This window comes from Mesoplodon mirus, assembly GCF_964341445.2.
Source record: "Mesoplodon mirus genome assembly, chromosome: 17".
In the NCBI taxonomy this organism is placed as follows: domain Eukaryota; kingdom Metazoa; phylum Chordata; class Mammalia; order Artiodactyla; family Ziphiidae; genus Mesoplodon; species Mesoplodon mirus.
The window spans coordinates 9,432,398-9,954,573 of record NC_138993.1 but is presented as its reverse complement, the minus strand read 5'-3'; the positions used below and the strand labels follow the sequence as shown (position 1 = coordinate 9,954,573).

Here is a 522,176-nt window from a genome sequence, read left to right as displayed (position 1 = left end):
GAGATGGAGATGTCTGGGAGATTTTCGCCATTTGATATTACGTGGAGCTGGGAGGTCTCTTGTGGACCAGTGTCCTGAAGTTGGCTCTCCCACCTCAGAGGCACAGCACTGACTCCTGGCTGCAGCACCAAGAGCCTTTCATCCACACGGCTTAGAATAAAAGGGAGAAAAAGTAGAAAGAAAGAAGGATGATAAAGGAAAATAAAATAAAGGTAAAATAAAATAAAGTTATTAAAATAAAAAAAATAATTATTAAGAAAAAAATTATTTTTAAAAGTAAGAAAAAAAAAAGGGACAGATAGAACCCTAGGACAAATGGTGAAAGCAAAGCTATACAGACAAAATCTCACACAGAAGCATACACATCCATACTCACAAAAAGAGGAAAAGGGGAAAAAATAATAAATCTTGTTCTCAAAGTCCACCCCCTCAATTTGGGATGATTCGTTGTCTCTTCAGGTATTCCACAGATGCAGGGTATATCAAGTTGATTGTGGAGATTTAATCCGCTGCTCCTGAGGGTGCTGGGAGAGATTTCCCTTTCTCTTCTTTGTTCGCACAGCTGCCGGAGTTCAGCTTTGGATTTGGCCCCGCCTCTGCGTGTAGGTTGCCGGAGGGTGTCTGTTCTTCGCTCAGACAGGACGGGGTTAAAGGAGCCGCTGATTCGGGGGCTCTGGCTCACTCAGGCCGCGGGGTGGGAGGGGCATGGAGTGCGGGGCGAGCGTGCAGCGGCAGAGGCCGTCGTGACGTTGCACGAGCCCGCTGTGCGCTCTCCCGGGGAAGCCGTCTCTGGATCCCGGGACCTCGGCAGTGGCGGGCTGCACAGGCTACCCGGAAGGGAGGTGTGGAGGGTGACCTGTGCTCGCACACAGGCTTCTTGGAGGCAGCAGCAGCAGCCTTAGCGTCTCATGCCCGTCTCTGAGGTCCGCGCTGTTATCCGCGGGTCTCGACCGTCTCTGGAGCTCCTTTAAGCAGCGCTCTTAATCCGCTCTCCTCGCGCACCAGGAAACAAAGAGGCAAGAAAAAGTCTCTTGCCTCTTCGGCAGGTCCAGACATTTTCCCGGACTCCCTCCCAGCTAGCCGTGGTGCACTAATCCCTTCAGGCTGTGTTCACGCCGCCAACCCCAGTCCTCTCCCTGAGCTCCGACCGAAGCCCGAGCCTCAGCTCCCAGCCCCCGCCTGCCCCGGCAGGTGAGCAGACAAGCCTCTCGGCCTGGTGAGTGTTGGTGAGTGCCGGTCGGCACCGATCCTCCGTGCGGGAATCTCTCCGCTTTGCCCTATCCAGGTACGTGGGGAGTTTCTTGCCTTTTGGGAGGTCTGAGGTCTTCTGCCAGCGTCAGTAGGTGTTCTTTAGTTGTTCCACGTGTGGATGTATTTCTGCTGTATCTGTGGGGAGGAAGGTGATCTCCGCGTTTTACTCTTTCGCCATCTTCCCCCTTTCAGCAACAGCTTTTCATCCCTCACGTCTTATGCCCTGAGCCTATCTCCAATTTCAGCCTCAGCTATAAAGTGTGTTAAGTCATTGCCGTGTGGCAGCCACCCACCACACACCCCCACACCCCCGCCACTTCAAAAGCCTGCTGTGTCTTTGCTTTTCTGCTTGAGGATTCTCCCTAACGCCAGCTCCCTCTATTTCTTAACATTCTCAGTTGTAAAATACAACAGCACAAAACCAAAAATCTGCAAGGTTCCCGTACCTACAGAGAAAAGTCAAATTCCTTAATATTTAGCTTTTTAGCTGAGGACCGCATTTAATTTTCATACATCATGTGCTGCCATTATCCTCTAGGCATCAACAGATGGAGTCAGATAAAAATCCTCACTATTCTTTGAACATGCTGTATTCTTTTTGTGCTTTCATGCCCTTGGGATTCCCTTCCCTGATATACTACTATTCTTACTTCAAAACTCAGTTTAAAGGTTATTTCGTTTATGAACTCTCCCTTTTCCCCAGGCAGAATTATTTGCTCTTTTGTCTGTGTTTTCGTATCATTTTATATGATACTTTGGCTTAAATCCCTGTAATATTATGTCTACATGACCCTTTCTCTGTAGACTAGAGGTCTTAAAGAAAATATCTTGTATTTATTTTTGTTTTCCCTGTGCTTAGACAGTGCTTGGCATATGAATGAATGAATGAGAAGAGACAGGAAATTGATTAGCTCCAAAGATACTTTGCCTAAGGAAGCCATTGGGTACAGGGAAAAGATGCAGTTACTTAATCAACTATGTACAGGTGAAAAAAAAAAAAGCCACGAGACTACAAACGCTTGTCTTGTATGTCACTATGTTAAGTAGAACTATACATAATTGTGAGTATTCTGTGTTCACACATCTCATGTTTTATTCTATCACTTTATCTATCTTTAATGGATCACATCACAGGATTTAGAAGAGACATTTGAGTTCTTCAATTAGTATGGCACTAACTTTCTTCTTAGTCTGTTCATGTTGGGTCTTTGGTAACCTTTTGTAGTAATTAACCCATCAGAAAGAGTATAGTCATAGCTCTCATAGAGAATATAATGCAGTTAGAACTGGCATCCTGAAGCGGTGACAATATCCTGGGTAAAATATGGGCCAAAAAATCAAATGGGAAGTAATAAATTCTATGAGTAGATCTTATCATTCCCATTTTAGTCCAATGAGACAGCAGAGACATGGAGACTTTAAGTAACTTGCTCAGGTCACATGACAGTAAGCATGGAAATCAGGACCTGAAGTTAGTCAGCAGCCTGCTTTCACTACACAGCACTAAATAAATGGTAGTTATCATTAATGTGATGGAGAAGGGGACTCTTGTGTCTAGCTATAGGAATATGAAAAATGAAGGTCTCTCATTTTTCAGATAGATCTGGAATCAAGTATGCCTTTCTTGGTGATTTAGCAGGATAAGTTAATTAGTCTCAGTTATGGGAGGAACAGATTAGAAACACTGTCAAAAATAAATTCAGGGCTTCCCTGGTGGCGCAGTGGTTGGGAGTCCGCCTGCGATGCAGGGGACACGGGTTCGTGCCCCGGTCCGGGAGGATCCCACATGCCGCGGAGCGGCTGGGTCCGTGAGCCATGGCCGCTGAGCCTGTGCTCCACAACGGGAGAGGCCACAACAGTGAGAGGCCCGCGTACCGCAAAAAAAAAAAAAAAAAAAAGAAAAAAATAAATTCAATACAAATTACTCAGCCTGGGAAAATTTTCATGTGTGCTTAAATTTCTTCTTTGTGTTTTTAATGCTCCTTGAAAGTTAATTACACAAGTTTCTTTTTTGAGATACAGAACAAATCTACTACTTGAAAAATAAATGGCAAGGGCAACTTTCAGTCTATGCATGGCTTTGACCCTTTATATTTGGGATCAAAATTGATGTTACATCATTTATACCTGTTGTTGCAATTAGATATTAATAGCCAGTATTTTAAGTGTTTTTAAAAATGGATGTTTCTTTATAAACATTGTGCTTTCCTCCAAAAAATCAAATGTAATGATCTTCAATTTCTAAGTCAGTTAACTAGTGAGATACTTCTTCGCAAATGAGGAAATTAAAGAATGGCATGTTATACTTTAAAATATTTTGTAAAAATTTGAATAGTGTATGTTAAGTTTTAGAAATGTCCCTGGAATTGTTTAAATAATAGGATTATCTTTATATATTTCTGTTTTTGTGTTCTTCTAAAAAGAGCAGAATGGGTAAAAGAATTTGCTCTTTGTCTCTCCAGGTTTGGACAATCAACAACAATGACCCACCTCATTCTTTGCTGTATTTGCATAAGCATAAATATCTTATCTTAGGAATTTTTTCCTAAGCTCTCTTTATATGAAATTCGAACAAAGATTAGGAAGAGAATTTTATTATTTGGGTTCTTGCAATCCTATGTCATGGCTTGGTTGTATGTAGCAGAAAATATTCAATGATTATTATATCAGTGAAGTTCAGTATTCTAGGGCTAATACCTATACATAGCAAACTTTGAGAATAACTACAAGGATAGCATTTAAAAATTTTCTTGTCAGGGGCCTCCCTGGTGGCGCAGTGGTTGAGAGTCCGCCTGCCGATGCAGGGGATACGGGTTCGTGCCCCGGTCTGGGAGGATCCCATATGCCGCGGAGCGGCTGGGCCCGTGAGCCATGGCCGCTGAGCCTGTGCGTCCGGAGCCTGTGCTCCGCAACGGGAGAGGCCACAACAGTGAGAGGCCCGCGTACAGCAAAAAAAAAAAAAAATTTTCTTGTCAATGTAAGAAAAACAAATGAAGAGACATTAAATAAATAGACATTTAAATAAAATGTGAACTATAAAAAGTAAGTAATGGATAAAGACCCAGAAAAACGGATATTTGAAAAGTTAGAGATTATTTCCCAAAGAACTATCATGTCTCAGGAAAAATTCTTGTTCAGTTATTTTGTAGTTACAAAAATATTAAATTAAACTGTTAAACTTGTGTAGTTAAAATAATGTAGTTTTATTGTAGTCAAGGCTAAAATATTAAAGAAAAATTCCAATAAGGAACAAAACCTAATTAAGTATTTCTCTGCCCTTGTCACTTTTTTCCAAAGAATAAAACAGTTCTTTTCCTGTGGCCACTGGGGCTTCCCGTTTGTAATGATTTTAATAAAACACCTCAAATGCTTGTCATTATTTAAAACTCACATCACTTGATCCTCAGAGAAGACCAGAGGTGGAGCAAGTATTGTATTTTCTCTATTTTTACAGATTTATTATTTTATCCATTCATTTACCTGTCATGTACTAACTTAACAATAGCTAACATTAATTCACAACTTGCTATGTACCAGACACACTTTTAAGTGTTTCACACATATAAACTCCCTGCAATCTAGTGAGTACAAAACATTATTTATTTCTGGTTTTAAAGGTGAGGCAACTGAAATACAAAGAAGTGAAATAATTTGTTCATAGTCACACAGCTAGTGAGTGGCACAGCCTGGCTTTGAACCCAGTACTCTAGCTCCAGAGCTGGCATTTTTAATCATTCTTCTGCCCTCTTGGTATGGTAGCTATAAAAGTCCATTATAACTATGATCTTATGAAAGAGACAAGCAGAGAAGGGCATGGAAAAAAGTAATTGTTAATTCAACATAGATTTATTGAATACTCACTCTGTGCTAGGTGCTTGGTGGGAAATTAAACAGACCTCCTCTTTACCCTCCTAGAGCTTACAATTTAACATAGAAGCTGCTCATTAAACAAACTACAATAATAATGTGAGAGAAATGTTTTGCTAGAGGAAATATAGGAATTCACAGAAACATCTACCAGGAGTGATGAAAGGCTTCCCAGAAGCAGTGGTGATTAAGCTGAGATCTAACAAGTGAGTTGGCTTATCTACCTTGAGTCTGTCTAACCTAAATCCTTGGTTAGACTCTTTCCACTAGACAATATAAATAGAACAGGAACAAGAGGGCTATAATAGCAGATACAATATGATTTTCAAAGTGCAAGAGTCTACATACGTCTGCTAATAAATTTGAAAAACTTCATGTAATAGGCAGTGTAATAGAACATATATTGTCAGAATTCACTCAGGAGTAACTTACAAAAATGGACTATAAACCAATAGGAGAAAATTTTAAAGTTATCAAAAAAGTACCTCCCTCTAAGGGTCAAAGAGTTTTGCCTATGGGTTCTTTGAGATTTTCAAAGAATGGATAATTCTCGTGCAATATAAAATTTCTACATCTTATTTATAAAGAGGCATAGTTTCCGTATTTATTTTATGAAACTAATGTCTTCTTGACACAAAAACTTAAGAGGACAAAAAATGAAAATGGGTACAAAAAGACCAAAGAAAACACCAAATCAATAAGAGTTAAAGGAACTGCTTCCCACAGCCAAGCACAGTTGATCTCAAGAATATAATGATAGTTTAATAATTATGAATCTATTACTGTAGTTCATTGATAAGTCTAGTTATTTAAAGGGCATTTGACAAATTCCAATCTTCATTATCATAAATAATCTTAAAGACTAGAAGGGTACTTTGATAATATAATACAGAAATGCATGGTTGGTTTAGCATAAGATTAATTAATGTAGTTTATAAATTAAGAGATTAAATAAGAAAAATTTGATCATCTTAATAGATGGAGAAAATATATTCAGTAAAATTCAACATCCTTTCATATAAAAAATTTTGATCAAAGAATGGAACTGCCTGATTAAGAAAAAACAAAACCCAGTACAGTCAGCATTGCAGTTAAATGGAGAAACACTGGAAGCATTCTCCTTAAAATCAGAAATAAAATAAGGATACTACCACCTCTGACTGGAGGCCGAGCCTACTTATAAGGAAAATAATAGAAAAGAATGAGGAATGGTAAAGAAACAAAGTTACCATTAGTCACCGATGTAAGAGTACAAAGACAGCCCCCCCAAAATATATAAAGTTAATCAGAAAGCTTACAAATATTTATGGAAACAACATCAATTAAGCAAAAAAATCAATTGAATTACTATATGCAAGTAACAGAATATAGAAAATGTAATTTTATGAAAGGATATTATTTGTATTATAACAGCATCAAAATTATAAAGTGCCTTAGCATATGTTCACTAAGTGCTGTAAGTGGCTGTACCTGGGCCACAGGAGCTCTACAAAACTGCTGGGTTGAGTGGTCAATTCCTTCCTGCAGTTTCAGCCCCATTTCCTTGCCTCCACAGGTGTCTGTCTTCAGTAGGGCTAAAAGGAGCCCAAGCCTGTTAACCAGCTGAACAAAGGCTATGATGGAACAGACCCTTGCTGAGATTTAGACTGGAGAGGTTGGGGAAGTGGGGCTGGGCCAGGATACAAAGAGAAATATGGGGGAAGAGAGAAGTTACTGAGAAGAATCAAGAGATCTTAATATTCTCATTTGCTATGTGATCCTTCTCAAGCAACTTGTTCTCTTTAGGAATTCTTTTATAAAATTCAACCAACAGGACCCCCCTCACAGTTACTGAGAAGAAAAAAATGAGGGAATACATGTGAAAGTATCATACACAGGATGTTGTGCTTAACATTCTGTCATCAAAGGTTCGTTTTTCCTAAATAAGATACAGTCCGTAACTTCCCAAAGAAGACGAGGCTGTGTTACAATAGGAGCTACAGTAGCACGGAAGGGGCTTTCATGTAGTAGGCAGCAGCCTATTGAAACAGCTGCTAGCATCACCTTCATTTTACAAATGAACCCACAGTGGGTGTTCTTCTAGGCACCGGTCAAACTGTCTACACCAGCCAGCAGAAATGGACATTAGCAGTAGTCCGAAGAGTATAGTATTCATTGGTCAACTCACTGGCCCACTCATTGTATTGCCAGCACCACTGACTGCCTGTCCAACATAGTCTAATTTGCCACTGTTTCTCCTCCTGTTTAATAACTTTCATACCTTTTAAAATCACTGTGCATTTGAATTAAGCCAAGACCCTGTTAGATCCTTCACGGTCTTTTTTCAAGGGCAGAATATGTACACACTCTTCTAGGTCCTTCAAACCCTTCTCAGACATTTTTGAATTAGTAAATTTCTGTTTAAAAGATCAAATCAGGAGATTCTCCCCAAAATGTAAATATGTAAAACTCATTAATGTAGTGCCTGTTATCACACCATATCATCAGTATTCTCATCATCATATTTATTTCTTTTCCCCATAGTGGAATTTCTGTAAGCATCAAGAGTAAGAAAACTATAATTTCCAAGCAGAACATATGAAGTTTCTGCTCAGACTTGACATGTTCCTTTGTACTCACATTCCATTGGCCAAATATCCCAAGCACAAAGAAGTGTTCAGTAGAAGTCAGAAGGTATTGTTTTATAGGTGATTAAATTTAGATTTGAGGAAATTAAGTCCAAGGTTATATAGCTAGTATTTGGCAGTGCTAGATTTACACGTAAGGCTGTATATTGTAGATGTTTTATTTCCCACCCCAAAGAACAACCTGATGAGCAATGACTGAATTTTTAGATAAATGAAAAATTCACATTTCCAACCTTTCCTTCTGAAAACCTTGGTCCTTTTTTCAGAAGGAATAAACCAGGACAGAACACTGCAGCATAGGTTTCTAGGTAACTTACATAAGGAACTTGGACATAGAGGGACGTGGCAGACTTCCAAGTGATGGGAAGAATTAGTGAAAACAATGACTTCAATAAGAATTTAACATTTTGGAAGAAGAACTTTTACTGTATTTGAAAAGTTTAGCATTCTCTTTATGCTAACATCTTTACTCATTTTACTTCTACAGCTAATCTTCAGAAATAAAATTTTATAATTTGTTCCCTACTATTACAAAATATATAAATTGAGATCTTAAAGCTTAAAAGAATATTGTGGCTTTGAATGAGCCACCTCTTATTTCAAGTTTTTAGATACCTTTGGTTTTGCTTTTTTAAAAGTTTTAAAATATGCCAATATAGTACTATATTTTACCTTGGTAGTATAAAATTACTTTTAGTTTATAAATTTATATTTACAAGTTCACAGGCTTTACTAGGGCTGATCTTACTGAGCCTAAGTATAAATGTCTTTGGAAACATTATTGCTATTTAGGAATATTCTCACATTTTATGTTAACTTTCAAAACCATTCAGGTTTTTGAAAAATGTATTTTTATTGAGTAATTCACTTGAATTATTGCCTGAGAATAATTCTTTGTACATGAAAAAACTCGTTTAAAATTTTTTTTCTACAGAATTCTATAAACCTGAAGAGTAATCTTTTAGAAAAATCATCAGGAGGAAGGAATTTGTGGAAATAAAACTGGAAACATTCAGAATCTTGATGGTGTGCCAAACCAGATGTCAACTGGAGCTCGACCAAAAACTAAAGTAAGTAGTCTTCTTACAGAATATTCTGGGTGGAGGGCCATGCCCCACTCATACAGTGAAGAGGGTGCCATATTTACATGTTCTCTATTACTTTTTGTGTTTTAAGTTAAACATTAAGGTTGACCTGTTTTTTATTATAACATGATTTGTAATGAAAAACATATATAGTTAATATTTATAAAATTGGAAAAAATGCATTCTGTGATTTTAAGATAAAATTGATAGTCCACTGTGATAAGTAGAGTCATAGCAGTAGATCATATGTGCTTCAATTAATTTCTTAATTATTAGTGAAAATTCCTGCTGCAGTTGAAGATCTCCTTGAACTATTATTATAAAAGTCTTCTCTATTAGGATAGTATGCATCTCAGTGATCAGGGTTCCAGAAAAGAGGCCGATTCCCTCTTGGGGAATACAACTGTAAAACATCAGTTATAAACATTAAATACACTTTGTTTAAATAATTGTCTTTGCTCTACCAAGCTAACTAATGCCCAGGAATTTTGTTGTTGTTGTGTTTGGTATATTTTTAATGAGGAAAAATTGACCAGCCTTTCTTATAGATATTTTACAACTTTTAATATTCATAACTTTTTTCCAAATTTCTAATTTTTTTTCACATTTTTTATTTGAATCCAAAAGTATTTGATACATCTTCATAAATTCTGACCAGTGTTGGATATAGAGGGATATTAGTAATAATGTGCAAGATTTTATAGAGTTACTTACGGTTTTTGATTTTATGATTCCCTGGCTGCTTTACAATGTAAAAGAGTAATAATAATCTTGCAAGTAAATATGAAGGGAAAATATTATGTGCCTTCCTGACAGGAAACAACAGAAACTTTGTAAATTACCTCAAAAGAGATTATTTAAGAGATTACTTACAAAAGTCTGGGCAGCTTTAAGAGAAACTAACCACTGTTGAGGAGGGTCTTTGGCCTTTAAAGAGAATACAGCCACAGCCAGACTCCAGCTTGACAAAGGATAGGCAGAGGGAGAAAACACCCCTCTCTCTCCCTCTCGGCTTCCATCCTTTTTGTTTATTAGCTGAGCTCATCAGGAAGTCAGGAGGGAAGGGCACTCACTTCATGTGTTCTTGAGCAACTGTGCCCCCAAAGGAAGATGGAAAAGAGCAGAGAGGAGTTTCAGAGGGTCAAGTAGAAAATATTCAGCACACATTAAATTGAAAATTGTCAGCTACCATTATTAAATATGTAATATGTTCCAGGCACAGTGCTAAGCTCTTCACACACATTGCCTATTTAATCCATACGACAATCCTACAACATAGGCATTGTTACCTCCATTTTTTAAAAAGAAATCTGATTTTCACAACAACATCATAAGTTAGTGGGCTAGGTATTACTGTTATCCTTCTTTTACACATGAGCAAACCAAGGCCCAGGAAATTTAAGTAACTTGACCAAAGGGGCAAAACCAACACTTGGGTCTGAGTCTTCATGCTCTTTATCATTATGCTATATCATTCATTGCCTTGGGAATTTTGTAATGCCTTTGGAAAAAATGCATATTACTAAGTGAAAGAAGCCAATCCGAAAGGGCTTCATACTGTATAATTTCGACTACATGACATTCTGGAATGGGCACAACTATGGAGAGTGTAAAAAGATCAGTGGTTGCCAGGAGTTAGAGAGGAGGGAGGGGTGAATAGGTGCAGCACAGAGGATCTTTAGGGCAGTGAAACTATTCTATATGATACTATAATGGTGGATACATGTCATTATACATTTGTCAAGATCCATGAAATTACAGCAAGAGTGAACCCTAAGGTAAACTGCGGACTTTAGGTAATTACGATGTGTCAGTGTAGGTTCATCAGTTGTAATAAATGTACCACTCTGGGAAGGGAGACTGTGTACGTGTGTGGGGTCTGTCAGTAAGTATATGGGAAATCTCTGTACTTCCGACTCAGTTTTCTTGTGAACCTAAAACTGCTTGAAAAAATAAAGTGTACTTTTTAAAAGACAATTATTTTTAACTAAAAAAAGAAAAGAAAAATACAGCACATCTTAATTATATTTACTGTGATCCACATTTTGTTTCTTTTTGGTGGAGAATGACTGATGGATAACATCAAACTTTTACTCAAGGCTTTCTTCTTAGAGTGTTTCTCAGCCCAAGAAAAAGCGTTTATTACAAATCTATTGATTTTCTTTTTTTAAGATTAACAATGAAAGTTAAAAAGGAGAAAGACATCATCTTTAATGTGATGCTATAATCCATTGGCTATTGCCTCTTAAGGGAATGTAATTTATTAAAGAGGCATTGGGGACCCATCTTAGCTGATTTTCTTTCTTTTTTTTCATCTTCTGGTTTTTTTTTAATTCTTTTTTTTTCTTCTTTCCTCTTTTTTTCCTCTCTCTCCTCCTAATACACACTTTTTTTTAGTAAGGGGAATACCATGATGTCACTCTAGCCTGGCCCCTGTAGACAGGACCCCAGGGCCTGCTGTTAAAACCACTGTAGAATCGAGAGCGGGAACTGTTGTAATTGGTGGTCCGGGCACGGTATCGGGCTCGTGGGAAACCCTGGTCTGTTGTGCTGATAGCTGGTTTGTTGGTTCGTTTTGGGATCACCTTGATTTGTCTTCCTCTAAATAGGGACTCATCGAAGGCCAAGGAAGTCCTCACTGGCTCTTTGTCTGAGACCTCTATATATGCAAACCCTTTGGGATAACCACTAAATTTGTCACATAGTATAGTAACACGGTTGACTGAACCACAGCCATGAAAGTGTGCTTCCAGCTCTTCTGCTGTTGCACCATAGTCCACATGGTCAACATAGATGGAACGGACATCAGCCTCCATCTTCTTCTCAGTGGACATGATCACTGGGCCAGCATTGCCAGCAGGTGGACTCATATTCATCTGCTTCTCTACCTCGTTCTGTAGCTCCTTTAGCTTCTCAGCTTCTTCCTCCATCTCCCTGACTTGAGCGTTGATCTCTTCCAGCTCCGGGTCCTCAATGGCGCCGTTCCCCGGGTCACCCTCGACCAGTCCTGGCTCCTCCTCCTCCGGGCTGCCGTGGGCTCACGAGCCAGGCCCAGGGCCCAGAGCTCCCGGGGGTGGGCACGGGGCCGGGGCGGCTCCTCTTTGGGCTCGGGCTCGGGCTCGGGCTCCACCAGCAGCTCCTCAGCTCCAAGCCGTTCCCGTAGTCTCCTGCGCCCCGCGGGGCCCCCTTCCCGCCTCCCCACTGGCCCCGGGCACAAGATGGCGCCGCCTCCCCGGGCCGGAGCCCGACCGCCTGCAGCCCCTGCTCCTGCTGCTGCCGCCGCCGCCGCCATCACCCTTAGCTGATTTTCTGAAGATTCTTTTTACTTTTATTCTGGTTACTTTGTTTTTACACTAAGCTCTTAATTATCCTGGAGCAGGTAATTTATTTCCATTAGCTCTTTAGGGTAAGGACCGGATAACTTTATTAAGAAATTTGGGACTATTTCATATTTTGGTCCATTCAGAACAATATTATAATCTGAGTGCTCAGCCAATTCTCACTGACACAGGGTGTGGAGAGGAGGAATACATAGCCTCAGATATTAATACTGGGATTTATATTGCCTCTGAGATTCTTTTTCTGTTTTATGTTTTTACCACCAATATGTGCCATGGGCATTCCTTCCAAGTCACATATGAACAGGCAGCATGCAAGCAGGGGTCAGTTTGGCAGAAGAACTTTTTTTGCTGTTCTATCTGTGAATCTTTCAGTAGATGAACAATGGTTTCTGAAAGCTTTCCCTGCTGTTTTCCTTTTCTAGGGAATACTTTCTAAAGAGCCAACTCACTTCTATTTCCTCTGAATATGTCATGAACTCAGAGGTCCCATAATAGAGGAAGTTTGCCATTAGCTAGATTTCTTCCAAGATAGGAGACAAATCCTTCCACACAGATTTATGTCAGCCTGATGTACATTCATTCATCTGACTTACTGTCATTTTCATATTTTCTCAGGCTAGGCTGCAAAACCCAGTTTCACTCATAAAGATGTGCAGAATTCACTGCCCTGTGTAACATGTCTGAGGAATGTGTACTCATTTCTGAATGTAACCCTGGCTGCCAAATACTGAGAGCAAGGCCTCCGCCAGCCCTAGGCAGGTTTCCCATGGGGCTAGTGCTGTGCAGAGGATGGAGGATCAAGGTGTCTAACCCTTTATTGCTTGTCAAGACTTCTATATACTTTTAGTAGAACATTTCCAAAGTTTGGAATATAGCCAAACTTGTTCTTCTCTCTTAAACTCACATTCATTGTCACCATGTCCTCTCTAGTCTGCATTTCTAATGAGGTGTTAACTCATCTCCTTTTCGTCCCTAATGCCTGTGCTCTGGGTGGTCCATCTCTCACCTGAAATGCAGCCTATTAATTGGTCTTTAGTATCAAATACCCCTCATCCATTATCCAAAATACAAACAGAGTGACCCTTTAAAAAGTTAAGTCTGATCATGTCTCTGTTCTATGGGAAAATCCTTCAATGTATTCAATTTTTTTTTGCTAGAAAATCAAATTTCTGTGTATGTAAGACAAAGCCATTCAGAATTTAGCCATGACAGCCTCTCCAGCCTCTCCTCTTTTGTCTCCTCCATCTTTCACTCAATATTCCAGCCATATCAAACTACTTTTGAATTCTTCTCACACTCTTCATATTTGCATCTTTCGCTCCTTTAACCTAGAATTCCCTTTCTATCTTCTTCACATTGATTCACTTTACTAGGTTCTCAAGACTCAGTCTATAGGAAGGGCCCTGTTCTTCTAACAATTGTCACATTAATGTTGTTTATATATTTCTTTGTTTTTCCTTTCACCAACCTTGAAGCAATTTGAAGTCCAGTCTGTGTCATTTATCTCAGTAACCTAAGTGCTTAGCACACTAACTGAAAATTATAGGTACTCATTAAATGTTCAGTATGTAGTATCTTCTAGTTATTTCAGTAGGGTCTCTTTTCTACTGAGTAGGAGTTGCTACTCAGACACATTTGGACTAATGTTTTGGCAAAGTTTTAACACTAGAAAGGTAGATGTATACACATTCACACCACAAAAAGTTATGGGTTCCAGGATGTTAAGAATTGAAGAGTTGTCACGGGTGAAGACTTTCTATCTAGGAGAAATTTCTAGAGAAATTTTTCCACCCAGATCAGACTTCTGGTCACCCCTTTTCTTTCCCCTGAGAGGACTAGGGTTTGGGCACCATGCTGCCCTTTCCACTGCCACCTTCTTTGTTTTCAACTATTATGTCTTTCAGCCCTTGACTAGTGAGAAATAAGGAAAGTAGTTACAGCAAGGACAGTTCTTTGCAAGTTTTCTAAGGGTTTTCATTGGAAGTTATGAAATAACGAGCAAAGGGGCTCCACATAAAAGCCTCCTATGAATACCTTTTATTTTTCCCAGAAGAGTGTTAGAGGGAGATAAGACAGGTGATGAGTCTCACGTAATGTTTATCTATACTTTGGAGGCCACCTGTAGTCAGTGAATTTCCTGGAAGCTAACTAAAGAAGCTAAGGAAGAGTTAAGAAATAGCTGGAGGCTTTGTAAGAGTTGGGATGGAACAGGGGCTAGAGATTTGACATGATCCTGTAACTTAGCTGGAGGAGAGGTAGCAGTGGAAATGGGAGAGAGGAGAAGCCTCAGGTGATGATGCTACAGGAGATATCCAGCCTCTCCTTCTCCTTCCTTCCCCCCTGCCATCATTTCTAGCATAACAACCCATGGATCCTTGCTTGGGTTCCACAGTGGGAGAAAGTTCAAAGGATTTTTGAAGGGTCAAAGGAATGAGGAGAAGGACATGTGAAACATATCCTCATAGCAGCGGTTGTGGGGGAAGCCGAGTTACTTTGGCCACTAGGCTGAGGTAGTAATTCCCAGGGACTATCTGTATGTAAGTAGTGGTCCAGCAGATGTAGAGACTGCTCATTATTGTTCTTAAAAAGGTAATATCCTAGAGAATAAGACACTAGTATTTATACTGTGTTTCATGGTTAATTATGACTAACTATTCTAGAATGTTTAGGTCCTTCCTTTTGTCCCCTGCAGATTTAGAGAGTATTTACTGGAGCTAATACATACAGAGCCACATCTGTGAGATTACATCTGTTTCAGGAACACAGCCCAGTCGTGGGGTTGAAAATATGCAGTCACAAGCCACATGTGACCACTGCATTCTTGAAACCCTGACTAGATGTATCTGCCCATGAGATCACCCCAGCTACCAACCAAATATATTTCTCCTCTAAATTATTGAAAAGTATTTTAAAACGATGTATCTGAAAAATTCAAGGCTTTTGTTTTGGTTCATTTTATAGCATTTACTGATTACACACATTTCCTCTATGGCTTGAATGGATAGCAGCATCAGCTGTGGTAATAAATCCTCCACTCTGCAGACCTGTGTAGCACATACACCTGTGCCAGAGTTACACACCAGATGGCACCTGAAAATGAGTTGATATCTATGGTAAGACAGTATTTAGAGGAAATACATTTATAAGTAAAACAAGATATACATTTCACAGTGATTTTAATAGAACATTGAACAAGTCAGTCGACAAATATTACTGAGTGCCTCCTCTGTGTAGAACCTTGTGAGGGTTGCTGTTCTGGCATTGGGTTGCCTGGATGTAGCACTTAGAAGTGTTACTAATGCATCATCTCCTATAAGAAGATTGGAAAAAATAATGCTTTCCTAAATTTTCAAGTTTTCTCCACTGTTGATCTTCTGTGTTATAAACTTGGAACAGGGATTAAGAACATTTTAATCATCAAGGATATGTTTTCTGTGGCTTTTTGAGTAGGGCATGTGTTATGACCTTAAGTGACCAGTGGAAGACAGCCCCTATCGGGATGGCCATTGTTTAGATGATCTAAATGGATTTGGTCCATAAACAACACAGAAGGGTCCTAAAGACTGTAAACATCCAGGAAAGTCTCCATTAAGATTTAGGGAGTGCAGAAGTGACTGTGAATTTCTGGTCAGAAATGTCAGTGTCCTGAGGTACACGTTCTTTAGTAATTACACAACTGTTCTGGGAGAGAGAATGGGTGGTGAGTCAGTGAGCTGTGCCATCGCTCCTGACCTATGTTGTCTCTCTTCCCCACCCTCCCCAAATAGCTGCATAACCAAAGATGAAATTTCCATCCCCACAGTTAAAGCCATAGGACCATAAATTGGTGTCCCATACTGCCTCCTACTTGCATGAAACAAAAATGAAGTTTCCTCACGCTTCCTAGTTTTCACAGTATTTTACTGGAGGAAATTCAAGACGCAGTTCCACTGCAAGAAAGAACACTGTGAATAGGCCATAACATGTCTCAAAAGACTTGACATGGCTCTTTTAACTGCTAAAATGTTAATATCTTGGCAGATTTAAGGAGGAGCCCATGTAGGCAGTTTTCTGTTTGTTTGTTTTGAAGTTAGATTCCTGTCCTTATCACTGAGGAAGACAAGCAGTGAGTAGGCTGCTGATGACTTGTTGGGGAGGGGAAGCAGAGAGGCAGTTTGACTGAATAATTCTCACCGACATGTAAAATCCTGAAAGCCCTTTAACACTCTCAGAAATATTTGCATTTTTAAAAGTTTCTTTTTTTAAAAAAATTAATTTTTGTTGGAGTAGAGTTGCTTTACAATGTTGTGTCAGTTTCTACTGTACAGCAAAGTGAATCAGCTGTACGTATACATATATCCCCTCTTTTCTGGGTTTCCTTCCCATTTAGGTCTCTTAACCCAAATAAATCTGTGGGGGGGGTGGCGGTAATTCTGGCCGTGTAACACAGTGTCAACTGCAAACTGGCACTTGCCATTGGCACTTGCCATCGGCCTCTACAAGGATTAAATCATGTGCTGCTGCAGCTGCTGACTGTCAACACCCTCTGAAAGTTCAGGTGGAGAGTAGAAATGAGGCGCTCTGTGCTCTGGGAAAAACTGGCAGAACGGGTCTTCAGATATTTAGATATTTTCAGGAGCCGATTTTATGAGCCCAATTCTTGTATCTCGTCATATCTAGAAAAGCACTAAAATCCTCCTTCATGGTGACGTCTGCTCCTCGTAACTAGCTGTAACCTTCACGAGACTAGCAGAAACCTTCTGCAAAAAATACGTGCTTGATTGCATGTACTCCCCCTTCACCAAAATCACATATATCCTGAGCATCCCCCCACCTCTTTGGAGCAGTTCCTCAGAGCTATCTGAAATGCTGTCTCCCGGGCTATAGTCCTCATTTTGCCCCAAGTAAAACTTAACTCACAACTCTCACATTGTGCATTTTTTAAAGTTGGCAACAGTGAGATAAAAACAAATCAAGCAATGCACAGGAAACTGTCTCAGAGGTGGGTGAGAGGGGCAGAACTCTGGAGACCAGCCCCCTGAGTGGTTCCTGCTTTCCCACAGCTTTTTTTTTTTTTTTTACTGATTCTCTTAAAGCCTTAATTGTTTTTTTAACGGGTCCCAGGCAGAACTTGAGGCTGGAGAAAGAAAGCATGGCTGGGAGGAAGTGGCAGGTAAAGAGGACATGAAGACAGGGCAGGTGGCTCTTCCTATATTCTGGTCATTGTAAGTTTGAAAACATCAGGGTTTAACAATGGTTTATTATAAACATGTCTGTGTGTGGATTGATTTGTCTGTAAAAATATCAGAATTGTAAAAATAGTGGCAGACCACAATGGAGAAAATAAGTTTTGCTCTTTATGTCAAGCACTTGGAAAATATTCAGCCCCATTGTTCCCTTGGGCTGGATTGATACTGCCTATGAACTCCCTTCAAGAAAAACACAACCGGTTTCACCATCCATTTTTATTAACTCCACATTCTCAGAGGAATCTTTATGCACTCCCTTGAATATCAGGACTAAATTTGTTTCACTCCATGTGGAACTGTCTTACTGGATGTAATTTTCCAGGAAGTCAGTTCTGCTTTCCAAAACCAGTAGGGATATCTCTGAATATTCTGCCATTGTCTGCCTACTTTCTGTTAAGTCTCCAGACATTATTTCAGTAATAAGGGATTTTTTTTTCTAATGGAATAACTTTAGGGCCAGCATACTTGCTGTGAGTAGTAGTGAGTACTTAAATCTATCCCCCACCACCTGTGGGCTGAGAATCTCATCTTTGTCTAGGACAGATGTAATCGAACAGAATTGTTAGTTCAGTGGGGATGTTAATGCCATAGAAAAAGAAAATAGGCCAGGAGATTTGGGCTTGAATGAAGCATGAGGGAGGAGGAGGGGAAGTAGGATAAAGACCTAGAATGCAAAGTTAAAAGCTCTAGGTCAGCACTGCCCATAGAAGTATAATGTGAGCCACGTATATAGCTTTAAACTTTGTAGCTACTTAAAAAAAAGTGAAAGGAACAAGTGAAATTAATTTTAATAATATATTTTATTGAAACCAATATATTAAAATGTCATTTTGATATGTAACCAATGCACAAAAATTATCACTAAGATATTACTTTCTTTTTTGGGTTCTAAGTCCTCTAAATGTGCTGTGCCTTTTACACTGACAATGTTATCTCCGTTGGGACCAGCCACACTCCCAAGTGTTCAATAGCCACACGTGGCTGGTGAACAGAGCAGCTCTAAGTAACAAGCCAGAAGGAAAGACATGATGGTAATCTAAATCACTTATTTATTTATCTATCTATCTATTTATTTATTTATAAATTGTTACAAATAAGTAAATAAACTTAGGGCATCTAAGTCAGAGGGAGTATTAACAAAATAATGAGAGAAAGTTAAGAGAACTACCTCGCTTTGGACAGTTATCCTCAAGAAACAGACTGTTTAAGGAAGGTTTATGTGACTAAGGTAGAATTCAGTGAGTTAGACTTCAGGTAGATATAAGAGGATCAGGGTTTACCTTGAATTGCAGGATGAATGTGCAGTTCATTCAAAGATGATCTTGGTTTTCTTAAGGAAAGTGAGAAAGACAGGTCTGCCCCTGGAACAAGTGTGGAGGTAAAGGTGAATTCCAAAGGCCATGACTCTAAAAACCCCGTGAACAAGTGAACGTAGAGATAAAGGGGACACAGTGTCCTAAAGATGATATGCATAATCACTTCCCTGAGTTTAAGTGAGCCCCCAAATCGCCTTTCTGCAATAAAGTAAGTTTCCTCTATATGAAGTGCTTTGTTGATTGTGAAACTCATATCCATACATGGGTTACTGTTATTGGCTAAAGAAAGGGCTGTTCTGTGGAGGTGAGCTGTCAGGGACAACCAACCAGGAAAATCCGTCATCCCAGCACATCATTAAATCTCGGAAACTTGCTCCCCTAGGTGGGTAACAGAAAGTTTGTGAAGGTGAGGGAGGGCTGTCTTTCTGTTGGGGGCAATCTTCGATTTGTTTTATCAAAACAGATATTGCCCATCTTTAGAACCTTCTGCCCATTACTCTCATTATATAGTTAGTGTGAGGGCATATACTGCTCAATAGTTAGTTTTTCTCCCCCTCAATGTGGCCTTTTTGTGGCTTCATAAAAGTAATAAATAGCTCTTCTTGGACACACAAAATAGAGATTGGCAGGCCATTTAAAGTTAAGATTTCTCAGTAGAACCACCACTACCAACAAGATCGCATACTGACTCTCCTGTACTCTGAGAAATGTTAAAATAAGGCCAAGATTTTTGTGATCCCCACTTTCTACTGCCCCAAAGGCTTTTCTGCCCTTCATTTCTCCTGTGCCAGCTACAGCTGCATTTTCCCAGTCGTGTCCCCTTTGGGTACACAGACATACACGGACACTCCTAAAAGCAGTCATTTCAAGTGGCTCTCGGTTTTGCTGAGACAATTGTGTAAGTGAGAAAAAATATTTTCTTAGAAAATGGCTTTGGAAGACACAAAAGCATTTCATATCAGGTGACAGCTGGAAATCAGTGCACTCAGAACCTTTTACAAATAGCCTGTTCTGCAAATACTCCCTGTAATGATAATTATAGCACTTTAAATATAGGGTTTGCTCACACGTGATTCCATTTGAGCTTCACCACAACCTTGTCAGGACATTTGAAAGATTCCACATTTTTGATGCAGGATCTGAAGCCCAAAATATTTGAATGACTTGACCAATGTCACACAGCTGATATTTAACACAACCAGCACTCCAGTCCCACATCACCTCCTCCGCTTTGTAAGTTGTGTTTTCCAGGCCATGCAACCTGCAAGCAACACACTCATTGTAACTACTCATACCACACACTCACTTTGAAGCTCCCATTTATTGTAACTCCAAAACTACAACTCTGCAATTTCTGCCAACCAGTCTTAGGGTCTTTTTTCCCCTAGGAATCTTGGTGGGGGTGGGGGTAAAAGCTCACACATGTTTGGGACTCGGATTCGTTGGCTACATGGTGGCAGGTACCATTTTTATTATTTTATGATCCAGTTTGGAATCCATGATGTCATCTATCACTGCCCATATCATGGAGCAGCTGAAACTTTCCAAAGGTACTGAGGCTGCCCAAGCATTATGCTCTCTCACTTGTCTGGTCCAGCCCTAGGCTGTTCCCTACTGCAGCTCAGAGCTCCAGCAGAAAGGTCACCCCCTGAGTGGGGAAGTGACCTTTGCCCCACTCCCACCCCCAGCTTCCATTGTTACAAATGCTGTTAAACACTGCCCTCAAGAGACTCTTTCCAGAAACTTTCTTTCACTTCATTTGTGTTGTATTCCCCTCTCCCTGAGAGGTTCATAGGTGCCAGAGAAACATCCAGGTAACAAGCCCCACTGAGTTTAAACACAGCTGTCCTGCCCTGAATACCCTTAGATCCCCCCAGCCAACGGACTCTGCGGGGCCCACCCTGCCCTTCCTCTCCACTGGCCAGACGAGTCCATAGTTTACATTATCTAGCTGTGATCTCTGTATTCACAACTGCTAGAATGATTTTCCCCAAACACTCCATCTTCTCAGCTACTCTTTGTGAACATCTATCGGATCAAAGCCAGATTTTTTCTGCCTGAGTGTCAAGGTCTTTAACCAGCTGTTCACTTTAGCTTATTATTTTTCATCGCCTCCCTCCATAGGATGTCAGAGAGAATTTGTGTGTAATAGGCATTTTCCACAAATATCAATGGGTTGAGTAAATTAATAAGGTATGGATGACAGATTAGAGACTGATTTTTCTTTCTCAGACATATTTCTCGATATTTTTTATTAGTGGTTAAAATTTTCAAGCTACATAGCTCTTATTTATCATCAGCATCTTTTCCATCTTCTCTTCCTTATGAACCTACATAATAATATTGTTGGCAAGGGATTGGTAGGGTCTTTTTTATTAATGAGGGAAACCACATTAATTAGCAGAGCATTGTGTTGGTTATTAATCAAACCAGACCTTCTGTTTAACCAAGTTAAACAGAAACCTGCTCAGGAGCTCATAATCTGGGGAAGGTTATAATAATTTAGATCTATTCTAAGTAGCAGATACTCACATAAATACATAGGGTCATAGCATGAAAAAATCATCTAAACTTTGTGTGAGCATTACTGCAAGTGGTTTTATGTTGTCTAGAGTTTAAGAATGAGTCATGAGAATTGCGTATTCAGAGAGGATATGGACAGGTTAAAAAATAAATCAGTGCTCACTTCCTTTTTGGAGAGACTTCAAGAAGGAAATGAGATTTCCAACACTCTTTTGCTATGAGGGGGAAGAAGTTGAGGTTTGGTGGGGGCCAATGATTCACATAACTCTCTCCTCCAGATGTGAAGCCAACTGAGAAATATATACAGATGTCAGAAAGAGATTACGATAAAAATGTTATCATTGATAAATCTAGATTGGAGACCATGCCTTGGACCCGTAATCGCCTTCCTATTTTCCTCTTGCTTTTATCCTGAATAGAACTCACTCACTGGTCCCAGGCAGATCAGCTGGACATTTCCAGGCCTCCTCTGTAGAAGAGAGAAGGGCTGAGGAAGGATCACCAGACAGTTCTCAAAGGAGAGAAACAAGGAGAATGGACTGTATATGCCTAGTGACCCTTTCCCCTACCTCACCAATTAGATGAATCAGGAATCAGCAAACTTGTACTATAATGGACCAGAAGGTGACTATTTTAGGTTTTGAGGCCTCCTCAGCTCAGCTGTTGTTGCAGAGAGGCAGCCATAGACAACGCGTAGACAAATGAGGATGGATGTTTTATTCATTTGCTAGGACTGCCGTGGCAAAGTACTCACAGAATGTGTGGCGTAAACAGCAGAAATGTATTCACAGTTCTGGAGGCTGGAAGTCTGAGATCAAGGCGTAGCGAGGGTGGGTACGTTCTGAAGGCTGTGAGGGAATCTGCTCCATGCCTTGATTCTAGCTTCTGGTGGTTTGCTGACAATCTTTGGCATTCCTTAATTGATAGAAGCATCACCCTGATCTCCACCTTCATCTTCACCTGATGTTCTCCCTGTGTACATATCTCTGTCCAAATTTCCCCTTTTTATAAGGACACCAGTTATATTGGATTAGAGGGTCCACTCAACTCCAATATAACCAACATTAACCAATTATATCTGCACATAAGCAGATTAAGGCCACATTTTGAAGGACTGGGGGTTAGGACTTCAACAGATACATTTGGAGGAGACACAATGTTGTATTTCATATACATGTTACGTGGCATGAAATATTCTTCTTCTCTTTTCTTCCCAACCATTTAAAATGTGTAAATATATGTGGGCTGTACAAAAACAGGCCCAGGGCTATAGTTTACCAACCTCGAGTCACTCCTTCTCCAGAGGGGAGGATTAATTGGGGGGAGGATTAAGTGAGGGAGGAAAGGAGGGACCAAAGTGTTCCCTCCAAAGGGGTGAGTGGGAATTCCCTGCCCTCTGTGGAAATATGAGCAATGGGATAATAAATATCCCATATTATATAGCCCAAAGGACTCTGGCTAGCTGGGAAGCAGATTATATTCCAGAAAGAATGGGAGGCATTAGCAAGGATGGTGAAATGTGAAAAACAGAACAACAACAACAAAAAAGGAGACAAGAAAGAAAAGGAAAAAGCAGAAAGATTCTTAAAAATTAGAAAATCTGTAGAGAGATTTGCCAGTATAACATGCAATCTTCATTTTAAAGCATTTAAAAAACACAGTAGGGGCTTCCCTGGTGGCGCAGTGGTTGAGAGTCCGCCTGCCGATGCAGGGGACATGGGTGCGTGTCCTGGTCCGGGAGGATCCCATATGCCACGGAGCGGCTGGGCCCGTGAGCCATGGCCGCTGAGCCTGCGCGTCCGGAGCCTGTGCTCCGCAACGGGAGAGGCCACAACAGTGAGACGCCCGCGTACCGCAAAAAAAAACAGCCAAAAAACCCACAGTAGGTCCTATAGGACCTAATTAATGAGGAAGAGGAATTGAAGTAAATTCACAAATAGGAAACATGGAGAGAAAGGTAATCAAAAGTCTAGATTGAGTTTACAAGAACCTGACTGCAGCTATGGATGTAGAGTGAAGAAAGTATAATAGAAAACATCTTTGTTCTAAAGACTCTAATTCTTATCTAAGACTTTTTGAAAGCTCTTTGTTATATGTTCTTGGAGTACTTCTTACTCCCCATTTTGGAAGAAATGCAAGTAAGGCTTTGATTTTCATTGTAAAACTTTTTTTTTTTTTGCGGTACGCGGGCCTCTCACTGTTGTGGCCTCTCCCGTTGCGGAGCACAGGCTCCGGACGCGCAGGCTCAGCAGCCATGGCTCACGGGCCCAGTCGCTCCGCGGCATGTGGGATCTTCCCAGACCGGGGCACGAACCCGTGTCCCCCGCATCGGCAGGCAGACGCTCAACCACTGCGCCACCAGGGAAGCCCTCATTGTAAAACTTTTGATGCATGTAGATATTCTTTTAGTCAGCAATCTGCTTTAGGCACTTAATTTCGTATGATTTCTTATAATTTCTTATGATTGATTTCAGTATTTAGTTTCTAGTGGTTTGCTCTATAACCTTTATTATAAGTTTTTATGAACCAACTGATGATTGTTGGAGGGGGTGGTCTTAAGGGACATGCCACTGTCACCTCCCTTTCACTATAATACTTGATGAAATCTGCTCAGATATCAAGCCACATGACTAAGAACAGAGCATGTATACTTCTTTTTTTTTTTTTTTTACTTCCCTCCGGAATTGCCTTTATAGATTTGTAATTTAACAAGGGCCTCTGAGCTTTAATTAAGGGTCAGTTTTTTCTTTAATAGCCATAGAAGAACAGTCCTGCATCTTTTATTAAGCTTCTGTTAAAGACTTGATTATATTATTTGGTGCAAGTGTATGAAGAGCTAGGTAATAAGTTATTTCTAGACTTTAACACTAGAAATAAGATAATTTCTCTCTGATGAACTATTTCCTTTAATTAAGGTAACCATGCTACAGAACTTTTCAGTATTCACTCTGCTTTGCCTTTTCAGAAGCTCGGAGACAGTCTTGCACTTGATTCTAGTGGAGAAACTCAACCTAGGATTTTCAGTACAACTTTCTCCTTTTCCACTTTGTAATTTGGATCTTTTTGTTTTTAACTTGCTTTAGCGATTTTATTACATAGTACCTTTTTTTTTAATTTTTTTTTTTTGTTTAAGATGTTGGGTGTAGGAGTTTATTAATTAATTAATTTATTTTTGCTGTCTTGTGTCTTCGTTTCTGTGCGAGGGCTTTCTCCAGTTGTGGCAAGCGGGGGCCACTCTTCATCACGGTGCGCGGGCCTCTCACTATGGCGGCCTCTCTTGTTGCAGAGCACAGGCTCCAGACGCTCAGGCTCAGTAGTTGTGGCTCACGGGCCTAGCCGCTCCACGGCATGCGGGATCCTCCCAGACCAGGGCCCGAACCCGTGTCCCCTGCATCAGCAGGCAGACTCCCAACCACTGCGCCACCTGGGAAGCCCCATAGTACCTTTTATTACAAACAGACACAAAACTTTTCTGAATGTAAGTAGGATAAATGATTGGCTCTCATCACTTTGTCCAGGGGTATTATTCTCTAATACAAATTTTTGTGACCTTAGTCACATTCTAATGCCATCTCAGGTTACAGTGATATTTTTTTCTCCCACAGATTCCTTAATCAACAATTTCTCTCCTGAAATGCTAGATTTGTTAAGGAAACAAATACATACTAGAACCCAGAAATACATTAGTTTTTTTTTAAAAAATTATTTTAGTTAGCAGTTCAATTATTTCTCTTTGAAGGAATGAAAAAAAATTTTTTAATTATTTTATTTAGTTGTGTTCATTAGAATTCTTTTGCTTGAAGCTTAACTCAGAATCATATAAGCACAAAAGGTATCTATTGTTCAAATAATTTGAAAAGCCAGACTTATCTGTCTAGCTTTAGGTATGGTTAGATCCAGGAGCTCAAAATAAGACTCATTCCTCTCTCTGCTTTACCAGACTAGGTTTTGGCTTCATTATCAAGCAGATATTCTGTGCAAGGTAGCAAAAATGTCTAGCAACAATTGTGTACTGGCAGCTGGCATTTCTAATGAAAAAATAAAAAAGTCTGTCTTTTAACAGTTCCAACAAAAGTCTCAAGGACAGCTTTTATTGGCCTGGCTTAGGTCAGGTGACCGTCCCTGGACTTAATCACTATGGTTGAAGAAACTGAGTATTTAATTGGCCAGACTCCCAGGATGTGCCCATTCCTAGAGCCAGGAGGTGCGATCGGCCCCATCCAAACCACTTGGACTCAGAATGAGGAAGAGATGGTTTCCAAAGAGATGCTGGGCTGAACAAACACAGGTTAACTACATCCCCCCATTATGTTTCCATCCCTTGTCTCCCCATCATCCATATACACCTTCTTTCCCATTTTAAAATTCTCAAAATCACCCTGGCTAATATAATGCAAATATACCTCTACAAGGAATACTGTCTCTTCCTCTATTCTAACAGAAGACAACTCTGAGGCTCATTCAGTTCCAAAATCTCCAAGTCATGGCATTTTTCTTGGTTGGGTCTAGACGTAGCTCCTCATGGCTTGGCATCCTTTGGCTAAATGATATATTTAACACTACTAATTAGCAGTAGCAGAGAAAAAACACTATTGCTGCAATAAAACCTCCATTTGAAAATGGGAGAGAAGGATAACCCCTAAATAGTGATCTCAGGTTCATAGCAATCATCTCATGCAGGACAAAGAGAGCAAGGACTCCCTGACCTGGCAGTGGATGGAGTTCTTTGTTCAAGAATCTGGCTTGTCTCTCTCTCCTTTCTGGGAGGAACTCCCTTTTCCATTATCCTGCGTAGCTATATGGCAGATGGACATTTGGGAGGCTTTTCTTCTAACAGCTGTAATATTTGAGTTCCTCCCTTCTATTGGTGCAGGTTTGGGGGCTGGAATTAGCCTTGTGAGGTGGGCATTCTCAGGGCTGTTTGGTGAGCCTGGACTTTTCTCTGGCAGTGCCACTGCCTCTCCTGACAGACGTGTGGGTCTGTTTATTTCCTGAATACTCCACAGATTGATTCTTGTAGACTCATGCCCATCAGTTGGGTTCCAGCCCTCATGGATTCTTCCTCTCAGGCAATCTGTCTTTATGCTCTGCCCCTCTCCCAAATCATCTGGACCTTAGACTGGGAAGCAATGGGCTGTCATCATGTGGATCCTACCCCTCGGTGGTAGGGTTCCTGGGGATGGCTTTAATAGAGGAGTGTAACTGATCTCCATGTTAGTCAGGGAGTCTATGGCAGGAAGTGTTTGGAAGAGGTTCTCCAGCTCCCTGGCTCACCACAATCCCCATCTCTTTTCCATGTGCGTCCCACTCGTGCTAACTTTAGCATGAGGCAGAGATTTATACCTCTGCCATCCCAAAAGACACAGGGCTATCTGCTATTGGTCATTTTTGAGTGCCGGACACAGGCAGGAAGGATGACCCTTTGTAAGGACTAAACCCCTTTTACTTTCTTCTTCCAGAACTGCCAGATTAGGCTGAAGGCCATCCTTTTCTTGTATGATCTTACTGAAGGCTGAAAGAAGTAACCAGTGCCTTCTAAGAGTCTTTGTTTTTTTCCATTCCCCTAACACTCTACCCTTGATATTCATGTGCTTTGAGTTCCGAGATACACTAGGTACCTTTTAACTGACTGCTTTTCTATCAAATAACAGCTTTTGCCCTTTTCCTAGCCTGAGATGGGGGAATCCTCCACCTCACCTCAGCTCAGTCAGTATCACGTTGTAAGTTCTGTTCTTTGTAATCCTCTACTTCCAGACATCAAATTCTATATTACCTAGGAGTCATTTTGGTGCAAGTTGTAGAAATCAGCACATAAAAGTTTAAATAGAAGGAATTTGTTGGCTTCCATACCAGAAAAGCCAGAGATGCAACAGTCTTCAAGCATGTTGATTATAGAGGTTCAATGTCATCAGGGCACATTTTTTCCCCTTGTCTCTAATACCTGTCTTGGCTACATTCTAGTAGTTTTTCCATTCTTTTTAGCAAAGATGAAGTTGTAAGCTTGCATCATTCTCAGAGCTAGCAACATAGCCAAAACTGTAAATATAGGAATTCCTTTCTTGGCTTGTCTGAGTCACCTGCCCATTCTTCAGGGGGATGTAACCCTCTGGCAGGTAAGCTCTACAGTACATGTCGACCTTCTCTTGATCCAGGAGCAGGATCAGCCTCTTGGACTGAGAATAGCAGGGGATTGATTTTTTTCCAAGAGATGCTGAGTTAAAAAGCCTATGGCCCGATATCACCATAGGATGGCTTTTATCAAAAAGGTAAGAGGTAACAAATATTGGGGAGGATGTGGAGAAAAAGGAACCCTTACACCCTGTTGGTGGGAATGTAAAATGGTATAGCCATTATGGAAAACATATGGCAATTCCTCAAAAACTTAAAAATAGAACTACCATATGATCCAGTGATCTCACTTCTGGGTGTATATCTAGAAGACTTGAAATCAGTAATCCTGAAGAGATATCTGTACACCCATGTTTACTGCAGCATTATTCACAATAGACAAGATATGGAAACAACCTAAGTGTCTGTTAATAGATTAATTAGGTGAATAGACAAAGAAGATGTGGTATATATATATACAATGGAATATTATTCAGCCATGAGAAAAAAGGAAGTCTTGCCTTTTGTGACAATGTGGATAGACCTTGAGGGCATTATTATGCTAAGTGAGATAAGTCAGACAGAGAAAGACAAATACTGTATGATATCACTTACATGTGGAATCTAAAAAAGCCGAACTAATAAGAACAGAGAGTAAGATGATGGGGTTGTGGGGTGGGGGAAACGGGGAGATGTTTTTTAAGGGTACAAACTTGCTATAAGTAGGTAGATAAGTCCTGGAGATCCAATGCACAGTGTGGTGATTCTAGTCAACAGTACTATATTATAAACTTAAAAGCTGCTAAGAGACTAGATCTCAATTGTTCTTACCACAAAAAAGAAATGGTAATTATGTGACATGAAAGAAATATTAGCTAATGCTATGGTGGTAGTCAAATTGCAATATCTTAATGTAGCAAACCAACACAATGTACACCTTAAATTGATACAGTGTTACATGTATAGCTTAATAAAAAATAAAAAATAATTTTCAAACCCTATGTCCCCTTAAATTGATAGTGTTACATGTATAGCTTAATAAAAAATAAAAAATAATTTTTAAAGCCTATGTCCCCTACATTGGTTAAGTCACCTTCAAGGAAAAAGGGCAAATACTAAACACAATTCAGTCTTAGTTATATGTCATCATATAATCATTAAACACATATTGTTTCTATAGCACAGTGGTTTTCAAATATTTTGGTCTCAGGACCCTTTGACTCTTAAAACTTGTCAAGGACTCCAAAGAACTTTTCTTTATATAGCTATCGATATTTACTATATTAAGACATTTTCTATATTCAAAATTAGAACAGAAATTTTAAATTATTTTTCATAAATTTATTTTAGAATAACAATAATAAATCCATTGCATGTTAACATAATCAGGGTATTTTAGTGAAACATTACTGTATTTTCCAAAACAAAAATAAATTTAGTGAGAAGAGCATTATATTTATTTTAAACTGGCTGCTTTTTTACTTTTTTTCACATTTATATAAATCTCTTGAATGTCTGACTTAATAGAAGACAAACTAGATTTTTATATCTGCTTCTGCCTTGATTTATTGCTATGTAGTTTTTGTAGAAGTATATGAGAAAAATCGAGCCTCATACAGTTACGTAGTTGGAAAAAGGAGTATTTTAATAGCCTTTTTAGATAATTATGAATGTTCTTCTTTTATACAACACCAAGAGTCACCAAGTGGTAGTTTCTTGATATGTTGAATAAGAAACCATATCAATGAGCTTTTCATGTTCTGTTACATTAAAATTCATTAGTCAGATTTACACTTTGAATGTATGTTTTACCCATGCATGATTTTGTAACATCATGCCTTGATTATTTGGAAAATGTGGGTTATGCAGATCTTCCAAATTTTGACACATTTCATTATATAATTAATAACATTTATATCATATAATATATAATATAAAAATTATATTTGTTTATATCACATAATTCTCAGTAAATTATTTAAGTATTTAGAAGCTGTCAATCTCATAGTGGTGGATACAAGCTTTCCAAAATTCTAATTCCCTCTTGAAATCTTGAATTTTATCATTGACAACAAATATCATCACTTTTCCCTTAAGTGACAGTCTCACTTTGCTAAGTCTTCAGAAGATGTCTGTCAAATACCCATGTCCTAAAAAGTATAGCCTGTCAGTTGTCTGTTCAACTAGAAATGGTCCTCCATGGAAAAAGCTCTGGTTCAGCTTGCAATTCAATCACACATGCTTTCCTCAAGCCAGCCATCAGACTTTCATAGGCAATACAGTGCTTTATGCTTACTTCCTATAATGTCACAGGGACTATTAAAAGATGTATACTCAGGGTTGAGATTTAATAAAATAAATAATTTTTACTGCTTCATCAAGGATGTTCTTAAGCGAAACTTGCACAGTGTTTTTCCCCTGCTAGTGCATGGCTTTGAAGTGTATGGAGACTATAGTTGCAGTCTGGGGCCACTTGTGCTAAGGTACCAACAGTTTTACTCACACTGTTTTGCACCATCAGTACAAGTATCAACGTAATGAAAAAAAGGCAAATAACATTTTAGCATTAAAAAGAAAATAATTTTGACCTCATAAACCTCCTGAGCCATCTTAGAGACCAGAGGGGATCTGAGGGCCACACTTTGAGAACTGCAGCCAGTCTTGTAAGAATTGAAATAAAGATGTTTTTTGAGATCAACTATAAAAGGACCCATGAGCATGAGCTGCTATTTTGGCTTATCCTCTGATTTTTATCTGCCATTTTTGTCATTGTGACAATACATGTCAAACTAGACTTGAAATATTCTGTTCTGCATTTCCTTTGAGAGTTGGGAGGGAAAAGCCGATTTAACAGAAGAAGTCAGGAAATATTGATCCTCGGTATAACTTGTTTGCCAGACAAACTTAAAAACTGTCTTACTTTGATTTAAAATGTTTTGTTTCTTAAGAATAATTTTAAGGGATATTAATGTGTTCATATTATTTTTATATGTATGCAAAATCATAAACAATTTTTCTGGTTTATGATATTTAATTTTGTCTTACTATGTATGAAATTACATCTTTATGAAATGACTATGACATTCTTTTTTTTTTTTTTTTTTTTTTTTGCGGTACGTGGGCCTCTCACTGTTGTGGCCTCTCCCGTAGCGGAGCACAGGCTCCGGACGCGCAGGCTCAGCGGCCATGGCTCACGGGCCTGACCACTCCTCGGCATATGGGATCTTCCCAGACCGGGGCACGAACCCGTGTCCCCTGCATCGGCAGGCGGACTCTCAACCACTGCGCCACCAGGGAAGCCCAAGTGTGACATTCTTTAAAATCATTTGTGAGTTAATTTGGTATGGATTTTTAGTTCCTTATTTAATTACAAACGGACTTTTTTTTTTTTTTTTTTTTTTAGGAAGAAAGAAACCCAAGTTTGGATTCTATCTATATCATTTGCCAACTGATTAATGTTGGATTTTTAACCTCCCTTAGCCTCAGCTTCCTCATTCATAGAAAATTGGGGCATTTTGTACGAATGGTATGATGGTATAATAAATGTGAAACAACGCTTCTACTTGCCACATAGAGGGCACTCAATATTCATTTCCTCTTTCCATCCATTTACTTTCCCAGTCCATACTTGCAAGAGCAACAAGCATTGATTGTAGATTCATGTTGTTTAAGAGGGGTGTGTTGATCTTCCTCCATTCAGTCCTAACTGAACACCCTAGCTGTCATGAGCCATATTTGAGGAGCAAGCTTTCTTTGAGGCAGACCAAGATGCAGGCTGTAATTGAAGGACTTTGTCCCAGAAGTAAGACCCCTCTAACAATATCTCAAATAGAACAACTCTTTCTACCATCCTCCTGATGTAACTTATTTTCTAAGAGAATATATGGAAAATTTGGAAGAGAATTAAGATAAGTAGAGGAGGGAAGTGTGATGTGTTGGGGTTTTTGTTTTATTTTTTCAGGTTTTTTTTCTTTTTTATAACATCATAAAATTTTTTTCCAATAGTCAATACTGTTTTCCTGGGACTTTCCTGGTGGACCACTGGTTAAGACTCCGCCCTTCCAATGCAGGGGGCATGGGTTCAATCCCTGGTCGGAGAAATAAGATCCCACATGCCGTGCAGTACAGCCAAAAAAAAAAAAAAAAGTACCATTTTCCCTAAAAAGCAAGCATCCTATAACATTAATATTGAAGCATTGTTTAATAACCCTTAAAACAAGTTCATTATCCTCATTCTACAAGTTTAACTGTTAGAAAATCAGTATCGTCATATCATGAAGTTAGAGACTAGAATTATTGTTAGAATTTTCCATCTCACTGCTTAACTTCGTGAGTGATGTTGCCCTCATGATAGAGCGTCTGCTGTAGTTGGTTCTACTTTATTAATATTTGGCAGCCCTTGATTCCATTTACTGCTAAATATGTAAACAAAATGTTGGAAGAAGTCATCACAGTCTGAGGCAGAAAGGATTTCATCAAGCACTCAATCAATTGTATCTGAAGAAATAAACCAGCCAAAGAGCACCCCGAATGGATTTATTTAGCAGCAAGCAAAATTTTTCATTGATCATATCTAAGATGTTCTGTTTAGGTGCTATTAAGGTTAATAATTTTAAAAGCACATAGCTAAATGTTATGAATCGGACACCAGAGAGCACAGAAAAAATTTCATGCATATAACTATACAGAACTATGGAAAATTGTCCATCTCATTTCCCTTTTTCAGGTGGTTTTCAAATGCTTAGTTTTATTTTGATTCTTTTAAAAAATGCAGCACAATTAATTGTAAATATTAAATAATGTAAATTAGAATGGACTGATCATTTGTTCTAAAGAGATGGCTGGCCAAGGTTTCAGGAAGCCTGGACCCTTGTCCTTACTTTCACTCATCAAAAATTTGTAAACTCATTCAAATCACCCAACTTCTCTCAGCCTCACTTCTTTCATCCATAAGAATAAGAGTATTGGACTAAATAATTTCTGAGGCTCATTCATGTGGCAGGATTTGAACTACAATGTACTCAGAATAGTTCAGTTATGGTGGGAGAATTCGAAACTATTTCAAAGTTCTTCTCAATTAGTATTTCCAAAGCATTGCATATGAAAATATGCAATATGAAAATAAGAAGGAGGCACAATGAATGTCTTCTTCACCATTTTATATTATAACTTTTGGATCACAGCTATATGTAGTCTTTACTTTTAATTCTTCTATTTTTCTCTGTAATTTTCAGCACTTTTTATTTAATATGAGAATTACTTGTCTTTCATCTTGCAAGGATGTTATTTGAAATCATCATTTTATGAGTGTTATTAGAATTTCTTTATTAGAAAGCATTTAGAGTCATTCAATCTTATTGGTTGTCTTTTATACCTAAAGCCAATCTAACCTTTTTCTCAGTATAATAGAAGTACCATTACCTCATCTCTTAACTATCACAAAAATGCAAGTATTTTTAAATGTGGGATTCATTACACACAGCAATATTCTAAAATAAAGGGACTCTAAGATTCCCTAATGTAAAGTGATTAGAGAAATTTAAATTTTAATCTATTTAACTCCCATCGGTATCATTTCCATTATAACTTTACATCAACATTGGGACAACACTTCACCAGCACAAACAAAGCAAAGGAGAATTCCAAATTCCTACAATTGAAGCATATCAGTTGTCATGCTGTGCTTGTAAATATTTTATGTTGGCTCAAGACTCAGAGTAAATGTGTTATTTTTCTCTGTTTACAAATAAATAGGTACTTTTAAAACTTCAGTTCGGATACATGGAAGCATCAGTGGCATTCTATTGTAGTTGGTTTTACTGAAATCGGTCTGTTGTTACTATACCTCCTTTTTATTGGACACTATTTTAATGACATTATATTATACTAGTAAAAAGTTGGTTGTTATTGATGCACATGGGGAAAGGACTTATTTCATATTATAGAGCCTAGTGTATCTGTATTTATGAACTCCCATGGTACTGAAGTAACATACTAGAACCACAAAAATAACCATATATCTTCCAAATCATTTGAAGCATTATATACTCCAGGAGACCCTCACACATTTAACTCCATCTTCACCAGACTCAATCCTCTTCATAGTGAGTGGGACTCATGGGCCTATGAAAAGACACAACAATACCTGGCATACTTGGTGGATGTGAATATGGTAATTAACTCTAAATAGAGGGGGAAAGACTGTTGGTGGTCTTTATAGCTGATAATACATAAAACAAATACATCAACTAAGCTGGCCGCTAAATGAACTTGGAGAAGAGACAAAATAAATAAATAGATCGATGTAAAGATAAATAGGAGGGGTGAATTTGTAGTTTAGCTGCGACGTAACACAATATACTAGTATCCCCACCTGTTTTCTAAATATTTTTATGATCTTGGAAAACTTTTCCCACTTCTTTCTCAAGATGGAGATGGCCCAAGGTAACAGACATAGAGCCCAGGCGCAGACTGGAGTTGGGGGTGGGATGCTCGTTGCCACAGTGGCAGCTGCACTGTTGGCCAATAATGGAAATGAAATGTCAGGCTGAGAACAGTCTTGTAGGGAGTCCTCAAGATGACTGACATTATTCAGAAAACAAACCACACATTTAGTACTCACGGAAAGGAAGCAGACTGTATGTTTTTGGTTACATCTGGGTATCCAGCCCATAACATCCACAACTACATCTGGGCATGAAGGAGTGCCCTAGATCAGTTTTTCCAGGTCAGCAATTAAATTAATGATTTTGGAAGCGTAAAGGTCTCAGAATATGGTGCTACTCATTTGAGGTCATTCTAATTAAGTTAAGCATGATTTTTTATTCTCAGAATCTGTAAGAAAGGCCAACGTCTGTTTTTCTTTTCATAAAAGAATAACCACAATGGAAGTCTGGAGTGAAAATAAGCCCAAACAGATTTCTCCTAGAAAACATCTATTTCTTATTTATCTGGGGTTTATTTGAGAAAAATGATGCTTGTAGGATAATAGCAACAAAACATAGTAGATTATCACATAACCAAAATTTATCCTGAAATGAGACTACATCTAGTTTTAAAAAATCAAAAGATATAATAGAGTTTGAAACTTGGCATTTGATATTGAGACAAAATGGCTCACATTTATTCTTTAGTTAAAAACAGCAATGAATTTGCAGAAACTATATTAGCAGCAGCAGAATTATGAAATTTAAAAACATTTTTCTGTATATATCACTGTCCTAGGTATTGTATAAAGAGAGTTAACAAACATGGGAGTCGTTATGTGTTTAACACTTAAAACCATATTATATGTGGGCATACAGATAATTTGGACAAAGGAATTAATGTGACACAAGTGTCTGACATGAATAAATATTTGAATAATAATATTAATATTGTATATGAGAAGAAGGGAAATTTCATAATCAGGTAGGATGATATATTAGGGAGAGATTTGCATATTAAGAATGAGACCCAAAGGAAATTTCCACCATGAGGATATTTTAGGAACTGACCAATTATTCTAAGTAATTTAATCATAATAATTATTATTATGATAGTAACAATAATAATGAACCACTATTTTAGATGGCCGTGTATTTACTATGCTATTATAATTTCTTATTTTAAAACTTACTTCAAAGACATCCTTGTCTGAAATAAATGATAAAACATATTAAATGTAGAAAGATACTTAGCTTGAGATGAAAAATTATTTAAATCATCCATTACAGGAGAAGGGTAGAAGACAGAGAATAATCCAAAACAATTCAAAACCATGCATAATCTCCTGCTCCTTTCTACCAGCTTTATTCAAAGGTAATATATACACAGCAAGCATTTCTATCCTGTTTAGAAGATGGGAAAACTGAGACATAAATATTTAAATATTTTACTCAAGACTAACGAGAAAGTAATAAATTCACATGAAGAAAATGTTCAAGTTTTTCAATCCTTTAACTTTAGCTCATGCTGCCCTTGTAAATGTTTATCATTTATCATTGAGGGTTTCTCAAATAGTACCATTTATAGAGAAACTCATATTATTTGAGTTAGCATTTTCATGACAATTCTCTGCTACAGAACACAAATACTTCTTTCCAAAGTTTTAAGTGATATCAAAGAAAACCTGATGTGATAAGAGTCCTGAATATTTTTTTAATTGGCAGGTACAATGACAAGAGTGGATAAAATTGGGAAATAAATTGACTTCTGATTTTATTCTCACATGTTGTATATTCATTTGCTGAACAGTTTTTATGGTCTACATGAGCTGAGCTAGAAATATCTACATTGCTACACATGAAAGCCAAGCTCACAGTGAGGTCCAGAGCTGAAGGAAGTTTAGGCAGGAAATAGAGAGTCACTGAGTCATGTCATGGGAATGTATGGCTAGTGAGCTTTGATAACATTCAGCTAAACCACACTGTTGATTTTGGAAGATTTGTCGTGGGAACCCTAAGTAGAGTCCTTACCCTCTTGGGGTACATTCGTTTTTATGTTTCCTACTGTATTTAAGTGGTTTGAGATAGTTATTTCTGTTTTTGGTGTGGCAGCAGAGAAAACCTTGAAATGTAACCTCTATAGAGTGTGTCACATAAGCTGTCTATTTGGCAATTGTCCTAAGTGGCCAACTGGTCACCCTTATTTTGCTAACTATAGGGGAAAAAGCCAAGCTGAGGCTCCATTTCAATCAAAAAGCTATTTTGCTCAAACCTCCAGCCAGGTTTACTGGGATTACAAACCTATCGTCCAATCCTGTTGGCCACTGTTCTACCTTCTGCTCTCTTTTTACTGATCGTAGACAACGACCCAATGCAATGTGTCAAAAATAAACTGAGAAAACTAGTGCAAAGGTCAGGGGAGACAGAGCAGGAGGGCCTTAAACTCTAATGGTTCTGCTTATAAGTCCTGTCCGTGCACTCTGACATTTGCCTCCATCAGGGCTGTTGCTGCTCAGTTCCCCACAACCTGGGCATCTGGCACACCTTCCTACTTAGACCCTGTTCTTCCAAGTACTAATTTGTTCATTCAATTCAACAAATAAGTATAGGAGGCATACTGACTGCCAGGCACTGTTCTAGAGGCTGGGATACAACAGTAAAAACAAGATCTCTGCCCTCCTACTTCTTACGCTGGTGGAGTGAGAAAACAATAAACAAGGTTGAGTAAAATATATAGTATGCTGAATGGTGAGAAGTGCACTGGGGAAGAAAAGAAAGAAAAAAAAAAAAACAAGAAAGAGGGTAGGGAGTTGGCGGGAGTGGAGAGTTTGCAGTTCTAGGTTGGCTAGTTGGTGAATGCCACACTGAGAAGGTGGCGTTTGAGTCAATATGTGAAGGAAACGTCTGCTGTGCATCCACACTAAGGGCTGGAGTTGTGGAAGGAACTGTAGCTCTTTTTGCCCCAGTGGTAAACGAACCTTTGAGGTGAGCAGCTAACCCAGTAGTGTGACATCATGACAAGTACAGTTTAGAGCAGGGTGGGGCTAAGTTCCTTGTACAGGTTAGACTCTTCTCTTAAACTTCCAAGGTACAACTTCAGCATTAAAATACGACTCACAGGGCCTCCCTGGTGGCGCAGTGGTTGAGAGTCCGCCTGCCGATGCAGGGGATACGGGTTCGTGCCCCGGTCTGGGAGGATCCCATATGCCGCGGAGCGGCTGGGCCCGTGAGCCGTGGCCGCTGGGCCTGCGCGTCCGGAGCCTGTGCTCCGCAACGGGAGAGGCCACAGCAGTGAGAGGCCCGCATACCGCAAAAAGAAAAAAAAAATAAATAAATAAAATAAAATAAAATAAAATACGACTCACAGATCACTGATCACACATGCCATATAATTCATACTCTTTGGAATTTTTGCTAAATACTTTCATTGGATTTTAAAAAGCAAAGCAAAACAAAACAAAACAAAATGTTTCTCCAGATTAGAGCGTCTCCCCTTCTAATAAATTATTAAGATTTCTCCTAATAAATTATTTCAGACTCCTCAGATTTTAGGTAATCAAATCACTAATGTTTCCAATGTCATATTAATGTCCTCTAAGCTGACTCAACCTTCTCTCATTCACTTACTCAAAAATACTTGTTGAATGCCTACTGCAGTGCCAGACCCCAAGAATACAATGGAGAAATGTTTTTCCATTTTCCATTTGGCATTTTTCCAAAGTCTGTTTCTGTCACCCTTTGGCCTCAGATTAGAAGTTTCATTTTAATCTTTTACTCAAAACAGCCTGCCCATCTGCCAGTGGCAAATTCTCCAGTATGTCGTAAGCATGTCATGTGGCTATGTGGCATAGTTAATACCTACTAGCATCCGTCAATGTATGACTTCAAATTATCTCCCCAAAGCAAAATGAACATGTGGAATTCCTTAAAACAAAACAAAAAACACGAACTTTTGAAATAAGGTTGCACACTATTATCATTAAAGTCAATTATAATTAAAGTATAATTTATACTTCAGATAATATTATTTCCATGATTATTTTAAATGAAAGTTTAAAACAATGGGTTTTTTAATTAAAATTTTTTTAATACAGCAGGTTCTTATTAGTTATTTATTTTATACACATCAGTGTATACATGTCAATCCCAGTCTCCCAATTCATCCCACCCCCATCCCCGCTTTCCCCCCTTGGTGTCCATACGTTTGTTCTCTACTTCTGTGTCTCTATTTCTGCCCTGCAAACTGGTTCATCTGTACCATTTTACTAGATTCCACATATATGCGTTAATATACAATATTTGTTTTTCTCTTTCTGACTTACTTCACTGTGTATGACAGTCACTGGGTCCATCCGTGTCTCTGCAAATGACCCAATTTTGTTCCTTTTTATGGCTGAGTAATATCACATTGTATTTGTGTACCACATCTTCTTTATCCAGTCAACTAATCATGGGCATTTAGGTTGCTTCCATGACCTGGCTATTGTAAATAGTGCTGCAATGAATATTGGGATGCATGTGTCTTTTTGAATTATGGTTTCCTGTGGGTATATGCCCAGTAGTGGGATTGCTGGATCATATGGTAATTATATTTTTAGTTTTTTAAGGAACCTCCATACTGTTCTCCATAGTGGCTGTATCAATTTACATTCCCACCAACAGTGTAGGAGGGTTCCCTTTTCTCCACACCCCCTCCAGCATTTGTTGTTTGTAGATTTTCTGATGATGCCCATTCTAACTGGTGTGAGGTGATACCTCATTGTAGTTTCAATTTGCAGTTCTCTAATAATTAGTGATGTTGAGCAGCTCCTCATGTGCCTCTTGGCCATCTTTATGTCTTCTTTGGAGAAATGTCTATTTAGGTCTTCTGCCCATTTTTTGATTGCGTTGTTTGTTTTTTTAATATTGAGCTGCATGAGCTGTTTATATATTTTGGAGTTTAAGGAAGGAAGCATTTCTGATGTAATTTAAATTATTTAAGACTATAGAAGAAGACAGACAAGTTCTCATTGTATTTATGAGGCCAATCTTATTATTGCAACCTGATAAAAATAGTACTGCAAAAAGACCAAGAGCAGCCTCATAGCACAGGGAGGAATATGTAAGTCATATTTTTGGTCTGATAATTCTCCTAGAGTCCTCATGCAAATAATGAAAACTAGCAAAGTGGGCAGAGATGAGAAAAGAAAAGTAAGTTGAAGTGATTAGCCCCATGACCCTTGGCTGTTTCTTGAGATTTTTAAATGCAAAGCCACCGTTGTTCAGATTAATGGAATTAACACATTCAATTTTGGCCCCAGGAGATGATGAATAAGTAAATTACTTGGTACTTTCAACTAAAATCTAATTTAAATACTTTATAAAAAGAAAGTGTAGGGACTTCCCTGGTCACGCAGTGGTTAAGAATCTGCCTGCCAATGCAGGGGACATGTGTTCGATCCCTGGTCTGGGAAGATCTCACATGCCGCAGAGCAACTAAGCCCACGCGCCACAACTACTGAAGCCTGCGTTCTAGAACCCGCAAGCCACAACTACTGAAGCCCGTGCGCCTAGAGCCCATGCTCCACAGCGAGAGAATCCACCACAGTGAGAACACCGTGCACCACAACCAAGAGTAGCCCCCACTGGCCACAACTAGAGAAAGTCTGCACGCAGCAACGAAGATCCAGTGCAGCCAAAAATAGATAAATAGGGCTTCTCTGGTGGTGCAGTGGTTGAGAGTCCGCCTGCCGATGCAGGGGACATGGGTCCGTGCCCCGGTCCGGGAAGATCCCACAGGCCACGGAGCGGCTGGGCCCGTGAGCTATGGCCGCTGGGCCTGCGTGTCCGGAGCCTGTGCTCCACAATGGGAGAGGCCACAATAGTGAGAGGCCTGCGTACTGCAAAAAAATAAAATAAAATAAATAAAATTAATTAATTAAAAAAAACCTAAAAATAAAAAAAGTGTAAAGGGAAGTTTTAATGGATAAATTGTTTTCAGATATCTGCATTTACCCTGTTTTTTCTAAATTGATTGGAGTTGAAGCACATAAAGTAACATTTAATTTCTCTAAATCATTTATTAGAAATTGGTCAGAGGAAGAAAATGAGCAATAATATGATGTCTTCTTAGCTTTTATTACAAATAAGTGTACAAATGTCTGGATACTAAACCACTAGATTAATTTTTAATTTGGTTTACCAAGAGATAAATTTCAGTAACACCCTGAAAAGACTTAATTATAGTTAGTTGCCTTATGGAAGTTTAAAAGGAAAACAGCAAACCATAAGGATTAATTGACTACCTATGGATTATGTAGCTTGATGTTCGTTTTTTTAAATTGAAAATTGATTTTTTATTAGCAATTCTAATAATTGAACAGAGGGTGAAAACTAACAATAAAATTTGATGGCCTGAACTAGTTTATTAATAGTGGAGAAAGAGATGTGAATATATTTAAAGATATGTAGAAGCTAAATTCAATTAGATAAGGTGAGAAGTTAGAAGGAGATAGAAGAATCAAGGATGACACCCAGCACAAGAGGAACACCAAGTCCAGTCAGAAAGGGTGCGTTCAACTGGAGATGTATTAGATTTGAAGGAGCTGAGGGTTAACCCAGTGAGATGGTTATTGGGCAATTAAATATGAGTCTGAAATTCAAGTGGAGAACATTTTAAAGAAGCATGACCTAAATGTTTTAAATACATGTAATACAAAGTCCTATATGATCATAGCATAAAGAATGATTAATTCTGTGAGCCAGTTTCAAAGAAGGCTACAGAACAAAGATGCTATTTGAACTTAAAAGATAGGTAGGATTTCAGTAGATGGAAAGAAGGGAAGGATATTCCAAGTTGAGGCAACATCATGAGCAAAGATTCAAAAGCTTGAAAGTGATTGATGTTATCAGGAAATAGCTAGTCCTAGAAAAAGCAAAGAATTCATGAAGAAAGATAATGGGGATTGAAGTCAGTAAGAAAGATGACTGCCAAGTACTGGTAATCATTTAATGTTACTCTAAAGAATTTCATTCTGTTCTCTAGGGGCAATTGTGATCCTTTGAAGATTTTTGAAGGAAAAAGAACCAGATACTGGAAATGAGATATTGCAGACATGGAAGTAGTTGGGTTTGGTGGCTGAATTTATGTGGGATTGGGACATAAGTACAAATCAAATATAATATTGATATGTCTATTTTGGAAGGCTAGGGTTAATGGAGGTGCCATTAATTAAAAATAGAGAGCAAAGAGGGAGCATCCCAAATGGAGAGTTGCTCTAAGGAGGCAATAGACATCTAAGATGCCACTCTGGAATTGTAGTGATAGAGATGGAGATTGGGTAGTTTGGGTCTTTACAACAGAGATTACTGTAGTTATAGGAGGGAGTAATGAGAAAGAGGAGGACTAAGGATAGAACTTTAGGACATGTCTACATTTAAGGGTAGGGCAAGGGAAGAAAAACTAGAGGAAGAGGAGTGACCAGAGACACAGTAGAAGAGCCAGGAGAGGGCAGTAGCATAGAAGCCAAGGAAGAAGCTATGACTAAAGGGGAAATAGAGGTAGACATCTTAAAGCAGTCACAGGTGACTAGAACTGAGATGAGATCTTTGGATTTGGCAAATAGGAGGACACATCTGAGAGAGAGGTCACGGAGAGAATATTTTCAGTCGAGCGATGGAGCCAGAAGCCAGATTACAAAAGGGGAATGACCGTCAGCTGCTTGAACTGCAACAAGTATAACCTTTGAGAAGTCTGTAAAGTCGAGGAAAGTGGCTGTGGCAAGGCAGGGCAAGACATTAATTGAAAGGAAGATCTGTATGTTTAAGAGGTAAGGTCTCACAACAGACCAAGGTTAACACTTCTGAGCAAGGAAGTGTTATGAAGGTGCCCAAACTAAGAGCATTCTAGTGATGTGAGTACACCAGCGTCTCATGAAACCTCTCACAGGATGCTCACTCCCCTATACCCTGTAGTCTTGGAGATTTCTCTCCGCCTTTTAGAGCATTTACCCTATGTCCATGTTTTGAAACTTGACTCATTTCTTTCCTTTTTATGGACTATTTGCAATACGTTAATCTCTCCTGTTGTTTATAAGACGTGTAGCCAAAGTAACTTCATAGATATTCAACATTTGAATTATTTTAACATATAATAAGAGCAGCCCAGGGACATTGAAAAAGCCTACATATATATATATATATATATATATATATATATATAATGATAATGACAAAGTCAACAACAACAACTATAGCAACAGCAGTATTAGCTACCGCTAAGATTTCCTTTGTGCGAGGACACTGCTAAGAGCTTTCCATGGATGATCTCATTGGATCCCCACACAGTTCTGTGAAGCAGGGACTACTAACGTCTACATTTTACAGATGAAGAAACCATGTTTAGGGAGACTAAGTTGCCCAAGGTCACAGAGCTTACGAGTGGTGAAATGATATGACAGAGACTGATACTATACTTTTTTTTTTTTTTTTTTTTTTTGTGGTACGCGGGCGTCTCACTATTGCGGCCTCTCCTGTTGCGGAGCACAGGCTCCGGATGCGCAGGCTCAGCGGCCATGGCTCACGGGCCCAACCGCTCCGCGGCATGTGGGATCTTCCCAGACCGGGGCACGAACCCATGTCCCCTGCATCGGCAGGCAGACTCTCAACCACTGCGCCACCAGGGAAGCCCTAGAACTTCTTTATATATTCAGATATTAACCCTTTGAATGTGATATACCACAAATATTATTTTCCCAGTTTGTCATTTGACTTTTTATTTTACTTCATTTTTTTAAAGTGATTGTGGAAATCAAATTGTTTTGGAATTTAGATTCCACTGGACATATTGAAAAGAGTGATGTCACAGTTTCATTATAAAATAAAATATTTACAATATACCAGGACTTATATCCTTCACTGTTATTTAAATATATATTGAAACTTTTTAGATATCAACTTTAAAAAGTATAACTTTTTCAAAGTTCTTTTAGGAGATTCCTGATGAGGTACCTGAGGAACAACGTTTGAAAATTTTAGGTCCTCATCAATAATTTCAGTAGTTTGACACCACGAAACAAAACAGCCTGTGCAGGTATCAGGAAAGATGATGTGACTTTGTAGTCTGAAAAGGTGAAGTCCAAACTCTGCCAGTTACTACAGGCAAGTTACAAACCTATTTGAGCCTCAATTTCACCATAAATAATATATGGAGACAATAATGTACCTTCCACATGGTGTCATTATGAAGTTTAAGGGATGATGTCAATGTGTTTATAATATAATAGACCATAAATATTTTCATACTGCTTAGGTAGTTAACAAAATGAAGGCGTGGTTTGCCTTACCAGACTATCATTATCTAGGATCAAATTACTTCCCTCTGATTTTTCTTCTTCCTTTTCACAGCCTGCATAAAAATCTAAAGAAGCTATTACATGCTAGTATGATGATTTTTGGAATGCCATTCATTCATTTAATAGTATGCCTCTATTTATATTATATATATCAGGAACTATGCTAAGTGTAAAGATTCAAAGATAAGATACGATCCTCACCCTCTCTAGGAACTAATCACGAACTAAGAGAGGCTATAACAGGTAAACAGACGTAGTCAGTGCTGTGCTATTTTTGCGATGACAAAGGTATACAAGCATTGGTGCTCCAGCACAGAGCTCTTAATTCAAGCTGAGATAGTCAACGTTTTCCAATCAGATAATAACAAGGTAAACTCTAAAGAAGGAAAAGAAGTTAGCTAACGGACGAAGATATTCTAGGAACAGGAAACAGAGTGGGCAAACATTCAAGGGTGAAAGAGCCAGGAAGCTACCCTTCCTTCAGTAAGGATAGAGCAGTGTGCGTACTTGAGAATGACAAGAGGCGGGCCTAGAGATGAAGCTAGGAACCAGGACATGGAGGGAGGGGCAGGTGCTGCCAAGGAACTTGAACTTATGCCGAGTGCTGTCAGCAGCAAAGTGTCGTCGTCAGACCTGTGTTCTCCAGAGATCACGTTGGCTGCCTCCTGAAGAGTTCATTGGAAAGAAAACCACATAAAGCTTTTATAGTCATTCATTCATTCACTCTTCATTCAGTTGTTCAACAGTTATTTATTGAGGTCCTACATGTTCCATTGTGAGAATATACCATGATTAATTTCTCTGTTACACTGTAGATGGATCTCTGTAGTTTCTAATGTGGGGCTATTACAAAGAGAACTTGGGGGCACGTATGTATGCATCTCTGGGTCCTTCTAGGAGTGCAGTTATTATGTCATAGTGAATACACATTCACTTTTGGTAGATGTGCCAAAAAACTTCTGCTTGTGGTTGTACTACTTTGCACTCATACCTCTCCAAAATATGTTTGCTATTGTCAGTCTTTTAAATTTTAGTCATTCTGTTGGGTGTGTAATGGTACCACATTGTGGTTTCAATTTTCATTTCCTTCCGGACCAACAATATTGAACATAATTTCACATGTTTGTTGGCCATTTGGATATCTTCTTTGTGTCTCTTCAAGGATTTTGTCCATTTTTCTATTCGGTCTGTATTTTATTTGATGTGTAAGATATACGTGAATTTTTTTTCATATACATATTTATTAAATGTGTGTGTTTCTTCTATTATATGAACTGACTTTTCATTCTTGATGTCTTTTGATGAAAAGTTTTTAATTTTAATATAGTCCAGTTTATCAATTTTTTTCTTTTATGATGAATGCCTTTTGTGTTCAGTTTAAGAAAGTTTTGACTTCTTCAAGGTCAAAGAGATGTTCTATATTTTCTTGTAAGATCTTTAGTATTTTACTTTTCACATTTATGTCTGTAATCCATTTGGAGTAGATTTTTTGGTGTCTGTTCTCTCCAATTCCTAAAAATGTTTTCTACTTAACAACGGATAGGCTCAATTTCTTTTTTTTCATTAAATGAAGGCAGGGCGCATATCCAAGTGAGTGTAGTGGGATTAAAGAGAGGACATGTGATTGCTCACTATGAGGAGAACCTGAGAATTTTAAAGCGCTTTATTTTATCTCTTCAGTGAATACTTCTTCAATTGTCCCATCCAAAGCATTTTCTATCTCTTTTAAATTTGGTGGCTCTTATTGTCTATACCAGAGCTTCCCAAACATTTCACACTGTGGTTCTCAGGGAAAATACAATAGATATTCTTTCAGCATTTGAGAGTATATTAATGAGTCTTCTCATAGCTGGAAGTAATGAACTGGGGTATTGGCTACCCCCAAACCCTACTTGGGGTCATAGGGGTAGAGGGGATCAAGATCTTGGCACACCTGAAACCGGTTCATGACACAACTGATAGAAAGCTCTGGTTTATGTCACTGATTTCAAGTTTATTTACCTTTTATGTAAAAAATTGTTGTGCAGTGAGTTGACCGGTGCTTCTTAACTTTTAGATTCATCATAATCACATGAAGGGTTTATTAAAACACAAAATTCTGAGCTTCATCCCCAAAGCTTTTGCTTCTGTATGTCTGGGGTGGGGTCTGAGAATTTCCATTTCCACCAAGTTCCTGGTGATGTGATGCTGCTGGGCCAGGGACCACACTTTGAGAAGCACTATCTAAAACTTATAACTCTCAGCACAGTGCCTATATATGTGGGTGGCTTTCAGTATCTTTTGACTGTTGACCATTTAAACAAGTCAATGAGAAATGAAAAAATAACTCTTATTTATCCTTAAGAACTTGGTATAAATACTCCTCTGTGAAGCGATCTCTTACCTTTCAAGGCAGAGTTAACCTCCTCTTCATTTATATTATTGTTGAAACTTATACATATTTTCATTGGTGTAGTTAGCACATTCTTCTATAATTATAGCTTACAACTATGTCTAAAAGTATGTATTTTGAAGTCAGACAAATATGGCTTCAGATGTGAGGTCTGACACTTATTAACTCTGTAAAATTGAACAAATTAACAGCTCTGAGTTTTTTTTTTTTAAATAGATCTTTATTGGAGTATAATTGCTTCACAATACTGTGTTTGTTTCTGTTGTACAACAGAGTGAGCCAGCCATGTACATACACATGTCCCCATATCCCCTCCCTCTTGAGCCTCCCTCCCACCCTCCCTACCCCACCCCTTTAGGTCGTCTCAAAGCATCGAGCTGAAATGAGACAGCTCTGAGTTTTAATTCCTTGTTTTTAAAGTATAGATGATACTACCTAATCTGGATTTTGTATTACATGGGGCTCCACTGCAGACCCTTAATAAATGATAATGCTCCTTCCATTCCAGACCCCAGACCCAGCCCCCTGAGGCAGGAGGGTATCCTACTCATTCTTGTATCCCCTATGTCTAGCACTGTTCCTGGAACATGGTACACACTGGATAAATGATGAATCAACAAGCCAACTAGCAAGTCTAAGAACACCCCTGGATCATAAGTATTTTAGGCCTAACTTTTTCCAAAACCTATACTTTCATTTCAGTGTATGTTTATGGAGAAATCACTCAAGGGTAAAGTTTCTGAGGCTATGTCAGAGCCTTTGAGGGAATACCTGAGCTGCCTGAGTTCAGGATAGACTGTTTTCTACAAATACCTTTGAACCAGAAAGGAGTCAAAGGTATTGAGGCAATTTCACATTCCTCTTGGACTTGGCCAGGACTAAACTGAACCCCAGGACTATGGAGAAACCACAGGTTGAATAATTTGTCTACACATATTCTCGTCAATGTTCGACCAGCTTCACACTTAAAGAGCCCCAGGTCCCATCTTCACATACACATGATTCTACACCATCCTAAATGGATTAGAGAGCTGAGTAGCTGAGGGCGTTTCCTGGATGCACTTTTGCGGTATGAGGGAGTGTCACCTGTCTTAGCTTTCAGTACTGAGCAATAAAACTGCACTGAGTTATATAGCAACATCAGTATATGTCAGTGGTTCTCAACTGGGTGATTTTGCTCCTCCGCCCCTGCTAGAGGACAATTGGCAATGTCTGGAAACATTTGGGGTTGTACAGGTCACAGCTTGGGGGAGGGTGCTACAGGCGGGCATCTGGTTGGTAGAGACCAGGGATACTGCCGACCATCTGCAACGCACGGGGCACCTCCCCACCCCACCCCCACTGTGATGACAAAAACTTTCCAGCCTCAGATGTCAGTAGTGTCAAGGCTGAGAAATTCTGGCATGTGTTTTTCTTTTTTATCATTGAATTTTGGAAAAATAATTACAAACTGAGGGCAAAGTCTCATAAAAAAGACTTGTTATGAAAAGTAAACAAAGACAACCACAACCACAACAACAAAAAACTGGCTACATCCACACTCTTGAGGAGATTATAGGTTAAAAAGAAAAGCACTGTCTGTTTTATAAGTTGATGAAAGGTGAGTGTACAATGTAATTTCATTTGCCAGGCTTTTATTTTAGAAATGAATTCACATAGTTATAGATATTGTATCTTTCTCTGAAAATTGGCTTTATGTAAAAAGCATCTACAATACAAGAATATTCTTTCTATATAATTAACTTCATTTTGTATTTCAGCTATGTAGAAAGTAGCAAATTTAGGTTAGAAGTATCTCTAATGCTGCTTGGCTTATTAACACTGCAAAGATTTGTGTCTGTTTTGAAAGGATCCTTGAACATTTCTCCAGAAGGTCATTTTGTTTTGCTTTAAAAAATGAAAATATGTTTGTCTGCATTGCAGATAGGAATAAAATCAGATGGTCACATGCCTTTTCCCCCACAGAGCCGAAAAAGCAGGGAGCTAATGTGACTGAATGGTCAATGTATCCACTCTGGTAATCAGTTACTTCTGAAACACAGTATATTTTAGAACGGAAAGAACCCTCTGAGGGAGGTATCCCTTCCCATTCTAGAAGCAGAACTTGCACTGTGAACCCAGCAAATAAAAAGAGAATTGAGAGTTTAACTTACTTAAATTGATCTGTGTGCTTAGAAGCTAAAGATGTAAATTCAGCCATTGCTGTCATGCATTCCCAGGAGCCAGGTGCTGCTCTGCATGGCTGGTTTCTATTTTTGCATCACGAAGAAAGATCTTTGTAAAAAGTCGCTGAAGACAGATCCCTGCCTCTGTGACTATAGAGTGAGGTCAGTTTCATACTCTTTGTCTTTTCCTATGGAAAAAACAGAAGCATTTGGCTAAAAATCTTATGCATATTTTAAGATCAACCTAACAGTGACTCATTAAAAACAGTACAGCTGGTTTCTTATGAACATCATCTCCCCTCATGTCCATCTTGCTTGGAATAGATTATTCGGGATGTTTGTGGTCAGGGGACCAGGGTCCTACTTCTGGCCCTGTCATTAGCTCATTGTATAAGATTAGATTAATCTTAAGACAAATATCTCAATTTCCTCCTATGTCAAGTGAGATAATAATGCCTGCTTTTGTTATCTCACAGATTGTTGCATGCAACTATACCTTTATTGTTTTTCTGTTCCCTCTGCTCTAATATCTCTTCACCAATGTCTCCACTTCACAATCATGTATGCAATGTCTTTGGAAGTACCTGGTAAACACTGTTCCTTAAATATTTGTTTAATGAAATGTAAGTTATTCCAGTTGTATAATTCTTCCTACCAATACTCTGGGTGAGGGGGATTCCATGTTAACTGGTCTTTCAGTGGTTCCATAAGCCAAAATCTCTTGAACATCTCTTAAAAAGGTCCAAAGACAGAGAAACCATGGCATCATAACTTTGATTCTTAAAATTACTGGAGTTTATTTATTTTTTTAATTTATTTTTGTGAAGTATCATTGATGTACAGTGTTGTGTTAATTGAAGTTTATTTTTTATAGGTGAGAGAGATCATGTTGTATTGGTTAAGAAATGGGCATTGGAATAAGGCAACCCTGGGTTGAATCCTGCTTCTGAAACTTCCTTGTGAAGCACAGGTTTCTTGAACTACATAAACTCCAGTTTTATTTTCTATAAAAAAGGAATAGTAATAATATTAATATATTCCTTATAGTATTGTTCTGAGGATTAAATGAGATAATCCATATAAAGTGCTTAGCACAATGCCTAGCACATAGTAAGTATGTATATTAGGGTAGGCTAGGCTGCAATAACAAGTAAATCCCCCAAATAAATAATTACTCAACACATTAGTCTGAGGAATATGTTCTTGGTTAACAGGTGACTCACCTTTATGGAATGTTAGGAAGGAAAGGGTGGTGTAGGCCTTGGCCAGGAAGTTACCATATCCCTTCTGCTCTCATTCCCTTGGTGAGAATTCCTCACAGAGAGGAAAGAATAGATGGTTGCTCAGTATTACAAGAAGTGTCAATGGATTAATTGGATGGAGAGTGCAGTAAGAGATAAAAGCTGAGGATTAAAATGTTTCAAATTCCTGTAAAGATATCAGTGTCTTTAATATATTGATAAATTAGGCATGAGGGAGGGTAAGTAGGATGGGAAGAGAAATTACGAATTCTGATTTAAAATACTGAATTAGATGTCCAGAAGAATATGCACCTGGAAGAGTCTTTTGGAAATTTGGATATGTAGGATTAGAGCTGAAGGGAAGAGTTCAGGGTGGTAATAGCTTCTTTGGAAGTCATTCACATAGAATCAATGATTATATCCTTGTGAACAAAGGCAATTGCTAAAAAGCAGTGCATTGATTTTAATTGCCCTTATTTCTTGCACCTTTGCCGCCAGTTTTGCTCTAACATTTGCTCAAATAGAAAAAGTCGTATAACACACTACAGTTTTCCAAAAGGTGACTGGAATGTAAAGATCTTAATGACCATCCCCTTGAACAGTAGGGCAAAGATGCCCTTACATCAGTCCCAGAGATTGAGGAGGCCAAGACATATAATTCAGACAGTATCAAATATATTTACCATCTATAAAGTGGAGATATAATAACATCTGCCTAATGGAGTTTTTGTGAAGATTAAAATAGATGGTACAGGTTAAGGGTCTCTAAGTGTCTGGCACATGCTAAGTTCTCCCGTCCTACTTACCCACTTCCAAATGGTTTCCATTATTATTACTATGTCCTTAGCCTAAATATACAACCCAAAGACATCCAACCTGAGACAGATTTAGTAAGTGCCCTCATTTTGCCCTGAGAAGGAAGTTCTTGTGCTGTGCTTAGGCTAGTCCAGCTTCACCATCAACCCCCCATGTGAGTCCTTCCAGTTGCCCACCAAACAGAGAGCTTTCTGGAGGAGATGTCCCATCTGTTCTGTGTCCTCTTGGAAAATAAAAGGATCTGCTCTCAAATTATACATTAGTTTTACTTTGGGGGAAATTTTTATTTTTATCTTTGCTGTTATGTAGACCAAGGGTCAGGAAGAAATGCCAAGTGTGTGTTTCCCTTCTGAATTGTCTTAAATTTGTATTTAAGTCTTTAAAAGACTTTCGAGTTCACAGAAGCCATCTTCTCGTCCCTAGGGTACTTTATGTTGCATTTTCTCCTTTGACATCAGTTTAGAAATACCAACTAATGATATAATATTGCTACTTTTCTAGGTTAGTTAGCTTGCTTGTTGGTTTTTTGTTTATAGTTTACTGTTTTCACTTCAAGATTTTTATTTAACTGCTATCCAGCCTTTAAACTTCTGTGATGTTAGTATGCAAATATATGAAAGTTTAGTGAGATATAATAAAGTACAAATAAATAGTAAGCACATTCAATTCATGGGTGTAACGTTGAGGCTGTAAGTCTGAAAATGCTTTATAACTACTTGCTAGGACATAGGGGAATTTTGTAGTTAAATTTTATTCTCATTTAAAAAAAATCAAGTACATTAACCTAACATCTGATAGTAATATGGTTATGGCAGTGCCAATTATACACTGCTGTATTTCTTTTGGAGAGATAATATGTAGTATACAGAGTAATCAGCAGATTTTATTTCCCAACCAACCTGGAATGCATCTGTAGTGTAGCACAAGTCATTTCTTCAGGCAGCCCAGCAGGTCTGCTGCAGAGTGAAAGGAGAGTGTTGTGAGTTCAAATCAGAGAGGCCAGATACTGTAAGTTTCATCCTAAATGCGATGGGAACATGTTAGAGTCTTTTAGGCAGTGGGGAGGAATGTTATCTGAAGTATATATATTTTAAGATTACTCTTAGAAGATGAATGGTAGGATACAAAATAGAGGCAGGAAGACCAATTAGGAGACTGCTGTAACCCAGGCAACAGATTGTGATGATTGCTAGAAATGAAGAGAAAAGAAAAGAAGGTGGTAGAAATAAGGATAGAAGAGGAAAATTGGGATGTTAGCGAAAGTAGAGTAGATAGGACTTGATGATACATCAGATATATGAAACGAGGGAAGGTGAGGAAATAAGGATAATTCCCAAGTTTTTGGCTTGTGGCTGTGCTTATATAAAGTGGGGAAAATCCAAGGTTTTATTGACTACCTGTAATCTGATCCCTGCTAGACCAGAGCGTCTCCTAGGCAGGTACCATAGTACCTAATGTGGTATTTAGCACATGGTAGGCATTCAACACATTTTGTAAATGAATAAAGAAATACATAGTATCATTATGCAAAAGTAGCATATGACCAGCACAGGGCTCCAGTATTTCAGTGCTTTAAGAGCAATGCAGCATGGGAACAGATTCCTTCCAACTGTTGACTTTTCTGTTATCTTTGATCGAATAAGTTTTGGAGGGACATAGGTATAAAACTAATCTACTTATTGTATAAAAGAATATTTTGTGCTTCATTGAACATGTCTTATTGCTTTAACCTAAATATTTTAAAATTTTTTATCAAAATCTTCAAATACAGACAACTATAGAGACTAGTATAATAAAACCCTATTATCTATCCCACTGCTTCAATAATTACCAGCAGTCTAGTTTTTTTCATCAGTATTCTCTCCCAGCCCCTTACCAGCTTATTTTGAAGTAAATCCCAGACATCACACCATTTGATCCATAGATACTTCAGTAACAATTGACCTCCTATATTTTAACACCCAAAAGGGATAAAACACTAGTTCCCACCAGGTTGCATGAGGATCCAGCAACAAAATGTGCATGTACACATTTCTGTTTGCTTTGCTTTGCACATCTAGGCCACTGTTAGCATACCCCAGATCTCTGTTACTGTAGTGAGTTCTATACAGATGGTCCCTGCTTTCTGTAAATTTCCTTGGCACTTCTAGAGGCCAGAAATCATTTACTTATTCATTTATTCACCAAATACATATTGACCATTTACTAAGAGTAAGGCACTCAAATGAGAGGCAAAGACGTATATGATAGGATTCCTGCCTTCTGATCATTTCAAATGCTAAAGAGTCAAAATATACAAACAGCTCATGCAGCTCACTCAATATCAAAAAAAAAACAACCCAATCAAAAAATGGGCAAAATACCTAAATAGACCTTTCTCCAAAGAAGACATACAGATGGCCAAAAAGCACATGAAAAGATGCTCAACATCGCTAATTGTTAGAGAAATGCAAATCAAAACTACAATGAGGTATCACCTCACAGCAGTCAGAATGGCCATCATCAAAATGTCTACAAATAATAAATGCTGGAGAGGGTGTGGAGAAAAGGAATGTAAATTGGTACAGCCACTATGGAGAACAGTATGGACGTTCCTTAAAAATCTAAAAATAGAGTTACCATATGATTCATTGATCACACTCCTGAGTGTATACCAAGAGAAAACTCTAATTCAAAAAGATACGTGTATCCTAATGTTCATAACAGCACTATTTACAATAGCCAAGACATGGAAGCAACCTAGATGTCCATTGACAGATCAATGGATAAAGAAGGTGTGGTATGTATATCATACAATTAACTGTTACTCAGCCATAAAAAAGAATGAATAATGCCACTTGCAGCAACATGGATGGACCTAGAGATTATCATACTAAGTGAAATAAGTCAGACAGTGAAAAACAAATATCATATGATACCACTTATATGTGGAATTTTTAAACGTGATACATATGAACTTATTTACAGAACAGAAACAGACTCATAGACATAGAAAACAAACTTATGGTTACCTAAGGGGAAGGGGGGAGGGATAAATTAGAAGCTTGGGATTAACAGATATGCACTACTGTATATAAACTAGATAAACAACAAGGTCCTACTGTATAGCAAAAAAAAAAAATTAAAAATTAAAAAATTATAAAATAAAGTAAAATTCTAAAGAGTAAAGTTAGTGTGTAGACTAATAAGGTGGTATGTGATCTCTAAGAGTTAAGTGAATGGTATAGACAATAAATATTCTAAGCAAGCATTGGGAAAAGGGAGTTGATAATTTTTGGTCAGGATGAACAGGAAAGACACCAGGCTGAGTGAGGGAGGCTTTAAACAACTCTTCAAAGAATGTTGAAGTTTTTAAGGTGAACTTCATTTCAGGAAGAAAGAGTTGTATAATTGCAAGTTTAGAGGCAAAAGGCAGAATATATGGCTAGAGAAGTGGGTGATGGAACAGACAGGGCAGGGTGCAGGGTTTGTGAAATAGAAGCATGGGAGGTAGGCTGGAAAGTATGAATAGAGAGAGAAGTAATATTCAAGTTTGTATCTTCTTTATTGTGGTTGTATGTTTACAATACAAAGAACAATTAGAAAAACATGTAGTTCTACTTTATGACAAAGCCAATTCCATGGAGATTGCTGCAAATCAAACTATTCTGGACTTTAACAGAGGACGAACACGTTACGTTCTCTAAATGAAATAGTGATTTCTGGTTCTTCTTGCCATTCTGCAAAGTGTTGTGTCTATCTTAGGTTTTAAATTTTATGTAAACATGAGTATCGTGACAAACAGAAACAAACAAAAACCAGTATTACAAATTCAAATATTTCATCTCAATCTTGAGTAGTCTGTAAAAATCATCTAGGATAAAGAGCCTAACCTATAACCTAACTTCATAAAAAAACACAATAAGCCAGAATATTGTTACAAAATTACATGTATAAATAATGCTTAGGATTCCTAATAGACAAAAATGCCCTGAGAGGCGTGTACCTCTGTAGAAATGGCAAAGTCTGAAATAAAAATTTAAATGTCGGGTCCTACTGAGGGGCCCTTAATCTCCCTGAGCCTAGGTTTTCTCATTTGCAAAACATGGGAATTGTAATGCCAGTTTCTCTTGGTTGGTGTGAAGACTGGATTGTAAAACCTAGTATAAGCACTTAGCACTGACCTACACAGAACAGATGTTCAACATGTCCTAATTCCTCTCCTCTCTGAATTTATAAGAGATATATGTCACAGACTTTTTTTAATTTTAAAATAATTGTTTTCTTTGTAATCAGCTTTATTGAGGTATAATTAACATACAATACACTGCACAAATTTAAAATATACAATTTGATAAGTTTTAACATATGTATGAAACGAGGATACCATCACAGTAACTGAGATAACAACCATATCCATCACCCTAAAAGTTTCTGCAGCCTCTTTGTCATCCCTCCTTCATTACTGTCATCCCCACACAACCACTGACCAGCTTTTTGTCACAGCAGATTAAGTTCCATTTTCTAGAATTTTACAAATATGAATTTGTACAATATGTGCTCTTTTTGTCTGGTTTCTTTCACTCAACCTAATGTTTGGGATTCATCTATTTATAGATAGTTCATTCCTTTTTATTGCTGATAGTATTCCATTATATGGATATCAGATACACTTATGTCTTTAAGCAGGCTTAAAATTGCCGGGACTTCAGGTAAGAGAACATACTTTTAAAGTATAGAATTGGCAATTTTGGTTTAGTGCAAGAAAGATATTGTTCTTTTTCTTCACTGTTTTAAAATTGTTTATTCTGCATGATGCTTTAGAAACCTAGGGAAAAAATACATGTTAATACCTTTTAAAAAAATTTGGGGATAGGAAATGTTCTGTTGGAGAAACGAGCCATGGTTTGCTTTTAAACGTAAAAGCAATGCATTGTCAACATTAAAAATTAAGAAAGAGAAAAGCACAAAGAAAGAAGTAAAATATCATCCCAATCCCATGAGCTAGAAACCATCTTTGTTAGCATTGTTGACCTTCATTCCATAAATCTCTTGACAGATAGATAGATAGATGATAGAAAATAATCTTCCAAAAACAATTTGGGACTTCCACTTACAGATAAAATAGAATAACAGGAGCCAGATATGCCATCCCACTGGAAGCAACTAAAGAAACAGATTAACCATGTAAAACAAAGGTTTTCAGACATTGGACATCAGGCAGCACAGGAAACTGAACCCTGGAAAATGAGAAACAAACAAGATGAGCCTTGCACTTGCCCCAGCTTACTGCCTGAGGAAAATTTCTAGGCTGCAATGAAGGTAGGGGGGACCCAAGCGGGAGCTTGACTGTCTCCCTGACCTGGGAGAAAACGTTGGGACTGCGGGGTGGCCAGGTCAGCTAGAATTTAAGGCAGAGCACTGGAGGAAGCCCTTCCCAGAGGGAAAGGACTCCAAGAGGCTGTAGAGAGTTTCTCCACTCCCAAATCTGCAGCTGACTACTGATCAGCACATGAAGGTGAAAAGACTACTCAAAGACAGGGGAAGAACCACCAGAAATGATTAGCGATAGCCATCTCCGAGTTTACCCGGGGTTCAGAATAGTTTGTAATCTCTTCATCCAGAGAGAAAAGAACCTTGTAATCCACGGGACATTGAGTAGGGTATTCAAAGGAAATTGCTTAAGTAATGGGGAAAAATTAGCCCCAGAATAAAGGCTACTGCTCTGATGCCACATAACACAGCTTAAAAGCAAGCTTTGGAATGATTAAATCATTTCCAACTAACCTAGCTGCATCCCAGAACAAAGTTAAATAATATTTATAGGAATACAGAAATATTCAGCACTCAGCAGGGAAAAACTTACAAAGACTGGCATCCAATTAAAAATTACCATGAATGCAAAAAAGCAGGAAAATACGACTCATGTGAGGAGAAACATTAATAAATAGAAACAGACCCAGAAATGTCACAGATGATAGAATTCTTAGACAAGGACATTAAAATTTCTATCATAACCACATTGCATGTGTTCAAGCAGCCAGAAGAAAGATTGAGCATGTTAAGTAGAGACATAAAGTATATATTTTAAAAAATGAACTTCTAGTAATGAATGTCTGAGGTAAAAAAATGCACTGTATGGGACTAATAGTTGAGATACTACAGAGGAAAAGATCAGTGAGTGAAACTGAAAGCATAAAAACTATCTAAAATGAAACACACAGAGAAAAGAGTTGGTGGGGGCGGGGTGGCAGGGGAAGCACACCTCATCAAAGAAAATATACAGATGGCAAAAAAGCTTGTAAAAAATGCTCTACATCATATGTCATCAGGGAAAGACAAATTAAACCAACAGTGGGATACCACTACACGCCTGTTAGAATGGCCAAAATTCAAAACACTGACAACAGAAAATGCTGACGAAGTGGAGCCACAGGAACTCTTATTCAATGCTGGTGAGAATGGAAAATGGTACAGCCACTTTGAAAGGCAGTTTGGAAGTTTCTTACGAGCTAAACATACTCTCATCATACGATCCAGCAATCATGCTCCTTGGTATTTATCCAAAGGGGTTAAAAACTTATGTCACAGAAAATCCTACACCCGCATGTTTAGAACAGCTTTATTCATAATTGCCAAAACTTGGAAGCAACTAAGATGTCTTTGAGTAGGTGGGACAACTAGATGAATAGATAAGTAAACTGTGATACAGACAGAAAATGGAATATTATTCAGTGCTAAAAGGAAATGAACTATCAAGCCATGAAAAAAACATGGAGGAAACTTGAATGCATATTTCTAAGTTAAAGAAGCAAATATGAGAAAGCTACACACTGTTTGATTACAACTATATGGCATTTTGGAAAAGGCAAAACCACGCAGACAGTGAAAGATAAGTGGTTACCTGGAGTTAGGGGAGAAGGAAGAATGAATGGGCAGAACAGAAAAGCTTTTTAGGGCAGTGAAACTGCTCTGTATGATACTCTAATGTTGGATACATGTTATACATTTGTCTAAACCCATAGAATGTACAATACCAGGACTGAACTCTAACGTAAACTATGGACTTTGTGTGATAATGATGCATCAATGTAGGTTCATCAATTATAATAATTATGTATTTATGTAGACAGAGTATATGAAAACTCTATCTTCCACTCAATTTTGCTATACACCTAAAATTGCTTTAAAAAATAAAATTTACTTTTAAAAATATCAATTAGCTCTGAGGTAACCTTAAGCAGCTTAATATACATGTAATTGGAGTCTCCAAGGGAAAAGGAAAAGGGGAAAACAAAAAAATATTTGAATAAATAATGGCTTAAGTTTTCCAAATTTGATGAAAACTTCAAACCCACAAAATCAGGATACTCAATGAACACCAAGCCCAAAGGAACTGAAAACTACACTAAGGCATGTTATAATAAAATTGTTTCAAACCAATGATAAAAAGATAATCTTAAAAGCCACCAGAGGGAAAAAAGACACATTCCATGCAGAGGAATGAAGAAAAATGACCTCAGATTTTGTTTGGAAACAAGGCAAGCCAATGGAATAATATGTTTACTAAAAGAAAAACTGTCAAAGTAGAATTCTATACCCAGAAAAAAATATGTTTCAAATAAAGGTAAAATAATAACTATCTTACACATAAAAATATCAGAGAATTCATCACCAGCAGACTTGTACTATAAGAGATGTTACAGGAAGTCCCCAGGCTAAAGGAAAATGATACCAGAAGGAAATCTGGATCTACACAAAGGAATGAAGAGTGTGAGAAATGATGAATATGAAGATAAGTGCAATTAAAAATATTTTACATCTCTTTAAAAATAATTGTTTAAAGCAAATACAACAGCAGTGTATTTGTGGGTTTATCACAGATGTGGAAGTAAAATGTATGAAAGTAATAGTCTGAAGAAGGACTATGGAAGTGAAGCGTTGTAGGTTTTATGTACCATACATGAAGTTGTGTGATACTACTTGACAGTAGACCGATAAGTCAAAGATGTAAACTGTAAATCCCAAACCAAGGACTAAGAACCTAATCAACAACAACAAGTACAAAAATCAGAGTTACAGCTTACAAACCAATTAAGGAGATAAAATGACACCATGAAAATATAAAGTAATGCAAAGGAGACAGACAAAGGGGCAAAGGCAATTCAGTGGAGAAAAGACAGTCTCTTCAGCAAATGGTACTGAGGCAATATGGATATTCATGTGTGAAAAAATGAATCTTGGTCCAGACTTCTTACCACTAACAAAAATTATCTCAAAAGGGATCATAGACAAATGTAAAATCTAAAGCTGTAAAACTTCCAGAATAAAACACAGGAGAAAAATCTTTCTGACCTTGGGTAAGGCAAATATTTCTTAGATTGACACCAAAAATATTTCCTTACAAAACTGGACATTTTCAATAGTAATAGCTTCTCTTCAAAAGACACTGTGAAGGGAATGAAGAGATAAACCACAGACTGAAAGAAAATCTTCACAAATTACTTATCTGATAAAGGACTTGTATCCAGAATAAATGAAGAACTCTAAAAATGTAATAATGAAAAAATGATCGACCATTTAAAAAATGGGCAAATGATTCAAAAGACATTTTTCAAAGTAAGTATACATATGGCAAATAAGCCCACGAAAAAGCCACTTAGCATCATTAGTTATTGGGGAAAGGAAAATTAAAACCACAATGAATTAAATACCCATATACACCTATTAGAGTGGCTAAAATTAAAGAGACTGACCATACCACGTGTTGGCAAGGATGTGGAGTAACCAGAACTCTTACACACTGCTGGCGGGAATGTAAAATGGCACAATACTTCAGAAAACAGCTTGGCAGTTCTTAAAGAGTTAAACAGACACCTATCATAATTCCATCATTCCACTGGAAGAAAATATCCATACAAAGACTTGTACACAAATGTTCATAGCAGCTTTATTTGTATAGCCTCAAACTGGAAACAACCTAGGTGTCCATCAATAGAAGAATGAATAACAAATTGTAATATCTCTATGCACTGGACTACTACTCAGCAATAAAAGGAACTATTGATATATAAAACAATATGGATGAATCTCAAATGCATTATGTTAAGTGAAAGAAGCCAGAAAAAATAGAGTAAATACTGTATTATTCCATTTATACAAAATTATTAAGAATTCAGACTAGTCTATAGTGAGAGAGGACAGGTCATTGATTGTCTGCGACTAGAGCTGGGAGGCAAGAGAGACTGTGAAAGATGATTACAAAGGGGCACAAGGAAACTTTTGGAAGGCAGATGTTTAGTATCTTGATTGTGATGATGTTTTCCCAGGTATATTCATATGTCCAAATTTACTACATTATCTATGCAGTTTATTCTATGTCATTTTTACCTCAGTAAAGCTGTAAAAATGAAAAATAACCCACAAGGTTAAAAATAATAGTAATAATAAACACGTTTTGCAGGCAGTTCAGTGCTCAGAGGGGCCCTTTCAAGAGAAATCCAGACTCGGGTATCCATAGGACATATCACGCAAGGCACTTCTTGCTTCTCCCAAATTCTCCTAGCACTGGTTGTTCTAATCAGAGGGTCGCCTGGCTAGACCTTCCACTATTGTGACACTTATTTTTGGAGAAGTCTGCATCCTGTTCAGAGTCTGAGTTTTGGGGCTGCCCTCAGCACCCTCATTCTGGCAGAGCTTCCCACTGTAGTTGACTTCTGTGTGTCATAGTCTGTGGTTTAGGCACATGGCCATTTTCTTGTTTTATTGGTGTGGGAGGTTTTTTTCCTCCTGTTTTCCATTATGTATCTGGGCTTTAAGGGACTGGAGTCAAGCAAAAGTTTCTTTACACACACATCTTTGAACGGAAGTCATTCAAATGCTTCTGGGCAGTTGGGAATGTCTATTACTTCCTGTCTTCCCAGAGTATAGCCCAGGGCTGGTGAGGAGTAAATATGTGCTGAATCCCTCATCTTCTCATATTTCCCTGTTAAATATTCCCCTACCTCTTTTATCTACGCTGGGGCTGTTCTCACACGTGCTACCATTATGTCTTCTTTGGTGACTGCACCAGCCTCCAAACTGGCCTCCTCTCATTTGGCCTTGCTCCCCTTGAGTTCTTTCTCCAATTTGCAGCAGAATGATCTTATTATATCACAGACCTGAGCATGCCACTCAAAGGAGGCCTTTATTCTTAGGATAAGGTCCAGAGCAGGCGTATAGGAGGCATTCAATAAATATTTGTTAAGTGAAAGACCATGGGGCATTAGGAGCTTCAGGCCCTAAGATGGAACCCTAAGGTCTTTGAGTTATCTTATCTCCTTTGGCAGTTTATTAAATCTTTCTTTGCTTCAGCTTTTCTGTACGTAAATACCTGCTTATGACTATTAAAAAAATGCAAGATAGTGGATGAATGTGTTAATTCATGTCTGCCAAGAGGCAGATGCCAAGGTAGGATTAGACATGCAAGGGATTTGTTGAGAACAGGAGCAAAGAAAGCTGGGAAGAGCCTCCCTACTGTATTGGAAGTCTGGCACTTATGGAAGGAGAGAGGGAAGGAGGAGTTGCAGACCAGCTGCAGTTCCAAGAAAGGTTTGGCCAGACCAATGGAAAGTCCTCTAACAAATTTGTACATAGGGAGTATCCTGCCTCTGGCTAGAAAGGGCTCTATTGGTATCCCCACCAACCTCACTCACTGGGCGGATGCAGCCTGCAGGAAGTATGACCTCAACACCAAGGAGGTGGTGGATCTAGAGGGGCTATAGCTCCCTGAGCAGAAGATCAAACTGGTACATTTATAGCTGCCACAAGTCAGAAGCCCTTAAAGTTAGGAGACAAGGCATTAAGTAAACACAAGAAAAAAAAAGTCATCTTTTGGTTGTTCAAGTACTATCTAGCTTGTCGGTTTCATATCATAAACTTATCAGCCTTGCTTTTTTTTTTTAACATCTTTATTGGAGTATAATTGCTTTTCAGTGCTGTGTTAGTTCCTGCTTTATAACAAAGTGAATCAGCTATACTTATACGTATATCCCCATATCTCCTCCTTCTTGCGTCTCCCTCCCACCCTCCCGATCCCACCCCTCTAGGTGGTCACAAAGCACCGAGCTGATCTCCCTGTAGCCTTGCTTTTTAAGTTTCTTCTTCCTACTACATTCCTTTCGTTCTTTTCACTACTTATCAGCACCTTTATGCAGAGGTTGGCAGGAACAGAGAAGCAAGAAGAATTCAGGCCATTTTTTTTGTGCTATTGGGGACCAAATTGCTGGTCCAAAAATACTACCTTCTTCACCTTTTTTTTTAAGTCTTCATTTTTAGGAAATGCTTCTCTTTTCTTATTTAAATGCAGCAAAGTATCTATACAATCATTTATATCTAAAGATGATGTTAAATTATATTTTGCTGGATAAAGTCCCAGACCTCCATTAACACAGATAAAAGTAGTGATACTATGTTATTATTATCTCCTATACTTCATCTGTTATTGGCATTTCCTTAAACTATTGATTTTCCTGTGGTTTTCAAATTCAAAATGAAAAGGATACTCCCCCAAAGCCAATATCACCAGTGTTTCTTCCATACCCAGAAGAGAACAAGTTCTTAAGAGTGCTTTTATTTCTTAAAGCACTTAGGATTCATTCAGGAAGTTACTTGAGCTGGGGCCAGACAGAAGAGTAGACCATCCAACTCCTGACATTTTCCAGGGCTGTGTCCAGAACTTGGTGACCCAATTCTTCTCAGTTGGCCTATATTCAGCTGAACAAGTCATCAGACTTAAAAGGCATTTTGTTTTTTAAAAACCAAAAACCACTCTTATAAAGAAAAGCATTAAATAAAATATGCCACTATAATCTTGTATAATCTTAAAAGCTGGCAGGACTGCTCTATAAAAACAAGCCTGAAAGCCAAGGCAAATAGGCCTACGAAGCAGTCAAACCTGGGGGGATGTTGCCTAAGGAGGCCCGCCATGTGGTAAGAGCCAAACCAAACTCTTGATTTGGATTTCTTACTTAAGCACATAAAACTGTGAGGAGAAAGGTATGATCACTGAAGGATGGAATCAGGGTGTGACAGAATGACTTCTTTTCCATACCTTCTTTAATGGTGGGCAGTACTTTTATTTTTTTTTAATTTTTTTGCATTACGCGGGCCTCTCACTGTTGTGGCCTCTCCCATTGCGGAGCACAGGCTCTGGACATGCAGGCTCAGCGGCCATGGCTCACGGGCCCAGCCGCTCCGCGGCATGTGGGATCTTCCCAGACCGGGGCACGAACCCGTGTCCCCTGCATCGGCAGGCGGACTTTCAACCACTGCGCCACCAGGGAAGCCCCATGGGCAGTACTTTTAAAGTTAGATATGAAACTGAATATAGTAGTTGAAGAGAGGATATTTTCATGTAGATGTGCATAGGTTTTCCAGGCTCCTCTTTTACTTGGAAGGCATATATTAAGCTTATTATGTACCCAATCTAGTCCTGGAGGCTATGGATGAGAGATGATACACAATTTTTTTTTCTTTTTTGTGTGTGATACGCGGGCCTCTCACTGTTGTGGCCTCTCCCGTTGCGGAGCACAGGCTCTGGACGTGCAGGCTCAGCGGCCATGGCTCACGGGCCCAGCTGCTCCACGGCATGTGGGATCTTCCCGGACCGGGACACGAACCTGTGTCTCCTGCATCGGCAGGCGGACTCTCAACCACTGCGCCACCAGGGAAGCCCATGATACACAATTTTTAAATTTAATCTTTGCATTCTTATGAGGTCTATATTATTATCTCCATTTTACATATAAGCAAACTAAGTCTCAGATAGGTGAGAAAAGTTGCCTAAAACCATATAATAGTCAGAGTTGGGTTCAAGACTCAAACCCAATGTGTCTACTTCAAAACCCCAGCTCCTTCTGATGTACTGTACCATAATACCTAAAAAGAAATAGAGAGAGGCAGGTCTTAATTTTCTAGTATTCACAGTTTGCTTCAGGAGAGAAATGAGTTTGTGAAATAACTACAGAATAGTTTTATATATTTTTAAAGATTTTTTTTAATGTGGACCATTTTTAAAGTCTTTATTGAATTTGTTACAATATTGCTTCTGTTTTATGCTTTTTTTGGTTTTGTGGCCACGAGGCATGTGGGATCTTAGCTCACCCACCAGGGATCAAACCCGCACCCCCTGCATTGGAAGGTGAAGTCTTAACCACTGGACAGCCAGGGAAGTCCCCAGAATAGTTTTATATTTATATAAAGTATAAATATATTTGAGTATGAGACTATAGTCTGAGGACTACAAAAAGGAAACACCATGTTGCTTCTCAGTTGGTAAACAGATTTCCCCTGTACCCCCTCTTCAGCGGCAGACCTCCCTCATCCTGGCCTTCATACCCCCAAAAAACCTGGAAGCCCTCAGATGTGTATGCCCCTTACATTCTGTCACCACTCCCTGCCGTAATTTTGTCAGCTGTCACCCTACTGGTCCACCTCAGCCAAGCTGTCAGTATCTACCATCCATGTCTTCTCCCCATCAGGCCCTGCACTCCTGGGTCCACACCTGCCCCCTCCTCAGAATCCCTGCTCCTTTGTGACTGCATCTGTAATCTTCACTGAGTTCCTTCTCCTCAGGCCCTGAAGATATTGAAATCTCTTCGAATTTACAAAAGCCCTCCATCAAACCGCCTCCTAATGAAACAGGAGGGAAGGGGGCAGGGCACAACCTTTGAAAGAATGATATAGCCATAGGACATGACAAAAACTGTTTAGAACTAACTAGATCCAAGATAGTGGAAGATTTGACTTCCCGTGGAACTTGAACCTCATTATACACTCATTGTAACACATCAGCATGCTAAGTGACACGCCCACAGGTGCCATGACAGTTCCAAGGCCAGCCATAAAAGGTCAACACGTGGCAGTGGCCCAATTCCTGGAAATCCCCACCCCTTTTCCAGAATAGTTGGAATACTCCTCCTACTCATTAGCCTATGAAATTACCCACCCCTGTAAAAACTGACAACCCCAGACCCTGGTGCCTCTCGCCTTCTGAGATGGCCCATACTTTGTCCGTGGAGTGTGTTTCTCTCTAAATAAACCCACTTCTTACCTATCACTTTGTCTCTCACTGAATTCTTTCTGCGAGGAGACATCAAGAACCTGAGCTTCATTAAGACCAGGTGTGTGATCTCAATTGAAAGACCATGAGTTCAAGTCCCAATCTGAGTTGCGTGGTTTCACTAATGCTAGCACTTTTGCATTCTTCATCCTCTCTAGGTCAAGCTTCTTGAGATTAGATTACTTTATTTCCCGTGTATTCCTTAATTTATCTTATTCAAATTTCTATCCCCTGTCTCTAGCCAAGGCCACTTCATAATTACCAAATTTTAGTATCTTCAGAGTTGTTCATTTTCAGTCCTTTTCTACTAACCTACTCCTCCTGGTTAAAATCTTCCCTTTTTTGTCATACTCTATTTCACTCTTTTCTCTGGCTGCTTTCCCTCAGTCATTTCCTTCAGCGTCATAGATACTATGATGCCCCCAGACTTTTGTCTTCACCTCTCTTGTTCTCGGTATAATCACACTTTCCCCTAACAAGCTCATCTTCTTTCAGAGCTGGAATCCTCACTGATATTCCATATTCATTCAGTCCAGACCACTTTCCTGAACTCCAGCTTCTTTATACAGCCCCCATTCGGTGTCCCACAGGCTCTTCAAACTCAATGTGTCTAAAAGTAGAATTCCTTACCTTATATTCCAGACCTCTGACCACCTTCCCTGTTGCTCATCTTCATCAACGTGACACCTCTGTGGACCGGTTTACCTAAGTAAAACCTGAAAACTATCCAAGACACCTCTCTCTATCCTTCTCTCTCTCTTTCCCTGCTCTCAGTCCCCTCCTAAGTATGACTCATAATGACCACATCCTCACATATAGTCTATTTCAGGTCCTTTTGTTTCACGAGATCTTGATCTACTGAACAATCCCCTGACTTGTGTCCAAACTCTTCCTCCCCCAATCCATCCCTTATGTCGCTTCTGAATTACCATTACAAAGCCTATAATTTTGGAGTCCTTATCACCCATAGACATCGTTCCCAATGCCTTCGTATAGTGTACACATTCTTCTATTATCTAGCCCAGTCTTATCTTTCTAACCTCATCATTTTACACTCTTCCCTATAACTGAGTTACAGCATTTCCCCAGACTCATGCTTTCCTCGGCCCCTTTCCTTTGTACATGTTGTCCCTTCTCTCTGGAATTCCCCTCTCCCTTTTATTTTACCAGTGAGATTATTCATTAGGAGCGATCTTAAATATTATTCTCTATACAACACCCACCACTCTGATTCTTTTCATGAGGCCCACTATACCTTTCTCTGTGCAACCATCATTCCTTACGTACACCTCTATTGGTATATTTTTTCCAAGGGGTCACAACCTTTTCATTACGGGGCTGTCTTCTGCTCTAGACTGTGATCTCATTCAGAGTAGAGAACTCAATTTCATTTTCATCCAGCTGGATTTTCAACAGCACACCTAAATGTAGTGAAAGTTCTTTCACTACTATCTTTAAGGTATTCTTAAATGTTAATTGCACTTACCTAAATCAGTTAATTCTGTATCAGAATAAATTCTTCATTGAATAGCTTTCTGTTGTTTTCTGTGTGTATGTCTTAACTACCCTTCTAGATTATCAAATCTTGGAGTCTTTTACTTTTACCAGTTATCTTAGGGTGGATCAGGACTCTTGTAAAGCTAGATAGCCAGACCAAGATATTGGAAGTATTTTTTACTAGGCCTGTGATTTGTTACTGGGCTAGGAAATTCGTAGGTAAATCATGAAACCAAACACTTTTTATGATTATTAAAGGATTCTGAACCAAATAAGGAGAAAAAAAGTTTGATTTTGAGCTAATTAATTCACACTCCCATTTCTCATATATTAATCCATTGGATTTGCACTCAGAGCTTTTGTTTGTCACTTTGAGTGTCTCATAACATAATGTCTCTGTTATTACTATCTGGTAAATTCTCGTGTAAGTGTAGTCATTGATTTTTTTTTTTTTTTTTTTTTTGCAGTATGCGGGCCTCTCACTGTTGTGGCCTCCCCCGTTGCGGAGCACAGGCTCCGGATGCGCAGGCCCAGCGGCCATGGCTCACGGGCCCAGCCGCTCCGCGGCATATGGGATCCTCCCAGACCGGGGCACGAACCCGTATCCCCTGCATCGGCAGGCGGACTCTCAACCACTGCGCCACCAGGGAGGCCCGTAGTCATTGATTTTTAATTCTTCTAACAAAACTTAATGAAAATTTATATATGTTTTATACTATTGCATTGATGCCTCCAGATAAGCAGTGACATCTTCTAGAGGAAAGGGTCAGGAGCTGGTGTGTTGGGGTCAATCAGAGTCAGGGGACACCCCAAGTTCAATGTCCAAGTTGGAGCAGGACAATCAGCATAGGATCTAAAGGGAGGAACACAGAAAGTCTGAGAAAGCAGGACAAGAAGATCCATGTTCCAGGTTCATGGTCTAGAGACAAGGAGAGCATCTGGACACCTCCAGAGCAGTCTGGCTGTCTCTGCAGCATCATGCTCAGCTGCTGCTTCCCTACAGGCTCCCGGCAAAATCTGCCTTGAATCAAAGATTTAGTCCACTTTGCCTAGAGAAAATGCAGTTGTTCAAAAGATGGAACTTTTTAGGTCCTGAGGGTTTTTTGCAGTTCTGGAAAACTTACTTCAACTATTTATCCAGATGAAAATTCCTTGGATCATTGTTTTAGAATGAACTTTATTAACTAGGCTTGATCCAGTAAAATTCTATAATCAGTTATGTTATTAAGAAACTTCATTTTCACTTGAGGCATTCCTTTCTTCCTTCATTTATTCATTTCTGGGACTTGATCCAAACCTTATATAAAACATACACAGAAAGAGAGAAAACAAGTGGCCTCTTTATATAAACTATTCAAGAAGGAAATGAAGCCACCCAAATGTGGCCTATGCCATCTGTGGTCTGTGATAAACAGCAAAACTACAGTTATGTTTTTCCTTTAAATGTTAACTATAAAATATAAAATCCTTTTTATCAGCACCAGATGTCAAGCATGTGTATTAAAATGACATGGTTTATTAAATAACATCACTTCAGACTCACTGAACTAGTAAAGACTATTTTTTTTTGCATTTAGGTTAAATGTCTGAAATTATGGATTACTTACTACTTCTATTCAAATATGTGAATACTAATATACATATTCCAAAATTTAAATTTATAAGTAAAAAGATTCATACATCATGGGCTGAATCAAAATATTTTTCAATCCATAAAAGTAGATTTTCATTTGACTCATGTTTAAGATTTACTGAAATTTTCATATAGCACTGAAAATAAGCATTACTTTCTATATCTCAAGTCTAAAGGAGATCAGTGAAGATCAAATAAAAAGAAAGAGTAGATTTAAAATTATGTTATGTATTCTCTCTAGCCTTTTTAACAGCTTTTTATTTGGCTTTCATAGTGTACTTATTTGTGAGGAAATCTGTTATCTTCTGTTTCTCCCCACACCCCCACTAACTAAGAGTTACTACAGGCTTTTCTCAGCCTGAGTCAGGGAAGCGATAGCTTTGACAATTAGGTAGGAACCACTATAAGGAATTTTTACAGAAATCAAAAGTTTTGGAAACTTCTCTACAAGGCTATTCTTGGAATATTTTGAATTCAAATTTAAAGTCAGTAATGAGAATTTAGTATGGTAATTAAGGAACAGTAAACTTTCATCTTATTTCTTCATGAACTGATACTCTGGTTGAAACTTTTCTCTTAGCAGGGCTCCTTAAAATGACTCTGGAATTGGAGATTACAATGCTTTTAAATATTTCCTTTTCTCTTTCATTTTTATGTATAGTTTGTGCATAATCTTTTAAGTAGCTAACATGAGAGAGATTAGGAAAAGTTTCTTTTTGAGATATATATTCACCTACATCACAGTCAGTGAGTCTTAAATTATTTGGGCCAAAGTCAGTGTGTAATACTCACATCCCTTATATTTGTCCAAGGAAACCAGCTTTCCAGTGGTAATCTGGTGATTAACCTTATCTGCTCATTGCTTCTTAGACATTATTCTGTAGTGTTTAAGTCAGGGTCACCACTGAGTATAATTTGCTGAGTTTAAAACCAACAGGTGTATTCTGGACAAAGTAAAGAGCAAATAGTAAAATGGCTTACATGTTTTCCTAAGAGTTTATTTACTTTGGGATTTTATCTGTTGCTTTTAGTTTTAAAGGCTTACTACAAGGGCACTAGGAACAAATGGGCCCTTTGTATTTCAGGAACAGCAGGTGTTGAAACAGCTTTTTGGTTTCACTTGGACAATAGTAGTCGATGTATTTATTGACTTGATTGATCATCACAAGCTCCAAGGGCCATCACCTCCCAATAAAAAATTATCTGGATGTTTTTATGGTTATCTAGTATTGTTCTATTCATTTAGTCTGCATATTTGTCTATGATACATATCTGGGTAAATTTGTTCCAAAAAGCAGTTGTGTACCAAATTCATGTTCATAAAACAAATTCCTAAAATGTTGTTATTCTTAGACTCTGTGAACATGGATTTATAATTACTGTGGCTTTAACGGTATTAAAAACTTAACACCTTCTGAGGATCTCGCCAAATGAGGCAAGTGACTCAAACATACTTCAAAGGAATTTACTAGGATTTATCCATGAGATAATTCTAACCCTTGTAGAGTTCCCAAATCTCCAGAGGGATAATTACCTGCCCTCAGCCATCTATACAACAGAGAGAAAGGGTCAAACACCCAGCATAGTGCTAGACATGAGTGTTTCTATATGTTGACTAAACACTCAACAAATAATAAAATATCCGGAGAAATAACCCATTGGTTGTCTAGAGACTTTTAATCTAATTGCCCTGGCATCAGTGAATGACATTATCCCACATTTTCTCCAAAGAGCACCCTTCCTTCTTTATGTTTCTAGAGCTGACTATAATCTCATGATGACTTTACGGAGTATAAATGATTATCTCCAGGTTAGTGGCAGTTCCCTTATTATGTACCCATAAGTCACATTTTGGATCTTAGAGCTATTCTATTTGGATTTCCAAACAGAGGGGTTTGAAGCGTAAGATAGTGGGAGGTTACATATAACAAGGGGCAATAGACTATGTGCATCTAATTTTTGTGTGTTTTTCTTTTTAATTGTGGAAAAATACACATAACATAAAATGTATCATCTTAACCATTTTAAGTGTACAATCTAGTGGCATAAGTACATTGTTGTGCAACCGTCAGCACCTCCATCTCCAAAGCTCTTTTCATCTTGCAAAACTGTACCCATTAAACAACAGCTCCCCATTCCCTCTTCCTCTCAGCTCCTGTCATCTAGTGATTTTTAATGAAAATTATTATGCTAAAATATTGCTGTATATCCATAAGGAAATATATGTTCACCGTCACATTTATGAATATTTTAGAACTGACATAGCATAGGAAAAATATATATATATTTAATCGTTGTCTCATCAGTTTTCCTGGGAAAGGAGTGTCCCTACACTTCTGTGTCTAATTTTTCATGTACTATTGAAATGGTTACATGCATTAGGGGTTCATTTTCAAATATCTCCAACATGTTTAAACTTTAGAAATATTTTTCAGTTTTTTTTTTCAAGAACACTAATTTTTGTTGCTTTAATTTCAGGCATTTAATTTCTACTTTTTTCTCATCGTGACAATGTTAATATTTTTAATATTACATAAACATTTATCAAATTCAAACTCTGCACCTTTCAGTGCAACATTCTGTATTTAGAACTAAATGATACTTGGCCATACTTTTGTCAAATACTTTTATTTTATCTGGAAATCCCTATTTCACCTGGGTTGCACTGATTTATTTTGGAATCAAGTAATCTGACTTCAGTTCTTCTGTCAATGATTATTTATTATTACTGTCATTATTAATGTGCGATAGCTCTATTAGCACTCAATCTCAAGGAGTGATTGAGAAAGCCTACTTACTATGTTTTGTTTCCTTTTTAAGCCCTCAGACTGACATTTCCCTGCAGCAATTGCTCTTAGCTCATAACTGAGAATTTTTAAGCAGTTAAGCTTGAAGAATCCCACTGGGTTATTTCTATGTTGAATGATTATTAAAACATTATTATGATATTTAAAAATGATTATTGGGCTTCCCTGGTGGCGCAGTGGTTGAGAGTCCGCCTGCCAGTGCAGGGGACACGGGTTCCTGCCCCGCTCTGGGAAGATCCCACATGCCGCGGAGCGGCTAGGCCTGTGAGCCATGGCCACTGAGCCTGCGCGTCCAGAGCCTGTGTTCCGCAACGGGAGAGGCCACAACAGTGAGAGGCCCGCGTACGCAAAAAAAGAAAAAAAAAAAAAGATTCTTAATGTTTTATTATGTTCAGGTAACAAAACTTATCTTATTAAAACAAAAAACTTATTAAAACAAAATTATTAAAAAATTTTAAACAAAAATTATTAAAACTTATTAAAACCAAAATTAGAAAGTAAATAAAATTTAAAATAAAATAAGAGTAAATAAAATTTCTGATTTTATTCTACTTGCTATTCCAAATCAAATAGTCATTAAATATATTTGCTTCCAAACAAGTCAGACCCATTTAAATATGATACACTACTCCAGTCAGTTGAATTCTCTCTAGAGTAGGAAATAGTCACCTACTTGATATTATTTGAGAAATGTGGAGAGAGCTTTCTCCTCCTCCATGTCACAGTGTCTCAAGTTTTACCATTAGAGATTCAGTACTTGGTGTTTGTTATCAGACGTTGCCTTTAAAATATGAATATCCTTGGGAAAAGTGAATCTTCTCATTGTTAGTCATCAATCCTTTTGTGAGCTTGCTTTTACCCAGTGTAAGTGTGAACAGAGACATAAAATTAGGTGAGAGAGAGAGAGAATAAAAATGGGGTGCAAGGAACTGTGGTATAGAGTTGGGGTCCCCAACCCCTGGGCCACGGACTGGTAGTGGTCCGCGGCCTGTTAGGACCTGGGCCACACAGCAGGTGGTGAGTGGTGGGCAAGTGAGGGAAGCTTCATCTGCCGCTCCCCATCGCTCGCATTACCACCTGAACCATCACCCCCACCCCACCCCCCGGTCAGTGGAAAAATTGTCTTCCACGAAACTGGTCCCTGGTGCCAAAAAGGTTGGGGACCGCTGTTATAGAGGACAAAGCTCTAACTGCATCAGCGTTTTGTCTCTTTCATCCCTGACTCTCGTAGAGTATTATTTACATGATGCTTTGAAAAAGTTAATAAAATATAAGTCTCTGTTTTTGAGAATTTCCTTCAGAATAATCAACAAATATTTATTGTATGTCTCTTCTATGCCACACTTATTGCTCAGCACATCACATGAATTACTCTACTTACTCCTCAAAGCAACCCTGTTTGCCTGATGAGGAAATGAGGCTCAGAGAAATTTGGTAACTTTCTGAAGGTCACGCAGCAAGCAACTGCCTTTCTGATTGCTAAACACAGATCTTAACCTCTAAACTCTATTTATGCTTAGGGTAATGGGGAACCATTGAACAGTTCCAAGAACAAAAGCAACATGATCAAATTGTGTTTTAGAAACATCACACTGGATGTGAATAGATTGGGGGGAAATAAGACTAGAGTCAGGCTAGAAGTTAGAAAACTATTGCAATTATCTAAGCATGACGTGAATGTTGCCCAGGATGTGGAAGTAGAAATGAAAAGATAGATTCAAGCAAGATTTGAGAGCAGGCATAAACAGAATTTAACTGGAAGGACAGAAAAGTGTCAAAGATGATCCTTGGGTTTCCGATTTGAGCAACCAGGTGGATGGTTATTTTCATCAGTTGGAGTTGCTATGACAAAAATACCATAGACTGAGTAGCTTAAACAACAAATATTTATTTCTCATAGTTCTGGAAGCTAGAAGTCCAAGATCAAGGCACTGGCAGATGTGGTGTCTGGTGAAAACTCATTTCCTGGTTTGCAAATGACCATTTTCCTCACTGAGTCCTCACATGGCAGGGAACTCTGAGCTCTTCATCCTCTTATAAGGGCACCAGTCCCATCATGGGGACCCACCCCCACGACCTCATCCAAACCAAATTACCTCCCAAAGGCTCCACCTCCAAATACCATCACATTGGGGATTAGGCTTCAACACATGAATTTGGGGAGGCATGCACACATTCAGTCCACAGCAATGGTGATGCCTTTCACTAAGATGGGAACACAGAAAAAGTATCAGTTTGGGGCTGGGTGTATGTGTGAGGGGGCGGATAATGTTGAGCTCCGAACACATGGTGTTTGGGGTGTCTGTGAAATGTCCAAACGCAGATGTCCAATAAACAGTTTCCCCTATTGGCCTGAAGCTCAAGGAAAGAGATGTGGGCTGGAGATATAAATCTGGAGGTTATCAGGGTATGGATGGAAAGTAGATGAGATCACCCTGGAAAAAGTGCAAAGTAAAAAGAGAAGCCAGCCCTGCACCATGTCTGAAAAACGAAATAAAACAAAAGTAAATTAAATCAATATGCAAGAATGGCACAGGCAAGAAGGGAATCCACCAAGAAAATGAAAAGAAACAGAGAGGTAGAAGAGATAACAGGGACCATATGGGAGAACAGGAGCCTAGAAGGATAAAGCTTTTGACGGGAGGAGTGCTCAGCTGCCTTGGCTGCTATAATGTTACTGAGAGGTAAAGTGAGGCAGGGGATGGTTTTAGCACTAAGGAGGTTGTTGGTGACATGAGGGCTGTGGAGTAGACGACAAAAACTAGACTTCAGTTTTCCTCTAGTTGCTAAATGGATGCATAGTATAGTGTAAATCTTTACATAAGCCTGAGAAAAATAAACTTCATGCATCTTCTTTGTCAATGAGTATTTTAATTACTTGTATTATTCCAAATGCTTTGTGCACACTAAAATCATTCAATCCTAATACCCTAATTGGTATTTTACTTTCATTTCTGGAGGCCATTCGATTCTAATTTTACAATCTGATTTTTTTTTCAAACTCAATGGTGATATTCTTGATGAAGACAGTGTAATTTTGAGATATTAAGAGAGTTTTTATTTTTTTATACAGGTGCTCTCTGACAAACAAAGCAAAGAGAGAGCAGGTAAGTCTCTTTGATGAAGTCTGTTTTACTATTTATCTATAAAAGTTGTTTGAAGAGCCTTGCCTAGTCACTATAAATTTAAGCATGCCACAAGTCTTGCTGAATAATTGATAGTCACAGTATGATGTTAAATTAGAGTATATTCTACATCTTGAAAACTGGATCAGTTCACTCAGTTTTTCCCTGGTCCTCGTGCAGCCATATTGTCGGTTTAATTCCTGTTTTGTACAGTTGGTTCCATACGGATAGAAATTACTTTGCATAACTAGACCTGTTATGATCATTTCGCTATCTATACAAATATGTTGTATAGATAGTGAAATCATTATGTTGTACACCTGAAACTACTATACTGTTATATGTGAACCATATCTCAAAAAAATTTTAATGAAATTAAAAAAAGAAATTCCTTTGCCTAACCAGACTTTATCTTGAAATATATACTATAAATAAAGTAGTAACAAAAGATTACACCTGTACCAAAACAACTGCTCAGGTGAGTCCTCTTAACAATAAAAAAGGGTAGCAATTTTTATTTGTATAGCTTCTAGATTTGGAAATGTTCTGCGTAAATCAAAATGTTTTACTTTTTTTTTATTTAAATGTTTTACATCTTAATTTATTGAATTTCTTATTTCAATAACTACATAAAATAACAACTAACAACCCCCTGAACCACCACTTCTTACCAACTGTTTAGCAGCTGTTGTTTTATTTGAACAGTTCTTTATTTGAACAGTTATTGTGGACATATTCTGAATCTTCTCATTTGTCCTTACTTCATATGGTCATTTAAATGTTTACACTTGAAAGGAAGCCACTTCAAAAACTTTGTGTGACTCCACTATATACATTCTTTACATGTTGAAGATAATGTGTTTCTGGAAAAGTTCAATGAGAAAATTAAAACTCCTTTTCTCTGAGTTAATATCTTTAAAGGCTTTTTTGAAATAATCTTGTCAAATAATGCCACTAAAAAATAATACTCTAGGGGCTTCCCTGGTGGCGCAGTGGTTGAGAGTCCGCCTGCCGATGCAGGGGACACGGGTTCGTGCCCCGGTCTGGGAAGATCCCACATGCTGCGGAGCGGCTAGGCCCGTGAGCCATGGCCGCTGAGCCTGCGCGTCCGGAGCCTGTGCTCCGCAACGGGAGAGGCCACAACAGGGAGAGGCCCGCGTACCGCAAAAAAAAAAAAAAAAAAAAAAAAAAAAATAATACTCTAATGCTGCCCTTATCTTCGGTAACCATCATTGTTTTCATTTTCGAAGACCTCTTTTTCTTTAATCTGTTGGAGAAAACTTTTAGCCCCTTATTCAGATACCCAAGATCTCAGCTTCAGTTCAAATTAGCATCAGCATTGGGTCTCTGGGATATAGTCATCTGCTGTTCTTCTGTCTCCTGGGGAGATTTTTAAGGAGACTTTCACACTGGACCAACAAGTGTGCAGGGCCCACCAGCTGTACCAGAATCACCAGACCGAGTTTGCTTCTGCTGTTCTGTGAAATGCTTGTAGCATCAAGCATGCACAGTTTTGTCCATATCCATTTTTATATTTGAGACCTTAACAATACATAACCTTCAACCAACTGACACCTAAGTAGGAAATAAGCAAAGCCCACTTTTAAAATTTTACGAATGTGTCCCAGTTGTAAACTATGCCATAAGTAGAACCCTCTGTGTTTCACCTCTCTTGTTGAAATTCCAACCTGAGCTAGAGTTGATCTTGAATTTACGTCAGCAAAGACTGTGCTTCACTACAGAAATCACCAAATGAGGGATTTACACAAAAAAGTAGCATATGAAGGTTTTAACTAGAATGTGATAGATTTATTTTCTTTTTATCATAAGCAAATCAAACTTGTTATAGTTAAAGGATAGTTTCCATCACATAAAAGCTACAGTCAAGAGAGTAAATAAGAAACAACTGCCGTTAACTCCTGGCCAGAACTGACAAGTACTTTTCTAACAAATCTCCAATGAGGAAGTCCGTCTTTGGTGACTCTGATCCGGTGTAAATGCACCAGATTGGATGTGGAGCTTATCTACAAGTATTCAGGTATCACGCAGTGGGGCTTCAGTCTACCAGAGGCTCAATTTTTAGCTTATGCACTCTGCCAGCTAGTGTTTCATCTTGACAGAAAAAAAAAAAAAAAAAAAAAAGAATAGGCAAGCAGGCCAGCAGAAACTAGAAAAGAGTCAAATCAGTTTTCACATAAATTTTATGGAAAGCTCTTTCGGGGTAGGAAATATTGGTGAGGGAAGTCTGAGGACAATTTTTCTTCACATGTAAATCAGAGGAGAATTTTTGAAGCCTAATTCAAATTTCCATGCAAATGTAAAATAGTCCATAAGTTTGGGTTTTTCAATAACAGCTGTCCTCTTTTTTTAAATCTCATCTTTCAGATTAAATTATTTTTACGATTCAAATTTTTAATGGTCATTCCTTCCTGCTGTTTGTAAAATGTGAAGTCAGATCCCCTCATTTTTGGCTTCCCATCATTGCTTCTTGATTGGAGTGTCCAAGAGCTTCTCTCTGTATGTTTTACCAAAGATGTAATATAGAGGTCAGACAGAAGAGGCTATTCAATATAGAGAGACATAAGATGTAACATGACATAGAAAAAGGACATACTGTGACCCAGCCTCACTGTTTGCCCTTGTAAGGTGATTCCTAATGATTCTTGTGTGGCCTGATCCACATTTTCCTCTGGTCTCAGTCACTGGAGAGAGATGAATGGGGAACCCAAAGTAATAGTGATCTCAAGCAGAAAAGCTTAGGCACGAGGAGGCGGTCTAAAGGCCAGCCGATGTGGTTACCTTCACTAATAGTTTAAGAGAGGGTGTCACTAAATAACTACACTCTTTTTTAAGGGGTATAAACTGTCCAATAGGACCAAAATATTTCAGCCTAGTTGTGGAAGGAATATTTGCTATGGTAACAGTGGAGTAAATTCTGAGTTTATGCCTATCACACTGTGACCTTTGTGAGGCAAAAAGTCAAAATGGAAATAAATGGTACATATTATGGTATGACTTCCTAATGGAATGAAAAATTAATTCATTTTTGAAAAATGAATATAAATGTTTAAAAACTAACCCATGTAGCTGTAGTTGACTTAATCTGTCCTTAAATTCAGTTTCTCATGGTACGTATTTTTCCTTTCTTCAATTTGTAAATAGGAGACCAAAGCCAAATTCCAGTGTTGCTCACTATCAAGAATATTTGAATCTTGTACTGATAAACTGTTCTTCACATACAATATACATTTTGCTTCCAGAGTGTAAAAAAAAAATTTCTCTTCCATTTAGAAAATGATTTGAAAACCTAGGGAAAATAAGGTCACATCTGAAGAAATTGCTTATATTATTTTTTTCCCAGTAATTTCATTAGGGCAACATGGACAGCTCCTCCAAGCACAGTTTCAAAACAAGTTTCTTGACCATAACTATCCCTCCTTCCTGAAAGTACTGTAATTACTTTCTGCCCCCTCAGCTTCATTGTGTTATAGAGTTTTGTTAGGCCCATTATCAAGAATATGAAGGCTCTGTCACAAAAAGAATTTCCCAAGTGTTAGAGATGCAGGGCACACAGGGGGTCAAAAGTGCAGCCAAATCCAATGATTATGAACAGAAGCATATGCTATGGAATATACACATTCTTCCATTTCATTAGAATTTACTTGTAGTGACAAATGCCCAAGATCGAGAAATTCTCAGTGCCCCTCACCAACCCCAACTGGAAATTATGACTTCATTTTAACTCATAGAGTGTTGAACATCTACTATGTCCCTGGCACTGTGCAAGGTCTTAGCAACACAAAGATAAATGAGATAAAATTATCCCTCCTTCAAGAAAGTTATCCAGCTTAAATCCCCTCTCTTCAGATTTCTTTAGTGAAAACAGAGCTTTTCAGTAAATGTGACTAGTGAAATTTACAATAATTTAATGTTTTAAAATTGTGATTTCCTATAGCTACATAAAGAGAAGCAATTACCATTCATGGCAATATGCCCACATGAAGCAAAAGGAAAGCATCAGCGTGTTCCGAGAGGAAACTTGGTTTTATTTTATATTAATTTGTATGAATCTCTATCGTTGAAATGCAAATGCAGCATAAAGCTTAAGAGCTATGTAAATCTAGTTCACATTCTTTAGCTCCATATTTGAGTTGTACCAGTTTATTCTGGATACTTACTTATAGCCCTTGTAAGCTGCCAATTTAAATACAGATGGAAAGGAGAGTGGCTTTTATCCACCATTCCTACCTCTTGCACCTCGCATGCAAAGTCTTCTCCAGGGCAGTGCTTCCCAAATATCTATCAAAAAGTCCCAAATAACAGGAAGTCAGGGAAATTGCCAACCAGCAAACATGAAATTTGTTTTACCTGAAGGATTCAGATGACTTTTGCATTGCTATTTCCTCCACTTTAAATGCTTGTCCCTGACTCTTAGCATGGTTGTCTCCTCATCATCCAGCTTAAATCTGCCTGCCTTTTAAAAAAATTTTATTTATTTATTTATTTATTTTTGGCTGTGTTGGGTCCTCGTTGCTGCGCGCAGGCTTTCTCTAGTTGCAATGAGTGGGGGCTACTCTTTGTTGCGGTGCATGGGCTTCTCATTGTGGCGGCTTCACTTGTTGGAGCACGGGCTTGGTTGCTCCACTGCATGTGGGATCTTCCCAGCCCAGGGCCCGAACCCGTGTCCCCTGCATCAGCAGGCGGATTCTTAACCACTGTGCCACCAGGGAAGCCCCCTAAATCCACCTGCTTTTAAAACTCTTCTCTGCCCCCTCTATCTGAAGAGGTTGCCTCCTCCCTCCACTAATTTCTAGCTCTGCAACTTTTTGTTTCCTTCACAGCACTTGTCAGAATTTAATTTTTTCCTTCCTCCCTCCCTCCCTTCCTTTTTCCTTCCTTCCTCACTTCCTACCTACCTTCCTTCCTTTCCGTTAGATTAGATTGCCCATGTCTTATTTATTGTTTTATCCCCTGTGCCCAGCAGACTGCTGCTACATAACAGGCGCTCAAAAACATTTGATGACTAGAAGAATTCCTGAATAACTGTTTTGTATTAATATAATTATGTGCCATCTAGAAAAAATATATATGCAGTAGGAAGACCACTGTGTTTATGCAGTGGCTTTGTGACATTCTTGGCACATTGCTGAGTATCCAGTTTGAAGAGGATAAGTCTGGGATATTAGAGGAAGATAGAGGATCAGTGTTTATTGAGTGCCTACTGTGTGCTAGATTATGATGATTCTTTATGAATACTCACTCATTCAATCGTCAAGAAACCCTGTAATGTAAGAGGTATTGTCCTCACTTTTTACATATAAAAAATAAGGGTCAGTAAGATTAAATTGCTCAATGAGTGTCTAAGTTGGAATTTAAACCTGGTTCTATTTGATTTTTAAGATCATGTACTTTTCACTAAACAAATACTTCTTGAGGGGTATAGTGGGATTGTGGGGTGGTGGGGAGCCTGGGAGTTGCTAGTTGCTACTACTTGTCCAACCACTGTATTTTATGTATTCATAAATTTATTGAGTTATTGCGTAGGCATTATGATTCATTACGTAATGAACACAAAGAAGGAAAAGACAGTGTCTTCCCTCGAGGAGCTCACAGTTAGTGGGGAAGAGAACAAACAAACAATACATAAAGTGATCAAAATGTAGATATTTTCTATTATATTTATATACCTGCAATTTAGAGTGTAAATATGGCAAGGACACAGGCAGGATCCTTAAAATCAAGGAAAAATTACTTTTGCAAATATTTTAATGAAACTTCATTTAAATGTCCCCTCATAAATAGTAATCATTTATAAAAAATGAGTTCTGGAGACCAAAATTGAAGCCAAGAAAGAGGTTTGATGTTATGGTTGCTGTTGTTGCCTCTATAGTATCTTTGGAGGAAGCCAGACTTGAGCAAACCCTAAATGATAAAAGACAAATCAGTACCTGGTTTCTCCCCTCTGTGGTCTTTTGGGAAATGAGGCAGATTCTACTAGAGGGTGAGAGAACTTGAATAGATGAGATCATGACCAGAAAGCAGAAAAGCAGAAAGCAGATACAACACCTGGTAGCTAATTTGTTGGCAGCAGGGAAAGAGTATTATCTTGTTAAGAGAATCTTTCTTTGATATAATCAATAATTTCTTCAGTCAGAAACATTGAAGATTAATTCGTTCTGTTTTTCAGTACCATTTCTTGCAAATAATAGACCTTAGCTGAAAAACATCCTTTTCACCTTATGTCCTATTTGTTTCATGATCTGAAAGGAAAATATAATAATTTTCTATTCAATAACAACGTGATTTTATCTTTTTATTTGTTATCTTAAAAAAAATAGATCTCTCTACTTTTATGCATAGCATATTGGTTTCTTAAATAATATAAAGTTAATATTGAAAACAAAGTATTATTTCATTTTGAGGTCCTACGATATACCCACATCTTGTAAATAGATTTAAGATTAGTCCATGTTTATATTTATTATTCTTGAAATGCAATCTCTGTAAATAGTGCATTAAGGAAAATACCAGAGTTAAAAGACAGCCATAATTTTTGCTTTTGAAATTGCCTTTTATAAGTATGCTATATTTAAATATATAATCTTGAAACCATCATTCACACACCATTATTTTCACTGCAATTTTATTACAAATAAATATAGTCCCGTGGAAAATTTTCAGTCATATTGGCTGCAGCATTACTACAGATGAGTAACTTTGATGTATATTTACCTCTAGCCACTAATTCAGTCTTTGGAAATACTGGTAGGTCTAAACGTTTTTTTTGTAAGCTCCAGTTGTTTTGTGAAGCGGCCCCTTCCCCTAGGCAGCCCTGAAATTATCCAGTTGAAAATGTGGGACCTTTTATGAGACATTGTCTTAATCCAAAGGGCTGATCATATGCTTAAAAAAAAAAGAATATTCTGCCCCATATAATTTTTTACAGCAATTAATCATTGAATACTATTCAGTTACATTCTGCTAATTTGTATGTATGTCTTTTGTTAACATCCTCCTCTAAGAAAGGAGAAAGTTTCCAAAATCACATTAGACTATGTGCACCATCACCAACAGCTGGCAAGTTATTGGGGTTCCTCTCACTCTGCATCAGAAACTTCCAACCCAGAACCTTCTGACATGGAAACACGGGCACCCCTCTCCTCCTTTGCTGGCCAGCACTTTAATCTCCCCTGTTGTTCACTGAGCACCCTCTGCTCTCTCACTCCTCAGAGACACAAAGACAAGATGTTCCCTGACCTCCCCACCTGGTAAATCCCTCTGCACTTTCAAGAGGCAGACCAGAGGCTAATCCCTCTGTTGAACCTTCCCTTAATCCCCCAAGCAGAGTAAACCAGGCACACGACACATTATGATCCTCCCTGTCATGGCTCCTATAACATTCTATAACTTCGATTGCAAGGTCCTTGAAAGCAGACCACAATTTATTATTTTTTGTATCCTCAGTACATGCACATACTGGGTTCTTGATAAATTTTTGTTGAATGAATGAACGAATGAAATAATTTGCATTTTACATTTGTAACAACCTGTGAGATAAGCAATACAGTAAATCCCCTCCATACGAACGAGTTCCATTATGAGAATGCATTCGTAAGTCCAATTTGTTTGTAAGTCCAACAAAGTTAGCCTGGGTACCCAACTAACACAATCAACTATATACCGCTGCTTTTATGCTTGCTTCCAGACATCCTGGGCTTGAAATAAAGATACTGTACTACTGTACTCTATACAGTACCATACAGTAAAGTACACAAAAGCGCACATGACAATGTACAACAGACACGTGAGCTAACTTACATGATTGCACATGCGAACACACATCTTTGAAAGTTCGCAACTTGAAGGTTCGTATGTAGGGAACTTACTGTGTAGTTATTATCTTGATTTTACAGAAACTGAGGTTAATAGGCATTAAGTGACTTGTTAAAATGTATGCATCTGTTCTACTGACTGAGACAAAACTAACATTGAAACTTCAGTCAAATAATTTTTCTAGCACACTAGGTATTGAGTGTTGTTTGTTGTTTTGCTTTTGTCCTTCAATTTTTTCCCCACGACTTGATTTTAACGTTGGTTATTTGAAAATGCATATGCTCCATAACAGTACTAATAGAAATATAATGCAAGCCCCAAATGCGAGGCAAATATGTCATTTAAAATCTATTAGCCTCATTAAAAAGGTAGAAAGAAACAAATGAAATTAATTTTAACAATATTTCATTTAACCCATATCTCTAAAATATCATTTCAACATAAAATAAAAACTATAAATATTAATAAGATGTTTCACTTTTTTGTAGTAAGTATTTAAGATCTTGGGAGTATTTCACACTTCACATCACATCTCGGTTCAGACTAGTCACATTTTGATAGCACAAATTATAACATCTTTTTATAAGTCACTCTGTGATTTGCTGTTTGATACAGTCTTGTGGGGAGCAACTTTAGTGAATCAATTTAAGTGGTGAGAAAGGGGATATCATCATGGCATAGCTAGGGAAGATCAGTAAGCCACCGGTGTGAGTTATAGTGTCTTTTCCTCCATCATTTTGATTTGAAATACTTGTAGGGATTATTGATTTCCTTAGTGGGTTTATTGAAAGCATTCCTACTTCCCTCTGCAATCCAAAATATTATTTTTATCTTTTACATTTCTTAATGCAAAACTAAAGAACACTGTTCTTTTTAGAGACAGAACATGTGGGCATTAGAGACAGGCTGAAGACTGAGTGTAGGCTCCTGTTACTAGCCTCATCATCAAAGGCAAGTTACTGAAGTAACAGAAGTTACTGAAATAAGCCTCATTTTACTAATCTGCAAACATACATTACAACATACCTATTTGGCATAATTATTATGAGGGTTATATGAGATAACAGATGGAAAGTTCTGAGTATGATGCCTGCATGTGGTCAATATACAGTGGCTATTACTTGCTTACTTACTAGCTCTATGCAAAGTTCTCATAATCACCTCCAACTACAACTTATATTTACTGAGTAGCCAAGTGATGCATGGTAAAGCATTTTAATGGTGGATACGAAGCCATAAACCAAGAATAGAAGGAGAAATCAAGATGTTCTACCTTTTAAGATATCAAAGCTCATTTTTTAAAAATAAATTTATCTATCTATTTATTTATTTATGGCTGTGTTGGGTCTTCGTTGCCGTGCGCGGGCTTTCTCTAGTTGCAGTGAGTGGGGCAACTCTTTGTTGTGGTGCGCGGGCTTCTCATTGTGGTGGCTTCTCTTGTTGTGGAGCACGGGCTCTAGGCGCTGCAGGCTTCAGTAGTTGTGGTACGCGGGCTTCAGTAGTTGTGTCTCACGAGCTCTAGGGCACAGGCTCAGTAGTTGTGGCGCACCGGCTTGGTTGCTCCACGGCATGTGGGATCTTCCTGGCCCAGGGCTCAAACATGTGTCCCCTGCCTTGGCAGGTGGATTCTTAACCACTTCGCCACCAGGGAAGCCCAAAGCTCATCCTTTATATGTTATCTTGGATAAGTCACATTCTGCTTCCTTAGATATAAAAGGTAAAAAAAATGTTTTGCTTCAATAATAGAAGTACCACTGCCACTTAATATAACAATTATTTCATAATAAGTTTTATAACAAATAAGTACACTCTACCACTCTGAATGGAAATTTATGGATAAAAGATACACATAATTTTGAAAAGCAATATAATGAATGACGTATAATAATTAAGTAAAAAGGAAAGTAATTTACAATTAAATGATTGTGTATTTAATATATAATGAAATAAAAGGAAAGTAATTTACAATTAAATGATTGTGTATTTAATGTATAATGTTCAGCTTGATTATATTAGAAGATATCATGAAGTAGTCTGATGCTTATAATGAGTAGTTCTGGATTTAAAAGAGGTAAGAATATGAGAAGCCACTTGGTAGAAGTGTTACAGGAAAATGAAGGAGTACAGGTAAGGATAGAATTAGAATAAAACCAGGGTCGAGATGAGTAATAACAGACAGACCTATGTGTATGATACAAGGCAAGAGAAAATAACCTTAATTAAAGTAAAGATTAGATGCTAAGACAAATTGTCAACTCTTATACAGAGAAAATGAGAAAGTTTGATTTCTTGCAAATGAGCTGAGCTTTGTTCATGTATGGTGTCACAATAATTAATTCCCTGTGTTATAACATGGGACAGAGAACAAAAAACCTATCTCCTTTCTTGAAATTCCACCTCATGGCAATGCATGCAGTCAGACTCGTATTTAAAAAGACACTAGAGATCATTTCTTTCCATGGGCAACAGAAAATGAGGATGGATTAGAAAAAGCTTTACTACAAGGAGCTATAGAGAAATTGTATAATCAATGCATGGGAACAGTATTGAAAAACCTAGGTAATTAAAAAATAAATGCTGTAATCATAGATGGTCATATTTAACATTTTAAAATAAGTCTAAATAATACTAAATGTTAGCCTTCCCACAATTTACATGGTAGTTTCATTGCTGGAAAATTCAGTGTGTATTAAAACCATGTAAAAACTACTTTCTGTTTGTCTCTAAAATGGAATTAAGTTCTAGTCACAGAGAAGCTCAGATAATAATTTATGTGGAAGGAGGTCTGGAAATCATGCAGAATGCAGGGCAATTCTTCCCTGGGCATGCCTGTCCCGTGGCTTTCAGGATAGTCACTAAATTCTAGTAGAAGTTCCTAGTTATTACAGTAAACAAAAATGCACTCCCTCATTTTTTTCCCCAAAAGCACCCTTCTAGGACGTTTAAGATCTCCACTGAGGCTTAGAGAGAAAGCACACCCTTGCATTTGAAACTTTCCACACACAGGCACTAATCTAGCAGCATGACTTGAGGTTGGGATACCTAAAATGCGACTGAGTGTGCATCTGCAACTTGTTTCTTCAACTGCCTGGTGCCAACCGTGGCATGCCAGTTCTAACAGCCCCTAAGCACTTCAGATGCTTGCTGGACACTCTGCTTGTTGATGGCCTTGAAAGAATCTCTTTCCAAGTAGGAGGCATATGCAAAACTTCACGCTGCTAGTCAAAAACAAAACACCACTGAATAAATGAGTATACAATACAAATCTGTTGTTCCATTTGAATAATTACATATATGGTGGTTTTCCTTTTCACTGAGCTCTTGTACAAAGTGAGACTACAATTTTTGTTCATCTTTTGAGAATTTCAATGAGTTTTAAAACTTCTATTACCTATTCTTAGCTCCAAAAAAACTCCCATCAAAATCCATCTGTCATTTGATAACAATCAGCAGCTCAAATTAACAAACTCTCAGCCTTGGATAGGAGTTTAATTCATCTATAAAAGTCATCTTTCAGTTGTGGAAGCAAACCAATTTCTCTTCTGGAAAAATTCACTAAAGGCAAGCTTCTCAGACTATGCCTATTTTGAGTAACATTGTAAGGTTTCTGAAAGGCACACTTGAGTTATATAATAACATACAAAATGAATTTAGCTTTTTACATGTAAAATACATCCACATCCCTACTGCTTATGGCCTTTTTTTTATAGGCAATTCCTATTCCCTATAGGCATGTTCCTGATCACCCATAGGATGAAATCTAGAAAACTTGTCTGGCTGTCAGAGTTCCTAAACAGTCTGACTGCCACTTACTCCCACCCCTCTCCCATGTTGTCAGACAGACTCCAGCTCAATCCCTCTTGCAACTGTGTCTGTATTTGCCTCCTCACAGACATCACTCAGGCCAGACACAGGAGCTTCTGGGTCGGCCATTGAACCCCTACTTGGTCATGTAATCACTTCACTTTGAGTCAATTTTTTCATAAGTACAAAGTAGGGGGCATTAAATAAAGTTAATGTATGTAGAATGCTTAGTACACAGTAGCTCCTCCAGAATTGTGAGTTCCTCTCTCCTCCCTTTTAAGGTCTTCATCTCTAAATCTATAAAAACACTGTCTTTGAGACCAGCCCAAATTCCACCTCTGTGAAAAGTTCCCTTGAGACCTCAGCTGGAAGTACTCACTCATTTACAGATGGAGAAACTAGATACAGAAAAATTAAGTAACTATTGATAGCTCAGGGCTTCATTACTGGTAAGTGGTAAAGATAGATTCCAACCTAGGTAATCTGGTTCTAGAGTGTGTGTTTTTATTTTTATTTTTTAACAGGACATAAATTTTTTAAAAAACAACTTTATTGAGATATAATTTACATGCCATACATTTCACCCATTTAAGTGTACAACTCAAAAAAAAAAAAGTGTACAGCTCAATGGTTTTTACCCTGTATACAGAGTTGTGCAACCATCACCACAGTCAATTTAAGAACATTCTCATTACTCCAGAAAGAAACCCCCCACCCATTAGCCGTCACTTCCCATTTCCCCATTAATCCTACCCTGTAGTCCTTGGCCACTGTTAATCAACTTTCTATCTCTATAGGTTTGCCTGTTCTGGACATTGCATATAAATGGACTCATACAACATGTGGTCTTCTGTGCCTCATTACTCTCTTCCCATAATGCTTTCAAGGCTCTTTCACATTTTGGCATGTATCAGTACTTCATTTTTCTTTATTGCTGAGTAATATTCCATTTTATGGATAAACTTTATTTAGTTTATCAGTTTATGGACATTTGGATTCTTCCCACTTGTTTGCTATTATGATTATATGAATATTATTATAAATATTCATCTACACATTTTTGTGTGAACATATGTTTTATTATTCTTGGGTACATACTTAGAATTGCTGGGTCATATGGTAACTCTGTGTTAAACTTTTTGAGGAACTGCCAAACTGTTTTCCAAAGTGACTGTACTAGTTTAAATTCCTACAAACAATGTGTGAGGGTTCCAATTTCTCCACATCCTCACCAATACTTATTATTATCTGACTTTTATTATAGCCATCCTAGTGGGTATGAAATAGTATCTCACTGTAGTTTTGATTTGCATTTCCCTAATGACTAATGATGTTGAACATCTTTTCACATGCCTATTGGCCATTTGCATATCTTCCTTGAAGAAATGTCTGTTAAATCTTTTAAAATTATTTGTAAGCCCATTTTTAATTGGGTTATTTGTCTTTTCAAAGTGTTGAGTAGTAGGAGTTTTTAAATATATTCTTGTATACAAGCCCTTATCAGATATATGGTTTGCAAATATTTTCTCCTATTCTGTGAGGTGTCTTTTCACTTTCTTGATGATGTTCTTTGAAGTACAAATTTTTTAAACTTTGATGAATTCCAATTCATTTTTTCTTTTGTTGCTTATGTTTGTTATGTTGCTTATGTCTAAGAAAGCTTTGCCTAACCTAACCCAAGTTCATGAAAATTTATTCGTATGTTTTCTTCTAAAAGTCTTGTGGTGTTAGCACTTACATTTAGGCCTGTGATCACTTGGAATTAATTTTTTGTGTGTGGTCCAATGAAGGAGTCTGACTCCAAGCTTTCGCATATGGCTATCCAGTTGTTCCAGCATCACTTGTTGAAAAAACTATTCTTTCCACCACTGAATTGACACCCTTGTTGAAAAAGAGCCTGTGTACTTAATTTCAGTACTGTGCTACATCTGTCATTTCTACTCTCCGTCCATCAGATCCCTTCATCCTCACAGACTACATTTTCTTCCTCAATCATACCATACTCTTCCACACATCCATACTTCCCTACATTCTTCCTGTCTGTCCTGAATGCAACTCCCCATTTTGTCTGCTGTCCTGAAGACCAGCTCAAATGGAATCTATTTTGTCTAGTTTTTGTGGCTTTACCTGCAGCACATTATTTAGTTTTTCAAAATGTTTTACTTTTCATACTGGATCATTATCTAGTTATTGACAGTTCCTCTACTGTTAAAAAAACTATCATTCTCTTTCTCCAAGCACTTAGCACAGTGTCCAGCGTATTATAGACACTATAGATATAAATCTGTTGAAATGAATGAATGAAAACGGCCTTGGCTAGGAATTTTAGGGGCTATAAGAAACCCAGGAAGATCCTAAAGAAGTCAAGTATTCAATAAATACAAAAGGTGATAAAATGAAAGCTGCAACCCACAGTGAAAACATCATTTTCTCATGCTTCTGATAAATTTCCTGCAGACTTATCATTGCTATATCACTGTTATAGCAGTGAAAGTTAGTGAAAATTTTACAGGTTGATAAAAGATTTTGCGAGCTAATGCACTTTTTAAATGTATTTTACAGACTGCACTACTGAAAATATTTTAAAATTAATTGTGTTAATGTCTACCTCTCGCTTAGTTTTTATAGCATATTTTTGAAAGATTAAGAATGTTTTAGTTGCCAATCTACAGCTACTTTCCATGCACATGCTTTTGGACCTTATTTTTAAAGAAGATTGATTTATAAAGGTGTTTATAGAATCAACATTATACACAACCATCTGAAACCATGGTCTCCAGAATGCTGCAGCAAATAACAGTAAATTACAATAAAATGAGAGGAAGAGACTTTTCCAGGGCCAATTCTAACAAAAAAACAAAAGAAAACAAAAAAAACCTAAATAGAACGTTTTATTTCTTCTTGTAAAATTTTTCTTTGATTGATGTTTTTCAAATTAGGAAATAATATATGCTTGTGGAAACTGGTGAAGCAATATAAAGATCTATAAAGTAAAAGTTAATCATCTCCTCTTTCATTCTTACTGCCACTGCTAAGCAATGAATTTTGATAGGTAAATTCTTATTCACAATATCCTCTTTTCTCTTTAAACATTCACATACCTATAAACATGTCTCAGGTATCTATTACTGTGTAACAAATTACCCCAAAAGAAGTGAGGTGGGATTATTACCAGCCATCTTTGCAGTCCACCGCAACATTCATACCTAGAGGTTGGCTGCTTTGTTTGTTTGTGGTTTGGTCTAGATGAAAGAGAAGCATACTAACATATTACTATAAAAGTATTCTTCTTAATAGTATATTATAGACATACTCAATATCATAAAGATCTAATTCCAGCTACCTTCCTCTAGTTTCTTTACGCATATGACCCACACATACATGTATGATTTTAGTGAACTTTTCTCTCCTCTTGCTTTTTTATTGCATTTTAATAATCCCTTTCTCCCTACCTCTGCCCATTGTACCTTGTGGGCCTCACCTACATAAGATAACCCATCCTGAGAACTGATGTGTTTCTTTCCAGACTTTTTTTACTTAATGGTTTGTGTCATTGTGGTTTGTGTTTAACAAAAAATGAGGTAAAACTATCTTTTTTGCACCTTTTTCCCCCTTATTCAAAAAGTTGTCCCTGAAATGCCAACCAAGTCAACGGATAGAGGTCTCCTCCTTTCCTCCCTCCCTCCCTCTTTTCCTTCTCCCTCCCTTCCTTCCTTCCTTCCTACCTTCTCTCTCTTTCCCTTTTTTTCCTTAAAAATTTTTAATTAAAGTTTTTATTTTGCTGCTTAGTGGGTGTAGAAGTCCAGATTTCTCACTTAGCCTTCATTGACACCTGGGGGGAGGTGAGGAGGGTTGGCTCCTTGTTACTGTGGAGTAGGATAGAAGTTCTGGCTCCCCACTATGCCTCTACTGATACCTTCCAGGCTGGGAGGGTTAAGAGTGCTTTTTGTTACAGCTCCCATGTGCCCTCCTTTGACACCATAGGGGGTTGGTATCCTCCTTACCACTGAGCAATGGTGCAAGTCCCTACTTTCCTCTGGGCCTCTTCCAACACCACCCAGTGGAAAGAGAAAGAGGTACCTCATTACCGCCGGGTGATGATGAAAGTTTAAGCTCCCTTCTCTGCCTCCTCTAACACCACCCTTGGCAGGGGTGTTGAGTACCTTGTTAAAGCCTGGGGAGGGTCGAAGTCTAGGCTCCCTGCTTAACCTTTGCTGATTTGGGTGAGGGAAGGAGTCACAGTTTTGTTTTTTTCCTGTGGTGTTTGGCTGCAGTAGAGTTATTATTTTCTAAAGCTTCCTGTCTTGCTAGGCTGCCCCTTTCATGCTTCTTTGACTAGAGAGAGTAGGCTTTTGTTAGAGTTTTTCTGTCCGAACCCATAGGTGTTTCCAGGTTACCAGCTTCTCCAGCAAGCAATCTGGGAATAGGTAAGGTGAAAAGAAAACTCAGGGAACTCATCACCTTCAGGTCCTGAGGTCCCTAGCTGGTCTGCCTTCTTCCCTCTACCTTTCAGAGACCTCTTAGATTTATTTTGTGTATAATGTCCAGAGTTTATAGTGGCACTTAGCAAGAAGAATTGGGAAATGTATGTGTATGCCCTCTTCCAGGAAGCAGTTGTATTTATTTATTTTTTACATTCTGCACACTATTCCTTATTGTGAATGTGCCATAAATTATCCAGCTATTTCCCTGCTGATGAGTAGTAACACTAAGAAAATACTGTAATATTTATATTGGTACCCATATCCTGACATAGTACGCTTATTTCTAAGGTATAGATTCCAAGGAGTGGTATTTTGGGATCAAAGTTCATGTGTATTTTAAATTATAATAGCTATTGTCATATTACTTTATCAGTTCACATTTCCACATTTCCAAATCTCTACCAGTGGTAGTTATTGTTGACCTTATTATATTGTCTAGAAGAATAAGGTAATATCTCACTTTTAAAATCTTGTTCTTAGTCCATATTTTCATGTATTTATTGACTATTTGTAATCAGCTTTCTGTTATTTGGCCCTTCATATCCATTACCCTTCTTTTCATTGGGTTATTAGTCTTTTTTACCCATCAGTTTATAAGAACTCTTTGAAGTTATAGACCCTTTGTATGCTATCTGCCTTATCAATCATTTTTCCAAAGGTATCAATTGTTTATTGACCTTGCTTGTGGTAACTTCTTCCATACAAATTTTTAATTTTTATATTATCAGAAATGTTTATAATTTCTTCTTTCAGTCCTATTATTATTATTATAATCAACGGCCTGGTATGTCTACTTTGCAAAGTTTTTCTCTGAGTATCTATTCTTTATTATCTAGTAAACACTTGCTCTGAGGAGAGCTTGGTCTAGTTCAGTTAAATCTATCATCTTCAGTCAGTTTATTTTATTGAAAGTAAAATCTTTCTCTCTTACACGCAAATAAAACCTACAGTTCTCACAGTATTTGGGGGGAAAATAGCTAGTTTTATCTCCCCTCCCCCAATATTTTTACAAATTTATTTTATATTCCTGTCTTATTTCATTTTCTGATAGCAGAAAGCCCTGACTGTATACTGATTTGACTGATACGGTTTAAATGTGTTTCACTTTTTAGAATAAATCTCCTGTTAAGTTTCAATAAATATTCTCCATCAAATTTTAATCTTTTTATTATTATTATTTTACTTAGCATTTTTAAAATTTTATTTATTTAATTTATTTTAGTTTTGACTGCATTGGGTCTTTGTTGCTGCACGCGGGCTTTCTCTAGTTGGGGCGAGCGGGGGCTACTCTTCATTGTGGTGCATGGGCTTCTCATTGCGGTGGCTTCTCTTGTTGCGGAGCTCGGGCTCTAGGCATGCTGGCTTCAGTAGTTGTGGCATGCGGGCTCAGTAGTTGTGGCTTGTGGGCTCTAGAGCGCAGGCTCAGTAGTTGTGGCGCATGAGCTTAGTTGCTCTGTGGCATGTGGGATCTTCCCGGACCAGGGCTCGAACCTGTATCCCCTGCACTGGGAGGCAGATTCTTAACCTCTGCACCACCAGGGAAACCCAGCTTAACATTTTTATTTAATAGTTGCATAGTCTTATTTTATCAAATGACCTTTTCATTTAATATGTTAATTTCTTTTTTAAATCTTTAAATTGTTGGTTTTATCTTTTTTTTTTTTTTTTTTTTTTGCGGTACGTGGGCCTCTCACCGCTGTGGCCTCTCCCACTGCGGAGCACAGGCTCCGGACGCCCAGGCCCAGCTGCTCCGTGGCATGTGGGATCCTCCCAGACCGGGACAAGAACCCGTGTCCCCTGCATCGGCAGGCAGACTCCCAACCACTGCGCCACCAGGGAAGCCCAGTATTTTATTTTTAACATCTTTATTGGAGTGTAATTGCTTTACAATGGTGTGTTAGTTTCTGCTTTATAACAAAGTGAATCAGTTATACATATACATATGTTCCCATATCTCTTCCCTCTTGCCTCTCCCTCCCTCCCACTCTCCCTATCCCATCCCTCTAGGTGGTCACAAACCACCGAGCTGATCTCCCCGTGCGATGCGGCTGCTTCCCACTAGCTATCTATTTTACGTTTGGTAGTGTATATATGTCCATGCCACTCTCTCACTATGTCACAGCTTACCCTTCCCCCTCCCCATATCCTCAAGTCCATTCTCTAGTAGGTCTGTGTCTTTATTCCTGTCTTGCCCCTAGGTTCTTCATGACTTTTTTTTTCTTAGATTCCATACATATGTGTTAGCGTACAGTATTTGTTTTTCTCTTTCTGACTTACTTCACTCTGTATGACAGACTCTAGGTCCATCCACCTCACTACAAATAACTCAATTTCGTTTCTTTTTATGGCTGAGTGATATTCCATTGTATATATGTGCCACATCTTCTTTATCCAGTCATCTGTTGATATACACTTAGGTTGCTTCCATGTCCTGGCTATTGTAAATAGAGCTGCAATGGACATTTTGGTACATGACTCTTTTTGAATTATGGTTTTCTCAGGGTATATGCCCAGTAGTGGGATTGCTGAGTTGTATGGTAGTTCTATTTTTAGTTTTTTAAGGAACCTCCATACTGTTCTCCATAGTGGCTGTACCAATTCACATTCCTACCAGCAGTGCAAGAGTGTTCCCTTTCCTCCACACCCTCTCCAGCATTTATTGTTTCTAGATTTTTTGATGATGGCCATTCTGACTGGTGTGAGATGATATCTCATTGTAGTTTTGGTTTGCATTTCTCTAATGATTAATGATGTTGAGCATTCTTTCATCTGTTTGTTGGCAATCTGTATATCTTCTTTGGAGAAATGTCTATTAAGGTCTTCTGCCCATTTTTGGATTGGGTTGTTTGTTTTTTTTGCTATTGAGCTGCATGAGCTGCTTATAAATTTTGGAAATTAAACCTTTGTCAGTTGCTTCATTTGCAAATATTTTCTCCCATTCTGAGGGTTGTCTTTTGGTCTTGTTTATGGTTTCCTTTGTTGTGTAAAAGCTTTGAAGTTTCATTAGGTCCCATTTGGTTATTTTTGTTTTTATTTCCATTTCTCTAGGAGGTGGGTCAAAAAGGATCTTGCTGTGATTTATGTCATAGAGTGTTCTGCCTATGTTTTCCTCTCAGAGTTTGATAGTGTCTGGCCTTACATTTAGGTCCTTAATCCATTTTGAGTTTATTTTTGTTTATAGTGTTGGGGAGTGTTCTAATTTCATACTTTTACATGTACCTGTCCAGTTTTCCCAGCACCACTTATTGAAGAGGCTGTCTTTTCTCCACTGTATATCCTTGCCTCCTTTATCAAAGATAAGGTGACCATATGTGTGTGGGTTTATCTCTGGGCTTTCTATCCTGTTCCATTGATCTATATTTCTGTTTTTGTGCCAGTACCATACTGTCTTGATTACTGTAGCTTTGTAGCATAGTCTGAAGTCAGGGAGCCTGATTCCTCCAGCTCCGTTTGTCGTTCTCAAGATTGCTTTGGCTATTCGAGGTCTTTTGTGTTTCCATACAAATTGTGAAATTTTTTGTTCTAGTTCTGTGAAAATGCCAGTGGTAGTTTGATAGAGATTGCATTAAATCTGTAGATTGCTTTGGGTAGTAGAGTCATTTTCACAATGTTGATTCTTCCAATCCAAGAACATGGTATATCTCTCCATCTATTTGTATCATCTTTAATTTCTTTCATCAGTGTCTTATAATTTTCTACATATAGGTCTTTTGTCTGCTTAGGTAGGTTTATTCCTAGATATTTTATTCTTTTTGTTGCAGTGGTAAATGGGAGTGTTTTCTTAATTTCACTTTCAGATTTTTCATCATTAGTGTATAGGAATGCCAGAGATTTCTGTGCATTAATTTTGTATCCTGCTACTTTACCAAATTCATTGATTAGCTCTAGTAGTTTTCTGGTAGCATCTTTAGGATTCTCTATGTATAGTATCATGTCATCTGCAAACAGTGACAGCTTTACTTCTTCTTTTCCGATTTGGATTCCTTTTATTTCTTTTTCTTCTCTGATTGCTGTGGCTAAAACTTCCAAAACTATGTTGAATAAGAGTGGTGAGAGTGGGCAACCTTGTCTTGTTCCTGATCTTAGTGGAAATGGTTTCAGTTTTTCACCATTGAGGACGATGTTGGCTGTGGGTTTGTCATATATGGCCTTTATTATGTTGAGGAAATTTCCCTCTATGCCTACTTTCTGCAGGGTTTTTATCATAAATGGGTGTTGAATTTTGTCGAAAGCTTTCTCTGCATCTATTGAGATGATCATATGGTTTTTCTCCTTCAATTTGTTAATATAGTGTATCACTTTGATTGATTTGCGTATATTGAAGAATCCTTGCATTCCTGGAATAAACCCCACTTGATCATGGTGTATGATCCTTTTAATGTGCTGTTGGATTCTGTTTGCTAGTATTTTGTTGAGGATTTTTTTATCTATATTCATCAGTGATATTGGCCAGTAGTTTTCTTTCTTTGTGACATCTTTGTCTGGTTTTTGTATCAGGGTGATTGTGGCCTCGTAGGATGAGTTTGGGAGTGCAAAAATAATCCAAAAAAGCCTGTATACTCTTTGACAGATTTACCTGTATAACCATGATCCAGACTTACCAATTTTTAACATTTTAATATTTTTTAAACATTTTGTTCCATTTGCTTTATCATTTATACTCTCTCTAGTTAACTCATCCTTTGTTTTTGCCAAGCTAAGCAAATACATGTATACTTTCTTATTTCTTCTTTTTTTTTGTAGAAAGTTAGCATTGTGGTTTTGCTCTTTTGCATTTTTTTTTATGTCACCTAACAATATATCCTGGAGAGCACTCTTCGTATCAGTTTGGGATTTTTGTTTTGTTTTGTTTTTAATAGCCACATAGCACTCCATTGTGTGTACGGACCACATTTTAACCAACTTATCTCCTATGATTAGGCTATTAGGTACTTTCCAACGTTTTGCAAATACAAATAATGCTGAAAGGCATAATATTACACATGTGTTTTCATATTGCCAGGGTATGTAAAGGTTAAATTTCTTGAAATGGAATTGCTTGGTAGAAAGGCTTTACTTATTTGCATTCACACCAGCGATATATAAAAATGCTATTTCCCACAGCCTCACCAAGTGAATATATTCTCAAGCTTTTACTTTTGCCTCTCTGGTAGGTAAAATTGATCTCTCAGTGTACTTTAAATTTACATTTCTCTTATTATGAATGAAGATGAGCATGTTTTCATATGTATAATGGCTGTTTTGTGTTTTTTATGTCTTTACGAATTGTTGTTCATGTCCTTTGCCCATTTTTCTGTCAATTTTTGGTCTTTTTCTACTCTTGAGTTTTTAAAGTTTCCAATATATTAGGAATATTAGCACTTTATCTATAATACATATTAACAGGATTTTCTCCTGTTTTGTCATTTGTCTTTTCTCCTGGAGTTTTTGCCACATAAAAGTTCATTTCATTTGTGATGCTTTGCTTTGAGTTGAATCTATCAACGTTTTCTTATATTGCATCTGGACTTTGGCTCAAAAGTAGAAAGCTGGTCCCCACACCTAGGTTATAGTGTAATTCACTTATGTTTTCTTCTTGTTCTTATATGCTTTCCTTTTTTGTTTTAACGTAAAGTATTATTGTTTTAATACATTGCTGAATATCTGCTACTTTTAAATTTTATATTTCTTGCACCGATGTTTATAGTTGAGATTAATTACAATTTTCTGTACATTGTGCTATCTTTAATATAAAGTTATCCTGGTTATAAAAATAAATTTGAGTTATTTCTCACATTTTCCATGATCAAAAGTAGTTTGAATACCATTGGAATGATCTGGCTTTATAATTAATGAGAACTTGAGAGATATTTATTCACCTTTTCATTCTCTTTTATAGCAATTGGTCTGTTTAACCTTTTCATTTTGGGTTGTTTGGAATTTTTAATTTTCTTAAGAAATTATCCATTTCCTGAACATTTTCAAATTTGTTGCTGTAGATCTGTGTATAGAGAGCTCTACATGGTAAAGAGGGACAAGATGCACCTTCTCTATTGACTGTCTAATTTTAAAGAGAGAATGTCAGGCTATTGGTTTTTTTAATATTAAATATTATGACTCCAATTTGTATTACAGTACTCCAGTGTTATTTCTATAAGATTCCACCTAATGGATAAAACTGGGGGTAAAATCACAAACTTGTTTTTGCTTCCCAAACTTGTAGGCTTTCTCTGTTCCTCTCTTAGAGATTCAAATATATGACTGAGAGAAAGCCTCAGGAAAATGATTAATTTCATTGATCATCATTATCATTATCATTATTATAATGATTATCATTATCATTATTGATCATCATTATCACATCATTATCATGTAATCACTTATATTCAGAGAATACTAGAGCTGGAGAAAAGATTATAGATAATTAGTCCAACCCTTTCACCCTATAAACAAGGAAGCTGAAACCTTGTCTGGGTGACTTGCTCAGAGTTACCATCACAAATGAGTGGTTAGTGGTAGAGTCAGGGCAAGAAGCCGGGTTCCCAGCCTCTTGTATCCTATTCTAGTGCTCTTGCTTAGTTTCCCCTCCCTGCTTTTAGGGGAACTACTCGCATGTTGGGCTTAATGCAGATTCCTGCAGACTTCTACTTTCAATCAAAGTGAGTCAGCGCACCCAAAAGAGGTGATCCTGCAGGAAAGTGAGTGCACACTTGGAAATTCAGAATTAAGCTTTGGGTGAAGTTATTTCTTCAGGATTCATTAGTAAAGCCCACTCACACAGTAGAAGGCCGCGAGATGTTAAAGATCTGTTGATCCTTGGCCTCCATTATTATCCTCACTGCACCCTCACCCATTGGAGATTTTTCCTAAAGCTCTTCAGAGTCCTCAGATGACCTCCAGGGAGACTCTGTAGTTACAGACAGCATGCAGGTTATTATCAATTGGCTGACAAAATTTTGCTGAGAATCAAATGATTGATGTATCCATCTGTTGCTCTGGTAAAACCTGAGGAGGGTCTGAAGTGAAGCTGGCTGTATAGGTGATGTCCTCAGCAACACAGGACCCATGGAAAGGCCTTAACTGTTTGCCAACTGCTTTGTAAGTCACCAAAACAATACAAAACCAAAATTGAACCAAGGAACTTCAAAGCACCAATGAGGCTAGCAGCTGCCTCCTGGTTTAAAGAATATAGAGAATAATCAAAATGATTCTTCATTTGACACTCGTAAAGGATAGTGCTTCTTTATTTTTTAAAATTTTCTTTCCAAAGAAACCCATCACTTTCTATGCCTGCTGAAATAAAGAGCTCTCTTAGCTTGTTTCTGAGTTGGAGACTCTTCCCACTTACCCTGCATTTCTTCAGAACATCAGCCTGGTCATTGCCACTGGAGCAGCCTGCCAGGATGCCCGGGTCTTACAAGGATCAAGTGGAATGTCATAGCAGAAATGCATTTCAGGGGGAAGAGAGGTGCTGTCTCTGGGGAGAGAACAGTCAGCTGAAATCTCAGTTAAAAGCATGGAATCTGAAATGAATCAGTCCAGTTCTGATAAGTAAGAAAGGAAATGGGAAAGGTGTAACAGTGGGGATGGATCAGTCTTGGCCTGCTATCTGTCATCCTTATGCTTTCTATTTTGGAGAATGACAGGAGCTTACTGTTTGGGAATTGTCTAAATTTAAATTAAAAGCTGCAGTTTATTCATAGAAGTTATTTCTAATCAAATAAATGATATAATAAGTACTTCTATGTTCCAGTATTTTCAAGAATTCAAATATTTCGAGTCACATGTTGCCATGAAATAGCTGAAGACATAGATATTGTATGATAGGAGTAGCAAATTAAAGAGCTTCTTCTTTTTAAACACCTTGTCAAACACTAAAAGTTTGGCAGTCAATTTTGATACTCAGAGCAGCTGGAGGTGGGGAGGCCTGGCTAGGAAGAAATGTCACATTTCTAGAAGTTGTAAAGAAAATGAACCATATTCTTTCTTTAGCATAACAGAATGTCCTGCTGATGTGTGAGTTGGGGCTGGGAGATGCCACCTCCTGCATGGTCCCGTGCCGTGCACAGACTGCAGAGGCTCTCTGCCAGAAGACTGAAGTGTTCTGTGTGGATCTAGAAGAAAAATGAGCTCAGGGCAGTTTGTGACTCCATTATGCCATACTGTTTGTGAGGATAGTTGAAAATAGAAAGTTGAAATTATTTTATTGAAAATTTAGCACAGACAGAGGTTTATCCATCCCGCACAGAGGTCTCCTTTTGTAGAGCAAGGCTCTCCTCCAGTACAAGGGGGCAGGAGGTCGAGCATTCTGGGTGATGCTGCAGATGTTGAAGCCCATGACGAGTCATTCTCTGTTACCAGAAATGACTGAGTTTTGGGGTAGGAGATAAAGCCTGATGGCTGCATAAGTTTACATCCTTGGTCTTTTTGTTGGACATGCATTTAGCATTCTAATTCTGATTCTCTTGGGATGTTTCTGAGATCAGGCAAGATGTCCTTATTCCACGTCATTAGCCTCTTTGCTCACAACTAGCCTTTTGAAGAAGAGGGTGTATAGTACCTGCTCTTCTCCATATGCTCCTTGCTTCTACTTCCACTTATATGACTGTTAACATCGTCCATGACACCAATAAAATGGAGGTGATAGATTATCTTAGAAGATTTTCAAGAAATCACCTGACAACTACCTAACCTAGTCATATATCACAAGCATATTCCTACAATGGAAAGGCACACACAGCTGTTGATTTTTATTAAACTTGCATTAAGCACTTAGCAGAAGACAGCAATAAATTAGTAATCACCTCAGTGTTTTCCAGGTTCAACTGAAGTGGCACATTAGGGGAATTCCAAGGCACTATATCAAATATATGCTACATGGTGAAGGACACAGCAGGGAAGAGAGGAGAAAGTAGGCTGAAAGAGAATAATGGGAACAATTAAACTGTAAGGAGAATCTGCTGGAAAAAACATGCCTCCAAAGGTTGGTATTGGTGTATAGCATAAAATGAAGTTGAAATTGCAGAGTGTCTTCCTTTCTTGGTAAGGTCTTTGCACTTCCAGTTAAGATTGGTAAATATAAATGACTAAATCTTATTCCCAGAAGGATGTTAGTATATCCCGACCTGCCAGGTTCTGAAACAAATTTGACTCTTGTTTAGTCAGGCGGGTACTATGCTAACTTTCACTGCCCATTACCAAGCCCTGAACATAATACCCGAGTGGAGAGAAATGTAACTTCATGTGCCAGGGCTTTTCTCTGCCAGCAGAAAGGAAAGGCAGTTGAGAAATTTGCCTATTCCGTCTTCTGCCCCATGGAATCTATAATTCACAGCACAATTTGTCACCCAGCAAGAACATGAAGATGAATAATGGAGAGGAGAAAATTTGCAACCTCTTCCCTCTTGTTTTGTAATTAAAGGGTCACTTTCTTTATTCCTTCACTCACAGAATTGTGGTTAAGAGCCATGCTGTTTGAATTTGTATTGTGGCTCCGTCATACACCAGCTGGGTGACTTCGGATAAGTTACTTGATTCCTCTATGCCCTTAGTTTCCTTATCTGTAAAATATAGACAGTTATAGCACCCACCCCCTAGGATGAGTATAAGGATGAAATGAGTTAACATTTGCAAAGTGTGTAGAGCAATGCCTGGCACTTAGTAAGAAATATATAAATAATACCAAAAAATAAATAAATAAAATGTTTTTGAGGGCCTCTTATATGCCAGACACAGATCTAGGTACGGAGATACAGTAGTGAATAAAACAAAGTCCTGACCTCATAGAAGTTTCTTTCTAGTGGGAAAAGTAGGTGATAAAAACAAGGCGACGTATGAGTTATGGTGATGGCTATTATGGAAATATCATGCAAATGAGAGACAGGGAGTATAGGGCTGGTTGTTGTTGGCAGAGGATAGTCAGGGGAAGTCTTTTGTATAAGGTGACATTTGAGCAGAGATTTGAGGGGATGAAGAGAGCTATCCAGAAATTTGAGGAGAGGAAACATTCCAAACAGAGGGAACAACACTGGCAAAGGCCTGGAAGTAAGAGTAAACTTGGCCTATTAGATGAAGAGCAAAAACAGCCAGAGAGTGAGTGAAGTAGGGCATGAGGAGAGAGATAAAATAGGCTGGATCACATAAGCCATGGTCAGATCATCCATCTCCAGGAAATAGGCTTAATTCCTAAGTTTAAAGAGAGCATAATAATCAGCTTCATTCCAAGGGTATATATTGTCATCCCTTTGTTTCACTAGATTTTAGTTACTTTAAAATAAAGGAGTAGGTGGAAGTAACCCAAGTGTCCATCAACAGATGGATAGTCAGACAAAATGTGGTGTATACATTCAGCCTTAAAAACAAAGGAAATTGTGACACATGCTACAACATGGATAAACCTTGATGACATTATGTTAAGTGAATTAAGCCAGACACAAAAAGACAAATACTGAATGATTCCACTCATATGAGGTAGTCATATTCATAGAAATGAATAGTCAAATTGATAGAATTTGAGTAGTTAAATTCACAGAAATAGAAAGTAGAATGGTGGTTTCCAGGGGCTGTGGGGCGAGGGAAAAGGGGAGTTGTTTAATGGATACAGAGTTTTGCAAGATGAAAAATATCTGAAGATTGGCTGCACAGCAATAACAGTACTGAACTGTACACTTAGAAATGGCTAAGAATGTAAATTTTATCTTATATATGATTTACCAAAATTAAAAGTTTTTAAATAAAAATAAAAAATGATAATGCAGTAACGCAGATTCACCTGTATGCAATGCATACAGATTCTCTGCTCTCTGAGTGTGTACCTAGTGGAGGACAACAGAAAGTCACATCCAGTGACAATTCCCATTGTTGAGCTTGTACTTCTTTTCACTTTAGGATTAGTAAATGTAAATTAATGGGTTACAATACATTATAAAAATTACTCTCAAACCCAGATTCTGTGAGACTAGGGTAAGATTAAGGGCCATTTCCGTTATTGTCGTTTTGATGATTTCTGAGCAATAGATTTTCTCCTGTGACTTCGCTCTGCAAGAACTGCCACCTGCCGTCACGCAGCTGAGGCGATGTGCCAGGCTCCAGGCCCAAGCTTTCCTAAGCAGCAACTGGCTGCGACTTGAGCCCTTATGGAGAAAGTAACAAGGCTCACTTAAACTCAGAGATAAGGATGCTAAAGACCCTCCAGGGGGTGTATGTTGTCTATATGCTTTTAACAATACCTGCCAAGACAAAAAGGCATAATTTCCATCTGAAATGACTTTTAAATCGTATTTTTCACAAGTATGATTAAGCTGTTTCTACCCATTATTGCTCAGAAGAACACTCTCACAACAGGAAGAAAGGACAAAATAAAAACAAAGCAAAAAATGCAGAAACCCAGGCTGTACTGTGCAGGCAGTTCCATTTCTGTTGGGGTTCTGTCCTCAAGGTGCTTGAACCCTTTTCCTCCCTGACATGAGTTGCATTTAGCTACTGGCTACAGGACAGAGCTCTCGGGTTCCCATGATGGTGGGGGGGTGGTGGTAAAGACAGTGAATGTGTCCTATACAGGAAAGGAGCACAGTAACAGGCCTCCCCTACTTGAAGGAGGCCTGCATGATGGAGAACACCCTACATCTGAGTTAGAAAATGCAGATTCAAAGATTGCATGCTTTTAGCCTCTGTAACCAGAGATGAGAAATTATTTCATATGTGTGTGGTTGGAGAATGGTTTAACTTGGCTAAAACTTCAGTGGGAACCCATATTCTGAGCTGCTGTTTCAAAGAAAGAGCTAGTAGGACATCGGCTTCACTCAGTGGAGCTGCCATGATTTCCTTCAAGTGATTTATATACACAGTTGATCCTCATTATTCACAGATTCAACATTTGTGAATTCACTTACTCTCTACAATTTATTTGTAACCCCAAAGGCAATACCCTGGGGGGATTTTTAGATCATTCATGGACATGCACAGAGCAGTGGTACGTGTCCCCAGCTGAGGCTGAACAAGGCCATGTTTTACTTCCTGTTTCAGCTTGTACTATAAATAACGGTCCTTTTCATAATCTATTTAATGCCACATTTTTCATGTTTTTGTTTTAGTTGCTAATTTTGCTGCTTAAAATGTCCCCCAAGGGTAGTGCTGAAGAGCTGTCTTGTGTTCCTAAGTGTAAAAAGGTTGTGATGTGTCTTACAGAGAAAATAGGTGTGTTAGATAAGGACATTCAAGCATGAGTTATAGTGTCGTTGGCCATGAGTTCAAGTTAATTAATCAACAATATAGGGTAAATATAATCTTTAAACAGAAAAACACACCAAAAAAAAATTATATGTTGATTGGTTGACAAACATGTTGTGACCAGAGGCTCCCGGGAACCTAACCCTTAGGAGCAGTGACTCAGTATGCACTGATTCAGTGTTAAGACTTACTTTATAGGACATAACCACAAGGAGTAATGAGAGCTAACTATATTCTGAAAACTCTTCCTGAGAAAGATTTATGCTGCTTAATTAGAAAAGCAAGTATAATATCTAAAACAATAGCATTTTAAGTAAAATACTTTTCTTAGACTATGTCAATGTATATTTCTTAGACTATGACCATATATATATATATGTACATATACATATATAATATCATAGCCTCAGAAAGTCTTTGTTAGCCTTAAATAGTATTTTAAATCTGTTTATATATGTATTGGTAAACAAAGCAATATAGAGTTGTAGTTAAGAGTATGGATTTTGTCATTAGATAGGTTTGGGTTCTCCCTCTTACCAGCTCTGTGATCTTTAAGCCACATCCTAGATGGAAAAGTTATCTAACCTGCCTGAAGCTCAGTTTTCTCATCTGTATAAAAGATGATAATAGTAGTTCCCATCTTATAGGACTTTTATGAGCCTTAAACAAGATGTACAAAAATTAATATGAACAATTCCCTGCATATAGCAGTGCTCAATATGTGTTAGCTATTATTATTTTCTGAGTCCGATAACATGTAAGATTTAGAAGAAAATTTATCTCTGAACTGTTCCATACAGAATTAGTGATTGGGATATTTGAGGTAATAGAGGAAGCACAATCACCGTGAGATAGAAATTAGAAGCTCTTTTGAATCTTCTTCTGTTGTTTATCAACCTATCTGAGGTAGGCTGTGCCCACATCTTTGTGTTTATCATTCGTTCAACAAATATTTGTCATGCACACAAAACTATGGGACAGGAAAGCTGTCACATTACTTAACAATACTTATATTAATTTTCTAAATCCACTGAGTTAGACTCAGGTCATTCTGTCAGCAAATGCATTCCAATGAGGACCCTATTTAGATAAGAGCCCTCTGCAATTCTCAAAGCAGAGATCATTTCTTCCCTGTCCTGTGCGCCTCTCTTGGAGTTCTCAAGATAGTATTCTGAGCAGTGTGAGCACAATGAACATTTGCTGGCTTCTCTGGGCAAGCCCTTCATATGTGTGAGCGCCCATGCGTGTGGAGTGTGGGAAGGATTAGTGAGAAGGTGAGGCCATCTTCTGCACACTCACAGTCCGCCTCCTCCCCGCAGAGCTGGAAGCCCTCCCGGCGACACGGATGGTCACCCAAAGCTGGAGGGAAATAAACTCAGCCAGGTGGTGGCTCTTAGCCTGCTTTCTGCCCCACCCAACCTAAAGATATGATAACCCACTGATCAGTAAGGGTGGCTCTAATGGACACTAACTCTTAAGGAGGTAGGATTGTGTGCAGTGTGTGTGTGTAAGTGTGCACCTGTGATGGGCGTTGTCAGAATTTCTTTGAGGCAAAAGTAGCTTGAAAAAGTCCCAGAAGTGATTTTTAAATTTTTAAAATTTATTTATTTATTTAGCCGCACCGCTCAGCTTGCAGGATCTTAGTTCCCCAACCAGGGATCGAACCTAGCCCCATAGTGAAAGCACTGAGTCCTAACCACTGGACCGCCAGGGAACTCCCCCAGAAGTGATTCTGACATCCCCCTCCTCCCCTTAGCAGGGTACGACATTTCCTTCTCACATTTCTGTCTGGTGAGAGGGAAACACACACCTTGTCATTTCACAAAATGTTCAGTTCTAGCTCAGTGCCCACATTTGGTGTTTTCTTAGCCCTAGAGCTTACTTTATTGCTTAGAGTGACTTGTTCTTAGTCATGCCTTTAGGTGGCTTAAGGGACATATCTTAGATTCTCTTTCTGGATCACTACCTAGTCCAAGTCACCACCCATGCATTGCAAACATCAGAAATACTCATATCTGTATAAAAATCATTGTACCGTTTCTCCTTAAGGCTCTTGACTTCTTCCATTAGTCAGTCTCTCTCTGTCTCTCAAATGAATAACAGAAGAGCATTTAACTTTGATCTTCCTTGTTTGTGGGAAAACACATCATTTTTGGACCCTTGCCTTAAAAAAAAGACTTTAAAAGGAAATAATACAGTTGAGGAGAGAGTTTACGTCAGCAGAATTCCAGTTCCTTTTTTTGTCCTCTTTGAATCTGCTACTTATCAAGATGCTTTCTGTAGTACTTTTGTATAGTTTCTTCATCTATATTCCAGGAGCAATTGAGACATTTTTCCCTCTATCCAGGAAAAGTGTATCTCATTATTATCTATTTCAGCTACGAAAACCCAGCAATTACCAGTCTCTTCTGCATACTACTGCTCATCAATAACACTAGCTATTAAACTAAGACGAAAGTTTGCTTATGACTCAAGAGGTCTGAAGAGAAACATGTAATAGAACATTCCTATTAATCACACTTAGAAACAGAAGAATCCAGGGTAGAAAAGTTTTAACCAGAATTTACATAGAAAATTGAACCACTGAGCTCTATTTCCTTATACATATAGCAAATGGAGATTAATGGGTGATTTGGTTCCCTTTATAAAATATTTTGTATGTTCATGAATTCTAAAAGTTAGAGTAGAAAATAGCAGTCTGTATCTTGTAGTTTGATACTCAACTGGACCGAAGCTTTGTTGAGACACAGTGACTTTCGGCGAGGTGACCATTTTCACCAGGACAGTGCACACACTTGAAATCATGCCTAGGTTCAGCCTCTTATTAATGACAAAATGTATCACAAAATGTTTACTTCTGGCCTATTGCATTTCTTTTTTTTAAAAATCCCATGAAATCTATGAGCTAATGAAAGATAGATCCTCTTAAGTATGTAGTATAAAAATTATTTTTAACATGAGCATGGATATCCATGATAAAAACGAATTTTCAGAACAGTTTATTCTCTTGCTTACTTGCCAGGCATTCCCTTGGCCTCTGAACAAATTATCCTTAAAACAGTTAGTTTAGAAAACCCATAATTCCCGCACAATCATTTCTAATCTAAACACAAACAAAATTTGCCATTATTACAAAAGAATTAAAGCTAAGTGGTTTTTTGGTTTTTGTGTTGTTTTTTTTTTGAACTATCACAATACACAGTGAAGCTAACTACCAAATCCTTATTTCAGGGAATTCAGTTACATTGCTTTTAAAAGTTATTTCATTTAGTAGGTAGCTATTGTTGTTTTAAGAACTGAAATTTTTATGCTGTGCTCTCTACCCTAATATTTAGAAACAGCTTATTTCTAAAGCAAACTACAAAGGACCACTTGTTTCAAATATTATTTTCTACATTTTTCTGATGCCATTGCTGTCTTGGTGGTAGTGATTATAAACACCTTCTGTGTGCAAAATGTTGTAGGAGGAGATGTACAATTTGAGTATAAGGATACTATCCACCTTCTAGCTACATATAATTTACTATTCTTATAATTCTCTAACATTTATTAAATTTATGAAAACATAAACTTCTTTGTACTGTTAGGCCTATTATAGATTTTGATTGCATGACTAAAAGGTCTGTCATTTGGCTCTTCCAGTCCAATATTTTTATCCACAACTCGAAGAAGACATGTAACTACTCACCGATTCTTGGATGTCACAAAGGTGGAAAAATATAATAGATGTAAAAGATGATGAAATCATGATCCACAAATACCTTGATGTGTTGGAACAATGGGCCATAAATCAATATGATGAAATTTAATAGGGATAAGTGTAAGCACAGAGGAGCCATCAGTGGGCTATGTAAGATCATCACGTAGTGGACCGTGTATTTGTTAAGGTTCTCCAAGAAACTGACATCAAGATGAAATTAAACTTGCAAGATTTTATTGAAGAAAATGCCCATGAGAAAAAAATGGGGAGGGAGCTGGGAAAGCTTGGGAGAGCCATCCAACTATGATGCACATCTCCTAGTGAAGGAAAAAAAGGAGGGAAGGTTGAGTGAAAGTGTCCATTACTTCTATGAAGTGAAATGAAAATTCATCAAAACCATTATGGGGTCCTTTAGCCAAAGTTGGCTTTCTGGAAGAGTCCTGTGGCCCTCAGGAACGGGCTGCCTTAGCAAGACTGCTGCAATCAGTCATTGGCTAGGAACAGCCCATGGGAAGCATGGCCTTAGTGCAAGTGAAGCAATGCATTTAAGGTGTGACAGCTGGGGCCCAAGATCAGTCAAGCTCCCTGTAGTTGGAAGTCTGCAAAGCACATTTTCAAGGCATTCTCAAGGCAAGTGCCTACATAATTTGGCTTTTCAAAGTTCCATCCATTTTTTGTTTAGAAAATATAAAATATTTTTTTAGATAAGTAATTCAAAACCAAACATATCTGAGATCCTAAAAATGTAATCCTGTTTTAGGATCTCTCTAGTTCCAGAACAGTTACTGCTCATGGAAAACATCTTTAAGAAAAAAAAGATTAAATTCTGTTCTTTGATATGTGTGTGTGTGTGTGTGTCTGTACACACACAAGTAATTATAGAATATAACTACTTTAAAAAAAAATACATTCCTTGTAGTTCAGGCATCCCCAGCCATTATTCTTTTTTTGATACTTAAACTGTCAACTTTGGTCAATGGGGACATTTTAGGATTGGTTCTGGGTCATTTTGACATACCATGTTAATCAAAATTTTTTTTAACTTGTGAATCTTTTCTTTTTAAATCAACATTACTGAAGTATTATTTACATATACTGAAAAGAACCCATTTTTAGTGTACAGCTTGATGAGCTTTGACAAATATATCTCCCATGTAACCATCACAATTAAGAATAACCATCCAAAAAGTTGCCTGGTGCCACTTTGCCGGCATTGCCCCGCTACAACTGCAGCCCCAGGCAATCAGTGATCTACTTTCTTCCACTGTAAATTCATTACACCTATTCTAGAATTTTATATAGGTAAAATCACATAGAATGTTCTCTTCTGGTTCTGGCTTTCTTACATAATGTTCTGGAGATTAATTGTGTTTTTTCATCTGTGAGTAGTTTGTTCCTTTCTATTTCTTGAGAAGTATTTCCTTCTATGCATCTACTACAACTTGTGTGTCCACTCACCCGCCAATGGACTTCTGAGTTCCCAATTTGGGCCCATTATGAATAAATCTGCTCTGAACACTCATTTAAATATCTTTGCAAAGATATATGTTTTCATTTCTCTTGGGTAAATACTAAGGAGTGAAACTGCTGAGTTATATGTTAAGTGTATAAGAAAACTACCAGAGCACTTTCTAGAGTACTTGTGCTCTTTTACACCCTCCCCACAACATATGAGCATTTCAATTGCTGCACACCCTCACAAACACTTGTGTGCAATGGTATCTCATTGTGATTTTAATTTGTAATTTCCTCATACTATTGAGATTGAACATCTTTTATTGTGCTAAGTGATTATTTGCAAATCTTTTGTGAAGTGCTTGTTCAAATCTTTTGTCCATTTTTTTTTCTTTTTTGCCATACGCAGTCCTCTCACTGTTGTGGCCTCTCCTGTTGCGGAGCACAGGCTCCGGACGCGCAGGCTCAGTGACCATGGCTCACGGGCCCAGCTGCTCCGTGGCATGTGGGATCTTCCCAGACCGGGGCACGAACCCGTGTCCCCTGCATCGGCAGGCGGACTCTCAACCACTGCGCCACCAGGGAAGCCCAGAGGAATTTAATTTTGATGATGAAATTCAGTTAAGCAATTTTCATACAATTCATGTTTTTGTGTCCTAAGAATCCTTTGCCTATTCTAAAAATCTTGATTTTATGTTGTTGTCTAAAAGTTTTATAGTTTTAACTGTTATATTATCCATTTTTGTGAATGTCATGAGGTAATGTCAAGGTTAATTTTTTCCCCTATGGATACCCAATTGTTGCAGCATGTTTATGAGCACTAATTTTTACAACAGGACAGACCTGAGGCTGATTGCAGGATTGGTAAGAAACATCTTTTCTCCTCCTCAAAGGAGAATTAGTCACAGAGCAGCTGCCTTTGAGTCTACTTTCTGGTACACAGCCTTTAACCACTACCCAGTTTCTCCTCAATAACAGGCAATAAAGGGGAGAACCATGTATTGCCCAATCAACCATATGATTTAGTCAACAACTTGCTGTTTGTTACTAATTCCCATAGTTTTCTCTCAAATCCCATTATTTGGCCCATGAGGTCCTCATCCTTCATCTTCCAGGAAATGACATCTCTATTAGCATTCCACCCTCATCACCAAAACTGTCCAAATCTATGAAGGGTCTGAGCTCTACCCTCCTTGCAAGCTAACAAGTTAGTCATTCATAGTTTCAAGGATGTCGACAGGAGACATGATTCCTAGATCAGAGACAAAGAACTTTATTACTCATGGCAGGAGCAGAAGCCAGGGTGTCAGTATTTGCACTATCTTCCTGAGCCCCAATTCCCACAGAGCAATATCTGCACATGCAGTACGGTGTGGTAAAGGAGAGGAAGCCTGAGTTTGGGGAACCTGAATCTTTTATAATGGGAAGTAAATGTCTCTTTGCTCTTGAGGGAGACACTACCTCTGTCTTCCAAGGCTGTTTGCTCTGCAAACATACGTGAATAAGTAGTTCATAATAAATGTAGTCAGTGCCTCTGGTCACAAGGTTATCCAGAAAGGTGAGAGACAAATGGAACATTGTTACCCACCACTTATAGCTCCCTGGTTGTTCTTTCTTGGCCTCATGGAGTTTCTTCCTATGCACCCCAGGTTAGTATTCAGCAAGAGACTCAAAGAGACCCTATGCAGATTTCTATAGCTTTTTTCTGCATAGCTCCCTTCTCTCCGATTCTCTGATCTGTAGATTCCAGTCATGTCTGCTTCCCTGAATTCTTAATCTCTGTCTTCTCCATTTAATATGACCCTTGTGGGCTTCCCTGGTGGCGCAGTGGTTGGGGGTCCACCTGCCAATGCAGGGGACGCGGGTTCGTGCCCCGGTCCGGGAGGATCCCGCATGCTGCGGAGCGGCTGGGCCCGTGAGCCATGGCCGCTGAGCCTGCGCCTCCGGAGCCTGTGCTCTGCAATGGCAGAGGCTACAACAGTGAGAGGCCCGCATACCGCAAAAAAAAAAAAAAAAAAATGACCCTTGTGCTTTGCTGGAGATCGCCCTCCCTGCACCTCAGTTCAGAAAGTGCTTCCAGGCAGAAATCTGGGGTGATTGTAGAGCCCAGCTTATCTATTTCCCTTCTCTCACAGATCACAGTCTTACACTATTTCCTTTATAATGCCTGAAACAATGATTTTGTAAGTTTTGTCCAATTTTCCTTGTTTACAATGAGATTACAAATCCCACACCAGTTCCCTCATCATGGTAGAAGCAGATGTCCCCTTTGTTTTGTTTATTTTTCAACAGTTTCTGGGACAGTCATCAAAAATAATTAGGCTTTAAGTTGCATATAGATAACAGTAGAATTAATTGCATACATAAACTGGGACAGAATAACAAAACACGTACACTTACTTTTCTGAAGCAGAGATGTAGTCTAAGAGTGCCTTTCAGGGAGGCTAACAGGGTCAGGCTCTCTGCGCCGAGGCCAGTCAAGTGAATGTAGAGTCATGAGGGAGGCATTAGAAAGCCTCAGAGGCTGCTCTCTCCCCCTTGTTTGAAAAGGCAATTCATCTAAACCTTTGGGGAAATGTCAGGTTGACTTCTTTGATGCTCTAATGTGCTTCATAGTAAATGGTTTAGGCCTGAATAGAAGTATCTCTTCCTTCCTTATTAAGTCAAGACCTCCAGTCTCAGAGTGATTACCAAGACTGGTGGCTTCCTCCTTCTAGTTATGTGACTGGACCCATATCCAGGTCTAGACACAGTGATTCACAACCCATAAAGCAAGGGTTCAGGCTGGGGTATGATCAGGGGAGAAGAGGTTTCCAGCATATCCTCACTTATTTTGACAACTCAGGACTGAATGAGCAGAACAGGAAAAATTACTCAGTTTACCAAATAGTTTCCCCAAATGAGCCAAACGCCAGCACAGTGAGAGTGCCCAGGCTCACTTCTCATCTTTTCTCATCTTTCATATTTTATCCATCTTCCCATTTTATTTCCAGCCTGATGATTGTCCATTATTTCAACTCTTTCATTTCATAATCTTATAAAACCAATTAAGAACATTATAAATATTATTAATACATTGACCAAGAATGGATTTCAGCTGCTTTTCAAATCTTTCTCATTTATTCAGTAGAAGAGTGAATTTTCCAGGCCATGCTAATGATCCATCTTACCAGTGCATATTTAACAAAGCGTTAATTTGTCCTTTTAGTGTCATTATTATTTAATGTAAAAAAAATTGTAGCTATTTTTAAAACCATTCTTATTTTGAACCATGAGTTATTATAATTGGTGATGAGACACAATAACACTACTAAGGGAAAATCTAGAAGCTGTTTCTCAATCTCTAACCTAAGCATCCTCCTCACCTCTGCCACAATTACTTTCCTGAAAAATGCAGTTATGCCAATCATGTCATTCCACAGCTTGAAGACTTCTGATGGATCCCTGCAGCCTAATGGATGACATTAAAACATTTGAGGGAATGCAAGGCCCATTACAACCTGAACCTAATCTTAACCTCAGCACCATTGTCTGCTGTTGTCTCGCTTTGAGAGTCTACCATTCTGAAAACGCCTTACACCATAACTAGGTCAGAAGAGCTTTCAAGTTTCCATGTCTTTGCTTGGGCCATTTCATCTGTCCCAAAGACCTCTCTGAATAGCTCTGACTGCTCTGGCCAGGGTGTTTTCCCACTCTTCTCATCTCTTTCTTACCTCTGCACAGGTGACGTACACCAGTAAACATGTCACTGGCAAGTTCTGTGCTTTACCAAGGGGCACAAAAGAGTCAGGCTAAGATAATTCTCCAAACTTGATGCCTCAGTCTTCTATCCTATTCATCAACAGTAAGTCCCACCTCTTTCCAAGAGTTTCCACACTAAATATACCTGAAAATCCTCTGATGTGATTACATATATAACTTGAAAGCCCCCTAGGCTCCACCAGACCGAGGCAGAGAGAGAGGATTCTTACTGACTTTACGTTCTTGAGCAGTGATGCTCAGTACAACTTTCTGCCATGGTGGAAACTCATCTGCGCTGTCCAATACAATAGCCACTAGCCACATATGGCTATTGCGTATTTGACATGTGGCTAGTGTGATGGAGGAAGTGAAATTTTGAAGTTGTATTTTAATTAATTTAAATTTAATTTAAGCAGCTGCATTTAGCTAGTGGCTACCATTATGAGAGTACAGTTCCAGAATCCTCATAACCCTGGAGACCAACACATAGGACTATTATTCCAAGGATTAGGCTTTTAATAGTACCAAAAAAGAATTTTTTTAAAAATGGATAACTGGTCATAAAAATTAAGGCACTTCTAAGGTTGTATGATTGCAAGAATTATTTTCTTTCTCCGTTCTTCAGGATTTAATTATATACAATCCAGCCTATGTAATTTTGCACTGGTTTTCATATTGCTTTTTAAATGTTCTACAGCTTTCCCTCTGTGTGCAAGTTCTGTCACTCTAGAATAAAAATCCCAACTTTCTATTTTGTAATTATTTCCTTACACCTTTTTGAGTGTGCTGCATATAGAAAACATGTATTAAATGCTATTGAGTTAGTGGTTGGGCTAGTCAATGAAATATTAGACAAGAAAGATCACCTTAATGGAAAATGTGAAAACACAGATATCATCACTAAATAAATTCAGTTAGCATTCATAATAGTTATAGTCGAGAAGGCAATTCAGAATGGAAGTTAAAGCATAAATGTGGATGCCAAATATACCACGGTTAAGTTATTCAACCTGTCTAACCTTCAGTTTCCTTTCTGTAAAATGATGAGGATAAGAATAGCATGCAACCCAATGAGATAATTCATGTAAAGCACTGTCTGAGACAGAATAAGTAACTGATATTGTTACTCTGATAATGATTATCTTATCAGATATTATTTTATTAATATTCTCATTGTGTAGATCTTTACAGTTGACAAATCACTTTCAGAACATAATCTCATTTGACTCTCTACCTAAGAGGTAAGATATTCAAGGCAGGTAGGTAGACCCACTTTATAAAAGAAAACTGAGGTTTAGAGAGTTTAAGAAACTTGGCCAAGCACCAAAAGGCAGAGCTGTCTACAGACTCCAAAGCCCATGTGCAGCTTACTATGCCATGTTGCTTTCCTTATTGGTAATCACCTTGCTGCCTTTTTAGAGATGCTAATTAATTCATTTCTTCATCCCCAAATGCTTAATCTAATCTGGGTTTTAGCAAATCTTCCTGCTTCCCAGGAATATCCTCTCCCTAGGGTTGCCTTTCTTTCCAGCCATATGCTGCTATTGTATTTTAAATTTGTTTCTCGTGTGTTAGACAAGCAAATGATTCATAATATGCAGTAGTGCCTTGTGTAAGCATTGGCAAATCAATTTTTTGAAAAACTCTTATCCATATCCAAGAGCAAACACTTAGGGTTTACCTCTGAAAAGCCAGGCCAGCATCTGAAACTGGAGCTCAACAAATGCATCTTTGTTTCAGCTGATCTCAACGTCAGTTATAAAAGCTCTTAGGCATCTGCCAAGAGCCTTTGCCATTTTGTACCTTACAAGTAAGAGACAAAGGGCTTTGGAATAATTAAACAAAGCCTGATTTCTACATTTTTTTTCCTCAGGACTCTATCCTGTGTAATTCATGCAAGCAAAATTTAAATAGAAGTTAGTGGAAAGGTGGCCCATGTAAGATTTATAGGATTAGATTCCCAATCCGTATTCAAAAGAGTGTTCCTGCCAGTGCATATTAGGTGATGGTAAGACTTGATTTCTCTTCTTAATTAGGCAGAATATAATAATGTGGTTAAATAAATGCAAAACTCAATTACCACTCATTCCACCACATCAGACCAAACATGATGACAGGCTAAATGAGCATGGCACCCTTCACATCCAAAGGTAATATGAGTCCTTCACTCAGTATAATAATTTCCCATCCACACTTCCAGCCTGCTTGGCATGGGGTCACTGAGCATGAGCACTGAGCAAAGAATGCGCATCATTAAACATAACTGAGGTGGAGGAAAAACAACAGGGTGGAGATACAAAGCATATTACAGGTTGCTTAGGGGCCCTCTGTGCATTTTAATTTTCTGACTAATAAATGTGAATTAGACTATTGGTCTATAGGAATGTCTATATAATCATGAGCAACTCAGTTTTTCTGTCTTTTTTTCTCCTCCTGCAATACAAAGAATTGAGAAAAGAATTCCCACAACAGAATTGAGTTCATACTGTGTTCAGTGACATTATGCCAGAACTGACCCATCCTAAAAAACTGTCTAGTGGAACACTGTGCTAAGCCCCCTTAGAGCAATAACATTCTAAGATATTACACTGTGAAGATTTTTCAGAAGATAGTCATTTTATTGTTATTTGGGTTCTTTACAAAATATCCTACTAGTATTGAGATTTTTCTTTAGTATCCTGCCAAAAGATCCTTCTCACATGGTGGGTAGAGGGTGCTCTGAAAGGCTGTAGGCAGTCCCACTGAGTGATTCCTACAGCCCAGTTCAGGATAGAGATGTTGGTGATGGGTGATCAGTAAATATTGACCCAAAGTTGACAATATAGGGTCTATGCTCCATGCTAATTCCCTGAGCTGTCCTGCGCATCTTTACCAAAACACTCCCTGTTCCATCATTTGTAAAGTCCAGCTAAGAGTCATGTATAACTTAATTCTGTCACATCCATAATAACCTTCCTAGATGTGTTGACTTTTTTTTTTAATTGGAGTATAGTTGCTTTACCATGTTGTATCAATTTCTGCTATACAATGAAGTGAATCAGTTATATGTATACATATATCCCCTCCTGCTTGAACTTCCCTCCCGCCCCCATCCCACCCATCTAGGTCATCACAGAGCACTGAGCTGAGCTCCCTGTGCTATATAGCAGGTTCCCACTAGCCATCTATTTTACGCATGGTAGTGTATATATGTCAGTCTTAATCTCCCAATTCATCTCACCCTCCCCTTCCCCCCACCTGTGTCCACATGTCCGTTCTCTACGTCGGCATCTCTATTCCTGCCCTGCAGGTAGGTTCATCTGTACCATTTTTCTAGATTCCACATATATGCATTAATATACGATATTTGTTTTTCTCTTTCTGACTTACATCACTGTGTATGTGTTGAAGTTTTTATGAAATGTTTCCAAATTATATGTTAAAGAATATGGGGTGTGCTTAGCCTGTGTATCATTCCTGTATGTATTCTGCACACTTATCTTGCTAAAGAGGCACTGCTCTTGCAACACTGATTTACAATAATGTTCTGGCTTGTAAAACAAAACAAAACCTTGAGTCTGATTTTAAAATAAATTGCACAAATTTCAATCGGTCAAGATTTTAGTAAATGCAGTGAATATTGCAAGACAAAACTGGTGACCCCTGACCTGCTTCTTTTGAAGAGTTTACAGTTGTGGTTTTTGTTTTGCCAATTTTGAATGTTGTTTGCTCTGATTTTCCTTACTTAGGGCAAGCAATAACAATGCTAAAATTTATCTCAATTGTTTTCCACTTCTTAAGATAGTGTCATTTATTTTAACATAAAATGAAGTAGTGAATTTTCCTTGTAAATTTTAAAAATTATTAATGACATCTTCTAGTTATATACTTATCATAACCTAGACTCTGATATTTTCTCATCACTGAGAGGGGTTAAAATCTGCTTTTCTATGACACATACACAAACACACACATGAACTAAAAAAGTAACCTGCTGACTGCTTAAAAGAATTCAGATGATACCATTTGAAATTGATATGTCCTGGAAAAGAAATTCAGAAGTAGGGACTAGTCTATGGAACCACACCTGGAAATATTCTACCTATACTCATTTAGAGGTAGAAGAGGGACATAGATTCCCAGTGATGCACTTAGAATTGTTTTCCTTCTGGCCCAGCATGCAAAATGAAAAGAACCCAGCATGCAAAATGAAAAGATGCAAATCTTGATGATAGATAGGATTTCCTAGCCACCAGCATAATTTTCACCAGAGCTAAAGCTGTATGGTTTAGTCTGGTTTATTCTCTAAAGTGGTCGGAACAGAAACTCCCTCTCTTCTTGGGCCAGAAATAACAACACCCTCCTCATACTTGAGCACAGCCTTCCTGGCACAAGCAAAGTGTGTGCCTTGAGTTATATTTTCAATAATGCCGATAGATTTACATTGGTCCATCTTAACCTCTTGTTTCTGCTTTGTGAAAAATGATATAAATTTATGAAGAGATTGGATCTGCACATGCCATTTGTCATTGTAAAATAGAACAAGGCTCACACTGCAAAAAGGGATAAAACCGGCACCTTTGGAATCCTCAACTTGTTCTAACCAACTAAGTCAAGTGGACAGGGCGTTGGATAGCAAAACTCAAGTTCTTCTGAAACACAAGGTTGATGGTAAAACAAACCCTGCAGCAATTGATCCCTGTCACTCATTATGGAGCTAATGCTGGACAAAGCAACCATATAACCAAAGCCAGGGCATGCTGCTTTTTGGCTCTGATTTTGGAAATGAATTTGAGCTCAGCAATTCTTTTAACTTTTATAAAATTATCAAACACAGGGATTGTGTCTTCTTTTTCTTTTGTATTTGTTAACAATAGTTTGTAAAGTGCTTTTCATAAAGTAAGCGCTTCAGACATGCTTTTAATTGATTTTTCTGAGTGTTTTACCTTTTCTAGCTTCCAGCACCTTCCCTTCTATCTAGATTTCACAGGCTCCATTCATGGTATAAAATATCAGTTGCTGGAAGTGACCTCCATACCCTTATTTTATCCTGTACAAAGGAAGGGTAGATCACTCTTGTTTCTGTTCCTTCAATTGATCTTTTAAAATAAGACTAGGAAATAAGTCAAATATTTAACAGTGTACCTGTTAAATGTTAAATGTTTAAACATCCTTTTGAATTATTTCCAGACTTCTGAAGATATTGAGGTCAAAATTACAGGACATTCTTGCTTCCTAACCATGAATGCCAGATTATTTTCCACTTGAAAAATGAAAATGAAGATAAAATGAAATTAATATAGAAAAGGGATTTCACTTACAATTGACATGGTTATTAGACTATATGGCCATGTAACATAAATTTAGTGGAAATCAATTTTTAATTTTTATTTATAACTCACTAAGTAATTAAATGTCAACATATGATTTGAATATCAGAGAATGATTAATTTCTCAAGGGAATTAATGAAGTTTGTTGTTGTTCTCTGTAGTTTATGACGAGTAAAAGGTTTGCATACACATTTTATTATGGTATAATAAGAAAATAAAGAGCTACAGATGGTCGGTGATGAAGATGATGTGGTGAGAAGCAATCCGGGTCTGCCCTGGCTCAGCTCCTTCAGCCTCCCTCCACTGGAGTTCCTTCTACTGTAGTTCTCTGTAAGGGGTGAGGGGGAAAAAGGACCCCTTTTCCTCTCAGAACTGTTTAATTGGTGGGGTCATTTTTCCTTATATACCAGTTGTATGCACCTCATGTAGCAGGGATCGTTTTAGCAGAGTCTGAAGGACTGACACATGAACAAAAATGTAAAGAGTCAGCAAGGTACTGGGAGCTTGGGACACCAGCGTCACCAGCAGCAAGACCAACACAATGCTAAGCATCTGCTGTAAGGCTATCAATATGAGGATTGATCTCCGAGGCTGTGGCAGATCTCAGCCTGCCAGTGTGAGTAACGTCAGTACAGTTGCCAGGCTGCAGGGCAGAGAACAAGGAGGTTATTTAAGGTCCTTATGTTTCAGCAATTCAAACTAAAAAGTGTGTTTACAAAGGTGAATTGACAATGCAGGGCAGCATGTTACTAATTTCCAAACTATGAGAGTTCAGAGGAAACAGACATCACAACAAGGTTCTAGAAAAGATGTAGGTGGCTGAGTTCTGAAGAAAGGGTGGAATTTAAATAAATCAACCCAGTAGGAAGGCAGGAATCTCACTGTAGGATCCAAGCCTTTGAATCTTCTTAAGCAGCTTCCCCCGTTGAGGGGCTCAGCCTGTGCCTCATCTCTAAAGGCTTCAAGCAGCAACCACATGGGCTCAAGAGCTCCCCCCAAGCTACACAGAGTTCCTCCTGCAAGACCCAGCCCTGTGGTTACACTTACCTCTTAACTCTGGCAACCCACTCCGATATTACACCCCTGCTGGCAAGTTAGGGCAAGCCACAAACAATGGCCTCTTCTAGCCCATTACTCTTTTTTTTTTTTTTTTTTTTTTGCGGTACGCGGGCCTCTCACTGTTGTGGCCTCTCCCATTGTGGAGCACAGGCTCCAGATGCGCAGGCTCAGCGGCCATGGCTCACGGGCCCAGCCACTCCGCGGCATGTGGGATCCTCCCGGACCGGGGCACGAACCCACATCTCCTGCATCGGCAGGCGGACTCCCAACCACTGCGCCACCAGGGAAGCCCCTGGTCAATTTTTCTTTAGTTCTCAGAACCCCAGCCTTGGCATTTACTTCCAGTTCCTACTGTTCTGCAACCCAGTAGATATCCTTTGAGGCTTCTTGGACCCTGACTTCCACCTCCCATTGGCTGTGCTCACCTCCTGATTTTGGCATCTCTCTTGGTCGGGCATGAGAAACTCCACGTCATAGTCCCAGCCTTCAGAAACACGCCAGTAAAACTCTAACCCCTCAGACTCTTCACACTTCTACTTTTCCCTTTTCCAGCTTCACAGTGCAGGACACACTCATGCACTTAGAGAGCAAAGACCACTTGAACAGTGTGGAGGAGAGGGCAGTGCTCGCTCCACTGCAAGCTCCTCTAGACAGGTGACCATGTCTTTTCATTTGAATCTGGCAGCTAGAACAGAGCCCAGCATAACATGGGCACTGACTAGGTGTTTCTGTTCATTGTAAACCCATGATAATGCAGAACCATTTTAATCGTTTTCAGCCAAGATTCCCTACTGTAGAGATCAAAACATTAGGTGCCAAGTCCCTCCACCCCTCACCCCAATTCCAGACCAAGATACTAGAAGGCCTGTGTAGGATTTGCAAAGAGGATAGTAAAAATCCCATCCTGTTCGCAGCCCATCACCCACCTCAAAATTTTAAAAGGGTTGAAATTGAAGAGTAAGGAAGGCAGCTCTTATTGGTAGAGAGGTCAATGTGCTGTGCTTCCCTCTCATTTCAAGTCAAATATGGGGGCCCTAGGACCCCAGTGTATGAGGGGACCAGAAAACTTGACTTACATTCCCTGGACTTTGGAGGGGCCAGGAAATGGTGCCTAATTCCTTTCTGGGGAAGATAAAGGCAAAAGGCTGTGCCTTGAACTGCCTGCCACAGTTGTAGAACAAAAAGGAGACACGGGAGGGAACTGCTTTGCCACTGATGGCAGAGAGTACAGGTCCCATAGTCCTGAGCTGGACATGGACCTTATAGAAAAAGCCACTGTGAGAACTGCCTGTTGGGGCAACTGATGGTGACAGAGGGGATGGGCCACCAGATACCCAGGGCTGAAAAGAAATCCAGCAATGTGACCTCTTGGAAAATGACTCAGCCTTGGGCACCTGCCACAACCTGGCACCAATATGGAGCTCCTCTGATCAGCTAGCTCAGCATCTAAGACCTTTACTTTTCCCGACCTCAGGCCCCTTCCCACCTAGTGCAACCTCTGAGAAAGCCAGGGGCATCTAAGGAGAGCTGGGGTCGGAGGGCGACAGTAAGTCTGAAGAGCAAGGTTAGGAAACAGGAAAGCTTTCATCTTGGATAAAATTTGAAGCTTTTTATAATTACAGTGGACTGGATATTTCTATGTCTAAAATGAGATCCTTCTTATGACCAAGCGTGACCAGATTACTTTTAATCAGCTTTGTGAGCTGAAGAACCATGGCACTTCAGATTTCATCCAAACAATGAGGAAGAAATGGTTAACAGAGAGGGTTTGAAAGCCAAATGTTGAAGAAGAAAGGGGAGCTGCTTTCTGCTGGCCCACAGTTGAATTCAGCTGATATAAATATAACAGAAGAATAAATAATGAATTGATGAGTGACTGAAGAAATTCAAGCAAGGAAATAATTGGAAATTCAGTCTTATTACTCGATTTGATTTAAAACACATTTACCATAAATTAAGGTTTTAAAATTATCTCTAGTTCACCCTTATCTCTGTTCTTCACCAGGTCAAAACTCTGGTCACTATTTTTTGACCATTCCAGGTGAATACACTTCTTCTCAACAGTTACCAAGTCCTCTAGCTTCTCTCCTAATTTTCTGAGCAGTTTTACTTTTGAATTCACAGCTCAGGGCAGCGGTACCAAATAATCACGTTGCCTTTTTTTTTTCTTCCAGTTTTATTGAGATATAATTGACATACTGTATTGTATAAGTTTAAGAAGTACAGCATGATGATTTGACTTACATACATCATGAAATGATGACCACAGTAAGTTTAGGGAACATCTATCATCTGATAAAGATACAAAAGAAAAGAAAAAGAAAAAATATTTTTCCTTGTGATGAGAATTCCTAGGATTTACTCTTTTACCAACTTTCATATATAACATACAGAAGTATTAACTATATGTCTCATGTTGTACATTACACCCCTAGTACTTATTTATACTGGAAGTTCATACCTTTGGACCACCTTCATCCACTTCCTCTTCTCCCATCCCTTGCTTCTGATAAGCACAAATCTGATCTCTTTTTCTATGTTTTTGAAGTATAATTGACCTACAACACTACTTGTTAGTTCCTGGTGCACAGTATAGTGATTCGATCTTTCTATATATTACAAAATATATCGCAGCCATAAGTCTAGTTACCATCTGTCACCATACACTGATATTACATTATTATTGACTATATTTCCCACACTGTACATTTCATACCTATGACTCATTTATTTTGTAATTGGAAGTTTGTACCTCTTAATCTCCCTCACCTATTTCTCTCATCCCCTCTGGCAATCACTTGTTTGTTTTCTGTATCTATGACTCTGTTTCTGTTTTGTTATGTTTATTCGTTTGTCTTGTTTTTTAGATTCTATATATAAGTGAAGTCATACAGTATTTGTCTTTGCTTGTCTTACTTTTTTAAATTTTTTTTCTGCTTTATAACAAATTTAATCAGTTATACATATACATATGTTCCCATATCCCCTCCCTTTTGCGTCTCCCTCCCACCCTCCCTATCCCACCCCTCCAGGCGGTCACAAAGCACCGAGCTGATCTCCCTGTGCCAAGCGGCTGCTTCCCACTAGCTATCTACCTTACGTTTGGTAGTGTATATATGTCCATGCTGCTCTTTTGCTTTGTCACAGCTTACCCTTCCCCCTCCCCATATCCTCAAGTCCATTCTCTAGTAGCTCTGTGTCTTTATTCCTGTCTTACCACTATGTTTTTCATGACATTTTTTTTTCTTAAATTCCATATATATGTGTTAGCATACAGTATTTGTCTTTCTCTTTTTGACTTCACTCTGTATAACAGACTCTAGGTCCATCCACCTCATTACAAATAGCTCAATTTCATTTCTTTTCATGGCTGAGTAATATTCCATTGTATATATGTGCCACATCTTCTTTATCCATTCATCCAATGATGGACACTTAGGTTGTTTCCATCTCCGGGCTATTTTAAATAGGGCTGCTATGAACATTTTGGTACATGACTCTTTTTGAATTATGGTTTTCTCAGGGTATATGCCCAGTAGTGGGATTGCTGGGTCATATGGTAGTTCTATTTGTAGTTTTTTAAGGAACCTCCATACCGTTCTCCATAGTGGCTGTACCAATTCACATTCCCACCAGCAGTGCAAGAGTGTTCCCTTTTTTCCACACCCTCTCCAGCATTTATTGTTTTTAGATTTTTTGATGATGGCCATTCTGACCAGTGTGAGATGATATCTCATTGTAGTTTTGATTTGCATTTCTCTAATGAGTAAAGATGTTGAGCATTCTTTCATGTGTTTGTTGGCAGTCTGTATATCTTCTGTGGAGAAATGTCTCTTTAGGTCTTCTGCCCATTTTTGGATTGGGCTGTTTGGTTTTTTGTTATTGAGCTGCATGAGCTGCTTATAAATTTTGGAGATTAATCCTTTGTCAGTTGCTTCATTTGCAAATATTTTCTCCCATTCTGAGGGTTGTCTTTTGGTCTTGTTTATGGTTTCCTTTGCTGTGCAAAAGCTTTGAAGTTTCATTAGGTCCCATGTGTTTATTTTTGTCTTTATTTCCATTTCACTAGGAGGTGGGTCAAAAAGGATCTTGCTGTGATTTATGTAATAGAGTGTTCTGCCTATGTTTTCCTCTAAGAGTTTCATAGTTTCTGGCCTTACATTTAGGTCTTTAATCCATTTTGAGCTTATTTTTGTGTATGGTGTTAGGGAGTGATCTAATCTCATACTTTTATATGTCCCTGTCCAGTTTTCCCAGCACCACTTATTGAAGAGACTGTCCTTTCTCCACTGTACATTCCTGCCTCCTTTATCAAAGATAAGGTGACCATATGTGCGTGGGTTTATCTCTGGGCTTTCTATCCTGTTCCATTGATCTATCTTTCTGTTTTTGTGCCAGTACCATACTGTCTTGATTACTGTAGCTTTGTAGTATAGTCTGAAGTCAGGGAGCCTGATTCCTCCAGCTCCATTTTTCATTCTCAAGATTGCTTTGGCTATTCGGGGTCTTTTGTTTTTCCAAACAAATTTTGAAATTTTTTGTTCTAGTTCTGTGAAAAATGCCAGTGGTAGTTTGATAGGGATTGCATTGAATCTGTAGATTGCTTTGGGTAGTAGAGTCATTTTCACAACGTTGATTCTTCCAATCCAAGAACATGGTACATCTCTCCATCTATTTGTATCATCTTTAATTTCTTTCATCAGTGTCTTATAATTTTCTACATACAGGTCTTTTGTCTCCTTAGGTAGGTATATTCCTAGATATTTTATTCTTTTTGTTGCAATGGTAAATGGGAGTGTTTTCTTGATTTCACTTTCAGATTTTTCATCATTAGTATATAGGAATGCCAGAGATTTCTGTGCATTAATTTTGTATCCTGCTACTTTACCAAATTCATTGATTAACTCTAGTAGTTTTCTGGTAGCATCTTTAGGATTCTCCATGTATAGTATCATGTCATCTGCAAACAGTGACAGCTTTACTTCTTTTCCGATTTGGATTCCTTTTATTTCCTTTTCTTCTCTGATTGCTGTGGCTAAAACTTCCAAAACTATGTTGCATAAGAGTGGTGAGAGTGGGCAACCTTGTCTTGTTCCTGATCTTAGTGGAAATGGTTTCAGTTTTTCACCATTGAGGATGATGCTGGCTGTAGGTTTGTCATATATGGCCTTTATTATGTTGAGGAAAGTTCCCTCTATGCCTACTTTCTGCAGGGTTTTTATCATAAATGGGTGTTGAATTTTGTCGAAAGCTTTCTCTGCATCTATTGAAATTATCATATGGTTTTTCTCCTTCAATTTGTTAATATGGTGTATCACTTTGATTGATTTGTGTATATTGAAGAATCCTTGCATTCCTGGAATAAACCCCACTGGATCATGGTGTATGATCCTTTTAATGTGCTGTTGGATTCTGTTTGCTAGTATTTTGTTGAGGATTTTTGCATCTATGTTCATCAGTGATATTGGCCTGTAGTTTTCTTTCTTTGTGACATCCTTGTCTGGTTTTGGTATCAAGGTGAGGGTGGCCTCGTAGAATGAGCTTGGAAGTGTTCCTCCCTCTGCTATATTTTGGAAGAGTTTGAGAAGGATAGGTGTTAGCTCTTCTCTAAATGTTTGATAGAATTCACCTGTGAAGCCATCTGGTCCTGGGCTTTTGTTTGTTGGAAGATTTTTTATCACAGTTTCAATTTCAGTGCTTGTGATTGGCCTGTTCATATTTTCTATTTCTACCTGATTCAGTCTTAGCAGGTTGTGCATTTCTAAGAATTTGTCCATTTCTTCCAGGTTGTTCATTTTATTGGCATAGAGTTGCTTGTAGTAATCTCTCTTGGTCTTTTGTATTTCTGCAGTGTCAGTTGTTACTTCTCCTTTTTCATTTCTAATTCTATTGATTTGAGTCCTCTCCCTTTTTTTCTTGATGAGTCTGGCCAATGGTTTATCAATCTTGTTTATCTTCTCAAAGAACCAGCTTTTAGTTTTATTGATCTTTGCTATCGTTTCCTTCATTTCTTTTTTGTTTATTTCTGATCTGATTTTTATGATTTCTTTCCTTCTGCTAACTTTGGGATGTTTTTGTTCTTCTTTCTCTAATTGCTTTAGGTGCAAGTTTAGGTTGTTTATTCGAGATCTTTCCTGTTTCTTAAGGTAGGATTGTATTGCTATAAACTTCCCTCTTAGAACTGCTTTTGCTGCATCCCATAGGTTTTGGGTCATCGTGTCTCCATTGTCATTTGTTTCTAGGTATTTTTAAATTTCCTTTCTGATTTCTTCAGTGATCACTTTGCTATTAAGTAGTGTATTGTTTAGCCTCCATGTGTTTGTATTTTTTACAGCTCTTTTCCTGTAATTGATATCTAGTCTCATAGCATTGTGGTCAGAAAAGATACTTGATACAATTTGAATTTTCTTAAATTTACCAAGGCTTGATTTGTGACCCAAGATATGATCTATCCTGGAGAATGTTCCATGGGCACTTGAGAAAAATGTGTATTCTGTTGTTTTTGGATGGAATGTCCTATAAATATCAATTAAGTCCATCTTGTTTAATGTATCATTTAAAGCTTGTGTCTCCTTATTTATTTTCATTTTGGATGATCTGTCCATTGGTGAAAGTGGGGTGTTAAAGTCCCCTACTATGAGTGTGTTACTGTCGATTTCTCCTTTTATGGCTGTTAGTGTTTGCCCTATGTATTGAGGTGCTCCTATGTTGGGTGCATAAATATTTACAATTGTTATATCTTCTTCTTGGATCAATCCCTTGATCATTATGTAGTGTCCTTCTTTGTCTCTTCTAGTAGTCTTTATTTTAAAGTCTATTTTGTCTAATATGAGAATTGCTACTCCAGCTTTCTTTTGGTTTCCATTTGCATGGAATATCTTTTTCCATCCCCTTACTTTCAGTCTGTATGTGTCTCTAGGTCTGAAGTGGGTCTCTTGTAGACAGTATATGGGTCTTGTTTTTGTATCCATTCAGCCAATCTGTGTCTTTTGGTGGGAGCATTTAGTCCATTTACATGTAAGGTTAATTATCGATATGTATGTTCCTATTCCCATTTTCTTAATTGTTTTGGGTTTGTTATTGTAGGTCTTTTCCTTCTCTTGTGTTTCTTGCCTAGAGAAGTTCCTTTAGCATTTGTTGTAAAGCTGGCTTGGTGGTGCTGAACTCTCTCAGCTTTTGCTTGTCTGTAAACGTTTAAATTTCTCCATCAAATCTGAATGAATTCCTTGCTGGGTAGAGTAATCTTGGTTGCAGGTTTTTCTCCTTCATCACTTTAATTATGTCCTGCCACTCCCTTCTGGCTTGCAGAGTTTCTGCTGAAAGATCAGCTGTTAACCTTATGGGGATTCCCTTGTGTGTTATTTGTTGTTTTTCCCTTGCTGCTTTTAATATGATTTCTTTGTGTTTAATTTTTGACAGTTTGATTAATATGTGTCTTGGCGTATTTCTCCTTTGGATTTATTCTGTATGGGACTCTCTGTGCCTCCTGGACTTGATTAACTATTTCCTTTCCCATATTAGGGAAGTTTTCAACTATAATCTCTTCAAATATTTTCTCAGTCCCTTTCTTTTTCTCTTCTTCTTCTGGAACCCCTATAATTCGAATGTTGGTGCATTTAATGTTGTCCCAGACGTCTCTGAGACTGTCCTCTGTTCTTTTCATTCTTTTTTCTTTATTTTGCTCTGCATCAGTTATTTCCACTATTTTATCTTCCACCTCACTTATCCGTTCTTCTGCCTCAGTTATTCTGCTATTGATCCCATCTAGAGTATTTTTCATTTCATTTATTGTGTTTTTAATTGATGCTTGATTCATCTTTAATTCTTCTAGGTCCTTGTTAACTGTTTCTTGCATTTTGTCTATTCTATTTCCAAGATTTTGGATCTTGGAAATAGAATCTTGGATCATCTTTACTATCATTATTCTGAATTCTTTTTCAGGTAGACTGCCTATTACCTCTTCATTTATTAGGTCTGGTGGGTTTTTATCTTGCTCCTTCTCCTGCTGTGTGTTTTTCTGTCTTCTCATTTTGCTTATGTTACTGTGTTTGGGGTCTCCTTTTTGCAGGCTGCAGATTCGTAGTTCCCGTTGTTTTTGGTGTCTGTCCCCAGTGGCTAAGGTTGGTTCAGTGGGTTGTGTAGGCTTCCTGGTGGAGGGGACTAGTGCCTGTGTTCTGGTGGATGAGGCTGGATCTTGTCTTTGTGGTGGGCAGGTCCACGTCTGGTGGTGTGTTTTGAGGTGTCTGCGGACTTTTTATGGTTTTAGGCAGCCTCTCTGCTAATGGGTGGGGTTGTTTTCCTGTCTTGCTAGTTGTTTGGCATAGGGTGTCCAGCACTGTAGCTTGCTGGTCGTTGAGTGAAGCTGGGTGCTGGTGTTGAGATGGAGATGTCTGGAAGATTTTCGCCGTTTTATATTATGTGGAGCTGGGAGGTCTCTTGTGGACTAGTGTCCTGAAGTTGGCTCTCCCACTTCAGAGGCACAGCACTGACTCCTGGCTCCTCAATTTGGGATGATTTGTTGTCTATTCATATATTCCACAGATGCAGGGTACATCAAGTTGATTGTGGAGCTTTAATCCGCTGCTTCTGAGGCTGCTGGGAGAGACTTCCCTTTCTCTTCTTTGTTCTCACAGCTCCCGGGTCTCAGCTTTGGATTTGGCCTCGCCTCTGCGTGTAGGTCGCCGGAGGGCGTCTGTTCTTCGCTCAGACAGGATGGGGTTAAAGGAGCAGCCGCTTTGGGGACTCTGGCTCACTCAGGCCGGGGAGGAGGGAGGGGCACGGAGTGCGGGGCGAGCCTGCAGCGGCAGAGGCCGGCGTGACGTTGCACCAGCCTGAGGCGCGCCGTGCGTTCTCCCAGGGAAGCCGTCCCTGGAACCCGGGACCCCGGCAGTGACGGGCTGCACAGGCTCCCCGGAAAGGGGGCGTGGACAGTGACCTGCGCTCGCACACAGGCCTCTTGGCGGCGGCAGCAGCAGCCCCAGTGTCCCACGCCCGTCTCTGGGCTCCGCGCTTTCAGCCGTGGCTCGCGCCCGTCTGTGGGTCTCCTTTAAGCAGCGCTCTTAATCCCCTCTCCTCGCGCACCAGGAAACAAAGAGGGAAGAAAAAGTCTCTTGCTTCTTCAGCAGCTCCGGAGTTTTCCCAGACTCCCTCCCGGCTAGCTGTGGCGCATTAGCTCCCTTCAGGCTGAGTTCTCGCCGCCAGCCCCAGCCCTCTCCCTGTGCTCTGACCGAAGCCCGAGCCTCAGCTTCCAGCGCCGCCCGCCCCAGCAGGCGAGCAGACAAGCCTCTCGGGCTGGTGAGTGCCGGTCGGCACTGACCCTCTGTGCGGGAATCTCTCCGCTTTGCCCTACCCAGGTACGTGGGGGAGTTTCTTGCCTTTTGGGAGGTCTGAGGTCTTCTGCCAGCATTCAGTAGGTGTTCTGTAGGAGTTGTTCCACGTGTAGCTGTATTTCTGGTGTATCTGTTGGGAGGAAGGTGATCTCCGCGTCTTACTCTTCCGCCATCTTCCCCAGAAGTCGAAGATCTCGCTTGTCTTGCTTATTTCAGTCAGTATAATACCCTCTAGGTCCGTCCATGTTGTTGAAAATGGCAAGATTTCATTCTTTTTTTATGACTGAGTGACATTCCATTATATTAATATACCACATCTTCTTTATCCATTCATCTATCGATGGGCACTTAGGTTGCTTCCATGTCTTGGTTATTGTAAATAATGTGGCAATGAACATAGGGGTGCATGTATCTTTTAGAATTAGTGTTTTCATTTTCTTTGTACATACTCAGGAGTGGAATTGCTGGATCATATGGTAGTTATATTTTAAGTTTTTTTGGGAACCTCCATAGTGGCTGCACCAATTTATACTCCCAACAAGAGTACATGAGGGTTCCCTTTTCTCCATATCCTCACCAACATTTGTTACTTCTTGTCTTTTTGATAAGAGCCATTCTGACAGGTGTGAGGTAATATCTTATGGTTTTGATTTGATTTGCATGGTGTCTAATCCTTTTAATGTATTGTTGGATTCGGTTTCCTAATATTTTGTTGAGGATTTTTGCATCTATGTTCATTAGTGATATTGGCCTGTAATTGTCTTTTTTTTGTGGCATCTTTACCTGGTTTTGGTATCAGGGTGATGCTGGCCTTGTAGAATGAGTTTGGAAGCATTCCTTCCTCTGCAATTTTTTTGGAACAGTTTGAGAAGGATATGTGTTAACTCTTCCTTAAATGTTTGGTAGAATTCACCTGTGAAGCCGTCTAGTTCTGGCCGTTTGTTTGTTGGGAATTTTTTAAATTACTGATTCAATTTCATTACTAGTAATTGCTCTATTCATATTTTCTGTCTCTTCCTGATTCACTCTTGAGAGATTGTACATTTCTAGGAATTTGTGCATTTCTTCTAGGTTGTCCATTTTATTGGCATATAAGTGTTCCTAGTAATATCTTATAATTCTTTGCAGTTCTGTAGTGTTGATTGTAACTTCTTTTCATTTTTTTTTTTTATTTTTTTTTTTTTTATTTTTTTTTTTCTTTTTGCTGTATGCGGGCCTCTCACTGTTGTGGCCTCTCCCGTTGCGGAGCACAGGCTCCGGATGCGCAGGCCCAGCGGCCATGGCTCACGGGCCCAGCCGCTCCGCGGCATATGGGATCCTCCCAGACCGGGGCACGAACCCGTATCCCCTGCATCGGCAGGCGGACTCTCAACCACTGCGCCACCAGGGAGGCCCACTTCTTTTCATTTTTGATTTTATTTATTTAGGCCCTCTCTCTTTTTCTCTTGATGAGTCTGACTAAAGGTTTATCAAGTTTGTTTATCTTTTCATAGAACCAGCTCTTAATTTAATAGATCTTTTATATATATATTTTTAGTCTCAATTTCATTTATTTCTACTCTGATCTTTATTATTTCTTCTACTAACTTTGGGTTTTGTTTGTTCTTCTTTTTCTAGATCCTTTAGGTATAGGGTTATTTTTTCTTCTCTAAAACTTCCCTGGGAATTCCCTGGCAGTCCAGTGGTTAGGACTCTGTACTCTCACTGCTGAGGGCCCGGGTTCAATCCCTGGTCGGGACACTAAGATCCCACAAGCCACACAGTGTGGTCAAAATAAATAAATAAAATTTCCCTGATTTGCTACTCTATTGATATATCGAAGACTTCTGCCCCTTTCCTGTTTTTATATTCCTTTTTCCCAAAATAAAATTCCAGGATATCCAGGTATATTGGACACTTGGGCCCCAGAGAAACCAAAACTATTATAAAGTCAAAAATGATTTGGGATGAGCCTCTTTCTCTTCTGACATCATTTTGATTCTATGTGTAGGTTACCTGCCCTCTGCTACAGTTCACAATCTTAGGTCTTCCCATGGAGCCATGGGTACATTTAGTTAACTTCCTCTTTCCCTCAGCCCAGAAGACTCTTCAGGGGTAGAGGTGGCTGGAGTAAGGATTAAGGAGAGGGCAGGATATGGACGCAACAGGGGATGAAAGGATTACAGAATCTGAGGACTACATCCCATAGAAAACTGTGTAATTAACTAACCGTCATGTTAGTTCTAATACTTTGTGTTTTGAGTTCTTATTCTACAATGCAAATTAGGATCTCTAACATCTATTTTGGTACCAAATCATTATTGTACTGTTGTGCTTACAGGTTTATTTACTCTTGTGCTACTTATTGGTAGATTTTTAAAGTTGTTTGCAGCGTATTAATATTAATCCACTTGATTCACAAGCATTTGCTTTCTTGGGCCGATGGACTCAGCATACTCTTAAGGGGCATTAAAGTATTGATTGGTCAGTGTTTAACAAGCCATGCCAAGTGGTTTTATGTGATATGATTTAACATTCTGCCTCCCTGATCCTTGGCTTGGCTGATAACACTACAGTGCTTTAACCACTTGTTTAGAAAACTGAAGAGAAGTATTTCCCTTCTATCATCACAAAGTGGTAAACAGCAAGGATCAAAGCTGGAGGAAGGGCCATCTAGTTGTAATTACTGTTTGTCAGATTCAAAGTGTTTTTGTGTGAAGTCAATCTCACTGCTCCTTTCATCTGAACATGGTCTGTGATTGGACTGCATCTTGCAAGGCAGTGTTCTTTCTTTCTTTAAATTTTTGAATATTATTTTATTTATTTTTATATAGCAGGTTCTTGTTAGTTATCCATTTTATACATATTAGTGTATACATGTCAATCCCCATCTCCTAGTTCATCACACCACCACCACCACCCCGCTACTTACCCCCCTTGGTGTCCATATGTTTGTTCTCTATGTCTGTGTCTCTATTTCTGCCCTGCAGACTGGTTCATCTGTACCATTTTTCTAGGTTCCACATATATGCATTAATATATGATATTTGTTTTTCTCTTTCTGACTTACTTCTCTCTGTATGACAGTTTCTAGATCCATCCACATCTCTACAAATGACCCAATTTTGTTCCTTTTTATGGCTCAGTAATATTCCATTGTATATATGTACCATATCTTCTTTACCCATTTGTCTGTTGATGGGCATTTAGGTTGCTTCCATGACCTGCTATTGTAAATAGTGCTGCAATGAACATTGGGGTGCATGTGTCTTTTTGAATTATGGTTTCCTCTGGGTATATGCCCAGTAGTGGGATTGCTGGATCATATGGTAATTCTATTTTTAGTTTTTTAAGGAATCTCCATACTGTTCTCCATAGTGGCTCTATCAATTCACATTCCCACCAACAGTGCAAGAGGGTTCTCTTTTCTCCACACCCTCTCCAGCATTTGTTGTTTGTAGATTTTCTGATGATGCCCATTCTAACTGGTGTGAGGTGATACCTCATTGTAGTTTTGATTTGCATTTCTCTAATAATTAGTGATGTTGAGCAGCTTTTCATGTGCTTCTTGGCCATCTGTATGTCTTCTTTAGGTCTTCTGCCCAGTTTTTGATTGGGTTGTTTGTTTTTTTAATATTGAGGTGCATGAGCTGTTTATATATTTTGGAGATTAATCCTTTGTCCGTTGATTCGTTTGCAAATATTTTCTCCCATTGTGAGGGCTGTCTTTTTGTCTTGTTTGTAGTTTCCTTTGCTTTGCAAAAGCTTTTAAGTTTCATTAGGTCCCATTTGTTTATTTTTGTTTTTATTTCCATTATTCGATGAGGTGGATCAAAAAAGATCTGGCTGTGATTGATGTCAAAGCATGTTCTGCCTATGTTTTCTGCTAAGAGTTTTACAGTGTCCAGTCTTACATTTAGGTCTCTAATCCATTTTGAGTTTATTTTTGTGTATGGTGTTATGGAGTGTTCTACTTTCATTCTTTTACATGAAGCTGTCCAGTTCCCCAGCACCACTTATTGAAGAGACTGTCTTTTCTCCATTGTATATCCTTTCCTCCTTTATCATAGATTAGTTGACCATAGGTGCGTAGGTTTATCTCTGGGCTTTCTACCCTGTTCCATTGATCTATATTTCTGTTTTTGTGCCAGTACCATACTGTCTTGATTACTGTAGCTTTGTAGTATAGTCTGAAGTCAGGGAGTCTGATTCCTCCAGCTCTGTTTTTTTCCCTCAAGACTGCTTTGGCTATTCAGGGTCTTTTGTGTCTCTGTACAAATTTTAAGATTTTTATTCTAGTTCTGTAAAAAATGCCATTGGTAATTTGATAGGGATTGCATTGAATCTGTAGATTGCCTTTGGTAGTATAGCCATTTTCACAATATTGATTCTTCCAATCCAAGAACATGGTATATCTCTCCATCTGTTTGTATCAGCTTTAATTTCTTTTGTCAGTGTCTTACAGTTTTCTGCATACAGGTCTTTTGTCTCCCTAGGTAGTTTATTCCTAGGTATTTTATTCTTTTTGTTACAATGGTAAATGGGAGTGTTTCCTTAATTTCTCATTCAGAGTTTTCATCATTAGTGTATAGGAATGCAAGAGATTTCTGAGCATTAACTTTGTATCCTGCAACTTTACCAAATTCATTGATTAGCTCTAGTAGTTTTCTGGTGGCATCTTTAGGATTCTCTATGTATAGTATCATGTCATCTGCAAGCAGTGACAGTTTTACTTCTTCTTTTCCAATTTGTATTCCTTTTATTTCTTTTTCTTCTCTGATTGCAGTGTTCTTAAGACACCCATCATCTCTGCTTTAGAGCTGGGCTCACCAGCCAAGTTGCTTTCCCAGGACTAATTTATCTTGCAGGTGACACATTAAATAGAACCACACAATCAAAGTTTGAGTTCTCTCTTCTGTGTTGTCTTGGTCCGTCAGGTCCTATTAATCATCTAATGATGTGCCCTCAAACAATCTGCTTGCTGCATACTTTTAGCTGTCCAAACTGCACACCCCTCTACCCCCACCGGAAGAAATCTTCTGGTAGGAAAACAACCTAACAAAAGACAGAAGGACCAGGCCAGTGGAAAAGTGGAACAGGGGGATGACTAGAAAGAGGGCATGCAGTTTTATTTTTCAAATGAAACTCTAAACATGTGCCATTTCCACTGGTCTTTGCCAGATTTCTCTCCATGTAAGGTAGTATTCCATGGTAACTCAACCTCAAAGGAAGCATTCACTAAGCATATGGCATTTCTGTGGGGCAACCAAAGGAAAATGGTGGGAGAAATATTACATGGCTTGTGAAGGAATTTAAATGTACTTTGAAAGTTTGATTTCCTTAGCTTTTTAAAATTATTATTCTTATTATAGAAGATCCAACTAGACCTTACCCATCAGCCCATCCCAGACCCCTGAGTTCTAAACACACAGAGTACTGGCTTTGGTTTAAACCTCCAGAGCCACAAAGGGACTGATAAATTGGAAGAAGTTTGGAGAGATCCACCGGAATAATAAAAGGAAAAGGAGAGAGTATTTATGGAGCAGATTAAAGGAACAAACCCTGTGTAGTGTGGTTAAATGATAGTGAATAGAAGACATGAGGCTAAAAGTATTTGAAGTGTATAAATGCCAACATGAAGAATTATATTATATAGAGAGAGTATTACCTAGAAGCTAGACATCATGGAATAAAATTAAAGGCAGGTAAGTTTAGGTTATTCACCAATTACAATAGTAATATTAATAGCAACTATTTATTTAGAATTAGGAAAATTAAGCTATTATATCAATAAACTGTTATCAGTAGAATAGCATTTCTCTATAAATTGAAATCTAAACCAGCCTGAATTCTAAAAATGAGGTCTAGGCTGTAGCCAATTTATGAACAGTCTCACTGTTGTCACTCAAATTATGAATTTTTAGTGTTCTTTAGTCCATGTTTATTTAACATCTGTGTGCTAGATGCTGCAATACAACACTGGACCAAAACAGAGCCTGTGCACTCATGGAGCTCATGGCCTACTGAAGGGACCAACAATAAATAAATAGCCACATCAGTGAACTTAAAATTAGAGCTTGTGTCAGTGCAAAGTATGAAAAGACAAATGGTATTCCAAGAGTTGACAAGAGTGACCTGCCCAGTCTGGGGAGGGTGGTAGGAAAAGTGACATTTCACCTGAAGCCAGAGTAGGAGTTGCCTGTGGGAAGAGAGGAGGTGAAAGAGAGGTAGTTGGATGGGGGCAGGAGAGAGCTCTGTGAAAGCCCTGGGAGCATGGGCACAGTTTCTATACCTGGATGAGTTTAACTTGAGACATGATATTCTCAGAAGAAGTAGAAATTAAAATTCAGGGTAAATGACCTGCGGTTACCTAAGAGAACCCAGAACTTCAGGTAACTCTACTAAGGGCATTATATTCCTCATGACTTAGTGCCCATAAAGTATGACATGCTACATTTATGATCCTGCAGTGCAGCCTGGTCTCTCTCTGTGCATTTGCACGGGGACTGGGAAAGTCTGCACACTTATGGAATTCAATGTGACCACTTCCATCCTCTGTGGCCATGGACAAGTCAGTTCTCTCTCTATAGGAAACAGGATAAGCCCTAGATGGAACAGCTCTGTCCACTCTGATGGTACTTTGACATTGATGTGTCATTATGTAAAACCATATCAAAAAATAAATTACTTACATTCCAAAAAAATAATGTTGAAAATATTTGAGAGAATTTTTAAAGGAGGTCCTTAATATCATATAATTGAGGAATTATGATTTCTAAAATTCTGTGAGAGTTTTCACATGAAAAAGTGATGTGTAATCTTTATGTATATAGCCACTGCTGGGTCCCATCTCAGTTGAATACTGATATAGGTCAACTGTGAGGTGTTTAATAGGTGTTCTATGGGAGGGAGAATCAAAAAAGTGCAATGATGAAGTTTAACAAAGGCTGGATTAGACAAAGTTAAATAGGCTTCCTATGTTTAATATTTTTATATTAATGTGAATTGTAAAATTCTTGTAAGGTACCATAGTACTTGGTATCTCCCAAACTTATTTTATCAGAGGAGACTTTTTTTTCTCTCTTTTGAAATACTGTATACATTCCTCAGAACCTAATATTCCTATATACTCATATAGGTGATCTAAAATTAGGAAAAAGTCATTATATATATATATTTTTTTTTTCGCGGTATGCGGGCCTCTCACTGCTGTGGCCTCTCCTGTTGCGGAGCACAGGCTCCGGATGCGCAGGCCCAGCGGCCATGGCTCACGGGCCCAGCCGCTCCGCGGCATATGGGATCCTCCCAGACCGGGGCACGAACCCGCATCCCCTGCATCGGCAGGCGGACTCTCAACCACCGCGCCACCAGGGAGGCCCTCATTATATTTTTGGTTCTAGAATTTGTTGCGAATTCATTGCCTTTGCGATTATGTCTACAATTCTGAGCTGAGCGTGTAAAACCATTCACCATCTGGACACAGCCCAGTTCTTTCTTCCACCTCTTACCTCCTTGCCTGTATACTTCATACTCTGGCCACACTGAACTCCTCCCTTACCTTGAACATGCCTCCCTTTCCCCAGTCTGTACTTTACACATTCCTCTCTGCTTGGGAAATCCTCGACTCCCACTGTCCACCTCTCTCTGCCCCTGGTCCCACTTCTGATTTTCAGGGGCCTGTTTATTCTTCAAGATCTAGTTCAAATATCATCCCTGGGAACTTTGTTCTTTCTTCTATTATAGCACTCACACCATTGTATTTTCATTTATCTGTTTATCCGACCCTTTTATGCCTCCTTCCTCCCCACTGGCTGTATTTCTTTCTTCAAGGCAGGGCAGAGACAGTGCTCAGGTTTGTATATACAGTCTTACCTAACAGAGCAGCCAGCAAACAAAGGAAACGTCCATGCTGACTGTATGAACTTGAATTTGTCTGCGTGCTTGGTTTTGATAAGGCTATTCTCCACATTTTAAGTAAAACAAATAAGTCAAACTATAAAACAACTATCTGGTGAGAAGCACAACTTTTCTGTCTCACACACATTGATTATTGCACTTATTACTGCAAAAGTATTGAAATTATGTGTTTCTGTGAGTCATAGGATAACATTGTCCTTGAGCCCAGGGACCTTAGCATATTCATTTTTCATTCTTAGCACTTATTGGTCATAGCTCTTAGTAAATGCCCAATAAGTGATGCTTAAATTAAATGAAATTGATCACTCAACTCCTTGCTATTACCCCTGCTGATGTAAAGATTGTCACAGCAAAGTAACGAAAGGTGTGAACTCAGACCAAAATGCTTCATTTCAGTCCCAGCTCTTCACCAGCTATGTGACCTTGGGCAAGTTACTAAACCATTTTGTCCTTCCTTTGTCATCTGTAAAAAGGAGATGTTAATGTTGCTCACCTTCTAGGGCTGTTGTTAAATCTCAATCTATAATTTATATCTGTTTCTGCATCTATACTATCTATTTTAATTCTATAGAGTGTCTTTCTTATGCCTTCCCAGTGAGAGAACAGACAATCAAATGTTGTAATATACAAAGTGAAAACCTCTACCCTTCTAAATTCTGTGAAATGTCAAATCAGAGATGAGGGTCAGTCATGTCAATAGGGAGTTACCTAAGCAAATATGAGAGTATAATTTGCATGGTGTAATGACTATAATCTTCCCAATCAAAACTTGACTGTAAATTGATCTGATTTCCCACCTTTTAAACATTGTTATACAGCTTTTATGAAAAAGTCGGCAAATGTCAGGGAAAAAGTACTATAGGGTATATTTTTATTTTATTTATTTATTTATATATATATATTTTTTGCGGTACGCAGGCCTCTCACTGCTGTGGCCTCTCCCGTTGCGGAGCACAGGCTCCGGACGCGCAGGCTCAACGGCCATGGCTCACGGGCCCAGCTGCTCCGCGGCATGCGGGATCCTCCCAGACCGGGGCACGAACCCGTGTCCCCTGCATCGGCGGGCGGACTCTCAACCACTGCGCCACCAGGGAAGCCCCTATTTTTATTTTTTTTTATTTTTAATTTTTAATTTTATTTTTTTTGGCCACGCCACACAGCTTGCAGTATCTCAGCTCTCCGACCAGGGATTGAACAAGGGCCCCAGTAGTGAAAGGGCCAAGTCCTAACCACTGGACTGCCGGGGCATTCCCCAGGGTTTACTTTTTTTTTTTTTTTTTTTTTTTTCTGTACACGGGCCTCTCACTGCTGTGGCCTCTCCCGTTGCGGAGCACAGGCTCCGGACACACAGGCTCCACGGCCATGGCTCGTGGGCCCAGCCGCTCCGCGGCACGTGGGATCTTCCGGGATCGGGGCACGAACCCGCGTCCCCTGCATCGGCAGGCGGACTCTCAACCACTGCGCCACCAGGGAAGCCCGGGTTTACTTTTAATTTGGACTGCTTTACAAGATGCTTTAAAACATGTGTTATTTGGTTCTCATGGGAACTCTGTAAAGAAAACTGATCTAGTTTTACAGTTCAGCTGGGTGATGGAGCAAGTAACTGACAACTGACATAGCATACACTAAGTGTCAAATGCGTGTTTCTAATAATAAACACGGTTTCAGACAATGGAATTATTTCTTAAGAACCTGAATTGGGGTAAATTATAGTAGAGGATAAAGAGCTGCGGGTGTGCCTTGGAAGGTAAGATTTACCTAAGCATGAAGATGGAGAATGGGCAGAGTTTGGAATGTATTTGGCATGTTTGGGGTGATGAGCTCACTGTGTGGCAGCCGTGGAGGCTCAGGCTGGTCCTGGGAGCCAAGCCTGGTAGTCTGAGCCAGAGTGCAGGGGGTTTGGAATGCCATGCTAACCCATGCCTGCTTGCTTCCTGAATTTTAAGTGTAACTGTCCTCTTCCCTGGGGAACCTACTCCATGAATTACAAGTATGATAGCCAATGAAAGCCTAGACCCCCCAGGGACCTACAGCCAGACACTAACACCCCCCGCACCCCCAATCAAAATAAAGCTTTGCTCAGTTGCTTCTTTCGACAAAGGATAAGCAACCCTAGCATTGTTCCAGAGTTGTAAAAGTAGTCATTCAGCCACTGAAAAGTTACCAAACATTCCTACCAGAATTGTATTGGCTATCGGGAATGGTTTTAATAACAGTATTGTACTTTGTTCATTGGTTTTTAGATATGTTGTTACAAATTTAACCATTCAATCAGTTTCTATTTTCCTCTGCTCCCAGGCCAACCACTGTGTGTAGGACAAGGAAAAAATTAAAAAGAACTACATCATAACTACAGAAGATAATCACATACCTTCCTGCTCTAAATGCAACTTTTTCAGTTCTGATAGAAATTATCCAGGAATATTGTAGAGTCTTCCTTAAAAGTAGCACAAATAGGATGTATTCTCATCCTCTGCAAGTGGTGTGTTTGTGACTGTGTGGGTGTGTGTGTGTGGTGGGGAGTGTAACCTAAGGGGTCGGGTGGGAGTGATTTAAATGCTCTGTTAAGATTTCATTTAGTCCTGTGAGGCTAAGATAACGTATTTCTGTTGTCATTCAAAACTACTGGAATTATTAGGCATGGTAGCAGTCTTAGTACTGACAATTCTGTATAGATAAATTAGTTTTTACCTTTCAGAGAAAGCCAGTGTTTTTCACTCAGTGTTCTTAGGTTCACACACACCTCTTTACTGCCGGCAATCTTTCTTCCCAAATGTCCCTTCATATGAGAGAAAAAGATATAAAGTAAAATTGAATTTTTTAACTAGACCATGGCTCCTGTTGTGACCTTAGTTTTTTACAGCACACAAGTGCCATTTTTAATCCATTCTCAGAGTAATCTTGTGAGAAAAATTTTGCACTAGTTATTGATGAAAAGTGAGATGCTTAGAGCTTTTGCTTTACTTTGTTCCAAACTTTCAGAAACAACAACTAAAAAAAGGTTGTTTTTATTAACAATAAAAAATGGCAATGAGAAATACATAAATTATATCAGCAAACTATCATCAAAGAATAAGTTGAACACCTTAAGAATCTCAGTACTACTCTTTCTCATATACAGAGTATCATGTAGCATGTCACTGACCACCCTCTAGGGCATAGTATATTCTTTCCCAAAGCTGACCCTCCCCTTCCCCACCTGTCCCAGACCTTGTCTCCTTGACCTCTCTGCAACTTTTGATATCGTTACCTGGAGGGCCCTTGACCTCCCTGCTTCCCTAGCTTCTGTTATACCTTGGAACTTCTTTTACCTCTCTGAATGCCTCTCCATGAGCTCATGGACCCTTCTGTCTGTCCCCTAAGTGTAGGCACTGTCCGTGGTCTCTTCTTTCTCTTTAAGTCTACTTTCAGGGAGGCATCTCACTCACTCTCAAAGCTTCATTCCTCCATAAAGATCCACATTTATATCTAAACCTGCATCTACATCCCTTCAAATTCTAACACCTCTTTCTTTTTCTTTTTTTCTTTTTTTAACATCTTTATTGGAGTATAATTGCTTTACAATGTTGTGTTAGTTTCTGCTGTATAACGAAGTGAATCAGCTATATGCATACATATATCCCCATATCTCCTCCCTCCCGCCCTCCCTATCCCACCCCTCTAGGTGGTCACAAAGCACCGAGCTGATCTCCCTGTGCTATGCGGCTGCTTCCCACTAGCTATCTATTTTACATTTGGAGTGGTATGGACTTGTATATACTATTGGAGTGGTATGGACTTATATATACTAACACCTCTTTCTTGATGATTGACACTGCCTCTGGCTGTACGTCTCCCTGGCACCTTTAACTTGCTCCCTTTCCATCTCCTCCTCCTCCCCCACTTCTGGAATGTGTCAGTCTCCACAAGATCATAAACTCCATGGGGACAAGCTTTGAGGTTTTTGTCATTTTTACTTAAACTTGGCACTTAGGTATCCTCAGCACTTAGAACAATGCCTGGCACACAGTTGACATTTGGTAAATATTGAATAAATGAATGAATAAATGAGTATCGCCTGATTTCTACCCACTACAAAGCAGCCTAACTCTCCTCTACATCCTGTTAGTTACTTGTGAATAAAGCTAGGGTGATTATATTATTTATTACCCAAACTAGGACATTTTTAGAGTGGAAGTGGCCACTATTAATAATTATTCTGGGATGACAGGCATAAATTTGGAATGTCTTGGGGAAACCTGATTGTATGCTTACTGTAATCATTGGCATTTAAAACTTTTCCTCCTCATATATTCCTCTGCATGTCAGCCACCAAGACACTTTGCGCTATCCTCTCACCGTGTCTTCCCCTTTGAACCTTCACTCCCACTTGCCTGTCTCAGGCTTCACCACACCTAGCCTGGTTACTGCTGATAGACTCTTAGTAGCCTCTTTCTACTAATAGGTCTCATTGACCCCTAACCAGTCTCCGCAGTGTCTGACTTTGCCCATTCTATTCCCACTACACATGGCTGACAGATTAATCTTCCCAAGAAAGAGCTCCAATAATAGGATTTCCCTACCCAGAAGAGTTCCACTGGTTCTCCATTATCTCTGAAGTAAGTACGGACTTTTAGTTTTCAAAGTCCTCAACTTTGGACTGACCTGTATTTGTAGGTATATATACTCAAGACCTGAGCCACTCAAAGCGGCATTGGGATCACATGGGAGCTTATTAGAAACGAAGAATTTTGCACCCTACCATTAGATCTATAGCATCAGAATCTACATTTTAGCAAGATTCCCAAGTGATCTGTATACACACTAAAGTTTGGGAAGCACTACTCTGTACTTTAACCTAACTGGGAGGAATCACAGTTTTAAAATCACACCCTAAGATTTTGGCTTCCCTGCTTAGCTTATAACTGGTCTGTTTCTGTAGGCTACCTGTTCCCACCTTCTCTACTCAATAAAATTGTGTTAATCTTCCAAAGGTAAACACCAACCACTATATACTCCATAAAACCTTTCCTGAAACAACTGTTAACTTTGCGTTCTCTGAACACCATAGTATTTAATTTCTACTGTCTTATTATTATTTAATTTACATTATATTATAGCTATTCAGGTACTAATTTTATATACACACTTATTTCCTCACTATATTGTAAGCTCAATATGGGCACAAACCATTTCTTTTCTTTTACGGTGGTAATACAGTCACACAAGGACCAACTATAAAGCACAGGGAACTATGTTCAATATCTTGTTATAACCTACAATGGAAAAGAATCTGAAAAATATATGTATATAACTGAATCACTTTACTCTATACCTGAAACTAACACAATATTGTAAATTAACTATACGTACTTTAAAAAAAAAACTTATAACAGAAAATTTACAATTGTAACCATTTTTAGGTATGCAGTTCTGTGGCATTTAAGTACATTCACAGTGTTGTGCAACCATCTGTTTCCAGAACTTTGTTTATAGTCCCAAACTGAGACTCATACCCATCAAACATTAACTTCTTATTCCCTTCTCCCCCAAAACTCTGACAATCACCAGTTTACTTTCTGTTTCTGAATTTGACTACTTTAAGTACCTCATATAAGTGGAATCACACAATATTTGTCCTTTTGTGTCTGGCTTATTTCACTCAGCGTAATTTCTTTAAGGTTTATCTGTGTTGTAGCATGTGCCAGGAATTCCCTTTATTTTAAGGTTGGATAATATTCCACTGTATGTACAGACCACATTTTGTTTATCTATTCATTCAGTGATGGACACTTGAGTTGCCTCCACCTTTGGTTACTGTGCATAATGCTGCCATGAACATGGCTGTACAAATATCAGTTCGAGTCCCTGCTTTTGATTCTTTTCTTAATTTCAATTTTTTGAAGAATTTTTTTATACTGTTTTCCATAGCAGCCATACCATTTTATATTCCCACCAGCACTGCACAAGGATTCCAGGTTCTCCATATCTTGGCCAACACTAGTTATTTTCTGGGTTTTGTTTCTAATAATAGCCATTGTAAATGGGATGGTATGAAATGGTGGTTTCAATATGCATTTCCCTAATGATTAGTGAGTTGAGCATCTTTTCATGTGCTTATTCACCATTGGTATATATTTTTTGGAGAAATACCTATTCAAGTCCTTTGCCTTTTTTTTTTTTTTTTTCTTTCCTACACGGGCGTCTCACTGTTGTGGCCTCTCCTGTTGCGGAGCACAGGCTCCGGACGCGCAGGCTCAGCAGCCATGGCTCACGGGCCCAGCTGCTCCGTGGCATGTGGGATCTTCGCAGACCGGGGCACGAACCCGTGTCCCCTGCACCAGCAGACGGACTTTCAACCACTGTGTCACCAGGGAAGCCCTGCCCATTTTTTTTATCAAGTTTTTTTTTTGTTGTTGTTGAGTTATAGGAGCTCTTTATATATTCTGGATATTAACTCCTTATCAGATATATGATTTGCAAATATCTTTCCTATTCCATAGGTTGTCTTTTCACTCTGTTGATAGAGCATCCTTTGATGTAGGAACTACTTTTATATCCCTACTACAATGTCTTCAAAGGGTATCTGATAAATATTCATATTTTAATTTAATTTAATTCATAAATGATGCTTAATTAATGATTTATCACTGCCCTTAAATTTATGATAAAATCTAACTAAATATAAATTAACTTTAAAATTATTTGGGACAAATCCAATGAGATTGAGGAACTTCAAATATAATTGTGAACATTTTCACACTTGAACTCTACTAGAGTATACAAAGGAAGCTTCAAAACATGTACTGAAAATTCCCCATCATTGTCCTTAGATTTAGACTTCTGACACTTCCCTAGGGAGGCTTTGAAAATTAATTGCTGTTGTATGACAAGAAGGAGATGAGAAATTATTTGTGGGACAATCAGATGAAAGTTTAAATCCCTGTCTTTGGCTAGGGGCTGTCCCATGATCAAAGACATTTGGGACCTAGAAAGTTACTCTAAAAGAATGAATTTTCAGCGAAGTAAGGATGTTTATAAAAATTCAGAAGGTACCCGGAAGCCTGACTCCTGTTGGTCCTCCTCTAATCAGATGTATCATTGACATGACAAGCCGGTGAATATTTGTAAGATGGTAAAGAAAAAAGGGATGATAGGTTCTTCATTATTTCTGAACTGCATTACTTGGCTAATTTACAAGCCAAGAAAGTTACTAATTATAACTCTATTAACAATTCCAATTCTTTTACTTACATTCTGGTCTTTCTGCTCTGTGATTCATTTTCAGTTCAAGAACTTTCTACCACAAATTATCTAGAGTCACGTTGGTTGTGTACTGCTATTATCGAGTGTCCTCTATGGAACAACTTAATGGAAATTCTGATTGTTCTCATTGGTTCGAATTTGAGAAGATTACATAAAACTCCTTTGAGTAACTAGCACAGCATCCCAACAAAGGGTTACTTGATTTTTTACAATAAAAGTTCAGACAAGAGAAAGTCATTTAGAAGGCATAAGAGATTGCCTTTCTGGGGTCATTTTTATTCTGAATTACAAAACAGCTTCAAAGGCATGAGTCAAGCACTTAGTATTCCTGTGCAAAACATTAGGACTGAGTAACTACAGTTCAATGACAACTAGATTAACATGAATAAGAGCTAATAATGGTCCATTCATGTACATATGTAGGTGTCTTTAAAGAGTATGTGTGGGTAGTTAACCAGGGTCATACTTAGCCTCTCTATTTACTCTATTCACTAAACGCCTGACTTTATGGTAAACTACCCATTTGGGAAGAACTTTTGGTGCCCTTTCAGATATATAAAGTTTACATAATTTCCCCTGTTTAAATTTAGTGCTTAGCCGCCCTCCCCAACTACAGCTGACTTGTTCACTAACCTGTGTTTTTCAGTGATTTATCCGATTGTTTACATTAAAAGGAACAGAGGGTTAGAGCGGGGAATCTGTGGACTTTCCCTGTTCTGATTGGTTGTGTCTTACGTCTCAAATGTGGCAGGTGTTCCTGAGACAAGATCTATTGTTTTTAAGTCTCTTTATCTGAGTCTTATTTGGAATTGAAACGGAAATAAACTCTGTGACTACTTTTCCCAGTTTCACTTCTGGAATAAAAGCAGTATGGTATTGAACAAAACCCTTAAATTGCAAAGGAGGAGTTCATGTGTTGGGTATATACATTTACCTGAAATTGTGTAATTTTAGAAGAGAGATCTCACAGGGGATCTGTTCTGTTTCTCTCACTTTACAAGTGAGGAAGAAAATGAGAAGTGGTGAGTTTAAGGGACCGACCTAACATTACATAGCTCCTAATGGCAGTGCCAGGATGAGAGTCAGGGCCTGGCAGCACCTCAGTTCAATGTCCTTCTCACTCTTGCATGTTGCCTTCCTTCAGTTAATCCTTTTGATAACCATGATATTCCTCAATCCTTGCCTTTTTAATTGGAGCAAACCATGCGTAGTGTTGGAATCTACATGTTGTTCTGTGATTAAATATTGAAAATTTCCTTATCCTAACCTTCGTATTGAAAGAAGAATGCTAAAATAGCAAATATTTTCAGTAAGGTAACAAAATGCTATCTAGTGTGACATCCTCAATGACATTGGTCTGGAATACATAATGGTTACTGTCTACCTACACAGACTGAGGGAGGGTACATTTTCTTCATAGTTTTTCAGAGAGGTCGCAGTGTTTCACAGATGTTTAAGCAAAGTATATATGGAAAGAAAAAAAAAACAGAGCTGACCTTTTCTATAGTATGATTTCAGACGCCAGTGAAGGTGAAGATAGATAAGACTGTTAGCTTTACAAAATTTCTCTTTGCTCAGATAGTAGAAGCATTGACATTAAAAAAGGACAGAACTGACAGAAAATGAAATTCTTTCTCCTGTCGAGGAACAGCCACTGTATGAGTTCCATTAGTACATCTTATACCCACTCATTTAGAGATGGTGTGAATTGATCCTAAACCTTGAGACAGATTTTTAAAGGAAATTATTTCTTAATATTCTTAATAATTTCTTAGTGCTCTCGAATAATTTTGTTCTGCATGTGAATGCTACACAAAACCCCAAGAAATCTATTAAATTATAACTGAACACTAAAATAAATCCTAGGACATTAAAACAAATAGTACTAGCAGGTTTTCACTGTATATTAATTTCTTGTTGCTGAAACTAATTATAGTGTGAAAAACATTGTTTCCTACTGCCCAATTCCAACTAAGAATGAGCAAGGTACGGTGAAACTGAAATTCAACTAAAGTGGTATTAGCAGATTTTTGCTGTATATTAATTTCTTTCTGTCCTTCTGAAACTAATTGTGTTATGAAATGGTTGTGAAAACCATTGTTCCCTATTCCCCAAACCCAGCTAAGACTGAGAAAGTAGGAAACTCAGCAAAAGTGGCCTGTAAAATACTAAAATTTATTTCCTCTTCTAGGAGGGTCAAAGTGGTAAGTATAATTATTTGTAATCAATTAATTTGAAAGAGCTCATTGTAATTGACAATTATATGTGCCAGGCCTTGTTCTAAATACTGTATAAATATGACCTTATTTAATCATTATAACAGTCCTATGAGGTAGAGAAATTATTATCCCCATTTTACAGATGAGAAAGCAGAGACACAGAGAAGCTATTACTTGTTCTAGCAAGTAGCTGAGCTAGATTGGAAAGGATAAAGGCCATTAAGTTGGATAAAGGCCATGAACAATATGATTATGCACTTTATTCTGTAGCTTATATCCATTTCTAGTAATCTGAGCTGTCATGACAGTTTATCTTTTGAATATAAAATGAAAAGTATCTGGAGAAATTAAAAGATTATGAATCTATTGATATTTCTTGAATTACTGAATATTTACTATGTTTTTCTTTTTTATATTACCTAATTTTTACTTTACTATGTTTATATTTTATATATTACTTATATATATATATTATTTTATATTATATTAATTATTATATTATTATAAAATATTCTTTTATATTACCAAATATATTGGTAAGCATTTACCAAGCCCAGTGATTTTCTATCCCATTAATAATAAGTGGTTCCCAAAACAAGGGAGATTTTTCTTCCAACTGCCTTCAAAATAATGTTATATATATCTATGTCTATAAACATAGACACACATTCTTTAAAAAAAGAGAAAGTAAGCTTTCAGATACTTCTTTGTTTACAAGCCTAAAACAAGTGGTAGTTGATCAGAAGACAATTACGTACCCAGTAAACATGTTCTTAAGTTGAATTTTTTTTCCCCTTGAACCACTAAACTTGTTTCCAGACCATTAACTCTGCTCAAGACAGATAAATAAATACCTGTTAGAAAAGTTTCTTGATTTACATTTAAGTCTTTTTGGAGTGGGCATTATATATATATCTAGTTTATTTGGTAGCTAACATCAAGTGCACTGAAATGGAATAGAGAGTGACTTCTCAGGGTATTTGAAAAGTCTACTCAGGAGGTAGGTAGGATTTCATCTGTGTCAGCACAGAAAGACAACCACAGAGACACCTGCTAAATGTCTCAATGCTTTGAGAAGCTAAGAGTCACAGGTGGGAGAAAGTACTTCTGAAATGGTGTCTGGGTTGCCTGACGAGGCTAAACAGAAATAAGAATATTATCCCATTTCTAGTGTTGCCAGATAAAATACAGAACAATACAAATACAGGTATTGCATGGGACACACTTCTAGTAAAAATTCTTTGCTGTTTATCTGAAATTCAAACTTAACTGGACACCCTGCACTTTTATTTGCGAAATCTGGCAGCTTTACTCACTTCCCAAGCCTGCACCTCGTGGTCCAAAGGTCTTGTTCAGAGGTTTCAATAGGGAATGTTTGCAGTGATGGGAAGGGGTAGATTGTGCAGGGATCTCTGACAAGGAGTATTGGGAGGGCCTCCCAGAAGGCCCTCTAGTGGGAGGCTAGAAACTCCTGCCGGTCGAAGCCCCTGGAAGACACTCTGAATGTTGGTCTGGCTCCTCAGGATGCCTCTTCTGGCTCTGGTTCTGGTCGACTGGCTTCATGTCCACAGCCACCACCTTATTCCTGTCCCAGATATAAGCTCATTCTCATCCTCAAAGCCCTCTTAGTCCACACTCTTGTTTAAGACCCTACATGGCACAGGGTCTTTTGCACTTAACGTTGCTCTTTCTAGAGCCAAGCACGTAGCCCAGGACACACTAGAGGGCTAATAAATGTTTACTAAACTTGAGGTTTTCAAAGATTTTTGTTATTGTTTTCCTGCTAATAATAGTAAGCAGGAAACAGGAATAAAATTGTTCCCTCCTAAACTGTCAGCATTTCTCTTCATTTTCAAAGCCCATAATAAGGAAAGACAGTTGCCCCGCCTGGGGTCTGGTATACAGGATGTACTCAAGAAGTACGTGTTGAGTGACTGAATGAATGCTAATTATAATATCTGAATACAAAGAGGGCCTTAGATTTGTCTACACTTTTTACAAATATCACTTAATTGAAAGAGCTTTTCTGTATTATAGGAGCTATAGGCCAGGATGGGAGATGGGGACTGGTTAGATGTTACTTGGCTCAGACACACTGAAGGGAAGAATTGGTGGAGGGGTGCCTTGAGGAAGTGGGGTAAAGGATTACTCACAGGGTTTAATCCCCTAAGATAAGAAGTGTTTGAAGTCGAGCGAGAGACTGGGGACATAAGTAGTACCAGACAGCAGTGATGGAAGGAGGAAGGGGAAGGAAATCACAAGCCCTGTTATCAGAAAGGGGAGGAGAGTTCTTACAGGTACCAGGCCCTTTGGGCACTTTTCCCAAACGGTCATATATCTGAAAATGACAGATCTATATTGATATGCATTAGTTAGGAGCTACCCACAGTGTGAGAGATTACTAAATTCTGAAATTCACATAGCATAAAAACCTTCTTTAATGTAGTTCAATTTGAAGTATTTATCACATTCCACTAAAATGTTTAATATTGACAGGAAAAAAATACTGTGAGTTACAACTGAGTTTTTTTGTTTTTGTTTTTGTTTTTTTTTTTGCGGTACGCGGGCCTCTCACTGTTGTGGCCTCTCCCATTGCGGAGCACAGGCTCCGGATGCGCAGGCTTAGTGGCCATGGCTCACGGGCCCAGCTGCTCTGCGGCATGTGGGATCTTCCCGGACCGGGGCACGAACCCGTGTCCCCTGCATCGGCAGGCGGACTCTCAACCACTGCGCCACCAGGGAAGCCCACAACTGAGTTTTTTACCAAATCATCTCTAATTGGTTTCCATTGCACAATAAGGTAAAAGCATATTAGATACATGGCTAGCTGCCATTTTACCTTGGGATACTTTTGCCACCAAGATGAAAGCAGAATAGAACAGGTTAAAGTAAATTAGTAAATTCAAGAATACAACACTCAAGATGTAGGCAAATGGATATTAAACCATAAAGAATGGTTTTTAATATTTGAAGCAAGATTTATTGTTGCTTTTTCTAGTTAAAAACATTTTTTGTCCTTCCTTTTTTTCTTTTTTTGAGTTATTCACAATTGGGAAGTGATCATTGTAACTTTTTTTTTTTTTGGTCTATTGCAGTTAATCAGATCATAGCTATCTTAGACTGAATTTAATTGAAGCCAGCTTTCATGTGGCTTTGATTAACTGTTTAAGGCAGAAAACTGTCTTCAGGTTTCAAAACTCAGCTTGAAGTTGTTACCCATATATATGCTTTATTAGAAATAAATTAAAAGAAGATCTAGAAACAGCTGGAAACATTCTTTTTTATGTCTAACATTCATTTTGTAAAAGAAAATGATAAAAAAAATTAAGTCATTTGAACTATGATATAGTGCATCTCTGACCTGATGAAAATTCTACATTTCCCTTTTTCTTGATATATTTATCTGCATAGTGACCAAAGGGTGATGAGTGTTCATGCTGTTAATGCTGTCATTAATCATTTAGCTATATATTTATTTTAATGTATTTTTAAAGCAAACTTGGACTACTAGATACCTATACAGTGTTCTTTTATGGGACATGGATAATTCCTGTCATAATTGCTAAAGATCCCTTATAACAAATAAACATTTAGCATGAATCCAAAAGTTTCACTTTCATACTAGTTCATCTTTGAACCCCCAATAATAAGCTCCTTTCATTAAATAATGTTGATATAGTATCCGGCCTATCCAATGAAATCAGTGTTTAATGCTTGTGAAGGGCATAGAACAGTGCAAATGTGCTGTTTTATAAGGCATTAATCCAGAGAGCCACTAATGTGTACAGTGACGTTTATCTTGACAGGTAAATCAACTCATTGCGAAGTGAAATAGCCAGACAATACTATCCTTGTTGTTGAACTGCAGGTGTTTAAAAAGCTAAGCGAACTAAGGAAAAACCTAACAGCGTCATGTGGGAGGAATGAATGCTGGTGAAGGAGGGGAAGCTTGGTTAGCTGGTTAGGTAGGTACTTAGAAAACTTAAAGGCAAAAACAGAAATCTAAAATCAAAAGCAGATGCCTGGTTAGGTTTTTATGGCCTTACAGAAATAATAAGAGGACTAAGGTTAGGAACGCAAACATTAAAATAGTTATTTCGAAGAAATCTTGTTTTGGGAGAATGAAGTACAAGTTTTAGAGATAACCCTGTTCTAAGAATTCATTGTGCCACATTAAGTACCGGGAAATCCTGTCAATCTGAGAACAAACATATTTATCAGCCTCAGAAGTATTTATTAAATCTCTTCAGTATCTGTGGCAGGCTTCTATCCTTTATCCTGTCTTTCTTAAGATAACTATGATATAATGTTAGGAAATATTATTTGCAAGCATTTTTAACAATCGTAGCCAAGGGATGTAAACACATGAAGTATATGTGCATTTACTTACTGAACGAGTTTACACTATTCTGTGTCTACGATGCTGTACATGGGGGAAAAGGCCATAGAACCCTATAATACATCTCCAACTAATAGTATTAAAAAAACACTTGCTTAAAACAATTGATGGGTGAATTTTGTGGTATGCCATTAGTATCTTAATGAAGATGTTATTTAAGAACGTGAAGGTGGCTAAAATAAAATAAAGCCATTAAAGAGAAATTAGAAAAATAACAGAAAGGATTTGTGAGCAGGGATAATTAATGTCTCAAGTGAAAATTATTATGTTTAATAGTTACACCAAGAAAAGTATAATGAGTAGAGAGAAGATAGAGCAAAATGTTTTCCTGGTCACACACCTGACCTGCAGTGAATTACATTTCATAAGTGAGGGTTCTAGAGAACGTAATTTATTCTTCAAGTTATTGAAAGCCAAGGGATTGCATTTTGTGTTTAGTTCTCCCATGATTTGTCTACAAAACCCCTTTGATGAAATACATGACATTTCATCTGCTAGAAAATCTTGTGTTTACTTTTGGCTGCACCATGTAAGGGTCAAGTTGGGGGACATCTCCAGCCTTGCCACCCTGCCTTAACTTCCCTGGCAGGGCTCCCATCTCCAGCCCCAACTGCTGTCGTCCAGCATACAGAGCTGTTCTAATGCACAGTTTCACCCTGTCACAGTGGAATGAAATGCCGGACACCAGACACCGGCTGTATATGGTTGATGTACATTTTTAGTGTAGTTTTATATTTCTCGGTGTCCCTTGCCCAACTTGAAGGCTCTGAACAATACTTTCCAGCACCTCCACTTCCCAATTCCTGTTACTCTCTAGATTTCTCTATTAGAAACCTTTGAGGCTATGGACTTTTGTTTGCTTCAGCACCCCAGACCCTCTTCTATTTCTTTCAGTCCCCCTTTTCACTCTCCAGAGAACTGGGGCCCTTTCCTGCTTGAGCTCAGTTGAGCCTAAATCAGTTTGTTTTGTGATCACCTCACGCTTACGTGGAAGGTGACCAACTGGTTCTTACTCTAAGAGTTTTTACCTCTTGCAGTTGCTTCTCTCCAGATTAAATTCCAGCAGCTACTCTTTCTGCCCCACCGCTTTGGTATGCTGTACTGGAGCTGCTTTTTCCTCTGGATTCATTTAACTTCTGTCCTTCTGCTCTTACCCACACCCTATAGTTTTTTTTTCCTCCTCTTTCTTTTTCTTAACCATTATTCTATTCTCCTTTAAAACCACGCACACTTTATCGACCAAAAATTTGTATTTTTCCCCTAGATAGGACATTGATTTTTGTTTTTCAATACTGTATTCCTATTCAGAGAATCACATGTTTGCCCTGCATGTTAAATTCACAGAACACTCCTACATATTAAGGATAACCCCATTCATTTCTATTGTATATTTATGATACTGATGACAGCATTTAAATTTTAACACAGAAAACTTTAGACTCCAACCCTAGTATTGGTGGAAGGAGGGTGTTAAATTATGACAAGATTAGTTTTCTCAAATGTAAAATGCAGATTTGGGAGATAAAAACCCTAAGTAATTAATCAGCTTGATTAAATGTTCTAAAATAGTTCATAACATCCACCCATAATTTATTACTATTATTAAATTTCCTGTCACTCTTGGCTCTTTTTTTTTTTTTTTTTGCGGTATGCGGGCCTCTCACTGTTGTGGCCTCCCCCGTTGCGGAGCACAGGCTCCGGATGCGCAGGCCCAGCGGCCATGGCTCACGGGCCCAGCCGCTCCGCGGCATATGGGATCCTCCCAGACCGGGGCACGAACCCGTATCCCCTGCATCGGCAGGCGGACTCTCAACCACTGCGCCACCAGGGAGGCCCCACTCTTGGCTCTTTTATCAATTGTGACTTGGTACCTATGTGTACATATTTGTCAGTTTCTACCTTTTAGTGGATTAATGCTAAATATTTCAGCATATGAGTGGATAACACATGGGCACACCCAGCTTCCCTAGCCCACTTTATAACCCCAATTTACAATTCGTATTCATTCAATAAATATATATTGAGCCCTTACCATGTATTGGGCACTATATTCCACTAGGGATACAGATATTAAAAACGTACTTCCTACCCTCAAGGGGATCACAATCCAATGGGGGCATGAAACTGTTACTCTATGGAGCTTAGGTATGTCTATAAAGAGGAAGAACCAGTGTGTCCTGGCAGGAGAAAGTAGTGCAAAGGCCCTGAGGCCAGAGAGTGTGTGCATTCAGGGAGCTGCTATTTTCTCTGTTTTCTCCGTGACACATCAGGCAAGTGTTTACATGAAGGTGAGAAGGAAGAAAGTGTGCCTGGCTTATGTGGGGTACCTAGAAGAGGCAAATTCATAGAAACAGAAGGTAGAATAGAGGTTACCAGGGGCTGTGGGCAGGAGGCAAAGAAGAGTTATTGTTTATGAGCACAGTGTTTTTACTGGGGATGAAGAAAAAAGTATTATATAGATAGTGATGATTATACAACATTGTGAATGTATTTAATACCACTGAAATGTATACTTACAAAGAGTTAAGTGATAAATATTATATTATGTATATTTTACCACAATAAAACAAAACAATTTTTAAGTGTGCCTGGGCCTTGAGGAGAGTGGTGATGTTCTGAGACAGCCACTGTGGAGAACAGGAACAAGACCCAGCTAGAGACACAGTGAAAATTTTACTAATGACTCTCACTCCATCAGCATCCTGTCACCTGTTGGGCAGTTCTGAGATTTCATTGACAGCCTGTGGTGGCCTGGATATAAGAGTGGATATAGCAGTTTTGCCAGACAGGCATGAAATAACTAGGAACTGAAATAGCTCTGTGTGTGTGTAATGAGAAAGTGGTTGAAGCCTGGCTCATGGTGCTAAACCCAAGACTTAGAAGGGAGTGAAGCCAAGGAGAGGGACTGATTAAGTAAAGGAAAAGCAAAAGCAAGGATTATGAGACCAGATGAGGAATGCTGGAAGGACACAAGATGGTTCTAGAAGTTGAGATAAAAGTTCAAGGATTTGAAAGCACAGCAGTGTGGATGGTGTGACTCAGTCCAGGGTGTGTCCATGGGGGTGGGTGGGTGAAGTTGGAGACAAAAGTCCCTGCAGTTGTGAGTTGAAGAAACTAAGTTCCCTGGAAGAGATAGGACAGCATCAGGTATCATTTAGAATTTCCAGTCAAGGCATGAGCTTTCTTGCAAATGACGTATTATTTATTTATTCATCACATGCATTCATTGAGGGCCTACTTTGTACCAGACACTGTTCTCGGTGCTGGGAAAAAAGACAATTCCCTGCTCTCCTGGAATTTCCACTCCAGTGAAGCGGCAAGTTGGGTAATAAACAAAAATAAACAAACACAAAATACTCCATGGGCATGTGCTATTATGGTCTCCCAAAGTGTACATAAAAAATATAGCAACATGAACAGACCTAGAGATTGTTATACTGAGTGAAGTAAGTCAGACAGAGAAAGAGAAATATCGTATGATATAAGCTGAATCTAAAAAGAAATGATATAAATGAACTTACTTACAAAACAGAAACAGACTCACAGACTTAGAGAATGAAATTATGGCTACCAGCGGGGACGGGTGGGAGGAAGGGACAGTTAGGGGGTTTGGGAGTGACATGTACACACTGCTGTATTTAAAATGGATAACCATGCCCTGGCTATTGTAAATAGAGCTGCAATGAACATTGTGGTACATGACTCTTTTTGAATTATGGTTTTCTCAGGGTATATGCCCAGTAGTGGGATTGCTGGGTCATATGGTAATTCTACTTTTAGTTTTTTAAGGAACCTCCATACTGTTCTCCATAGTGGCTGTATCAATTTACATCAGAAACTAACACAACACTATAAAGCAATTATATGCCAATAAAGATGTTAAAGAATAAATAAAATAAAATAAAATGGATAACCAACAAGGACCTACTGTATAGCACAGGGAACTCTGCTCAATATTATGTAACAACCTAAATGGGAAAAGAATTTGAAAAAGAATAGATACATGTATATGCATAACTGAATCACTTTGCTGTACATCTGAAACTGTCACAACATTGTTAATCAGCTGTACTCAATATAAAATAAAAAGTTAAAAAAAGAAAAGGATTACAATATTTGTAAAGTCAGTGAGATAGTATGATACAATATTAAGCCTGAAGATTCCAGGCATTTACAAGTCTACATCAGGAAAATACTAAACCTAGCCAAAGATATTGATTGGCAATACAGAGCTTACAGCTAACACTAAATTTTGCTTCCACAAAAGCACGGAGCCCAGTGATATTTTAATTAACAGAACAAAACCCCCAAAGCCATGAAAACTGTTAGCATTAGCAGCTTGGCAGATTCAGAGCATGGCAATGGGCCACTAAGACACATCCAATGGGACAAGCACAAATTGGTGACTGTGAGCTCAGGACCCAGCATGAAAAGCCATCTTCAGAACTTCCGGCAACATTTTTTATGAGGAAATGAATAATTTGAGATTTCATTTCAGAATCTCCAACAACAAGACCCTGGAGTGTAGCCTGAAGGGAGCATGGGAGGAGTGGTTGCTACATCACATCTCTCTTGGGGAGGGAACATGCAGGAAGAGTCCCAGGGAGCTCTTCACCCTTCTGTCGTGCAGTGAGGGGCAGTGGGTCACAGCAAGGAAGGCAATTTCCTACAGAAAAGCTGAAAAACATGAAATAATGGACTGTGACCGTAGGCTCCTAGCAAAGGATTGCTGGCTTGGGACAGTTAGAAATTGGATTTTTTTCTAAAGCAAAGGCTTCTGACAACAAAGTATTCAACAAGTGGACAGGAGAATATGCTTCTCCATTCTTAGGCATAAGGGTGATGGCACAGATGAGTTGAACATGGAAGGAGGAGTAGAAAAGATAGGAATTTAAGAGAGTTCAGAGACACTGGCTTCATATGTATAATGGGTGGCAGGACCTGCTTATTACTTGTGATTGGGGGTGACAGTGGTGATGGGTCTTAATCATACAGCGTTAGAAGAAAGAGAAAGCAAAAACCTTTTTTTTGTTTTTTGTTTTTCTTTTGCTTTTGCCAAAGTTGATGACAGTATTGTTTGTAATTGCAGAAATTTGGAATGAAATGTCCAAAATTATGAAAGTTTGAAAATAAATTATGGTATGTCTATCCAACAGAATTCTATATATTCATTAAAAACTGTATTTCAAAAGACAACAATAAATTGGGAAAATGCTCACAATCTAATGCTAAATGAGAAAAATTTCAAAATTTGGTATAAAAGTTATTCTAATTTTTTTTAATGTTTAAAGAAAAAAACTGAAAAGGAAAATTTTCATTCGTTATCAGCTTTTTCTTTCTTTTAATATTACAGGTATTTTAAATATTTCTACATATACTTTTCTGTGTTTAAAAATCTGTAGCCATCAATATGTATTACTTAAAATTAATAAATTTTATGTAAATAGAGTGATAAATAATGATGCCACAAGCATAATTATGGTTTACACTTATACTAAGGAGCAGACTCTAGTAATAACCAGCCATCCAAAACTATAATGGAATATTCATTTAGTCAGTAAATGAGCCTTTATGTGTTGTTCACTGAAAAAGGCATAAGGGGTTCAAAAATAAAAGTACCAGTCCCACTGGAGAAACTCAGGACTAGTGAGGAGTCTGAGAGGAAAGCAGACAAGTGCCCACAGTGCTCTGTGATAAGTTCTTCTCCAGAGATGGGCCCAAGGTGCTGTAGGAACACAGGAGAGGAGGAACAGTCCAGCCACTGGGATTCGTGGAAGGCTTCCAGGAGGAGGTGACATCTGAGTTGAATCTTGAAGGATGAGTGAAGAAAAAAATCAGAGGAAAATGTTCAAGTAGAAGGAATGTATAAAGACAGAACTGAGTGAGAGCAGTAGTTTTCTAAGGTGAAGCTCATTGTGCTGAAATTCAGGGGAGGAAAGAAGAAAACATGGACTAAACCAGTTACTGTGGGGATGGAGAGACAGAGAAAGATTGAAGCAATATAAGAATTTTTGGAGTTTACAGTGTCTTCTAGATTCTCTCTTGGACACGAGATGTGTGGGTGATTGCATCACTTGGCTAACATAGGAAATAGAGTTGGAAGAGTAGGTTTAGAGGGAAATTTTTAGAAATATCCATTAGCAAAGTAAACAATATATAGCATCAGAGAAAAATCACTCATTTATTCTGCAAGTTTTTGCTGAGCACAACTGTCAGGGGCTGATCTAGGTCCTGAGGACATGATGGTGAATCAGACAGACAAGGCCTTGATCTAACATTGCTCAAGGTTTGCCTTGGAGACAAACCACAAACAAACAAACAAGAAAATGTCCAGAAGTGATAAGTGCCATAAAGAAAATTAAGCTGCATGCCACGAGAGGGAGTAATGGGTTATTTAGATTGGGTGTCAGAGGCTCAGAAATGAGTTGGGATAGGAGAACAATGGGACAGTAATAATGATTGGACAGCGATATGGTAGCACTGATTGAATCTTTTCTTTGTGATTATTCCACTTAATACACAATATAATCCCATAGGTAGGGAGTGCTGAGGGTCCAAAACTTGCCCAGAGTCAAACTTAACTCTGCCTGTAGCCATAATCTCAAAAATATGTGTACTTTCTGTCTGTATCAGGTTGGGCCTTGAGAGGTGAGGGCTGTAACCACGGAAAGGAATATAATCATCCAGGGACGCTGAAGCATGAGGAAGAAGTGGGGGTGGGGGCCAAGGACTGAAACCCAGGGAATGCTGGCATCAAGCTGGTGGAAGGGGAGCTCTGAAGACAAGCACCTCAGCCACGCGGGGCACAGAGACCCAGGGGACAGTGTAGCCTGACAGCCACAAGACAAGGCAGTGTCAAGAGTAAGGGACGGTCAGCAGTGTCCTCTTGTCCACACACCGGAGAAGGAACAAGAACAACAGGAAACATCCATTAGATGTAGCAACCAGGCAGTTACTGGTGACCTTGCCAAGACTGGTTTCAGTGAGTTGGTGAGGGAGCCCAGACTGCAGTGTTGATAAGGGAATACTTCTTTTCTAAGAGATACAGGTTAGAGGCAGTATGCTTTGTTATGGTGGTTGTTGTTTTGGTTTGGGTTTGGTTTAAAGAAGTGTAAGACTAGAAGGTTGAGCCCATGCAGAAGGAGGGGTTGGGGCTGTAGGAGATCGAGGAAATAACTGATATAGCCAAGCCCTTGTAGGGACAAGAAAGGATGGTAAACAGAGTGCACAGGTCAAGGGCTAGATCTTGGGTAGGAAGAGAGCTACCTCTTTCCTGTGTTGGGAGGGAAGGGAGTAAGTAAGAAGGTTATAGGGGTAAGGAGTTGCCTGACTTCTGTGAAGTCGGTGGTATTGTCATCTGCTCAAGGTGAAGACCCCAAGGGGAGTGTCATCCTTAAGGTTCAGCTTTGAAATAGGGCTCCTGGAAAATGGGAGTGGATGCTAAGGGCCTGTATAAAAGTCTCCAAGTAGCCCCGCTGAGTTTAGAACCCTTGCATTTGTGGCTGCTGCATCTGCACAGCTGTAAGATTTCCTTCAGCAGGGCCAGCAGCCAGGCAGGCAGGGCGCTGGGCTGTGCTGTATGGCACCTGTTCTGGGGAGATCACTCCAGTCTTTCATCTGGCTTCTCGTGGACAGTCCTGAATCCATGGACCCTTCAACAGCCAGAGCTAAACAAATTTGCAAAGCCAGAATTTATCTTCACATTAGTCATTTAAATAAAACCCCTAATCCGTGACCTCTGAATATAAAATATGTATTAAAATAGAAAGCAGTAGGGACCCAGGATCTTTAGAGCTAAATGATCAGTGAAATAGCTGGAATGTTCCTTGTACTGTTCTCTTCCCGTGCGTATAATGTTACAACGACTGCCTCCGTTTGATTCAATTAGAGATCCTCTTGTTAGAGTTAAATACACAGCTTCCCTGGGAATGTAATTGTGAAACGTTTTGTCGTTATACTGTACGGCAGTCACTTTAAGATAACACAAATCTTGCTTCTGGCAGAGCATTTCCTTACCACTACATGCATACAAAACAGGATGTAATCAAAAGGGTATTTGGCATGGGTCCAGAAAGCAATCTGGATTAGTCTGTAACTGGCTGCCATAGTTTCAAGTCCATTTCTGATCCATGACTTATTGCTTCATAACTGACAATTTCAAAGGTTTACCAGGATGGCACAAAAAACCCCTCAACCATTAGTTTCTAGCTTCTTCTGAAGTGTTTCACTAGTGAACATTTTTGAATATTTAAAATAAGAGAATAAGACAATAAAGATGGTTTTTACCATCATTTCTCCGCCCCCCCATTTTCTACCAACAATATAAACTAGTGGAGGGAATATTTACTAAAAGTATAGAATTGCAGAAGGAATACTTCAGGTAGCTGTTAATTTCCACTCCTTAAGTCAATAGCAATTTATATAATAGAGAGAGGATTGGATAATTTACTTTAATTTTCAAACTTCACACGGAGCACCTGAAATTTTTTTTTAAAAAAAGAAAAGACAAAACAGCTAACTAAACTCTGGTTCTTATTTTAGCAGCCTGATACAAAGGCAATTAAAAAGAAGTGATATTCAAGTAATTTTACTGTTTAAATAATCCAGAAATTCTTTTTTTTTTTTTTTTTGCGGTACACTGCTGTGGCCTCTCCCGTTGCGGAGCACGGGCTCCGGACGCTCAAGCTCAGTAGTTGTGGCGATCTTCCCAGACCGGGGCATGAACCCGTGTCCCCTGCATCGGCAGGCGGACTCCCAACCACTGCGCCACCAGGGAAGCCCCAGAAATTCTCTTTTGAAATAGTTCAATTTCTTTAGCCAAACTTGAGATGTATGACATTAATCACATCCCATATCCTTGCGTTACATCAAATGTTGTCCTCATTACTTTCTCTGAAGGTCCTCCAAGCTCTTTAGAAGCAAAACCTTGAGAACAGCAGGACACCCTGAGGCCTGAGCTAGTATTGTCTTTATCTTTTGAGTGAGGCTTTGGAGCCCAGGGAAATGACTAGGACACCATCTCCTCGGGTATTTCTTAAAGAACCGGTATATACACATCATTGTAAAGCAATTAAACTCCAATAAAGATGTTAAAAAAACCCAGTATATTTCCCCCCTCTTCCCTGCAGGAATTAGGGTTAATTTCTAATTATAAGCCTATTATTATGTTATTGGCTAAAATACCTTAAAATTCTTTTCACATTTCACTTCCCCATAATACCTGCTTTTCTAACTGCATACAGATTTTAATGCTTTACCAGAATATGTAAATCTATTTTATGTAGGTTCCTCAAGGTTTGACCTTAAATTTACAAATTATTTTCCTCATAGTCAATGGCTATGCAATGAAAAATCATTTTAATTTGACTGTAGATTGCAGCCAGATAATCATCTCATTGATGAAACCAGGAAAGATTGATATAATGCAAGTGCACCAGTATCTAACTCCAAAAGAATGTCAGCCAAACTGAGGAGTCGAATTCAAGTGATTTGAATTCAGGAAAACTACGATGAGTTATTTCGGCACTAGCTATGGCACAGTTTAACATTTTTGTAATGGTTGTTGTGATGGTGGCGCTTTCTGAGTGAAAAAATGTAAAGTATCAAGAAATGGGAGGAATATGGTACAGCCCCTGGCCTCTGAGTGAAAATGAAAAGAGGGGTGGAAACTCCGTAATCGGGGGCCCGTCGGGACCAAGCTGTCAGATTTAGGCGAGGGCGGGAGGGAGAGAAAACTCCCTGGGGGAAGGAGTGGGGCGCTAGACCGTCCGGGAGGGAGAGGGGAGGGAAGGACGGGAGAGGAGGGGAGCGGAGGAGCGCTGAGCCGAGGGGAGGGAGGGAGGGGAGGGAAAGGGGGAAAGGGGTAGAGGAGTCGACGGAGCGCCGAAGTTACCCTTGCGCGGCGCGCGCAGTGGCAACGCGTCCCGGCCCCCGCGCTGGACGGCGGAGGACCCCTGTCGCGCCCCTGGCTGGCCCCGGGACCCCAGCGGGAGTCCGGCGTCTGGCATCTCGAGTCGCCGGGAGTCTGAGTTGCGGGCCACGCGGGACTGGCGGTGGCAAGCCCGCTGGTCGTTATGAGGACGGATCTAAAATGACTGGCAAGCGGAAACCTTTCCAAACGCAGCTCAGGCGGTCAATCAGTGAGCAGTTGCGGGATTCTACCGCCAGAGCCTGGGATCGGCTGTGGAGAAACGTCCGGGAGAGACGGCTGGCAGGTCGGTTGCCCCCGAGACTCGGGACCGCGGGAGCGGGAGGAGGCGCGGGCCGCGTCGCCCCGCCCGGCCCACCGCCCCGCCGCCGCTGTGGGCTCCCGGCACAGGTTTTCAGAGCCCGGGGATGGGCGGAGGAGGCTGCTCTCACCCCGTTGCTGGGCCGGGACGGAGCGCCAGCGCTCCCCGCTTTCCGCGCGCGGGGACCTGGTGCGTGTGGGCTCCGCCCCGCGCGCGCGGACAGCCCGGCGGGGCGCGGCGCGCGGGACCGGGAGCAGGCGCGGGGATTACCTGGGGAGTCTTCCGAGTGGCCGCTTTACCTGGGCTGGCCCCGGCTCTGCCACCATCCACCCACCCCAGCCCAGTGAGTGAATGAGTGCCCAGCCCAAGTGGGCTCCAGGAGATCGGTCCCTCTCCCAACTTCGCCTTTTCCACGAGGGACACGTCCACTGCCTGTGTGGGCGGGAGAGTCAAGACAAGGCTAGGGAGCGTATCCAAAGCTCTGGGAGACAGATGTTTATGGGGTAGAGGGGAGGATTTGGGCAAAGACAGATGGACAGTTGTTGGTGCTGGTAGATAGCTGCCCACAACCCCTGTCCAGCTGTGGATCCGCTCTCCTCATTTTGGGGCTGCAAAAGAGCGGCCTCCCTTTTGGAATCCATTGCTCATGATTCAGAGGAAGAAAAGAGGTGATTATTCTGAGCCAAAAGGTTCTTAAGAATCCTTGCTTAGGTTAGAAGGCCCGTCCCCTCCTTAGCACCTCCCCCAGCCTCCTGGCTGTGGTCTTTCTTCTGTGCATGCTCCTTGGACCTACCTCCTAGTAGGGCCACGGATGCAGGAAGTGGTCTGAGCCTTCGCAGAGCCCATGCTGGGAGCATTAGGTCTGGTGAGTCACCACATCATACCTGCCACAATAAGGGAAGGTGGCCTTCCTCCACAGCACAGTTCCCAGGCAGTGTAGGATTTCGGAATGCTTTCCCCAAGTGTTAGCTGCTGGAAGATGTTTCTGGAAATGGGGGACGTGTGGATGGAAGGGCCCCTGAGCTGACCGTGAGTCTAGTCTCTGGATCTTCTTGCCTCCTGTCTCTCCAGCAGTATCTCCGAGTTGGCCAGTGACCACAGGGGTGGAAGAGAGGTCTAGAGAAGAAGAAGGTATGAAGCCTGGACAGAGGGCAGGGATGCCAAGGGTGAGATGGAAGATGGAACCTTCTCTGGGCTCCTCCCCCGTTTTCTGATTGAAGAAATGTAGAAGTCCTTTGCAAGATCTTCTGTCCTTACACCCATGCAGCCACATCTCTTCATTGGTCTGACAGCATTCTGGAGTAGATGCCCAGAGTCTGTGTCTCCTTGAGCTAGGTCTTTATCAGACTAACTGGTCAAATTAGAAGTAGGGATTATAGATGATTCCAGCACTCAATGTTGTCAGCATAAAATGTTTATCCCGTATTTTCTCTCCAATACAATGGCCCTATTTAGTAAGCACCCAAGAAATAAACAGGCTTTGCAGTCTGGACACAGAAATAAGTTGTGGTAACCCAGTAGTTTTGACTGTTGATTTTTAAAGACCTGTATGTGCATTGCAGACCTAATTAATAACAACTAATAACTTTCCTTGTTATCGTGCTAAATTGTATAATCTACATGATGGATGGTGTTATAGAAGTTTTTGTGCTCTAGTAAACATGTGTTGCTTCATAACTTCAGAATGCTTACTGCAAATGCCTCTTTCATAGCTTCTGTCATTAAGTTTGTTAAGTTTGTTAAATCAGTGGATCCTCAGGAAACAAGAAGTCTTTCCAAGAGGGCTGCCAAAGCTGTGCTGGGTTTTTATAGAAGCTGAGGCCAAAGATGACTGCAGCCCTGTCTTTTTCAAAAGGACATCTGGGAAGGACAAGAGTATAATGTAAAGACTTAAAACCGTTAAGATTTTCCAGGGAAGTCATTTATTCACATGAATTTTAGACTTTGCAGTTTAGTTAGGGCGGTGGAGAGAAAAAGTTTTGATTCTGAGAAATAAGTGATAGGTAGAGATTTTTAAGATCATGGATATATAGAAATTCAGGCTAAAAGTGGCTTCAGAATGGTAAGTATAAGAGTTCTCCCAGAGTAGTGTAATTATTTTTTAAAATAGTGGTATGAGGTTTTAAAATGTTTAATCAGAATATTAATATCTGCTTACCCATAATCTGCTTACCACTCTGCTAACAGTGGATGCCAGCAGGTTATTCAACTGGGACCAAACAATCCTCTGTAAAGCAGACTTCAACCTCTGCTTCTCTAAGCAAGCTGGGATGCTTGCCACAAAACCAAGCCAACTCCATGAAGGAGCTTTTAGATGCAAATTGATTTTATTGGGTTTTCTTGCAAAGGTAGCTAAAATATGGAACTTTGGCCATGAGACACTGAAATACTTAAGTTATTAATGTTGGCATCAATTCTAGGTGAAAGTGTTCTTCATTTGTAAAAGTTTTATTTATATGGTTTAGTTCACAATATCATCATAACCAACTGTATGAATGTACCCCAGAGAGACTCTGCCTGCCCCCCAAGAGATGATGTGAGGCTATTGGCTTTTTTTTTTTTTTCAGCTTTTTTCTATCAGGTAAAAGTTTTGTGCTGGGACTTCTTTAATTTCCCTAAAATTTTCTTCTTATTACACTTAGTCAGTAGAACAGTATTCAAAGTGCTTTATAACAAACTTGTGTTTGTTGTCTAGAGCATTCTGAAGGTATTTGATGTGTCCTTTTGCTTTTTAACATCCTGAGGCAGGAAATCCTTATTCCAACTCACTGTTACTTCTCTTCGTGAAAGCCCGTCTTGTCAATGGGACAAAAAGACAAGAAGAAGTAGAGCTGTTTTAAACATAGTGAAGCTTGTGGATTTCTGTGCTGTGGGACTGTATTTGGGAAGGAGGGGATTATACATAACTGGAAAACTATTTCTTCACACGCATCACAACGGCACAAATAGCGAAACCGATAGAAGGATGAGGTGTGAAGTTCAGATATGTTCATTTCATTACAAAATTATAAAACGGGGTATTGGTTAAAGAAAGACTGATACTGGGAGCTCCTCTTGGGCTTTCCAATTCTGTAGTAGCTGCCAGACTTTCATCGGATTGTGGCGTTTTTGCCAACATGTACTTACTTCTTAATTACCTAAGACTCTAATCCTCATAAGAGTCAGCAAGAGTTTTTCTCACCTGTCATCTCAATATTGATCATTGAAATAATGGTGGTAATTGTTGTTTATTCCCAAGATGACAAAGTTAGTTAGTGTTCAAAGAAGTATTCTAATTCAGGTTGTCAGAAGTCGAAGGTCATCTGTGCCCATTTTGTGTTATACCATGCTGCCTTCTCCATGGCTCTTATGGAGACACATTGACCTCAAATCCTTTCTCTAAGTCTCTCTGTCGTTTGCAATTAGTTTTAAAAAGAACAACAAAATTAATCGGAAAAATTGCTCTTTCCTCCTGCAGTGACAAGGATAACCCTGTGCACCAAAAATAGCTTGTCTCCCAGTCGTCCTATTGGACTGGGTAGTGTATGGGCTTATAGAGAGTTAAAACAAACAAACAGCCATACATCTACCTTATTGGGGCTCTCATGTGGTGTGCTCTGCCCATTACCATCGCTGCAAGAAGCCAAGGGCTGCAAGAAAGAGTTGTTGTCATAAAGCGTAAACGCAGGTTTCTTCAAGGTGGGTGAATGACAGGCTCTTTTGGCCTCTTCAGTTCCCTAATCAGCCACCACTGGTGACAATTCTTAACTTTTATAGCATCATTAAATTCTCTAGGCAGAAGCATACCCTTTAGCTTTTAGTCTTTGTAAGCAGCTTGAACTACTTCTCAAAAGTTTAAGTCTGGGGCTTCCCTGGTGGCTCAGTGGTTAAGAATCCACCCCCCAGTGCAGGGGACACGGGTTCGAGTGCTGGTCCAGGAAGAACCCACATGCCGTGGAGCAACTAAGCCTGTGTGCCACAACTACTAAGCCTGTGCTCTAGAGCCCGTGAGCCACAACTACTGAGCCCATGTGCCACAACTACTGAAGCCCACGCACCTAGAGCCCGTACTCCGCAACAAGAGAAGCCACTGCAATGAGAAGCCCGCGCACCGCAATGAAGAGTAGCCCCCGCTTGCCACAACTAGAGGAAGCCCACGTGTAGCAACAAAGACCCAATGCAGCCAAAAATAAATAAATAAATAAATTTATTAAAAAAAAAAAAGTTACGGCCTGAAAAAATCCAAATGAGTTTTCTAAAGCTTTCTGCTCCTTCCTTTTTTTTTTTTCTTTTTTCTTTTTTTTTTTTGCGGGACGCGGGCCTCTCACTGTTGTGGCCTCTCCCGTTGTGGAGCACAGGCTTCGGACGTGCAGGCTCAGCGGCCATGGCCCACGGGCCCAGCTGCTCCGCAGCATGTGGGATCCTCCTGGACCGGGGCATGAACCCACGTCCCCTGCATCGGCAGGTGGGCTCCCAACCACTGCGCCACCAGGGAAGCCCTGCTCCTTCATTTAAAAACCGTACTCTGTTTTAATGGAAATGTAATCCATATGTATGATTCCTTTATACTCACATAACAATATTTAGGTAGCTTGTGAACTAGTTGATGGCCAAATCTTTTGATCTCTTTCATAGTCTTATTTTAAATCATTTCTCTTAGACACAGGAAGTTATATTGCTGCCAAAAACAAACTAACCTAAAATACTGAAAAGTTTGAGTTTTGTTAGAAATGCTAATTCCACCAAATTTCAGTGACTTCTTGTCATGTTAAAACAGGTTTATTCATCCTCAAAGTCAACAGTAGCATCCTGTGATGTGATGTAAACATGAGATTGGGACTTAAATGCAGAGCGGGATCAAGAATAGAACATGGGCCATAAAAAAGTTCCTTATTAAAATCTAAATGTGTTCCATGGTAGCAAAAAGTACAGGATGATACCAGCTGATCCTTTTCATTTGTTTTATATCAATGTTCTTCCTTTTTATTATCACTTTACTGTAAAGAACAGGCCATCCTACTCTGTCAGTTTTTTCTTTTTAAACGTCTCTTGAAAAGGGAATACATTGAGATGTGACTTATATTAACAATAACAAAAAAGAAAATCTAAGTCAGGTAAATATACAGTGAAAATCAGAGAAAGAGAACACATCATATGTACCAGGGTTCCTCTCAGCCTTAGCTACCCACAGGGTCACCTGGAGCCTTTTGGAAATATGAATGTCCTTACTGCCCCCCAGAGACTCTGATTTGGTTCACATGGGGCCTGGGGATCAGTATTTTTTTAATACTGGTTCCAGTGTACAGTCTGGGTTCAGAATCACTGACTTATGTTAACTACCATATGATAACTTGCAGCAGTCTGTGTCTAGTACGAGATCATAGTCTAAGTCCCTAAGAAAAGTTTTACTTAAGTGAGGTTGGAATGAGCTTGATATTTTACAGGGACAGAAAAGAGAAGGGAAAACAAACAAACAAACAAAAAATGGTGTGCCTGGAGCATAATGAAAAAAGGTGGTACAAGTAGATGGTAAGAGATCATGTCAGAGGTATGGGTAGAGTCAGGTTATAAGATTAGGTTGAGCCTTGTTGCCAGGGCAAGAAGTTTGGATTTGGTTCTACATGTGATAAGTAGCAAAGTAGCAAAGGATTTTAAATAAGTTAAAATAAGTTAAGTTACTGAATAAGTTACTACTGGAGTGGTCCAGGTAAGAGAGAAACAGTGACACGGACTAGGCTGATAATGATGAAAATGGAGAGAATGGGACAGATTTGGAATATGTCTTGGAAGTAGAGACAACAATGCTGACACTTTTTGTTGGAGGTGAGGGAGAGGGATCAAGGGCTCCTAGGTTTGTAGAGCCATGGGCTGAGTTGGGGACAGGTGGAATATTTGCATCTTGCAGTGCAAAAGGACCTTTTTTTGCATAAGCCAGATGAAGAGCGAGTTCTCCTTTGGCCAAATTAAGCCAAAGATGCCTATTAGACATCCAAAGTAAAAGTCAAAGAGCTGGTTGTACGAGTAAAGTTTTGGGAGAAAAGTCAAAGCCAAAGATAGAAATCTGAGAGTTATTGGCATATGACTACTATAGAGTAAAGCCTTAGGACTGGATGGGTTACTTAGAAGAGAATATAAGAGGAGGGGCCAAGGACCAAGTCCTAGGGCATCCTTTATTTAGAACACAATATTGGGACATGAACTGTATATACGTATACATGTGCTAAATTTCTGGGGAATAAGAAAAATAGCAGCACTGTTCCTAAATTCAGCATTCTTATAGCTGAATAATAGTAGTGATATATCAAATAATCTTTTGTGACCGATCTACTTGGTCCCAGAACTTTTGATGAATAAAAAATAATCAGGGCTTCCCTGGTGGCGCAGTGGTTGGGAGTCCGCCTGCCGATGCAGGGGACACGGGTTCCTGCCCCGATCCCGGAAGATCCCACATGCCGCGGAGCGGCTGGGCCCGCGAGCCATGGCCGCGGAGCCTGTGTGTCCGGAGCCTGTGCTCCGCAACGGGAGAGGCCACAGCAGTGAGAGGCCCGCGTACAGCAAAAAAAAAAAAAAATAAAAATAATCATAAAAATATATCACACTAATAAAATATACATTTTAAATTTAAAAATGATATTGCAAAGTAAAAATAACATTTAAAGGAAAGACTTCTTAGGGTTGCCCCATAAAAATTAAAATATAGTTAATTAGATAAAAATAATCTTAGCAGGAATACATCTATGGTTACCGTGACTTGTTGACCACACATGTAATGGGGTAAGAACTTTATCTTGGAAAGGTGACTTCTCCAGTGTTGTGGTATCTGGGAGTAGGCTAATCAAAGTTTAGCTTGTAAGAAAGTTTCTGTACTATATTGAATTTTCCAATATTGCATCCATTTGTTGACCTTTACCAATTATGGTCTGTCCATAATAAAGTTGATGGAAGGGAAATTTCTCAGAGAAAAATAGGTAATCGCATCTTAAGTTTTTGTGTTTGTAAGGAAGATAACTTAAACATGGCCTAACCCATCTGCAATATGCTGCCCAAACCTTGGAAGTAACATATTTTCTCCTAAAGTTGGAGCAAAGAGAGGACCATGTTCATTATTTGTGGGTGGGTGCTCTGAATAGGATACAGGAGCCCTGCCAGTTGGCTGAAATCCTTTAAGACCACTTAATACAGCTTTGGATCAGTCACCAACCTGATCATTTAGACGTGGAGCATGTCTATGAAATTAATATATATTCTTTGTGTGTGTGTGTGTGCGCTTTTTCAATCTTACGTTGAACAAAACAACTTATAAAGAAAAATGTGCTTAGAGACCTTGTAGTTTTCTGGGGGTTTATCCACCAGTATATTTCTATTCTACCCTTTTGCAAGTTTAGGGATATTACCAAATGAAAACAAACGTGGTTTGAGAACTGTTGCAATGTTCCTGGGCTTTTTTTCAGAATCCTCGAGTGTTTAGTCCTAAGGCAGTCGAGTTGAAGGGCAAACATTTTTGTCATGTTTGTAGTTAGTCAATAAGTATTTATTGAGCCATGAAATAGCATCCTTGTCAAAGCATGTTGGGACTGTAGTGCAGGATATTAATTCAGGACTGTGGTTTTGTCCTGGCAAAGCACACAAATTTTATTATGCTGCTCAAATCCCTTAACTCATCTATTTAACCAGAAATAGAGCAGGCTTCCAGAAAGTGCTAAAGGACAGTATAGAATGCACCATGACTACACAGTATTGTATTTGCAAATCTGCTGTGTCAAGCTATCTTATGTTCTCAGGCAGAATATTTCCTTAGTAACATTTTTATCTAAAATAAAAATTTCAGAACCTAATGGTTCTGTTATTTTGTGTAGTAGGGCATATTTTAATCTGTATTTCATCATGACATACTGTGTTTGTTGAATACTTCTTTCTCCTTCCTATGCATGAAATTAAGTGAACTCTAGAGATAATTGTTGTTCGACTTCATGAAAATTGATACATTTACTATCAATGACTTTAATTGGAAAGTCTTATATGCTTCTTATCCTCTCTCCATCTGGATAAAGTAGAAACATGTCCAGGTTTCTTGAAGGATCTTTGAACGTGTTTTCCATTGAAATTTAATATTTACCATTAGAGTAATATCCTAAAAGTACAAATATATGAATATCTGGAAGGTGTGACAGAATAAGTTAAACTAATCTACTGCTGCATGAGAAAGTCTGGGTTGTCACAATGACATTGCAAAGATGGTTTCCTTTCTTTGGCCGACAATGAGTTGCATTCCTTACAGAACTCTTGAAAAGCAATGATTGATCACACCTTTCCTAGCCAAGAGGAATTGTCCCCATGGTCTTGGAAAAAAATTATATCTTTATTTTAGTCCCAAGAAAAGACTTCATAAACAATAGCCATAAAAGAGGAGCAATTGTTAGAATGAAAGTAAGAGAGGGCTTCCCTGGTGGTGCAGTGGTTGAGAGTCCGGCTGGCGATGCACGGGACACAGGTTCGTGCCCCGGTCCGGGAAGATCCCACATGCCGTGGAGCGGCTGGGCTTGTGGGCCATGGCCGCTGAGCCTGCGTGTCTGGAGCCTGTGCTCCGCAACGGGGGAGGCCACAGCAGTGAGAGGCCCACGTACCCACCCCCCCCCAAAAAAAAAGAAAGTAAGAGAGAAAAAAAAGCTTTTACATATTTCAACCATTGTCTCATAGGCTGTTTTATTCTTTTTGGAAAGAAAGAAGAGAGGCTTTAGGGTAAACATTTGATTTCTAGTTCTTAAATCTAAATCAAAGCAACAATGACAAGTGGAAAATTGCTCTTAACCCTGTAGAGAAGCACTGTGGTGGTGGTGGTGGAAAAGTGACTGAAGCTGTTTGAGGCATCATCATTTGCATAAAATCACAGCTGTGTAATGGTAACTCACATCTGTGAAATTAGCATCAGTTCAGCCATAACGTTGATACAGTTATTTGGCACAGCTATGGCTACAGTGCTGGGAGCATAGATCTCCAAGTGTCTTAAATGCATGTTGTTTTACTTTTGTTGCATACAATGCAGTGGAGGGCAGGGTGAGTGGTGTTTGGGCATGGTGGAAGATTACTGGCATGCCTCATGCCCTAGTGGTTAAGAGCAGCTACTGGAGCAAGAGGTGGAGGTAGGATGGGTTTGCATCCTACCTCCACCTCTTACACAGTGGGTCCTTGGGCAAGATAAATAATCTTGATGTTCCTAAATTTCCCCATCTTGAAAAGGAGGATAAGCATAGAACTTACAGGGTTGTCATGAGAATTAAATGAGTTAATATTTTCAAAGCATTTAGCATAGTGTCTGACTCCTAATTAACAACGTATAAGGGTTCATTTTTTAAAAATACATATGTATATAGATGTAGATATAGATATATAGATACATAGATGTATTCTCTGTGGAGAACAGACATTTTCTGATAAAGGAGATGCTTTTTGCTCTAGCCTTAAACCAGCCACTCGCTTCATACCTGGATTCATCTGCCTTGTTCCCATATCTTGTGGACCCATTCTAGATCCCATGTTCAGGGATTTCCAAGAGCTAAGACATTAGCCTCACTCTCTCTGCTTTGAATCGAATTTAAAAACAAAATAAAATAGTACATATGTTGCTAACGTGGTTGGCAGCATCTTGTGCAAATCCATTAGTGTTATAGCATGAATCATTCATCATACTATTATACTAACATTTTTCTGAAAGATCATCAATTATGGTTTGTTCATCAAAATTACTATCAGCTTTAGAGCTATGCAACCAAGAAATCATTCCCATGTCCTTGGCCTAACTGGAATTTGATGGACACCAAATTAAAATGAGAGAAGTTGGACTAGATTATCTCTAAGGCCCTGTTTAATTTTAAAAATCAATGAGTCTATAAAACTAGAATGTGCGTCTAAAGGAAACTTAATGCTCTAAGTATTTTAGTTCCTTTTCTGTCTGGATTTCATCAGATGTTTTGATAGACAAGGAAAGGGCGGAAGCCCAGAAGGACACCCCAGGATGCCTGCCAGTGTCATTCCCCATACTGCTTTGGTTACCTAGCCCCCATCAACAGCAGCAACTTAACTGGTACTTTCTGATGTTGGAAATACATCTGCCAGAATTGGAGAAGGAACAAGGAGGGGGGAAAGCTAGGAGTCCAGGGCCTGCAGATACCAGTAGAATCTCAACAGTCCCTGCACCCCACGCAGGCAAGTCCCCATGCTCAGAGAGTCCCCGTACTTAGTTTAAATGCTCTACTGTTACAATCTTGAAATTATTAATAATTGTTGAATGGAGGGCCCACATTTTCATTTTATACTGGGCCTGGCAAATGAGGTAGCTAATCCTGCATTATTGGTGAGATCACTGTCATTGGTGATTTGGTGTTAGTTAACTAACACCAAAGTTTAGATAAAAGTGACTTGTAAAATCACAGGATATTAGATCTGGAAGGGACCTGCAAGCTTTCCCTTCAGCATCTACAATCTATAATCCATATACTCTGTGCAACTTGCTCTTGGGGAAGGTGATCTCCCAAGAAGGAAAGTGTGGTAGTTTTCTTTTATTGTTTATTGATTTTGACAGCATCATTATGAAATAAGGCAATAACGTCACCCCTGGTGTTTACAGAGTTATAATGATTATATTTTAGTTATCACATATACCGAAGCAAGTATTTTAATTAGTTTTTTAAAGGTATTGCATTGCTTAGGTATAATAGGAGATTGGGACAAATTACACACTCTTGGTATGCTAGATTTTCAGATCCAAAGCTTGTTTTTGAAAACTTCTTAGTTAATCTGTTTCTTAATTTAAAATTTATTTACAATATCCGTAATAGATTATTCATTAAACCACTGCTTTTAAAACCGTTAAGGCTATTTCCTGTGTAGATTTCACCTAGGACTACTTACTAAGAAAAGGAAATTAGGAGAGGCAGTAATAAAGCCTGTGATTTATCACCAGGGATTTCCAGCACATATTGGCAAATTTTATTTTGTCATGATGTCCATCTGTCTCTGTGAGGAACACTGAAGCTGACCGAGTCTAGTCTCATAATGTTTCATAGGTTAAATCCTCCTTTGCTGTCAGAAGCTAGACATAGAACTCCCCATTTAATGATGTAAAAAAAAGAAGACATCTTCCTTTGTTTGAAAGTTAGGTTCATTATTTAATGCAAAGTATTTGGGCAATTGAATAAAAAGAAGAGTGTGTGCATTTTCATTTTCTCTTAAGCTACTTCAAACAAGAATGTGTTTGTGTAGTTCTGAATAGTAAGAGTAGGCAGATTCAGCTGCCCTGAATCAGACCCTATTTTATGCCAGGCATTGTGTTAAGGCTTCATGTGTTTTTTCATTTGATGCCCAGGCTTCAGGGCAAGTACTCTCAGGGTCCCTGTTAGCACACACAGCAGCTTGCTGTGATTAAGAAAAAGGCTTCCACTCGGGGCCATGGGCTACACTGTAAAGCGATTATACTCCAATAAAGATGTGAAAAAAAAAGAAGACTGGTAGAAAACAGTGCCTCCTCTGAGAAAACACAGTCCCATGGGCGTGTGGCTAGGTGAGTGTTCCCTGGGCTGGATTTCAACCTCCATGGTCCCCCGGCACAACCTACACAATCGTACAGGCCCTGGGTACTGATACTGTCCCCACTTTACGCATGAAGAAATCCAAGGCTTGGAGAAATTAAGTAACTACTCCTTGTTGTTATGTAGATTTATGAGAGTGGCACATTTTGAATGATCTACAGATCATCGTGAGATTTGTGAGATCTTGGATGACTCCAGGACCCAAACCCTAATCACAGTCTAGCACTTAGGGAGGGGTAACTGTTCCTGGGTAGCGACAATATGGAACCATTTCCACAGCCCTGCCCCGATGTTGCCTCAAGGTTAAAACAGGGTATAATAGATGGGAGTTGACTGTGGCATTCTGGCATCCCAGGGTCCCCATGAGAATAATGATAACGATTAATGATGATCCTGAATATTTGTGTAACACTTTACAGTTAAGTGTTTTTCCACTAAGGTTTGTGACGGTGGTTTAAAATCAATAGGTTCTCACAAAAGTCCTTTAAGGTAGTCAGGGTGGGTACTATGATCTCTACTACATTATAAGACAAATGAGGATAAGAAAAACGGTGTGACTATCCAAGGTCCCTTGGCCAGAGAGGGCCAGGGGGATATTTGAATCCAGGCTCCTACCCCAGTGCTTGCCCTTCTGCTCACTTTCCTGCTGCCCAGCGTGAGGTCTGCTCTGTAAGATCAGTCAGTCGCTGTTAACTACACCTAAAGGCTCCCAAACCTGACTGAGCATCAGAACCACCAGAAAAGCTTTTTAAAAATACTTCTCCCGAGATCCAAGGGGTCAAAATCATCCCTGGGGTGCAATGTGTACGTGTGTGTATGCGTGTGTGGAGGGTGGGGTGGGAGGGGGTGTGTAGTATGCTTTTTTTTTTTTTTTTTTTTTTTTTTGCTGTACGCGGGCCTCTCACTGTTGTGGCCCCTCCCGTTGCGGAGCACAGGCTCCGGCCGTGCAGGCTCAGCAGCCATGGCTCACGGGCCTAGCCGCTCCACGGCACGTGGGATCCTCCCGGACCGGGGCACGAACCCGTGTCCCCTGTATCGGCAGGCGGACTCTCAACCACTGCGCCACCAGGGAAACCCAGTATGTATTTTTAAACAAGGCTCCTAGGTTGTTGTTGTTGTTGTTGTGTGTTTACAGGCTGCCTGGCACTGTCCTCCCACCAGTGACTGGAAGTGGCTCGCTCTAAACGCTCACAGCTATTTCAGACTCCATGCCTTGAGCCACGCATATGTCTTCCAGTCCTAATCCTTTTATCTCCCTTCTGCCCACCTAGATCCAACCCATTTTCAAGGACTGGCTCAAGTCCTTCCCACCTGGCCACTATCTCCCCCTTCCGTAGCTGAGCGCCCCTTGGTGGGCGAGAGGGCGGGAGGACCGTGAGTGTCTGCTGTGTGCCAGGCCCCGATTCAGTGCTTCTCCCCTTCTCGTCCTATGAACCACCACATTAACACGCTGAGGTCATGGTTATCATCCCCATTTTAAAGATGGGGTAAGTGAAAGAACTTGGCTGAGGCCAACACAGCTAGTAAAGTGCAGAGTTTCATTCAGCTTTAAGTTCCTGCCTTTCCAGTCACACTACTGAGTGTTTCAGTCTGGTTCCTGTCTCACCAGCAAGAGTTCTTTTGTGCTGTAATAGAGAAACTTTGTCTGACATTAAGGAAAATCTTTTACCTCTTACTGTAAATCCACATGGCAAAATAACCTAGTTGTTGAAGAAATAAAAGAATGAATGCCTTTTCTTACTTCTTTTGTGAATCATTTCCTAGCAAGCTTCAAAAAGGTGGACTGATATTGATAGAGATGATACTTACTTACTCAAACTCTTTAATATTACTAGGAAATTCCAGCCAACATTCTCTTCTTTCATTTAGCTCAAAAAAACCATGAAATGTTAGAGAATATGGAAGCCTTGTAGGTTGTCTTGTCCAAGTCATTCATTTCACAAGAGCTGATTGAACCTCAGAGAGATTCAGTTAACCTGTTCCAGGTCATCTCATTAGCCGTAAACTTGAGATTAGACTCCAACTCCGAGTCACACCAAGTGACTTTTGGGATTGCAGGTGAATTCATATGTGACCACCCTTTTTTTAAAAAATTCAATTTATTTATTTTTGGCTGTGTTAGGTCTTTGTTGCTGTGCGCGGGCCTTCTCTAGTTGTGGTGAGCGGGGGCTACTCTTCTTCATTGCGGTGTGCAGGCTTCTCACTGCGGTGGCTTCTCTTGTTGCGGAGCACGGGCTCTAGGTGCGTGGGCTTCAGTAGTTGTGGCATGCGGGCTCAGTAGTTGTGGTTCATGGGCTCTAGAGCGCAGGCTCAGTAGTTGTGGCGCACGGGCTTAGTTGCTCCGCAGCATGTGGGATCTTCCCGGACCAGGGCTCGAACCCATGTTCCCTGCATTGGCAGGCAGATTCTTAACCACTGTGCCACCAGGGAAGCCCAGTGACCACCCTTTTATAAGCAAAATGCCCATTTCTGAAATTAGTCTAGAATATAAACTTCTTGAGGGGAATTATGGTGCCTTACTTAACTTCAAGAGCAAAGCCTTTCCCATAAGATATGTTTTATAAGTGTTTGTTGGCAGCCTGACTCACTGCCTCAATAACTGAAGGACATTACAGGAATCTGATTGCCCCCTCCTAAGTGCTGAGTTCACCTCTGATGGCCTCAAACTCTGCCTGCCCTACCGTGATACCACCCCTATGTGTTTGGCACACCTGTCAGCTTTGCGGGTTTGAGCAACATAGACTTTCCCTGACCTCCAGCCTCCTTCCAAGGTGCACCTGGGGATTTTCATTTTGCAGCTAAAGGAACGGAACACTGCTGTTGTTGTCACATGTGAGGTTGGGGAAAATGGAGAAATCATAGTTGAAATTTAAGTATTAATTTTTCATTTATTTAAGATGGAAATGTTCCCTTTTGGCCATTAATAAAAATCATAAGGCTTCCCTGGTGGCGCAGTGGTTGAAAGTCCGCCTGCCGATGCAGGGGACACGGGTTCGTGCTCCGGTCCGGGAGGATCCCACATGCCGCGGAGAGGCTGGGCCCGTGAGCCAGGGCTGCTGGGCCTGCGCGTCTGGAGCCTGTGCTCCGCAATGGGAGAGGCCGCAACAGTGAGAGGCCTGCGTACCGCAAAAAATAAATAAATAAAAATAAAAAAATCAGCACTAGAGGGAATGGGTGTTCGGGAAAAATTCCCCGAATCATATGGCTTTTTCTTCTTTTCTACAGAGACTCCAAGTTTTCATTCACTCAACTTATTCAACAAATATTTATTAAGTATCCACTATGGCAAATACTGTCCCAGCTATTGGGGATTCAGTGGTGAACAAAACAGACAAAATCAGCACCCTCACTGGGCTTCCGTTTAAGTGGGGAAGACAGATAATAATAAACAAATGCCTAAGATGTAAGTGTTATAAATAGCACATTAGGAAGAAAAAGAAGATGTGAAGGAGCTGGAGAATGAAAGGGAGTGCTGGTTTGGATCCAGTGGTCAGGGAAGGTCTCTCTGGGGAGGTGGCACTTGGAGCAGAGACAGTCAGAGATCTGGAGGGAAGAGTGTTCAGGCAGAAGGAATACGATGTGGATCAGTCCTGAAGCAGGAGCATGTGCATGTGTTTGGGGAAAGGCCAGGAGGGTGCGGGGCTTGGAGCACAGTGAGTGAGTAGAAGAGTGGCAGCAAGGGGTCGACAGACAGCCTGGGCCTCTGCAGCCTTCTGGCCTGAGAAGGAGTCCTGATATGATCTTGGGTATGATTTGCTGTGAACAGTTAACTGGTTTATGATGTAAACGTTGGAAAGAAAAGACAATGAAGGCCAACAGTGGAAACAGAAAGACTTTTTTTTGGCTGCGCAGCACTGCTTTCAGGATCTTAGTTCCCCGACCAGGGATGGAACCCGGGCCCATGGCAGTGAAAATGCCGAGTCGTAACCACTGGACAGCCGGGGAATTCCCCAGAAAGACTTTTTAGAGGCCTCCTTGAAGTAACAGATTTAGTTCACATCTCAGTTATAAAACAAATACTTAGTTGCTAGTTACATAAGGGCCCACTGCTTAATTAAGAGGAAGGAAAGAAAAACCTCTGGCTTTCAGGTTTTTTATGCAAATGGAGAGGAATTAGCTAGATTCATTCATTTTTTCATTCAAAACATTTATTTAATAAATGTCATATTCCAGATACTCTGCTATGCTGTGCACTGAGAATAAAAACATGAAAAATATACTAAGTCTTACCCCCAAGGAGTTACGGACAAGTGCAGTGGTATTGATCAGAGGATGGACTGATGAACTTGGTCTTGCTTCACAGAGGAGATGACCCCTGAGTTGGGCCTTAAAGGAGAGAAATTACACTCTAAGGAAGGGGAGGAACGAGCACGTGCAAAGAAACAGAGGCATGAGGTAGCATGAGTGATTATTCAGTGTTGCTGGGACCTTGCGTCAGGAACGAGAGCTGGTGAAGGAAAGACTGGAGGGTGGGCAGAGGCCAGATGACAAGCTTGTGGATCTCATGCATGACTTCCAGGGCTATATCAGATGGCCTGTAAATTATTTTCTCATTCTAGGACTTAATGATTATGTGAATCCATTTTACTTTCTCCATCAGCATTTGGTATAAGCATCACAAGCCCTTATTTATTTTTATATCCATCTTTTCTAAGTTATCTTGCTCTACAACTTTAAAGAAAAATGGTTAGAGCCTCTTTTCTTGCATGGGTATTGCAAAGAACCTGAGGTCTTCTGTGGCTTTTAAAGATGACTTCTGTTAAATTAGCAGAGCCTACAGGAGCTCCTGTGAATTCCCAGTTGCCAGCCTCACTTCTTGGGGCTTCTTCACTCCAAGTCTTGGTGCAGTTGCCTGGGTTTGCAAGTTTAAAGTTAAAATGAGTGTCCGAAGTACATGTGGTATATTACAGAGACTTGATAGTCTATAATTTCCACAATGGAACTAATGTGAGTTCTTGATCTATTTTTCACAGAGCTTTTGGGCCACAGTTACTTTAAAAAGAACCCTCTTGAAAATAGATCTGAAACGGATCTCAAAGGCTGTGTTTACTCATTTGTAAGCATTTATTGATGACCTATGTTATGCAAAACCGCAGTACCAGGTACTGGGGACACAAAAATGAATAAGATAAAATCTTTTCTTTCAAGGAACTTCCAACTATTAGTGATTCTTATTAAAAAACCTTATAATTCTCTGACTTTTGTGTGTGTGTGTGTGTGTGTATATATATATATATGTGTATATATATATATATATATATATATAGAATGGTTTTAGGTCAATGGTTTAAAAGGTTTTATAAAATTTCATGAAAAATAGTTGAGTTCTTTGATTGTGCATAAGCTCAGCCTCTCATCATGGAAAACTGGATTTATTTATCTAACATGCTGACTAGAGGCAAGGAGGAAAAAAAGCCAGAAGAAAAGTACTAATTCATGATGCACAACTTGAGAATCTCCATTGAACAGCTGCATTGTTGGAACACTCACCCTTTTTGTTCACATGGAGTTGTTATCTGGAATCCTCAGATATCTGTGGTCGCCTGAGGGCTCCTCAGATGTCACCAGGGCAACAACAAAGTAACACACATGAAGCAGGCCTTCTGTGGCATTCTTTATGAAAAGCATTGAATTAAATTATTGCATAACAAATCATCTGCATATGAAAGGCAGTGAACTGTTGGAGAACCCAACTGAAAACAATGCTGAATTTGATTCCTACCTCCACTGATAACTTACTGGCACTCTTAGAAATCTTACTGTGACCCGAGTTCCCTATTTGGAATGCGGGAAATATCAATAATGTACTTATGACTTAAGGCAGTTGTGAGCTCAATTTAGGGAGATTGTTGAGACGGTTAGAGAAAACTCCCATCTATCCCTTAACCCTGTTCATCTTATCCTTTCTTGGTCAACCTTTCAAAATGATTAAGAAATTTCAGCCAGAGTGGTCTGGTTGAAACCATTGCTCCCCACTATGGAGTTCCTAGCAAAACGGGCAACAGCTGCATTGACTGAGTCCTTACTATGTGCCAGAGATTGTGCTAATCAGCAGTTCACATGTACTATTTTATTTCACCCTAATGACCTTCAGGGTCAGTGTTATTAACATCCTCATTTTATAATGAAGACACTTAAACTCTAAAATGTATGTGATTCTTGGCCTGGGTTCACAAAGCTAAGGAGTATTCTGAAACAAAGATTAGAACTAGGTGATCTCTCCAAGAGCCCTCAAACTTCTGTACATATTGGTTTAGGGAGAACTGTACTTCACATCACATCCTCTCTCACCACTATACTTGGCTTCTGCTTAATCTTAAAACCATAGATAGAATTCTTTACAGTAGGAAAAACAACTTCTATAGACTAAGTTATATATATTAATTCAAGAAAGCCTGTGGAGAGATAGAATGTGAAAAATAAACAACTGTGTGATGCTTTAAGCATGATTAAACTAAAATAAGACATTTTGAAAAATACACTGAAATATTTACATCCAAATGATATTGTCATTGGTGGCCTACCCCCTTATCCCAACAGTGCTGGAAGCTTTTCTTGGGAATTGCCACTTATGAACCACACCAAAAAAATGAGTCTCATTCTTTTTTTGGTCTGATTTCGATTTTGGGTCCCCAAAGAAAATCAGTCACCATTTCTTCACCGGATTTGACCATGAAAGACTTAACGATTTTTTAAAGAGCAAGTCCATTTTCAAAGTGCCCAAAATGGGCACTAACAATTTGTATTTGAAAGGCCAGATTTCCCCCTCTTTTAAACTCTTAATTATTTATTTATAGCTGTAAAACTAACACGTTGATTATAAAGATAACATGTTGGTTATACAAAGCACTCAAAGATAATAGCTACATTCTTCTAAAGTATACTCAAAAGAGCACTTTGAAAATATTTTAAGCCGGCCAGCCAGCATTTTTTAAAATAAATGTGATCTCGCAAGAGAATTCCTTTCATGGAGACAGCAGATACATGACTATGATAGGTATTTTTAAATGATAACATTGCTTTATAGTCACATATCTTATGTGGTATTCTAAGATGGAAACACTATTTGTGGATAAATATACAATTATTTCTTAAATGCACCATTTTGTTCAAGGGAAATTATAATAGCCACAACTTTTAGAGTATTAACAAAGTACCAGGCACACAAGTTATTGTATTTAATACTTAACACAGGCCTAGAAAGTTAATATTATACTCATTTTTCATATGATACAACTAAAGTTGATAAAGGCTTAGGAGTTAAGCAGAGTCTCACAGTTTGGGCTGTCTTCCTTAAGGCTCCTGTGCTCAACCAGGAAGCATTCATGGTGGAAGAGAAGCACCGTTATTTCTGCTTAGATGGAGAATAAAGATACAAGTTAAATTATAAACATCAATACGTGAGTGTTAATGGGCTCCTAGAACTGAGGTGCAATAATTCTTAAAAAAAATTTTTTTTTAATTTTATTGAAGTATATTTGATTTGCAATGTCGTGTTAGTTTCAGGTGTATAGCAAAGTGATTCAGTTATATATATATATGTGTGTGTATGTGTGTGTGTATTCTTTTTCAGATTCTTTTCCCATATAGGCTATTACAAAATACTGAGTATTGTTTCCTGTGCCGTATAGTAGGTCCTTGTTGGTTAGCTATTTTATATATAGTAGTATGTATATGTTAATCTCAAACTCCTAATTTATCCCTCCCCTCCCTTTGGTAACCATAAGTCTACTCTCAATATCTGCAGGTCTATTTCTGCTTTGTATATACTTTCTTAAATTACTAAATAAGATAACCTATGTGAATGCATTTAGACAGAGTCATTTAATTAATTCTCAAATTTAGTACAGAAGAATCACCTGACGTGCTTTTTCAATATACATAATCTGGGATCCAGTGGTGAGAAAGTCAGGTTGAGCAGATGAAGATCTAGGAACCTGCATTTTTAAGATGCTTTGCAGAGAATTGTGAAGCTCTAGGTCTGTGGGACACACTTTGAAAACACCATTTTATCACATAGCAGATGCTCTAAATATGGTTTCCTTTCCTTTCCCTAAATGCCTGAATACAGGAAGAAAACCAAAAACAATAGTTTAAAATAAGAGCTCAGTTCATAGCGTACTACTTACTTACTATGTGTGGTTTACATTACTTGATTGAAATACACCAAAATGAAATTTCATTTCAAATTTAATCTCTTACCTTGATGGCCTCTGTAAAACTTCAGTGTACAAAAGTGGTGCTTGAGTGAAGAAAGTTCCCACAGAAGCTATGGTTTGATCTCTTCAGGACTCCTCCAGCATAAGGAGCAGCTAGACTAATGCCAGGTGGGGATGCAGGGGATTTCCTGTTTATTCTTTTTACCTACCAAAATGATTTTATACATCCTGTGATTTTTACAGTTGTTCTGAAAGGAAGCTCTTATATTTAACTCCATTGAGATGTAGTGCTTATGTTTTTGGAGGAGGGGAAGTTGGGGATAAATCTCCTTTGCACTTCTCATAAGTTAATGAATTATGTATTCTTCCAGCTTTACTTTTGTGCTGTCAGTAACAGAGATGATGTTAGACTTCATAGGACTGATAATGAATTTCTAGGTTTCATGGGTTATGTGTTGGACAATTCAGGAGGCAGTGTATGCATTTTTTGGCTCTTTTCCCCCCTTCTTTTCCTGTCCTTCTGGCAAGTAACATTTGGATAGCTTAACCCAGCTCATACCAGGGTGGGTAAGAGAAGGGGATTAAAATTAAAATTCTTTAAAGTATCTCACATAAAAAGGCTTTGTGAAGAAAGAGATTCGAGGTCATATCAAGGTTTTTTATTAATTTTGAATTTTCTTTATTCATTTTCTTTCCTCTCTATGTATAGCATAATCAAGAGGTGTCTGTGGGCAGAGCTGTTGCTTGATGACAGCAAGCAGAGTGTCTGGGAAAGGCCTTCATCCTGTACTCTTCTGGAGCTACTGAGGTCTGATATTTCAGCCTTTTTAGGGTTGGATGAAGGCTAGAGATAAGAATTAAGTTGAACCTTCACGATTCAGCATCAGTAGGAAGTACTGCTGGTTGCCCTGAAAGCACAGTTGTACCCATGATGTTTTCAGAGAATGACAAGTAGCTTATGATACTCAAACAAACTAATGGCAAACTTTTTTGATGTTAGGCTCAGAATCCTTTCAGTTCACTTACTAAAAAGAGAGAGAAAAAATGTATGAGATACACTTTTGATATACAAGGAAGAAAAAAATTAGTGGCAGTGAAACAGACCCAGCCAGGGCCAGTAGGAATGGCATTTACTGCAGAGCCTAGAAAAGCAGCTCCTTTTTTCAGAAGGGAAGGTTTTAGGGATAAACTTGACATAGGTATAGAAGATCAATATATGATCATCAATCTGCAAGTATTTATTACTACCTTCAGTGTACTCAAAAGACACATATAACCTTTAACCTTTTTAGATGATGGAAATGGAGGGGTTTTTTTTGTTTGTTTCTGTTTTTTTTTTTTTTAATTTAGGTAATCCAAATGTCTTAATCCCTTGAAAACATACACATTTGAAAAATCACATATAATATCTGTTCATTAACACAGAGTGAAAAATAGCAGTCAGGTCAGTAGGGGATAGGAAGGTGATGAAACACTACATGCCCCTCCCTGAAGAATTTACATGAGCATTTTCGAGATGTTTTTGTGAACAAGTTGTGGAGGATTTTTTTTTTTAATAGAAAAAACAGTCCTGATGAATACCTTGACTTTGAAGCTTGAACTTGAATTCTCTATTCAACATGAACTTTTGGATTTGTGTTTGATATAGCTGGGTCATAAAGACCCACATTGACAAAATTTATTTAGAACTTTTAATTCTGGATAAAATAAATGCAGTGTCTAAGTTAGGTATCAGCCCTTACCCTCAGCATAAGGAGCTTTTGTTATGCAGGAATGCCCCAGCTGGGGAAATGCCAGTTAATAGATTCAGACAGATGGATTTTGATGAGAGTCTGCACTGTTCACACCCCTTTAGCAAATGTTTTCGAATATTCTCAAGTAACACGCTTAACTTGAAAACAAATTTAGATTTGCTTACTTTAGAGTCAATAGCAGTTATTATCATTAGTAGTATATAAAAATATCTGTTCTGTTTTTGCATATTAAAGTGCTAAATTCATATGTCACATTATATCTCTAGACCTTTGGCTGCCTTGTACATACAGAGGAGACACACTTTGAATTTAGAACAGGCTTTGGCAGAAAATTATTTCAGCTGTTGTGAAATATTGCACTTTTAAAAAAAATTTCCCTCCCCACCGAAGTCCAAGTGGTCGTCAGCTGTGGAAATAGCATTATGAAATTCCCAAGAGGAATGCAAGAAGATCCGTCATTACTTTTTTTCTCAGTAGAGAGTGTGAAACCAGACCAAAAGGGAATAACATTAGAATAGAAATCAGACTGCTCCAAGGAGCAAGGGAAGGGGGTGTTTCTTACCAGAGCCATTTTGTGGGGTCCAGTAGTCTTTTCATGAGCGTGAGGTACCTCTCTGGCCACATTTTTTGCCAAAACCCATTGTTCCTTGGCCCTAACTTAATTGAAGGCCAGAGTATCAAGTTGAACATATAGGAAAATGGGAAAGCAGGAGATGGGAGATAGTGCTTTGAGGTGAAAGTATGAGTATTAATATACCGAGCGCTCTTTTGTGGGGGGCGGGGCACTTTGCTGGGCATTGTGGATACAGCTGAAAAACAAGAGTCGCCTAAAACTTGGCGTCTAAGGATAGATTGACTTTATCTATACAACAAACAGCACATTTAATTGTTTAATTACAATTGTGGAAAGTGCTGTGTAGAAAGAAGGGCACTATAGGAGTGTAGCAAGGGGGCTGACAGCATCTGGAGGGTTGGAGAATGCTTCCTTGAGGAACAGCATTTGAGCTAAGTTCTAGAGTATAGTATAAATTTCTTAGCAGAAAGGTTTTTAAAAGCATTTAAGGCAGTGGGAACAGCATATGTGAAGGCTCAGAATCAGGAAAGCACTTGGGTCAGAACAGGGACTGGAAGGCAACTGGTGTGGTTGGAGACACAGTAGGGGACAAACTGGTGGGCATTGTTAACACAGCATTACACATTCCTGGGAGAGCCTCTTTACATTTTATTCTGTATATGTACCACGGTGGCTCTGCTTGGTGCTACTCATTTTCTGGCTGAAAGAAAAAATATTGGGACTTCAGATTTATTCTTTTATTCTGTTACAGTTCTTACCTGTCTCTGTCTCCACCTCTGTTTCTAAAAAAAAAAAAAAAAAAAGCATTTGTTTTTTGTGTCTCATAAGAAAATCATACTACTGCTTGTTCATAATGGCATGGCAAACTTCATTTAATATCTACGGTGGCCTTGTAGATCTTTTGGAAACTGGAATATCAGTTCAAATTAGTAGAAATGTGAACTATCTAACATTATCATGGCATGTACTGATTTAGGTTTTAAATATGGCAGTCTTTTATTTCTAACTTCTGGAAGACCTGGTTTAGAAAGAGGAAAATAAATCAACTCGTGTGTACCCAAATAACGTTTCTGCAGTGTTCACGCCACATCTGTATGTGCAGCAGCTGTTAGGTCGTTCCTGAAACTCCAGCATTTGTTCATATTTTAAGGTGCTCTGCATTTGTATGAGCAGATCTAAGTGTTCAAGTTTTATTTGAGGAAAACATGCCTTTCCAAGTTGCAAAATATAATTTCTGGTTCATTTATTAGGAAATGAGAATATGAGATACATTTTCTAATGCACTTCTGGTGGTTTAACTTCTCAGCCAACTATGCAGAGAACAGCATAAACCACAGGTGCTGGGCTCTTTCCACCTGTCGGACAAGATTTTATTGATTGCATTGTTTTGAAGACTCCTGTTACTAAGACTTATGGCTGTTTATTTGTACATTGTGTACATTATGAAGAAATATAAGCCATTCTTGTTGATTGTCATCATCAGATTTGAAAAGTTACATAAGTGAGGATATTAGATACACTGATGAGTAGTGATACGAAGTTGGTAAATGAAGTCGATTTCTAAATGAGATAGAATATTTGTGAGGCAGTTGCTCACGTGCTAATTGCAACACTGTGATTAATGAGTGGTGAATTGATGGGATCTGCTGACCACCTACTTTATTGAGAACATTCTTTTGCTCATAGGTCACAGTAGAATAAAAAAGAGAGAGAACAGTCTCTTCTTCGTAAATAAATAAAAATGTAACCTGATGCATGAAATACCTTTGATGATACTTTAAAAATCACAAAAATTTTTTTAAAATCACAAAAATTACCAAAAATTACCAATGAATGTTCTACCAACTGAGTTTATAAATACTGAAAGAAGAAGGAAGAAAGCAAATTCCGATCAGCAGAGATCATTTGTAGAAAGGCCTCTGAAAAGAGATTAATTTGGCTTGGCTGGAGAGGGAGGTAAGTGCTTGTGGTGAGGTCCAGGAAGGAGGGGAGCCCTGATTCTGTGTCTGCTGCTACCATCTCCCAGTTATGTGGCTTGAGGCAAGATACTTCACCACTCAAACTCAGTTTTCTCATCTATAAAATAGGGCTGATCATCATTTTGTTGTGTGGTATTAAATAAGGTAACGTATGTAAGAGAATGGTGATGGTGCAGGGTAAGTGCTTAAAGTGTCGGCTTTTATTATTCATTAGCATTATTCATGAATAGAGATCATAGAAATCAGGGTTGTTACGTGCACAGATTGCTGTATACAAAAGCACAGAGGATGGACCAAGCCTGCCTAGAAATAATTCAGTCAGTTTTGAACAATGAAATGTTATTTCCAGCAGATTAAATACATTAGATATTATTTTAAAAACACAATATTTAATGATCCCCACAAAGCTGAATGTGTAACTTTTAAATTTATTTATTTATTTACTTATTTATTTTTGGCTGTGTTTGGTCTTCGTTGCTGTGCATAGGCTTTCTCTAGTCACGGCGAGTGGTGGCTACTCTTCGTTGTGGTGCGCAGGCTTCTCATTGTCGTGGCTTCTCTTGTTGCGGAGCACGGGCTCTAGGCACGCAGGCTTCAGTAGTTGGGGCACGTGGGCTCAGTAGTTGTGGCTTGCGGGCTCTAGAGTTCAGGCTTAGTAGTTGTGGCGCACCGGCTTAGTTGCTCCGCAGCATGTGGGATCTTCCCGGGCCAGGGCTCGAACCCGTGTCCCTTGCATTGGCAGGCAGATTCTTAACCACTGTGCCACCAGGGAAGCCCCGACTGTGTAACTTTTAAATGTCCTTAAAAATCTAGATTATTCCATACACCCAGAATTAGAAATACAACTAGTCCGTGACTGACCTTTAACAATGTGTTTCTAACGGAAGAATGTATGTGTGCTCACTCACCTAAATGATGGAGGGTGTGACATCTTTGACTGAAAGTTTGCTAGTCCAGTTTTCCATTTAGAATAGTATACATAGAAAGTCAATCTTTTGATCTTAAAAAAAAAACTGTGGGTAGAAATGTGATCTGGAGAAACATACATAGAATATGTAGTATGAGTATACTTTGGGAATTTCCAGGTTCTGAAAAAGTCATCTGAGGAGAGCTGGGAGGAGGACCTGACACATTAGGGTCATGTTCAGAAGAATGCCATTTTCTCGTGCTAGTTCGCTAATAGCTACACACACCGCTCCAAGAAACCTGTACTGCCCTGATCCCAGCACAGGCGAGACCCTGGAATCCTAGTGGGTGGCTTCTGTGAGGGGAAAAAAAGAGCCCTAGAGTAAGAGATCCTGGCCCAAGTCACTCAGCAGAGCCAACTCTATTTTCTCGTGTAAAATAAGTACCTCTAGAACATTTTGGGAAAAAAATCACTAACTACATGGCTTGCTACAGTCTAGATATTCAACAATTGCTCTTAGAAGTAGCCAAAAGCTGTCATCACCTTGTTTTGTTTTAAACATCTATTAGTAGGCTCCTTGATTACTGATCTCTAAAATATAAGCTCATTTAACATTTATAGTAGTAGACACTACAGTTACCCAATTTTACAGAGGAGGAAACTGAGGTGGAGTGAGGTGAAATAACTTGTCTAAGGTCAGGCAGTTAGCAAGCCGCCAGGCAGGGCTTTCAGCTTGGACACCTGGTTTCTCCAAAAGTGTGCTCTCACCCCTCAGGCTGTAGGGCCTCATCTATCCTGGAAGTATAATAGGGAGCATACAAGTATGTATCTTATCTCTGTTGTATTTTTGTACAAATTCTAAGTTTTTGTGTAGACTTACCAACAGTGAGCTGTGGCACTGAAGGAGACTTTAGAGATCATCTATGAGTCCAGCTCCTTATTTTACAAGTTCTCACTAAAGACCAGGGAAGTTAAGTGATTGACTCACCGTCGGAGTGATCTTGGTAGCAGAAATGTGGTAGGTACCCAAGTCCCCTGATCAATGCCCTTTCCATTGTGCTGACTTTCTGTCTTCACAGGAGATAATTTAATTATTGTTAAAATCACATTCTTTGAAAGAATTTTAATTGAGATATAATTCACATAATAGTCACCCTTATAAAGTATATACTTCAGTGGTTTTTAATGTATTCACAAAGTTGTACAACCATCATCACTATCTAATTCTGGAACATTTTCATCACCCCAAAATGCCTATTTGTAGTCACACCTGTTTCTCCCTTCTCCCAGCCCTCGGCAACAGTGAAGCTACTTTCTCTCTCTATGAATTTGACTATTCTGGATATTTCATATAAATGGAATCAAATAATAGTTGTCTTTGTGTCTGGCTTCTTTTACTTAACATAATGTTTTCAAGGTTCATCCACGCTATAGCAGGTATTAGTGCTTTATTCCTTTTTATGACTGCATAATATTGTATGGATATACCACATTTTGTTTATCTTTTCATCAGTTGATGGACCTGTGGGTTGTCTCCACTTTGGGGCTATTATGCATAATGCTTCTGTGAACATTCATGTATATATTTTTGTGTGAACATATGTTTTCAATTTTCTTGGATATATATTTATGAGCAGAAAAGAGGAAGGCAAGGAACTAGCCCTGAGGCACTATAGCCTCAGAGGTCGGCAGGGTAAGAACCCTATGATAAACTGAGGTGACACTAAACCAGGAGAGCATGATATCTCAGAAGCCAAGTGAAGAAAGAATTTCAGGAAGGAGGGTGTGACTAAAAGTATCAAAAACTTCTGAGATGTCGGTGAAGATAAGGACCGAGAAATTATCATTGAACTGGCAAGATGCAGGTCATTGAGAAATGAGGTTGTGCTGGGGTGGTGGGAACCAAAACCTGAAGGAGTGGGTTGCTGGAGATAGAGAGGAAGGTAAAGAAGTGAAGGCAATACATAAGTCCCACATAGGTGCTGTAGTATGTCCAATAACATTATTGATGCATATAATTTGAGATACAATTCAGAGGCATCACAATATATCGGAAAGAGCACAAGCTTTGGAGTCAGACACACTTGAGTTTAGCTCCCAGCAGTATCACCTGCTTGCTGTGTGACCATATGCAAGTGACTACTTAAGTCTCTGGACTTTATTTTCCCTCATCTATAAAATTGAGATTATAACACCAATCATACAACAGTGCCGTGAAGACTAGAGGTAATGAAAAACCCATCCTGGGACAGCTTCTGGCACACAATGGTCACACTATAAAGTGTCAATTTTATATTACTAATTTTATTATCTTTTAATTTACCAACCAAAACCAAGACTGCTGGTATTCTATGTTGCTTATTATTAAAATCCAATGCTTTGTAACCAGGTGACTGGGAAAACTTTACAAAAGAGTAGTCATTTCTGTGTTTTGATGGATGATTGGAAGCTCTTTGGCAGAGAAGGTCTAAAGGCATATTTCTGATGGGAGAACCACAGATAAGAGATAGCACGTGTGTCTGGAGGATGCCTGAAGTAAGAGACAGGTTGGAGAGAAGGGCTGAAGGCAGAGTGTGAAGAACCTTATAAACCATGTAAAAATAAACGTAATCTTTATGTAATCTTTAAAAGATAAATTATACATCATGGTAATTATTTCCATTTTATTACCAAAGCTCAGTGCCTCTATGAACCTGAATTTTAAAGGGCTATACTTACTAACGTCAAGAACCACATGGTAAATAAGATTCAAAACACCACAAAAGCCCATGGCATTTAAAAGATAGATTTACCACCATCTGGGTGCATCAACCATAGCTCCCCAAATACTGGTGCCTGAATGACAGCCTGATGAAACTTTCATGATTTCATGGGGAAAACGTTATTTGAGGCTTTTGACTGATCGTTTTTTTCCTTTACTATGAGGTTATGGCTTTTCTTCTTTTTGATGTTTAAAAATGGCATTTTTGAAATGAAATGATAGTGGTGTTGTTGAATGCCTTGACCTAGCAAAATTAAAAGGTAGATAACTTCAATTTAGCTCCTAAAGTTTCTTTTGAAATTATTCCCAGTCTATTAAATCACAAAGTCTGGGATTATTTGTCTTAAAGTACACTATCAGTGAAATCTGCAGACATTGTTTCACTTAAGTATGAAGGGATCACAAAGAGTCCCTAAATACCATTGCTGTTAGTAGATAATCCTGAGACACTTAGGAATCTTTAAGGGTGTTCTTCTCATGCCACAGGCAGCCATTCGAAAGTCCCTGAAGGAAGTATCTGTATACATACAAAATGTGAAGTCTGGTATATACATATAAATACACAGTTGTGACTCTCAACCTCTATTGAATGAGGTTGATCAGATGCTTAGATCATACAGAATATTTTTGCAAGGTCTCAGTTCAATGGAAAGATTTGATGAATTGGATGAAGTGGAGAAGTGAAGTTTTACCAGGAGGTTTCATGTGCTAAATCAAGTTTCTGTAGTTTTTCTTCACATTTGCATTACTAAGACAGGCATCAAAGGGGAACTGTGTTCTAGTTTGATAAAATATTTTAGAAAGTGTTTTATGTTGTTTCTTCCCAAGGATGTTATAGATTACACACATCATTCAGATTTTTTACAAACCTTTGTAATGTCAGTGTAAGGGTGAGCTCTCCTAAACTTAAAAAAAGAAAAAAAAAAGTGTTTCGCTCTGTCTCCTTCTAGAAGCTAAATATTCCTAGTAATCGCATACATTCTCAACAGAGTATACCGCCAAACACTATGATTATAAAAAGGCGACGTCTAGTCTTAACTTGATTACTAGGTATTAGACAGATGACGATAAAGCACCAATGCAGGCTGGTATTAGAGAAGGACACCAGCTTTGGTGCTCTGACAGAACTGGGTTTGCATCCAGCTTCCTGACAGATGAAAATTTGCTTGGTGTTCTGTGGAGTATCACAGAGAGCCAACAAACTAGGTGAAGTAGATGAAGGTGCGAGTTTGGATGAGTGGGTTGTGAAGTGCTCTTCAGAATAGGTGACTCTTGAGATGAATTTTTAAGAATAAAATAGAAATTCACCAAGGGCTTGGGAGGAGGGAAGGGTACTATGGCAAGGACCAACAGCACACACATAGACAGTTAGGCATGAAGACTTACAAGGCGGGGGCAAAGGGTCGAGGACTACTGACCCCAAATCAAAGTGTCTGAAGGGCATACAAATGGAAATATTCAGTGGGGATGGTTGCGTCTGCTTGTTGGATTCATGTGAACTTTAATTGATAAAGTAAGCATTTATTCGTATTACATAGTAATGAAATTTCCCACTGGGGTAGCAGATTCTTCATACTAAATTCCTTACCTAAAAAAAAAAAAACACCACCAACACCCCCCCCCAAAAAAACCCCAGCTATCTAGAACAATGAACTTATGATAAATTAAAAAAAAAATCTTCCTAACAATATTTTTAAATTATACTTACTTTTTACTTTATACTTACTTTTTACTAGATGCTTGTACAATTCTTACTTATTCATGTTCCCAGGAAATCTACAGTGTTTTGAAAATACTCAACAGCAAAGATAGCTGTTTTACTAGGCGATTAAAAGGAAATTATGGGTTTGAGTTCAAAACGTCAGTTCTACTAACTGGGATCTAAATATTTTGGAACTCACTACAATTGGCTAAGGGAGAACTGAGAATGTCATTACCTAAGAAAAGACTTCTAGTAGAATTCTAATAAACCTGGCTCAACAAAGGGATCACTCTTCATGGAATTTTCGTTGTTTATTATTACACATTTTGTTATCACTTTGATCTGAATAAGATGTTACAAAATAAAATCCAAAAAGCACAGTGTGAACAATGTCTCTTACCTATTAAGTCTCTGAATCCAGTAACAGGTATTCACATACTTATCCAGCAGAGTTTTTGTTTGTTTTGATTTGTAGAAGAAAGCTATGTTGCCACATGTCTACTCAAATAAATTAACGTTACCATCTAAACCGACTCATTTGGAAGGGGCATATCTACATAGCAAAAAAGTAGGACATGTTTGCATGCCAAAAACACTGAAATGAACAGAGTTCTCATTTTCTTCTTGTTTAGTGATGCCATCTCTTGACCTTTACCCTGCACCCTGAGTCACGCACAGATGCTGAAGTATAGAATCATAGAAAATGAGAGGATAGGGTGGGGTGAAGGGAAGGGGCCGAAAATAAGGGAGGGAGTAGGAAAGGCATGATGCAATTTCTCAAGATAGGAATTTAGGTAAAAAAATGCCCCTGACAAGGCAACTCCAACTTGAAAGACTATCTTCCCCAGCTAGGTGGCATCTAGAACCTATGACTGCCATTCAGAGAAAAAGAAAAAGGAAAAAAGGAATACAACATTTTCCCCTTAAGGCAAAATGAGTTGTTTCTCTTTAATAAATGCATGGACTTAAATTATGGAGCCTCAGATTTTATAGTCAAAGCAAAGGAAACCATAAGATAAACAGTTAAAATGTTTTACTGATTAAATGTTATTGTAGCTTTTACGTGAATTTGGTAAAGCAAAACATGGATATTTCATGCAACGCTTCAAACACAATTTTCTAAAGAAAACCAATAATCACTTGTTCTAATAGGAACTGCATATTCAATAGTGGACAAATCCCATAACATTATTCTTTTTTCTCACAGTAATGGTAAAGTGTTTTTCAGTGATTGTAAAAAATCACACCATCTTCTATCCTTTTACGTAGAACTTCATAAGATAATCCACATGCAAGAAAAGCATAGTATAAACAATGTCTCTTACCTACTAAGTTACTTTCCACCACTATGTTGAGGCCATGACTTGGTGCCAACTTTGGCCTCATTTCTTATCACAGCCCCCTACTGTCTCTGAGCCCACAGTATTCTCTTGAACCTCTGACCCCTTATTATTTCATATTTGTATCCCCAGAGCCTAAAAGGAGTCCACTATTTTTTTTTTACTAAATGAATAAATAAATAAATAACTTTCGGCTAGAAGTGATGAAACATGTAAATAATATTACAATTAATATTTACAGTTAACAAAGCACCTTCTTTATCTGATTTAATACTCAAAATCATGCTATGAGGTAGATACTTCATATCTCTATTTTACAAATAAGGAAACAAAAGCTCAGAGAGGCTAAGTAGGCTTCCCAAGAGCCCAGCTAATGAAGTCACTTAAGCTGAGATTTAAACCCCGATCTTTACTAAATTCCATACACTTTCTACTACATCCTGCTTCCTCTAGAAATATTATACGCAATGAGTAGAAGCTGAAAGATTATATCTAATAATTGAATTTTATTCAGGATGAAATAAGAAAGCATTCTATTTTTGAAAAATTCAGAATATTAATAACATTTTATGAATGCTCACATTCGTTTGGTTTATTATTCTTTATAAATATGAAAGAAGAACCAGCAATGCAAGTTTAATATCACAAGAGAGTTGGTAGTTATTAACCTGCCCTCCTAAGTTGCCTGCAATGATGTAATTACTGCTATTTATCAGTCTGTGCACATGTACTGAATTACAGCCTAAAGATGTATAACTTTCACGTACAGAGAAGAAGGTTGGAGGGTGCAGAACATTCTATTGTAATCCTAGGAAGATATTTTTAACAATTATATGTCCCTTTTGCAATCCCATAATGATTTCTTTTCATGTAATCTTCTCTTTCACTGATCGATAGCTGGAAGGTCCACCAGCACCCAGCAGCATGCTCCCCCAGGAACTAGGTGAGTGACCGTTGCCTGCTGCCACCTAGACTTGGCAGTTGAAAGGAGCAGAGATGGCTCCACTATGTGTGTTGCTATATTCCTGACTTTCCAAAGACTGGGAAGTCGAAGGCCTTTACAAGTGTATATTATTTCTCCATGTACATCCCCGTACTTCCCAGCAGTACAGCTTAATGTCAGTGGACCCTACATGAAGGTTCTAAAAAATGAATCTGTGTAGATAATTTTTAATACTTGTCAATTAGAAATGTGATGCTGCATAGAAGAAAAATACAAAAATTAGGAATAGGTTGGTCAGGGCTTAAGAACCTGTGTTGTCCCCATCCTCAACCCCCCCTTTTGGAGGGGCACCTTTTACTCAAAAGAGATTCTTCCTGTCTCATCCATTCCCAGTTTAGAATATTGATACATCCTTATGGCCGTCTTTTCTGCTATTGCACACTATGAAAAATTGCAAATTTAAAAGAAACTCTGACAAGTGTTTTGAGTAGGAATAGGAAATCCTAAACCCAGGATGATTATTTCAGATGATCACAGCTGCCTGCCAGTGCTTTTTTAGGATCATTGTTCAGTGTTTTTGAATGAAAAACAGTTGAACGTGACTATTCTCTCTGGATCTCTTCCCCTCTGTGCCCACTGTCTGCCTCGCTTTGTCAATGTAGACATGCATTAGCTTCTCCAGCCTTCCTTTTGTTTGGTCAGGTGTCTCCTTGCAGACAGCTGACCCGCAGCTCCAGTTCTCACTATTGCCTCTATTGTGAAGACTCTGACTTCCCGTCCTGTAGCCCTGCAGCTTCTTCTAGGTCCCTGATCCATCACCTGAACCCACAACTCTCTAATCTCACTTCAAACTCAGGAAGAGTTCAGAGAAGGACGAATGAGTGTATCATTCCAAGTGTCATGGAGGAGGCCGGGCCTGAACTCACTGTAATGTAGGCTCTTCTACATCAGAACGGCACAGATGGAACTTTTATATTAAGAAAATTTTTTGAATTCTTGGAATTCAACAATATGTCTAATGTACAATCAGTGGTTCCCATTAAATCTAAGCTGCTGTCTGAGATCAGTATTAAGTCTGCAGAAAGCTGTGCTTGTTAAAGAATCACAGAATTAAGTACTTGTTGAAAGAGCCTAGCAAAGTGACCAACATCAGATCCTTGGTGGTCTTGCTGACCTCAGAGTACAGAGGAGGCTCACAACACACTGACTGTGGGCAACCATCAGGCACCATGTGGGAGGAAGTTGGTAATCCTACAAGACAAATCATATTTTGCCAAGACATTTGTTAAAAATTTGATCATTGATCGGTCCAAGTTTAATTCCTTTAAGAAATGCAGATATGCATTTTTTTAAGCATCTTTATTGGAGGATAATTACTTTACCGTGGTGTGTCAGTTTCTGCTGTATAAAAAAGTGAATCAGCTATACATATACATACATCCCCATATCTCCTCCCTCTTGTGACTCCCTCCCACCCTCCCTATCCCATCCCTCTAGGTGGACACAAAGCACCGAGCTGATTTCCCTGTGCCATGTGGCTGCTTCCCACTAGCTATCTGTTTTACACTTGGTAGTGTATATATGTCCATGCCACTCTCTCATTTCGTCCCAGCTTACCCTTCCCCCTCCCTGTGTCCTCAAGTCCATTCTCTATGTCTGCATCTTTATTCCTGTCCTGCCCCTAGGTTCTTCAGAACCTTTTTTTTTTAGATTCCATATATATGTGTTAGCATACGGTATTTTTCTTTCTCTTTCTGACTTACTTCACTCTGTATGACAGACTCTAGGTCCATCCACCTCATTACAAATAACTCAATTTCATTTCCTTTTATGGCTGAGTAATATTGCATTGTATATATGTGCTACATATTCTTTTTTTTGTCAACTCTCTTCTTTTACTTTATTAGGATCTACACTATCTTTTCTACGATCCCTCTTTTTTTTTTATTATTAGTTTCTGCTTTATAACAAAGTGAATCAGTCATACATATACATCTGTTCCCACATCCCCTCCCTCTTGCGTCTCCCTCCCTCCCACCCTCCCTATCCCACCCCTCCAGGCGGTCACAAAGCACTGAGCTGATCTCCCTATGCTGTGCGGCTGCTTCCCACTATCTATCTACCTTACGTTTGGTAGTGTATATATGTCCATGCCTCTCTCTCACTTTGTCACAGCTTACCCTTCCCCCGCCCCATATCCTCAAGTCCATTCTCAAGTAGGTCTGTGTCTTTATTCCTGTTTTACCCCTAGGTTCTTCATGACATTAGATATGCATATTGACAGATGCTTTTCCAACGTTTTTTTTTTAATGTACTATAAGCTCTATTCTTGCATCCATCCCAGGCATGTCCACTCCTGCTCTATGCACTGTGTTTCACTTATATATTCAGGAACATTTTAGTTAGAATAATCAAAGGAAGAAATAAACAACAGTTAATTGGGAAATGGACTAATTCTAGAGCCACAGTGACAGTCATCATAGGAGGAGATGGCTGTGATATAATTGTTCTTCCTCCAGTGACTATCAATAGAGTGGGTTTTGCCAGATCTCCTGAAGCAATTGCTACTATAAAGCTCCATGTAGAGCAGGACTATTGTCCCTCCAAATATAGACCCTTTGTGTTTGAGGGCCAAGAAATCCAATGTCAGAATGAAACAATGGAAGTCTGCCCAGAAACTTCTGTAAAAAACGATCCCTTTGATAAAACTGACTAATAAAGAAACACCACAATTGCTCTTTTACCAGTAATTGTTTTAAACATTTGATTATAAATGAAAATTTTGTGGTAGCTTGTGACCAAGAAGATTCACATTTTTATGTGTGCTTCCCAAAGGGAGAGATGATAGATATAGTATAAGCACAGAAAGAGTAACATAAAATGTGAAGCCCTAATGCCTAGCTCAGGCTTTAGTAGATGCAGGGCCTACTGCTAAGATACAGTTAGAGAGAATATATGCCAACCTTTAAACTGGATCTGAAGCCCTCCCCAAATTGCTCATGGGTGATGAGGCCTGCCTGTGTATTTCCATAGAATCTTGTGCTTTAATATATTGTAATACTAGAGAGTACCTTAACTGTTGTTATTTGTTGTCTTCCCCATGTAGGGAAGGTCTACATCTTATTTCTTTATGCTCAGTACTTAGCATAGTGCATGGCACATAGTAGGTGCTCACTAAAAATAAATAAAAAATAGTTGTTAAATTAACAAATATTCCTGTTGGTAAAAAATTTATAATCCACATGGATATGTTTTAACTATAAGGACATATACAGCTGATTTGCTGTCTACTCCCTAAGGTGAATTTTATGTTCCTGATAAATAAGTTGTACATTTGTTTTTGTTTTTTAATTTAATTTATTTATTTTTTGGCTGCACAGCACATAGTTCCCTGACCAGGGATCGAACCTGTGCCCCTGCATTGGAGGCACAGAGTCTTAACCACTGGACTGCCAGGGAAGTCCCAAGAAGTGGTATGTTTACTCTGTGTAAGGTGTTCTGCTAATCACTGTGGAGGATACAGAGAATAAAAGATGTAAGACTCCACCTACCCCTAATTTTATCCCCAGGCTTGTGTGGAATGCTCCTCTTTAACTCACCCTGAATCATCATCTGTCAGTTCTTTGAGGGCTTAGTGACTGTGGTACAGGAATAGGTGCTCATTAAATGTCTGCTGAAGGAATGGATAAATGAATCTCCCTGGTGCTTGTGGGCAATTTGACATCAAAAGCTTGGGGCTAACAGCTATCAGTGTAATGATGAAATACTTGAAGCTCTCATGGGCTTTTTTTGTCAGCTGATTGTGGTCAACATTCTTAACATGTAACTGCAGTAGAAGCTCCTTGAAGGCAGGATATTAACTATTTTGATCTTGTTCATCATTGTATTCTCAGTCTCAGACACACTGTAGACTATCAGTAAATATTTGCTGAGTTAATGAAGTTTTGAATGTTTCGAGTCTTTGCAGAGAAAATTTGAAAAGTTAACAAATAACAGTGATAGAAAACACAGAGTCAAAGAGAAATAAAATGTTTTTTGGGGGCTCACTGTAGTCAAGATCATGTCTTGTGGGGATGTGATATTTTTATAAATAAAATTTATAAACTTTAATAATATTTTGGATAGATCTTGAAGAGACAGGTAGAGTTTCAAAAGGTGTAGATGTCTAAGAGAGGACTGACTTCTCCTTTTTTTTTAACTCTTATTTCAAAGTTACAGAATTCCTTGATTCAGAGACATGGAGTTTAAAAATTATACAGAATTCTTATCTTTATGTCTGCAGAGAAAATCAGTTATTTTTAAGGTGATTTTTTTTAAATCACATGGAATGTTGATAAACATTTTTTTTGAGATTTAAAAGAGAGGAGTTTCAGAATTTAATCATGAAATTAATGTTAAGTACTAAAACACATTCCTGTAATGCTTTAAGCTATTTTAGTACCAATAAAAGACTTTAGCCCTTTTTTTAGAACTAAAGCCCGTTAAAATCAATAAGATATTTAAGAAAAATAATTTTACTTTTAGTGATAAATCATAGTAAAAAATATGATGCCTAAAATATTCACCTAACCATGTAAGACATCTGTGTCTCTGCAACAAGATCAAAACCCTCAAAATTAAGGGCCTTTGGACCCTGCCTGTGTCTATAGTTAACAGATTTCACAACCTGGGAAAGTCCACAAACTCATCTTCCTTGTTGATGAAAAGAGGGGCTTATATGAGAACTGTGCGTCTCAAGCTTTAATGTGCCACTGACCACCTGCAAATCTTGTTAAAATGCAGATTCTGATTTCGTATGTCTGGGGCAGGCCCAAGATTCTGCATTTCCAGCAAGTTCCCAGGTGATGCCCACGTTGCTGGGTTTTGACCCCACTGTGAGTATCAAAGGATTAGAAATCTTTTGCTTTCTGCTGCCCCAGGATCCTAGGTAAGGTTTCCAGCGTGAAAAGTTTGTTATCAAACATAACCTGGAATTATGGTTCAACTACAAAAGGCTTCTGGAAGTGCTTCTCACTGAATGTGCCCAGTGCTTGGCATTACTTTACCACTTCGACTCATAGGAATAATTTTTCCTGGCACATAGTAGATGTCTTTGGCACATAGTAGATTCTTCTTCCTTCATTTCTTCCTGACAAGTGCCAGATCATAGTGGTAGTTAAATACCAATACTTAATAGAATATGCTTTGTGTGGCTTTAGGCTCCTTTAGGAATCTGGCCAACAGTTATTGTATCATCCGTCAATCATAAATTCTAATAATAATTTCTTGAGCCCTACTGTGTATAATGGACATAGTATAGACTGTAAATGCAAGGTATATATCATTATGCTTTATTTGTAGATGAGGATACTGAAGCTAAGAGAGATATAAGTGAAGTCTAGGGCCACCTAACTAGTAATAGTGGGCAAGATTTGAACCTAAGTCTTGCTGGGTCCCAAGCTTTGGTCTTTCTACTACACCACACTGCCTCTCTGAGGGAGGCACAAGACTGGAAAGAGGAAAGTTCAAAGATGTGCATGGCATATTATGGGCTTCTAGAATTTTTTAATATAAGATCACTAAGAGATAATACAAAGCATCTCCAAATGAAGTACTCAGTGATTATTTCAGAAATAAGTTTTGTGGTAATGCAGAGGTGAAAGGAAGCTGTGTGTGCAAGAATGGCTTGGAAAGGCTTCCCAAAGAAGGGGGTCTTTGAGTCAGGCCTTGAAAAATGATTCAGAATTGAAGGAGTAAAGAAGGAAGCATCACAGACCGTGGGGACAGAGGTAGAATCACTTTCCTTCCAAACATGAAAAATTTTAAGGCTTTTTCAGGCAATAAGAAGAGCGTCCACCATGACAGACCATTAATGCAAGACGGAAGAATTTGGATTTCATCCTTTTATCAGTGGGGGACCTCTTGATGTTTATAAATAATTGTATAGTCAGAACTATACTGTAGAAATAATAATATATCAGAACTATACTTTAGAAGGTAACTCTGGCAACTAGGTATGTGAAAAACTAGAGCTAGAAGAGTCGGGAGGCAGCAAGATAGATGGTTAGTTTTTTCATTTGTAAAATTAGGAAAAAATACTACCTCATAGGGTTGTTTTGAGAATTAGATGAGATACAGTATGTAAAGCACTTAAAATGGTGCCTGGCCCATAGTGTTAAAAAATGTGAGCTATCACATCAGCTAGGTGTGAAGGCGAATTAGCCTAAATTCTGAGTTTATTTACGCTCAACTTTAGAGTTAGTTCTTCCCTTAAAGAGCCTCTTAGTACAGCGTCAGGCATATTGAATGTCATCACTGCTAGGCAGTGTGGCAGATGTCATCATTATTTTCCTCTTTTCACTCTTCCTCCAGGCAGGTGTGCATCTGTGTCATCTTTTCTCTAACTTTACTGTCACAGGGCAGCACAATGACTCTCCTTTGGCTTAATGTTGCTTTGTGGCTTGTGTCAATCTTTCCTCCACTAATTCTACCCCAGTTACTACATGAGAAGGCTTCCTGAGCATGCGCTCTGCTTGGAATGAAAGAAGGGCTGCGATTCTGAGAACAATTTTAACATAAATGGGTGGGTCCAGGTTTTCTAAGAAAAAGAAACTCAAGGTGGAAATTCCCTGCAGAAGAATTTGACTGGGAGTGACATTTGACATATATCAGCAGCTTTGGGTTTTCATAGGTTAGTCCTGATTTTAAACCAAGACTTAACATACTAAAGTAAAAGGTATACTAGACATCTTTAGTTAGAACAGAGTCCAGTCCAGAAGAAGAGAGAGAGAAAAGATACGGTGTGGGGGAGGAGGGATAAAGTAACAGTCAAGTCACCAGGTCCCCATGCTTTATCCTCACTGAGTAGTCAGATCCCCTTCTGAAGATCACTTCATTTTCTCACATACAGAGTGAAAATACCATTTGTGTATGTGCCTTTCATCCAGCATTCCATTCCACCAAAATTTATTATCTACTCCTGTGGGCCAGGCACTAGGCTAAGTGCTGTGATACAATAATGAGCAGAAATACACATAGTTCCTGCCTTCAAAGAATGTACAGACTAGGGGCATAGACAGATATTAAACAAATAATCTCCCCCCCCCAAATATTATAATGCAGCTATGTCAGAAGCTACAAGGGAGAAGTACATGTGCTACATAGGGCGACAGGAAAAGTGTCCTTGAGGGAAGGAGTGTTGAGCAGTGGTTGCTTATGCCACGCTGGGGGTAACTGGTGGTATAGCCCAAGAAGAGGGAACTGCGTGTTCCATTGCCTTGGAAAGAAGGCCAATGTCCCGGGAACACAGAGCAAGAAGGAGGATGTGACTATTGAGGCTGCAAGAGCAACTGGGGGAAAAACCAAGCCAGGCCTGGCAGGTCTTTTCAAAGGATTGTCTTAAAGGGCTGTTGCCATCATCAAGTGAAACAAAGAGCCTAAATTTATATTTAAAATCTTTAAAAATTATAAAATTCTGAACAAATGGAAGACAATTTAATTATAATCATGAGTATTGTGTCTCTGAGTTATACTAAGAGAATTGTACCAAATATCATTATATAGCTTACAATAAGCGTTTATTCTACTCATAGAATCAAAGAACAAAATTTGGCTGTATAATGGGTCATAAAATCCTCTCCAAAGAAAAGTCTAGGCCCCCACCCGTTTGGTACATATAATGTTGGTGATTTCATAGAATCATAAACTCTTAGTATGGACCTTCCTCGCTAACCTATGACATTTCCAATGTGGCTGATCACACTGAAACTGAGATCCTCTAAGGATGAGGACCTCCTATCTATCAAAGGCAACCTATTCTATCTTTGTACTTTGAACTTGCTTCAAAATTCTCACTCATATTTTGGGTCAAAACCTGTAAAATAAGAGCAAGGGGGTGGGGGGATGCTAATCTCACAGTGCGCCAAGCGTTTCATATCCATAATCTAACTTAACCCTTACAAGAGCCTTATGAGGCCTAACCTCAGTTTTATAGATGAGAAAACTTAGAAGCAGAAAATTGAGCTAATTTTTATTTGTCCAAGCCCATGTAGTAAATAAGTAGCAGAGCCTGACTGTGAATACAAGCTGACTTGACTCCAAAGCCACAGTTCTAACTGTTCTAGAACTATATTTTAGAGCCACTTAAAAAATATTTTGATAGTTACATCATCTTTTGAAAATCTGATGAAATCCAAAGACCTATGCTCTAAAAAGGTGAAAATATGCACAACATTTTGCAAACAGCATCAGTTTTGGAGACTCACAGATCATAAGGAAATATACCCATGCTATTGTATTTGTTGGTTACCACATTAGCTCCATTAGGACAGAGATCACTGTCTGTCTTAATCATTGATGCATTCCCAGCACTAAGAACGTTGCCTGGGACAGAGCAGGAGTTCAAAAAATAGTTCATGAATAAAATTGATTCCAAATGCTTGGGCCCATTCACCTAATTACTTAGAGCAGGAGGATAAAAGTACAGTATGGAGGGGCTGGCTTGGTGCAGAATTCAAGAGAACCACAGAATGACTTCCAAACCCTGATTGTGGACCCCAAGGGACCTTCTGAGTCCAGATTTGAGAAATTATAGGCCAAGTTTGTTTTGTTTTGTTTTGCTTTATAACTTTAAAATCACTTTCTCTTCCTCTACTCTCAGAAAAGGATACTGTATTTAATAGTTTCTTTTTAAACTAGAATTTTAAGTACACTAGTAAAAATAGCCCTTCTGAGTAAGTTTTCGGGAAGTATTTGGATAAAAGTGCATAGACCACTTTATCCGAATGCTTCCTAGTGTCATCACTATATTATTTAAATGGATTTTTCTTGTTGATGGAGAAGTGAGAACTTTAATATGCTTATGTATATCTCTAAAGCTGAAGTAAATATCAGCTCTTGGTAAATAACTGTAAGGATATTTTATGTTATTTCTCTCAGGTTTTAAAATAGCTGAAAAGATAGTTTCCTATACCTAAAGATTCGGTCTGTGCAGTTGGTAGTTCTTAGCACTCCTACTGAATCTTGCCCAAAAGGCAGCATTCAAGAAGTATGATACAAAATCCTTTTTCAACTAGTTTTTCTTGGTTCAAATGAACTGATAATCATATATACTTGCTTCCCTTATGTGTATACAAGATAAGTAATATATATATACGTATAAACCCATGTACATGAGGAAAGGGAAACCTTAAGAGACTAAAACAGTCAGTAAGTGGTAGAGCTGGGATGTTATTTGGTGCTTTGCAACAGGAGAGAAATATGATGAAAGTGGTATCCTGAGAAGCTAAACGTTCTATGGTGTTCAGGATAGATGGTATTCAGGAGGCAGAGTTAGACAGGGACACAAGTTGGACTGTCAGAATCATCTAGGCAAGAGGGCTGGTCCCTAAGTTGGACTGTCAGAATCATCTAGGCAAGAGGGCTGGTCCCTAAGTTGGACTGTCAGAATCATCTAGGCAAGAGGGCTGGTCCCTACGTGGTGGAGGCAATAACACAAGAAGGAGTGGATGTGAGAGACATTTTGAAAAGGAAATCATAGATTTTTTTGTTTGTTTTCTCTCTTTTTCTCTTTCTCTTTTGAACACTGAGGTTTTGCCTAATACTGTGGGAGGCACTGAGGAAGTTCAAGCCATGTTAGATAGTATACAGATTTTTCTTGTCTATGTCTGCCATCTGTGAGACACAGAGGCAGCTGGAAGTAAGGTTAAGTCTGAGGCTTCTTCTCCACACCTCCTGACGTGAATCGTTGGTTAGGCTTGATCCCCTTATTATAAAAGCAATATAATTAGTCATGTGATAGAATATTTGGAAAATGGAAATTTAAAAGAAATCATCCATAATTCCACCATCCTAAAAATGGTCATAATTATCTTTTTGGTGTGTTTTCTTCTAATCTTTTCTTACTATGCATTAAAAAAATTTTTTAATTGTAATCGTAGTATATACCTCACCATTTTGTGCCCTACATTTCTGATTTGCAACAGTACACTGATTGATTAACAGAATGCTGTGGGACTAGATTTTCTAAGGTAAAACGTACTGAGAAACAAGCCAAGGCCAAGGACAGCCCTTGAGACCCCCAAAGTCAGGGAATGAAAGAGGGTATTTTAAGTTCATCAAAGATTGAGAGTAGCTTTTGAGAGTAGCTTTTGATATGTTCTAGCCTTCTGTGCAGCAAACAAATTTTTGGTGTTTACTATTTTCCTGTGATTGATTAGTGTTGAGTCACCTTGGTGGAGCAGCATAAGGAGAAGGTAGCCACGCCCAGCTATCTCTGTTGTACTCGGTCTGTTCAAACAGGTTTGTGTCAGAAGACACAGTGTTATTATGATATGCTCTCAGAGGTTGACCAGAGGCCACTGTGTGCTTTGTTAAACATCAAGCTCTGGAGAAATAATAACATGAGAAATCTCAGGACAGCCTCTATATATTTGTACACACACATATATTCTCTAACAGAAAAGAACACCCCCTCCTACCCCCAGAAAGGCCATACAAAACAGGCATAAAAGCCAAGCAATGCCCTTTTCTTCCCTAATTCAAAGGAGCACCAGTATAAGGAAACTTCAAGGGAAGCTACTATTGATATAGGTTTAGAAACCTGCCTTGCTTTTAAAAGTAGAATTGTACTGGGACTTCCCTGGCGCAGTGGTTAAGAATCCACCTACCAATGCAGGGGACACTGGTTCGAGCCCTGGTCCGGGAAGATCCCACATGCTGTGAAGCAACTAAGCCCGTGCGCCAAAACTACTGAGCCTGAGCTCTAGAGCCCACAAGCCACAACTACTGAGCCCGCATGCCAGAACTGTTGAAGCCCGGGCACCCAGACCCCATGCTCTGCAACAAGAGAAGCCACTTCAATGAGAAGCCCGTGCACCATAAGGAAGAGTAGCCCCCGCTCGCCACAACTAGAGAAAGCCCGTGCTCAGCAACGAAGACCCAATGCAGCCAAAAATAAATAAATAAATATTTTTTAAAAAGTAGAATTGTACCAATTTTGAAAGATGATTAGACAAAGGGTAGCTTGTTTCCCAAAGCCAGAGTAGCATCTGATGGGTAGATTCAGGACTTCATACTGTTGCTGCCTTCCCCGGCAGATCCCTCTTCCTTCTGCTCCAACCTGTAACTCCTGAATTCAGTTTGCCTCTTAGTTTTTTACCATTATCCATCATAGTCCTTCTTCTAAAAGGACTATTACCTCCAGGAAATAGCCACAGCAGAGAGGTATCCCCTGACTTTAGAGGTTCGGTGGAGACAAGGGGACAAGAGTCAAGAGGAATATTGATGGAAAGTTGTGTCCTTCCAACTTGAGTCTTAGAATCTGAGAGTCTCTATGATGCAGCAATTTGGGATACTAATTTCTCAATAACTGGAGAAGGGTGTCTAGCATAGGAAATTATTTATGCATTTTTTTCTCTTCATGGGCATTTCCCCCCCAATATCGTCTTTCCCTCCTTCTCTCCCAGCTGTGCATCTCACCCAGCTCTGCATCTCGCCAGCCTCAGCACTACTTTTTCTGCTGTGTGTGAGTCTACTCTTGTTCTGATTTAGCTGACCCTACTCTGCTCCCACAGGCACCCTCTGAGCACCTCTGTGGTAGCACCTGTAATGCAGCCCTGTAATTGTAACTACCCTCAACTTTTCCTATTATGAATCATACTGTTGAGAAGAGGGGCAGTGTCTTATTCATCTTTGTACATTGGGTGCCTGGCACGAAATATACCTTAGAAATATTTCACTAAGAAAGGGTGAAAGAAGCTGTAACATGAGTTAATTAGTGGCTTTGTTTCTATTTATGACAAACAAGATACCAGCAAAAAAATCATATTTTAATTATACCAGAAGCACCTTTGGTTAAATCATTCTTCCCAACCTAAAAGAGGTCCCTCCTCTTGTTGCCCAGCCATAAGCACTGAAATTTGTCCTCCCAATCACCTCCAAGTTCCATTGATACCAATATCTAGGGCTCTAGAGAGCTATGTTGCTACCTTCTCAAATTCTTAGTGCTTCTCTCTGTATGGGATGTGTTCTAATGTCATTCCTCCTCCTGGCACCACTTTCTGTTCTTTAAAATATAGATTAATGGTCTTATGTTAGGAATAAAGAGGGAAAATAGTCTATCATATTCTTAGTGTACTGAGCTGAATTTATCCAAGAAGGCATACGTGGTTTAACTATATAAACAGTGCAATTGCATTATTAATCCTGCAGTCTTATTCCTCTTCAGTTTGTAGGCCATGGTTATTTCCAAACTTTACTTAGTACATAACTGTTGCGTGACACCAGGTGGGAAGCAATTATATATAAAAATGGGCACTGGATCCAGGGCAGCAGGTCATTGTACAATATTTTTTTCTTTTCTTTTCTTTTTTTTTTTTTTTTTTTGTGGTGAAAGTACGGCATTTATTGCAGGACACCAATCAAGGAGAATGGGTGGGTCATGCTCAAAAGACCTGACCTCCTTTGTGTTCAGGTTTCAGGGAAGGGTTTTTAAAGGCAGCATTAGAAGTGAGGGTTGCAGGGTGCCTGATCGGCTCATGGACATTCTTCTGATTGATTGGTGATGAGGTAACAGGATGATATTTTAGGAATCTCAGTTATCAACCTTCTGGTTCCAGCATACCATCTTAATAATGGTGTGCCTTTCAATGGGCAGCCTCAAACATTTACAAAACAGATACTTTGGAGTATCAATAAAGAACTTCCCAAAGGATTCATCATAGGATTTCTTTAATGAGCAACTTTCCCTTTCATATTCAAATTATAATTTGAGTCAACATAAAGAAAATATATTCACTGTTGTTCAAGACAGAGAAGGAGATTATAGAATCAGATCTGATGCAGATGAGGATAAGCCTCTAATAAGTCTCTAAGAACAGACAAATTTCACCTAAGGGACTGAAAGATCCTGTCTAATAATTTAAGCAATTCTTTAAAAAAAAAAAGAAAAGAAACACCCCAAATTAGCAATTACATTTATTTTTGATCAGGGCAAAAATATATAGGTTCTAGAAATACCAGACAATAAATTAATTTAAGTCTCCAGGAAAATTTTTTAAAGAATTATTAAAAGATGTTTATGAGCATGAAGAAATAGAGGTGGTTGATAACCCAGATGCAGAATAGGTCCATGAAGAACACTTGGCCCAATGGTGTTCAACTTTTTAATTGAAGGCACAACAGGCATGCTTAAAAATTTGAGGCTGATTCAAAGCTAAGGAAGATAGATTAATTTTTTTATGCCCTTCAGCCTCTCTCTGTGGAGAAAGGGTTGCTCATTTCCTCCAGGCTCCCTATTTTCACAAGGGACTTGTGAAAATTAAATTGTCCTCCGTTTGATGCTCAAAGCATATACTTTTGCCCCTAAACAACAAAGCAAAATATGTGCATTTCAGGCTCCTTTTGGAGGAAAAAACCTTGAATCATCTGCTGTCCAATCCTTATCCAATCCAAGTTGTTGTAGCAACAGCATATTGCCTAACATATATGCATGCATTCACTCCTCTAGACATTCTAAATTTTATCCTTGGAAAAATTCAGATCATCGTTTATTCAATTTTTTACTCAATCATTTATTCACTCAACCGCTATTGATTTCCTCCTATGTGCCAGGCCTTGTGGTGGGCACATAGAATGTGCATGAAATAAACCTGGTCCAGACACGACAGTCTACTGGGAAGGTAAGGCAACGTATAGGTTAACGAGCAAATAAATAGGTAATTACAAATTTAGAAAGTGCTGTAGAGCCAACACATGGGGTGCTGCTTCCACTTAGGTAAAGTGAACAGGATGGCCCATCTGAGACTGCATGACTTAAGATGATGCTTGAAAGCTGAGAAGGAGCCAGCTATGGGAAGGGCTCTGTGAAGAGTATTCCGGGCTGAGGAGTAGCATGTAGAAAGAAGACTCTAAGGCAGCCAAGTCTAGAGAAAGCTAGTGAGGAGACTGTGATGAGGTGGGAGTGGTGAGCTGGGAATAGAGCACGCAGGACCCCGTGGGCCAAGTAAGAAGTCTGGATTTTTTTCCAGGTGCAATAGAAAACTTGGAGTATTTTAAGCAGGGAAGTGATACGATTCAACACATAGTTTAAAAGATCACAGAGACTAGCATACGCGAACCATGTTTTCTGAGGTGCCCTCCTAGAATTAGTTTTCCTATATAGTGCTTTGTTATCATACTATTATGGACACTGAAGTGTCAGTTAAGAAACCATGGACTAAGGTTTGTTACCATATCCAATATCATTGAGGATGCTGATTCTTTGTGAGGACCCAGGAAAATTTTCCCTGGGGGTCTCAATATCTGGTGATGTATGTTTATCTTGAATCACTGCTTTGTTTTTATCTTATGAATATGTTCAATCTCATAATTGATTTTGTTTCCCTTTTGGCTTGTCTGTTAGGGATCTTAAGCCACATTTTCAGCTACCTCCTGCAAATATACAGGGTTGTGTGGCTTGTATGTCTGTGAACTTGGCTTTCTTATGTTTCCACCTTTCCTTTACCTTTTTCCAAACACACTTAACTGTTTATTTTATACTTTTATAGTGGAGGTATTTTCATTAGCTACCTTAAAGAACAAGGCAGAATTAAATAGTTGGAGGGAAAAATCAGGAATTAAAAATATCTTAGGGCCTCCCTGGTGGCGCAGTGGTTGAGAGTCCGCCTGCCGATGCAGGGGATGCGGGTTCGTGCCCCGGTCTGGGAGGATCCCATATGCCGCGGAGCGGCTGGGCCCGTGAGCCATGGCCGCTGGGCCTGCGCATCCGGAGCCTGTGCTCCGCAACGGGAGAGGCCACAACAGTGAGAGGCCCGCATACCGCAAAAAGAAAAAAAAAAAAAAAAAAAAAAATCTTAATAAGTTTAAAGACCTGTTCTTAAGTTTGAAAGCTCATTTGTTAAGTACAGGATAGAGAACACTCATTTAACACAGATTTTATGAAGACACAGAAACACCACTTAGACTGACTCTAACACAGTCGGAGGTAATGGAGATAGCCTCCCACACAGCACTTAACATTGGTGTAATGGTGAGTTTTCTTTCTGTCTTCCCTGGCAGATTGTCCCTTGAGGCAAGGACCACATCGCATTCACCATTATATCTTTCATACTTACTGCAGTGCTGTGCAGGCAATCAATTACTTAATTCAAATTAATACCATGCTGAATTAATGATAGAGTAAATATAGATTAAAAAAATAAAACCTCTCATTATCTCAGACTGGATCAGGCAAGAGTGCAATCCCTTGAGTTCAGGAGGTACCCACACACTATGCCATATACTACTGTGCTTGGCCATGTCTAGAGCTCTAAGTTTAGGGTAGGAGCAATATTTTTAAAGAGATACTGACAGACTGGAGCAGATCCAAAAGACAGCAATCAGCTTGCTGAATAGTTAGAAGATGTGTGGTTTGATGGAAAGGAATGTTCAGCATGTGAAAGCAGATTCTCATAAGGGACAGGTTGGCTTTCTAAAAATGTCTGAAGAACAGGCATATGGAAGAAGGAATAGATTTGTCCTAATTCCAGATGACAGAATTAGAGCCAATGGATGGAAATTATAAGGAAAAACTTTCTTAAACAGCTTGTAGTCCTTAGTGAGATCATATACTTCACATACGTTGGGTAAAGCATTCATTAATTGATCTGACTGTGACCTGTATAACAGGTGAGTGCTTGGATTAGAAGATGTTTAATATTCTTTTCAAATCCAAGATGTAAAAACTTGATGCGCGTAATAGTTGCAATGAACAAATGGATTGCTTATTAGCATGTAACAAGCTAATCTAATTAATGTGCCACATAACCACTATTTACAGGTCTTAACATGACTGTTAATACTAAAGGTTTTGCGTTAGTCGTGAAAATGTTTCCAAAGGCAATAGGTTTTGACAGGGTGAGAGAGTAGGAAATCACACAGTTGCAGATCTTTGAAACAACTTATAAAAGTGAAAGAATTTTGGTTTGGCTGCAATGGATGGGTATGGGCAAAGAGCCCAGGACAAGTCAGACCAGATCGCTGGCCATAGGAACTGGAGCTGATGGTTGGCTATGGTCCCCAGGGGATGGAATGAGGGCAGAGAATGCGCTCACAGAGGCCTGCAAAGGTGAAGTTAACTAAAGAGTGTAGCGAGGGCTGAGAGGCAGAAAACCAAAATCTATTACCACTCACAAGTCTTTGCAGTAGGCTCTGGACTCCAAGTGGGAGACACGGCCTAGAGGTGGAGAAACTGAGTCAGAAGAGAATCCACTCTGAAACCTTTTGTGGAGGGTCCTGGTCACGGCTACGAATGTTAGTATTCTTGGCTGGCCTGCGTTGGTCCTTGGGCATGTGGTGTATGTATGTTGAAAAGGTTTATTGACAAAGAACGGGGCACATACATCACAAATCAGTTAGCAGAGATTCTCAAACTGAGCTTCAGAGCCCACAGGAAGGCTTTGACATTAACCCACAACCTTTGGATCCAAGTCATTTGAAAGCAGCCCTCCAGATCAGTTCTGCTTTTTTTCCTACCGACCACTTGTATCTCAAACATTTTCCCACTTGGCAGAACTACCTTGGCTGCCTCTGAACAGGCTGACGAGGAGGCTGGAATGTGTGTGAAGGAGTCGAAGGAGCAGCAGACAGATGAAGGCACAGTGAGCCGCTCCTGGCTTCTGTAAACGCGCTCCTTGCTTTCTGCCGTGTGTACACAAAATTCCATTGAGCACTAATCTGGGATCATCTATCAAGACTTAGAATTTTTAAATACCCAAAGTTTTGTTTAGAGGTCAAATTTCAGAGTTTTGACTGTATTTGGAGTGTGTGCATTGGGAAGAAATGCCACGGAAGAGGCCAGGCAATACGCAGAGTTAGCCTTGAGGATGAGCAGAAAGCAGAGGACAAACAGTCTACCCTTCAAAAAAGGAGTTGTTAGGGCTTCCCTGGTGGCACAGCGGTTGAGAGTCCGCCTGCCGATGCAGGGGACACGGGTTCGTGCCCCGGTCCGGGAAGACCCCACATGCCGCGGAGCGGCTGGGCCCGTGAGCCATGGCCGCTGAGCCTGCGCATCCAGAGCCTGTGTTCCGCAATGGGAGAGGCCAACAACAGTGAGAGGCCCGTGTACCACAAAAAAAAAAAAAAAAGGAGTGGTTAAACAAAGAGGTGGTCAGGCTGCCTCTTCACTTCAGGATTGGGGAAGGGATGGGTGGGTCTCCAGTTCTTGGTCTTTTACTCCAGAGAGGGCCCATGGTTCTCACTGGTTAGTTAAAGGCTCTGGGCTATGTACCTTACTCTAAAGACACCTCGATCTCAACCACCACAAGACTTTAGTCATCCTAGACCTGTATTTCCACCCCGCTATCACATACAATTAAATAGGATTAAGATGATTTTCAGTACATTCTTCCGAAAATTTTCTCCCTTATCCAATTTCCCCAGCACCCTTTTAGTGCCACAGTTTTTCCTTCCCTGTCCCTCATGTGTAACAGTGGAAAGAGTTAAAATATCATCAGCTTGGAGATACACAGAGGCTCTACACTTGCTTGCTCTATGACCTGGGACATTGCGTCACCTCTGGGAGTCTTAATTTCCTTTTCCACAAAATAGGCTAGCACAAAGGGTTGCCGTGGAGATTAATTAAAGACATGAAATGTAAATAGCATAAGGCTTAGCACTCAGTAGATGCTTAGCATTGTTAGCCACTCTCCCTTTTCCATTCCCCTGTTCATTGTTCTTGTTGGCTCCCAATATTCATCTGTTTATCCCATCCCTGAAATAGTCTGAGTGAAGATTCTTCTTGATGACCAAATTAGGAGACAGGAAAAGTAGTTGAAAACTAAAAACTACTACCATCCATTTTCCTCACGTTTGAAGGAACTGGAACGGAGGAAATCCAGCATCTTGGGTTTTCAGCACTCTCTCCCTCTCTCTGGTTCCTTTGGTCCTCACTCACTCACCAGTCAAGAGCAAGAGCTCTCTCCATGAGATGCATGGAGGACATTTCAGCCCAGAGAAGACAGTCAGCAGTTTCTTGATTTTACATTTACAACAAGCAGAACAGAACTGCCCACCCAGTGGTGATTCTTCTAACACTGGGACCAAATGATGAAAAAAATTCACTGAAAGGGCTCAGATTTCATAGCAATACATTAGCATAAAACAAGGCGATAATGATGCTAATGAGAAAATAATGTTACCTATCTGCTTTAAATATGGTACTTTGGACACAAAGTGGCAAAACCATGGTGAGTAATTGCATGGATTTATAGATACTACCACTTTAACCATAAAAAATAAGTTGGACATGACACAGGGAAGACAAAGATGTTGATGCATGATCCTTCATAGATCCCTTTATTAAAAATCAGACTGATTTTTAGAAAAATTGGGCTTTATGCTAAGTTGTCTTTCTTTTAATTAGGAAATTCAAATTCTTCTTTTTTCTCCCTAATTTACATTCAATTCTTGTTCTTCATTGCCATCTCCTATGAAATACTATGTTTCATGTTGTTGTATCTGCTTATATATATCAAAGAATACATATTTATGATCTTGATGTTTTCAGAACAACACCTCAGGACTTTCAACGTGTTCATGTATTCATTATTATGCAAAAAGGAGGCATGGTGATTTTTTTTTTTTTTTTTTTTTAAATAGTAACCTGGCCAGGATACAGTGCAGTGCTTCTCAGGAAGAATCATTCCATTTACTTCTAAAATGCAGCCAAGTCAGTGTTAAACTCCAGTCTTTCTTTAAGTGTTATCCACAGCTAAAAAGCAACTACATATCATTTCCTGCCTTTTCCTTCCCTTTGCTTGGTTTCCCAGCACATATGCAAAGTTCCCAAGTCCCATGATCCGCTCTTCTTTCTCTCTCTACTCTTCTTCTACACTCTCCCATTGAAAAGTGATAACTGGCAGGTGTTTACGGCAGGGACGTCCCCAACACTGGACTATCAAACTGAAAGCCTGTACACACGGTGGCTGACATCAGCATCTCCATCAGATGGCAGCCAGTGCTGGATCTGAGCTTGGGAATTGGACCTCACAAGCATCTAATACTGCAGAGGAGTACTAAGCCTGTCTGCCATTCATGCCCAGGCTTCTGGCATACCAGAGTCGCTAGATCTTAGATCCCTTTCACCATCCACAAAAGATCCCCTGGAATAGAAAAACTCTGATCAAATCCTAAATAAAAATGAAAAAGGAACACCCCTTTCCTTTCCTGCATCAACGCTGACTTGAAAACCTGACCCTTGCTTACTCTTGCATAATTATCGGAAGAGGCTCACAACTGCCATGAGAGAGAGTACATTCCAGTGTAGGCCCCAGGGATCTTTATTAATGTGCTCATTTACCTAGTAAGATATTTACACGAAATGAGCTGCTTCTCAGAATTGCGACGTTCCCACAGGGAAAGATGTTAGGACTGACCACCGTTGCCACAGCAGCAAGAATTGAGGACCTAATTTAAGTCCTGTTGAACTTTCAATTGGAAGTTTTTTATTATTAGGATTCCAAATCCCAGGCCAGGCTATGTTTCAGTTTGAGACAGCCAAAATATAAGAACAACTTGGCCTTATGTCTCTTTTTCAAAGAACTTTATTCCCTCAGCCCCAGGTTCAGAATTTGATAACATGTTTTCTATGGACTTTTTTCCGCTTTACATCAAACAATATTAAAGAGAAAAAATAGGGGAGAAATGCTAATTACCCCCATATGTATACTCGGATATGGCCAAGTGGAATTACTCACGTTTTCCTTCAACACACACTGTGGTTCCCGATCTCCACACATGTGGGCACAGACCCTCCTGCAAAGCCCTCCTCAGTCTCTGCCCGTCAGAATCCCACCCATTTTTTTAAAGCCCACCCAAATGTCTCTTCCTCTGTGTGGCCTGCTCTCGTCACCCCAGTCAAATATAATATTGCTTCCTCTAATATTGCTCTTGTGTCTTTCTTGAGGCCCCTTTCACATAAGGCCTGTGTTATATGCTTTTGCATAACTTCTCTATTGATCCCAAGCAGCTTGGCAACAGCAGCATTGCATGAATCTGCATCTTTACAATGATTCCTGGCAGTGACTTAAATGTGAGAGGTACTTCAAAAGTACTTTACTTGTGGGTGATTAACAATTGGAGAAGTGGAAAATTTAAAGGGGTAGATACTTAACAAATACACTTGTGCTCTTGCCTCTGCCAGTCTCATCTGTGAGAGCTCTCAGCTTCCCATGCAGAGGGTCAGGGGCCTGGAGCGTATTTACTCAGGGCCTTAAATCACTTGAAGTTCACTTTTCACTGGAAAAGCTTTATTTATTTCTTTGTAATGAAGGGTGGTAATTTACACTAAGCTGTTTATGCTTATTTGAAGTAGTTTTTCATTTGTTTCTCACATCCCTCTTTTAGCTGCCTTGGAGAAGGCGAGTGTGCTTTCTCTAACCCTTACAACCAGAAAGGTTGATTTCCTATGCCCAGGGCTTATTTTTCTTCTGCTGCCTTTCCTCTTTCCTCTCTCTTTTCCTTTGAACTCTTTCAGTGAGTGCTGCTTCTCGGGGCTTAGTCAGCTCAGAGGCAGGGCAGTACTCGCTTTGGCTTCCCGCATTGTGTGGGGATCAGAGAGGCTGGACCTGCCTCTCTCCGGGGCTTGGGGCCGACTGTGGACCGTCCCATCTCCTGTCTTCCTCTGATTGGCTCTGCGAGGTCACGTGAGGCCGGGGGTTGGAATTCTGAGTTGTGGCTTTTGGCACTCCTTTTTCTTTTTAAAAATCGCTGGGTCTGCTGAGCTCCGCTGGGCTGGGTGCCTCGCTCTGTAACTGAGACTGAAGGCAGACGGAAACAGCCACAGGGCAGACTGAGGGCAAAAGAAAATCTGCCGGGATGTTCAGTCAGGGACCCAGGACCCCAGCTTCAGGTTGCTACTATCTAAATGCCATGACACCTGAGGGCCAGGAGATGTATTTGCGATTTGATCAGACTGCGAGACGCTCTCCTTACAGGATGAGCCGGATTCTAGCACGCCATCAGCTAGTGACTAAAATTCAACAAGGTGAGTCGCCGGTAGTGGAAGGCTGTTGCTAATTCTGATTTCTGTTGGCTCTCTTTCATGCTAACCCAGTTTTTAAAATTATTGTTTTCACTTTACAACATACGGATTTCTATGCCAAGCTGCGCATACCTTTCAGAAATAACTTCAGGCTGCAGTTTCAAGCAAACAGTGACAGCACTTAGCTGCCACATAACTCAACATAAAGTCCACAAAAAACTTCACGGTAGGACAGTGAATCATAAATTTCCAAGACTTATGTGTCTCTACAGAATAAATGAGACAGGTTTCCTCAGTATGTATTTTAGGAGCTTTACATTTTTAAACGTGACAAGTTCCACACACTCTGTCACATTTAAAACTTGGACACTTGTTTATTTAATTAGGAGGTGGGGGGGAACTAACTTCCACCCTGCCTAGATTCTTTAGAACACTCTTAGTGACAGGAGAAAGTTAAAATTCTATTCTTAAGGGCCTCGGGCTGACAACCAGTGTCACATTCTCTGCCTATTTGTACGTTTATGTCAGCAGTTGCCACTGATTTATTGATACTGTTTTTCTGGTAAAGGATAAGTGTCTGCTAATGTCAAAGCAAATCTTGTGACAGAAGCACCAGCTTTGATAAGGCAGAGAGGAGAGGATATTGATTACAAGTTGTTCTGTGTTCCTTTTTATTCTCAGGGGGAAAAAAATCACTAAAACTCATCATTCTCCAAAAATAGTTTAAAACATGCGCTTTATCTTAGGATAGGTTTGTAGAAAGTAGAAAGGTGAACATTCCTAAGAAACTTCTGTTGCCCATTTAAAAGACACACACACATACTACACATGTACAATAAGTTTATGAAGTCTATAGCCACCCCTCCCAGACTTCTAAATAACTAAATTATTATATTGGTGATACGTAAGTTGACCAGGATATTCTAGAGCCATTATAAAAGTACAATTTCCACTTAAATAAATAAGTTTAAATTATATTGAATTTTAGAGGGGAAGTTGGGGTTTGTAATCATGAAAATCTTATTGTAATGTTTCCAAAAGGAACAATATGTATTCTAGTGAGCAGCATTTGATGAGATTGTTTCCTTGGAAATTAGGATTTGTTTTTAAAGGTTCAGGAACTGGTTATGTGTGAAGGATACTGGTCCTACATACCGGTCTGATTTCAGGAAGGATATTATGTCATTCCATAAACTCTGTGTGCATGTCTTGATTGAATAGAAACAAAAGTAATTATTTCCCTGTGGCTTGATTTAAAAATACACTAGGCTTGTAATAAAAACCAGCTCCATTTTAGTTTTAGAGATTTCTGACAATGGTGCTTTACCAGACGTCATCATCATTATGGACATAGGGTCTCAATAAATGTTTGGTGATGATTTGATGATTTGTAGTCTGCACTCTAAATGTTCCTCAGCATGCTTATAAAGTGTATTATGTTAGAAACATTGCATACAAATAGTTTGAAATATCTTTGTAAATCTCCTTAAATGAATTTGCAATGATTGATTTCATTAAAAATTATATTCTTTCTGGAACGAAGATTATTTTTCCATTGAGGACTTGAAGTTATGAACACATGCATGATCATTGAAAATGTATTCTGTGACTGTGTTTCATTTTGCCTAGTTAGAAAATTTGAGCATACTCACTTTTTTTTATACTGGGCAATGGAATGTTTGAAGCTAATGAATGCCTAAAAATTAAGTGACAGTTAGGATCATAGGGAAGCATGAAAGAATTCCAACAATCCAGTGATTAGGAACTCATTATTTGTTAATAATGAGTTAATAATGCAATGCATAATTGTGTTGTAAGACATTGAGAAAGCAGAAGCAAAGCGATTTTACTGGGTTTACTGTATGAGTAGATTGGTTTACTGTAATAGAGAATATTGATTGAACATTTACAGTGTATCATGCACTGCTCAGAGCACTTTATATATATTCCAATTTATTTTATCCTCAAAAAATAAATTCTTGTAGGTAAGTACTATTATTATACCCATTTTAAAGGTGAGAAAACAGAAGTACATAGAGTTCAAATAACCTCTCCAAAGTTACATAGTAGGAGCTGGTATTTGAATGTATCTTAGCTAGAGACCATGCTCAATAATACTCCAAACCATTTTTTAGTTTTTATAATGAGTGTTAAACTACTGAACCTATGGTTGATTTCTGGATTATATAATATTTCAATCTTTTCTACTCAGGGTACAGCAATGAACCATGTTACAGAATCACTGTGAGATTTCTGGTCAGGTCTTATTTCTCTAGTGGAAGCAAACTGCTATGTGTTTTACCTTTCTTGAGCAGTTAGTACCCAATAGTACACAATGTCAGGTTATTATACTAATGGCCCATAATCATTCAATTAAAGTTATCAAGTGCATATTAATAACACCAATATTTTTTGTAACTCACATACTGGTATCTTGAAGTGACAGCCACATCATTAAGATTGTTTACTCTGCTATAGATCTTTCAAGGAAGATTTAGCATTAAATTAATATAATTTGGGGATCAACACTTATAGTCTTTCATGGCTATTGGGAACAGAGTGCAAACAAGAGTAAGTTGCTCCCCAATGACCTCATTACAGTGAGATGATCATTGAATGGCACAGACATGATTCAACAGCAGATCCACTCATTAGAGGGAAAAACAGGGAAGAGAAATAAAGGAATCTTTGATGATACATAGGATCGGAATTAGTTGCTCAAACCCAGGATGAATCTAAACTTGCTTCTCTTAGGGTATGCTCCAAAATATACATGCATCATTTCTCTAGCCATCTTCTTAGTTCTGGAGTTTTAAGTCCAGTGAAAAAGAGAAGTGATGTTTAAAATAGGGTGTTTTGCAGAGTGAAAGCTTATCACACAAGTCATACTGCCCATGATCCTTGCCCCACAATCTTGCTGAATCAATGGGGAAATTGTTATAGGGAGAGAGAATGAAAATAGTAATGGTCCTTATTTCCCTTACCGGCAGGCTCTTGGAATGGGCAAGAGGGAGGATGCTGAGGAGGTGGAGGAAGAGTATGTTAGGCCATGGAAGGGGTGAATTGGGATCTTATGTCATTAGATGGTTACGATTTATTGGCTACATGTGCATCATGCTTAAAGTCTATACACACACATGTTACTCGGAAAATCCAAATTTAAGCAAATGTATAAATGTGATCACTTGCTTTGTGAAAGAATTCATCATGCTTTTAAACTGAAAAAAATATTGTAATGCTTTAAACAGCATGATATGGACCAGACTGCAATAAAGTCCATTGAACTACAGAAAAAAAGAAGACAGGGATGCAGGCTCTATTTGGAAACTCTCTCATTCTCTTACCAGGCAAGTTTCAGAACTTCACTGGGCCTTCATTTCTTGATGAGAAAATGAGATGGTATGACTGTGGTTCCCAAGGTCTTTCTGTAGTTGAGTCAATAACTCCTTGAACAAGAGTGTGTAACGCAGGGAAATTTAAACCTAAAGTAGCAGAGGCCAAAAAGGAAACAGAGCAGCTGTCTAATGTGGAATAAATCAATGGCTTTTAATTTTTCTACATCTTGTCAAGGAAGTGGTAAGATGGAAATCAGATTTTAGTTCTACTTCTGATGCTAATTAATTGTGTGATCTGGGGCAAGTCACAACTTCTCTGGGCATTCTTTTCTTCTTCCATAAAACAAAGAGTTTGGATTAAATAAATGTGAAGCTCCCATCATCTCTAAAACTCTAGGATTCTGTGATCACAGGTTATTACCTTAAGAGAAAGATGATTCTTATTTACATTTTCCTTATTATGTCATTCAACATCTACCCGGACATACTTCATTGATACCTTGTTAATGCTCTCATTATCAATTTAATAGGAATGTTAGGATGTCCGGTCTTGTGGACTATTTAAATGTCAGTACAACCTATATTTATAAAGAAACCTGTAAAAACCTTTCTTTATCAGGAGTCCTGGACTGTAAAATGGAGTTATTGCAATGCCTGGCCTATTGCAAGGACCGTAGGCATCCGAGAGTGTTAATGTAGGTGGATCCCCAAGCTCACAAAAGACCTCTTTTCTTGATAGTAAATGCAAAATGTGGAAATTTCACTACTAGGAGAATTAGTGAAAGTTGATCTTGCATGTTCATTGACTTTTTATCTGACTCTATTTTTAGAGATAGCACTTGAGTTGAACTCAACTAGAGTGGAGTAAACTGCTTTTTTATGTTTGCAGGGAATAGAGCTGGGCATTAGTGATGTATTCTCTCTCATTCCTCCATCAAGTCAAATGATATCTTGGGGATTTGCCCAACCTAAGTGGTGGCATTTCTCATCCCTGGTGTAGGAGACCTCCACCAAGTGGGTAGCATCAGCCAAAATTAAACAACCCTTTGTTCTTTTGGAATTGCCCTTTCTCTATGCTTAGCATTCTCTTTCTCAGCTACTTTCAGAAATGGAGGATGAATACACTGGCAGAAAGACAGATGGAACACAGAAAACAGGGTAAGCATGCATCAGTCATGTGTTGCTCAAGTTCTTTTAAAAAAAAAACAAAACTGTCACAAATTCACATTTCATGAATCAGAGCCTCTTTCTATTCAGTGCTGGTGACTGCAGGGCCTGTACACAAAGGATACTGTTTAACCAGAAGTTACAGGAAAATCTGTTAAGTGAATTAAGTCAACTAACTTTGAATAACATTTTAAAAATCATCACATAGTAAAAATATGAGCAGTCAAGAAATAACTACTGGAAAGAAATTAGCAAAGAGCAATATGCTTATACACATATAAAACTTGAGAATTTAACTTTCATAGCTGCACTTCACTGCTTTTATTAGTTCTGAATTTATGAACACCCATCCCAGATGCAGGCAATTGCCAAATCTGGATTTTGTGACATTAGTTTAAGTGAATAGAGATTCATTTTTTCTCATATCTTCCCCCCCCCACTATAATCAGTGCTTTAATTATTAGTAAATTGGGGACACTGGTCAACTTTTATAAAACAGGATTCCCCATTTCCCTAACAACCTAATCATGGCCGATTTAGAAGCACAAGTTAAAAAAAAAATCACCACTAGTGGTCTGAGCAATATCAATTGATGGCCCAGACAAATTTAGAAAGAGAGAAAATGACAAGTGGGTTTTAGTAAACTTCCTATAAAAAGGAAAATAAATGGAAATTCAGTGAAAACTTATCATTAAGTTTTAATGCTCTGTCTCTACATTTCATTAGCTATGAGAACGAGGTGCTGAGACATAAGAAGACAACCATGTGTTTTGCACACCAGATATTTGAATGAAATGAGGATCACGTAACAATCATTTTCTATCTCCTCGGGCAATCTGAATATGATTTTGGTGTGGGTAAAGACATTATGTATTAATTTACATTCTACCTCATTACCTAAAGGATTTGAGGTAGTTCAGAGAAGAAGATACAACTCAGTTAAAAAAAGATAAATCTGGTGAAAAGAAAAATGTAGGTCAATTAATAAGATAAAACTAGGAAGAGATATTATATAAAAATTTACAACGCAAGGCCCTGAATAATTATTAAAAGCAGGCTGCAGATTTAGCTTGAGCCTTCCTAATCTAAGAAAAGAGGAAAACGTGATCAGGGAAGATTTGCCATGTCCATAAGGTAAAAACATACCAGCACAACTTTCCCTGGGACTTGATATTTGGGAGAATTTTCTCCTAAGGACTTGATATACAAGAGCAGTTTCTCATAAAAAATCCCATAAAGAGACTACAAGCCATAGTGGATGGTGCTTTTAAACATTCCTATAGTGAAATCAATAGCAAATCTCTTACAGCATCCTGCAGTGGAAGTGGGGGCATAACAACAAATTATAATTCAGTAAAAATATTCGAGGATGGGGTGGACGGATCAAAACAAGGAGGTGCAGTAGGTAATCCTCTGATTCTCTGGCTTAATCTAGAAATAGCATGGAAACTGTCTAGAGACAATTTCTCTATGTCTCATTCTCAGAACTCTAGTTACATGGATGGTTGGATGGATGGATAGATAGATAGGCAGGAGGAAAATATGTCTGTGGTTAAGTAATTTGGGGAAATACTGCATCCTCCTTCCCTTCTTGGAAATTCACATTTATGAAAGGTTCAGAGAAATCCTGCAGGAAGTAATTTAACTTTGTTTAAACTGACATATTTCCATATTTCATCATGAAACCATTTTATACTGGATACCAGGAAGTGACATCATGTAAAATCAATGTTCCCTGGGGAACACATTTTGGAAAGTCTGGTTTAGGAAAGTAGAGGGCTGGTGGTCCATTCAGATAATTCTCTTTGAACATATTTCTTGAATGAATTGATAATTTGAGATTGTATCTTATAGAGTAACATTGCAAGTATGCTGTTTTCAAATAAGGCCAGCTCCATATACTTTAAAACTCTACTGGGTTAAGGCAGGATGGATATCTTTTATGAAAATTAACAACCAAAGGAAGATCCTAACCTGATTAAGTGCCCTCCGCACATTTGCCCATCAGAAAACTGAAGGAGTAGGTATATGGGCAGAGTTAATCATTATAATAAAAAGAATACAAAAAATCTTCAAGTAACCCTACAAGATAGGTACTGCTGGGCCAGTAGAAAGAAATGATTACTTTTTAGCTCTGTATCTACGATAAAGCCAAAGTCCTAGTTGAGTTCCAAAGGGGTCGGAAGTTACAGCAGCTAATTCAGAATATTCCATTACTGCTGGAAAGTGGAGTCACAGCCCCACAGGAAAGAAACAGGAAACTCTTTATGAGTCTCAAATCCTCCCTTTCTATAGGTGATGGGAGAGGTGGACTCCTGGAAGCTCAAACTTTGATGGGTGGCTCAGAGTCAGTTTCTGACTTGAAGAGCCAAACGTATCCTTGGTTACATAAAGTCTCCCTCGGAACGACGGAATAAAGTTAACTGATAGATAATAGGTCATTTTTATTAGTAAAATCTGTTTGGTCTAGTTGTATAAGCAACTTACCAAGTTTCCCATGAAGACTACAAATATTCTTAAGGTATTTTTCCTCCTGCTGGCAAAGAGATAACAAATTAGCATTTGCATTATGACTGATGCTTTTTGAGAGAAATCCACAGAACATCAAAAAGCTGCAACAGAATGCATGGAGAATTAGCCATACTGTATAGCCCAAATCCCATGTTGTAAAGTCACACAGGGCCAGAGCAATCACTGTAGAATGGTGCAGTCTAGGGCAGGGCAGACACACAGATTACTATGAAAATTTATACACTATTGTTTGAAAAGACATGAATTCTCTTTTTTAGAGAAGCTTAGGATCAAAAGGAATTTAAACGGAATGGATGGAAAATAACTTAAAATTACAGAACATGCTAATGCTGTTAGAAAAAGGAAATCAATAGAAAAAAATCCGAAATGTCTGGCTAGACTCTCAAATGACTTCCCTCACAAGCCATAGGAATCCTGATAATTTTAAAGGTCTGACAGAGGCAGAGCTGATTAAAATACCAATGATTTGCGTTGCCTTGTCTCTAACATTCTGATAAAACACTAGAGTGAAACAGTGTAGAGGAGAGAGTGGAGAATGTAAAGGAACTCCGCAGTCACCAAGTAACTAATTTACATATCAGTATTTTGAGCTGAAGAAGGCATTCTCTTCCTGCATTCCAAGTCTCCTCTTACTGGTAATTTTGAAAATCATGCATATGGATGACAAGAACCTTGGATTAGTATTCAATCTCTATAAGTGAACAGTAGCATTTCACATGCATTTTTATTTACCAAATGACAAACTGGAAAAAAATACGATAGTCATAAAATCATATTTTCCTCTGAAGGTTTTACTACCTCCAAATTATTTATAATAGTTAAAATTACTGTAAGAAATAAGAAGGATTTACAATTCCAATGACAATGATATTCCAACCATTCTCACCTAAATAAGACTAGAGTTCTTAGTAGAGGAATTTAAATCTCTCCGAAATGCTTTGAAGGACACAATACATTTTCTGCTAAATGCATTTCTCAAAATAGAGGATGAAATCCGTTGCAAGGTATAACTTGGAGGACCATGTGTTGTGTATAATAATTTCTTATTAATCAAATCGCCTTCACTACTACATTGATCTCTTTGGGTAGGAGAGTCTGCTACCACTCTTTCCCTGCACTTTCCTATTTTCACTGTTAGTATTCCATTCTCTCTGCTGTGCTTTTAGGAGGAAGGTCTACGGCAGATAAAGCTGCTTAGATGTTTTTATTACTGGCTTCCTAGAAGAAGGAGGGGAAAAAATCTTGGCCAGAAAGAAGGGAAATCAGTCTTGCAGGATATCTTGAAGAAGACCGCAAAAAGAATTTCAGTGACTGAGTTTATCATTGGTTGGTCCCAATACTGAGTGTGATGTAATTCCACATTTGAATTCTTATGTATTATCACTGGCCAGGGCAGCCAATCCATTGGAATTGCTTGGAACAGTCATGAAATGGTAGCACAAAGCATTAGAGAGATGGGCATTTGTTTCTTGCCTTCTTCTAGGACAATCTTTCAGGAGTTATTCTGTTGATGGGATGATGAAATTTGTATTCTTCGGGGCAGTTGAAACATGTTGACTGAATTTCAATTTCACTTTCTGCTCTTGATCAATTTCACTTTCTGCTCTTGATCGTAGGATCAAGAATGTCCTAGGGACACTGTTCATTTAACCTAAACTTTAAACTTTCTACACCTACTACTGAAACAATTGGAGGCCTCTGGAGTCGTGCAGCTTGAGTTTAAACTTCAGCTCTGTATCTCCCTAGCAGAGTGACCTTGGCCAAGTTACTTAACATTTCTAAGCTTCAGTTCTTCTGCGGGCAAAAAGGAGCTAGTAATAGCCACTATCTCATAGTTATTGCAATAAATGAGAGAATACAATTAAGCACAGAACACAGTGCCTGGCACATACTAAGTGCTCAATATAAGAAAATATATCAATATTTACATTAAACAAACATCCATGTACATAGGGCCCTTCAAGGTATTGTATCAGCAAATGAAGAGTAAATTATGTATTATATACCAAGTTTACTAAGGCAGGCATACCTCTCGCCACATTTTTTGTGTCCTCAAAAAGTATCCACCACAAAACCTGAAACAAAAGGTGGGTTTTTTTGTTGTTGCTGTTGCTCTTTTGTTTTTTATCTTAAACTATAATGAAAACCACTGTTGTTCCCAAGTGTGGTTTCCTGGGCACAGCAGTTATTCTTAGTTGCTCTAAACTGACCTAAAGTGATGGGTTTAGGCCACATTTCAACTCATAAAGATAAATAGCAAAGTCTGTTGATCCCCACCTTCTGCCAATAAAAGAGGCAGGAAATGTTCCCAGCTCTGGGAATGACTTGCTGGTAAACTGTAAAGCTGAGAGAGGGCAGCAGTGCTGGAGGAAAGGGGGCTATGCTCTCAGTAGGCTGGAGTGAAAAGCCAGGGAGGCTATCAGTGTGTGAGGGTGGGAGCAAGGCCCTACAGCCTCATTAGCCAGTGACAGAGGGTTATGTCTATATATCTGATGGTTTTTATCTATAATGTCTGAGTTCCCCTCTCAACATGTGATTTTTCTAAACTGAGAACTTAACTTTGAGATTTTTCTTAATTTTGTAGAAACTTTCCAGTATTACAGTGGTCTTTGCTTAGAGGAGTTCATAGAAAAGAAATGCTGTAAAATGTCGATAAACTTTCTAATGATCAGTTGGCAATTTAAAAACTAAGCACTCTGTTTCTCGAACTAATTCAAGCAAATTATTTAAGAAGCTTTCATTGCCCATTTCCTCTAAGGATTTCATTCCTTTTCATTCAGGAATATTCTTCATATTGTTGAATTCCTCCGCTGTGAAAGACTGCATATGGATATGAAATTAACATTTGTTGAAATTTGTCCTTCAAGTTGAATGGACTAAATCAACGTGGATTCTTTTGCTTCATTTATTTATGGAATATATGTAGTCTTAGGTCCTCCTCCATTTTGGTTCCCCCCAACCAACAAAGAGTAGAAACATTAGTTAGTCCAGTCTTTTTATATCATGACATAAATGTTAATCTTTAACTTAGTAAAAACCTTGTTTTATAAGATAAAACATTTGATGTTTGTGTATGGCATCCTGGAAGCCCTGAAAAGCTATTATAACAGTAATGCCTTCACTGGTAGAATGTGTGACATTTTGTGGAGCAACTCCATATGCATTATCTTTGAATATGAGTGTAAGATAGTACTGATCATCTTGGATTAGGAAGCTGTGTTCCCTAGAATCTTTCAGAGATCTGACAAATGCATATGCAAGCTTTCCTACTTTGAGACGTTTCTAGTCTCCGTTCCCTAAGTTGTTCCTTTGGAAGTGGATTTTCACTTGGTTTTGCTGTATGGAAAAGTACATTTCCCTGAGTGGACTCTATAGATAAGTATAGGCTCACTTGATCGAATAAGGAAACTTGGCAGTGAGCAATACGGTTGTCAAACATTAACTAACTGGTAGAGTAGAGATGGTTTCAGAGTCCAACTTTTTCCTTTCCCCCTTCCATGTGGAGTAAAATTACTTCCTCACCTCCAGCTTTACAATTCAGTTTCTGATGGAGCCATTCTATTTCTGTTTCAGGTGAGGCTTCTCTTTTCACTTTTGTGTCCATCTCCCATCGTTGGTCACTTTAGCAGAACTGGCCCTGGACGCTGTAGCTTCTGTTCTGTGAAGCCTGGTGCTTTGTTCTGTAAGGCAGGAATGATGTGGAATTGAGACAGGTTCTTTTCAGCTCTTAACTGTCAGTCGTGCTTCCTCCTGGCTGCTGGAGTCTATGCAGCTGTGTCCAGAGGTGCAGGCAAGCCATACCTCCTGGTCTGAGGCAGAACTTTTCCACTGGGTCACCCAAGTGAAAAGAAGAGTGAACGTTGGGGTTTGTCATCGAGAGGCAAAATAGTGTCTCAAAATTTCTGTGCATTTACGTCAAATATTTGGGTCTGGGGATTGATGATTTGACTTTTTATAAATTTTATGCCACAAATTTTAGCTCTTGAAAAGTTTACAAGATTTTTTAAACACTGACCGTATACTTATACCTGCTCTTATTGAGGGTTCCCTATTATGTAGCAGGGACTGTTTTCGGCACTGCATTTATTGCTATTTTATTTAATTTTCATGAAGACTCAAGAGTGAAATTTACTCATCTGGAAAATAAACATAGTAAGGCCTAACACTCAGGCCTTATGATGTTCATTTTTCAGATGAGTAGACGAAGACTCAGAATGTTAGATAACTTTCCCAAAGTCCCCCAGCAAGTAGGTGGCAGAGCTGGACTTTGAACTCAAGTCTGTGATTCAGAAGCCTATGTCAACGTACCACTGACAAACACCAGCACCCTCATGATTATGTAAGCATGTCTACCTTGAATCCAAGCAAGGCGTCTGTTTTCTTTCATCACTTTGGACCTTCTCAGTCCTCCCTCTTCTCCCCCACCAGTCCCTCAAGTTGTTGGAGAACTTTACCTCCAAAACCAGCAGCAATTCCTCGTGATCATCCTAGATACTAACTACCCTCCCACCCCTCTCCTGAGGGTTGGCTGCTGTTCATCCAGGGCGCTCTGTCCAAAGTAAACAACACGGCAGCAGCATTTGGCCTTTGGTAAGGAGTCTAGGAAGGTTAGGTAGGAATAAGCATAACAGAGGGAAAGGACAAATTCCTCCACCCCCAACCCCCTTTCCCTACTTCCGGACCCTGCAGAGTGCTGCTCTTCGTCCTAGAAGGTGCTGGGGGTCTCGATGTCCATATACTCCCCCAGGTTTCCCCAGGGCTCTTAGGGCCCCGGAGCTCAGCGGCTCGTGTGATCTTCACCGTGGGCCTTTGCAAGTGAGAATCGAGATGGGAATTAGGTCAGACCTGTGGTGGTCTCTGGACTCTGGATCTTGGACTCATCCGTTCTATAGTGGAAGGAAAGCGTGTGTGAAGCCAGGGTCTCCATTTGCGGAGAGAAGCCCTGGATGGAGCTTTTTTTTTCTTTTTCCAGATTTTGCAGTTTTGACCTCAGTCACGGCTGAGGCCTGCAGACCAGAATAGTCGCAGTTGTGCTCTGCCCTTGTACTGCACTTGTAGCTGGAGAACAGTAGTCAGTCAGAAGAAAATATCAGTGTTCTGCCAACTTCTGCTGTTTGTGCAATTTTGCCAGAAGCAAAAACAGGATCGAAAATAATAAACAGACCTCCTCCCTTGTTGCATGACTATTTACATAAAGAGATTGATGAACTGACTGTGCTTGTGTGAGTGCTCAGGGAAGGGAGTTTTTAAGGAGAAAAGGTTAATTCTTTGGTAGTTGATTGGGATTTGAGCTTTTCCCAAATAATTGGGTGTTTAAAGAGATAACTCATAGTATATATAGTGCTGCTTCTTCAATACAAGCAGCCTGAATCATGGATAAAACAACCGGACACATGAATCACATGCAGCTGTAAAACTTTGCGGGGAAAGTGAATCTTGAAAACAAAGGGCCAACGTGAGTCTTAAGTAGAATAATGATGTTTCCAATGGAAAGAGAAACCAAGCTTGGGGGACTGGAAGGCAGGAGGCCTGCTTCTAGGACACCTTTGTGTCCTAGATGACCCTGAGGTCATCGAGGTGACCGTGTAACCTGGTGACCATGCATGCTTTTATTTAACCTCTCGGTGCCTCAGTTTCTTCATCTATCAAATGGGAATAATACCAGCTCCTGCTATTCAGTGATATTATCAAAAGAAAAAACAATCGATGTGAAATTAATTCAGATAGAAGGTGTCATCCTCAGTTCTGTCGTGGCTAAGTGATGTCAGGGTACCTGTTAGGGACCTCTGGGCCTGAACACAGGAGCCATACAAAGCAAGCCCCAGCTCTTTAGTCCTCAGTTGGACACAAAACATCACCACACTTGCTTCTCTTCCTTGAATAATAATTTATATCACCCCTCATGGATATGGGAATAATGTGCCACTCTGTGGTCTTGTTTTGTTTTTAGTTGGTTCCCAAATAGACAAAGTATTCTAATTCTTACCTTTATTTTGTATTTTCTTTTTATGTATTTGATATGCTATGAGGGAATCTATGCGATTAATTAGGCTCATTTTAAACTCCACCTTTCCCTCTTATTTTTCTGCTATTCTGCGGTGTCGAGAGTTTTACTTTGTATTTTTTACTCAGCCAATGAATTTTGTTTCACTCTTAATGAATAATTTCCCATAATCATGAGCAGAGTAAAATCTTTTGAAGTGAAAGATATTGTGTGATAGACTCAGGGACTTTGACAAGTCGAAGCGTCATAGATCATATGCTTTCTTTGAGTTAAGAATCTCCAGTATAAATCAGGCTTCCTGCCAAGGCCAGTAGGCAGTGTGGACTGTCCTCTAGGCAGGATAGCCTGGTGTGGCTGTCGAGCTGGAGGCCTGCAATAGCTTACTGTGATCACGGCGAACTGCCTGAGTCTGAGAGGCCTGAAGGAACCTGATGTCACCTGCCCAGATTATCTGATGAAGGAAGGACGTGCCCAGTGCTTTCGTGGGGCCTTGCCCAGCACAGCCTGGTCTGCAAAGCCTCAGGAAAGAAAGGTGAAAGGTGAGAGAACGCACACTTTACAAACACATCCCTTTAAGGTGTTTGGGTTTTGTTCCATAGTTTTTTTTTGTTTTTTTTTAAAGCAATCCTTCCTCCCTCCTTCCCTCCCTCCCTCCCTCCTTCCCTTCCTTTCTTGGCTGTGTTGGGTCTTCGTTGCTGCATGCGGGCTTTCTCTAGTTGCAGCGAGCGGGGGCTACTCTTCATTGCGGTGCATGGGCTTCTCATTGTCGTGGCTTCTCTTGTTACGGAGCACGGGCTCTAGGCGCTGCAGGCTTCAGTAGTTGTGGCACATGGGCTCAGTAGTTGTGGCTCGCGGACTCTAGAGCACAGGCTCAGTAGTTGCGGTGCACGGGCTTAGTTGTGAGATCTTCCCGGACCAGGGCTCGAACCCATGTCCCCTGCATTGGCAGGCAGATTCTCAACCACTGTGCCACCAGGGAAGTACCTGTTCCGTAGTTTTGATATCAGGTTTTTGTTTGTTTTGTTCTCAATGTTTGAGTGTGCTGATGATGTTAGATTTCAGGAGAATGGGCAATTACTAAGCTGAGACTGGTGTGAAAATCTTTTTGTTGAGCACTCTGTATGTGTGGTTATTACTTGAAAAGCTGGGTGTCTTGAGTGCAGTGGCATTTGAGGGGGAACTTTATGAATGAAGAGGAAGGAGCTTGTTTGATGGAGAATAATCCAAGCGTGTGAAGGCTTCCCAAAACCTTTACTCCAGCAAAGCTGACCTGTAAGACATTATTGACTTCTTTCTTGCATATGGGGGTGAGACTAACGTCTCTCCACCCCCACCCAGATTCGTGATGCTCTGAGTTTCTCTGCAGCCTTTGGCTTAGCAGAACACGTTTCTTGTTTATAGCTGGCTCTGCTCATTGCTTAGCCATTTAAATGAATTATAATGTGTTGTGATTGTTGACATGGGACTTAGGAAGTCTTCAGAGCCTTGATTTATGAGAGAAAGACTCTCTCAGACATCTTTCCTTTGGCTCTGGGAGGCTGTGCATTTTCTAAAACTTGTAGTTTGCAGATGCAATGTGCATTGAATGAAAACATGGGCTTTGGTGTTTTCTGGACCTGGGTTCAAATCCTAATTCCAGCGTGGATTGGCTGTGTGATCTTGAGCAAGTTCTATGAACTTTGTAAGCCTGTTTCCTCATTTAAAGTGGGAAGAAAAATAATAACGTCCACGGCCTGGAATGAAGTGTTGTCACACATGCAAAGTACTTATTGCAGAACCAAGCACTTACTCAGGGATCAATATACATTCATCTGAAAAGGAAACAGAAAGGACACAAATAACCAGCAACATCGTCCATTACACTGTGGACTAACTCCTTGCGGAGAAGATGAAAAAATACCCAACTTTGGATAAATAATAAAGTGGAAGCTAAGGAAGGGCCCAATTGTAGTGGGTCTGAAATTGGAATGTCTCAAGTTTCCTCAGAGAAGAAAATCTATAACTAGTGCAGCTAGGAAACTGTGCAATTTTAAACAAGGATTTTCCTAATCAAATGGAATTTACCTCTGAAAGCAGATAACTGTCAAACTCTGAGTATAATAGAAAGTATTTTTAGTCCTTAAAAATTACTCTTTAGGCTTAAAAGTTACTCATTAGACTACCCCATAAGTCCAGAATATGAACCTTAACTCTGGCATGAAGTTGATGGAAACATATCTAACTCTTAATATTTCAAGTCTAACTTCCCCAAATGAAGCACATCTGCCTTAGCAGTGCAGTCAGTTGGGACCTAATCACACATCCTCTGAACTATTCTCATAAGATGTGAGATAAGCCCAGAGGAAGTACATCATTCTGCCTTCACTCCACCCTCAAGTGTGCAGCCTGCTCTAAAGCCTAGAAGCAAAGAGATAGCACAAGGAGCAGGAAAAGATGTCTTCAAAGCCTAGAATCCCCTTGGCTTCTTTTCAAAGACAGTCTTTTAAGTCTTCTGTTTTTACTAAGTTTTGATAAACTCGAAACATTGAATCTTAACTTTGTTGTAACCCACTCAGCCAGCTTACAGAAAATGAAGTGCATTCATTCATTGTCTTTCCATTTGTGCATGAAGGGACACAGTCATTCATTCACTCACTCACTCACAAAGTCACTTCTGGAATACCTACTCTGTGCCAAGTGCAGGTGTTGGGATATAACAACACATTAAAACAAAATCCACACCACTGTTTAATGGGGGCTTTAAACTCGTGCCACAGAGTGTTAAAGCTGTGGGGATGGCATCCGTGCAGGGGGAGTGGAGGCACAATGGCCAGAGTCTTTAGCTTTAGCTATTATTTTGTTGTCGTTCTCATGTTTGGGTGTTTCATTGCTTCAGCTTCCAGTCTTTTAGCAGAAGGCATCCATGCCTGATATTACTGGGGGTGATTCTTACAAACTGTTGGGGAATCCTGGCGTTAAGACTTCATCCATTTTTGCCCCATCGTTTCACCATGTGTCTTCCTTAGAATCTGAATAACTCATATCCCATCATCCAAGTGCATGGAATGCTCTCCCTCTGGCGAAAAGTGCATTGCTGATCTGCTCTGTTCTCAGAAGGTCAGGGCACATCATTTACAGAGCGCTTACCTCTCTGCTGACGCTGCTACACTAGCATTTGTGCTCCCCCTGTAAGGATTAGAATGGTGGTGAACTTCTCATGAAATCAACTTTAGTAACATAGCAATAATTAACACAAATAGTTAAGAAAGGCTACATTTTAGGAATGAATACCACTTCTTCTGCATCAGTTACACTAATGGAGAATCTAACCTAGTCAATATTTCAACAAATAATTGTTCAAAGTCGACTGCAAGATCTTTGCTGCTATTGAGTATGATGGAAAATTATACAAAACATGATCACTGCCCTCAAGGAGATTACAATTAAGTGAGATAAGACATATAAACTATCATTAATACCAACAGTTCAAGAGAGTGCATGGTTCGATGACTAACGGATTATCAAAACATAGGTATTCATAAGAGTGCATTGTCAGCAGGGCAGTAAGGTAAGGAAAAAGGTTCCTGGGCCTGAGCTATGGAAAGTGGCTGTGCTTCCACTGGGCAAAAGTCAGAGGAACTTATTCTAAGTAGGACAACAGAATGAATTGAAAAGTATAATTTAAGTAATTAAGAATGTAGTCCATCCTACCGTATAGCACAGGGAACTATATTCAATATCTTATAATAAACCATAATGTAAAAGAATATGAAAACATATATATATATATGTATAACTAAATCACTTTGCTGCATACCAGAAGCTGCACACAACATTGTAAATCAGCTATATTTTAATTAAAAAAAAAAAAAAGAATGTACTCCAAATCTGGTGTAGGAAGTGAGATGATAAGGTTGAAAAAGGAGTCTGAGGCCAGACTGCAGTGAATTTGAAAATTTTTTGGTAGGTAATGGGGAGCTACTGAGGGAATTTGAATAGAGAAGTAATTGGTTGAACAGTAGTTTAAAAAGATGAATAAGTGAATATGGGTTTAAAGTGGTCAGAATGAAAGTAGAGAGACTAATAATCAAGGAACGTGTGTTTTGTCCAGGCCATGTCTAAACATGATAAATGACTGTCTCATTTAATCCTCATAATAGTAGGTACTGTTGGTGTTCCCATTTTAAAAGCTAAAACATTGAAGCCTAGAGAGATTAAAGTTACTTGTTCAAGTTAAACCCAAATAACTAGCAGGACTTGAACCAGGGCTATCTGACTCTAAGTCTATCTTCTTCCACAGCTCAAGGGTTCCCCTTATAGTTTAGTTTTTGTTGTTACAGTGACTACCCAGAAAAATATCCCGAGTGATGAGGATTTTAACTGTGGCAATAAAGAAATGATAAACCTAGGATTTAGCTCCATAACTTTTCAGAATGGTAGAATATTTATATTCTTTTAAAACTTTAATGTTCCCAATTACTAATTTATCTCTTCATTCATTTGAATTTATTACTGTACCTTCTACTAGAGATTTTCATTCTACTTGGAGACACCTATCTGGTGATTGTATTATTAGTAATTCTTGCTCAGTAAATTCTGGGTCAACTTACAACAGAAGTTTCCCTGGATTTTAATTAAATTACTTGATGGAACTATACATGTTTTCTTTCCGCTTTAGCCATGATCCCTTAAAAAATTTATTGGTGAGGAATAAATAAAATTAAATACTAATATAAAATGAATTTAATATGTGTGGTAAGGAGATTTAAATTTTAAACCTCTAGACATTACAAAGTGGCTTGATGATTTCATTTTTCAAAGAAAGACTTTTCTAAGAGTATTATGTACCTAAATACAAATAAAATTTAGTTCCTGATTCTGGAAATGTGAATAAACCAAAACACTAGTCATATTGGGCCAATTGGCTGAAATAGCTTGAAACCAATAGATTAATTTGTAGAGAAACCCAATAAACAAATGTCTCTATAGGACATGCGATCTTGTTGTTTATACCAGATTCTTAAGCAGCCAGTCATTATTTTATCAAAAAAGAGAATTTCAAATATGAACTGTTCCAGAAGTAATTTAAAGATGTTTAAATATTTTATGAAGTATGAAATCACACATATTTGCCTTAGGCAGGCTCCCCACTGGTACTGAATAAAAAATACTCATATAGTTTTTTTAATAAGAGCTATTAATATAAAGTTTTACTTCTCTGCCTGAATTGTAGCTCATATTCTGAACCTAGCCGCAGGTTAAATCCCAGTTAAATGAGGTGCCTAAAGAGCCCCCAGGGGACAGAGTTTGTATGCTTACTCGGATAATGTGCAAATGATACTGAATTTTCTACTGTGCTCTAAAGCACACATTCTATTTTCTCAACACACTCTAGTCTCTTGACTCCTATTTAGAAAACAACTTATCACTATTTCCCTCAAGTCCAGTGTACTTTTTCTTTCTTTATCAAGATTGCTATCTCTACACATCAAGATGGGCAAAGGTCATGGTGAGTCAGGCAAAGTCTCTCTTCTTAGAAGGTCATGGCCACACTTATTCCCATGACCTCTCTCAAGAAGCAAAAACTAGAGGTCACTGCCCAAACTCTGGGTCAGTGCCAGCTTATTCTCTAGGACAGGCTGTTCCTGACCCAATAACCAGGTCCCAAAGGTTCATGGCTTCCCAAGGGAGTATCCTTCTTTCAAGGTTCACACTTAGTATTCTTGTCTGATAGTTATATGTAAATCTAGTTCTCCCTTTCTTGCTGATCAAGCTGCTCTGTACATGGGTAGCATGAGAGAAATCATAACCTCTGCTACTTCTATGTATCAAGATAGACTTCTAGATGGCACTGGCAAAATGTGTGACCTTAAGCTCTTCACCATGCCCAGTGGCAGACTCATTCTCTGACTGTTTCTGATGTAAGCCCCAGCTGAGCTAATCCTACAAGACCCAAGTTCCCCAGTGAATACATCATTGAGCAGCAGTGGTTGAACTTGGAGAAGTATAATACTGTTGCTGTGTAACAAACCACCCCAAACTTAGTGGCATTAAATAGCCATTATTATGCTCATGTGTTCTGTGGGTCAGGAATTTGGAAAAGATACAGTAGAAATGGCTTGTCTCTGCTCCATGATGATTGTGACTTTAGCTGGAATAACTTGAAGGCTGGGGATGACTCAATGACTGGGCCCTGGAATCATCCAAAGCCTCATTCACTCCCAGAACTGGCTGCCTGACAGGTGGGGCCTCAGCAGAGGCTGCCAGCTGGAACATCTACCTGTGTTTTCTCTATTTGGCAGCTTGGGCTTCCTCACAGCATGGAGACTGCCTTGCAAGAGTAAGCAAGGCAAAAGTGCATGCCTTTTCATGATACCCTTGGAGGTGGTATAGAGTCTCTTTTGCTGTATTCTGTTGGTCAACATAGTCATAAAGATCTGCCCAGGTTCAAGGGGAGGGGGCATTGACCCACTACACGATGGGAGGAGGGCCAGAGAATTCACAGATATATTTTGTAACTCCAGTAAGATGTTTCACATTGGATAATTCTGGGTTTCTGCCATTCTTGCTGGCATGTGCCTGGCCTTTGACTGATTGATTCATTTCTCTGAATTGTACAACTGGAAGAAGCACTACAACTAGAGTCATCATGCAGTGTGCTTTTGCCCACAGGTGTGCAGAGAGTGCCTCGGTGACATTCCTGTGTACACTGCATTGCACTAATTCTTTGATTGTGATTGTATGAGTAGTTACAGGCATTGTTCTGTACATACATTAACTTGTTTAAGCCCTATAACCCTGTGAAAAGGAGAATATGCTTCCACCCATACTCCTTGCCCAGAATTAGAACAAAATTCAGAATCTCCAAGGTTTAGGGCTAGGGAAGAGTCTCCAGGTGAAGTCAAACAGTTCTCAATTTTATCCCAAACCCTGTTTTCCATGGACAGAACTCTGAGTTCTCTCATTTTACTCACAGCTCCTTTTTTTTTTTTTTTATTGCTACCTTGAGTCCTTAGGGATAGAATTTAAGTTTCTGGGTGCTATTTTATTAAGAAATTAAAGAAGGACTTCCCTGGTGGCACAGTGGTTAAGAATCTGCCTGCCAATGCAGGAGACATGGGTTCGATCCCTGGTCCAGGAAGATCCCACATGCTGTGAAGCAACTAAGCCCGTGTGCCACAGGTACTGAGACTGTGCTCTAGAGCCTGTGCTCTGCAACAAGAGAAGCCATTGCAATGAGAAGCCCGCGCACCACAACAAAGAGTAGCCCCCGCTCACCGCAACTAGAGAAAGCCCGCGTGCAGCAACGAAGACCCAACGCAGCCAAAAGAAAAAAAAAAAGATAGTTTAAAGGAAAAAAAAGAAGAAATTAAAGAAGATGGGCTTTGTTTTTCACAGCAGTGGTCCTCAAGCAAGGGCAATTTTACCCTTCAGGGACAACTGGCAATATCTGGAGATACTTTGATTATTACAACTGTGGGTGGGTGCTAGTAGCTTGCAGTAGACAGAGGCCAGGGATGCTGCTAAACATTCTACAATGCACAGGATAATCTCCCACACCAAAGAATTATCTGGCCCGAAGTGTCAATACTGCCATTGCTGGGAAACCCTGCTTTACAAGGAATTTTTATAATCCCCCTTATAAAAATGAGGAAACTGGGCCTCAGAGGAGCTAATGACTTGCCCAAAATTCCACAACCAGTCAGTGATGGAGTCAGAATTTAGACACCCATCTTGAGATCCTCAGTTTCATGTTCTTACCTCCTGTTGGTACTTGAGCCAGCCTGGCACCTGCTTAGAGAGAGCAAACGTGAAGGCAGAAGTGGCTGTTCTCACTTTTCTCATGCCCTGGACGGTGTGAGGCGCACCACACCTGTCGTAATGAGCCTAAATCCTGGTGATGGACATTGTGCTCCCATGTCTTCTTTACCCTTCAGGAGATGGGTGCAGTGCTCACACGGGCTTAGTTAAGACTATATAGGTTAAGGTGTGGGTGGGAGTTGTGCTCTAACCTCCCAGAAAGAGACTTGTAAATAACAACTGAAAGCCTGGAGCACAGGATGCCCGTGTGTGTGTGTGTGTGTGTGTGTGTGTGTGTGTGTGTGTGTGGTCTGGGTGTGTTATGGGAGGGCAGTAAGATCTTATCTTACAATGACAAACAAACAGATAATTACTTGTAATTTTGGAGATAATTGTTTTCTCATCCTGCAAACATGCCGAACAGGAAATTAATCTAAATCCCAGAAAGTTTGGATCATCTGCAGATCGTCAGAAAAGAAACACTCATTATGCCCCCAGAGCCCCCACCACATCCAAGCGACAAGCTGAAAACGGCAGCTGCGGCCCATGCCGCCTGCATCGTGCTAGGGCCCTGTGCTCATTGGTAACTGGAGAGAAAACAGCACAGGGAGTCTGGCAAAGGCAGACTCCAAGCAGACAGGACACCTGGTTAATGCCACCCAAGGCAGAGTGTCTGGCTGTGACTCAGCCTTTCTGATGGACCCATTCATCACTTTGGATTCCATGTCAGTGCAAGAGCTGGCTTCACTCTGCCTTGGACAAATGAGTCTTCAGGTAATAGATGATGGTTAAAATGCCAGGCAAATGTGATCTGCAGTGAGAGACTCGGCCGTCTCTGCTCAGTCTCTGGCTTCCCAGCTTGAGGCAGTCTCTTTATTTCCAAAGGGAGGATAAATTCAACCCAGATTATTCTCTTAGATGAAGCATCTTCTGCTCTGTCTTCTCACTGCTCATGGGCCAAGTTCACCAGGGAAAGCCTTCTAGGGGTGAGCAATGGAACAAAGGACAAGTGGCCTGCCTTCCGAGCTCAGGCAGTGCAGCCGCCCAGACAGTGTTCTAACTGTTCTGGGAAGAATGAAGCATTCATAAGCCATTCCATTTTCAAGGAAAAAATTTCCTGTGACATTTTAATCCCCTTTTGTGCTGGAGCGTTTTTAGAGTTTTCTCCTGCCAGTCATCTCAAATGTTTTGTATCTCTCCCTTTTAGCTGAATTGCATATTATGAGCCATGACCCACAATAAAAAATAATGCCACTGTTATTGAATGAAAGTCTCGTTCTTTGGGTTATTCTGGGCTTTGGGTCAGCATATAAACGCTGACTTCTGAAAGTCCGAAGACGTTATCTGGCTGAGGCTTATGTGGGGAGAACAGAGTGAGCTATGAGATGAAAATGACCACCTGCGAGCTCCAATTTGGTTTATGTTTCTGTGGAATATTTTCTGTAAGTGATATGACGGGGTGCCATAGCATTTTTTCTAGTAGGAGATCTGGCCTATTTCTGCAGTCTCTTGTCTGCTTATGGAATTTTTGTAGATATTCTGTATCTAATTTAGGATTTCTCAACCCCAGCACTGTTGACATTTGGGGGCAGATAAGTCTTTTTTTTATGGGGGCTATCTGGTGTATTGTAGGATGTTAAGAGGCATCTGTGCCTCTAGATACCAGAAGAGCCCTCCCCCCAAGCTGAGTAACAAAACTTGGAATGTCCGAAGTGTCTTCAGACATTGCCATGTGTTCCCAAGGAAGCAAAATCACCATTGGTTGAGAACCACAGATCTAAGTTAAAAAATACCTAGATACGAGTGAATCCATCCCTTTGTTCATTCCTTTTACAAGTATCTCTTGAGTGCCTAGTGTGTGACAGAATCTTCTTTGGAGACTGTAAATTGCAAGATGAAGAGGTCATAATTGTTGCCCTACAGGGACTTGCAAGGCAGACAAATTTTAATTTAAATAATTACATCAGTAATGTACTCTAATAAAAATATACAGGATTCCACTTGGGAGTTCAGAGGAGGAAGTCTTAACTTTGATTTTAGTTACCAGACTTCCTGGAAATTCTTGATTCCACATTTATTCAGGAAATACCTTTAGTTTCGGGGGGGAAGAATCCTGTTTACCAAGATATTATACTATGGAGAGTCTCAAAACCAAACCTGTGAATTCTTCTATAAATGTATCGATAAAGTAAATTTAGATTATCAAATATAGATAGAAAAATGCCCTAGTATCTGGACATGAACCAAGGTACAAAATATATACATGAGAACACCCGAATGATTCAATTGGCTTTCGGTGGTTCCGGGGCTAACGGAGCCCTGGGCTTTGGACAGTGTCCAGGCTTGATCTCAGGAAGGTGTCTGCCATGCTTTGAAGTCAGTTTTCAATCTTTGTTCAGTAGTAACAGGCTAAAGTGGATGTTTACACTGCTCTAGACCTCAGATTTGATAGCATCCCCATAAAGCATGGAGGACTGAAAAATGAAACCAGAGTAAACCAGTCCTAACAACTGGAGCCACGTTGGCCATGGTTGGCCACTGGAGCTGGAGCATGGAGGGCAGTTCCTAGTCCAACTGGAAATCCGCCTTTTCACTTTACTTAAACAAGTGTGAAAGACACTATTAAAAGTGATGGTTTTTTTTTCAGCCCTAAAATTTTATTATTCTAAATTTTTTTTACATCTTTATTGGAGTATAATTGCTTAACAATTGTGTGCTAGTTTCTGCTTTATAACAAAATGAATCAGTTATACATATACATATGTTCCCATATCTCTTCCCTCTTGCATCTCCCTCCCTCCCACCTTCCCTATCCCACCCCTTCAGGCGGTCACAAAGCACTGAGCTGATCTCCCTGTGCTATGCGGCTGCTTCCCACTAGCTATCTACCTTACGTTTGGTAGTGTATATATGTCCATGCCTCTCTCTCACTTTGTCACAGCTTACCCTTCCCCCACCATATCCTCAAGTCCATTCTCTAGTAGGTCTGTGTCTTTATTCCTGTCTTACCCCTAGTTTCTTCATGACACTTTTTTTATTCTTAAATTCCATATATATGTGTTAGCAAACGGTATTTGTCTTTCTCTTTCTGACTTACTTCACTCTGTATGACAGACTCTAGGTCTATCCACCTCATTACAAATAGCTCAATTTCGTTTCTTTTTATGGCTGAGTAATATTCCATTGTATATATGTGCCACATCTTCTTTATCCATTCATCCGATGATGGACACTTATGTTGTTTCCATTTCTGGGCTATTGTAAATAGAGCTGCAATGAACATTTTGGTACATGACTCTTTTTGAATTATGGTTTTTTCAGGGTATATGCCGAGTAGTGGGGTTGCTGAGTTGTATGGTAGTTCTATTTTTAGATTTTTAAGGAACCTCCATACTGTTCTCCATAGTGGCTGTACCAATTCACATTCCCACCAGCAGTGCAAGAGTGTTCCCTTTTTTCCACACCCTCTCCAGTATTTATTGTTTCTAGATTTTTTGATGATGGCCATTCTGACCGGTGTGAGATGATATCTCATTGTAGTTTTGATTTGCATTTCTCTAATGATTAATGATGTTGAGCATTCTTTCATGTGTTTGTTGGCAGTCTGTACATCTTCTGTGGAGAAATGTCTACTTAGGTCTTTTGCCCATATTTGGATTGGGTTGTTTGTTTTTTTGTTATTGAGCTGCATGAGCTGCTTATAAATTTTGGAGATTAATCCTTTGTCAGTTGCTTCATTTGCAAATATTTTCTCCCATTCTGAGAGTCGTCTTTTGGTGTTGTTTATGGTTTCCTTTGCTGTGCAAAAGCTTTGAAGTTTCATTAGGTCCCATGTGTTTATTTTTGTTTTTATTTCCATTTCTCTAGGAGGTGGGTCAAAAAGGATCTTGCTGTGATTTATGTCATAGAGTGTTCTGCCTATGTTTTCCTCTAAGAGTTTGATAGTTTCTGGCCTTACATTTAGGTCTTTAATCCATTTTTCTGTATGGTGTTAGGGAGTGATCTAATCTCATACTTTTACATGTCCCTGTCCAGTTTTCCCAGCAGCACTTATTGAAGAGGCTGTCCTTTCTCCACTGTACATTCCTGCCTCCTTTATCAAAGATAAGGTGACCATATGTGTGGGATTTATCTCTGGGCTTGCTATCCTGTTCCATTGATCTATCTTTCTGTTTTTGTGCCAGTACCATACTATCTTGATTACTGTAGCTTTGTAGTATAGTCTGAAGTCAGGGAGCCTGATTCCTCCAGCTCCATTTTTCGTTCTCAAGATTGCTTTGGCTATTCGGGGTCTTTTGTGTTTCCGTACAAGTTGTGAATTTTTTTGTTCTAGCTCTGTGAAAAATTCCAGTGGTAGTTTGATAGGGGTTGCATTGAATCTGTCTATTGCTTTGGGTAGTAGAGTCATTTTCACAATGTTGATTCTTCCAATCCAAGAACATGGTATATCTCTCCATCTATTTGTATCATCTTTAATTTCTTTCATCAGTGTCATAATTTTCTGCATACAGGTCTTTTGTCTCCTTAGGTAGGTTTATTCCTAGATATTTTATTCTTTTTGTTGCAATGGTAAATGGGAGTGTTTTCTTGATTTCACTTTCAGATTTTTCATCATTAGTATATAGGAATGCGAGATTTCTGTGCATTAATTTTGTATCCTGCTACTTTACCAGATTCATTGATTAGCTCTAGTAGTTTTCTGGTAGCATCTTTAAGATTCTCTATGTAGAGTATCATGTCATCTGCAAACAGTGACAGCTTTACTTCTTCTTTTCCGATTTGGATTCCTTTTATTTCCTTTTCTTCTCTGATTGCTGTGGCTAAAACTTCCAAAACTATGTTGAATAAGAGTGGTGAGAGTGGGCAACCTTGTCTTGTTCCTGATCTTAGTGGAAATGGTTTCACTTTTTCACCATTGAGGACGATGTTGGCTGTGGGTTTGTCATATATGGCCTTTATTATGTTGAGGAAATTTCCCTCTATGCCTACTTTCTGCAGGGTTTTTATCATAAATGGGTGTTGAATTTTGTCAAAAGCTTTCTCTGCATCTATTGAGATGATCATATGGTTTTTCTCCTTCAATTTGTTAATATGGTGTATCACTTTGATTGATTTGTGTATATTGAAGAATCCTTGCATTCCTGGAATAAACCCCACTTGATCATGGTGTATGATCCTTTTAATGTGCTGTTGGATTCTGTTTGCTAGTATTTTGTTGAGGATTTTTGCATCTATGTTCATCAGTGATATTGGCCTGTAGTTTTCTTTCTTTGTGACATCCTTGTCTGGTTTTGGTATCAAGGTGATGGTGGCCTCGTAGAATGAGTTTGGGAGTGTTCCTCCCTCTGCTATATTTTGGAAGAGTTTGAGAAGGATAGGTGTTAGCTCTTCTCTAAATGCTTGATAGAATTTGCCTGTGAAGCCATCTGGTCCTGGGCTTTTGTTTGTTGGAAGATTTTTTATCACAGTTTCAATTTCAGTGCTTGTGATTGGCCTGTTCATATTTTCTATTTCTTCCTGATTCAGTCTTCGCAGGTTGTGCATTTCTAAGAATTTGTCCATTTCTTCCAGGTTGTCCCTTTTATTGGCATAGAGTTTCTTGTAGTAATCTCTCATGATCTTTTGTATTTCTGCAGTGTCAGTTGTTACTTCTCCTTTTTCATTTCTAATTCTATTGATTTGAGTCTTCTCCCTTTTTCTCTTGATGAGTCTGGCTAATGGTTTATCAATTTTGTTTATCTTCTCAAAAACCAGCTTTTAGTTTTATTGATCTTTGCTATTGTTTCCTTCATTTCTTTTTCATTTATTTCTGATCTGACTTTTATGATTTCTTTCCTTCTGCTAACTTTGGTGTGTTTTTGTTCTTCTCTCTCTAATTGCTTTAGGTGCAGGGTCAGGTTGTTTACTCGAGATGTTTTCTGTTTCTTAAGGTGGGATTGTATTGCTATAAACATCCCCCTTAGAACTGCTTTTGCTGCGTCCCATAGGTTTTGGGTCGTCGTGTCTCCATTGTCATTTGTTTCTAGGTATTTTTTTAATTTCCTCTTTGATTTCTTCAGTGATCAGTTCGTTATTGAGTAGTGTATTGTTTAGCCACCATGTGTTTGTATTTTTTACAGACCTCTTCCTGTAATTGATATCTAGTCTCATAGCATTGTGGTCGGAAAAGATACTTGATACAATTTCAATTTTCTTAAATTTACCAAGGCTTGATTTGTGACCCAAGATATGATCTGTCCTGGAGAATGTTCCATGAGCACTTGAGAAAAATGTGTATTCTGTTGTTTTTGGATGGAATGTCCTATAAATATCAATTAAGTCCATCTTGTTTAATGTATCATTTAAAGCTTGTGTTTCCTTATTTATTTTCATTTTGGATGATCTGTCCATTGGTGAAAGTGGGGTGTTAAAGTCCCCTACTATGAAAGTGGTACTGTCGATTTCCCCTTTTATGGCTGTTAGTATTTGCCTTATGTATTGAGGTGCTCCTATGTTAGGTGCATAAATATTTACAATTGTTATATCTTCTTCTTGGATCGATCCCTTGATCATTATGTAGTGTCCTTCTTTGTCTCTTCTAGTAGTCTTTATTTTAAAGTCTATTTTGTCTTATATGAGAATTGCTACTCCAGCTTTCTTTTGGTTTCCATTTGCATGGAATATCTTTTTCCATCCCCTTACTTTCAGTCTGTATGTGTCTCTAGGTCTGAAGTGGGTCTCTTGTAGACAGCATATATATGGGTCTTGTTTTTGTATCCATTCAGCCAATCTGTGTCTTTTGGTGGGAGCATTTACATTTAAGGTAATTATCGATATATATGTTCCTATTCCCATTTTCTTGTTTCTGGTTCATTATTGTAGGTCTTTTCCTTCTTTTGTGTTTCTTGCCTAGAGAAGTTCCTTTAGCATTTGTTGTAAAGCTGGTTTGGAGGTGCTGAACTCTCTCAGCTTTTGCTTCTCTGTAAAGGTTTTAATTTCTCCATCAAATCTGAATGAGATCCTTGCTGGGTAGAGTAATCTTGGTTGCAGGTTTTTCTCCTTCATCACCTTAAATATGTCCTGCCAGTCCCTTCTGGCTTGCAGAGTTTCTGCTGAAAGATCAGCTGTTAACCTTATGGGGATTCCCTGTGTGTTATTTGTTGTTTTTCCCTTGCTGCTTTTAATATGTTTTCTTTGTAGTTAATTTTTGACAGTTTGATTAATATGTGTCTTGGCATATTTCTCCTTGGGTTTATCCTGTATGGGACTCTCTGTGCCTCTTGGACTTGATTAAGTATTTCCTTTCCCATATTAGGGAAGTTTTCAACTATAATCTCTTCAAATATTTTCTCAGTCCCTTTCTTTTTCTCTTCTTCTTCTGGAACCCCTATAATTCGAATGGTGGTGCATTTAATGTTGCCCCAGAGGTCTCTGAGACTGTCCTCAGTTCTTTTCATTGTTTTTTCTTTCTTCTGCTCTGCAGTAGTTATTTCCACTATTTTATCTCCCACGTCACCTATGCGTTCTTCTGCCTCAGTTATTCTGCTATTGATCCCATCTAGAGTATTTTTAATTTCATTTATTGTATTTCTAATCATTGCTTGATTCATCTTTAGTTCTTCTAGGTCCTTGTTAACTGTTTCTTGCATTTTGTGTATTCTATTTCCAAGATTTTGGATCATCTTTACTATCATTATTCTGAATTCTTTTTCAGGTAGACTGCCTATTTCCTCTTCATTTGTTAGGTCTGGTGGGTTTTTGTCTTGCTTCTTCTCCTGCTGTGTGTTTTTCTGTCTTCTCATTTTGCTTATCTTACTGTGTCTGGGGTCTCCTTTTTGCAGGCTGCAGGTTCGTAGTTCCCATTGTTTTTGGTGTCTGTCCCCAGTGGCTAAGGTTGGTTCAGTGGGTTATGTAGGCTACCTGGTGGAGGGGACTAGTGCCTGTGTTCTGGTGGATGAGGCTGGATATTGTCTCTCTGGTGGGCAGGTCCACGTCTGGTGGTGGTTTTGGGGTGTCTGTGGACTTTTTACGATTTTAGGCAGCCTCTCTGCTAATGGGTGGGGTTGTGTTCCTGTCTTGCTAGTTGTTTGGCATAGGGTGTCCAGCACTGTAGCTTGCTGGTCGTTGACTGAAGCTGGGTGCTGGTGTTGAGATGGAGATCTCTGGAAGATTTTCGCCGTTTGATATTATGTGGAGCTGGGAGGTCTCTTGTGGACCAGTGTCCTGAAGTTGGCTCTCCCACCTCAGAGGCACAGCACTGACTCCTGGCTCCTCAATTTGGGATGATTCTTTGTCTATTCATGTATTCCACAGATGCAGGGTATATCAAGTTGATTGTGGAGATTTAATCCGCTTCTCCTGAGGCTGCTGGGAGGGATTTCCCTTTCTCTTCTTTGTTCGCACAGGTGCCGGGACTCAGCTTTGGATTTGGCCCCGCCTCTGCGTGTAGGTCGCCGGAGGGCGTCCTTCTTCGCTCAGACAGGACAGGGTTAAAGGAGCAGCCGCTTCAGGGGTTCTGGCTCACTCAGGCCGGGGAGGAGGGAGGGGCACGGAGTGCGGGGCGAGCCTGCAGCGGCAGAGGCCGGCGTGACGTTGCACCAGCCCGAGGCGCGCCGTGCGCTCTCCCGGCGAAGCCGTTCTCGGACCCCGGGGCCCCGGCAGTGGCGGGCTGCACAGGCTCCCCGGAAAGGGGGCGTGGACAGTGACCTGCGCTCGCACACAGGCCTCTTGGTGCCGGCAGCAGCAGCCTTAGCGTCTCATGCCCGTCTCTGGGGTCCGCGCTGTTATCCGCGGGTCTCGACCGTCTCTGGAGCTCCTTTAAGCAGCGCTCTTAATCCCCTCTCCTCGCGCACCAGGAAACAAAGAGGGAAGAAAAAGTCTCTTGCCTCTTCGGCAGGTCCAGACTTTTTCCCGGACTCCCTCCCGGCTAGCTGTGGCGCATTAGCCCCTTCAGACTGTGTTCACGCCGCCAGCCCCAGTCCTCTCCCTGCGCTCCGACCGAAGCCCGAGCCTCAGCTCCCAGCCCCGCCTGCCCCGGCGGGCGAGCAGAGAAGCCTCTCGGGCTGGTGAGTGCCGGTCGGCACCGATCCTCTGTGCGGGAATCTCTCCGCTTTGCCCTACCCAGGTACGTGGGGAGTTTCTTGCCTTTTGGGAGGTCTGAGGTCTTATGCCAGCGTTCAGTAGGTGTTCTGTAGGAGTTGTTCCACGTGTAGCTGTATTTCTGGTGTATCTGTTGGGAGGAAGGTGATCTCCGCGTCTTACTCTTCCGCCGTCTTCCCCGGAAGTTCAAAGTGATGGTTTTGAATGTAGGCAAATTTATATTTAAAATCAGGTGTATGTTTTAACTCTGCAGAAGACAGTGTGATTTAATCCTTCAGAACACTGGCTGGGGAGTTAGAAATACCTAGGATAAATTTGGGGCTCTACCAGGACTAGCTGTTTGACGTTGGACAAGTTATCTGATCCCACAGTGCCTCGGGTTCTTTGTAGAAATTGGAGTAATAACACCCACCTCAGAGGATTGCTGTAAGAACTAGAGATATTCAAAAAATACCTGATGTAAGTGCTTGGCAAATAGGGTGGTGGCAGTCTTATAAGTAACACATTACTTGTCACCTCACACTGGTGTGCCTGTGACCCTGTGGTTGAAAAATGTTTTAAAGATAGAAAAGAACAAAACCAGGAAGCTATTACAGGTCTATGGAGCAGCTGTTTTACTTAAAACCAGAAAGCAAAAATAGTTGACTTTGCTTCTGATACTAAGATGCCTTTGGAGGTTCTTTGGCAGAGTAAAGCCAGTATTGATGAGATTGGGTGACATTTGTCATTGATTAAAGAGCTGATGCTGATGAGAGAAGGGGAGATCAGGAAGGCCATCGTAGCTTAGGAAGGGCCTGCATAAGTGGAGATAAACCAACTCTTTGTTTGCTTTCTGTTGGAATATTAGTAATGATTTTTAAACTCAAACATAAGTGGTATCACTTTTTGGTGATTTCTTGGACCTGACTCAACCATAAATAGAGAGGCCTTTGCCCTTGACCCCAGAGACTTAATAAAAATGTGCCTAGGCCACTTTCCAATGCTCTCTTTGACGACAACTGTGTAGATGTGACCAAGGATAGTAATATAAGGACAAAGGAGATATCCTCCAAGGTTGAGATTCCATCAGATCATGGGGCCTGACACCAAAGCAAGTGTAAAATCTAATAGTGGAGACATTGTTGAGAGGCCTATTTTGAAGAGGTCCTTTCCTTTTCTGTGAATATTCTTGCCTGGATAGCCTCCCTTTCAATATGTTTCTCTATCAATTTTTAATTTCTGCCAAAATCTCAGAAAGAGGATGTTGTCAGTCCCTATGAAAATGAGGACCATGTAAATTTTACCGGTTTCTTCCTCAAAAGATCATTTCTCTTATCCATCCCCCCATTTATTTATTCAGTGTTTATTTAGCACCTGTTATAAACTGGGCAAGACAAGACAAGGGCACTGCTCTCCAGGAGCTTCCACTGTAGCTGGGGTGGGGAGGGAGGCCATACACAGGTAATTACAGTACAGGGCAAAAGTACAACATAGGTGTAAGTGCAGGATGCCATGGGAGCCACAGAGTCTACACTGAGTGCTTAGAGAAGGCTTCCAAGACAAGGGGGTGCTCCAGCTGACTTCTGAAGGAGACACTCAGGCAAAGATAGAAAAGAAAGAAGTTTATAGAAGAAAAATCTCATGTGCCTTGAGGTATGTGAAAGCCCAATCTGTTCTTGGAACATCAAATTAAGGAGAAACCTTGTTTTCTTTATGGAAGTGGAGGCCTGGATCTATCGCTGTGGCTCTATAATTATCATGCACAGATAACTCCCGGTCACTGAAGCCCTTCTCTAATTCAGTCTGGCCTGAACTGAATATGTTGTACATGCCTCTGTTTGGTCCTTGTGTAGAAAAACTGCACATAAAATTAAGTTGAAAATCTTTAATTGAAAACTGCAAGAATGGTTCTCAGAATATTCTACTCTGCACTTAGAAACAGTCTGAAATACTATATAATCCATCCCTGTGCCTTTTAGCTAGAGACTCTAAACAGTGCATACTAAAAAGGGTGTCCTTTACTGCCTTCCGCCATGCTCCTTTTTTAAAAAAAATTCCTAATCTGTAGGAAGGAAGGTCGTGTGGTCCCTTGTGATAATGGGTTCCTGCACTACTGGTCTTCACAGTCACTAAACTATTTCCAAGTTTAATTGAAATCCAGTTGGAACTTGCTTTCTTTATTTTTTCCTCAATTGAAAACACAGAACAACTGCTCTCTGGTACATCTATTTTTTTTTTTAGGAAGACTGTTATGACATAATATGGGTGGGCTATTGCTTGCTTTAACTATGCCAGATAAAGGATGAACCCAATTCTCCTTGGTAACTAGAACCATTGATGCTAGAGCCAGAGGATGATGCTTTGAATAAATTTTGTAGCTGGAAGGAGATTTGCAGATGAGGGACTGTCACTCAGCAGCTTAACCCAAGAAGCTGATAAAGGGGAGCTGTCCATTTCAAATGAATCAGAGTCTTATCACATGCATATAAAACAAAATGACTAAATGAAGCAGCTGGAAGATTATAGTGAGTTTTAATTATCTTTTAATAGCCAAAGGGCTCTTGCCAACACATGCTGATAATCTGTCAGCTGTTATATGCCATACCATCTCCATTTATGAGTCTCAGCTGTTACAAATTGGAAAATATATTTACAGTGATGATCTTTTCTTGTTAAATGCAAATTCCCAGAGATGTTCAAGCTGAAATTTGGCCTCACTGCTTTGTTTCTGTTGCCCTCTTGTGTGGAACCAAAAAGACTGAGAGAATCTGATGATATATAATAACCAACCTCCTTCTCATTAATAATTTATGACCCTCATGATGACATAATAATCTCAATCCATAAAAAGTAAGGGTAAAATCATTTGGGGGCAGGCTCATAGATTTCTGTAAATGGCCTACAAATTATTTCTTAATGATAATCTACATTTTTTCAAATCAGTCTGTCCCCTCCCTCTCCCCTCCTTTGGTTTATCCATCTCCAGTGATATTTGTGCTCCAAGGCTCCGAAGCAGCTGCCCTGGTGTTAGTCACATTCGCTCTCCAGCCTCAGGACTTAGCATTCAGTCAATGGTAGAGTGAATGACAGAAAGCTTTTGAGTTTACTAGCCTCTGCCTACTTATTAAAGTTCTTCTTGCGTTGACTTCATTGGCACTTTCCTGCTTCTGTTGACCGTTTTTACTGATGTCTTTGCTAGCAAATCTTATTCCTCATCCCCGCTCTGTGTTCCCCAAGATTTTGTTCCCATTCCTGGCTTTTATTACCAATTTCAAAGGGATGATTCCCAAATATACATCTGTAGGTCAGACCTTACAACTCTCTTCCAGCTCCAGAGTTCAGATTGCCTTAATGTCCTTTTTTTTTTTTTCACGGTATGCGGGTCTCTCACTGTTGTGACCTCTCCCATTGCGGAGCACAGGCTCCAGACGCGCAGGCCCAGCGGCCATGGCTCACGGGCCCAGCCGCTCCGCGGCATGTGGGATCCTCCCGGACCGGGGCACGAACCCGCGTCCCCTGCATCGGCAGGCAGACTCTCAACCACTGCGCCACCAGGGAAGCCCCTTAATGTCCTTTTTATAGTTGTATAATCATTGTCACTTCTAATCAATAAGCTTAATAACTGACTATATTAGTTTTCTGGAACCTTTTCCTAATTTGGTTAGAGCTTCATCTGTTCTTTTCATCTTCTTGATAAGAAACTGAGTCATTTTTAAAAATTCTCTGACCTTAAGCTCTGTTGTACATCTCTAAACACCGTTTTTTCCTTCAAAATATCTTTGGGACTGGCATAAATATTGAGTTCTTTATTTTCACTGCAAACATTGTGGCTCAAATACAGAAACTTCTCTATTTACTTTCAACTTAAAAATTTTTAATATATAAACAAATTATACTTTATTGAAATCTCTGTCAGTCCTGCTTATCCTGGATGGATGCGGTTGGCAGCAATAGGTCATCATTTTGGTTCTGCCATCACGTTTGTTGATGTGATTACCACATTTAAGATTGATTAGGAAGAATTTTTGCAGTCATTTGAACTAATTCTGGTCTGATAAATGAAATAGCAGTAAGAGTTGAAAGTTCAAAAGCAGTTCAAAGTTCCAGTAAGAAACTATAATTACCATGGAAATAAAAGAAGTTTTTAAAAACTTGAAAGAAGAGAAAATGTTACCTACATTTTTTTAAAGCAGTTTAAATGTTAATGGATTAGGAAGGAATGTAAGTAAACTGTAATAGGTGAAGAGTGTGGAGCTCAGGTGACTGGCAATACAGTAAGTCCCCTACATACGAACGAGTTCCGTTCTGAGAGTGTGTTCGTAAGTCCAATTTGTTCGTAAATCCAACAAAGTGAGCCTAGGTACCAACTAACACAATCGACTATATAGTACTGTACTGTAATAGGTTTATCATACTTTTCACACAAATAATATGTAAAAAACAAAAAATAAAGAAAACATTTTTAATCTTACAATACAGTACCTTGGAAAGTACATTAGTACAGTACAACAGCTGGCATCCAGGGGCTGGCATTGAGTGAACAGGCAAGAAGAGTTACTGACTGGAGGAGGGAGAGGAGGTGGGAGATGGTAGAGCTGAGGGATCGTCAGCAATAGGGGACGGAGGGCAAGCTGCGATTTCACTCACACCTGACGTTGATGGCACAGGTTCTGGTTCCTTGCTGGATTCAATTCTATCCACCCTCTTGAAAAAAACAATCCAGTGATGTCTGGATAGTATTGTACCAGCTACATCACCGCTCTTTTTATGCTTGCTTCCGGATATCCTGGGCTTGAAATAAAGATAGGGTACTACTATACTCTATACAGTACTGTACAGTAAAGTACACAAAAGCACAACCACATGTAAAGGATGCACACACGTGACAATGTACGCCAAACACGTGAACTAACTTACATGATTGGACATGTGAATGCACGTTCGCATCTTTGAAAGTCCGCAATTTGAAGGTTCATATGTAGGGGGCTTACTGTAATTTTAAGAAGCCTGTTGACAAAATGGAAGCACTGCTGAATGTAGCCTTAGCGCCCCCCTGGCCAGCAGGAGCCTTCCCAGGGAGGCTGGGCAAGCAGGGGCACTGTTGACAAAATACACATCGTCTACCCTGGAGAGTTTCTTAGGTCCCTCCCCTGTTCAGATCCACACATCAGAGTGGTTACAGCTCAGGGCTGGCACCAGGCCTGAGATGCATTCAGACCTTGGCACTCTGTGAAACCAAGTTTGAAAATTAATTTTGAAAATTAATCCTTTTGCTGTTGTTGAGTGTACGCTCAGCTCCTTTAGTATTTCCGTAGGCCTAATTAACTAACACAGTTGTAAAATGATCAGATGAAGTTAATCAAACTTATATGTCTATATTTGTATATTTAGAGTTAACATAAAAATCGACCTGAATACACGTACTGTTTCTCTGGTGATTATGAAGGACCTTATATTACCTGTAGATCATCATTATTAATGTCATTTTGGGGAAACATAAGCAGAAGGGCCACTAATTAGTGCTTTCTCAGAAACTCAGGATGGGTAGAACCAAGAACCAGGTCTCTTCCCTCCATAGTTACAAGTAAGCCCTTATTTATGCATCATAAACCCTTATTTATGCACCCTCACTCCCCTGGAAGAAGTGTGGCAGAGAGGAGAGATAAGCATGGAGATCTTTTTGTATGGAACTCCTGCTTTTTGGTGATGAAGAGGCATCCTTGGGCTCTCTGTGGCTCGATCTGATTTTTTCTTTCTCTAGCAACTTCAAAAGACATGGCATTTATGACAAGAAGAAAGAATTTGTGAAATAAATTGGCAGCAAGACTCACTACACCATGAACACCTTGCCTCCCATTCACTCCTTGACCCCAGTTGTGAGTGGTTCTCCTTAGAGTTTGGGGCACTTGATACATCTTCATCCTTAGCTTGGATAATAATAGTGAAAGTCCTGCTCACCATCCTAACTGCGAGGACATATCTATCAATTATTGTAAACCAAGAACAGAGTTATAATACTTGGATCTTTCTGGATATGAATCATACACGTCAGTTTATGCATCTAAACGGTGTTTTCAACTTCACTGTATTTACAGTACACTCTCAAACACTGGAATATGCTTTCAAACCCTAGAGAAGGGATTGAGAGACCTAAGATGAAGATAAATCAGCCACGATGACAGCACAGTGTAGTGATCTTAAAGTACCATAAAGACACCCACAGTCCCACATCCACTTCTCTCTTCAGCACTGTCAGAACCTATTGTCCTGACATCACCGTCTCCTATCCACTTCACTCGGGTGTCTAGCATGTCAGGTCTACAAATTATCCTCTTTGCAGCTGGCTTGATCTTGTGCTGTGCCTCTGACCTCAGTCTGCTTTGTGGCCTACTACCTTCTCAGCCCAGTGTTCCACCTGCTGCGACCAACCAGCCTACTTTACCTGGGGTTTCCTGGAACACTGGACTTTGAGTGCTAAAACTGAGACAGTCCCAGGGAAACTGGGCCAGCTGGTCACCCTATGTGCGACATTCATCATCTCAGTAGCACCTAAGTTCAATTGTAGCACTAATACATTTTACAAATTGGTCACCAGTTGGCAGCCCACCTGGAGAGGGTGTGAAGTTTCCTTGGGGACTGTGGCAGGCCTGTTGACAAGTGACCCTTTATGTTTTGTTCATTGCTTAGCAAACTTTTTCCATTGGAGGGAGGACTTTATTTCTATTTCTTTCAGTCTAGTTGAAATCCAAACACCATCTTTAGATTGTTACTGTTTTGAAAGTTTCATTCCAGATTTTGATGATATTCTTACAAATCAGAGACGCATTTGACATAAATCAGTAGAATTTACCTGCTTTGTTGGCGGGGTCATAGTTGGGGCCCCAGGAAGCACACAAGGCCGAATGTCTGCAGAGCTGGCTGAGAAAGCCACACTGACCTCATCGCTGGACGGACAGCCTCACCCTTCAGGAGAGCATCTCCCTTGCCCACCAGCACTGCAGTTATATCCAAACATCATGATCAAGGTCACAAATAAGTTCTGTGGCCCATGTTGTGGTTGTAGTACTCATTTAATGCTCAACCTGAGTTCTGTATGTTCATTGGGGTAATTCTGTTTCTTCAGGATGGAACATTCTAACACAGTTGGAAAGAGATCAACCATGTTTTGGAAAGTGATCAACCATGTTCAGGCTGTCCATTAGCTTAAAATATTTTAAAAAATGATTTTCATGTTAAGATCTATCCTTAATCGCAGGAATTTGAAGAGCGGGGTAAGAATAGTGAGCATAAAAGAGGAATATGGCATCTATATTTCCACTAGGGTCTCCGACGTCTATTAGGAGGTACAGGTTGCCCATAGTCATCTTAAGACCCCAAAAGCCATGCTTTCTGCAGGACTGTGGAGATGTGGTGGGAAGAGCACAAACTCAGTGCTTTGGAGGTATAAGGTAGGATTCTTTTTTGATTCTTGGAGATACCGTATGACATTGTGATCTAGGTGTCATGGAAAAACTGTTTGGTGGTGACCTTCTTATGTGTTTCTAAAGTTATCTGAAATGTGAAAGGGACGGGCCAGATGATCTGTTCGGTGAGTAGAGTGCACACAGGTGGGTGGGCAGTGACATTCTTCTCTAAGCCGGCAATCTCTCTGGCGCTCTCCTGCAAAGGAAACGCATTTCTGCCCTTTACAGTCCTAATCATACCACATACTGCCAGGAGTATAAACTTCTGTGACGTGTGTGGAATCCAGTTTAGTTGGAAAAATACTTTCAGATGAAAATATCGCTAAATCATTTGGTATGGGAAAAGTTATAAAAATGTCTAAACAAGTGTTCTTCTAGATGAGGTCTTTCATTGTTTGATTTCGAACAATTCACCTGTGATTCAAGTGAGACATACACACCTGCTGGATTAATACTGTTTACAGTGACAAAATTGGTTTCCTTCTGGCAGCTTCAACACTGTGTTAGAAACCTTGTGTGTATAGACCTTGAACATTGGGATTTATAAAGTGAGAACTATTCAAAGCTGAAACTGGCTGTTTAGTACGTGTAAAAATATGTGGAAGGGGGAGAACTAAATACAGCCCATAGAGTGAAAACTTTCTTAGTCACTCAGTGTGGTTAAAACAAATGACAGGGGACTGCTGTGCAGCTATTTCAGTGTTCCAAATGGAATGTCTAGCGCTCCTTTATCGCTGCTGCTGAGGCAGCCTCTTGAGGCCCACAGGCCATCCCAGCCAGCCTCACCCATGTTCTCATCGCCCCCTTGTCAAAAATAGGCAGTGCATGGGGGTGTGGCAACCAAGAAGGGATTAAAGGCAGGGAATTGCAAATACAGGGCAGCTTCTGAGACATAAAAGCCACTCAGAGTCTTGGATAAATCATATATTTCTCCAGAGTAAATTGAATTAGGAGATGATGGTGTTTTCTTTTTTAGGTATGGGAGGGCCATGTATCATATGGGAAATATTAAATATAGTAATGATCTGAATACCTTATTTAATATGTGATTATTTTTATGTCTGTAGCCTTTAGGATGAGTAAAACTTGCTTGTTTTGATTTTTAGGCTTTATCAGAAATCTGCAGAGGTAGGGTTTTGCTAGTTGGTCCATTTTGAAAAGGAAGGGAATTAACCTTTGAAATTGTGTCCAGGATTAGATGTTACTTATTTATTTTAAGTAGGAGCCTTGCTTGAAAAGCTAAATAGGGTGCCAAATCTGAGGTTTGCAGAAATAGGCTTTCAAAATTCCCATCTACATTAAAAATGTATTTCATTATAGCTTACCATCAAGGGAAAAAATAACCCAACATAATGATACTGACAGCCAGTTAGACCTTTTGACAGAAAGAGAAACTTTGGGAAGTGTAAACATGTGTCCACTTACTAAGAGTCTACCAGCCTTTTATGCATTGCTGACATAATGATGTCTTGCGTACTTCCTCTTTGCAAATACAAAAATAAATGACACTGAAACCAAAAGCTCTGCAAATAGTGGCTATTCAGTCTTTGTAACTGTACTGAAGGCACAAGGTTTTCTCACGATGACCACAGATGGGCTGGATGAATCATCCTAACCTGGCATACTGTGTTTGTAGATCTTTCATTCTGATAAAGTGATTCATTTGGTAAGAGAGGCAATGCAAAGAGGACAAGGCCCAGAGACTCCAGTGGCCTGAGAGGGCTCAAAGTCACATAGTCTTGTTGTTTGATCACGCTGGAAGCCCTGAGAGTGGAGCCAAGGAAACCTGGTCAGCCTGTCAACCTGCAGTGGGTCCCACATCCTGGACACTAGATATTTGCACATACACCAGCTCCTTTAATTCTCAGATCAATCTCACAAGGTCAATATTATGATATTTTACAATTAAAAATATGAGGCTCAGAGACATTACATAATTTGTAACTAAAGCGTCTTAGATTCCAAACTACACATCTTGCTATTCCTTGAACCCATCCTGTTCTCTCTCCTTCCTCTGTGATATCTTCCTTCCCTTTCTTTCCCAGTCCTGTCCCTATTTTCCCCATTCTTTTATTCATTCATGTATTCAAAACATATTGAGCCTTTACACCATGCCAGGCCCTGTGCTAGATGCCAGGATTCACCAGTGAACAAGGCAGACAAGAGCCTTGTCCTCATGTAGCTGACAGTCTATTGAACAAGAACAAAGTGTGTCCAAGTAGAGACTAAGGGGCCCTGGGGAGTGGGGACCAGGGAGATGGTGCATATAGAAGGGGTTACTGGCTTCCTGGGGAGAATAGCTAGTGTATTCATTGGCCGACAAAGGATTTTAAAAATATTTCAGCAGGATAGAACAATGGACCAAAACCACTGGTTAAAATTAAATAGGAATAAGGCTAAAGCCTTTAGTTAGGTTTATCATAAAATGAATACAGAATTGGGAAGACATGACTTCATAGGGTTTCAGGTGAGGCTTAAAGCCCCAGCAATATGAAGCAATGGTTTTTTTTTTACATCTTTATTGGAGTATAATTGCTTTACAATGGTGTGTTAGTTTCTGCTTTATAACAAAGTGAATCAGTTATACATATACATATGTTCCCATATCTCTTCCCTCTTGCATCTCCCTCCCTCCCACCCTCCCTACCCCACCCCTCCAGGAGGTCACAAAGCACCGAGCTGATCTCCCTGTGCTATGTGGCTGCTCCCACTAGCTATCTACCTTATGTTTGGTAGTGTATATATGTCCATGCCTCTCTCTCGCTTTGTCACAGCATACCCTTCCCCCTCCCCATATCCTCAAGTCCATTCTCTAGTAGGTCTGTGTCTTTATTCCTGTCTTACCCCTAGTTTCTTCATGACATTTTTTTTATTCTTAAATTCCATATATATGTGTTAGCAAACGGTATTTGTCTTTCTCTTTCTGACTTACTTCACTCTGTATGACAGACTCTAGGTCTATCCACCTCATTACAAATAGCTCAATTTCGTTTCTTTTTATGGCTGAGTAATATTCCATTGTGTATATGTGCCACATCTTCTTTATCCATTCATCCAATGATGGACACTTAGGTTGTTTCCATCATCAAAAAATCTAGAAACAATAAATGCTGGAGAGGGTGTGGAAAAAAGTGAACACTCTTGCACTGCTGGTGGGAATGTGAATTGGTACAGCCACTATGGAGAACGGTATGGAGGTTCCTTAAAAAACTACAAACAGAACTACCATATGACCCAGCAATCCCACTACTGGGCATATACCCTGAGAAAACCATAATTCAAAAAGAGTCATGTACCAAAATGTTCATTGCAGCTCTATTTACAATAGCCCGAAACAATGCTTTTAAAAGGATGCAGTCTTAAGCTCTATCTGTACTAGTTTGTGTTCTAAAACAAAGGTGTTGGTAATTTCATGTCACATCCTTAACTGTCTACTGAGCTTTTCTGTTTTAAGGGCAACACTGATTATCAGACAGTGCATAGTGAACTTTTAGCTTGGTATATATGAACTAGTGGAAGGTAATTGGCATCCCAAAGTAGGTGATTTTCCTTAACAATTCCTAGTAATGTCTACTGCTCACAATATTTAGGATACAATTTTCCAGAAAAAAAAATTTTTTTTTTTACTATTTTAGTCTAACTGAGGAGACAAAATTGGCTTATGTAAAGTTACAATAAGATAATAATAACATGACCGGTAATTAGTTTATGAAGGCATTGGGAAGAAATAGAGATGGGAGACAGTACAAGGAAGTGGAAAGAACACTGGCTTCGGAATTAAAAATATGAGTCTTAATACGAGCTCTGCTTATGTTCATTGTGATACAGACCGTTTGCTTCACATCTCTGAGCCCTAATTCCCTCATTTGTAAATTGGTGCTACAAATATCTGTATCACAGGGTTGTTGCAGCAATTAGAAGCAAAGTTGGGAAAGTGCCTGGCACATTGTAGATGGCTAAGGAAACCCCAAGAAGAGAAATCATTGAAAGAAAATAGGGGGGAAGTCAAGGAAGGATTTTTGGAAGAAAAGCTTTTTGAGATTCATCCTTAAGAAATCCTGGGCATGGATTGACTTCGTGTTGAGAAACCCATTATAGGCAGGAGAAAAACATGACAAAATGAATATATAAGGTCAAGAATTTGTATGGAATGGTGCTGTGATTTCTCTTTGGTCAACCAGGCTGTCATTGGATAATGCATTTTGTTGAGACTGAAATTCATCGACAGCTGTCTGTGGCTGGTGATAATCTCTGGGTGTGTGTTGATTTCCCTGCTCCTAAATCCTCTGGACATTTGGGGAATGGTGTTATATTGTTATCAACTTGTTTTTCCCGTTTTAATTTAGAAAACTAGCAGTCACGTTAATGCCGTGTAGAATGTCAAACATTTTTCATGAGAATTTGCATGAAGCACATTTCCTCGTGAGAGCTTCCTATGAAAGGGAGCGTTCATTTCTCTCCCTTTACCAACAATATCTTGCAAAGGGACAAGGAGTTTTGTTTTGTGTTTTCTTCTTTATCAGAAACTGCTGCCCCATTCATTAGTGAAGAGGAGCTCATTTAAAATTTATTCTAAAGAGAACTAGATAACATGCTCCACTTGCCACCCTAAAATCTAAGACTAAAAGATGTCAAGCTTGTTCAATAAATACAACTAATAATTTAAAGTACCGTGTAATTCTGGTGTTTGGGGTTAATAAGGGGGTAGGTATTGGTGAGGAAGAAATGAAGTGACTGGAGAGATGGAGGAGGAAGGGAAGGAAGAAGAGAGAACAAAACATGGGGCAAAGAAGAGGCACAGACAGAGGGGGATGCAAAGGAGGAGGAGGAGAAGAAACAAGAGAGACAGAAAAAATAAGGAAGAGGAACAGAGAAGTGTGTGGGATCAGTGTGGACTAGGGGTCACTCTACTTCCTGCCAGAGGCCCTGCTTCCCCACCTGCCACGCAAGTCTTGACCCCAAAAGGAGGTGACTCTACATCTAAAGACCCAAGTCAGGGGTTTTTGTTGTGTGAAGATAAGTGCACAAGTCTCTAACACATTCTCACATGCCTAGGGTTGTCAGAGGCGTCCAGTTTTAGTATCATCTAAAAATTCCTTTGTCATTAAACTATTGTTGCAGCCTTTTCTTCCTTTTTTATCTTCCTCTTCTTCCTGACAATAGCCCTGACTCATTCAAAACTCAATACCACATATAAGTTTAAAACGTTGTGTGTCCATTTATTCAAAATTAATTCTTTTAGCCTAGTTGGGTCTTGAAGTGCTCTGATATAAGGACCCCTCAGAAGATTGTGTAAATTGCCTGAGTGAAAAGTCCTTTGCATCAGTCAGTGGTTCCCAACCCTGTCAGCACATTAGAATCACCCGGGGAGCTATTACCACCTAGGGTGTCTGGGCCCACTGATTGGGGCGATCAGAGGTGGGGTTGCCTATCATTATTTTTTAAACACCGCGGGTTATGTGATAATGCAACCAGCGCTGAGAAACATACCTTTGGCGAGATGGCAACAAAGTGTGTGGATCATGACTCTAGTGCTTACTATTAAGGGATTATATAGCTTATGTATATGTAACTGGGATCATGTGGTTTTGCAACTCGCTTTTATGTATATGGTAGAATGTTTGGGTCCCTTGGAAAAATTTTATAAAAAGACTAGCTCCAAAAAATGAGAGAGATGCTGGTCATCTAGAGTAATAGTCTTGGAAACAATGTTGGAGGAGCTTCATGTTGGATTTGTACCTGCTTATCCACCATCTGAGGACAGCGCTCCGCATGTTGCCATGTTGTCTGCCCGCTTGAGCACAGACTCCGCCCTTGGAGCTTCCTTCCGTTCTAATTCTCTGCTTTCTGGCATCTTGGCTCCAGCCAAACTCAGCCACAGTGCACTTTCTCTTCTGGCCCTTATTCCAGCCATGTCTGTAAATTGGACCAATCTATAACTCTCCCTAACTACACCCTCATCACTCCATCATTGTCTATTGAAATTTTATCTATCCTTCGAGGTCCTTCTCCCAGGAAGCAATCTTAATTCTCTTGCCAACAGATACAGTCTTTCTTGTCTTTGAAATCCCACTGCATGTTCTGTTCTCTCTCCCCCTCTCTCTCTCTCTCTCTTTCTTTCTCTCTCTCCTTATCTGTATTTGTTTTATGGTCATGAATATTTTTATCTTCTTTGTCTAATAAGATGAATGAAGGTTGAGACTATATACCTTTAGATCCTCTGTTGTGCCTGCCTAGCCCAGTATTCTGCACAGAAAGTGCTCAACAAATATGTATTCAGTCGAATTTAATAAAATCAAAAAAGGTGTTGATTGAGGTATAAAACTGATTGAGATATGAGACTCAAATTTAGACAGGTGTGTTTGTTAAAATAAATAGGCAGTTTTCAGAGATGCTTTTCTGCTCCTAGACATACAAACTTAGACAAAGACACAGACATAAGAAGCTCATAATCTCTAATACATTCCAGCCAATGTTGAATAGATATCCGTGTGCATGTTTCTGGGTGCATTAGGTGCATACAAAGTGAATGAATAAGTCATGTTTTATCCAACCCTAGCTTAATGACTGCCGTGTAGCTCTCTTTTGTAAAATAAGACAGTCACTTATTCGTCTTAAGTCACTTCCCCTTGATTCATTTGGATGCTCCGTCTTAAACTGTAACCCTGGGATTTATTCTCTTTTGTTTCAGAAGAAAGACAAAGCATTTATGTCTGCGAATGTAGTACAATTGCCTCTCTACCAACACACACACAAAAGCAATTTCAATTTTTAAGAACTTGCCAAGCATGAGTTTATTCTTTGTGTTGTTCCTCTGGATAATAGGCCCACCCTGCCCCATTCCTGCATCTTCCAAATATCCCCACTTGCACGGTGAATAAAATGTAATTGTTGTCCTGAGGCCATATCTATCTTCTGCTGCATACAGTAACCACGAGTGTGCATTTAAAAGTAGAATCTGGCCTCCTGAGTTTACCAGTTATTTTAATCTATTCTTTCAATAACTTAAAAAAAAAAGAATGAATGAAAGAAAGAAAAGAAATCGATTTTAGAAATAATGTATCTGTGCAGTTTTCTTTTCATGTAGAAGACAAAGAACCTTTCCAGTAGGAGGACAGGATGACAGTTCCACTTATCTTGGCTGCTCGGAAATTAGATCACTGACATATTTTCTGTTGAAGAAGAAACCTTATCTTAGTGGCTAAATTTCAGAATCAATCATCTGAATTTCAGTTCTGCCCCCCTCTCACAAGCAGGGAGCATTATGCAATTTGTACGTTTCAATTAGGTTGCAATAAAAAATGAGTAGCTCGAGGGCATTAGTTTATTACTGGTATCCAGCCACGTTTTCCTTTGCTAAATAACATTCTAAAAGCTTCCATTCTGAGCATAATCACCTTAGGGTGCCCACAGAGTGTGGCCCTGAATGATTCAATTACGGCTTTAAGTCATTCTCTTCCCGGAGCACAAGACTCTAGAAGCACATCTGCAGTCTTCTGCTTTCAAGAGAGATTTTTTTTTTTCTTTCATAAACGTTCCTGCAAGGATTGTAAATGCAGATGAGGATTATGTTCTGTCTGACTTCTCACTGTTCTCTCTTTTCTGTCTGATCTGCTTTTATGAAGGGAAGTGTGTCTTAGGATAAATCATCATCAGTTTACCAACAAGTGAGTTTGTAAATGATTTGATTCTAATGAGGAACATTTCCCCATAGAACCAACAGTAAAGTGTTCTGAGTTTCCCACTAACCCATGACAACCTATTTAACTCACAGTGAAACCCAGCTATATGGTATTAATAGTTCCCTATCATTATGAGAAAAGGAGCTTATGTTTCAAGTAACTTGAAATGTCTGGAACTGCTTCTGACATGCAGCAATTCCTCCTCCCTGCTAGTGATAAGGAGATTCTTTCTCTCTCTCATCACAAACAGCCAGATGTGGTGTATTTGAGTGTAGGGATGCATCAGTTACCTATCGCTGTGTAACAAACCACTCCAAACTTAATAACTGGAAACAATAATAATTTATTGGTTCACAATTCTGTATGTTGGCAATTTGGGCTCAGCTGGTAGGTTCTGGGTTCAGCCATGTGTCAAAAGTCAGCTTGGTGGAGTCTGGTGGCCAGTATCACCTCCCTCACGTGCCTGGTGGTTGGTTTTGGTTGTCAGCTAGGCTCGTCTCTCCATGTGGCCTCTCATACCCAAGGAGGCTAGCCCGGGCTTCTTGTCTGAGAGTTCCAAGAGGGTAAACATGGAAACTGAAAGACCTCTTCAACTCCAGGCTTATAAGTTGCAGTGCTTTGTTTGTTGATCAAAGCAATTCTCAAGGCCAAGCCCAGATTCGAGGTCTCTTCTTGATAAGAGGAGCAGCAAGTTCAAATTGCAAAGGGACACACTGGGATGGGGGAATTACTGCAGCTGTTTTTGTAAGGAGTCTAAGGGTGTTGGTATGGAGAGGTGAGAAGGTGAGGAGTGGTAAAGGGGGTGAGCCTCCTACTTTACTGTTTCCTAATAATGTGATCTTGGAGAAATTATTAACCTATTCAAGCTTAAGTTTCCTCACCTCTTGAGAGTAAGGCCTCCTTATCACAATTGTTCTGAGATTAGAGTTAATGCTTATAGGCCAACCTAACAACGTGCTGGTTACATAAGAGCTGTTAGTAAATGATTATGTTAATATTTCCTGTCTTCCCCCCTCACCTCTCAAAGGCAAGCAGAGAGGCAGATTTCAGGCACCTCTACCTGGATGCTCCTCAGGCATCTCTAAATCAGCTGATCCACAGAGAGCTCACTAACTCTCCTTCCCCACCTCCCCCATTCCTATTTGCATCTCTCATTGTATCCCTTTTCCCAGATAAAGGTATCCATCCAAATGACTGCTCCAGTTAGGAGCCCAGGAGCCCTGTACTCCCCTTCTCTGACCCCACATCTACCTATTGGTTCCTGCCTTCCTCCCTTAAACAGATGTCTGTGAGACACCTGAGATGTACCAGGCTTCATGCCAGGTCCAGGTTTAACAGGTAAATGCGGCCAATGTGGTTTCTTCCCCCAAAGAACTTGTAATCCAGTAATAATGTGAAAATCTCCACATTTTGTGAAAGAAACGAGATATTGTGAGGAAAAGGAAGGGTACTGGGGAAACTGATTTTGCCCACTAGTCCCCTCCACTGCACCCCAGCTGAGTCTGAGCTGCCATTAGCACCAGTGGCCCAGCAGCAAGGGATCTTCCCCCCTTTATGGTTCATCCTCCACACTGTTGCTAGAGATATCTTTTTGGAAAAAGTACATTAATCTTTAATTCCCTGCTTGAAAATCCCTATGGCCCACGGGATTAAAATTCAAATTCTTCAAGGTGGTGTAAAAGGTCCTTCACTCTAGACCTCATCTAGGCATTTCCCCACCCAGGGACCCTTCACCCTCACAAGCTACATTCCTTCCATTCAATTCCTTGAATTGCTCATACTCTTGCATGAGTCTGTGACTTCACTTAAGAGAAAGTCTTTACTCTGAACTGCATCTCTTTGATGCTTACCTCTCCCCGTACCACACACACACAATTTCCATTTACTTCTGTACTTCAGAGCTTTAGAACATGGTAGGTGCTCAATAAACGCTTGTTGAGTGAGTGTTTGTGAGGTTGGTCAGAGGTAGGGGGTAGAGTGATTCAAGTGAGTGCTAGCTGCGTATGGTTAGTGTCTGCTGAAGAATACCCTGAGGAAGAAGAGGAGGCACTTGGCTCTATAGGGGTGGGGACTAAGGGTGGGATGAGGGGCATCATCCTGTCTCATCTGTATTGGCAAAACAGCAGTAGAAAGGAAACAGGAATTCCTGTACCCAGTCAGTCGGAAAGGAGCGCTGCCAGGGAGAGGTAGTCTCTGAGGCTGAATCCATGCTTCCAGAAACCAATAGTTTGGAGGAGACTGGTGTTATTTTAGTTTTAACTGTAAAACTATTATTACTTTCATAATATTTAATTTTTTCCCTATGTTTATATATATTCAAATTGAATATATTTGCAATTTTTTTCTATTACTCTACAATAATTCTGAAGGTCCAAGTTATTTCTCAGCTGTTGAATTCCCAGGGCTTTATGTGGTTCTGTATTTGCATATGAGTGAATAAAAGGAAAGTGAGTGCTGTTTTTAAACAGGGTCTTAGAATAGTCAAGCTGGAAGTAATCCAGGGTCACCCACAACTAGTCAGTAGAAGAGCTAGTCTCAAAACATGTTTCTACTTTCTACTGCTAAATTCGTAAATAATAGTAATCAATTACTCTGTATAGTTTACATAACATACGTTCCTGGAAGCCATAATTTGGTCTGTTTTTGTGAAAATGCTGTCAATGATACTGAAGCAGTTCTCTGAGTCTGGCATACTCTGATTTTTATAGCCAGACAGGAAGTTTCATTTTATTTTGAGCCACAAAAGACTCTTTTCAACCCAATTAGTTAGTTTATTAGTTAAAGGCAAAAATCTTTTCAGAGGAGATGCAGTTGTCTCCCAGAGTATCAGGAGAGATGATAGGAGGCTTTTCCTTAGACAGTTTTGACAAGGGTGGTCAAGTGGGCCTTGCAGGGGTGGGGAGGGTAAGGGGAGATTGGAGTTTTTGATGAAGGGCTCACACTGTTGAGTGCTGTGACCCAGGAATGTTTATCTAGCACCAAGGTACAGTGTTACCTGGAGAAGATGGTGGAAACAGGAAAATCAGAAAAAGAGTCAGTTGCAATAATTGCAGTGGGAAGTGATGCTACTCCAAAACATGTCAATGGTGGAAGCAGAAAGGAGAAATAAGATACTACGAAACAAGATGTGTTTACCTTCTAGAAGGGAAGGACTAGGTTTGTGATGTCCAGCACTGACACAGCACCTTCACCTGGCAGGTATTCAATATATAGATGTTTTATGAATTAATGGATTCATTGAAAGTGAGGGCCAAGGGAAAACAAAGATTACAGGATACCTTTATGTATTTTTCTTTTCTTACCTAGTTAGCTAAGAATGTCAGTTCCATTAAGAATCTTCAGTATGTCGAGAGGACAAATCTAGTTCTTGGGAAAGATAATGAGTTCAGTTTGGCTCTGTGTGAATTCGATAGTCAAGTAGCAGTTGGAAATCTGGGACTTGGGAAAGAGGACAAAGGTGGAGTTACAAGAGAACCGCAGGGTGCAGAGAGGGATCAGGACGTCATCAGCAAGTGGAGAAAGTTGAATTCCTTGGTGTGGATGAGGTTGTAAAGGCTGGTGTAGGAAGAAAAGAGAGGAGGTTATCCATACATGAGAAGCATATGCATGAGAAGGAGAAGGAAGAAAACCAAGCAGAGAAAACCAAAAGTAATTTAATGAGAGTATATGCAAGGAAAGAGAGAATTTCAGTTACAAGATAGGGGTCAAAAAGTATTCAACTTTGGGGCATCCCTGGTGGCGCAGTGGTTGAGAGTCCGCCTGCCAATGCAGGGGACACGGGTTCGTGCCCCAGTCTGGGAGGATCCCACATGCCACGGAGCGGCTGGGCCCGTGAGCCATGGCCGCTGAGCCTGCGCGTCCGGAGCCTGTGCTCCGCGACGGGAGAGGCCACAGCAGTGAGAGGCCCGCGTATCACACACACACAAAAAAAGAAGTATTCAACTTTGAAGAGGAGGCCGAAATATTCAGGAGAAGGGAATGAATTTGTGCTGACCTCAGAAGACCATAAATTAATCCCTAAAAGTTAATGTATTGAGTAAGAACACTAAAAAAAGTCTACTGGGCTGCTACTGTGAGCCAGAGGTACTGGCCTCGATGAATGGAGGCCCAGTTGATCCTTGATGGGGCTCGCTTTCTGTCCCCTCAAAGTCGAACACTACAATCATTCCAGCACAAGAGGATTAAGTTAATAAAATTCTCTTCTCCTGTATTCTCCTGACTAGCTTCCTTACTATGCTCAGCATTCAACAGGCGTCTTGCTAAGGAAATAGGGGCCTCCCAAGGAAGATCGTTGTGGAAAGCTTCTGCTTTAGTGCTCAAAAGTTGGGAAATCTCTGCATATGTACAAAGGCTTAATGGGATTAACTGGGATAAAATACTGAGATCTGCTCCTCAGCAAAGGAGGTTTTACTCAAAACCTCTAACACTCAAAAGAGCCGTGCGTTTTTACCACACCCAGTGGTCTCCTCGCCTTTCGTTTTTCCTTATCTTCTTCACAGAAATACCAACAGCTTGTGTGAGGTGTGTCCTGCTGAGTATTAAAGCAGAGGAGAAGGAAAATCAAATTCCTGTCAAGAGCTTTGGATCATGGCTTTAAGGCCAGCCTTAAATTTTGTCTTCTGAGGGAAGTGATATGATTCATTCCCAACAATCGGAAACACTCATTGATAAGATGATTCAGTTTTCAGAAATCAAAAGGCCTTGTGTGCTCTCCAAATGCCACAGGAAAAATATAAAGCACAGATTATTCACAATTCAGTAAGTTTTCATTATTTTAAAATTACAGAATAACTGGAAGATATATTATATATGTGTGTATATGTATATATATATTTTATATATATATATACATATACACACATATATATATATACACACACACATACCACACACGTGTGTGTTAATGCAAACAAATTGGTTTGTGTTGGTTTTCTGTTTTGTTTTGTTTTGTCTGCCCCAGTTGGGTCATTTCTGTACTTTTTCATTCAAACTGAGATTGGCCTGTTGTTACTTTGCAAACTGAATATCCATCCACATGCCCTAGGGCATAGCTTTGCTTTCAGGGTATGCACTACTGCAGTGGTTCTCGCACTTGAGTGTGCATTGGAATTACCTGGAGGCCTAGTTAAACCACAGATGGCTTCCCCACCCCCATAGTTTCTGAGTCAATGAGTCCTGGGTGGGGCCTAAGAATTTGCATTTATAGCAAGTTCTCAAATCTTCTTCGTTCATGGTTCTCTCAAAGTCTCAGTAATGCTTTCACTGTGCCCATAGGTTGGGCTGCCAGACTTATCAGGCAACCCTATTCCTAGGAGGAAAGAAATACCTCACAGTTCCATCTATTAAGTAGTTAGATTCCAACAACTTGAAAAGTATTTATGTCTTGACAACTTACTAGGTATTAAAAACAATACCCTTAAATTGAAAGAAAGTAGTTTTTAAATTTCATTATTAATAACCACAATTACTTAATAATGGGATGTGTACACTGGTGGACACTACACAGCTTCTAACACCTTGGAATCAGATTGGATGTCATCACCGTATTTTCTATTCCACACTGATTTTCAACAGGGAACTTGCTTTTTATCACAGCAGCTGTCGAAAACCCAGCTTCAAAAACTATGGCCTCATGAAAAAGAATGTTGAAAAGAGGTCATGTTGCAGTTGTCAGCTACCTTGAACTAGTAGTTTGCCCAGTGTCTGACAGGTGTCTGGTGTTGCTGTGAGTCCCTTGAAATTTTAAAATATTTCGAGATGCCCCTGTGAGTTTACACAGTGCCCCAGGGCACCTCTGGGCACATTATGGGAACTGGGTCTTAAATGTTGCTGATGCTGCTGGTTTGAAGATTGTGCTTTGAGAACTATTGTACTGATGACTCAGAGAGATCACAAGGCAGGTGTTTTCTGAGCTTTTTTTCATTTTCTTTGACAATCCTTAATCTTAAAATGTTGGAAAGCAAGAAATGCAGAAAAATACATGCAAATTTACCATTAATCATTTTTTATTTTTGTAGCAGAATTGGAAAGGGAAGGAATCACAGAATGAATAAAGATACCACAAAAAGATTTGTAAGTTTTGAAGTTAAAAGCACTTAAAATTGTGTGCAATTGTTGTTATGGAGCATTTACAAAGTAATTATTTTTTTCAAGCCATTTTTCAGTCATAATCAATTAAACTGGGCAATCCCAGCGAACTAGGTAACGATTATTGTCTCAGCTTTACACACAGGAACTGATATATCAGATTAGGTGACTTGCTTTAGGCCAAGGAGAGCTTAATTTGGTGGAGACAATGCTAAAATCACAGTATTTTAGCTTTCCTTAAAAAACAAGTTATAAGAAACTGGCCTGTTATTTCACTTCAAATTCCCTCAAGCTTCATAGTTAATTTTCTCAAAAATCTTAATAAGGTGGGTGCATAGCAAGCAGTGCCGTTTGACTAATGAGAAATCCGTGGCCGGTTGCGAAAGTGTGCAAGGGTGTGAGTCCTGAAGCATTGGAGGGAAACCTGGTAAATGGAAGAGGGAAGACAATGTGATGAGTTTGAAGCCATGAAGCTATAGAGAGAGGAACACTGGTGGTACTTTGAAAGTTAACTGGGGCTGGTTCCTGTGTCCTCAGGAGCATCTTCTCAGAAGAACAAAATTAAAAGCCCCTTGAGGACAAAGGGACAGAAAAATCATTTTAAACCATCTTGTGGGTAGATGTTCAGCTTCTGTTGATCGAATCACTACTTCAGTTGGGGCCCAGGCCAGGAGTTTAAAGAGAATCTGTTCAGATACAACCAGCCTAGCAAATGCTTCTATGTAGACATATAATTTTAAGCCACATGTGTGTATCAATGTAGTCCTACATATCTTTGGCTCATCCACAATGCCTTGAACAGTGCCTTGTAGGTTAAGCAGTGCTTGATATACATTACTGGGGCTTCCCGAGTATGACTGCAAGATTCTGAAGGAAAAGAGAGGAGACGAGTGGTTATAAATTGAGTGATTGCTTTTTTTTTTTTTTTTTTTTTTGTGGTACGCGGGCCTCTCACTGCTGTGGCCTCTCCCGTTGCTGAGCACAGGCTCAGCAGCCATGGCTCACGGGCCCAGCTGCTCCACAGCATGTGGGATCTTCCCGGACCGGGGCACGAACCCGTGTCCCCTGCATCGGCAGGTGGACTCTCAACCACTGTGCCACCAGGGAAGCCTGAGTGATTGCTTTTTAAATTTATCCTGGAGTCTATGAGATTTGATATACTAGCCAGCCATTTAGATGACTGAACAGAGTACATTCAGATGATACTGAATCATTAGATTGTTAAACTCCTTAAAGTTTCAGATAAAACTCAGTGACCTTAAACATTTAGAGAAGGCTTTCCTGGTGGCGCAGTGGTTAAGAATCCGCCTGCCAATGCAGAGGACACGGGTTCGAGCCCTGGTCCAGGAAGATCCCACATGCCACGGAGCAACCAAGCCCGTGCGCCACAACTACTGAGCCTGCGCTCTAGAGCCCACGAGCCACAACTGCTGAAGCCCGTGCGCCTAGAGCCTGTGCTCTACAACAAGAGAAGCCGCCGCAATGAGAAGCCTGCGCACCACAATGAAGAGTAGCCCCCCGCTCACCGCAGCTAGAGAAAGCCCGCATGCAACAACGAACACCCATCGTGGCCAAAAATAAATAAATAAAATAAGTTTATAAAAAAAAAGTTAGAGAAATGCCACTAGTCCTAGAGTCAGAAAGAGCGATCTGCAATTTGAATCGCAGCTTTGCTACTTATGGCTGTGTGACCAAGGCCATTCTTTAAACTTTCAGTTTCCTGCCTCATGGGTCTGTGTCAAGCTCAAAAGTGAGATAATAAATGTGAGAGCATGCTGTAAGTTTTTTATTAGATACCATCAACTCAAGGTGATGCTCAGGGTCCAAAATACCTTATCAACTCCAGGAATCTGCTCCTCCTCCAATTCCTTACTCATAATGCAGGGCTCTCAGAACACATATGCCTACAGGGCAGCAACGCTGGCCTGGGCAAGTCGGCCTGTGTGCACTGCGGGGGTCCTCGCATTGTAAAGCTGTAGGGCACATGTCCAGCCTAGAGAGAGCCACTCAGCCACCACTCTGTGCCAGGCCCTGAGCCTGGTCTCCGTGGTGCCTCATGCCATGTGCTGGACACAAAATAGATGTGCAGTGAGAGGCGGGGGCCTGCTGTCCTGCCTGACAGGACATCACCCCCTTCCCCAGGGCCTTATGCCCGGGTGGCCGCTGAGTCAACAACTTCAGGGCCTGGGCAGCCGTTCGCCACCACTCCTGCCCACTGCTGTTGAGACTGTCCCTTACCACATCTCACCCTTGAGATAAACTAAGCTCTAATTGCCCTTTATATTTCAGGTGTTGCACTGAAGGATTTCATGCGACCTAAAACTTTCAGTTTTAAAACCAGAATGATAGATCACCCTGTACATGGCATCTTACATTTTATCTCCTTTAAAACTAATGTCCCTATCTCTACAATAGGAGTTAAAGATTATTTTCTCTCTTCCTTATATACTCACAGCATTCTGATTACACTTCAATCTTAGCCCTTCCCAGGTGTTTCTGTTTCCTTCACCAGATTCTTAGCATCTCATAGTTGTGGTCCTTGTCTCCTCCACAGTATCTAACTGGTGCTTTGCCTACCAGGGGTGTACTTAACTGTAGAAATAAATCGTTGAGATACAAAATGAGTAAAGACTGACTCTGGGCGTCTTAATGGACTAAATAAACAGTAGAAGAGATCATGTGATTCTCAGATGAATCAACAGGAGGATAACAGGAAATGGACTGAGATTTCAGCAAAAGAGAATTCCATGTATCAAAAAGCATCCTTTGACTGGAAGGATGGGGCGGGGGAAAGGGGTATATCTTGTAAAAGATTATGAAATCACCATTCTCAAAATCATTCAGCATTGTCCCACCATCGATATATCTCAGTTTAACATGAAGATTTTCTGCAATAAGGGCCGTAATGCTGGAGGCAGGGTTCAGGCAGGCATCTCCTGAATGCCAGTGGACCAAGAGGGATAGATGCCATATTTCCAGCAGAGTGCCACACCCATTTTTCTTTTTAACCAAGGTAGGATGGACTGGCTTACTGCTGTCCAAATTGTGCTTGTTGAGGTTTAGAAGTCAAGGCTGTGACAGCATAAAGCTAACTAGCAGCAGATGATGGTATTACATTATAGTTGAATACTTTTCCCACAAAGGATTTATCTGGGGACACGAAGACTCAGTGAATTACCATTTGCCATGGTCTTCACTGAAGAACCACAGCTCCCAAATCCTCCCTCCGCCATGTGAATTGACCGTCTGCTCACAGTAATTGCAAATTCACTTCCAGGGTTCATAAAGTCTCCCTAGTTCTTGCATGTCTTTGAAATGCCCCAGGCAACTGCTCTTCCCTCCAGTGGAGCAGCCACAACAGCTGTGGGATTCACCAAGCCTTGTCTCTGCTCCATTTCTGGCAGCAGGCAACAACTGCCAAGCCGCTCTCCAAAAAGGCCTGCAAATTGTAAACCCATTAAGGCTTAACTCCTAAGGGACAACAAAGAGCACTGCCTTTGAATGTGAGCTCTGTGTGGGATCACAGAGGCCTCTGGCACCTGGGCTTGTCCTCAGGGCCAGGGCAATCTGTAGGGAAAGTTACAAGCTGCTGAGGGAATATTTTCACAGGTTTTTCCGAACAAAGGGTTCTTTCTTCAAACCCTGTGCAACTCTTTCCTGATTGCTAATTAACCAAACCTAGTGAAAAACAGGCATTTTCTGTAAATAGCAGTAGTAAGTGTATGTGTGTGTGCACGTATGTGTGGTGTGGTTGATGTGCACTCTGATGTGTTTCTGTTTGTGTTTTTTGACACATGACCGAAGCCCTCTTTGGAATTTTTTTTAAATTTATTTTTGGCTGCACTGGGTCTTCGTTGCTGTGCGCGGGCTTTCTCTAGTTGCAGTGCGGGGGGGGGGGCTACTCTTCGTTGCGGTGCGCATGCTTCTCATCGCGGTGGCTTCTCTTGTTGTGGAGCACCGGCTCTAGGTGAGTGGGCTTCAGTAGTTGTGGCTCGCAGGCTCTAGAGCACAGGCTCAGTAGTTGTGGCACACGGGCTGAGTTGCTCCGTGCCATGAGGGATCTTCCCGGACCAGGGCTTGAACCCGGGTCCCTTTCATTGGCAGGCGGATTCTCAACCACTGCGCCACCAGGGAAGCCCCCTCTTTTGAATTTGACAGGATGGTAAGGGGACTGTCACAAGGCATCTCACCCCTTTTAGTAATTTTTGCTATGTGCACATAGGCATGCTACTGTCTTTGAGTACTGAATATGCTTTGTGTTTTGCTTGAAGTCACCCCTCTCCCCTGAAGCTAAGGGTCTGTCTCACTCTGTCTCTCCTTGTTTCACCATTGCTCATCTATCTTCCCCTGTTTGCTTCCTTGGAGTCACTGTTTAGGAAGTTCCTGCTTGGTCCATCTGTCTTAAATTACTACTTTGTTTACTTTCCCAGACGCTTTCTCACCCAGGAACCTTCCCTGTCGCATGTCTTTCGTATGTGGTATTCACTTGAACATCTGAAAGCCCCCTTTCCTCAGAAGCCCCTACAGGGCACTGGCACTCATTATAACGCTGACTCACCACTTGGTGCATGTTGCCACCTAGTCAAAGCCGGCCAGAGCCTGGTGACCTTCTGGAACTGTTGGTGAAGGCTTCCAAATCCTACCTCTTTTAACTCAGTGTTTCCAGTTACATATTAGTTTTGTAAGTTTCACAATTCAGTATCCTGGAGTTTTGAAAGTGGGTTACATTTTGTTTATTTTATCCACAATTAAGGTGCTTATTGTGAGGTTATCTATCAATTCGATCTTTGCCTTACTGATACTCGATCAATAACTTCTCGTGTTAATTCTGGCCTTCTTGGTTATGACTGTGATGGGGGAAAAAAGCTCTGCACGGGCCTCTAGTGGACATGTAGTGGAACTGCAGAAATCTTGTATTCAAATGTATGAAACTGGTGTGACCTAAAGGCCTGAGGCAATCCCCAAACATGTTCTTCATCAGATTTTTAATTTAATAGTATAATAGTGTGTTTGAAGGCATGTAAAATAAGAAAAATGGGGAAATCAAACTCTTGGGTGACTTTAACCGTAGGGTATCATCAACTTAACTGTTGCCTAACGGCAACTGGAATGAGTTTCTTTGTCCATTTAGTCTCTACTTTATAACAGCAGCTGAATTTTAACTTCAAATAATAATTGTAAATCAACTGTACTCTTAATTCATTTTTTGTCAATTTTTATCAAGATTTGAAATCTCTGATATTTTAATAGTTTCATAACTTAAATGTTTCATCTCAAAAGAGTTGGAAACAATATGCCTCTATAAAGACATGTGAAGGAAGTACTGTTGTCCATAGACAACCCCAGCCTTCTCCAAAGACCAGAATCCACCAGGTTTCTCTCCCAGCCTTCAGTGATCTTCCATGAGCTTTCCATGTGCTCTTCTTGCCATGGTGCTTCCTCTTATGCTCCCTTTGCCTGAAATAACTCCTCCCTTCCACCACCTCCTCACCTGGTGAAATTCTTCATATCCTTACAAACCCAAGTCAAATTCTATCTTTTATTTATAACTCCCCTCCACACCCCCACCTAACAGAGTTAAAAACTCCGCTCTGGGCTTCCCTGGTGGCGCAGTGGTTGAGAGTCCGCCTGCCGATGCAGGGGACACGGGTTCGTGCCCCGGTCTGGGAAGATCCCACATGCCGTGGAGCGGCTGGGCCCGTGAGCCATGGCCGCTGAGCCTGCGTGTCCAGAGCCTGTGCTCCGCAAGGGGAGAGGCCACAACAGTGAGAGGCCCGCGCACCGGAAAACAAACAAAAAAACAAAAACCTCTGCTCAGCTGTTCAGTTTTACTATCTACTGCGTGTTCAACCGCACATTCAATTTGTTATTTTAAGTTAACTTGCAAAGTATCTGTCTGTTTCTGCTGCTGGGCCTTGAGCTTTTCATCAATTAATACAGTGCTGTATTTTGCAGTTTTCTCATCATCACTCTATCTGCAGTCCCCGGCACAGCTCCTGCACTTAGTAGAGACTGTTGGATTATTAGCTGTTCCTTGTGGTGCTAGTCCTGGGTAAAACTGGGAGCTGAGAAAGTACGCCACGTCTCGTCCCTGGTGTCTCTGTTTGCATCCGGCGTCCTACCTCCCTTTTGCTCCCCTTCCACATTTCCAACTTAACGTCATTTCCAACTTAAAGTGATTTTAAGGCCCTGAATTACCTTGTTCATGGTATTGGAAATGTAAACCTTATCTTGAATTTGAAATGAAATGCTTTGCCCTATGTCAAGCAAGTATGCTGGTGGGAGAGTTGTTTTGGGGGATGGAAGCCTTGGCTCCAAATATAATATAATGACTGTCTCTTCTCCCTAAGAATTAGACTAACTTCATTCGTTTGGAAGGGGGCTTCCATACTGCCTTTTCGGTTAAACTTGCAAAATATTTTCAAGGTATTGACTTGGAATGTAGTTCTGGAACAAATGAGCCCTATGTTTAAATCTGTATAGAGTTGAACCACCTGGGATCATATTTTGAGCTGTGTATGAGGACAGTGAGATTATTATGAGTCTATCACTGCAAGACAGACCTTGGGCTAGGATAGAAAGGACTGGGGATGAAACTTTGAAGAGGATGACTTTATGGGTAGCTATCTTCCGAGGGACAACTTGAGACTTCACATCAAACACTTGAGCAAAGCTCACAGGTAGTGGATGAGACTGACTAAAAGCAACTGGCCACCACGGTGTCACTGAGGCATTTTGTAGGGCCCTTTAAGGCTATTAAAGTGGAATGGAGTTTGCTTTGTTGAAAGAGCCAACTTTGTTTTTGTTTAATAGTTTTTGGAGCTGAGGTTCTTAATCTGGTGACCTCTTATCTCTTTAAAACTTCAGAAATTATAAGAAAAAATGTATACACATATGCCATGCATTCAGTGGGGAGAGCTTTGGAAAGATTCTTGAAAACCTAGAAAAGTTTAAGAATTACTATTTTAAGACATGATTGAAAGGTTGTATGTTTTATAGTATGGGTCATATTAATAGGCTTTTAATCTAAATATTGCCTGAAGTAGGCTGAATATTACATTTACACATATTGTCCAATTGTTTGTTTACTAAATTCTTTTAATTGGATAATTGAATTAAATTTGAAAACTACTGTCTAGATAACGTAACACTTTTGGCAATAGCCAGGCACCAGCCTTTTACTAAAGACTTTCTGTACTTTTATTAGGCAAAAGTGAAGGAATTGGAATGATTAGTTGGATCGAAAGAATGATTTATTTTTATTTATTTTTTATTTTTTCGGTATGCGGGCCTCTCACTGCTGTGGCCTCTCCCACTGCGGAGCACAGGCTCTGGACGCGCAGGCTCAGCGGCCATGGCTCACGGGCCCAGCCGCTCCGCGGCACGTGGGATCCTCCCGGACCAGGGCACGAACCCATTTCCCCTGCATCGGCAGGCGGACTCTGAACCACTGCGCCACCAGGGAAGCCCAGAATGATTTATTTTTAAAAGAAGGAAAGAGCACAACTAAAATTAATCTCTAAAAATAAGTTATTTGGAACTTGAGCAAGCCATGGGGAGCAAGTGTTAACTTCAGTTATGTGGTTTTCTAAATTTGTAATCAAACATTACCATTAGTCATAGAAAGATAAAAGGAAGGAATAAGATTAAACTGTATATCTAAATATTTGCAAATATAAATTATCTTGGCAAAATGATTCTAGAAGGAAGACACATACTGATATAAAGGAATTTTATTTTAATTAAGGAAAAGATTTAAGAGAATACAAGGCAGTATCTTATAAAACAAAAATATATCAGAGGTACTTATGTTGAGGAAATGAAAATGCTGTGTTTAATAATCTCTAAGATCATGATACAGTGATACTTCACTTATCCAAAATTCAGTATGTAGCAGCATCAGTTATATGGAAAAGACCTATAAACAAAGCAATGAAAAACACTGTCCTTGCAGAACCAAGGTTAAAACTGTGTATTAACCCTGCAGTGCATTGTCTGAACTGTTGTCCTCAAATAACTTTTTTTTTTTCTTTTCTTTTTTTTTTTTTCCTCAGATAACTCTTTTAACATCTTTCTCCAGACTCTCAGAGCTGCCAATAAATACTGGGTAATCTAGGACAAGTTGGATGACTTCCACCAAAGTTTTTTTAGTTGACTATCAGATCTTAACTAAATTAATCTGTGGTCTGTTTTCAGAAATGAAATTCTGTAATAATCCCAAAGTGGAAAATGGATTACTAACCCTCCTCTCTCTTTGAAAGTCATTGTTTACCAATCGTTTAATTTATCAGTGCTTTACAGACCAGTGATCAACACAAAATTAATTCAGTTTTAATGAGAGACAACCTGAGAACAAATAAGAATTATAGCGGTTTGACTCAGGGCCACATTTCTTCAGGTCACCAATGCCTTCTCTCTGTGACATTATTCATTACCAAAGAGGAATCTTGGAACATCTTGCTGGTTGCTAAAAAAGTTCAAATGGCTGAGAATTTTTAGGGCTTTACCATATACATATTATATGGCTAGCACATATATCGTATTCTTTCTTCATCCCTAACATAGAGAACTATGAAGAAAAGGAAACATAGAAACCCAATGGAAATGGACATGGACATTAAATATGCTGCAGGCAGCAGAAAGTACATCTGGAAATGTTCTATATCTGCTAGTTATATATTAGCCTCGTTTATAAATGCTTGTAAAGTTTTTTTAAATCAAACATAATTTGCTTAATGTAATTTGTAACAGGAATTAATTCAAAAGAACATAATGAATACCTTCTAGCATCAAACACATGTGAGATGATGCAAAAAAGTAAAAAATGAATAAAACTGTTCTCAAGGAGTTCACAGTTTAGTGGGAGGACATCCCACATGCAGATAAAGAGTGGTGAATACTCTAGAAGCATGAGGAGGACATGCAGGTGGGGCCGGCTTCATGGGCACGCAGCCCTGCAGTTTGTGACAGGGCCCCGGGCTTAGAAGGGCCTGGCCGTTGGTTTAATGTTATGCTGTTGCCATCTTGAGATTATTAATAATTTTTTAATGTGGTAAAATATACATAACATTTGCCATCATAAACAATTTTAAGTATATTAAATGAACATTAAGTTTGGCAGATATATACAAATTCAGGAATTTTTAATTGTTTATTCAATAAAATAAGGAAGCATTGGTTGTGAAAAAAACATTAAGTTTTAAATGAACACTAAGGTCAGTAATGTTTAAGTATATTCACATTGTTATACAACTGTCACCATCATGCATCTCCAGAACTCTTTTCATCTTGCAAAACTGAAACTCTGTACACATTAAATAACAACTCCCCATCTCTCCCTCCCCCCAGCACCTGGCAACCACCATTCTACTTTCTGTCTCTATGAATTTGACTACTCTAGGTACCTCATAGGAGTGGAAGCATACAGTATTTGTCCTTTTGTGACAGGCTTATTTCACTTAGCATATCTTCAAGCATATGTTGTAGCACATGTCAGAATATCCTTCCATTTTAAGGCCGAGTAATATTCCATTGTATGAATATACCACACTGTGTTTATCCACTAATCCATTGATGGGCACTTGGGTTGATTCCAGTGCTGCTCCAAGCTTTGCCGTTAAGTAGACACTCAGTAAGTGTTGATATCTTTTGTCTTTCTTTTTGGAAATAATCACTTCCTTGATTTACCTGCCTTGCTAGTCTGAGAGCTTCCTGATGGAAAGAACCATGCCTTATCTATCTTTGGCCCCAGCATAGTTTCTGGGCTGGTAATTTTTCAGTAAACCTGCATTTAAAAAAAATTAATGTTAAACATAATTTTGAAAAATTTTTATTGAGGTATAGTTGATTTACAATATTGTGTTAGTTTCAAGTGTACAGCAAAGTGTTTCAGTTATACATATATACATATATATTCTTTTTCAAATTCTTTTCCATTATAGATTATCACAATATATTGAATATAGTTCCTTGTGCTATACAGTAAATCATTATTGTTTGTATATTTTATATATAGTAATGTGTATCTGTTAATCCCAAACTGCTAATTTATCCCTCCCCTCCCCTTCGGTAACTGTAAGATTGTCTTCTATGTCTGTGAGTCTGTTTCTGTTTTGTAAATGAGTTCATTTGTATTATTTTTTTAGATTCTACATATAAGTGATATCATATAATATTTGTCTTTGTCTGACTTACCTCACTTAGTATGATAATCTCTAGGTCCATCCATGTTGCTGCAAATGGCAATATTTCATTCTTTTTAATGGCTGAGTAATATTCCATCATATATATATATACCACATCTTCTTTATACATTCACCCATTAATGGACACTTAGGTTGCTTCCATGTCTTGGCTATTGTAAATAGTGCTGCTGTGAACATTGCAGTGCATGTATCTTTTCGAATTAGAGTTTTCTCCAGATACATGCCCAGGAGTGGGATTGCTGGATCATATGGTAGCTCTATTTTTAACTTTTTGAGGAACCTCCATACTGTTTTCCATAGTTGATGCACCAATTTAAATTCCCACCAATAGTATAGGAGGGTTCCCTTTTCTCCACACCCTCTCCAGCATTTATTATTTGTAGACTTTTTTTTTTTAATAGTAGTAGTTTTTTGTTTGTTTGTTTGTTTGTTTAGATGTTGGGGGTAGGAGTTTATTAATTTATTTCGGCTGTGTTGAGTCTTCGTTTCAAATTCTTTATTTTGGCTGTGTTGAGTCTTCGCTTCTGTGCGAGGGCTTTCTCTAGTTGCGGCAAGCAGGGGCCACCCTTCATCACGGTGCGCGGTCCTCTCACTATCGTGGCCTCTCTTGTTGCGGAGCATGGGCTCCAGACGCGCAGGCTCAGTAGTTGTGGCTCACGGGCCCAGCCGCTCTGCAGCATGTGGGATCCTCCCAGACCAGGGCCCGAACCCGTGTCCCCTGCATTGGCAGGCAGACCCTCAACCACTGCGCCACCAGGGAAGCCCCTATTATTTGTAGACTTTTGGATGATGGCCATTCTGACTGGTGTGAGGTGATAACCTCATTATAGTTTTGATTTGCATTTCTCTAATAATTAGTGATGTTGAGTATCTTTTCATGTACCTGTTGGCCATCTGTATGTCTTCTTTGGAGAAATGTCTATTTAGGTCTTCTGCCCATTTTTTGATTGGGTTGTTTGTTTTTTTGATATTGAGTTATGTGAATGGTTTGTATATGTGAACTGTTTGTCGGTCACATCGTTTTGCAAATATTTTCTCCCAGTCTGTAGGTTGTCTTTTAATTTTATCATTTCCTTTGCTATGCAAAAGCTTATAAGTTTGTGAAAATATTTTTTTAAACTCTTCCTCTTTTTTAAAAAATAAATTTATTTATTTATTTTTGGCTGCATTGGGTCTTCGTTGCTGCACGCAGGCTTTCTCTAGTTGCGGTGAGCAGGGTCTACTCTTTGTTGTGGTGCTCAGGCTTCTCTTGTTGCAGAGCACAGGCTCTAGGCATGCAGGCTTCGTAGTTGCAGCATGCGGGCTCAGTAGTTGTGGCTCACAGGTTCTAGAGCGCAGGCTCAGTAGTTGTGGTGCACCGGCTTAGTTACTCCGTGGCATGTGGGATCTTCCTGGACCAGGGATCAAACCCGTGTCCCCTGCATTGGCAGGCGGATTCTTAACCACTGCGCCACCAGGGAAGTCCTGTGAAAATATTTTTAATGAAAATGTTTCTTATTTGGGGCTCAGCAGCATTCTTTCCAGCTGGGCTGCACTGCCCACTCTTGCTTGCTTTCTCTCTCTCTGAGATTTCCCCTTGAATCTTCCTGTTTTGGAAGAGCCATCTGATGATGGCAGTCACCCAGCACAGCAATGAGTGGAGAAGCCCTGAAGGACAGGTTTCGCCATGACTTGGATGGCTCTGTGGCCTACCACCCCTCGCAAATGTCACTGTACGCTCTCAGCAGCCACACTGGCTTCTCATCCAGAACATAAGTGGTTCTTGGTCAAGTGGCACATTTGGCAGGAGCAGGCTGGATGGAGAGGTTTTTGGTTTTTTAATTAATTAATTAATTTTTGGCTGTGTTGGGTCTTCGTTTCTGTGCGAGGGCTTTCTCTAGTTGCGGCAAGCAGGGGCCACTCTTCATCGCGGTGCGCTGGCCTCTCACTATCGCAGCCTCTCTTGTTGCGGAGCACAGGCTCCAGACGTGCAGGCTCAGTAGTTGTGGCTCACAGGCCTAGTTGCTCCGCGGCATGTGGGGTCTTCCCAGACCAGGGTTCGAATCCGTGTCACCTGCATTAGCAGGCAGATTCTCAACCACTGCGCCACCAGGGAAGCCCTGGAGAGGGTTTTTGAAGGCACTGTGGAGGCAGGCAGTAGGAGGCTCTGAAGTCCTGAGGGTGAGAAAGTTTCCAGTTGGCCCTCCCCTCCCCAAATGCTCAGTTTGCACATGTCACCAAAAACAATGAACTGGGGAGATGGGAGGTGTCTTTTCAAATCTCGTGTCCCGGGCTTCCCTGGTGGCGCAGTGGTTGAGAGTCCGCCTGCCATTGCAGGGGACGCGGGTTCGTGCCCCGGTCCAGGAGGATCCCACGTGCCGCGGAGCGGCTGGGCCCATGGGCCATGGCTGCTGGGCCTGCGCATCCGGAGCCTGTGCTCCGCATCGGGAGAGGCCACAGCAGTGAGAGGCCCGCGTACCGCAAAAAAAAAAAAAAAAAAAATCTCGTGTCCCGTGGGCTATGATGGATGGAATACAGTGAAATATTACCAACCATGTTCTTCATCCCAAGAAGCTATCCAGTTCATCTATGGTTTTGGAATGGCCTGCATTCCTTTGAAGACACCTAGAAAGTGAGATTTCTCTACTTCCTGTCGTCTTCCAGTCCCACAGTTTTTCAATCATGTCTAACCCATGAAGTAACCACATCTCCAAAGCGATGAAACTGACCTCAAATATGAGGACAATTATCATGTCCAAGCATCATGCCTCCAAACTCTGACTTTTCCATGGTCAACAGAACAGAGAGTGTCACTAGGTTTGGTATATATTAAAAAAAAAAAATCATAGGGCTTCCCTGGTGGCGCAATGGTTGAGAGTCCGCCTATCGATTCAGGAGACGCGGGTTCGTGCCCCGGTCCGGGAAGATCCCACATGCCGCGGAGTGACTGGGCCCGTGAGCTATGGCCGCTGAGCCTGCGCGTCTGGAGCCTGTGCTCTGCAACGGGAGAGGCCACAACAGTGAGAGGCCCGCGTACCAAAAAAAAAAAAAAAAAAAAAATCATGATATGCTACAAAGTGAATGGTCAGATGTTACCTAGAGGTCACTGTGTGGAGGGTTTGCTGAGGATTGAAATAGAAGATGAACCTTTACTGGTTTTGTTTTGTAGAAGTTATGCTAATATTAACCTTGTGGGGTAAAGATGGGCTAGGAAAAATGAAGGCCATGCCTCAAGCTTGGGCACTTTAGCACACATATGTCTGCTGATGACGCATGTGGTCTTTTATGGAAGAGTCCTTAAGTGAAAGCAAGATTTCACCAATCAGAGACTAGCAGGCTCAGCTCTTGGTGCCCATTTTCCCCCCCAATACTAATTCTATTCCTGAATTCTCTGATGCAGTCACTTCTGAGTTGGGTGAAGCATTTTCTTGTTCTCTAAATAGAGCAATGTTTTGTGTGCCTTAGGAGAAAAACTAGTTAGAATCTAATGCTTCCAAAGGATTTGAACAAGGTTTAGTTTCCCTGTATACCAGCCTCTTTCCTGATTATTGTACACATTTTTCATATGAGATCAATAGCACCTGAATCTCTTGACAGTAAAGGCCACCTTAAAACTCAAAATATGTGTGGTATTTTAAAGAGCATCCTAGTTGTTTTAAAAACACAAACAATGTACAGCACTGCGAATGTTTGGTCTTAGCTACCATTACAAGAGAAGGGAGGGTGTGTGTGTGTGTGTGTGTGTGTGTGTGTGTGTGTGTGTGTGTGTGTGTGTGTAAGGTGATGGAAAAGAAAGTCTGGGACTCATTAAAAACTAGGGTTTTTAATAAGTTCTGAAGTCATTGAAGGTTGTAGCTGGCTGAGGTAGTTATCACTCAGTGCTGATGTTCCTGGGTTAGGATTATTGGCAGCATTATAGTAGAGTAGCTAATCTTTTGTGGCCAGTACTGCTTGCCTGTGTTGATAAGTATGATTAACAACTTTAGAAACCAAATACATAGGCAAATGCCTTATAGCTGCCAGGAATGCTCATGGCCACCCATGCATCACAGCAAAACGAGAAACAAGTTCAGGATCCTAGTATGCCTGAGCCTTTTAGATAAGTATGCCTCCAAGTTTGGTTTTGAAGTTGGTTTCAATCAAATCAGGTAGAGCTCTTGTTAGAAAGCCGTCAGATGTGAGCAAAAAAGTGAGGAATGTGCTTTTGGTTTGCAAGGTTGTAAAAAGATGCTGCTCATGATAATTTCAGAATGTACTTTAAGTCTGCTTTTGTTCTGAAAATTTGAAGTGAACTTTAAAAAGATCCAAGACTTTTATTTTTTTAGAAATTTCATTGCATTAAAATGCACATGCATCAAAAATTGCATAATCCAATTTTTTATGGTAACCCTGAATAAAAGTCAAAACTTTAGGCTACATACAAATTGAGCAAGGCAATGATAGGTGACATAATCTTCAAAACAGTGGAAGAAATCCAGTTTAGAAAGTGATCAGCCTGACCTGTCATGTGAGCAGGGGCTTTGTTCCTCCAACTGCAACTTCATTGTTGCTGCTATTAGCATCATAATTAAAGCAGGCCTCTGTGTTTCACCCAGGGATTCTGGATTTTTCCACCCAGAATTAAAGATAACACCATCTAAAATGTAAACCAGTAAAATAAGGTCAAGTAAACAGTAAACAGTAGGAGTGAAAGGAAAAGACAAGCATGGGATTAGGGTAGACGATCCTGAAGCACACTGGTACCAGTTTCCAAGAGGCAAATCCATTCTTGCAGAATTGTCATATACACTATGCGTAAAGTTGGCATCACCCCAGCAGGTAGTGTATACTTTCTGCCCTCCTGTTGACTTTCTCTGGTCTCAGCTGCTGAATGCCAGAACTTCGTATACCTTTCCTACCACAAGAGTGCCAAAGTAGGTTCCATTTCTTGGCAACAGAAACCACAGGCCAGCTCTCCAGAGCCTCAGATTTGTAGGAAGATGTTGCTATGGTAAAGATTCCTTTTTTTTTCTTTGTCATAGCTTATATCCTTCTGAGCCTGCTTTTGTGAACAAAGTTATTCTTGCACCACATGATTTTGTTTTCTCCATTTTCAATACAACTTTTCAATGCACAGTCGACTTTTTGCTGACAAGATTTTCCCCCCATTACTCCCTCTTTTTTTCTAGGTAATGTAAACCAAAAGTTTATAACTTTTGGAATTTTACAAATATTGAAGTAGAAATCCTACATGTACAGTGGAACATCACATAGATAAGGCAGTGCTGACATTTTTAAACTGTACCTGATGTGGAATTAAGTTCTTATCATTTGAATTCCATGTACAGTTGTCATTGCTCCTTCGGTTCATTCAGAGCCCAGCTGCTGCAGATGTGCAGTCAGACTTTTATTATGTAATCCTTTCAGATAAAGAAAGTTAAAAAAAAAAAATCAGAGTCAGTAATCCAAGTAGCCAAGCCAATTACCTTGATTTGCTTCAAAATGAGAATATATCAGAGATGGGGGTAGATTGCTTCCACCTGAAAACAACAACTTCACAGAACTTTCCATGTTAAACAAGACTTACTAACAACAAAGAAAAAATTCGTAATTTTATAATGAAAAGTAACTTTTCCCCAGAAAAAGAAAAGGGATTAACGGTAGTAGAAATTATATGATCTCTCTCTCTCTCTCTCTCTCTCTCTCTCTCTCTCCCTCTCTCCATATATATATATTTTTTTTTTTTCTTTTTTACCTGTTTAGGAATATTAAATACTAGAAAAGGGATTTGGGGAGAGTTTGTTTTTAGAGCACAATATAAACTCGGGTTTGTTTGGCTTTCAACATTACCTGGAATGTTTGCTACTGAAATTGTGTTGGAGACACACACAGTATCCTGAGAACCTGAAAACCACAAGTTGCAACTTGAAAATGGGCTCCATGACCCCAGAGACTGTGGGAAGTCACAGAGCCCTCACGGTGCATTCCTGCTCCTGCCTGTGCCTGTCTGCAGGACCCCTGCAAACTAGCACATGTTGCTGCTTGCTTATGCTTCGAGGGCACGTGCACCCAAGCAACTCAATATCCAGATCTGAAAGTTCGACATTTCCATTGCCATAAGTAAGAGAAACTCAACAGTAGAAGGTGGTATTTATTTTCTGCTTAAAATGCAGTAGAAAAAAGGCAGGCATACTCCAGATACCTGTGTGCATGTTAGAAGGACAGTCTGTCACCTGCAGCAAGTAAAGGAATTGAATTCCACTCAATTACTTTTTTAACTTATGAGTTTGTGTTTTCACTCATTCATCCATACTGCCCAGGATGTAAAACTATTGGAGAGGAACAGAAGGGACAGGTCTGTCAAGTGACCCACCCAGAAAAGCACAGGTGTGTTTCTGACTCCATTCTGGAGCAGTGCTACTTCTTTGGTCTTGCCTCCCTGGTACCAGACTTTTGACTAAATAGTCACTGGGGTTCCATTGGATTAAGCCTAGTAGCTTTCTTATTGGTTCATCTGAAGATCTCCAAGACTGTTAAGTGAACAAAATAAGTCTTTGGATAATACATATAATATGACTCTATTTATGTAAGAATAATTATCTCATGGGTGTGCAGTATGGGTGTATGTACATATATGTAGAAACATATGTGTGTATACTTTACACATGAAATATGTGTATGTATATATTATATATACATAAAAAGTTATACATATATATTACATATATATAAAGTTTGGAAAATAGACACTAAACTGTTAATAGTGATTACCTCCAGGGAGGGAAGTAGATTTAGGAGTTGGGGATATAAAAGGGACTTTTGTTTGAATTTTTAAAATGAGCATTATTTGGTGTAATTAAAATATTTTAAAGAAAAAATATTTAAAGTTTACTTTTATTAGTTATTAAAATGTATTAGATAGTCTTTGATTTTACTTTGAGGGTAACAAAAATTTACTAAAAACGATTGAACCTATACTGCAGGATGAGACCTTTATTTTCCTATTTATAATTATATTCATAGCATAAAGCAAATAATGTGTAGTCCATTTCTGATGTGTTTCTTCTAGTTTCTTTTTGCCAAGAAATTGGTGAATTACTTAGAATTCAAGATCTAAACCAGATATGACCAAAAGAAACATCTTTGTCCTGGGCTTTTTGGTCAGCAAACTTTGAACTCTTGCTGACCTGTGGGTTCCATGCCCCATGCTGTCTTTAATGGTGAACAAAAATGGTCAGATTGGTCCTGCACAACTCTTAGGTTCTTTTTTGCCTGATAATGGTAGCCAAAGAAGAACTTTTGAGGCAAAAGAGGGTCAACTACTCTCCCCCAAACCTCACAACCAAGTCATATTGATAACTCAATGTAGGACCAAATTCTCTCAGGTATATAGACATTTATTAACAAGCAAACACCCCTCCCCCAACATAAATCGATTCATGTAACCTGTGTGCAAGCTTCAAGGAGTCCCAGCTCTTCGCTTTCCTTTTAAATGCTCAACCACAGCCTTATATAAAAGATTCAAAAGAGGCTTGAGGCAAACACCCAGATTCCAAAAACAGATTGTCTCACCCTTATAGCCTGCATCAGGCAAGCAGAATCTTCTAGAAGTCATGGCTGTGGAAGTGAACTAAAATGATCAAATTGGTTGTGCACAACTCTTAGGTTCTTTTTGGTAAATAAGGGTGGCCAAAGAAGCAAGTTTTGAGTTAAAAGAGGATCAACTACTACTCTCACTAAAACCTTATAACCGAATCATACTGATTACATGTGTAGGACTATTTAAGGATTTAGACTACGGCATTATCACCAGAGGTGCAGGTAAAGGTCTTACTGGATTTTTACACCGAACTACTTTGAGCCAGTCTGTACTTTTGAACACCTTAAGTCCACCAAGCATGCTAGGCAACGTAACAATTTTCACCAGTTGAAACCCATTTTTGACACTCAGAATGGTAGCTGGAGCTTGTTGATGGAGAGGTGGTACCAGCAGGGTTTGTAACAGCCAGTTCTGAAGTTCAGGCTCCCTGTTTAGAAAGCCAGCTAGTCTCAGACTTTGAATGCTTCATCAGACGCTAGCAGCACCGGGGTTATAGCTTTACCTAAATAACACACATGTAACATCAACCATATATACTCAAGTGCTTTAAAATAAATTACAGATGAGTACTGCAATTAGCTCTCCTTACAGAGGATTCTGTTTCTTGAATTGCAATTGATCAGATTCAACCCTTTAAGTGTAGTTGTATTCACCTATATTTTTAAGTTCTCACTATGGAATGATAGATAACACCTATTGAATGTTTATGCCATGCTCTGTTCCCAGCATCTTACATATATTAACCCACTTAATCTTCACAACACCCTTAAGAGTTGTACTATTGTTATCCATTTAACAAGGAGGAATCTCAAGTAACTTGTCCATGCTCACACAGCTTGTACCTGGCAGAGTCAAGATTAGAACCCAGGCATCTGGGACATGAAGTTCAGTTTTTTCACTGCATGGAAGAGAGAAAATACTCTAGACCATGAAGCCATACTGCCCTCACCAGCTGCAAGATCCTACTTTTAATTTGCTTTGCACAAATTCTGCACACGAGGCAAGTTGTCTGTATGTTAAGTGAGAAAGGCTCTTCCCGTGATGTGCTGCATTCCTCTTTAGAGTCCCCATTTTCTCAGTATGCTTCCCTCTCTACAGAGCTGATAAGAAATGTTTAATCGTCAGACCTGGCTCTGTGCAAAAAAGAAAACAAAATCCCCGAGGAGCCATATCCATTCCCTTTTGGATCAATGCAGTGCCCTTTCAAACAACACACAGCTGCCATAGACCCCCAGGGTCTGCTGTTGAAGTTTCACACCCTTTCTGTGAGGCTGGACTTTACTTCTTGTATGTGATCATTAAAGATGTCTGTGGTTGAAAAGAAGGGAATTGATGATTGAAGTATCAGTCCCTAGCTTAAGGATTACAAGACTGAGGACCAGCAGATCAGTCCTAATTATTATTGCTGTGCTTCATGTATGCACTTGCACTGTACTTAAAACCTGGGCATGGATATTGCTTGTGATGCTTAGCTGACTTCTTATGCCCAGGGTTTGATAAAAATGGGAAGTTTCAGATGTTGTGCCATTTGCTTTGCCAGCTGGTATAATCCTTAAAAACATTTTTGTCCAAAACATGGATGGTGTTCCTTTTCTTTTATTTATTTATTTATTTATTTATTTATTTATTTTTTGCGGTACGCGGGCTTCTCACTGTTGTGGCCTCTCCCGTTGCGGCGCACAGGCTCCGGACGCGCAGGCTCAGCGGCCATGGCTCACGGGCGCAGCCGCTCCGCGGCATGTGGGATCCTCCCAGACTGGGGTGTTCCTTTTCAATTACTGATTTGCCCAGGCACATGGGGATTGGGCTTTTGACTGTAACATGGGCAGGGGTGGATTAGGCAGGTTTCTGGCATCTTCAAGTTGATGGTTGTGAGCAAAGCTGACACATACATATGGGTAGGTTATACAGTGCACAGCCCTAGGTTGACCTGGTTCTGGGGAAGACAGGTGCCAGTTTGAAAGTAAAATCCAAATCCTGAGGTCCCCACCCAGTACTCATTCCACTCCCCAATATTTTCCTTCTTTTGCCATAAATTCACTCCTTGCCTACAACTTCTCTCTCTTCTACACATATTCCTTAACCACTGACAATCTGGTGCCTATCACTAGCCTACATCAGCTTACATCAGCTTTCCTGTAACTGCATACGTATTTTAAATGCCTGCATATAGAAGTTCATTATATGAATGTACCTTAATTTATTTGTGAGTTCCCTATTGGTGGGCACTAGGTAGTTTGCAATCCTTGGCGATTACAAACAATGCTGAAATTAAAACTTGTATTTGTTTGTATATCTGTCTGCAAATATCTCCAAGAAAAATTGCTTAAAGTGGGATTTGCTTTGACTCATTTCCTTTGACTCTCTTACCTATGCAGCTGCCTCTAACACCCTTCCTTTTTTTACCCTCATCCTCCAAGTTCGAGTATTTATGACCTCTGGCTTAAATTATTACAATAGCCTCCTAAGTGGGTCAGGCTGCCTACTCTCTCCTTTATAATCCATCCTAAATATGGTTTCTAGATCTCACTGCTCAGATTATGTTACACTTACGCTCAAACACTTCCAAAGGCTCATGATTGCTGATTGAACTTAGTGTTCGCTCCCCACACCCCCTCCCAGCATTCAAGTCCATACCACAGTATGGTTTCTCCTTGGTGCTGGAGTCTCATACCCCATGGTTCTCCCACACGTTCCCTGTGCTTCCACAGAACCAGGTGGTTCACTACTTCTGGAGCTTGCCTTGCCCCTGTCTCTGTGCCTTCGAGCTCACTCTTTACTGTGGGAGTGTCCTTCTCTTTGAAGTGTCCTCCCTCATCTCTTCCCATGCAAATCCTTCCCAAACTTTAATGCTACCACCCTAGTCATGTTTTCTGGATTCTCCCACCCCCATCATCTAAACTAGATATGACCTTTCGGCCTTGAGCCCCCAGCTGCACTCTTCCTCTCCCCCGCTGTTCTCATATCCTGTTTTGGATTGTAATCCTTCGTGCGGTGGTAAACCTGCTGCTGGAAGCATGTATCTGAGGTGCCTAGTAGAATGCCTTGCACATTGTAGGTTTAAAAGAGTATTCATCAGGTTAGATCTTCGCAGTTGGCAAATTCTCTTATCCCAAATTGGTATCATTCTTCAGTTTGTGGGAAAGAGATCATACACCCAAGACATTGAAAGTACATTAACTTTGCAGTGTATTCAGTCGAGAGCTCAGAAATGCACTGGCAGTGAGGAAGCAGGTGGTATAGGGGCAGGAGCACATCTCATCCGCCTTTCCTTACCATTGGTGGCGTCCACAGCTGCCCTTGACCCAGCCCACATGCAACAGGGCTCCTCTGGATTTGGAAAGCTTCCTTCTTGCCAGCCACAGCAAACAAGGACTTGCATCCCTGATTAGGAAGAATTCACCCTAACAGTCCCTGTACTTTCATTAAAGGGATGTTTACCAACACCCTGGTTCTTGAGTCATGCTCATTGTCAGCAGATGACATTCTCATGGGAGGAAGTGAGGAAGGGGAGATGGTCAGGGGTGAGTGTAGAAAGCTGGACCAGATCAGGGGTCCACAAACGAAGCTCCTCTCTTTCCAGTGACCCAGAAAGCCTCTTTCCCCACAAAGCCCAACCTCGCATTTGACAGAACTGGAAGGACATACAGGTAGTCTCAGCCTTGAAGAATCTGATTTTCCAACTTCAACCTTGGGCTTCTTATAATCATCTACAGTTCCTCCTTTACAGTGAGTGGCTCTATCTAGCTCAGTTTCTTATTTATTCAACAGACACCAATTGTGTATGTCCCTCCTCTTAAGGGACTCACAGACAAATGACAGATGACGGTTCCAGGATTCTTTTGTGAAAATGTGGAAGGAGAACTAAGGTTTCAGACTTACTACTCAACCCCACTCTGACCTTTGCTCACCATGTATGCCCTCACGATAGAGTTCAGATGTTCAAAGTCTGTTACTGTTTTCCTCAGCATGCACTTTATACCCTGCACGTTATTCCCAGAATTTTTTATCTTTAGCTTTCCTTATCACAGGCAGTGGTATTTTGTTTGGTACCATCCTTTGCCAGATTAAATATTTATACTTATTTAATATTCTCTCTGTTGTTGAAAAGAACAATACAAAAGTTGAATAATAACACCACAGTATTTTATCATCTTAATTTAATTTTGAAATCACCTGTCAAGTCTCCAGAGCTTTACTCTGTGCTTTTCGTGTTCAAGGACACTGTTCAAGAAACAAAACTGAGACTTGAATCCAGTCTTCTGACTCTGGATCCTAGTGCAGTCTTCAAGTCCTTAGCCTGGTTTTAGTAGCACTCACATAGCTATTTGCAATAAATGTGCAGCCTTTCTACCTGATAAGGTTTGACTACTGTTGACTGTGCAGAATATGTAAGCCTAAAAATGCACCCTGTGTTCTAAAGATTTACAAAGCAGACTGGTGTTACACAGTCAGCTCTACTTGGTAGAGCAGTCTTCTCTCATCTAGAACCTGAAATGCATCCCATACCTTCTCTTGATTCACCAAGTTCATCGGTAGTATAAATATCAGCCAGTCCTGTCGCTTAGGGGGTGTAATGTCATCTGAATGTGAATAATGACCTCTGTTTTAGGATGGAAAGGTACAAGTACACCAATTTTATAATGTCCTATTTTGGTGCTTTTTCTTTTTCCATTTTCTCCTTGGAATCAGTTTTCATAATTTTAACATGTTAAAAATTATTCCGTCATGGGTGCATGCTTGCGTGTGTATGTGTGTGTGTGTGTGTGTGTGTGCGCGCGTGTGTTTCAGTCATGGGCATCTTCTTTTGAGTCTCATTACACAGAAAAACCTAAGCCTGGTTAAAATGCTCCCTCCTGTCCTGTGAAGTTTCAGGCCACGTTACCAAGGCATTTGTTACATAACCTACACACTTGGCACTGGCATGGGGGGACCTTAGGCAAGGATCGCCCCCCCCCACCTTGCTTTGTGACAGACTGGCAGCTTTTTCCTCTAGTATGTGCCATAGCTACAGAGCCAGATTTAAAGGAGAGGATTTATAGGAAATCCAGCTGTGAGTTTTCATTTTTTTCTCTTAGAGCTGGAGGCGGGACCAAGACCAACCTCAAACCAGGCACACCATTGATCAGACTAGAATGATGTGGAACAGTCTCACAGACAACAGCTAAGCACAGGGGAAATATTAGCTGGCAGAGATAACGAACAGGAAACACTCAGTGGCAGATGCACCATCTGTCAGTTTCGGAGAAGCGATTTTCAAGAAAGCAGAAAATGAAATGAAGAAGAGAGTGGTTTTGTTTCAAAGGTACAGCACAGCCTAAGGACGTTTTAAACAAAGTGAGTTTGTATCCCATAGAAGAGGTTCTGGCGCTGGGTAAGACAACAGTTACTTCCTATTTGTACTGAGAGTTTTGTTATTGATACATAAAGTTTTCTTTGTGGTGTACTTGATATTTAGAAGGACAATCTTTTAACAAGAACTTGATTTAAGATTTAAAGCAGTGTCTCTCATTTTAATTTTTCACTTTAAAAACATTTGAAAGTTACAGTAAGATACTTATTTACTCTTATTTAACCTCAGAGAATTGCTTTTATCTCAGTTAGACTATAGATATTGATATCAGACTTTTTTCTTATTTTTTTGAACTGTGGGCAAAATTACCTGTATTTTTCCTCAAAGGCAATTTAGTGAGAAAGTACCCATCTCTCAGATTTAAGACGCTGGCAGAAAATGCTGTCTATTGGATATTTAATTCCCTGAGATCGGTTACATAAATAGCCATGAATATGACCTAAACTTCTACATGCCTTTCCTAATAATGTTATTGTGTTGACATAGTTTTTAAAGGAAGCTGCTTCTGGATCTTCTTTATAAGCTGCCATATAAAACAATTCTGCTGTGTATGTTTAATACATTTCCAAACGTATTAGTTTTAAAACAAAGTTGGACTTGTGCTGTTTGTTGTTGTATTTTACATCTAAGAGGTCTACATTTGATGCCACATGTCATATGTTTTATTAGTCTGAGATTGATCTAATTCTGAAGAGATCTAAAGCAGTGATTTGGAATGATAAGCTTATATGAGCGATAGCAAAAAGTTTTGAGGTGGATCACAAGAGCCCCTGTATTAGAAAAAGGCAATTCTCTTACAATTTACACAGTCAAAAAGGGACTTATTTTGCATCTGCGTTAGCACGCTCTCTAGTCCAAACCAGAAGTGGAAGCACTGGCTGTAAACTTGCAAAACCACTCAGTGTTATGGCCCAATATGGATGTCAGAACTTTGTAGCATGTGTGGGAAAATGGCTGCAGTCCAACGTCTGGAATCATTTATCTTCTGGGAGAGTCTAGGAGACAACTGTTTTATGCATTTTACAGAAATCCTTCCTGATTGATTTCATTTACATAGAGCAAGCGCAGTGACTGATGGTGGAGCAACTACAAGTGGGGGAGAAGTATTGATCTATTTCTGCCTTTCCTGACAGCCAGGTCTCATTAGTGTTCCTGGCACCTTTGAATGAGATTGTGCCATTACGAGCAACCATGTTGTTTCTACAGGGCCCTTTCCAGCATTTCATCATAAATGCCACATTGATGTCTTCTCTTATTAGGGGAGTCAGAAACTGAAAGTTGAACATTTTGTCTTACTGTATTTTCAGAAGTCTAACCTGTTTCCTATAATCTAGATTTGAAGAATGAGAGGAAGAAAATCTCAGTAGGCAGAGTTCTCCGTAGGCTCACTGAAATTTATGCAGTCATTTAGAAATGTATGCGAGATGGTCTCTCTGAAATTCTGGAACATACTCTTCCTGATGTGTAGACTCGTATCTGTGTGTGAGGATATCAGATACACCAGCCAGTATATTCTGCAAGGTCTAAACTCACATGTGCTGACATATGCTGACGTGTGACAGGGTAGCATCCAGACCTGTTTTTCTAATGTGGGAAAGAATATTTGCCAGTTTCTGACAATACCCATGTCAAACCTGATGAAGACGTTTTGAATTTATTGCAAGGACCAAGGTAACAGTCAGAAGCCTTGGATTTCAGCCACTACCCTATGCTGCCTACCGTGGCAACCTTGAGGAAGAGAGCTAACCTTTTAATAAATCAGTTTCACTGCTTAAAAATACAGTGAATAAGTCTAGCCATCTCTTTGACTTCCAGAGACATGTCAAATGTCAGCAAGATATTTATAATGTGTCTTGCACTGTTAGTTTTTAGTATATATGTCATTTTTAAAGTTGCCTCTGTTTCCTTAGACTGAAAAATTCTGGGTCACTGAAAACAAGATCCTATAATCTTACACAGCAGTACTTTTGTTTGCAGCAGCCTACTCTTGAAGGTACTTGTACTAATCTCTTTTCTCTATGTGGAATTAGCCTTTGATTTTCTCATCACAATTCCTGGCATTGGGAAATACCAGGAATTCCCTCAAATAGGCTGAAGTTGGAGAAGTTGGGCTAAAATTGGTGCAATACTGCTTTGACCTAGTATGTTTAAATATATATAATTTTTTTAAATTCCTAATATAAGGAAATGGATGGTAGTGCAGATTAAGTTACCTAATATTTTCTAACATTTTATGTATACATATATACCATATTTAAATAAATACGTGCTTATCTTCATATAAGGTATAGAGATATGTATAGAGAGAGAGAAAGAGAGAGGAGAGAATCTTTCCAAAATATTCTAATAAAAACAACAGTACATAAAATATTAAAAGTAAAAGATAGGAGCCATTAGTGTGTTTTCATTTTAAACCATTTTCATTTGAAGTGATAAACATGATAACAGGTTAATATAGTGCAAACAGCATCAGAAGTCAGAAGTCAGACCTGCCAATCTCAGCGGCCAATACACCACACTCCAAACAAAACCATCCCCCTGGGCACCATTCACTGAGTTGTTGAAGCACAGCTGCCCACACTCAACTGTGTGACCTTGGGCAAGTCACTTAACCTCACTGACTCGTAGTTCTTCTGCTGCAATATGAGAATAACAATGTATAAGAAAAAAAAAAGAATGTATAAGAATGTTTACCTTACCACATAAGGTTGTTGTGGAGGTCAAATGGCAGAATATGTGTGAAAATGCTTTGAAAACTTTAAAGTCACTTGTTCGCTTCCTGGAATATTCCTTTCCTCTCTTCCTTAACAAATCCTGCTCATCATTCAGAGGCTTCTCTTGACCTTCTTCCGATCTCCTCCCTCTTTCGAACCCCTAGAGCCCTTCATGGAGAGAACTAGCCAGTGTACCATCAGGTACCTCCTCCCCCTCCCACCGATTCCAGTCCCGGGCTCCACTAAATACTTTCTCTACTACTTTTTATCGTTCTCTTCATCCTCCAAAGCTGCTTTAAACATTACCAGCCTTTGAAGCCTTCCCTAATATTCTTCCTCTGTAGAGTCAGGAGCTTCTTCATTCATGGTTCCCATAGTATAAACTTCTGATGGAGTTCTTATCTTCCACTTCATTCTTTATTTACATATCTCTCTCCCTTTGTAAGCTCCTCAAAGACAGGGAAAACTCCATGTTTCTTTGATTCCCTGGTGGTTACCATAGTTTCTCATAAGTGGTTGGTGTTCAAGCAATGTCTGTTGAATGAATGAACAACATTATACAGAATGTACAACTGTATACAGAATACAGTCTTTCTGTATCTTTCTGAAAATATTACCTAGTTCGTGGTATACTATAATCACACACCTTTTGGGACAGAGTCTGGGTACCCATTTGTGTGTCTGGAATCATTTGACCATTAGAGTGTAATAGCATGTAGACTGTTTGAGGCTGGAAAAGCTGTGTATGCCATCACCAGTAGACAAATGGTTAACCTACTAGTCCTATCTGAGCCCTACTAATTAGACTTAGCTAGCTAAAAATTAAAGCTGTCAATCAACTGTCTCTGTCTGGAGAGAGCCTTGATTTATCTGTGGCTAGATATGTTTTAAAAAGAAAATGTAGCCATCTTTTTGAAAAAGCAGTTTGGCCGCATTTATCAAGACCCTCTCATCCAGTAAATCCGCTTCTAGGAAATTATCCTAAGGAAGTGGTTAAAAAAAAAAAAACAGTAGATTAAGCTTTCTGAACAAAGATAGTTAACATGATATTATTCATAAATAATATGAAAAATGGTAAATAAGACACTGGCATTGTTTTAATAATCATAATAAAGTTTTTAATGATCAGGGGGTTGCCTGATCAATTATATATAATTGTATTGACCTCAATGCTGCCTTTTTTAGATCCTTTGCAAAGAACCAGGGTATACTTGAAGCAATCAAGTTTCAACTTCTTACCAGGCTTCCAATTTTACCATTCTTCCTTTTTTTAATTTAGAAAATGTTGAAAATAAGGTAACCTTTGAGGCCAAAGTTTTAAAACTCTCTAAGGAAACAATAATCTTAGCATTCGGAGAGGCCTAAAAAGCCTGTCTTATCCATTTTTATTAAAAAAATAGACTGTGACTGACAGAGATGGAAATTCTAATGGTTTAACTTTTTTCTTCAGCTGAAGTTAAAAACAGTTAAAAAGGGAAAACTTGAGTCTACGTGTTAAGTGACTCTGAGGAAAACTATGTTAATTGTGGAAGCTTTTTATAATCCATCATTTAATCTCCTTTTACAGGGAATAACTGGCAGAAGTAAAGCCATTTTATCATAACAGTTTCTGCAAGTTATATCAGGATAAACTGCAGGAATACTGGAAATAATCTTCTATCAAATCAGGGTCATGTAGTCAGTTGAACACTGAGCTGAATTAGAAGCACCACTCTCTGTTTTACAGCCTCACCAATAAACTGGTCAGGGGGCCTCACTGCTGAGATCTACTGTCCATCGCTTGCCTCTTTGTTCAAGAGGGAGGGTTTTCTTTTTTCATTTCTTGGGATAATCCTTGAAATGCATCCCCCCTGGTAAAGAAGCCAGAGCAAAGGACTGCTGGTGGGTAGAACATTTCCTTAGTGGGCCTGGCCATCTTGTCTTAAAAGGGCAGAGAAGCATGTGACTTCTTTAAAGACATTTCTAAATGGTCCTGTTGGGCATACTGCCCAATAAGTAAGGCAAGTCCCTGCATCAGAGAGCTCACTGTGTAAATGGTGAAGGAATGCCAACTTCAAAAATGAGTACAAACACAGTAATAAGTAGGCAAATAAATCCCCACACGGGCTGCAACCAAGCCCAGGAGTAATGTCAGAGCGTCAGGTTGGGGGTGGAGGGAGCCGAGGAAAGTGAAGTCCTGGGGGGTTTACCTTACAGGAAATCTAAATCTTCATAATCAGGAAAGCTCCTTGAAGTGGCCTCCTTCCTAGTCAAGTTGTGAAAGAGTGAGGAGAAGCACCTTCCCGGGGCTGGCGTGGTAGTTTATGCCTTGGGAGTGGCTTCTACACACGGGGGTGAAGGTGGTGGGTTTTGTAGCCTGAGCTGAGCTGAGCTGGTTGTCTGAGCTAGAGGTGAATGTGAGAGCCAGCTGCTCGAATCCCCAGCCCAGGGAGCTCTGACAGGACGCCAAGGAAGGGCCTGAGTGCAGCCAGCAAGCCAGAGGGGAGGGATTTCAAGGCGGGAGTACCCTTCCCCTTCAGCCTCTGCAGAGGGGCCTCCAGCAGACCCGTTACTAGTTCTCTGCTCCCCACAAGAGAACAATGATTTAGAACAATCTCCTGAGAACTACTGTTCTTTCCACATGTGCTTATTATCCTGCATACTGGACCATTTGTACTGGGCCCGGCCAGGGAGCAGCTATGTACATTACGGACAGGCCTGGGGAGGAGAAACTCAGCAAGCAGATGAGATACCCTTGAATTAACCCTAAATTACTCCACGAACAGAAGTAACCCTTATGTAACATGGAGGCATTCTGACTGGTTTTCTTTGGGCCTTGCAAATACTTGAATAAAACCACAAAATGGTTAAACAACACTAGTGGGTACTCAGTTTAAATAAAAGCAGTTTATTTTTAGCTGAGGATCAAACTCCAAATTAAGTGACCTCTCTGTGCCAGGCATTACAGCAGAGAGAAATAAGATATCCATAGCTTTAGAGTTTACTGTTAAAGTTTCCTACTTTATGCTGGTTTAAGCTATAATTTTCTTTTTCTTTTCAGTCTCCCTGACATCCACTGATTTGGTATTGGTGTATTACTTCTATAAAGGATCTAAATGCCTATCTTACTACAATTCTCTTGTCTCAAAATCCACAGCTAGTGACATTGTGTATTTCATTTCAACAAACATTTATTGATCATCCACTACATGTGAGAAACTGTGAAAAGAAGACGGGCCTATAATGCCTGTTCAAGGATGTTATAGTCCCATCTTGGGGGCAGATATGGACACAATTGGAGGGAGAATGACTTTTATACTAATTAGAGGCATAAGGCAATGCACTATGGAGCACACGTTTAAATCTAATTGGAAGAATGGGAAAGTTTCATGGACAATATGGCATTTGAGCATGGCCTGGAAACACCAATAGATGTTAGTTGAGGGCAAAGTAGGAAACAGATATTCAGAGACAAAAGGATATATGTCAGAAAACATGAAGACTCTAAACTGTTGTATGTGTTCAAGAATGAATATAGGGTCCCCCAGTGTGCCCAGCATGACTAGACTTCAGGGTGTATGGGGAGACAGCTGCATCGGGAAGTGGGGCTGGAAAGGCAGATTGGGGCTAGATTTTTGAAGGCTTTTAGATATGATTTCATAAATCATGCATGGCTATTAACAATTTATGAGGAGACTGGTGATTTTTACCTCGTAACTTAAGAGGAATGTTCTGGTAAAAGGGTAGATTGGAGAGGAAGCAATGATACCATGTATAGGTCCATCCACAACCCATATCCCTCCATTCAGTCAACAAATATTAATTGGGTACCTATTGTGCAGCAGGCCCAACTTTAGGCTATGGGGATACATCAATAAGCAAAACAGGAAAACAGAGTTTCTTGCCCTCATGGAGCTTATGTTCTAGTGGGGAAGACATACATCGAACAACATGAACAAACAATGTTTATTTTAGTGTCAACTGATAAGGAGAATGAATACAACAGGGCAAGGTGGTATGAATGTGAACAAAAAGGGCTAAGTTTTGTGAAAAGGTGGCTGTGAAGGCCTCTTGAAGAAGTGACTTGAATGAAGGCACGAAGGAAGGACAGTGAAAGAGGGCATCTGTGGATTCTGAGGCAAGAGCATATCAAATGGAGGAAACAGAAAAAGGCAGAGGCTCTGGTGCAAATGAGCCTGGAGTGCTTAAGAGTTGACTGTCTAGTGGAACCAGTGTTGGGCAGAAGAAGGAGGGTAAAGGGGAGATATTTCAACAAAAGCATCCTTCTGTGACTGGTGGGTTTGATTAATAAGGAAGAGGTCAAAGACAACGTGGGGGAGGGGGAGCGTGGGTTGACACCAAATGACTCAGGTCCATATATTTGGTGTTAAGACAGCTTTGTAGGATGGTCATGATGACCTCATCAAAGGAAGAGGTAAAATCAGCCAAGAGTGAGTAAATAGCATGGGATGAGGGCTGGGAACTGGTAATCGGTGGCAAAGTTTTGGACTAGCTGCTGAGAGGAACAGGAAAAGAACCTTACTGGGTGTGACTATAAGGATTGATGAACAGTGTTTTTAGTTTAACCGTGGCTTGTTTGTCTGTTTGGCAAACATGGATCAGCACTTTCTGTGAGTAGTGCTGTATTGGTTGCTGAACATATGGAAGAGGAATGTGCTCAGTGACAGAGAGGAAAGAGAATATTTCTAAATATATAAAAGTTTTTCCTTTATCAGATTGGAGAGAATGAGATAGCATAATATTTAACTTCTCTCAATAAGCCCACTCATGATACAAACGAATTCTGTTGGGCTGATTCTTAAGAGGTCCATATTAAAAAAAAAACCAAAAAAAGAAAACAAAAAAACTTTCTCTCCCCTCTTCTATAGAGTTGATTCAGTTAGACCCAAATAGTTGTATTTTTCAATAATTAGCCCTGCCTAAATCTGTCTGTAAAACTGTGTTTCCAACCAATGTGCTTTGAGGTGCATCTCATGGGACATGGGTATGCTCTGAATGGGTTTAGGTCCGCTGAAGATACTAATCCCCCCAGCCCGTGGGCTGGCTGAGCAGGGCCTGGGGTAGCCAAAGGCCCCATCTGATAACCTTGGGCCTCCAGCAGCCTGGTCGTTTATCCCAGCGTGCGGTACAAATGCAGCATGGGCCATGTTGTGCAAAAAAGGTTGGGAAGCATGCAATCAATATGCTGCTCTATACTCACATTCTCTAGCACAGTGGCCACACAGTCTTTTGAATGTATACGCCTATCAATAACAAGATTTTGAGCAGTATTTCCAATATAGCTATCTGTATTTTCTGTATTTTGGGTGTTTTTTTGTTTTTCTTTTTTTTTGGCGGCACCGCTCGGCTTGCAGGATCTTCATTTCCCGACCGGGAATTGAACTGAGAGCCATGGCGGTGAAAGCACGGAGTCCTAACCACTGGACCGCCAGGGAGCTCCCTGTATTTTGTTAGTTATATACATGTTCCACTATCACTAACTATCTCAAGTCATAAAGGCCAAAGTTCATCAACAATTACATACATCTTCATTTCAAACAATCTTCTAGACAACTTTAATCATTCCAGCTGACTTCTTGTCTGGTCTGAACATATTTTCATTGTCCTTACCTTGTAGATGTGACTGCTCCTAGTACTATAGTAGGGAAATTTCAGCATTGTCACCTTCTCGCTGATGACTTGTGCTGGCAATTAATGTCATCTTCTCTTCATGTTTTCTCTGCAAGAGTCTTTTTAAGTCACTTCTCTATTTTGTGAGGGTTAGTTTGGTTAAAAGTAAGCAATGTATTCCACATATTTTCTCAATTGGGTACATGTTTGCTGCAGTACATCATGGCACATGGCAGTACTGAAAATGTGCATGTACCTATAATGACCAGTGTCCCCCCATAATACTCTATGACCCCCCCCTCAGAAACCACCAGCAGGCTTGCAGCATAAGTGAGGGCACCTTGTATCAAATCCTGATATTGAATCCTGGCATAATAATTTATTTCTTAAAATATCTAAAAATACTTAAATAAAATATTTAAAAATAAACACAAATAGAAATTTCTAATATATTCATCTGCCTCCTATTTTGGAGACCATTTCCCTTGTGCCCTATAAATATTCATCACCCCTCTCCTTAGCCTAATGACAGAAGCTATTAGTTATGTGCTTCTCATCTGCCACCCACAGTATAGATATCATCTCATTTCATCCTCACAGCCATCCTTTGAGGCAGGACTATTATCTCCATTTTACAGATGAAAAAACTGAGGTTAAGAGAGGTACAATTAACTTGTCCAAGGGGCATTGCTTGTAAGAAATGGGCAGATTTGAAACGTAAGATCTTTCCAATCTTAATTACTGCCTTCCTTCTCTTAGGGCTGGGGTAATTTGCAGTCTTGTGTCCAAAGAACTTAGTCCTAAAAAATAATGAATTTGGAGTTCTCAAGACACTCTTTGGGGTAATACTGATGCGGGTGCTATGTGTCTGTTTCTCACCTTAAATTGTAGCACCATTATGCCTGGTTTGTATACATGCCACAAATCTAGTTGCTATAGCATCCTTCATATTAGGAAAATATTTGTCAGCTCCAGGTGGCTGGAACACCAGACAGGCTTGCTGATAGTTTAGTGAATAGGAACAATGATTTGGCAAGTTATGGGGTAGTAAGCTGAGAGAAAAACAAAGTCTCCAGGGACTCTGAGGAAGTAGGCCAAAGATTTTCACATTGTATTTCCACCACTACACAACTTCAGGTTTAGTCAGCTGGGTTCGAGAGAGAGGCTACATCTGCAAAGACGAACCTGGAGGCTACTGAAATAGCATTCCTTCCTGTGGGTTCATTTTTTGCCTTAGAGTAAAGTATGTTGTCCCAGTAAAATTAAGTTGCCGTACCCAAAGTGGTGGCAGGGTTAGTCATTTTAATTGTTGGACATTGATTTAAATCATCTCCTTACTCATAATTTATTCTCCTTGAACATGATTATATCCAGATAATGTTCTCTTCCAGTAAGAAGGGAAGAACAAAGGAAAATAAATAAAACACAGTTTACTCGAATCTCATTAAAGTTCTTGCACAAGAAGTGAGGAAGCATGGGAAAATATGAGTTCTTCTATAAAAACAAGTTTTTCCTTGAAGTCACTACAAGATTGCAGTTCACATAACATATTGGTGTGTGTATACGTTTTTACAAGGGGGGGCTATGTTACCAGAAAAATGTGAATCAAAGTCTCTATGGTCATTTTTTAAAAATGACTAACAGCATATGTAATATCCTTTTTAAAAAGTAGTTTATCATTCATTTCTCATTAAAAAAAAAAAAATCCATTTTCACTTTCTCCAAAGAAGCCCATATCTGGGAGTTGAGAACCATCTTTCTTTCTATCTTAATTCTTAAGTATTTTGAATTTACCTTATATTCTGCCCCAAACTAACAAAGCATTATAGGTTTGAAAAGTTTTCTGCTAACAAACATATGAACTATAATTTATAGTAAAGTAGCTTCATTCTATATTATATCTTTAACGTGATGTTTAAGCACGTTTGAACCTAAAACAAACCTATTTTATGTATTCTTAACCTATTTTATGTATTCTTACCATAAGAGAATCTACATTTACAAGATACATAAATCAGGGGTGTTTTGTGTGTTAAGATTCAGTCAAAACACTTTTTTAAAGTGAAAAAGTTAGTCTCCTTAGTAAACCGGATTTCATAGCAGAATATTTCCAAAATGAAATATTAACTAGCCTTCCATATTTAAATTAAGATTTATTTATGAAAGTTCATTTAACACACAATTGTAAGGTAATACTTAACATTGTTTTTTGACAGTCTTAACTGTTTTTAAAAGTGAAGTATACTTATGATTCAAAATCATAAAATTTTAATTTATTGATTGATATTTATCAGGTTATTAGGCCTGGGCGGTGTGCATTGCCTTACTCCTGTCGCTTTTCTGCTGAGTTGAGTCTGTTGACAACAGTCCAGAGTGAGGCAAGGAGGACCAGAAAGCACGTGTTTCTGTGCTCTTGCTTCTACCCAGGAAGACTTCTTTCTTTCTTTCTCCCTACATAAGTGAAAATAAGCTCTAACAGTCCTTGAGGTCTCTGGGATAATTCTGGACTAGTAACTAATTGAAAAAAAAAAAAAAAAAAAAACCCATGAAAACCTTGGCTTTTTTTTTTTTTTGAATTTTAATAATGTATTTTATTTATCCTGATAGATCCCAAACATCATTTCAACATGTAATCAACACAAAAGTTACTAATGAAATATTTTAGATCCTTTTTTTCATACCAAGTCTTCAGGATCCAGATATGTTTTTATTTTTACTTTTTTTTTTTTTTTTTTTATAACAAATTTAATCAGTTATACATATACATATGTTTCCATATCCCCTCCCTTTTGCGTCTCCCTCCCACCCTCCCTATCCCACCCCTCCGGGCGGTCACAAAGTACCGAGCTGACCTCCCTGTGCTATGCGGCTGCTTCCCACTAGCTATCTACCTCACGTTTGGTAGTGTATATATGTCCATGCCGCTCTTTCACTTTGTCACAGCTTACCCTTCCCCCTCCCCATATCCTCAAGTCCATTCTCTAGTAGGTCTGTGTCTTTATTCCTGTCTTACCCCTATGTTCTTCATGACATTTTTTTTTCTTAAATTCCATATATATGTGTTAGCATACAGTATTTGTCTTTCTCTTTCTGACTTACTTCACTCTGTATGACAGACTCTAGGTCTATCCACCTCATTACAAATAGCTCAATTTCATTTCTTTTTATGGCTGAGTAATATTCCATTGTATATATGTGCCACATCTTCTTTATCCATTCATCCGATGATGGACACTTAGGTTGTTTCCATCTCCGGGCTATTGTAAATAGGGCTGCTATGAACATTTTGGTACATGTCTCTTTTTGAATTATGCTTTTCTCAGGGTATATGCCCAGTAGTGGGATTGCTGGGTCATATGGTAGTTCTATTTGTAGTTTTTTAAGGAACCTCCATACCGTTCTCCATAGCGGCTGTACCAATTCACATTCCCACCAGCAGTGCAAGAGTGTTCCCTTTTTTCCACACCCTCTCCAGCATTTATTGTTTCTAGATTTTTTGATGATGGCCATTCTGACTGGTGTGAGATGATATCTCATTGTAGTTTTGATTTGCATTTCTCTAATGAGTAAAGATGTTGAGCATCCTTTCATGTGTTTGTTGGCAGTCTGTATATCTTCTGTGGAGAAATGTCTATTTAGGTCTTCTGCCCATTTTTGGATTGGGTTGTTTGTTTTTTTGTTATTGAGCTGCATGAGCTGCTTATAAATTTTGGAGATTAATCCTTTGTCAGTTGCTTCATTTGCAAATATTTTCTCCCATTCTGAGGGTTGTCTTTTGGTCTTGTTTATGGTTTCCTTTGCTGTGCAAAAGCTTTTAAGTTTCATTAGGTCCCATGTGTTTATTTTTGTCTTTATTTCCATTTCTCTAGGAGGTGGGTCCAAAAGGATCTTGCTGTGATTTATGTCATAGAGTGTTCTGCCTATGTGTTCCTCTAAGAGTTTGATAGTGTCTGGCCTTACATTTAGGTCTTTAATCCATTTTGAGCTTATTTTTGTGTATGGTGTTAGGGAGTGATCTAATCTCATACTTTTACATGTCCCTATCCAGTTTTCCCAGCACCACTTATTGAAGAGACTGTCCTTTCTCCACTGTACATTCCTGCCTCCTTTATCAAAGATAAGGTGACCATATGTCCGTGGGTTTAACTCTGGGCTTTCTATCCTGTTCCATTGATCTATCTTTCTGTTTTTGTGCCAGTACCATACTGTCTTGATTACTGTAGCTTTGTAGTATAGTCTGAAGTCAGGGAGCCTGATTCCTCCAGCTCCATTTTTCGTTCTCAAGATTGCTTTGGCTATTCGGGGTCTTTTGTGTTTCCATACAAATTGTGAAATTTTTTGTTCTAGTTCTGTGAAAAATGCCAGTGGTAGTTTGATAGGGATTGCATTGAACCTGTAGATTGCTTTGGGTAGTAGAGTCATTTTCACAATGTTGATTCTTCCAATCCAAGAACATGGTACATCTCTCCATCTATTTGTATCATCTTTAATTTCTTTCATCAGTGTCTTATAATTTTCTGCATACAGGTCTTTTGTCTCCTTAGGTAGGTTTATTCCTAGATATTTTATTCTTTTTGTTGCAATGGTAAATGGGAGTGTTTCCTTGATTTCACTTTCAGATTTTTCATCATCAGTATATAGGAATGCCAGAGATTTCTGTGCATTAATTTTGTATCCTGCAACTTTACCAAATTCATTGATTAACTCTAGTAGTTTTCTGGTAGCATCTTTAGGATTCTCTATGTATAGTATCATGTCATCTGCAAACAGTGACAGCTTTACTTCTTCTTTTCCAATTTGGATTCCTTTTATTTCCTTTTCTTCTCTGATTGCTGTGGCTAAAACTTCCAAAACTAGGTTGAATAAGAGTGGTGAGAGTGGGCAACCTTGTCTAGTTCCTGATCTTAGTGGAAATGGTTTCAGTTTTTCACCATTGAGGACGATGCTGGCTGTGGGTTTGTCATATATGGCCTTTATTATGTTGAGGAAAGTTCCCTCTATGCCTACTTTCTGCAGGGTTTTTATCATAAATGGGTGTTGAATTTTGTCGAAAGCTTTCTCTGCATCTATTGAGATGATCATATGGTTTTTCTCCTTCAATTTGTTAATATGGTGTATCACGTTGATTGATTTGCGTATATTGAAGAATCCTTGCATTCCTGGAATAAACCCCACTTGATCATGGTGTATGATCCTTTTAATGTGCTGTTGGATTCTGTTTGCTAGTATTTTGTTGAGGATTTTTGCATCTATGTTCATCAGTGATATTGGCCTGTAGTTTTCTTTCTTTGTGACATCCTTGCCTGGTTTTGGTATCAAGGTGATGGTGGCCTCGTAGAATGAGTTTGGGAGTGTTCCTCCCTCTGCTATATTTTGGAAGAGTTTCAGAAGGATAGGTGTTAGCTCTTCTCTAAATGCTTGGTAGAATTCGCCTGTGAAGCCATCTGGTCCTGGGCTTTTGTTTGTTGGAAGATTTTTTATCACAGTTTCAATTTCAGTGCTTGTGATTGGTCTGTTCATATTTTCTATTTCTTCCTGATTCAGTCTTGGCAGGTTGTGCATTTCTAAGAATTTGTCCATCTCTTCCAGGTTGTCCATTTTCTTGGCATAGAGTTGCTTATAGTAATCTCTCATGATCTTTTGTATTTCTGTAGTGTCAGTTGTTACTTCTCCTTTTTCATTTCTAATTCTATTGATTTGAGTCTTCTCCCTTTTTTTCTTGATGAGTCTGGCTAATGGTTTATCAATTTTGTTTATCTTCTCAAAGAACCAGCTTTTAGTTTTATTGATCTTTGCTATCATTTCCTTCATTTCTTTTTCATTTATTTCTGATCTGATTTTTATGATTTCTTTCCTTCTGCTAACGTTGGGATGTTTTTGTTCTTCTTTCTCTAATTGCTTTAGGTGCAAGGTTAGGTTGTTTATTCGAGATGTTTCCTGTTTCTTAAGGTGGGATTGTATTGCTATAAACTTCCCTCTTAGAACTGCTTTTGCTGCATCCCATAGGTTTTGGGTCGTCGTGTCTCCATTGTCATTTGTTTCTAGGTATTTTTTAATTTCCTCTTTGATTTCTTCAGTGATCACTTCGTTATTAAGTAGTGTATTGTTTAGCCTCCATGTGTTTGTATTTTTTACAGCTCTTTTCCTGTAATTGATATCTAGTCTCATAGCATTGTGGTCGGAAAAGATACTTGATACAATTTCAATTTTCTTAAATTTACCAAGGCTTGATTTGTGACCCAAGATATGATCTATCCTGGAGAATGTTCCATGAGCACTTGAGAAAAATGTGTATTCTGTTGTTTTTGGATGGAATGTCCTATAAATATCAATTAAGTCCATCTTGTTTAATGTATCATTTAAAGCTTGTGTTTCCTTATTTATTTTCATTTTGGATGATCTGTCCATTGGTGAAAGTGGGGTGTTAAAGTCCCCTACTATGATTGTGTTACTGTCGATTTCCCCTTTTATGGCTGTTAGTATTTGCCTTATGTATTGAGGTGCTCCTATGTTTGGTGCATAAATATTTACAATTGTTATATCTTCTTCTTGGATCGATCCCTTGATCATTATGTAGTGTCCTTCTTTGTCTCTTCTAGTAGTCCTTATTTTAAAGTCTATTTTGTCTGATATGAGAATTGCTACTCCAGCTTTCTTTTGGTTTCCATTTGCATGGAATATCTTTTTCCATCCCCTTACTTTCAGTCTGTATGTGTCTCTAGGTCTGAAGTGGGTCTCTTGTAGACAGCATATAGATGGGTCTTGTTTTTGTATCCATTCAGCCACTCTGTGTCTTTTGGTGGGAGCATTTAGTCCATTTACATTTAAGGTAATTATCGATATGTATGTTCCTATTCCCATTTTCTTAATTGTTTTGGGTTCATTATTGTAGGTATATTCCTTCTGTTGTGTTTCTTGCCTAGAGAAGTTCCTTTAGCATTTGTTGTAAAGCTGGTTTGGTGGTGCTGAACTCTCTCAGCTTTTGCTTGTCTGTAAACGTTTTAATTTCTCCATCAAATCTGAATGAGATCCTTGCTGGGTAGAGTAATCTTGGTTGCAGGTTTTTCTCCTTCATCACTTTAAGTATGTCCTGCCACTCCCTTCTGGCTTGTAGAGTTTCTGCTGAGAGATCAGCTGTTATCCTGATGGGGATTCCCTTGTGTGTTATTTGTTGTTTTTGCCTTGCTGCTTTTAATATGATTTCTTTGTGTTTAATTTTTGACAGTTTGATTAATATGTGTCTTGGCGTATTTCTCCTTGGATTTATTCTGTATGGGACTCTCTGTGCCTCCTGGACTTGATTAACTATTTCCTTTCCCATATTAGGGAAGTTTTCAACTATAATCTCTTCAAATATTTTCTCAGTCCCTTTCTTTTTCTCTTCTTCTTCTGGAACCCCTATAATTCGAATGTTGGTGCGTTTAATGTTGTCCCAGAGGTCTCTGAGACTGTCCTCAGTTCTTTTCATTCTTTTTTCTTTATTTTGCTCTGCAGCAGTTATTTCCACTATTTTATCTTCCACCTCACTTATCCGTTCCTCTGCCTCAGTTATTCTGCTATTGATCCCATCTAGAGTATTTTTTATTTCATTTATTGTGTTTTTAATCGATGCTTGATTCATCTTTAGTTCTTCTAGGTCCTTGTTAACTGTTTCTTGCATTTTGTCTATTCTATTTCCAAGATTTTGGATCTGGGAAATAGAATCTTGGATCATCTTTACCATCATTATTCTGAATTCTTTTTCAGGTAGAGTGCCTATTACCTCTTCATTTGTTAGGTCTGGTGGGTTTTTATCTTGCTCCTTCTCCTGCTGTGGGTTTTTCTGTCTTCTCATTTTGCTTATGTTACTGTGTTTGGGGTCTCCTTTTTGCAGGCTGCAGGTTCGTAGTTCCTGTTGTTTTTGGTGTCTGTCCCCAGTGGCTAAGGTTGGTTTAGTGGGTTGTGTAGGCTTCCTGGTGGAGGGGACTAGTGCCTGTGTTCTGGTGGATGAGGCTGGATCTTGTCTTTCTGGTGGGCAGGTCCACGTCTGGTGGTGTGTTTTGGGGTGTCTGTGGACTTTTTATGATTTTAGGCCACCTCTCTGCTAATGGGTGGCGTTGTGTTCCTGTCTTGCTAGTTGTTTGGCTCAGGGTGTCCAGCACTGTAGCCTGCTGGTCGTTGAGTGAAGCTGGGTGCTGGTGTTGAGATGGAGATCTCTGGAAGATTTTCGCCGTTTGATATTATGTGGAGCTGGGAGGTCTCTTGTGGACCAGTGTCCTGAAGTTGGCTCTCCCACCTCAGAGGCACAGCACTGACTCCGGGCTCCTCAATTTGGGATGATGTGTTGTCTATTCATGTATTCCACAGATGCAGGGTACATCCAGTTGATTGTGGAGCTTTAATCCGCTGCTTCTGAGGCTGCTGGGAGAGGTTTCCCTTTCTCTTCTTTGTTCTCACAGCTCCTGGGTCTCAGCTTTGGATTTGGCCCCACCTCTGCGTGTAGGTAGCCGGAGGGCGTCTGCTCTTCGCTCAGATAGGACAGGGTTAAAGGAGCAGCCTCTTCGGGGACTCTGGCTCACTCAGGCCGGGAGGGAGGGAGGGGCACGGAGTGCGGGGCGAGCCTGCAGCGGCAGAGGTCGGCGTGACGTTGCACCAGCCCGAGGCGCGCCGTGCGTTCTCCCAGGGAAGCCGCCCCTGGATCCCGGGACCCCGGCAGTGGCGGGCTGCACAGGCTCCCGGAAGGGCGGTGTGGGCAGTGACCTGCGCTCGCACACAGGCTTCTTGGCGGCGGCAGCAGCAGCGCCAGCGTCCCACGCCTGTCACTGGGCTCCGCGCTTTCAGTCGCGACTCGCGCCCGTCCGTGGAGCCCCTTTAAGCAGCGCTCTTAATCCCCTCTCCTCGCGCACCAGGAAACCAAGAGGGAAGAAAAAGTCTCTTGCCTCTTCGGCAGCTCCAGAGTTTTCACGGACTCCCTCCCGGCTAGCTGTGGCACATTAGCCCCCTTCAGGCTGAGTTCTCGCCGCCAGCCCCAGTCCTCTCCCTGCGCTCTGACCGAAGCCCGAGCCTCAGCTTCCAGCGCTGCGCGCCCCGGCGGGCGAGCAGACAAGCCTCTCGGGCTGGTGAGTGCCGCTCGGCACCGATCCTCTGTGTGCGGATCTCTCCGCTTTGCCCTACCCAGGTATGTGGGGAGTTTCTTGCCTTTTGGGAGGTCTGGGGTCTTCTGCCAGCGTTCAGTAGGTGTTCTGTAGGAGTTGTTCCACGTGTAGCTGTATTTCTGGTGTATCCGTTGGGAGGAAGGTGATCTCCGCGTCTTACTCTTCCGCCATCTTACCCGGAAGTCCCAAAACCTTGGCTTTAAAGGAACTTTTTTGCTTCAGCCCTGAGAGGGAAAAAAGCATAATCCTATCATACTTAGTTATCAGCGCTATTAGAAATTCTGACTGGCTTGATAATTACCGTGGAGCCACAGAGCACTTAGCTGGTAGGTAGCTAAATTTAATTAATAGTACAGATTGTCAGATTAACCTCCTCATTTATTTCACAGCTCTGTGTACTTTCTCTGTCCTGCCCACCAAGTTAGGGTCTTCTTTTTGGTTTCCTTGTTTGCCTGCTATAAGTTCTTACCTGGCAAGAACACTGCAGCAGGACCACTTAAAGCAACCTGGCACCCTGAAAAGGTGCAAGGCTTCAGGCTCAGAGGGATCTGGATTTGAATCTCGACACTGTCACTGGCTAGGTGCATGCTTTCCTGTTGCTCATGCCCAAAGTGGTGATGGTGGGGCTTCCCTGGTGGCGCAGTGGTTGGGAGTCCGCCTGCCGATGCAGGGGACGCGGGTTCATGCCCCGGTCTGGGAGGATCCCACATGCCATGGAGTGGCTGGCCCCGTGGGCCATGGGCGCGAGGCCTGTGTGTCCGGAGTCTGTGCTCCGCGACGGGAGAGGCCACAGCGGTGAGAGGCCCGCGTACCGCAAAAAAAAAAACAAACAAACTAAGTGGTGATGGTGATGTCTGTCTCAGAGAGTCAGGATGGTGTGAGATCATACCTGAAAAACCTGCTTCTGTGCTTTCTCTGGGTGTATGTCCTGTAAAAATACTGTTACTATGATGCCCTCATTTTTTCTGCACCTCACCTTTTCCTAAGCTCCTAGAGACTTCACTCTGCCAGGAACCCTAGGGTTTCCACCTAGAACTTTCCATAGGGAGTCAAGACCTTTAGAAAAGTATTGTGTGGTCCATCAGCTTTTCTCCTTATCACTGACAACCCGCACTTTCATCAGTTTAAGTGCTGCCACCTCTTTTTCTGCTCCTGAGATTCTCTGTTGCAACGGTAACATATGTATTTAACGGCTGATGAAGGTATGAATAAATAAATGGGGAAATTATGTGAGTAAATTTTTTTCTTTCTTTTGGTTGCTTTTTTATTTATAATTTAAACCCTACCTTCTTCCAAAAGGATTTGGAAGAGCTTTGCTGTTTGTATCACTTATTCCCATTTAGTTATGAATGAGGACTAGAATTGGAGCAGAACCTGTGGTTTGCCTTATAGCATCCCCACTGTGTGGCTTGACACCTTATTTAACCTCTTCCTGCGTAAGATGGGGATGATCACACCACTTTAGAGGTTGTTGTGAGGATTAAATGAGCTATTGTATGTGCAAGCATAATGCATTTAGCATCAATGCCTGGCACACAATCTCAACAATAATAATGCAGACACCTTCTAGCAGAATATTTGAGCGGTATAAGAGAGAATTAAAACAAGAATCGAATGGAAGTTGTGGGCCCTCTAAACCTTCCTCATACAATTTATATCAGGGAGAACATTCATGAATATGCATTTTGAAAACTGCAGCACCCTAGTGACAATACTTATTTCAAAGAAAATAAATTCCAATAGCAAGTGTGCATGATTTTTTAATATAATTAGTTCTCATTTATTTATTTGTTTGTTTGTTTGTTTATTGGCTGCATTGGGTCTTCGTTGCGGTGCGCGGGCTTCTCATTGCAGTGGTTTCTCCTGTTGCGGAGCACGGGCTCTAGAGCGCAGGCTCAGTAGTTGTGGCGCATAGGCTTAGTTGCTCTGCGGCACGTGGGATCCTTGTAGACCAGGGCTCGAACCCATGTCCCCTGCATTGGCAGGCGGATTCCTAACCACTGCGCCACCAGGGAAGCCCAAGTGTGCATGATTATAATGAACAAATTAAGGAATAATGGAAGCAAAGTTACCAATATACTGTCTTAGCCTCTAAGTAGCTTATTCCTTGTTTAGTAAATACTCCAATTATGGCAAATGTTTATCTCAAGTCAAACTACAAAATGCCTAAAGCCTTCACAGGCTCTAAATTTCTTTTTTCTTTTTTGGCCTTTCTAATAATAACTAGTAAGTTGCCAAAACAAGTTTCACCATAGCACTATGTGCCTGACACGGTGTCAGGTGTGGGAGAAACTGCTGAAAAGTAGAGACTCCATTTCACAGATTCCTGTGACTCCATTTCAGAGAAAGCAGTTCAGGGCCATATGTACCAAGGGCCAGACTGCCTGGCTGATTCGCAGGCTGAGTGCAGCATTTATTCAGACATTTTAATAACTGTCTGTCTTTAAAATAATAATAACTGACTGTCTTTAAAGATGCACTTTTATTCACCTCCCTGCAGTCAGAATCCTGTCTCTTTGTCTTTATTAGAATTGGATTACAAAATGTAGAGAGATCAGAAATGGTACATTTAAGAATAAAATTGAAAAAAAAGGAACCAGTTGGGGTTAATGTCCTGTACAAAGACACAGCAACTGAGGCTGTGGTTTCTCAGGATGCTTTGCTTGCTATGTCAGAGACCACAGTATGAAATCATACAGACCATTTGTATTAGAGCTCGTCAACAATGCTTTCCTAGCAACAAAGTGTTAGACGGACCTTAACTTTCCTACAACGTTAATATGGGTTTTCTTGGATTCAGTTATCATGGGTGTAGCTATGGTCTACAATCATGTAGCCAGAACATAGGTGCAGTTTATCTTCTCTGTAGTCCTGTGACATTGTTCCAAAGAGGCATTGATTTCAGATATTATCAGCATAATATTTCATCTTACAAATCATAGCATTTTAGAGTGCTAAAAAAGACCTCATTTTATTGGTGAGAAGATTGGATCAGGGAGGTTAAAGTGTTGTGCCCAAGGTCACACAGCTAGCTGGTCACCTTGATCATTCTATTTGGCATCTCTCGACTCTCCTTTGGAGCAAAAACTTGTTCCATGAAAGTCTTTGATTTCTATAGGCACCCTCTCTCTCTCTCTCTCTCTCTGTCTCTCTCTCTCTCTTTTTTTTCCTAATTTCTTGAATATATACTTTTTTTCAAAAAAAAATTTAAAAGGCAATTTTTATAAACCCCCTGGAAACAACTATAGCTGGACTATGACTAAGCAAACAGTTTTTTCAAATAAAATTCAAGACCTTCAGAATTACTTAGCTTACTATCTAATAATCAGTGGTGAGCCAATCATCAAAGCTTCCCAAAGAAAAGTACACTTAAAAAGTTGAAAATCATGTATATAGTTTGTTTTTTTTTAACGTGGCTTCATTTTAGTAACTATTTATGTCATAAGTTATTGAAATAAATATACCTTGTAAATTGCAAAATTCCAAAGTCTTTTTGAGTATAATAATACATTGGAGTAACACTGTGTTTGTTTGTTTGTTTTGAATGCTTGGATTTTTTAGAAGAGTATGCTATTTATATTGAGCACATTGAGAAATGAGTGCAATATTGCAACTGCATCCTCTATTTTTGGTCTCTTATGGTGGTGATGCTAAGAGCCACAGGCTTAAAAACATTTAGGGTTTTGCTCTTGTGCCTGTCTCAGTAAATCTTTAAAATATTTGTTAAATAAAACAAGTTCAGGGCAAATTGAAGCCCAAACAGGCATCCCTTAGCCACAATGAACTTTAGCCAAATATTTACTCATAGATGAAATGTGAACTTATTGGGTGATCGCAGGGTACCTAGTACAGTGAAAAGCTTGTTTTATCCCAGAGGGGGTTGGGAAGCTAAATTTTAAAATAACATAAATCTAGAGTTAGATTTGGCATCATCATTTTTGCAGTAGTATTTAAAGTGATTTACAGTGGGTTGAAGTTGAAAAAGAGGTGAGCCTTAAGGTGGTCATTTTAGTCAATGACCGTCATTGAACTCCTGCTCGAAATCCAGAATACCAAAGACAGGACAAAAGCAGGGAGCAAAGGGTGCAGAGAACCATTCTACAGATGGGAGAGGAATTGAGCCAAGCAAAAAAATTGTACTTAGATAAAATTGAGAACTGTGTCAGCATTTCTGACTTGAGAAATAGCTAAGAACTGGGCTCTATCCATAATAAGGGCACCAATATACAGTAGGAAAGACAAACAACAGGTCCTATCCTTGTTAGAAGGAGGCTTGTATACAGCAGCCAGGTAATCAGATACCAGTGTCCTGGAGTACTAGTGCTAGACTGGCCATCCAGGTGCCAGCCAGAGGACTGTGTTTGTTTGGGTAATTTGAAAGGATGGCTTATAGCTGGAGTTCCTTCCTTTCTGTCTTCCTCCCTTCCTTCTTTTCTCCCTCCCTCTATCCTTGCTTCTTTTTTTATAACTAAAAATCAGTTATATCTAGCCATTAAATATTAGTGTTAAAAGTCAAAGCTACTTCAGAGATTCCAACCAAATTATAAATGCACCTGCTATCACCTCTTGTGAAAATACTAAGGAATTTTTAAAATCTTGATTTGTAACTCTTCCTTATGATTTCTATGAGGCATCAAGCTATTTCTGATGTTAATTTTTAAACAATAAAAAGAAAGGAAATGAAACATTTTTGAATGACAAAAAAGAAACATAAATACAAGGTGTGGAATCATTGGCATCTCCTGGACAGGCCCTAAGCATCTGTCCTAGCATCTAGTCACAGTTAGTCTAAAAAGGAAACACCAAATGTCGCTTCATAGTCTTGAACCTAGAAATCAAGTTTAGCCTGAAAATAAATACAAATATGTAAGGGATTTATAGGTTTTGTTATTAACGCAAAGGATTTTACCATGTGTCACTTTCACGGACTCATGGACTAGTCTGATGGGGGCAAGAAATTTCTTTATGGAGAGAACATGGAGCCAGGAGACCTTCCCACAGTCAGCATCCCTTCATTAAAGTCTGGATAACCCCAAACTGCTTTTTAAATGCATCTGATTCTCTAAAACTGATGAGCAGTGAAATAAATCTGTTCAGTCAACTGAGATTGGGTTTATTTTCGGGGTTGGGGGGGTAGGTTGAGGAGAAGGGACAGAATTGAATCCTTTTCAAAAGAAACTGTTTCACGATCTGTCTTAGTTTGTGGTGCGTATTGAAAGTTAGATGCTTTCCATGAAAACAAAAATGGACATAAAAGACAAAAGCGGTTTTTGTTTTTGTTTTTGTTTTGCGGTACACGGGCCTCTCACTGTGGTGGCCTCTCCCGTTGCGGACGCGCAGGCTCCGGATGCGCAGGCTCCGGACGCGCAGGCTCAGCCGCCATGGCTCACGGGCTCAGCCGCTCCGCAGCACGTGGGATCTTCCCGGACCGGGGCACGAACCCGTGTCTCCTGCATCAGCAGGCGGACTCTGAACCGCTGCGCCACCAGGGAAGCCCGACAAAAGAGTTTTTGAGTGATATTTAGAGTGAAGTTGATTATGTGTGTGTAGGAGCAAAGCATCCCCAGAAGCTTTTCTCAGAATTAACTTTTTGTGTGCATTTTGATTTTTCATGTGTATACTCTTATGACTCATTCAACATTCATTATTCCATAAACACTGGCCAGATACCTGCTCTTTTCCAGGCATAAGGGGATACTCTTTTTCAATCATGGGGGATTCAGTGTCAAATAAGGCAGAGGTTCCTCATGTGTATACTCTTATGACTCATTCAACATTCATTATTCCATAAACACTGGCCAGATACCTGCTCTTTTCCAGGCATAAGGGGATACTCTTTTCCAATCATGGGGGATTCAATGTCAAATAAGGCAGAGGTTCCTGTCCTCAAAGTGTTACAGTCTCAACCAGCTAAAATTATGTTTCCTATTCACATTGAGGACACTCTGCACCAGACATAGGCCAACTGAGGCTCTCCTGACTCAACATGAAGCTTCCAAGGTCTCCTGGGCACTGGTACATCCACTGGTGGATGGAGAAGGACAGGGGGAGGTAGATCACATGGCAGGTCCACCCACATGCCTTCCCATGTGTTTGTTAAATACTTAGCTTATCTCTGCCGTAATATTATTTTTAAATTCTTAATTTAAAAAAACTTTATCGTAGTAAAAATATCCTTTTAATAAAAAACTGACCTAAAAAGCTGATTCATATACTACATCCAACTTATTAATATTAATGACAAATAAGGAGGTGGGTCTCAATAGAATAGATGCCTGTACAACCACTTATTTTTAAGCAGGTCTCAGATTTGCCCCATCAGACTTTTCATAGATGTGAGGTTGATGAATTTGCTTTTTATTTCTTTTACCCTGCATCCTTTCTGAAGTTGTGCGTAAGCAGTAGAACGGTGAAGAATGGAATCAGGATTTTGGAGGTAAATCAAGCAGTAAAAAATGCACAACTCAGGTCATTACTGTGATAACGATCGTTTATCTCCTAAAAAAACAAGAGTCGGCAGTGCTCAGCAACTCACTCTAATATGGAAGGAGAGGGACTCCTCTGCCCTCTGCCTGCCTTCCAGGCAGCCCTCTCCCTCCCAGTCCTTCTCATTGCAGTCCTTCCCAGCCTCCACCCACCCCCCAGTTTGAGGCTGTTACAGAAGGGGAAGTTCAGCCACAACTTTAAAGGACAGGAAGTGATTCATGATTCCCCCAGGGGTCAGGTGAGTGGGTAGTGAGGGAAGGCTGGGAGAGAGAATTCCAGATAGAAAAGTAACCCAGATGGCAGAGTAACCAGGGCTGGAATTTCAGAAATGACAATGACATCAGCATTAGGGATACTCCCCCACTTTCCCAGATGAGCATCTCGAAGCACTGCTGTGAATTGTTTCCCTTCTATTTTCACAGCATGATTGGAAACAAAGAGGTATCAATATGAAGCCTAAAATGAATGAGTGTAAATCCTTAGAGCAGAGTTTCATAGGATGTTTCTGGCAGAATTTTTTGGTAATTTAGCGCTGTCTGGGTTTTGCTAATAGAAACCATTATGCCAAAGAGAATTTTAAAACCTAGAATTCGGTAAACCTAAGAGGTATGGATTTGTTTTTGTTTTTGTTTTCTTTGCTGTTTGGGGACTGTTAACTTCAAATTTGCTAATACCATTATTGTGTTATAAAATAAGTGACATTATGGAATATGAAATTAACAATATACTGTTTAGACTCTAAATAGAAACCACACTTGACAGAGAGGAGCAGCGTAGAGCTTAAAGCAATTACGAACATGAATCTGTTAGTACCTACAGGATATATGAGGGTACTTTTTGTACCAAGAAGGAGGAAGTCTTTTAGAAACATCATCTTTGCTACTTATTGTCAACTGTGGAATGTTTTTAAACTGTATTTATGTTCTTTAAGGACAAATAAAAGATTTGGAAATTTCAAGCAAAAGATTAATCACTGGAATCGTAACTCTTGTGCTCTTCCTTCATGAGTAGAGAGTTCTGTTTGCTACTAAAGGACTGTTGATAATGTGAGTAAGTGGGACATACTCCCCCTTAAATTTTGTTCTGTTTAGGGGTTTGATTCATAAGAAAGCATGTGGTTCTTTCTGTTCCAAATGCAATCCTGTCTCCCTTTCGCTGTACTTTGAGGCTGTGATGCAAATCCATGGTGTTCCTTTTTTAATGTGAATGAAAACAGTGGGGAAAGGAAGTGTGGAGGTTTGGAATTTTTGCTGATGCTTCACAGGTCACCCGGGAGCAGTGAGGTTCTTCCTCTCTGTCCATGGCCGGAAGCATGAGAAAGGACTATCATTTACTCCTCGCTGTAAATTTCTTGAGCCTCTGTGCTGGAAGCTTCCTCGGTTTGTACCGCAAACATTAATCAAGCCCCTTTGGGGTGCCGGGCACTTTGCTGGCACAGGATATGCAAAGGCCGTGCCTGTGGAGGGAAACAGAAAAGCAGAATAAACCAAAAATTCCAGTGCCAGGGTAAGTGCTGGGCCAGAGGTACACAGAGGGTGCCAAGGAGAGATGGGGAGAACCTTACCTTACCTGTGTGGCAGGAAGCGGGTGGTCAGGAAGGCCTTGGCAGAGAAGGTAAAACTAGAGCTGAGAATTAAAGAAATAGAGGGGGAAGGAAGAACAAGGATTAGTGAGTCAGATCAAGTGGGAGAAAGTCATGCTAGATTTAGGAAAAGCACCTACAGGGAACAGAGGACGGGAGTGGCGGGAAGCTGCAGTTTTAAGGAGCTGGGAGTTAGTACTGCTGGCATCCAGCACACCTGCCCAGTTGAGATGCAGAAGGACACGCCGGAGATTCACGCTGAGCTCAAGAATCGTATGCTGTCCTTGGAAGTTTGCATTTTACTTTGGAAGGATTTAAGAGTCCTGAAGGATATTAAGCAGCAGAGCGCGTGATCAAATTTGGGTTCTATCTCTGAAGCTATCTTTGAAGGATGTTGGCTGCCTTCCTTAATAAAATGCACAACTTGCCTTCAGAACATGAGATCTTCTGCTATTTTATAGAAATACATTTAAGAAGGTCTTTGTTTCCAAGCCAGCATCTTATGTTGCTGAGCAGAGATTCTACCTCCATCCTGTGATCTAAGCTCAACCAACCGTCAGCTGTCCATTGCCTGTGTGTCTATCAGTTCGTTCTAGTCAAACCCCTGGGTCCAGTGGTGTCATCCTGTCTCGAATGGAGTTGGCATTTGCCCAAACCCCACATTTTCTAGTGTTCAGGGAAGCTGTTATTAAAAAATAAGATAAATCTAATGATAAATCATCTCTCTAGAAGTGAAATTTCTCTTTTAAATTTACATTTGAGTCCCTTTATCCCCCCAGAATGTCCACGATGGTACATCTCGGAGCATCGGTTTTCTTAAAATTTGAGGGAAAGCTTTTTGTAGTAAAATAAGGGAGGGCATGTTTTATTCGTCCTCTATATGGGTAGAAATGTGAAATAAATTCATGGAGGACATCTGTTTACTGTCTTCTGCCATTTGAGTACGTCAGTGGGGAAATGTGAAAAGTACTCATTTCAGTTGTTAATAAAAGCTCCAACTTTTAAGTGCCTGCTCTTTGTCAATTTACGTAATTCGTTTTGTGCAACATTTGTAAACACAAAGTGAAGTCCAAAGCCTTGTGCCAGGGGCCAGAATTGCAGCGGTACACAAAATACCCTTCCTTGTTCTGGAGTTTCTCTCACATCCTTCCAGCTGATCTGAATTATATCCATAACATTATGCACATTTTCTGGATGAGGAAACGGAGACTTTGAGATGGGATGAGGTTTGTTCAGGGACCCCTACAGTAATCCCATGCTCTATGCTGCTCTTCACTGCTACAATCTGGGGGGGGTTGATCTCAACTTGCTCTCTTCCTTCCCATATCTATTCTGTCCTTTGCTTTATCCATTAAAGGATTTCATCCTTTCCCCCAGGTTACTTTCCTGTGTCTAGAGATGAGCAAGGGCCAGTAATCCTCACCATCATAATCAGTCACCAGCCATACCCATGTATGAGCTTGTCTTTCTGTTAGTTATTGATAGTAGCCATAACAGCTACAACCACCACAAATTGTACTGAGTCCCTACTGTTTACAAGTCCACTGTGCTCAGACTTTAAGTCTACTAAGAGATGACCATAATAATAGGTCAAATAACAATTCAAGATAGCCAGGGATGGGCTTCCCTGGTGGCGCAGTGGTTGAGAGTCCGCCTGCCGATGCAGGGGACACGGGTTCATGCCCCGGTCTGGGAAGATCCCACATGATGCGGAGTGGCTGGGCCCGTGAGCCATGGCCGCTGAGCCTGCGCATCCAGAGCCTGTGCTCCGCAACGGGAGAGGCCACAACAGTGAGAGGCCTGCGTACCGCAAAAAAAAAAAAAAAAAAAAAAAAGAGCCAGGGATCAGGGAAGGGTAGAGACCATAAGTGTTAGAAGGGTTTAGGGAAGGCTTCCTGGAGTAGGTGTCCAACGAGCTACCTTTCAGGAAAGAGAAGGTCTAACTAAGAATAAAGGGGAGGGTCTTCTAGGCAGACCCAACTAAATCTAGTGCCCAAAAGAAGGTCACCTCAGTATATCACACATTTTCCCTCTGCTCCTGAGAACCAGAATAGTCGTGGCTGGGTGTAGTTACATTTAAAGAGAGGGGATTGCTGTACTCCATTTCTCTAGTGTGTAGAGAGGTATTATTCTACTCTGACTGAAAGCATACCCACTTCCCCAGGGGTGCCACTGTGGACTGACGGGGTGATTCCCTTGGAGGAGTGAACGGGGCAGCCTCGGGGAGCTGGGTGTCCTCCAAGGCATATGCAGGGAGATCTCGGGGGGTCCAGACTGAACTCGGCTCAGATCTGCTCCTGAGGGCACCTAACCCTTTTTGCACATCACCAGAACTACCCTCCTTCTCCCAGAGTCGTCTAGATTGGAAATGACTCTGGACCAAATCTGACTTCCCATTACTATTCCAAATCCACATCTGGAAGACCTCTAAGCTTCATGAGGTTTCATGTCATTGATTTGTTATTGATTAAGACTGGGGCTGGCACTTAGCCCATCCTCAGCTCCAGCAACAGTAGCAGCAGACTTAAATGCAATAGAACAGGAAGGCATGAAAACCCAGCATGTGCCCCTCAGCCTCCTTCAGTCGAACCAGGAAAAAAGAAAGAGAGCAGGAGAGCTTTTTCAGGGGCCAGAGGTACCTTCGCCAAAGACCTTTGACCCGCAGTATGTGCAGGTCCTTTGCTGGGAATAAGTAAAAGGAGCAGCAGTCCATCCTGATTCGGGATGAACGCAGAGCAATGCTGGTGAAAGATGGGTACCCAAGGGACACCTGGAACAGAAGCAGAGCTTCTCAGCTCCGCCACACTCAGCGCATTTATTTCAGGAGGCTTGCGTTGAACACGCACTGGGTTCAAGTGGTCTGCCAGGTACTAGAGGTGCAAAAAGTGCATCAGGCAGCCTCTGCCCTTGAAACGCTTGTAGTCTAATGGGGAGACAGACGTATGACAAGAACATGTCGGTCTAACCTCGTAAGGACTATAATGTACAAAAGTCCAGAGAGAGACAAGCTAACCTGGGATTCCGGAAGTGATGTCTTAGCTGAATCTTGATAGAAGACAAATGAGTAAGTCAGGAGAAAAAGAAATAGGAAGAATGGGAGAGACAAAGGAGAAGAAACAACCCAAGGGCAAGCGTGGAACGTGAAACAGCACCATGGGACTGACAAACTCCCTGCCGTTCCAGTACCTGGGCCCAAATTGGGCCGTGAGCCCCTGGAAGTAGGCAGAGGCCAGGTGAGGGAGGGCACTGTGGGCCAGGGTAATGGGCTGGTACTTTGTTCTTTGGGTGTCAGGGAGGCATGAAGGAATCCTAAGGAGGATGATCATACCTGTGTCTTAGAGGGGTCAGGAAGGCAAGAACTGAAGCAGGAGCACCTGTTAGGAGTCTGTTGCAGTAGTCAGGACATGAGGATGCTCTAAATTAAGGCAGAGAGAATGGAGGTGGGCCAATAGAAGTCGGAGAAATACATTTAAGAGGGAAACTAAGCAGGTCTTGGGGTTGAGTTTGTGAGAATATGAGGAATTCAGGAGAGGAAGGAGTCTAGGAAGACCAGTTGTCAGACTCTTGGAACTGGACTCAGTTTATTCACTGATTTAACCAGATGCTTCTCATATAACAGAGTGTCATCTGAGGCAGTGTTCTTTAAACTGAGGATAATGAAGTCAGTTAATGGGTATACCCAGCAATTTTTAATAGAAGAGAACAGAGCAGAATTATGTCAGATGGCATTGCATATATATAAAGAGCTATTATTGTTTTGTGAAACTTTGTTTCAGTCTCTGAGTATGAGTGTGTATGTACATGCTCACAACTATTAGTAGTATATTTATTTCTAAAGACTGTGGTCAAAACATTTGAAAGTCTTATGATATTCTTTTGCTATGCTCATGTCTGGTTATTTTCAAGTATGAATGAATATATCCCAATGAGGTTTGTTGATCTTAAAAAGGGAGAGTGATTCCTTTGTGAAAAAACAGGAAAAGCTTTTCACGCTGTTATTCTTCCAAGACTAAATCTTGCAGTAATCTCTGGACTAGGAATTCCCAAGGATTCCATGCAGAGGGAAGGGAAAGGGATCGGGCCCGTAGGAATGACTCTCCCAGTCCGTGCTGGGACTGTGTCAAATGCCCTGTCCTTCAGAAAACATAGGCAACATTGAGATCTACAAAGACAGTGCTGCCCAAGGATATAAAACCTTATTTTTTACAGGGTTTTACTGTTTGCAAAGTACATTCACAATACATGTTCCCATATTTACAATAGCCCTGTGACTTCAGAGGGAACTCATGTATCTGAAAAATGTTTTAGGTGTTTATTGGCCTGTAAATATTTAAAACTATAAATATTGAATATTTTCCTCTTAATATAGCCCTTCACTCTTTTAGTCAACATTCATTTGCGAAGCTCTGGGCTAAGAACTGGACATGCAAAGATACAGCCTGTTTTCCAATCTGGTAATGTGTACCTGCAATATTATAATTTAAGAGGATATAAAAATCCACATATTTATTTAAGGATGCTTGCAGTTTTACCTGTGATATGTTTACAGAATATATGTGCACCTATATATGTGTGTGTGTGTGTGTGTGTGTGTGTGTGTGTGACAGAGAGAAAGAAATTATTTATCTCACCAAGTTCCAAAATCAAAAATTGATCGTCTACAGGGAACAAAGCAGGAAAAAGCTGGCCCTTTTTTAAGCCTCCAAAGGTGCATAAAGTTTTTGCTTTCTTGGGCTAAATGGGAGTACTTTAGTGGTAAAATAAGTGAATCAGAATTTGATGAAAGCTATGTAGCCTCAGCAAATAAAGTGCCTATATAGGGGCCTCCCTGGTGGTGCAGTGGTTGAGAGTCCGCCTGCCGATGCAGGGGATACGGGTTCGTGCCCCGGTCTGGGAGGATCCCATATGCCGCGGAGCGGCTGGGCCCGTGAGCCATGGCCGCTGGGCCTGCGCGTCCGGAGCCTGTGCTCCGCAACGGGAGAGGCCACAACAGTGAGAGGCCCGCATACCGCAAAAAAAAAAAAATAAAAAAAAAAAAAAAAAAAAAATAAAGTGCCTATATAATAATATTTGCATACAAAGAAGTTCCCAGGCCTAAGCTCTTTCTAAAAACCCTGGGTTAAGGACCTTTAGTTTATACATTAACCTAAGCAAGACAGACTTTATCTCAATTAAAATGTGTGTGTGTGTGTGTGTGTGTGTGTTTGTGTGTGTGTGAATATGTACTCACCGGTCCTCGTTTTGGAAAAACAAAAGGTTCAAAGAGGACTGCTTTCTAAATTCTCTCTTCACCATTGGATGTAATGTGAGCAGTCATGAAGCGTTCATTATAATCATTTTAAGCATAAGAGCAAAATATTTCTTTGCTTTTAGATGTAAATGGTTGAAGTATCTGAATGGTATTTAAACTATTCAGTAGTTTCCTAGTTGCCTCCTCACAAAGCAGATCCCTGAAAATACACCTGGGATGTTTTGAATAGCGGGAATGACCTTGAGAGGAAGCCTATCTGGGAAACTCGTGCTCTCTTGAGGCCAATGACCTTGGGCTCCACATTAACTCTCAACTTCTCCCCATCCTCAATCCACAGGAAGCCCATATCCCTTGCTCAAGGTTTACTTATTTGTTCTTTTTTTTTTTTTAACATGGAAAAATAATCTTCTGACAGCATTTCCCTTAATGAAGGCTACATGTCTGATACAGATTTCTTTCCCAGGCCTCTGATGTGTTTGGTATGTTTAAACATACCTTTGCCCTTGAGATCTTCACATACCAAGCACATGATTGCTAATATTTTACTTATTAACTGGTAAGCACATCATAAACTATAATCACAACTACTGTCTTCCCCAATCTGGTGTTCATATCCTGAAAGTAGCAGCTGGTGGAGGCTCTTACTACCATTTTCAAAGTGTCACATTTCATTTATGATTCTCATTACATCTTGTTGAACAGCATTGTATGGTGCAAAGCATGGCTTCTTGCGATACAACATTATTTAACAGAAAGAGTCTAATGAAATCTTCTATAGAATGAAAAAATGAATTGCCTGTTGGATTCTTCTTGTAAGGAGAATCTTTGTGAAGGGTGGGTATTTGGCCCCAGGCCCTCCTGTAGGCATGCTGAAATTAATCTATCCAAGGTCATGAGGTAATGAGGGGTGGAGTCAGTGCTTCTAACCACTGTAAGCCATGTTACCTCTTACATCCAGTTAGTCTGGTATGCCTTCAGATAAAGGAACGTTTTCTAAACAAATTGACAGGCTCTTTTTAAAAACTTAATTCATAAAACTAAGTATGCGCATACAACAAGAGAAGAAACTTGTTTTATTTAAGTAATAGGTATGCCATTAGTTAAGAGCAAAAGGAAACCAGAACGTATCTTCATTTTGAACTCTCCTTTAAGGCAAAGCATTAACCCTGCACAAAAATAAAATTGTTTTGTTCTAAAGAGATTCACTCTTGGTGAATTTGCTAGTTTTCGAATTTGGGTCACATTTTGCTCTTGATTATTGAAAAGGTTTTAGGAGTCTTGTAGACTCCAAATATTCATCTAGTCATTAAAACAAGTTGGGGAGTTTTTCTTTATTTGGTCTAGTTTATTTGTTTTGTTTTGTTTTTTTTAAGTGTAACCTTGAAACTGCAGCAACACCCTTTAGAAAATGCTAATTACATAAAGTTTTGAAATTCATCTTGGAAATTATCTAAATACATATATAGGAGGTCAAAGACAAGCAGAACAGCTGTTACATAAAATCTCCACTTTCAAAATACCAAGAAGGAAGAGGTGGGAACATGGTCCAAGATCTAACCTCAACTTTGAACTTCCTGACTTGTGTTAGTTTAAGATATCCCTGTAGCATCATTTAAACATAGTTCTGGTGTATGAATAAACTTCCACTTGGAATTTCCTTTTTGAAGTCTGCTGAGAATATAAATCAAAGCCATATGAGATGCATCTTAATCCAGAATGTAAAATAATATGAGAAATATCAACCCAGAAGTACGTTTACCAGGATGCACATTCTGGCAAAATTCTTTATTTAGAATGAAAGCCTCCAGAGAATTGGATTTATTATTTTTAACCTATGATTGTGGAAACCTAAACTGATAAAAGAAGGTGCTTTTTAAAATAATAGCAGTGGGAATGTTATTCAGCCAAGTAGAATGTTTGAGAAGGACATCTGTTGGCATGGAAAGAGGTTCAAAATGCATTGTCAAGTGAAAAAGCAGATTGCAATTTTATTTAAAGATTATATAAAAAGGGTAGTATACTTGGCTTAGATACATGTACACATCTTCCTAATAAAAGAATGAGAGATTACATATATGCCAACAAAATGTTACTCGATCTCCAGATGATAGAATGAAAGTGATTTTTCTTTCTTTTTTCCTTCTTTCTTTCTTTCAGGTGTTTCAAATCTTAGGTTTAGATTTTGATTCTCTTCTGTTTGATTTCATTTAAGAAGAAATTTTAAGTCACTTTTATCTCTTATTCAATTCTGTTCTTAAGGGGAATAATTCTTTTATACCTGAATTCAGTGAGTATTTGGGCAAACATATTAGTCAAGACCATCATTAATAAAAATTGTTATATGCTCAAAGCTAGTCAGGTAATTAAATTACATTTATATTGTACAAGAGTTAGAGTTGCCTAGACACCCATTTAGAAGTAGTCATGTGTTTACATGACACATAGTTCTGCCATTTCCTACTATGTTCTTAAAATCTGGAGAGATCCAATTAAGATTTTATAACAATAATTACTGAGGCCCAAAGAATTCTTTAAAATTAGAAATTATCTACTATCTACAAATTGAACTATTTGAAGATTTTAAAACTTTTATCATGTTTTAAACTTTAAAACTTTTTTATAGCTTATATAACTTTTTAAAACCAATTTCATTGCATTCATGATATATTTATGGGGTGCTTTAGTTGACTTAATATCAGTAGGCCATGTGGTAGATAACAGTGTGACACAAATCAATAATGTATCACTGTGTTTGATGAAAAAGGGGTGTTCCAGCATACAGGTTGTTTTCCATCTCTTCAGTTGGGAGTTTAATCTCCCCCCACCTTAAATCAGATAAAGCTATTTCAACTACCTGTATTAATTTTAAATTGCTCTCTGTAAGGGATATATAATGTCAGTGTCTATTAATGATTTGCAAAATAGAAATCCCAATATTTAGAGAGTGAACCTCTAAACTCAGTGGTCTCTTTGGCCTTGAAGAACATGGAGAAAAATGAATCCATAGCTGAAGACCTAATAAAAACTTAATTTCTTGAATCTGCCCTGATTTTCTGGGATAAGTGATGTATCTTTAGAAAATCATTCACAGAACCAATGCCACTGTATAAAAGTAGAAAGCATTCCAGAAAACTGGCAAGGACACATTGAAAAATTATCATTAAATATTTTATGCCAGGGCTTCCCTGGTGGCGCAGTGGTTGAGAGTACACCTGCCGATGCAGGGGACACGGGTTCGTGCTCCAGTCCGGGAAGATCCCACATGCCGTGGAGCGGCTGGGCCCGTGAGCCATGGCCGCTGAGCCTGCGCATCCAGAGCCTGTGCTCCACAACGGGAGAGGCCACAACAGTGAGAGGCCCACGTACCGCCACAAAAAAAAAAAAAAAATTTATCCCAGTAAATATTTTTAAATAAAACACACACACATACACCATGAAGTTTTTATGTATAGTCAGATAGTAAAATTACACTTGAGTTGTGCACATCTTATCTTGGGATTAAATTAAGCAAACATGAGTTTTGACTGATCCAGGTATTAGAGTTGCTAAAAATTAAATGCACAAAGCCTTGAGTTGAGAGTCAGAAGCTTTGGTGACGTTGTATCTTGCTGTGCCAGCCCTATGAGGAGTGAAAGACATGAATAGGGTCTGTAGGATTCTTGTAGTTATTTTATCCAGACAGATCTGTGCTCCTTCTGATGCCTGTGTGGAACAATTTTCCCTGATATCATGAAAGCTTCTGGTGTAATTGCAGTACCCACAATTATAAAAGAGTTGGGCTAAGCAGCTGGAATAGCAGATAAGCCTTTATAAGTATAGACATCCAGATATATCTGAAAATAGATATAGAAGGGGTTTTATTCCCTAAAGACATGAATAATTTTTTTTTAACATTTAAAGGGTAAGTCTTAAAGCAATATAGGATAGAAGAATACCTGTCCAAAGCCAAGATACCTGACTTCTTAGTGGTGGTAGGACTTGTCCAAAGCAGTTGCTCTTCCCTGGACAAAAAGTCATGGGCATGACACAGTGAATAGATAGGGACCCTTCTGATTCTGGCCATTTGGCTGACCTTGTGGAAGTTAGAGCTTCTGCTCCTGAGAGCCAGCATCAAGTTAGCTGCCATGGACTCTTATTCTTCACCTTTCCAATTGAAGCCAAAGAAGCCAAGTGAGAGAGAGAAGCCATCTCCAGAATCTTCATACCCTTGTCCCAAGAAAGGTTCCTCAAGATTCTATTATTTTGGTGGGTCAATATGGAGGTACCTTGGCCAAGGGTGGCAAATTGCAACCCTCTTTCTAATTGTCTGAATCAGTTCTGTGTTCCCCTACCTTGCATTTCAGTTACATAACTGACTCCATCCCCAAGAGTCTCTCGGGATTTAGTGGTAGGCAGTGGCTCCACAACCTCGCAAGGCTGGGGATGTTCATGTGCTTGTGTATGCATGCAGCCTCCCTGAGAGATACCGCAAGTGCCTGGTGGGAACAATCTGTACCAAATGAAAGGAGAGAATAAAGAGCTACCCTGCCTCATGGAAAACTGGAGTCAAAACAATCTGTTCAGAAACTATTTGGCTAGTAGAACATATATTTTCTGCTTTCTTTTTCTTTGAGATTGATTGCGGGGGTGTGGGGGAGAGGTTTGTGATCTTTGTTCTTGTTTTTATACTATTAGGAATATGGGCATGGAGGATAGTATTTCTGTTCCTTGTTCAGTTGCAACTGAACTTTCGATTTTCTGTGATGTAAGTATGTATGTGTAGGTGAGAGAAAAAGTGTGTGTGTTTGTAATGTGTGCACACACACTTGTGTGGATCCATGTGACAGATGGGCGTGAAAGAATTGTTTACATTTTAACATTTCATACAGGCCAGGTACTGTAGGCAGAGAAGCAGAATTCCAGGCAGAAATTATTATGGAGACTGATTGTGTTCCTTTCTGACACACTAACGGATATCCAGGAACAGCCTCAAGTTGAAATAAAAGTTTGTAGTGCATCCCTATGCTTCATCTATAAAAGGCACAGCTGGCAGCTGTGCTAAATTAGCTTAAGCTAGATTATGCCACTGTAACAAGTTGTCCCCCAAATTGTAGTGGCATAAGGCAACAGAAGTTTATTGCTTGCTCACATAACGTGTCAGCAGCTGCTCTGCTGTGGCTTTGTCCCCTGTGTCGTCATTCCAGGACCCAGGCTGAAGAATAGCCTCTGAGACATGGCAGCCTCATGGTCAAGGGAAGGGTAGGAGAGCTGGCAGAACTAGGTGATGGCTTTTGAAGAGTTTTGCTTGAAACTCGCATTCATTGCTTCTGCCCACGTTTCGTTGGCCAGAGTGGGTCATGTGGCCAAGCCGGACATCAGTGGGCTGAGAAAGCACATGCTTCCCAGTTGGATGAGAACTGCAAGTTCCCTGGCAGATGGAAAGAGCAGGGACTCATTAGGAACGTATTAGAGTGTGTGTGTGTTTTCATTATAAATTTATAATTATATAAAATATATAATTTTATTTAGAATTTTAAATTTATGGTTGTGTAAAATGTATGTAGAATTTGTTAAATATATTAAAATATATAATTTAATTTATAGTCACATTAAAAATTTAATAGTAAACAAATAATAAATTATATATATTATATGTTTTCCCCAAAAAGGCTGAAAAAGAGAGATTAAAAACAACCCTTGAGTGACTAAGAATAGACCTTCTATTTAGGTATAGAATTTGCTTGATTTTTTTTCACTCTAATAGAAATTAATTTTAAGTGGCTAGATTTGCTATGAATCCAGCTTGCAGAAGATACTTTACAACCTGAGAAATAAGGCTAGTGTTAAGAATTGGTGATGGAATAGTATGTCTCAGCATGTCTGTTACTCTTGCTTTCAGGAAAATAGTACACATAAACCCAGCCATGATTCTCCACCTTAACTGAGTACAATTAGGTGTCCTGAGGATATATACATCTTCCTATTTCTTTCTTCTATAGTTATATATTAGCTGAGTGCAGGATATTTTTCTACACATCAGAAAAAAGGTTGCCTTAAGTTATGGGGAGATAAAATGGATGTTTATCACTTGGTTCACTGATTTGAATGTGCAGAGATTAATAATCTTAAATTTCTAAAATAACTCATACTTTAATTCTATTAGTAACTTAGAATATCATGGAAATAAAATGTTATGCACATTAGAAAATAATTATACTTGGTATACATTTAAGACTTGTTCAGGCCTTTTACACATTGCAATAAATATATTATATAATTCAAAGAATGCAAAAAGATGTATCCTGTTGCCATGACATGGGATCTAAATCAAAGCCTGTTGTTACTACAAAACTTGGTGTTCCCTCCTGAACCTGTGCTGAGGGTTATAAAGCCCTCCCGGGAGAAGGATGATGGTGGTAGTGCATGGTCCTACATAATATTAATGCTTGCATCATTCTCGTCCACATATGGACAGAATGGATACTCTGGCACTGGTTTTGACAAATTTGGCCTAGCCTGTGGAATAAATACAGCCTATGGAATAAACACAGCTTCAATAAATAGGGACTTCACTTGAGAAATTTCATCTGAAAACAAAGGAGTCATTTGTCTGAAGAAGTTCGTGAATAATGAAGCTAACTCAGCCGTGCAAACCATCCTAAGCCGACAACCATGAGTCTGTTGAAATGTTAATACCTTGGATATGCTTTAATAGTGATAATTGCGTCAACTGCAGACATCTTGTGGTGGTTGAGTCACCCATAATCTTTCAGAAGCAGGATGCCCACCATGTCAGCCAGTTTAAATGAAAAAAACAAAACACTGTTCTCAAGCCCACTTTTCTAAATCACATGGAGATCCATGTTGTCTTTTTTCCCCAACTTCTCTTGAGTACTCTTAATGAACGTTTAAGAATGAACGTTAAGAATGTTTAAGACCTACTTAAATTGGAGCCAGTTTGTCCATCAAAATTCCAGGAGATTTGTAAGAAGAACATAAATACATATGCCTTAAACTTTCCACGGTAAACCAGGTTCCTTCTAGCCAGCTAATTTTGTGATGATAATAATACTTAATTTGGCCCTAATTTGAATTTTTGGTTTAGAAGAAGAATGTCCCTTAGAAAGAAGAGTATCCCTTTGGGTATTTAGAAAGAAGAGTATCCCTTTGGGTTAGCTATGGAAAAAGTATTTGCTATGCCGAGAATAATGTAAATTAAAAAAAAATGTATTTAAATGCTTAGGTAGGAGAACACACTGTTCCGAGCACTTTAGAAGCACCAGTTTAAAAATTCAGTGAGAGAGTAACAAGAAAGGAGGCCTGCAACCCTGGGCGGTAAATTTGCTGCGCTCAGTACAACTCCTTACTTGACTGAGGCCCTCTGGAGCCTTGTCCACCTGACTGTACAAACATCGGGTGATATTTCCTTAAAGGAACAGCTTGTAAATCTCTTTTAACTCACATAGGCTTCCAGCCTTCTCTACAATCAGACTGTGTTGATGAAGACCTACTGAACTGTTTCCTCTTGGCTACCTTGATGTTGTCAGCTCAATTGGCAGTATTCAAAAATTAGGTATTTATGGGCTTCCCTGGTGGCGCAGTGGTTGAGAGTCCGCCTGCCGATGCAGGGGACGTGGGTTTGTGCCCCGGTCCGGGAAGATCCCACATGCCGCGGAGCGGCTAGGCCCGTGAGCCATGGCCGCTGAACCTGTGCATCTGGAGCTTGTGCTCCACAATGGGAGAGGCCACAACAGTGAGAGGCCCGCGTACCGCAAAAAAAAAAAAAAAAAAAAAATTAGGTATTTAAAAAATAAGCATCATTCTCAAAACAAAGTTAATTTTCCATTTTTACCAACAATACCATGATATGGGAAAATATTCACAATGTATTTTGTTATATGCAGAAAGTAGTCAACCAAAGATATTACCATCACTACCAGTTTGACAAATAACATATATTGAATTATGTTAACTAATGGGACAATTGTGCCTTTCTGTATTTTTATAAGTTTTTAACACTGAGCACATGTAATTAAGATGTGATAATACTTTCTAAAACCAGTGTCACAGGCTATGGTAATTTCCACAGTGACTTCGTTCTCATGCCCTTTGATGTGCAGCCACTCGGGCACCCAATGAGACAGCCTCCCTCTGCTGTGTCTGTCTCTGGACAGAGATCCGATCATGGTCTAAGCATGTAGGAAAGGCAACTGAGGCAAAGTGAGTGACTCTCCCCCAAGTAGAATCACAGATATGTGATGGAAGAGCATGCCAAGTGCCAAACTATCTTCTTTATTTATCGATTGAAAAGGTTTGCTTGGCTTTTGTGCAGGTCAAGCTACCAATTGAAAAACTGAATATCTCCCTCTTCAACCAGTTGATTTCAGCCCCCAAACAACTGTTGACTTAATATCCCAAGACTCCTTGGTTTCCTTGGACTTAGGGGAATGGGTTCTCTTAAGGAGCAGGTCATCCATGTGGGTGGTGGTGATAGGGCCAAAGAATGTGGTTGGAGGGGACCAGGAGCGTCGGGCCCACCTAAACCATGTAGAAGAGGCTCTGTTATCCGAGTGAACGGGGAAGGATGTTGGGCAAGCAAAAACAGATGCTCACTCTAGAGTAAAATGGAAATGATTTTTATATATAATAATTACAAAAATTCTATTGAAATCCTATCATATCCAGAGGCAAACAGACTGAATTTTCTCCAGTTACAATGTGGTAACCATGGTCGATATCAGTAGGCCAGTCTGTCAAGGGCATTCTCTGGTTTCTCCCCACACTTAGGTTTGCTGCAGGAGACTTGCAGAAGGTTGGTGCTTTGCCTTTTAGCCCTGGAGATGCCACAGGGCCAGGTGTGGGTTGGAAATGGGGAACAAATAAAACTGTCAAAATGTGATTTGAATGGCCCTTAAAGCTTTTACATAATTTTGTGCTGGCTAAGCAAGAGCTCAGTGGAAAAGAGATTTTCACATTCTCCTCAAATGTCATTTAACTCTCATTATGTAGGCCTTGTGAAACATGACACTGGCAGTAATGATTCCTTCTTACTTCTCCAGGCATTTTGGCTGTTGCATGGGTAATACGCCCCCGGGAAAGCATTAGCATTTGGCTGACAGGTGTTAGTAGGGGCTGTGGGGAATCAGTAGGAATCGTAAGGCTCTTTTTATCTCCAACTCAACTTGATGGGCAAAGTCACGTTTGATAGTGGTTAATTGTGCTCCATTATTTTGTTTGTTTGCTTTGTCACTAGGTGGTTTTGCCCTTAAGAGTAGGGGGAATATGTTTGGGAAACATTTAAGAAATAGAACAGCAAGTTAGGTGTGGGGAGTGGCTGGGATGTGGCTTCTTCTCATTTATTATTTACTCATTGCAGCTTTTGTTGTCTTTTGCCTGAGAGACTTAAAAACAAAATGCCAACCCATTTTTAAAAATCAGCTTATTTGAGAGTTTGATTTACCTGGGTTCTGGTTAAGATTTGATTATTTATGTTTATGTATGGGTAGAGTTTCAGTTCATTATCTAGGTTACTCTTATGAAAAAAACAAAATGAAGTTATCTAGGGAGCCTTTTAAATAAAATCTCCTAGGCTAGCCTGAGCCCTCTTCCACTGCCCACCCAGAGTCTTCGTTTCAAAGAGAGTCTTCCCATGAGGACCCCTGCTGCCCACCTCTCCCCCAGCTCTCTGTCCTTACCACAGCATCTGGTGGAGTGTCCGCTCCCTTACAAGCTACTTCCTGCTCCCCTTTGAGCTTGCTGTGTGGCAGAGCTCCTGCCTTCCAAGTCGCCCCCATTTCTTCTTCGTGGTCTGTCTCTCTGGGGCTCTCCTGCTTAACAGTACATTTCAATAATAGTAAAAGCAATAATAAAATAGAAAAAGGCATACTATTCATGTAGTTCACATAACAGAATTCTGTGCTCCTCTCTGAGACTTGCTGACTCATAACTGTTTAGAGCATGTCTAGAAATTAGGTATTTTCTCATCACTAGCCACTGTAGTATGTTGGAGAAGAAAGCAAATCTGAAGCTTGAAATTTTAGAAGGCAACAGCCTATCTTTGACTTGGGAGTGACTCACATTTTCTCCACGTTACAGTCAGAATGTGCATTTCCTACTTCCCCTGAAGTACTTGCGCAGTTATCAAAGTGGAATCCTTCACATAAGGACTCTCAAATGAGAACTAAATAAAACTTTAGAGATGTACAGTAATTGCCCTTTGTACCTTCCAAAGGGAAAACCCAAGTTAGCCAATACAGTACAATCCAGCCAATTCATTTTGAACTGCACTTGTGGGTCTCACCCCTCCTCATAGAAATGCTTTTACTTCCAGCTTGGTGCCCCAGATATTTCTGAATGATGTGTACAAGGCAGGAAGGAGACCTATTAGGTCTGTGCTGGTAGTAAGTATGTAACAAAACCCTCATGTCAGAGAAAAAACCCAAGATTTAGAAATCATCAGTCTCTGGAATGACAGTGGATTAGGGGATGCCAAAAGAAGCAGGGACTCTGGGACAGGGGCCACCACAGGCCCTGTTTCCCTGGATTTAATAACATATCTCAACCCATATCCAACCAGATCAGTGGGACGGGGCTCTAGGCTTTTGCTCTTCCCTTTGGAGCCTGTGGATGTTCTGACCTTTGGTCTGTTTTCCTAACATAGACCAGATGGCTCTGTCACATTGAACATTATGCTGCAAAGACACTGAGCTTTCAACGTAGGTTGCAGTCTCTGGCCCACTGCTGATGCTAGCGTGGATCGTTTTTATGAAGTGATCCCAAGAACACCTGGTACTCTCCAACTTTGGCTACAGGGGAAAACGAACGTCAGAGTAAATGGAAATACAATGACCTGACCGGGCTCCCTCCCAACAGCAGAGGAAGAGGCCTGGGTAGAGACCTGTTATAATCGGCTGTTTAATTTTGTTTGGAGAAACTGGACTTTTGACAGATGAACTTCTTTTCCCCTGCATTCATATTTATCTAACAGAGTTGTGGTTGGGAAATGATCCAGGATTCACGAGGTCGAAAAGTGACCTGGTTCACATACTGTAGACTCTCCCCATCTCCCTCCCAAGTTCTCCAGGCAGGTGGTCCCGTGCACTCTTGGTATGTCCACACCAAAATTGGTCACCCAAAGGACATATCAACCTCTTGGGGTTGGCCCTCAGAGATTCTAGCAGCCCTGTCAAACACATGTCTCAATTCCAGATAACCAGCTTTACTGTTCCATGCTGCACTCTGCAGCTTGAAAATCATTAGAATGTGCTTGATGAATGCACATCTTATTACAAGGCATTTGGAATTAAAGCCATTAGTAAAATTAAAGAAATAGTAAAACATTGGATTTTTGTTAATACCTTTCTTCATGAGAAAAAACATTTTCACAAACTGCCCAGTTGTATTCGTTCTTTCATTATCTCCAGAGTAAAAGAATAAAGGAATGTAGAATAAATAGTCTTAGCTTTATCTTTGAAAGTTTAAAACAATTTATTTAAAAAAAATCATAAGGAAGTTTTTCCGCCTCCTCCTTAGTCCCCTGGTTCCCTAGTGTATAAATAAGACATTTTTCCCTCCCTGAAACCCAGCCTTTGTGTTCTGTAGTCTGTGGTTTTGCTATTACCCAAACACTTACGGATCAACATTGAAGACAATCTTAGTAGACACATAACAAGTACCTTTGTTATACCTGCTCACTTTATACCCATTTCTGGGTAGGTTACTTACACAGACTTACCTGAGAACGATTTTGCTTTGTAATAACATGCACAGTGCTCACCAGTTCCTCATTGATTGCTGAGGTAGAGACCAGTGGGTGGCCGCTGGACTCACACATTTCCCTTTGTTGTATTTTTCAGAAATTGAGGCCAAGGAAGCATGTGACTGGCTCCGTGCTGCCGGGTTTCCGCAGTACGCTCAGTTATATGAAGGTAAGTTGGGCTTGTCTTCTCTCTTTATAAAGAGAATAAATTCAAAATATGTCCTGTGGTGTGTTTTGACTTCCAAATCTTTCTCAACCATTTTTTCTCCTTGCTTTCTCCTTGCCTCCATCTTTGCAATGCCCAGGGCTTATACTGATGCCGGTTTAGGAGTGAGGCTTGCTTCCCTCCCTGCTTCTCCCTTCTTTACTTTTCGCTTTGCTCTTTCTACTTCTCATCTCTACCACCGATCCCAGCTCTGCCTTTTCCTTCCAGTGTTCTGCCATCAGCAGCTTTTCTGCACTTCCTTCCTTATCCTTCTCCGTGCTTTTTCGTCACTCTGTGTTTTCTTGAAAGTACAATAAATGAATTGTTGATAAATTTCCTAGAAATCACAAAACTAATTTATCTTGAGACTTTTCTTGAGTTCTGTTTACTTAACCTGAAAATGCTTAAGATGTAACATGGATCGGATGTTATTTTTCAGGGTTTTAAGTAAGGTGCTTCTATTGCCAGCATCATACTTACTTCCATTGATGTTTTGACAGTTAATAAACCTACTCACCTTTATCTTATTGATACCTAAAATTATAACCAAAGCATCTGCTTCCTGGATAGTTATATAGTGAATTAGTCAGGATCCCAGCAGTAAGCAGATGGCCTACTCAAGACAATCTGAGGGGGATTTATTTCTAAAAGTGTTCATTACAAAGATGTGGGCAGGGCATAGGAAACCACGACGAACAGTCCAGGAGTCCAGAGCTCGTAGCAGCAGAGCTGTCACTACCCTAGGCCCAAAGCCATAAATGGAGGGAGAGGGTCCAGAACCTAGAAGGAGAGAAGATCTCAGAGCAGGCCCTAGGAGTGGAGGACACAGCTGGTGATGGCAGCCTCCCCTGGAGACAACCAGGAGAGTGAATGCCCTGACCTCACACTCCTCCCTCCCTCTATCTCCAGCCAGGGCTTCCCATTGGCCAAACACAAAAGGAAGCAGAGGACGTGGATCCCCTTGAATGCCATCCACAGCTGATCCTGGGGCACAAAGCGGTTTACAGAAAAGTGGAGAGTGAATCTTCAGGGGTAAACTGAGCACATGTAGTATACTAGACAGTATAGACTTCTGTTCCTGATGACGTGAAATTCATGTAGGATGGAAAGAATCAACAAAATTAACCTTTACTCACTGGTGAATCTCATCTATTCACCTAGAAGCTCAGTTTTATATTAAAAAAAAACAAAACAAACAAAAAACCTTCTACTTCTCTCACTTAAATTCTGAATGTGCTGTGAAGTCTAAAGTCTCTGATAAAAGCTTTCAAAAAACCATAGCCTTTTAGACAAGGAGGAGGGTCTTACAGTTTTGGTCTAAGCAGCTGCTATTCCCCCACCCCCCCCAGCAATGCACTGATTATGAGAGACCCAAAAAGGTTAAGTGACTTTTACAAGATTATAAAGTGGAAGAGTCAGAATGCTCCTTCATGAGATAGATTTTCTACTGTAATGTGCACTCAAAATACTATGCAATTTAAATGTGAAGAGTCTATAAATGACTAACAAGTAAAGATATCACATAAGTGAGATGGGCTTGTCAGATTGTGTTTAAGCCACATGCATTTAATGGATGTAATAAGAATAAGAACAAATACTTTTATAGAGCTTACTATATGCCAGCTACTGTTCAAAGCACTGTACATGTACTATTCATTTAATATTCACAACACCATAGGGGAGGTATTATAATTATCATCATCCCCATTTTACAGATGAGGAAACAGAGTCCCAGAGGAGGTTAAGGGATTTGCCCACAGTCTACAGCTAGTGAGTAGCAGAGCCACGACTTAAAGCCAGAGCAGCTGGGCTTCCATGTCTGTGTTCCTCATGACTACACATTAACTCCCTCTCTAGCAGAATGAGACAGTCTACATTCAGGCACCGTCCGGAATTCACTCTGGAATTCACTTTTTTTCACCAGAAGAGGAATTGTTTCTCTTTTCTACTTGCAGTAAGAAAATTGTTACCCTTAGATTTATTATGATTGGCAAATGTCAAATATAAGATGAGAAAGAGAAAGAATGGTAGGATGATGATAATGGACCAACATTGATGGTTAGATTTGGCCATGGACTTTATTCCAATGATCTCCAGATTTTTACCTCCACAAATGAGGTACCTAAAATTAACACTGTGACCTGAGCATTGCCCATGACCTCCAAATCTGGCATGAGTAGTCTGTGGGAGAAAAGTTACAATGTTGGAATTTCTCATTTTTTATTGGATAGAATCAGTTGTTTGAGTATTTTGCTGATACTCCAAAGTGACTCAAGATTTTGCTACAAAGTAAAATACTTGAGGCCATTGAGCTTCTGGTATTTTCCTTTCTGAAGGAAAAAAAAAAAATCTGCCAAACTAAGTATTTCATGAACTGATCAGGACAGAAGTCAGCAACCTCCACCTTAGGTGGATGGTGAGAGTGGGAGAGTTCTCCATACAGGCAAAAGTCAGTGATAGTGATGAGCTATAAAACTGCAGGCACTTGGTATGCAGTCCTATCCAAGGTCAAACACTTGGTTATTTTCATATTTCACACTTTTTTGTATTCTTAAAAGCATTTATTGGGATAAAAGTAAAACTTTCTGCTCTCTAAACATTACCAACACACCTGTCAATGGGGAATAACTGCTTTTAAGATCAGCCATGAGTACAGAAACATGGTGGCCTGAAGATATTGGTGCCCATTCAGATAAAACAAGGCGCATAAACTCCTTTGTCTCTCTTTGTCTCTTTCAGACTCACAATTTCCCATCAACATTGTGGCTGTCAAGAACGATCATGATTTTCTTGAAAAAGACCTTGTAGAACCTCTTTACAGGTAAATCATGTGAAGTATTTTTGTTTCTTTTGATTGTTCAGTGTCTAATAGTTATCACTATATTGAGGGGTGAGTTCAACAACAATTCAGTAAGTACTTATTGAGTACCTACTATATGCCAGGCATGGGTCCAGGCTATAAGTGTATTATGGTGACCATGATCAGTCCCTGGTTTCATGGAGCTTAAATCCTAGTAGGAAGCTTCAGACAATAGATTGGGAAAAAGAGAGAGTGAGAGAGAGAAAAAGGGGGAGAAGGAGAGATTATCTCAGAGAGTGTTAAGCTATGTTAAAAAAGTAAAACAAACTGAGGCTATAGACAGTGATGGGGTGTGGGTGGGTTAGTGGGAGAAGGCATTGTGGGGGACCAGAGAATGAGTGGTCAGGGAGGGCCCTGTAGAGCTCCATGAGTATGTCAAACTCAGCTGTATTTTTTGCAAAGACAAATGATTATATCAGCAAACTAGAATATGTAAGCTCAAGTAATTATATCTGCAACCTGAAGTATTTAAGCCTTCACTATGTGATGATATAAGGAGACAAAGTTGTATAGATGAATAACTCCCTCCCCTCAGAGAATGTCTAATCTGGTTGGACAAATCTAACTGAAGAAATGAAGCATACATGAACAAATAAAATAATTATAATTTGAGTAATAATAAAAGATGCCAATGTAATCAATATCTCTGAATAATTAAATGTGCATGAGAGGTTCTATGTGTCTGTAGGAATTTGAAGTTTCCTAACTAAAGCCCTGGCGAGAGGTCAGAGCTGGAAATAAATATTAGTTACAGGAGGTGAGTCATTTTTCCAAGGCTACAGAGCTAGTTATGGGCTAAACTGACTTTAAAACTGCAGTCCTCATAACTTGCAGTCCAACATTTTTTTCTCGTACATTCTGCATTTGACATAGAAAAGATGGTAGTTTAGAGACTTCCCTGGTGGCACAGTGGTTAAGAATCTGCCTGCCAATGCAGGGGACATGGGTTTGAGCCCTGGCGCAGTGGTTAAGGATCCGCCTGCCAATGCAGGGGACACGGGTTCGAGCCCTGGTCCAGGAAGACCCCACATGCTGCGGAGCAACTAAGCCCGTGCACCACAACTAATGAGCCTGTGCTCTAGAGAAAGCCCGTGCGCAGCAATGAAGACCCAACACAGCCAAAAAAAAAAAAAAAAAAGAGAGAGAGAGAAAAGAAAAGATAGTTTAAGAGGAAAGTAATGATGAGGAAAACTTTTGTCAAGATAAGGACACACCAATATATATTAGAATAATATATAAATAACCATAGGCTTGCTGATTCTGTGGACATATATATTTCTGCGTTCATAAGCTGGTTACTCTGTGATTCCTATATGAAGATAGATTTGCGTTAAGGAATGATCTCTGAATGTTGAAGGAAAGCATTACTGTGGGTTTACTTAAGTGGGTAGAAGAGTAAAGAGCTCTTTAAATCACAAATTGCAGGAACTGGCTATTTGGACTCAAAAACAAACAAGCACAAAATGCCATTTGTGAGCGTTTACGAGAAGAATGGGTAGTTTGGTTGTAATTCTTTTTTATATATATATATAAATTTTATTTTATTTTTGGCTGCACTGGGTCTTCGTTGCAGCATGCGGGCTTTCTCTAGTTGCAGCGAGTGGGGGCTACTCCTTGTTGCAGTGCACGGTCTTCTCATTGCGGTGGCTTCTCTTGTTGCGGAGCACGGGCTCTAGGTACACGGTCTTCAGTAGACACGGCACGCGGTCTCAGTAGTTGCCACTCAAGGGCTCTAGAGTGCAGGCTTAATAGTTGTGGCACGCAGGCTTAGTTGCTCCGCAGCATGTGGGATCTTCCCGGACCAGGGCTCGAACCTGTGTCCCCTGCATTGGCAGGCGGATTCTTAACTACTGCGCCACCAGGGAAGTCCTGGTTGTAATTCTTTAAAGGCAATGAACTGGAAAAGCAATGTTTTCTCCTCAGCATGTCTGATGCACACCAAGGCTTCATCCAACTCAGAACTATTCCACCACCACCTCATCCTGAGTTTTCCCTCTTAGTTTTTTTTTTTTTTTTTTTTTTTTTTGTGATACACGGGCCTCTCACCACTGCGGCCTCTCCTGCCGCGGAGCACAGGCTCCGGACGCGCAGGCCCAGCGGCCACGGCCCACGGGCCCAGCCGCCCTGCGGCACGCGGGATCCTCCCAAACCGGGGCATGAACCCGCGCCCCCTGCATCGGCAGGCGGACTCCCAACCACTGCGCCACCAGGGAAGCCCTCCCTCTTAGTTTTAACCAAGAGTATTTTTACTAGTAAGCTGGCATTTTTTAAAAGAAATAATTTTTATTGTTAATTGTATTATATTACATTATCTTTTTCCCAATTGAATTTTCTTGCATACTCATAGATCTTTGATTCTCCAATCATGCCTTTTGTTGTTTTTTCCCCCAGTTTTATTGAGATGTAATTGACATACAGCACTGTATACATTTAAAGTGTACAGCATAATGGTTAGACTTACATAATCATGAAATGTTTACCACAATAGGTTTAGTGAGCATTCACCATCTCATATAGATACAACATTAAAGAAATAGGAAAAAAAATTTTTCCTTGTGATGAGAACTCTTACGATTTACTCTCAACAGTGTTCAGATATGTGACACATACAGCAGTATTAACTATCTTTATCATTTTGTACATTACATCTCTACTACTTATTTATCTTTTAACTGGAAGTTTGTACCTTTTGATCACCTTCATCCAATGCCCCCTCCCCCCACCTCAGGTAGCCACAGATCTGATCTTTTTTCTGTAAGTTTGTTTGTTTTTGAAGTATAATTGACCTACAACTCTATGTTAGTTCCTGGTATATAACATAGTGATTCTATATTTCTATACATTTCAAAATGATCACCACAGTAAGTTTGGTTGTCATCTATCGCCATACAGAGATATTACGTAATTATGGACTATATTCCCCATACTGTACATTTTATACCTGTGACTCATAATTCTGTAAATGAAGATTTGTACCCCTTAATCTCCCTTACCTATTTCTCTCCTCCCTCCACCCGCCTCCCATCTGGCTACCACCTATTTGTTTTTTGTATCTATGACTCTGTTTCTGTTTAGATATATTTGCTTATTTTGTTTTTCAGGTTCCATATATAAGTGAAATCATCCCAGTTGAATTTTTAAATCTATATTTTCTTTAAGTCAAGGTGTTCTGTATATTTATAAAGCAAAATTCACTATTTTCAGTGTACAGTTCTTTGAGTTTTGATAAATGCCTACAATCATGTAACCACCACCACAACCAAGATATAGAACAGCTCCATCACCTAAAAAAATTCCCTGGTTCACCTTTGTCATCAACCTACTCTCAACCCTTGGCAACCACTGATTTGGTTCTTGTACCCGTAGTTTTGCCTTTTCCAGAATGCTATATAAGTGAAATCAAATAGTATGTAGCCTTTTGAGTCTGCCTTTGTTTCACTAATGCACCTAAGATTCATCTGTGTTGCGTGTATCAATCAATATAATTTTTCAGTAGTATTCCATTGTGTGGATATACTACAATTTGTCTATCCATTCACCAGATGAAGAACATTTGAGTTGTTTCCACTTTGGGTGGCTGTAACACCCCTGTAAACATTTATATTCAAGTTTTTGTGTGTACATAAGTTTTCATTTCTTTTGGGTAAGTTCCTAGGAATGGGATTGTGGGGTGCATATGATAAGTATATTTGAACTTTTTAAGAGACCACCAAACAGTTCCAAAGTGACCATACCATTTTGTATTACCACCAACGATGTATGAGCGTTCCAGTTGCTCCACATCTTTGTTGGTACTTGGTGTTGTCAGTTTTTGTTTTGTTTTGTTTTTAACCATTCTAATAGGTGTCTAGTGTTTCTCATTGTGATTTAAATTTGTATGTCCTTAATGAGTAATGACGTTGAATGTCTTTTCATGTGCTTATTTGCCATTCATATATCTTCTCTAGTAAAGTGTCTGTTTGAGTCTTTTGCCTATTTTTAAAATTTGGTTGTTTGTTTTCTTATTGAGTTTTTATATTTTCTGCCAGTCTGTAGCTTATTTTTTCAATCTCTTAACAATGTCCTTCACAGAAGTTTTGAATTTTATTGGAGTCCAGTTTATCTTTCTTTTTCATGTTTTTTATGTCACACCTAAGAAATTTTGCCTAACGTAAGGTCACAACTATTTTCTCCTTTGTTTTTCTTCTGGAAATTTCAGTTTTATGTTTTATGTGTAAGTTGATGATCCATTTCAAGTAAATTTTTTAGAAGGTAAAAAGTATGGCTCAAGATTCATTTTTTGCTTATCAATATCCCATTGGTTGACCACCATGTTGAAAGACTATACTTTCTTCATTGAATTGCCTTTGCACTTATATTGTAAATCAATTGACCACATATGCATGAGTCTATTTCTAGACTCTCTATTCTGTTCAGTTTATCTATGTGTCTATTCTTTCATCAATATGGCACTTGATTACTTAGCTTTGTTTATGTCTTGGAATCCAGTAGTGTGTGTCCTCCAACTTTGTTCTTCTTTGCCAGGATTGTTTTGGCTATTCTAGTTCCTCTGCCTTTCCATATAAATTTAAAAACAGCTTGTTGATATCAATTTTTAAAATCCTACTGGAGTATTGATTTGGATTGTGTTGACTCTATAGATCAGTTAGGGAAGAATTGATATCTTAACAGTAACAAGACTTCTGATTCATAAACATGGTACATGTCTCCATTTAGGTCTCTTTTGATTTTTTTTTTTTTTTAAGCCTAACTTGTAGTTTTCAGCATATGGGTAATATGCGTACTTGAAAGTACTTAAGAATTTCATGTTTTTGGGCTTCCCTGGTGGCGCAGTGGTTGAGAGTCCACCTGCCGATGCAGGGGACACGGGTTCGTGCCCCGGTCCGGGAAGATCCCACATGCCGCGGAGCGGCTGGGCCCGTGAGCCATGGCCGCTGAGCCTGCGCGTCCGGAGCCTGTGCTCCACAACGGGAGAGGCCACAACAGTGAGAGGCCCACATACCGCAAAAAAAAAAAAAAAAAAAAAAAAAAAAAAGAATTTCATGTTTTGTGGTGCTATTCTAAATAGTACTGTTTTTTATTGTTTTGGGGTCCAATTGTTCATTGCTAGTATTTTGGTTTTTTGGGGATATTGTTCATTTGCATCCTGCAGTCTTTCTACACTTACTCATTAGTTCTAGTAGCTTACGCATAGACTTTTAAAATATAAATCAAGGATTACATTGTAAACCGAGAATAAAAATTTCATTCCATATTTTAAAATCAGGATTGTAGGAGCAAACCGCTTCTGATTGTGCAGTTCTATTCATTGGATGACATATGTGTCTGAGTGGGTCAAACTTTGAATCTCAAACACATGGGTGGTAAATCTTTATCTACTCACTGCTGCATGTGATCTAAGGTGCCTTGACTAAGTTTTGGACTTATCCATCCAAGTCGACTTTAAAAAAAAAAAAAAACTTTCAGCCATGATATAGATTAGCCAGTATAGAACTCATTTCAAGATAAAAAGTTCTGCATAATAAGGTAGTGTCAGCCAGAAAAATTAGGAAGCCTTCTCTTGTAGAACCCATGACCCATCTCTGATTCAGCCCATAGCAGGATTCATACAGACGTACCCAAAAGACAGTACTGCATAAACATGTGGGAATGCAACAACGCCAGACGCCACAGTGCTCTTGATAAGGGCCCAGCTTGTGTAAAATTGGTTAGAGTGGCAGGAGGTTGTTATCATTGGAATAATTCTTAGGACAGCTACGTCTCCAAAAATATTATGAAATAAGAAAAGCATTTGGCTGGAGGTATGTGAGCTGAGATTCTCAGGGCGCAGGAGCAGTGGGTAGAAGAGAGGCCAAAGGAGTAGTCACAGCGGGGTGATCAAAAGAAACAGGCAGGGTAGGTAGGCAGAGATGGAGGTAGCTTGGCTGAAGGGAACACCCGTGGAATTTCTTTGCCTTCCTTATGAGTTCCTTCAAGACACAGATTTCCTGAAAGCAGGCTGAAGGAAGACTTCCAGCCTGAGGGCAGTGACAGCACTTTTCAAACTTTGAGATTGATGAGCAGTTAATTAGACACTCACCCACTCACATGGTATATTATGATTAATGCCTGGAGAGCAATAAGGGCTTGTGATTTTATTCGTTTGCTTCCTCGTGCACTGCAGACACAGTGATAGAGCTGGTCTCATGTTTTATTTTTAAAGCTTTGTGGGCTCTACATTTCTCATGCATATTTGAAATGCTGAGCTAATGCAGAATCCTAACGGGAATCATAGCCAGAGGGCACTTAGCTTCTGCCAGGTAGGCAAATGAAAACAAGAGAGCTGAAGGTCTCCTGTAAATGTCACCCACAAGAATTTTACTCACCTTTTTTTGGAAGTTTCTCTCCTGTGTGGACAATTAATATCCTGGGTCCCGATTTAAATTTGGAGAGTTGTTGAGCAGTGTTAACTTTTCATTGGCTTGAAAAAATAGATTGTACTAAGGATGTCCATGGCTGGGAGGACCGATGCCTGGCTGGGCATATGTGGATGTGTGGCTCTCATGTTCAGGTCTCAGAAACCAGACAGGTTTGCTGTCTTTAGTGAAGGTGTGAACCTCCAGAATGGTGACCATGCCTCACCATTGCTTCTGCAACTCTGACAGCACCAGTACACAGTAGCCGTCTGTAAATATTTGTTACTGCAAGTCAGAACAGTGCAGTCTCTGTTACTTAGCAACCACAATTATAATTCCGTTTTGATGTGTTTTGATTGAATTTGTAATTGAAAAATAATTTCCCCTGTGAGTAATGAAAAGCTAATTGCAAGTCTAAGTACCTGGATGAGCTAAATGAAACTAACCATCTCAAAATGCAGGCATAGCCAAGGTATCACAATACCTTGCAAAGTTTGTCACCTTTAAGGCAAATTGCAGCAAATCAAAGCTCCTGAATGAGATTTTTAAGAAGTGGCATGTTCTACTAGCATTTTGGTTTGGGACATTTTCTCAGACTGCTAACATAGGACCTTGATGCCCAAGATGATCTCTGAATTTCTAATTTAATGTTAGATCTGCCTAACTTATGTTGTTAATAAATAGTAACTAATCACAACATGTATAAAACAAGGGCATTCACCTTGTTCAGTACTGTTTTATGGAGATACGGAATTGATTAGGATTATAGTGCATCTGTCACTGCCCTTTGTATTTAAAAGGACAACTAATGACAATGGATTATAATGTGGGATGAGGGAGAGGGTAAGAAAGAATGCTGACAAAAGTGATTTTTACAGCTTACCTCTACACACAAAGGCACATATTTGATTTGAGTTATTTAAGTAATATTATTCATTTTAAATAACGGTAATCTATGAAAATGGATAATATACTTTAAATTTTCCCTTTAAGAATATCACAGAAAATGTACAATGTTATATATTGTGTTATGTCATATAAAAATTTGTGACAATTACCTAGACTGAAACCATAGACAAATCATTGGGAGAAGGATATAGGTGGTTACATGATAATCATGGTCATTTTGAAATTCTGAATCTATAAATTAAATACAAATCCCAATAAGGGGTGATTTCATTTCTTTAGAACACAGAGTGCCCACCAAGCATGGCTCTAAGTATCGTACAAATATTTACTCATTTAGTTCTCATAACAACTCTATAAGATAGGCTCTAACATCATTCCCATTTTACAGATGAGGAAACAGAGGCACAGAGGTATGAAATAACTTGTCGAGTTATAGTTAGTAAATAGCACTGCTAGGATTCAAAGCCACACAGGCTGCTTCTGGAGTTTCCAAAGAGAGCTTAGGTCTTTTTGTGAAACACAATTTGGAGTGTTTTTCATGTCCTCCTTTAAAGGTAATTCTTCCCAAGATGTTTTATGTTGCCTTGTGATTTTCTGAATTTAACTTGTAAGTCCCAAGGTTAGAAATTCTCATTGCATTTGTGCCTTCATGGACCTCAACTGTAAAAACATAATCATATTAAAGTAAGAGTTTAAAGCACACTTTGTTCTTTCGTGAAGAGTTTAGAACCGATTTACTGTTGGAGAGTAGCGGTACTTTGTCAACTGTTCCTTCAGTTCATTTCATCAAGGCTGTCTCTTGAGGGCCTTACTTTACTATGGAGACAAATGAGACAGAATCCTCACCCTGAGATCTCAGGCTAATGCTGTGGTTCTCAACCCGAGATGGGGCAGCAGTTTGCCCTGTCTCGAGGTCTGGGAACGTGTTTGCCTGTCACACCTGGGGTGATGCTACTGGCCTCTAATGGGTGGGGCCAGAGATGCTGCTAGCCTCCCACAATGCACAAGGTAGCACCCCCCCACAAGCAATTCTCTGTCCACAGATGCCCACGGTGCCTAGGTTGAGAAATGAGTAATGACTTACTTGGACAAATGATGTAATCACTGTAAGTACAGGATAGCTAAGGGGAAAGGGCTTCAGAGACAGCTTCCTGGGAAAATGACCCAAAAATGCCAGTAGGAATTACCCAGATAAGAACACATGAAATTTTGATGTGGTTATTTTCAACTTTCACTTTTGTTTTTATAACTAATTTAATGTGCAGGAAAGGCATCTTCATCCCCACCCCTACCTGCCACCACAAACCTCACCCCAAGGTAGCCTGTATAGAACGGGAACAGCCATGGAGTACAGACAAGTACAGACATGGAAGGGTCAAAGATAGGGGATTTCCCACATGAAAAACATTGATCATTCTATATATTTTTTTAACATCTTTATTGGGGTATAACTGCTTTATATTGTTGTGTTAGATTCTGCTGTATAACAAAGTGAATCAGTTATACATATATCCCCATATCCCCTCCCTCTTGCGTCTCCCTCCTACCCTCCCTATCCCACCCCTCTAGGTGGTCACAAAGCATCGAGCTGATCTCCCTGTGCTATGCGGCTGCTTCCCACTAGCTATCTAGTTTACATATGGTAGTGTATATAAGTCCATGCCACTCTCTCACTTCGGCCCAGCTTACCCTTCCCCCTCCCCATGTCCTTAACTCCACTCTCTACGTCTGCATCTTTACTCCTGGCCTGCCCCAAGTTCTTCAAAGCATTTTTATTTTTTTAGATTCCATATATATGTGTTAGCATATGGTATTTGTTTTTCTCTTTCTGACTTACTTCACTCTGTATGACATGCTCTAGGTCCATCCACCTCACTACAAATAACTCAATTTCGTTTCTTTTTATGGCTGAGTAATATTCCATTGTATATATGGGCCACATCTTCTTTATCCATTCATCTGTCTATGGACACTTAGGTTGCTTCCATGACCTGGCTATTGTAAATAGTGCTGCAATGAACATTGTGGTACATGACTCTTTTTGAATTATGGTTTTCTCAGGGTATATGCCCAGTACTGGGATTGCTGGGTCGTATGGTAGTTCTATTTTTAGTTTTTTAAGGAACCTCCTACTGTTCTCCATAGTGGCTGTATCAATTTACATTCCCAGCAACAGTGTAGGAGGGTTCCCTTTTCTCCACACTCTCTCCAGCATTTATTGTTTGTGGATTTTTTAATGATGGCCATTCTGACCGGTGTGAGGTGACACCTCATTGTAGTTTTCTTTTGCATTTCTCTAATGATTAGTGATGTTGAGCATCCTTTCATGTATTTGTTGCCAATCTTTATATCTTCTCTGGAGAAATGTCTATTTAGGTCTTCTGCCCATTTTTGAATTGGGTTGTTTGCTTTTTTGATATTGAGCTGCATGAGCTGCTTGTATATTTTGGAGATTAATCCTCTGTCACTTGCTTCATTTGCAAATATCTTCTCCCATTCTGAGGGTTGTCTTGTTTCTGGTTTCTTTTGCTGTGCAAAACTTTTAAGGTTCATTAGGTCCCATTTGTTTATTTTTGTTTTTATTTCCATTTCTCTAGGAGGTGGGTCAAAAAGGATCTTGCTGTGATTTATGTCATAGAGTGTTCTGCCTATGTTTTCCTCTCAGAGTTTGATAGTGTCTGGCCTTACATTTAGGTCTTTAATCCATTTTGAGTTTATTTTTGTGTATGGTGTTAGGGAGTGTTCTAATTTCATTCTTTTACATGTAGCTGTCCAATTTCCCAGAACCACTTATTGAAGAGGCTGTCTTTTCTCCATTGTATTTTCTTGCCTCCTTTATCAAAGATAAGGTGACCATATATACGTGGGTCTATCTCTGGGCTTTCTATCCTGTTCCATTGATCTATCTTTCTGTTTTTGTGCCAGTACCATACTGTCTTGATTACTTTAGCTTTGTAGTATAGTCTGAAGTTAGGAAGCCTGATTCCTCCAGCTACATTTTTCTTTCTCAAGATTGCTTTAGCTATTTGGGGTCTTTTGTGTTTCCATACAAATTGTGAAACTTTTTGTTCTAGTTTTGTGAAAAATGCCATTGGTAGTTTGATAGGGATTGCAGTGAATCTGTAGATTGCTTAGGGTAGTATAGTCATTTTCACAGTGTTGATTCTTCCAATCCAAGAACATGGTATATCTCTCCATCTGTTTGTATCATCTTAAATTACTTTCCTCAGTGTCTTATAGTTTTCTTCATACAGGTGTTTTGTCTCCTTAGGTAGGCTTATTCCTAGGTATTTTATTCTCTTTGTTGCAGTGGTACATTGGAGTGTTTCCTTAATTTCTCTTCCCGATTTTTCATCATTAGTGTATAGAAATGCAGCACATTTCTATCCATTAATTTTGTATCCTGCAACTTTACCAAGTTCATTAATTAGCTCTAGTAGTCTTCTGGTAGCATCTTTAGGATTCTCTATGTAGAGTATCATGTCATCTGCAAACAGTGACAGTTTTATTTCTTCTTTGCTGATTTAGATTCCTCTTAGTTCTTTTTTGTCTCTGATTGCTGTGGCTAAAAATTCCAAAACTACGTTAAATAATAGTGGTGAGAGTGGGAAACCTTGTCTTGTTCCTGATCTTAGTGGAAATAGTTTCAGTTTTTCACCGTTGAGAACGATGTTGGCTGTGGGTTTGTCATATATAGCCTTTATTACGTTGAGGTAAGTTCCCTCTATGCCTACTTTCTGGAGAGGTTTTATCATAAATGGGTGTTGAATTTTGTCGAAAGCTTTTTCTGCATCTATTGAGATGATCATATGGTTTTTATCCTTCAACTTGTTAATATGGTGTATCACATTGACTGATTTGCATATATTGAAGAATCTTTGCATGTCTTGGATAAACCCCACTTGATCATGGCATATGATCCTTCTAATGTGCTGCTGGATTCTGTTTGCTAGTATTTTGTTGGGGATTTTTATATCTATGTTCCTCAGTGATAGTGGCCTGTAGTTTTCTTCTTTTGTGACATCTTTGTCTGGTTTTGTTATCAGGGTGATGGTGGCCTTGTAGAATGAGTTTGAGAGTGTTCCTCCCTCTGCTATATTTTGGAAGAGTTTGAGAAGGATAGGTGTTAGCTCTTCTCTAAATGTTTGATAGAATTCGCCTGTGAAGCCATCAGGTCCTGGGCTTTTGTTTGTTGGAGGATTTTTAATCACAGTTTCAATTTCATTACTTCTGATTGCTCTGTTCATATTTTCTATTTCTTCCTGGTTCAGTCTTGGAAGGTTGTGCTTTTCTAAGAATTTGTCCATTTCTTCCAGGTTGTCCATTTTATTGGCATAGAGTTGCTTGTAGTAATCTCTCTTGATCTTTTGTATTTCTGCAGTGTCAGTTGTTACTTCTCCTTTTCCATTTCTAATTCTGTTGATTTGAGTCTTCTCCCTTTTTTTCTTGATGAGTCTGGCTAATGGTTTATCAATTTTGTTTTTCTTCTCAAGAACCAGCTTTTAGTTTTATTGATCTTTGCTATCGTTTCCTTCATTTCTTTTTTATTTATTTCTGATCTGGTCTTTATGATTTCTTTCCATTGGCTAACTTTGTGGTTTTTTTGTTCTTCTTCCTCTAATTGCTTTAGGTGTAAGGTTAGGTTGTTTATGTGAGATTTTACTTGTTTCTTGAGGTAGGATTTTATTGCTATATACTTCGCTCTTAGAATCGCTTTTGCTGCATCCCATAGGTTTTGGGTCATCAATTTTCCATTGTCATTTGTTTCTAAGTATTTTTTGATTTCCTCTTTGATTTCCTCAGTGATCTCTTGGTTATTTAGTAGCGTATTCTTTAGCATCCCGGTGTTTGTATTTTCTACAGTTTTTTTTTTCCTGTAATTGATATGTAGTCTCATAGTGTTGTGGTCGGAAAAGATACTTCATACAATTTCAATTTTCTTAAATTTACCAAGGCTTGATTTGTGACCCAAGATATGATCTATCCTGGAGAATGTTCCATGAGCACTTGAGAAAAAAGTGTATTCTGTTGTTTTTGCATGGAATGTCCTATAAATATCAATTAATTCCATCTTGTGTAATGTGTCATTTAAAGCTTGTGTTTCCTTATTATTTTCTTTTTGGTTGATCTTTCCATAGGTGAAAGTGGGGTGTTAATGTCCCCTACTATGATTGTGTTACTGTCGATTTCCCCTTTTATGGCTGTTAGTATTTGCTTTATGTATTGAGGTGCTCCTATGTTGGGTGCATAAATGTTTATAATTGTTATATCTTCTTCTTGGATTGATTCTTTGATCATTATGTAGTGTCCTTCTTTGTCTCTTGTAATAGTCTTTATTTTAAAGTCTATTTTGTCTGATATGAGAATTGCTACTCCAGCTTTCTTTTTATTTCCATGTGCATAGAATCCCCTCACTTTCAGTCTGTATGTGTCCCTAGGTCTGAAGTGGGTGTCTTGTAGATAGCATATGTATGGGTCTTGTTTTTGTATCCATTCAGCCAGTCTGTGTCTTTTGGTCAGAGCATTTAATCCATTTACATTTAACGTAATTACCGATATGTATATTCCTATTACCATTTTGTTAATTGTTTTGCGTTTGTTATTGTAGGTCTTATCCTTCTCTTGTGTTTCCTGTCTAGAGAAGTTCTTTTAGCATTTGTTGCAAAGCTAGTTTGGTGGTGCTGAATTCTCTTAGCTTTTGCTTGTCTGTAAAGGTTTTAATTTCTCCACTGAATCTCAGTGAGATCCTTGCTGGGTAGAGGAATCTTGTTTGTAGGTTTTTCCCTTTCATCACTTTAAATATGTCCTGCCACTCCCTCTGGCTTGCAGAGTTTCTGCTGAAAGATCAGCTGTTAACCTTATGGGGATTCCCTTGTGTGTTATTTGTTGTTTTCCCCTTGCTGCTTTCAATATTTTTTCTTTGTATTTAATTTTTGATAGCTTGATTAATATGTGTCTTCACGTGTTTCTCCTTGGATTTATCCTGTATGGGACTCTCTGCGCTTCCTGGACTTGATTGACTGTTTCCTTTCCCATATTAGGAAAGTTTTCAACTATAATCTCTTCAAATATTTTCTCAGTCCCTTTCTTTTTTTCTCTTCTTCTGGGACCCCTATAATTCGAATGTTGGTGTATTTAATGTTGTCCCAGAGGTCTCTGAGACTGTCCTCAATTCTTTTCATTCTTTTTTCTTTATTCTGCTCTGCAGTAGTTATTTCCACTATTTTATCTTCCAGGTCACTTATCTGTTCTTCTGCCTCAGTTATTCTGCTATTGATTCCTTCTAGAGAATTTTTAATTCCATTTATTGTGTTGTTCATCATTGTTTGTTTGCTCTTTAGTTCTTCTAGGTCCTTATTAAACATTTCTTATATTTTCTCCCTTCTATTTCTAAGATTTTGGATCATCTTTACTATCATTACTCTGAATTCTTTTTCAGGTAGACTGCCTATTTCCTCTTCATTTGTTAGGTCTGGTGGGTTTTTGCCTTGCTCCTTCATCTGCTGCATATTTCTCTGTCTTCTCATTTTGCTTTACTTACTGTGTTTGGTATCTCCTTTTCTCAGGCTCTAGGTTCATAGTTCCCATTGTTTTTTTGTCTGCCCCCAGTGGGTAAGGTTGGTTCAGTGGGGTGTGTAGGCTTCCTGGTGGAGGGTACTGGTGCCTGTGCTCTGGTGGATGAGGCTGGATCTTGTCTTTCTGGTGGGCAGGACCACGTCCGGTAGTGTGTTTTGGGGTGTCTGTGAACTTATTACAATTTTAGGCAGCCTCTCTACTAATGGGTGGGGTTGTGTTCCTGTCTTGCTATTTGTTTGGCATAGGGTGTCCAGCACTGTAGCTTGCTGGTCGTTGAGTGGAGCTGGGTCTTAATGCTGAGATGGAGATCTCTGGGAGAGCTCTCGCCGACTGATATTATGTGGGGCTGGGAGGTCTCTGGTGATCCAGTGTCCTGAACTCGGCTCTCCCACCTCAGAGGCTCAGGCCTGACAGCCGGCTGGAGCACCAAGACCTATCAGCCACACAGCTTTTGGGAAGTCTGAGGTCTTTTGACAGTGTTCAGTGGGTGTTCTGTAGGAGTTGTTCCACATGTAGATGTATTTTTGATGTATTTGTGGGGAGGAAAGTGATCTCCATGTCTTACTCCTCCACCATCTTGAAGGTCCTCTCTCTTCACACCTCCTGTTGCTAGAGCATCCACATTTCATCAAGGCTGCCAGCCGGCAGATCCCACCAGGCCATCTGCTTCTTGTTCAGTAGCTCCCTGCACAGCTGGTACCCAGGGCCCAACTCTAGTGAGCCCCTGAAACCGCTGATCATGGGGTTTTCCTGACCTTTATATTTTTAAATGGCCTCTTATGTAACCTTTTCCAACCAGCTACTCAAAATGACTTCAGGAAGAATACACAAGAAACTACTAAATAGGACAGCAGACCAAAAGAAGGAGTTTATATTATTAATATGATTCACTTCTCTCTATATATATATTTAGCTATTTGTCTTGCATTCTTAAAAATATTAGCAATGTTTTTAAACATGCCTTGCTTTGCCACATAAATGATAGGTGACCATGGCTACCATTTTGTGAGCGTTTACTCTATGTTGACTAGTATACTGAGCTCTTGACGTTGATCTCACTTAATTCTCACAAGAATTTATGAATAACTGGTGCTGTTATTATTGCTGCTGTTCAGAATTCAGGGGGACCAGACTCCTCCTGGCTTGAGCAGCCGGGTGGTAGTGACACCCTTCCTTGAGTCAGGAAACAGCCGAGGAGGGAGGTGAGGGGAGTCCGGCCAGGGTCTGAGGGGGGAAGGAGTGACGAGCTGAGGCTCCTGAGGGGCCAGTGCCAGTGGAAGTGTCCAGGTGCAGTTGGATGTGCGGGTGTGGAGCTGGACAGGGGCCTCAGCTGGAGACAGAGATGTAAAGTCATCTGCATATGAAGGTATGAGGTCCCGAGAGTGGGACAGTAAGGAGAAGAAGACCAAGGCTGGTCGAGGGGGACCCCACGTCTATGGGGCAGGCAGAGGGAGGAGCCGCGACATGCCCCTTAGCGTCAGAGAGTGAGTGCTTCGTACCATCCAGTTCTCCCCCTCCACCCTGGGCAGTTTTGCTTTCTTTCAGTTTTCTCAGAAATCTCTGGTATGACCCTAGCTTCAACTTGGACTAATTCTCACTAGAGAAATTTTATCTGGACTAGATGCAATTGTTGGGAACAGTTAAAAAGCTAAGGACACCCCATCTGACTTCTCTGATACAGGAATATATGAATTTAAACTGTGTCTGAAATCCCCAAACTAAAGAAGCCCAAGAACACCTGGACTTTTGTTTTTAGCTCTTTACTTTTGGACCACTGTGGCTGCTGTCCTTTATTGATTTGCCAGAGGAACTTACACTCTTCCCTGAAACCCTCATTATTAGAGTCTATTGCTTATTTAAAATTATTTTCTGGAGATGTAACGTATAGCATGGTGACTATAGTTAACAATACTGTGTCACATATTTGAAAGTTGCTAAGAGAGTAGATCTTAAAAGTTCCCATCACAAGAAAAAAATTACTAACTATGTGTGAAGATGGATGTTAACTAAACTTATTGTGGTGATCATTTCACAGTATATACAAATATCAAATCATTATGTTGTACACCTTAAACTTATACAATGTTCTACATCAATTATTTCTCAATTGAAAATATTTATTATACAAGTTACACAGCCCCACACGTACATCCTTTCCCCCTTAATCAACATGACATACTACTTCATTTTCTTTGCATAGTGAGATCAGTCCATGCTTAACCATTTCTCTCCATGCCTCCACTGACATCCAGGGACAGTTTGTGGGGTTACAGGCTGGAAGAGGGGCTAGCATTTCTGCTGCTGCAGGGCCACTTGGTAGAAGAGCAGCCAGAGTGAAAAGCTCAGCAAAGGGGAGGCATGGCCTTCACTGGCTCAGCTGTGGCATGGTGACAGCCACTTGTGGACTTCTAATTACACTCTTCCCTGCCCACCCCAGACACCGTGAGGCCATCCTGCTGGATGGCCTGTGATATTTGAGAGGCCCCACGTTGGGTGAGCACATACCAGACAAGTCCATGTGGCATAGCTCTCCACCCTGCTCTGCAGAATCTGTTTTGTAAACTCCCAGACAGACGGGGAACGTTTCCCAGGCCCCGCAGAGGAGGAGCTGCTGCTCCCGGAGGTGCTGGCCTCTGATTCCCGGAACAGGTGACTGGTTTCTGACCATCTTGGAGGACCACACCCGGAACACTTCTAAAGAGACGGGGCTAGAGACCTTTAGCCTCTGACACTTGAGCGGAGGGTGAGAAGTTCAGGCTGCAGCTTTAATCAGAATCAGATGAACCCATACCCCTGCTTGTTATTCCTCTTGAGGCTTTGGCAGGAATATTAGAAAAATATCACAGGAAACTGACCATTAAGTCAGCATGGGAGACCTCATGAGCAATCTAAAGTTGGCAGTTTAAATGTAAAATACAAACCTAAGATACGAAGAAGGAAAGGGCTCCATTGCTATCATTTATACGTCAAGTGCAGAGGGCCACTCTGTGTCTCCCCAGGCTCTGTCACAGTGGCCGAGGGGGGACTTCGCTCAGACAGCGCCCCGACCACCCTCCCCGTCTCCCTCTGGACCTCGCACACTCCCTGCTCACGAGTCCCCAGCCCTCCCAGCAAGCACGCTGCCTGCCTTTCCCTCGTTCTCCTGCTGGCCCCTCCCAGGCGTCCCCTCCATGCTCCGGCCAGTCTGGACACAGCTCATTTCATGCTGACCCTGGCCTCACTCCCTCTGGGCGTGGTGAGCTGGGGAGGCGAGGGACTCCCTCGTAGTTCCAAAGTGCTGGCCAGTAGGAACCGTATCTTGTTCGGTGGCACATCATGGGCGCCTGGTGCTCCGTGGCCCTGTGCTGGGCAGGAATTAAATAACTGTGTGTTAAATTGAACTAGAACCTGGCAGAAAATAACCTGTCAGTTCACGAATTATTTTACTGCTTCTACATGTGAGAGAATATTGTGTGGCGATAAATTATTCATTTTCTCTTCAAAATGCCCTAAATCTCTCTGCTGCTGAGCTGCACTTCTTCCTGGGGATCGTTCATTGCTCAGCCCTCTACTCAGGCTTCTCTGAAACTGCCCGCGATGACTGCTGAACCCAAAAGGCATAGTTTAGGTTTTGTATCGGTTACTCTTTCTTAACTATTTGATACAACTAACTCACTTCCCGCCCCGTCTGTAATGCTCGTTCTGTGGCTTCCGTCTCTGGCTACACCTTCCCCAGCCCAGGTCCTCCTCCACCCGGGCCTTGAGCACGGGAGTTTCCAGGGTTCTGAATTCTCCCTGGATGATTGGTTTAATTCTTAGGTATCCTCTGTGTGTATCATCTACATGCCTATCATTCCCAAGTAGGTCTGGATGTCGCAAGGTGCCCCCAAATTGAACGCATCACAACGTAAGCTTGCTATCTTCTCCATATCCCAGCTCCCAGTACCTCCCTATTTCACTGTTTTCTGTGTTTAAAGGCACAGTGACCAAAGCCTGAGATGCAGAGTCATCCTCTATTTCTCCCTGGCCCCCAAGCTTCTACGTCACTGGCCCAGTCTTCATCTGCTGTCGCTTCCTTTCTGCTCCCCTTTGCCGTCTCTCACCTAAACTGTTGTAACCATCTTCTACCCTCCCTTCCTCAGCTCAGTGTCCGTCCTGCCCCCAGGGGTGTTTCTGACATGCAGTGGAATTACGTCACTCTCCTAACACCCTCAAGACCCTCACCCCCCCCCCCCATTGCCACAGATTGATCCTAACATCTTCATCTGGGCCCTTCATGATCTGGCCCCTGCCCATCCCCCCAGTGATTCCCACTCACATCCTTGCGGTTCCTAGACTAAAGCACGCCATTTAATGACCGCTGGCTTTGCCTGCTGTTCTTTTAACCTAGGTGGCAAATTGCTATTAGTCCTTCATAGCCTTGCTGAAACATTGCCTCTTCTGGGAGTTTTTGTCCTTATGCGTTCAGAAAGTGAATTGTTTCTTCTCTTATTCGTCATATTTACATCCCACGTGGGACTGGGAGATCCCCAAGGACAGGGACCACATCTTGCTCACCTCTGCATTCCCAGCCGCTTAACCTGTTCCTGGTACGTGGTGCCCAGTGTCGGATGAACATATCTCGGCTTCTCTTCTTGTTGACTTTCCCACCAGAACCTCACGTTTAACTTTTAAAATGAGACTTTTGGCTATTTCTCCTTTACTAATGTATTAACCCTTCTAAAGGCTCCTGAAGACAACAGTAAAAATTAACAGGTTCTGGGAGCAGTGGACATTGTGGACATGACGTCCGAAAAGGTCAAACTGCTTTGCTTACCTTAACACGTAAATCCAGTTTGTCCAAAGCACAAACTGGACAGCTTCGTCACGTGTCATGGGTTTCCTCTTTCCGTGGAAAAGGTGGATGGGGGAAGGAAACTACCATTTATTGACTAGCCTATTGACTAGGTCCATGACATAGGCTGTCATTTCCCAGGCCCTCCTAGATTTTCCCTGAGTAGGCAGGAGCAGAGAAATCTCTGGACAGGGAGAAGTCCAGCTCTCTAGATGATGCATGGTTCCCTTGAGCAAGTGTTTCTCTCAGAGCCTTAGTCTGCTCATTTGAAAATAAAAGGGTCAGACCAAGTGGTCCCTAGAGCCTGCCAAGTTCTAATGTTTCCTTAGCAAACATTTACCAAGTGGATTCTCTCTGAGCCAGCGCCTGTGCTGGGCGTTAGAGATGCAAATAAGGTGCAGCTCTCAGCCTGTCACATTCAGTGGAGGAGAATAATTCTTTTATTCTGACTATGCAAGGTCTATTGTGACTATTTAAAGTCAATCACTGATTGGACCTATGTAGAAAAAGTATGGTCAGTTAAAAAAGAAAAACCTACAGAGACAATCATGTATAAAATTACCTGCTAGGGCTTATGTGGATTAGAAGAATAAATTATGGTTCCTGCCTCAAAAGAGGCTCTAATCCAATGGAAAGACACACCGCTCATGCAGCAAAGAAAATACGTTTTATAATCAAAATTGTTATTCATGCAGGAGTAGCTTTCCAGGCCACCAGTGTTAGACCAACTCAGATTATCTGAAGCATTTTATATTACTTTATATAAGCTATCATTAAGTTAGAGGGAAACAAATACTGATACTAAATATTTGTCCTAAATGCAGACTGGCTGCAATCACAGCAGAACTTCACATTGGTTTTGATAAAGTGCTGTGAATACTTCTGTTATATGACATGTTCTTCTACCTGAAGCAGCCAGTCCTTAAAGAGGCATTTCCATCTCTCCCTGGTGTGTGTTTCATCCATTTTGTATTCTCGGAGAGTCTAGCCATTGTTTACTTTACCTTATTCAAGATAAATACAGACTGATGCTATACCATGCTAGGAATGTCTACCTAGTTTCAGACCACCATAAAGAGTGTTTTCTCTCTTTTTCTTTTTTTCCCATCTTAAAAAATCAGCTGGTTTTTTTTCAGCTTTATTGAGGTATAATTGACAAATAAAATTATAAGATGTTTAAATTATACAACATGTTGATTTGATAAATGTATACACTGTGAAAGGAAGAGTTGAATGGTTATGTGTATGATACTTGAAATTGTATCCAGAATTTGTCTTTTCTTTTATAAGCCCATTTATTTGTTTATTTATTTATTTTATTATTATTATTATTTTTTGGCTGCGTTGGGTCTTAGTTGCGGCACGTGGGCTCTTCCTTGAGGCATGCGGGCTCTTCCTTGCGGCACACGGGCTTCTCTCTAGTTGTGGCTTGCGGGTTTTCTCTTCTCTAGTTGTGGTGCATGGGCTCCAGAGCTCATGGGCTCTGTAGTTTGCTGCACGCAGGCTCTCTAGTTGAGGCACACGAGCTTAGTAGTTGTGACGCGTGGGCTTAGTTGCCCTGCAGCATGTGGGATCTTAGTTCCCTGACCAGGGATCGAACCCGCGTCCCCTGCATTGGAAGGAGGATTCTTTACCACTGGACCCCCAGGGAAGTCCCGCTAAGATGTCTTTAATGATGACAATTTTGTAGATTGGATTGAGAACTAATAAGCAAGTAGAATCAGAACAAAAGAAATGTAGATCACTTTACATCAGTAATTTCAAAGTCCAAGGAATAAAATGATTTTTAAATGAATAAAACAAAGACTACATTTTTTTAAAAATAGACTTTATTTTTAGAGCAGTTTTGGGTTCACAGGAAAATTAACCACAAAGTATGGAGAGTTCTCCTATACCACCTGTACCCACACATGCACAGCCTCTTCCACCATTAACATCCCCACCAGAGTGGCACATTACAACTGGTGAACCTAACATTGACATATCATTGTCACCCAAAGTCTGTAGTTTGTATTAGGCTTCTCTCTTGGTCTTGTACCTTCTGTGGGTTTTGACAAGTGTAGAGTGTCACGTATCCACCATTAGAGTGTCATGCGAATATTTCACTGCCCTAAAGATCCTCTATGCTCTGTCTACTCATCCCTGTCATCCCTCGCTCACTCCTAATACATGGCAACCACTGATCCTCTTACTGGCTTTGCCTCTTCCAGAATGTCATACAGTTGGAATCATATAGTATAGAGCCTCTCAGATCGGCTTCTTCCATTTAGTAATATGCATTTAAGGTTCCTCTATGTCTTTTTATGGCTTGATGGCTCATTTCTTTAGCACTGAATAATATTCCATTGTCTGGATGCACCACAGTTTATTTATCCATTCGCCTACTGAAGAGCAGCTTGGTCACTTCCAAGCTGTTGGCACTTCCAATTGCCAGTTTTGGCAATTATGAATAAAGCTGCTATAAACATTCCTGTGCAATGTCACCTCACACCCATTGATACTGTGGACATGTTGGCTTCAAAAGTTTTGTCACATTGTTTTATATTTTGAGTACATATGTCTTTTAGAAATATAATATTTGTCTTTATGGCTTAAAAAAAATTCCCGTGCAAGTTTATGTGTGCAATAAGTTTTCAATTCTTTGCGTAAGTACCTAGGAGTGCAAACTACTGGAACGTGTACTAAGAGTATGTTTAGTTTTATAAAAAACTGCCAAACTGTCTTCGAAAGGGGCTGTACCATTTTGCATTCCCAGCAGCAATGAATGAGAGTTTCTGTTGTTCCTCATCCTAGCCAGAATTTGGTAATACCAGTGTTTTAGAATTTTGTCATTCTAGTAGGTGTGTAGTGGTATCTCATGGTTGTTTTCATTTGCAATTTTCTAATGATATATGATATACAGCATCTTTTCATATGCTTATTTGCCATCAGTGTATCTTCTTTGGGTGAGGTATCTGTTCAGATTTTTGGTCTCTTTTTTTTTTTTTTTTTTTTTTTTTTCCTTCCGTACGCGGGCCTCTCACTGTTGTGGCCTCTCCCGTTGCGGAGCACAGGCTCCGGATGCGCAGGCTCAGCGGCCATGGCTCACGGGCCCAGCCGCTCCGCGGCATATGGGATCCTCCCAGACCGGGGCACGAACCCGTATCCCCTGCATTGGCAGGCGGACTCTCAACCACTGCGCCACCAGGGAGGCCCTGGTCTCTTTTTTTAATTAGATTGTTTATTTTATTATTTTGAGTTTTAAGAATGTTTTAGATAACAGTCTTTTATCAGATATGATTTTTACAAATATTTTCTCTAAACCTATGGCATAGCTTCTCATATACTTGACAGTTTCTTTCACAGAGTAGAAGTTTTTAATTTTAATGAAGTCCAGTTTATTAAGTATTTATTTCATAGATCGTGACTTTGATGTTGTATCTAGAAAGTCATCACTAAACCTAAGGTCATATAGATATTCTCCTATGTTATCTTCTAGGGGTGTGACAGTTTTGTGCTTACTTTAGATCTGTGATCCATTATGAGTCAATTTTTGTGAAGAGTATAAGATCTATGTCTAGACTGACATTTTTTTGCATGTGGATATATAGTTCTTTCAACATTATTGAAAACCTGTCTCCATTGTATTGCCTTTACTCCTTTGTCAAAGATCAGTTGGCTATATTTGTGTGGCTCTCTATTCTGTTCCATTATTCTGTTCATCTCTTCTTTCACCAATATCATACTGTCTTGATTACTATAGCTTTATGGTAAGTCTGGAAATTGAATAGTGTCAATTCTCCAACTTTGTTCTCCTGCTTCAAGACTGTGTTGGCTATTCTGGGTCTTTTGCCTCTCCATATAAACTTTAGAATCAGTTTGCTGTCTTATAATTTTCTGTTTAAACCTGGACATTGTAAACATTATAAATGAGGCAACTCTCAAAATCAGATCCCCTCCTCCCCAAAGTTTGCTGTTATTGTTGCTGTTTGTTTAGTGACATTCTTCAGCTAATTATGTAAAGTCTGAATCCTTTGTGTGACCATGGAAGGCTGTACTCAGTTAGCTTAGTGGTCTGCAAGTGATTGGATAGAGATTTCCTTAAATGTCTTGAACCAGTATGTCTGCTGGCCTTTGCCAAGGGACAGGTAGTGCATACGGGGCCATGGTTTCAGTGCTCCAGCAGGAATTTGGTAACTCTGTCTCAGGCTTTATTTCCTGCTTGTGCAGATCATCAAGGTCAGCCAGAGGAGAGAAATTAGACCTTCTCAGGTCATTCCTAGGTATGCACACAGTTCTCCACATGTGCTTGGCCTTCTAGATTCCTAAGAATATGTCAGAACTTTTCTTAGTCCCTATGGGTGTCTCATTTCCCCAGGTATTCCTTTCACTCCTTTTGGTCCACATCTTGTTTGGTTCAACTGTTACCACCACTTCAGGCAGCTATGGTGTTAAATAATTGCCACTGATTGTTTTTGACAAACACCCTGGGAAAAAGCTTTTCTCAGTGATGAGCTCAGTGTCAGGTTAAATAAAGATAAGCCCTGTGAATGGGGGCATTCAGTGAATTGCCAGACAGCTCAAATAATGATAATTCTTTAAAAATGGACCTTTGGGGAAGGTCAAACCCATTCTGCCCTCTCCAGTGGCTGCTAGGCTGCTGGTTTTCACAACTCCTCTGATTGTGATGCCTGCTGGCTTTTCAAAGCTCCTGCAGAGCTGAGAAAAAAAGGGCACGTTCAAGTGCCACAGAGCTCACTGTTCTTACACAGATTCGGTAATTTTTCTTACATAGGCACTACTTGGATTGTTGCAAGCTTTTATTCATTTCCAGATTTTCCTAAAAAATTGATTTTGATAATTTTTGCCAGTATTTTTGTTATTTTTATGGAAGAGCAGGATTTTGGAGATCTTTACTCCACCATTCCCACTGGTGTTACCCACTTGCATTATTTTTATTCAGCTTTTCTGAAGTATAACTTACGTTCAGAAAAACTCACCAACTTAAAGAATACAATTGGATGAGTTTTGTCAAATATATATGGTTACGTTATGTAACTATCACCACAGTCATGGTATGGAGCATTTCCATTGCCACACGGGCAACCACTGAACTGTTTTCTGTCACTACACTTTTACCTTTTGTAAAATTTTTTACAGATGCAGTCGTATAGTGCACCCACTTTGTATTTGCCTTCTTTCAATCTGCATAGTGCCTCTGAGGTTCATCCATGTTGCTGTATGTATTAGGAGTTAGTGCCTTTGTATTGTTGAGTACTTCATTGTATGGATATACAACAATTTTTCATCCATTTGCCTGTTGATGGACATTTGGATTATTGCCACTTTTGCCTATTTTGTGAATAAAGCTGCTACAAACATTCAAGTACATGTCTTTATATGGATGTATGATTTATTTTATCTTGGATAAATAACTTAGAGTGCAATTGTTGGGTCAGATGCTAAACATATGTTTAATTTTATAAGACGTCAACGAGCTGTATATACCAAAGGCCGTACCCCTTTGGAAGTTTCAGTGGTTCTATATTCTTGTAAAACTTAGTATTGTAAGTATTTTTAATTTAGACATTCTAGTGTGTGTGTAGCGGTGTCTCATTATGATTTTAGTTTGTATTTCTCCAATGACGAATGATGTTGAGCATCTTTTCATTTACTTATTTGCCATTTGTATATCTTCTTTTAGAAGTGTCTGTTCAAATATATTGCCCATTTTTAAATCAGGTTTTGTGACTTACGGAATTTAGGAGTTCTCTATGTATTCTGCATACGAGTCTTTTATGAGACACATGTTTTGAAAACATTTTCTCCAAGTAGAGGAGCAATTCTTAAGACACAAGCAACTATCTGAGTTTAGAGGAGATAAAAGGATCTGAATCTAGATAGTTAAATGTTAGAGTCTCTAGCTTTAAAAAATAATAAAGAAACTTCCTATGTGTGTCAGAAAGTATAAAGCATATTCAAGTATGTGGTATGTAAAGCATGAACCATTTGATGACTTTTGTATATGCAGTAGGTAAAAAACTTTTGTGTAGAATAAAATAGTTTGTGTTTCCAAACCATAATGGAATAACAAGTTTGCTAGATAAGTAAATTTTATAAATAACAGAGAATCCTTCCGAAACAAACCTATTACAGAGGTGCCAATGAGAAACATCAACTTATTTAGGTATATATCAGAACTTCTAAGTGAGAATATATATATATATATATAGATATATATATATATCTATATATATAGATATATATATATATCTATGCCTTGACTGATGTACAGTTGACTCTTGAACAACGCAAGGGCTAGGGTTGCTGACCCCCAACTAAGTCAAAATTCACATTTAACTTTTGGTTCCCTAAAATTTTAACTAATAGCCTACTGTTGATCAGAAGCCTTATCAATAACATAGTCAATAAACACATATTTTGTATATGTGTTATATATTGCATTCTTACAATAGAGTAAGATAGAGAAAAGAAAATATTATTAAGAAAATCATAAGAAGGAGAAAGTACATTTACAGTGCTGTACTGTAGTTTGCGATACTGTAAGTTCATGTCGTCTGCTTACAAGGCGTGTGTTGGTACCTACATGAATATTGGTTTATATGATACAAAACATTGCAGATGTTATACATGTTACTAACACATCAAAAATGAAAAGATAATGTGAAAAAGAAATTCATATTTATTTAGAGATATAACGATTCACGTGTTGATGACAAAGAAGCAGCAAAATGATTGCCTTACGGTAGCCTAGTTTAATTGACAGGATTGCTTCATGGTAACTTAGCCTACACACTAATGAATGAATCATTATAAAATTTTTATGGCATAAGTAAGTACTGCATCTATATTCATAGTCCAGTACTGGAAACATTGTTACATTTTTTAAAAACTACTTCCTTCTGATGATAGACTGATATGCAATTTCTCCAATTACGAGAAAGAGGCATATTGTATGGTAATGTGATTTTTTGAAAGCAAAGTTATAAAACAGCAAGAAAACTAATATATTGCTGATTTTATATTAAATATCACCTTGTGCCTATGTAAGGATAGACTAGTATTTACATGTATTTTATGCATTCATGACATACCTTTTTCTCAATTTTTTCAATATTTCTAGGCTAAGGAGTTCATCTGCAAGTAATGTTGCAAATCTCAAAATATTTTCCAATATATTTATTGAAAAAAAAAGGTGTGTGTGTGAGTGGACCACACAATTGAAACCTATGTTGTTCAAAGGTCAACTGTATATAATGCACTTAACATACCACTCTTAGCTCTTAGGTAGAGATGTTAATACATGTGGAACTGGCAAAAAAAACCAGGCTGTCAGTTATAGGAGCAAAGGTCAAGAACCTGCAGAAGACAGCTTTAGACTAGATGGTCAGCTTCTAATCCATAACTGCCTATCATATTTGACACTAATGAATGTCTAGTGAGTGGGTAAACTGGAGATGGCTGAAAATGAATATAGTCATCAAATATTTTTAAGTAAATAAGTGACATGATAAAAAGTTGAGAAATAGAACTGGTTTCAATGTGAAGCATTAGTGAAACCAATTTAAAAGGCTGTTGCCTGACTCTAAGAAAAAGATGAGAAGAGACTGAGCAGGACCAAGGAGAGGCAAGATTTCAAAGGTATCATGGAGGTGTAATTGATAGGACTTGATGCCCAAGTGAATGTAGACCTTGAAGAAGAAGAGTCTCAAGTTGACTCCATTTTCTGGTTTGGGTGGCTTAGTGGCGATGCTCTTAATCAAGACAAGACTTTAAATAGGTAAAACAGGTTTTGAAGAGAATGCAGTGAGTTCAGTTTTAATAGGTGTGTTTGAAGGGCCAGGAGGACCCCACAGATGGATGAGACTAGTGAGTAGTTGGGAATGTAGCTCTGGAGCTCAGGTGAGATGTCCACACTAGAGAAAGAGGATGGGCATCATCAGAGTCGAGTTTATTTTAAGATGAGATATCTCATTATGCTTGTGCAGAGTAAAAAGAACAAGAACCACAATCTGAATTCTAAAAAATATCAATAGTTAAGGCACAAGTATTGCTTGGTGACAGGAAGGAGATAGTGTTTAGAGAGATGAGAGAATTCATCACCTTGAATGCCGAAGACCAGAAGAGTTTCAAGGAAGGTGAGTGCCAATTAGGCCCATTGCTACAAATAGGTCTTTGCTAGAAAGAGACTAAGGAATTCGGTGATTAAAAACTCATTGGTCAAAACTGGTAAGAGCCCTGTGTCCATGGGGTAAACCCATGGACACTTCATACCATATCTTTTTTTTTTTTTCATACCCTATCTTCATACCATAGAATATTACTCAGTAATTAAAAGGAATGATTATTGCTATACACAACACAAATTAATATGAAAAACATTGTGATGAGTGAAAAAAGCCAGACACACACAAAATACATACTGTATGATCCCATTTATATGATGATTGGGAGTGGCGGGAGGGGATGCGGTGGTAGGGAAAACTGTCAGTAAAGCAGCACAGGAGGACTTTTTGACGTCAAGAAATGTTCTTTATCTTGTTCGAGGGTAGTTACAATTGCCAAAACTCATTGAACTGAAAACTTAAGATCTATGTATAACCAGAATACAAAAAAAAAAGTCATTGGTCAAAGATGGGAGGTTTTGCAACTGAATTTGCTGCTTCTAAATTTCCAGTAATTTACAGAGAGATATTCCTTTATGAAAGCAAATGTCCATACAGAGAGAGAGAAATCACAGTTTCAAAGCAGAAAAACAAAAATATGTGGTAGCGGATTTGACAAGCCCAAGAAACAAAATCTAAGTGGTCAGTGGACAAAGTCATAAAATAACTCAATTTTCACTACAGAAATCCTAAAAATCAAAAATGTGAAGTGAGATTGAAGGTGAGTCAAAAAGAAGAGGGTTGGGACTTCCCTGGTGGTGCACTGATTAAGAATCCGCCTGCCAGTGCAGGGGACACGGGTTTGAGCCCTGGTCCGGGAAGATACCACATGCCACGGAGCAACTAAGCCCATGCGCCACAACTACTGAGCCTGCGCTCTAGAGCCCGTGAGCCACAACTACTGAGCCCAGGTGCTGCAACTACTGAAGCCCACATGCCTAGAGCCCGTGCTCCACAACAGGAGAAGCCACTGCAATGAGAAGCCCGCACACCACAACGAAGAGTGGCCCTGCTCCCCGCAACTAGAGAAAGCGCGCGCGCAGCAACGAAGACCCAACGCAGCTAAAAATAAAATAAATTAAAAAAAATTATATAAAAAAAGAAGAGGGTTGTTTGAAATTCTGTTTTATTTTTTAAATATTTATTTATTTATTTATTTATTTATTTATTTATTTTTGGCTGCACCGGGTCTTAGTTGCAGCTCGCAGGACTTCGTTGTGATGTGCAGGATCTTTTGTTGCCGCATGCCAACTCTTAGTTGTGGCATGAAGGCTCTTAGTTGCAGCATGCAGACTTCTTAGTTGTGGCGTGCGATTCTTAGTTGTGACATGCGGACTCTTAGTTGCGGCATGTGGGATCTAGTTCCCTGACCAGGGATCGAATCCAGGCCCCCCTGCTTTGGGAGCGTGGAGTTTTACCCACTGAACCACCAGGAAGTCCTGAAATTCTATTTTAAAGTAGGTAGAACCGTGATCCACTCCCCAAGCTAAATCTTGCTGACTTCTCTCCCTAACCATCAGCACAAGACTGGAAGTTTATTCTCTGGAGAGGCTGGACTGAGGGACATCAGACACCACTGAAAACAGAATACTCTATTGAAAATGGGGGGTCCATTGATAGTCTACCTATATTCCAAATATTGAGATCCCCAGGCCTCTTTTGTAACTCAGCTCCAGAGCATTGGAAAACACACTGAAGAAGAATCTGAGTTCTGAGAAATCTAATCAGCCCATGATTTAAAAAGAAAAAAAAAAAGTATATAGCAACCCCAACTAGAACAGGTCAGAAGGCTCTGAGAAAGACATCTCCAAGGAAATTAGATAGACTGATATATTTTAACACATTTAGAGATTTAGATAATTAGGGAAGTGTCTTTGGATTTAAGGATAAAGTACACAGAAAACTGAGGAAACAAATAAGATGCTTATTAACTCCTGGGATAATGAAAAGTTTAGAATGAAAGGAAAAGTAATCAGAGCATGATATACATGTGAATAGCATTTACATGGTCATAAGAAAATAAAAACTAAATATTGATTTATCAAAAAATTACAAAATTATGACAAGTATATAAGAGGCAAAGGGTACAAATGTGCATGTAGGAGGGTGGGGGGGAATGCGTAGTAAAAAAACTTTATCTTTCATAGAACAAAGTCAATAGATAATGACTTAAACTGAAAAATCAAGAAGTAACAGCATATACATGTTGCTGGAAGTAAACACCAAAAGAAACACTTTAAAAAGTTGCCTCCAAAGACTGGTAAATGGAAAAGGACATGAGGGGTAATGTTTGACTCCTTAAACCATATGCTATGATTTTAAAAAAAAAATCAAATAAAATAATAAAGGCATTTGCAAAGAGAATTTCATGAAATTAGATTGCAGTGGGTTGAAGAGTGAATGAAAATTAAGGATGTTCTCAGCAAACTGAATAATATAAGGAAGGGGATGTCAGGATGGTGAGTAGAGTTGCTTGATGGAAAGATAAGACTGAAGGAAAATTGGTAGTTTGCTCGATTATGGTTATTTGGGTTGCTAACTAATTGGTTAGTCAATTTGTTCATGACAGGGATGAGCTTAGAGAAGAAAACAGTGAAGTGTCTGCTGAGGTGAGAGGGAATAAATGAGGTGTCAAAGTCCCACATGAAGTGGATGTTGAAATCAGACACATGATAAAGTGTTAGCTTTGAAAAAGAATAGGAGCATCTCTTTTATATGATGAAGGAAAGAATTGTTAAAAGAATTAGTGACTTAAGCTGTATTTTCTCACTGGCAATCGTGGCTAAGTCATCTGTTGAGGGATTTGGATAGTTTTCATTATCTGAGAATGGGTGCTGACCAGAGACAAAAAATGAAATAAATGCTGGGTAGCAATTTGAGGAGCCCAGCTGAGGGAGAATTTCAAAATGTATGTATTAGTCAGCAGGGGCTGCCATAACAAAATACCACAGACTGGGTGTCTTAAACAACAGAGGTGTATTTTCTCACAGTTCTGGAGGCTGGAAAGTCCAAGATCAAGGCGCCAACAGGGTTTGGTTCCTGGTAAGGACTTTCCTCCTGGCTTGCAGACAGCCACCTTCTTGCCGTGTCCTCCCATGGTGGATTGAGAGAGAGGGAGGGAGCGCTCTGGTGTCTCTTCCTTTACAGACGTTAATCTTGTTGGATCAGGGCTCCACCTTATGACTTCATTTAACCTTTATTACTTCTTACTCCAAATACAATCACATTGGGGTTTAGGGCTTCAGTGTATGAGTTTGAGAAGGGCACAGTTCAGTCCGTGGCATGTGTAACTCAGCACTCTCACACAAGAGCAGAAGACAAGACAGATGGTTGAGTTGATCCACATTTGGGGATTAGTAGGATAGACTGGATGGAAGGTCAAGGCGGCAGACGAATTGAGGGACTGGTGAAAGTATGGCTAAAACTAAGTGCTTACGGCTTCCAAGAACAGTGGAAAGAGAAGCCAGGAAAGGGAAGGGGCAAGGACTGGTAGGCTTCATGGAAGGTCCTCTCAGGTCTGGAGGCTGGAGAACAAACGGGAACTGTTTTACTGTGTACCTTCTCTGGGTACAGTCCTTTCTTCGGACCTGATTGGTTGCTTCTGCACTTTCAACTTCACTGGCAATCAATGAGAATTATCAAACTGGAAGGAAGATTTAGGTTCATTAGTGGTAGCAATCATCACATTTTTCTTTCTTTTTAGACGACTAAATACCTTGAACAAGTGTGCCTCAATGAAACTTGATGTGAACTTGCAAAGGAAAAAGGTAGGTAACCTTACTACACCTTACTGAGACCATGGCTATACCAATAGGAGAAGCTTGCATTCACAAATGAAAAACAACACGAACCGAAGCAAAATTCTGAAATGCCCGACCATCTGTGTTTGTTCTCCAAATATCCCATTATATCATAAACATCATAAGTAAGTCTGTTATATATCTAGGCCGACGTCTGTTTGTTTCACTGTTTCATTTTGATTTAGTTTTATCAGAGGGTTTGCATAAAAATGTAAAATGCCTTAATTATTTATGATCATCTTTCAGAAGTTTTAGTTGTAAATATCCACTCCATATTAGACCCAAATTCTCCACAGTGGTTTGTAGATTAAGAGAATGCAGAAAAGAATCTGTGGGGCCAAGTGTCTTCTGCCTCATTCTTTCCTGTGGCATTTTAGTTTCAAGTGCAGTCAAGATGCGTTCATTGGCAGGCAGGTTTGTTTCATCATGGTTGAGGGCTGGGGGGAGAGTGTAACAGCAAGATTCAGAACCTGCCCCATCTCTCCATTCTCGCCCCTTGCACTTTTCTCTGGTCACAGGGAATGTCCTTCAGTTTTATGAGCCACTATGCTCCCTCCCTCTTCGAGGACTTTGCACGTGCTCTTCCCTCTGTAGGAATAAGACTGGAGATTTCGGTTCTGAAACAAAGCTGTACTTTATTGAGCACTTACTGTTTTCCACGAGCTATGTTAGGGCATTTAATCCATTGCGATAGGGATTCTCTGTTTTCTAGAGAAGGAAAATAAAACCTGAACAGGTTAAGTCCCTTGCCCGTGATCTTTCAACCAGCGGAGGAGCAGGGTTTCAATTTCAGGTGTGTCTAACTCCAAAACCGAGGCCCCTAACATGCACTGAAAGACCTCTCTTTCTCACTGAATTGATCCTTTTAGGAAACTCAGAATTGAAATCGTTAACTACTTTTTTCATTTCACATCTTCAGTACGTAACAAGTCAAGCCTTAGTATATTTTGAAGAAGCAGAGAAAACATCCTTGAGTCAAAAGAAAGTGTTCTTTATTCTGGTCTATACAGAGAAGTCGTTACAGCCCATGGATTTTAAGTCACTCCTGAGTAACCTAATCTTTAAAAATAACTTAAACCTGAATTTCTGCTCTAAAACAGCACCCAAAAAAGGCGCAGATGAATTTTGGTTGACCTCACCTTCAAAACAATTTAGGGTTTGAGCTAGGAGCCAAAGATTTAAGCTAAGGAGGTAAAATGGTGAAAAACAATATCCAGAGAATTTATTAAAACATGAGCAATTTTTCCAGGTCAAAGAAAAATTTTGAATGTGGGAATAAACATCCCAACAGCTATCTGGCTGAATAGACCCCTTGAGAAGCATACACACTGTTTGGTTGTAACACATGGTTCTCATTAAACTGAGCATAGCCACGCCTGTGTGGCTGGTCTGTACACTGCCGGTGGACCCTTAGCTGCTGTGTATCACAAAAACAAATGGCAAAAACTAACAACAGGATTTGTTTTCAACCAAGTGGTGTGATTGGATTCTTCCCTTATTGCCAGCACTTCAAAACCCACATGTGAGATAGGCTTGAATAACATTTGTCAGGCTCTGTTACCTTCACAAAAGCTCCTCTGTAAATTGGTCACTTCAGTATTCTGACATTGTTAATTTATTCCTTATGTTGGATATAGTGGCACACACCCTTATAGCCCCTACTTAGCTGTAGGCCCTGCAGATGCATGGACTTGAATAAAATATTGCTTTCCACATTGTAAACTGGGGACTCATGGCCTGGATTTTGAAATAAATAAATCCAGTGGGTGATCTCCACCCACTTGTGAATCTCAGTCATGACCAGCATCTGGGACTGTGGTCTAAGCAACTATGCAGGAGACCCTGGTGGTGGCACGTGTTCCCATGATCTGTCCCTTGCCCGAGTCATAGGCTAGTCCTTTATTTTACTGCAGAAAAATACCAAAAAATAAATACAGGCTAGGAGTAGGCCAAATGATCAAAAATAGAAAATGGGGGCTTCCCTGGTGGTGCAGTGGTTGAGAGTCTGCCTGCCGATGCAGGGGACATAGGTTCATGCCCCAGTCTGGGAAGATCCCACATGCCGCGGAGCGGCTGGGCCCGTGAGCCATGGCCGCTGAGCCTGCGCGTCCGGAGCCTGTGCTCCGCAACGGGAGGGGCCACAACAGTGAGAGGCCCGTGTACCGCAAAAAAAAAAAAAAAAAAAAAAGGAAAATGAAACTTGTGAACCAAGCACCACAGGGAGCTTCAACCAACTTTGGAATTAGTTTGTTTGGAAGAAAAAAAAAAAAAGACAGTGGCATTTCCTCTGGGTATGTCCCCATTTTAATCAATCCAAGAAATAGAAATATAATGTTCATCTCTAATCTGCAGAGGCCCAGACACGTTTAGTGCTGCAGAATGTCATCCCCAAATGGCTTAGCCGTCCAGGGCCACAGTCATTCTTCTCCCTTCAGGACCATTGGGCCTCAGAAGGGCCGTGTGTGCTTGCTCAGTGCTCTGTGGTGTGGTTAACAAGCTCCCACGGTGCCCGCTCTGTGCCAGGCACTATTCCTCATCACTAACCCCACGTCACAGATGCAGAGATTGAAGGGCCGGGAAGATGAGTAACTTGCCCAGAGCCACGAAGAAACAGCAGAGGCAGGATCTGAACCCAGCTATTGTGGCCACAAACTGCCCCTCCTGGCCTTTCAGAGATACTTAGAAATGTATTGGCATGAGCTTCTGACCCTTGGCCTGAGACCTGGAAGGGTTTCCTCAGCAATACATACAATTATGTATTTTTTTTTTTTTTTTTTTTTTTTTGTGGTACGCGGGCCTCTCACTGTTGTGGCCTCTCCCATTGCGAAGCACAGGCTCTGGATGCGCAGGCTCAGCGGCCATGGCTCACGGGCCTAGCTGCTCCGCGGCATGTGGGATCTTCCCGGACCAGGGCACGAACCCGTGTCCCCTGCATCGGCAGGCGGACTCTCAACCACTGCGCCACCAGAGAAGCCCACAATTATGTATTTTTATTGTTGTTTTAGAAGGATATTTCTTGCTGTCTTGTACTCAAGTCCATGATTTATTTAATGTCTTCATGGAAATTTATCTCTGGATCTCTCATAGTGAATGAGTCATGAATCTCATTGCTCTGCTTTGAACTTGGTTCTCATTTAATTTTGTTTAATTCTGAAGAGTTTGGTGGGTTGACCCAAGGCAGAAAAAAAAAAGAGAATCCACAAATACATAAAGATGGTGAAGCATCATTCATACTTAGTTAGGCATGCACTTTTCCTGTACATCAAACGCCACTCGCTTGTAAAGCACCAGGAGAAATGAAATCGCACCTTACCAGTTTGCAGAAGAGAAAAGATAGTGCCTTACCACTTTGCAGAAGAGAGAAGCAGTCCTCTAAAGATCGAGATTACCTTCCCTGTGAGAGTCAGGTGGAGAAGGGTCCTCAGTCTTGGCCAGGCACCTCACTGAAAGACTCACTAAAACCCGGCATTTCTGAGAGCCTGGGGAGGTCAGCAGTTGCCCACCTCGGGCCTCAGGCTCCTCCCCCTGCAGCGCGGCAAGTGGCAGGTCCCTGCTTCTCAACTGGGGTCAGCTCCAGTCAACTTTAATGGAAGATAAACGTCTAAATTTCTGTGTAACTACGGATTAGCCGCCTCTCACAGCTGTGGACTTGTATGGGCTTCTGTTTCCAGTGGAAAGAGATGGTCAAATTTTGTTTAAAAAATACAAAATCCTTCCTTTTGCAGTGTCTGGTTGGCATTTGTCTCTGAAGCGTATATAATTTCAGCTAAGAATGTTCTCAGTTTTTAGAAAAAGCCAAACACTGACGTTTCATCTAAATTAAAAACCCCAAGGCACATGCAAAGCTGCTCTTTCGCAGAAAAGTGTTTTTCTTCATTATTACCTACAGAATTCACACTTGCTTTACGATGACATTGAAATCCCCTAATTACAGTTAGCGTTTATGTGGTAGTGTTTAGCTCTGAGTACAAAGATGAAGTCAGAGACTGAACTCCCATAAGGATCTCTGTTAGATGAGGAAAGAGAGGGACACATACGAACACAGGACTCTTACCTAAGATTTCCCAGGGGAGAAAGAGCAGCTTCAAAAGAAGTTTCTGGTTAAAGTTATAGTTTTAACAAAGCTCTCTGAAATCATGACCAAAGGTGGAAAGCCACACAGAAACAATGACTAATTGCCACATTGCAGCCAGCACCTCCCGGCCTGGATGCCGTGGGCATTTCAAAAGGAGTTGCGGGTGTTGTCTGGGAGCCTGACCTCTGCCTCCCAATCCACCCCACCGGCCCCCCTGCCTTTCACAACCTCAAATCTCACACCAAATAAGACACCTCCTGGCAGCTCTGAACAGCAGCGTCACATGAAAGAAGTTAGATTTCATTCCATCATTCACTTGGCTGGAGAGTATACAGTCTTGAATTGAAGACTGTTGCATGTGAATGTCCTAGAACCATAGGATCTTTGAGTTAGATCTTCGCTCATCTTTTCCAGTCTCCCATCCAGTACAGGATATACTTTTACAGCATCTATCACAATTCACTCAGGCTCTGTTTGTAAGCATCTAAACGTGATGAGTTCATTATATTGCAAGGCAGTTTGGTTTTTCCTAATTACCAGAAGTCTTCCATATAATAAGCTAAAAGCTGATTCTATGTAAACTTGCCCATCTGATTCCAGCTGTTTTCTCTGGAGAAGCACAGAATATGGATTTCCCCTTTCTCTAGATCCGGGGTCAGCAAACTAGTGCTCCTGCTTTTGTAAAGAAAGTTGTATTGGAACAAAGCCACACCCATTCTTTTGGCTGCAAAGGCAGAGTTGAGTAGTTGTAACAGACTGGATGGCCTGTAAATCTACAATATTTACTATCTGACCCTTTACAGAAAGTTTTCTGACCTTTGCTCCATCTAGAGCAAAGTCTCTTAAACTGACTGTGGTGACTGATTTTTCTTTTTTTTAATTTCCAGTCTGCCACTGACCGAGATAACGTTTGTAAAATTCACTACAAAGGAATTATTAGAAATATGAAATGATAAAAGGTTATAGAAAATACAAGCCTAAATGTTTTATTAGACTCTACAGGTACAAAATTGCATTCCAATAAATATAATTGGAACAAATATAACAGGAAATAGAAAAGAATTACAAAAATTGTTCTTATTTTTATTAAAAGTATACTTAGGCTATTAATATGAAGAATCATGATTGCACTTATAACTTCTTTTGGCTGTCAGAACTAAACAAAAAGTTTACTTTGAAATTCCCCATGTTAAATGTCTGTACGCACATTTCAATCAAACACTATGACTGTGAGTATTCCTGACAGTGAGTTTTTTGCTTGTTATCTAATTTAGGTTGGATTGACAGCAACACTACTCACAGGGAATAATGCATATCTAAAATGTTCTTTGTTTTTTTGTTTTGTTTTGTTTTGTTTGTTGGCTGTGTGGGTCTTCATTGCTGCACTCAGGCTTTCTCTAGTTACAGAGAGCGGGGACTACTCTTCGTTGCAGTGTGCTGGCTTCTCATTGCAGTAGCTTCTCTTGTTGTGGCACACGGGCTCTAGGCATGCAGGCTCAGTAGTTGTGGCTCGCAGACTCAGTAGTTGTGGCACACAGGCTTAGTTGCTCCGTGGCATGTGGGATCTTCCCGGACCAGGGCTTGAACCTGTGTCCCCTGCATTGGCAGGCGAATTCTTAACCACTGAACCACCAGGGAAGTCCCTGTTTCTTTGTTTTAATATTAGTCATCATAAAGAAACCCATCTCACAGAATATGTTGAATGGAATCAAAGAAGAAGTCTTAAAGTAATTCTTTAAAGTTTTGGCTATTCTTTTTTACCTTTCATTCAAAATGAAGTAAGTGATGCTGTATTTTCAAAATTCATCTTCAATCTTTCATTACTAGCCAACTTCTGCAATTATCTTTCTGTAAAACAATGGATCACAAAGTGTACATTATACACTTTGGGTTATGGTAGATAAACTAATCTTGAAACGTCACACGTTATAACCTACTGCACCCAACACCCAAGCTGGTCTCAACCCTGTTCAATAAGACAAGTCCACTGATCATGAACTCGTATAGCACAGCCTTGCCAAAGGGTGACAAATGGTTTTAATGCTTACTCTCAATGTCTGAACTTATCTCACTGAAGACTGGGAAGTTTGAGGACTGTCAGCCCCTTAACCACACTTCGAGTAGCACTGCTCTTGAGTTCCTTCTTTCTAAACCAAACCATTAGTTCTTTCAATCTCCTTCATAGAAGGCTGTGGTGTCTAGATCATTGGCCATCCCGATTACTCTTCTCTAGAAATAAATCCCTTTCCACGTGCCCTGAAAATGTGGCTCATTGTTCCTGATGTATGTGACCAGGCAGAATACAGTGGGTCTGCAACCTTCCAAGTATTGAGATTCATGCTTCTGGTCAGGTATGCTAAGGGGGGTGATCATAGTTTGGTAGCCACATTACATGGTTAACTCATATTAAGCTTAAATCTGCTACAACTCTCAAGGCTATTAATAGGAACAAAGTCTGTTCCATCTTGCACATCCTATAATAGATTTGTGAAGTTAAGGTCTTTATATTTTACTTCATGAAATTTCATCTTATTAACAGGCCATCCTTCAATTCTGTTAAGATCTTCATGCATCTCAATATCACTATTCTCTAACAACAATAATTAGTTTTATCTTGCATTTTAAGATTTATCTGGCATTTTCATATATAATCTCATTTGATCCTGTTGACAAACCATGCTAAATGTGTATTGTTATCATTTCCATTTTACAGCTGAGAAAATTGAGTCTCAAAGTGGGTGCCTTGCTCAAGATCACTTAGTGCATAATCTGTGCCATCTTCACATCTAAAAATACATGAATTCTTCTGACTCATTCAAGTTATTCTTTTTTTTCTTTTTTTTTTCTGGTACGCAGGCCTCTCACTGTTGTGGCCTCTCCCGTTGCGGAGCACAGGCTCCGGACGCGCAGGCTCAGCGGCCATGGCTTACGGGCCCAGCCGCTCCGCGGCATGTGGGATCCTCCCGGACCGGGGCACGAACCCGTGTCCCCTGCATCGGCAGGTGGACTCTCAACCACTGTGCCACCAGGGAAGCCCCAAGTTATTCTTAAAATGGGCATAACCTGAAGGCATTCCCCAGAGATCTCTCCAGTTACTTTCAGTCGTTTGATCACACTCTTTGATGGAGTTACTCAACCAGCTACTAACAAAATGCTCTGTAGCCTCCAGCAGTTTGCCCTCTTGGCCACAACAATATCATGAGAGCCTTTTGTCAGTTCCTGGCTGAAATCCAGACACTCCACGTCTATAGTATTTCCATGGTTTACTAAATCATTAAGATAAGAGAATAAAGTTAGTTTGGTGTGTTTTTCTCATAAACACATCTGACTCCAAGAGGTTTCCATTTTGCATTTCTAAATAATCACAAACTATTTGTTTTTAGCCTTAAAAAATATCAAACAGATGAAATCTGATCATCTCTTAAACAGTACACTTTCACAGTTATTGGGGAGTCTGCTATGTGCCTGACCGTCTGCTGTGCTGTGAGTGTATAAAAAAACTAAAACTCTAGTATTTTTCATACTGTGAATCATGGCCCGTTGGTGGGTTATCAAATGAATTTTGTTGGTTGCAAACAACATTTAAAAAAAAAAAAGAAATAGACTAAACTAGAATGTAAAGTATCAGAGGACAAAGATCATTATTATAGTGCAAATTTCTTTCTTTCTTTCCCTTTCTTTCTTTCTTTCTTTCACTTTAGCGTAATTTGTATGTGGGCCTTGAGTTGTGATGGAAAATGTACTTTTTAAAATTAGCAGATAACATTTATTGAACACTTAGTATGTTCCATATACTGTTCTAGGTACTGTATATGGATTACTTCCTTTTATGCTTCTTCCAGTTTTATTGAGATATCATTGATGTATAGCACTATATACGTTTAAAGTGTACAGCATGATTTGACTTACGTGCATCACGATTCCCACAATAAGTTTAGTGACTATCCATCATTCCATATAGATACAATGTGAAAGAAATAGAAAAAGAAAATTTTTTTCCTTGTGATGAGAACTGTTAGGATTTACTCTCTTAATAACTTTCACATATAACGTACATCTGTGTTCATTATATTTATCACGTTGTACATTGCATCTCTAGTACCTGTTTATCTTATAACAGAAAAATGTATTTCTTATTGTATGTCACTATCAATAGTTTCAAAGATCCTGCACTAGTGGGAAAAACAGACACAGAATCGTGTCAGTACCCTTTGGACATACTATGATAATTGCATGCACAGGGTACTAAAGGAGATGCCTATTTTTTTCTTTTTTCTCTGTTTTATTTTTGATTTTTATTGCTTTGGTTTTTGTTTGTTTGTTTTGGTTCAAACCATCTAAATACTGCAAAATTTCTCTGAACTGTTTGCCTTTTTTCCCAGGAGTTTACCACTTTCTCATATGCCTTGGTTGGGTTTTAAATATCCCTTTTTTGCCCACAGCTAGTATAATAAGCTCTTTAGAGCCTAGCAGATGGGGGCAGGCTTTCCATCCCCAGCCCACAGTGCCCAGCTTGGCATCTTTTCTAAACCAACATAAAGAAGTCCTTATCCAACTAGTATGTGGTTTGCTAGCATCAGTAACCAAGTTTGGGCTCGCTTTAGAGAGCTCGTTGGAGCTAACACTAAATATTGTAGTTTCTATTTTTAAATATCTGTATTTTCTTTAAAAGCATATCCTTCTTTTGCCTTTTCAGAAACTATTTGCTAAAAGGCTTTTTCAGAATGCTTATTACTTAATATCAACTTCTCACTAGCTTTCTGAAATGTGTCATGAAAATCCAATAAACTCAACCTTCAACCTATCACAGTACCTGATATTTAAATGACTCTCAGATTTCAGGGTTTATTGTATCCATTACAGGGAAAGAGGAAGTAGAAAATGCTACAAAGAAAGTATATTTTTGACTCATCATCCTATCTACAGTCTTGCCTTTTTTTCCATTTGTACAATTTTTAAACTCTTTTGCCAAAGTTTTGTACAACTTTTTAAAAACTCAGAGCTAATTTCCTACTGTGTTCCCACAGCTATGGAATTCTTTGTGAGTACCATGGTTTTCTACCTTTTTTCACCTTATACATGAAAGTTCAAATGTGTCATTTAGTCCAACTCATGTAAACCTAGATTTTCAGGAAATAAATAAGAATGAGAAGCTCCCACATTTATTGACTAAGCATCTCTTTATTTTTCCTTGAAAACAATATATTGCAAAGTCCAGAGGAGATAAGGTGGATGCCAGATATGTAGACAGATAGATAAGCCATCTGTCTTACACGGACAGGTAGCACAGAAGCAACTGAACAGACACTGAAAAATAACAAATGAACAAATACTCCTCAGTGAGGGACTACTAAATGCAGTACTTCATTTAATCCCCACAGCGAACCTACGAGGCAGGGCCTATGTTTAGTTCCATTTTATAAATGATAAAAACTTACTGTGGAGAGAGTAAGCAACTTGTGTACAGTCACCTAAGTCTAACTGGTATTAACCACTAGCACTGGGAACCAGGTCTTAGAACCAGATGTCAAAGTAAAGTGAAATAAACTTAATCCAATTAACTATACACACACAGAGAGAGAGAGAGAGCAGTTACTCTATGCTTGATGAGCTTACCTGTAAGTGTTGAGAGTGGGTGCTTGTGACATGAGTTTAAGTTAGTATTATAATAAATGCTACAATAAAGACCTAAACCAAATGCTACAGGAGTACAGAGGGAGTGCAGTCACTGCCTTGGGGCTGTCAGGAAAGGCTTCAAAGAGACACGTGAGCTGAGTACCCAAGAATGGTCAGGGACCAGGGAAGGACATGGGGACCATATATACCCCTTAGGCTCTTAATCCTGTAACAGAGCTGGGTGTTGGGGCGTAGTTGTGGGTCAGAGAACAGAATGCAGGAACAGTGGGAGGAAGAGCTGAAATGAAAGCACACTGCAGTCAGGTCGAAAGAGCTTCGAATGCCATACTAAGACTTAGGAGGGCTGAGGGAAACTGAAAGCTTCTAAACTGGGAAAACCTGTGATTGTAATTGGATTACACTGTGGAAAGCTGTTTAGATGGAGAAGATGCCGGCCTGGTTTTTACTGTGATAACCCAGCCAGAGGTGCCAAGGACCTGCCCTGGGGAATGGGAGTGAAGATATGAATGGGGGAGCAGATCTGAGAATCATTTCAGAGTTGGGTCTTGGTCATACGCATGGTGAGGAGGAAGAAGGAGCGGACGATTCAGTTCATCTCAGAAGGAAATTATTTAGATGGCGAGTTTGTGCTGGGCTTGGCCAGAGGGATTTGCAAAGAGAAACAAAGCCACCTGTGGCCTCAGGGAACCCAGACTCTCCTCTCTCAGGGGCTACGAACCCAGACAAGTAAGAGAAATGTGTGAGGTGCAGCAGGTACGACAGGGCAAAGCACTGGGGCCTCGGCACCCGGACAAGCGTGTCCTACGAAGGCACTCCAATTCAGGGTTAATTAAAACCAAGAAGGCCGGCCCGGCCGTGCAGGCTGGGTTGGACTCTCCTCCACCAGGGGTCTCTAGAATAGCTCCCAAGTTTCTACTTCCAGGAATTCGGAGATAATTTTGCCATTAACTTACACAGGGAACATAACGCTAAGAATCAAGTCTGGGAGACTAAGGAGTGTTGGCTCCGAGGTTCAGAAGAGGGAAGCTGGAAATATGGTCCTGGGGTTCCATGAAGAGGTTTCAGGGAAGAAGTGAATGCATTTTATGGCAGGATTCAGTTTCTCTGTGAAAAGAGGAACCACAGGTGTTTATATTTAGGCTTGTCTAGTTGATAATAATGACACCCTCTTTGCAATCAGGCAACGAAGCTTCTCAGAGAGGAAGGAAGGAAAACTGAAAGGAAGAGAGCTTCGCGGGTTGGGAAGGAATCTTCCAGCTACTGGGAAGGAAGAGGGTGTAGGGACCATAAAGACGGTGGAGGGACCCAGCAAAGGTGCCCAGGAAACCCAGAGAGCACGCGCGACAGGGAAGGAAGGAGAAAAAGGAGGTGGGGGTACCGTGTTTGTGCTCACCTAGGTTCCCCTCTCCATCCCAGCCACCTGTAAATGAGCATCATCCTTGATGTTTCCCAGGGTGACGATTCTGATGAGGAAGATCTCTGCATCAGCAACAAATGGACTTTCCAAAGGACCAGCCGCCGGTGGTCTCGCGTGGACGACATCCACGCAGTGTTTCCCGGCGGAGACAGAAACGGGTCGTCAGGAGACATTAGGATGAGAAACACGACCAGCAGTGAGAGCGTCCTCACCGACCTGAGCGAGCCCGAGGTCTGCTCCATTCACAGCGAAAGCAGCGGCGGGAGCGACGGCCGCAGCCAGCCGGGCAGCTACGGCGCCGGCCGGGAGGCCTTGGATGGCCCCGGGCAGTACTGCGCCCACGGCCCAGCCATGCTGGACGCCACGCTGGGCGGCAGCAGCCTCCCGCCGTCCCCCAAAGACGGTCTCCAGCACCCTTTGCACCCAAAGAATGAGAAGCCCACCCGGGCCAGAGCCAAATCATTTCTGAAACGCATGGAAACGCTGCGAGGGAAAGGAGCGCAGGGAAGGCAGAAGGGGTCGGGGCGGACCGGGGGCTTGGTGATCAGCGGCCCGGTGCTGCAGCAGGAGCCCGAGTCCTTCAAGGCCATGCAGTGCATCCAGATTCCAAATGGAGATCTCCAGAACTCATCGCCCGCTGCCTGTAAAACAGGGCTTCCAGGCCCCAGCAAATGGAGCGGTGAGAGCAGCCCGTCGGAAAACAGCAGCAGCGGGGTGAGCACGCCCGGCCTGAAGGAGCGAAGATGCCAGGAGGCCCACAAGCGTGGGGGCATGTACTTAGAAGACCTGGATGTGCTGGCGGGAACAGCACTGCGGGATGCAGGGGACCAAAACCACGCACGCGAGTTTCATTCCCAAGAGAACTTGGTGGTGCACGTTCCCAAGGACCACAAACCAGGAACGTTCCCCAAGGCGCTCTCTATCGAAAGCCTCTCACCATCAGACAATAGCAGCGGGGTTAACTGGAGGACTGGGAACGTCTCCCTGGGCAGACAGCCAGGCCCTGGGTCCCGGGAGCCCAGGCTCATGGCGTCCTGCCACAGAGCGAGTCGAGTTAGCATCTATGACAACGTCCCCGGCTCCCACCTGTATGCCAGCACCGGGGATCTTTTGGACTTGGAGAAGGACGATCTCTTCCCTCACTTGGACGACATTCTGCATCATGTCAACGGGCTCCAAGAGGTAGTGGATGACTGGTCCAAAAACCTGTTACCTGAACTGCAGACACATAATGCACTGTCCGGAGAAGCTGCTTTCTGCCCCTTTCCCCCTCCTAGTCAGATCGCCTTAGATTTCGAAGGCAATTCTGTCTCCGAAGGTCGGACAACACCCAGTGATGTGGAAAGAGATGGAGCGTCTCTTAATGAATCAGAGGCCGCTGGGGTCAGAGAAAGGAGGGACTCTGGAGTAGGGGCCTCTCTGACCAGGCCAAACAGGTTGGTGGCATGACTTTGTGAAATGATGTTTAATCCATTTCATAATAATTATGGTCTACGTATTTAACAAACATTTATAGAGTACCTTCTAAATATTTAACACTGTCCTAAGTGATGTATGCGGTTGGGAATTATTTGAACAGTAGTATGTCTTTTGTGCAGATATTGTGGTGGTTGAATCCCTGTTAACTCACATTCATTTCTCCTAGTGTTTACCCTTTAATTCAATCTTGGTTTTATGCAAAAAAAAATTTTTGAGCTTCTTATGTGCAAAGCACTGACGAGAAGGTCCATTGCCTGTGCACAGGCCCTTCCCATGACCTTGCAAAGCATCTCTACCCCAAATTTTAAACTTTTAAAAAACTCCATGAGAAATTTCTGAGATCTAAGATGTATACACACTTCATAAGTTTATTTTGGCTTGAAAATGCCGATTACTAAGTACATAAAAGCTGTTGTACAACGACCATTTCAGAAGCTCCTTAGACAATGGCCCTGGAAGGGCCTAAGCAGTAGGAACAGCCTACCGTATGTGCTGCTGGGTTTCTCACTGAGGCAGTGATGGCTCTCGGGGCTCATTGACTGACGTGTCATCACTTCAGGAGTGCTTCATCAGTGCTGCTCACCAGTCAGAGTGCGGAGACAAGACAGCAGTGGGACAGTACTCTACAGCTCCCAAACGTTTGCGATCTCTGGCTCTCTCTCTGTCACTGTCTGTCTGTCTGTCTGAATGTCTCTCTCTCTCTAATGCACACACACAGTCTCAGCTGCTTTCAACACTTTGGGAATGAGTTTAGGAATAAACAAACATAAAATTTATTATATCACTTATTTAAGCCTCCTAATGAAACAGATAGTGACTTTTTCCAGATTTGTCACACTTGGGAAAAATAGTTTCTTCTGTTTATTCTGTACATTTTGTGTCTTCTGTTCCATTTGCTTTGTGGTTTTCTTGGCTCGGAAACTATTTTGATTAGCTACTTAACAATTAATAACATCCTGTATTTTCCTATAACACGTCCCCTTTGTGACTGGCTTCTCTGACGGTCTTTCCGGTAAAGGCGACTCCGGTGGAACAGCTTCCAGCTCTCACACCAGCCGCAGCCGTCCACGGCGTCGCCCCACATCAGCGGTCAGACAGCCGGCCAGCTGAACCTGCTCCAGCGCTTCTCACTGCTTCGCCTCACGGCCATCATGGAAAAGCACTCCATGTCCAACAAACACGGCTGGACGTGGTGCGTAGCCCATTCACCTAGGAGGGGACTGTTTGTTCCAGGGCTCAGTATGCGATTGCGAACACTTCAGTATTTACTTTCTGATTTCTGAACAATCTGTTCATTGCCTTCACTGCCAATCTCCTGAAAATAATGCCCAGAGTTCTGCCTTACTGTCCACCTCTGGGCTGCCAAAGCTTGGATGTGATGTAGCCTGCAGGAAGCATTGCTTTATTTGTAGCTCTCTGTCAGTTTCCAGGGAAGGCAGTCAGGCTCCAAGAAGGAAAAAGGACAAGTAAAGAGTAATTAGTTGTGAACAGAGACATTAAAAATAAACTTGCCATCAAGTAATTTTGGCAGTTTGCAAAGAAACATCTGTTTCTTGTACCTTCTGGCCCAATGCAGCTCAACACTTATAGAACTGCTTCATTCAAAGAGCATTGAACTCTTCATATACAGTTCTGCTTTTATTTCACTGGCAAATGAAAACAAGAATATGCAGTAAACCTTTGGAATAAGGGATTGACAAAAGCATATGTTGGAACTTGAATGTGGACCTATTTTAGATGATTTGGTGGATCTGGAAAAAAATAAAATGTGTTGTTAATTGTCATATAGAAGAATCGGCAATGCTTTTATAAAAATATTTTAGAAAGTTATAAATTGCATGGTCAAATCAATATATGCTTGTGTATTAAAATTTCCTTTAAAAGGTACAACTGGTTCTAGAAAAGTAAGGATATAGTCTAGGAATGTGATTTATCTTCTCTCCCCTTCTTTCTCCCCCAACCCCAACCAGATTTCTTCTTCTTGATGTATTTTTTAATTTGTTTTGTTATGTCTTGCTGGGGACGTTTAAGTGTTTACCACTTGAGAAGTGTGTCTGTCACAATTAAACTGGAAAGTCCAGCACTTGATTTGAAAGCAGGGCCATAAATCCATTCTGCTAACGTGAGTCATGCTGTTTAATAGTTAGAGGTCTAACAGAGGCACGGGGCACACACAGTCCTTCTATGTAATGTGAATAATTAAGAGAGAAATGTTGAATCCCCCCGGGCCTGTCCAATATTCCAACAAAAGCTTGGCTTCCCTCTTGATCTCACAGCCTGTCCCCACAGTGTGCTCCATGAGGCGTGCATGACCTGCTTTCTGTGAATTCTAGGGCAGTTCCAAAGTTCATGAAGAGGATGAAAGTTCCTGATTACAGAGACAAGACAGTCTTTGGCATCCCTCTCATCGTGCACGTCCAGAGAACGGGACAGCCCCTGCCACAGAGTATCCAGCAAGCCCTGAGGTATCTACGCAGCAACTGCCTCGATCAGGTAGGGTCGTAAATCCCAAGCACAGCCTGGGATGTATGGAGTGCCAGGCAGAGCCAGATCTGTCCAGGATCAGACAAGACATGCCTCTCCAAAATAAAAGGCATTGTGATCTTTATAGGTCAGTATTTAATCTGACCAGGTGACATCCTTGTCAAGCTGTGTGAGGATGTTTCCTCACTGGCAACTTGAAGGACACCCTGGAGTGACTGCAGAAAGCTCATGTTAATCATCTGTACCTGTAATGGCTAATTTGTGTTCCCCCGAAACAGAGTAAAGCTGTGTCTGCTGCATTTCCTTTTAATTATGGTCTCAGTGCCACCATTAATTTCACATCATTCTGTTATCCCTCTTTGTCTTTTTTTTTTTAACCAGAATTAGGTCTTTATATCTCCCTTTGTTAAATTTTTTTTGAAGAAGCAACATGACAAATTTATTTATATCTTTCAAAAAATTTATTTATATCTTTTTAAAATGTGCAAGTAAAATATGAAAATAGGTGGTGGTACAGTGGTTAAGACTTCACCTTCCAGTGCAGGGGGTGCGGGTTCGATCCCTGGTCGGGAAGCTAAGATCCCACATGCCTCAGGGCCAAAAAACCAAAACATAAAACATAAGCAATATTGTAACAAATTCAGTAAAGACTTTAAACATGGTCCACATCAAAAAATCTTCTAAAAGTATGAAAATAATATCAGCTAAATTAAATATTCCCTCATCTTGTGGAGTTGATTAAAAAGCTCAAGCTAAACAAAAGTCTTGGAGATCATTTTCGTCTCCAGGACTGTGGGGGGGCCATCACAATGGTGGACTCTGATTGGCCCAGAATGCAACCCATCCTATAATTAACCAGGCCAAGCCTTTGCTCCTCGGAATTAACACTCGTTAGTTTCTCTGTTAGACATTTGGTCCAAAATAAAATTCTGCTTGATAAATTACAGCCTTGAGTAGTGGGGGTATTTTCAGGCAACTATTCTATAGTGGCTTTTGTTCATCATATTCTGTAATGCCCTGTGAATAATCTGTGCCAACCTAAGATTATTTGCACTTCTCATTGATTTTCTCTTGGCCTTGGGCTCAGTGGACAGGAATGAGCTGAGCTACACGAATTCATGAACTGACGCTTGTCTCTACCCCAATGCTGAGATCACGCTAAGAATCAAGATGGTCTCTTGATGAATCTGATACCAGTTTTCAGTAAGAATGAGAGTAACTTCTTCATTCAGTGCCATTGTTGATTGAACTAAATGCATTACTCCATTTCCCCTTCCAACTCCTAATTTAGATAATACACATGTCTACATTTTTCATATGTAGATGTTATAGTGAGGGTAACAGTCGTTGCTGTTACTGTTGTGGTGGTGATGGCTGCTTTGTTTGAGAAATGGCCTGGATGGCTTGCCTGTTGTTTCTCAGAAAGAAGGGCAAGAGACCACTTGTCTAAAACTAATGGTGCTCATCTTTGGCAGATGCCCCAATATCAGTTGACTTCTGAATAACATCCCAATAGAGCAATCCATTGAATCTGGTTTGTTAAGCATTAGATTTGTTTTCTTTTTAATTTTAGAGTTTTTATCAAAAGCACACCTTAATCAAAGGTAGAGGGTCTGTGGGTATTTTACTGAGAAAACTTTTTGGGGAGGTGGGCTTGAGTGAATATTTGGAAATACCCACTCTAATTAATCTCTTTTGTGGCCCTGAAAGTACTGCAACCATGCCCTTTGGAGTAGGACTTTGTGGCTTCAATTGTACCTTTACTGGTTTATTAGTACAGACCCAAGATTGTATTTTGTGGAGAGTAGCCTGTTATTCGGACACATGTTTTTCCAGGCTTCTCAGTTTTCATAAGGGTATGTAAGGCTCATCTCCCCTCTTGACTGATTCTCTTAGAGTGTTTGGCTCTGCCTTTTACCAAGCATAGAAAATATTTTGTTCCAAACATTCTAATGGATAGCCAGCTAGCTGATGCTTATCAGCAAAAGCTCTATTCAGAGAAAACAGTGTTTGTTCAGGAATGCTTAAAGTAAATGCAGGCCATCTGTGCCATTCATTCAATAATAGTAACCTTTCTTGCATGCCCAGCATGTTTCAGGGATCATATTAGGTATCCTGCAAGCATTGCCTCATTTAATCCCACATCCACCCTGGGCAGGGTTAGCCCTTAGGAGGCAATGTGGAACCAACACTTGCTTGAAAATCTATCTACAGAGTCCAAGTTTTTAACAAGTGCACTTTGCTACCACCTGTTAGAATTGCTTGTCCCAGTGGACTTTGGGGTGATGCCATCTCTAGCATTGAGGGACACTTTGAGAAGTGGCCCTAAACAACTCATTGATGCATTCACTCTCAGGATTGTGTTGATGATGTTGATCATTATATCATGTGGTGTCTTTTCTGTAAGAATGAAAGAATTTGTTTCTCTGGCCCCAGCACCTGAAAAAATTGTTGTTTTTAGATAACTGGTCGGTATTTATATTAGGTATAGCAGACTCATTCAGCTGGATATGTTTTCCTCTCTACACTGGCTGCTAGAATTATTGAAGCCAAATGCATGTTCTGCCTGTAGTAAATATATATAATTTGGGGGCATGAATTTTGTGTGTGAACCTCATTCCTACTTCCTGCTAACCCTCTCTATCTTTATTTTCCTTTTGCTCTAGTCCTCTCATCTATTATCTTTAATTGCATCTTACTATACTTTATAGATCATTGTAAGTCACCTTGAATTCTTTCTCGAACAAGATTGGGTATAAATGCATTGTAATACCACCACTCTACTCACCGCATAGTCTTTATGTAGAATGGAAACCAATCCTGCCCCCTGTAGATTCTGAATAATGAGTATCACCGGCATCACTGCTGTTACTGGGCCCAGTCTCCTGTTTGAAGACACAGTCATATGAACAGAGAGAAGGACAGTGGCACCAAAACCCCCTCAATTTCTACTCACTGGGTTATTCCCAGCCTCCATTTCAGGCCTATAAATTTTTTTTTTTTTTTTTTTTGCTGTATGCGGGCCTCTCACTGTTGTGGCCTCTCCCGTCACAGAGCACAGGCTCCGGATGCGCAGGCTCAGCGGCCACGGCTCACGGGCCCAGCCGCTCCGCAGCATGTGGGACCCTCCCAGACCGGGGCACGAACCCGTGTCCCCTGCATTGGCAGGCGGACCCTCAACCACCGCACCACCAGGGAAGCCCTATTTTGTTTTTTTTTTTTTTTTAATCTGGAAGAACACCACACTGAAAAACAGTATGCTGGCAAAGCTTTATAAGAAAAAAGACTCATTTCATAGACATAAATACTGATTCTAAATGTAACCGCAATGAACAAGGCAACCCTTCTCTTGTATCCATCAAAAGAAAAAATCCTCGAGATGTCAAAGGGACTTTCATGGAATGCAGTTCCTCCCCTTATGGGGTACCCAACGCCAGCAGGGCCCCCGCCTCGTATGTCCCTCCCCTTCATCAGCACAGAGTGTGGGCAGCACACAGAGCCCCCCTCTGGTCCCTGTGAAGAAGGAAGGTGGTCATAGGAAGGGACAAGGGGAAACTAGAGAAACATAATAAGAATCGAAGAAAACCAGGCTCAGGAGGAAGACTGTTCTAGAGATTTAAGAGCGAACTTGAGCAAATAAAAGCCAATGAATCAGAAAAGAAAGAGGAGGGATGAGAGTCACAAGGAAGGAGCGGACACACACCAGATCAGGGTCCTTCCTTCGCCAACGGCACCTCCTCTGAAGGGAAGACTCAGGTCTACACAGGCTCTTGAGATCTCAGCCCCCCGGCCATGCAAGACCAGAGGGTCTCAGAATACCCGTCCTCTAAACCACCCTTAACTGGCTTCTCTGCTGCCTGCCTCTACACGGTCCCCTCGAACCACCATGCAAGACTGTCCCAAGGCTCAGCCCCTCATCCCAGGGAGGGAGGCTTCCTGCAATAAGCTCAGCTTCTCTCCCTCATGCTACACATTCTTCTCAAACATTCATCACAAACAGCTGAAGACAGCCCTATGGAGTCCTGAAACAAGACCTCCGTTCCACCTCCTGCACCCCCAAGTGCAGAACAGCTTCCGTATGAGGAAACACAGTGTATCCATTTCTGCCCTGGCAGCTGGCTGGAGATGAAATAGGGAGTTTAGCCTTCAGTTCTGAACCATTTGTATTCAGACGCAGCAGTCTGTGAGACGAGCGGGCTTTGCTGGCTGAGCTTTATTTCTGCCTTACATCAGCTGCACAGAAGGACAGGTCATACCCAGCCCCTGATGAATATGAAGTCACGGCAGAGAGTGGCTAAGCCTGCAGTGCTCCACATAAGAACCCACCACATACTGGTCTTAGGACCCTCTCGCTCTCTCAATAAAACCAACTTTTCTTCATTAGCGGAGCACATCCCTGAAGAAGAGGAAATGCAACTCCTGACAAACATCATTAAGTGCTGCAAGGATTAGCATAAACAGGATGCCAAGTAGGAGATTTAATATTATTTAGATGAAATTTGAGTTCTAATGCAGCACTCATGCCCAAGCTCTCCTTCTAATGGAGCAGTAAGTTTTAAAAGCCCAATTATGCTGGGAAGACACTTCATACTCAGTACAAGTGTCCTCGACCTGCCGCCTGTTCATCACCCTCCCTGCTGCCTACCTCAGGTAAGATGAGTGATGTTCCAGCGCCTATCTTTTTAAATTATACTTTGATTCCTTGCTTTTTTTTTTTTGGCGATACGTGGGCCTCTCACTGTTGTGGCCTCTCCCGCTGTGGAGCACAGGCTCCGGACATGCAGGCCCAGCGGCCATGGCTCACAGGCCCAGCCACTCCGCGGCATGTGGGATCTTCCCGAACCAGGGCATGAACCCGTGTCCCCTGCATCGTCAGGCAGACTCTCAACCACTGCGCCACCAGGGAAGCCCGAGTCCTTGCTTTTTCATAGCTGAGTTTTTGGGTGGAAGACTAAAGAGAGAGGAAAGTAAAACTAGATCAGAGCAACACTCATTGTTCATCCTTTTATCTTTGAAATGAGAGATTATGTGCAAGAGAGAAGCTTAAAAAATGGATTTCGCATCGCTGACCTCTATTCTTACCTTTTAAGAGAGAGTCTTAGAGCCGTGCTTTCGAGGTACATGAGAGCAGGCCCTGCTGTGTAATTTGTGGAGCCTTGTGCAAAATGAAAGTGCATATAAATAATGAAGAATTTCAAAACGGTGACCACAGAACGTTAAACCAAGTGTGGGTCCCCGTGTGACTACCCAGGTCACCCTCCCACCAGTGACACACGGAAGCAAATGAAAGACATTTCACACATCTTGGGTCCTCCTTGTAATGAAGCTGAAGGGTCTGGAGTTGCCTTCCATTGGCTGTGATGACAAGGGTGCCCTTAGAAGAAACCCATTTTAAAGTGGTTTCTTTGGTCCTCCACTTTTTACTTAGAAAAAAAAAAAATTAGCCAAAAATGCATATTTTATCACTGCTCTGAAAGCTTTTTGCAGAAGAAGTAATGATGGTTGCCAACTCCATGGGCCAACAGCCCTGGTTGCTCTATGATGATGGGTAGGAGAAGCTCTTCTCTCTGGTTCCAGGACCTTTACATCACTAGAGGAAGCTTCTATTTACCACGCCCAGGGAGTTTTTCACTCCAGGGACCAGAAGCCCTGCCCCCAAATGGCTTAAACTATAGAAAATTCCCACGGTCACATGACAAGAAGGCAGGAAGCAGGACAGTTCCAGGGTTAGTTCTTACATTAGCTCAGTGACATCTTTGAAGACAGGCGCCCTTACCATCTTTCCCTTCCGCCATCCTCCACTCCAACATCTGGAATCTGATTTCAGACCACCTTTACTTTATTAGGCTTAGGAAAAAAACTTTCCTTCGGTGCTTCCAACAAAAATCCCCAGAACCCACAGATATTTCCCACGTCCCTTGGATGATCAGGGTGGGACGGGAAGGTTATTGTCAGAAATTGAGGCAGAACAAATAAATACCTGACAACCCTCTGGACATCCTGTGAGCTCTAAGTCAGAATAAGCAGCTCGGAGCCCGCAGCTGGAGAGCTCCAGACATGTCTAAAATAATTAAAATCACAATATTTGCTGAAACTAGAAAGAAACTTGGAAACAAAACAATACAAAGAAAACACCACTGGGATGTGTGTGTACCTGCACATCACTGTGCACCCAAAATCAAAGCCAGCAAGACACAGAGGACAAAAGAGGAATCTCGTTCTGCGATGTCCTCACAAACACTTGTCTGCTTTATTCTTTTTATAGAATCCGATCAATATTTCTCTACTGTTAAAACACAATAATAACAGGAATTCTCAAATGGAATAATACCAACTCACAGGAGGATAACTGTGAGTCACACTGAGGAATTCACCTCTGGCGCACTTGGCTTCTGAGAACTCCCGCGCAGCACAGCCCTGAGGCACGGTCCCGGGCCTCCTTCCAGAATCAGAAGAGTTGAGATGTAAACACATCAAGGCTGGATCTCACTTCGATAATCACTCATTTGACATCTTGAACTTTTCTTTTGACAGGACATGCTTTCTTCTCATGCCCTTTGATGAAATTTAGAGTAGTTGCCAGAGGAAGAGAAATGCTCTTTGGATTCTTCTTGGCAACGTTTTGCATTTTCTAGACATTCCAAACTTTAAGAATAAAAAAGAAAGCAATTAATATTTTAAGTGATACCATGCCTTAATATCCTGTTCTGTGAAATTAGGGTGGTAAGCCTTGGAACGCCAAGAAGTATTACTAAGAATTCTGTTTCTATTGCCACAAAAAGTAGCGGGGTATAATTGCCCCTGCGATCCATTCAGCTGACGTATACAAAAACCTGAGTATTCTCTGATTGCTTGGAATCCTTCCCTTGCTGTGATGCAGTTTAAAAGAATTAGCGCTGCTCTCTGTTTATAGCAGCAACCAAGAGAGCTCTCTTCAGACCCCTGAGCTTGGGTCGAGGCCGGCCTGGCACACAGAGCAGCCAGTGAGACAACCTGGAGTGTGTCTCTCCAGGAATAAGGAGGGAGAGCAGTGCTGACTCGAGGCCGCTGCCCACCTCTCTGACCACTGGGAATGTGGAAGTGGGCCAACCAGTGAGCCCTTGGGGAGTGAAAAGAGTGGAGACTGAGGGTTGAAGAACCAGTTTTGAGAAACTCAGTGCCCTATAGGCATTTAAAAATAGTAGACATACGAATTCACTATAAGCCTGGGCTCCCAGAGAAGCTCAGTTCTTTTGGGGTGACGGCAGGTCCACTTGGGGAGAGCCTACAGCATAACCTGGAAACCACTGCAGGAACCTCCATCCTCACAGGGCTCTGCTGCCCCTCACTCGTTCCTGTTAGGGGCATTGTCCCCTCGGTGCCTTATTGCTCCATTTATCAAGCAGAGGAGTCGTCTAAGCCCTAAGGATGAAAAAGGCGTAATACAGTGTCTTGAAGTCTGAAGGAAAGCCACTTAGGAATCATTCTCACTACAGCCATAGCTTCTACCCATAATAACTAACCAGGTAGAGTAGTAAGTGCATCGTATGAGAAGCATATGTTACAAGGATTCTGAAGAAGGAAAAGCATATAAGTAAGACCTGTCAATCAAAATATGTGCTTAACGATATTTTGTTTCATGAGCATATTCCCTATAAACCTCTCCTTCAAAGGGGCATTGGATATGCTTACCTATCTGGGATCCACCAAACCTTCCATTGACAGAAGTCTCCCAAAACCCCCACTAAAGTATACACGCCAGAAGGTAGGGAATTTTGTCTGGCCTGCTCACTAATGACTCTTAGAAGATATAAGTATGCCTGATATATAGGGGGTATTTAATCATTACTTGTTAAATAAATGAATAAAAAAATAACGTCTACCATGTTGTAAGACTTGACAAGTCACAAAGCACAATCACGTATATTTTCTCAGGAGCCCTGTAAGCTGGGCTATTATTCTTATTTTCATTTCATGGGAGAGGAAGTCAGTGTTCAGCTACTGCCCAAAGTAGCTAAGTTAGTCATTTACAATATACTAGTTTGGATGCAATTCCAAGTCATCGAGTCCTGGTCCTATTGCCTTCTCATCTCCCTCAGTGTGCTTGCAGTAGAAAGAAAATGTCTGGGGCAAAAGTGGCCTCACTAACACGTCACTGTGGCTTGTTTCAGGTGGGTCTTTTTCGAAAATCAGGCGTGAAGTCTCGAATCCATGCCTTACGTCAAATGAACGAGAGCTTTCCTGAGAACGTCAGCTACGAGGACCAATCCGCTTACGACGTGGCGGATATGGTGAAGCAGTTCTTCCGGGACCTTCCTGAGCCTCTTTTCACCAACAAGCTCAGCGAGACCTTCCTCCACATCTATCAGTGTAAGTGGGAACAAGGCAGATCAGTGTTCTCAAGTGCATTCATCCACCTAAAAAACAAAATTCTATAGATTGAATTTTAATTGTACAAGTAATGCATGAAGAAGTATATAAAAGTTACAATTCTACCGTCCTCTCCAGAAGTAAACGTTGTTCACACTTCAATATGGAAATCTCCAGGCTATATTTTATGCATTTGAAAATACGTTTTTGACATCAAAATCTTCCTGCTCAATAGGGTTTTATGTAGGATATAAAAACTAACTTTCAATATACTTTTAATAAATTTAAAATGAAAAGGTAACACAATAGAATTTATTTTATATATAGGTGTTTTTAAAAAGAAAGCATTTCCTTGGGATATATGAAATCCAAATGTGTTAAAATGACTAGAAATGAAAGGAAATGTATTTTAATGCAATGTATTTTAATTGGTGAAAAGTAAGCAAACCAAATCAAGGCTTAAGCTTAATTCAACTAATTTATATTTTCACTTAGAACTTTTTAAGTGATATGAAGTTGATAATTCTCAGCAAAACCCCTTTAATTAATCATTGAAAATAGCAAGTATTGACTTAACAACATATCCTGATAAAGATAGTTGCAAAGTAGGGGATGGTATTAGAAATGAACATGTGGCTCTTTTCTAGCTGCACTGTTATGGTTATACAGTTGTCCCTCAGTATCCTCGTGGGATTCCTTCCGGGACCCACCGAGGATGCTAAAGTCCCATAGTTGGTTTTCTGTATCCTCAGTTGGGCGTCCGAGGATTCAAACAACCATGATCATAAACATAGTACAGGATTCACAGTTCGTTGAATCTGCAAATTCAGGACCCAAGTATAGGGAGAGCCGACTGTGTATTTACTGAAAAAGAAAAAAATTTGCCTGTTAAGTGAACCCGTACAGGTCAAACTGTGTTGTTCAACAGTTAACTGTAAGTATTTAATGGTCCAAGTCTCAATTCTTTAGGAAAAAAACACTTGGCCTGTGGACTTTTGAGTTTTTAGCAACATATACATGAAGTGGACCTTGACATGGAATTGATCCAACTTGAAGCAGATTCTTGCTGTTGAGAATTCTGTACTAAATGTGTTTCAGGAGTTTATAATATTGCAAATTTGAAAAGGATTATAACAAGTACCACTTGTAAAAACAGGATAAAGTGGTGACCCACTAAATAAATATTATTTTGTTAGAGTGAATAGGTTAAGTTAAACTAGTGATACATGTTGCTGGAGGCTAAATACAGGGAATTCATGATGTTTCTGCTGTAAGAGGTTGAGCTGCGTTTTTCAGTTAAACCTCCCTTACGGTTTGGAAGTAGCATATATGAGTCTTTACATTTAATCAGTTCTCAGGTTATGGTTGACACTAGTCTAAGGTTAAAGTCAGATTATTTCCAAGAGATAAATGCTTTTAGCCCTTTGTGAGACTCAAAAGCAAAATAAAACAGATCAAAGCAGGGCTTATTTTAGCTGAGCAAACATTTACTGAGTTCTGCTTATGTTCAGGGCACCATGCTGAGCACTGCAGAGCATATGGATGGGTAAGACTTAACTCTGCTGTTAAGCATCTTACAGTTGAGGGAGACGAGACATGGACATAAATAACTGCAAAACAGCCAGACTGGAGAAATCCCGTGATAAGGTTACAAAGAGCACCCAAGGGGGTTGAGATGAAGAACAAGGACTTGGTGGAGAAGTGACAACTGAAGGTTGAGACACGTGAGGAACACATGCTGAGTGAAGTCAATAGCACATGTGTCAGGAGATTACAGGATTTCTGTCTGGCTTGCAAGGAAGGGTAACTGTCCAGTGCAGCATCAAATGACTCCAAACATTAGACTGGGGCTGTACCCAGGAAGGGCACTGAATATTAGAGCAAAGAGTTCATATTTGATTCATTAATCACTGCGGGGACCCTTTGGGTGGTGTTGAGGGAGCTACCAGTTACGGTGCTCTCAGCTGTAAACACAGAACCCAGAATCCAACAAACAGTGGTTTAAATAATAAAGACATGATATAATCACACAAGACAAGAAATCTGGAGTTAAATAATTCCAGAGTTGGTTAATTCAGTGACACCATGGCTGAGGTCAGCATCTCTTGTCATTCCCTTAAGGTCACAATATGACTGCCACCACTCATCTTTATCATGTCTTCCCAAAACCACATCCAAAGGCAAGAGGCAGGCAGAAGGGTTCTCCTTGGGCATATGTCTCTTTTTATCAGGGAGATAAATGTACAGAAATGCCTAGCTAGCATTTATCTTGGTCCCATAGACCAGAAATTTTACACTTTTCTCCCCTAAATCAGTCACTGGGAAGAGAAATGGGATTACCATTTTTGGTCTAGGCCAACATGGTTATCCCCAGGTTTTGAGGGAGGGGCCCAACTTCCCTGAGCACATTACAGCCCAGACCTGAACAGAACGTGGGTTTTCTTACAGAGAAAGAAGGAGAGAGTAGGTATTTCATAGGTAGCCAGGCTTGTGCCACAGGATGCATGTCCACTGGAACTGCTTATTTGACCCATGAATCTGGAAGTGGTGAATGAGAGGCACTGGACAGGACGAGAATGGAGGGTTAGGGAGCCAGCACATTAGTTGAGGTTCTGGGTTACCTGTGGGGACCTCCAGCGGCAAGACTGGAAATAAAGATGTTCTAGGGATAGACTCTGGAGTCAAAGTTTCCAAAGGACTGTGGAGAAGAGAGGGACAGTTCCTCCTCCGTTCTCCAGAGCAGGTCCAACTGTAGCTCTGTTACTTCTTGGACTTTCATCAAATGATTAATTAGAGTGTTGGATGGATAATGAACACATGTGAAGCCCACGGTCTACAGGAGAGAGAAGGAGGCAGGGATCAAAGACCCTGTAGTTTTAAAGAGCATTCAGAAAGGAAAAGGGGGAGGGGAGCTGATCTGGGGGCAGGGAGGAGCCTGGACGTGGAGTCTGAAGTGCTGCTAGCCATCTGTGTGGACGCCAGTTATCAGCACCTAGAAATCCAGATCTAGAACAGTCTTCTGAGAGCCAGGAAAGAGGCAGGAACCACAGGAGTGCCTGTGCCACAAAAAAGGTCAAAGAGGATAGGATCCGATACGAATGCTGAATTTAGGGATTGACAGTTGACCTTTGCAGGCATCTTTAGTAGAAAGTAATGATAGAAGATATTTTCTGAGGGATAAAGAAACGAGTGAGTAGAAGGAAGCTGGGACAACCTGTAGCCACGACAGATGACTCTTCAAAAATCTTGGCACAGAAGAGAAGGTTGGCAGCTTAAAGCTAAACAATGCATGCACTGGACATGTTACCTAAAGCAGCTTATTATTTAAAGGCAGTTCAAGGGCTCCAGCTGAATTTATAACACTTCAGTGACAAGCCTGAGGTCATTAGGAGTATCTGCTTCTGCTTCAGCACAAGCAAGAAAAAGGAAAAAGGTTTCTGTATAATGTGAACAGAATGGCTCTCCTCTATCAAACCCAGGTCTGTCTTGTGCCAGTTCACAGTGGACGTGGTGGGGGTGGGGGTGGGTTCCAGAATGTCCAACCCATGGTCAGGCTCTTCCAGAGATTCGCATTTGCCGGTTGACTGGGGCCCGCAGTGTGCCCCGCCCTGGTAGGGCCGATGATGGAGAGGGGCAGGACCTGGGCAGAAGGCACGCCACAGCCCCCAAGGAGCAGCAGGCTCCACGTTTTTTTTTATCAGGAACCCCTGCCAGTAGGAGCTATCTGAGCATGTATACTTACATATTTTCAATAATATAAATATATCGTGATATACTGTAATATACTGTGCCTATCATAAGACACATCCCATAAGTACTTTCAAAGCATGAGAGAAAACAAACACCATTGGAAATTCCAACAGTTTCTTCCCACCCCTCTTTGGAGCACAGACACCTGCTGCAGAGACCCGCTCTAGAACCTGGTATTGTAGGAAACACAACTGTGTTAGCCCACGTGGGCTCCTGACGGTGTCTTTCAGAGTGAGAGGAATAAGGGTGGCGAGTCAGGCCTCACAGATCATTAACAAACACAGCCAGGGGGCAGCAGAATGCAGCATGGAGCACCCATTTTTCTATACCTTTTCCTTTTAGTTCCCTCATACTGTTCAGGCCGATTCCCTTTCAAGCCTGCTGACCAGTGCCCATCACCCCTATCACCGCCCAGGCAGGGAATGGGCCCGAGAGGGAGGGGCCTGGTTCCTCTTCCCCAAGCCCTGGGCGTCCTGGGGGACGCTTTACGAGCTGGAGGTGGGGTGGGAGGGAGGGCGGGCAAGAGGTTTGAAACAGGTAGGTGAGGAGGCGGATCGCTGCAAGAGTATGAGAGGCCAGCGCAGGGTGTGCCTTGCCAAGTCCAGCCTCGTTGTGAAGACTGTGGGTTCTGGAGTGAGACTGGGGGGTTCCAACGGCAGCTGGTCCAGCTTCTCGCCACCTGGGGCAGCCCTGCGCCCTTAGCTGTTGGCACTGCTGTGCTGACAGTGACCCCGAGTGTGTTCGCAGGAAGGTAGCGCTCGCTCCCCCCCCCGCTGGCTCCTTCCGCGGCTGTTCCTCTAACTCCCGGCACCGCTTTTTCCGCAGACGTCCCCAAAGAGCAACAGCTGCAGGCAGTGCAGGCGGCCGTCCTGCTGCTGGCCGATGAGAGCAGGGAGGTGTTGCAGACGCTGCTGTGCTTCCTCAACGACGTGGTCCACGCGGTGGAGGAGAATCAGATGACGCCCATGAACCTGGCTGTGTGTCTGGCCCCCTCCCTCTTCCATCTGAATTTACTGAAGAAGGAAAACTCCCCCAGGTGGGTTTTCCTCAGCAAGAATGCTAATCCTAAACCAGGTATTCCCCACGGCTACTTAAAAAAACTCCCACTGTATTTCAAGTTGGGGATCTGTCAGCACTTCATTCATAATCAGAAAATGTTTGGAGGAACATAATTCATGTGGCTCAGCATCAGGGAATTGTCAGAGTAGCACAGTGTCCTTTGTGATCCCGAAAGCCTGGAGTTTTGTTTTGTTTTGCGTGTGTTAGTGGGAAGGAGGGAAAAAGGACACAAAGTAGTATTTTACAATCGTCAATTTTAAAAGGCTAGATTTAAGGCCCAAGCACGGCAGCTTGCAGTGAAGTAGTTTCAAACTTGGGAAGAATAGATTAATTTCTCCCCCAACAGTTATTCCTGCCCATGTATTTTTCCAAGGTTTTCCATTATGAACTGTCAGACTCTTAGCCTGACTCAGGATATCTAAGATGTGTAGTCACTGTTTTTATTTGGAAATGAGAAAGTATGGGATCTGGGTGGCGTCTGGGCATGAAGACATGACAAAGGGATGAACTGTGTACTGTGAAAAGCTCTTGGGTTTGGGATCCGCTGAGGACTCTCCCCCTCAATTACAGAGTCATCCAGAAGAAATATGCCTCTGGGAAGCCAGATCAAAAGGACCTCAGTGAGAATCTGGCCGCAGCTCAGGGGCTGGCCCACATGATCATGGAATGCGACAGACTTTTTGAGGTGAGTGAAAGGTTCCAACTGCCTTCCTTATAGCTCTTGGAACTCGATAAGACGCTTGGAATGGTTGCTGCATTTATGGCTTATTTCTGTTTTTTCCTGATTTTATAAGGACAATGGTACACTCGATAGGTCTGGTCTTTGCCTCCTAGAAATGTGAGGAGTGAGCTTATATATTGAATAGTTGAGGCTTTGACAGTTAAAGACACTTGGGTTTACCATGATGATGGTTTTTATGAAAACAGTTGCATCAACTTCAGGTGCCAGGTCCCAGGCCAGCCAGCCAAGTATGGTATATTTTATATAACCTCGGGACTTGATTAGATTGTGTGTGTGTGTGTGTGTGTGTGTGTGTGTGTGTGTGTGTGTGTGTGTGTGTGAATGTGTGATACTGAACAATCGCTGTGAACTCAGAATCAGTGACAGCTTATGAATACAGCCACAGATACGCTAAAGGATTAAGTGAACTAGACTTCCGGCATACTTGTTGGGGCAAAGTCGTCATTTGCAAAAGGGAAAAGTGTGCCACAAAGGTAAAGCTGCCTCTAAGTCATGCTTGACGTTCCCCTTAAGTCTGTGCACTTTAAGTTTCCTGAGCCCAAGTTTTGCCAAATTGAATAAAAATGTATAATAAGTAAAATCAAAGGAAAATGGAAAGAATGAATGGGAAGTCATGGTGGTGTTTTGAATAATAAATATAGCCTCAAACAGATTTGGGTTTCCTGACTTGGGGAAGCCCGCACCCGACCCCTTCACTGATCTTAGGCAAACATCTCTTGCCCCACGGCACTCAGCCCATTGCCCGTACCGTGGTCTTTGGCGATGCTACTTTGCTTTCTCTGTCAGTCTCAGCATTTCTGTAGCTCAGTGCGTTGCTCTTCTGTGCATCCATCGATTCAGGTCCCGCTTGAGATGGTGGCCCAGTCTCATAACTCATATATGGAAGCTGAGATACATCCCCCAACTCTGGAAGACCTGGGGGCCCAGGTGGAGGAGAGCGGCGCCACTTTCCACACGTACCTGGAGCATCTCATCCAGGGCCTCCAGAAGGAAGCCAAGGAAAAGTTCAAAGGATGGGTCACGTGTTCCAACACAGACAACACAGATCTTGCTTTCAAAAAGGTAATCTCAGGTCTTGGAAAAAATTACCCCCAAAGAGCCAAGTCTTACAACCAGGGATTTGTTTTGCTTTTAAAATGGCTACTCTGTTCCCAGGGCTTCATCACACACGAATCAGTCAACCACCCACTCTAGAGTCTGTTTGCACATAATCAGACTACAGACTGTGGAGCCAGACTGCTGGAGCCCAGGCCTGGCTCTGTCCCGTAGCTGTGTGACGTTGGGCGAGTCACTCGCCTCTCTGTGCCTCCGTTTTCTTATTTGCATAATGGACATAATAGTAGGACCACTGTCAGAGGAGGGCTGTTTTAAAATCAGAACAATGCCTGGTACACAGGGAGCACTGTGTGCTGGTGGTTATCGTTTTTATTATCAGTATTCTTCTTTTCAGCTTAAGGATAAACATTTAAAAATTCTAAACCTGAGGTATGCAGAGTCACTCGTTCAAGTTAGGTACTCAGTGATGTTTTTTGAACACCCAGTGAAGGAAGGTAGGTTGTGTTGGAACCAGCAACCTCTTCAGCATGTGCTGGTGTCTTTCCCAAGGTGGGAGACGGGCATCCGCTGAGGCTGTGGAAGGCTTCTGTGGAGGTGGAAGCGCCCCCCTCGGTGGTTTTGAATCGCGTGCTGAGGGAGCGCCACCTGTGGGATGAGGATTTCGTGCAGTGGAAGGTGGTGGAAACCCTGGACAAGCAAACAGAGATCTATCAGTACGTGCAGAACAGCATGGCGCCTCACCCTTCCAGAGACTTCCTGGTTGTCAGGTAAGCCTGCCTCCGGGGTTTAAGATGCTCCAAAAGCCAGATAAGAGCTGCAGGTTTAAGCATTTCAGAGGTCTCCCACCTAAGTTCAGCCTCCACTGGCAACACTCGGCCGGCCCTCATTTCTCTCAGTGAAAACTGACTTTGCTGTATGTATGCCCGACTTGCTGCTTCTTTCACCCAATTCACAGCTCTGCTGAGTTCTCTTCTGGCCCCTTTCATTATGGAGCATACGGTTTATTAAGCCATAAATATTGTTCATTTCCTCGGAACAGAGTCCCCCCAAAATAACTGCTGTTTGTTCAGTTGTACTTTCTGCTAAATTATGCAGACTGAACCTGACTGGCTTTTCTTCTGATTTTGCCTTTCTCCCCCTGGGAAAGCAAGTCTTCAGTGGTGTGACTCTCAATCTGGAGTGTGTGTAACTTCAAAATTCCTCTGTATAACTTCAGCTGCTCATAACTCATTACCAGGCATGGAAACCTTGACAGAGCCCTGAAGGTCCAACTGTGCTGAGACACTTGGATGTCCAGAAAGGTTTCAGGGCCTAACAGGGCTTGCGAGGCTGGTGTCTACTGTCGAAATATTACTTCTAATAGATTTTTGGGTTGAGTTCCGGACCCCTGCTCTCTGGGTTTGGAGGGGGATGCTCAACCAACAGTAGGAAGTTGCACAGTAGAGCTGTGTACATGGGCTGGTGAGTCAGTACTGAATCAGAGAGAAGAGGGACTGAGGATTCTAACAAACCCACATAAAATATAATTAAATCAATACATCCTTTTTTATTGATAACTGATGGTGAATACTGTCTCTTCTCATATATTAGCAGTATAAAAAGAATCACTAGTGAAATTCCCAAATGTGTAATTTAAATAGTTATTTTTTTTTTTACATCTTTATTGGAGTATAATTGCTTTACAATGGTGTGTTAGTTTCTGCTTTGTAACAAAGTGAATCAGTTATACATATAAATATGTTCCCATATCTCTTCCCTCTTGCGTCTCCCTCCCTCCCACCCTCCCTATCCCACCCCTCCAGGCGGTCACAAAGCACCGAGCTGATCTCCCTGTGTTATGCGGCTGCTTCCCACTAGCTATCTGCCTTACGTTTGGTAGTGTATATATGTCCATGCCTCTCTCTCGCTTTGTCACAGCTTACCCATCCCCCTCCCCATATCCTCAAGTCCATTCTCTAGTAGGTCTGTGTCTTTATTCCTGTCTTACCCCTAGGTTCTTCATGACATTTTTTTTCTTAACTTCCATATATATGTGTTAGCATACGGTATTTGTCTTTCTCTTTCTGACTTACTTCACTCTGTATGATAGACTCTAGATCTATCCACCTCATTACAAATAGCTCAATTTCATTTCTTTTTATGGCTGAGTAATATTCCATTGTATATATGGGCCACATCTTCTTTATCCATTGATCCGATGATGGACACTAGGGTTGTTTCCATCTCCGGGCTATTGTAAATAGAGCTGCAATGAACATTTTGGTACATGACTCTGTTTCAATTATTGTTTTCTCAGGGTATATGCCCAGTAGTGGGATTGCTGGGTCATATGGTAGTTGTATTGTAGATTTTAAGGAACCTCCATACCGTTCTCCATAGTGGCTGTACCAATTCACATTCCCACCAGCAGTGCAAGAGTGTTCCCTTTTCTCCACACCCTCTCCAGCATTTATTGTTTCTAGATTTCTTGATGATGGCCATTCTGACTGGTGTGAGATGATATCTCATTGTAGTTTTGATTTGCATTTCTCTAATGATTAATGATGTTGAGAATTCTTTCATGTGTTTGTTGGCAGTCTGTATATCTTCTGTGGAGAAATGTCTGTTTAGGTCTTCTGCCCATTTTTGGATTGAGTTGTTTGTTACTGAGCTGCATGAGCTGCTATAAATTTTGGAGATTAATCCTTTGTCAGTTGCTTCATTTGCAAATATTTTCTCCCATTCTGAGGGTTGTCTTTTGGTCTTGTTTATGGTTTCCTTTGCTGTGCAAAAGCTTTCAAGTTTCATTAGATCCCATTTGTTTATTTTTGTTTTTATTTCCATTTCTCTAGGAGGTGGGTCAAAAAGGATATTGCTGTGATTTATGTCATAGAGTGTTCTGCCTATGTTTTCTCTAAGAATTTGATAGTTTCTGGCCTTACATTTAGGTCTTTAATCCATTTTGAGCTTATATTTGTATATGGTGTTAGGGAGTGATGTAATCTCATACTTTTACATGTCCCTGTCCAGTTTTCCCAGCACCACTTATTGAAGAGGCCGTCCTTTCTCCACTGTACATTCCTGCCTCCTTTATCAAAGATAAGGTGACCATATGTGTGTGGGTTTATCTCTGGGTTTTCTATCCTGTTCCATTGATCTAGCTTTCTGTTTTTATGCCAGTACCATACTGTCTTGATTACTATAGCTTTGTAGTATAGTCTGTAGTCAGGGAGCCTGATTCCTCCAGCTCCGTTTTTCATTCTCAAGATTGCTTTGGCTACTCGGGATCTTTTGTGTTTCCATACATATTGTGAATTTTTTGTTCTCGTTCTGTAAAAAATGCCAGTGGTAGTTTGATAGGGATTGCATTGAATCTGTAGATTGCTTTGGGTAGTAGAGTCATTTTCACAATGTTGATTCTTCCAATACAAGAGCATGGTATATCTCTCCATCTATTTGTATCATCTTTAATTTCTTTCATCAGTATCTTATAATTTTCTGCATACAGGTTTTTTGTCTCCTTAGGTAGGTTTATTCCTAGATATTTTATTCTTTTTGTTGCAGTGGTAAATGGGAGTGTTCTTGATTTCACTTTCAGATTTTTCATCATTAGTGTATAGGAATGCCAGAGATTTCTGTGCATTAATTTTGTATCCTGCTACTTTACTTAATTCATTGATTATCTCTAGTAGTTTTCTGGTAGCATCTTTAGGATTCTCTATGTAGAGTATCATGTCATCTGCAAATAGTGACAGCTTTACTTCTTTTCCGATTTGGATTCCTTTTATTTCCTTTTCTTCTCTGCTGTGGCTAAGACTTCCAAAACTATGTTGAATAAGAGTGGTGAGAGTGGGCAACCTTGTCTTGTTCCTGATCTTAGTTGAAATGCTTTCAGTTTTTCACCATTGAGGATGATGTTGGCTGTGGGTTTGTCATATATGGCCTTTATTATGTTGAGGAAAGTTCCCTCTATGCCTACTTTCTGCAGGGTTTTTATCATAAATGGGTGTTGAATTTTGTCAAAAGCTTTCTCTGCATCTATTGAGATGATCATATGGTTTTTCTCCTTCAATTTGTTAATATGGTGTATCACCTTGATTAATTTGCATATATTGAAGAATCCTTGCATTCCTGGAATGAACCCCACTTGATCATGGTGTATGATCCTTTTAATGTGCTGTTGGATTCTGTTTGCTAGTATTTTGAGGAGGATTTTTGCATCTGTGTTCATCAGCGATATAGGCCTATAGTTTTCTTTCTTTGTGACATCCTTGTCTGGTTTTGGTATCAAAGTGATGGTGGCCTCGTAGAATGAGCTTGGAAGTGTTCCTCCCTCTGCTATATTTTGGAAGAGTTTGAGAAGGATAGGTGTTACCTCTTCTCTAAATGTTTGATAGAATTCGCCTGTGAAGCCATCTGGTCCTGGGCTTTTGTTTGTTGGAAGATTTTTAATCACAGTTTCAATTTCAGGGCTTGTGATTGGTCTGTTCATATTTTCTATTTCTTCCTGATTCAGTCTTGGCAGGTTGTACATTTCTAAGAATTTGTCCATTTCTTCCAGGTTGTCCATTTTATTGGCATAAAGTTGCTTGTAGTAATCTCTCTTGGTCTTTTGTATTTCTGCAGTGTCAGTTGTTACTTCTCCTTTTTCATTTCTAATTCTATTGATTTGAGTCTTCTCCTTTTTTCTTGATGAGTCTGGCTAATGGTTTATCAATCTTGTTTATCTTCTCAAAGAACCAGCTTTTAGTTTTATTGGTCTTTGCTATCGTTTCTTTCATTTCTTTTTCATTTATTTCTGATCTGATTTTTATGATTTCTTTCCTTCTGCTAACTTTGGGGTGTTTTTGTTCTTCTTTCTCTAATTGCTTTAGGTGGAAGTTTAGGTTGTTTATTCGAGATGTTCCCTGCAAGGTTGGATCTTAACAAACAGCACCGTGAAACAGAGGAAAGCTTCAAGTGAGCGTTATTAGGGGGCGCTCTTGGGCGAGGTTCACTGGTCCGAGAGAAAGGGGCCAGAGAAGTTGCACCCGTGCAAGGGTTGTGCAAGATTTTATAGGGAAAGAAGGGGAAGTGGTGTGGTGAATTGAGGAGGGCACAGGGTATTCCTTATTTGGTGGTCTCTTCGGGTATCGTGGCAATATCTGGTGCCGGTTGCATCAGTCTTGTGACCTTTGGTCCTGCCCCTCGAAAGGCAGGAAGGCTGGGCCAGGTGGAACGTCCCCAGGTCAGTTCCTGGAACTGGGTGGTCCGGAATGTCTCCAGGTCAGTTTCTGGGACTGGGTGGTCCGGAGAGTTTCGGTCTGATGCAACCTGTGAATCTGATTGTATTCCCCTGCCTCGGGTCATTTGGCCTTACATCCTGACATCTTTGGTGTAATGGGGCAGCGTTCTGATCTCTGGCTACTTCATGATGAATGGGGGCGTCCAAAGGGGAGTCGGGCGACCAGAGGTCCGAGGCTTAGGGGAAACCAGTGGGGGGTTCTGTAGGAAGCAATGTGTAAGGACCGAGGAGTATTTGGTTTGTGGCCACCTGAGAGACTTCCTCCATGCGTCTGCGAAGGAACCTAAGGAAACAGGGCAAACATGAGCAAGATACAGATGAGAATTAAGGGGCCTAAGATTGGTGTTAGCCAGGTATAGAGGGTGGATCGCCACCAGTGGAAGCAATGGAGGGTGTTTACATTGTCTTTGATGAGTCCTGTTTCATTGATGTAATAGCAGCATTCCTCCTGTAGGAAGAGGCAGGTACCTCCTTTGTCAGCTGTCAGGAGATCCAGTGCTTGTCGATTCTGGCGAGCGACTTGGGCTATGGAGGTGATTTGGCGCTGGAGAGAGGAGATGGAGGCAGCGGAGGCTTCAATGGCTAGCTGGAGTTTATGTTGTAAGTCGCGGGATGTTAGAGCTCCCCTCCCCCGCGAGTCCTGCAGCGACCAGGGAGGAGGTGAGAGAGATGCCTGCGACCAGAGGAAGAAAGATAGCTCTTTTCCGTTGGGTAAAGGGCGGCATGATTAGCAAGGAAAATTCGGCTTGGCTATACAGTGTGAATTGTGGGACGAGAGTAACGGGGATATATGGGAAGGGGGAGGAAGAATTGATCCCTATTGTGATGGAACCATTGCACCACAAAAACATGCCTGGTGGTGCTTCAATTGATGTGTTTACCGTGAGGGATGAGTTGCAAAGAAACCCAGTATCAGCTAGATTTGGGCGGCTGCCGTAGATTTTTTGAATCAAGGAATATGGGGAATAGTAGGTGGAACTCCTGGATGCGGGAGGGGCCCAGGAGGGAGAGAGAGACTTGTGGCCTAGGAGGTCGACCACCCGGTGGGAGGAAAACACGGTTAGTGGGTGGGCCAGAGTCAGTTTGAGTGTTTGTTTGGTCAGTTCGGCTGCTGCTGCTAGGGCCCAAAGGCATGGTTGCCATCCGCGAATGATTGGGTCTAGCTGTTTGGAGAGGTAAGCTACGGGGCGGTAGGAAGGCCCTACAGGCTGGGCAAGGAGTCCAGTGGCTATTCCGGCCCATTCATCCACAAAAAGGTGAAAAGGTTGGTTTGGGTTGGGCAGAGAAGGGAGGAGAAGATATCAGAGCATTACAGAGGGTGAGAAAGGCCTGTCGAACGGCAGAAGGAGAGGTGAGGGGTCCTTGAGGGGTTTCTTTTGTGGCTAGATATAAGGTTTTAGCGAGGAGAGCAAAGTTAGGGATCCAGTGTCGAAAAATCCTATAAGGCCCAAAAAGGAGAGAATTTCTTCCGCTGTTTCTGGAGGCTGGAGTTCACGGATAATCCGGGTGCGATCGGCTGTTAGACCTTTTGTGGTAGGGGTAAGGTGGAGCCCCAGGTAGGTTACAGAAGATACAGATAACTGAGCCTTGGCTGGGGAGACCCTATAACCGCGAGAGCCAAGGTAATTGAGGAGATCTGCAGTATGTTGTCTTGAGAGGCTGAGAGATGGGCTACAGCGGAGGAGGTCATCTACACATTGAAGGAGTGTGCTGGGGGTAAGGGAGCAGGAAGTGAGGTCCCGTGCCAGCGCCTGACCGAAGAGGTGAGGACTGTCATGGAAGCCCTGGGGAAGAACTGTCCAGGTGAGCTGACTGGAAGTATGAGTATCTGGATCTGTCTAGGTAAAGGCGAAGAGGAAATAGGAGTCGGGATGTAGGGGGATAGTGAAAAAGGCATCTTTGAGATCCAGAACCGTAAAGTGGGTTGTGGATGGGAGGATATGGGAGAGCAAGGTGTACGGGTTTGGTACTACTGGGTGGAGAGGAATTATGGCCTCATTGATTAGTCGGAGGTCCTGGACCAGGCGATAATCCCTAGAGGCCTTGCGGACAGGCAGGATGGGGGTGTTGCAGGGAGAGTCAGTGGGGATAAGGAGTCCCTGGTTTAGGAGTCTGGTGATAATAGGTGGTAGGCCCCTAAGGTGAGTCTCAGAGATGGGAAATTGGGGCCTTGATGGAAACTTGGAGGGGTCCTTTGGGCGGATGAGGATGGGAGAATGGTGTGTTGCTATTATGGGCTTAGAAGTATCCCAGACTTGGGGATTGATTGGGTTCGGTGTGATTGGAAGAGGGGGATAGGAGAGGGAGGGTTCTAGAGACAGGCCGAGAAGAGGAAGCAGGAGTCGGGAGGAGGGGACCTTAGGGTCAAGTCTAACCAGCTGGAGGGAGGCCCCTAAGTGGAAAAGGACATCTCAGCCTAGCAAGGGAACTGGGCAGGATGGTATGACTAAGAAGGAATGAGTAAAAGGGAGTCCTTCGATGTGACATGGGAGTGGACCGGTCTGGAGTGGGAAGGATGGTTTGCCATCAATACCCATGACCGAGATCTGGGAAGGAGAAACTGGCCCAGAATAAGTAGGCAGGACCGAGTAGGTAGCCCCCATGTCCACCAGAAATGAGATGGACTTACCCGCTACCTGTAGCGTTACCCTGGGCTCGGCAAGTGTGATGGGGGGTCTTCGAGTCTGGGCGCTGTCAGTCATCAGCCAATCCCAGCAGTTCGAGTGGTAATGCCGTTGGGTTGGCCTGCCCCCTGCATGTAGATGCTGAAGGAGGGCCAGTCGTAGGGCAGTCACTCTTCCAGTGGCCCGTTAGCCCGCAGCTGGGACAGGGCTTAGAAGGAGGTCGGGGATTGGGACGTTGGCGAGCCCAGTGGCCTTCTTGTCCGCATTTGAAGCAGGCCCCCAGCAGGGTTGCCTTTTGCAGACCCCGTGGATGCTGTGATCCATGGGAGATGGCCGGCCTTAGGGCGGCTACAAGAGCTTGGGTTTGGAGGGCCACCTTCTGGTACATCCGAGCCTGTTGGCTGGATTCTGCCAAATCCTCATGGCCATTGTAGACTTTAAAGGCCATCTTTACCAGATCTCGAATAGGGATTTGAGGGCCGTCTTCTGCCCGTTTTAATTTCTTTCAGATGTCCGGGGCAGATTGGGTGATAAAATGGATGGCTAGGACCGCTGCCCCTGCCGGGGTGTCAGGATCCAGCCGGGTGTAGAGTGTTAAGGCCTCTGTAAGGCGATTGAGAAAGATAGCTGGATTTTCGTTAGGTTCTTGGGTTATCTCTTTTAGTTTTTCAAAACTGACTACCTTATGAATGGCAGCCTGCATGCCAGCCAGGAGGCATTGGATCATGAGGTCGCATTTACGACAGCCATCTTGGCCATCCTGATAAATCCAGCCTGGATCGGTGCCAGGTACGGCAGTCACTCCGACAGGCATGGAGTTGTCGGTAAGGTGAACCTGATCTGCATGGTTTCAGGCAGCAGTTTGAATTCTTTCCCTCTCGTCAGGGGTCAGAGTAGAAGACAGGATCACAAAGATACCGTGCCAGGTTAGATCGTAAGCTTGAGAGAGGTGGTGAAATTCTTTGATGTAGTGGGAAGAGTCGGCAGAAAAGGAGCCTAATCGCTTTTCTATATGAGAGAGATCCTGGAGGGAAAAGGGAACATGAACTCTAACTAATCCTTCTGCTCCTGCCACCTCCCTCAGAGGCTGCAGACGAGATTTGGATCTTGGGAGTCGTGAGAGCGTGTATGTGCACTAGTTGGCGAAGCAAGGGGCGTGGGAGGAGAAACCGTTGAGGGAGGCGGGGGAGCAGTTGGATGGGTCAGAGCGGGTTCGGGAGGAGGAGGGACCACTTCAGGGTTGGGTGGAGGTTGGAGAGGAGCTCTGGAGCAGGGAGAGGCGAGAGATTCGGGTGGGTCGGCTAGTGGAGAGGGGTCATCGTCAAAGGAAATTAGGGGCTTGGATGTAGGAGATGTCTGTTTGGCAAGAAGGATCTGGGAAGTGGAACAATCGACGCAGAGGGAAGGGCGGGAGCATAAATACCAGAAGGCCTGAACACAGGGGACCTCGGACCATTTGCCGTCCTGCGGCAGTAATTATCTAGATCACGAAGGATGTTAAAATCGAAAGTCCCTTCAGGAGGCCATTTTGGATTGATTGTCTAGAGGATATTGTGGCCAGGTCACAGTGGAATAGAAAATAAGCCGTCGGCGACGGAGATCTTGGGAGAAACCGAGGGCTATAAAATTGGCTAGGAGACACCCCAGGGGCGTCTTAGAATCTGGTTTCGACTGTGAGGTTCCCATGACCCCCAGTCTGTCCCTGAGTGAATGGAGAGGGAGAGAGGCGTCCCTGGTCTCAGTCTCCAATTCACGGCAGGTCGGAGGGCAGTCAGGCAATTGGGACGTCTCCACAGTTGCCCGAGGCCCGGAGAGAGGACGGAGGAGTCCCTGACGCGGCCGCGATTAGGGAAAGGGAGTCTAGTGGGTAGGGACTCTAGGGATCAGAGGGAACAAGGGAGGGGGACTTACCCTGTTTTCTGCCGGATCGGGTGGATGAGTAGAGGTTCCCTAGTTGTCTCCTGGGGGAGGGGAGGAGCGGCCCGCATGGTAGCCTGCGGGGATTTGTACCCCTCCCGGGTTCCAGCACCAAATGTAAGGTCGGATCTTAACAAACGGCACCATGAAACAGAGGAAAGCTTCAAGTGAGCTTTATTGGGGGCGCTCCCGGGCGAGGTTCACTGGTCCGAGAGAAAGGGGCCAGAGAAGTCGCACCCGGGTGAGGGTTGGGCAAGATTTTATAGGGGAAGAAGGGAAAGGGGTGTGGTGAATCTGGGAGGGCGCAGGGTATTCCTTATTTGGTGGTCTCTTTGGGTATCATGGCAATATCTGGTGCCGGTTGCATCAGTCTTGTGACCATTGGTCCTGCCCCTCAAAAGGCGGGAAGGCTGGGCCAGGTGGAAAGTCCCCAGGTCAGTTCCTGGGACTGGGTGGTCCGGAATGTCTCCAGGTCAGGTTCTGGAACTGGGTGGTCCAGAGAGTTTTGGTCTGATGGAACCTGTGAATCTGATTGTATTCCCCTGCCTCGGGCCAGTTGGCCTTACATTTCCTGTTTCTTAAGGTGGGATTGTATTGCTATAGACCTCCCTCTTAGAACTCCTTTTGCTGCATCCCATAGGTTTTGGGTTGTTGTGTCTCCATTTTCATTTCTTTCTAGGTATTTTTTTATTTCCTCTGATTTCTTCAGTGATCACTTCGTTATTGAGTAGTGTATTGTTTAGCCTCCATGTGTTTGTATTTTTTTACAGATCTTTTCCTGTAATTGATACCTAGTCTCATAGCGTTGTGGTCGGAAAAGATACTTGACAATTTCAATTTTCTTAAATTTACCAAGGCTTGATTTGTGACCCAAGATATGATCTATCCTGGAGAATGTTCCATGAGCACTTGAGAAAAATGTGTATTCTGTTGTTTTTGGATGGAATGTCCTATAAATATCAATTAAGTCCACCTTGTTAATGTATCATTTAAAGCTTGTGTTTCCTTATTTATTCTCATTTTGGATGATCTGTCCATTGGTGAAAGTGGGGTGTTAAAGTCCCCTAATATGAATGTGTTACTGTCGATTTCCCCTGTTATGGCTGTTAGTGTTTGCCTTATGTATTGAGGTGCTCCTATGTTGGGTGCATAAATATTTACAATTGTTATATCTTCTTCTTGGATCGATCCCTTGATCATTATGTAGTGTCCTTCTTTGTCTCTTTTAATAGTCTTTATTTTAAAGTCTATTTTGTCCTATACGAGAATTGTCACTCCAGCTTTCTTTTGGTTTCCATTTGCATGGAATATCTTTTTCCATCCCCTTACCTTCAGTCTGTACGTGTCTCTAGGTCTGAAGTGGGTCTCTTGTAGACAGCATATATATGGGTCTTGTTTTTGTATCCATTCAGCCAATCTGTGTCTTTTGGTGGGAGCATTTAGTCCATTTACATTTAAGGTAATTATCGATATGTATGTTCCTATTCCCATTTTCTTAATTGTTTTGGGTTCGTTATTGTAGGTCTTTTCCCTCTGTTGTGTTTCCTGCCTAGAGAAGTTCCTTTAGCATTTGTTGTAAAGCTGGTTTGTTGGTGCTGAACTCTCTCAGCTTTTGCTTGTCTGTAAAGGTTTTAATTTCTCCATCAAATCTGAATGAGATACTTGCTGGGTAGAGTAATCTTGGTTGCAGGTTTTTCTCCTTCATCACTTTAAATATGTCCTGCCAGTCCCTTCTGGCTTGCAGAGTTTCTACTGAAAGATCAGCTGTTAACCTTATGGGGATTCCCTTGTGTATTATTTGTTGTTTTTACCTTGCTGCTTTTAATATGTTTTAATTTTTGACAGTTTGATTAATGTGTCTTAGCACATTTCTCCTTGGATTTATCCTGTATGGGACTCTCTGTGCCTCCTGGACTTGATTAACTATTTCCTTTCCCATATTAGGGAAGTTTTCAACTATAATCTCTTCAAATATTTTCTCAGTCCCTTTTTCTCTTCCTCTTCTGGAACCCCTATAATTCGAATGTTGGTGCATTTAATGTTGTCCCAGAGGTCTCTGAGACTGTCCTCAGTTCTTTTCATTCTTTTTCCTTTCTTCTGCTCTGCAGTAGTTATTTCCACTGTTTTATCTTCCAGGTCACTTATCCGTTCTTCTGCCTCAGTTGTTCTGCTATTGATCTCATCTAGAGTATTTTTAATTTCATTTCTTGTGTTGCTCATCATTACTTGATTCATCTTTAGTTCTTCTAGGTCCTTGTTAACTGTTTCTTGCATTTTGTCTATTTTATTTTCAAGATTTTGGATCATCTTTACTGTCATTATTCTGAATTCTTTTTCAGGTAGACTGCCTATTTCCTCTTCATTTGTTAGGTCTGGTGGGTTTTTATCTTGCTCCTTCACCTGCTGTGTGTTTTTCTGTCTTCTCATTTTGCTTATCTTACTGTGTTTGGGGTCTCCTTTTTGCAGGCTGCAGGTTCGTAGTTCCCGTTGTTTTTGGTCGTCCCCAGTGGCTAGGGTTGGTTCAGTGGGTTGTGTAGCCTTCCTGGTGGAGGGGACTAGTGCCTGTGTTCTGGTGGATGAGGCTGGATCTTGTCTTTCTGGTGGGCAGGTCCACGTCTGGTGGTGTGTTTTGGGGTGTCTGTGGACATTTTATGATTTTAGGCAGCCTCTCTGCTAATGGGTGGGGTTGTGTTCCTGTCTTGCTAGTTGTTTGGCATAGGGTGTCCAGCACTGTAGCTTGCTGGTCGTTGAGTGAAGCTGGGTGCTGGTGTTGAGATGGAGATCTCTGGAAGATTTTCGCCGTTTGATATTATGTGGAGCTGGGAGGTCTCTTGTGGACCCGTGTCCTGAAGTTGGCTCTCCCACCTCAGAGGCACAGCACTGACTCCTGGCTGGAGCACCAAGAACCTTTCATCCAGACAGCTCAGAATAAAAAGGAGAAAAAGTAGAAACAAAGAATTAGTAGAAGTAGAAAGGAAGGAAGAAAGGAAGAAAAGGAGGGAGGAGGGAAGGAATGAAAAAAGGAAATAAGTAGAATAAAATTATGATAGAATATAATAAAGTTATTAAAAAATAATTAAGGAAAAAATGGACAGATAGAACCCTGGGACAAATGGTGGAAGCAAAGCTATACAGACAAAATCTCGCACAGAAGCATACACATAAACACTCAGAAAAAGAGGAAAAGGGGGAAAAATCATAAATCTTGCTCTCAAAGTCCCACCTCCTCAATTTGGGATGATTCGTTGTCTATTCATGTATTCCACAGATGCAGGGTACATCAAGTTGATTGTGGCGTTTTTAATCCACGGCTTCTGAGGCTGTTGGGAGAGATTTCCCTTTCTCTTCTTTGTTCGCACAGCTCCCGGGGCTCAGCTTTGGATTTGGCCCCGCCTCTGTGTGTAGGTCGCCGGAGGGCGTCTGTTCTTCGCTCAAACAGGACAGGGTTAAAGGAGCCGCTGATTCGGGGGCTCTGGCTCACTCAGGCCGGGGGGAGGGAGGGGTACGGGTGCCGGGCGAGTCTGTGGCGGCAGAGGCCGGCGTGACGTTGCACCAGCCTGAGGCGCGCCGTGTGTTCTCCCGGGTAAGTTGTCCCTGGATCCTGGGACCCTGGCAGTGGTGGGCTGCACAGTCTCCTGGAAGGGAGATGTGCAGAGTGACCTGTGCTCGCACACAGGCTTCTTGGTGGCGGCAGCAGCAGCCTTAGCGTCTCATGCCCGTCTCTGGGGTCCGCGCTTTTAGCCGCAGCTCGCGCCCATCTCTGGAGCTGCTTTAAGCAGCGCTCTTAATCCCCTCTCCTTGCACACCAGGAAACAAAGAGGGAACAAAAAATTTCTTCCCTCTTCAGCAGCTCCAGACTTTTCCCCAGACTCCCTCCTGGCTAGCCGTGGTGCACTAGCCCCGTCAGGCTGTTCACGCCGCTAACCCCAGTCCTCTCCCTGGGATCCAACCGAAGCCCGAGCCGCAGCTCCCAGCCCCGCCCACCCTGGCGGGTGAGCAGACAAGCCTCTCGGTTTGGTGAGTGCCAGTCGGCACCGATCCTCTGTGCGGGAATCTCTCCGCTTTGCCCTCTGCACCCCTGTTGCTGTGCTCTCCTCCTCGACTCGGAAGCTTTCCCTGCTCCGCCACCCGCAGTCTCCTTCCATGAAGGGGCTTCCTAGTGTGTGTAAACCTTTCCTCCTTCATGGCTCCCTCCCACTGGTGCAGGTCCCGTCCCTATCCTTTTGTCTCTGTTTATTCTTTTTTCTTTTGCCCTCCTCAGGTACGTGGGGGAGTTTCTTTTGGGAAGTCTGAGGTCTTCTGCCAGCGTTCAGTAGGTGTTCTGTAGGAGTTGTTCCACGTGTAGATGAATTTCTGGTGTATCTGTGGGGAGGAAGGTGATCTCCATGTCTTAGTCCTCCGCCATCTTCCCCTTGCCCCTCTAGTTTATTAAACTAGTCTTGATGGCAAACTAAAGGTTACTTTTTACATGGGCTATTTATGCCTTTGGAATTGGTCCTTAGGACCTTGAATTTTAAGGGTCACTTTTTCCCTAAGTATATGTTTGTCTTAGCAACCTTGGGACCCTGGTGGAGAATGTGGGCCGTTGTTAGGGTGGCTTATTACCGCAGTTATTGGGACTCACCTCGTGGAAGTTAAACTTTACGCCTTCACTCTTGCAAGCAGGAAGTCAAATCGTTCTAGGATGGCAGCCACGGGGGTGGGGGGGGGATGGAGCCATGCCATAGCCTGCCTCTTCACTCCCTTACAGGAGGCTGAGGGCCGGAGTCCATGCATAGAACCGCCCTCCTTCCACTCATCCTGCAGTGCCACCTGCCTGCTACTTCTCATGTATCATTCCATCACTGCCTTGTGCCAGGCACTGTTGGAGGCTCCAGAGATACTGCAGGGAGCAGAACAGACCACAGCCTTGCTCTCTTGGGATTTATATTTTATTAGGGAGATAGAGTCAATAAATAAGGGGGATAGGAATAGAGTCAATAAATAATAAGCAAGGGGGATAGGATTACTTACCTTAGGGGGATAGGAAGGGGTAGAATTTCAAATATCGTGGTCAGAGCAGAGTCTCACTGTGTTGATATTTGATCCAAGTCTTGAAGAAGAAGGCGGGTGGACCACGAGGCTGAGGGAGAAGAACTCGGCACCCGAGGATTAATAATGAACCAGATGTGTTTCCTGCAGCAGGAATTCCGTGATTATGATACAAGAGGTAGAAAGTGACAGGTATGGAAGAGGAGTCCAGGGCCGAGGCACTTCCTGTTTCCAGAGCGTCTCCCTGTCTAGGGTAGCTCGCATGAGGCTGGTCTCCTCTTGGGATTACCATGTTCATGTCTCACTTTATCCCTTCCTCTAGTTCTCAGGAGCTTCCAGTGATACTCACTGAAGCTTCTTCCATTTTATCCCCACAAATCTGTAGAACTTTCAGTCTTTGTTACTAATCTCAGCCTTATGCATGAAAAGAGAATGGTCACACCCATGGAGAAGTTGCTAAGCATTTGTGTAGGGCTTGCTTATTCCCTAGTTCTAGGTAATAGTTCCTCTTTCTGGTGAGGTAGTCCAGGACGAAGTTAGAGGTGAGATAAGTAAGCAAGGGGATAGGATTTGTAACATAAATAACTAAGATTATAATAATCAAACCTACATCCTACGGTAGAAATGGTTGCTACAGAGATGCTCTCATGATTCCTGACTTCCATCCACAACCTTTTCCCAAGTGGTACACCACCACCCCCATGTTTGAATAGCTCCAGTAACAGTGAACTCACTACCCCTCATATAGCCCATTCCATTTTTGAGGAGTGCACGTTGTGAGACGGCTCGTCTGCACTGAATTAAAACATACCTTCATATCTCTGCTTTCTGGAGGCAAATCAACTGTATTTATTTCTTCTCCCGCTCAAGAGCCACTCAGGGACTTGAAGGCAATTAGTAGTCTGCCATGTATCTAGTTTTCTTCAAGCTAAGCATCCTTTCAGACTTGAGTTGAGCACCACCTCCTCCAGGAAGCCATCCCCTGTACATGATCTCAGCGCTCTTTGCACAGCCATATCACTGCACTTGCCGTGGTGCTTTAGGGTTCTCTTGGTAGGTCTGTTTCTCCTCCTGGGCTGTAGACCTTTATGTCTTCAGTGGCTTCTCAGAGCTTGGCACACCCAATAGATGTTTGGTGAAAGACTTGAATGGGCGGGTCCTAATTCCCAAACGGTGAGACCAGTCCTTCAGTATTGTGCAGGAGCCTCCGCAGCCTCAGTTTGGGATTCCGAAAGCAGCTCTGAAAGCTGCAAGACCGTTTCTGACCTCTGGGTCAGAGGGCTGAGACCCTTGCTTTCAACTGCACGGTATAAAGTTCACATGCACTTATGGAAACCATTAGCTTAGTCCAAGTAACTGGGCTTGGAATTTGAGCAAGAAAATATAAGTGTGAGCCTCGGCGCTGTACTCAGGGTTTTCTCTCTCTCAGCCCTAATTCCGACGTGCGGGTTTGTTTTGCTGCAGGACCTGGAAGACTGATTTGCCCAAAGGAATGTGCACTCTGGTGTCCCTCTCCGTGGAGCACGAGGAAGCCCAGCTCATGGGTGGCGTGCGGGCCGTGGTGATGGACTCTCAGTACTTAATGGAGCCGTGTGGGTCAGGCAAGTCGAGGCTGACCCACATCTGCAGGGTGGACCTGAGGTGAGCGGGCTCCTGGGGGCAGCGGGCGCAGGCTTGCCGCACATTCGCTGGGGCCGTTTCTCATCTGGTCCCGTATTTCACTGTCCTTTTATTCCTCTTGCCATTAACATGCTTTCTAGAAGACTATGTGCGCCTCCCCCTCGCTTTTCCTCTTTCCACCCTTGCTAAAATTCTGACTTTCAGGAGAAAGTCCTCTGCTCATCTTTATTTTCCATTTTGTCCCACTTATACTTCTGTGCTTTGGGCACAGGGCAAACACCAGCACTAGAGCCCGGGACGTAGTAGGTGCTCAGTAAATACGAGTCCTCTTGTGTTTTCTTTTCAGCCTGTCCCTTTTGTGGCTCTCTCCAGTTGCCCTCCTTTGAGAGGCAACTAACTTAAATCCAACCCCTTCACGGCATTCACGATACTGAGTTCTTGGTCTGGGTGGATATAAGCTGGGTTTTCTCAGTAAATTCTAGAATTAAGTCTGAATCACCCCTGAGGAGACGCTATCATTTTAAAGCACCCGGTGAATACTGGAAAGATAGACCAACTACTTGGCCAAAAAGGCATTTCAAGGCCCCTGTTGACAGACTGAGGTTCTCAGAACCTCGGAGCAGCAGCCCCGAGTGTAATGCAGGTGGACTGACATTCAGGGCACAAGCACAGTCCTGCCGACCATGACAAATTTTGGTGATTTGGAAAAAGACTTTCCCACTTCCTTTCTGATTTTTGTCCCTGCAGAGGTCATTCCCCAGAATGGTACAATAAAGGCTTTGGACATCTGTGTGCAGCGGAAGTTGCCAGGATTAGAAACTCTTTTCAGCCCCTCATTGCTGAGGGTCCAGAAACTAAAATCTGAGTTTTCCCCAGTGTGACATCAAACTCAGGGAAGAGGAAGTGAAAGCAAACACTTGTGGGAGAGAGTGTGCATGTGAGAAAGCAAGGGAGAGAGAGAAACCGACTGACAATGCTTAAAAACGGAAGCACTGAGAAGTCGGAGTGTTGAAGATGCAAGAATTTCTGAGAACTTTCCTAGCCTTCCTGGAGACGGCTACATCCCTACTAATATAATATTTTTAAAAATCAGAACATTTATCTATGTTACTTAAAATTAAATGGATTATTCCTTGTGCATTGCCTAATTTGCTATTTAAAGGCTTCTAAGAAGCATATTCTTAACTGTAAATAAATGTATGTATAGCATATGTACATACGTGTGTATATCTCTATCTTTACTGTATATATGTAAAATATCAATTTTATATATAATTGCATATTTTGAAAAGGAACGAGTCTGATTCGGTGAGACCCTTCCTCACCTGGTTCTTTCCAAGTTGTTCTGGGCGCTATCTCCCCACTGTCCTGTAAGCTGAGCAGAATCTGCTGCTGACACCAAAGTGTGAAAATATGTAGTCTGCCCTGATGTCTTACCAAAGATTAGCCAACCAAAGGAAAACACATTAAATGGCTCTTACATGTTGTCAGCTTGTTTGTGTTATTCAAACACTGAGAGTGGGGTGTTGCATAAAGCAAGGAAAATAATATTTAGTCCTCTTTAAAGCAAAGAAGTGAGTGAGGAGTCGTTCCCGAATTTTAGGCTAGATTACCGCTTGCCATGGGGCCAGCAGATACAGCTTTCAGTGACATGTTAGATGCCTGTGGACCACTGGAGTCAGCCCAGTGACTGAAAGAGAGCCTGCATTTCCCTGCTGATTAGAGCTGAATATAATACCTTTTGCAGATTCACAGCCAAAGGGAGCCTCTGTGTTTTGTTGAGTTTTCATACTTACATTTCATCATGTTCTTAAATGTCATTCTAGTTGACCAGTGGCCTATTTGGTCACAGTTAATTGGCATTTTCTTACCAACGTATTGCACTGAATTTAACTCTGGACACCAGATGAAGGGAGATGATGGTCATTCAAGAGTCCTGGACCATTTCAGCTTCAGGGAATTCTACTGTTGCTACATATGATGCTCTTAAGATAGAATTCATTGAAGTTTCGCAATCTGAAAGACAGGGTTTTTAAACTAATGTTAAGACCAAAACTGTGTTCTTCAATTAGTTTTAGAAAATATAAACAGGTCTGTTAAATTCCGTGTTTCTTCATTAGTCAGTCAAGCTACCTATGCATTTGACCCAACCTTATTTATTATTGTATAGACTAAGCAAATTGACTATCCTTAACCAATTGCTAATGGATTTAAGTTGGTTTTTTATTGTAATTCAACAGTGCTAGAGAGGAAGATAATTTATTGTGTTTGGTTTCAGGGAGAGATTGGTATCGTAACTTAGCAATTCATGCTGGAGAAAAAAAAAAGAGTGTTTTCCTTTCTTTTCTTTTTATATTGTATGCGTTTATATAATGTTTTCTTTTATCAGCAATGTGCAATTCTTTTATTGAGAGAAATAAAAATGCTATATATGAGTTCTGTATGGTACCAGTAAAATCATACTGTTTGAATTGTGATCTAGGAATTTTTTGTTTCCTTGCCTACTGAAGAAGATGGCAGCAAACCCATAATTTTTCATCTGGGCAATGCCCTGTGAGCAAAACAAATTCACTTCTTCCATACATCTTAAATTTAACCACATATGCCAGATTACTTTAATATGCATAGACAAGATCATTAGTGAATTTTAATTTAGCTTAATGCTGATCCTACTCCAGAGATGGGATCATATGTTTTCAGGAAATATGACAGGCACACAAGGATGAATGGTGTCGTGTCACCTAGAGCAGGCCTTTTCCAGCCTTAGCAGCACACAGATCACCCGCAGATATTGTTACAATAAGCCTCTGATTCAGGCAGTCTGAGGTGGACCTGAGATTCTGCATTTTGAACCAGCTTCGGGGATGCCCAGCCTGACAGCCCGAAGACCACACCTTGAGAAGCTGGGACCTAGAGGATACTTAGAATAAAAGCACACGTGGTTTTATTTCTGACTCCCCTTCTCTTCAAGTTACCTGACTTCTGAATTTTTATGCACATACTAATCACATCACTGCTGCCTAACAACACAGTGCATCTTAAAAAAAAAAAAAAGATGCAGCAAGCTTGTTTGTCAAATACTACAGTATTTTATTCATTGTTATCTTGCCAATAGAAATAAAATATGATGTTGCCTTTAAATATTATATTTATACCTCATGTATATCTTTACCTCAACTGTTGGTATCAATCATCAATTGTAAATAAATACTTGCCAAGGCAAAGAAATTTATATACATTAAATATACCCTTTTTTTCTATAAGATACATGTTGATTTTCATGCTTCATCCTGTAAGTGGAAAACCTGCTTCCTGAGGAAGAGTTCTCTCTAAATAGCTTGCCATGAGCTTGACACCTCAGTACTATAGTCAAATCTCCCTCAAATATAAAGATTCATATAAAAGTCTAGATTGTTATCTACAGAACTTCACTAACGGTCTGGGTGCCTTAAGCTATGTCTAAGGCATTATGGTGATGGGTAGGGATTTCTTTTACATTTCATTGTTCTTAAATCTAGAAGTTATAAAAACACTTTTAAGAGTATTTTTATGAAGGACTCAGTGAACTCCAGCTACAATTCCATTTTCACTGAGTGCATAAGAAACTGAGACTTGATGACGTGACTTACGGCTGCACCACTGGACCATGAAGAGTAGCCACATCTGACTCTGAGCCTCTTGCTTTCCATACTTGTACAGTGAGCCCTCCATATCTGCAGGTTCTGCATCCAAGGATTCAACCAACCACAGATCAAACATACTCCAGGGGCTTCCCTTGGTGGCGCAGTGGTTGAGAATCTGCCTGCCAGTGCAGGGGACATGGGTTCGAGCCCTGGTCTGGGAAGATCCCACATGCTGCGGAGCAACTAGGCCCGTGAGCCACAATTACTGAGCCTGCGCGTCTGGAGCTTGAGCTCCGCAACAAAGAGAGGCCGCAATAGTTAGAGGCCCGCGCACCGCAATGAAGAGTGGCCCCCGCTTGCCACAACTAGAGAAAACCCTCGCACAGAAACGAAGACCCAACACAGCCCAAAATAAATAATTTAAAAAGAAAAACTCCAAAAAAAATTCCAGAAAATTCCAAAAAGCAAAACTTGAATTTGCTGTACACTGGCAGCTATTTACATAGCATTTACATTGTATTTACAGCTATTTACATATCATTTGCATTGTATTAGGTATTACAAGTAATCTAGAGATGATTTAAAGTATATGAGAGTATGTGCATGGGTTATATGCAAATACTACATCACTTTATATAAGGGACTTGAGCAATCCCTGGATTCTGGTACCTGAAGGGAGTCCTGGAGCTAATTTCCTGCGGATACTGAGGGACCACTGTACTTGTTCTATGCGTTATTTCTAAAAGATGACAAAGGTCGCCCCTAATTAAGCAAGCAGGAGCTCTTGAACATTCTCAGCTACAGGCTACAAGCGCCACAGCAGCCCAAATGACCACATGCCCACATAAAAATGATCCAAACTCTGCTCTCTGCTCCTCTCCCTCATCCTTTCTTCCATTACTTGCAAGTTTTGCTTTCATGGGCAAAGGAGGAATTTCAACTGTCCCTTTTCCTCTTCTATGTGAAAGAAGAGAACATGGTCATTCTAGCAGCCACAGGCAACCAGTGTCATCCTGGGACCCTGGAGCATAGGAATTCAAACTTGATTCTGAGTCTACTTCATGAAATTCTTAGGCATGAAACTGTTCTACTTCTTTTTTAATATTTTATTTATTTATTTAGGCTCTGCTGGGTCTTAGTTGCAGCATGCAGGATCTTCACTATGGCATGTGGCCTTCTTAGTTGCGGCACGCGTGCAGGATCTAGTTCCCTGACGAAGGATCAAACCCGGGCCCCCTGCACTGGGAGCGCAGAGTCTTACCCACTGGACCACCAGGGAAGTCCCTGTTATACTTTGGTCTTTTGATATTTGGCCACAAAAAAATCAGTCGTATGATTTCTTTTCAGGAAATTAATGTAAAGGGATTAAATAGATCCTAGCCAAGTGGAATGCCATTGTTCCTGTGGCGCTTACAATGATTCTGAATTGTCCAGGTGGAGATGCCCAGCCACTAGTGGGACATACAGGTGTGAAACATTGAGAGTGACCAGGGCCCAAAGCTAGAGGTACATCCCATGTTCACTTCAGTTGTGTTATCCCTGCCTCTCCTGACTACACACATAACGGTCCAGTGATACCAAGCCACTCTTTCACATCTCTGTGACTTGGCATTGACTTTCTCCCCATCTTGTTGGTCATGTGATAGCCTGTTTATTCCTCAAAACCCTATTTGAGCATCATTTGCTCCATGGACTTTCCTGACCACCCATCTGAAATCCACCTGCTTCCTTAAATATTACTCTTATTGCATGAACCACATCTCATTTAGTTATTTGGCAATAAATCTAACGCTCCCACTAGACTATGAGCTCTTAGGGACATGGACCATGTCTTACTCAGCTTTGAAACTCCATCCCGTAGGACACTTTCTGCTATACCATTCTATAAGTATTTAAAATGACCTGGGCATCTGAAAACTGGGCATAAAGATGATAGAAGCCATATAAATGGAAGTCATAACCTAGTGTGGAGTACTCCAAAGCCAGTAAAATAACTCACATTTTGTGTTTCACTACTTCAACTCTCCAATAGCACAAAGAATGGAGAATTAGCTGGTCTTCCAAGAAGTTAAGTGCAACTGTTTCTGAAATTATCAAATGCTGAACATCTGTTTGCAGAAAATAGGACAGTTTGCTTAGTTCATTCATCCAACAAATCTGTGTGGAGCGCTCATGATGTGCCAGACCCTGTTCTAGGCATTCAGTAACTAAAACAATACATAAAATCAGTGAAAAAAACAGACAAAAAACCCCTGTCCTCATGGAACTTACGGTCTAGAAGAGAAAACAGCCAAGAAACAAGATAAGTAATTGACCAGGGAAGCTCTACAGAGAAAAATAAAATCAGAGGAAGGAGATTAGATAGTCAGGGAAAAGCTTACCAAGGGCCTGGGGTAAAGAACTATCAAAGTGACACGCTGTTTATTTTTCCTCAAGCTCCACTGGAGCTGCTAAAATTACAGTGGTGGGAATGATCAATTCATCAATTTGCTGAGACCTTATTCCTTGTGAAGGAAAATAAGTGGGCTTCCCTGGTGGCACAGTGGTTGAGGGTCCGCCTGCCGATGCAGGGGACACGGGTTCGTGCCCCGGTCCGGGAAGATCCCACATGCCGCGGAGCGGCTGGGCCCGTGAGCCATGGCCGCTGAGCCTGTGCGTCCGGAGCCTGTGCTCCGCAACGGGAGAGGCCACAGCAGTGAGAGGCCTGCGTACCGCAAAAAAAAAAAAAAAAAAAAAAAAAAAAAAAAAAGAAAATAAGTAACGGCAGCAGAAGGAAATGAAGCCTCTGGGAACTACACTTGCTGATGCGTGATGGCTGTGTCTTTCAAGCCCATCAGAAAGCAGGGTTCCAGCAAGCGATGCACAGGTGCTGGAAGCCCGCATGTCCCAGATGGGAACATTCAGTTCTTAGGCCTAGATGATAAGTCCCCTACCGTTCTGATTTCCAGATACAAGCATGTCTCCAAGGCCCCCAGATACTTCGCGGAGTTCTCAAGACAAGCGTCTCCACGTGCTCCAAGGCAGGCTCCCTTGTCAGCTTGGTTCATCCTCACACCCACACCCACCCCTGCTGACCATGACCACGACCGCTCAGCTCACTGCTGGGACCCACCCTGGCACCAGAGTCCTGGGAGGGGAGGAAGACCCCGTTCTCCCTGTGATACCTCCTTATGGGGCTGCTCCAAGTGCTTCCCTAAATCCCCACAACACACCTGAGACCAGGTGTCACTTGGGATAAGACTCAACCAACACACCAGGGAGACAGTACAAGGTAGGATGTAACTTAAAGCTGCAGCCCCAAGGGGCTCTGCTTCCAGCGCCTTAACCCACACCTGACCCCAGGGGCTCTCACCTCTCCGCCTGCCCCCCCCCCACCACGATCAGCCTCCACTCTGGCAACAGTGAACGCCTCCTGCAGGGAAGGGTCTGACCCAGCCCGCCTCACTCCCACGTCCAGGTCCCCAGCTTCAGAATCTGACAAACAACTGCGCTGACGGCAGGAGGAATTCACTCTGGTGGAAGACCCACCTTCACGCCCTGGCCGCGTGGCTCCACCCCAAGACCCAGAAGATCATCACACCACGGACGCGCGCAGATTCGTTGCCCTAAATCCGAGTCACCTCGGGAAACATCACCACGCTGCTCCTGTGGGCACAGCGGGTGCCAGCCCTATATTGGGCTTCCTCGCCTTCCCTTCCCATCCCTGTGCTCACGTCAAGGGTGGCAGACGCCTCTGCCATCCCCGTGGTTATCAGTCATCCCGTCTGCTGAAAAGCTGATTGGTGACATTTTCATATGAATGTTTCAGACAGAGCTGCTCCACTGTAGATTTGCATAATGAAGTCTTTTATCTCCTTATTGGGTATTAGAGGCTTTCTCTCCTGTTACAAGGATTTCAGGCATCAGCAGGTAGGTGGAAGCTATTTTTGGAATACGGAAGAGACTGAAATGCTACTACCACATTAAAAAAAAGGCCTAACCCTGAAAGTCACCTGACCTTGTTGTTCTCCTGTGGTTGGAGTATACGGGTCGTTTCCCCACATGGTCCCTGCTTCCCTGGGGAGGCTTGGGTGCTGCGCTCCCAGGAGAGTCAGAGACAGGAGCTCTGCCTGGATTCAGAAGGGCTCTTCCAAGGAGCCTCCTCCAGCCTGACCCTTCCTTCCCCCGTCTCTCTCCCCCTCCACCATTTCAAAGCTGTCTGAATCTCATCTTTTCTTCTCAGACAGTCCCCACCCCCATTCCTTGGTTTCCAAGCCCGTCAAGCAGTTTTCTGAAGAAATTCCCAAGATGGTGTGTGGTATCCATTTTGTCTCAATCCTGTAATGCACCGCTTTGCCAGGAACTTTGTGCCCAAGAAAGACCCAAGGGAGCATCCAAGAGGTGCCAGCCAGGGAGAAGGGACCCCGCCTATGTGGGGGCTGGATTCCCATATACGCCAAATGGACAAGAGTTGAAGACGCTGAGTGAGGAAGGGCCAAACTGGGGAGTACTGGGCAAACAAACAAGACCACTGGATGTGGCGGTGTTCACTGCTTTTCCTGACGTCCTTCAGTTTCTCTGCTGCTCCCTCACCTACAGGGGAAAACTAAAAGGAAACAGGCACAACTATCAATTCTGTTTGAGCCACAGATAGTGTGCTGCCACAGAGATGGGTGGTTCAAATTACTTTGGAGAAAAGGGCTACCCGATGGTCTGAAATTAAACATGCTCTGGAAGGAGCAGCTGCGGGAGCGGTGGGGGGAGGACCACCCATCGCTGGGATCTGTTGGAGCTGCCCTCTGGGACCCCACGCATGAAGAACACACACTCCAGAACAGGGCTTCCCTTCTAGAACTGCATGAAACTGAACATTCAGCTCGAAAAAGACTTGGAAGTGGCAAAGGAGAGTGGATTTCTTCTTAGTTTCCTATCAGTTTGCAGTGGTTCCAGTATAAACCCTGCAGCGTATGTGTGAAACATAAAAAACATCAAAGCAGTGATGCAGCATTTCAAAAAAAAAATGCAGCAGCACTTTGGCTGCCTTGTTCACTTTTCAGACGGTTCTGTGGCTGTCCTGATCTTCCCCTCTTCCCCATAAATCTCAAAATTCACATTTAACAGAGCCCTGCTCCCCTGTAGTCCTGATGCTGCAAAGCAGGCATCAAGCAGGATCCTTCACATGAAATGAAGGAATTTTAACCAGTCATACATACAGCAACAGTTGTCACTTCTTGAAATTAAATAAGAACAAGAGGGGGACAGTTTTTCTCTGAGAAGACAGAAGAACACTTTGCAATTTTTGTTCAAGGATTGGGGAGTATAAAACGAACAGCTGCTCGTGTTCCCACATTCCAGTGTCAAGATGTTATGCAGAGATCAGAAATAGACCCAAGGTGACGTCCATCGTGTGAGCCATGCAAATGAGGAAAAGACTCTCCAGTGGCGGTAATTCCCAGGACGAGGGTCAGGCCACTGAAATGGGACAAAGGAATCAAGGCCAGAAGAAGCAGCAAGCAGGATGGCAGTTCTCCATGGCATTCTCCAAGTGGAATTTCGAAGGCTAATGAGGGGAACCACAGTGAACCAGAGCTTCAAACCTAGAAGTGTAAACGGCCAGGGAACGTTCTGATGCCCTGTATGCAACGGGTTCTTTATCTTCCTACTTCAGATTATCACCAATCACACATGGAATAAACCTCCCATTAAGTAAAAACTGATAAGATAATGACAGCTGTGTGCATTGGGGCCTTGCTGTTTACCAAGGATTGTTCACACACACTCACATACATGTGTATGTGTATACACAATGTAGGTATCAATCCTCACAACAACCCAATGACATAGATACTATTATATCTATTTTTTAGAAGAGTAAGTTGAGGCTAAGAAAGGACTGGTGACTTTCCTGATGTCACCCAACCAGGACTGACACCCAGGCAATCTGAGCTTTGCTCTGCTGCTTCCCTTAATGAGGAGGGTTCCTCTATGACAGAATGATAAAATCAGGACGCCATGCTGGCTGTTAAGAACACCCAGCGGATTGGCTGAGTGTATCTTCTAAAGAGTGACATTTTGAGTATAATTGCAAATAGTCTCCAACAAGAAGAAGACCCCGGGGCTTCCCTGGTGGTGCAGTAGTTAAGAATCCACCTGCCAGTGCAGGGGACATGGGTTCAAGCCCTGGTATAGGAAGATCCCACATGCCATGGAGCAACTAAGCCCATGCACCACAACTGCTGAGCCTGCGCTCTAGAGCCCACGAGCCACAACTACTGAGCCCACGTGCCACAACCACTGAAGCGGGAGCACCTATAGCCTGTGCTCTGCAACAAGAGAAACCACCGCAATGAGAAGCCCATGCACTGCAATGAAGAGTAGCTCCTGCCCTCTGCAACTAGAGACAGCCTGTGTGCAGCAATGAAGACCCAACGCAGCCAAAAATAAAATAAATAAAATTTAAAAAGAAGACAGCAAGACAGTGGGGTGCACAGCAAGCCTGTTGGTAAGGCCAGACTTGGAAGCAGCAAAGGGCGCATGAGGGAGGAACAACATACCTCCAGCCAGGCTATTCTGTCCCGCCCTCTGCAGCACCTTCTAGGGGAGGGGAGTTGCTAGTGTGAATCACCGAGCTCCGTGACATTGTTTGGAGGCAGTCACAGCACTGCCAGGTGGTACCCATAATGTGTGCTCCTTCCTCTGTGAACGCAGCTGGGCTGCTAAGTACAGCCGGATACATGGATAGATCCCCGTCCCGCCCTGTGGCATGACGGGGCCTGCTCAGTCCTAAGATTTAGGTTCAGAGGCAAGTGGGAGCCCTTGTCCTTTACTATAATTCTCAGACATCTGCACAGCTATTAATAAAGACGTGTTTTGATACCCTTCTGCTATTGTTCCTGTGCACAGAGAGCTTTCCGAGCCTGTGAGAAGGATCACTGATAATAGATGATCAAGATCTCAGCATTCCTGGGGCCCTGGCAATAATTATATCTAATGACATTAAAATTATGTCCTGGGTAATAGGAACATACATATCAATAATTACCTTAAATGTAAATGGATTAAATGCTCCAACCAAAAGACATAGACTGGAGGCTTCCCTGGTGGCACAGTGGTTGAGAACCCACCTGCCGATGCAGGGGACACGGGTTTGTGCCCCGGTCCGGGAAGATCCCACATGCCACGGAGCGGCTAGGCCCGTGAACCATGGCCGCTGAGCCTGCGGGTCCGGAGCCTGTGCTCCACAACGGGAGAGGCCACAACAGTGAGAGGCCCACATACCGCAAAAAAAACAAAGACACAGACTGGCTGAATGGATACAAAAACAAGACCTGTACATATGCTGTCTACAAGAGACCCACTTCAGACCTAGGGACACATACAGACTGAAAAGTGAGGGGATGGAAAAAGATATTCCATGCAAATGGAAACCAAAAGAAAGCTGGAGTAGCCATTCTCATATCAGACAAAACAGACTTTAAAATAAAGACTATTACAAGAGACAAAGAAGGACACTACATAATGATCAAGGGATCAATCCAAGAAGAAGATATAACAATTATAAATATTTATGCACCCAACACAGGAGCACCTCAATACATAAGGCAAATGCTAACAGCCATAAAAGGGGAAATCAAGAGTAACACATTCATAGTAGGGGACTTAAACACCCCACTTTCACCAATGGACAGATCATCCAAAATGAAAAAAAAAACAAGGAAACACAAGCTTTAAATGATACATTAAACAAGATGGATTTAATTGATACTTATAGGACATTCCATCCAAAAACAACAGAATACACTTTCTTCTCAAGTGCTCATGGAATATTCTGCAGGATAGATCATATCTTGGGTCACAAATCAAGCCTTGGTAAATTTAAGAAAATTGAAATTGTATCAAGTATCTTTTCCGACAACAACACTATGAGACTAGATATCAATTACAAGAAAAAAATCTGTAAAAAATACAAACACATGGAGGCTAAACAATACACTACTAAATTACCAAGAGATCACTGAAGAAATCAAAGAGGAAATCAAAAAATACCTAGAAACAAATGACAATGAAAGCACGATGACCCAAAACCTATGGGATGCAGCAAAAGCAGTTCTAAGAGGGAAGTTTATAGCAATACAATCTTACCTCAAGAAACAAGAAACATCTCAAATTAACAACCTAACCTTACACCTAAAGCAACTAGAGAAAGAGGAACAACAACAACAACAAAAAAACAAAGTTAGCAGAAGGAAAGAAATCATAAAGATCAGATCAGAAATAAATGAAAAAGAAAGGAAGGAAATGACAGCAAAGATCAATAAAACTAAAAGCTGGTTCTTTGAGAAGGTAAACAAAATTGATTAGCCAGACTCATCAAGAAAAAAAGGGAGAAGACTCAAATCAACAGAATTAGAAATTAAAAAGGAGAAGTAACAACGGACACTACAGAAATACAAAGGATCTTGAGAGATTACTACAAGCAATTATCTGCCAATAAAATGGACAACCTGGAAGAAATGGACAAATTCTTAGAAAAGCACAACCTTCCGAGACTGAACCAGGAAGAAATAGAAAATATAAACAGACCAATCACAAGCACTGCAACTGAAACTGTGATTAAAAATCTTCCAACAAACAAAAGCCCAGGACCAGATGGCTTCACAGGCAAATTCTATCAAACATTTAGAGAAGAGCTAACACCTAGCCTTCTCAAACTCTTCCAAAATATAGCAGAGGGAGGAACACTCCCAATCTCATTCTACGAGGCCACCATCACCTTGATACCAAAACCAGACAAGGATGTCACAAAGAAAGAAAACTACAGGCCAATATCACTGATGAACATAGATGCAAAAATCCTCAACAAAACACTAGCAAACAGAATCCAACAGCACATTAAAAGGATCATACGCCATGATCAAGTGGGGTTTATCCCAGGAATGCAAAGATTCTTCAGTATACGCAAATCAATCAATGTGATAAACCATATTAACAAACTGAAGGATAAAAACCATATGATCATCTCAATACATGCAGAAACAGCTTTCGACAAAATTCCACACCCACTTATGATAAAAACTCTCCAGAAAGTAGGCAGAGACCTAACTTAACCTCAACATAATAAAGGCCATATATGACAAACCCACAGCCAACATCGTCCTCAATGGTGAAAAACTGAAACGATTTCCACTAAGATCAGGAACAAGACAAGGTTGCCCACTCTCACCACTATTATTCAACATAGTTTTGGAAGTTTTAGCCACAGCAATCAGAGACGAAAAAGAAATAAAAGGAATCTAAATCGGAAAAGAAGAAGTAAACCTGTCACTGATTGCAGATGACGTGATACTATACATAGAGAATCCTAAAGATGCTACCAGAAAACTACTAGAGCTAATCAATGAATTTGGTAAAGTAGCAGGATACAAAATTAATGCACAGAAATCTCTGGCATTCCTATATACTACTGATGAAAAATCGGAAAGAGAAATTAAGGAACCACTCCCATTTACCATTACAACAAAAAGAATAAAATACCTAGAAATAAATCTACCTAAGGAGACAAAAGATCTATATAAAGAAAACTGTAAGACACTGATGAAGGAAATTAAAGATGATACAGACAGAGACATATACCATGTTCTTGGATTAGAAGAATCAACATTGTGAAAATGACTATACTACCCAATGCAATCTACAGATTCAATGCAATCCCTCTCAGACTAAAGCATTTTTCACAGAACTAGAGCAAAACCTTTCACATTTTGTATGGAAACACAAAAGACCCCGAATAGCCAAGGCAATCTTAAGAAAGAAAAATGGAGCTGGAGGAATCAGGCTCCCTGACTTCAGACTATACGACAAGTCTACAGTAATGAAGACAGTATGGTACTGGCACAAAAACAGAAATATGGATCAATGGAACAGGATTGAAAGCCCAGAGATAAATCCACGCACATATGGTCACCTTATCTTTGATAAAGGAAGCAACGATATACAATGGAGAAAAGACAGCCTCTTCAATAATTGGTGCTGGGAAAAATCGACAGCTGCATGTAAAGAATGAAATTAGAACACTCCCTAACACCATACACAAAAATAAACTCAAAATGGATTAAAGGGGCTTCCCTGGTGGCGCAGTGGTTGAGGGTCCGCCTGCCGATGCAGGGGACACAAGTTCATGCCCTAGTCTGGGAGGATCCCACATGCCGCGGAGCAGCTGGGCCCGTGAGCCATGGCCGCTGAGCCTGCGCGTCCGGAGCCTGTGCTCCACAACGGGAGAGGCCACAACAGTGAGAGGCCCACAAAAAAAAAAAAAAAAAAAAAAAAAAAAAATGGATTAAAGACCTAATGTAAGGCCAGAGACTATAAAAGTCTTAGAGGAAAACATAGGCAGAACACTCTGTGACATAAATCACAGCAAGATCCTCTTTGGCCCACCTCCTAGAGATATGGAAATAAAAACAAAAATAAACAAATGGGACCTAATGAAACTTGAAAGCTTTTACACAGCAAAGGAAACCATAAACAAGATGAAAAGACAACCCTCAGATTGGGCAAAAATATTTGCAAACAAAGCAACTGACAAAGGATTGATCTCCAAAATATAAAAGCAGCTCATGCAGCTCAATATCAAAAAAACCAACAACCCAATCCAAAAATGGGCAGAAGACCTAAATAGACATTTCTACAAAGAAGATATACAGATTGCCAACAAACACATGAAAGGATGCTCAACATCACTAATCATTACAGAAATGCAAATCAAAACTACAATGAGGTATCACCTCACACCAGTCAGAATGGCCATCGTTAAAAAATCTACAAACGATAAATGCTGGACAGGGTGTGAAGAAAAGAGAACCCTCTTGCACTGTTGGTGGGAATGTAAATTGATACAGCCACTATGGAGAACAGTATGGAGGTTCCTTATAAAACTAAAACTAGAACTACCATACGACCCAGCAATCCCACTACCGGGCATATACCCTGAGAAAACCGTAATTTGAAAAGAGTCATGTACCACAATGTTCATTGCAGCTCTGTTTACAATAGCCAGGACATGGAAGCAACCTAAGTGTCCATCGACAGTTGAATGGGTAAAGAAGATGTGGCACATTTGTACAATGGAGTATTACTCAGCCATAAAAAGAAATTAAATTGAGTTATTTGTAGTGAGGTGGATGGACCTAAAGACTGTCATACAGAGTGAAGTAAGTCAGAAAGAGAAAAACAAATACCATATGCTAACACATACATATGGAATCTAAAAAAAAAAAAATGCTTCTGAAGAACCTAGGGGCAGGACAGGAATAAAGACGCAGACATGGAGAATGTACTTGAGGACATGGGGAGGGGGAAGGGTAAGCTGGGACGAAGTGAGAGAGTGGCATGGACATATATACACTACCAAACGTAAAATAGATAGCTAGTGGGAAGCAGCCGCATAGCACAGGGAGATCAGCTCGGTGCTTTGTGACCACCTAGAGGGGTGGGATAGGGAGGGTGGGAGGGAGATGCAAGAGGGAGGAGATAGGGTGATATATGTACACATATAGCTGATTCAGTTTGTTACACAGCAGAAACTAACACACCATTGTAAAGCAATTATACTCCAATAAAGATGTTTAAAACAAAAAAATTATGTCCTGTTTCCTAAAAACAGGGCAAAATACCAAGAACAGATTCAAGAGATGGGCATAACACCTATGAGCAGCATCAGGAAGTCTGAAACCCAGCACGTATTGAAATTTTCAGAATGTATTGAGGACGGCAAAAAATAAGCAATAATAATAAAGACTTGTAAAATGCATATTTAGTGCAAGAATAAAGAGAAGGGATAGACCTGTGCTTGACGTGGATGATGTTATATCTGTAGAAGACAAAAAGAAAGCAAAAAGATTTCTTCCTTATAGCATCCTCAACTTTCCAACCATAAACCTCTCCCTCCTGAATAATGTAGAACGATACCTGGTTCAGAGGGTGGTTTAAAAATATGTCCACAAATTACTCACCTCCAGCCTTCAAGAGGTGGAGCTTAATTCTCCTCTCCTTGAGTGTGGGCTGTGTTTAGTGACTTGCTTCTAAGAAATAGAATGTGGTCGAAAGAACAGAGAGTGATTCATTTCTCTTGGGTAGATACCTAGGAGCAGAATTGCCGGACCATGTAATGTATTTTTGTTTAACATTTTAAGAAACTACCAAACTATTTTCCAAAGTGGATGTGCATTTTACCCTCCCACTAACAAAGCATAAGGATTCCAGTTTCTCCACATCCTTGTCCACTTTTTGGGTTACAGACATCTTAGTGGGTGAGAAGTCATTCCGTTTAAAATGCTGGTCACTGTTTTAAACTTTAAACAAAAATAGAAGTTCTAATTGATCACAGGAAATGATAGAATTCAATTAACTCAAGTCTGGTTCTTTGTTTTACAGTCACTCATTGTTTATCTCAAATATACAGTCCAAACAATCACAGGGTTGTAAACAGGAACTGAATTATGCCCAAAGCAAGGTAGAACAATTCCAAACTCTCACCTGTTGTTGCTCTTATTTTCTTACTGTTGAAACAAACCCAAACAGCCGGATCTGCCTGTGTCAGGGCCTGACTGTAGCTGAGAGTCCTCTGAGTTAACTTCCTAGTAGATTAAAAAGCTTATTAAAGGATATATAATCAAATATGTTAATTGGAAGCTTACATATATTCTGCTAAAACTCAGCAGTAACTGCAACGATTGATATAGAACAAAGAAAAATAAAATATCTCACTAAAAGAATTTAGAACTGCCAGCTCATGGTGATAATAAAAAGCAGATCAAATTTTAGTTTTCTCAGTTTTTAAATTCCCACAGATGCTGCAATAATGAACCGCCTCTTACTTGTTTGTACTCCAGCCAGAAGCTCTGACTCTTTGTAGTCAGGCTGCCAGGGACCATTCCCCATCACTCCAGGAGGAAGCTGGGAGGAACACTGACTTCTTACTGACTGGTGCATTTTTAAAGCCAAGGGTGAATTGTAACTGTTTAAGTTATCACCTTTGTAAATTGCCAAAGGACAATTTAATGACAACTTGTATAAGAAGCAGTGAAGAGGGTGAGATGGAGAGCACATTTCTGCCCTTGCTCCCCAGACCCTTGTCGGAAATCCTCTTGGGCTGTGCCTTATGCTGACATGTGCTCACTGTGCCTTTTCCAGATGCCATCTTATGAGTAAGGAAAGTGCTCTAAATGAACACAGCTTCACTGGGACCTCACAGACAATAGATTTAATTAAGAACAGGGCAAAGAACAGGGAATTAAGAAAGTCAAATACATTCCTTCCCAGCTGAAGACATGAGCCAGTACGGGGGAAGAGTGAGTATCTAGGCTGGGGAACCCCTCAAACATAGGCACGCATTGGGGAAGACCCTTGAGAAGCACTCTCAGGGGGCCAGGCAGAAAAGTACAGACACCTTAAAACAACAATAAGCCTCCCAGTTCAAAGTGACTGGAAGCTGGTTCTATAAAACCAGGAAGAACGTTCTGCCCAGAGGGGCAGCTGGTCAGTCTTGGAACCACAAGAAAGGAAATCTAAGAGGGGAACACTGGGAATGCCCATCGGATAGGCCTGCCTGGGCAAGAGAGCATCAGGGCAGTGGGCTTCCAGGGCCTCGCTCCTCTGTCAGTGGCCTCTCCCTGAGGGACACACACGCCACCAGCATCCTGTCCCCCATCTCACTGAATTCTGTTCTGTGCTCACCAAGCAACCTTCGAGTGTGATTTCCTGCCCACAAGTGGGGCCTCACGGGGAGATAACACACACGCAGAGTGGGAAGGTGTTTTTGGTCCTCAGAGCAGAGCCGCAGGTCTACATGGGAATGGAGGGACTGGGGAGAAGAAGGGTGAGTGGAGAAAAGCTTCATAAAGGGCTTCCAGGTCACAGAAAGCATCAGTCTACCGCCCCCTCTCCACCCCGGTGCCTTCCTTTGTATCTGAGCCCTGAGGTGTTAGTGCCATAGCAGGGCACGGGGAGTTTTAGAGAATCACCATTTCCAACCCTAGTGACATTTGCATGATTGTGGATTCTCAAAAATAAGTGCCCGCAGATTAAGGTAGAGTCCTCAGGCGCGGACATCTGAGGGCTACGAAGGGCTCACAAACACTGAGTCCCCTCCATAACGACAGCCTCAAAATCCAGCTGTTTTCAAAGAACTGATACGCAAAGCATCATGATGCACATTTAAATTGTGGCAGCCATTCTTCTTAGTGGTATTTTAACATCTCTGAAATTCAGATTAAGGAGGGGGTCATACAAAGTGGCAAAATTCACCGGGGAGTCTTTTGTTGTCATTGTTTAATGTGACCATGCTCCCCAAAATACTTGCCCATAATTGCCCTTCTCTACAGGAGCAAAACGGTTCTTAGCACCATGTCAAGTGCAGTTTCTAAGAAACCTGAAACTTCCCGAAACCTGATTTTTTGTTTTGTTCTGTTTTTTGCGGACAAACTATGAAAGGTTTATTCTCAAATATTCGGACTTGACCCTCCATCCTTCCACATTAGTGCGAGCACCAAAGCAATTCCATGTACTGTTTTCTAACACACAAAAACTGTTCATCTCAGGCTACTCAGGCTAGAGACAGGCAAGGCATGAGTGAGTAATGAGTCTGATCTGAGAGCATTTGTAGAGGAAAACAACGCGGCACTTCCCCTGAGGAGAGAGCAGTGACCACCCCCTCGCCCCCAGCCAGTGTGGGCCGGATCCGTCCCATCCATTTAGCTTTGAGAGCCTGAGTTTCCCCTCCAAGATCTGTACCAAGGGTCATTAAAAAGTACATTTGCCTTAAAGGTTAGTTAATGTAACAATGGGTTTTAACTAACCATGTGATCTATCAATAAGAAGAGATCCTGGGTCTTCAAAGATATCATAAGACAAAAGTCAAGGAAACCAGGCAGACAGATGATGGCCCTGGAGAAGAAGTAATCACCCAACAGGAAGGAGAAAACCAGGGGAAAGGGGTAACTGTACGGCAGGACCACCCTGGAGAGGTCAGTAACACCCCCTGCAGACATTCTTTATTTCCCAAGTGAGTAGGTGGCCTTGAAAATCTGGTCTCACAGTTTAACTGGCATTCCCAGTGTCAGGAGTTATCGCGCAAAGTCTTCTACAGGCATGGTCCCTGCTTCTCTTCCTAATGTGCTGTAACTCCAGGAATTAAGAGAAATGTAGCTCTTCGGAAGTTCCTTGTATAGATTTCTAGTTTCTCTTTAATTAAAACATTTAATAATACAAAGCTGGTGCAACAATTGGCAGGTCCATTAAACTGTCAAGCGTGGCAAAATGGTTGTGCAATGCTCTTTTTCTGTGGCTCGCACACAATCTGACAAATGGAACGATAAAGAAATGTGGAGATCCTGTGTTTATTTAAGTAGGCTGCAGAGATGAAAAGGAACTCTCCTCAGTGTGCTGACTGGAACATAATTGCTGACAGAATAGCAGCTACAGGAACAATAAGGTAGAAAAGTCAGGTCTTATGAAAAGTGACTGAAAGCTTGCCTATCGGTAGCCTGGCATTCCTTTATTTTTTATTATTCCACAAAGGGAACATAAATGGGGATCATGCTAGCTTTTTAAATAGTTCAATTCCTTCCCCCTCTTATTTATTCCTTCCTTCTTTCCTACCTTCCTTTCTTTCTTCCTAAACCACACTAAGTATCCTGTGTTAACAACCTAGTGTTGTAAACACATACACGCATTCACAAATGCACATATACACGACAGTTTCTTCCTTGTATATTAGTATTATTTAGAGAAATATAGTACCATACATCTCTGCAGCTTTATTTTTGTCACTCAATAATACTTCATAGAAATCCTCACCAAGTGTACACACTTTGCTATAGTTTATCCTTTTTAATGGCTGCATAATATTCTATGAAATTTTAAAATATTTTCTTTTGAAGACTGATTCAACCATTCTTCTATGGGGATTCACTTTGTTTCAGAATTTTAACTGTATGAAAAATGCTGTAATAAACATCATGGTACATATATTTTTATGAAATTATTATGTATTTTTATTTCTTTGGAATAGCTTCTCAGGAATGAGACTGGTGGATCGAAGTGTATGTGAATTTTTATTCTCAGAAGATATTGCCATACCGCAATTAATATTTAACTTGCAGAGTATGACAGTACCTTTTCCTGTGTATCCTTACCTCTGAAGAGTGTGAAGGTGTTATGTTCTATTATATTTGTATTAAATACATGGTTATAAAGAGATATTGTATTGTTACTTTAATTTGCATTTCTCTGATTACTGATAATTTTAAGTATCCATATGTTTATGGCCATTATATCCACTTTTGGATAAATTATCCATTCATATTTATTTTCTATTATTTGTTGCCATTAGTAAGAACTCTTAGTATTTTAAAGATATTAACTTTGTTTTAATCATCTGTGATGCAAATATATTTTTAACTATACAATTTCTCATTGACCTTGTTTAAATCTTCTATAGCTTTTGGTTTCTTGTCTTGGTTAAGAACAGTCTCTACAAACCCTAAATTGTATGTACAGGCTCCTAGATTTTCTTCTGTAATTTAAGTCATTCATTCATCTATCTATTCATTGATTTATTTTTACATTTAATTTTTTGCTTTGAAGCCTTCAGTTATCTGGAATTTATTTCTATAAATGCTGAGAGACGTGTACATTTCCATTTTCTTCCAGCTGCATGGTCAACTGAGCCAGCACCTTCCAGCTCACACTGAATTAAAATATCAACTTCGAAATAGATTAAAATAGTGTACATTTGGAATGTATACCAAGATTTTTCATTCAATTCCTCTACCATATTTATTTATTTTAAAAACCAATGCCTTATTTATTTGATTATAGTTGCTTTATAGTATGCTTTAATATCTGCACTCACTAGTCTTCTTTGTATACACTTTATTCTTGGGCTTTTTATTTTTCCAAATAAGCTTTAAGATCTTTTTATATTGTTTTTAAATGCTATGATTCTAATTGGAATTGCAGTATATATCATAATTAATGTTAAATGTAAATATTATATGTACATGAATACAGGGAATTTTAGAAGCTCTAACATTTAAATTATTTTAGTCTATACATCTAAGAACTTAGTATGATTTTCCATTTGTTTGAGTCTTGTTTTCAGGATGTAATAGTTGTCTTCCCACAGTATTTCTTTGCATTTTATTGTAACCACAGATTAATTTTTCCCATTTTCATGGTTAGGTCATTTCTGCTATTGATTGTTATATGTATTTTTATATCTATCTGTCTTACCAATTCAAGTATTTTTTCCTTATGTCTCTTGGGTTTTCCAGGAATATAATAATATTATCAAGAAAAAGAGTTTTATCCTTTCTTTATCAATGTTTATACAAATTATTTTACTATCTTTTCTCACTGCATTTGCTAGAACTTTTAAAACAATGTTGAATGATAACGGCAAGAACAAGCAATCTTATCTAGTTCCTGGTCATAATTAAAGTAATTTCAGTGGTCTGCTATTTAGAATAATGTTTGCCAGTGTTTTGTAGTCTTTATCAAACTTACAAATGTTCCTCCTGTACATATTTTCCTGAAGTTCTTATTAAGGATAGCTGCCAAATGTTTATCAAGATGGCTTTTCAACATCTATTGACATGTTAATTTACTTTTCTGCTTTAATTTGTTGGTGTAATGAATCATATTGCTTGATTTCCTGATACCAATGCAACCTTGCATTCTTGCAATAAACTCTACTTGGCCATAGTTTATTAGTCCGTTAATATTCAATACATGACTGGATTATTGTAGCTAATATCACATTTAGAATTTTCTGCATCTAGTGTACTCTTGGTCTTTTTGCAGTATTATTTTTATCAGGTTGCAGTAATAAGATTGGCCTCATAAATACAATGAGAACTTGTCTGTCTTCTTCTATAGTCTTAAATAATTTAAATTACATCAGAAATGCTTGCCCTCTAAGGTTAAATAGTGTTCAGCTATGCAATTATCAAATCCTGTTAACGTTTTCAATAATACATTTTAATCTCTTTTCTAATCTCTCCTATGGCACTCAAACTATTCAAAATTTCTACTTCTTCAATGAATTTTAAAAATTTATATTTTCCTAGGAAATCAACAATGTTTTCTAGATTTCTAAATTACTTTACTGAGATTAAGACTTTCTGTGTGGTCAAGAACCTGATCAACTATTTTTGTAAATGTTACATGGACACTACAAAACTACATGTTCTTTGGGAGTCAATAAATAGATTTGTGTTTAATAAATAGAAATTTATTGAATCCATCTTGTAGACACTAGCTATAGGCTTAGGAGAAACAGACTAACTTTCTACCTTTGTCCCTTCTCTCATCTTCAAACTTTTTTTATAAAGGTGTTCACCACACCTGTCCCCAGTGGCTGGGTAACTTGTATTTATGCATAGGTCTCAGTTTTATGTCACTTTCCCCAGGAAGTCCTCCTTCATACCCTATACTCAGTTGGGGAATAGATTCATGATACAAAGAACATTTTCTTCTTGGCACTTGTCTTATTGGTCATTATACTGTTATTTGTATAAGTAATAAAGCAATATCTTTCTTATGATCTAGTAACTTCCACAAGGATGGAATGTTTGCTTTATCTTATCTGCAAAACATAGTTAGGGCCTCCCTGGTGGCGCAGTGGTTGAGAGTCCGCCTGCCGATGCAGGGGATACGGGTTCGTGCCCCGGTCTGGGAGGATCCCATATGCCGCGGAGCGGCTGGGCCCGTGAGCCATGGCCGCTGAGCCTGCGCATCCGGAGCCTGTGCTCCGCAACGGGAGAGGCCACAACAGTGAGAGGCCCGCGTACGGAAAAAAAAAAACATAGTTAAACACAACAGAGTTTAACTGGCACACAGTAGGCACGCAATATATATTTCTTATATGAATGAATGAATGACTGAATAAATGAATGGTCTGGTATTCAGAGGAGATATAAATTAAGGAACCATCACTGGCAGTTTTCAACTGTGTGGCTGGAAACCCAGCCTGCAACATCACGGAACCTTGAAGCAGACATGCAAGAAACAAGCAAAGTTGAGAGATGGAGGAAAAGAAAATTTCCCAGCTCACAACAGCACATCAGTCCCTCTTTAAAGTTTGTATCGGAGGCCCAACTTCATCCCAGTCCTTGGGTTCCTGAGACGTGCTGTAGCCTTGTAATTCGACTTTTTGCTGAAGCTAAAAACAAAACCAGATTTCCTTAGTTTTTTCCTAATGTCCACTTCCTGTCCCAGGATCCCATCCAGGACACCACATAACATTTTTTTTAACATTTTTATTGGAGTATAATTGCTTTGCAATGGTGTGTTAGTTTCTGCTGTATAACAAACTGAATCAGGTATACATATACATATATCCCCATATCTCCTCCCTCTTGCGTGTCCCTCCCACCTTCCCTATCCCACCCCTCTAGGTGATCACAAAGCACCGAGCTGATCTCCCTGTGCTATGAGGCTGCTTCCCACTAGCTATCTATTTTACATTTGGTAGTATATATATGTCCATGAAACTCTCTCACTTTGTCCCAGCTTACCCTTCCCCCTCCCCATGTCCTCAAATCCATTCTCTACGTCATTGGCTTTATTCCTGTCCTGCCCCTAGGTTCTTCAGAAGCTTTTTTTTTTTTTAATTCCATATAGGTGTTAGCATACGGTATTTTTCTTTCTGACTTAGCTTCACTCTGTATGACAGTCTCTAGGTCCATCCACTTCACTACAAATAACTCAATTTCATTTCTTTTTATGGCTCAGTAATATCCCACTGTATATATGTGCTACATCTTCTTTATCCATTCATCTGTCAATGGACACTAGGGTTGCTTCCACATCCTGGCTATTGTAAATAGAGCTGCAATGAATATTCTGCTACATGACTCTTTTTGAATTACAGTTTTCTCAGGATATATGTCCAGTAGTGGGATTGCTGGGTCATATGGTAGTTCTATTCTTAGTTTTTAAGGAACCTCCATACTGTTCTCCATACTGGTTGTATCAATTTACATTCCTACCAACAGTGCAGGAGGGTTTCCTTTTCTCCACACCCTCTCCAGCATTTACTGTTTGTAGATTTTATGACAATGGCCATTCTGACCGGTGTGAGGTGATACCTCATTGTAGTTTTGATGTGCATTTCTCTAATGATTAGTGATGTTGAGCATCCTTTCATGTGTTTCTTGGAAATCTGTATGTTCTTTGTAGAAATGTCTATTTAGGTCTTCTGCCCATTTTTGGATTGGGTTGTTGGTTTTTTTGATATTGAGCTGCATGAGCTGCTTTTATATTTTGCTTCATTTGCAAATATTTTCTCCCATTCTGAGGGTTGTCTTTTTTTTTTTTTTTTTTTTTTTTCTTTTTGCGGTATGCGGGCCTCTCACTGTTGTGGCCTCTCCCGTTGCGGAGCACAGGCTCCGGATGCGCAGGCCCAGCGGCCATGGCTCACGGGCCCAGCCGCTCCGCGGCATATGGGATCCTCCCAGACCGGGGCACGAACCCGTATCCCCTGCATCGGCAGGCGGACTCTCAACCACTGCGCCACCAGGGAGGCCCTGAGGGTTGTCTTTTAATCTTGTTTACGGTTTCCTTTGCTGTGAAAAAGCTTTTAAGTTTCATTAGGTCCCATTTGTTTATTTTTGTTTGTATTTCCATTTCTCTAGGAGGTAGGTCAAAAAGGATCTTGCTGTGATTTATATCATAGCGTGTTCTGCCTACGTTTTCCTCTAAGAGTTTTATAGTGTCTGGCCTTACATTTAGGTTTTGAATCCATTTTGAGTTTATTTTTGTGTATGGTGTTAGGGAGTGTTCTAATTTCATACTTTTACATGTACCTGTCCAGTTTTCCCAGCACCACTTATTGAAGAGGCTGCCTTTTCTCCACTGTATATCCTTGCCTCCTTTATCAAGTTAAGGTGACCATATGTGCGGGGGTTTATCTCTGGGCTTTCCATCCTGTTCCATTGATCTATATTTCTGTTTTTGTGCCAGTACCATACTGTCTTCATTACCATAGCTTTGTAGTATAGTCTGAAGTTAGGGAGCCTGATTACTCCAGCTCCGTTTTAATTTCTGAAGATTGCTTTGGCTACTCAGGGTCTTTTGTCTTCCATACAAATTGTGAAATTTTTTGTTCTAGTTCTGTGAAAAATACCATTGGTAGTTTGATAGGGATTGCACTGAAACTGTAGATTGCATTGGGTAGTAGAGTCATTTTCACAATGTTGATTCCTCCAATCCAAGAACATGGTATATCTCTCCATCTGTTTGTAACATCTTTAATTTCTTTCATCAGTGTCTTATAGTTTTCTGCATACAGGTCTTTTCTCTCCTTAGATAGGTTTATCCCTAGGTATTTTGTTCTTTTTGTTGCAATGGTAAATGGGAGTGTTTCCTTAATTTCTTCTTCTGATTTTTCATCATTAGTGTATAGGAATGCCAGAGATTTCTGTGCATTAATTTTGTATCCTGCTACTTTACCAAATTCATTGATTAGCTCTAGTAGTTTTCTGGTAGCATCTTTAGGATTCTTTATGTATAGTATCATGTCATCTGCAAACAGTGACAGGTTTACTTCTTCTTTTCTGATTTGGATTCCCTTTATTTCCTTTTCGTCTCTGATTGCTGTGGCTAAAACTTCCAAAACTATGTTGAATAACAGTGGTGAGAGTGGGAAACCTTCTCTTGTTCCTGATCTTGGTGGAAATGGTTTCAGTTTTTCACCATTGAGAACGATGTTGGCTGTGGGTTTGTCATATATGGCCTTTATTGTGTTGAGGTAAGTTCCCTCTATGCCTACATTCTGGCGGGCTTTTATCATAAATGGGTGTTGAATTTTGTCAAAAGCTTTATCTGCATCTATTGAGATGATCATATGGATTTTCTCCTTCAATTTGTTAATATGGTGTATCACATTGATTGATTTGCGTATACTGAAGAATCCTTGCATTCCTGGAATAAACCCCACTTGATCATGGTGTACAATCCTTTAAATGTGCTGTTGGATTCTGCTTGCTAGTATTTTGTTGAGGATTTTTGCACCTATGTTCATCAGTGATATTGGCCTGTAGTTTTCTTGTGATATCTTTGTCTGGTTTTGGTATCAGGGTGATGGTGGCCTCGTAGGATGAGTTTGGGAGTGTTCCTTCCTCTGCTATAATTTGGAAGAGTATGAGAAACATAGGTTTTAGCTCTTCTGTAAACGTTTGATAGAATTCACCTGTGAAGCCATCTGGTCCTAGGCTTTTGTTTGTTGCAAGATTTTTTTAAAAATTTATTTATTTATTTATTTATTTATTTTTGGTTGCATTGGGTCTTCATCGCTGCACGCAGGCTTTCTCTAGTTGTGGGAAGCAGGGGCCCCTCCCCATTGTGGTGCACGGGCTTTTCACTGTGGTGCCCTCTCTTGCTGCAGAGCACGGGCTCCAGGCGCACAGGTCTCAGTAGCTGCGGCCTGCGGGCTCTAGAGCTCAGGCTCAGTAGTTTTGTCACACAGGCTCAGTTGCTCTGGGGCATGTGGGATCCTCCCGGACCAGGGATAGAACCAGGGTCCCCCCCTCCACATTGGAGGGTGGATTCTCAACCACTGTGCCATCAGGGAAGTCCCTGTTGGAAGTTTTTAAATCACAGTTTCAATTTCAGTGGTTGTGATTGGTCTGTTTATATTTTCTATTTCTTCCTGGTTCAGTCTCGGAAGGTTGTGCTTTGCTAAGAATCTGTCCATTTCTCCCAGGTTGTCCATTTTATTGGCAGATAGTTGCTTGTAGTAATCTCTCATGATCCTTTGTATTTCTGCAGTGTCAGTTGGTACTTCTCTTTTTTCATTTCTAATTCTACTGATTTGAGTCTTCTTTTTTTTTCTTGATGAGTCTGGCTAATGGTTTATCAATTTTGTTTATCTTCTCAAAGAACCAGCTTTTAGTTTTATTGATCTTTGCTATCGTTTCCTTCATTTCTTTTTCATTTATTTCTGATCTGATTTTCTTTTAATTCATTTATTTTTGGCTGTACTGGGTCTTTGCTGCTGTGCACAGGCTTTCTGTAGTTGCAGTGAGTGGGGGCTACTCTTCGTTGCAGTGCACGGGCTTCTCATTGTGCTGGCTTCTCTTGCTGTGGAGCACTGACTCTAGGCATGCAGGCTTCACTAGTTGTGGCTTATGGGCTCTAGAGCGCAGGCTCAGTAGTTGTGTCACACAGGATTAGTTGCTCTGCAGCATGTGGGAACTTCCCGGACCAGGGCTCAAACCCATGTCCCCTGCATTGGCAGGCGGATTCTTAACCACTGCGCCACCAGGGAAGCCCTGATCTGATGTTTATGATTTCTTTCCTTCTGCTAACTTTGAGGGGTTTTTGTTCTTCTTTCTCTAATTGCTTTAGGTGTAAGGTTAGGTTGTTTGAGATGTTTCTTGTTTCTTGAGGTAGGATTGTATTGCTATAAACTTCCCTCTTAGAACCGCTTTTGCTGCATCCCATAGGTTTTGGCTTGTCGTATTTTCACTGTCCTTTTCTTCTAGGTATTTTTGATTTCCTCTTTGACTTCTTCAGTGATCTCTTGGTTATTTAGTAACGTATTGTTTACAGTTTTTTTTTTTCCTGTAATTGATATGTAGTCTCATAGCATTGTAGTCGGAAAAGATACTTGATAGGATTTCAATTTTCTTAAATTTACCAAGGCTTGATTTGTGACCCAAGATATTATCTATCCTGGAGAATATTCCATGAGCACTTGAGAAGAAAGTGTATTGTGCTGTTTTTGGATGGAATGTCCTATAAATATCATTTAAGTCCATCTTGTTTAATGTGTCATTTAAAGCTTGTTTTTCCTTATTTATTTTCATTTTGGTTAATATGTCCATTGGTGACAGTGGGGTGTTAAAGTCCCCTACTATTATTGTGTTACTGTCGAGTTCCTCTTTTATGGCTGTTAGCACTTGCTGTATGTATTGAGGTGCTCCTATTTTGGGTGCATAAATATTTACAATTGTTATATCTTCTTCTTGAATTGATCCCTTGATCATTATGTAGTGTCCTTCTTTGTCTCTTGTAATAGTCTTTATTTTAAAGTCTATTTTGTCTGATATGAGAATGGCTACTCCAGCTTTCGATTTCCATTTGCATGGAATATCTTTTTCCATCCCCTCACTTTCAGTCTGTATGTGTCCTTAGGTCTGGAATGGGTCTCTTGTAGACAGCATATATATACATATGTTTCTGTATCCATTCAGCTAGTCTGTGTCTTTTGGTGGGAGTATTTAATCCATTTACATTTAAGGTAATTATCAATATGTATGATCCTATTACCATTTTCTTAATTGTTTTGGGTTTGTTATTGTCTTTTCCTTCTCTTGTGTTTCCTCCTGCCTAGAGAAGTTCCTTTAGCATTTGTTGTAAAGCTGGTTTGGTGGTAGTGAATTCTCTTAGCTTTTGCTTGTCTGTAAAGGTTTTAATTTCTCCATCAAATCTGAATGAGATCCTTGCTGGGTAGAGTAATCTTGGTGGTAGGTTTTTACCTTTCATCACTTTAAATATGTCCTGCCACACCCTTCTGGCTTGCAGGGTTTCTGCTGAAAGATCAGCTGTTAACCTTATGCTCATTAGGGGGCTCTGGCTCAATGAGGCCGGGGGGAGGGAGGGTACGGAATGCGGGGCGAGCCTGTGGTTGCCAAGGCCAGCATGATTTTGCAACAGCCTGAGGTGTGCTGTGTCTTCTCCCGGGGAAGTTGTCCCTGGATCATGGGACCCGGGCAGTGGCAGGCTGCACAGGCTCCCAGGAGGGGAAGTGTGGAGTGACCTGTGCTTGCACACAGGCTTCTTGGTGGCTGCAACAGCAGCCTTAGCGTCTCATGCCTGTCTCTGGTGTCCGCACTATATAGCTGTGGCTCGCGCCCATCTCTGGAGCCTGTTTGGGTGGTGCTCTGAATCCCCTATCCTCGTGCACCCCAAAACAATGGTCTCTTGACTCTTAGGCAGGTCCAGACTTTTTCCTGGACTCCCTCCCGGCTAGCTGTGGTGCACTAGCCCCCTTCAGGCTGTGTTCATGCCGCCAACCTCAGTCCTCTCTCTGGGATCTGACCTCCGAAGCCCGAGCCTCAGCTCCCAGCCCACGCCCGCCCCGGCGGGTGAGCAGACAAGCCTCTCGGGATGATGAGTGCTGGTCGGCACCCACCGATCCTCTGTGTGGGAATCTCTCCGCTTTGCCCTCTGCATCCCTGTTGCTGCACTCTCCTCCGTGGCTCCGAAGCTTCCCGCCCCCCGCCCTCCCCACCCCCCATCTCTGCCAGTGAAGGGGCTTCCTAGTGTGTGGAAATTTTTCCTCCTTCTCAGCTCCCTCCCAGAGGTGCAGGTCCCATCCCCATTCTTTTGTCTCTGTTTTTTCTTTTTTCTTTTGCCCCACCCAGGTACGTGGGGAGTTTCTTGCCTTTTGGGAAGTCTGAGGTCTTCTGCCAGAGTTCAGTACATGTTCTGTAGGAGTTGTTCCACACATAGATGTATTTTTGATGTTATTTGTGGGGAGGAAGGTGATCTCCACATCTTACTCCTGCGCCATCTTGAAAGTCCTCCCACATTACATTTAGTTCTCATGTTCCTCAGGCTTCTCTCGGCTGTGAGCCTTTCTCAGACTTTCCTTGTTTTTAATGACCTCATTGTATATATTTTTGTAGTTTATTTTTCTCCTTCTAAATTTATGTTCACTTTGTGCTCACTTTGTTGTCTCCTCTTTTTCCTTTTGCTATTCTTTGCTGGTTTTCGTAAGTTTTTTCACTCTCTTTTTTCCTTTTGTTAGCACTGCTGTTTTGTAACTTTCTATCCCATTAATGTTTGCCTCCCCTCTCTAAGACCTCATAACAAAACATGTATTCCTGTAATATTTTTTAAAAACAAGATATAATTTGCTTCCTTCACCAAGATAGTCTACACTAATAAGGTCAGTCTTTTAGAATATTTTCACTGCTGTTCTCAATTCTGCCCTTAACCAGACCAAGATAAAATCTTTGATATGCTTATCTTCATTACTTTTCTCCCCCTTCACCCCTAACTTGTAGATTTCTCTGAGATAGTTTTGTACTTTTCGTTTTAGATTATTATTAGAATTACCCTCACACAGTTCCTCTTTATTTTAAGAATTCTTCTATGGGGTAGCTAGCATACCTTCCTGGTCTATTACTATCCATTTAAATTTAACTGTTTATGCACTGTCAAGCACTACCTCTTTTCCTCTTCGTGTTCTCCTGTCTTTGGTGGTTGTGCTGGTAGAGGATGGTGGTGTGTTGGTTATGGTACAATTGTTTGGTTGTATAGTCCTCCCTCTAGTAGTTTCCTCTGGCACCAATATGCACAAGTGATGTACTCTCTGGGTCACAGCACCACTCTCTCCTCCATTCTGAAATGGAAATGACGTCTTAAGTGGATACAGGACCATGGGTTGCAGTTCATTTCTCTCAGATGCCATTCGCCATCTTGTATCTAAAGCGTTGCATATAAAACAGTGCATGGCTGTCTGATTCTTTAAGTAGCCAGTTATTTCCATCTAGAAATTAGTAATGGTTTCTCTTCATTCTTGGAGTTGAAGAATTTCCCAGGCAAGCTTTGGTTACTTTTTTTCTCATGCCTTCTGCTTGGAACTTGGTGAAGAGTTTCAATTTGCACATTCAGGTCTTTCTTAATCTTGAGGACATTTTCTTCTTTTATTAGTTTAATTATTGCCTTTTCATCATCTGTTCCTTTTCTCCTCTCTGGATCTTCTTTTATTCACATGTTAGTTCTTCCGAATATATCCTCCAAAAGTTTTTTTTTCTCATGATTGTTTTCTCTCTCTCTCTCTCTCTCTCTATATATATATATATATATATATATATATTTTTTTTTTTTTTTTTTTTTTTTTTTTTTTTTTTTTTTGCAGTACATGGGCCTCTCCTGTTGAGGAGCACAGGCTCCGGACGCGCAGGCTCAGCGGCCATGGCTCACGGGCCCAGCCACTCCGTGGCATGAGGGATCTTCCTGCACCGGGGCAGGAACCCGTGTCCCCTGCATCGGCAGGCGGACTCTCAACCACTCTGCCACCAGGGAAGCCCTAGAAACACTTTCTGACAGTTTCCAATTTTGAGTCTCTTTATGCATGTGCAACTGTTGTTGGAGCTATTAAGAGTAAATGATAGGCTGTGACAACACTGTTGGGATTATTTTAGGACATTATACTGGGATAAGTTTCTGATAAATTGTATCAAAATATAAATTTTATTACATCTAGAACTGATTGTCACGGAATAATTTTTCTAAAAGATTTCACTCTCTGTACAAACGTGTTTCGTATGTCTGAAGTACACTTTGAATGTCGATTTATACAGTGTTATCTTAACGTTTCCTCTGACATTCCTCCAACTTGTAGAGTTGCCCACTGCTGCCTGTCCCATCTCCACTGCCCGTTTGAGTATCACACTGGCCCATCAGCCTCCTCACAAAACACAAGTTCAAAGACAAAATTATTTTAAGAATTTCAAAACAGTCGTAGAAGAACATTAAACCAACCACAGGGCCTTTCTCAACACAGGCCCTGCCCAGGAATGCAGACATATAGCAATGGTGATTTCTGGTTTTGTACCCACTAGTGGTTTGGAGTGTTTAACGCACTTTTTATTGCCAGTCTAGTAAGTAATTTGTCTTATAAATCTGCCATTTACAGTCTCTCCTTCTAGAGGTTTTCTGAAGCTCTCTAAGCTGGCAATTACCTCTCTCCTTGTAAATCAGTTGGTACCTTTTCTAGGAAACCAACGTGATCCTAACTCTAAATAGTCACTAATGACTTAAATTAGTTGCTGGCTCTTTCTGAGCCCCTAATTTTCCCAAGACTAATTAGCTCAGGCATAGGGAAGTTCTGGATTCATCCAGCCATTTAAAACATGATGGACATAAATTCAGTCCATACCATAATTCAGAGTGCAGGTTCTGGAACAATCCTGCCTGTTCAAATCCTCCACTTTCCTGCCATGAGCCTTTGGCATGTCATTAACCTCTGTAAGTCTCTCATTTATAAAACAGGAATAACAGCATACCTTTCAAGATAGGGCATGACAAATGTTTATTATTACTGTTCAATTCTAGATAAGTGGGGCTCAGTCTCTTAGCTGATAGCAGTTATGTCCCTAAGAGAACAAAACTGCTAGCTTTGACTAGTAAATTTTTTCGGTAAAATATAGAGGATGTTCACTACTGCTTTCTGAAGGAGTCCACAAGAGAGCAGAAACAGAATCCAGTTCAGTAAGGCCATTCAGAAAGTATGGCTGAACGAAGCTGCCGCAGGATCCACTGAGTGTGTGGAGGGGATGTGTGGGTGTGTGAGTGTGAGTCTGTATGGGATCCTTCCTGTGCTTACTTGAAAGCAGGCTTTGAGTGTCCATGTATACAACCAACAAACACACATGGCTTTTGTCTGATGTCTGGGATTGCTCCTCTGGGTTACATGGCAGCTGTCAGCAGAGCTCCAACGCGACAACACTCATAAGTAATATAGAACAGAACATCTCCTCTTACCCACACAAGACAAAGAACAGACATTTTCTGAAATTGGTTTTTTTTTTTAACTGGGATGAGGCTTTTCCAACACCTGATGTTTGGTCATGAATTTGAAGCATAAGCCAACAGCAGGGTTTGGTAAAAAGGAATTCTGAATTTAAAAAGAAATTCACAATTAAGTGTTTTCAGCTTTACCAGTATGTACTAAAAGGGTAATCAAGTTTGATTAATCAACCCTATTCACCGATAGGCATCAAGTAAAAAAATTAATTTCTTCCCTGATGGACTTTATAAAAGTGTGACCTATTACAAGGAAATTAAATCATCAGAAAGATGAAATTAAAACATTTCATTAGGTTCTCCCATGAGATTTGTGTTATAGACTATCTGCAGGTGTCTCTACAGCTGAATGAGTGGCCTCTGGAAACGGCCACCATGCCTGTATCCTTCCCACCCTCCCCCTCCACTTGATGAGCCTCTTCTGCCCTCCCAGCCAGCACTAGGGCTGGCTGTTTAAGGTTGCCCCATACTATGAGTAATTCACCTTCCCTGTCTTCACTGCCAGCTGTCTTAGTCAAGGTCCCATAAAAACCTGCACAAGGAAAAGAACCACATTGAGATTTTACAGCAGAGGGAATGTCATGCAAAGAGTTGGTTCCAGGGGCCTTGGAAGAGCTGAGAAGCCAACAAGGGATGGAGAAGAAAGCTAGTGAGTAGCAACAGCAGGCATCCACGGCCTCCTCTGAGCTACAGGATAAAGGAGAGGGTGTTTCTGGACCCCAGGGGCCAGGGTCACCTGGGAGAGGCTGGAAGGCCCACCCAGAGGGCACTGGGGCAATTTAAGAGATGCAGGGCGGGGGCTTCCCTGGTGGCGCAGTGGTTGAGAATCTGCCTGCTAATGCAGGGGACATGGGTTCGAGCCCTGGTCTGGGAGGATCCCACATGCCGCGGAGCAACTCGGCCCGTGAGCCACAGCTACTGAGCCTGCGCATCTGGAGCCTGTGCTCCACAACAAGAGAGGCCGTGATAGTGAGAGGCCCGTGCACCGCGATGAAGAGTGGCCCCTGCTTGCCACAACTAGAGAAAGCCCTCACACAGAAATGAAGACCCAACACAGCAAAAATAAAATAAATTAATTAATAAACTCCTACCCCCAACATCTTAAAAAAAAAAAAAAAGAGATGCAGGGCGACATCCCAGACCAATTAAGCTGGAACCCCTGCAAATGAGGCCAGGCATCAGTGGTTTTTAAAACTCCCCAGGTGATTCCAATGCACAACCAGGCATGAGAACCCCAGCTTAAAGCATCTAGTAGAATCTGCATTCTTACAACTGCATCTGCCCCGCACTGAGCAGACGTGGGGAAAAGTGCTGCTGATATACCATTGCTCAAAGTCCAGAAGCAGAGACCAAAGACGCCATTAAATTGGGAGGCCAAGCTGCTCTAAGATACCCTAAAAGGAATATCCAAGAACTGGATTTGATTCATAGAATTTTGCTTCATAGGTAAACTTTAGTAATTGCTATCTAAAATATACTATTTTAAAGAGCCATCCTCTGTTTACTGAAAAAATTGATTAGATTTCACACTGTGTGCCAATTACAGTAAACCATTTGCTAGCACAATTGATGCACAAGGCATTTCCAATGTACATAAACTAAAATAGAACATCCTGCTTAATAATTCTATTAACGTGCACATATTGAGTGTGTGCTAATTATTTCTTGAATGTACTAATAATCAAAGGAATATTAGTGTTCAGTGTGATATTATTGTGATTTTTAATTGTATTTTACTTATTTTCAAATGGATAATCCATGATGATACATACAAAGAATCTGTTAACTAGAAACAAACATCTTAATATGATCTTCTTTTAAATAACTGAGAAGATATTTCAAGATTTTGTACAGCCCTCGGGTAATCACTATGAACACCAATTATCATCATAAACATTGCTAAAGAGAAGTGTGACTAGCAAAACTCCAGGTAATGAGTTCAACTGAGCCTCGGTAACTGGAAAAAAAGAGTGAACTCTTTTTAAAGAACACATCTATAATGCGTTTCATTAAGCATTTATTCACACAAGAAATGTTTCTTAAGCAATTAATATACATTCTAGGGAATAACAAGACAAATAAGATGAGGTCCCTTCCTCAGAGCACTTTATAATCTAATGGAAGCGATTAGACAATCACACAAGTCCTGGTAAGAGGTAGTAGTTGCTGATTCTAACGTTCAGTGAGGTTGAGGGTGAACAGGCCAGAGGACATGAGAAGGGAGACTTGAAAGCAAATGTCAGCTGATTGTGGGGAGTAGGGACACACATTAAAAGTATTTGAAGAGAGAAGCGACCAAATCAAAACGGCACTTGATGTACAGAATGGACACACACCAGGAAACCATTTAAGGATTACTGGAAAAATCAAAGTGAAAGGTTCAAAGAAGACAACAGCAGCAAGTATCCAAATGAAGCATGGATGCTAGAAATATCAGAACGAAAAAACCCCATAGAATTTCATGCCTGAATGTCTCCAAGGGCTGACTGAAGAAAATTAAGGAAACAGAAGGAAGGGCTCCTTTGAAGGAAAAGATAATGAATATTCCTCTTCAGATATATCTGGTTGAAGGCTAGAGAGACATCCAACAAGAGACATCCAGCATGCATGCGCTGAGAACACTGTTTGCAAAGTCGTTTTATGATGATTTCGTCATTGTGTAATTGTATCCAGAAATAAAACACTCGTCATTCATAATACAAAATGTTGTGAACAAAATTACAAATTCCTGTCACGATATTCTTAATGACTTTCAAAAACAGCAGTGCAAGTCATCTTTACATGCATCAAATATATACTGTTTCCACTGCACTTTAATAAAATCATGATGGTGAATCATGATGATGTTGTCCAGCCTTTTAGGGTGATGTTTAAGAGTACCAGATCCAACTGTTCAAAAGCCCATCATATAAACAGTTATGATCCTTGGTGGACTTCATAGATTTGTGCTTCACTGCCAGAGCTGGAGAGATTGCTGAGCTGTTAGAGATTATATTTTAAAACTGTATTGCAGTTGGGTTGAAAGTAGCCCCACAGTTTGCTTTATAAGTGTTACAGCGTTTCATTGACTCTTCCCTTTCTTTCTCTATTTAGCAGTGATGGGCAGGAAGTCATCACTCCATCCTAACAATGAGTAAAAAGCTGAACAGACTGAAAAATCAACAATTTTTCTTGGATCCATAAGAGAGGGTAGGACACAGGGCAAACTGCTGCCCCCAACTGGAGAGACAGACAAATATAGGGAGTTGGGGCTTACCCAAGTAGAGACTCATGAATGGAAACCACCTCAGGAATCAGTGCCAGGGAGGAAAACCTGAAATGTAATTCATGAATTGCCAGAGGCTCAGTGTGGACAACTCTGAGAGTTAAAAACTCTAGGGGAACCCAGTCATCAGAGAAAAGAAACCATTTTGAAATATGCCAGAGTACTCTGTTCTTTAAAAACCTGCCCTCAGGAGAAACTAGTTGAACAGAGCCTAACTTACTCGGATATTATCAGAGCCTATCTGACCTGGGGGAAGGGAAATACCCAACTCCAGTCAGTTCTAGCTTTCCACATGGGAGCATGGAAATACCCAACTCCATCTCATGCTATCCATCCTGTCCCACCTAAGATAGGAGAAAAAACTGAGGAATGCTATGAAGTTCACAGCCCAAAGGCATAGACTCACTGAAAGACTGAGACCTAACCATAGGCTAGAGAATGCTTCCTGTTCCCCCACACCTCACCCTCACATTACTAAAGACCTAGTTACAGCAGTTCTTTTTACCCAGTACATCATGTCCAGTTACCAAGAAAAAATTACAAGATCTACCAAAAGGCAAAAAACATAATTTGAAAAGACAGAGCAAGCATCAGAACCAGACATGGAAGGGATTTTGGAATTTTGGAATTCTCAATAACCTCCCTAAGGAGGCAAAAGACCTGTCCTCTGAAAACTACAAGATGTTAATGAAAGAAATCAGAGATGACACAAACATATGGAAAGATATACCATGTTCTTGGATTGGAAGAATCAATACTGTCAAAATAAGCATACTGCCCAAGGCAATCTACAGATTCAGTGCAATGCCTATCAAATTACCAGTGGCATTTTTCACGGAACTAGAATAAAAAATTTTTTAATTTGTATGGAAACACAAAAGACCCCAAATATCCAAAGCAAGCCTGAGAAAGAAAAACAGAGCTGGAGGAATCAGGCTCCTTGACTTCAAACTATACTACAAAGTTACAGTAATCAAAACAGTATGTTACTGGCACAAAAACAGAAATATAAATCAATGGACTAGGATAGGAAGCCCAGAAATAAACCCACACATCTATGGTCAATTACTCTATGACAAAGGAGGTAAGAATATACAATGGAGAAAAGACAGCCTCTTCAATAAGTGGTGCTGGGAAAACTGGACAGCTACATGTAAAAGAATGAAATTAGAACATTCTCTAACACCTTATACAAAAGTAAACTCGTAATGGATTAAAGACCTAAATGTAAGACTGGGTACTATAAAACTCTTAGAGGAAAACACAGGCAGAAGACTCTTTGACATCAATTGCAGCAATATCTTTTTGGATCCACCTCCTACAGTAATGAAAACAAAAACAAAAACAAACAAATGGGACCTAATTAACCTTAAAATAATTTGAAAAGATACATGCACCCCAATGTTCACTGCAGCACTATTTGCAATAGCCAAGACATGGAAGCAATCTAAATGTCCATTGACAGAGGAATGGATAAAGAAGATATGGTACATATATACAATGGAATATTACTCAGCCATAAAAAGAATGTAATAATGCCATTTTCAGCAACACGGATGGACCTAAAGATTATCATACTAAGTGAACTAAGTCAGACAGAGAAAGACAGATATCATATGATATCACTTATATGTGGAATCTAAAAAGATGATACAAATGAACTTATTTACAAAACAGACGCACAGACTTTGAAAACAAAAGTATGGTTACCAAAGGGGAAGTGGGGAAGGATAAATTAGGAGTTTGGGATTCTTACTAACTGGCTTAACAGGTGTTGGAGAGGAGGCTCCTCTATGGTTGTTTGAGGGATGGATATAGTTTTGGATTAACATATACACACTACTATATATAGAACAGATAATCAACAATGACCTACTGCACAGCATAGGAGACTCCACTCAATATTCTGTAATAATCTATACGGGAAAAGAATCTGAAAAAGAATGGATATATGTATATGTATAACTGAACCACTCTGCTGTACACCTGAAACTAACACAACATTGTAAATCAACTATATCCCAATATAAAATAAAAATTAAATTAAAAAAACATAATTTGAAGAGATAGAGCAAGCATCATTTGCATCACCTTTTTAGATTCTTTCCTTAACCGTGTCCAGTCTACTTTATAAGTAGACTTGTAGATGGGCTTATAGCCCATCAGAGGCACTCTTCATTTCTGTTACAGTGCTTTTGATCTCTAGCATTTCTTTTTGGTTCCTTCTTAGGAGTTCCATCTCTCTGCTTACATTGCCCATCTGTCCTTGTGTGCGGTGTCTTTCTCCACTAGAGTCCTTAGCATATTAATCATAGTTGTTTTAAATTCCTGGTCTGATAATTCCAAAATTCCTGACCCTCCTCGCTTTGCTTGATGGCTATGACACCCTGGCCTCTTTAGGTAGTCCAATCTCAATCCCCTATTGTAATAGTCATGACCCCTAGTCATTTGTCTTTAATAAGGTCCTCACTATTAAAAAATATAAAAATAAAAATAAAGTTGGAGAGATGCTGTTGTTTTGTTCTGTTTTTGTTTTTTGGAGGTTTCTATTAAGATATCCTCAAGCTCAGAGATTTCTGGTTCACAGTTTTAGCTTCCCATGGTAATCACCTGGGAGCTTTAAAAAATACCACTGCCTGGATCCCACCCCAAGAGAATCTGATTTAATCAGTCTGGGGATTTTTAAAAGCTCCCACATGATTCTAATGTGTAACCAAGGTTGAAACCTACTGGTCTTGATTAACCCCGTCTCTCTACAGACAAGAACAATAAGACTCTGCAGCCTTGGTGACTTGCTCCAGGTTATAAAGCAAATTTGAGAGCAGACTTAGAAATCAGAAAATCCCAGTCTGGTTTGGGGCTGCCTACACTATGATAGAGCCCTTTCCTTCCACAACTGAGGCCTCTGTTTCCACGTTGAGGAGCTGGCATAATCCTTGCTCCCCAGAGCCTTTCATTCACCTGCTCCTGTTCCTCATCTTAGGAATGTTCTGGCTTTCTGGACACACCTTAATGCCTCTCTCACAATTTTCATCTGTTTTGCATCCCTCCCCTCCTCCACTGGGCCCACTCTCGTAAGCCCTGAATCATTCCCAGACTTTCCAGCCTCCTTGTAAATGCCCTTCTCCGTACCCTGGACTAACATTCTCTAAACATCATCACCTCCAGTGGCATTGCTTCTCCACACAACCCTCCAGATACAAACCAAAAATGCTTCATCTTGAATTCTGACATTCCAGGTTCTGGTTCTATCCCCTTGTCCTTCCATCTTCCTCACCTTCTTGCACCCGTTGAATCTGGCCTTGACCACATTCTTCCATGTAACCCCATGGCTGTCAATGAACACCTGTCAGAATGTCTCGGGGGAGCCCCCTTGCCAAACCTCAGGTGCTGCAGCCCTCTCCCCAAGGGCACTTCAGAGAGTGGGGACTAAAGGAAAAGGCCTGGTCATCTGCATTTTGAAATCGCACCCCTCAGTCCTGAGGCCCTGCCCCACCACGGGCTCTCCCCAGAACTGCAAGGCTTTCATGTGCTTCCAGGCTTCCCTCATCTCAGCCCTTTGTGTCTATGAACCACTGCCACTGAGTCCCCAGCACTGAGGGAAGCTTGCTGCTCTGATCTTGTCAGTCTGATGGCCCAGTAACCCCATTGTGTTTGTTTTGCTGGCTTGATAAGATTCATGACAGGCACAAAAAAAATAAGGACATTTTAGAATGGTACGAATTTGGAAGAAAATCTGGTTCATTCTTTATCGGGTTGTCCTTTACTAATGGAATATTTTCACCTGACCCATCAATCTTTAGCTCTAATTATATCTCCACTTCACTGCTCTGTGGCTTACCACTACTGTCCCTGTTCATTGAAATGTTTTATCTTGAAGCCTTTGGGCTACTTACCAGAGACTCATAATACACATAATTTAAAGAGGAAAAAAAAAGTTATAAAGCCTTTATGTCTTAAATGCAACAGCATGGCCTTGAAACACCATAGAACTTGCGGTCTAATAACTTAGAACTAAATTAGCTAAAGCTTTGATTCACATGCATTTGGAGATCAAAACAGGCTGAAATGCTTTAGGCAACATTTATGCTTACGGCCATAATTAGACAACTGCTACAATATTGAAAAAAACCCAAATTTTACAAACTAATCAATTGAGACTTCAAAAAAGAAAAACATGTCAGCTTATTCCAGCAGTTTATTAAAGGGCAATGTATCAGCTGCAAATAATTTATATCATATAAATAAGCTCATTTAAAATTAATTAGTTTTACCATAAATAAGCATATTGAAGATTCTACCAAAATCAGAAACTCTACCAAAGATTTTTGAATCACATAAAAATTTAGTTAACGGGCCTTCAGTTATTTACCAATAACAAATACACAAATTTCAGTGTTTTGCCTGTGTCGTTAGATTATTTTAAAAGAGCAGATGGTACAACACACTGATATAGAAACACCTCCTGCCAAATTATCTTCAGGATTCTATCAATCCAACATTTGTAAAATTAGAATCCAAGAAAATACTCTAGTATTGATACGATTAAGTACATGTGGGGGTTGATTTTTTGCTTGTTTGTTTGTTTGATTTTACCAAGGACATTCTATGAAGATGTATATTCAAAGCCACAAATAAAATAACTAAAGGGCTTTTGGGTGATTTATTTGACTGTAATAGGCCCTGGTTTTATGTTACTGAGCTCTAAAAATCTGATTAACAAGAAATCACATGCACATTAAGAGTAAGTGAAATCAGTCTGGAAAAAAATACTTCTAGGGTAGGTGCTTTATTTATTGAATACTTACTGTGTTACTCCTGTTTCACAGATGAGGAAACTGAGGCTCACCAAATTTTGAACATGGGTCTTGCTGACTCTTGTCCTAAGCCTTTCTGAATCCATTAATATGTAGGTTGAAATGTTTTTCTTCTCTAACCTACTGGATCAAAAAAGGGGCTGAATATCAGTCACCAAGTCTTTGCTGGTGTGTAGCAATCATGTTGTGAAATGGGATTTCACCATATTTTAGGCGTCCCGTCACAGTAGTTATTGGCATTTGCACTTTACTCAAGGTTCCTTGTGGTTTTTCTTGACCTCTTTCTCTTGGACATCAAACAATGGGTATTTACCACAAATGTATGAAACAAAAACGGTCCAGGAAATGCACTATGACAGACAAAACTCTAAGCGTATTTAATAGTTATGAAAATTGAAAAAGGTAATAGGTCTAAGTAGAAAGCTACATGTTCTAGGAAATTATAAGTATTTGGAGATGACGTAAAAGGATTCCTTCTAGATGAGTTCCCTGTTTTTATTTGCAGATAAAGAACTTAACCCAATAACAAGTCTTGCAAACAAAAGGATTACTGACTAGTTGAGGGACATGGTGAATAATGAGGAAGAGTTAATACTACTACTCACCTAGTGAATAGTCTACAGATGAGGATAAGACAGCAGTTTACTGCCTTGCCACCTAGAAAGACAGGTTATCAAAGGTTATTACATGTAAGTCATCATTCCCTCCTCTGAATACAAAGAATTGAGCTGTGTGGCATCTAATACATAGCAGTTTCGGATTCTTGACAGATGGTCCCTATTAAATCAGTCTCTGGACAAAGGTGGTGTCGGTGAGCTAATTCTGTTCATTCATTAACTCTATCACTCCTTCCCACATTTATTGAACTAATCGGCCTTTACTGAACAATATTTTGCATGGGACAGTGGGCTAAATACTCAAAACAAAACAAAACAGCCATGGCTTCTGTTTTCCCCTCTAGAACCAGGCCCACCTGTCAAGATTGGTTCCTGGTCATCCAAATTAATATTTTCCTTCCCAGGTTGAAATTTTCAGCAGCTTTGTTCAATATTAAATATTAAATGGAGATGCTATAGAACAATATCGTAATTGCTCTATTAATTCAGAAAGGGGCAAGTTGAATTAGAGAAAAGACTGGATTATAGACTAGGTAAAAAGAAAATCAGTTTAATTCCAGCACCTGAATTACTCTGTTCAGAATTGCAGAATTCTTCCATCCACACAAGTGTCTTTAAAATATTTGTTTTAATCAGTAGATTTAGTTTAATGGTAAATTTACATGCCAATGATTTCTCTGGATTATAGAACTTAGAAGATTCTTGAAAAATAAGTTTATTCTTCTGATTCGTTAAACACTTTGGACAGCTTAATAATGCAGCTAATTTACGTAGCAGAGCAAGCCTCTCCTCATGGACCCGCACTATCCAGTAGGGTAGCCATTGCCCACATGTAGCTACTTACAATGTACAGTCCAAACGAGCACAAGATGTGCGCTTTGCGTAACACACACCAGATTTCTAAGGCTTAGTAGCCCAAAAAAGTACGTAAAACCCTCGATCATGTTTATATTGACTGCGTATTGAAATTGTAATATTTTGGATATGTTGGGGAAAATAAAATACTGTATAGTACCAAGCTTTATTTTCTTTTTTTTTTTTTTTTTTTTTTTTTTTTGCTGTACGCGGGCCTCTCACTGCTGTGGCCTCTCCCGTTGCGGAGCACAGGCTCCGGACACACAGGCTCCGCTGCCATGGCTCGCGGGCCCAGCCGCTCCGCGGCATGTGGGATCTTCCGGGATCGGGGCACGAACCCGTGTCCCCTGCATCGGCAGGCGGACTCTCAACCACTGCGCCACCAGGGAAGCCCCCAAGCTTTATTTTCTATGCCTTTTATTTTTTTAATGTGACTACTAGAAAATTTAAAATATGTGGCTTGCATTATATCTCTGTTGGATGGCATTATAATAAATAATAAAAAGAAATGTTTCCGAGGCATCAGTAGATTCTAATTACTGTCTGTGGAAGTCCAAAAATAAAATGAAAAATGTCCTTAAATGGGTATGAAAAACCATCCTTCCAAACTAAAGCAAAATGAATGGGGCATAAGTGCATGACCCACCCCACCTCTGCTCCCCCTCTCACTCCCCAACCCCAGGTTCAAAGAAAGGAACCTGGAATGTAGAGAAAACACAAATATGGCAGAAATTAGCCCAGAGGCCTTGGGGACCACGGCTTACCACTTAATGCCGCTGCAGAGCTGGCCCCAAAAGGTATTGAGATGTAGGACTTCCAAGCGAATGGTCTCTATATTTTAACAAATATATGTAACATGGTGAAAAACTCAGAATTCACGAAAGTAAAGCATCAATGGAAGAACTAATGCCCTGAGAAGTCAGTTAAGAAATGAGGATTCCATCCCTGATGGACCAGAAAGCCCTTCTAGCACCTCCTGCTGCCTCCTGGTTCCCAGCCTCATCGGAACGGCGCCCCGCCCACTCCCCCTTCCCATTGGGGCGAGCCACCGACCTCCCCCTAAGGTCTACAGGGACTCAAAGTTAGCGTGATGCTCACCTGATAACTTTGCTGAATGATGCTGAAGTGTCATTTATCTTTGGTTCTTTGGCATCTCCTGTCTCTTTCAGTATCTGAAATTCCCTCTCAGCTCAACCACAGGGATTAGCTTGGGGCACCCTCCCCGCCCCTACCGTCTTCCAGCCTCGAACTTCACTCCTGCTTTCAGATCCCTTTCTTCACCACTCAGATAATATTCCAGGTGGTTTAATCAACCCGAAAGAAAAAAATAATTAAGGAATTTATCTGGTTATTTGGTGATGTAAGAAAAAGTTTCAGGCAGATTTATTACAATTCTTTATCAAGGGACTGAATTACTTCTCTCCATGCTCAAGGAAATTAAATGCTGTAGCAAGAAAATTATTTTTAAACAAAATCCATTATTTAACAATAATTAATAATAAGAAACTAGTCCAACAAATAGGAATCATTAAATAAGTTGTGATAAATTCATATAGTGGAATTACTCTACAGCTATCAAAAATCATGCCTTTGAAGACTGACAAAGGAAATGCACATAATGAAAATTAATAAACACACATAACTATTTACTATATAATCTAACTCTATGTAAAATAAAATACATACACTATGTTAACAGTGGCTACCTCAAGGTGGTAAAATTACAGGTAATATTTTTTCTTTATATACAGTTTCTGTGTTTTTATTTATTTTTTTTCTTTTTGCGGTATGCGGGCCTCTCACTGTTGTGGCCTCTCCCGTTGCGGAGCACAGGCTCCGGACGCGCAGGCCCAGCGGCCATGGCTCACGGGCCCAGCCGCTCCGCGGCATATGGGATCCTCCCAGACCGGGGCACGAACCCGTATCCCCTGCACCGGCAGGCGGACTCTCAACCACTGCGCCACCAGGGAGGCCCAGTTTCTGTGTTTTTAAATTTTTTACAATGAGCATATATTACTATTATAATCAGAAAAATATACACATAAAATAAACTATTATTCTCTAGTTTGCGATTTTAACAATAAGTCCAATTTTTAAAAGAGTACCACCAAAAGCTTACCTTTCATGGAAAAAAATCATACCACCTCTAAAGATGATACATGATACAGTACAGTTTTTTTTTTTAATTCAGTAGAACCCTGTGTCAGCAAGATTAGTTATGCCAGACATGATATTGATTTATCTTGCCTGATATAATTTTGGCTTATCTATAAAACAAACATTAGGATAATCCCTAATTCCAGTGCAGCAGACTTCCCTGTCTGAAAATCAGCAAGACTTACTTAAGGGGCTTTAAAGGATAAGACCTAATTAGCCCTTTCTAAAAATCCATAGCATGTTTCTGTATAAAAGTTCGAAGCAAAACTCATTCAAAGCTAGCTCCACGGAAGTAGCAGCAAAAATATAAAATGGACCTCAGCAATTACAGAAACACATCTTCCAGGGTTATTAGACCAAATGCTTTTGAACCTACTAAGAATTTTTAAAACTCAATTCAAAGAAATTTTGGCATATTCTAAAGAACAGAAAGTGGAGTCACTCCTCATAAAATAAGTTATTATTTCGTTCTTATTCTCTCAGAAAAGGTCACCTCATTCATTTCAAGGTCTGCTCTAAATAAAAGAGTTTATAATAAAATTAATCACAATGTTGCTCATAACAAGTACTTTTTCCTCCTTTCCGCCCCCTCCAGCCACTGAAGGATAATGCATTTCACAGTTGGTTTATGCTTCTTTAAGGGCCTAATATTGCATAATGCATGCATATTTTTCTGCACACATTTAGTGAAAGTCCACGTGTGCAGGCCCTCAACAGGGACACAAAGTCCTCAAGGACCTGGGATTTAGAGAGTGCCTCGAAATATTAAAAAAATATATTTTATACTTACATAAAATACAGAGTTCTATCATTTGTTCTGCTAAGCCTATCATTAATATAACAGTATTTGATAGAAACACTGCTTTAAAAGGAACATTCCAGCCTAGGGCCCTTTGTCATCTGTTCTATATTCTGCCATCTTCTTTTTCAAGGGAAACTTGGTTCAGCAGAGACCATTAGGCATATCATGGCAGTTAAGATATGGTTACTTGGGACTTAACTTTTGATTCCAATACTTGCAATATGACTTCAAGATAAACATTGCATATAGCAATGGGCATAGACAAAAAATATTCTTAATCTTGTCATTCAATTTCTGTAAAAATGTTACAGAATGGTTCCCATTTCTCATGCTTTTGTTATAGAATGTGCTGCAGAAATGATAGCCTCTGTCTGTATTTTTTTTAACATCCCCCTGCCAAAAGGAACAAATCCAGGCACTATTCACATTATCCAATATTTTACAATCACTTATGCTCATTTCAAAAGCTCTGTCAAATGCCACAAAAAGGTCTTCTAGAAGTCAGATATATAAAATCTAGTTTCACAACACTGAGAAGTACAAATGGTTAACAGCTGCTGTGTGTGTACAATTATTTAAAATAAATGAATAAGAAAAATATCAAGACTATTTGTAACTTCTTCTGCCTCTCTTAGAGTAGTAAAAAATAAGAGAAAGAGAAATAATAAAAGCAAAAAATAGAAAAGCTATGAAAGCCAGTAAAGACTTTCGGGTATGAAAAAAGCTGCACTCTGTACACAGGGTGAATTCTTCTGGACAAAATCTTCCCAGAGTTTTGGGACCTGGGAAGCCATTGTTGTCAATAATTTTCCTGTAATGTTTCATGGATGGTTTGGGCTCAAACTGATTTGCAGCATAACGATACAGGCCAAACTTCGGAGCTGTGTGATCATTAAATGAATAAGCAAAGTATCCACAAAGATTGATACCATCCAATATATAGGCTAGAAAAACAAAAGGACAGGAGAAAAGTTATGAAAATATTTTGCACACAACACTTTGCTTTTACATAGCCCTGGCGCATCAGCAAAAATGTCAATACCATTTAATAAAGCTTCAGATTTAATTAGATTTAATCAGAAAAGGCTTCTTTTATCCGAAGACAAAGAGGTAAATACATTTAACATAGTAGGTTTTACATAATTAAGCCTACTATGATGCATTTGGGTTAAATCTTTAAGTACATGAAGCAGTCAAGACTGCTGTGGAGCCATCTTATATGGAGGACAAGATAGTCCAGGGTTTATTCCACCCAGAGTAGGTGCAAGGGATATTCCATCTTCCTCTTTTAGCCAAACTCCTTTATCCCTGGGGAAAATACTAGCTAGCACTTGGACTTTTTCAGTGTGTCAAGGGATAGCACTTTCTCTGCAGGTGATAGTGTGTGTATATGTTTGAGAGTTTCTATCAGGTATCAGGCTCTCTCTCAGGTGACTTAACCCTCAAGAGACTGCTGAAGTTTCAGGGACTCCTTACCTTTCAGAGCTTCGTTTACGTAATTCTTCATGTAATACACCCTCAGATTGTCTTCGGCTGCGTGCGGATCATCGTCGATGCCGTTGGAGATTATATACATGGGGAGGTCTCCGTACTTGGACTTCAGCCAATTCAGAACCTTGCGTAACCCCCAGGGCACCACGGCCACCTGACTTGGGGAGTTGAGCCAGGTGATGTCAGTCATTTCTTGCACTGCCAGGTAATCATTATATTTTACTGGATCTTCTTTTTCCCAGTCTACAAGGATGGTGGTGTAATGGCTTAAAGCCAAAAAGTCAAAGGAACCCCGGATTAGCTTTTTTTCCTCGTCAGTGAAATAAGGCAGGAGGAAATTGTTTCTCTGGTTCAGCCAGTCCCTCATCACGCGTGGATAATCCCCGGAGCCGAAAATGGGCTCGGCCAGCCAGCCAATGTCAAATTGCAAAACTCGCTCGGCCACTTCTTGGTCTTTTGGCGACAGAGGGCAGGCCGGTTCTATCCAATCCGCCTGCAGGGCGATGGATATTTTACCCTTCTGAGAGCGCCTAAACTTCTCATCGTACACGTGCCAGGCCAACGCGTGGGCCTTCAGGAGGTGGTGCCCCGCGATATACGTCATGTTCCGTGTGGACGGCTCGCTCATCGTGATCCAGAACTTGACGTGGTGGCCGAGATCTTGAAAGCACAGGCTGGCGTACTCTGCAAAAGCCAGGGCAGTGTGAGGGTTCTCCCAGGCGCCATGCCGGGCCAGGGGTGGCGGCAGCCCCTGGTGCGGGGCGGCGGGGCGCCACAGGGCCACCACCGGGGTGATGTTGGCGCGCACGAGCTCGCTGGCCACGCAGCGATAGTAGCGCAGAACCGTGTGGTTGACCTGGGACTGGTTCCCCAGCGGCAGGATCAGCGCCCAGTCCAGGGAGAAGTGGAAATGCGACACATGCATTTCCCGGAGTAAGGCGATCTGGGGCCGGATGGCGGCGAAGTCAACGCAATAGGATTTCCTCTTCTTGGTCACAACCCCGTCCACCTTAATAAGCCTTTTACTGTGGTGGACATCCCACAGGTAAACGTTGGGGTCAGTAAACTGAGACAGAGTGGTGTCCACCTGGCAGGAGGAGAGTAACCGTTAGCCTCACCTGGATGGTCCTGGAAAGTCGTTCAACGCAGTTCTTTTGACAAAACCAGCCAGCAAAATAGGTAAAAACAGAAACCTTCCTAGCTGAATTTTTAAACTATTTTTTCATAAATAGGAAGTTCTTGGAGAAGAAAATATTCCCCTTTGATGGGTGCATATTTGTTTTTCCCATAGTTCTCTGTAACTCTGGAACTGTTACTTTAATGTTAAAAAAAATCTGAATTTTGGGGGTCACTTCAGATGACAAACATTAATAATCCTCACACACCTCTGGTCTGCCTTAAGCAAGCAGAGTATTTTGGACGTTTTTCTTTTAGTGTAAGAAATCACTAATGATACGAGGCTTTCAAATTAAAAAAAAAAACTAGACAAAAGAATGATAAAGCTTAAAACCTGAGTGATAGTCAGAAAAGGACACGATATTTAAGATTAAATTCTGCTTCTTAAAATCACGTTCTAAATGGAGGTTTGCTCTAGGTGAAGGACATAGAAAATAAGCATAACGGTTGCATCTTATTGGCATTAGAGTCCATAACAGAATTTAGCAAACTCATTCTGACTGATGGTAGAAAGTGATAAGAGAATGTGGAAAACAATTCTGTCATCCACCCATAATGGGATATTTTAACATAGCTTTTAAAATATTTCTAAATCATTTTTCTGTGACGATCATGACAATAATGGTTCTCAATCTCTGATATACAAGCCTTCAAAATGAAAACATGTATTTAGGAAAGTGGACAAATTGCAAAATCAAAATCACAAAATCCTTCCTCCACGTGCCAACCATGGCAGGAATGGAAACTGAAAGTTCACCCCAAGGACCCGCCACCAAAGCCAGTTTTCTCCTCAGAAATAATCCTGTTAGAATTGGTTCCTCGGTTTGACCCTCTATATAAAAGCTGGGGTCAAACTCCGGTTTTGAATCTCTAGCAGAGGTTTCCTTGCATTTTTCAGGCCTGTTGCAAATGAGTTTCTGTTTCTCTAGAGGGGTCAGTGCTGTGCTTATAAAGGAAAGTAATAAAATACAGCATGTCAGAGGGAAATTGCTTTTTCTGGAGAATTGTCCCTTGTAGATCACCCACACATGCATTTCCTCTAATGCTGTGGGAATGCTGTCAGAAGTATTTTTCCACTGTGATGCACCCACAAATCATGTTTCCTCAGCTTTGCAAGAGAAAATATTTGCATACTCTTTGGGAGTGAAAGTGTTCATAGCTTGAAGGAATTATTTGGATTATTTTTACAGAGCTCTGAGTTGACAAAATTCGTAAGTTTTCTACCATAATTGTTCCAGAACAGCTTTTATTCAGTCGATCTGAAAACAAACATGAGAGACTAGGGTATAATTTCTATTTATACCCTATTTCTTAAAAATACAGGACATTTATAAATGGGTGTTTAGGCAAAATTCTATATAATCTCCACTGATGTATTGACTTATTTCTTAATAAAAAAATTAATAAAGTTGAACCTTTCCGAAGGTTATAATGTATGTATTCAGTATATTATGGAAGAAATGTTTCCCTAACAGTGGCCAATGTTAAAAAAGCTGTATGTCCCCAGTACATAGCAGGTTTTGTATTTATGAGCTATGAGCATTAGTGGTTATGGGAAAACAAACCTCTTGGCTGGGAAATTGGGCCCAAGGACAATGACAATCCATGTGAACAAGCCTAAGATCAGACTTCAGACAGGTGGTGTTAATAAGATGTTATTTTTAAAGCTTTTCAGGTGAAATGCATGCCTCATTCATACAGGGAGTTTGAAATACTAGCCAGGAGTAAAAAGATAAATTTCAATGGTTTGAAATTCACTTATATGTAGAGAATGGACTTGAGGACACGGGGAGGGGGAAGGGTAAGCTGGGACGAAGTGATAGAGTGGCATGGACATATATACACTACCAAGTGTAAAATAGCTAGCTAGTGGGAAGCAGCCGCATAGCACAGGGAGATCAGCTCCATGGTTTGTGACCACCTAGAGGGGTGGGATAGGGAGGGTGGGAGGGAGGGAGATGCAGGAGGGAAGAGATATGGGAACATGTGTATAGGTATAACTGATTCACTTTGTTATAAAGCAGAAACTAACACACCATTGTAAAGCAATTATACTCCAGTAAAGATGTTTAAGAAAGAAAAAAGTATTGCCCCCTAAAAACACCATGACGGGTCTTGCTGTTTTTCTCACCAGCCTGTGTATTGGAACGGAGGCAGGCACCTAAGTGTATTTGTCTCACTATTCCCTGGTCTGAGCATAGTGGTAGGTACTTAATAAATATCGATTGAATGACAAAAAAATAAAGTAAAATAAAATAAAAATTCACTTCTAATGCATTAAAAGTATAGAGACCTGCTTGTAAATTAAAACTTATCCATACACTCATCAGAACTGCCCTAACAAAAAACTTGTTTTTACTTTGTCAGTTACGAAGTTAGCTTGGGAAGAGAGCCGCCACAGTAGTACAACGCTCCAGGTGAAAAGCAGAAAGAATAAAAGAGCAGTTGCAGCCTTTTCCCACTAGAGAGCTTCTAGAGGAGCTGCGGTCCGCAGAGGGTCTGTGTCTGGCTGGGTCAGCAGGGAGTGGGCCAGGCGGCTCGGCTAGGTGAAGGTAGCAGGGGCCCTGAGCTGTGCAGCCTGAGGGCAAAGCTCCAGGGCTGATGAGTGGCTGGCATTAAATCAAAGTCTAAACAACTGCCTCTAGGGAGCAGAAAAAGGAATTCTCTCCCTATCTCCCTTCCTCTTCGCTGCCTGCCGTATTTGTCCCCTCTGATCAGAGTTCTTCTTCTCTCTGGAAGAAGTAAGATGTACTCTTAAAATGTTCTCACCGCTGACCAGTTCCCAAGGCGGACACAGTCCCTGGATGGGAACAAAGCAGGAGTGAAAAGGCTCCCCACAAATGTCCCCACTGCTCCCTGAGTTCATACCACCTGCACAGAAATGCTGGCAGAGCCTCCTCTTCTCAAAGACAAAGCTGGGCATTACCAGCCCTGGCTGGGGGGCTGTCAGAGATAGGACAGAGCACGAGCCCTCAGTGACTAGGGTCCCAGGGCCCAGCAAGAAGCAGGGCTGAGAAGAAGGTCAAGAGGTCGAAAAAGGACCAGGGACCAACCAGGATGCACTAGGGAGTGGCCTTCCCCCATTCCTTCCTTTCTCCTTCCCTCCTCCATCACCAGCACCACCTCTGCCGCTTCAGATCCTACTTGAACCCCCACTGTGGATACCACTGCAGGAGAAATTAGGATGGGGAGGTTCCAAAGAGCAGTGGGCTGAGGGAGAAGGGGAGATGGAGGAAAATCCAGAGCCAGGAAGACAAGCTACTGGGCTCAGATATCCTTGCAAACACAGCGTTCCTTGGATGCCTTTTTTTTTTTTTTAAATATCTTTACTGGAGTATAATTGCTTTGCAATGGTGTGTTAGTTTCTGCTTTATAACAAAGTGAACCAGTCATACACATACATATGTTCCCATATCTCTTCCCTCTTGTGTCTCCCTCCCTCTCACCCTCCCTATCCCACCCCTCTAGGTGGTCACAAAGCACCTAGCTGATCTCCCTGTGCTATGCGGCTGCTTCCCACTAGCTAGCTATTTTACGTTTGGTAGTGTATACATGTCCATGCCACTCTCTCACTTCGTCCCAGCTTACCCTTCCCCCTTCCTGTGTCCTCACTGGATGCCTTTTAAATGTAAGGAACGGACTGAAGTCGAGACTGTCCCTAAAACTAACTGGAGGTCTGAATAAGATGTAAGAATAATACAACTCAGCAAAAAAAGGATGGTGTTGATTAAAAAAAAATTTTCTTAATCATTTATTTATTTGGTTGCACGGGATCTTAGTTGCGGCAGGTGGGCTCCTTAGTTGTGGCTCACTGGCTCCATAGTTGTGGCGGGTGAACTCTTAGTTGCGGCATGCATGTGGGATCTAGTTCCCTGACCAGGGATCGAAACTGGGCCCCCTGAATTGGGAGCATGGAGTCTTAACCACTGCACCACCAGGTGTTGATTTATTCTCCCATAAATCAAAGATTTCAATCTGATACTTACCAAAACAACAGCGACCCATTTCAACTAGAAGGCCTTCCCTCAGATCCAAGCATTCTTCCAAATACCTCTTTCGAACTGAAAGGTAACAGAATATGCCACCCCAAAATATGACTGTAGGTGTTCAGGGCATGCCACCCCAAAAATGCCTCTTCAGTATATTGATTATTTTGAGCAGCAGGTACTTGAAAAATAGCAAATGCAAAGGGAAAGGCTTTCTCTGAACTCCTCTTATCTGCTTAGAGACAGATCCTCCAAAAGGAACTCAAAAGGACTGTCATAAATCCCTTTGTGGGAGTTTCACCAAGCAGGGAAGATTTATCACAGGAGAGGATATTCAAAGCCAACATCACATGCAGGCAAACTTTGTCACAAACTATCATAGCTCCCATCTATTCTTTTAAGGGCCCATTCATCTTTCCTAAAAATCATTTACTTTTCCCCTTTTCCTATTAAAATGGTATTTAAGCCTGAACTCTAAGCCACCCTGGGGAGTTACTCATTTTTCTCAGAGCATCTCCCATGTATACATGAGGTAAACATACTAATAAACTTCTGTTTGTTCTTCTCATATTAATCTATCTCTTATTACAGGGGTCTCAGTTAAGAACTCAGAAGGGTAGAGGAAAAGTTATTTTTCCTCCCCAGCAGAACCAGTGAATTGGCTAGAAGCACCCCACATGCTAAACACTTTGCTTGTCTGTGGATACCAAACTTTGTCTCGTCTTGGTCTCTATTTTCACACATGGACTCTGTTCAGCAACACCTCCACTCCCTCCCCACCCTGCTCACTTACCACCATGCTCTGTTCACACTGTCAAACTATTTGCGACCCATCATTTTCCCTTAATAGACTCCTTTGAAAGCAGGGGTCGGGGTCATATCTTACTCATCTTAGTGTGTACTCCCCTCAACAGAGTCCCCTCCCCCCAACAATTAACACAGGGCTTTGTACACACTAAGCATCCAATAAGTGCTCGCTAAAGTATTCAATCAAACTCTAGAAAACAGATTCTTTTAAAGTTGGAAAAATTAAAAATAATATTGAGGGCTAACTACATAGCAGATGCTCAATAAATATTGGTTGACCATTTTGAAGAACTTCGTTACCACGCAATTCAAAAACTGTTGCTAGAAATGGCATTCCGATCAGTGAATCACTGAGCAAGGGTTTTTCTTTCTGGAGGTATTTCCACAAGCTTGGGGGTTCCACAGTTATACCTCAGGAGGGCTCTGCCTAATGCTCCTGCTTCAATCTCAGCAGCTCCACCGAGACCTCAGATAACGTGGAGTTCTGTTTTATATCGTTTATGGAAGAACTCAACAACTACTTTAAAAGGGGTTGAAAACCATGGTATTAAAAGAGAGTGTTTTATCTTTCACTATCCTATCAGATCTTAAAGATGGTTATATTTTTAATCTGTTCCCCTTGGAGCTGATTTAAAGTGCAAGATGAAGCTAGGAAGATTTTTGGAGAGAAGAGTGCAGCATTCCAAATGGTGCCTTTAATGTGTTCACTAAGGAACCATGTTTGGCCTGAGGAATGGACAATGTGCCATGACAACCTAATAAGGAAGAACTACTTACTAGTGATAGGGCTTGGTGAGACTGCGGATTGGTTTTGTCAGCTGACTTACTTGAATGTAGTTGTCAACAATTCCCCAAGCAAAGTCACAGGGAAATGTCCCTTCTAGGGGTTGATTTTCAGGTAAAGGAGGGAAGCCATTTTTCTCTATCAGCTTCTGGTAGAACAAGGCTGAAGACTTCGGCAACAACTTCTTATCCTGGCTTAGAAAGTCGACATAGAAGAGTCCACGTCTGATGCTGTAGCCTCTGTGCCACTCGAAGCCATCCATGAGGGACCACGCGGTGTACCCGATGACATCCACCCCGTCCAGCCTGATGGCTGCAAAGGAAAGAGGACAAGAGCAACATGACCCTGTGATGGGCACTCGTCTCATGATTCAAGAGCATTTGAGGATTTTACTACTTCAGTAAGTATAATGCTTATCGTTTGGTAAACTGATGACCCTTCTCACTGATGAAAGGCTCTAAGAGAACCTAGATAACTCTACAAATATTAGTAAATGTCTTCACAAATAGGTTTATCTCCAATATGTTTTTATCTGAATTTCCCTTATTTCTAGTGGGTGCTCTTTAGGCCAAGATATCTTGTTCTACTTTCTATCCTAAGCACCTATCTTTGTGCCTGATGCAGTAAACGAATTAAGTCTTCAAAGGCATGGACTACTTACTCTTTTCTTCAGAAAATATTGATATTCCTTTTTTTAAAAAATAAAAAGTGTTTTATTCAGTACAAGCAATCTGAACTGAAAAATGTGTACAGAGATCTAGATATCTTGGGATTTACTTAATCTTTAATATAATCTAAAAAATCTTGAGTAGTAACTCTGAAAGTCTAGTAATTTTAAACATTATAACCCAGTTTCTCATTTACAAAATGAGTTTAAAAAATTAATTCAGGTTCCTCAAGGTCCCAAATGAGAAAGGTGTTACATAAATGCATTCCTACTATTGCCAAAATGAATTTCTATGTTCTGATTAAAAACTATAAATTCACACAGTTTATTAAGATCATCTTAAAGATTGTTTTTCCAGTGGATTCTGGCAGAAAATTAGGATTTTATCCACAATCCTACCTTTTAAGGTTTCCATTATGAATTTTTTGAGGTAATACATATATTTGGCATCATCTCTCTTGGTGGTCCCTGAAACAAACCAGCCATTTTCCACAATAAATATTCGAGGGTGGTTATACTCAAGGTCAATCCAGGAAAGGAGTTGCCTCAGGCTGGGAGATTCCAACTGACGGAACTTCATCTGAGGGTCCAACAGTTGAAAACTCAAGGTTGGTCCAAAGGAAAGAGCAAAAAAGTCAGCTGTTCCTTTGATGAACTTTTTCTCAGATTCAGTAAAATCAGGCAGAAGAGATGAAAGGTTATTCTTCATGCTCTCAGGATAGTCCCCATCAATAAATACGGGTTTGGCAAACCAGCCTAGGACAAAGTCAAGAGATTTCTGACATTCTTTGATGCTATGTTCAGTCATTCTTCGAGGACTGATCCAGTGGGAGCTCAGGGCAATGGACACCTGGCCTCCCTGAGTGGGGCGGAAAGAAGTATTGTAGAGATGCCAGATTTTGGCATGAGCCTATGAAGAGAAAAACCACGGTGAATTTATCTCTGATTGTGAGCAGAAATACAACATGTATTTGAATCCCCATTTCTAGTTTTATCTGTTTCTCATCAAGTCTAACCTAATGACTAACCCCACAATGTAAAAGTCACCTGGAACCAATAAATAATTCCAGAGGTAAGTCAGCCCACAGTGAGCTGCAACCATAACTGGAATCATTTCCACTGTTTTTCAGCAGCCAGTGGAAAAATGTGAATTTCTTGTGTTGAATATGTAGTTATTATTCATACTTTGAAAAGTTAATGAAATAAGAATTTGTTATAATATCTTACTACTTAAATGACTTTGGATTATGTACTTTTTAATTAATAGCCTTCGTGAAAAGAGCCAATCCTGCATCTGTGATTACACCAGGAATTTCTAAATAGGATTATATATTTTTTATCCTAAGAGACTGGGAGTTTTCAAGTTGACTTAAATTGTTGGAGTCAATTTAATATTTTGTATTCATGTCTCATAACAAAAATTCTAACACATGTTCTCACAATCTTTGTTCTTCTCTAAGAATCAGTGCAATAAAGAAACAACTCCGATATCTAACCTTGGCCCACCATCCAGTACTCTGGGACATGGCTGGCTTCCTGCCGACCCCCGAAGGGTACAAGATACAAGCCAAGAGCAAAAACACCTAAATGCAGCTTTGAAGAGATCAGATGTCCACAGTGAATCAGCAACTCAGCTGGGTGTTTCCTACAGCAATGAAATGGGCTTTGCTTCCATTAAATCAACTTCAGACTCCCATAAAATCTTGCTGACTTCTGATATCTTATTTTCATTTGTTTCCTTTCTATTTACAAAGAATAGTGTTTTTTTTCCTCCCTTACCTGAATTAGGTTTTTCTTTACTTTTGAATTCCTGATTTACTCCCCCTGTTTTTCTCCAAATGCAAGAGCTGTTGATCAGCCTTTTGCTCTCCTAATATATTCTCTTGGAAAATTCCATTCTGATTCTCTGTTTGACTCACATTCTCCCAATGATCATGCCAGTTTTCATTCCACTCCCTGGGCCTGAAGAAGCGCTTGCACTCCTACGCCAAACATCCTCTTCCTTGTTCCTTAATATTCTGCTCTTGGTTCATTTCAGTGCAGGTGTCCGAGAATGGCCTCATCACCATTCTTAGGAGTTCAGCCAGATATTTCAATGGAATCAAATAGTGCATGTCTTTCATTTTTAGTTTCTTAGTAAACATCTACTATGTTTCATTTCACAGAATGTGTTTTTTCATGACCTAAAGCAGCTATCTATATGCTAGGAAGGAAATGGAGAATAAAATATTGATCATAAGAATAGTGGCCTTTGCCCATGTGATTCAAGAAGCTGGGGCTTGATTGTGCTGTGCTGCTGGATTTGTGATGTGCCCCACCCTTCTCTATCTTCCTCACCTTCACCACTCTATCTCTCCCTTCCCCAATGACAAGAAATCTCACCAGTTAACAGTTAAACAGAAAAGAAAAGGGGAAATCCAGGCTGTAGTACTCACGATGTTAGATTAGAGGACTTTCCTAATTTGGCTGATTTGAAGCCTGTGGATAGTCAGGACCTAACCCTAACAGACATACCTCGACAGGACAAGCACTAAGATGGGGGAGTCAGGAGGCCAGGGAGGAGTGGGAGCAACCAAGAACTTCCTGATATGGGTCAGTTTTGCAGGTAGCTGAAGTCAGAGCCATACAGTAGAACTGTCTACAATCACAGGCCACTCTTCTAACCTTGAGTACTTTGACATGGCTCACAGGAGGTCTGGCAAGGAAACGAATGACCTTGGCTATAGGGAAGTGCACACGTGGTGTTTGATATCAGATAAAATTCCTGCTCCATCACTTTTTTTTTTTTTTTTTTTTTTTTGCGGTACGCGGGCCTCTCACTGTTGTGGCCTCTCCCGTTGCGGAGCACAGGCTTCGGACACGCAGGCTCAGCGGCCATGGCTCACAGGCCCAGCCGCTCTGCGGGATGTGGGATCTTCCTGGACTGGGACGCGAACCCGTGTCCCCTGCATTGGCAGGCGGACTCTCAACCACTGCGCCACCAGGGAAGCCCCTCCATCACTTTTTTGTGTGCCTTTGACCACATAACTTAACCAGGGCAGGTAAAACTATCTTTCCGCTGTCTCTCACAGGGCTGTAAATGAGGATTAAACGAGATACTTTACACAAAACACCTAACAGAGTTTCCACATGGTAGGGTCTCCATGAATGCTTATTCCTTCTCTCCCTAAAGGATCAACAGAACAAAAAGAAAAACACAGCAGGTAAAGGAAACGCCACCTGCTAAGGAATTCAGCCCATAGCATCGATGTGATATAGTGATACGACCTGGAGTTTGTATTAGAAGAATCTCAAGTTTGGATACCAAATCCTCATACCTCATACCAGTGTGAGCCTCAGGTACTTCTTTGAACAAATGGGAATAGCATCTATTCTCCTTCAGGGACATTGCAAGGATTAAATATGATATAAGTGAAAGTGTTTTTCAAGTGGTCAATTATCTTAGAGAAGTACAGTATAAGTTTGTAGCACTGGGAAGTGTGATGATTAGTTTTATGTGTCGACTGACTGGACTGAGGGACCCCCCACATGGCTGGTAAAGCATTTGTCAAGAGTTTAACCAGCTACTTCATGGTGTTCTGCCTTGGCATCCATTTTGTTTAACTATGTGTCCCTACAGGAAACTTAAACTGACACTAGCCCCTCATGCAAGCGCATGCCCTGCCTAGATAGCAGCCCACAATCACAAACAAGTGTAAGTTCCTGAGATGACCTCCCCAATAGCCCCTGTGATCAACAGGTCTCCCCTGCCTCCCAGACTCCGTATGCCAAATGCACCCCTTACAAAAGACCCCTGTGGGGCTTACCAAAACCCATCTTTTGGCTTGAATTGACCAATCTGGCCCAGGAACCCCAAAGCACTCACACACAGACCCTATTAAAGGCATGAGTCCGGGGTTCTGTCTCTCTCCCTCTCTGTGCTCTGTCTTAACCACCCCATGTGGTCCCTTAAGGCATGCTATGTACTTCCTCCAGGACCTGTGAGTGACAGACTTCTCTGCTTCAATTTCTCTTTTTAAATTTTTTTTTAATTTTAATTTTTGGCTGCATTGGGTCATCGTTGCTGCACGCAGGCTTTTCTCTAGCTGCGGCGAGTTGGGGCTCCTCTTTGTTGTGGCACGTGGGCTTCTCTTGTTGCAGAGCATGGGCTCTAGGCGTGCAGGCTTCAGTAGTTGTGGCACGTGGGCTCAGTAGATGTGGCTAGCGGGCTCTAGAGCACAGGCTCAGTAGTTGTGGTGCAGGGGCTTAGTTGCTCCGTGGCTTGTGGGATCTTCCCAGCCAGGAATCAAACTCGTGTCCCCTGCAATGGCAGGTGGATTCTTAACCACTGCGCCACCAGGGAAGTCCCCTTAATTTCTCTTTTGATCAATTATTAAACCAAGGCTCACCTTGGGCACACTGTGCTCCACTTAACAAACGCTAAGGGTTTTTCTGGCAGAGATTAGCATTTGAATTAGTCAACTGAGTAGAAAAGATTGCTCTCTCCAGTATGGCGGTGGGCATCATCCAATCCAGTGAGGGCCTAAAGGGAAGGAAGGGTGAACTTGCTCTCTGACCGAGCTGGGACATCCATCTTCTCCTGCCTTCAGATGTTGGCACTCCTGGTTCTCAGACCTTTGGACTCAGGCCAGGACTTTCACCATTGCCTCCCCTGGTCCGCAGGCCTTCAGGTTTGTACTTGAACTACACCACTGGGTTTCCTGAACCTCCAGCTTGCACACAACAGATTGTGGAACTTCTCAGTCTCCATAACCGCATGAGCCAATCCTTCCTAGTAAATCTCTTTCCGTATAACTCTGTATATCCTGCTGGTTCTGTTTCTCTGGAGGACTTTGACGAACATGGAAAGCATCATAGATATCATCTGGCTTAACCACACACCCCACTTCAAAACGCCTCACTGGATCTGTTGTTTGACTGCTCTCCACGGAAGTCTAACTTGGTGGTCATCCCACGTGTGGCATCTTCTCCAGGAAGTTCCCTGCCTCACTCCCACCCCGACCTGCCACACTGAGCCCTTATATCACTTACTTCTCTGACATCACTTACTGCAGGTGATGACGCCTCCCTCCCAGCTATGCTCCTTGAGGAGTCCCTCAGGCCCTCCCTGGAACACGAAGGCCCCATTGTCTGTTACACTGAACTGAACTCCGCTTCATCACCTCCTCATGAGTTCATTCCATTTTCTGATGGTAGATGTAAGTAATCAAATACTATGATGCTAGGTTTACAAAAGTCACCATTTAGGATGTTGCAACCACTTAGGATGATTAATAGGGAGATGGTTATGTACGGTTTTGCATTGCCTTCTAATTATTCCAGGTATGTTAATCTTGTAAGGTTGTTATCTTAAGACTGAGATTTTTAAAAGCTATTGACAAGGACTCTGGGAAACAATTAAGGGTATGAGCAAGAATGGTCATCTAAATACTATTTGTAATAGCAAAATATTGAAAACAACTGAAATGTCCACTATTCAAATACATTTACACCCACATATGGATGTTTTAATACATTATGGTATGACTAAAGATATATTACTATTCAAACACTATAAATAATATAGAAGAATGTCTATTAACATGTGAAACATGTTTCTAACATACTAACTGAACAAAAAAGCAGGTTACAAAGCAATAAGCAGAATTTAATAGCATTTTTATTAAACAAAAATATGTACATTAAGATCTGGAAGGATTTATACCTGGAAGGTTTTGTGGGTGGTATAATTGTCCTCATTGTGTTTATCTATATTTTTTTTCCTTTCCTACCACACACATGTATTGCTTTAGAGGGAAGAAAAAAACCTTAAAATCAAAAAAGGAAATAACTCAAGGCAGGCCCTGCTTGAACTATTCAGGATGGTTAGTTGAAAGCCTTGATCTAATTAACCCCTGCCCCATTGTTCTCTAACCTGCCCTACGGGCTCTGCCTTAAATCCCAAATCCTAGGCACACTGAATCCTATGTGAAATTCTGAAATCCCCTAGGCTTCCCTGCTTTAATAGGTGCAGGTCTCTCATGTTTTACCCACTCCCAGTCCCTCCAGCCTCACCCCCCTTCAAAATTCAGCCCAGACATCACCATCTCCAGGAAGTCTTCCCTGACATCTTCCCTCTCCCCACCCTTACATGTCCATTCCATGTGTCTCCACAGCTGGCCCCTATCAAAGACCTGAACCATATTATATTGAATTTAAGTGTCTAGATTGTAGGTCTTCTGAAGGCATTGGCTAGGTCTCTTATCTCTCTATTCTCAGAGTCTAGCAAAATGTCTGGTGCAGAGTAAGTATTCAATAAACAGATACGGAGGAATGAAGACTGGCAGTAAGAATCAGATTAAAGAGTCTGGGACAGAAGCAAACATGTTTCTGAGCCAGAGCAGACAAACTCTCTCATAAGATACCCTGATTGTATTTTATTTCTGAGACCTTGAGAGACAGAGAACTTAGAGCCCATACCATCAAAAAAATAAATTGGAAGGAATTTGGCATGGTAGACCTCTGAGAATAATACTGTATTGTTTCAAAATGCACTACAAATCCAATCTGGGGCATAAGACATTCTCCTCACTTCCTTCTGGTATGTGATATCCTCCTTACTTCCTTCCCAGCCTCAATATGTATTTTGAAATCTAGGGTCTGAAAAATCTAGAAAAAATGGATCTCATATTCCTTTCTACCAGTGAGCTAATATCACCAATTTTGGAAGTCAAGTAAAATACTCTGAATTTCACAGCACATCTAAATATTTTCCCTCTGGCTAAACTGTAAGCTCCTTGTCATGTACCTGTTTATACCCTTCACAGAGTCCAACACAAAGTTTCCCACAAGTAAAGTAAGAAATCACAAGGAAGATTAGAAAATACTAAAAGATGAATAAAAACAAAAACACAATATACCAAAACTTATGGGGTGTAGCAAAAGCAGTGTACAGAGGAAACTTTATAGCTGTAAATAACTATATTAAAGAAGGAAGTTCTCAAATCAATAACCTAGCTTTTCACCTTAAGGTAACAGAAAAAGAAGAGCAAACTAAACCCACACTTAGCAGGATACAGGAATTAATAAAGATTAGAGTAGATATAAACAAAATAGAGAATAGAAAAATAATAGAATCACCAAAATCTAAAGTTGATCCTTTGAAAAGATCAACAAAATTGACAAACCTTTAGCTAGACTGACTAAGGAACAAACAGAGAAGACTCAAATTACTAAAATCAGAAATGAAAGTGGGAATATTACTACTGATCTGTTCTATTTCTGTAATAAAATAATTATAAGCAAATACTATGAAAAAGTATATGCCAACAAATTACATAACCTAGATGAAATGGACAAATTCCTAGAAACACACAAATTCCCAAAAAGTGGCTCAAGAAAAAATAAAAAATCTGAACAGATGTATAAATAAGAGATTGAATCAGTAATCAAAAACTGCTCAACTAAGAAAAACTCAGGGCCAGTGGCTGAAATGATAAATTGTGCCAAACATTTAAAGAAAAATTAACACCAGACCTTCTCAAGTTCTTCAAAAGATAGAAGAGAAAGGAACACTTCCTACGTCACTCTATGAAGCCAGCACTGCATTACCCTAATACCAAAGCCAGATAAGGACATCACAAGAAAAAAAAAAAAAGCTACAGACCAATAGCTCTTATGGATATAGATACAAAAAAACTCAACAAAATACTGACAAAACAATTCCAGCAGCATACTAAAAGGAGTATATACCATGATCAAGTAGGATTTATCCCAGGAATGCAAGGATGGTTCAACATATGAAAATCAATCAATGCAATACATCACATTAATGGAATGAAGAAAGGGAAACCCCGTATGATCATCTCAGTGAATACAGAAACGGCATTTGACAAAATCCAAACGTATTTCATGACAAAAACACTAAAAAAACAGGAATAAAAGGGAACTATTGTGATGTGATAGGGGCATTTCTGAAAAACCCCCAGTTAGCATCATACTCAATTAGTGAAAGAATTTCCTAAGATCAGGATCAAGACAGAAACAGTGCATTGCAAGTTCTAACCAGAGTAATTAGGCAAGGGGTAAAAAAAGGAAAGAAGTCGGAAAGTAGTAAAACTATCTCTATTCACCAATGATGTGATTGTACATAATTCTTTTGTGCTAAAGAATTCACACACAAAAAAAATTATTAGAGCTAATAAGTGAATTCAGCAAATTGCAGGATATGATATCAACATTCAAAAATCAGTTGTATTTCTATACAATATCAATGAATAATCCAAAGAGGAAATTAAGAAAATAATTCCATTTATAATAGATACAAAAAGAATAAAATACTTAGAAATAAACTTAACCACTCTCACAACTTTTATTTACACTATACTGGAGGTCCTAGCCAGTGTAGTAAGGCAAATCAAAGAAATGACGTCATGCTGATTGGAAAGAAGAGAAAATAACTCATTCATATAAAACACGATTAACTATATAGAAACCCTAAGGAATCTAAAAAAACAAACAAAAAAAACCTAATTAGAACTAATAAGTGAATTTATCAAGTTACCAGAATATACTGTCAAGATACAAAACTCAATTGTATTTTAATATATGAGCAACAAGCATTTGGAAAATAAAATTTAAATACAATACCACTTCCAATAGCACTGAAACTATAAAATACTTAGGAATAATTTCACAAAAGATGTGCAAACCGACTACAGAAAACAGTACTAAAAGAAATTAAAGACCTAAATAAATGGAAAGAAATACCATTTTTTATTAATTTTTAATGGAGTATGGTTGCTTTACAATGTTGTTTTAGCCTCTACTGCACAACAAAATGAATCAGCCAGACACATAGAGATATCCCCTCCCTTTTGGACTTCCCTCTCATTTAAGTTACCACAGTGCATTAGGTAGAGTTCCCTGTGCTATGTTCAGTGTATTCCCATCAGTTGTCTATTTTATACATAGTATCAATAATGTATATGTGAGAGGGACACCATTTTTATGGACTGTAAGACTCAACATTGTTAAATTATCCATTCTCCCTGAGCTGATCTCTAGGTTCAACACCATCCCATCCAAAATCCCAATACAATTTTTGTGGAAATTAATAAGTTGGTTCTAAAATGTATATGATAATTCAAAGCACCTAGAACAGTTAAAATACTCTGCAAAAGGAAGAACAAAGTCAAAGCATAATAGTCAATACAGTGTGATACTGGCATAAGGATAGACAAATAGATCAAAGGAGAAGAATAGAGACTTTTTGAAGCCCATGGCCAGTTGATTTCCAACAAATGTACCAAGGCACTTATATGGCAAAAGGAAAGACTTTTCAACAAATTCTCCTGCAACAATTGTGAAAATATATGGAGAAAAATGAACTCAACCTTACACTGTGCATAAAAATTCATATGAGATAACTCATAGATCCAAATGTAAAAGCTAAAACTATAAACTTGTGGAACAAAATATAGCCTCTTGATTTTGGAGTAGGAAAAGATTTCTTAGAACACAGAAAAGAAAAAAGCTGACATATTGGACATCATCAAGATTGAAATCTGCTCATCAAAAGTCAACAAAAAGAAAAGACAAAACACTGAGGGGAAATATTAAAAATATGTATATGACAAAAGAGTTATATCCAAGTAAATACACTATTCCTACCAATCAATAATAAAAAAGAAACCACCCCCCCTCCCCACCATGAACAAAAAAATTGAACAGACATTTCACTAGAGCATCCACATCAATGCTCAATAAGCACAAGGAAAGGTGTTCAACACCAATATCAACAGGGAAATACAAACTAAAACCACAGACTGTTCACTCAGACTGTTCTAAATCTGTACTCTTATTAGCTGTGTGACTTTGGACACATAATCTAACTTCTCTGTGCCTCTGTTTCCTCATCTGGAAAACAGGGATAACAATAGCACCTTATGTTCACATCTTTATGACGACTGAATAAGTCAATATATGGAAAGCACTTAGAATTGTGACAGGCCATTTATGTTTATTACTCAAGTGTGGTGGTAATGTCATTTGATTTATGACTTTTAAAAGATGACTGGCTGTTGTGTGGTGAACAGACTCCAGGAGGGCAAGATGGGAGCAAGAAGACCAGTTAGGGAGCTGTTGCAATGGTCCAGGCAAAAGATGAGGTTGGTTTGGACCAAAGGAGATAGTGAGAAGGGGCCAGATTTAGGCTATCATTGAAGGTGGAATCAGTAGAACTTGCTGATGAATTGGATGTTACATATGACTTGTGAGGGGAAGAATCAAGGACAACAGAGAAAGCAAAAAATAAGGGACTGGGGAAGGGAAGCGATCAAGTTCTGTTTAGGTCATGGGTTTGACATCTCAATGAAGATGCCTGGTTGGCAGCTGGGTAACTGAGTCTGAAGTTGGAAAAGACATGGACGGTAATTAAGCATTCAAATGTATTTCAGAGGTGATACTGAATGGGTCACTTTTTTTTTTTAATCATTCTTTAGATTTTTTTTAATTGAAATGGAATAATTCTTAAAGGATTAATTTAATCCTACAAATAATCTTAATTAAATGGACTGAGACCAATGGTAAAAGAACTGAAATGCAGCCCATAAACAGAAAATCATTCAAACAGCTAATTCGTGTCTACTCCCTACCCAAAAAGAGCCCTCAAGATGTTGTTTTAGTGTAAAATAAAGGTGCACTCTTCTGAGAAAGGTCGAAGGACTAGATAAATTTCAGAGAGCACTGGAAATTTTTTTTCCCCTTTGGCATCCTCTTACCACAAGTTCAAGAATAGTATCATGATTACACATCTAGGGACTTTCTTAAAAGTCACTGCTACCCTGGGCTGTTACACAAGTACACGAACTAGCCTAAAGTTCATGACTGTAGGCCGAATTATTCCTCTTCCTTTATCAGCACAGCCCCATGGATTGTAAACTAAAGTTCCTGAAGAAAGAATTTCAAGCATCCTCCCCCAAAACAACCACCTAATAGAGCACATAAATAATTTCAAAAAAATAGGCTCCTATGAATTTTATCTACAAAAATAACCAGTAATCTCTGTGTGCAGTTCCTCAAAAGTTGCCTGAGACCTGCCTCTATCACCCAGGCCCCAACCTATGCTCAGGGCCTTATGTCCACCCTTGCTGATACCCGGTCAGAAAAATCATGGACTTAGGCAGCAGCTGGGCTTGCTTGACTTTATTTTGTACTTCTTAGCCAATTAAATAAGTAGAACTTCTAGCTCGATCACCAAGCCTTACAGTCTCCCACAAATTAACAATTTCCTATCAATGTATATCTCATCGCTCCCCAACCCTGCTCTTTTGCTACTGTCAGGTCAATTTCTTGTTACCCCTCATCCAAGCCTGTACGTACCTTGGATGACAACCTATCAACCCTGTAATGACATTCTACTTTTCCTCTGTCATCTCTATCCCTCCCTGCCTTCTGTTTACACTTGCCTCTTCCAAGAAGGAGTCCCTAATTAATCCTGCTTCCTCTTACTGCTATTTTCCCCAGTTATTCTCTGAAAAATTCTCTCTCCTTCCAAATTCACCTCCATTCTCATCTCCCCTGTGAAGGCTTGCTTGGCTCCCCAGACACAGTAGACATCCCTTTCCCATTGCCCTCTGCACAAATACAGTTGGGGTAGATGTCATGCTTCTTCATAAATTGGCAGCTCATCAGGAATGTACACTCTCCATCAACAACAGAGTTGACTTGAAACAATCTGAACATCCAACAACATGAGATTATCCATTTTCTTATTCTTTTAGTCAAACATTTATTGAGTAGCTACTATGTGCCAGTCATAGTTCTTAGATTACTTGAAACAAATCTAAAAGGCAACAATAGGGATTAGTTGAAATAACTCACGAATTAGGGGTTAAATGGAACAAATTAATCGTTGGCTACAAATCAATCACTTTAATAACTTATAGTTAGCTACAGACAAGTCATAAGCAGTATTACCTAATTTATGGAATCATATGTACATCTATAAAATAAATATACATAGGACAGGATTTTGAAGAATTTGTACCAAGAGGATAATTGTTGTCATCTCTATTGAGTGGGACTATGGCCATTTTTAAATGTTGTTCTGCTTCTCTGATTTTCTAACTTTTATGTAATAAGCATGCATGCATTGCTTTTCTAATAAGAAAAATAAATAATAAAAGTAACTGAAATTTTCAAGTTTGGGGAATTTTCTGCTTCAAATTATTTAGTACATAATTTTCTAAACTGATGATGTCTGTCCCACTTGTTTAGCTATGTTTTCATGTTTTGCACAAAGATGGATGACATGGATTGTTCCAACTGATTCTATCTCACACCATCCAACAATTACTTATTGGTTTACTAATCTCCTATTGTCACACACTTCAGTTGCTCCAAAATTTCACAAACATGGAAGAACAGTTTCTTACATTTTAGCCTCGTAATTTCTGGGGAAAAAAAAGTTAGGAATGCTTAAAAGATTCACAGAAAAACAAAATTATTAATAAAGTCTAGTAACTGAGATTTATTTTTAACCAAATGATCCAGTTCATTACATTATTCTCCATCAAAATGTTTCTGACCAAGTTGTAGTTCATCAGATCATCTGGAATTCACCCCAAAACTCTAAGATCCATGTATTAAGCCAAACAATTAGGATCTCTTTTCTAGCCTGGGCCACATTTGGGGTAAGTGGTGTAGGGGCAATAAGCATTTAAAATATCCTCATAGTGGAATGTGGCTGGTGCTTGGGGAAGGCAATGGAGTATCTAAGCAAGGAAATTATGATTAAAGGCACAGACCTAAGAATGTATTCAGTGTTGTGAAAATAATGATACTAGCCTAATGAGAGAAAGTGTTGAATACTTTGTGGCTTTTGGCATATAAGTTTACAATAGAAAGTGTGGGACCAGAATACGAAAAATTTTGAATTCAAAATTATATGGATTTGATAGAATAGATCCTAATAGGTGAGCATAAACTTCTGAGACAATAAGGATCAAAATCATACAATCAGGGCTTCCCTGGTGGCACAGTGGTTGAGAGTCCGCCCGCCTGCCGATGCCGGGGACATGGGTTCGTGCCCCGGTCCAGGAAGATCCCACATGCCGCGGAGCGGTTGGGCCCGTGAGCCATGGCTGCTGAGCCTGCGCGTCCGGAGCCTGTGCTCCGCAACGGGAGAGGCCACAACAGTGAGAGGCCCGCATACCGCAAAAAAAAAAAAAAAAAAATCATACAATCAAAATCATCTCTTGCAGAATGGATTAAAATGTGAACAGCTGGGTGCTGCAAGTTGGAATGCTACTGCCAAAATGTAGGTATGATTAAGGTCCTGGACAAAGGTGATGATTACTGGAAAGTGCTCTCACATGCACATGTGTGTAGTGAGAGAGAAAGATTGCCTTCCTCAAAGGGAATGGTGATTTGCAAGTCCTATTCCCAGAGTCACTGGAGCTCTTCCCCAATTCTGTGACCCACCCCAGTGTCCTTCTAATAAAGTCCCTTTTCCTCTTTAACCTAGTTTTAGTTGGGGTTGGTCATTTGCAAATATAGAATTCCTAATACACATATAACCAAATGTGAGATTCTATAAGAACTCACTCAAAGGAATGTTTTTACAACTAGGCAAGATACAGATCAAGGTAGATTTTTTTAAAATCACAGTGTAGTTTTGGAGTTTTGTTACTTATGATCATTTTGTCTGGATTTTTCCAAAGTAGGTTACATAAAAGGACTTACTCGTTCATTTTTGAATAAAAAGTTCCTTCAAATAAAGTAAAAATTATTTCATAACTAACTCTTGGTAAATACATCAATAAATCAGAGATTAGGTTTCTTGCCTCATTAATTTATCTGTACAGGACTAATCACCATCAGTTAAATCATTCTATTTAAAACTAAATCATGCTGCTACGAAAATCCTTCCAAATCATTGATGCTAGGTTGTTAACAAAATAACTGGCTTGTGACCAGAATCCATCTGGTCCATTAATCACAATGTTATCGGAGACACAGAGGGGTTCCAATTCCCGGTTTTTGCATCTGTTTTTCTAATAGCAACAAAATGAGAGCCGAGAAAGGAACAGGTAGGGAGACATCAGGTTAGATGAGAAAAAGCGACAAGAAGATAAAGGACTCAGATAAAGGATGTATTCCCAAGATCAGCCAAAGCATCCTAAGTTTCATCAGTCAACCAGGCTCTTTTCAGTAAACACCTATCACTGTAACTGCCAAAGTAATTCTGTAATACCCTCATGAAACGGCTACTCTCTGATTTCAACAAAATTGAGAAAAGTGTTTTTCTTCCATAACAGTCACCTTCACTTTCTAAATGTTTACCTCTTCCTCCTCACCTAATTCTCCTGCTTCGAGTTATCAACAGCAGATGCTAACCAACTGACTCTCTCTGAGACTTTAAGATCATCTCTCAGTTCCCAGGCTCATTCATAGCTCTTTGCTTTGGAAATAACTCAATTTCCGTTGAAAGAGAGAACACTTTTCGCGTAAAGAAAAAGTGACATGTGGGTGTGTGAGGTCTTCTACATTGTCAGACAGGATAAGATTACAGGAATAGGAAATATGTTTTATGGAATAGCCGATAATAGAAAGTAATCCGCTTGCCCCTCTTTCCCCTACTTTTCCCATTTGCCTTATATGGTAGCAGTTTTTACATGGTCTTAAGTCAAAGTTTTTCACACCACAGATTCTAGCTGTGAAATCGAGTTATGGATAGCCACAGAAATTTTGAAAATGGAAATAAAATAGAACTAATTCTATTCAGAGTGCACCACATGTCGTAAGGGTAAGTATTGTTTTGTGAGACTTCTGTTGTGTATGTGTCAACACATAAGATGCCTTTCTTACTGTCGGGGTCAAGGTCAGAAAAGTCTGAAAGTCAGTGATCTATGTTAAGGGCTATTTTCGTTCTGCAAGTACTTATTGAGCACCTACTATAGGCTTGGCCCAGTTCTGGTGCTTAGGGATCCAATAGTGAACAAGTCAGACAAAAACCTCTGCCCTCATGGAACTTCCATCTCAGCAGGAGGAGAGAAAAAAAAACAACAAACATAAAAAACGTGAACTAAAAAGCATGTTAAAAGATGGTAAGTGGTGTGAAAATAAGGGAACAAAATAAGGGAGCCCTGGGTGCCAAGGAGAGGAGATGCCATTGCTTTTGGTAGCACTCACAGGAGTCTTTATTTTCCTTTCATTGAATATGCCGTAGTTTTAATCTTTTCATTTTGCATCTCCATAGGACAAAATCCATATGTGCTCCTATTAAGCAAGAATCATTTCCATTAACATCTACCCTTATAGAACTTAAAATACCCTGATCCACAGTAAACAACAAATCTAAAAAAGACACACTCCCTTCTGCACCCACAGAGAGTCAGAATCAGAGAACAGGATTAACCCAGGCAGCTGCTCAGAAGGACGTCAGTAATCCTTCTCCCCCATTTCCAAGTCTAGGAAAATTTTTCCTTAGTCTCCTTTTGTGATATTAAATAATCCCCAAAGATTATTCTTTATCACAAAAAAAGCTGGTCAGCTTGGGTTTTGGTGGGATTCATTTACAAATGTTCATCAAGGGTGCTAATTAACACGCATAAGCCTCTTGGCCCTGCAGTGCTGAGCAACTACTAAATCCAAAGAATGAATTTCTGTCCGGGGGTTGCATAAGGAATCGAAGACTGCCTTTTCAATAGCCACTATTATGCCAGAGGCTGTGTGTTTGTTTTTGTTTTGTTTTTTAATTGCTCTTCCAGGGTCTTCTATTCTGAAGCTAGAAACCAAACCCAAGAAATTCGTGTTCACACATTTCATCTGCAGTACCTGTGAACTCGGTGAACTCCTCTCTCCTCCAGGCCCCCAGGAAGTGCTTCTTGAGCCAGGAAGGGGTCCTCCACTCCCACTAAGTCTGGGGTGCTGGGAGAACCATTTTAAATGGGGTGTTCAGGATGTGCCTCGTTTGAGAACGTGGCTTTTGAGCATAGGCTTAAAGGAGGTGAGGGAGCTGTGTATCTGGGGGTACGGTGGGGTGGGGAGAACATTCCAGGCAGAGAGAACCAGAAAAAAGGGCCCCAAGGCACAACAGCAAGCCCTTCCTGTGGCTGAAAGGCAGTGAGTGAGGGGACAGGGGGTTGAGTTGAGGCCAAATGTATTAAACAGCTGTGAGGGTGTTTCCAGAATGGGAAACTGGAATCATAGCTGCTTGATCTGTCTTCCTCTATGAAGAAAGGGAAAATTCAAAACTGCAGGGCTTAAACATGAAAGGAAAAGAAAAAAAAGAAGAAAAGCTTTTTAATCAAATTGTGAATGACATGGTTTTCGTTCCCCCATCTTCGTTTCTCACAGAGCAGCAATAAACACCAGGAAAACATCCACACACGGTTTCTTCTGTAACTCCTCATGAAAGATTGTTTGGTTTCTTTAATTTTTCGTGTAGAAGAAAAAAAATGAGAGCTCTGAATTGAAATGCACCTTTTTCATGACTATTATTTGAGTTATCATGGAATCATTATTTCACCAAGCAAATATTTACACAACGGGCAAGTTATTATGCAGGGAATACGCAGAGATCACAGCCCAGGTACACAAAATTATGACATGAGATTGAAAGTGTCATAAGAAGGATTTTTTTTTTTTTAAAATACAATGGGAATTCAGAGAAAAAAATTCCTTCTTGTTGAGGGAAATCATAGAAGTCTTCGTGGAGGAGGAAGTTTCTAAACCAGGTGTGTAGGTCCTGGGGAGATGGAAAAAAGCATTTCCAGAGATCACTGTGAGCTAGAAAGTATGAGATGCTGTGCTGAAATGTATTTTCCAAAGATGGCACATCCCCCATGGCCCTCAGCTGTGTGACCTTGCTCGCCAGCCCCCCCACTGGGTGGGAGTCTTTGTCCCCTTCCTTGAGTCTGGGGGCTGTGACTGCTCTGGCAGAAGTGACACTCCATGACATCAAGGCCAAATCAAAAGTCGACACCACTTCCTCCTAGTTCTCTTGGGATGCTTGCTGGGGGAAGCCAGCTGCCACATAAGAGGTCTGACTAACCTGAGACCACTGTGTTGGTGGGGCTCAGGGACATCTGGTCAACAGCCAGCACCAACTGCCAATCATGCATGAGCCATCCTGGATGCCCAGCCCGGTCGAAGCTTAAGTGACATGTAGCCCACAGGAAAACTGCCTAGATGAGCCCTCCCCTAATTCTGACCCACAACATGTAAGCAAAATGAAATGTTTTTTTAAAGCCAGTAAGTTTGGGCACATTACACAGCGACAGTAAGTGGAACAGGTGTCTATGGGTTAGTGTGTGTTTTAATTAGCAGTGGTGAGTCTCTAGATGTTAATGAGGGTTAAAAACACTGGTGACACCTCCATTTCTAAGCGCTGATGTGACAAGGAAGGAACCTACCCTTGGTCTAGACATTCACCAGCACACATGCAAAATGAAAACTGTGGGCTGGAGACAGCATGCAGTAAGGCAGTGAGCACTGCAACCAGGGGTTCAGAAAAGCTGGGCTCTTTTTTTTTTAATTGGGATAGAGTTGCTTTACAATGTTGTGTTAGTTTCTTCTGTACAGCGAAGTCAATCAGCTATACATATACATATATCCTCTCTTTTTTGGATTTCCTTCCCATTTAGGTCACCACAGAGCACTGACTAGAGTTCCCTGTGCTATACAGCATGTTCTCATTAGTTATCTATTTTATACATAGTAGTGTATATATGTCAGTCCCGAACTCCCAATTCATCCCACCCTGCCCTTCCCCCGCTGTGTCCACATGTCCGTTCTCTACATCTATGTCCATTCCTGCCCTGGAAATAGGTTCATCTGTACTATTTTCTACATTCCCCATATATGTGTTAATATACAATATTGGCTTTTCTCTTTCTGACTTACTTCACTCTGTATGACAGTCTCTAGGTCCATCCACCTCACTACAAATAACTCAATTTCATTTCTTTTTATGGCTGAGTAATATTCCTTATATATATATGTACCACATCTTCTTTATCTATTCATCTGTCAATGGACACTTAGGTTGCTTCCATGTCCTGGCTATTGTAAATAGAGCTGCAATGAACATCGTGGTACATGACTCTTTGAATTATGGTTTTCTCAAGGTATGCCCAGTAGTGGGATTGCTGGGTTGCATGGTAGTTCTATTTTTAGTTTTTTAAGGAACCTCTATACTGTTCTCCATAGTGACTGTATCAATTTACATTCCCACCAATAGTGCAAAAGGGTTCCCTTTTCTCCACACCCTCTCCAGCATTTATTGCTTGTAGATTTTCTGATAATGTCCATTCTGACCGGTGTGAGGTGATACCTCATTGTAGCTTTGATGTGCATTTCTCTAATGATTAGTGATGTTGAGCATCCTTTCATGTGTTTGTTGGCAATCTCTGTATCTTCTCTGGAGAAATGGCTATTTAAGTCTTCTGCCATTTTTGGATTGGGTTGTTTTTTTGATATTGAGCTGCATGAGCTGCTTGTGTATTTTGGAGATTAATCCTTTGTCAGTTGCTCCGTTGGCAAATATTTTCTCCCATTCTGAGGGTTATTTTTTCATCTTCTTTATGGTTTCCTTTGCTGTGCAAAAGCTTTGAAGTTTCATTAGGTCCCATTTGTTTATTTTTGTTTTTATTTCCATTTCTCTAGGAGGTGGGTCAAAAAGGATCTTGCTGTGATTTATGTCATAGAGTGTTCTGCCTATGTTTTCCTCTAAGAGTTTTATAGTGCCTGGCCTTACATTTAGGTCTTTAATCCATTTTGGTGTTAGGGAGTGTTCTAATTTCGTTGTTTTACATGTAGCTGTCCATTTTTCCCAGCACCACTTATTGAAGAGGCTGCCTTTTCTCCATTGTATATTCTTTCCTCCTTTACCAAAGATAAGGTGACCATATGTGCCTGGGTTTATCTCTGGGCTTTCTACCCTGTTCCATTAATCTATATTTCTGTTTTTGTGCCAGTACCATATCAAAGGTAAGCTTTCTAAATCCCTACATAACTGTGCCTTCATTGTGCTAGGAATTCAGAAGGATCTTTAAAGCTAAAGGCTTGTGTTCCTCAGTTCTGGAGGATTTTCTTATATTATTTTTTTAGTAATTTCCTGCTCTCCATTTCCTTATTCTCTTTCTGAATTCTTATTAGTTTGATGTTGGACTTTTGTGTTTCATCTTTTAAATCTTTTTCCCTTTTAATATTTCCATTTCTTTGTCATTTTGTACTACTTTGGGGGCACTTCTTTTCCTATATCTTTCAATCTTTTCACTAAACATTTTATTTCAAAAGTCACATTGTTGATGTTCAAGAATTTTTAAATATTCTCTGATTTGTTCCTTTTTCAGTTTGTGTGTATTTAATTTCCTGCATAATGTGTTTTTCATGGTTTGCTTTTCTGTGTATTTATTTTATTCTCACTGTTTTATGGTGGACACTTTCCTCAAATACCTTTTGATGCTTGGCTGTCCATTCATATTTAAGAGAAAAGTACTTAAAACCTAGTCAAAATTATAGGCATGGGGACACTTTATAGGGAGCAAGCTATGCTGATTTGCCAGGAAATTAGTCACTTCATTAGGGGACCAGCCCCCAATGTCAGTGGGTGAGGTCCTTACTTTGGTGCCATTCAAAGGCACCAAATATCCTCCCTTCCCCTACCAGGAGAGACAGATGCTATTTGCTTAGAGTGATGAGGCTGCTGGGAGGTGATGGAATGTTTGTAGGTACAATTCCAGTTGAGCCCCTGTGTTCATCCCTGTGTCTCACTCCTGTCTTTGTTCTATGCAGCCCCAAAGTTCCACTCCCTTGTCTTTCAATTACTCCAGAAAGTAAGCCTCCAGTCTCAGGCCTGGGAATATGGTAGGGTGTGAGTATTCTCTGCGATTAACTAGATTGTCTAATGATCTGACAAAGACCTATTGATGTCATCAAATAAAATAAGTTTAAGTGAATATCCATTATTTATTTAATATTGCAGGATCTAATCCCTGGCACTACCCAATCTGAACACGCTCAAAAATCCACATTCTTCAACGTACGCAACCATTCAATTTGGAGAAATTTCACCACTTCAGTGGGAGGCCACAGCCCCCATCTACAGCCTCAGGCAGAGAGTGATGGACGAGGCACACTGGAGGGTGTGGAGTCACGCTCCTGTCAGGCCTTCAGATGAGCCAGATGCTATAGGTCGGGGGTTATAAACTCAAAATCCATACAGATTTCTTTGGCCTTTGTCAGGCTTAAAAAATTTTTTTTGAGCTAATCTTTAAAATTCAGGAAATTTCACTCAAAATTCTGAGTTTCTACCTTCTTTTAAAATCAGAGAATCTGGCAGGACCATACCTCATCCCTCCCGACAGAGTATTACTTGGGGCACATGCTCATCCAGGGCCACTTCTCCTACTGGCCCACTTCACTCGGGTGAAACAAACTGTTTGCCCCGTTAGGCATTAGACTTTGCAGCAGGTCACCCAGCAGGTCATGAATTTATCAAGATATCAACCCACGTGCCACTCTGAGCTTCCTCAGCACAACTGTATCTATATGAAATAAAATCCAGGATTACAAGCTGTATACAGTACATGACCTGCACAACAGGTACAAGCACTCAATGATATTTCAGTGATTGAGCTTATTTGTATAAAAGGCATATATTTCTAAAATCAGTTTATTACTCCCAACATAATAAAGTTGACTTGAAAGTCAACATTGCATTCTGAGGTCACAGACTGGTCATTTCAATTCTCTGACTTCTTTAGTCCTCTATCCCTGTTGGGTCTCCTGAAGACCACCAGTTCTGCTCTTATCTTCCAGGTCTTTCTCAAATTGTCTTTATCTATCCTGCGGCATCCTTTTAACTACTGTCACTAGCATATTTCATTCTGTTGCCGCTTGCCCTTTTATTGTATCGATCCTCAGACTACATTCTAGACTTGGATTCCTAATCACTGCAGGAGGAAATCACTCCAGAAGACTACATGCCATTCCAAGTTCATCTCCAAGAGGGACCCACCAAAAGGATTTACAGTGATGATCATGGAACAGTCATCAGGTTCTTAGAGGGATCATAGAATATAAGGTGCTTTAAGAATGAAAATGTTCTTAATTTTAAAAGGGAAGAAAATACGCATTTCAGAAATAGACCCACGAACAATACTACGAAATGGCTTAATAAAAAAGACATCAGGGAGTTCCGGAGAAGATGGCGGCAGAGTAAGACACGGAGATCACCTTCCTCCCCACAGATACACCAGAAATACATCTACACGTGGAATAACTTCTACAGAACACCTACTGAACGCTGGCAGAAGACCTCAGACCTCCCAAAAGGCAAGAAACTCCCCCACGTACCTGGGTAGGGCAAAGCGGAGAGGTTCCCGCACAGAGGATCGGTGCTGACCGGCACTCACCAGTCCGAGAGGCTTGTCTGCTCAACCGCCGGGGCGGGCGGGGCTGGGAGCTGAGGCTCGGGCTTTGGTAGGAGCGCAGGGAGAGGCCTGGGGCTGGCGGCGTGAACACAGTCTGAAGGGGCTAATGCGCCACAGCTAGCCGGGAGGGAGTCCGGGAAAAAGTCTGGACCTGCCAAAGAGGCAAGAGACTTTTTCTTCCCTCTTTGTTTCCTGGTGCGCGAGGAGAGGGGATCAAGAGCGCAGCTTAAAGGAGCTCCAGAGACGGGCGCGAGCTGCGGCTAACAGCGCGGACCACACAGACGGGCATGAGACGCTAAGGCTGCTGCTGCCGCCACCAAGAAGCCCATGTGCTGGAGGCTAAACAATACACTACTTAATAACAAAGTGATCACTGAAGAAATCAAAGAGGAAATTAAAAAATACCTAGAAACAAATGACAATGGAGACACGACGACCCAAAACCTATGGGATGCAGCAAAAGCAGTTCTAAGAGGGAAGTTTATAGCAATACAATCCCACCTTAAGAAACAGGAAACATCTCGAATAAACAACCTAACCTTGCACCTAAAGCAATTAGAGAAAGAAGAACAAAAACACCCCAAAGTTAGCAGAAGGAAAGAAATCATAAAAATCAGATCAGAAATAAATGAAAAAGAAATGAAGGAAACAATAGCAAAGATCAATAAAACTAAAAGCTGGTTCTTTGAGAAGATAAACAAAATTGATAAACCATTAGCCAGACTCATCAAGTAAAAAAGGGAGAAGACTCAAATCAATAGAATTAGAAATGAAAAAGGAGAAGTACCAACTGACACTGCAGAAATACAAAAGATCATGAGAGATTACTACAAGCAACTCTATGCCAATAAAATGGACAACCTGGAAGAAATGGACAAATTCTTAGAAATGCACAACCTGCCAAGACTGAATCAGGAAGAAATAGAAAATATGAACAGACCAATCACAAGCACTGAAATTGAAACTGTGATAAAAAATCTTCCAACAAAAAAAAGCCCAGAACCAGATGGCTTCACAGGTGAATTCTATCAAGCATTTAGAGAAGAGCTAACACCTATCCTTCTCAAACTCTTCCAAAATATAGCAGAGGGAGGAACACTCCCAAACTCATTCTACGAGGCCACCATCACCTTGATACCAAAACCCGACAAGGATGTCACAAAGAAAGAAAACTACAGGCCAATATCACTGATGAACATAGATGCAAAAATCCTCAACAAAATACTAGCAAACAGAATCCAACAGCACATTAAAAGGATCATACACCATGATCAAGTGGGGTTCATTCCAGGAATGCAAGGATTCTTCAATATACGCAAATCAATCAACGTGATACACCACATTAACAAATTGAAGGAGAAAAACCATATGATCATCTCAATAGATGCAGAGAAAGCTTTCGACAAAATTCAACACCCATTTATGATAAAAACCCTGCAGAAAGTAGGCATAGAGGGAACGTTCCTCAACATAATAAAGGCCATATATGACAAACCCACAGCCAGCATCGTCCTCAATGGTGAAAAACTGAAACCATTTCCACTAAGATCAGGAACAAGACAAGGTTGCCCACTCTCACCACTCTTATTCAACATAGTTTTGGAAGTTTTAGCCACAGCAATCAGAGAAGAAAAGGAAATAAAAGGAATCCAAATCGGAAAAGAAGAAGTAAAGCTGTCACTGTTTGCAGATGACATGATACTATACATAGAGAATCCTAAAGATGCTACCAGAAAACTAATAGAGCTAATCAATGAATTTGGTAAAGTTGCAGGATACAAAATTAATGCACAGAAATCTCTGGCATTCCTATATACTAATGATGAAAAATCTGAAAGTGAAATCAAGGAAACACTCCCATTTACCATTGCAACAAAAAGAATAAAATATCTAGGAATAAACCTACCTAAGGAGACAAAAGACCTGTATGCAGAAAATTATAAGACACTGATGAAAGAAATTAAAGATGATACAAATAGATGGAGAGATGTACCATGTTCTTGGATTGGAAGAATCAACATTGTGAAAATGACTCTACTACCCAAAGCAATCTACAGATTCAATGCAATCCCTATCAAACTACCACTGGCATTTTTCACAGAACTAGAGCAAAAAATTTCACAATTTGTATGGAAACACAAAAGACCCCGAATAGCCAAAGCAATCTTGAGAACGAAAAATGGAGCTGGAGGAATCAGGCTCCCTGACTTCAGACTATACTACAAAGCTACAGTAATCAAGACAGTATGGTACTGGCACAAAAACAGAAAGATAGATCAATGGAACAGGATAGAAAGCCCAGAGATAAACCCACGGACATATGGTCACCTTATCTTTGATAAAGGAGGCAGGAATGTACAGTGGAGAAAGGACAGTCTCTTCAATAAGTGGTGCTGGGAAAACTGGATAGGGACATGTAAAAGTATGAGATTAGATCACTCCCTAACACCATACACAAAAATAAGCTCAAAATGGATTAAAGACCTAAATGTAAGGCCAGACACTATCAAACTCTTAGAGGAAAACATAGGCAGAACACTCTATGACATAAATCACAGCAAGATCCTTTTGGACCCACCTCCTAGAGAAATGGAAATAAAGACAAAAATAAACACATGGGACCTAATGAAACTTAAAAGCTTTTGCACAGCAAAGGAAACCATAAACAAGACCAAAAGACAACCCTCAGAATGGGAGAAAATATTTGCAAATGAAGCAAGTGACAAAGGATTAATCTCCAAAATTTATAAGCAGCTCATGCAGCTCAATAACAAAAAAACAAACAACCCAATCCAAAAATGGGAAGAAGACCTAAACAGACATTTCTCCACAGAAGATATACAGACTGCCAACAAACACATGAAAGGATGCTCAACATCTTTACTCATTAGAGAAATGCAAATCAAAACTACAATGAGATATCATCTCACACCAGTCAGAATGGCCATCATCAAAAAATCTAGAAACAATAAATGCTGGAGAGGGTGTGGAAAAAAGGGAACACTCTTGCACTGCTGGTGGGAATGTGAATTGGTACAGCCACTATGGAGAACGGTATGGAGGTTCCTTAAAAAACTACAAATAGAACTACCATATGACTCAGCAATCCCACTACTGGGCATATACCCTGAGAAAACCATAATTCAAAAAGAGACATGTACCAAAATGTTCATAGCAGCCCTATTTACAATAGCCCGGAGATGGAAACAACCTAAGTGTCCATCATCGGATGAATGGGTAAAGAAGATGTGGCACATATATACAATGGAATATTACTCAGCCATAAAAAGAAATGAAATTGAGCTATTTGTAATGAGGTGGATAGACCTAGAGTCTGTCATACAGAGTGAAGTAAGTCAGAAAGAGAAAGACAAATACTGTATGCTGACACATATATATGGAATTTAAGAAAAAAAAATGTCATGAAGAACATAGGGGTAAGACAGGAATAAAGACACAGACCTACTAGAGAATGGACTTGAGGATATGGGGAAGGGGAAGGGTAAGCTGTGACAAAGTGAAAGAGCGGCATGGACATATATACACTACCAAACGTAAGGTAGATAGCTAGTGGGAAGCAGCCGCATAGCACAGGGAGATCAGCTCGGTGCTTTGTGACCGCCTGGAGGGGTGGGATAGGGAGGGTGGGAGGGAGACGCAAAAGGGAGGGGATATGGGAACATATGTATATGTATAACTGATTAAATTTGTTGTAAAGCAAAAAAAATTTAATTAATTAATTAATTAAAAAAAAAAAAAGAAGCCCATGTGCAAGCACAGGTCACTATCCACACCTCCCCTCCCGGAAGCCTGTGCAGCCCACCACTGCCGGGATCCCGGGATCTAGGGATAGCTTCCCCGGGAGAACACACGGCGTGCCTCGGGCTGGTGCAACGTCATGCCGGCCTCTGCCGCCGCAGGCTCGCCCCGCACTCCGTGCCCCTACCTCCCCCCCACCGGCCTGAGTGAGCCAGAGTCCCCGAAGCGGCTGCTCCTTTAACCCTGTCCAGTCTGAGCGAAGAACAGACACCCTCCGGCGACCTACACTCAGAGGCGGGGCCAAATCCAAAGCTGAGACCCGGGAGCTGTGAGAACAAAGAAGAGAAAGGGAAATCTGTCCCAGCAGCCTCAGGAGCAGCGGATTCAAGCTCCTCAATCAACTTGATGTACCCTGCATCTGTGGAATACATGAGAAGACAACGAATCATCCCAAATTGAGGACTCTGAGCCGTGTGGATGAAAGGTTCTTGGTGCTGCAGACAGGAGACAGTGCTGTGCCTCTGAGGTGGGAGAGCCAACTTCAGGACACTGGTCCACAAGAGACCTCCCAGCTCCACGTAATATCAAACGGCGAAAATCTTCCAGAGATCTCCATCTCAACACCAGCACCCAGCTTCACTCAACGAACAGCAAGCTACAGTGCTGGACACCCTATGCCAAACAACTAGCAAGATGGGAACACAACGCCACCCGTTAGTAGAGAGGCAGCCTAAAATCATAGTAAGTCCACAGACACCCCAAAACACACCACCAGACGTGGACCTGCCCACCAGAAAGACAAGATCCAGCCTCATCCACCAGAACACAGGCACTAGTCCCCTCCACCAGGAAGCCTACACAACCCACTGAACCAACCTTAGCCACTAGGGACAGACACCAAAAACAATGGGAACTACAAACCTGCAGCCTGCAAAAAGGAGACCCCAAACACAGTAAGATAAGCAAAATGAGAAGACAGAAAAACACACAGCAGGAGAAGGAGCAAGATAAAAACCCACCAGACCTAACAAATGAAGAGGAAATAGGCAGTCTACCTCAAAAAGAATTCAGAATAATTATAGTAAAGATGATCCAAAATCTTGGAAATAGAATACACAAAATGCAAGAAACAGTTAACAGGGACCTAGAAGAACTAAAGATGAAACAAGTGACGATGAACAACACAATAAATGAAATTAAAAATACTCTAGATGGGATCAATAGCAGAATAACTGAGGCAGAAGAACGCATAAGTGATGTGGAAGATAAAATAGTGGAAATAACTACTGCAGAGCAAAATAAAGGAAAAAGAATGAAAAGAACTGAGGACAGTCTCAGAGACCTCTACGACAACATTAAATGCACCAACATTCGAATTATAGAGGTTCCAGAAGAGGAAGAGAAAAAGAAAGGGACTGAGAAAATATTTGAAGAGATTATAGTTGAAAACTTCCCTAATATGGGAAAGGAAATAGTTAATCAAGTCCAGGAGGCACAGAGAGTCCCATACAGGATAAATCCAAGGAGAAATACGCCAAGACACATATTAATCAAATTGTCAAAAATTAAATACGAAGAAAACATATTAAAAGCAGCAAGGGAAAAACAACAAATAACACACAAGGGAATCCCCATAAGGTTAACAGCTGATCTTTCAGCAGAAACTCTGCAAGCCAGAAGGGACTGGCAGGACATATTTAAAGTAATGAAGGAGGGCTTCCTTGGTGGCGCAGTGGTTGAGAGTCCGCCTGCCAATGCAGGGGACGCGGGTTCGTGCCCCGGTCTGGGGGAGATCCCACGTGCTGCGGAGTGGCTGGGCCCGTGAGCCATGGCCGCTGAGCCTGCGCGTCTGGAGCCTGTGCTGCGCAATGGGAGAGGCCACAACAGTGAGAGGCCCGCACACCGCAAAAAAAATAAATAAATAAAAATAAAGTGATGAAGGAGAACAACCTGCAACCAAGATTACTCTACCCAGCAAGGATCTCATTCAGATTTGATGGAGAAGTTAAAACGTTTACAGACAAGCAAAAGCTGAGAGAGTTCAGCACCACCAAACCAGCTTTAACAACAAATGCTAAAGGAACTTCTCTAGGAAAGAAACACAACAGAAGGAAAAGACCTACAATAACAAACCCAAAACAATTAAGAAAATGGGAATAGGAACATACATATCAATAATTACCTTAAATGTAAATGGACTAAATGCTCCCACCAAAAGACACAGATTAGCTGAATGGATACAAAAACAAGACCCATATATATGCTGTCTACAAGAGACCCACTTCAGACCTAGAGACACATACAGACTGAAAGTAAGAGGATGGAAAAAGATATTCCATGCAAATAGAAACCAAGAGAAAGCTGGAGTAGCAATTCTCATATCAGACAAAATAGACTTTAAAATAAAGACTATTACAACAGACAAAAAAGGACACTACATAATGATCAAGGGATCGATCAAGAAGAAGATATAACAATTGTAAATATTTATGCACTCAATATAGGAGCACATCAATACATAAGGCAAATACTAACAGGCATAAAAGGGGAAATCGACAGTAACACATTCATAGTAGATGACTTTAACACCCCACTTTCACCAATGGGCACATCATCCAAAATGGAAACAAATGAGGAAACACAAGCTTTAAAAGATACATTAACAAGGTGGACTTAATTGATATTTATAGGACATTCCATGCAAAACAACAGAATACACATTTTTCTCAAGTGCTCAGGGAACATTATCCAGGATAGATCATATTTTGTGTCACAAATCAAGCCTTGGTAAATTTAAGAAAACTGAAATTGTATCAAGTATCTTTTCCAACCACAACACTATGAGACTAGATATCAATTACAGGAAAAGGTCTGTAAAAAATACAAACACACAGAGGCTAAACAATACACTACTTAATAACAAAGTGATCACTGAAGAAATCAAAGAGGAAATAAAAAAATACCTAGAAACAAATGACAATGGAGACACGACGACCCAAAACCTATGGGATGCAGCAAAAGCAGTTCTAAGAGGGAAGTTTATAGCAATACAATCCCACCTTAAGAAACAGGAAAGATCTCGAATAAACAACCTAACCTTGCACCTAAAGCAATCAGAGAAAGAAGAACAAAAACATCCCAAAGTTAGCAGAAGGAAAGAAATCATAAAAATCAGATCAGAAATAAATGAACAAGAAATGAAGGAAACGATAGCAAAGATCAATAAAACTAAAAGCTGGTTCTTTGAGAAGATAAACAAAATTGATAAACCATTAGCCAGACTCATCAAGAAAAAAAGGGAGAAGACTCAAATCAATAGAATTAGAAATGAAAAAGGAGAAGTACCAACTGACACTGCAGAAATACAAAAGACCAAGAGAGATTACTACAAGCAACTCTATGCCAATAAAATGGACAACCTGGAAGAAATGGACAAATTCTTAGAAATGCACAACCTGCCAAGACTGAATCAGGTAGAAATAGAAAATATGAACAGACCAATCAAAGCACGGAAATTGAAACTGTGATTAAAAATCTTCCAACAAACAAAACCCCAGGACCAGATGGCTTCACAGGCGAATTCTATCAATCATTTAGAGAAGAGCTAACACCTATCCTTCTCAAACTCTTCCAAAATATAGAAGAGGGAGGAACACTCCCAAACTCATTCTACGAGGCCACCATCACCTTGATACCAAAACCCGACAAGGATGTCACAAAGAAAGAAAACTACAGGCCAATATCACTGATGGACATAGATGCAAAAATCCTCAACAAAATACTAGCAAACAGAATCCAACAGCACACTAAAAGGATCATACACCATGATCAAGTGGGGTTTATTCCAGGAATTCAAGGATTCTTCAATATACGCAAATCAATCAACGTGATACACCATATTAACAAATTGAAGGAGAAAAACCATATGATCATCTCAATAGATGCAGAGAAAGCCTTTGACAAAATTAAACACCCATTTATGATAAAAACCCTGTAGAAAGTAGGCACAGAGGGAACTTTCCTCAACATAATAAAGGCCATATATGACAAAACCACAGCCAACATCGTCCTCAATGGTGAAAAGCTGAAACCATTTCCACTAAGATCAGGAACAAGACAAGGTTGCCCACTCTCACCACTCTTATTCAACATAGTTTTGGAAGTTTTAGCCACAGCAATCAGAGAGGAAAAGGAAATAAAAGGAATCCAAATCGGAAAAGAGCAAGTAAAGCTGTCACTGTTTGCAGTTGACATGATACTATACACGGAGAAGCCTAAAGATGCTACCAGAAAACTACTAGAGATAATCAATGAATTTGATAAAGTAGCAGGATACAAAATTAATGCACAGAAATCTCTGGCATTCCTATATACTAATGATGAAAAATCTGAAAGTGAAGTCAAGAAAACACTCCCATTTACCACTGCAACAAAAAGAATAAAATATCTAGGAATAAACCTACCTAAGGAGACAAAAGACCTGTATGCAGAAAATTATAAGACACTGATGAAAGAAATTAAAGATGATACAAATAGATGGAGAGATATACCATGTTCTTGGATTGGAAGAATCAACATTGTGAAAATGACTCTACTACCGAAAGCAGTCTACAGATTCAATGCAATCCCTATCAAACTACCACTGGCATTTTTCACAGAACTAGAACAAAACCTTTCACAATTTGTATGGAAACACAAAAGACCCCAAATAGCGAAAGCAATCTTGAGAACGAAAAATGGAGCTGGAGGAATCAGGCTCCCTGACTTCAGACTATACTACAAAGCTACAGTAATGAAGACAGTATGGTACTGGCACAAAAACAGAAAGATAGATCAATGGAACAGGATAGAAAGCCCAGAGATAAACCCACGCACATACTGTCACCTTATCTTTGATAAAGGAGGCAGGAATGTACAGTGGAGAAAGGACAGCCTCTTCAATAAGTGGTGCTGGGAAAACTGGACAGGGACACATAAAAGTATGAGATTAGATCACTCCCTAACACCATACACAAAAATAAGCTCAAAATAGATTCAAGACCTAAATGTAAGGCCAGAAACTATCAAACTCTTAGAGGAAAACATAGGCAGAACACTCTATGACATAAATCACAGCAAGATCCTTTTGGACCCACCTGCTCGAGAAATGGAAATAAAAACAAGGATAAACAAATGGGACCTAATGAAACTTAAAAGCTTTTGCCCAGCAAAGGAAACCATAAACAAGACAAAAAGACAACCCTCAGAATGGGAGAAAATATTTGCAAATGAAGCAACTGACAAAGGATTAATCTCCAAAATTTATAAGCAGCTCATGCAGCTCAATAACAAAAAAACAAACAACCCAATCCAAAAATGGGCAGAAGACCTAAACAGACATTTCTCCACAGAAGATATACAGACTGCCAACAAACACATGAAAGAATGCTCAACATCTTTAATCATTAGAGAAATGCAAATCAAAACTACAATGAGATATCATCTCACACCCGTTAGAATGGCCATCATCAAAAAAATCTAGAAACAATAAATGCTGGAGAGGGTGTGGAGAAAAGGGAACACTCTTGCACTGCTGGTGGGAATGTGAATTGGTACAGCCACTATGGAGAACGGTATGGAGGTTCCTTAAAAAACTACAAATAGAACTACCATATGACTCAGCAATCCCACTCTGGGGCATATACCCTGAGAAAACCATAATTCAAAGAGAGTCATGTACCAAAATGTTCATTGCAGCCCTATTTACAATAGCCCTGAGATGGAAACAACCTAAGTGTCCATCATCGGATGAATGGGTAAAGAAGATGTGGCACATATATACAATGGAATATTACTCAGCCATAAAAAGAAACGAAATTGAGCTATTTGTAATGAGATGGATGGACCTAGAGTCTGTCATACAGAATGAAGTAAGTCAGAAAGAGAAAGACAAATACCATATGCTAACATATATATATATGGAATTTAAGAAGAAAAAAAATGTCATGAAGAACCTAGGGGTAAGACAGGAATAAAGACACAGACCTACTAGGGAATGGACTTGAAGATATGGGGAGGGGGAAGGGTAAGCTGTGACAACGCCAAAGAGAGGCATGGTCATATATACACTACCAAACGTAAGGTAGATAGCTAGCAGGAAGCAGCCGCATAGCACAGGGAGATCAGCTCGGTGCTTTGTGACCGCCTGGAGGGGTGGGATAGGGAGGGTGGGAGGGAGACGCAAGAGGGAAGAGATATAGGAACGTATGTATATGTATAACTGATTCACTTTGTTATAAAGCAGGAACTAACCACCATTTTTAAGCAATTATACTCCAATAAAGATGTAAAAAAAAAAAAAAACTAAAATAAACTAAACTAAAAAAAAAAAAAAGACATCAGTACTGAGGAAGAGAAGATAATGAGGTGGCAACATGGATTCATAAAATAAGTGCCAAACTAGCCCCCAAATAATTTTTTTATGGTTTTGTATAGCTTATCTGGGAACACAATAGACTTTACGTAATAATTTTGACAATTGCCAGATCTTCTTGGAATATTCTTGGGGTCAAGAAGAAGAAAAGTAGGACATATACAAGACAGTACTGTTGCCACATGAATAATTAATGCTCGAAGGACCATATTTTAAGAGTGTTCATTGATTAAACAAAATTTACTGGTTTCTTATTAAGAATCAAACACTGATAGATGTTTGAAACATAACTAATGGGAAATGCCAACTTGGGAGAAGGCGACCAACAATACCCTACAGGGTTTACTCACGGCCCTATTTCTTTTCAACATTTTTATCATTGAAAGAGTGAAAACTCACAGGGCATTAATTTGAAAATTGGGAAATGCTTCAAAGCTTGATTCAAAAAGAATTCTCCAGGCTGAAATGCTGCAAATATGTACTATAACTAGCAAAATTAAGTTTTAAAGCAATGGTAAAATTATTTCTTTTTTTAATTTTTATGCAACTTAAAACTGTAACCACAGTTTCCCACCCTACTCCCCACTGCCACTGTCCCCCTTTTCTCCCCAGAGGTAACCATCTTTGACTTTTATGACTTTGTCTCTTGAAATCTACAGTTTCCACACTTCCCTGCTTTAGACATGATCCACTGACTTCTTGTTACGGTAGATGAGGATTTACCTCCCTCACACAGGCAATTTCGTTATACATCAGGTTCTGGTTTGAAAAACTAATATTCAGTACTGACATTACTCTGCCAACAGGACTATTACTCACAGCTGGGCATTCTAATGTGGTAATTAAGACTAAGTTTCCTTTCTTATTTGTTTTCCTTGAAGTTAGTAATTGCATTGCTTTTTTTACTTCCTCGATTTTCCTTGTACCTGTGGCTAATTCTTCCCACACTTTCCAATAACCTCTCAGCACAAACTTCTGCAAAGTCACATCAGCCTCCGATATTTTCTTGGAGACACACTTCTGGAATCTTCTCCTCTTCTGGACTGGTTGCTCTTAGCTCTGCTGCACAGCTGATTTCCTGGGTCTACAATTCATCATCATGCTCCTGGGTTAGGCCTACTGTTTTGAATAACCTATGCCTTCTTCCTTCTTGTCTATATCACATTACACGGAGTGTATCTTCCAATAGCTTCCCAATAAAGCACTCACGGAAGACGTATTTTGTGAGACTTTGAATGTCTTGAAATCTCATTATTCTACCCTCATGAATGACTAATAGTGTAGATACATAAATTCTGGTTGGAAAAAATTTTTGTTCCTTTCTTCTGAATGGTGTAACTCACTGGTCTTTGTGGTAGCCAGGAAAATGTGCCACTCAGTCCTCCTGCTATGAGGAGCATAATTGACTATTTGCACCAGTCGCTTCCCCTTTGGTCCTTCACTACATTGGCCCTGAGGCCATGCTTCTCGTGGGATACTCCCTTATGACTGAATATAGCAGGGGTATGACTGAATATAGCAAGGGTACTAAGGCAGACCCATTCCTACAAGCCATGGCCCTGTCCAATGGAAATGTTGGCTCAAGAACTCCTCGCTGGCCTGGCTGGATCTTTCTTAGACCTGTACTGACATCTGAGACTCTTCCTATCCCATCCGCCTTCCTGCCCACTCTCTTTCACAGGTGTCAGACATGCATCATGGTCTAAAGGCTCATCTGCTTTCTCCAGCTCCATCCCCTTTATACTTCACAGTTGTTTCCCCTCAATAAATGTCCTGCACATCTAATGCTGTCTTGACATTAGCTTCTCAGAAGACCAAACACAATTGAGACTTCACTTACTGGAAGGCAAAGAAAATGCCATTCTGGGTGATATTTAGGGGGCGAATAGTCCCCTGGCACAAGATGGTGCCCCGACTGCTAAATATTTCACCAGTAGTAACCTGGGAAAATGTCCTGGTAGAGGGGAATGCTGCTACAGATGCAATAATTCAGGCACTCCAGTGTCTAGAAGGAGAAGGGAATTGACTGGTTCCTGCTATATGGTATTGGGTCCCTATAGAGAGATACGTGAGCCAGAGAGTCTCACTGGTAGCCTATAGAGAGGCCCTCATCTCCTGTACTTTCAGGAGGGAGTGACCCAGAAAGAAAAGTTCCAGTGTGAATGCAGTTATCAAGCTTTTGCTTGCACCGCACTTGCTGCTGCCCCATTGAACAAACAAGTCACGTGTAGCCCACGGGTCCCCAACTCCCAGGCCACAGACCGCTACCGGTCCGCCGCCTGTTAGGAACCAGGCCGCATGGCAGGTGGCGAGCGGCAGGCAAGCGAGCGAAGCTTCATCTGCCGCTCCCTGTCGCTCGCATTACCACCTGAACCATTCCCCCCACACCCTGCCTCCCAGTCCATGGAAAAACTGTCTTCCACAAAACTGGTCCCTGGTGCCAAAAAGGTTGGGGAATGCTGTTCTAGCTCATAGTCTATGTGGGAGGCAAGTACACAGGTCATGAATACTGAGAAGCATCGTTCAGTGGGGGCTCCAGGCCTAACACTCTACTGCACCCCTCCCTTTCTGGAACTCCTATTATTTGAATGCTGGATCTCTGGCTGGTCCACCAATTTTCTTACTTTTTTTTTTTCCCCACTATTGTCCATCTCTTGGCTTTCTTTCTTACCCTGTTCTTAGAGAGATTTCATCACCTTTATTTTCCAATCCTTCTATTAAATTTTTCATTTCTGCTATAACGTATTTAATTTCCAACAATTTCCAACTGGTCTTTCCCCCACCTATTTTATTGTATTATCCTATTCTTATTTTCTAGATGCAACATATTCTCTTAACTCTTTAAGAATTTACTGAGTTTCTTAAAATTTATTTTTCTTTATTGAGATATAATTGACATATAACATCTTATTAGTTTCAGGTATACAACATAATTTAATATCTGTATCTATTATGGAATGATCACCACCATAAGTCTAGTTAACATTCATCACGACACACGTTACAATTTTTTTTCTTGTGAGGAGAACTTTTTTTTTTTTTGCGGTACGCGGGCCTCTCACTGTTGTGGCCTCTCCCGTTGCGGAGCACAGGCTCCGGACGTGCAGGCTTAGCGGCCATGGCTCACGGGCCCAGCCACTCCGCGGCATGTGGGATCCTCCCGGACCAGGGCACGAACCCGTGTCCCCTGCATCGGCAGGCAGACTCTCAACCACTGCGCCACCAGGGAAGCCCGTGAGGAGAACTTTTAAGATCTACTCCCTTAGCAAATTTCAAACACACAATACAGCATTAACTATAATCACCATGCTGTACATTACATCCCATGACTTATTTTATAACTAGAAGTTTGTAATATCTTTTGACTGAGTCTTTTTTTCTTTTTGCTTTTTTTCCTCCTTATATATTCTCAGTTTCCTCCAAGTTTTTGCCCCAGAAAGTTGCTTTTTTTCCCCCTCTTTATTTAGGTGGGTCTCAATCTTTCAAGTTAGAGGCTTTCCTCGGATCCTGTTGATTCTTGATTGTCTACTCATGTTTAAGAACGAGAAACAAAAACCCTGACTGGAAGGTCTGAGCATGTGGGTGGGGCGTGTTGATTTTGAGCTTCACTGTGGAGTGATCTGTCTCTGCCATCTGTTGTGGAACCTTTAGGATCAGCATCTTAGGTCTTTCCGCATGAGCTCATCAGACTCCCTGGAGAAGACACTTCCAGTCCCTCCCTGGACAGTAGAAGTCACACAGCCAACATTCCGAGAGCCTGGTGGGCGAGGAGAGCTGGGGGCGGGGTGGAGGAGGGGTCTGGGGAAGGGGTGGGTGTCTCAAACTTGTCGCATATGTTCACTTAGTCCTTATTTTCAGTGTGGTGCTCATGCCCTCAGTTGTGCCTGATGTCCCTCAGTCCAGACACTTTCCATTTTATACTCTCCAGAAAGTTCACTTCGAGTTTTCTCCTTGAGTGTAGAAGCAGCATATGCCCAACAGGCGGGATTGGGGGAAGAGACCCAGAAATCTAGTTGTTTCTTACACAGCTTTCAACCAATTCTTCTCATTTTAAGCACCCACTCCCTTCACCTCCAGTTCCAGAGTAACTGCTCTTGCTATTCTCTGAGCCTCTGGAAGATTCTGCAATCGTAGGATTGGTTCTTGGCTTCTCCCACAGCCAATTCAGCAGTCAGCTTGCTCAGATCCGCTGAGTCAGGAATACTTTCCCACCTGCTTCTCAGCTTCCAAATTTTTGTTACTATTCTGCTCTCTCCATCACTGTGGGTCTTTCTCCCTCACCCTTCCCTCCTTTGCTCCTTCCCTCGCCTTGCCGTCCCCCGTTTCTTTGCTTTAACTGTTTCTTTACTAAAGTTTAATGGGGTTTCAAGAGGGAAAATAAATTAGATGGGTAAATTCACTCAGCCATTTTTCCCAGAAACACCACTTACGATTTCTCCATCACAAAAGTATTACATTTTGCTTATAGAACAATTAGAAAATCCAGATAATCAGAAAGAAAAAATTACCCATAATCGCACTATCCAGAAATAACCCACTGTTAACATTTTTCTTTTTCCCTTTCACATGTGGGAGGGAGGGGGCGGGGGGAGCCAGTGCACTCTTCCATTCATGCTCTGGATATAAATGGAAAGCAAGATAAACATGACTCCCAGCATCTCAAAGCTGAGGTCTTTGGGGAAAGACAAACAAATAATTTCAATAAAATGTGTGAAGTATTATTAGAAGGGCAGTACAGGATTTTACGGAAGCAGAAAGCAGGGATATCAAATCTAGGCTTGGGCATGTCAGGAAAGAAGCTGGGGGAAAGGGCAGTGGCTGAAGAGAGCTCAGCACAGCTAAAGAGCTACAGAGTGCTCTCTACTTATTCACACAACAGAGATATATAAGAAGCATAATATATCATATGGCATTTTTCTCTTAATAACATACCATGTGCAACTTTTTAATCACTGTACATTAACTTTTTAATGGCCGAATACTATTTATTCCACTATATCTGTGCACTGCTATTCCTTTAACAGATCACCCTAGTATATTTAGGTTATTTCCAATTTTTAAGAAGCATCCGCCATCTGTGGTAATCCTCCTCTCACCTTTACACATTGAGGATGAAATTTAATACGATTAAAAGTTCAAAAATAAGTGACAAGGGCTTCCCTGGTGGCGCAGTGGTTGAGAGTCCACCTGCCGATGCAGGGGACACGGGTTCGAGCCCTGGTCTGGGAAGATCCCACATGACACGGAGCAACTAGGCCCGTGAGCCACAACTACTGAGCCTGCACGTCTGGAGCCTGTGCTCCGCAACGGGAGAGGCCACGATAGTGAGAAGCCTGCGCACCGCGATGAAGAGTGGCCCCCGCTTGCCACAACTAGAGAAAGCCCTCGCACAGAAACGAAGACCCAACACAGCCATAAAAAAAAAAAAAAAAAAAAAAAAAAGAATGAGGAGGCATCTCCCTGCCTCTTGATTGAAAAAAAAAAAAGTGACAGGGCTTCCCTGGTGGCGCAGTGGTTGAGAGTCCGCCTGCCAATGCAGGGGACACGGGTTCATGCCCCGGTCCGGGAGGATCCCACGTGCCGTGGAGCGGCTGGGCCCGTGAGCCATGGCCGCTGAGCCTGCGCGTCCGGAGCCTGTGCTCCGCAACGGGAGAGGCCACAACAGTGAGAGGCCCGCATAGAGCCAAAAAAAAAAAAAAAAAAAAAAAAAAAAGTGACAAAAGGAGATGACAGGGGAAGTCTGGCTTAACAGCAATTCACATGGGGAAAAATGTTAAAGCCTGAGAGGTTTTAGCTGACCGCAAACTAATCCGAGTCCGCAGGGAGGTAACAGCCAAAACCGCGAATGCAGTCTTGGACGGCAGGGACAGGATTCGGTGTCCAGAATAAGAAATGTGCCCTGAACATCTGGGGCAGCTGAAATTTGGTCTGCACATCAAATCTTAAGAGAAGCCTTCAAAGAGTCTGGGCTCATTTCTCCTGCTTTGTGTCCTTCCCCTCCTCTTCCACCTGAGCTTCGGCCCCTCCACGCACTGATCCTATGGTGTGAACTGCACATTGCTGCACCTGGCCCCGGCTGCACAGCTGGTTCCCAGAACGCAGAGCCCAGAACGCCCTTCCTACTTTGGGTGTCCTCAGTCATCTCCACCGTCCGCAGCCCCTTGGTAAGGGTGATGGACACAGGCAGCTTCCACAGACATCCCTGTTCTGCTCTGTTTCTCAAAGACCCACCCCTTGGGGAGACAGAAAGGCCAACTCTTCCCTCTCCCTCCCCACCTTTTCCTCAAGTGTCAGAAGATAAAGAGGCCTCTAAACAGTCACACTTGCTTTCTCAGAATTCAACCACACTCCTGTCTGCCCCATTGCAGTCTCCCAAGAGGAGCCCTGACTAAATGCCAGCTCCTTATAATTCTCGGAGGAGCAGCCATGAGTGTGAATAAAGTAGAAAATACTTAGGAAGAATATAGTGGCCTTTTCAGGTATTTGAAAAGCTGTCTCGTCAAAAAGCAATCTGTTTTATTCTTTGAGATTTAGGGAGGCAGAGAAAACCAAGGGTGAGTCCCATACAGAGGCAGGTTTCCAAACAATATAAAAGGTAAAATCGAGTGGGCAACTTGAGAGGAGCTGGGTTCCTCTTGCTGCAAATAGTCGAGCAGAAGCTACAGAACCCCAGGACCACTGCAAGAAGTTGGTCCTGAGAAGAAATTTGACCTGGGGTTTCCCTGGTGCCTTCTAATTCTAACATTCTAATTATCAAATAGTAGTGTGCTTATAGACATGGAAATAATATCTTCTCACCATTATATTTAAACTTAATGTACAGTACTGGTTTCAGTTTATTTTGAGTATTTTATCAAACTATAAATGATACTGGTTCATGGATGATGTTCTGACATCCATACTTCAAACAATAATGTTATTAATAAAAAAAAATCTATTCGGACTGGGGTCATGCAAGTTCACTAAATATTTATCTTTAGTCAATATATCAAATTATATCAGTCATAAATTTTAGTATATTTCCTTTAAACATCAAGAAAAGGTACTTGGTAATATGTTTTCTATAAAATAAATTATCTCAAAACTGATTTGAAAATCTTTAGTCAAATGCTGTTGAAATAACTGCAAAGACTCTATCCCACTGAATGAAGAAGTGAGGCAACAATTTCTAAAGCATTCGTCTAATTCCTTTTACCTAAACAGCTCAAGAGGATCACTTCTCAAGCACTCTTGCTTTTATTATTATTGACAATAAAAATTCATACCTCACCTTTGTAGAGCTCTTTCCTTTTTTCAGAACATGTCGACATACATGATTTTGTTTGAATTCTCACAATATATTTGAGAGGTGGACAGTGTCAGAGAGATGAATGCTTGTCCTTAATGATGTATTCCCACCTGATTCGCTGAGCACACGGCTATGCAGCTACAGTAATTCCCACGCTCCTTACACCACGTGACTGAGTCCTGCCAATGGGAGGTGAGTGGAAGAGTTGATGCAGCCTCCAGGTCAGGCACTCACAAGGTCACGTTCTCCCCCTTCCCCTGTTCCCCTCCTCCCTTGCCCACGGGATGAAAATGGGGATATTATTTGCCTTGGAAATGTGCAAAGATTACATACCTATCTGGGCAGAAATTTTTTCCCCTGTTCTTCCTCACTTTTTAAAACTCCTTCCCAGATACTGGGTGAGAAAGCAGACTGCAGGTGTTCAATTTAGAAGAAAGAAAAAAAGGACATATTGAAGTAAAATTATTTTACATCTATACTTATTCATTCATTAAAAATTGTATCAAATATTTCCTCTGCTCCAAGGACTGAGATAAGCACTAAAAATTTAAAAAGAAATATGATATGCAGTCTCTGACCTCAAGGAGTCGCAAATGAGTAAATGATCCTCTCCGCCTGTTATTGCAAAATGGGAGTGTTTGAGTCAAGTCTTTGAAGGATAAATAAGAGTTTATCCCAAGGTAGAAGGGAGAAGAGCTATACTGATCCTTTAGATTATCTTTGTACCCAGAATCTATCAAGATAAGCAAAATCTACCTTTTATATGCTCTATCTAAGTATAGATTACAAGTATCACTTTGCAGTTTCCTGAGAAGATGTGGATCTTGAAGGATTCAGTAACAGTATGTATTCTTAGTTACCCACTCTATTTCTTGTCCTCCCAATTTTATTTTGTACTTTATTCTCTTCCTACACCTAAAATTTCCTTTATGCCTTAAAAAGATAACATTCGTTGAAAGAAAAGCACTTGTACAAATTAATTTTAAAATTCTGGCTTCGAGCAATCATATTGTTTGAAAAATTAAGATAACTCAGAAAACTTCTGTGTGCCAAATTCATGACTAACTACACATTCAGGTAACACAGTTGTGCATTCATTCATTTTGCACTTAAGAAATGTATACTGGCATTATTTGAATGCTTAGTAGTCTGTATTTCTCTCTTTTCTTCAACTCGAAATAACTGACATTGTAAAACATTGTTATGATTTTGAAATTATTTTCTTAGTTCTTTTCCTATTTGTAAATTTTTTTCCTGGACTTGACTGTGACCTTCAAAAAACACTGTGTTCAATCAGATATTCAAAGAAGAGTGAGTCAAGCTCTTCAGGAGATATTCTAACCATTTCTGATTAAACACACCATTGAATTCAGTAGTCTATAAAACACATTAATGTTCAACCCAGTTGATTATTCCAGCAATGTACCAAAAACATTTTAATGAGAGGAAAATTGGTAAAGTGCTTCACAAAAGTACATAGCATGTACAATTTAAACATGTATCTAGTAGATAAATTGCCTCCACTATTACTTAGGGAATGAAAACTCAACCAGATAACAAAGCCACTTCCAATAAATGCTCCTAAAGCCAACCAGGAGAATTTCCCCACCTCCCATTCTGAAAACTTTTTAATAATGTTGCATAGTGACTGTAGATAGTTTTCAGTTGTTTGGAAATTTTTACAATGGAGTCATACATTTAATGATGAACCTTATATTTTTACTGAAAAATGCCAGATTCTGCCCCATTATATTTACTGATCTTACTATCTGATTAGAATTTAGTACCCCCGTCCCATAAGAAAGTGGCTAAAAAGACTGACAAAGAGAGCAGATCCTAGGAGCATCAGTTTATGAAGGCAGAGTCAGGCTGTTAAGCAGCCAGAAGCCACTTACTGAGCACCTACCAAGGGCAAGGTGGCATTTTAGGATAGATGAAGTGAACCTGGTTTCCTCACTTAAGAAATTATCTGGCTAGTGAAAGGAAGCAAATGATTAAATAAAAGGATAAGTATGGTAGGAGGCATCAGAGTGAAGCATTGTGGGATTCCATAGGAGGAAGAGATGGCATTCGAGTGTGGAGCCAAAGGGAGCATGTGAGCTGGCTCTCGAAGAAGTGGGATTTTAATAAATGAGGGACTTTATCTTGTTCATACATAATGATATCCTTGAGAATATCCATCATGGCAAACTGCAAGGGGCAAGTGCAGAAGCAAGGACATCAGCTAGGAGGCTATTGATGCTGGCAGAATCTGATAGGGGCTTGGACCTGTAGCTATAGATAAAAGGAGAAGTGGTTGGATTCTGTATACATTTTGAAGGTAGGTAGAGCTATAGGATTGGTTGATGGATTGAATATAAGATGTAAGAGAAAGGAAGAAGTTAAGGTTTGGGGCCCAACCAACTGAAAGAGCAAAGCTGCCATAATGGAGATGGGGAAAACAGGAATTTGTTTTTGGATGTTAAATGTGACATGCCTATTTGACATCAAAGTGGAGAAGGCACTGCAAGTCTGGAGCTCAGAGCAGAAGTTCTGGCTGGAGACTCAAAATCTGGAGTCATCAGGACATAGAGTATTCAAAGGGTTCACTTGGAGCGACTCTAAGAAGAGGTCCCAGGAGGGAGCACAAGGCACTCCAGTACTTAGAGGCAGGAGGAAGAGGAATAAGCAAAGGGAACTGGCAACGAATCGCCAGTGAGCTGAGAGGAGAAGGGAGAGACAGTTGGGTTCTGGAAGCCAAGCTGAGGAAGTGTAGCAAGAAAGAGAATAGTGGCTGGACAGATGCTGCGGACAGATCAGCTGAGACAGGAGCACTGATGTTCAATACCAGTCAGGTCTGCACTACAGGAAATGCCCAAAGTAATACGTCCCAGCCCCACCTCCTTAAGTGAAACAAGTTGTCTTTTCTCACAGGTTCCCTTTAAGACATTTGCAAGACTCCCTGGGAGGCCCATGTTTATCTTCAACTCGGTCCTGGTCCTCTCAGAAACCCACAGGCAGAACAAAAACTCAGAGGCACCACTGGAGCTGGACTCCCAACTACAGGCCTTAACACTAGTTTTTCAGGGGCCATCAAGAACCATCTTTCAAGAGCTATGAAGGCAGAGCAGCCCCTCTTCAAGTCAGAGAGGAGGTGTGTCTTCTTCCTGGTTATACTCCTGAGCAAAGCAGTCTGGATTCCTAGGGCTCTGCAGGGAAATCCTCCTTTCAGTTCTGGCTGTCAGTCTGTCTCTGTCTCTGTCTCTCTCTCACATACACACACACAGAGGCTATTTTTATTAAGGTTTACCTCAGTACCAGAAACCCGCAAAAAACCACGAAGACTCCATTCTGAGCAAAGCCTCCCCACCTCATTATTCATCCTGCAGTTTGTCTGACCTGCCTCCTGTCCTCCGGGGTAGCGGGGGCAGTGTTCAAATTTCCAGTCTCCCCAGGGGGTCTCCTTAGTCCACCTGTAAATTAGTGGCAGCAGAGAATGGGGCAGGGGAGGGGTGCTGGCCAGATTTATCCTTCACAAGCATCATATCCCCAAACGCAAATGAATAAGCTACGGGCCCAGTGACCCCTGCCAGTAATATCTAAGCCCTAGCTGAAATGTTCTATTACCAAAATGTTCCATTACCAAAATCTGGGGAATATGATTTATCTTTTCAAATAAGATCAAAACTTCCCTCCCCCCTCCCCCTAACACACATGCCAAGAAAGAGTATTGAAATCAGAATGAAAATATCTCATATGAAATAATGAAAGATACCATTTTTGATCATGACAACTTATTTCTTCATAAGATACAAGACTGACTAAATTCCAAACCAAAGAAATTTGAAAGCAAAATTAATATTTTACAGCAACTGTAATTATGTTTGTAGCATCAGCAAAATCAACTGACCCCCTGTTACTAATTTCTTATGAACACAAAGTCCACTGCATTTCTGGGAAGGATGGTTAGTGTTTGGCAAGTTTTTGTGTAAGGATACAAAAATATAACTGGGAAGTTAATCAAATGGCCAAGAGTGGGCACAAGAACCAAAAGCATGTTGACTATTTAGAATGCCAGAGTAATATATGTGGAATTTGAAAAAAATAGTATAGATCTTATTTACAAAGCAGAAATAGAGACACAGACATAGAGAACAAACGTATGGATACCAAGGGGGAGGGGGTGGTGGTAGGATGAGTTGGGAGATTGGGATTGACATATATACACTATTGATACTATGTATAAAATAGATAACTAAAGAGAACCTACAGTATATATAACACAGGGAACTCTACTCAGTGCTCTCAAGTGACCTAAATGAGAAGGAAATCCAAAAAAGAGGGGATATATGTATACGTATAGCTGATTCACTTTGCTGTATAGTAGAAACTAACACAATATTGTAAAGCAACTGTACTCCAATAAAAAAAAGATCAGTAGCTTAGAATCAAAATAAAATAAAATACCAGAGTACCAGAAAGCTCCTACAGCCCCAGTTCCTTATCTTATGTATGAAATGATCATGTAAGTGGCTATAACAATGGATAACTTCTGTATTTACAGAGTTTATTACATGCATTCTGAAAATAGAACTCATGTGATTTAAATCTGAAGTAGTAATTTTGCAGGAATGGTCTATTAGATCCTTCAGGTGGTCCACATATCTCGTTTCTGGTACGAACTGAAATTTGCTTGTTTTCTTTAAAAGAGGGGCCAGTTTTTCCCATAGTTTTTCTATCACCAATCATAAACAGGTGCTATTTAGGGTCTTCTGATTCCTTAAAAGGATTGACAGACTGAAAAAGTTTATTACCACTGCTCCAAAGTATCTTAATGAAAAATATGTATCAATATGGAATCACTAAAATCACAAATGTTTTTGTGAAACAAAGCCAACATTCTTTTATGACCTGTGGTACCCAACAGGTTTTGTGGAGCTGACATACAATCTAATTAGCCATTATTATATTACCAGGAGCTCCAGCAGTAAGTCAACTCAATAATCCAATACTGTTCTGCCTCAATTATCTATGGCTTCAATTAAAGTGTGTAGAAGTGATCTTCATCTTAACTTTGTTCAAAATATGTGGTTTAATTCTGAATTTTAAAATAGGTCTTCCATCTTAAAAAAAAAGGTTCTGAAGAACCTAGGGGCAGGACAGGAATAAAGACACAGACGTAGAAATGGACTTGAGGACACAGGGAGGGGGAAGGGTAAGCTGGGACGAAGTGAGAGAGCGGCATGGACATATACACGCTACCAAATGTGTAATAGCTAGCTAGTGGGAAGCAGCCGCATAGCACAGCTCGGTGCTTTGTGACCACCTAGAGGGGTGGGATAGGGAGGGTGGGAGGGAGACGCAAGAGGGCGGGGATATGGGGATATATGTATGCATAAAGCTGATTCACTTTGTTATACAGTAGCAACTAACACACCACTGTAAAGCAATTCTACTCCAATAAATATGTTTAAAGAAAAATAGGTCTTCCAGTAGGCCCACAAGTCACCAAAATGTGGTGCCAAAAGTTATACATTTAAACAGTTTTATTAAAATGTTTGCACATATCCATAAAATATTCTATCATGATACAAAATTCAGTACAAAGCGTACCAATAACTGAGATTATAAATGAACCCTCAAATCGATGAGACCTAACCTTCAACACTAAGTAAAGGAGAAAAAGGAGAAAGAACTATTTGGGGGACAACTTTATCATGGCACATTCATTCTTCCTGCTGTCAAAATTTATTAAGCCTTTTGCACAAGGGTGTTAAATTCAATTGTGTCAGGCTAATAATCTCATCCCTGAGGAATCCTTTCTATTGGAGACAGCATCGTGCAAATACAATTGTTGTAGGACCCAATCTGTATCACCCTGTAGTGGTTTCTGTATTTTATGGATAGCTTTAAGATTTTATGAGGGGTCATCCTACCCCTGCTGATTAAGTAAGGCTGGTGGATGTAGTGTTCAATCCTGCCACAGAAAGAACATCCAAAGACAGTTTGAACTCTGCTCTGCAGTAGATGCGATTTTAATACCTTCAAATTTGCTGCAGCGTGAACTTGTGCTACAAGCAAGACAGATCTTTTTGGATTAACACTGAACTCATGACATCTCCACAAATTCTAGTAGAGAGTAACGCTATCTGCGTGGCTTCCGAACAAACTTGTTTCTTTTCTCATGCTCCCCGTGGCTGCTCGTTCTCCTCCCTATCTTACCTCTAGGAATTCCTCTACCCGCAGAGAAAGGAGCTCCCTTTTCTCACAGGAGAAACTGATTCCAATTTCTTTTTGACGATGGACCCAAAAGGGCAATCACAGGCGCTCCCACGGCGGGGGCTTCCCTCCCATTTCCAACTCCTCGCTTTCCAAGGAAGTCCAAGATTCTCAGCGCCCCTCGTCCCCCCACCCGCCCCCCGCCGCCTCCCCGGGTGTGAATCCCAGGTAACCTCACAGATGTGCTCAAATGGAGCCTCATCTACCCGGAGGTTCACGTCTCCAGTGGCCCTCTCCCCAGCGTGGCCCTCCGCCTGGACCCTCGAACTCACCAGAAGGAGGTTGTGCGCCACCAGGTACCCGAGCCGCGGGCTGCCCTGGACGCCGGGGGCCAGGCGCCCGGTGGCGTAGCCATGCCAGGCCACCACGTAGGGGTTGTCGATGGTGATCCAGTACTTGACCTGGCCGCCGAAGTGGCGGAAGCAGAGCTCGGCGTAATCCCTGAAGTGGTCCGCTAGGGCGCGGTTGGCCCAGCCGCCATAGGCGTCCTGCAGGCGCTGGGGCAGGTCCCAGTGGTACAGGGTGACCACGGGCTGCACGTCCAGCTCCCTCAGCCGCTCCAGCAGACGCCGGTAGTAGCGCAGCCCCTCCCGGTTGGGGGCACCGGCGCTGCCATTGGGGAACACGCGCGCCCACGAGATGGAGAAGCGGTAGTGGGTGACCCCGAGCTCGCGCAGCCCCTCCGTGTCGCGGAAAACATTGTTGTAGCTGTCGCTGGCCACGTCCCCGGTGGCGGGCGGGGACAGCGACGGGGCGCCCGACGGCAGCACAGCTACTGGGGCGTCGTCGCCTGGAGGCGCCGGAGGGCGGTGGGTGAACGTGTCCCAGATGGACGCACCCTTGCCGTGTTGCCGCCAGCCGCCCTCCGTCTGGTAGGCGGCGCTGCCCACGGCCCAGTGGAAGCCGTCGGGGAAGGTGTCGTGGAAGAGCCCCGCGGCACCCGGGGACGGAGGGCGCGCGAAGCGTGCCCAGGTCTGCGCGCCGTCGCCGGGTTCGGCGCGCAGGCGGCGGCCGCCCAGAGCCAGCAGCAGCAACAGCAGCGGTGGCGTCCGCAGACGCGGGCGGCGCGGTGAGGCGTGGGCGGGCATGCTGCGCGGGAGCCGGACGCCGGAACGCCGCGCCGCGCCCCTTTATGCCAGAGCCGCGCCGCCCGCCCCCCGCCGGCGCGCCCACCCCCGCTTCTCCGGCGGGCCACGCCGGCAATAATTACCCGTGGCCCCGCGCCTCTCCCCGCCCCGAATTGTGGGGGGCGGGGGCGCAAAGGGCGAGCGGGAGTCCGCGCGAGGGCCGCGACCGCGGGCAAGGTGCAACGGGCGCCGCTCCCGGACGTCGGAGAAAATGCACCTGTTCTCTGCTCCCAGAGGCAGCTGGGTATGTTTCTGAGACATGAGTGCCCTGCGCGCCGCCTTCTATTCGGCATCCGCGCGCGCTCCTGGAAGAAGCCGCAGAGCCGGGGCGCGTGGAGGAAGGAAGGCGGCCACCCAACTTTCCTGAGTTCGGCGCGGGAACTTTGCATGCCCTCGCGGGGTCCGCCCGCCGGGAAGCACCTGCTTTCTCTTCTCTCCCACTCGGAGGCCGAGAAGAGTAACTGACATTACTAGAGCCGATTAGGAATTGGCCGAAATTGTACTGGGGGGCAGGGTGGGGAGAGCTAGGTCGGAATTTGGAATGTTGGGAGAGAGGGACTTCCCCTTGAAGTGTTTAAGGAAGATGCTCCCGTGAAGAGCCCCCCGGACGTGCGCAACCTGAATGGCGGGTCCCGCAGGCCCCAGTCCAGGACGCCTTCGAGGAAGACAAAGGAGATGAATGGGATGCGCTGAAACTTTGCTTTCCTCTCCCTCTTACTGTTATCTTTTAACCATTTCAAAACCAGTACTTGTTCTTTAATTCAATAGTGCAGAATTACTTGGTGAACGTCAAATGACAGTTGTGATTGTTCTTCCAAAAGAGAGAGAGAGAAACACCAAGGTTTGTACTTTGACTAGCTGTCATTAACCTCTATCCTTTGCATCTGTTTTTGAATAATCACATGTTTTAGCTTTCAGCTCTGGCTTGGCAAGTAATTTATCTGTGCAAACCTTGCACGCAGCTGGGCTGGAGTGGGAGGACTCTGGGTCCCTGATCAGTGAACGGAAAAGAGAGGAGGGGTTTAGCCCAAGCACCCTCTACGACAAAATAGTCATGACGTCTTTCCGGTTACCAGAGAGCCCTTTTGATAGAAATTGTGGAGACACTGTGTCCGTTTAAGTGTGTGTATATCTGATCTATGACTAATTGGGAAGTGGATGGTCTGGGCTCCTCCACCTTTGTGATCTTGGGCGGGAAAGTCTCTCCAGGTCTTAGGATCCTTATCCATTTTATCCATTCTATTGTATAAAATAGAGATGGCCGTGTCCGCCCTGCCGCCTTAGAGGCTTGTTACGCTCAAATGAAAAAATGCACACAGAGGACTCAAACATGGAAAGCCCAGACAAATATAAGATCCTGCTAATATTTTTGCCTTTCTCTCCAGTACGATGTGCCTCAGTCCTGGCACACCTGCTCCTGTGATCAATGACTAAGATCCTCATAGAGGTACATCCATTCTCATCTAGTGATCATCCCTGCACTGCTGTTTCATACAGACTTAAAATCAATAAAGTTTTAAATTTTGCAGATGAAGTTACTTTTATTAATTTCCTTAAAATGTAAGCACAACAAATTTATTCCAGTGTTTTATTCAATAGTCCCAACTCCAGCTAGCATATATTATGTGGTTAGTAAGATTAAGCCATCAGGCTGGAACAAGACATTGCTATTCTGTTACATGTGGCATCTACATTTTTCAATAAATGTGAAATAACAAATAATGACACTCCAGGTATTAACAAAATTATACCACGCAACCACACAGTCACACTCTCTTCCAGCTAAATTAAAAAGCTTCTATGTCTGCATGCAGGATCACATTTCCCTTCTAGAGCTGAAGATTAGAGTGTCTGCTTCTTGTAGCTTGTTAAGTTTCAATTAGAAATGCTTCATGGGTCTCATGGAAAATAGCTTAGGCTAAGTGTTCACTTATTGATGTATGGTCTATTTGCTCGGGGCAGATTGTATTTATTGCTACTTTTATTTAACCAACAGTTTTTAAAAAAGGGAGTGAGAGAGAGAGAGAGATACAGAGAGAGGGACTTTTAGAGCAGTGATTAAAAAGGACCAAGGTGACTGAATGCTTCATATTTCAAGTTCTTCTCTCTCTGAAGGGGACATAAAGCACATGTATCTCCAGTTGGACATCACAGCTTTCAGCATTTGCAGGGATGTCCCCAGGTGATAATGTAACCCAATGATAAAAATTACATGGTAATTAAACTTTATTTCCAGAACTTGCTGTTTATCTATCAAGGTTCTGTTCATGGTTATTAAATTCTGGATTCCTGAAGTGTGAATAATTGCTACTGCTGCTTTGCATTTGTTCAGTTTTATTTTGGTTCTTTCACAGGCCCCTTCCAACATCTAAAATGTGGATTTCATTCAATGCTTTGTTCTCCCACATATGAGAGATTAATTACTTGCTGTGCTTTGAATATAAAGGTGAAGTTATTGATGCATCAAAGGAAAGGAGATTTTTTTTGACAGAGGACAGATTAGTGGAGATCTTACTGACTTTTGTTGTGGTGATGATTTTCAACAACCTAAAGGTAGTCATCAAGGTGACCATCATCCTTCATCCAGTCCCTTCTCCCAGGTGCTCCTGGGACCAGCAGAGCCCTCCCCAGCGAAGGGAGCAGAAGGGGGTTCACTGATTCACATGGGCCCAAACAGAACATCAACGCCACGTGCTCTCAGCTCACCAGTCACAGACACTAGCTTCTCTGACAAGGTACTGATATCATTGACACAATCTCTCTCAGCAACCACCATGGGCAAAGCAACCACGAGGAGCTCAAGACTTCAAAACATAGGCTACAGCCTCTTTCCTCAAAAACAGTAGTGGTTGGGAGAAACAGGATGAAGAAAGTTGATAATAAAGTTGTTTAGTTTATTACATTCAGTGTTAACAAATGACACCTATGACAGGTATTAGAGGAATTCAGAAGAAGGAGAAGTTACCCTATTTTGAGTTGACTGGAAAAGTCTCACAGAAAAGACAGGACAATATCTGGGGTTTAAAGAGTAAAACTTGCAAGGAGCCTGGGAGGCAAGGATATGGGGAAACAAAATGTGGAAGAAAAAAGTGTTCACAGCGTATTTGTGGTAAAAAAAAAAAAAAAAGGCTATTTGTGCAAGGAAATTGTGGACTGAAAAAGTAGGTAGGGATCAGACCATAAAGAGTCTTTAATAGGTTTTGTCATTATATCACATTGGAGCTTCTCCCTTCATTTACTCATTAAACCAACATTTGTTTTGTGCCAAGCACTATTTTAGGCACTGAGAATGCAGCAGTTAACAAAATAGACCAACAAAACTTGCCTTCCTCTCATATCACTCTCCCACTCTTTACTCTGTTCCAGCCACACTCACCTCCTGGTTGTCCTTGGAACTAGCCAAAATGGTTCCCAACCTCAAGGCCGTTCCTTCTCTCTGGAATGCTCTTTACAGAACCACCTGCTTCTCCTCAGTCAGGTCTTAGAGCAAACGCCACATTCTGAGAGCAGCCTTCTTTGACCTCTCCATCCAGAATAGTTACTCCCAGTCATTCTCAATTACAGGGTCCTGTTTTATTTTTCTCATAGAGCTTATGACTATCTCAGATTATCTTGTTTGTTTACTTATTTCCTTTATCATCAACTAGAATGTAAGCCTCATGAGAACAGACACCTGGCTTTTTCTTTGCAGTATCTGGAACACCTAGAATAATGCCCGTACATTGTAGTTGCTATACACATATTTGTGGAATGAATGAATGAAACCATTAGTAAGAGATGGCTGAAGCACATTGTTGAGAATTCTGGAGCCACATCCTGGCTTACAAAAGAGGCTGTGATTGATTAGTAATGTCTGCCCTGAGCACAGGAAGAAGTGGTCATGACAATACCATATTTGATATCCTGCATATATATGTACTTTGGTGGGCAATGGCCCAAGCCCACTCTACTAAAACCTCAGATAGGTCTGATACTACAACAGGAAATAGCACACAAGGCTACGTCACTGTGGAATAGTTTAACTCCCACATACCCACTTTCCCTGGTACACCTCTGACAAGCCCCAAAAGACTGAAAAGGCAGTGACACTAGGGCTCTGAGCTGCTCTGACCTGGCAAGTTCCTCATTCCACAGAAGTTTTCAGAGCCACTAAATATCAGGTGTACCTTCATGAAGAACTAGGAAGGCAACAAGGCACCATTCCCACCTGCTCGTATCCTTGTTCTGCTTATTTGCCAGCAAAACAAAAGTAAAATTGATATACAGTCCAAGAGCTGACTTCAAAACTGTAAAGGCCTTTGTGGTCAGCCCAACTCAGGGGCCACAGAAAGTTTCTGAGTAGTGGAGCTACAAGGGCAAAGAGAAAGATGCCTCAACTTATTTTTAAAAAGGGGCAATGTTCATCAGTCAACTGTTTTGTCAGTAAATTGAGGGGGAGATACTAGAACCTAGAAGATCACTTTGAAAGCAACTATAGTAAAGTGGATAATGAGTTAAGGAAGGCTTCTGCCTAGCATAGTAAAAAAAATGCAAAGAAAAAAAAGCAAAAGATGGGAGGCAATACAAAAGAAGACTGATTGCATATGGGGGGGTGAGTGAGAGGGAAAAGTAAATGATGGTTTAAATGTTTTGAGCTGAGTTGAAAGTGAAAACACCACCACCATTGATATTCCTGAGTACATCAGGAGGTGTAATTAATTTTTGATAAAAGATGAATTCAGTGCTATGTTAAATTTGAAGTGTCAGTCAAATTTGTAAGCAAGGTTATTAAGCAAATAATTGGAGTTATAGCTTTGAAGCTCAGAAGGTAGTTACAGACTGGAGATTTGGATCAGAAATTTTGATGCCAGGATAGTGGATAAGATGAGGGCATTTGAAAAGAAACAACTAAAAACCAAGGGGTTGAGCCTCATCTCCATCTGTGGGGAGTGAATAGGGTGAACTAAAAAGAGAAGGAAAAAAAAAAAGAACCCACAGGGAGGGCCAAAAGTCCTAGGGTAATGTGTTTTTCAGGCTAAGGAGATGAGCATTTCAAAAAGGAAACATGATCAAACTTGGTGAGAAAATACAACTGATCTAGAAATTAAATCATGTGGTGACTTTGGAGACAGATGTTTTAAGTTGTAATGGGGCTTAAGTCAGATTACAATGTAAGGCATTAAATGAGAGTCTGTGCGAGGTGAAAAAATAAAGGCCCAAAGTACATACTCTTCTGACAAGTTGGCCAGAGGAAGGGAATGAGAAAGGATGGTCACTTGAGGGGTTCACAGAGTTCATAGAAAATATTTTCAAGATGAGGAACTCTGCACATATTTGTACACAGAGGAGGAAAGGTGAGGGAGAAGGAAAACTGGAAATTTCAGGAGAAAGATGAGGTAAGCGTACAGCATCAGCTGTGATCTAAGGCAGCTGATCGTGGGCTTTTAAGGTCCCAAAATATTAAACATGGAGATAGTAAGAAGAGCAGATAAACAAGCGCATGCAGCTGGAATGCTGGAATGGTGGAGAAGGAGCAAAGGCAAGGGGTGGTGGGCAAAAAGCCACTAAAAATGGCAACAAAAGCTCTGTGAAGTCTTTTTTTTTCAACAAATACGTATTTTTTAAGTTGTATTGAAGTATAGTTGATTTACAATGTTGTGTTAATTTCTGCTGTACATCAGTGCGACTCAGTTATACATATATATTCGTTTTCATATTCTTTTCCATTATGGTTTATCACAGGATATTGAATATAGTTCCCTGTGCTCTACAGTAGGACATTGTTGTAGTCTTCAAGACAACAGCAAATGTGTTCCCGGGAAGCTGCAGCTCTGCGGAGCTCTCTGGAGCTAAAGTAGACTGTGGAGATACTAGATTGCATTGTGTGTGCTTCTGACATTCCTGGAGCAGGGAGCCTGGGGGCTCAGATCCCGCATTTCCCACTCCGCCCCTTATCCTCCTACGTAATACCACTGCTTCCTTAGCCTGGAACTGACTTGCATACCAACTAAACATGTCCCGACACAAGGCTCACATGTAGCAGCAGGGAGCATGGCCATCAGGGACTTAGGGCATTGAGCTGCTGGAGTCAAGATGCTTCTACTCCCTTTTTATTCTCACAACAACCCCCAGGTACAACAAGGAGAGACATCTCTATTTCAGTGAAACAGAGAGAAGTTAGCGTACATGAAGGAAATGAAGGTGAAGGACTGGTGGGTGAGTTAGCTGAGGGAGGCGATGCATGAGAAGTAAGATGGCTTACCTAACATCACTCCAGAAAGGCTCAAGAGCTGAGATACTCTGAAAGGAGAGGGGCAGCTGGAGGCCTGAAAAATGGAGCAGTTAGATCCCAGTTTTCCATCCTAAGCACAATCTGGCTCTACTCATCCCCTAGCTCCACAGGGAACTTATTGTCTCTGGAGAAATGACTCCAAAGAGGCTACAGCCTTGGGAACAGCACACCTGGAGAAGAGCATGGGTGAGGCATGGGACTAAAAAGTAAGAGAGTAAATCAAATTCTGCATAGCTAGCAGGGGGACCCCCAACTCTCTTTCCCAGGCCAGTTCCAGGACTCCCTCAGAGCACCTGGTAGTAACACTCCATCTATCACAAGCCCCACCTATGCACACAAAGATTCCAGACAGTTTCCTAGTGATTCAGTCTTAAATATAAAGGAACACAGCCAAGAATCACCAGATAGATGAAGGGAACCTCTTCACAGAAGAGTACAAAAACCATCATTAGTATTTTCAATTAAGAGAAAATATTGCATCTATGATATAAGAAGAGGGTAAGGATAAAAATAGGAACAATACAGAGCCAAAAAAGAACTCTTGAAAATTAAAAATGTGGTGACAAATAAAAATTTTTAATTGGCAAACGTACTGGAAAATAAGAAAATCTCTTAGAAACTAGCACAAAAAAATAAAGCACTGGAAAACAGGAAAGAAAAGTTAAGGAAAATTTAGGAGATCAAACATCCGACTTATAGGAGCTCAAGAGAAAGAATGGAGAAAACAGAAAATGTCTCAGAATTGAAGGACATGAGTTTCTAGTTAAATAGGTCTAAGTAGCACAAAAATGATCAAAGACCCAAAGTAAGGCACATCATTGTAGAACTTCAGAATCCCATAAGATTTATAGTCTCCAGAAGGGGAAAAAAAAACAAGAATCAACATAGCCTTGGACTACTCAAAAGAAATATTGAAAATTAGAGAACATTGGAGCCATGCCTTCAGTATTTTGAGGGAAAATTATATTCAACCTGGAATTATGTACCCCACCAAACTAATAATCATGTGTGACAGCAGAATAGACAATTCAGACATTAAATATCTTTTTAAAAGTGCTTTCCATGCACCTGAAACTATAAAAATAAGTGCTCCACTAAAATAAGGAAGTAAACAAAAAAAGAGAAAACATGGATTGCACGAAACAGAGGATAGAAGGCAGGAAAAATACAAAGGGAACTTGTAGGATTGTAGCAAAAGGAAGCCTCAGGATGCAGCCAATTTAGAGCAAAGCATTCCAGACAGGAGCAGGAGAACAGAGGGCTTCAGGAGGGATGTCTCCAGGAAACAAACAAAACACACACCAAAGGAACAGGAAGGTATCTGATAAACTTTGTTGAGAGAGATTTTACAGGATTCTAGGAGTGAATAAGAGACTTAGCCAGAGACCTGAGGTAAAGGGTTTGAGTTTTCTGGACGACATGTAAAGAGTCTGGAAGTCATCATTTCCATCCTTTGCAACAAGAAAAAAAACGGAACGAACTGAAAATCAATGGCTCTTCTTAGATGCATCAAAGAAGTGAGGTCACAGGGCAAATTGCTGCCTTGAAAACTGCAAAGACAGACAGGCACTACAGAGGAGCACAGAGTACCAGGAGCAGAAGCCCACAGCTGGAGACAATACCAGTAAGAAAACTTTAAACTGTAGGTGACACATTGCTGGAGATTCAGTGTGGACAAGCTTGAGAGTTAAAAACTCTGAGGGGCCCAACTTTAAGGGCCCCTCACTTTTGTCAATTTTACCTGCATGAGCCCTACCGGATTCTCACTCTAAAATGGAGAAAAATCCCCTCATGCTCCTGGCAGGAGAAGGGGAAAAGTAACCATTCTAAAATGCACCCATAGCTCTCTGTTCTCCTTGAAAAGGCCTGGCCTCAAGGGAAACTGTTGTACCAGACCCTAATCAACCTGTGGGTTTTTTTGTTTTTATTATTTTATTTATTCATTTATTTTTTTATTGAAGTATAGTTGATTTACAATGTTTCATAATGTACATACATATGTATTAGATACGTATATTGTATATATTCTTTTTCAGATTCCTTTTTTTTGGCCACGAGGCTTGTGGGATCTTAGTTCCCCAACCAGGGATTGAATGCAGGTCACCTCAGTGAAAGCCCGGAAATCCTAACCACTAGACCACCAGGAAACTCCCTAGATTCTTTTCCAATATAGGTTATTACAAGGTATTGAATATAGCTCCCTGTGCTATACAGTAGGTCCTTGTCATTTATCTATTTTATATATAGTAGTATGTATCTGTTAATCCTAAATTCCCAATTTATCCCTGCCTCCCTTCTGCCTTTGGTAGCCATAAGTTTATTTTTTATGTCTGTGAGTCTATTTCTGTTTTGTAAATAAGTTCATTTGTATCAACCTATAGTTTTACCATAGCCTACCAACCTGGAGGACAGGAAACACCCAAATCCTTCTAGATTTTCACATAGAGAAAGAGATATACCCAATTCAGGTTCACTAATAGACTGAGACTCAATCACAGGGCCACGCAATGATTCCCTTCTCCCATACCTCACCACCACATCACTAGGGCTCCTGTATAATAATGGGGGATTACAGCTAACAGAACTGCAAGCCTCAGACCCTATTTAAGAAGAGGTCTCTAGGGAAACCCACAGACAATAGGAGAGACAAAACCAAGGACGCTAGAGGAAATTTTAGCCTCTGATACCACAGCTGCAATTAAGTAGTAAACACAGCTTAACTCCTAGCCAAGTAAACATAAAACATCACAATAAAGACCTATTTAACCTCAGTTCTTTTGACCTGATAGATCATGTCGAGCTTTCAACAAAAATTAAAAGGCATCCTAAAGGGAAAAGAAGTGCAGGCTGAAGAGACAAAGCAAGCATCAGTACTAGACTCAAAGAAAGAAAAAAATAAGGAAATTGCTTCTCCAGGAAAAAAAAAATATTGTATGATAAAAGAAATGTTATTATGGTACACTACTTGGACTACTTTGCTCAGCCGTGAATGAACTTTACATATTTATGTTTAATATAAATCTTATAGAGAATTATGATTATAACATACTGGGCAATTGTATGAATAATTCAGGAGAAAGTGGTACATGCATATTATTTTAAAATGTGGAAGGGAAATAAATGCCAAGAAAAAACACCTAAGAGTTGAAAGGGGCAAAACCAAGGGATTGATGATTTTTTAATAAAACCTTTCAACATTATTTGACTTTTTTACTTGTATGCAAATTAAAGGACATACATGTCAATGAATTTTGGTCCAAAGTGAAGAAGGATTATATATTTTTGAGATGAGAAAGAAAGAGAGGCGGGTAGAGCTACAGAGAGATTCGGAGGCAGAGATGAAGGTACAGAAAAATAAATCCTGAGATGAGAGGCTGATGGGGTGGGGATGGGAGGGGTCAAGGGAATGACATGAAACTAAAAACTAATGTTTTATATCTTCTAGTATAATAGAACTGTAAGTCAACTGTTGAGAGTGAACACGCTGGGTGAGTATGAAAAATAGGAAAAGAACTACTACGGTGAATTTCCTGAACAGTCAACAGAAGATGACTGAAACATCACTGAGCAGCAGGATTGAAGCTACACAGCATGCATTTCAAAAGTAACTGTTTATAAACCACATTTATCTCAAATACCTGATGCAGTATTTCAGGTTATCTATATGCTTGTGTTTAAAATATACAATTTTGTGACCTATTTCTCACTGAGATAACACAAGAGCTATACTCTTCCTATAGTACAAAACCAAGCTCACTGTTTCTTTGAATACGGCCAGTCTCTTTTGTTGACTGGGACTAAGGTTGGCGGTTCAGGGCTTTGGATGGCCCAGTTAGCATCCATCTGGCCCACTCTCACAGACTGCCACCCTGCCCCTGGCCACAGGCTTGAAACTGGCTTTCTAAGTCATCAGGGGCATTGGTTGAAGCAGAAAGTGAATGAATTAGTTGAATGCGTCACCAGCACGGAAAAATGACCCAAACTGCATCACTCTCTGAGACTAATAAACTTTGGGTATAGGACCTGAGCTGTTGACCACGTGACAGCAGAGTTGCCCACAAATCCTCATCCCAACGGTACTGATGTCGTACCTGCACTATTTTGTCCATCCCTCTCTAAACAGAAAGCCTAAAGGTCTTATTTTTTCAGCAGGGGCCTCCAACGTGGCCCAAGCATTTTGATCTTTATAGCTTGCCTTCTACAGTATGAATTCTGTGATTCTAGCTTGGCTCCTCTTCCTCTTGTTTACCATCTCTAACTCCTAGTCCTTGAACCTCCATTCATCTTCCTCCTGACACCCTTCTTCTAAGAGCTCAGCTAATTCCTGGCTTCAATGGTGAGAGTGATTCACAAATTTGGGTCTCTCTACGGTGACTTCATCCCTGCCCTTTCACTTCACACCTCCAGGGCCTGCCCAGCATTTCAATCGGAAAATTTCAAGCCTCCGTCTCAAAGTCAACGTGCTTAAATTGGCGATGCACACAAGGAGAAAAATCGGATACAGTATAAACAAGAAAAATATTCAGCAGCATTTGTGATAAAAGAAATGTCAACTGTGTCAAGAAAATTGTGAAAAGAAGAATAAGGGAAGAGTTTACACTAATATAATCAAAGCAATATATTGCTGGAATACGAAGAGTGAATAAGCAGTAAAACATATTAGAATGTACAAAATAGCTCTGGAGATATATATATATACACACACACACAGAGACAGAGAGAGAGAGAGATCTGTATGTCTCTATATATCTACATACGTAGTAATTTAACAAAAGCTGAAACTTAAGGAAAGAATGATTTTTTAAAGCCTGAGGAAACTGGCCACTCACTGGGAAAAAAATAAAGTTAGATTCCAAATTCATGCCATATTAACAAAACTGTCCCAGTGGATTAAATAGCAAAATGAAAAATATATATATATTAAAATACTGGAAAATATTTAGGAGAAATATATAAAATTTTTATAATTTTGTGATGAAGAAAGCCTTTCTCAGCATGAAGCAAAACCCAGAAAACATAAAGGAAAAGGCCAACAAATTTAACTATATGAGTAAAGCCACTATTTAGAATTAGTGTCTTGTCAGAATCAATCTAGAAGAAAATAACGACAAAGAGTTAATAGCTATAATGTATAAAGAGTTCCTGTAAGTAATTTTTTTTTAAAAAAGAGAATCCATTTAGTGTGAAAATCACCAACAGAAATGAACAGGCAAGTGACAAAGGAAAAAAATTAATATGTCCAATAAACATAAGCAAACAAGAACTACTAGACTGAGAGCAAAAGAAAATTTTTAAGAGAGACCATCTTTTACCTAAAAATGGGGGGAAATTAACATTTAGTGTTAAGAGTACAGGAAAGTGTGCATTTATATACTACTGATGAAAATGTAAATCTTACAACTTTGGAGGAGGGTAATTTGTCATCATCCATAAAAAAAAAAACACATACCCATGGCATATGATCCAGAAATTCCACTTGAAGGACTCTATCTTACAGCAACAGTTGCTATCTTACAGTAGCAACAAACGCATAAAGATATACGTGCCCACATGCCCAGTGAAGTGATGTTTGTAACAGCAGGCAATAGGGAAGTCCCCCATGTCTGTCAACAGGGCAAGTTACATAAATTGTGCTACAAATTTAGATGTTTTAAAACATCTCCTGGTTGAAGATATGTATGCTCTGAGGCATGGAATCAGGAGGGAATCTTCTTCCTTTTGTCTTTACTTTATAAATACTATCTCTCCATCCCTTACCCCAGAGGAGAAAGCAAAAGGAAAGGAAGAGAGAAAAAAGGAAACACGTCAGCTAAATAATCGCATTAGGATTAACTCAGTTTTGAAGTGCCTGTGGGCGCAGTGGCCAACAAAACTGATGCTATGCGAATGGAAATGACCCCTGATCTCCCTGAGTCTTTTCTTCTCCCTGTTTTCTTTTTCAACTTCATTTACCTCCCAGAAAAAAAGATGTGATATAATATAAAGGGGAATTCCAAACATGGAACCTGTATTCTGATAAAGACAACATCAAAAAAGAAGGAACAGTCTTGAGGAGTGGATGCTAATCACAGAGAAGGGGCAGTGAAGGAAGGAAGGAAGGAAGCAGAGGGAAGCCAGGTCTCAGCAATCATTCCCAGTGGGCATCTAGTCCCTCCTAGAGATGCTGGCTCCCAGGGTTTGGCGGCAACAAGAGTGGGAGTGGTTTCCGGTTCCTGGAAGCACACCCTCCACGGTGTTTTGAAAAGCATCCCAACCATTGTGTGAGTGACTAATATCCTTTAATTTAGAAAAATCCCTTTTCTGCTTAAACCAGCCAGAGTGGGTTCTGTCATTTGCAGCTGACAGTGACCAATATACCTAATCATATGACTTTATCCAGCCTGGGACTCCACCTTAATCAAAAAATAGAATCTTGGACTTCAAGGAAGCTTTGGGGTCATATGACTTAAACTCCCAGCGGTGTAGGAGTCTCCTCTAATCCTCTCAGTCTTCTGCCTAAACATCCTCTGTATCAGGGAAATCGCTATCTGGTGAAGACACTTACGACAAATCAAATGTGATCCCTTCCATAGAATCTGCCTTTTTGCACCTTCTACCAGAGGGTCTTAGTTTTGTCCTCAGGAGCCACACAGCCTCTGGCTTAGAGCAGCAGCATTCTTTGTGGTTTGGAGGAAGCACATGTGTCTGTTTCTCTCATCTGTGCTCCTGTGACATTTTATCTAGTGAACTTCTCAAGGGCTTGGCGCCCTCATGCCTTGCAAAGTGCTCAGTAAACACTGGTGGAATGAATAAACAAATGAATGGATGTTTATATCTCCCCTTAGGTGCTGTAGCAACTATAGTATGATTGAGCTTGTAATCATTCATTCTTAAAAAACTCCAAATTATGGTCACTGAAGTACCGGTACCCAGCCCTGCTCCCCATGGCGGGAGGAAGGGAGAGGCTACCAGCACCCTTGCAGGAAGCATGACCTGAGGATGGTGTTAGAGGAGATTAATGATAAGTGCTGAGAGGGCAATATTGTGGTACAGGTTACAAGGTATTTTGAGACTTGAGAGGCCTGAAAAGCAGAAATAGGAACGAAGCGGGAGATGTTTCCAGCTCACACTATACGACGAGCTCACTGAAGCTCCATGGGAACAAAGCTGAAGCAAGACTTCAGGGGAGCTGACCTGGAGCTGTCTCACCAGATTGGGGGTGGGGAGCTTCCACCACCAAGATCCTCTGGGAACAATTAACCACTAGAATGCCAGAGGTGAGGTCAGTCTGGCCTGAACTAGAATTAAATGTACAGCAACCACATCAAAACTTGAAATTTATTTAATACTCCAAAGGGTTTATTCACTCATTCAACAAATATTTACTGATCACCTAAATGATAGGCAGTTATATGGCACCCACAAAGATGTGTACCTTCTAATTCCATATTCCTATGAATATGGTGAAGGGACTTAAAATCCAAAAGGGACTTTTCAGATGTGAGTAAGGATCTTAAGAGAGAGAGATTATCTTGAATTATCTGCATGCTATGAATGGAATTGTGTCCCCAAAATTCACATGTTGAAGCTCTAACCCCTAATGCGATAGTATTTGGAGATGGGGCCTTTGGGAGGTAAAGAGATTTAGATAAGATCTTGAGGGTGGGCCTTCATGATGGGATTAGTGCACTTATAAAAGACACATTTCTGTTGCTTAAGCTACCTAGTCTAGGTATTTGGTTATGAGGCAGCCCAAGCTAATACACCAGGTGAGTCCAATGTAATCGCAAGTGTCCTTATAAGGGAAATATGGAGTCCTGGATGTGACTTACAAGGCCCTATATGATCTAGACCCTACCACCTCTTAGACCTCACCTCCTGCTATTGTTCCCTCATACCATATGGGCCTCCTAACTCTCCGTTATACAGATTAGGCACGCCCTTGACTTGGGTCATTTGCATTTGCTGATCCCTTTGCCCAGAATGTTCATCCTTAAATATCTGCACTGATCGTTTCCTCACTACACTCAAGTCTTTACTTATCATCTCAAAAAAGGCCTTCCCTGACCACACAATCTCAAATAGCACGCCTCATCTCATCATTCTCTTGGTTTTGTTTTGTTTTTCATAGCATGTTACACCTGACATTACATTATATATGTGTTCATTTCCTTGTACACTGTCTGTCTCATCTTGCTAGAATATAGGTTCCATGAGAGCAGGGACTTTAAACGGCTCAGTGCTGAGGTCCTGTCCCTCTCTGATTCCTGGCATATAGCATTTATGGAATGAATGGCATGGGAAACCTGAACAAATCTTTGTGTCAGCAGTCCAAGATCCCTTGTCCATATCTCTGAAAATCTCACATTTCTGCAAGTAGACAGATAGCCACTGCTTGTGAAATATCCATTTTTAAGGCAGTACACACAACATGAAGATAATTGCTGCTGAGTGATGTAAAATTAGTAGGTAAAAGAAAGTCCTATGGGAACTAAGAGGATAGCACTTAATAAGCTAAAAACGCAGTTTTGTGAACAGATGATAGAACCACACACCTGGTTTAATTCTGAACCTGGGTTTATCTCTCTGGGACATCAGAGCCTTCTCATGAGAAGTGGGG

At 40.5% G+C, this 522,176-nt stretch overlaps 3 protein-coding genes across 10 annotated transcripts; 1 reads left to right on the top strand and 2 right to left on the bottom strand.

Annotated features, from left to right (window-relative positions):
- Positions 1-11,165: 11,165 nt before the first annotated feature.
- Positions 11,166-11,848, bottom strand: LOC309792344 (polyadenylate-binding protein 2-like). Its single transcript, XM_082601905.1, has one exon. It carries the CDS (start codon positions 11,758-11,760, stop codon positions 11,224-11,226), a length of 537 nt encoding a protein of 178 aa, XP_082458031.1. The 5' UTR covers positions 11,761-11,848; the 3' UTR covers positions 11,166-11,223.
- A 60,980-nt stretch (positions 11,849-72,828) lies between these two features.
- Positions 72,829-410,675, top strand: STARD13 (StAR related lipid transfer domain containing 13). Of its 8 annotated transcripts, none has more exons than XM_082601996.1 (15): positions 157,412-157,754; positions 158,844-158,900; positions 327,284-327,355; positions 330,131-330,212; positions 360,813-360,876; positions 372,075-373,474; positions 374,536-374,709; positions 375,851-376,010; positions 384,152-384,350; positions 388,926-389,136; positions 389,730-389,844; positions 390,742-390,963; positions 391,507-391,724; positions 407,257-407,433; positions 408,160-410,675. In XM_082601996.1, the coding sequence occupies exons 1-15, from the start codon at positions 157,631-157,633 to the stop codon at positions 408,275-408,277; spliced, it is 3,393 nt and encodes a 1,130-aa protein (XP_082458122.1). In that variant the 5' UTR covers positions 157,412-157,630; the 3' UTR covers positions 408,278-410,675. The 8 variants fall into 8 exon arrangements, with proteins under 8 accessions (XP_082458127.1, XP_082458122.1, XP_082458121.1 ...); XM_082601995.1 differs by having other exon boundaries at positions 158,841-158,900; XM_082602001.1 differs by lacking the exons at positions 157,412-157,754; positions 158,844-158,900 and adding an exon at positions 72,829-72,841.
- A 42,060-nt stretch (positions 410,676-452,735) lies between these two features.
- Positions 452,736-507,267, bottom strand: KL (klotho; the record flags this gene model as incomplete). The annotated part of the gene is made up of 5 exons (XM_082602037.1): positions 452,736-453,073; positions 453,606-454,707; positions 460,417-460,685; positions 461,440-461,950; positions 506,452-507,267. The coding sequence occupies 5 exons, from the start codon at positions 507,265-507,267 to the stop codon at positions 452,736-452,738; spliced, it is 3,036 nt and encodes a 1,011-aa protein (XP_082458163.1).
- Between the last annotated feature and the right edge of the window lie 14,909 nt (positions 507,268-522,176).

Coding starts and splice junctions, on each gene's coding strand:
- LOC309792344 (XM_082601905.1), bottom strand. CDS start 11,760: ATGGAGGAAGAAGCTGAGAAGCTAAAGGAGCTACAGAACGAGGTAGAG.
- STARD13 (XM_082601995.1), top strand. CDS start 157,631: ATGACTGGCAAGCGGAAACCTTTCCAAACGCAGCTCAGGCGGTCAATC. Junction 374,710..375,850: donor AACAAACACGGCTGGACGTG/GTGCGTAGCCCA, acceptor TGTGAATTCTAG/GGCAGTTCCAAAGTTCATGA. Junction 407,434..408,159: donor ATCTGCAGGGTGGACCTGAG/GTGAGCGGGCTC, acceptor TTGTCCCTGCAG/AGGTCATTCCCCAGAATGGT.